The sequence below is a fragment of the Erpetoichthys calabaricus genome, chromosome 6 (genome assembly GCF_900747795.2).
Source record: "Erpetoichthys calabaricus chromosome 6, fErpCal1.3, whole genome shotgun sequence".
Lineage (NCBI taxonomy): Eukaryota > Metazoa > Chordata > Cladistia > Polypteriformes > Polypteridae > Erpetoichthys > Erpetoichthys calabaricus.
Window position 1 is genome coordinate 32,953,281 of NC_041399.2, and position 532,500 is coordinate 33,485,780.

A 532,500-nucleotide genomic window follows, 5' to 3' on the forward strand; every position below is an offset into this window, starting at 1 on the left:
ATTTGAGCTAATTCCCCATCCACTCTGACTACTCTTTGCCTTTTCTCCCTGATATACCTGAGATGTCCAGTAGGTGGCGAGCAAAACACATTTCGGGTTGGGGGCTCGGAGAGAGAGAGAGAGAGAGTATTTAGGGGAAGATGTAGTAAGGGAACAGAGTGTGGTTAGGTTAAGAGCCCTAACTTTTCCCGGCAGCTTCATTCAACCTGAGCAGAGATGGTTTAGAGCACAAAAGCACGCCTGACCTCCTTCGAGCCGGAATTGAACCAGCGACCTAAGGATAGCTAAGGTAACCACTACAGTCCTCCGCTCTACCAGCTGAGCTATCGAAGGCAAGCTGAAAACACGGCCTCTAGAACTCCAAACAAAGGGTTGTGTATCGCACTGACTGCGCCAGCCACTGCCTATCATATACAATGGCCAGAGGCCCGTGCTCAGGTAACCTCTGCGCTACTCTCTGCAGAGGGCACAATGCCTGGGCCGGTGGCGCAATGGATAACGCGTCTGACTACGGATCAGAAGATTGTAGGTTCGACTCCTACCCGGCTCGTTTGCGCATCTGTTCCTTTTGACGCTTCGTGTCCCACTGCCTCCCCATTTGTTGCCTTCAAGGATAGTTGGGGAACGACTGAGGCAGTGCCTTCTTAGCGCAGTAGGTAGCGCGTCAGTCTCATAATCTGAAGGTCCTGAGTTCGATCCTCAGAGAGGGCAAGCTTGTGCTTTTTTGGAGCTGCTCAGCCTCTGAGACTCTTGCTGGGTTCTCTCAAATGCACATTAGCGCCTCCTTTCTGATCTTGTGTCTTGAGCTAGATGTGAGGAAACGACTAAAAGTCTCACTGGAGAATGCGGGCATCGATCCCGCTACCTCTTGCATGCTAAGCAAGCGCTCTACCATTTGAGCTAATTCCCCATCCACTCTGACTACTCTTTGCCTTTTCTCCCTGATATACCTGAGATGTCCAGTAGGTGGCGAGCAAAACACATTTCGGGTTGGGGCTCGGAGAGAGAGAGAGAGAGTATTTAGGGGAAGATGTAGTAAGGGAACAGAGTGTGGTTAGGTTAAGAGCCCTAACTTTTCCCGGCAGCTTCATTCAACCTGAGCAGAGATGGTTTAGAGCACAAAAGCACGCCTGACCTCCTTCGAGCCGGAATTGAACCAGCGACCTAAGGATAGCTAAGGTAACCACTACAGTCCTCCGCTCTACCAGCTGAGCTATCGAAGGCAAGCTGAAAACACGGCCTCTAGAACTCCAAACAAAGGGTTGTGTATCGCACTGACTGCGCCAGCCACTGCCTATCATATACAATGGCCAGAGGCCCGTGCTCAGGTAACCTCTGCGCTACTCTCTGCAGAGGGCACAATGCCTGGGCCGGTGGCGCAATGGATAACGCGTCTGACTACGGATCAGAAGATTGTAGGTTCGACTCCTACCCGGCTCGTTTGCGCATCTGTTCCTTTTGACGCTTCGTGTCCCACTGCCTCCCCATTTGTTGCCTTCAAGGATAGTTGGGGAACGACTGAGGCAGTGCCTTCTTAGCGCAGTAGGTAGCGCGTCAGTCTCATAATCTGAAGGTCCTGAGTTCGATCCTCAGAGAGGGCAAGCTTGTGCTTTTTTGGAGCTGCTCAGCCTCTGAGACTCTTGCTGGGTTCTCTCAAATGCACATTAGCGCCTCCTTTCTGATCTTGTGTCTTGAGCTAGATGTGAGGAAACGACTAAAAGTCTCACTGGAGAATGCGGGCATCGATCCCGCTACCTCTTGCATGCTAAGCAAGCGCTCTACCATTTGAGCTAATTCCCCATCCACTCTGACTACTCTTTGCCTTTTCTCCCTGATATACCTGAGATGTCCAGTAGGTGGCGAGCAAAACACATTTCGGGTTGGGGGCTCGGAGAGAGAGAGAGAGTATTTAGGGGAAGATGTAGTAAGGGAACAGAGTGTGGTTAGGTTAAGAGCCCTAACTTTTCCCGGCAGCTTCATTCAACCTGAGCAGAGATGGTTTAGAGCACAAAAGCACGCCTGACCTCCTTCGAGCCGGAATTGAACCAGCGACCTAAGGATAGCTAAGGTAACCACTACAGTCCTCCGCTCTACCAGCTGAGCTATCGAAGGCAAGCTGAAAACACGGCCTCTAGAACTCCAAACAAAGGGTTGTGTATCGCACTGACTGCGCCAGCCACTGCCTATCATATACAATGGCCAGAGGCCCGTGCTCAGGTAACCTCTGCGCTACTCTCTGCAGAGGGCACAATGCCTGGGCCGGTGGCGCAATGGATAACGCGTCTGACTACGGATCAGAAGATTGTAGGTTCGACTCCTACCCGGCTCGTTTGCGCATCTGTTCCTTTTGACGCTTCGTGTCCCACTGCCTCCCCATTTGTTGCCTTCAAGGATAGTTGGGGAACGACTGAGGCAGTGCCTTCTTAGCGCAGTAGGTAGCGCGTCAGTCTCATAATCTGAAGGTCCTGAGTTCGATCCTCAGAGAGGGCAAGCTTGTGCTTTTTTTGGAGCTGCTCAGCCTCTGAGACTCTTGCTGGGTTCTCTCAAATGCACATTAGCGCCTCCTTTCTGATCTTGTGTCTTGAGCTAGATGTGAGGAAACGACTAAAAGTCTCACTGGAGAATGCGGGCATCGATCCCGCTACCTCTTGCATGCTAAGCAAGCGCTCTACCATTTGAGCTAATTCCCCATCCACTCTGACTACTCTTTGCCTTTTCTCCCTGATATACCTGAGATGTCCAGTAGGTGGCGAGCAAAACACATTTCGGGTTGGGGGCTCGGAGAGAGAGAGAGAGAGAGAGAGTATTTAGGGGAAGATGTAGTAAGGGAACAGAGTGTGGTTAGGTTAAGAGCCCTAACTTTTCCCGGCAGCTTCATTCAACCTGAGCAGAGATGGTTTAGAGCACAAAAGCACGCCTGACCTCCTTCGAGCCGGAATTGAACCAGCGACCTAAGGATAGCTAAGGTAACCACTACAGTCCTCCGCTCTACCAGCTGAGCTATCGAAGGCAAGCTGAAAACACGGCCTCTAGAACTCCAAACAAAGGGTTGTGTATCGCACTGACTGCGCCAGCCACTGCCTATCATATACAATGGCCAGAGGCCCGTGCTCAGGTAACCTCTGCGCTACTCTCTGCAGAGGGCACAATGCCTGGGCCGGTGGCGCAATGGATAACGCGTCTGACTACGGATCAGAAGATTGTAGGTTCGACTCCTACCCGGCTCGTTTGCGCATCTGTTCCTTTTGACGCTTCGTGTCCCACTGCCTCCCATTTGTTGCCTTCAAGGATAGTTGGGGAACGACTGAGGCAGTGCCTTCTTAGCGCAGTAGGTAGCGCGTCAGTCTCATAATCTGAAGGTCCTGAGTTCGATCCTCAGAGAGGGCAAGCTTGTGCTTTTTTGGAGCTGCTCAGCCTCTGAGACTCTTGCTGGGTTCTCTCAAATGCACATTAGCGCCTCCTTTCTGATCTTGTGTCTTGAGCTAGATGTGAGGAAACGACTAAAAGTCTCACTGGAGAATGCGGGCATCGATCCCGCTACCTCTTGCATGCTAAGCAAGCGCTCTACCATTTGAGCTAATTCCCCATCCACTCTGACTACTCTTTGCCTTTTCTCCCTGATATACCTGAGATGTCCAGTAGGTGGCGAGCAAAACACATTTCGGGTTGGGGGCTCGGAGAGAGAGAGAGAGAGTATTTAGGGGAAGATGTAGTAAGGGAACAGAGTGTGGTTAGGTTAAGAGCCCTAACTTTTCCCGGCAGCTTCATTCAACCTGAGCAGAGATGGTTTAGAGCACAAAAGCACTCCTGACCTCCTTCGAGCCGGAATTGAACCAGCGACCTAAGGATAGCTAAGGTAACCACTACAGTCCTCCGCTCTACCAGCTGAGCTATCGAAGGCAAGCTGAAAACACGGCCTCTAGAACTCCAAACAAAGGGTTGTGTATCGCACTGACTGCGCCAGCCACTGCCTATCATATACAATGGCCAGAGGCCCGTGCTCAGGTAACCTCTGCGCTACTCTCTGCAGAGGGCACAATGCCTGGGCCGGTGGCGCAATGGATAACGCGTCTGACTACGGATCAGAAGATTGTAGGTTCGACTCCTACCCGGCTCGTTTGCGCATCTGTTCCTTTTGACGCTTCGTGTCCCACTGCCTCCCCATTTGTTGCCTTCAAGGATAGTTGGGGAACGACTGAGGCAGTGCCTTCTTAGCGCAGTAGGTAGCGCGTCAGTCTCATAATCTGAAGGTCCTGAGTTCGATCCTCAGAGAGGGCAAGCTTGTGCTTTTTTGGAGCTGCTCAGCCTCTGAGACTCTTGCTGGGTTCTCTCAAATGCACATTAGCGCCTCCTTTCTGATCTTGTGTCTTGAGCTAGATGTGAGGAAACGACTAAAAGTCTCACTGGAGAATGCGGGCATCGATCCCGCTACCTCTTGCATGCTAAGCAAGCGCTCTACCATTTGAGCTAATTCCCCATCCACTCTGACTACTCTTTGCCTTTTCTCCCTGATATACCTGAGATGTCCAGTAGGTGGCGAGCAAAACACATTTCGGGTTGGGGGCTCGGAGAGAGAGAGAGAGAGAGAGTATTTAGGGGAAGATGTAGTAAGGGAACAGAGTGTGGTTAGGTTAAGAGCCCTAACTTTTCCCGGCAGCTTCATTCAACCTGAGCAGAGATGGTTTAGAGCACAAAAGCACGCCTGACCTCCTTCGAGCCGGAATTGAACCAGCGACCTAAGGATAGCTAAGGTAACCACTACAGTCCTCCGCTCTACCAGCTGAGCTATCGAAGGCAAGCTGAAAACACGGCCTCTAGAACTCCAAACAAAGGGTTGTGTATCGCACTGACTGCGCCAGCCACTGCCTATCATATACAATGGCCAGAGGCCCGTGCTCAGGTAACCTCTGCGCTACTCTCTGCAGAGGGCACAATGCCTGGGCCGGTGGCGCAATGGATAACGCGTCTGACTACGGATCAGAAGATTGTAGGTTCGACTCCTACCCGGCTCGTTTGCGCATCTGTTCCTTTTGACGCTTCGTGTCCCACTGCCTCCCCATTTGTTGCCTTCAAGGATAGTTGGGGAACGACTGAGGCAGTGCCTTCTTAGCGCAGTAGGTAGCGCGTCAGTCTCATAATCTGAAGGTCCTGAGTTCGATCCTCAGAGAGGGCAAGCTTGTGCTTTTTTGGAGCTGCTCAGCCTCTGAGACTCTTGCTGGGTTCTCTCAAATGCACATTAGCGCCTCCTTTCTGATCTTGTGTCTTGAGCTAGATGTGAGGAAACGACTAAAAGTCTCACTGGAGAATGCGGGCATCGATCCCGCTACCTCTTGCATGCTAAGCAAGCGCTCTACCATTTGAGCTAATTCCCCATCCACTCTGACTACTCTTTGCCTTTTCTCCCTGATATACCTGAGATGTCCAGTAGGTGGCGAGCAAAACACATTTCGGGTTGGGGGCTCGGAGAGAGAGAGAGAGAGAGTATTTAGGGGAAGATGTAGTAAGGGAACAGAGTGTGGTTAGGTTAAGAGCCCTAACTTTTCCCGGCAGCTTCATTCAACCTGAGCAGAGATGGTTTAGAGCACAAAAGCACGCCTGACCTCCTTCGAGCCGGAATTGAACCAGCGACCTAAGGATAGCTAAGGTAACCACTACAGTCCTCCGCTCTACCAGCTGAGCTATCGAAGGCAAGCTGAAAACACGGCCTCTAGAACTCCAAACAAAGGGTTGTGTATCGCACTGACTGCGCCAGCCACTGCCTATCATATACAATGGCCAGAGGCCCGTGCTCAGGTAACCTCTGCGCTACTCTCTGCAGAGGGCACAATGCCTGGGCCGGTGGCGCAATGGATAACGCGTCTGACTACGGATCAGAAGATTGTAGGTTCGACTCCTACCCGGCTCGTTTGCGCATCTGTTCCTTTTGACGCTTCGTGTCCCACTGCCTCCCCATTTGTTGCCTTCAAGGATAGTTGGGGAACGACTGAGGCAGTGCCTTCTTAGCGCAGTAGGTAGCGCGTCAGTCTCATAATCTGAAGGTCCTGAGTTCGATCCTCAGAGAGGGCAAGCTTGTGCTTTTTTGGAGCTGCTCAGCCTCTGAGACTCTTGCTGGGTTCTCTCAAATGCACATTAGCGCCTCCTTTCTGATCTTGTGTCTTGAGCTAGATGTGAGGAAACGACTAAAAGTCTCACTGGAGAATGCGGGCATCGATCCCGCTACCTCTTGCATGCTAAGCAAGCGCTCTACCATTTGAGCTAATTCCCCATCCACTCTGACTACTCTTTGCCTTTTCTCCCTGATATACCTGAGATGTCCAGTAGGTGGCGAGCAAAACACATTTCGGGTTGGGGGCTCGGGAGAGAGAGAGAGAGAGTATTTAGGGGAAGATGTAGTAAGGGAACAGAGTGTGGTTAGGTTAAGAGCCCTAACTTTTCCCGGCAGCTTCATTCAACCTGAGCAGAGATGGTTTAGAGCACAAAAGCACGCCTGACCTCCTTCGAGCCGGAATTGAACCAGCGACCTAAGGATAGCTAAGGTAACCACTACAGTCCTCCGCTCTACCAGCTGAGCTATCGAAGGCAAGCTGAAAACACGGCCTCTAGAACTCCAAACAAAGGGTTGTGTATCGCACTGACTGCGCCAGCCACTGCCTATCATATACAATGGCCAGAGGCCCGTGCTCAGGTAACCTCTGCGCTACTCTCTGCAGAGGGCACAATGCCTGGGCCGGTGGCGCAATGGATAACGCGTCTGACTACGGATCAGAAGATTGTAGGTTCGACTCCTACCCGGCTCGTTTGCGCATCTGTTCCTTTTGACGCTTCGTGTCCCACTGCCTCCCCATTTGTTGCCTTCAAGGATAGTTGGGGAACGACTGAGGCAGTGCCTTCTTAGCGCAGTAGGTAGCGCGTCAGTCTCATAATCTGAAGGTCCTGAGTTCGATCCTCAGAGAGGGCAAGCTTGTGCTTTTTTGGAGCTGCTCAGCCTCTGAGACTCTTGCTGGGTTCTCTCAAATGCACATTAGCGCCTCCTTTCTGATCTTGTGTCTTGAGCTAGATGTGAGGAAACGACTAAAAGTCTCACTGGAGAATGCGGGCATCGATCCCGCTACCTCTTGCATGCTAAGCAAGCGCTCTACCATTTGAGCTAATTCCCCATCCACTCTGACTACTCTTTGCCTTTTCTCCCTGATATACCTGAGATGTCCAGTAGGTGGCGAGCAAAACACATTTCGGGTTGGGGGCTCGGAGAGAGAGAGAGAGTATTTAGGGGAAGATGTAGTAAGGGAACAGAGTGTGGTTAGGTTAAGAGCCCTAACTTTTCCCGGCAGCTTCATTCAACCTGAGCAGAGATGGTTTAGAGCACAAAAGCACGCCTGACCTCCTTCGAGCCGGAATTGAACCAGCGACCTAAGGATAGCTAAGGTAACCACTACAGTCCTCCGCTCTACCAGCTGAGCTATCGAAGGCAAGCTGAAAACACGGCCTCTAGAACTCCAAACAAAGGGTTGTGTATCGCACTGACTGCGCCAGCCACTGCCTATCATATACAATGGCCAGAGGCCCGTGCTCAGGTAACCTCTGCGCTACTCTCTGCAGAGGGCACAATGCCTGGGCCGGTGGCGCAATGGATAACGCGTCTGACTACGGATCAGAAGATTGTAGGTTCGACTCCTACCCGGCTCGTTTGCGCATCTGTTCCTTTTGACGCTTCGTGTCCCACTGCCTCCCCATTTGTTGCCTTCAAGGATAGTTGGGGAACGACTGCGGCAGTGCCTTCTTAGCGCAGTAGGTAGCGCGTCAGTCTCATAATCTGAAGGTCCTGAGTTCGATCCTCAGAGAGGGCAAGCTTGTGCTTTTTTGGAGCTGCTCAGCCTCTGAGACTCTTGCTGGGTTCTCTCAAATGCACATTAGCGCCTCCTTTCTGATCTTGTGTCTTGAGCTAGATGTGAGGAAACGACTAAAAGTCTCACTGGAGAATGCGGGCATCGATCCCGCTACCTCTTGCATGCTAAGCAAGCGCTCTACCATTTGAGCTAATTCCCCATCCACTCTGACTACTCTTTGCCTTTTCTCCCTGATATACCTGAGATGTCCAGTAGGTGGCGAGCAAAACACATTTCGGGTTGGGGGCTCGGGAGAGAGAGAGAGAGAGAGAGAGTATTTAGGGGAAGATGTAGTAAGGGAACAGAGTGTGGTTAGGTTAAGAGCCCTAACTTTTCCCGGCAGCTTCATTCAACCTGAGCAGAGATGGTTTAGAGCACAAAAGCACGCCTGACCTCCTTCGAGCCGGAATTGAACCAGCGACCTAAGGATAGCTAAGGTAACCACTACAGTCCTCCGCTCTACCAGCTGAGCTATCGAAGGCAAGCTGAAAACACGGCCTCTAGAACTCCAAACAAAGGGTTGTGTATCGCACTGACTGCGCCAGCCACTGCCTATCATATACAATGGCCAGAGGCCCGTGCTCAGGTAACCTCTGCGCTACTCTCTGCAGAGGGCACAATGCCTGGGCCGGTGGCGCAATGGATAACGCGTCTGACTACGGATCAGAAGATTGTAGGTTCGACTCCTACCCGGCTCGTTTGCGCATCTGTTCCTTTTGACGCTTCGTGTCCCACTGCCTCCCCATTTGTTGCCTTCAAGGATAGTTGGGGAACGACTGAGGCAGTGCCTTCTTAGCGCAGTAGGTAGCGCGTCAGTCTCATAATCTGAAGGTCCTGAGTTCGATCCTCAGAGAGGGCAAGCTTGTGCTTTTTTGGAGCTGCTCAGCCTCTGAGACTCTTGCTGGGTTCTCTCAAATGCACATTAGCGCCTCCTTTCTGATCTTGTGTCTTGAGCTAGATGTGAGGAAACGACTAAAAGTCTCACTGGAGAATGCGGGCATCGATCCCGCTACCTCTTGCATGCTAAGCAAGCGCTCTACCATTTGAGCTAATTCCCCATCCACTCTGACTACTCTTTGCCTTTTCTCCCTGATATACCTGAGATGTCCAGTAGGTGGCGAGCAAAACACATTTCGGGTTGGGGGCTCGGAGAGAGAGAGAGTATTTAGGGGAAGATGTAGTAAGGGAACAGAGTGTGGTTAGGTTAAGAGCCCTAACTTTTCCCGGCAGCCTCATTCAACCTGAGCAGAGATGGTTTAGAGCACAAAAGCACGCCTGACCTCCTTCGAGCCGGAATTGAACCAGCGACCTAAGGATAGCTAAGGTAACCACTACAGTCCTCCGCTCTACCAGCTGAGCTATCGAAGGCAAGCTGAAAACACGGCCTCTAGAACTCCAAACAAAGGGTTGTGTATCGCACTGACTGCGCCAGCCACTGCCTATCATATACAATGGCCAGAGGCCCGTGCTCAGGTAACCTCTGCGCTACTCTCTGCAGAGGGCACAATGCCTGGGCCGGTGGCGCAATGGATAACGCGTCTGACTACGGATCAGAAGATTGTAGGTTCGACTCCTACCCGGCTCGTTTGCGCATCTGTTCCTTTTGACGCTTCGTGTCCCACTGCCTCCCCATTTGTTGCCTTCAAGGATAGTTGGGGAACGACTGAGGCAGTGCCTTCTTAGCGCAGTAGGTAGCGCGTCAGTCTCATAATCTGAAGGTCCTGAGTTCGATCCTCAGAGAGGGCAAGCTTGTGCTTTTTTGGAGCTGCTCAGCCTCTGAGACTCTTGCTGGGTTCTCTCAAATGCACATTAGCGCCTCCTTTCTGATCTTGTGTCTTGAGCTAGATGTGAGGAAACGACTAAAAGTCTCACTGGAGAATGCGGGCATCGATCCCGCTACCTCTTGCATGCTAAGCAAGCGCTCTACCATTTGAGCTAATTCCCCATCCACTCTGACTACTCTTTGCCTTTTCTCCCTGATATACCTGAGATGTCCAGTAGGTGGCGAGCAAAACACATTTCGGGTTGGGGGCTCGGGAGAGAGAGAGAGAGAGAGAGAGTATTTAGGGGAAGATGTAGTAAGGGAACAGAGTGTGGTTAGGTTAAGAGCCCTAACTTTTCCCGGCAGCTTCATTCAACCTGAGCAGAGATGGTTTAGAGCACAAAAGCACGCCTGACCTCCTTCGAGCCGGAATTGAACCAGCGACCTAAGGATAGCTAAGGTAACCACTACAGTCCTCCGCTCTACCAGCTGAGCTATCGAAGGCAAGCTGAAAACACGGCCTCTAGAACTCCAAACAAAGGGTTGTGTATCGCACTGACTGCGCCAGCCACTGCCTATCATATACAATGGCCAGAGGCCCGTGCTCAGGTAACCTCTGCGCTACTCTCTGCAGAGGGCACAATGCCTGGGCCGGTGGCGCAATGGATAACGCGTCTGACTACGGATCAGAAGATTGTAGGTTCGACTCCTACCCGGCTCGTTTGCGCATCTGTTCCTTTTGACGCTTCGTGTCCCACTGCCTCCCCATTTGTTGCCTTCAAGGATAGTTGGGGAACGACTGAGGCAGTGCCTTCTTAGCGCAGTAGGTAGCGCGTCAGTCTCATAATCTGAAGGTCCTGAGTTCGATCCTCAGAGAGGGCAAGCTTGTGCTTTTTTGGAGCTGCTCAGCCTCTGAGACTCTTGCTGGGTTCTCTCAAATGCACATTAGCGCCTCCTTTCTGATCTTGTGTCTTGAGCTAGATGTGAGGAAACGACTAAAAGTCTCACTGGAGAATGCGGGCATCGATCCCGCTACCTCTTGCATGCTAAGCAAGCGCTCTACCATTTGAGCTAATTCCCCATCCACTCTGACTACTCTTTGCCTTTTCTCCCTGATATACCTGAGATGTCCAGTAGGTGGCGAGCAAAACACATTTCGGGTTGGGGGCTCGGGAGAGAGAGAGAGAGAGAGAGAGTATTTAGGGGAAGATGTAGTAAGGGAACAGAGTGTGGTTAGGTTAAGAGCCCTAACTTTTCCCGGCAGCTTCATTCAACCTGAGCAGAGATGGTTTAGAGCACAAAAGCACGCCTGACCTCCTTCGAGCCGGAATTGAACCAGCGACCTAAGGATAGCTAAGGTAACCACTACAGTCCTCCGCTCTACCAGCTGAGCTATCGAAGGCAAGCTGAAAACACGGCCTCTAGAACTCCAAACAAAGGGTTGTGTATCGCACTGACTGCGCCAGCCACTGCCTATCATATACAATGGCCAGAGGCCCGTGCTCAGGTAACCTCTGCGCTACTCTCTGCAGAGGGCACAATGCCTGGGCCGGTGGCGCAATGGATAACGCGTCTGACTACGGATCAGAAGATTGTAGGTTCGACTCCTACCCGGCTCGTTTGCGCATCTGTTCCTTTTGACGCTTCGTGTCCCACTGCCTCCCCATTTGTTGCCTTCAAGGATAGTTGGGGAACGACTGAGGCAGTGCCTTCTTAGCGCAGTAGGTAGCGCGTCAGTCTCATAATCTGAAGGTCCTGAGTTCGATCCTCAGAGAGGGCAAGCTTGTGCTTTTTTGGAGCTGCTCAGCCTCTGAGACTCTTGCTGGGTTCTCTCAAATGCACATTAGCGCCTCCTTTCTGATCTTGTGTCTTGAGCTAGATGTGAGGAAACGACTAAAAGTCTCACTGGAGAATGCGGGCATCGATCCCGCTACCTCTTGCATGCTAAGCAAGCGCTCTACCATTTGAGCTAATTCCCCATCCACTCTGACTACTCTTTGCCTTTTCTCCCTGATATACCTGAGATGTCCAGTAGGTGGCGAGCAAAACACATTTCGGGTTGGGGGCTCGGAGAGAGAGAGAGTATTTAGGGGAAGATGTAGTAAGGGAACAGAGTGTGGTTAGGTTAAGAGCCCTAACTTTTCCCGGCAGCCTCATTCAACCTGAGCAGAGATGGTTTAGAGCACAAAAGCACGCCTGACCTCCTTCGAGCCGGAATTGAACCAGCGACCTAAGGATAGCTAAGGTAACCACTACAGTCCTCCGCTCTACCAGCTGAGCTATCGAAGGCAAGCTGAAAACACGGCCTCTAGAACTCCAAACAAAGGGTTGTGTATCGCACTGACTGCGCCAGCCACTGCCTATCATATACAATGGCCAGAGGCCCGTGCTCAGGTAACCTCTGCGCTACTCTCTGCAGAGGGCACAATGCCTGGGCCGGTGGCGCAATGGATAACGCGTCTGACTACGGATCAGAAGATTGTAGGTTCGACTCCTACCCGGCTCGTTTGCGCATCTGTTCCTTTTGACGCTTCGTGTCCCACTGCCTCCCCATTTGTTGCCTTCAAGGATAGTTGGGGAACGACTGAGGCAGTGCCTTCTTAGCGCAGTAGGTAGCGCGTCAGTCTCATAATCTGAAGGTCCTGAGTTCGATCCTCAGAGAGGGCAAGCTTGTGCTTTTTTGGAGCTGCTCAGCCTCTGAGACTCTTGCTGGGTTCTCTCAAATGCACATTAGCGCCTCCTTTCTGATCTTGTGTCTTGAGCTAGATGTGAGGAAACGACTAAAAGTCTCACTGGAGAATGCGGGCATCGATCCCGCTACCTCTTGCATGCTAAGCAAGCGCTCTACCATTTGAGCTAATTCCCCATCCACTCTGACTACTCTTTGCCTTTTCTCCCTGATATACCTGAGATGTCCAGTAGGTGGCGAGCAAAACACATTTCGGGTTGGGGGCTCGGAGAGAGAGAGAGAGAGAGAGAGAGTATTTAGGGGAAGATGTAGTAAGGGAACAGAGTGTGGTTAGGTTAAGAGCCCTAACTTTTCCCGGCAGCTTCATTCAACCTGAGCAGAGATGGTTTAGAGCACAAAAGCACGCCTGACCTCCTTCGAGCCGGAATTGAACCAGCGACCTAAGGATAGCTAAGGTAACCACTACAGTCCTCCGCTCTACCAGCTGAGCTATCGAAGGCAAGCTGAAAACACGGCCTCTAGAACTCCAAACAAAGGGTTGTGTATCGCACTGACTGCGCCAGCCACTGCCTATCATATACAATGGCCAGAGGCCCGTGCTCAGGTAACCTCTGCGCTACTCTCTGCAGAGGGCACAATGCCTGGGCCGGTGGCGCAATGGATAACGCGTCTGACTACGGATCAGAAGATTGTAGGTTCGACTCCTACCCGGCTCGTTTGCGCATCTGTTCCTTTTGACGCTTCGTGTCCCACTGCCTCCCCATTTGTTGCCTTCAAGGATAGTTGGGGAACGACTGAGGCAGTGCCTTCTTAGCGCAGTAGGTAGCGCGTCAGTCTCATAATCTGAAGGTCCTGAGTTCGATCCTCAGAGAGGGCAAGCTTGTGCTTTTTTGGAGCTGCTCAGCCTCTGAGACTCTTGCTGGGTTCTCTCAAATGCACATTAGCGCCTCCTTTCTGATCTTGTGTCTTGAGCTAGATGTGAGGAAACGAGTAAAAGTCTCACTGGAGAATGCGGGCATCGATCCCGCTACCTCTTGCATGCTAAGCAAGCGCTCTACCATTTGAGCTAATTCCCCATCCACTCTGACTACTCTTTGCCTTTTCTCCCTGATATACCTGAGATGTCCAGTAGGTGGCGAGCAAAACACATTTCGGGTTGGGGGCTCGGAGAGAGAGAGAGAGAGAGAGAGTATTTAGGGGAAGATGTAGTAAGGGAACAGAGTGTGGTTAGGTTAAGAGCCCTAACTTTTCCCGGCAGCTTCATTCAACCTGAGCAGAGATGGTTTAGAGCACAAAAGCACGCCTGACCTCCTTCGAGCCGGAATTGAACCAGCGACCTAAGGATAGCTAAGGTAACCACTACAGTCCTCCGCTCTACCAGCTGAGCTATCGAAGGCAAGCTGAAAACACGGCCTCTAGAACTCCAAACAAAGGGTTGTGTATCGCACTGACTGCGCCAGCCACTGCCTATCATATACAATGGCCAGAGGCCCGTGCTCAGGTAACCTCTGCGCTACTCTCTGCAGAGGGCACAATGCCTGGGCCGGTGGCGCAATGGATAACGCGTCTGACTACGGATCAGAAGATTGTAGGTTCGACTCCTACCCGGCTCGTTTGCGCATCTGTTCCTTTTGACGCTTCGTGTCCCACTGCCTCCCCATTTGTTGCCTTCAAGGATAGTTGGGGAACGACTGAGGCAGTGCCTTCTTAGCGCAGTAGGTAGCGCGTCAGTCTCATAATCTGAAGGTCCTGAGTTCGATCCTCAGAGAGGGCAAGCTTGTGCTTTTTTGGAGCTGCTCAGCCTCTGAGACTCTTGCTGGGTTCTCTCAAATGCACATTAGCGCCTCCTTTCTGATCTTGTGTCTTGAGCTAGATGTGAGGAAACGACTAAAAGTCTCACTGGAGAATGCGGGCATCGATCCCGCTACCTCTTGCATGCTAAGCAAGCGCTCTACCATTTGAGCTAATTCCCCATCCACTCTGACTACTCTTTGCCTTTTCTCCCTGATATACCTGAGATGTCCAGTAGGTGGCGAGCAAAACACATTTCGGGTTGGGGGCTCGGGAGAGAGAGAGAGAGAGAGAGAGTATTTAGGGGAAGATGTAGTAAGGGAACAGAGTGTGGTTAGGTTAAGAGCCCTAACTTTTCCCGGCAGCTTCATTCAACCTGAGCAGAGATGGTTTAGAGCACAAAAGCACGCCTGACCTCCTTCGAGCCGGAATTGAACCAGCGACCTAAGGATAGCTAAGGTAACCACTACAGTCCTCCGCTCTACCAGCTGAGCTATCGAAGGCAAGCTGAAAACACGGCCTCTAGAACTCCAAACAAAGGGTTGTGTATCGCACTGACTGCGCCAGCCACTGCCTATCATATACAATGGCCAGAGGCCCGTGCTCAGGTAACCTCTGCGCTACTCTCTGCAGAGGGCACAATGCCTGGGCCGGTGGCGCAATGGATAACGCGTCTGACTACGGATCAGAAGATTGTAGGTTCGACTCCTACCCGGCTCGTTTGCGCATCTGTTCCTTTTGACGCTTCGTGTCCCACTGCCTCCCCATTTGTTGCCTTCAAGGATAGTTGGGGAACGACTGAGGCAGTGCCTTCTTAGCGCAGTAGGTAGCGCGTCAGTCTCATAATCTGAAGGTCCTGAGTTCGATCCTCAGAGAGGGCAAGCTTGTGCTTTTTTGGAGCTGCTCAGCCTCTGAGACTCTTGCTGGGTTCTCTCAAATGCACATTAGCGCCTCCTTTCTGATCTTGTGTCTTGAGCTAGATGTGAGGAAACGACTAAAAGTCTCACTGGAGAATGCGGGCATCGATCCCGCTACCTCTTGCATGCTAAGCAAGCGCTCTACCATTTGAGCTAATTCCCCATCCACTCTGACTACTCTTTGCCTTTTCTCCCTGATATACCTGAGATGTCCAGTAGGTGGCGAGCAAAACACATTTCGGGTTGGGGGCTCGGAGAGAGAGAGAGTATTTAGGGGAAGATGTAGTAAGGGAACAGAGTGTGGTTAGGTTAAGAGCCCTAACTTTTCCCGGCAGCTTCATTCAACCTGAGCAGAGATGGTTTAGAGCACAAAAGCACGCCTGACCTCCTTCGAGCCGGAATTGAACCAGCGACCTAAGGATAGCTAAGGTAACCACTACAGTCCTCCGCTCTACCAGCTGAGCTATCGAAGGCAAGCTGAAAACACGGCCTCTAGAACTCCAAACAAAGGGTTGTGTATCGCACTGACTGCGCCAGCCACTGCCTATCATATACAATGGCCAGAGGCCCGTGCTCAGGTAACCTCTGCGCTACTCTCTGCAGAGGGCACAATGCCTGGGCCGGTGGCGCAATGGATAACGCGTCTGACTACGGATCAGAAGATTGTAGGTTCGACTCCTACCCGGCTCGTTTGCGCATCTGTTCCTTTTGACGCTTCGTGTCCCACTGCCTCCCCATTTGTTGCCTTCAAGGATAGTTGGGGAACGACTGAGGCAGTGCCTTCTTAGCGCAGTAGGTAGCGCGTCAGTCTCATAATCTGAAGGTCCTGAGTTCGATCCTCAGAGAGGGCAAGCTTGTGCTTTTTTGGAGCTGCTCAGCCTCTGAGACTCTTGCTGGGTTCTCTCAAATGCACATTAGCGCCTCCTTTCTGATCTTGTGTCTTGAGCTAGATGTGAGGAAACGACTAAAAGTCTCACTGGAGAATGCGGGCATCGATCCCGCTACCTCTTGCATGCTAAGCAAGCGCTCTACCATTTGAGCTAATTCCCCATCCACTCTGACTACTCTTTGCCTTTTCTCCCTGATATACCTGAGATGTCCAGTAGGTGGCGAGCAAAACACATTTCGGGTTGGGGGCTCGGGAGAGAGAGAGAGAGAGAGAGAGTATTTAGGGGAAGATGTAGTAAGGGAACAGAGTGTGGTTAGGTTAAGAGCCCTAACTTTTCCCGGCAGCTTCATTCAACCTGAGCAGAGATGGTTTAGAGCACAAAAGCACGCCTGACCTCCTTCGAGCCGGAATTGAACCAGCGACCTAAGGATAGCTAAGGTAACCACTACAGTCCTCCGCTCTACCAGCTGAGCTATCGAAGGCAAGCTGAAAACACGGCCTCTAGAACTCCAAACAAAGGGTTGTGTATCGCACTGACTGCGCCAGCCACTGCCTATCATATACAATGGCCAGAGGCCCGTGCTCAGGTAACCTCTGCGCTACTCTCTGCAGAGGGCACAATGCCTGGGCCGGTGGCGCAATGGATAACGCGTCTGACTACGGATCAGAAGATTGTAGGTTCGACTCCTACCCGGCTCGTTTGCGCATCTGTTCCTTTTGACGCTTCGTGTCCCACTGCCTCCCCATTTGTTGCCTTCAAGGATAGTTGGGGAACGACTGAGGCAGTGCCTTCTTAGCGCAGTAGGTAGCGCGTCAGTCTCATAATCTGAAGGTCCTGAGTTCGATCCTCAGAGAGGGCAAGCTTGTGCTTTTTTGGAGCTGCTCAGCCTCTGAGACTCTTGCTGGGTTCTCTCAAATGCACATTAGCGCCTCCTTTCTGATCTTGTGTCTTGAGCTAGATGTGAGGAAACGACTAAAAGTCTCACTGGAGAATGCGGGCATCGATCCCGCTACCTCTTGCATGCTAAGCAAGCGCTCTACCATTTGAGCTAATTCCCCATCCACTCTGACTACTCTTTGCCTTTTCTCCCTGATATACCTGAGATGTCCAGTAGGTGGCGAGCAAAACACATTTCGGGTTGGGGGCTCGGAGAGAGAGAGAGTATTTAGGGGAAGATGTAGTAAGGGAACAGAGTGTGGTTAGGTTAAGAGCCCTAACTTTTCCCGGCAGCTTCATTCAACCTGAGCAGAGATGGTTTAGAGCACAAAAGCACACCTGACCTCCTTCGAGCCGGAATTGAACCAGCGACCTAAGGATAGCTAAGGTAACCACTACAGTCCTCCGCTCTACCAGCTGAGCTATCGAAGGCAAGCTGAAAACACGGCCTCTAGAACTCCAAACAAAGGGTTGTGTATCGCACTGACTGCGCCAGCCACTGCCTATCATATACAATGGCCAGAGGCCCGTGCTCAGGTAACCTCTGCGCTACTCTCTGCAGAGGGCACAATGCCTGGGCCGGTGGCGCAATGGATAACGCGTCTGACTACGGATCAGAAGATTGTAGGTTCGACTCCTACCCGGCTCGTTTGCGCATCTGTTCCTTTTGACGCTTCGTGTCCCACTGCCTCCCCATTTGTTGCCTTCAAGGATAGTTGGGGAACGACTGAGGCAGTGCCTTCTTAGCGCAGTAGGTAGCGCGTCAGTCTCATAATCTGAAGGTCCTGAGTTCGATCCTCAGAGAGGGCAAGCTTGTGCTTTTTTGGAGCTGCTCAGCCTCTGAGACTCTTGCTGGGTTCTCTCAAATGCACATTAGCGCCTCCTTTCTGATCTTGTGTCTTGAGCTAGATGTGAGGAAACGACTAAAAGTCTCACTGGAGAATGCGGGCATCGATCCCGCTACCTCTTGCATGCTAAGCAAGCGCTCTACCATTTGAGCTAATTCCCCATCCACTCTGACTACTCTTTGCCTTTTCTCCCTGATATACCTGAGATGTCCAGTAGGTGGCGAGCAAAACACATTTCGGGTTGGGGGCTCGGAGAGAGAGAGAGAGAGTATTTAGGGGAAGATGTAGTAAGGGAACAGAGTGTGGTTAGGTTAAGAGCCCTAACTTTTCCCGGCAGCTTCATTCAACCTGAGCAGAGATGGTTTAGAGCACAAAAGCACGCCTGACCTCCTTCGAGCCGGAATTGAACCAGCGACCTAAGGATAGCTAAGGTAACCACTACAGTCCTCCGCTCTACCAGCTGAGCTATCGAAGGCAAGCTGAAAACACGGCCTCTAGAACTCCAAACAAAGGGTTGTGTATCGCACTGACTGCGCCAGCCACTGCCTATCATATACAATGGCCAGAGGCCCGTGCTCAGGTAACCTCTGCGCTACTCTCTGCAGAGGGCACAATGCCTGGGCCGGTGGCGCAATGGATAACGCGTCTGACTACGGATCAGAAGATTGTAGGTTCGACTCCTACCCGGCTCGTTTGCGCATCTGTTCCTTTTGACGCTTCGTGTCCCACTGCCTCCCCATTTGTTGCCTTCAAGGATAGTTGGGGAACGACTGAGGCAGTGCCTTCTTAGCGCAGTAGGTAGCGCGTCAGTCTCATAATCTGAAGGTCCTGAGTTCGATCCTCAGAGAGGGCAAGCTTGTGCTTTTTTGGAGCTGCTCAGCCTCTGAGACTCTTGCTGGGTTCTCTCAAATGCACATTAGCGCCTCCTTTCTGATCTTGTGTCTTGAGCTAGATGTGAGGAAACGACTAAAAGTCTCACTGGAGAATGCGGGCATCGATCCCGCTACCTCTTGCATGCTAAGCAAGCGCTCTACCATTTGAGCTAATTCCCCATCCACTCTGACTACTCTTTGCCTTTTCTCCCTGATATACCTGAGATGTCCAGTAGGTGGCGAGCAAAACACATTTCGGGTTGGGGGCTCGGAGAGAGAGAGAGTATTTAGGGGAAGATGTAGTAAGGGAACAGAGTGTGGTTAGGTTAAGAGCCCTAACTTTTCCCGGCAGCCTCATTCAACCTGAGCAGAGATGGTTTAGAGCACAAAAGCACGCCTGACCTCCTTCGAGCCGGAATTGAACCAGCGACCTAAGGATAGCTAAGGTAACCACTACAGTCCTCCGCTCTACCAGCTGAGCTATCGAAGGCAAGCTGAAAACACGGCCTCTAGAACTCCAAACAAAGGGTTGTGTATCGCACTGACTGCGCCAGCCACTGCCTATCATATACAATGGCCAGAGGCCCGTGCTCAGGTAACCTCTGCGCTACTCTCTGCAGAGGGCACAATGCCTGGGCCGGTGGCGCAATGGATAACGCGTCTGAGTACGGATCAGAAGATTGTAGGTTCGACTCCTACCCGGCTCGTTTGCGCATCTGTTCCTTTTGACGCTTCGTGTCCCACTGCCTCCCCATTTGTTGCCTTCAAGGATAGTTGGGGAACGACTGAGGCAGTGCCTTCTTAGCGCAGTAGGTAGCGCGTCAGTCTCATAATCTGAAGGTCCTGAGTTCGATCCTCAGAGAGGGCAAGCTTGTGCTTTTTTGGAGCTGCTCAGCCTCTGAGACTCTTGCTGGGTTCTCTCAAATGCACATTAGCGCCTCCTTTCTGATCTTGTGTCTTGAGCTAGATGTGAGGAAACGAGTAAAAGTCTCACTGGAGAATGCGGGCATCGATCCCGCTACCTCTTGCATGCTAAGCAAGCGCTCTACCATTTGAGCTAATTCCCCATCCACTCTGACTACTCTTTGCCTTTTCTCCCTGATATACCTGAGATGTCCAGTAGGTGGCGAGCAAAACACATTTCGGGTTGGGGGCTCGGAGAGAGAGAGAGAGAGAGAGAGAGTATTTAGGGGAAGATGTAGTAAGGGAACAGAGTGTGGTTAGGTTAAGAGCCCTAACTTTTCCCGGCAGCTTCATTCAACCTGAGCAGAGATGGTTTAGAGCACAAAAGCACGCCTGACCTCCTTCGAGCCGGAATTGAACCAGCGACCTAAGGATAGCTAAGGTAACCACTACAGTCCTCCGCTCTACCAGCTGAGCTATCGAAGGCAAGCTGAAAACACGGCCTCTAGAACTCCAAACAAAGGGTTGTGTATCGCACTGACTGCGCCAGCCACTGCCTATCATATACAATGGCCAGAGGCCCGTGCTCAGGTAACCTCTGCGCTACTCTCTGCAGAGGGCACAATGCCTGGGCCGGTGGCGCAATGGATAACGCGTCTGACTACGGATCAGAAGATTGTAGGTTCGACTCCTACCCGGCTCGTTTGCGCATCTGTTCCTTTTGACGCTTCGTGTCCCACTGCCTCCCCATTTGTTGCCTTCAAGGATAGTTGGGGAACGACTGAGGCAGTGCCTTCTTAGCGCAGTAGGTAGCGCGTCAGTCTCATAATCTGAAGGTCCTGAGTTCGATCCTCAGAGAGGGCAAGCTTGTGCTTTTTTGGAGCTGCTCAGCCTCTGAGACTCTTGCTGGGTTCTCTCAAATGCACATTAGCGCCTCCTTTCTGATCTTGTGTCTTGAGCTAGATGTGAGGAAACGACTAAAAGTCTCACTGGAGAATGCGGGCATCGATCCCGCTACCTCTTGCATGCTAAGCAAGCGCTCTACCATTTGAGCTAATTCCCCATCCACTCTGACTACTCTTTGCCTTTTCTCCCTGATATACCTGAGATGTCCAGTAGGTGGCGAGCAAAACACATTTCGGGTTGGGGGCTCGGAGAGAGAGAGAGTATTTAGGGGAAGATGTAGTAAGGGAACAGAGTGTGGTTAGGTTAAGAGCCCTAACTTTTCCCAGCAGCTTCATTCAACCTGAGCAGAGATGGTTTAGAGCACAAAAGCACGCCTGACCTCCTTCGAGCCGGAATTGAACCAGCGACCTAAGGATAGCTAAGGTAACCACTACAGTCCTCCGCTCTACCAGCTGAGCTATCGAAGGCAAGCTGAAAACACGGCCTCTAGAACTCCAAACAAAGGGTTGTGTATCGCACTGACTGCGCCAGCCACTGCCTATCATATACAATGGCCAGAGGCCCGTGCTCAGGTAACCTCTGCGCTACTCTCTGCAGAGGGCACAATGCCTGGGCCGGTGGCGCAATGGATAACGCGTCTGACTACGGATCAGAAGATTGTAGGTTCGACTCCTACCCGGCTCGTTTGCGCATCTGTTCCTTTTGACGCTTCGTGTCCCACTGCCTCCCCATTTGTTGCCTTCAAGGATAGTTGGGAAACGACTGAGGCAGTGCCTTCTTAGCGCAGTAGGTAGCGCGTCAGTCTCATAATCTGAAGGTCCTGAGTTCGATCCTCAGAGAGGGCAAGCTTGTGCTTTTTTGGAGCTGCTCAGCCTCTGAGACTCTTGCTGGGTTCTCTCAAATGCACATTAGCGCCTCCTTTCTGATCTTGTGTCTTGAGCTAGATGTGAGGAAACGACTAAAAGTCTCACTGGAGAATGCGGGCATCGATCCCGCTACCTCTTGCATGCTAAGCAAGCGCTCTACCATTTGAGCTAATTCCCCATCCACTCTGACTACTCTTTGCCTTTTCTCCCTGATATACCTGAGATGTCCAGTAGGTGGCGAGCAAAACACATTTCGGGTTGGGGGCTCGGGAGAGAGAGAGAGAGAGTATTTAGGGGAAGATGTAGTAAGGGAACAGAGTGTGGTTAGGTTAAGAGCCCTAACTTTTCCCGGCAGCTTCATTCAACCTGAGCAGAGATGGTTTAGAGCACAAAAGCACGCCTGACCTCCTTCGAGCCGGAATTGAACCAGCGACCTAAGGATAGCTAAGGTAACCACTACAGTCCTCCGCTCTACCAGCTGAGCTATCGAAGGCAAGCTGAAAACACGGCCTCTAGAACTCCAAACAAAGGGTTGTGTATCGCACTGACTGCGCCAGCCACTGCCTATCATATACAATGGCCAGAGGCCCGTGCTCAGGTAACCTCTGCGCTACTCTCTGCAGAGGGCACAATGCCTGGGCCGGTGGCGCAATGGATAACGCGTCTGACTACGGATCAGAAGATTGTAGGTTCGACTCCTACCCGGCTCGTTTGCGCATCTGTTCCTTTTGACGCTTCGTGTCCCACTGCCTCCCCATTTGTTGCCTTCAAGGATAGTTGGGGAACGACTGAGGCAGTGCCTTCTTAGCGCAGTAGGTAGCGCGTCAGTCTCATAATCTGAAGGTCCTGAGTTCGATCCTCAGAGAGGGCAAGCTTGTGCTTTTTTGGAGCTGCTCAGCCTCTGAGACTCTTGCTGGGTTCTCTCAAATGCACATTAGCGCCTCCTTTCTGATCTTGTGTCTTGAGCTAGATGTGAGGAAACGACTAAAAGTCTCACTGGAGAATGCGGGCATCGATCCCGCTACCTCTTGCATGCTAAGCAAGCGCTCTACCATTTGAGCTAATTCCCCATCCACTCTGACTACTCTTTGCCTTTTCTCCCTGATATACCTGAGATGTCCAGTAGGTGGCGAGCAAAACACATTTCGGGTTGGGGGCTCGGAGAGAGAGAGAGAGAGAGAGAGAGTATTTAGGGGAAGATGTAGTAAGGGAACAGAGTGTGGTTAGGTTAAGAGCCCTAACTTTTCCCGGCAGCTTCATTCAACCTGAGCAGAGATGGTTTAGAGCACAAAAGCACGCCTGACCTCCTTCGAGCCGGAATTGAACCAGCGACCTAAGGATAGCTAAGGTAACCACTACAGTCCTCCGCTCTACCAGCTGAGCTATCGAAGGCAAGCTGAAAACACGGCCTCTAGAACTCCAAACAAAGGGTTGTGTATCGCACTGACTGCGCCAGCCACTGCCTATCATATACAATGGCCAGAGGCCCGTGCTCAGGTAACCTCTGCGCTACTCTCTGCAGAGGGCACAATGCCTGGGCCGGTGGCGCAATGGATAACGCGTCTGACTACGGATCAGAAGATTGTAGGTTCGACTCCTACCCGGCTCGTTTGCGCATCTGTTCCTTTTGACGCTTCGTGTCCCACTGCCTCCCCATTTGTTGCCTTCAAGGATAGTTGGGGAACGACTGAGGCAGTGCCTTCTTAGCGCAGTAGGTAGCGCGTCAGTCTCATAATCTGAAGGTCCTGAGTTCGATCCTCAGAGAGGGCAAGCTTGTGCTTTTTTGGAGCTGCTCAGCCTCTGAGACTCTTGCTGGGTTCTCTCAAATGCACATTAGCGCCTCCTTTCTGATCTTGTGTCTTGAGCTAGATGTGAGGAAACGACTAAAAGTCTCACTGGAGAATGCGGGCATCGATCCCGCTACCTCTTGCATGCTAAGCAAGCGCTCTACCATTTGAGCTAATTCCCCATCCACTCTGACTACTCTTTGCCTTTTCTCCCTGATATACCTGAGATGTCCAGTAGGTGGCGAGCAAAACACATTTCGGGTTGGGGGCTCGGAGAGAGAGAGAGTATTTAGGGGAAGATGTAGTAAGGGAACAGAGTGTGGTTAGGTTAAGAGCCCTAACTTTTCCCAGCAGCTTCATTCAACCTGAGCAGAGATGGTTTAGAGCACAAAAGCACGCCTGACCTCCTTCGAGCCGGAATTGAACCAGCGACCTAAGGATAGCTAAGGTAACCACTACAGTCCTCCGCTCTACCAGCTGAGCTATCGAAGGCAAGCTGAAAACACGGCCTCTAGAACTCCAAACAAAGGGTTGTGTATCGCACTGACTGCGCCAGCCACTGCCTATCATATACAATGGCCAGAGGCCCGTGCTCAGGTAACCTCTGCGCTACTCTCTGCAGAGGGCACAATGCCTGGGCCGGTGGCGCAATGGATAACGCGTCTGACTACGGATCAGAAGATTGTAGGTTCGACTCCTACCCGGCTCGTTTGCGCATCTGTTCCTTTTGACGCTTCGTGTCCCACTGCCTCCCCATTTGTTGCCTTCAAGGATAGTTGGGAAACGACTGAGGCAGTGCCTTCTTAGCGCAGTAGGTAGCGCGTCAGTCTCATAATCTGAAGGTCCTGAGTTCGATCCTCAGAGAGGGCAAGCTTGTGCTTTTTTGGAGCTGCTCAGCCTCTGAGACTCTTGCTGGGTTCTCTCAAATGCACATTAGCGCCTCCTTTCTGATCTTGTGTCTTGAGCTAGATGTGAGGAAACGACTAAAAGTCTCACTGGAGAATGCGGGCATCGATCCCGCTACCTCTTGCATGCTAAGCAAGCGCTCTACCATTTGAGCTAATTCCCCATCCACTCTGACTACTCTTTGCCTTTTCTCCCTGATATACCTGAGATGTCCAGTAGGTGGCGAGCAAAACACATTTCGGGTTGGGGGCTCGGAGAGAGAGAGAGAGAGTATTTAGGGGAAGATGTAGTAAGGGAACAGAGTGTGGTTAGGTTAAGAGCCCTAACTTTTCCCGGCAGCTTCATTCAACCTGAGCAGAGATGGTTTAGAGCACAAAAGCACGCCTGACCTCCTTCGAGCCGGAATTGAACCAGCGACCTAAGGATAGCTAAGGTAACCACTACAGTCCTCCGCTCTACCAGCTGAGCTATCGAAGGCAAGCTGAAAACACGGCCTCTAGAACTCCAAACAAAGGGTTGTGTATCGCACTGACTGCGCCAGCCACTGCCTATCATATACAATGGCCAGAGGCCCGTGCTCAGGTAACCTCTGCGCTACTCTCTGCAGAGGGCACAATGCCTGGGCCGGTGGCGCAATGGATAACGCGTCTGACTACGGATCAGAAGATTGTAGGTTCGACTCCTACCCGGCTCGTTTGCGCATCTGTTCCTTTTGACGCTTCGTGTCCCACTGCCTCCCCATTTGTTGCCTTCAAGGATAGTTGGGGAACGACTGAGGCAGTGCCTTCTTAGCGCAGTAGGTAGCGCGTCAGTCTCATAATCTGAAGGTCCTGAGTTCGATCCTCAGAGAGGGCAAGCTTGTGCTTTTTTGGAGCTGCTCAGCCTCTGAGACTCTTGCTGGGTTCTCTCAAATGCACATTAGCGCCTCCTTTCTGATCTTGTGTCTTGAGCTAGATGTGAGGAAACGACTAAAAGTCTCACTGGAGAATGCGGGCATCGATCCCGCTACCTCTTGCATGCTAAGCAAGCGCTCTACCATTTGAGCTAATTCCCCATCCACTCTGACTACTCTTTGCCTTTTCTCCCTGATATACCTGAGATGTCCAGTAGGTGGCGAGCAAAACACATTTCGGGTTGGGGGCTCGGAGAGAGAGAGAGAGAGAGAGAGAGTATTTAGGGGAAGATGTAGTAAGGGAACAGAGTGTGGTTAGGTTAAGAGCCCTAACTTTTCCCGGCAGCTTCATTCAACCTGAGCAGAGATGGTTTAGAGCACAAAAGCACGCCTGACCTCCTTCGAGCCGGAATTGAACCAGCGACCTAAGGATAGCTAAGGTAACCACTACAGTCCTCCGCTCTACCAGCTGAGCTATCGAAGGCAAGCTGAAAACACGGCCTCTAGAACTCCAAACAAAGGGTTGTGTATCGCACTGACTGCGCCAGCCACTGCCTATCATATACAATGGCCAGAGGCCCGTGCTCAGGTAACCTCTGCGCTACTCTCTGCAGAGGGCACAAAGTTCAAATTTTTTATTAAGCTATCTGTTTGTCGTCCTCTTCTGACTTCTGTTGAAGTATGTGGTTTCCACTTTTTTGTTTGTCTTTTTTATTTTAATTATACTGTAGTTGCATTGTTTTAAACGTTTTTTTCGATTTGTTCAATATTTCTTACTGAGACAGTAAATTTTTAGTTTTTTTTTATATTGAGTATGCACTATTACTTAGTGCATTGCGGTTTTGAATATTAATGAGTTGTTCTTTTGTTTTAAATATGAGAAACATTTTCAAGTTTAGTTTCATTTTTGTTCATTTTTATTAGTACTTAATTTTACTGCAATTTGTTAATTTTCTTGTTATGGTTTTTTCAAATGATACATCCAGCTATTAATATAGAAAGAAAATGTATCTGAATATAAATATATGCCCTTTCTCCAAACACCCTACGTGTGTCTTTGTTGTCAATGTTATCGTCTTATGTTAACTTATTTCTACTGTTTCTCATTACTACTTGTTATTTTTTTATTTATTTCCTTACCCAATAATATATATATATATATATATATATATATATATATATATATATATATATATATATATATATATATATATATATATATAAATTGCTCTGTTTTATTATCATTTTCTGTCTCAATACACTTAACCACTTCTTGCTAAATGTTTCTTCACTTTACTTTCCTTTAATATTTTTCAATGCCGCTTTGTTCCGCACACTTTAGCATTGATGCTCCGACATGACTTTGGGTGTCTATGAACTTCTCAAGGTGTTTGTTTGATACACTACCGCAGAAAATCCTCGCAAGTACAAAATCCAAAGCGTGCAGGGTGTTCACAGCCATAGGCGGGGTGGAACGACGTCTCCCCTTGTTGTCCATAGCGGGTGTCCGGTATTATTACATTTCAACAATCTATAGGGTCTCTCCTCGTGTCTGGAGCGCGAGCCCCTTTGTGTATATCCTGCGGGCTTTAAGGAGGCATTGGTGTGCAGGGCCTTTTTATTAATACTTTCATAAATGGCTCCGGCTGGTAACTGCGGTTTCGCAGTTTCATCAGAGTTTAATGTCTCGTGTGTGAAGATACGTGTGGGGTCGGAGCGGAGCTTACATGGTAAACGGTAGAGATATAACTTGGAGACGCGGCCATCTGGCTATGGGTGTTGTATTTTTTTCTTTCAGGAATACAATACGACAGTGCATCTGTATGGCGGTAAAAATAAAAATTATATCACCACGGAAGAAGAAAAACGTAAGAGGTCTGTCCCACGTTTCAGTTGTATAGCATTCATTAAACGTTTCACGGAAAAGTTGCTTATCGCCTTTCTTTTTCAGCGGTAGTATAACATTTAACTTTTTTTTTATCTTGCTTGAAAGACATAATGCCGCTAAACCCAAGCAAAACAAGTACAAACGTCATGATAAAATACAACACATGTTGTGCACACCTATACTTTCTTTAAAAAAAAAAAGAAAAAAAACATTCATGTACTTAAGTGCTTAATGGTTTTTTTTAGAAATGTTATAGTCAAATAAGAAAGAATTACTTGCCAACTATGCCGCAGGTTTATGGCTTCCTATTGGCTTCAAGGACTGATGCCATCAGTTGCTTTAGATGGGAATCTACTTCCCATACATTTCATACTTAAAAATATTTTTTTTAATTTTCCCAAGTTTATAAAACGTATTCCGACTGTAGTAGTTTTTTTTATTTTTTACTGTCCTGATTTGGACATTTTTTTAAAGAGAGACAATGCAATGTCCAGTTTTATCGATAACTGGGCAGGAGAAGCTGTGACTGAAAGGTAGCTGGTTAAAAAAAATTGAAACTATTTGTGCAAGTGATATATTTTAAAATTTAAATGAAGGGGAATGTTGTGTGACATTTCAGTCACAGCCGGAAATTAAAAGACGCAGTTTCATTGGGCGATGGGGCGTGGAAATGGAAAGAGCCATTGATTCTCTTTACAAATCACGCACAATTTCAAGAAAAACAACTCAAAGTGTAGTGTCGCGCCCAAGCCATTTTTACACGCACAAAAGTGGCCCAATCTGACGAGCGTCTCCACTTTAATGGACGTTAAAATCAGCCGAATTCATCCAGACTTGAATTCTGTGTCCAGTGACATGCCGCCCCCTTTAGGCGGCCACTATAACTTGTTATTCTACGGCTCTGCTCTTGTACTTGAAGTAGATAGATAGATAGATAGATACTTTATTAATCCCGATGGGAAATTCACATTCTTCAGCAGCAGCATACTGATAGAAAAGTACACATACATATACAGTCATACACGGAGCTGCTGAAAAGGCTGCCACTCACGGCGGCGCCGGATGTAAGCGTAATCGAATTTTTATGTCCTAGTATGGTGTCGATTTTTTTTTTTTGGATCTTCAGTTTAAAATGATTAAAAATACGCTTTAATTACTTTGCTTGTTTTTTTTTTCCAAGACACTTGTATTGGTTAATCTTTCCATACACTTTGCCCATGCAAAAGCCTCTGGTATATTTTGTTAGGTTCTTATAGTGCCAAACTCTCTCTGTCTCCTTCATATCACACTTTCTTCCTAATGGTTTCAAACTCCACTGAGACCCTTCTTCTTACGGCTGAGGCTTTTCTCTGATTAGTTGTTTTCACCTTTTCTATATTCTTTTTTATTGGCCAAACACTTTACTTCGGTAACATTTTTCCACTCTTTCTCTAATGGATTACCTCTTTGAAGACTGAGGATTTATTAAAAGCTTATTCATGCAGTGGATTGTGACATTTAGATACAAATTAATTTGTTTCTGAGCCATGCATTTTGATGAATTAAAAAAAAAAGTGACTTTGATTAGGTGTCATATTTCTACTAGGTGAACTGTGAAATACCACACCATTCTCTAAGCCAGTTTAATCCTGAGCAGCACCATTCCAGCAAGGAAAGGGTAGCAAGGTAGGAACAACCCCTGGACAGGGTACCAGTTCGACACAGCGTTAAAAAAACATACAAAAACATGGGTCAATTTAGTATTGCCAATCCACCTAAAAAATGCATGTCTTTGGATTGTAGGAAGAAACCCATTGAGACACAGGGAGAACATGCAAACTCCATGCAGGGAAGACCGGCACACAAACCCTAATTTCCTTCCTGTGCGGCAGCAGAGCTACAACTGCATCACCCTGATCTGTAAAATATCAGTAAATATTATTTTCACTTGAGTAAGCTAAAAAAGTACTTACTGTAAAAGCAAAGTTTTATCAAGAAGATGTGGTCATACACCACATTAGCATCATCTATACTAAATATTTTACTTGTTAATTTTACATTTTCATGCTTATTGGTGTATTACCTGTTGCAATTTTATCCTTCAATTGCCTCAAGAAGTGCTTCTGAACTTTAACATAATACAAAATTAACTACCCATTTGCAAAAACAAATGTTTTTTTTTATTAAATAAAAGTTAATGTTACAAGTGCTTGAACTTCATAATCATAACCTACAGCAAGAAGATACAAAGTAACCAGTAATCACCAAAATACAGAATTTGTTACGAAGATATTTTGGATAACAGCAAAAGCTGGTCACTACTTATTTAGCTTTAGTGTTATTTTTTAAAACTAGGGGGCTTTGCCCCCTGCTCACTTCGCTCACCCACCCTCTTCGACGCACTATGCGCCAGTCACTTTGCGTCTCTGCTAATCACGTTGTCAAGGGGGGGTTGGTGCTGAACGCATGCTGAAGAAATGCGGTCTGATCAGCTCGTCTTGTGTGACGATAAAGTATCTCTCGTGGGACATCAGATTGTCTTCCGAGAAGATTGTGTATCGTCTCCTTCCAAGACTTCCAAGATTTTTTTTTTTATAATAGAGAGATAAGCATAAAATGATTAAGCATCTCTGAACATAAAAAAAAAAAATCAAAAGTAATTTTTAAAAATACAGAATTAGTTGCTGCAGATATCTTTTCATAACTTAATTACATAAGCTACCTAATTATCCTTTGGATTCAAAACTGGAGCATTTCCATCAATGATAAACATATTTAACATAAGTGCAAATGCAAATGTGTTTTCTTTCCACAACCAATCAAGTCAGAAGAAAAGATCAAATAACTGCAGATGGTGGTGGCAGCAGTCAGGTAAGCCACTAAAAGGGTGGCCAGCCATGACACCTGTGCAACTTCAAAAGAGTGAGTGCAATGGTATCAATGGCACATGTGAAGTCAACCTACCATATCCAAATCTTTGACTCAAGCTAACACACAAAAGGTCTTTATGGCAGTAAAGCAAATGACATTCTTTTCACTTTTTATTTTTGGGTCATTATGAGCAGCCTGATCCTATTTAAACTAAACCCCAAATTGATGTGCATGTGTCTGCATAGCAGCTTAGTTGCTCAGCTGTGCAAGAATCAAAAAGATGTACACATCCACTGATGATGTTGAGCCAAGAGCTCTGGGGCCTAGTGTATAATGCCTTGCACAAAATTCACACTAAAACATGGCATATAGGCAAAATTAGAAATCTGCATATGCACAAAAAATTCAGACACCTAAAACTGTGCATAAGCAAAGTTCTATGCATTTTCCCTTTATAAATCATAATCAAGGTGAATTTTAACGTATATGCATGAGCCTACAGCCCTCCCTGACTCCACACAGAATTTTGCCTATTTGAATATGCAAATCAATATAAATAGCCCCTTCTGATCAGTGTTTTGTTAAAAGACAACGGTAAAAGCTTGTCTATAAATGAAGAATTTCAGCGAATGTGAAATGGAAGTCTTGCTCAGTGAAATTGAGGCAAGGAAAAACATACTATATGGTGGCTCAAACAGTGGTATAAGCAATAAAAGGAAATTGATGGAGTGGCACATCATGGCAGAGGCACTTAAAAGTTCAAGTTCAGAAAGTTGCACAGTGCTCAAAATAAAAAAGAAGTGGTCAGATATCAAAGTTGACGTGAAAAGGCAAGTCACAGCCCACTGTATGAGGGTCAACACCTCTTAAGGATGTAGCAGAATTCCGAAGCTTACATTGTTTGATCAGCCAGCTGCTGCAATTATTGGCAGGTGAGGGGGACTCCAACATCACTGTGGGTGAAGACGAGTTTGAATATTTTGTTCCACTTAACATTATCTATACTCATTGCATGTTTAATAACACAAACAAGCAGGCAGCAGATGTGATATTACTGTTTATTCTGTTTCATACCTGTAATATAGACGCTATATAGCGCCTGACCCGGCACAGACTGACGCAGAGGCACATACTTAAACAAATCAGATTTTTATTTTTCTTCAGCTGTGGGGCACGCCTTCCCCGTGTCCCACAGGCCCAACACAGTCCCAAAACACTCACAAACTAACCACAACACTCTTCTCTTCTCTTCCTTTACCACCACTCCTCCTCCTCAGGCTTAGTCCTCCTCCTCCTCTTCTCGACTCTGGCTCTCCTGAGTGGTGGTGGCTGGCCTTTTTTATACCCCACCCGGAAGTATTCCAGGTGCTTAATTACCTGGGCCTAATTGCATTTCCGGGTGGGGCTGAAGATTTGACCAGCCGGGCTGCAAAGTCCATGCAGCTCCCCCTGGCGGCCATCCAAGCCCCCAACCAGGCTGTGGAGGACTCCATGTCACATGGAGCTATGCGCCAGGTTGGGGAATCATCGTCCGCCAGGGAGACTGCCACCAAGCGTCCCGTGGGAGGTATTGAGCTGCCCACGGTGGCTCCCCCGGAACAGATGCAGCAGGGGCGTCCCTGCCGGGCATGGGACCCGGCTGTCCTTTACATACCGTATTACAAAAGTTGACCCCAGACAGTGATGGTGCTGTGGTGGCGAGCACATCTTTGGGCACTGGCTGTGCACACACCCCTGCCTCAGAAACCACCAGGTGACCATCTGGCTGTGTGCTGACGGACGCTGTTCTGAAGTCACAAAATACAATAGTGGATGCTGTAAGAGATGTGGCCAATGAACTAATGAAGATAAGGGCTGTACTATTTGATATTGGCCACAAATTAAATTAATTGGTTAAAAAATAAATGCTGCATCCGATTACCTGTTTTTACATTCTGCTAATTACATTCAAACAAAGTTGTAACGCTGTCCAATTTGGCTAATCATTTGGCTCATCATATTGTATCTCTTCAGCTACAGGCAAGCCACGATTGTGTGCCACATTATACAGCACCATACACACTTGCAGAATGCAATACATTTTCTGTGGACAATAGAGAAGTACATTAATAGAGTGGTAATGCTTTCTATTAACATAAGCAAATTCACTCTCAGAAGGCACCTTTATAGCAACATGTGTGCAGTTGACCAAAAGCTCCTACAGCTAAAAACGCGAGGGTGGACAGAACTTGCAAAGGAGCAGGCAAAGCGCAATTTCTCAAAGTCTGCCTTTGTAACACCGGCACCATTTCAGCACATAGCCCCAAGAAAACAGATCTTGGAAATCGAAATTGGGTTAGAAGCCAGTCATCATCATGGGACAAGAAATCAGTATGATCTCTAAACATGTGCTCTCTTCTAATTTTCCATTTGTGAAGTCTCCTAAAGCAACCATGATAGTTGGACTAGTTTGTCCATTCCGTGTAACATTATACTGTTACAGACTGATTACAATCAAGCGCTTTAAATTTGTAAATGATATGCAATTAATTTTGATGTATCTGATAAAGCTTTCTTCATGGATGTGAATCTAAAAAAGAAAGGTAAACCACACACAAAACACACAGATGCAGGGTGCCACCTGTTTACAAAACCAAGCAGAAACGTGAATACGCATGGTCTGAGGCTGCAGTGAAAATGTGCATGGCTTTATGCCAAGTTTAGTTCTTATACATCTCGATGTGAGTGTGAAAATGGGAGTACGCAATACGTTTGTGCCTACACACCGTTTATACATGAGGCCCCTGATTTTTAGACTGCTCCCAATGTTGCCCATGACTTAGGTAGAGAACAGCTCCAAGAGGCAGCATGAACCCAGAAAAAGCCTTTAACATGCGGGTACAAGAACAGCACATTGGCACACCGTCCCAAGATGAAAAAAGATGATTCCAGAAAATGGATAATCCAGTGTAGACTCTGGCTGGGTGTTAGAAAGACTGGAAGAAGGTGTTGATTGGTACAGCCTCTCCCTTCAGAAAAGAGGGTATTTTTACATCAAGACTGACTCACACCATATCAAGTTGGAATGGAATGGAGGATATAGGAAAACCCTCTTCAGATGCCAGGGGACTAGGTATGCTTGGTGGTCAATTTTTAATGCTCTGTTTAATCCTTAAGGAGGCAGACAGTGTATCCTATGGACCTGATTATGAAGGACTTGGCAAGTTTCTGCAAACAGAAATGGAAGGGTGGACCTGGGAAAGTACAGTGACATATAAGGAGAGCTGTTCAGAACAATGAAGAGGAGAATGGAGCGAAGAGTGATGTGAGGAGATTTGAGATTCGGCAAGAAGAGTATTCTGGGACAAGTAGTCTATGTTCAATGATGTCTCCCTTGGCCAGTACTAGATGTAGTGCAAAATAAGTAATTAGCTTCGCTCAGTAACTTAACTCATTACTAAAATCAGGTAGGTTTTCTTAAGATGTTTGTTCTAATTTTCAGTCATATGCACATTGCAATTCCTTATGTAGAAAAATATTGCTTCTTGTAGTACAGAGAATGAAAATGTCTTCATGCCAGGTACTGCATGCCTGTTTCCAGAAAATCTGTAACACCAGTTGGCCCTGCATTGTTCTTTATACCCATTGGGCATGAGTGTCTGTGTGTGTGTGCGTGTGTATACATGTGCAATCTGAATTTTCCAGTTTACTGATGGGGCTTGAAGGTCCTTAATAAAATAAAAACCGCCTGTTGTTGTGTTGCACTTTTGGTTTGAAAGTTTCCCAAACTGATGACATTCAACACACACCACTGAAGAGGAAAGATATTCTAGTTTAAAAATACCAATACCAGGAATGCACTGAGCACAAGACAGTGCATTGAACCTTGCTCTTTTACCCCCCGTGAAGGGGGACCACCAAGGAGGTGCTTGTTCCAATTTTTGAACAGTATGACACTTCCATATACTTGATGTGGTACTGCATGTGGCAAACAGTTTTTTTTAATTGTCTTCTGGCTCTGTGCTAGTCACTTAAACACCTGGCAACACAGTAGCTAGCGCTACTACTGGATGTGCAGTTTGAGTCATGCAGTGCGTGTCATCTCCATGGTCTGTATGTGTTATTGCGGCTTGTCCTTTTTCACCTCATTACAGTTTAATTCTAAACTTGGTGTTTTTGTTTCAACTTAGGCAGTTTCTGTCCGACTGATTTTTCTGAACACTAGGTGGTTGCAAGGCTCTTGTTTTATTTTACGTTTGCTGTATTTAGTCAGATAATGATGATGTTTGAGGGTATCATAGTAATGTGATGCCATTCACCAGTATCCCACTGTTTCTGTGACATGAAAGGTGAATGAACTTGAATGCATCACCACAAGGATCATTAGTATTAGTGAAATAAGTTAATGTTTACATTAGAAAAATCTGCACACATGTAAGAAAGTTCCTATTATGGCCTGACACAATCCTCATGACAAAAACACCACTGAGCAGAACAGCAGAGAGTTTAGACTCAGAGATCTGGCATCTCAGAGGATCACAACATCAGGTGGCCAAGTTATGTTGTGATTTACAACATTCAAAAGGGACCTTTAACCACCAGAAATGTTCTAAGTGAGACATTTTTCCACCTTACCGGTTGCTGCAGTACTTCTTTATGACACCATTTCTTTAACCAGTATGAACCGTTGGTGGTAAGTGGAAAATCCCCCTGTCCATCTGTGTTAATATTATTCTGTAGTACACTCTTGTTTCAGTGTCTTGTCCTTATGTTTCATGTATATTGTATAACTGTTAAACAATTTTTTAATGTCTCCTTTCCTAATAAATTTTGAATATAATAAATTTATATATTTTTATTCCCTGTCTGACAAAGCTTTAATTGTTAAAAACATCCCAAACAATTTCAAAGTAACAAAATGACTTTAGATTTTGTTTTGCGATTTTACAAAATTAAAATCCACCAGACTACATGTAAACTTCAATATTCTGCAAATCTCCTTGTTCACATTAGCACCTTCTCACTTACTGGCTGATCTTCTCCATCTTCAGGTGGACATTTGCACCTTTGTCCTGTGCTACCAGTCACTTTCTCTCTTTTTTGGTGCAGATCATTGTTATGAGTAGTTCTGTCCAAGACAGACAATGTTATGGTGTGATTACCAAATGGTCTGCTGGCAGAAGGTGTTACTGTGCTGCTATACTGTGGCAAATTCACATGCCTTACGTGAACACTCTCTGGTTCGTACCCACAGTTCACTCTGACTTCCCTGTATCATTAATCTTTAAGCACTGCTTCTTGTAGGTTAGGAGGATGGTGCCGTAATAAATGGAGTTTATCACCCTGTTCAGATTACAAAAACTGGGCATGCTCCCCTGAGACTTGCACAGTTTGCTAATAACAACCAGCACTGGTCTGAAAAGCAAGAAAAATATGAAATGCAAGGACTAAGATTGCACAATTATACATTGTGGTCAGAGTTTGAATTATGAGGATTAAGCTGGGGCAATGGAAGGAACTCTCTATGAAATGGCTACCGTGTCCAAGGAACTGATTTTGGCACACTCCTGTTAGATATGCGTCTCATTCTTTCACAAATCAAACAAAAGCAAATGTATTTATTGTGTTTCATTTTTATTATAATATTTAGACTGTGGCAGGGCAGCACCGCTACTTCACTGATCAACAGAATCTAGGGCCTGGTCTTCATCCATGTGTGTTTAGGAACCAGCCTCAATAATGATTCATTTCAGTGTGCCTGCCAGTCCAATTATGGGGTGGGGGGGGATGTATTGTGAACACCATTGTCTCATTGTTTCATTTGTCATATACAGTAACCACCTAGAGAGCATCAAGACTCATGTAAAACACCTGTTTTTAGAATTCTCATCAGCTTTTATAACCATCCAGTCCCATCTTCTTGCAGAAACACTCAGAAAATATTTTCTTTTAATTTAATGGATTTGGACAGTGTGGTAGGGTGGCAGATTGACTTTTTAACAGACATGATTCACACAGTGAACGTCAATTATTGTCTGTCTGACATGCTGTCCTCGTTGACAGGGTTCCCCGTGTGTTAGATGTGTTCTTCTAACTCTTTCGGACACTCTCTAACCTAATGCATGTGGCATTAATTTTGACAATGAGCTCATCTTAAAATGTGCGGATGACTCAATGATTGTAAGCCCACTGAATGTGAATGAAACCCATTATGTTTCAGGGACAGATGTTTTTTTATCTGGTGTGAGGAGTCTTTTCTACACCTAAATTTTAGAAAAAACTAAGGAACTGATAATCTTTTTAGAAGAAACACCATTCACCCACAAGACACAATCAAAGACAAAGCAGTGGAGATTGCGGACAGTCATAAATATCTGGGGACAATCATAGACTCAGAATGGAATTTTAATGAAAATGCACAAAGCATCTGGAAAAAGAAGAAGAGCGGCACCTCTACTGTCTAAGGAAGTTGAGACTTTTTATTATGGGCCCTACCATTATGTCAAAACTTTTATAAGTCTTGTATTGTGTCTGTCTTTACTTAGGTTCTGCAGTCTTGGCAAGAAAATCTTAATGTAAGTAAACAAAAACAGAATAAATGTAGTTATAAAATAGAGGAGTAAAATAAGGTCTCAACAGTCAAATCACACAGCTCTGTATAATCAGCAAGACTTGCGTAAAGAGCCATGTGTTCTCACAGACAGGACTCACTCATCCTTTGCAAGCTCAATTCCAGTTGTTGCCATCAGGTCACAGGTTCATGGATCCAAGGAAAAAAAAGCAACTCCTTCATCTCTAACGCAATCAGTCTTTAAAAGAAGTTCAGCTTTAAACCCACAGACTTAAATCATGGGATGAACAGTTAACATCTGCATCAATTATCAGTCAACTCTTAATGTTGATTTAATTTTCATGTACAGTATAATAAGTTATAATCTAATGTTATACTACAAGTATTACTCTCGCTGCAGGGCCATCTTAACAGTACTATAACCCCCCGGGCAAAGCAGTGCACTGGGGCCGCTACCTACACAACCACTCAGCAAGTCCCAACACACCTAGATTAGCATGGAGCCCCTATGCTCCTGGGGCCCCGGGGCAACTGCCCAGCATCTCCATGCATTAAGACTGCCCTATCTCACTGGCACATTAGTTACTTGTACTAGTGATGTTTTAATGCTGTGTTTGAGGTCTCTTTGTAAAAACCTGCTGACCAACCAAATTTCCCTCTTGATAAAATGTCATGAATTAAAATAAAAAAACTTTACATGAGAATGGGGTGCTGCACAGAACTCTGGGCCCTATACACAAGTAGTCTATGGAGCACCTTCCACTCAAAAACAAACTTTTCACTCTAGGCTACGAGGGTCTCCCCAGTGTGCCCTGGGTAATTAATACGCTGTTTCCCCCACTACAGCGCCCATGCATGGGAATTGAAAAAAAAAATCCATATACAAGTTAATATGGGCTTGTATTTGTACAAGCAGTTTAAAACTTTACAAATACATTTTAAAAAATCAGTTACAATCTTGCTGCACAATTTCCTTACATACAATATGGGTAAAAACGAGGAACCAGAACTACAAACACTGTGAACAAACATAATTACATTTAATAATATTGAACAAAACATTTCAATTATTTTCTTTTTTTCCTGCTGACACACCCCAAACAACAACCGTTTTTACACAAAACTGGGCCTAAAATTGAATTAAAACGCTGAATACCAACTGCCCACCCATCACAAACTCAGCTCGGTTAAAAAAAATTAAATCCCCTGGAAAACAGCAGTCAATAGCTCTTTAAAAGACACTTCCTCACTTTGCTAGCCATACAATAATATTGTAATGGTGACCGGTCCTCTCCTAAAAGTAAAAATCACCAACTTTACCGAGTCCTGGACAAACACCACGCCTTCAATGAAAGATAAGAATTTATAAAGTCTACTTACAAAATCTCCCGAAAATGCAAGGTTCGTGCTCACGACCGCCTTTAAATGCCACTGAGGTGGCGCCTCGTCTCGAACTCCGCTGGCCCGGCTGTGTTTGCACCTGCGGTCTCACTGTCTGATTAGTAAGCCGACCGACAGGACCTCGAAGTCTGTTTACTTCAGAGCCTTGTAGACATTAGGGTACCACAGTCGGTGATAAATAAATAAACAACGTCATAACTACCGAAATGAATAAACAAAAAAATACCTCTACTGGCGAACTGGCCGCGAAATCGCATCTTCCTTATATGGTTCAGACTCAGCCCTCCAACCCCGCCCACGCGAGACCCCGCCCCGTCACTTGTTAGGCAGTGAAGGATGGAAGGCCTTTTCATCTTGTACAGTAATCCCCTTTTTTGATACTTAAATTCAAATCGCTGACATTGTGCCTGTTTCAAAAATTTGATAAGGATATGAAAGCTTCAAAAGTTCGCATCAATTTTATTACTTTGAAATCATCATTTTAAAATTTGATATCAACTTTTTAAATCGGATTTTACGTGCTACTGTAATCTTAGTTAATTGCATATACTTTTTAAAGCCACTAAGCTAAAATTTTACTGCATAAAGGTAAGAGTATGCTGTTGAGTCTTTCTTGTTTAAATGTAATTGTTTCATTTGACTTTTTTTAACCTTTCAACAGCGTATGTGATGTGACAACAGTTCATTATCCGTGTTTTAATTTCAGTATCAACATTCTGAAACTTGATATCAGGTTTATTAAAATGTGATATTAGGCTTTCAAATTTTGATATTACGGTTCATTAGGTTAAAATTTGATATTGATAAAATTGCCAAATTTCCTCCAAATAAAGATCTATCTATCTATCTATCTATCTAATTTTAAAGCAAAGTTTTTATTCGGTCAGTTTCACTTTCTCCGAAGAATTGTACTTGAGAGAACTTTTCAAATCTGATGTTGTCATTTAATATTTTGATATCAAGCACAATATTTACGGTTCGTATTGCAGTCAAGCACTTTAACCATTTATCTGGTTCTTCTTTTAAAGACGAGGGAACAAGCATTCTAGTAGTGACTTTGTAGTTCAAGTTGATAATCACACTTTTAAAATTTGATATCACGTTCCAGGATATTGATATCGGTGTTTGTTTTATTGCGATGGACTGGCGCCCTCTGTTTAATTTGATAAGAGGCCCCGGATCACATCGTTAAAAGTCTGATATCTGCCTTTTAAAGTTTTATGTGAATTATTAAGCTTTCAAATTTTTAAAGCTTAATATCACATTTTAATAAGCCTGATATCAAGTTTCAGAATTTTGATACTGAAAACACGGATAATGAACTGTTGCACATACACTGTTGAAAGGTTCATTCGCTCTGCTTTTAAGTAAGACTTGACTGCCGTTTTCAAATGTGATGATATCTAATTTGTAAAAATTGAGATCACATTTTAAAATGCTCATATAAGATTTCCAAAAGTTAGTATCAAATTCTAGGGAAAAGCCAAGCAAAATGACACCTTTTATTGGCTAACTAAAAGATTACAATATGCAAGCTTTCGAGGCAACTCAGGCCCCTTCTTCAGGCAAGATGTGAAGGGGACTGAGTTGCCTCGAAAGCTTGCATATTGTAATCTTTTTAGTTAGCCAATAAAAGGTGTCATTTTGCTTGGCTTTTCTCTACATTCATAATGGCTAACACGGTACAACACCCTAGTACTATCAAATTCTAAAAAGCTGATGATTAATTTTCTGTTATCAAGCTTTAACCCCGCATATCAATTGTTCAAAGTATAAAACATAAGATTTTAAAATTATAGTATAAAATTCGATAAGTTAGTATAAAACTTTAAAAGCCTTAATCCAAGTCGGGCTGCACGGTGACGCAGTGGTATACTGCAGCGTGCATGTTTTGTCCGTGTCTGTCCGGGTTTCCTCCCACAGTCCAAGCACATTTAAGTTACGTGGACTGGCAATGCTGAACTGCCCAGCGTGTTTCTCTTCACACTGCGATGGGCTGCAGGGCGCCCCGCGTAAGAACTGTTCCTTCCTTGCTTTCTCTGTCCTTGCTGGAAGAGGTTCCAGGTTCGCCGCAACCCCGACCACACTATTAAAGATAAAAGGTGCCAGAGTGTTTCTTCAGATCGGTGCTACACTGAAAAAAATTATTTTGGTCCCTAGTAAATACAACATAATTAATTTTGGCAGATTTCATTAATGTGTTTTTGATTGTAATTGACAATAATAGGTTGTTTCAAATAATTTTTTTCTATGTTTTCATCAAACTTATTTAACTTATTTAATATCATTTTAAAAAAAAAAAATTGACATCTCGCGCATGCGTTTAGTCACTGCCGTAAAGTAACGTGTTTTGACCGCGAAAAGCCCTGTACATCCATTTCAAACGAGTTCGGCATTTTCGGTTTGCTTTGTCCCTGGTGAGTAAATCTTTGTATTACTTTATTTATTAGACTTTGCTTTATTGAGAAGCCATATATCATGTAATACATTCGTAGTTGCACAAATGTTCTTTTTCCTTAACAAATACTGTAATTTCATTAATAAAAGTTTGATATACGGTATTGTATTTTCGCGTGTGTAACATCAAATGTTGGCGGCCCCGACTTTGGCAGAGGTATGCATTGCTAACAAACTGGCGCTGTTCTCCTCCGAAGTTCTTTAAATCATCACAGCTCATGGATGTGAAGATTATTACTAGGTCGTTTTCACTGTTAGTCACGATTAAAAATCATGCTTTTTCAAAACGTATCAGACGTAGAGGCTACAGTGAAAGTCAGTGCACGGACCCTTTTGCTGCTCTGGAAAACTCCTCTCAAGACGGTATGTTCGCTGGTTGCACGAGTGAGTCCTGCAGCCGTCGGAATGGACCGTGACGATACTTGAGCAGAGTCAGAGCTGTAACTACAGTCGCAGATATCACTTGTTAGCTCCACAGTAGTTTAGGTGAGCTCCATTAACATTGCTGATGCGGGGACTACTGGAGATGTACAGCAAATATGTGCTGTAAAATAAAACGTAACGTCAGCTTTGTATTTACAAACAAGAACCTTAAAAATCGAGCATGGAAATCTTTTGGGTATCTGTAAATGATAGGGTTAGTAAAGATATTCTGTTTGGAAAAATGTAGAAAACTATGCGTCCTTAATATGTCTAATTCCCCATGATCATCATCCAGTTCTTTATGCACCAGTCAAGGTAAATATAATGGATTAAACTTTAGTTACTTTAAATCAGAGTTCGCCCTAGCTGTAGCCTCTTCTGTGCAGTTTTAACCGTACTTTAATATTCATTATATGTAATTTCTGTCTGGAAAGCTAAGTTTAGATAAAGAAACAAATATATTTTATACGTAGTTAGAAACCTTACAGATTACTAAACAATAGCTGGTGCTTGCTACCAGTCCATCCACTTGCCCTGGCACTGAAACCTACTTTTATCTTGTAGGTCTTACTAGTCCTTAATCTTGGAGTGGAGCAGGACTCATTTCCTTCTCAAACAACAAACATCTCTGGTAAGTTATTTGGTCTAAATTCTTGACTGTGAAGGGTGTTTGTGATTTATATTTTATCTCTTTAGGTATAGGCAGAAGCTGAAGGTGAGTAGTGGCTACAATAAACATAATTTGAAAGTGGTCAATTTTTAAAAGGGAAAACTTTATGAAATACAGTACCAAAGTTTAATGGCAAAAATGTAACATTTTCGAATTAAATTATAATATACAAGATGTCCAAGGAGATGACATCTTAAGAGACCAGCAGAGGACTACCATGGGCATCTATGTTATCAAGGTGGAAGGTGGGGACATTGGAGTCTATACAGATGTTGGAATTGTTATCGACTGCGTCATCATTCTGGACAATCTGAACGCTGTAGCAAGAGCCTGTGCAATGACGTTAGGGATTATTTATGCACTAAACTCGCAGTATCCCAAAGAGCTAAAATGCTACTATGAATTTGTGCAAAAACTATACTAAAGCAAATCAATGCTAAAAGGCTGCCCCCTAAACTTTTTGGTCTGAACAACATGATACAGTATGTGCAAATCTGTAGTGTCTGTTCTTGTCCTGTAAAGTATTTCCGTAATACTCTTAAAGTGAGGATTTTGTTCTGTTGTAAAGTTGTACATTATGAGATTCTTCAAATGCGCAGTTTCATATGTCAACATTCTGGGAAAGCAACATTTTTGTAAAGCTTTGTTTGAAATCTTAGTTTCTATTGTTTCTGTCCTAAATTTGAATTTTTCAAAGTTTAACATCAGCTTAAATACATTAATAAATACTATATTTTTATTTTATACACTAAGTTCAGTTTACTCAAAAATATTTATTAGTAATTCATAGCATTAAAACACAGATTGAGTTCATTTTACTTAAAAAATACATTTTTCTGGAGACCATTTATGTAAAACATTTAAGTAAACTGAACATGCATAACTAGTTGCAGTAAGGCAAAATTTATAGTAAAATCTACTCAATATAAATGAGCTGATAGTACTAAAAACAATTGGTAAATATAATGTAATTATATAGAAGTGGATTTATATGAATAAATTTCGTGCAACAACTTACCATCCATCCATTTTCTAACCTGCTGAATAGGAACACAGGGTTACGGGGGTCTGCTGGAGCCAATCCCAGCCAACACAGGGCAGGAACCAATCCCGGGCAGGGTGCCAACCCACCGCAGGACACACACAAACACACACCAAGCACGCACTAGGGCCAATTTAGAATCGCCAATCCACCTAACCTGCATGTCTTTGGACTGTGGGAGGAAACCGGAGTGCCCGGAGAAAACCCACGCAAACACGGGGAGAACATGCAAACTCCACGCAGGGAGGACCCGGGAAGCGAACCCAGGTCCCCCAACTGCGAGGCTTCAGCGCTACCCACTGCGCCACCGTGCCGCCCAACTACTTACCGGTTCCAGAAAAAAAAAAAATAATGAATAACTATATGGTAACAGGTTCGTAACATATCAATGGCACATGATTTTAAAAGGACTCTTTCTGCATACAATAACATGGGCTAAAGCAAGCTTTCTAAATCTGTTATGTAAAGATTTAAAATGTCATTAAAGATTTAAGCTTTTCTCTGACATTTTAAGAAGTTTTTCAAAGAACCAACTTCATACGCAAAGACCCACTGAGTGCAACAAAATGGTGTTTGTGTCAAGGCAATAGTTATACAAGGAACCACGATAATAAAGAAGCATAAAGTGCAAGAACCAGGATTTGCAGAGTGGAGCATGGATGAATAATTCCGAGTCTTCCTCCGGCGGCATTTTTTGCCCCTGTATACCGCATTCTTTCTCTTAATTCTAATTCCAGTTTCCTTACAAGTTAACGGTAACCTTTATATTTGCCAAGTTGTACAGAACTGATGCTTGAAGAGCCGAACCACTGTATGAACGTGACAGGTAACTCGCAGGGAAATGAGTCGTTGGTCTGGGTCTTTTTTAGAAAGCATCTTTTTTATTTGTACGGAACCTACAAGGTTACAGTTAAGATGAACTACTTTCAGTAATATGTCATTTTACTACAGTGTTTATGTCAGAGGGGGACACTTTTACATTTTTTTGTGCACTGGGTGGTTCCATTAGGCACCCACTGTTGGGACTGGGGGGTGAGAAGTTAAAAGGCTGTCTGTACTTATTAATGGTATTTGCTGTCCTGCAAGGGAGTCACTGCTTTGAAGTTTGGCCTTAGAGAATGTTTGTATTTATCTGTCTTGGAAATATTGGTTTCTAATCAGCATATCTGTACTTATTAATGTTTGGTAACCATACATTCTGTTAACTTGTGTTTTTATTAATTGTTAAACCCAGGCAATTTAGATGTGCCATTGATTAAACTGTTTGTCCAGGACTGACAACAGCAGGGGCTGAAGTAAATATAAACTGCTGGCCAACAGAAGGCGGGGGGGGGGGGGGGGGGGGGGGGGGGGGGGGGGGGGGGGGGGGGGGGGGGGGGGGGGGGGGTCCTTTTAAAAATAAGGAAATTAATTCCTGATATGTTTAGGTTCTGTTATGTTCGTTTATCTTTTTAATGTACCTTATATTGTCTTGTACAATAGAACTTACTGTTGCTTTATTCTAAATTACTGTTGTGTCTTTCATTGTGTGTTTACTCACCGCCCAATTTAAAGAAACCTGTGTGCTATTACTGGTAAATTTCAGGAGTTCCCAGTCTCTTAATAAAACTGGGTGGCGTAGTCGGATATTTTAATGGTGTCTAAGTTAGATAACCTATAAGTGTGACCAGACACCTGTGACATAATTTTGGCAGTAGTCGGCAGGATTGGGCTTGTGAGTAACACACTTGGAAGTACTAGGCATTTTTTTAAAAATCACTTTTATTTAGTTATTGATTTTGTGGGGTAGTTTTACTGTGTTTTTATTATCATCATGATGATGCCTGTTTTTGCCGGTGCACCTTGGATTGCCAAGTTCAGTGGGGAAAAAGGTGATTTGAAATATGTTGAGTGGAAAGAACAGATGCAGGGATTACTAGAAGCAGCTGAATATGGGGAGTCTCAAAAGGTCAGTATTGTGATGGGAGCATTGACTGGGGATGCCAAACGGGAAGTCAGTGTGTTGAGTGTGGAAGAAAGAGATAGGGTTACAAAGATTTTTCTTGTTCTAGATGGATTATATGGTGACCAAGTCCCGTTAGCTACTCTGATGTCCCAATTTTACAGTTGTGCACAAAGGACTAATGAGCCTTTCAGGGCTTTTGTCCTTAGATTGAGAGAACTTCATTGCAGGTTACAACAGCGTAGCCCAGCCCAAGCCCTCTCCGATATACAGCTGCGAGATCAGCTCTTGTTGGGCCTCCATGACAGTGGACTGTGACAAGCACTACGGACATTTGTGCGCCATAATCCACATAAAACTTTTGGGGAAGTGCATCAAGAGGCCCTGCTGCTGGAAGGGGAATGTAATTATACGGGACACAGGGAAGCAACTTGCGGAGCTATTGGTGAGTTGTCCGCAACTAACTCTCATTCACAGGCAGACTGGAGACTACGATTCAAGGCCGAGATTCTGGGTGACCTGAAAACACAGATGAAGGAATGGACTCAGGAGTTGCTGAAGGAACTGAGGCCAGCAGTTCCACAGGTTGATGCTGCCCAGCCATTCGCACACTCTCAGCCAGATAGGAGGCCTCGCACTAACAGCCGTTATGCCTGGGATTCACAAGGTAGGCCCATTTGTAATCAGTGCAGACAAGCAGGTCATTTGGCACGGAACTGTCCATCCTCTAGTGGGCACCCTACTTTTGAACTTGTGAACCCTGCAGCTGTGGGCCAGATAGCAGGGTTGGACAGTGAAACCCGAAAGGCCATATCCCCTCTTATTGGTGAGTGTCCCGTGGTACAGGTCACCATTGAAGGGAAAACCTTAAATGGACTGTTAGACACTGGATTCCAGGTTACCCTGATGCAAGAGAGCTTTTTCAAGCAGCATTTTGCAGATAACATAGAAGTTGGGCAGGCCCCGTTTCTTCTAACCCTGAAAGCTGCCAATGGGTTGGATATCCCCTATACAGGGTATGCCACCATGGATTTTGAGGTGGCTACTGTGAAGTTACCAGCCAGAGGGGTTGTAATTGTGAGAGACGAGGTCCAGACAAGCCCATTGCTGATTGGAATGAACGTAATCTCTGCTTGTTGGCATGCTGTTTTTCAGGCTCCAGAGTCACCAGTTGTACTGTCTCGAGCAGCCCCCAGTACGCAGGAAGCAGGGTCTAACAGCTCTGCTGTGTGTCGACATGCCAAGGCACACCGGTAAAATGGATTCAGCAGATACAAATAACCAGCCTTCTGCCATAGTGTGAGGGTCCCTGCCAGAGGGGGCACGAGGGAAGAATGGGTGAAGGGACGTCTGCAGAATCTCCCCAATACAAGTCAAACTCCTAAGGGGTGGATGGATAAGGCAGTACAACATAATACAGCTTGGCATAAGAAAGCTCAGGCTATTACATTGCTTCCTGGAGAAAGATTATGGCTGAGGAATAGAGGTAGACAAGGAGAAGGGAAGCTGACAGGTTGGGGGAACCAAGAACCCTATGTGGTGCTGGGCCAGGTAGGGGATTCTGGGGTGGTGTATGAAGTGAGACCAGAAGGGGGAGGTAGAGAGAAAAATGTGCACCATAATGCTTTAAAGCCTTGTTGTTTGTCTCCACTAAGTGCTTCAGCTGCCCCAACGGCCGAACCATCTCCACCTGGACTTCCCATATATGGGTTTTGGACAATGGGAAACCCAGCCTCGAGAGAAAATAGGGATGTCCCAGAGAGGGGAGCTGTGGAGTTGCGCCGATCGAGGAGGGAAAATTTGGGGAGACCCCCAGCCCGTTATAGAGAATAAGAAGATTAAACTGATTGTCCGGGACTGACAATGGTTAAGTCTGGGGGGATGTCAGAGGGGGACACTTTTACATTTTTTTGTGCACTGGGTGGTTCCATTAGGCACCCACTGTTGGGAGTGGGGGGGTGAGAAGTTAAAAGGCTGTCTGTACTTATTAATGGTATTTGCTGTCCTGCAAGGGAGTCACTGCTTTGAAGTTTGGCCTTAGAGAATGTTTGTATTTACCTGGCTTGGAAATATTGGTTTCTAATCAGCATATCTGTACTTATTAATGTTTGGTAACCATGCATTCTGTTAACTTGTGTTTTTATTAATTGTTAAACCCAGGCAATTTAGATGTGCCATTGATTAAACTGTTTGTCCAGGACTGACAACAGCAGGGGCTGAAGTAAATATAAACTGCTGGCCAACAGAAGGCGGGGGGGGGGTCCACAGGAAACGCTGCCAAGACACTCGGACAGGGGCTCGCAGGGAGACAAGGGTACCTGGCTGGCATGACGTGAGGCACAAGGACGGCAACATTTACTTCCAGGGAGGAAGAGACAGCTCCACAAGGAGACGCCAGTTGTGGGTCCAGTGAAAGAGGGAAGCCGCATGAGAGGACCAAGCGAAGCTGACAGATGAGGAATGAGGCGTGCCTAGGTCCCAGCCACACAAGGAGCCCAGAGTGGAAGAAAAAGGAACAACGAAGAAACGCTGACAGGGAGTCAACAATTTGACACAACTTCTGCTGGGAACAGAGTGCATCCATGAACAATTAAGTGTTGGGGTAACACAGTGCCAAACTGGACTCTGCACCACTAAAGGTTGTATCCTACAATTCTTGTTTTTACGGACTTTTAGAGTGTAGACGGTGTATTTTCCTTTTAAAAAAAAAGGAAATGAATTCCTGATATGTTTAGGTTCTGTTATGTTTGTTTATCTTTTTAATGTACCTTATATTGTCTTGTACAATAGAACTTACTGTTGCTTTTTTCTAAATTACTGTTGTGTCTTGCATTGTGTGTTTACTCACCGCCCAATTTAAAGAAACCTGTGTGCTATTACTGGTAAATTTCAGGAGTTCCCAGTCTCTTAATAAAACTGGGTGGCGTAGTCGGATATTTTAATGGTGTCTAAGTTAGATTACCTATAAGTGTGACCAGACACCTGTGACATTTATGTGTACATAAAGAAAACATATTTGCCACTATGTTGTTAAAAGACACCAGGATTAAAATATCACCACCTTTGCCTTCGTTATTTTGAACCTATTGTAGCAACACATTCAATGAAACATTTCAGAAACAATTCCATATTATTTTGTTCTTTGAAAGATTCATTTTTGTGAGAAGTAGTTTTTGTAACGAACTTGCATATCGGTAGCCAAAGCTATCTATACGTGAAAGGCAAGCTGCACTTTTAACGATGGCAGCACATCAGTGTGACAGAATTCGAAGAACTGTTGAAGCGACTGTCCATCCTGCAAGCTTCCAAGACTGCGTTTGATATTGAAGTTAAAAAAATAATACTGATATCACCTTTGCAATTGTTCACAATAAAACTCTAAGCTGGGATGCCAGTCCATCCACCTTGGCACCTACAGCACATCTTAATGATAATTAAAGCAAAAAGCATGCACCTGAGCACAATTTGGAGTGATAGATAGACTGTAAAAAATAAATCTTGCATGTTTGAAAAATAATAAAAAAAATAGCTAACTATATGCAAAATAATCATTAATAAAAATGGGGTTTACCCTTTTTATTGATTATTTAATTCTAATTCAATTAAAAAATTAATAATGTTAACTTATTATTTTTCTTAAAATGTAAATATTTTTTATAACTTATTCAAAGTATAAAAACTATACTGTGAATTGAACACATTTAAGTTAAGTTAAATTTAATGACCGGCACTTCCTCTCACATCGATTTCTTGGTCTTTACAACAAAGCATTCAGCTGTAACGCTTATCCATAATAAAGCTATTTTACTACGAATGTATAAGTATAAAGCATATTAATTCCGTAATGAATAACTAGTATTTCATTTCGTATAGTTACAGACGTAAGCATTTGTTTTTTTCACGAAACCTTTCCCTTCATGTTGGAAACATGGCGAGCGAGGTAGCGTCTTTCTAACAACCTACCTCGTTGGTTTGCTTTAAAAAGCAAGCACATTTCTCGAATAGTTACGTATTTAGGGTGACCAAGCGTCCTCTTTTGCCCGGACATGTCCACTTTTTACGTCCTGGCGGGTTTTATAAATTCACGAAAATGTCCGGTTTTTCATAGGACCATTACGCTTGTACGTAAATTGACTGGCGTTTTGCACACAATACTAGGGTACTACTTTTTTGCACGACGTAATTACCGGGAGACTGCCTTATGGGCAAGTCTGCGTCGCTCGCGCAAACACACAGACACAGACAGGGATCAGAGCAGAGAGCGGAGCAGTATAGCAGGGAAAATGCCGAAGCGTAAGTGCAGCTTCACCGATGAACTGCAAAGAAAATTTCCCACATACCGTCCCGGTCGGGACAAGTGGGAGGCGGAGTGCACCGTGTGCAAAGCGGGTACATATGTCTCGGTATCCAATAAAGGTGCTGGGGATCTGAAAGCCCACATGGACACCGAGAAACATAAAAAAGCTGTGTGAGGTGAGACTAGTTCATCTGCAAAGTTGACAGAGTTTTTTGTCAGACCAGGAAAAACAGAGGATAAATGCAGCAGAAGGTGCAATGGCTTTTCATACAGTGAAACATCACAGCAGTTACAGGTCCATGGATTGCACCAGTACTTTGCATAAAAAGGCATTTCCTGACTCTGGCATTGCAAAAAAGTTTAGTAGTGCTCGCACCAAGACCGAAGCCATCGTCAATGGTGCTATAGCCCCCCACTCTGTTGAAATCACTCATGAAGCACTCAAAGAAATCCAGTACTGTGGTGTTTCCACAGACGGGAGTAACCACGGAGCAGTGAAAATATTCCCAGTCATAATCCAGTATTTTGACTGGAAGAAGGGTGGCGTGCAAACAAAATTGATTGAAGTTAAAGACACACCCAATGAGACAGCAGAAACCACTGCAAAATATCTCACAGAAACCCTGGCAAAAAACAATCTGTTGGAAAAATGCATTGCATTTACTGGAGACAATTGCAACACAAATTTTGGAGGAATCCGACGTGATGAAGCTGGAAAGAATGTGTTTGCAAATTTGAAGAGTTTGCTGCAAAACAAGACTCTGATTGGTGTGGGTTGCCCAGCACACATATTGAATAATTGTGCACACCATGGGGCAGGCACAATAGAAATTGACATTGAGAATATCATATTCAAATTCTACCAGTACTTTCACATTTACACTGTGCACACTGAGAGCCTGAAGGAGTATTGTGATTTTGTTGAGATTGATTACAGAAGGATGCTCTTTCACAGCAAGACAAGGTGGCTGTCATTGTTCCCAAGCATTGAGAGGATGTTACAGATGTTTCCAGCTTTAAAGGCATATTTTCTGTCTCAGCAAAAGCCACCCATAGCACTCAAGAGTTTTTTTGAAAATGATTTTGCTGAAATCTACCTTTGGCACACGCACACACTCATGTCTGTGTTCCACACCCACATTCAAGAAATGGAACAGGAGAACATGTCCATTATGGAAGTGAAGAAGAGATTAAACAATATACATACCATTCTTCTTCATCTCCCTTAAAGTTAAGGGACTACTGGCACAGAAGCGCAAAGATGGACTTGACAAAGGCTGTGACCAGTTCTGTGCAGATGTGCATGGCATGTACAGTGCATGTCTGGAGTATTTGGAGAAGTGGATGACTCCCATGGAAGAGTTCTCAACATTCATGTGGATGGATCTGAGTGAGCCACCAAACTGGAATGATGTAGAGGCATGCATCAATTACCTTGGAGAGAAGGGGGTGGCAGTTGATGATGTTAAGTGTTTTGACCAGGTCACCAATCTGAGGAAATTCACAGAAATGTGCAACCATGATGAGGAGTTCAGTGGCCTGCAGGTACACCAGAAGTGGACCAAATATTTTGAAAAGGCAAAAAGCATTGCATGTTGCTCAGAGCTACTGACAATTGCACAGTTTGTCTTAGCACTTCCCTCTCACAATGCAAATGTTGAGAGGGTTTTTTCACTAATGCAAAGCCAGTGGACCAAGGTGAGGAACCAGCTCTCCGTAGAGTCACTAAAGGGGATTCTACTAGTTCAGTACAACTTCAAAGACATGTCTTGCAAAGACTTTCATGCTTATTTGTTAAGCTATCGAAAACTGCTAGGAAAGATCAGCTCTACAGCAAAATATGGATGGGCTGACAAGGAGGATGAAGAAGAGAAGCAGGATGAAGAAGAAAACTAAAGATGAAAAGTCTAGATTCTTTTTGTTTAAGTTTTTTTGTCTTTGTGAGACTCTTCTGTTATTTATTTTATTACATTTAAGAGATATATTGTTGAAGCTGGAACAGTATAGTTCATATTTAGAACAATATTTAATTATTTATTTGAAGAGTCTAAGAGAGCTATTATTTTGTTATAAGTTTTTACAGATTTCATTTTATTACAGAGGTTAATTCTGCACCATTGAAGTATAATAAATAATGTTCATCAACCACCAAGAAGCTTGTCTGAATTCGTCTGGAGGCCGTGCCGATCGTCCTCTTTTTTGGAAATCAAAATATGGTCACCCTAACGTATGTTCATATATTTTTTTTATCGTTTAAAACTTTTATTTTACATAGAAAAAGAAAATGACACTTTGAGATAAGTTTGAGAACGCTATGGCGTTTGTCCTAAACTACGACCTGTAAACAACATTAAAAGACGTTTGCCTAACCGTCACGGTATTATTTGACCTCTTGTTTAATTAGTGTTCTACATATGTAATGTATTTATTTTAACACTGTGATTTATTTAGCGATGTTTGATTTCCTACGTCCTATTTTATTTCAGGATTTTCGCTATCGCATACTGAAAAGTAGTGGAAAAGGCGGCCATTCATTTAAGCGGATATGTTGGCGTAAATGCAGGACGTGTTTGAAGAGCGCCATCTGCCTCAGGATTTCACTCTTTCACTCTCTACGTTTGCTTCCCGTTTACCACTCATTCCTGGGACATTATTTGATTGAGATATACTTTTTGAAGAAAGTTTAAAAAAATAAAATAAAATTTTCATTGACATTTGAATGTCAATAATTCAGTAAAAATTATCCTCAGACATTTGATTTAACTTTCCTTTGAAAATATAACTCCGTCTGGCACCCTGCCCGGGATTGGTTCCTGCCTTGTGCCCTGTGTTGGCTGGGAGTGTCTCCAGCAGACCCCCGTGACCCTGTGTTCGGATTCAGCGGGTTGGAAATTGGATGGATGGATGGAATTTAACTCCGTTGTTGTGACTGTATATGTTCAAATAAATAAAGATATATGGAATTTTATCATGTATTTGTTATACTGTCATTACTATCTAGCGTTGCATTATTACTCATTTTTTTTGAGTACTGTAATTCAAATGAAAATCGGAGTAAAATAAAACCAATTTGCCACTACTTATATTTAATCAAGCTCATTTATTTTATGTAAATTTGAGTAAATTAATAAATTAAGTTTCCTATAGGAAAATCCGGCCCTGGATGTGTGCTATGAGTGCTACAGCAAAATCCCCGAATACTGAATGAATAAGTTGTCTTGCTGAAGCTAGACGTATAATGCAATCTATACACATGGAGACAACCACGAGTGAATTTTGTTTAAAACTGGGCGAGAACAATTGGACGGATCGCTGAGTGTCACATTTCTAAACCAATCCAAGGGCTCATGATGGCGGCGGTCAAAGTAGGGGCGGTAAGAGTAGCGGCGCTCATGTTAACCTGCACTGTGAGACAGCAAGATTCTGTTTACAATGAGCAGTTGAAAAGTCTCCAAAAAACTCTATTAGACATGTAAATGTGTGTCTCGTGTGGCAAGAGCACACTGCATGTTTGAAAAATAAACATCACCTAATGCAAGAGAAAATCCTTTCTGTAGCTTCGGATTATACATCGGCATTGAACCACGCAATGGACAAATGTTAAATGAAATACAATACAATACGATTTATTTTTGTATAGCCCAAAGTCACACGAGAAGTGCCGCAATGGGCTTTATCAGGCCCTGTCCCTTGACAGCCCCCCAGCCTTGACTCTCTAAGAAGACAAGGAAAAACTCCCCAAAAAAATCCTTGTAGGGAACAAATGGAGGAAACCTCGGGAAAGGCAATTCAAAGAGAGACCCCTTTCCAGGTAGGTTGGGCGTGCAGTGGGTGTAAAAAAGAAGGGGGACAATACAATACACTGAACAGAACAAATCCTCACTACAGTATAAAAATAAACATTTTACAAATATGGAGCAGAATTTAACAGTAGATGAAATCACATAGGAGTTTGCATGTTCTCCCCGTGTCTGTCTGGGTTTCCTCCGGGTGCTCCGGTTTCCTCCCACAGTCCAAAGACATGCAGGTTAGGTGCATTGGCAATCCTAAATTGTCCCTTGTGTGTGCTTGGTGTGTGTGGGTGTGTGTGTGCCCTGCGGTGGGCTGGCGCCCTGCCCGGGGTTTATTTCCTGCCTTGCGCCCTGTGTTGGCTTTGATTGGCTAAAGCAGACCCCCGTGACCCTGTAGTTAGGATATAGCGGGTTGGATGATGGATGGATATCACATAATATGATTTGGATATGAAATGTTGTCGCAGGTTCTGTGTGTTCTCCCTGTTGTTCAGTGTTACAATGACAGTGTAGGAGTCGATGTGAGTGTGAAAGAGTTGGCAGCTATACTCATGAAAATAGGAATGGCAAAATATGCATTTGAGGTAAACTGTGTGTCACACTCCGTCAATAGGACTGCGGTTAAGAGAGCTGATAAACACAAGGCAGCAACAAATTGCTGTTGGTAATCATCCGAGGCCATAGCACACTTTTTCCAAATGAGTTTTTCAAGCTGATTTCAGATCTGCTCTCAGTCTTTTCCAGTCACATCAACTTTTTGAGTTATGGGTAATAATAATTTACAGTGAACTTGCTTGTAGTTTTTACTTAAACGTAATGACCAATGAATTCAATCTTTCAATATCTTTTTGTTTCATTATGTCCTTGCTCGCACCAGTCTAATAGATTCGTGCTCCTTGTGTCACTCTTTTAGGTAATTGCTCTCCTTTGAAGGTCGCCTCACAGTTGTGGCACTAGTTGGGTCACTTGTGTGACTGACTCACACAGACTCGCCAATTTTATGGGCTGCCCTGTGGCTGACGCTGAAGCTGCACATTTACACAATGGAATGCCAGCTCCAGTTCTGGGTTGACCATGATGCAAAATAAGTTAGAGCACCAAGGGAAAGGGGACATTACAGCAATAATTCTCCCCTATCTATCAAGCTTTGGAACAAAATAACAGGCACACGATGCAACAGCCATTGACCGGTGCAAAAAGGCTCTGAGCAGGATGGAGCTCAGTCCGGTGGGTTACTCGTCACCCAAATGAGACGCCGTCCTCCAGGACCGAACTGCTCTTTCAGTATGTGGATAGGAAAGGCGCAGAGTCAATTGACCTAATTGTGTGTCTTCTTGGGGCTGTGGATGGAAAAAGAGACAAAACAGTTAACGATCTTTCCCCTTCGTGTCTCCTCTGATGCACACGTGTGACAATTAGAAACAAAAGTTTTCTTTGGTATTGTGATTGACCGACATTAAAAGTTTTATCTGAAGCTATCATCAGATAGAGCATTTGTTTCCGTTTTATGGGGTAAGAGTTTGGCTTCTGTCGAGTGTAAACACGGCTGGCTCGGTCTCTCTAACATTTAACGATCATCAGCTGATTTCTGTAATGGACCCTTGAGTTCTTCATCTGATTAGTTCATTTACTGCTTTTTTCACATAAACAAGGTAAGTTTTAATTTCTCATTTCACTTTCAGCCCTTATTGAGCCCTTCATGTCTTGTCAGTTAAGCAACAGAAGATGCCAAGGGCTGTGCTTAGGGCAGGCGCTGGGCACCCCGTACCGCTCATCGGGGATGACATCTCCAGACTTGACAGCGCTGATCAAATATTTTAAGTTGCTCCTTCACTGCATGTAATTGTAATCACTGTTATTTTTGAATATGATTGACTTTTACAAACATAATTGTATATAATAATATACAATAATTTGTATAATAAACAAAACTGTGATAATAACTCTTGAAGTGTCTTGAGCCATGCGTTTCCCAGCCTTTGTGTGACATGACAATGTGTATGTGACCCACTGCAGGGGTTCATTCTCTGTAAATTGTGCAGTCCCCCTGTCCTCCTTTTTTAATTTAGCTCGATCATCAAAGTGTGGTGGGGTTTTTTCCCCTTTTTTTGAGCAAATCAATTAAAACATTCATTTTTTTTTTAATCTGGGTTTTCCCTTGAATTCCACGACTTTATCATTGTTTCCGTTTGGAAACGCCGGTTTTGTGATTCCATCATAAAAACATAATCAAACCCTAACAAAAAGCAATTTAACAAATACACAATTAAAAATTGTGCAAAAACATACTTTGCCCACGGGGTGGTCCTTCTTTCTTCTTTCAGGTTCTTGATTCAAATAGTTCTATCTTGTCCGTGGCCATCTGCAAAACACTCATACAAGGGAGGAATGTGTCTTTCTTTATATTTCTTTATGTTTTGTTCTATACATTTAATCATGGGTTTAAATATTTTGGATATATTAAAGGCGTATGGTCTTCTATTTGTAGTTTTGTATAGTTTAAATTTCCTCAAACTTCCTGCCATCATATACCTTGTCATGTTTCTTGTCTTGCCACTCCTTTCTTGGATCATTTTTAATATATATACCAAATATACTCGCGTGTAAGTCGGGTCTTGAAACCCGAAAAATCGATTATAAAATCAAACCCCGACTTGTACGCCCGTTCAAAAATGCGACATTTAATTTTTTATATTACATTTTCTTGCCTCCTTCAATCTCGCGTCAGTTTCTCAGACCCATCAAATTTTGTTGCAGCAGCGCAGTTACCAATTTCTTTCGCTACTTGAACGACGTTTAATTTAAAACCAGCTTCATATTTTCTTCCGATCGAACGCTCCATCGTATAAGGGATGGTCTTATGATAAAGGAGTATGAGGGTGTGAGATACAAAAAACACAAAACAGTGCAAACGTCTCTACGGAATAGTTGGGGTATTACTGTGTGATCACATAGGCACAATAGATAGAGAGAGAGAGAGAGAGAGAGAGAGAGAGAGGTTAGGAGCTCACGCTGATACAGCGCATTGCCTCACCCGCATAGACAAAAAGGCAGTGTGCCCCGTGGTTACTCTCAGGTGGGCGTTAGCATATCATAATCTCTTGGACCAATAGCGTAACTTTTCCACATTCGATTTATACGACTGACATTATAAAATACCAGAAATTATACAGTAAAATCAAGTCCCGCCATATCATCGGGAGAACTTCAACGCGAATATATACGGTAGTTGTATATCTCAGCTTGAAGATGCATATCGAGTCAGGGGAATCCTTCCCTCCTTTCTTTCCAATTGTTGTTAAATTTTCCTTTTTGACCCTTTCGAATGTTGGGTTCCAAAAGAAATAAAAACATTGTCTTTCAATTTTCTTAAAAATGTCTTTTCTTGGTAGCTACATTGTACTTCCTAAATTATTTTTTTGGCATCAATCGACTTAAGAAGAAGGATTTTCCCCTCATAACTAAGCATCCTTAGTTTTCAAATCCCTGTAACTTGTTTCACACATCTGCACATCCTTTTCCAGTCTCTCTCTCTCCCTTTCTTTTGCTTCCAAGCCATTCCTAATATTTTTTATTGTTTTCCAATGGGGTTGAATTCTTGAATTACTACAGTATCTTCTGCCCATTTTGCTTGGACCCTGAACTCTGTTTTCCTTAGATTTATTTTTCTTCCGGCAGCCTCACAAAATAAATGTGTTACTGCTTGTGCTTTTTATACAGAGATGACCTCTCTAGCGATGGTAGTTATGTCATCCAGGTACAAGATGCACTTTGCCTTCCTTTCCTTCACTTCCGGGGAATTCTGTCCCTTTGATGTCCTTGTTCTTTCTGATCAAGCTTGCCAGGGCTTCAGTGCAGATGACAACCAAAATTGTGGAGACAGGGCACCCTTGTTGTACACCTTTATCAATTTTTATGTCCTTTGTTAGGTTCCCATTTATCAGTACTTTTCTCGTTATGTTTTGACAGCATTTTTGAATGACTTTTTTGATCTGTTTGGGTATTTGGATATTTTTCAGGGTTTCCCACAGAAGTCATAGTTTATGGAGCTGAATGCCTTTTCCAGGTCAATGTTTAATAGCCCTAGTGGTATGTGTTGTTCTTTTGTGTATTCCAGTATATCTGTAATCAAAATCAGATTGTCATTTATGGACCATCTGGGGACTGCACACACCTGTTCTTCTTGCATGACATCAGCCAGAACATCTCCAAAGCGGTTTGCTATGACTTTTGTTAGTAGTTTGTAATCCTGGCACAAAAGGGTTATTGGTCTCCAATTTGTGATCTCAGATTTGTTTAGGAATTGGGGTGATTACTCCTTTTTTCCGTGATTTTGGAACATCCTCTCCTCTTAATATTTCTTGAACTATTTCTAACAGATCTTCTTTTATTGAATTCCAAAAGGTGATGTAAAGTTGCACTGTAAGGCCATCAATACCTGGTGTCTCGTTTTTCCTTACAAGTCTTTGGTACTTGTTCTAGTTCGCCCATTTCAAGCTCCTTTAACATTTCTTTCCATTGTTCTCCTTGTATCCTCCCATTAATCTCTCTTAACACTTCTTCTTCTTTCTGAACATCTCTATTTTTGAAGCTGTACAGACCTCTATCTCTTGTTTTCTTCTTTCTTCTGTTTCTAGATTTCCTTTGTTATCCTTCAGCCCCTCAATGCTTTTGTCCCATTTCTCGTTCTCCTCTGAGTACTTTGCTCTACTTTGAAATTTCAGTTTCTCCTCCCTTCTTCTACATATGTCCATCATTTCGCTTTTTTATCTGTTCCACCTGTCTTCCTGTACACGCCCCTCCATTTTCCAGTCTGTACATTTCTTCTAGTCTTTCATGTGATGTTTCTGACTGCTCCTTTACTTTTTTTCTATTCCTTTCCTTTGGAAGAATCATTTAGCCTTGAATTTCATTATCTCCCACCATTCTGTTCTTGTTCTACACCCTTCTTTTAGGGTTTCTTATCTCTTGTGTTTCTTTTCAAACTCTGTTGTGATTTCTTTATCCTCTAGCAGGAGTGCATTCAGTTTCCAAATTCCTTACCCTCCATTATCTTTGCTTTCTCCCTCACAATCTGTTAAAATAATACTGTGGTTGGAGGAGCAGGTCCGTTTAATTTGGAATCTTTAATTGCGTATCTTGCGCTACTAAGAATTAATTCAATTCTTGACTTCCAGTTTCCTCCTTCCGCTCTCCCTTCCTTTTCCTTTCTGATTTCTCTATAATTACACTGCACAACAATTTTTTTGAAAAGTCTTGCTTCCTGAAAAGTTTTTGCTGATTTTGACAGGTACCTACTAGGTATGCACAAATATAGTTTTGGTTTTAATGCATCACATAGGAACTCTGAGAAATAGACCTTTATATGTTTACTGACAATAACGTATTTAGTCACGTTTATGTTTCACATTAGCTATTAAATTCAACAGAATTAAAAGTGTTTTGCTCCTGATTTTCTTATGTATTTAATGTCTGGTGGATCACGTTGAAGTGTCCAACAGTAGTCAGCAAGCATTGACGGATTCCAGTTGCCCTGGTATCGTTTCTCCATCGTAGCAATGTCCTGGTGAAACCTTTCACTGTGTTCGTCACTGACAGCACCGAGATTTGCGGGGAAGAAGTCCAAGTGTGAGTGTAGGAAATGAATCTTGAGTGACATGTTGCACTTCATTGTCTGGTATTTTGTGAGAAGTTTGTCTACCAACTGAATGTAGTTTGGGGCTCTGTAATTGCCCAGAAAATTGTCAACAACGTCTTTGAAGGCTTTCCATGCAATTTTTTCCAGCCCAACTAACAGATCTTCAAACCACTTGTCACTCATAACATGTCTGATCTGGCAGCCAACAAAAATGCCCTCTTTGATCTTGGCGTCAGTTATTCTTGATGGGAACATCTGTCTTAAATAACGAAAACCTTCGCCTTCCTTGTTCAGTGTTTTCACGAAAATTCTTCATGAGTTCCAGTTTTATGTGAAGAGGAGGCAAAAAATATCTTTGCCGGGTCGACAAGCGATTGATGTGCCACATTTTTCTGTCCTGGAACTAACTTTTTACGGAGTGGCTAGTTCTGTCGAGAATAGTGTGACCCTTTGGCACGGCTGTCCCATTCACAGATGAAACAACAATACTTTGTATAGCCGAGTGGCAGTCCTAGTAACAGAAGCAACGACTTTAAGATCTCCACAGGTATTCCAGTTATATCTGCTATACTGGACGTCCTTCAGCAACAGTTCCATATTCTCATACGTTTCTTTCATGTGTGCTGCATAGCCAACAGGTACTGAAGGATAAACGTGGCCATTGTGTAGCAGAACAACTTTCAGGCTTAACATTGATGAATCAATGAAGAGACGCCACTCTTCTGGGTTGTGATCACAACCCAAGGCCAAGAACAATCCTTCAATGTCACAACAGAAACAGAGACTGTCGACTTGTGCAAAACATTTGGTTATATCATGATGTCAGCCTCGAAACACAGAAATTTTCGTACCTGGTGACAGCAAACACCATTCCTGCAGTCCCGAACCCAGCAGCTCGGCTTTTGCTTTTGACAGACCCAAATCTCTGACCAAATCATTCAATTCGGACTGTGTTCTCAGATGTGGATCGCCTGATGAGCATGGTTCAAAATCTGGGTCAATGTCACGGTCAGTACCCTGCATTGCAGTTTCTTCATCTGGTTCATCAAAGGTCCAATCCTCTGGTGGTTTCGGAATTGGAAGACTGTCGTCATGTGGTACAGGTCTCATTGCTGAAGGCAGATTAGGATATTCAATTGACTTCTTGTTATTGGCAGAGAAAACCAGACACATTGGTCAAACAGAAGTAACAGTCCATCACATGGTCTTTCTGTTCTCGCCATATCATCGGAACAGCAAATGGCATCGTCTTTCAAGTGCCTCTGAGCCAGGCTCTCAGACTGACAGCACATGTTGCACAGCAAATGTGAGGCGCCCATTCCTTGTCTTGATCACCAATTTTGCAGCCGAAATACAGATGATAAGCTTTCTTCACAAGAGCAGTCATTCAACGTCTCTGAGGCGCAAGTGTATATTTGCCACCGATATAGCAGAATGTATCGCGGCTGTTACGACATTGACGAGACATATCGCCCAACGCCGAAACGTCTATAGCATCAAGCTTGCTTACTGTTATATTGCTACAGATACTATACTTTACTATACTGATACTATACATACACACTGACTATCTAGATTAACCAAATGAGCAGGATCGGTGTATGCAAGCCACCTTTATAGCACGCTGAAACAGCGTCAAGCTCGTTCAGACCTGCCCAGGATGTCAACTTCCACAGAACAGCTTCCAACCTCGCCTGATTCCACACCAGGACATGCCAAGGCTGCACAAACCGTTATTGATAAGTCACTTATGGGAGCGAAAATGTTTGGATACAAATATAAGAAAAAATCATGACACGTATGTGATGGGTGAATTTTTATGTGATATTCGTGATCAGCACCCAAAAATCTATAAGAAACACCCAATAGTGTTCAAGAAGCAAAAACTTTGTTGTGCAGTGTTATCTTTTACTGTATTTGGTAATCTTTCATTACATTTAATAAGAACCTAGAGGTTTTATCCAATATCATTGGGGGTGGGTGGGAGTCGGTATGGGGTTTCATTGGGGATCGGCTATGGCCCACCTATGATGCTACCCTGACCCACCAGTTGGGAAACGCTGATCTTGAAAATGTAAAAATGCTCCTACTTTCAAATAAGCTCAACTAAGTCTCTGAGCACACCGGAGTGCTACGGCTTGCATACCTTTTCTTACTTGTTCCAATATTGCATTTTGTCTAAAATGTGCATTGCATAAAATTTGCAAAAACAAAGGATATTAGGATGGGAGCAAATACTTTTTCACAGCACATGTGCAACAGCCCCACTGCACGTTTATCTCTGCCAAATGTCACACATCGGAGTTCTTCCATTTTAATGGAGTTACAACTTCAAAGAAAACGCAAAACTAAAAGTGCAAGAGAAAAAGAAATGTAAAAAACAAAATCGTAAACCAAAAGGCATGTGGACTGTGAGTGCTTGGACCCTTAAAAATGAGAGTAATGGTGGAGTGGCTAATGATTTCACAGCTGGGATATCAACACAGTTTGTGTTTCCAAAAAAATCTCCTAAAAGATCCTCAAGAACTTTGGAGGAATATCACATAGTAGAGCTCTTTGAGTTTGGTTCTGGAGGTTGTAGCGGTGCAAACAAATGATCGCAGGATCAGAGGAACGCCGGGAGGTGCCAACCGGCAACAAATTTCTTTTATTTTTCAATCAGCAAAACAGAAATGAACAAAAATTGGCACTTCACTCGTACAGGCTATAAGAAATAAAGTCTTCCGTTATAAAGCAGAAAAGACGAGCTTCAGGATACTCAAGGCAGGTCCACATCAGAATGCGACCAACACCTCTGGGGCTGCTCTGCCTTTACAGGGTTCTTTCAGCTGGGTGCCCTCAAGGGGTGTGTAGGAAGAAGGGGACAAGTCTGTGAATGGCAGTGTCCCCTCTCATCCGAGGGTGGTATTATTTACTTTGGGGGAGCCTGGGAGGTGACCCTCTGGCAAGGCGACCCTACGTGACAAGGTCCACAGTGGCTGGAGGTTTTTGTTCCAACTCAACTTCTCATTTAGAATATAAGCCTGTTCTGCTACAGTATGTGGGGTCATTAGGCTTTAAATTCTATAAATATCATCCAAATGATTTGTGGATTGGGGAATATTTGTAATGTCCATTCCATGACTTTTTCCTCTTTCTATTTCTTTCAAATAATTTGTTAAATGGATAAGTCATGATCACCATGCAGCAGCTGTAACTGGGATCAGCTCAGATGGTTAGGTGTTGGCTCATTTGTCTTTTGTATCGCATTGTTTATTAACAGCTGATCACAGACTCCAGAAGCAATTAAAAACGAGGAGTTCAGCTGTTTATGACTTAAAAAAAGCAGTAAATTATTTTGAAATAAAATAAATATGTTACTTGATATGAAGCAAAAATGATATCTAAGCTATTAAGAGTTTCAGTAGTAATTTGCTTCCAATTAAGAAATTGGGATGAATACAAACCTGCAGCCAAAGTGTGAATCAAATGAAGGCTTCTCTGGATCGAACCGCTCTTCTTGAAAAGACTTCAACTCCCATCAGGCCGTGGGGTTACTGCACCAGGGGCTGCTGGGGGAACGCCAGTTAAGGCGCGACATTTAAGGCAGCGCCAATCGGAGTGCACGTCCCAGTGCGTTTTATTCTGGGTGTGTGTTGTTGAGAGATATGCATGCAGCCGCGATCTATGCGAGTTGTAATATTTTACATTAAGTAGGAGTTTGTGTTGCACAGAATCGACACGAAAGTGTGTAAGGATAAAAAAGTAAGTTTATTTGTATTTATCTTGCATGTCCCGTTTGTTATACATTTAAGATGTCAAATTCCTTAAAGCGCAATGATTAGCATTTCTGTAATAAAAATGTTTGCCTCAGTGTTCTGATAATGACAATAATGTTTCTATCAGTTGTATTTCATCTTCCAATGTTTATGTAATGCTTTATTAGAAGCTGTTGGTATCGTTTGTTCCTTTGACATCTCCATACTGTGGACCAGTCTAGAGGTTTTTGTGAATAATACTGACATCTAGCGGATTTTTTGTGTAAATTACTAATTGTTTTTCAGTATTCTTTACTTATCTTAGACCACACACTCATATAATTAGCCCAGCAAGGTGGGGTAAAGAGAGAAGAGTAGAGGGCACAGCACCGATCTTTGGGGTACACCTGTGCATGTCTGGTGTGTCTCTGACAACTCGCCTCACCAGGAAACGCTGTAGGATCTGCCCAAGATGTAGGACTCAGACCATCTGAGAGCAGTCCCAGTGATGCCAAGGTCAGAGAGGTGGGCAGGAAAGATGTCATGGTGGGCTGTGTCAGAGGCAGAAGAGAGATCTAGAAGGATCAGGACCAATGACACGTTGGTAGCTCTATCCAGACGTAGCTGGTTGACCACCGTTAGTAGAGCTGTCTCAGTTGAGTGGTTCCTCTTGAAGCTGGACTGGTTGGTATTGAGCAATCCATTCTGTACAAGGAAGGAATGATACTGGTTAAAGTCAGTCTATGCTTTCCTAATGTGCATGATTGGGAGAAGCCAACAAAGAAGTACTTTAAACTTGTCTGTTAAATTTTGGATAACAAAAGGCTTTGGGAGACACTTGCAAAACTCTCTCGTTCTTCACTGTGTTGTTCTCTGTCTTCTTCTGTTTTTGATCAATGCACCCCTGCTTAACAACCTCTACCATGACTCTCAACTACATCTCATCTCTTGGTCCTTATTCTTAACATGTTTACATCTGACCTTCAGGTCAGCACATTAGCTCAGTGTGGTGTGTCTCTGTGAGAGGGGTGAGCGTGTCGGACCAGGCTGGCTGGTGTCTTGGTTTCTCTGTTAAACAAATCGCAGTTAAAACTCTGTAAATTGATAGGACCACCCTAATGTGTGCCCTGTTATGTCTTGTAAAAGGCCCAACATAAGGAGATTATGTAAACCAGTGCACTGAAGATGCCATAGCCATAGCTCTCCACACTGCACTGAGGTGCCTCACGGGAGCCATGTGAGGATGCTGACTATAGGATGATGACTGTGGCTCCGCTTTTAATACAATTATTCTGGACACTCCAGTCAGTAAACGATCTAAACTAGGTCTCACCCCACCTTCTGCGCCTGGATAGAGGACTTTCCCATCAACCGCCCTCAGATGGTGAAACTCAGCCCCCACTTTTCCTCAACTTGCTTACTCATCACCAGTTCTCCACAAGGCTACATGCTGAGTCCATTGCTGTTTGCTCTCTAAACCCATGACTGCAGTCCGGCCCACCCTACTAACACCATCATCAGATTTGCAGATGACTCTACGGTGGCTGGTCTCATCACAGAGGGGAGATCCTGAAATTGTCAGTTTGGAGCTCAGCAAATAACCTGACACTGAGCACCATGGAAACAAAGGAAATCATCTTTGACTTCAGGAAACAGCGCAGACCTGGACCCCCCTCTACATTAACGGCAATCGTGTGGAGAGGGTCCCAGCCTTCAAATTCTTCCATACCTTCATCTTTTCTGACCTGTTTTGGACTGCAAACACCAAAGCGGTCTTTTAAAAGGCACAGCAGCGACTTCACTTCCCGAGACTGCTTAGGAAGAATCATCTGGATCAAAAGGTGCTGGTGAACGTTTACCGACCCTCCATAGAGAGTGTGCTGACATACTGCATGACGGAGTGGTACAGAAGCTGCACTGTCGCAGACGGGAGGGGGCTTTTGAAATGTCATCAGTGCAGCTCAGAAGACTGTCGGCTGATCTCTGCCCTCCTTACAAGACTTGTATACTTCCCACTGCCTTGGCAGGGCAAAGAAAAAAAAAACATTTTGAAGGACCCCTCACATCCTGGTTTTCACCTGTTCGGCCCTCTGGTAGGCACTACAGGCCCATCAAATCAAAGAGACTCAGGGGCCACTGCTTTCCTGGAGCCATAACAAACATGGAATCTCAATATGCCCTGAGCATCTCTTTCTGTGTCTCTGTGTCTGTCCCTCTGTCTGCTTTGTCTCTCTCTACACCCACTCAGCTTTTCTCTGGATGTGCAAGAATTCTCAGTGTAGTAATCACAGTCTAGTGTAATACTTGCTCTATTTGTTCTATGTGCAATATTTGACATTACAGTGGAACCTCGGTTTGCGAGCATAAATCGTTCTGGAAACGAGCTCGTAGTCCAAAGCACTCGTATATCAAAGTGAATTTCCCCTTAACAAATAATGGAAACTCAGATGATTTGTTCCACAACCCAAAACTATTCATATAAAAATGATTAATACAAAATATAAAGTAAAAATACACAAAACAAATTAACCTGCACTTTACCTTTGAAAAGAATCATGGCTGGTGTGAGTTTCTAAACTCTTGTGGGATTCCACCCAACGGGACGACACGCGGAAGAGCGTCCCAAAGCAATCGCAGACTCCCAGCGCTGTAGCAGTTCGCTGTAAAAGCGAATCCGTAAAGATCGCGGACACGCTATAAGCGCCTGCTGTCGATGGGTGATATAAGGAACAAGGAACATTATAAATCTGCAGGGCACAGTACTACTTGGCCACGGCCCTGCCTGACTGCTGTGTCTGTGTATAGGAGAGTGGCAGATCCCGCTACAATAAATAACCGCGCTGTTCCTGTTTCAAGCTGAATAAAGCTGGTGGTGTAAGACGGGGACTTGCACGTCACAGTGCACACACACACAGACACAATGATGTAGTAAACAGTATACGCTCGTACGGATGTTGACTATATGAGTGAGGCACGCCGACTCAGACGGAGAATAGGAGGCGATTACCCACAATCCCGCAGCGAGAGAAGAACCATCAGCTCAGTTGTGATCACATGACGCTCAGCAGACAAAGCGTATACATACTACTTGTATTGCAAGACCTCGCTCGTTTATCAAGTCAAAATTTATTAAAAATTTTAGCTCGTCTTGCAAAACACTCGTAAACCAAGTTACTCGCAAACCGAGGTTCCACTGTATTAGCATTGTGTAATAACTGTATCATTGTAAATTTATTGTGCAATATTAGCATTAGCATTAATAGTTCTAGTCTGGCATTACTGCCTACCCTACCGCATTGTTACGTTTTCATTGAATTATTTTACTTGTTAAACATTACTATTAGACACATATGCCCTGCGGTGGGCTGGCGCCCTGCCTGGGGTTTGTTTCCTGCCTTGCACCCTTTGTTGGCTAGGATTGGCTCCAGCAGACCCCTGTGACCCTGTAGTTAGGATATAGCGGGTTGGATAATGGATGGATGGATTAGACACATATAAACAAAAGACCTGTGTGTGTGTGTGGAGCTCACGCTCAACTGCAGCCACAAGATGGCACATACATGCACTTTAAATTTTCTCCGCTTGCCTGCACCTCACTTCTCACTACAAAAGATCTGTGTACGGCAAACGCTGCTGCACCACTACGACGTCATGCTAATGACACAGATGAAGAGACACAACGAAACGAAGCAAACGCCGCGGCTCAACAACGTGCAAGTGAAACACCTCAGCGACAGAGGGCAAGGCTTGAAGTTCTCACTAAAAACATGGTCTATCTGGAGGTATTTTCTTGAGACAAAGATTAATAGGACTCCTATGCCAGCAATATGGCTAAAAATTGGCATCACCAGTGTCTTCTTATGAAATCCAGTGGGTCAGGAAGCACAGGTGGGTCCACGTCCTCTGCACTGGGTCATTCTTAAGTGTTAGCTGACGCCTCTCCAAGTACACTAATTTAGTAAAACTGCTAAGGAGTCTTTGGGTTGTTTTTTGTCCTGAAGACCACTGTGGAATATTCGGACCCGGACACAAACAGGCAGACACAGAATGTCCCAAAACACACGTGTTTATTTACAGGGCCACACCACAGTGCACAAAATAGCAATAATAAAGTTCCTTCCGCTTTCTCTTCTGCTGCCTCCAAATCCTCACTCACAAGCTCCGTCCTCTTCCACCCGACTCCGGCTCCCGAGTGCAGTGTGGTGGCCTTCTTTATCCTGCACCCGGGAGTGCTCTCCGATTAACATCCAGCGGAAGTGCTGCACGTGAATTCAGCTCCTTCTCTGGCAGCACCCCTGGGTGTGGCGGAGGTGCTGCATGACAAGGTGCCCCATGGTGGTGGCCACGGACCCCAACAGGTTTGGGTTTCCCGACGCAACCCAGGGTGGCTGTCCCTTCACGTCTCCAGGCTTTCTGACAGGGCACGATTCACGGCCATCCATCACAGCACACACAGCTAGCTTTTTTATATACTTTTTATTTAGTAGTTTTATGTGTAGTACTTTCATAGTTACTGTGTAAAATGATTGATTGTTTCTCGTTGCATCTGAAGGGGTAGTTGCTGTATGATTAAATTATACACGGTATAATGACGATAAAGGCTTCTAATCCTGTTTACCACATAAAGAAGGATGCAGGCCTATGGCAGGTAACGGCCACACAAGCTCCTCTCTTCACGGCTACAACCAGTTCCAAGAGCTAGAAATACGTTATATTCACTTTGTGTAATCTGAACTATTGTGAATCAAAGAAACGCATCAGTAGTCGACTTCTTTCTTCATGTTTATTTTTTTAACCTAAGAAATTATGCAAATTATGGGTAATTTTCCCAGGAGGAAAAAAAAACAAAAACAGTTTTCCTTTGTACAAAGCTTTGGTTGTGTCTAACAAATACAACTCTTTATTTTTTTGTTACCTGGGGTACACATATTATTAGTTCCTAATGTAAAGAATGCCTCGTGTTCCCAATTTTCCAGTTATGTGCAAGGCACACTTATCAGATACTGACACTTGTCTTCCAAGCAGTTCCAAAGAGCCGGAGCCGATTCTGCATAGACTTGTACCTTTGCACCATTTTCAGGTTTTCGTAATACAAAGTAGTTTAGTGCAACACTGAAAGCTGACAGAAACTCAGCATTTGCAGCATGTATTTATTTACTTGTTATCTTCTGTAAAAAAAAAGAAACTGTTTATTATGTGGTTACATTTTCGGCCTCCAGCCACTGATGAACTGCAGGAGTTTTTTAACTTGAAGTTTGCTCAGCTTAAAGTCCTCAGACAGAATTTCTTCAGTAAGCTGGACAAGCAAATTGCCGTCAATCTTTTCCGTGAAGAACAAAGACACGACATCTTCGGAGAGGCCGATAAAGCGAAGAGATTTCGACACCTCTTCGATGGACAAGCCTGACAAGTCCGAGGGAGGCTGCCAGGGTGAGCCGTCTCCACATGATCTAGGGGCTAACTGAAGGTGCAAGGGGGACGAAAAGGGGTATGAGATTGAAAAGATTTCGGGCGCGCCCTTATTACCGAGACCGTTATCCTTCAGTACATCGGACGAGTAAGACAGAGTTTCTTCTGCTCCATCAATGGCAAGGGTTGGCAAGGGTTGTCCTTCACTGAACGGTTTCTCCTCTTTCAGTTTGGGAACTCGTGGAGGCAACGTTGGGCACGACTGACTTTGTTTGGCGGTACTGTCTGATAAAGGTTTCTCGGGGAACAAATCAAGTGAGCAACTTGCAGATTTGGGACAGCCTGGGATAACACTCGCTGCTCCATCTTGTGCTGGCGGAGAAAGGCGCTCTTCCAGAGACTCGATTCCCGAAAAATCAAAAGGAGCTGGATTATTGGCTTTTGGGGTACCGGGTGTTTTTTGCCGAGGGTAGCTGTAATAACTTCGACACTGAACGGAGGAGAAATCATTAGTACCATCGCAGTCTGTTGCTCCACAAAACGTGTTGGGCCAGGATGATCTGGAAGAAAGGCTGTCAAGGGTAGGGCTTCCAAATGGTGACTTCTGCTCACTCTCCGTCATTTCAGGCTTCATCCAGTTGCATGGGTAGCAGACGGGATTCTGTTCAGCTGACTGGGGTGCGTCACCCTCTGTGACAATACTACAGAAAAAAAAAGAAAAAAAACAGTAAAGCTAAGAAAATCAGTCACAGTAATGGCTGGACTTCTGGACACTGGCACCCAAGAACACCATTTAGTGATTGAACTAGCAGTGCTGGGGTGGCGCAGTAGTAGGACTGCTGCTGCCTCACAGTAAGAAGACCAGGGTTCAGGCCCTTCCTGCATGGAGTTTGCATGTTCTCCCCGTGTCTGCGTGGGCCTCCTCTGGGTGCTGCCACTGTGCAAAGGCATGCAGGTTAAGAGAACTGGCGACACTAAATTGGCTCTGGAGGTGTGTGTGTGTGGGTGTGTTTGCCCTGTGATGGACTGGCATCCTGTCCAGAGTTTGTTCCTGCCTTGTGCCCTATGCTAGCTGGGATGAAGTCTCATTCCGCAACCCTGGTCTGGATTGAGTGGGTTAGACAATGGCATGTAAAATAGACAGATAGGACTTTACTTTTCCCCAGGAGGAAATCTGGCTTTTTACACAAGCTCTTTAAATAAACAAATAAATAAAATATAAACACACACACCAGTATGACAAAAAAGCAAGAAAACAAAAAACAAAGACAACTTTGACTTGGCTGTCACAGTAACAGTGCGGCATTCTACAGACATATTGCTGTTGGTATGAAGGACCCCCAGTAACATTTCTTGACACATTTCTGCCAAATGATTTATTGGCTCAAAGTCCTCAGTGTGTCAGAGAGAGGATGTGCAGCATTGTTCATAATGGCACTCAGTTTTGTTTTAATTCCCTCCTTTGCTACGACCTCCAGGAGGTCCCGAGTGCATCCTATAACTGAGCCTGCCCTTTAAATTAGCTTGTTAATTTGGTGGGCCTCTTTGCCAGCCCAGCACACCACAGCGTAGACAATCACAAAGAGTTATAGAAGATGGGCATGATGTCATTTCCCACATTAAAGGAATGCAGTCTATTACTTATATAGTGTTCTGAGACCAGTCCAGCCTGTCATTAATGTGGACCCCCAGGTAGGAGTGGACCACATCTACATCCATCTCTTGACTAGTGACCGGATATAGAGACTCTTTGGTGCGGCCAAAGTCAATAACCAGTTCCTTGGGCTGTGAAGTCGGGAGCAATGATTGAGTTAAAAATGTACAAACTCCGCTACAAGTCTGACTAAATGTAAATAGGAATATAATGTGCTAAAATTTCCTAAATCACATATACTGATTTTATTAAACTATTTTTTTCTTCTAGACTTTTGATAAAACTATAGCTTCTTTTTGACTGTGTAAGTTTCGTCTTAGGTTTACTGTTACTTGGTGTTTGTAAGCCACAAGGACTTTTCTACAGCCTTTAAACCCCAACTTGAAAAGGTCAGAGTACCATAAAGCAGGGGTCCCCAGCCACCGGTCCGTGACCCACTACCGGGCCGCAGCCATCTGACAGCCGGGCCGCGAGAGAACTGCCGGCAAAGGAGACTCACTCAGACTTTTCAGAACGCTTGGTGGGCGGGGCTTTGCAGCGGCACAGGGAGAGGAGAGAGACCGAGGTGAGAGACTATTACAACAAAGTATTGTTACGGTCCCGACAGTTTCCCCATATGACACGAGTCTATAGAAATCTCGTTACTACGAAGTACATTCAACAGATGCTTTCATTACAACGAGGTGACCTTGAAATGCTTGAATGAATCATCCACAGAGCAGTTAGATCCGTGGCCTCTGCTCAGTTGTACACATTTAGGCTAAACAACGATCTCCAAACAGAAACATTGTAAAAAAAATTCTTTCTTTGAACTTTCCTCGTACTGTTTTTTTTTTTGCTGTTTTTGTTTTCTGTGGTTTTCAGTGATACCTTTTGCTTATTTCTTGTCAACATCTGAAAAACATCCATTGGAGTTTAACTCATTGTCACCCTCCTATAGAAACGGCAGACACGAAAAAAACTATAACAGTGTTAATGTTTGTGATGTGCAATCTGTAGGAATGGCAAATGCAAGGCATATGTCTTTGTTATATGCAAAAAAAGAAGAAAAATCTCGGGTTGCAAACGTATGCGAACTGCTTAATAACTTAATAATAATAGAAATGTTATGTAAATTGTGTATAAAACTGCCCCCCCCCACTCCCCCCCCCCGACCGGTCCGTGGAAAAATTTGCATCTAATAAAGTGGTCCTTGCTGTCAAAAAGGTTGGGGACCACTGCCATAAAGTACCCTGATGATTCACGCTGGCAGTGATGAAAGGCCTTGTATCTTGTACGTTGTGTGCTTTTCATCAGCATAGTAAATATATTAGTCTGATTACAAACACAAGAGCTGGAGTCGGAGTTGGTGGTACCAGAAATGGAGGAGGTCAAGTCGAAGGTTTTGTGTAGCGACACCACAGTCCTGGGCAGGACTCTAAAATGACAGTTTGAAAAAGTGTGGAAAAGATGCACATACAGTAGATATTTATTTCATATTATTGCTTCTTTTTAATGGATCATTACTTGGAATGATAATCAAGATCTTTGCCAGGTGCTATGCTCCTTCTTAACCACTCAGGTCTGCCGATGCCACCTCTGAGTAGCATTACATCTCAGTCCAGATTCTTCATCTCTAGCTCCTGGCTGCTGGAACGAGCTGCCCACCTCCATTGCGACTTCTGTCTGAAGACCCTCCTGTTCGGGGAATTTCTGTCTAACTGAGCTGAGCTGTTAGGTTTGAATTGTAACTCGCTTGTGTTTTATTCTGTGCTCCTCACTTGTGGTATTCGATTCTGTAATCTGGTCCTGTAACACTTGTTCTTGTTCCCAAACAGTCCCCAGACTGATATTCACTTGATTATGTTGTTAGTCGTTTTGGCTAAAATCATCTGCTAAGCAAATGATTGTAAATGTAAATGTAGTAATTCAGCTTCAATGTAGTGCATATTACAAAAAATTATGAAATGTCTTTCTTGTGAATCTTTGTAGTACTTGGGTGTTGTACCGTGTTAGCCATTATGAATGTGGTGAGAAGTCAAGCAAAATGACACCTTTTATTGGCTAACTAAAAAGATTACAGTATGCAAGCTTTCGAGGCAACTCAGGCCTCATAATTGAGGGGAAGCCTGTACATGGATGCCATAAATCAACGGGTGGGATGACTTAAGTGGTAATGTACCCTTTAGGGAGAGGAGTGGCGGAGTAAGTAAGATCAATCCCCTCCTCTAATGGGCTTGAATGAATGATTTATTCCTAAATGAAAAAAAAAAACCAACTTATTATCAGGAGGGTCTGCCAGCGATCAGATAAATACATGTCCATGATTCTTTGCTTCTCATATGAATTATTGTCTGGCCATTCTTAGGCTTTTCAAAGTTTTTTTTTTCTCTTTTCTTTCTTTGACTAAAATGACAACTTTGCTCTGTTTGGCCTCATTGACTTTACTTTTAACGCTACTGCCATTACTTATTGACTAATGTCCATACTACTTGTTGTACTGAATTGTTGTGCAAAACAGCTTGTTTAGATTTAGATGTGCCATGTACAACATATCCATTAACTGTGTGATTGAGCACTAGCCTGGTAAAAGAAGTGCCATGGGAAAAGGGCACAAAGAAGAAAACTGTAAGAGCCAGAGGAGGACCCACAATGTGTCAAAATGAAGGTCTAGAGAGCTTCACTTCCCAAGGGCTACAGGCCTAAATACAAGGAAATGCCTCAACAATATTTTAAGGAAAGGTCACTGTTACGCTATTGATGTCTAAATGCCCCACAACCTGTTACTGTGGGGCATTTTAATTCTCAAAAGGTTTGGGGGGAAAACAGGCCAGAAGGTGGAAGGGTTTCCTGTGTTTCCCATTGAGAAGCTGAGGCCAGAGAGGAAAAGGTGGGTGGGGAAGGAGCTGTGCTTTACATACACAAAGGCTCAGGGCCATAGAGAGATCTTGGAAGACCAGAGGGAACTCTGGAGGGAAGTTGACAGTTTCTGGGGAAGTATTCCTGACCATGGACGTATTTTGTGGATTGTTCCAGACATGGCTCTTGGAGTGAGCAAAAACAAAGCCCTGGACTGGCAGCCAAAGGCTCAACATGGCAAGGAGGATGTTGCGGCTAATGACAAGAAGTGACAAAGGGTCTGAGCGAGTCAGAGATCAGGGCGGTACAGAAGTGAGTGAGACTCTCTGGTGCCCTTATAGTACTTCTGTGTTCTCCCACATTACTCGTCCCTAATCCTTACTTTATGTTTAATAAATTACTTTAGTTCTCTTTAGTAGTCTTAATAAAGGTCTTTGCTTTGGGCACTTTGATGTGGGTGAGGGTCACACATAACACAAAATTTTCCATGGTGAGTGTAAAAAAAAAATCCACAAGCAGGACACGTGACAATCTGACTGATGCATGAACGCACCGTCGGCAGTGAGAAAGAGTGAGGCTGGGACTGAGCAACGCCAACCTGCAATCTGCCCCGTTCTGCTGGCTAAACTTAGAAGGACTAAATCATCATGTATTAGTGCTAGCCAACCCCATCTTCTTGACCGTGAAGCTTTTGCTTTATCATGGAAACAATTATTAAATGACATACTCCAAAGTTTTCAAAAAACAGTTGTTCATAGTTCAGGGGAAGTTTGTACCATGAGGCAATAAAGCAACGGGCGGGTGCGATGACTGAAATGTTAATGGCACCTTAAGGGAGAGGAGTGGGTGAGTGAGTTAGATCAGTCCCCTCTATCTTAGGAATTGAATGAATGCTTTGTATACATCCTGCATGTCCAAATGTTCATAATGTGCAGTTTTACATTCTTAAAGAATTGAACTGATCCAAACTCAGAGACACTTACATGTTATGAAGTCCTGAAGAATAATACGACAGAGTAGGGCTAGGAGAACGTGTCTGCTGCTTCCTGAGCTTAACAGTTCGTGCGGGGACAGACGGACTTGTGGAAGAGGGCTTAGAGCTGCGAGGGGGCACAGGTGGAGCATTCAGCAGTCGGCATTCTTCTTTAACCTGTAAAGAAAACAGCAAACGGAATGACACCAGTCTACATACACGCAACACAATTAGCTCACTGGGGGGTTGTTTTCATGGCATACCATTTAAGGTAAAACTTAAAATGACCATATTTTGGGGGCTTACATATCCATCTGTAATATTTTAATATTACAATATTAATATTTTGGATGTCACGTTAGCACATTTAACTTACTTTGAAACATATCCAGTAGATTTCTTTCCTTTAAACAAATGTACAAACCATCTTGGGCCCTGCTGCCATTAGGTGCCTGCCTTATGTTAATCTCACTCAGAATGAACAGCTATAATCATTTGGATAAAACTGTAAATTGAAAAGTGTGATGAGAACTGATCAAGCATGATGTAGCTCAAAAGACGAATGGGTGAACTCTGGGGTGTCGAAAGAGCTATTGGGAAGAGAGATACTGAGAAAATGGGATTTGCAGCGGCCAAGGAGAGGGGGAAGGAACTTATGGGTTGATGTGGAATAGAGGATGGAAAGTGTGGGTCACAGAGATGAGAAAGTGTTTTATTACTAGGATTAATATACGAGTGGGTACCCAAAAATAACCGGAATTAAAAAAAAATTGTTTTAATAATTTTTACTTACTGAAACTTTAGTCTCCTTCAAAATACTCTCCATGTGAATGAATGCACTTGTCCCAATGGTTTTCCCACTGGTGGAAACATTTTTAGAATTGCTGAAGTGGAATGTTGTCCAATGCCTGCAGCGATTTTTCTTTGACTTCCTCCATGGTACAAAAACACTTTCCTTTGAGTTCTTTTTTCATACGCGGGAACAAGAAAAAGCTGTACGGCGCAAGATCAGGCGAGTAGGGAGGGTGGCAAAAACTCCAAGACACACAAGTCAATTCAGAAATCTCTTCAATAGTCCAATGACGATCTTCGTAAATTGCATTGCAAACTTCTTCCAAGATTTTCATCATTCCTAATTGTGGAAGGTTGGCCATATCTTGGTTGGTCTTCAACTGACATTTCCCTGCGTTTGAAATGCGAAAACCACTTGTAGACCTGTGTTTTACTCAAAGCTTCATCTTTAAAAGCAGTTTCAAGCATGACTACAGTTTCAGTAGCTGTTTTCCCTAAGAGAAAACTAAATTTAACGCAGACTCGCTATTCTTTATGATCACCCATCACAAAAATCGCAGAGCACTTTTAATAAGCACCAAGAAAAACTGACAGGGAATGCCGTACGAACAATACAGAGCAACGGCACTTGGCATACTGCCACAGAATACTGTAAGTATGCTACACCTATTGGCGAAATTTGCAACTAAGTTGAGATTGCACGCCAGGTATAGATTCCGGTTATTTTTGGGTACCCCCTCGTATAGGGTTGGGAGCATGAGCAGATATAAGACTGTAAATAAATAAAAAGGGTTTGTTATATAACTAAATAAATATGCGAAAAGTAAGATATTTTCTATAAAGGAACATCCTTGTCTGCGGTGGGCTGCCACCCTGCCTGGGATTGGTTCCTGCCTTGTGCCCTGTGTTGGCTGGGATTGGCTCCAGCAGACCCCCGTGACCCTGTGTTCAGATTCAGCGGGTTGGAATATGGATGGTTGGATGGAACATCCTTGTTCTGGGGAAAAAGTTGCATACAGTTCCCTGGGACCGCACAACTTTGACATGTGGAAAGAAAGTTCAAGAAAAGTAGTAAACTTATTCTTTTCAAATGTTGCGGGTTTTGTGTAGTTTTAGAAAGTGATTTGTAGAATTGCACAAGAAATAAATCAATAATAGGAAGAAAAGAGTCGGGGGGGGGGGAGATGTGGAAAGGAATGAAAAAAGACCCCTGGGAATAGGTTGGAAAGAAGGAGAGAGCAGAAAGAGATGAAAGAAACTCTACAAAAAAGTCCTAAAAACAAAACCCCAGGTTTTGATGGCCTCCCAACAGAATTTTACCAGACCTTCTGTTATTCTGTTAAAGACCTAATAGAAGTTATAATCAATGTAAATGAACTTCCGAACTTGAACTTTACTGTTTGGCAATATAGTTGCTAACAAAATATTTGCTGTTTTATCCATACACATAAATTAAATTAAATGGCACAATATATAATACATTACACCATCACAACTTTATATATAGTAGCAGTGGAAAATAAATTGCAGAAAACACACACATATAAAACAATATAATAATTACAGAGTCGCACTCCTGCCCAGCTGTATATCAAATATGCCCTTGATAATATAAATACAAAATAAACATAACTTAGATTGGATTGAGGAGTTTAGAAATCATGGAAAGACAGCTGAATCAGAGACTGTGTTTAACCAGAGGGTCTGCAGTAGGAATGAAACTGCTTATATGTCTAGCAGTTCTTGCTTTTAGTGACCGGCGATATTTTTTACACAGTAATAACTGGGCGAGTGTAGTTGTTATATTTCCGGCACGTTTCCTTACCCATGATGCATACAGGACTTTAGTGGAGTTCAGTTTCAGGCCTACAATCTTTTCTGCCGCCTGACTGCTGCAGTTTATGTTTTGAGTGAGCAGATGTATTGCCATACCAGACTGTACTGGAGAAAGTGAAGATGCTTTCAGTGACAGCTTGATAAAATTGTGCCAAATTTTAACCTTTTAAACTGATGGAGAAAAAACATGCAGGAATCACATCCTGATCATTTGGAAAAAAAGGGGACTATAACTTTAATCCTCCCCCAAAAAAAGGAAATCTAAATGAAGTGCAGTACTAGAGACAAATCACCTTATTGTGTGTAGATTAAAAGATTTGGGGCAGAATTATGGCTGACAGAATAAAGACAAAGTGAGAAGAAATTGTAGATAAAGTCCAGGTGTGTGTAATTTGTTCTTCTTCTTTAGTTATCTGCCATAAGGCAAGTCTTTCGATTGCAGATCCTCTATTGTCCTCTGTTTTCTGTTCTTTTCATTTCTTGGTACGCTTTTGTTTTTAGTCGACTAGATTACTGCAACATACTCCTCTCAGGACTACCCAAAAAAGACATCAATCGATTGCAACGAGTGCAGAATGTAGCCTGCCAGAATCTTAACTAGGAAAAGAAAATCCAAGCACATCTCTCCAGTTTTAATGTCACTATACTGGTTACCCATGTCATTTAGAATTGACTTTAAAATACTGCTTATGGTTTACAAAGCCTTAAATAATCTCGCTCCATCCCATATTTCTGAATGCCTGTCACCTTACACTCCAAAACGTAGCCTTAGATCTTCAAATGAGTGTCTGCTTGTAATTCCAAGAGCTAAACTTAAAAGAAGTGGTGAGGTGGCCTTCTGCTGTTATGCACCTAAAATCTGGAATAGCTTATTAATAGAAATTCGCCAGGCTAATACAGTGGAGCACTTTAAAAAAAAACGCTGAAAACACCATCACTTCAACATGGCTTTCTTATAGCTTCATTTTAGTGTAACCCTGATACTCTGTATATGAATTTAATTATTATTTTTTTTCATGGCTTCAAAATCCATACTAACCCCTACTTTCTCTGCTGTTCACTTTCTGGTTTTCTGTGGTAGCGATCTGTGCCCCCACCACCTGATCAGAGCACCGTGCAGTCCCTATGTTGATGGATTGAAGGCCAGAGGTCCACACGGCAATCATCGTCTAATTCTTCCATGTGAAGCCTGAAAACCATGAGGACTGACTGAGATCATTGATGTTAAGGTTGAATGCCTGGTAGGTGCTGGGTGGTCTTGTGGACTCGGAACCCCTGCAGATTTTATTTTTTCCTCTCCAGCCCTCTGGAGTTTTTTTTTTGTTTTTTCTGTCCTCTCTGGCCATCAGACCTTACTTTATTCTTTATTAATTACTATTGCCTAATTTTTATATTTTTTTCTTTTTTCTTTCTTCATCTTGTAAAGCACTTTGAGCTACATCATTTTGTATGAAAACGTGCTAAACAAATAAATGCTGTTGTTGATTTACCATCTTTCATCTGATTTCTTTCCCTCCAGTTTACCCTCCAGCACTAATTTCAACAAACCATCTCCTCTTAGAATATGTCCCATCCAATTTTGTTGCCTTCTTCTCACTGTTTCTGGCATTCAGGTCCTTTCTTCACCAATACTTTCCATCACTTTTTCATGAGATAATTTATCCATCCAACTGATCTTTTCCATCCTTCTCACATTTCCATTTCAGATGTTGCCAATCTATTATTATTCCCTTACCTCACTGTCCATGTCTGTGCCCCACACAAGGCAACATTCCAGGTTACTCCTTTCATTACTCTTTTCTTTAGTGTTCTATCCATTCTGTTTGCTGGCAATTTTCATTTTGCATTGAAGGCTGCTTTCCCTTTTGCTATACATATTTTTATTCCGTTTTCACTCCTTACATTCCTGTAGTTCCACTTGTAGTTCCAGGGTGGAAAATTGTAGAAAATCTGTTATTTAATTCATGGAATATGCAGTAGAAAGAAGAATACCAATACCAATGATGAAATTAGATCTGGAGAAGGCCTTTGATGTTTTAGACCACTCATACATTTTATGAATTCTAAATACAAAGGGCTTTTCTGAAAGATTTGCACAATGGATTAAAGGATGCTATTGTGAAATTACAAGTGAGACCCTGACAAATGAAAACTTCACAGAAGAAATAAAGATGGAAAAAGGCTCAAGGCAAGGCTGTCCACTGTCCAATTCCTAGAACTCTAGGAACTCTACAACAAATGACAGAAGACCCAAATAAATAACAAGGGTGATGGAAAATGAACTAAGAAAGTCAAATATATGGATTGTGTAACCTTAATATGAAGGAATGACACCTCAGAAGAGCTATAGTGTTAGACCAAGACTAGTGAGAAGTACTGGGGTCCCGTCGAATGAAATAAGAATGATGTGAACAGGAACACCAACAGAGCTTCATCGACGAACATTAAGTGAGAGTTCAGAAAGTTAAAGGTCAAAGGAAAATGTGTGCATTAGCAGGCTGAACATTTTATTTAGTAAAGAGCATACATCTGCATAAAACCACTCCCTAAAATTAAAGCTAATGTTAAAATGACTGGCAAATAGTATACACAAAGTTATTCGGAGAAATTAGAAGAATTGGAAAGGTGAACGTTTTGGGTTGAGTAGCCTGCTCTCACCAAAATGAGTCGAAAACGAAAGATCCTCGGATAATCTCAATTTATTCTTCTGGTGTACAGTTCCAGAAAACTGCCAAGAGGTGGCACTGTTGTGCTAGTTTCTGGCTAATCTGCATGTTTAAAAGACTAAAAGTAAAGGCCTAAAATCTACCAAAGGAATGTTATGTGGAAGACATTTCGGTAAAAATGACATCAAGTGAAAATGCTACATTTAAATAAAGTGCTAACATTTTTAAAATCTGACAACTGCCTCTCTGCGCCCTGCCTGGGGTCTGTTCCTGCCTGGCGCCCTGTGCTGGCTGGGAATGGCTCCAGCAGACCCCCATGACCCTGTGTTAGGATATAGCGGGTTGGACAATGACTGACTGACTGACACCTGCCTCATCATTACTTCTACTTATAAAATATTGTGTTCCTGTAGAGCGGGGTCTCCAACTTTGGTCCTGGAGGGCTACTAGAGCTGCAGGTTCTCTTTTTAATTCTTTTCTTAATTAGTGACCAGTTTTTGTTGCTAATTAACTCTTTTCCCTTAATTTTAATTGGCTTGCTATTTAAGACTCAGACACCTTCTTTTTTTCTGTAATTTGCAGGCAAACAATAATAATGAGATACAAAACAAGTCCCACTAACCCGTGTCCACCATACATAAAGATATCTCAGTAATGTTGATCTTCTCAGGCCACCAAAACATTGAGATGGTGCACTTAAGACAAAAGAGAATCAACCATTTTGGGAATGTCTGCAGTGGTAGGATGAGAATAGCAACAAACCAAAGGAATATATGACGGGTTTAATTAACAACAAAACTCAACGTCTAATTAAGAAACTAGCTGGGACTGAAACTGGTTGGAGTTTGAGGCCCTGACTTAGGTGGTCGTTTATTGGCTCACTTCATATCTCATTTCTGTTTGGGTGCTGTTTAAGGTTAAAATGAAGCAATTCAGAGGGCAGAGTCTGAAAAACCACAATTAAAATGAACAGAAAGGAAATTTATTAGCTGCAGGAGCTGGTCACTGATTAAGAAAAATGGATAGAACGAAATCCTGCAGCCATGGTAGCACCCCAAGCCTGGAGTTGCAGAAGTGTGTAGAGCATGGGTGTCACACTCAGGTCCTGGAGGGCTGCAGTGGCTGCAGGTTTTCATTCTAACCATTGTGACGGGTGGCTGGAGCCCATGCAGCATATCTTCTGGGGAAGCAAGGATGGGAAAACCCAGTATCTCCCCCTGGACGCTAGATGGTAGCCTCCCTGGGTTGCAGCGGTGCATCGGACTCCCCCAGGGCTTCATGGGGGGGTTGGAGTTTTGTGCAGCCCTGTTGGGTTCCGCAGGCGCCGCCAGGGGGTGCTGCAGCTGGGACTCCTGAGCCCGTCTGGGCAGCATATTTGCCACACCCGGAAGTGCAGCCAGATGTTGGCAATCAAGCACCTGGAGCACTTCTGGGTACCCAATCAAAGGAGCCAGCGACCACCACTCAGCGGCCAGAGTTGGGTGGAGGAGGACAAGGTTGCCTGGGAGGAATGGTGGTGCAGGAGAAGAAGTGTGTGGTGTACTTGGTGCTTTTGGGACTGTGTTATGTGTGTGTGGATTACGGGGAAGACGTGCACCACAGGTGAAGAAAATAAGTCTATTTAAAGTATTTTATACATGTGCCTCCAGTGTGAATCTGTGTCGGGTCAGGCACATATATGGCACTTTGTTACACCATCTTCTTCATTATTGACCAGTTTTTGTTGCTAATTAACTTCTTTTTCTTTAGTTTTAATTAACTTGACTCAGGCCCCTTTGTTGTTTCTTTTATCTTAATTAGCAGCCAAATAGTAATGAGACACAAAACACACCGCCACATGAGCAGCTTACCTGTGCCCATCACACAATATCTGAAAATAAGAAAAGGTGAAGGTCTCAATAAGGCTGATCTCTCAGGCCACCAAAACATTTTGACGATGTTCTCAGAAAAAAACAAAATCAACAGTTTTGGAAATGTCTGCTGTGGCAGAATGAGAGCAGCAACAAGCCATAGAATTAAATAACGAGTTTAATGAACAGCAAAAATAATCGGCTTCTCATTAAGAGATTGGTTGGAGTGAAACTGGTGGGAGTTTGAATCCCCAGTTTAGCTGCTCATCTGTTGGCTCATTTCACATCTCATTTCTGTTTGGCTGCCATTTAATGAAGAAACGAATCAATTCAGAGGACTGACTCCTTATAATCAAGGCTATTAAATTGAATGGAAAAGGAGTTCATTATCAGTGAAAACTGGTCGCTGATTAGGAAAAGGGTGAGAATGAAAACCTGCAGCTACTGTAGCCCTCCAGGCCCGGAGTTTGCCACCCCTGGTATAGAGGTTTATAGGGTCATTATGGTCATGTGTACAGATTACAGTTTTAGTACCAGTTCGTGAAGAACTATAAAACAACAAAAAAGAAAAGTGAACAGCTTACTTGGGAAGTGAGGTCATCTGCAAACAACAAAATGGATTTATTTAGTGGCTATAGCAATGATTTAAATGTAGAGCCCCCATAAAATGTTTTCAAGCTATATCTAATGGAATATTACCAATGGATTTTATAAATTTATTACATTACTTACAGCTTCAGACTTTGGAGGCACTGGCGGTGGAGGTAGTGAAATTTCGGATATCTTAGCAGCGCTGGTTTGACTTGAGATAGGCGGAGGAGCTGGCTTTAGCCGAATTGGGTCTCTGGTGCCTTCGCTTTTGTTCTTCTCAGGAACAGAACCAAAGATTGTCTGGCCAGACTGTTTCCCCATGCACTGATCCAGCCATAGTTCTTCATAAGGGAGATCAGACTTTGAGGAAAGTATCTGCCCTGGTTCCTCAGTCACCTCTGGGAAAAGGTAATCACTCCCACTGTCCCCCGAGTCACTGTAATTTAAGTGATCATGAGGAAGCACAGCCCAGTCCCCACAAAAGTTTTTGCACCCTTGAAGGTTCACCTCACTGTTCCCATGCAAATTGTTTCCATATACACAAACTGAGAGTCTGTGGAAGGATCGGGTCAGTTCATCACGTGCGTAGCTCAGAGAGCTCGGCATATGACTATGGCCTGGACAAGAGTTGTTCTTCTTTGGACTTTTGCAGTCCTCATTCCAATCCGCCCTTACATCCCGTACTGCTTTAGAATACTCATCGATATCAAATTGTTCTTGGCAAAAACTGAACCAGTGGTGGACCATAGTGTCATACCAGGCCTCATTTTTGAGCAGGCCCTCGGCAATACAAAACTTGGGCACAGTCAAATGCAAAGGAAAATGCGTGGGGAAAGTTTTGTTGCTGCGCAACACACAACAGACGACCACGGTCTTTGTCTGAATGTTGACAAATTTATAACGGTGGCCCTCTCGGATGAGATGCAGGTCATATTGATTCCGGGGGGGTGTGCTGGGCACCGTGACATTGACCGGGAGCCTAGTCTTCTCAACGATATTGCGAATGGTGTGCTCTCCTTCTTGCATCTGAAGCTCTAAGGGGCTACGGGTACTGAAGCGGCCTTTACACTGAAAGGGTAGACTGATACTCTCGTTGGTCCTGTGGTTCATACAGATGAGACATGGCATCTTGCCTCGGCCCAGCTTGCTGATGGAGTTCAGCTTCCCAATCTTCTTAAAGATGGTGTTGAGTCGAGACTTCTCCTTTGATGTTTTGGCGTACAAGATCTCTGCCTGTCCCATCAGAGTGAGTTCATCGCCTGTGCTTAGTGTGATGTTGTAAACTTCAGTGTCTTCGTTGCATTCCCCTGAGGCAACCTGCAAATAAGTGGGAAACAATTAAGTTGTTTTTAGCATTTGGATAAAGATGATAGCCCTCTCCTAATAATATGTACTGTATGAAAGCAACCAGGCAGGCAATATTTCCCATTATTAATAATACCACTTGTTCTTAACAGTGACGACAATCCAAAATATCATGGCCTGGTGTTAAAAACAGCTAAAGGCAATCAATCAGGAAAAGTTGGCATGGTATGGAAAATGCAAATAAAACAAAATGCAGTGATTCTTAAATTTACTTTGAATTTTTTTTTTCATTGCAGACAGCATTAACGAAAGATATTTCATGTTTTTTCTGGTCAACGTCATTTAATCTGTTAATATACATCCATTCCTGCACTTCAGGCCTTCAACACATTCTAAAAAATGTTGAGAGAGTAAAGCATTGACCATTCTGTAATGTCGCCATTCCAAGACGTTTTGGGCACTGAGGACACCAAGCGATGAAGCGTTTCAGGTGTTATTTTGTCCCACTCTTCCTCCAAACACGTCTTAAGGTGTGCAACGGTATGGGGTCAACATATTTTTCATTTTACAAATTCCCACACATTGTCCGCTGGGGACACGTCAGCACTGCGGACAGGCCTGTCCAGTACCTCTTGCGTGTGTGCAGAATGTGGTTTTGCATTGTCTTGTTGAAAAATCCATAAATGTCCCTGGAAAAGATGTCGTCTTGAAGGTAGCATATGTTGCTCTAAAATCCCAATGTACTTTTCTGCATTGATGCGGTCATCACAGAAGTATAAATGACCTTTGCCAAATGCACTGACACAACCCCACATCATGACAGACCCTGGCTTTTAGACTGGCTGCCGATTACTTTCTGGATGGTCCCTTTCGTCTTTGGTCCGGAGCATACGGTGTTTAGTTCTTCCAAAAAAGCTCTGGAATACTGAGTCTTCTGAGCACAATCCACGTTTCCACTGTGTGATGGTCCATCCCAGATGCCTCTTAGCCCAGACAAGTTGACTCGCTTCTGGACATGGTTAACAAAAGGCTTCATTTTTGCATTGTGAGGTTTTAATTGGCATTTGGGAGTGTAACTCTGTATTGTAGTGCTTGACAAAGGTTTGCCAAAGTCATCCCTTGTAATCCCATGTGGTTATATCGGCTATTGAGTGATGGTTCTTGATGCAGGGACGCCTGAGGGATCGGGAAGCATGGGTATTCAGCTTAGGTTTGTGCCCTTGCCCCTTTACACAATGAAATTCCTCCTTGAATCCTTTAATATTATGCACTGTAAAGGGAGAAAAATGCTAATCCCTTCCAGTCTTTCTTCGAGGAGCATTGTTTTTAAACATTTCAATTATTTTCTCACACATTTGTTGACAAACTGGAGATCCTCTGCCCATCTTTGCTCCTCAGCCTTTCGTGGATGCTGCTTTTGTACCAAATCAGGATTTCAATCACCTGTTTAAAATCACATCACATTATTTAATTATTTTATCTCATTTCTGGCCCTAATCTGCACCCGTCCCAACATTTTTTTGGAATGTGTTGAAGGCCTGAAATGCAGGAATGGATATATATTAACAAATGCAATGAAGCTGACCAGACAAAACATGAAATACCTTGGGTTCATACTGTCTGCAATAAAATAAAAATCAAAGAACATTTAAGAATCATAGCGTTTTATTTTATTTTTTTTGAATTTGCATTTTCCATGCCATCCCAACTTTTTCTGATTTGGGGTTGTAGAAGTCATTGCAAATGGTTGTCAGTGACCCGAGGCCTACAAATGAAAGCGGAAGTTTACATTAACACGTTTAAGATTGTATCTAGAAAGGCTTTAAGGAGGAGAGTTACCTGATTTCACCTGGTGCTCCACACCGTTGGTCCTATAAATAAAACGAATCACCACCAAAGCACTGGCTGTATTCTTAGAAATGCTTAAGAGACCAGGCCAGGGTAAGGAGCATCAGTAAAGGGTCACACAATCAGCTTTGTGTTCAGTTAAAATACACTCGATAACTGGAGCCGTGATGTGTATATAATCACACCACTCGCCCTCAGTTAAAATATTTAATAATTTATAAGTATTTATATTGATTTCAAGTTTTTAATAAATGAACAAGCAAGCAAACACCTTTGCTGGAATACCCTCCGCTCACAGTGGACTCAGAGTATTCAGGCCCTTTTACGTTTTTGACATTTTGTTATGTTGCAGCCTTATGCTAAAATAATTTAAATTCACTTACTCACTACATCAAACAACACTCAATACCTCAGAATGACAAAAATTAAAAACCTCAAGTATAATTTTGACACAAGTATTCACAACCTTTGAAATTTGGTGCATCCCATTCTAATGGGCATCACTGTACACCTTGTCTCAAATCCACTTGTTGTCAATCCATGATTACTACATCTGCCTATAGGAGGTCCCACAGTTGACAATGTGTATCAAAGCAAAAACCAATCCATGAGGTCAGAGGAATTGCCTGTTGAGCTTTGGGACAGGATTTTGTTGAGGCACACATCTGGGGAAGGCTACCAAAATGTTTCTGCAGCACTGAAGTTTCCCAAGAGCACAACTGCCTTCATAATTAAATTAAATAGAACCACAAGAAATACAAACCATGATTCTTCCTAGAGTTGGCTGCCAACTTTAGAGCAATTGGAGGAGAAGGGCTTTTCTAAGAGAGGTGACCAAGAACCTGCAAGGAAATGGGAGAAACTTCTAGTAGGAGAACCATAACTGCAACACTTCACTAATCTGGGCTTTATGGCAGGGTGGCCAGATGACGCATGATAGCCTGCTTGGAGTTTTCTAAAAGGCACCCAAGGTACTCTTAAACTATGAGAAACAAGATTCTCTGGTCTAATGAAACCAAGATTGAGCTGTTTGGCTTCCATTCTGTCACGTCTGGAGGCTACCTGGGATTGTTGTGCAATTCCATTCCAGTGGTGAAGCATAGTGGTGGCAGCATCATGCTGTGGGGGTTGTTTATCAGAGGCAGTAACAGGGAGACTAGTCTTGGGTGATGGAAAGATAAATGGAGCAAAATACGGAGATATCCATAAAGAAAACCTACACTAGTGTGCTCTGGCCCTCAGACTGGGCTGAAGGTTTATCTTCCAGCAGCAAAGTCAACACAATAGTGGCTTAGGGGCAACTCTGGGAATATCCTTGGGTGGCCCAGCCACTGCTTGAACTTGAACCCAACTAAAGTAAAAATCTCTGGAATGATCTGAAAATAGTTGTCCACCAATGGTCTCCATCTAACCTAGCAGGGCTTGAAGGGATCCACACAAAAGAATGGCAGAGAATCTTCATATTCAGGAGTGCAAAGCTTGTTGTGACATATGTAGGAAGAGTACAGGCTGTAAACACTGCCAGAGGGGCTTCAACAAAGTGCCTGTGTTAATATAATATTCCAGTGCTCCTCTAGTGGGCATTATTGGAAGTGCATTTTGGGACTTAAGTGCTTTGAAACTCCTCGTTCAAGACACCCCAGGTAAACGCTGCACACACCTGGCTGTCCACATGATCTAAAAGAAAACAATTCGTCAGACCAGGCCACCTTCTTCCATTACTCCACAGTCCAGTGCTGACGCTCACTTGCCCATTGTGGGCACTTTTGGCAGTGGACAGAGGTCAACATGGGCACTCTGACTGGTCTGTTTTTATGCAGCCCCATGTGCAACTAGCTGCAGTGCATTGTGTGTTCTGACACATTTCTCTTATGGCCAGCATGAACCCATTCAGCAATTTGTGCTATAGTAGCTCTTCTATGGGACTGGACCAGATGGGCTAGCCTTCGCTCCCCATGTACGTCAATGACCCTTGGGCGTCCATGACACTGTCACCAGTTGTCCTTCCTTGGACTGCCCTCACTCTTGTTAGGTACTAACCACTGGATTCAACAGACACCACACAAGACCTATCGTGTGGCCATTACAATTTGTAAGAGTTGCTTGCCCATTTTTCTTGCTTCCAAGACGTCACCTTCAAGAACTTGCTGCCTAATATATCCCACCCCTTGACAGTTGCCATTGTAATGAGATTGTTAATGTTATTGTAATGTAATGTTTGTGAATTTCCCCTTGGGATTAATAAAGTATCTATCTATCTATCTATCTATCTATCTATCTATCTATCTATCTATCTATCTATCTATCTATCTATCTATCTATCTATCTATCTATCTATCTATCTATCTATCTATCTATCTGTCTGTCTGTCTGTCTGTCTGTCTGTCTGTCTGTCTGTCTGTCTATCTATCTATCTATCTATCTATCTATCTATCTATCTACTTCATCTGTCAGTAGTTTTAATGGTGTGGCTGATCGGCAAACGTCTCTCTATAATTGCGTTCCTTGGTGCCTCTGTTCATTGGATATTCCACAGAAATCAATAAAGTCAATAATTATCTGCACTTTAGTAATACTTTTCTAGGGGTTGGCTCTACAGCTTTCGCCACGCACATCTGGAAACATTGTGTGTCTGTGGTCACAGTGGTAAAGTTTGGACCTTGATCAGTCAGTTTCTCTTGCTTCTTTCACAGATTAAACACAGATGCTCCACTCTAAGTCTGCACCAAAGAAGAAGAGCAAGCCGCTTTTTATGGACTGAAGTTGTACCGGGGGCCAAAATCCAAAATACAGTGATTCAATGTACGGACACGCTCAGTGTTATTGTTGGTAGTAGACATGGATGGTCATCCAGCTCCTTCTTCATGTGTCACATTCGTATGAATATTTTTGGACTTCTCAATATGTTCGCTAACTCTCCTCCGTGGTAAAATGCTATCTTCCATATTGTGTAGAACCCCCCGCCCCCTGCACTTAGGAGGAAGCTGAATGGACCTAATGGGGGTAATTCCATGCCAGGCCAGGCGTGTTGTTTCTGGAGACCAAATAAAGGAAATTCTACCTGATTCAGCCTTGAAGACACCACTTCTGGTTCCGCCCCAAGAAAGACACTACTTCCGGTTCCGGCCTAAATGACATCACTTCCTGCAAAGCACTTTAAAGCCGCCATCTTTGGCCTAACTTATCACTTCAGTTTTGGACTCCAATCCATGCACATCAGTGCTATTCTTCAAACCCTTTTGCAGCCTGTGAAGTTATACTGGTGGCTGCCCCAAACCTTTCTGAGTGTGTCGAGTCTGGTTCTCTTCACACCCTCTAAGTCTGGTACATCTACAACCCATGAAAAACAAGTCGCTGCTCACTGCTCTCCTTTGGTGCAAACACAGAGCAGAGCGGCCATTCTTACTCCTAGAAAACAACAAGAGAAACTGACTGATTAAAGTCGAAACTTTACCACTGTGACCACAGACACGCCAGGGAGAGCTGAACAGTCAACCAAGACAAAATGATCACAAAGTTATGGATAAGTATTGACATACCACGTATGATGTCAAGAATAGCACCCGCACCTAAGCCTGCTAATCAACGTCATTCTTCACATGCATTATTTGCATGTGACATCTCATAAAGTGAATACAAAAGCATAAATACAAATATTAAGATAGAGAGGCCCACTAAATGGTGTCCTTGGAAGGCCCTTGAGACCCTGAATTAATTATATACTGACCACAGAATAAATATTTTCTTTTCTCTGTGTCTCTCTTCATTTTTTTTTTTTTTCATTTGTTTGCTTAGCACTTCAGGGTTTCCTGACAGGAAGCCACACTAGTTTTCAAGTAATCTCAATAATCTTTATCTCTTCCTGTCAGCCAATTCAGGAAATAATCAAGAATTCGGGTTCACAACATTAGAGTTAATCGCTTGGAGCACACTGTCAAAAATTCAGGAGACAACGTGTAATCTGCGGCACTCTGCCTGTTGAGTGAAGAACATTTGCTCGTGCACCTCAGAGCCAGACAGCAACGATCTCATGAAGGGAAGAATCGCTGCAGGAAACGACCAGGCATCGTGCCACATAACAGCGGAACCAGAAGTGAATACACTGTTCACGCTGTGGTGTGACGGCTCGCTGTCTCTGTGGGTTTATGCAGAAAATGTGAGAAAAAAAATCCTTGTTTTCATTACGAAAGATATAAAAAAAAAATAAGAGTTCATTATAAATTCAGCCTGCATTTTTTTTTGTTTTACATATGTATAATTGAGACAAGTGGCTTTTTCAGCCAGGGCTCACTTACATTTAATTGCTTTTCAAACTATAACTATAATTTTCTTTCCAAAATATAACCAAATGAAAAGAATTCTTAATTCACTTTTCCCTCACAATTGACAGAATGCTAGACTATGGATGAAAAGGATCTTCTTCTTCTTGTTCCATATCTTTCTGTCCTCTGCATCTTGCTCTGTTACACCCATCACCTGCATGTCCTCTCTCACCACATCCATAAACCTTCACTTAGGCCTTCCTCTTTTCCTCTTCCCTGGCAGCTCTATCCTTAGCATCCTTCTCCCAATATACCCGGCATCTCTCCTCTGCACATGTCCAAACCAACGCAATCTCGTCTCTCTGACTTTGTCTCCAAACCGTCCAACTTGAGCTGACCCTCTAATGTACTCATTTCTAATCCTGTCCATCCTCGTCACAGCCAATGCAAATCTTAGTATCTTTAACTGTGCTACCTCCAGCTCTGTCTTATGCTTTCTGGTCAGTGCCACCGTCTCCAACCCATATAACATAGCTGGTCTCACTACCATCCTGTAGACCTTCACTTTCACTCTTGCTGATATTCGTCTGTCACAAATCACTCCTGACACTCTTCTCCACCCATTCCACCCTGCCTGCACTCTCTTTTTCATCTCTCTTCCACAATCCCCATTACTCTGTACTGTTGATCCCAAACTCATCCACCTTTGCCAACTCTACTCCCTGCATCCTCACCATTTCACTGACCTCCCTCTCATTCACACACATGTATTCTGTCTTGTTCCTACTGACCCTCATTCCTCTCCTCTCTAGAGCATATCTCCACCTCTCCAGGGTCTCCTCAACTTGCTCCCTACTCTCACTACAGATCACAATGTCATCAGCAAACATCATAGTCCACAGGGACTCCTGTCTAATCTCGTCTGTCAACCTGTCCATCACCTTTGTAAATAAGAAAGGGCTGGTTTATACCCTAGCCCTGACTCATTGTGTGGTCCTGACAAATATCCACCAGTTATAAAGAATGACTGTAACGCATCGGAGGGTCAAACTCGACCACATACATTGTGATTTAATGCCCAATATCCTGGCACTACATGACACTCATGTACTAGTCAAGCCCCTAGCACACAAAAAGCACACTGATTCTACAGTACAATCATATATTGCAGACACATCAGCTAATTCCAAAGAATTACCCAGCATAGGGGATGACGTGCGTCAACTAATGGAAGTGTTATTTAGGAAAAACAATCTTTTTTTCCAGAATTTATTGCTGTGGTGACATTACTACTGACAACTGATGGACAGTTAGCTTACAGCTGGCAGCAGCCAAGTTGACTTGATGCAAATGAATTTTTAGGTGCTGACGTTGACTTAAGTACACGTATACGTATGATGCAGTCACTCATACAGAACTCACTCTACATGAATACATATTGTCACGCATGCATGTCAGAGGGTCACTTTCAGGGCTCATCAGAGGTAAGTACTAACACTCCGGGACACTAGGGGGTGCTGTCACTGACGGTGTTGTCTCTTTTTCTTCCACAAAGAGACACTGTCAACTGACTCTTACCCTTGCAGTCTAGCGACTATAAAACCGAGATGGTCCCGACGGAGCTCGTCTCATTAAAGGACCAGCAGACCACCGGATGGAGCGTCATCCTGACGTGTGTGACCTAAGCCTTGATCTTAAAGCCAGACCCTTTCAGGTAATACTGATTTGCTTTTCTGTTATTTGCACCACTGAGTGCGAGTTTATTTTTTGAACTTATTGGTTATTAAAAGTGGTGCCCCAACATTTCTTTGGTGGACGTGTGTGTTCCCTTGGTCGAAGACAATATATTGAGGCATGATGCAAGATGTGCCATCAATAATGGACACCAAGCAATAGTAAGCTAGCACTTAGAACATACAAGGGGGGACCGAAAAATTCACAGAATCAGTCAATAGCATGTGAGTAGGGTGAAGTTATCGACTGTGGTATCATACACCTACAATCTTATTAATCAGTCTGCCAAGTGGCATTGTGGTGAGTTGACTGAGGTGCGTATTTCTGACATTTATTCTAGAACTGTGTAAGGGACTTTCGAGAAAAAAAGCATGTCAGGTTATTTTGAATAAGAAGACGACGACAATTACGTTTTTTGAAATGAATGATCTTGTTCCCCCAAGAACAGACTGGTCTGTTAATAAGTAACATTACACTGAGCTGCTGCAGCGTCTGCAAGAAAAAAAAATTAAAAGGTCCAGAGAAATGGTGCATGCAAAACTGGATTTTGAATTGTGACAAACACTGACAGCGCCCCTGCACACATTGAATTGTCAAAGAGTTTCAAACCAAAAACAATGCGCGTGTTTCTGCACATGGCTTGTATTTTACAACTCAGCAACACCAGAAGGCCTTGACAACCACGGAAAAGAACTACACTGGGTGATTGCAGAATTCCTTCCTTGGTGAAGAAGAACCCCTTGACAACATTTAGTCAAACCAGGAACGCTCTCCGGGAGGTAGGCCTGTCATCGCTGCAGTCTACAAATCAAGAGAAGACTTCACGAAAGTAAAGACAAAGTGTTCACCACCAGGTGCAAACCACTGGGAAGGACACATTAGACTTTGCCAGAAAACATTCTTTACAATTCTGTCCGATTCTGGAACAATTTACTTTGGATAAAGGAAACTAAGATCAATATGTATTTCAAAGCCAGATAGAGAAGAATATGGAGAAGAGAAGAAACTGTTCATGATCCGATGCATACCACATCATCTGTGAAACATAGTGGCGGCAGTTTTCTGACATGATCATGCATGGCTGCATATGGGAGTCAGTCACTGGTGTTTATTGATGACATGACTGCTGACAAGCAGCAGGATGAGTTCTGAAGTGTATAGGGCTGTACTGTCTGCTCAGATTTAGACAAAATGCTGCAAAATTGATAGGACAACGTTTCATAATACAGATGGACAGGACAGTGAGTCAAAACATACTGCAAAAGCAAACCAAGTGCTTTTCAACGCAAAGAAGAGGAATATTCTTCAAAGGCCAAGTCAATCAACTGACCTCAACCCAACTGGACAAGCACTTTACTTGCTGAAGACAAACCTGGTGGCAGAAAGTCCAGTGAACAAGTAGCAACTGAAGACAGCTGCAGTTGTTGACTGGAAGGGATTTTCAAGCAAATATTGAAAATGACTGTTATATTTATGATTATGTTAACTTGTTCAAATACTTTTGAGGTCCTAAAAATAGGTCAGTCTTTTCTAAACAGCTCATACGATATTTTTGTTAAACCCCTTGAATTAATGCTGAAAGTCGATACTTCAAACACATTTTGATTGCTTTGTTCCAAATCCATTGTGGTGGTGCACAAAACCCAAATTATGAACATTGTGTCACCATCCAAATACTTATGGACCTGACTGTACCAGGATAAACCGTCACATAAACAAATAGATAATAACTCTAAATTGGCCCCATATGGTATGTACATTAAAAGAGTAGTGTTGTGGATTTTATATTTTATTTTATTTTTTGCTCACACAAACAAAAATTAACTTACTTTTACAAGGACAGTTAACAAAATGGATCACTTTACAACAAATATTTTGCTCATGTGGACAGGATGGATTTAACAGTTAATAACACAGGACATCAAAGCATCCTGTTTTCCTGAATTGTACGAGTATCAATCACAGTAGCATCTGGATAAACGGAGCAGAAAACCAGGAGATGCCTCAAGCGGTATTGATTATGTCATCATCTGTGAAGAGACGGGCACCTAGCACTAAAAGTGGTTTACAGCCTGGGAAAGGAAGACATGCTGATGCTTCAAGCTGTATCCGACTACTTTACAACCTGCGAACAGAAGGAGATGCTGTGGGATTAGAAATCACCAAACCAGTTTACATCTTGGGACAGGAAGGCTTTTAAAACATCAAAAACTTTATTGTTGGGGAAAGGGACGTACTCAAACAGATTAAAGAGTTGGAGCAAATTCATCCATCATATTGTCAGCCAGCCAATCAGGTGTATGCAACAATCACATGTTGTGAAACTCCCGTGGAATTTTAAAATAAATATGATGGACTAAACAACGAGAAGAGGTCAACATCAGAAGAGGGTGACAGCAACGTCAAGTGGAAAAGACAGAGTGACATCAGGAGAGGCAACGTGTGACCCTTTTCATCCGATCGTCAGCTAAAGCATTCCACGAATATCAATTGCTAAATCAATGCCGTCCTGGGACATTCATCTATCATATCTTTAACGTTCATATACTGTATATACAGACTTTACTATCCACATTTTCTTTTATGCTTTTCTCTACTAATATTATTGTTCTTTAATAAATACCACGGCTTTTAGCTTTCAATACTTTGTCTTCATATCTAGCGTGATCTAAGTAAATAAGGTAGATTTTTTACAGCAACTGACACACTGAGGAAGTGCCATATGATCCAAGTTGCAAGGTTTATTGAGTTGAGGATGAAGAACTCTGTCCAGTAATGAATAGTGCGTTAAATGAAGACATTCCTTGGCTGATAAATGGCCTACAGCCAAGGATGTTGAGCCTTTGTAAGTTTGAATATATTCTTGCAGACCAAAAATAATATTTAGTTCTGAGATATATCCAAGACATTGTACGTTGTTCATATCTATAAGTGTGAATTTCCCCTTGTGATTAATAAAGTATCTATCTATCTATCTATCTATCTATCTATCTATCTATCTATCTATCTATCTATCTATCTATCTATCTATCTATCTATCTATCTATCTATCTATCTATCTATCTATCTATCTATCTATCTAAGTAAGTCTCTTGGAGTACTAGGGAAAGCGGACTGTGCATGTGTTATTCATACTGTACTTGTGTGGGTTAAAGTGCTACACCACATGTGTATACATCTTTCATACGGTACTTTTGTGGTTAGGGTCTGTGTGTATGTGTATATCTATGTATTTGTGTATATCTATGTATTTGTGTGTTCATCTTAAGGTGCCAACCTGTTATCAAACTTGACGAATACTCTTAATCCTGAAGAAAATAGGTAAAGGGTAAGTAGAGGGAAATATCAAGATAATACAGTGGGGCATGCATTAAACAGACAGCCGTTTTCAGATGTTTTCATGGGAAGCCAGAACATATCCCACTGGACTCGCTGTGACCCTAATATGGGTTAAAGCAGCTTAAAAGGCGACGGGTAGGATCTAGTCATTTGGGAGCAGCTGAGATAATGGACATTTGTGAGCCTGTATCATGATCACCCGGCTGACAGCACGACCCAAGTGTGCTTTAAATCCAAAGGTTGCCCACTGTATTCACTTCTCACTGTGTGATTCTCAGCAGGTCATCCAATGCCTTTGCTGTCTTTGCTTTTCGGGGTGACTAGGTGGCTTAGACAGCAATCACCTGCTATCTCCAGTCTAGAAGAATGCACCATGATCACCATTAACTCAAATGACAGAGCACTTGGTAAATGGGATTGACGACCACTTTCTTCATTGAACTTTTAAAGCGTCTTAAATAAACAAATGACTTTGATGGACGGAATGGACTCCTATTGTTTGTCAAAGTTACTCATTTTCTTATGGACTATTGGCACAGAAATATTCTTAGTTTAGATTGCCCCCTGCCCTGTCATTCACTGTACCCTGTCAAGCACCAAATAGAACCTTGAATTATGCCCTTCCACTTCCAATTATGCCCACTAAGGGGTGATTTGCCACCAGAACACCAGCAATATTAGAATGCAAATTCAGGATCTTTAGAAAATACATTTTAAAGCCCTAAACAGCACAAAAAGCATAAAGAAGTTGCCGATAACGGCAACCTAAGGTGAACAAAGTCTCAACACAAGAATTCAAAGAATGGTAAAAAATCAGAGCAAACAGCAGGGAAACCCAATAAATCACAACAAGCACAATAGCAATCCAATAACTCAACAAAACCTCTAAACTCTCTATTCAAAATGAACCTCCAGGAACTGTGGGAGACCCTCCAGATTTATTGGGCAGAGGGGAGTTCCTGGTGGTGACTGGTAGGAGTCCCTACCTCTTGGAGGACCAGCCACAAAACACCTGCAGCATAACCCAGGCATAGATAAAGATACATAAAATGTAAAGACTACTGCAAATCATAAACGAAAGAAATAGTAACACATACAAATAAATCAAAAATGTACCACAAAGACAAAAGGCAAGCATTTGAACCCCAGCCAAAGGAGGAGTCCTGGCTGAGATATGTCAGTGATATCATAGCATTCGATGCTGAACTAGCAGACTATCAAATAGTTGTGATGTACGGGTCAGTAAACCGTCGACTGGCTGAGCTGTGGACAAGACTCGATTATTTAGAGCACCTGTGCTATCGACCAGTTTACAGAACTGGTTCAGTGTTTCTGAGCACTCTGTAGCTCCACTGTTTGTGCAGCCTGACTGTTACATGTTTTGTCTGATGTTTGTACGTATATGGAATGTTTGTTTTTAATATAATACTAGGGGGCTCTCCCCCCCTGCTCACTTCACTCGCCAACCCCGGGGTTTGGTTAACCGCATATACAATTTAAAGAGATTGTTATTTTCATAGGAATTGTTACATATACATTATTTTCAGTTTTAAACTTCAGTTAAAACAATATTAGGAATTAACTTTTCTTCAAGACTGCATTGAATTTTGATTCCGTGTTTGGATTCACATCGTGACAACACTACGTATAACTGCCCGTGAGTGAATATCGTTTCTTTCTCTCTAATAAATAAACTGACTTTTTCGAATGTTTGTTCCTGTGATTTGTTAATTGTCATAGCAAAAACTATTCTAACGGGAATCTGTAAACGTTTTAATACGAATGGCATATCAAGATCTCCTTTGGTGTCTAATGTTAGTTGCGGAATATGTACTACATTACCTTTCTTGTTGCATGTTAAAATTTTACATGTCAGAATTGTTTGACCAATTTTCAATACAACTAATCTTGTCCTATCGCATAGCCGATCACTCAGACATAAATTACACAATAACATTACGATACATCCTTCTTTTAACAGTAATTCGGCCGGTGGAAGACCAGACGGTGTTAACGCTTGTAGATATTCTATGGGATATTGTAAGTTCATGTTTTTATGTTGCATACCATCACCACCAACTGTTTCAGCATAGGCTATTGATACACATTTAACCAATTTGCTGTGTACCTGATCGACAATTGTCACGTTAATTTGTTTGACTTCCATTGTTTCTCGCTGCCATATTTAGATGAATGGGTGATTCTAAACTGGGTCTTCGTAAATGTGTGTGTGTGTGTGCTCATAAGTAAGCCCTTTAATGGATTGGTGTCTGTCCACGTTAAGTGCCAGAATGCAGCTGATGACCGACGTCTTGTTTGAGTAATTGTTCGAGTAATTTTGAATACAACTAATCTTGTCCTATCGCATAGCCGATCACTCAGACATAAATTACACAATAACATTATGATACATCCTTCTTTCAACAGTAATTTGGCCGGTGGAAGACCAGACGGTGTTAACACTTGTAGATATTCTACGGGATATTGTAAGTTGATGTTTTTATGTTCTACACCATCACCACCATCTGTTTCAGGATAGTTTATTGATATGCATTTAATCAATTTGCCAAGTACCTGATTGACAATTTTCACGTTAATTCTTTTGACGTTATTGTTTCTCGCTGCCATATTTAGATGAATGGGTGATTCTAAACTGGATCTTCGTAAGTGTGTGTGTGTGTGTGTGTGTGCTCATAAGTAAGCCCTTTAATGGATTGGTGTCTGTCCACATGAAGTTCCAGAATGCTGCTGATGACCGAGGTCTTGTTTGAAAATAGTTGTAAGTAGGGCTGACTTGAAAGAATCTCATGGCAAAAGTCTCCATCTCGTGTGACTTCCTTCCAAAAAGTCTCTTCAAAAAGTCACATCTCGTCACAGGATTAGTCTCGTCTCGTCCCAAGATTTTTTATTATAATAGACAGACTATTCCACATTTATTGTATATTAATTGCTACTGGTTATTGTGTAGTAATTGGTGTCACTGTACCTTGTTTGTGCGCCACCAGGACTACCAACATTGTGCTGACAGTATATTGAATTTAACAGCATTCATTTACTTCCAAACTATATCTTGTTATAAACTGATATCACGAGTGCCATCATGTCACTAAAAATATAAGACAGCCAGAAGACATTCCGATTCAAGCTCAGCAGGCCGATTCAGCCTGACATGGCCTCTCAGAGTTAAAGGAGACAATGCATAAGCACTGAAGCAAGTGGACACGAATAGTTTGTCCTAATGAATCAACACCTTTAATGCTGCAGGGATTCTGTGATCAACTTATGTAACTAGAAAGGGACTGAAACCATTTTCTTTCACTTGTTATATAAAACTGTAACAAGAAAGAGAGCTCAGTTAAACTCAACCACCAGTGACTCAGTAACTCGCATGTTAAAGCGAATTTCACTTAAACCAGCAGCAACATACAACAACAAAAAAAATAATTTGTTCAAACTAGCACATATTATTAGTATAAATTCCAGAACCATGTGCACAATTTTATATTAATTATGCTTGTATAAATGAGTATCTGTTGTTCTTATGGAAACAATTGGATTACAGTATAATTTATTTAGAAGTGGTGAGAGCCCTTCAAGGAATGTCAGACAAACAAACACTAAATTCCCCCAAGCAACAAGAACCACAAGGGGTGAGCCGAGACTGCAAGTCTTTATTAAGGCAAGTGATCGAGGCCAAAAGAAAATGGTGGGAAAAAAACAGCTGGTACCCTCCATCAGTGTGGGGTGCCTATGGTGTCCTGGATAAAGGACTACCTGACTGGCTGACCGCAGTTTGGGAGACCCAAGGACCGTGTCTCTGATGTGGATGTGAGCAACACTGGAACACCAACAGGAACAGTCCTCTCACCCTTTCTCTTTACTCGGTACACCTCTGACTACAAATATAACACCAGGTTATGTTACTTGCAGAAATTCTCAGATGATTCTGCACTTATGGGGTGAATTGATAAGGGGGTGAGGAGTCAGGTGGACAAGTTGGTTTGTTGGTGCAAAGAGAATTGCCTGCAACTCAACGTCCGCAAAACCAAGGAACTGCTTATGGATTGTCACCTCACCAAAGAGCCTCTGTGTCCGTAGTACTCTGACCTTTTCAACTTTCGGGTTTAAAGGCTGTAGTAAAGTCCTTGTGGCTTACAAACACTGAGTAACAGTAAACCTAAGACCAAACTTACACAATTAAAAAGAAGCTATAGTTTGATCAAAAGTCTAGAAGAAAAACTACATTGATAAAATCAGTATATGTGCTTTTGGAAATTTTAGCACATTATATTACAATTTACATTTAGTCAGACTTGTAGCTGGAGTTTGTAAATTTTTTCCGACTCTAACTCAATCATTACTTCTGACATCTCCCACCGTGAGACATTTGGCGTCTGCGGGAGACACAGCATCACGGCCAGCCTCACTCAATGAGGAGTCACCCCAAGGCTCCTCTCACTGAGGCTTGCCCGCGACCACTTGCCTCCATTCCTTTCTGCATGGGCTTTCCCGATCCTGTCTCTGGCTCTCCCTTTCTTTCTCTGTTCTTCTTTCTTTTTAACCTCCATTTCTCGCTGTTCTTGATTCTTCTCTCTTTTGTTCTCTCCCCCTTCCCTCTGCTCTCCTTTAAACGGCCTGATCGAGTGCAGATGTCCGAGGTGTGAACGAGCCACCTGAATGTTCCTACTGCATTTCGCACGTGAGTGTGTGATCAGCCAAGCACCGCAATCAACTTTGGAGTGACACCATCACGCGCACGCCCGCCTGCCCGTACCTGCCCACTCTTGGGACCTCTTATCACATGATATAGTAAGGATTTTCTCTAACTGGAAAGGAGAAAAGAAAGTGCAATCCATTTGGAGATTAGTAAGCTTAAGCAATGACATGGAATCTTTTCTGCGGTGGGTTGGCACCCTGCCTGGGATTGGTTCCTGCCTTGTGCCCTGTGTTGGCTGGGATTGGCTCCAGCAGACCCCCGTGTCCCTGTAGTTAGGATTCAGCGGGTTGGAAAATGGATGGAATCTTTTACTGAACTGATTAAATGAAACTACAGTGCCCCCCAAAATCATCTTCTCCAGTATGCACCTTTATGAAATGCGATTCAGTTCATTTGAGGGAGACATACTTATGGGCGTTCTTAGGCAGAAGCTTATCACTAAAGCATTTTCAAAGACAGTGTTTTGTGATTTCGTGGTCTAAATGATTTGGCTCCTTGAGTCGCTCTGGAACTCTTGACGTTGACGACAGGCGTTCACCTGTGTATGCATGGAGAAGAACTGTACAGCAATTATTACTATAGAAGCTACCAATGATATGTAAAAGACAGCACAGTAAATAAGCAGCTGACAATTTTTAAAAGTGAGTTATGTGTTCAGGCTCATACATGGCAGATGCTGTTTAATATGCATGTGGGTCAAATCAGCATGCAATTGTCAAGTACAACAAGAAAAAGATTTCACTTTCACTGGCAATTTTTAAGAAGTACTCGCCATCAGTGTGGGGAAGGGTCCAAAAAATGATAAAAATATACAGGGCTGCACATTATGCACCACAAGACAGTTGGCAGGTTGGGGAAAAGCGATACTGGATGTGTAGAAACAAACAAAAATAAGTAATTAAAGACTGAAACGGTCTGAATTATAATGGACTGACTACCCATTTAGTCAGGTTATACAACGAATGTGGTATAGTTGATACATTCAACATGGGGATGCGGAGGCAGGAACTGGTGGAGCAGAGCAAGTCCAGGGTCCAGCGGGAAGGGCATGTGGCGTCATACCAGTGTGGTGGGACAGATAGGGCACCTTGTGTTACAGGTGCAGAAGGGACAGAGGCAAAATCACACAGACCGGAAATTTGAGGGGTGGCAATACCGCCTGACTGCTATAGGGCATTGTGGTATAGCGGTTCCATGGCTAAACATTTTAGTGGTCCATTTTAAAATAAATAAATAATTGAATGTCCGGCTCAATCTCTGTGGGTGTGCGTGCTCGTGCAGCAGAAGGAGGTTGGTGTAGTAACTGGGGCGAGATGTACTGCATGTGAGGGTGCTGTCTGTCTCAGTTTCTTCATTGGCTTTCTGTGGTGCGTGATTGAGGTGCTGTGCCCACGGAGGCATATAAGGGGGAGCCATCATGAGGAAGATGAGAAACAGAAAGAAGAAAAACAGGTTAAAGAGGGAACTGAGAAAAACTGGCAGGACTGAGCGAGAGCTGGTACAAGATGAGAGGAAGCAGGTGGGCAGAAAGGTGAGACCCAAGAAGAAGCGTATGGCTGATGCTCAGGAGGGGGCAGAGGGGTTGCTCCTATTGAGCGACCATGTAGCAGGAGCGGCCATTATGCTCAGGGTGTGTACTCGCCAGGAAGATTGGCAGTGGTGGAAGGACAGTGTGCTCTTGCCAGGAGGAGCCAAGTATCGGCAACAGTGCAAGAGGAGCAGGACTCTGCGGCTCTCCGTGGAACATCGATGGATTGGTGGCGCGGACAAGGCTGGCATCAAACATCTGCACCTGTTAGATGGACGTCTCTCCATGCTGTGAGGCCCGATCAGAGTAAGACGGAGAGATGTCAGTTTTAAAAGGAAGGCAACAGGGCTAAGAATTGTAAAGGACAGTTTCCTATCTGTGTTTTGAGCCTCACTTTTAACGGATTTATTTATTGGGATTTCTAACCTCCCCAGAGACACTCATTTTTATCAGATTATTTATGGACTTTTGTACACTGCTCTGGACACATTGTTTGAACTGATTTTAATAAAGCACCTTCCTCCTGCTGTGTTTGTGTGTTGTGTCCCCATTTTCTAGGCTCATGCCTCACGTACGTTATCGGCGGGTTCAAGAGGCTCCCTAGGGCAAACGCACCATCACAAGCACTTGGTAATGTATCTCTAACAGAACAAGCAACAAGAAAGCTACTCAGGAGACATGGCCTTCCAAAAGTCCTGAAGGCTGAGATGTTCAGGGACAACTTTGGGCACTGCTTGGAGCTCCAGTGTGCTGCCCCTGAGCTTGCTTCTGTTTACCTGCTCACCAGGAAGTGATCCCAGAATAGCATTTAAAGCCCACAGACTCACTGAACATGGAGTCTAGGGGTTGGTCAGGGTGAGAGCTCAACAAATGGGAGGAAGAAGGAGAAGGTAAAAGACAGAGAGTGAGAGAGAGTGGAACTCTGGGCTGTTTAGTGTTAATTTCAGAAGGGCAAATGGGCAAGCCACCCTATTGACATACAAGGCTTTGAGACATGTGATTTAGGCCCTCAGAGTTTATAGGGTTTCTTAGTTGCCTTCTACTGATATGCTGCTTTGTTCATTCCCCTTTTCAGCTTAATATTTTAAATAAATCATCCACTTTTGCACATGTTGGCTTATCAGTGTTATTCTGGGTACAACACTGCCCACAGTGGCAGAAGCAAAACAAACAGGAGTGCAAAAACACTACTGGAAGGTAAAGGGTGAAAAGTTTGGGGTAGCAAATGATGAAGACATTTAATTACTCAAACATATTACTATTTGTGAAGAATATTAAAGGTTTGAGTTTTAAAAAAAAAATTCTTCTTTTGACCCAGGACATCTCTTACATTAGGAATTCCCCATCTTACATAATAAATTATTAGTTTATACAGATTAGGTTAGATACTTTATTTGTCCCCAAGTGGAAAATGGAATTTTTCAGAAGCTTCAATCAATAAGTAAATGAATCAGTTCTCTGGTCAGGGTGCCAGTCCATTGCAGGGCCCACATGCACACATCCACACAGTGCCAACTCGGAATCTAAATTAATCAAACACATCTGTGCAGAAGTAGGAGGAAAAGCAGGAGTACACAGAAAAAAATATACAGGTAGACACAGAGAGAAGATGCAAATGTGACATAGTGACTGGATTTGACTCCAGGACTCTGAAGTTGAAGGGTGGCACGGAGACGCAGTGGTAGGGCTGCTGCCTTGCAGTAAGGAGACTGGTCAGTAAAACTACTGAAAATCTTTTCTTTGTACTTTTGTCAGTTAAATAAAGGTTCATGTGAATTAACATATCACAGATTTTTGTTTTTATTGCATTTTGGAAAATATCCTAACTTTTCTGGGAATGGGGTTTGTACATACACAAACACACAGATTATATACACACACACACATACAGTGCATCTGGAACGTATTCACAGCGCATCACTTTTTCCACATTTTGTTATTTTACAGCCTTATTCCAAAATGGATTAAATTCATTTTGTTCCTCAGAATTCTACACACAACACCCCATAATGACAGTGTGAAAAAAGTTTACTTGAGGTTTTTGCAAATTTATTAAAAATAAAAAAATTGAGAAAGCACATGTACATAAGTATTCACAGCCTTTGCCATGAAGCTCAAAATTGAGCTCAGGTGCATCCTGTTTCCCCTGATCATCCTTGAGATGTTTCTGCAGCTTAACTGGAGTCCACCTGTGGTAAATTCAGTTGATTGGACATGATTTGGAAAGGCACACACCTGTCCATATAAGGTCCCACAGTTGACAGTTCATGTCAGAGCACAAACCAAGCATGAAGTCAAAGGAATTGTCTGTAGACCTTCGAGACAGGATTGTCTCGAGGCACAAATCTGGGGAAGGTTACAGAAAAAATTCTGCTGCTTTGAAGGTCCCAATGAGCACAGTGGCCTTCATCATCTGTAAGTGGAAGAAGTTCAAAACCACCAGGACTCTTCCTAGAGCTGGCCGGCCATCTAAACTGAGCAATCGGGGGAGAAGGGCTTTAGTCAGGGAGGTGACCAAGAACCCGATTGTCACTCTGTCAGAGCTCCAGAGGTCCTCTGTGGAGAGAGGAGAACCTTCCAGAAGGACAACTATCTCTGCAGCAATCCACCAATCAGGCCTGTATGGTAGAGTGGCCAGACGGAAGCCACTCCTTAGTAAAAGGCACATGGCAGCCCGCCTGGAGTTTGCCAAAAGGCACCTGAAGGACTCTCAGACCATGAGAAAGAAAATTCTCTGGTCTGATGAGACAAAGATTGAACTCTTTGGTGTGAATGCCAGGCGTCACGTTTGGAGGAAACCAGGCACCGCTCATCACCAGGCCAATACCATCCCTACAGTGAAGCATGGTGGTGGCATGGGACTGGGAGACTAGTCAGGATAAAGGGAAAGATGACTGCAGCAATGTACAGAGACATCCTGGATGAAAACCTGCTCCAGAGCGCTCTTGACCTCGGGGGCGACGGTTCATCTTTCAGCAGGACAACGACCCTAAGCACACAGCCAAGATATCAAAGGAGTGGCTTCAGGACAACTCTGTGAATGTCCTTGAGTGGCCCAGCCAGAGCCCAGACTTGAATCCGATCGAACATCTCTGGAGAGATCTTAAAATGGCTGTGCACCGACGCTTCCCTTCCAACCTGATGGAGCTTGAGAGGTGCTGCAAAGAGGAATGGGCGAAACTGGCCAAGGATAGGTGTGCCAAGCTTGTGGCATCATATTCAACAAGACTTGAGGCTGCAGTTGCTGCCAAAGGTGCATCGACAAAGTATTGAGCAAAGGCTGTGAATACTTATGTACATGGGATTTCTCTTTTTTTTTATTTTTAATAAATTTGCAAAAACCTCAAGTAAACTTTTTTCACATTGTCATTATGGGGTGTTGTGTGCAGAATTCTGAGGAAAAAAATTCATTTAATCCATTTTGGAATAAGGCTGCAACATAACAAAATGTGGAAAAAGTGATGCGCTGTGAATACTTTCTGGATGCACTGTATACTCCCAGTCACAGATATTTATCTTCCTATTCGAGTTTCAGTACCATATATACTTGTGTATAAGTCTGGTCTTGAAACCCGAAAAATCGATCATAAAATAAGACCCTGACTTATACGCCCATTCAAGAATGTGACACTTCATTTCTTTTTACATCTTCTTGCCTCCTCCAATCTCGCATCAGTTTCTCAGACGCATCGAATTTTGTTGCGGCAGTGCAGTTACCAATTACTTCGCCACTTCAACGATGTTTAATTTAAAACCAGCTTCATAATTTGTTCTGATTGAACGCTCCATCGTAGTGTGGTACCAGGCTGGGTAGGGCTTGTGCCTCCTCCAGACCTCGATGGGGCGACCGCCCTGGGGGCCACTGGTACAGAGCTGGGAAGCTCGATCCTGTAGGGGCCTGTGGTCACTGCCGGGGGGCACCCCAATACCAGTAGAACCCTGGACCTCAGCACTTCCGCCACACCTGGAAGTGCTGGGGGGGAAGAAAAGAGGGGACACCCGGAGTGCTTCCAGGGATACAGCTGGCACTTCCGCCACACTGGGGCGTGTTGGTGGGAGATTGCCGGGGAAACAACTGGAGCACATCCGGGTGCTTATTTAAAGGGGCCGCCTCCCTTCAGAGGGGGACTTGAGTCGGGTGGAAGAAGGACAAGGTCTCTGGAGGAGAGAAGGAGGCGGTCTGAAGACAGAGAGAGAGAGAGAAGGCATTGTGATTGGCCTGGACTGTGGGGTATTGGGGGCTTGTGGGTACTGATTTGTAAATATGGAACGCCTCAATAAATGTGTGTGGGGTGATTACAACGTGTCTGCCTGTCGGTGTCCGCATCAAGTTCCACAGTAGATAAGGGATGCTCTTATGATAAAGGTGTATGAGGGTGTGAGATACAAAAAACACAAATCAGTGCAAACGTCACTTCAGAATAGTTCAGGTATTACTGTGTGGTGACGCTGGCACCATAGAGATAGAGAGGGAGAGAGGTGTTAGGAGCTCACGCTGGAACAGCGCATTGTCACACCCACATAGAAAAAAAAAAGGCAGTGTGCCCCGTGGTTACTCTCTCAGGTGGGTGTTAGCATATCATAATCTCTTGGACCAATAGCGTGAGTTTTCGCCATTCGACTTATATGACCGACATTATAAAATACCGGAAATTATACAGTAAAATCAAGCCCCGACTTATCTGCGGGAGTACTTATCTGCAAGTATATACGGTACTTAATATAATTTTTGCAAGAAATATAATGTGACACTTACAAGCATGGAGAGTGTTTCATGGGTGTGGAAAAAGGCAACAATCACTAACTCAGACTCCGTTCCCCTTCTTAGAATGAAGAAGGACACAGCGTAAGAGCAGTGGCATCACTTTGGCCCTGACTCCGTAAGCCCTGCCTCATCCACCTCCTCCTCCTCTGCCATATAAACTGTCACACAGTGAAGGGCATGACACTCCATAACATGAAGCATACATTTCTGCTCATGAAGAACGTATGACAGCTGGAGATTTGTGTCATAAGTCCTAAACCACATTTTTGTTCTTTTTAAACCTTTGGGACACCAGGCTTTTTGTGTTTCTTTCACAATGTGGCACAGTGGTAGCGCTGCTGCTTTGCCATAAGGAGGTTGTGGGTTTGCTTGCTGAGTTCTCCCTGCGTGAAGAGCACTTTAAATAGTAAGAAAAGTGCTATATAAATGTAAAGAATTATTATTACTATTATTGCACACATTGAGTTAAAAATCATAATTTCTTCACTTTGAATATGTAATACCTTTTTATTTCTGTTATTTTTTTATCTTCTTTTACAATTTTACACGATAGACCATGAGATCCTCATCTCCAGGCTGGAGCAGTGGGTGGGCATCACAGGTTCAGCTCTCCAATGGTTTAGGTCCTATCTTTCAGATAGAAGTTTTTGTGTCAGTATTGATGATTTTACTTCCACCTCTGTTGCCCTCCCCTGGGGGGTACCACAGAGCTCCATCCTGGGACCTCTTCTGTTCTCCTTGTACCTGCTGCCACTCGGCGCTATTTTTCGGAAACACGGTATTTACTTCCATCTTTATGCAGATGACTGTCAGGTGCATTTCCCACTGAAGCGCAAAGGTCCATGTTCTGTCCAGCCCCTGCTTGATTGCCTTACTGACATAAGGAGTTGTATGGCACTAAATTTTCTAAATTTTAATGAGAACAAAACAGAAGTCATGCTATTTAGGCCCAATAGCACCAGCGGGACCGCTTGCATTGACCTTTCCACTGTGGCTCAATTTGAGAAATCAATGATCACAAATTTAGGTGTAAAAATGGACTCCACTTTTAAACTTGATAGCCATGTGAATGCAGTGGTAAAATCTTGCTTTTTCCAGTTGAGGCGGCTGTCAAAAATCAAGCCTATGTTGTCTAAGCGCAACCTTGAAACAGTGATACATGCTTTTATAACATCTCGTCTAGATTACTGTAATGCGCTTCTTTTTGGAATTAGCCAGGCCTCCATGGCTCGCCTACAGCTGGTGCAAAACGCTGCTGCTCGATTTTTAACTGGCACAAGAAAGCATGAGCATGTTACCCCGATTTTGGCTTCCCTCCACTAGCTTCCAATTCGTTTTCGAATCCATTTTAAGATCCTTGTATTTGTTTTTAAATCTTTTAATGGGTGTGCCCCTCTTTATTTGTTGGAACTGCTGCACCCTTACGTACCATCTCGCTCCCTCAGGTCAGCAGACCAGATGCTTTTACGCATTCCCAGGGGCACGATGCAAACTCCGAGGTGAGTGAGCTTTTTCAATTGCAGCACCAAAACTCTGGAACGATTTGCCATTGCATGTTAGGCAGGCTCCTTTGCTAGCTGCCTTTAAATCCTTTTTAAAAACACATTTTTACTGTCTGGCTTTTAACCCTCTATAATATGGTGGCTATTTGTATACTTTTTATACTTTCTATTAAGAATGTCTTCAGCTCTTATGTGTTTATGTGTTGTTTTTCTTTGTACAGCACTTTGGTCAGCCTTGAGGTTGTTTTTAAAGTGCTTTATAAATAAATAAATAAATAAATTTATGTTTTAATTAGGGTTAACCCTAACCTTAATTAGACATGCTTGTCCTTAATTATGCAAATTAGTTATTTAAATGTAATTATTAAGTCATTTAACTATGATTTTCCATGATCTTCTCCTTTCACCCTGCACCTGTTCATAACAGCAAGTTTGAGAAAATTACATTATGTCACGTTCTTTGCAGCTTTTTTATAAACGATGCAAGCTGCTTCTTTGCTCTTTTGTCTGAAATCTTGCAGTTCCACATACAGTGAAGTCTGTCACAAGTTTCAGGAGGAGGTCCGCCGTTGCAAATCAAGTGCGCACACAGTATGTGTCTGCGAGTTCGAGCTGCATGATGTACTTGTATTCTTGTGGCGGCATGCATAGCGTTATCATCTGCGGCTGAACGATTTCAGCCTCAGCCTACTTGATTAACATCTGCTGTTTGACACTTACTGTAATTCACATCCTTTCAGTTGCGGAATGGCTTAGGCTAACACCAAATATAGGGCTGGGGGGGGGGGGGGGGGGGGGATCAAATAGTGAAACAAAAATGAAAAAGCCCAATTCTGTGAGGTTAGAGCAGTTATGGACTTGTCAATATCACAGCCATGAAAATACAACAACTCTTCATTTTAAAGGTGGCCCTGTGATTAGTGCCGCTGGCTCACCATTCCAGCAGCCTGAACACAAATCCTGCAACTGGTCATTGTCTGTATGGGGTCTGCACATTTGTCCCATGTCTTTGTGGCTTTTCCTGCTATCTCCTAAGATATACAGTACATGTTAGGAGCTGAGGATTCAAAATGAGACCCAAGTGTATGTGTTTTATGGCCCAGTGGTGGACTGTCACCCTTGCCATAGCTGTTTCTTGCCTTATGCCTAGTAATGTCAGGACAGACTTTGGTACCCTGCCCCACAACTTGGAATAAGTGGGTCTGAAAATGTATCTCCATATCATGGGGACAACCCATAGACTAACACGGGAACACAGATGGAAACTTCTTAAGGGAAAATTTCTGCACAAATGTTACAAAGTTTGTCTTCACACAGTGAACCACACACACGTGGAATAAGTGGCAAAGTAGGACTGCGGAGACCTTCCAAATTTGACTTAATATTACTTTGCAGTAGTAGGTTTACTGGACTGAAGGGTCTGTTCTTGTCAAAATTGTTCTAAAATTTATTTAGAGATGAATGAATGTTTCTTGGAAATTAGCACCCGTAAATAGTTTAGTATGTAGCAAAATAAAAACACTTTTATATTTAGTTTGAGTGGCACAATGGCTAGCATGGTTGCCTCATAGCGGCAGGATCCCTGGTTTGAACCTGGCCTATTTTGTAATTAGGAGTCCCAAACATAGAAAAATGGGTGTGATGCCATCTAAATGGACCATAAAGGCAGGGCCATAACCTAACCAGCCTGCCCAAGGAGACTCATCCTAAATCCAGCTCGCCTCAGAACTGCTAAATGTAGGCTTCTGGCCTAACAGAACCCAAACAAAATGAGCTGACATAAAAACAAATAAGAAATATCTCAAAAAAAGCCCCACAAAAGGAAGGATGACCATAAACTCTGAGCTTATGTACAAAAAGGGCAACCAAAGAAACTTTACAAAAGAAGAATGTATTAGGAAAAAAAGAAAAATTCAAGCAAAGTGCTCATAAGAGCAAAAATAGGCAAAAAGGAGCTGTGTAAAATGTTTAAAGAAGGTCCAAATCCTCAATCAAGAAGAGAAAACCCAAACATCCAAAGAAAACAGAAATACAACTCCTTCACAAACGGAGCGTTCTCCTGCATTAATACCCAGGGGGATGGCTCAGGAGTGGTGACATCAGGGTGGCCCCGCCTCCTGGGGTTCCACCCACAAAGCATAAGGGCATTCAAATGAATGCTACATAATTACAAATATAGACACATAGAAATATGAAAAATAAAAATTCAAAATCATCAAAAATAACAAACACATAAACATCTGTCAATACATAACAGCCTAGTGTTTGTCTTTGGGTCTGTGTGGGTGATTTTGGTAATGAGGTTCAGGTCATGTGAATCTAAAGTGGCCCAGGGTTAGTGTGTGTGTCTTCTGGTAAACAGGCACACCATCCAGGGTTGGTTCTTGCTTTGCGCCCGATGCATTTAAGTGCACCACGTCCCCTATAAGCAGTTTTGGTAAACTGAAATATCAGTGGACAATTAGAGTACACGCAGACAGAGTTAGCTGCTCGAGCTCGTGGAGTGAGATCTGAGCCTGCAAAGTGCTGGTTTCATGCTCAACTAATAAGCCACAGAACAACATAAAAAGAAGCAATAAGAATCTACAAATGATCATTAACACGTCTTCTGCTCAACAGTCTGTCATAGTGAGCTCATAAAAACGTGAAGCACAATCTAGGCAGCACAAGAGTGGAGCTGTTAGCACTGCTGTGTCCAGCTTTTGATGCCAGGCCACTGTTAGGCTTGCATGTTCTCATTAAAATCTGTTCTCAGGTTGCCATGCTCTACATGTTAAGCTAAAAGAAGAATCTACAAATTGCCTCACTGAGAGTCAGTGTGTTTAAGTGCAGGAGTGGCGTTCCATCTAAGGTTGGCTCCGGCTTGTAACCAGTTCTGATGATATGGGCACCAGCTCCTCATGACCCTGCCATGGAAAAATTAAGAGTCAGCAAATGGATGAATGGAGAAACATTATTTCCGATTCTAAATTCTTCACTGAACCGAGGGTTAAACTTGCAGACACGAGTTGGCTGTGCCTCTCCATTCACATTCACATTGTGTTTTGTCTATTCATTATCTATGTGGAAATTGTTCTGACAATAATTTACTTTATCCACAAAACAAAAGCAGGTTGTGTTTGGCAAACAAAACTATGCAAGAGGAATGCCAACAGACTGAAGGTCTCTGGAATAAGCAGTCCCAGAAACACGGTATATAAAAAACACTTTAAACCAAATTAATCAAGGCCGCGCAGCACTCAAGGCAGACTGAAAGTCAACATTCATTTAGGGCTGCTTTCTAAAAGATCTTAGGCTGCATGTTTTATCCACTGAATGGCAGTTCCACTTGAATCATTTCAAGAACAACACCGGACTAACTGAACTCGACTGCCATCACTTAACGCAGTTCCTTCTCTCAGGCCATGGCCTTTTACCTTGGAGATTGTAGCAACAATCCCTTTGGAATGTCACAAGAAGCAATGACCATTCTTACACATCTCTGACTGGCCAGACAATATCCCTACAGTGGAGAAGAAACAGCTCCCGAGAGTTGTGTGCACCACGTCTACAGTTGTTGGTTGTCACCTTCTCATTTTGGTCTCACTCTCTACTTTTTCAGACTTAAATGTAAAGCCATTAACATCTTCTTCTGACCTGTTACAATCTTCACAGCCTCTAATTGCTTTTCTTCTGTCTGGCAAATTGTTTAGGTCAATCAAGACCAGGACTACCAGATTTCATAGCTGTACATACAGTACCTGCAAACTGTGAGATGCATGAACTTAAGTGTTGTCTACAATAGTCTGATGACTATGCCTGATCTACTTGTGATAAAATAGGCAAATTGGGCCTGTTGGGAGGGGATGACATCTGTTGCTATTACAGTAATCCCTCGCTATATCGCGCTTCGCCTTTCGCGGCTTCACTCCATCGCGGATTTTATATGTAAGCATATTTAAATATATATCGCAGATTTTTTGCTGGTTCGCGGATTTCTGCGGACAATGGATCTTTTAATTTCTGGTACATGCTTCCTCCGTTGGTTTGCCCAGTTGATTTCATAAAAGGGACGCTATTGGCAGATGGCTGAGAAGCTACCCAACTTACTTTTCTCCGTCTCTCTCTTGCACTGACTTTCTCTGATCCTGACGTAGGGGTATTGAGCAGGGGGGCTGTTCGCAAACCTAGACGATACGGACGCTCGTCTAAAAATGCTGAAAGATTATCTTCACGTTGCTACCTTCTGTGCAAGCTGCTTCCTGAAACGACATGCTGCACGGAGCTTTGCATACTTAAAAGCACGAAGGGCACGTATTGATTTGTGGTTGTTTGTTTTTCTCTGTCTCTCTCTCTCTCTCTGCTCCTGACAGAGGGGGTGTGATCTGCCGCCTTCAACAGCTTTGTGCCGCGGTGCTTCGCATACTTAAAAGCCAAACAGCCCTATTGATTTGTTTGCTTTTCTCTATCTCTCTGACATCTGCTCCTGATGAGCACTCCTTTGAAGAGGAAGATATGTTTGCATTCTTTTACTTGTGAGACGGAACTGTCATCTCTGTCTTGTCATGGAGCACAATTTAAACTTTTGAAAAAGAGACAAATGTTTGTTTGCAGTGTTTGAATAACGTTCCTGTCTCTCTACAACCTCCTGTGTTTCTGCGCAAATCTGTGACCCAAGCATGACAATATAAAAATAACCATATAAACATATGGTTTCTACTTCGCGGATTTTCTTATTTCGCGGGTGGCTCTGGAACGCAACCCCCGCGATGGAGGAGGGATTACTGTATATTGCGTGTTAGTATTAATGTTTATTAGTATGAGATTCGTTAAACCAAATTCTATGCAACTGACGTCACTGTGGCTGCAGAGAATACAACTGCAATAATATGGATATGCTTATGACCCTCAGTTTACATGAAGAAGAATTCTGGATACAAATTACCCTCGAGCAGTTCCACAATGACATTGGGTTTGACTAATGACAACAATGCCAGGGAAATGGAACCAATCCTTAATTAAACTCCAACACAACTCAAGAAAATTATTTTTTGGTCCTTTGAGAGCTGTTAAAACTTTGAACTTGCTCTTCAGATACGGGTTATGGCTTCAACAAAGCCAGGATGCCAAAACATTTTAATAACATTGTCCTAGAGTGCCAGATCTTCAATTTTTTAAAATAATAGATGGGGATATTATCAATAGCCATCCCCCACAGCTTTGCCCACGTATTAGTGAAACAGGACAGTGAGGAGAGCCCAGCTCTCTACTCCTGACGTCACTCTTCCTCCTTCACTCGGCCCGTAGCCTTTGTCTCGGATTAGTGCGAATATATCACTCCTGCAAGCGAACTAAGATTCTTGGCGCAATGAGAGAAGTCGCAAAATCAACCAGAATGTTCAAGCAAATTATAGAAAAAAAAGATCTAAATCTGTTAAGTAGTTCTTTCGTTTGCTAACTAAGAGGAGTTAAGGTTACGCCCTGAGGGAGACGTGTCAGTGAGGAGAGCCCTGCCCCCCTCCCTGCAGCTCAATGAGTCTCTCTCAGATTCACACTAATAAATCGGTACTACAAGCGAACTATGATACTTACTACGATGAGAAAGTAGCAAAATCAACGGAATGTTCAAGCAAATTATGGAAAAAAACCTGATCTAAATCCGTTAAGTAGTTCTCTTGTGAAAAGCGGACGAACATACAAACGGGTCTAAAAAACTAAGAAATTTTGCGCTTGGATCACCATTTCTTAGCGAGCACCTATGGGCCAAGGATAACCTACATTCCAAATTTCAAGTCCCAAGTCCTCATGGTTCGGGAGATTTCGTGATGAGTGAGTCAGTGGTATTTGGCTTTTATATATATAGATTATATTTTGCTTAGACAAATAAGACATCTTTATAGCACACTTACAGGGTCAATTAACATGAAATCATCTTCTTTTTCTGAATTGTACCAGTAATCTATCACCTTCAAACATCTGGTACGACATTTTGCCTCAGGCCATGTTGATCATCTTATCACTTGGAAACAGAACTCTGAGAGCCAGCCAGTCGAAGGTGTGTAATATCACGTCATGTGCAAAACGATTCTTTCTGGTCATTGGATTCATTTTGTTCAGTACACCAAAATGATTGGGATCATTGAATCACTGATTTGTTCACTTCACAAACAACAACAAGTGATATTCTACTTTAAAATCTAGTATGGTATCTGTTGTGATGAGAAATTTTGCATACAAGTTGCTAAATATTTTGTATGTCCTTATTTGTAACTTAGGCAAAGCAATGTAATATTAGTGTTACATTAGTGAGAAGCATTCATCTTTACACCCCCAACCCCCCCCTCCCCTCTCCCAAACCAGGACTGAGTCTCTTTGAATTTTACAGCAGGTTTTGGGGGAAATGCCTGAAACAAGTTTGGTAAATGTTTCTCTGAAGTCTCTCAACTCCCACACAAAACCAGGCTGTCTTACTGCCCAGTTTTACCTTAACATATGGTTTTGGGGGATGGCAGGCGTTAAGATGTTCTTAGCCCCATTGGTCTGAAGTATGGCTGTTTGGAATTGGCTTGTATCAAAAGCCTTTAAGTACCATGACGCCCTATTGGCTGTAGGGGTTGGACAGAAAACCCATAAATTTGCTTGCTTTACCTCACCCTCTCTCTCTCTTACCAAACTGATGCATGAACTGGAAAGGACAACACAATGAAGAGTACAGCTCGGCAACCATATTAAGACAGGCAATGCGGCCTGTTCTGAAGAAAACTGACCACCAATGATGCCTTAACTAGAGACATTTTAAGTAACTGACAAGTCTGTGTGCCGCCTGAAACTACACATCAACATTTATCAGGTTGTATGGTTGCCAACATTCAAATGTACTTTGCATATTGTTATTATTTATGAATATTATTAATAATACATTATTTAAATTGTAACTGAACTCTTGCTTGTCTTTTACTACACCTAACTGCCTGAGGATATAGATGTAGAAGGGAAGGTGGGGAGACGTTATATGGTACAATACCTTATAAACAGTGGTAAGTCTGTGAGATTAGAGGCGTTCTGACAAAGGCTACATATTAATAATACAAAAAGGGAAAAGTAGAGCAAAATATTACTCTACTGAGACAAAACAGTATCATAACAGTGTAGCAACTTTAACCACCAAACAATATAAAAAGAAAGTAACAAGATAAGTAATTCACACATAATATTATTATTATAATAGTTTTTAATAATAATTATAATCCTCTTTATTGAATTTTGATAATAAATAAAATTTCAACAATAAACAAAAAAAAAAACAGTCATGCAAAAAGAAATTTAGAACAGTGCACACATCACAATAATACTGTGAGAATACTGAAATATGACTATATTGTAATTTACTGCTGCCGGATATAACTTTAGGATGTCATATGTTGCACACTGAACTGCCATCTCTTGCTGTAACACCAAGTCAAATTCTTATCAGTTATGATTCTGGGCAGTAAAGTCCAAATCAGTTTAACAAGGTCCCTGAAATATTGCTGATTTGAGATCTGCATGTCTCTAACATGCTGTTTCTGTTACACTACTGTTTTGTCAATGTATCTAAACTTTTGACTGCAAGGAAATATTTCTGAACATTTATGGAGAATTCACCCCTAAACAATTCCAATTGTTCTAATGTCCTTACTGATGATCAGATTTCAAAGTAATAGCTGACATTCACCCTGCTTCCTCCCTTTGTAATGTTAAACACTTTGATGGTGTCAATAGAGGTGTGGGATCCTGTGAAACACAACATAAAAGTTGCTGGAGTTGGTGGTGGGAATGGGCGGTCCAAACCGAGACCACAGGATGACAAATTGTGTATAATGTTCGCTAAACCTCTAGGGAAATATTATTATATTGTATAAGAACAAAATACATTACATTATGAAAATTCTATTTTGTTACATACTAAAAATGCAAATGCCGTAATTTTTAAAATGAGATTTCTGACAGTCAAGATTGAGAAAATGAAGCTGGTAGATGTGTAAAGGACAATGAAAATGAGCCATTGTGGCACATAAACCAGAAGGGCAAGGCAGGCATTCTGACCAAGTTTTTCATTGACTTTACATTCATATGTAAGTTAGTGAAACTAACTGTTAGAAGTTTGAAGGTACAGCAGGCACAAGTCAGCTTCCTCCAGCTTGCTGCAACTTGCTTGTTTTACACTCCCTGGTCAAAGCAAGATGGACTCACAGATAGCATTAAACACGAAAATCTATTGAACATGCGAGTCAAGCATCTTGTCTCTTTGATTTTGTAGCTGGTACCAGCTTTGTAAGGCACGTTGGACTGGGTGGGAGAAGTCAGAAATACCAGCAGGAATAGACAGGAGAGGACAGAGATACCCGTAAGAAAGGGGGTTGTGGTCAAAGATATCTGAAGGAAAGGGAAGGAGCAGTTTAAGTGTCTGTAGTGGCAACCTTAAAATAAAAAGAATCTTGATCAAAGCTCCTCATGTCACCACCTTGTTATGTTCTTCATTCTTTTTATGGTGCCACTTGAACTTTTCTTCATACGCTGAGGCACGGCCCCCTGTTCTGTCTCTCTAGTCTTTTTCTGAAGTCCTGAGCACCTTTGTGCCCTGTGAACCTCATGTCTTAATCTTCCTAGACTTGTTCTTCCTTACCTCTCTCTTCACTCCAGCAGTGGCCCCTGGCACTGGGCACACTGACAGCTGTTAAGTACGAGTCTGTAGGTATGTTGTGTTTTATTGTCAATGGTGAATGATCATTTTTAATTTATTATGTATTTTTCATTACGTTTGCAATTGTGTACTATCTCTTAAAATGTTCTGATGTTCTGTGTGCTTTGTGGGTGGAGCTCCACTGTGACATCACTGCTTCTGGATCCTCCCTCTCACTATAAAGGGCTGAGAACAGAAGACGCCCAGCAGCGGGTTATTGAGTTGTATTTGGAGTATTGTAAGTTTTGTTTTTCTTGTGGATTTACTTGTTTTTCTGACTTTCTTGGATTTCACTTTCAGATTGTGTGTTTTGGGAAATTATTCAATTATGGCAGCTCCTTTTTGCGCTTTTCAGCATGTTGGAGTATTTTCTATTATGTGAAATAAATCCTAATTTATAAAGATCCTTTGCTTACCCTTTTGTGCACAAGCCAGGAGTTTACTTTCATCCTCCTCCTTGTGGACTTTTTGCTTTATTTTGGGACTCTTCTCGTTTTTTTGTCAGCTCACCTTGTTTGGGGACCAGCAGATCAGAAGCTATCAGTTAGTAGAGCAGTTCATTATTTAATCTCGTTTTTTCACAATTATATTTTGTTTTCTGTTTCTGTTTCTGTCATCTCTGTGGACATCTCTCTCCCAGAATTCCCCGGAGTGTGTTCCTTTCTGACTTCAATTTTGCAGTGACACAAAGGTCACTCCAGGCGTTTCTGGGGTATCCATACTTGATGGATAAACTTTTGTCTTGCTGTGTTAAATCGTCATTCTTTAGTCCTTCTGACTTTTTGATTTCCTGCTATTGTTTATGACTATAAATTTTTTTCAGGCTATAATGAAAGATCTCCTTGTCTCCCGATTCTGAACTTTGGACAGTTCTTTGACTTTTGATTTTCCTGATCATTTTCATTTTCTTTTTGTTGTCTCTTGTGAGAGGGGGTTTGGCTGAAGGGGCACAGATTTTTTTTCTCTTTCCTAACATATACTAATGTTTTTTTATATTATTTTTTTTCAATTGAATACATTTGATCACAAAAAAAAGAAAATGACAATAGCTGTAATAATTTCTACTATGAAATATAAGCATTTTGTTGGTTGCATATTGCTGGCAGTGGTGAATAAGACTGTTGGATTTGTACTTACATTTTGACTTAGCATTGATACCAGCTTTCCGACCTCAGTACCAGTACCAAGATGGTTCTGATGTAAAGAACGGATAAGTCCAAACCCCACGTCTTACTCGAGCCTTCCATTGCGCCGCACTATGCACAGCATCCCACTCACCTCTTGAAGTTTAAACTATACATATAAGCAATGGAGGGCTGTGGGTCCCCCGAGAAGCCTCGAGTGCATCAAAGTAATAGGGAGGAAGGGTCTTCAGCATGGCTAAGGATGTTTTTGTCAATCTACCGAGTGTCGGGAGGCGGGGTACTGAAGATCCTCTCCTGCAGCACGAAAATTAAATCCCAGGTCTTAAAAGTATGAAGACAGGGTGTGCAAATTCCAGTGTTCATCCCTCTAATTAATATAAAGGGTTTTATAATTTAAGTTAAACATTTGCTGTGGAACACACCATACGGCTTGGCAAATAAAATCCTTGTATTTTTTGAATGTCACCTTTGTGTTTGTTGTGAATGTCAGCTTAGTTTGTCCTCTGAGTGATACCTGAGATGTCAGGGGCATGACTTGCATCTATTGAACACAAAAACCTTTAAAACCATATAACAACAGCAAATAGCAGCTGTTTTTTGTTTCCATTGAGTGCACGACAGTGGAAAATGACTGCCATGTATCTAATTTTCCTTTTGTTATTTTAATGGATTTATAATTGCCATGTTTAACAGCCTTTCAATGTCAAAAGACTGATTTTAGCTGTCTTAGCCAGCACACAATTTCTTGCTAAGCCAAGTATGCCATATATGACAGAACCTGTATATCACCGTTGTCACGTGCATGTGCATGGGAGACAGCTTAAGGGCTCTCTGGTCATAGTAATTACCTTATATGTCTCCTCTCTTCCTCAGTCTGCACAATGGAAGACTGACGGCTGTTCCACTACTCACATCACTTCCATTATCTGCCATACTGGACCCACCCCATCCTGCCTGGAACCCATATGACTGGAAGTTTGGCTATTTTGAGTTCAGTTCAATTCTGAGCTCCTGTCCAAAAGGACGTTATGTGCAACTTGTATATTTCAGTTATATGGAGTGTGGCCTGCAAGGGGTGCACCGGCTCCTCAAACCTGACATAGACAGACGCAGACATAAGTTCAGCCACACACACAGCTTTTATTATGTTGTGGGAAATGCTTCTCAATAATTTCCCACCAACAATGCAGAATAATAAGGCACAATGGAAGCACACAACACTTTGTTTTCTTGTCTTTGTCTTTCTTGTTCTCTCTGCTTCTGTCTCCACTCCTCCTCCAGCAAGCTTTGACTTCTCCCTCGCAACTCCAGATCTTGGATTAGTGGCAGCTGGCTCCTTTTATGCTGCAATCGGGGGTACACCCAGTGGCCCATTAGCGTGGTCCAGAAGCACTTCTGGGTGAAGTGGAAGCCCAATGTGTTAGGGCTCTGCAGCTCCTGCAGCACCCACTGGTGGTCCCTGCAGAACCCAACAGGGCTGTATCGAACATGGAGACCTGTGGGAATCCATGGTGCTGTAGCAGCCCAGGGAAGGAGGTAATGTCCTATGTCTGCTTTCCCCCAGTCCTTCCAGTTCATCGGCGTCCCAGCCAGGTAAGGACCCTGGCCCTCTGCCACAAGGAGTCACAAGGGTGGTGGCGTAACAATTTGATGTTGTCTCGTCTTTACACTATATGGAAATTGTTAAACGATTATGTTATAAAATTTTGTTTTTCTTATATATAACTTTATGTTATACAGTGCATCCAGAAAGTATTCACAGCGCATCACTTTTTCCACATTTTGTTATGTTACAGCCTTATTCCAAAATGGATTAAATTCATTTTTTTCCTCAGAATTCTACACACAACACCCCATAATGACAACGTGAAAAAAGTTTACTTGAGATTTTTGCAAGCTTATTAAAAATAAAAAAAATTGAGAAAGCACATGTACATAAGTATTCACAGCCTTTGCCATGAAGCTCAAAATTGAGCTCAGGTGCATCCTGTTTCCCCTGATCATCCTTGAGATGTTTCTGCAGCTTAATTGGAGTCCACCTGTGGTAAATTCAGTTGACTGGACATGATTTGGAAAGGCACACACCTGTCTATATAAGGTCCCACAGTTGACAGTTCATGTCAGAGCACAAACCAAGCATGAAGTCAAAGGAATTGTCTGTAGACCTCTGAGACAGGATTGTCTCGAGGCACAAATCTGGGGAAGGTTACAGAAAAATTTCTGCTGCTTTGAAGGTCCCAATGAGCACAGTGGCCTCCATCATCCGTAAGTGGAAGAAGTTAGAAACCACCAGGATGCTTGTGGCATCATATTCAAGAAGACTTGATGCTGTAATTGCTGCCAAAGGTGCATCAACAAAGTATTGAGCAAAGGCTGTGAATACTTATGTACATGTGATTTCTCAGTTTTTTTATTTTTAATAAATTTGCAAAAACCTCAAGTAAACTTTTTTCACGTTGTCATTATGGGGTGTTGTGTGTAGAATTCTGAGGAAAAAAATGTATTTAATTTTGGAATAAGGCTGTAACATAACAAAATGTGGAAAAAGTGATGTGCTGTGAATACTTTCTGGATGCACTGTATGTAACATAAAATTATGTTATGATGACTAAACCTTAGGACATACAATGTCTGCCATATCTTGTGTTAAACCAGATGGTTTCTTGCATATTACTGAATAGAAATTGCTAAATCATTATGTTATAAAAAGCTACACTATATTAAGACAATTATTTAGGGCAATTTAACATTGGCAATGCAAGGCATGTTAGTAACCACATTTATATTCAGCAAAGTATGCTACCAGTGGAAGTTTGGCTTGTACATATTGTCGGTCCATGGGGAACTCCTATGAAGAAGGTTGGCACCCCCCAGGGTTTTAGAAGGCAGCATGGAGAGCTATTATACTACGACTGGTCTCGTACCTGGGGCTAACCATATTATTTCTATCGTGTTCACAGCCTGGAAGTACAAGTAACTGCTACAAGGAGCCATCTCATGACAGCCCCAGGACTTCAGAATGCTTCCATTAACCTCACAAGCACAGTAGGTCTCAGGGTTTTAATGGAGCTAGTTTAGGTATTTAACTCTAAAAGATCCATCTAGCCAGCCTCTCTTTGAGCTGGGAGTTAAGAGAAGAAGGCTCAACTCCGAGGCAGAAACACAAGAGAATGAATGAAGGCATGCTGGGTAAGGTGAGATGAATGTGTTTTGGTGTTGGTAAGTGGATCAACCACCTCATGGGGTCAATAGTTGTGCTTGCAGGCCCTGAGGGGATAGGTTGTTCCTGCTTTATCCTTATCTGTTTCACTGCGTGTTCCCCCTTACATCTGACTTTGCTTTAACAGCATCCTACCATTCATTTTTCATTCAATCTTTATTCAATCTGTATGTTATTTGGGCTCAGGGATGGCTTGCATTCTTCATTACAGTCCACTGTATTATAAATGTTCTCATTCTTTTGAGTACTGCATTGAATTTCTAGATCACCCTGCCCAAAAGAGAGCTGATGAAATACAAAGAAACACTTTTTAACTTTTTTCTGCCCCATCAGCCATGTGACTCGGATTTCTTTCTGACTCTATGAATACTTTGGTAGGCTGAATTATTATACATGCATTTAAAGAAATGTTTGTAAACCAGGACTAGTAACACAAATTAATTTTAGAATTGCTCACATTGTACACTGTATTGTTGAAGAAATGTATTGTGGTGGCTGCTGATTTTAATTAATTTCATAGACTATTCCTGGCCCTGAGGTCCTTGCTTACTTTGACCTGATATAATGTAATGCTTTTTACACACTCATCATACAAGTTCAGATTTAGTATAAAAGCTTAGCAAAGTCATAGATCAAAGTTTTGAAGTGCTGGCCCACGCGAGTGTGATGAAGGACTCAGTTTTTAGGCTGCCAAGCCATAAATGGGCTAAGAAGTAGGTGACAATGAACAATTATTCCTCTGTGTTAATTGATCCACACACAAGTGAACACTTTTAATCAGTTACTACTTTGATGAAAAGGCTGCAATGTCAAAAAAAATACACTTTTGGGAAGTTTGAAGGAAATCAGAACAGGAATTACTTCTGAAACTGGCATGCAAGATGTCTAAGTCATCAAGAAATTCATTTAATGAAAATATGGTATCAGATTGCAAGGCTGATTCCACTGTAGCCAGTTTCAAAAGCTTGTATTAACAGTATGGTGGGCCAGCATAAAAGAGACAGTATGTTTGCAGTAGAACTTAAGTATGGAGTTGTATGAAGATTCTGAAATTTATCTATTCATTTTCTGAACCGGCTTATTTCGTTACTTGCATATTCGGGGCATGGGACTTTATCGACCGCCCTAAGCACAAGTCCATCACAAAACAAACTCACTTGCACTGAATTGACAGTTTATTAGGTTAACTTGCCTAAAACGGTGTTATGCCTTCTTTGGCCTTCCAATCAGCAAGAATTCACTTAGGCATGGATTCAACAAGATGCTGGATGCATTGTTCAAGAATGTCACCCCACAGTAAGGTTGAGATCTGGGGACTGTACAGGCTTCTGAAGCAAATGTAGACTCATTGACATCTCTCCATTGCACTTTATAAGGTAAGAAGGGTTTATCTAAGTGGGGATAAACTGCAGCGTTGAAGGGATGAACATTGTCTAGCAGTGATGTTATGGTCCACCTTGCAAAGCAGATGGTTTTCAATGGGTAGCCCTACTGTGTGTTGGGAAAAATATTCTCCACACCATCCCACTTCCTGCCATTGGCTTTTACTTTTGACACCAAACAGGACGACTGCATGGACTCCTGTTGTTTGCAAAAATTCTATTTCACCCATCAGCATTATTCAAAAGGAACTCAGATTTGTCCAATCAAGTAACTTTCTTCTCTTCAATGGTCTAATTTCTGATGCCTCAGTATCCACTGGAGGTGCACATTCTTGTTTTTCACTAACAACTACTTCACCCAATGTACCTGTTGGCTGTTGTAGCCCATACGAGTTAAAGTCCAGTAAGTGGTGCACTCTGAGATGATATTCTGCACACCAGTGTTGAATCTGGATGTGGTTTGCTTGCTTGTGGCCCATCTAATTGTTTGTACAATTCCAGCCATCCACTTTGAACCCCCCTCTGATGCAAAAACTGTTTTCATCTACTGGTAGCTTGTTGCTTTTTGTACCATTCTTGATGAACCCTTGAAATGGTGGCGTGTGAAGAACCCATGATAACAACTGTTTTGGAGACATTAGAACCAACATCTAGTGAAAAGTATCACCCCACATTCCAGCCCACTGAGGTCACTCGTTTTGCCCATTACAATGCTCAGATGATTACTAGCTTATGCTAGAAATGCTGGTCTGCCAGATTTATACCACAATCTGCTCTTCTGTGATGTATGACATGTTGGGATTTAGAATTTGTCTGAAGGGTGGGATGTAGAGTACCTAATAAATTTCAAACATATACAGCTATTTATAGAGTTGCCAATTAGTCTAAGCAGAGTTTCGTGAACTTTTTTCTTGACACCCAATCTTGGCCCCTTAGTGTCTTTGCTGCTGACAAGCATAGCTGGAGGAGTCACTGTGGGGATAAGTTGAGATGACGCCCACGGCGTTTCATGGTGAGACACCTCACAAACCGTACGGACACTTTCTTTTTGATCACAATGGTGAGTCATGACCTGCGTAACCAAAAAGCCAGCAACCTGTGACCCAAGAGGCATACTTTAAGAAGCTATGCTCTAAAGCAGGGGTTCTCAAACTCGGTCCTGGGGTCCCAATGTGGCTGCAGGTTTTTTTTCCAGCCAAATTCATAATCAGTGACAACAACTGATAATGCTGATCTAATTTAATTAGCTGGTGGTTTTATTGTCTTCTCTAATTCTATGTTCAGAAAAGCACAGCATATTTATAAATGTCTTATAAATGTAAAAATCTTGCTGCTATGCTTTTCTGAATGTCGAATAAAAGAAAAAAATATACCAGCTAATTAAATGAGCTCAGTGTTTTCAGGTGTTGTCACTGACTAGGAATGTGGTTGGAACAAAAACCTGCAGCCACAGTGGGCCCCCGGGACCGAGTTTGAGAAACACTGGGCTAGAGGACTCAGAAAATTAATCGAAATACAAAGAAAGTGTACGTATGCATAGTAGATAGTCACAGGGCTGGAGACTGAATCCATGTGCTCGCAAATCTGAAGGCCATGGCGTATAATAGGTGTTTAGGTTTAAAGGGTCACTACAGTCATGTGTACAGAGTACAGTGAAATTTTTAATTGCGTGTGCTCAACAGCATGAAACACAACACAACTCTCCAGCACCATGATCAGTAAGTAGACAGTGTTCAGAAGCCATTAAGAAAGCTAACAGAATGTTAGGTTATAAAGTGCCTTGATGTGTGGAGTACAAGTCCAAGGAGGTTCTGCTCAAGCTTTATAACGCACTAGTGAGGCCTTATCTGCAGTACTGTGGGCAGTTTTGGTCTCCAGACTATAAAAAGGACATAGCAGCACCAGAAAAAGTAATGTTGAATCATTACAGAGGGACCTGGACAACATGCAGGTTTGAGTAGATTTGTGGCAGATGAAAATTAATGTAAGTAAATATAAAGTATTTATAAGGAGGAAGTAAAAATTTTAGGTGCAAATGTATAGTGGGAGGTTTGAAAAAAGACAGCACACCTTATGGGACACACTTAGGAGTCATAGTGGACTTGTCACTATCAACTGCCAGACAGTGTCCTGAAGCCATTAAGAAAACTAACAGAATGTCATGTTATATAACGCCCTGAGTACGAGTCCAAGGAGGTTCTGCTCAAGCTTTATAACACACTGGTGAGGCCTCATCTGGAGTACTGTGTGCAGTTTTGGTCTCCAGGCTACAAAAAGGACATAGCAGCACTAGAAAAAGTCCAGGGAAGAACAACAGGGCTGATTCCAGGGCTATAGGGGATGAATTATGAAGAAGGATTAAAAGAGCAGAGCCTTTACAATTTAAACAAAAGAAGATTAAGAGGTGACCTGACTGATGTGTTTAAAATTATGAAGGGAATTACCATATATACTTGCAGATAAGTTCTCCCATGGATAAGTCGGGACCGTATAATTTCTGGTATTTTATAACGTTGGTCGTATAAGACCAATGCGGAAAACTCAAGCTATACCCAAACTATTCCGAAGCAACGTTTGCACTGATTTGTGTTTTTTGTATCTCCCACCCTCATACACCTTTATCCCTTATCTACAATGGAGCATTCGATCAGAAGAAAATATGAAGCTGGTCTTAAATTAAATGTCGTTGAAGTAGCGAAAGAAATTGGTAACTGCGCTGCTGCAACAAAATTCGATACATCTGAGAAACTGATGTGAAAGATTGGAGGAGGCAAGAAGATGTAAAAAAAAAATGTAAGTGTCGCATTTTTGAATGGGCATATAAGTCAGGGTCTGATTTTATGGGGTTTCAAGACCCGACTTATACGTGAGCATATACGGTAGTACAGTGAATCGAGACTGTTACTTTAAAACGAGTTCAACAAGACTAAGGGGACACAGTGGGAAACTTGTTAACGGTAAATTTTGCACAAACATTAGGAAGTTTTTCTTTACACAAAGAACCAAAGACACTTGGAATAAGCTATCAAGTAGTGTAGTAGACAGTAGGACTTTAGTGACTTTCAAAACTCGACTTGATGTTATTCTAGAAGATTTAAGTGGATAAGACTGGTGAGCTTTGTTGGGCTGAATGGCCTGTTCTCCTCCAGCCTGTTCTAATGTTCTAACTACTGTATGTTACTTTGAAACATCTGTCTTCCTTACCTAAAAACTCTATGTTTGTAATAGAAATATTTTAATATTGTGGATACAACAATCTCTACAACTGGGAGATAAAAACAGCTAGGTAGAGCAAAGCGATATTTTTCATTGTGATATACGTTTGTTAACTTCTGTACAGCGAGTTTTAATCTCAATGCCTATTCTCCCTCCATATTCAAAGTTGATTAATTCAATTCAGAGTTGAAAAGGGTCACCTGAAATGGCCACATGAAGGACAAGGCTGGTGCAACCCTGGACACTCACAGTCACTAACTCTGCCAAAACCAGACAGGCAAGTCTTTGGGAAGTGGCAAGAAAACTGGAGGAGGTGAAAGAAAAATTCCGACAGACAGGAGTAGGATGAGCAACTCTTCTCTGCTCAGGACGCTGTGGCACACTGCGGCTGGGAGTGGCATACTAAATAGACATGTATCGTTAAAGATTTTCATGTTCCAAGATTTCATTTTGAGTTGTCCAGTAGCTGTGATCTTAATTGTTTCACGTTCATATAAACATGATCATTGTGAGAAATAGAAAAAATGCGTCACAGGTCCAACACTAATTTCAGTATTTCTTTGCTCCAGCTTGGTCTTCATTTTAAGAGCAATGTAAACATGAGGGCTTCAACTACAACCCAGCTCTACCTTGCTAGTAAACCCACCTCTTCCTTTCTACCATCTTCGCTTATTGACTGCATTCCTGAAATTAAATCCTGGTTTTGTTTGAATTTTCTTAAATTAAACAGTGACAAAACTGAGGTTCTCCTCATTGGCTCAAAATCATCATTATCCAAAGCCGATAATCTTTCTCTTGTTATTGATAACTCCGTTGTTTCCCCATCACCTCAGGTCAAGAGTCTGGGTGTCATCCTCGACAGTACTCTATCTTTCCAATCTCACATTAATAACATCACCCGGTCTGCTTACTTCCACCTACGTAATATTAATCACATCCGCCCATCCCTCACTCCCCATACCACTGCCATTCTTGTTCACAATCTTGTTACTTCTCGTCTGGACTACTGCAATTCACTCCTCTTTGGTCTCTCTAATAAATCTCTCCATAAGCTTCAGCTAGTCCAGAATTCTGCAGCTCGCATCATTACTCGAACCTCATCTATTCACCATATTACTCCGGTCTTGCAGCAGCTTCATCGGCTCCCGTTTAAGTTTCGAATTGATTTTAAAATTCTGCTATTAACATTTAAGGCCATTCATAACCTTGCCCCTCCATATCTGTCCAACCTTCTTCATATTGCCATTCCCTCCTGTAACCTTAGATCCTCTTCCTCCATCCATCTGACTGTCCCTCTCGTCCGTCTAACCACCATGGGGAGCACAGCATTCAGCCGTTCTGCTCCCAAGCTCTGGAATTCATTACCTACCGAGCTTAGAAATATTAAATCATTTTCATCTTTCAAATATAAACTTAAAACGCATCTGTTTAAAATGGCTTTTTCTTTATGATTACAGTGGCTTTGTTTAGCTGTAATTTTTATATTTTCTGATGTTTTAAGCTGTTTATAATGTGTCTTTTTATTTATTTATTTATTGTTTGTTCGGTGTCCTTGAGTTCTCAGAAAGGCACCTGTATAAATAAAATGTATTAGTATTATTATTATTAACCGGCCTTAAGTTTAGGATCTTCTGTGTACTCTCAACATTTCACTGTTCACATTTGTTTTTACTGGTTGGCACTTCTGCTTCACACAGCTAACTGAGCCTGCCATTCATTTCAGGTGCTGGGCGCAATTGACGTTATTTATGTAAAGAAGAGGAAGTAGTTTAAAAAGAAATAAATAAAAATAAAGCAGAAGTAGATCTGGAATTGTACAGGACTTTGTTACTTATTACATAAAAACACAATTATACAATCAAATATAATATAAAATGTGGTTTTGAAGTGTCCATATATATGAATAATTATAATTATAATGCATTTTATGAGCACATAACCAAACAATATAGGTGACACTGTACAGTATAAGTAAACGTTTAATTTGTGTATGAGTCTTTTTTAACTATACCTTTAGGAATAGTCCTGACTTCGCAAAAATAGAATTATTGCATTTCTTTTTTTCTACAGACAGTTGTAATGCAGGAAATAGCACCAGTGATGTTACAGTAAGTGATATAAAAGGAACTGAGCTGCGTGCTGAGCCAGCTACAGCGTGAAACAGACAATGTGGACGCTTTGAATTTGCCTTCGGGAGAACGTAAAAGAGGACAAACAAGGTTTCTACCAGTTTGATTTATTATTACTGACACTAGGACCTACCTTGTGACGCTGGTCACTGACTTTATTGTAATTTTCTTTGTTATGTATGTAAAATGCCTGTTTGTAAGAAACATCCTAAACACAGTAATGATTGCACGTAAATTGTAATATGAATTCATACTGATGCAGCACATTTAGCACTGCACATGTTTGATTCCCAGTCTGGTCATTGCTTGTGTGGAGTTTACATGTTTCCCCCATGTCTATTCTCCCACACCCCAAAAACTTACATTTACTGGCTGTTCAAACCATCCTAGTTGTAGCTTTCAGTTAATTCGAAATTCTGCTGGCACAAATCATTACAAGAACTAAAATGTACAACCACATAACTCCTGTTCTTATGCTACTACACTGGCATCCAGTAAAGCTTAGGGCTGAATTCAAAATCCCTCTTCTTACATATAATGCCTTAAAAGGCCGAGGTTCTGCTTGCCTATCTGAACATCTGCCAAGCTTCTCCATCCTATTCAGTTAAGACTGTCCAACTTAACATCAAGTTAAATTCTGAAGATCGATGAAGTCCTAATCTCCACCACACTACTCTGTAGTTTTTTGTGTGACATTTGTGTCCTTACCCTTCCAAACATGTCCCTGTGTTCTGTTTAAAAATATATTTTAAAGTAACAGCTGGGATCCACTATACTAATTGTCTTGATAATTTTAATAAACTTCAATCATGTCAATGTCACCTCTTAAATCTTGGTTTGCTCAAACTTATTAGGTTCAACTCCATGAACCTCTCCTCTTGGCTCAGACCTCTTAGTCCTGGAATCGGCGTAGTTGCTCACTTCTGGACTTTCTCTAGTGATGCTATGTCTATTTTGTAATATGAAGAACACAACTGCATGTGATCTACAGTATAACCTAACATCTTAATATCCTTCCTGACATTATGACTCCTGGATCCTTCTCATAAGGGGTATTTTCAGGCTTCACACCTCCCAGTGTGTGCTTAAATCTAACATTTTTAGTTCCTACCTTCAATACTTTACATGCACAAGCGACACACAGTACCAAACTCTTAGTACAATAGATAAGCAAGGATGGCATCACCATGAAGTACACACTCTGTACATCAGTAAAGCTCCACTCCCGTCATAAAACTCCAAGGCCAAGTAAAGCTCTGAAGTTCTAATTTCTTTCAAACCAGAATGTGAATTAAGACCTCAAGATGCTGCTTTATTATTCCTCTGACTGTAGATACAGGCTGGTTTAGGCGAGTAGCTATTTTCTTGTAGCCATTACCTGACTTATGAAGGTCAACACACATCTGCCTTACTTGAACGGCATGTTCTCTTGTCTTTGCCATGTTGAAGAGTGGCTAAGAGCAATAGGACTCTGTGTCACGTCATATTTATACCCCAGGGACACAGGAAGTCATTAATTACTAATTAAAAGTTACAATTTACTCTGATCAACTTTAAAAACTAAACTAGAAATTACAAAAACACTTCAATTACATTTATTTTATAGGAATTGTTAGAGGTGCCAATAATTGTGGCACACATGATTTCATGTAAAAAAATGTATTTCTTAAGGCGGAATTTTTTTCCCAATGAATAAATGCACTTCAATTAAAGGTTGGATTTTTCTCTTTTTTGTGTTGTGAGCCTATATTTTGTGGGAAAAAAAAAAATATTAGAAGCCTAAGAACATGTCTTAACCAGGGTGCCAGTAATTGTGGAGGGTGCTGTACTAAAGATTCCAAGGATTAATGAATTAACAGTAGAAGGATGAGCTTTTAGCAACAGGGTCCCAAAGCTGTGGACTCATCTGCCTGCTTACAGAAGAAATGCCGCTCTGGTCTCAGCTTTTAAATCCAGACTGAAGACTCACTTTTGTGTAGCCTGCCCTGATTAGTATTGTAAAACGCTGCTAATTTTAAACTGATTCTCTTTAATAGCTTTTTCTGGCGATGTTACACAAGTAACAAATTTGACACAGGGGGCATCAGCATTTCACTGCTGAAATCAGAACTTTGTGAAGGGAAACTCGTGTTGGACAGGTACGATTTTTTGTGTAGTGCCTTATTTAGGATCTTATTATACAAGCCCCTGCAGAAAATAAAATGTAGTATATACAGCCACATATACTGGCATGTTACTAACCCCAAAAGCTAAATTCAAGTTGTATAAATACCATATGTGAAATGGTACATGTTGTAATTATTAGCATTTGCAATTTTGTTTCAAGTTGTCTCTCCTCTTCACAGCAGTTACATAAAAATTAAAGGCAATTCAAAAAGCAAAAAAAAAAAAAAACACCTACTCATCACTTCCTTAGCAATGAGTCAAGCGAGACAACCCTGAGATGTACTTTAACAGGGAAATCTCACTGTAAAATCAAATCTGTGCTGTTCCAGTCTGTATCAGTGGGTTGGTTAATGCGAGTTGCTGACCTAGAATTTTAAATGGGTTCTGAAGAGCAACTTCTTCCCAAATAGATTAAAAAATAATCTTACAAAATGGTTGTTGCTTTCCATAAACAGGATTTTGTTGGTTTCTCTTATGTTCAGTTTAATTTGTCATTTAACTTTTTCTGTACTACAGGCGAACCCTCAGGACATTGCTCTCCTTCTTTCATTCTTAGTCCTCTGCATGGCCTTTTTAAACTAGATATTTGTCCAGGCTTTGTATGACAATACGAACCCTATAACACCTATAAAAATGGATTCACGCTACGCTGAAGGTTTACCACTTGATATAACAAGTGTAATGTGCATGTGACAAATTCTAGAAGCTCAAATATTTTTTTTTATTTTTCATTTTTCAGCTGGAACCCCAAAGTGCTCCACAATTGTACACTGTGATGCGTCTTTCAGTACCTAAAGATGGGACTTTAGTTGGCTACTGCTCACGCTGCCACTTTCGTAATACATTACAAGTCAAAGCAGTGAAAAATGTTACAGTGTGTACAACACACACATCTTGATATGTTTTCATTTCAAAGGATGATCTACTTTGGCAGAAACCTTACTTCTTTATTTTCATGCACACCATTTCATATGTATATGTTTCTCACATGATTTCTCTATTTTTTTACATGCAGTACCACATTTCATGGTTGGCTGACTTCATAATTACTGACTAGTGGCACTCACTTCTATTCTGATTAAACACTCTGAGGGACTGATGCTGGGACACAGAATACTCAAGACAGTGAATATCATCTCCAGAGGATGCTGTATACCTTCCATTTCATGAAATCCTAATATATCTGGATAATAAAAAACTTGCCACTGCAGAGTACCATTTATAGATTTCTTGTACAGTAATCCCTCGCTACTTCGCGGTTCACTTTTCGCGGATTCACGACTTCGCGGATTTTATATGTAAGCATATCTAAATTCATAACGCGGATTTTTCGCTGCTTCGCGGGTTTCTGCAGACAATGGGTCTTTTTACTTGCTTCCTCAGTTGGTTTGCCCAGTTGATTTCATACAAGAGATGCTATTGGCGGATGGCTGAGAAGCTACCCAATCAGAGCACGCAGTTAAGTTCCTGTGTGCTGCTGATTGGCTCAGTGACAGAGTGTTGCATTAACCAGGAAGTCTCATCTCACTCATCCATCATTAACGTGCTAATGCTTCAGGGGCCGTGTCCAAGCACCAACAGAAGATGCAAATGATTGCAGAAAAGGTAAAAGTTTTGGATATGTTGAAGGAAGGGAACAGCTACACTGCTGCAGGACATCGATTCTCTTTATTTAAAAAGGAGGAAAAGCATATAAGATCTACGGCCGAACTGTGTCCTTTAACCAGGGTGCAAAACGAGTTGCAAGTGGACGTGATAAGGCAGTAGTCTGGATGGAATCTGCTTTAGGAAGCTTTGCAACAAGGTCGACGACGTTATGACCGCCTACAAGCTGCTACGTGTACTTCGCTATACAGTAAGTGTAAACTTATCTACCGATTTCATATTGCTTAGCAGTTGTCCCTGTTTTTAATACAGTAAATGGCGGGTTGTAAACAATACAGGGAGGGTTTAAAAACGTCCAAATACACGTTAAATAATTAAATAAATATAGTGTCCCTACTTCGTGGAAATTCAGTTATCGCGGTCGGCCTTGGAACCTATCTCCTGTGATAAGTGAGGGATTACTGTACCATCAAAGTTGATCACCAAGCTCCTAGGCCTGGCACCCTCTTTAAGTGTATTTTGAATTTCCAATCTGGCAGACTTCAGCATGTGCAGACTGGCAACATCACCTCCTCCACACTGATCCTCTACTTTGTAACTGGCTGGACTGCTTGTTTATCTACGACTGTGCGACTGGACTCCCGGCCTGTTGTATAATGCAGTCAAAAACATGGAAAGAGGGTGCTAGAAGTTCAAAAACAGCAGGCCAGGACCTTCACAGACCTGTCTAGATATGGTACCTAACCTAAACAGCCAGTCCTCAGCTACTATATGCAGGCTTTGGACTATACAGGCCCAAAGATTGGAAGCTGGCTTTAAAAATTCAAAATTCAATAAAAGTCCCAAATTATACCAAAATACCCTACAAGGGAGAAGGTAACCATAAACCTCTGGCTTGTTGAGACAACCCAAACAAAGTATCTTTAAAAATAAAGATATCATTGACAAAAAAAATAGCTAATAGATAAAAATAGAAAATAAAAGGCAAATCAGACCAAACAACTTCCAATGTACAATCAAGAAAGAGTTTAAAAAAAAATAAGAATGAAATACTCACAAAAAACAGAATATCTGAAATAAAACACAAAAGCCAATATTTATGACACACCAAACAACACTCAGTGACAACTTGAGGAAAGCTGTCTCATTCAGCAGAAAATAAAGGTGGAGGGGAGTACTTTGGGTGTAATGCCATGGTGGTCCAGCCTTTTATAGTTACACCCACAGAACATAACAAATAAAAAACAGAAAATACACAAAACAGGCAATAAAGCCTGGCTGAAACATACAGTAACACCTTCAGTAAATGTGCAAATACACTACTGATCACGAGCGAAAACGAGACGGACAAGAGATTTACCGCCTAATACAATGGCAGCAAACAATGGGGCTTGGAAAGAATGATGTGGAGGGGGTCAGCAGCTTGAAGTTTCCTAGCCTACATCAACACTGCTGTATTCATTTAAAAATGGAAACAATCTCTAGCCATATTATCGTTTTCACATCGGTTATCTGTATCCACAATAAAACAACCAAAAACACATTTGACGTACTCAATTGGCTACAACGAGTGTGTGTACATCGGTGGAAATACGAACAAGCATCCTACTTGAAGTGACGATTACACTGCGAGCCACAGGATTTAGTGAAAATCTCCAGCAACCAATAAACTATTTGCATGTGTGCATTTACTGTATACAGTACTAACAAAATACCCGCACTTCGCAGCGAAGAAGTAGTGTGTTAAAGAAGTTATGAAAAAGAAAAGGAAACATTTTAAAAATAACATAACATGATTGTTAATGTAATTGTCGTAGGCTCATTTTAGTATTGAGAGTGAATTTGATGATTGTAACAAAAAGGCAGGAGTCACCAGCAGGAAGACGTGAAGCTAGGCCAACAATAACAGGCTTGAAGTGGTGGAGTAAAGAAGAAGGGAGCAGTGGGCACGACGAACAGCAGAGGAAAGTAAGGAAGCGAGTGAGGAGGCACACGAGTGCGGGATGTCGTTAATGTATATAGGCAGGGAGCCAACCACATGGTAGGTGCGCAGACAGCGACTGTGCGGAGAAAGGAAGGGGGACCGGGGGCGGCCCATTGTGCGTCTCTGCCGTGAAATAAATCATCTGTTAACGGAAATAAAGAATGAAACCACCAAAAGGAGAGGTCAGTTCCGAAAGTTCCTTACGGCATAATAGTGAGAACCGTCAAAAAGAAGACGTTATTTTCAAAAGTTCGTAACGGGGCACGGTGCGAAATTAAACATCCATAACGTTTGTAAGTACAGTGGTACCTTGGTATACGTTATTAATCCATTCCAGATCCTTGGACTTGTACCAAACAGCACTTAAACCAAATGAATTTTTCCCGTAAGAAATAAAGGGAAAATGATTAATCTGTTCCCATGAAAAAAAATCCTATTGTTATCGGCATATTATACATTGATGGGGTTTTATAAAATAATCTAAACACTGCTTAATACTAAAATACATAAATACAAAAGCAATTAGATGAAATAAATGAAAATTTAACTTCACTTTACCTTGCTGAGAAGAGTCGAGTGCCTACTAGGATGGTGCTGAGAAGGGAGGAGGAGGAGGAGGAGGAGATGTTATTGTTTGGAAGGAGAGTCCCCTCCAATAAAACTTCAGGAATCTGAAATTCTGGTGTTTTTTCTCTTTCTCTCCCAAACTTTGTAACAAAATCATTGGTGGCATCTTTATCAGCACTGGCTTCCTCTCCATGCCTCACAACACTGTGAATGCCAATCCTCTTCTTAAAATTATCAAACCAGCCATGGCTGGCTTTAAACACTTCACTTTCTTGGCTCGTTCCTGCCTTGTTTTTCAAAAGATCGGCATGCATCAGTTTTGCCTTTTCGCAAATCATTGCCTCTGATACGCTATCACCAGCACACTGTTTTTCTGTTATCCACGCGAAAAAACACAAAATCACGTGAAAATTCACAGAGAGTTATAGCCTGGGTTGTTCACTGAATGCTAGCAACTGGCGTACTGATGCTTGTGGGCAGTCGTGGCTTTGTCTCGAGAGAGGTAAAGAAGGGTAGCACGCGGTGTTCTAGCACTCGAGTCGTATTCCAAACAAAGGTCGTATACCAAGTAACATTTTTTGCGTCCAAACAGAATGTATACCAAGTTGGACTTATTCCAAAGTGGACGTTTACCGAGGTACCACTGTACAGTGTAAAGGATGAGCATGGGAAATTAGGGCTTCCTCCGTATATTGGAAGTCACAGAAATAGTGATGAGTGGTTCCCCTATCTATATACAGTTTAGGGGGTACACCCGTTTCCCCCCTTGGGTGTTGCAATAGGACATGAAGCATACCTAACTTTTGTAAGTACACTGCAAGGAATGAGCATGTGAAATTTCAGCTTCCCACCTCTATGGAAAGTGGGAGAATTCGTGATGAGTCAGTGAGGGCTTTGCCTTTTATATTTATAGATTCAAACTGTAAAAAAACACAATTTAAATGCATACAGGTAAGCAGCAAAACAAGCAACTCCTTTATGTCCACTATGCTGGAATATGGTTTTCTCGCACAAAGGATGACCAATCAGGGACGTTACAATGTGCACTGATCCAATCAGTGCAGGGCCACGTAATAAGCATGAACCAATCAGAGTGCAATTAGAGTCTGCATCTTCAAAACTCTATGTTTTCACACATTCCACACCACAATGCTCGAAGTCTCGGGTTTTAGGGGTTAAAAGCTCTGGGGTAGTGGAGACAAAAGAAAAAAATGGCAATTAACGTGAGCAACGAGAACGTAGTAGTGTGGACGTACCCTTAGAGTCGCCATCAATGAAGATCTGAGGTGGGAGTAAGAATATCATCAAGATGCCTTTTCTTCTTAGATGTCTTCTTCAGATGCCTGGACTTGCCCATATTTGCTCACCGCTCCCTACAGATGTCCAGCGGAGTCTGCATTATATCCTAGTAGGGCACCAGTTTAGCTCTGGACCACACAGCAGTACAGAGGGGGGTGAAGTCAGATCAGTTATTAGAGGTACACACCTCCCTTCAGATCCCGTTGGCTTAGGAGAACAATCAGTATTATTAAAGACCTCACCCCGCCTGCACAGTCACTTTTCTCCCCCCCTTTATTTAGAACCTTTAACCCTCTCACTTCAAGATTCAGGTACAGGGACAAGTGAAACTACTCATCAGCCTTTCAAAATGACAACGGCACGAGTGCACTTGATGGGCCTTTTGTCACATTTTGAATTTAATGTTTAGTGTCATATTCATGGTCTGTCATTTATTGTGCTGCTGTCATTAGACATGCAAGTAAGACTCTCCACGTTCTGTGCACTACATGATAACATATTCAACTACAACACAATTTCATATTTAAGGAATGGGCCGCTGGGATGCTTTGATGGGCTCCACTAACCTTTAACCCTGAAGTGGTATAAGGGTGTTTAGAAAAGAATGAATGAATCATTTTATCTGTTTGTCCACAGTGAGACTCAAAGCCTGGACTGTTTGTGAGATTGAGGTTTTTCCCCTCAGTACGTTTACAGTGAATTCTGGGATCAAATGCACCCTCTTGAGACTGACCTTAACGTTGAATGTTATCTCCTCCATGACGTAAACCCGCTCTGGAAATGCTTTTGCCACCTCCTCCACGCTGTTGAAATACTGCACAGGCTCCTTTATGTCCCGGTCTTGCTCTAGAAGCTTAAATTGACCTTAAATAGAGAGTGAGAGAAAGAGAAAAAAAAGACAACAGACAAGATATTTAATGGTATGTGGGTAAGAAGGATCAAGTGCCAGACTGACAGTTCCTTCTGCAAAGCTAAAATACCAAACATCTGGCCAAGGTCTGCAAATAAAATGCTGGATGACGTAACGTAAGGAGCTTAAATGTTTCATTCCATAACACACTTACTTTAAGCAGGCTTTCCAATGCGGTGCTCCAAATTGAAGAAGCAAAGCTTCCAAAACTGACCAGAGGCTTAGAGGAAAGAAAGAAGAGAGACAGCCAAAGCTTAAACTGACATTTTCACTAAACTGAACTGAATAAAATGCTCATCAGAGGAAGCTTGGGGTAGAACATACTGTGGTGTGTGAGCTCATCCATTGGCACTTTTGGGCTGGAAGTCCCCTTCACTTCATTAATACATTGCAACCACAAGGCTACGTACCCATCCATTATCTAATCTGGTGAACTGCCTATTCTGGCACCAAAGAGTGTACGACAAGAACCAACACTGGGCAGACGCCAGGCCTTTACAGGGCATGCACCAGTACAGACTGACACTCACACCATGTGGGAGGAAAACCACATGGAAAAGTAAAGAATATGAAGACTCCACACAGATGGCAATCACTTGTGGGATACATGTCACCAGGACCTTGGAGCTGTCAGGCAGCTGCACTAATCTCTGGGCCACCATGCCATCCTGAAATAAACCAGTATGCAACTGAATGCAGTGTGCTTTTTATTGGCTTCTTTCAAACGACTACAGGTAATACAGAATGAGAGCGTACAGGCAGGAGAAGATCAAGGATGAAGATGTGCAACCAAAGAAGATGGCATGATCAGAGTGGCAGCCAAGAAGCAGGACACTACAGAGTTAGGAAAGGACGTCAAGGGAAATCTGAGAAAGAAAGAAAGAAAGAAAGAAAGAAAGAGAACATGCTAAATCAATTAAGGGCCGACTCCTTTTTAAAGGAGCAGCATGGTGGTGCAGCAGTTAGTTCCAGTTCAGCTGCTGGCCTGGCTCTTGTCCCTCAGTATTTTGCACAGCGGTTAAACACACACACTGTAGGTTTTAGCTTAATGAACGGCAGAAGTCAGATATTTAGTTTATCTTGCAGCTACCTTGTTGGCTTAATTTGTTATGTGTCTTAGATTTGTGTGCTTTTCAAAACACCCTGTGATGACACTCCATGTAAAAAGTAGACTGACAAATAAATGGGCACCCCTGCAATATTCCACATAATTACAGCTTTGTATTTCAAATCAAATAAACGTTAGATTGGCACACTGGTAAGTTTTGCTGCCTCCCAACATCCAGAGCCCCGGGTTCAGATCATGGCCAGTAAGTTGTGAGGACCCCATGCTGAGTGCTGCAGTCTCCTCCAACATCCTCTAAACTGAGTGTGTGTGTGTGTGAGTGAGTGTGCCCTGCAGTGGACTAGCTTCATACTCGAGTCGGACTCACACTTTACCTCCAGTGCTGGCACCATGTATTTTGGTGGCCCTCATAAATTCCTACATCTTTTCTTCTTTAGATGTGTGAGAAAAGCCCAGATTTCTCCATATTTGCTCCCCATTCCCTACAGATGTCCAGTGGAGTCTGTCCTCATTAGCTGCATTATATCCTGGTATGATAACTGTTCAGCTCAGGACCACCACAGGGAGCACTTAAGTTAGATCAGTTCTGAACAGCGTCTGGTGATACCATCTCTGTGTGCCATCAAATTTCAATCGTCGCTTTTCAAGCTGCCCACCTCCATCTGAACCGCTGACTCTGTCACTGTGTTGAAGAAGCGTTTGAAGACTCTCTAATTTCTAATTGCTAATGGTTCTGACATGAGGGTCCTTGTAGCTAAGACAAGAGTAACAAGGCTTGTGTTGTTCCTTCTAGTTTAAAGCTCTCCACTCGTGATGCTAAATTTTATAAATTTGTTTCGAAACAATCCCCTTACTGACGCTTACTCGATTCTGCTTGAGCTCTTTTGTCGGTCTCTTTGGATAAAAGTGTCTGCTGAAGTGATGAAAGGTAAATGAAAATGTTACGCGCTTTGCCCCCCTTTGAAATTAAATTGTACAGTAAGAAGGAGGTGACTACAGTTACTACATTCCAGATGTTCATTTGTCCTTTTTTAACAAAGCAATGCTGCTGTTGCTGTTACTGATCCAGTTACACTGATCTGCTGTACTTCGCTCTGCCATTGTTGTGTCAGTTTATTGCCCACTCTCTTCTCTTCTCTGCTTGCATTGTATTTTGTATTTCTAACTGTACTAACTGGTGTGGATTGTCTTGCTGCACTACATGTTGTACATTTCCACCGCACTCCTGAAGACGCACAATTTTGTCTCAGCCTGTACTATGCACACTCACCGGCCACTTTATTAGGTACACCCTGCTAGTACCAGCTTGGACCCCCTTTTGCCTTCAGACCTGCCGTAATTCTTAGTCACATAGATTCAACAAGGTGCTGGAGACATTCCACAGGTATTCTGGTCCATATTGACATGATAGTATCACGCAGTTGCTGCAGATTTCTCAGCTGCACATCCATGATGCAAATCTCCAGTTCCACCACATCCCAAAGGTGCTCTACTGGACTGAGACCTGCTGACTGTGGAGGCCATTTGAGTACATTGAACTCATTGTCATTTTCAAGAAACCAGTTTGAGATGATTTGAGCTTTATGACATGGCGTGTTATCCTGCTGGAAGTAGCTATCAGAAGCTGGGTACACTGCGGTCATAAAGGGATAGACATGGTCAGTAACAATACTCAGGTAGTGGGCTATGGCATTTAAACAATGCTTAATTGGTACTAAGGGGCCAAACGTGTGCCAAGAAAATACCCCCCACACCATTACACCTCTACCACCAGCCTGAACCGTTGATACAAGGCAGGATGGAGCCATGCTTTCATGTTGTTGATGACACCAAATTCTGACCCTGCCATCTGAATGTCGCAGTAGAAATGGAGACTCGTCAGGCAACGTTTTTCCAGTGTTCTGTTGTCCAATTTTAGTGAGCTTGTGTGAATTGTAGCCTTTAGTTATTGTTCAGGAGTAGCACCTGATGTGGTCTCCTGCTGCTGTAGCCCACCCGCTTCAAAGTTTGACGTGTTGTGTGTTCAGAGATGCTCTTCTGCATACCTCAGTTGTAACGCCTTGTTATTTGAGATACTGTTGCCTTTCTATCAGCTCAAACCAGTCTGGCTAATCTCCTCTGACCTCTGGCATCAACAAGGCGTTTTCGCCCAGTGAAATGCCACTCACTGGACATTTGCCCTTTTTTGAATAATTCTCTGTAAAGCCTAGAGATGGTTGCGTGTGAAAATCCCAGTAGAGCAGCGGTTTCTGAAATACTCAGACTAGCCTGTCTGGCACCTACAACCATGACATGTTCAGAGTCACTTCAATCCCCTTTCTTTCCTATTCTGATGTTCATTTTGAACTTCGGCAGCTCTAAATGCCTAAATGTGCCGAGTTGCTGCCACGTGATTGGCTGATTAGATATTTGCGTTAACCAATAGTTGAACAGGTGTACCTAATAAAGTGGCCACTGAGTGTGTTTAGATGGGATGACAATAAACTTGAACTTGAGGTCCTAAAAATTAATGAATTAATGAATGAAAATAATTTTGCAGAACACAGTGAAACCTATAGTTTAAAAAAAGGAATGTGCGATGCATTCAGATAAGGGAATGTTCCCAGCTTCATCCATTCTTCTGCCCACCTTCTAACAGGGTCAGTCACACTCCTCATCTTGTAGTGTCAGGCACAGGGTAAGTGCCAGGCCTGGAGAGGACACTGCTACATGGTAAGTCATGAACAGCTCCGCTATCTATCACTACAGGTCAATTTTGAGCAGTTGTTTAATATAAAAGGCATTTCTTGGGAAGAAATGAGAGTACCTGGAGGAAAGTCCAAGAAACACAGGGAGAGTGGGCAAAAAAAAGCGATGAAAGGAAATAAAGTTTTGGGTGCCTCACTGTAATGCTTTGCTTTTTACCACATAAAAGGTGATTTATGCAGGATGCCCCTATTAAGCCGCAAGTGTTACAATGCCAGGAAAATCAAATTAACATTAAACCCCCGAGGAGGAAGTGATCTGACCTCTGATAAAGGACCATTCAGCTTCATGGGTCGAGTATCTTTGTGCAATGAAATTCATCAGTTGGAACCCGGCGAAACATCTGTTCTAATCTGTAACTGTCAATCCATGGAGGAAAAAAGACGCATTGTGTGCCAGCAGCTTTGTGAAGCTCTAGTGGAACATCTGCATTTCCCAATTTCCTCGTCTGCGGAGCACACTTAATCCCTGTCTCGGCCTTTGAACAATGGGGCATATAAAGGTTTGTTTTGTCTTCGAGTGCGGCAGATGGGAAGATTTGGACATTTTTGATAACGTGTATTTGAAGGTGTTTCATTCAATATTATGACTGAGGCTGAACTGAGAAGAAGGAACAGGGGGGCGGTGAGGGGAAGTGAAGCCACAATACTGAATCAAGTAATCATGTTTGGAACAGCCAGTCATTTTGTGCAATTTTGTCAACTTTGTGCTCGGTATTAATATGGAAATAGGGTGCAGTGTAACTGTGAAGAGACTGACTCATCTTTTCTCAGCTATTCCCCTGCCAAGTGTTTTTTTAATCTTTTTGCATTCATATTGTGAGTGCTACAGAGCCACAGTAGTTAATTTGGATGGCTGCAAGATACACTACCGGGCAAACGTTTTACATCTTAGTTTTTCCAGTTTTGCTTCAAATTTAATCAGCTGAAACACAACAAATGACCTAAAATGGTAAACTGCCACAGGTTTGAATTTAAACTTTAGGTTTGCAAAAACTAAAAAAAGGCAATTTCAGAACATTATAAATGAGCCTTCTAATAGGTTACCACCTTCAGATGTTCTGCAGCAGTTAAAGTAAGTGGAGCCTTGCAAGTTGAAGCAAACAATTTGCTCAGGTGTCCCAACTTCTGTTGATTACTTAAAACCCCTCTGTGTGTCTTAAAACAGAGTTGGACCGGACTGTGTTACGACGCCCTCTGACGTGGCCTAGCAGGTGTCATACCAGGTTGTGATGCAGCCACCGAGGCTCCTGTGCACCTCTCATCCATGAAGACATACTGTACTGTCGAATCTGAAGACCATGATCACTCAGTACTAGTTTGAGGGTGATGGCCTTTACCTTATCCTGTTAAGTAATCAGTGAGCCTAAACCATGACAGGAAAATGTCCCCCACACAGTACACTATAACACAGCCCAATAGACCTCTTCACTGTTGGAAATGAGCATTCAGACTTGTAGACTACTTCTGGTGTTCATTACATATAAAAAACAGTGAATTTAGAGGGTGGTGAAGGAGGCACAGCTGCCTTCTCTTCAGAGCAAATACAACACTCGCTGACTGAGAAAAGCAAACTGGATTATTAAAGACTACAGACTTCCTGCATGATTATTGTTCTCACTCCTTCATTCTGACATACTGTATAACAAATATGACAAACACATCGTGTGTGCATACATATAGTGTTATCGATGTGTGCATATACTGTATATATCCTGGCCGGGATGTACACTGATTTCTTGTCCGGGGTCCATAATGGAAGGACTGAAGGAGTGGAGACACAACCTGGCTGGCACACCCTGTAATCTTCATCCCGGCTGGGATCAAATCATAAGGAGCAGTCTGGGTGAATGTGGATACCAGAAGCATTTCATACCTCCACACAATAGGTGGCTGTGTTCCTCTAAGCTGATCCCAATTCGGACACCCGCAGGGTCGCATGGGAATTGGAGTGCGGAAGTGCAGCCCTGTCCTTGGGTGCCGCCAGAGGGTGCTGCCGGAGGAGGACAGCACTGGTTTCTGCACTACCTGGAAGTGTCCCGACATGCAGCGCAGTGACACCAGAAGCTTTCCCAGGTCTCACTTGAAAAGGAGCCCAGCACCTCACATCAGGGAGTTAGAGGTGGATGGAAGCGGGCAAAACTCAACTGGAGGAGTGGAAGGAGAAGAAGATGGGGAGATGTGTGCTCCGTAAAAGGTCAGTGAAAAAAAAAAAAAATATATATATATATATATAGTAACCACAAGGAGATCCTTCAGGCATAATATCACCCAACACAGCTCTGGGTTTTAAAATACTGGATTTTTATTTTCACTGACCTTTTACGGAGCACGCAGCCACAAATATCACATTGATAATCATCTTCTTCTGGTCTGATGTGAGGTGCTGGGCTCCTTTTCAAGTGATATATATATAGTGACAGGCCGGCCTCAGCCACTACTCAGCTAGGGCGCCAATGGAATGGAAGGACCAGGGGAGAGAGCATCACTGAGGCAATACCTCCCCTGAGATGCTAGAGGGCAGCCCTCCTGGATGGCTCTGGCACAACGGATTTCTGCAATTCCTCATACTGGGAGCTGGAGTTCGATGCAGCCCTGTTGGGGAAGCTACAGAGTCATTCCATGGATTTCCACCACACCTGGGTGTGATTCCAGGTAATCCTGATGAACCACCTGGAACACTCCCAGGTGCTGAATAAAAGGAGCTGCCTCACTCCATTTGGAGGGCCTGAGTTGGAAGGAGGAGGAGGAAGAGGAAGAGGAAGAACAAGGAAAGGTAAAGGACTGTGCTATATATTTGTGCTTTAGACTGTATTGTGCTGTGGGGAGCCTGACTGTAAATAAAATGTGTGTTGTGTGGCAAACTCGTGTCTCTGCCTGTCTGTGTTGGGTTAGGGCAACTATACCTGCCCCAGTGGTTCACTATATATATATATATATATATATATATATATATATATATATATATATACATATATATATACTAGGGGCAAGCCCCCCTGGCACCGAACCCCCAGTTGTGGCCAGAATATTAGTAAAATCTGTAAATGTACAAAAGAAAAATGATTATTTATTGGAGTCAAAATCATGAAATTCTATGAATATGTAAAAGAAAAATGAATTGTTATTTAACAGAGTAAAAATCATGAAATGAGAATAAAATATTTACTCTCTTACCGATTGGAGTATTCCCGTTACACTAAGGTTCACTATGCTCGATGAGTATTTATAAGAGACTAAATACATGATCCATTCGTTCTAACTGACATTGCTATAGTTAAAAAACAAACAAAAAAAAAAGACTCACTTAAATAATAGGAAAAATCATGTGAAAACTATGGTATGCAATGGGTCATCATAACTCGACCTTCAGCTAAATACAAACAGTGGTGTTATGAACAGATCTTTTTTTAATAGTTTGTTCCTGTGAAAGAAAGTTTACTCGATCAAAAATAAAAACCACGACTTTCTTGATATTTTAGTTTACAATTTAAAAATGGAATAAGAATTTGAAAATCTAACATCATATTAAAGTTCGATAAATTCTGAAGTGAATGATACCAAACATATATATGTAGGTTTTAAAATAAGCCTGATTTAAAGCGTGACATAAAAAGTCACATAAAATTGTTCTACTTTTAGGCTTAGGATTTTATATATATATATATATATATATATATATATATATATATATATATATATATATATATATATTATAGTATTCACCTCCTGCAAAGTTTTCACATTTTATGTTTATGCAACATTGAATCACAGTGGACTTATTTTGACTTTTTTGACATTGATCAACAGAATATACACAGTATATCTAGCAGTCTTAGGTGGCCCAATGGCATCGCTGCTGTCTCACAGTAAGAAGACCATGGGTTTTGCCTGCCGGACCCTCCTCTTGTAGAAAGATTTTGCAGGTAGGGTGGTGTAGTGGTTAAGGCTTTGGACTTCAATCCCTGAGGCTGTGGGTTCAAATCCCCCAACTGACACTGTGTGACCGTGAGTGAGTCACATGACCTGCCTGTGGGTCCAACTGGAAAACCAAGAAAAAGAAATGTAACCAATTGTATCATAAATGTTGTATGTCGCCTTGGATAAAGATACCAGCCAAAAAAGTAAATCTATCTTGTGTTGTATTTGTGTGTAAACAGCATTATAACCCTAATCTCTGTGAGAGGAGTTACTGTATATGAAATAAATAAAACAGAAGCTTGCCTTCAAAAGGTAATGCAGAGACCAAACTCCCATGGACTTCCCTGCCGGTCAGTGGCATGGCTCATTAGTTTAATAAATGCCAGTGACACTTATGATAGCTTTGTGTAGAAGCTGGTGGCTCCTTCACTTTTAGTGGCGCAGTGGTAGTGCTGCTGCTTTGCAGTAAGGAGACTGTGGAAGATTGTGGGTTCGCTTCCCAGTTCCTCCCTGTGTGGATAGCGCTTTGAGTACTGAGAAAAGCGCTATATAAATGTAATGAATTATTATTATTATGAATGGGTCACACTTGAAGAGTTTCTTTCTATGCTAGTTGTAGCGTTGTGCCCTTTAGCCATAATTACATTTTATTCTCTATCGCCTATTAACTCTGTGCATTGTAATCACTTAAAGGTATTATACGATATGTGTAATGATTTTTTTTAAGTTGCCTTGGATAAATATATCCACTAAATAAAACATTGTAATACGATGTAAATACAGCCAGTTTTGCTTTTAAAGACATTAAGAGGGCACATCTCGTTTTCCTTTCATTCAAGTTCTAATGTGTGGTATAAATAACAAGGATCAAATCATTATTCATCCATCCATTTTCCAAACCTGACGTGGGGAAGCTACAGTCTATCCCAGCATGCATCAGATCACTATACATAATTTAAGCACAATATAAAGGGTATAAAAGGAGCTCAAGTGTCTGAGTGTGACCAGTGGCCTCTTGCCAAACTATTGCTAACGCCAAATCTGTATTTCGTAAGTGAACTTACATTTAATTCAACACTCTAGATCTGCTTTCCTCTTTGAAGTGAGAGGTAGTCTAACAAGCCTGCATGTATGAAACGAGCCAGCATGAGGAACAAATGCAGCATTTCATGAAAGTCAAATGCAGCGTTTCATGAAAGTGACAGTGTTAAGCGTCAGGAAGCCAGTGGGCTTGAGGGTCATCCGGTGGCGACCCTGCCTGCACAGTATAATAAAGAACAACTGATAAAGGGAGGCACTAAAAGTGAGCACATGCTACAGGGTTTTTCAAATTGTGTTTGTGTGGGAATAAAATTAGAAAAGTAAGTACAAATAATAGATTAGTAATAATCTGTATAGGGGCCATGGTGATGCTGTGTTAGCGCTCTGACCTCACAGCTCCAGAATTTTACGTTTAAACCCTGGTCCTGGCAAAGCCTGTGCTGATCCTGCTCATTTTCCCACTTGTGGTTGTTCTCCATGCCTTCCTCTGGTCAGCGTCAGGTTTAAATGGCGACTATAAACTGGGATGTGCCTGAATGTGCCCTGTAATGGCCTGACACCAGTCCCGGGTGGATTCCTATCCTTATGCTCTGTGATCCTGAACTGGATCAAGCAGAGCGGACAATCAGTTAAGGGATGAAGTTAGTCGGCCTCAGAACTTTAATCTGGACAATTCATGTGGCAAAAATGAAGCACATGTTACAAGCTGTTTAAGAAACCCGAACCCATTTTCAAATAGTATTGCATTAGTGCGATGATGTTTTCTGATTGGTACTATTTAGGTAATAAAATGATTTCATCAAAATGTCACATATATTTATCTCTTTCTTTTTTGCCCGGTGCTGCGTTGACATCGTGCACCAGAAGGCGTGAGCTTATTCAGTGTGAGAAGGAGCAGGCAGGTGGCCGGTTGCTTGTGCTATAACACGCGTGATGTGGCGGTGATCAACGCACATGTACTGTGTAAGGCGTGCACGGGGTCCACTGAGAAAAGAAGAGTGTTCATGGCTCACCTTGCAGAGGAACTTCGTCGTCACTTCTTACAAGAAAAGGTGAAGGATAAAGCAAAAGAGGATGCAACATCGACAAGCTTCTGTTTCAAAACAGCCCCTTAAGTGTAATAGTAACAACAGCACAGAGAGAGGTGTGTACATTGCAACAGGTAAACATGTCGTAAATGTAGAAAGGACGGTCCCTGGGTGTGTGGGAATTTTTAACATTTGAATCTGATGATTGCATATACTGCTGAACTGACCTCTCTGTACTGTTCTTTCCTCTGCATGTCCTGGAGTACAAAAGAAACAGCACCGTTCTTCAAAACGTGGAGACTGCATGGGCAAGATTGAAAAAAAAAACCGCGGTCACTGATTACAAGCACAAGAAGGCGTGCAAATGAATATGAATAATATGAATAATGTTGCATCCGTGCCACAATGTTTTCTGAAATGTACTATACAGGTCATAAAATGAGTTATTCCAAATATCATATATACCTATGTCTCTGTTTTTTTTGACATCATGGACCATAAGGTGCATACTAATTCAGTGTGAGCAGGAACACTCCATAAAACTGAATAAAAAAAAATCAAGTGACGGTGAGATACGAAGAAGGCAGATTCACCAGCGTTTGTATGTCAGCTTTTATCCATCCAGATCAGAGAATGTCCAGTTCCATTGTCTCAAAACACCACTCACATCTCCAGTTATTCCCAGTTTCAGATAAAAAGTAACCGTGTCATATCTGGGGCAGGGGGTGGTTGTTGTATCGTGATCGTGACTGAGATAGTAAAAGTGAAAAAAAAACGCTAACTTTTACAAGTATTGTACTATAAATTTACACCGGCTATTACAGACACAAATCAAATGTACAGTATGTTTTTATTGTATAATATTAACAATAAGAGCAGCCCAGTACTCAAAACGGTAAATTTGCGGGGGAGATGGTTTTGAACTCACAATCTCTGGATTATAAGTCGGCAGATCTAACCACAGCACCACGGAAGCTGTCATATTGCACCTTTTGTGAAAGTGTTTATTTGATATTTGGCCATCAGCCTTCACACATTATACAGTTCAAGTCTACATTTTGTTATTTATTACTAAAACATGAAAAATGCTTCTGTTTTAACAATGTGTTTACATAGATTGTTGTAGACATAACACACATCACATTATTTCCCCTTACAATTCTGGGTAGCTCTCTCCCAGATAATCAATCAAGGCAGGAACTGGGAGAACTTCTTGCCCGTTCTGAGGTCGGTGGTGGGGGGGTTGTATAGCGGGCTGCTTGGGCTTATCAACACATTTAGAAGACAAAAGACACTGAGGGAGAGGTGCGAAGGGATTTAAGGTGGGCCGGATTTACGAGTTTTTTCGTAGGCTCTAGTAATTCTAGTGTTAAATGAATCACTATAGAAAACGGATTTGTGAACAAAGACGAGAATGAGCATGTGCCGTAGTCATAGACCTGGCTGCTGGTGGGCATCTCCTTCTTGTTGTGATGAGTGAGACAGAGTGATACTACGGGACGCCCATATTTTGCTCTTCTCATGCCATGGTGGAGGAAATGAAGTAAGAGAGCATGAAGTACAAACCGTGCTCTTTCTTGTGCTACCATATGCTGCGGTGAGTGGGACAGTGTAAGAATGCTTCTGCTTCTTTTCCGTGCTACCGCAAATTACAGGGAGTGTGACAGAGTGAGACTGTGGATGTCCCTTCTTGCACCATGTAAGAAAAATATATGCCAATTTATATCTGCATTGTTTTCTGCCTTTGTTCCGTTCCGCTGACAAGTTTAGGTTCTACTGTTTAGCATTCTTCCATAATGAGCACCATCTTGACTGTTTACATTTTTAGGATTGAAGCACAGGCAGGTCAAACAGCTAGTATGTCAGAGGCAAGGACTGAACCAGAAACCTTGTGGTTTATTATCCAAAGCATTCTCCCCCAGGCCACACTGTCTACCTGTTGATTATGGTCTGAGAGAAACCCACACCCATAATGCATAAAGAGAAAATGAACTGCCTACAAACTGAAAGCAAGGCCCTCAAGCTCAGCAGGGCTAGGCGTAATCACTGGGCGGATTCTCTGCTAAGCACTGTGCCACCAGGTCAAGCAAATAATCAAGGGAGTAAAACATTACTCACACTGCCACTTGAAATTATACTTGTATTATGCACTTTGTATGTACTGCCAACTATCTTGTCAAGGGCTCCCAGAGAGGCTCACTCATAAATTCTAATCAATTTATTAATTCAGGTTGAAAAAAGAAAGTGAGAGGCTTAGGCATAGTCACACTGTCTCCATGGGCGCACCCGCAGTCCATGGCATAGTCCAGCCGAGGGTAGTATGCTACCACCTGCCTCGGTTCCCAACACTTGAAACAGCAAACTAGGAGGGTGGCTTGGTCATTCTTTCCTGCACTGGCATCCGTCTCCTTCACCATGGGGTCCACCTTCTGGGATCACACAGGTTTGGGGTACCTCTGAAAGCCGGTCTACTGCTACTGGTATCTTTGAGCCCCTCTATATTGGCCCATTATTGCCTCCTAGGTGAACTAAGTGGTTGGGGAGCACGTGTACAAGAAAGTTGCAAGAGACCATCTTGACAATGTGCTCCTTTGTATTTTTTCCAGGCCAATGCAGGTGAGCCATCTTCCTCAACAAGTCAAAGGCCTGTGTCCTTGTGGGCCTTTCCAGGTCAAACTGCCACCTGTGGCAGTCCAGTGTGAGGCTGTACTGGGCCAAAATCCCCTGCTTCCTTGTGGGAGAGTCCTCAGCAGTATGCTCCTCCATGTCATAATAGGAGCACTGCGCTCCCCTGTGAAGCCACTTCCATTGGTGGTCAGCTGTGTCCTTTCAAAAATAATGAGGTACGTCTCCTTATCATTCTGCAGGTGGAGCGGGAGTAAAATTTGTACCAGCCCTTGATCTTGACCCAAGCACAGCACTCCTGCCACCTCGCGTCTGGCCTCTGCTTTCGGTCTGCTGGGCAGCTGGCTGGAGTCCTATTCAGCCAGCTGTGGGATGATCTCTGCAATGTCCACTCATCCTCGGTTAAAATGTCATGCTGACTATGCCAATGTAACAACAGACCAACAGAGTTCACTAGGTGAGTGTAGAGCTACCAACTGGGCGAACCCCTCTAAATAAAACAAAGGAAAGAAAATAATGGTGGCACCTCAGCACAACAAAAATGTTGTTTATAATAGCCTTAGCTAATGGTTACGGGTTGCAAACACAAGTAACAGAGGAACTCTATCATGCAAAGAAGCCAAGTCATAATGAGTTTGCACTTTCTGTGGGGTTGTTCTGCCTTATAGTGCCAGGAACAGAAAGAGTGGGGCTTGTTCTGGATGTTGTTGGCAGGGCTAGGCATCCTTGCTGGGCAACTTATCCGACCTGCTGGTGAAAGAGAATAATCTGTGAGCATTAGCGCCCCCTACCGCCCCGGAGTGTTATGACCGATCACATTCAGATTTTGAGGGTGATGCCCAGACTCAAATGTGTGACAGAGTGCATGCGTCATGAAAGGTGGCTGTTCTGCACAATGCATCTCAAGAGTGCAAGATGGTGTGGCTTTTCTTTGCAAAGTGCATATCTGTGTACAAAATGACTTGTCTAACAAGGATAAATACGTTTATTGTAAGTGACAAAATTCTCCATGGTTAATTACGTATATTTTTCATAGTACCAGAGTGAGATTTCCATGGTCCCCCAACACTGAAGAACTAACGGAATCCACCAATTATTAAGTTGTACTTCTTACACCCGTCAGAACTTGAAGCCATTTCATCACAAGGGTACATTCACACATCTATCCATTATGAGTTTGTACAGTTAATACAATCCATTGTGAATTTACCTTTAATGCTAGACTTTTATTTATCAGGTCTTTATTCTCTATTCTCACTATCTTGAAATCTGTAATTATGATTTTTTATTTTTATTAGTTTTGTCCCTGAAGAAATAAACTTCATTAGTCATTACTTGTCATTTATGTGGTGACACTATCTTTGTCTTGATATGGGCGCTGCCATTATATATCCCTGTTGTCAGGATGCTATAAATAGTCATTCAGTATTCTGGATAAACTACGAGTGGTGAAGTTTCTTTGAGTTTTTCCGTTACACACTCGGCATGTTCATGTTATGCCAGTCACAAAAAACAAAAAAAAAGGTGCACCACAGACGCCCACTGCCTTCCTTCTTTCCCTTTCTTGACCATTCCAAGTTTTCCACTGGCATGATGTTTTTTGCAGCTGATCGTGAGACACACATTCACTATAGAAACAAAATAAATCCATTTTGTTTTCTCAAAAACTGAGAAAAAACTGCAGCACATAAGATAAACTTTTTAGAGCACAAAAACTAGTTTTTCCAGCCAGAGGGCTTAACCACGATAGTAGTGAGTATAGAATTGCAAAAGTCGTCCATCAGGAAAATCCTACTTAATAACCACAGCCGAAACACTACGATGAAACCGAGTTGAGACAAACAAGTGAGGGTTAAAACTAGAACTTTCCACGAGCACTGGTTCACTGGTTGTGTCTTAATCTTAGACAAGGCTGCTGATGCCTTTGCATTGTAATTTATTAGTTCATATCAGGAGAGCGGGACTGTGGTTAAACACACCATATTTGCAAAACATTCAGACCACCATTGGTGCAGTCCTGGGATTGGCAATCAAAACATGGCAAATTTATGAAGGTTTTGAAATTTCAAACGGTGCTGAGAAGAAGTGAGACAGCTGTTCAAGGTACCATCCCCTGTGATTACTGGATCTGTAATCTGACATCCTCATGGCAACAAAATCGAGCAAAAGAATCGCCAGATTTGACATGTATTTTTGACTGAAAGTCATGTACCATGCTGCTGGACTTAATTTTTCTTATTTTAAGGCCAATTATCCTTTTTTGTTTTTCCTCAAAGAGTATCACTGGAGTTCATACAGACATTAGTAGTGGTCAGGGAGAAAGCCACCTGCATCAGAAAAGTGAATTCAGCCGAGGTTTCATGCTTATCTGCTCTGGTATCAATGACATTAATGAAAATGAAATTTAAATATTGTCTTCATGTGTTTCTGTCAGCTGGAGTTGGAGAGACAGTCATAATTTCTAGTGTTCCAGGGTTCTTTGCTTTTAACAGGACAATCACTTGCAAACTGCACATTACATAGGACGGTCTACATTTGAAATAACGCTGTGAAAACTCAAGTGGACCAAATGCTTTACTAAAATACAAAAAGAGTATTTATTACAGGGATCTCTGCAGCACTGCTAACTTTGAATTATGTTACATCCTGGCATTTAGAGAAAATTAATTTTGCTAAGCAAGCATCAATAAAATTCACTCCTTTTACCTTCCGATGGATGGCACTCTGTGAACATTAGCACTGTGGCATTGATTCCTATTTTGGTTCCTATACATATAAAAAGAAGGAGAAAAAAGTGCAAAAAAAATCCTGATACTCATAATGCATTGATGATATCTTGCTAAATAAGTAATTCTGCAGTTTAACCAGTTCTAGTATGTAAATTGTCACACACACGCGTGCACATGTGAAACAGCTTGAAGGCTTAGGTGACAGTACTTCTCCACCGAGACAGGAGGTGGCACTGTGTACTAACGACCTCTCTTCTTCCCCTTCTGCAGAAAGGACGATTGACACCGTTCCACCTGACATCACTTAAGGAGTTTGTCCACCTGGACCTGTCTGTTCCTCCCAGAACATCTTAAATATGGAAGAACTACTACCTTAATTAGGCTGCTTTAGAGGGAAGTCGGGACGAGTCGATTTGGCATTATAACACGTGTTTTGTGAATTATATGGGGTTGGCCACAAGATGCCCCAAAAGTCTAGCCTTGTCCTGTTGTTACTTTTACAACATATAGACTGTCTTTCCCAGACAACATTCCGAATATATTCTGTATTTGTCTGACACCTTCATCCAAGTCATAGACACGGCACAATGATATACATACATTTCTGTAACTGGACCATAGAAAATTAAATGACTTGCAGGCAGCCACACAATGAATCAGGGTTGGGAACATATGTGTAATCTTGTTGTTTAATGTCCAATGCGAATTTCTTCCACAGTTCATCATTTTTCTCTTTCTTTCTCTAACTGCTCAACCTTCCATGACCCCAGCTTTGCTCGAACATGACTTTGGAGTCAGCAGAGTCCTTCTTAGAATCATTGGGCTAAAGCAAACGGCTCCATTAACTCTGGTTATACATTTGCCACCAAGATACTGCACCTCAAAAAGATGGGAGTGTGTGTCATAACATGAATTTCTCCCTGTTGTGTGTCCTGATTATCACTACATGTCTGTCTGATGAATCTAATTCATGAAAAGGCTTTCCGAATATTGTTAACAACTCTGATATGAATGTTTGAGATCTCCGAGTTGGGCACATAATTGTCGAAGATACAGTGATACAAATGAGAATGTTGGTGCAGTTTTATAGGGCAGTCACTGAAAGCATCCTCACTCGGTATCTGCTTATTCAAAATGTGATTGAGACTTGGTGTTTAGTCAGTGGAGACAATTGCAAGGCTGCATCCACAGTCTGTTCAATAGCTGTTTGTAGATGTTACCAAACTCAGTGAAATAGCAGCTAATTTAGAATCAGCTGACTCCTTACAGAGGGTCTTGAGTAGATTTGTGGAAGGTTAAATTTAAATATGTAGGAAGGAGAAATGTTAACTTTGAATACACAATGGAAAGATGGAAACTTGCAACTACCACTTATGAGAAGGATCTAGGAGTCATAGTGGACTCATCTCTATCAATATCCAGAAAAAGTGTACAGTAGCCAATAAAAAAGACTAACAGAACATGTAGAGTATGTCACACATGTGTGCATGAGAGGCAGCATGGGGATCTGACTAACGCTTAAATGCAGGCACAAGGGGTGATCAATTGTATTAATGCCTTTTCTCCCATTCTTACAGGAGCAGTAAGAACTAATCTCCTTCCTCATTCGGCTTCAGACCACACCCCCTGATGACCTCACATTTGCCTTTCCTCCTGATGACCCACCTCTTCCTCTCCCTCATGTATAAAAGCTCACCAACTTTCCCCTCTGTAGACAGTCCCTGTTTATGTCTCAGTCTCGACAGACGACTTGGCGAAGCATCACGCTATCCTTTTGTTTCAAGATACCTGACAATATATGGGGTGGTACCCCCCAAATCTTTTTCCTGTCTTTGTCTCTCATTACAAGTACAAGTCAAGGCAAGTTATGCTTAAGCATTATAAGGAAGTGGTGAGGCCTCATCTGGAGTTTTGGTCTCCAGGCTATAAAAAAATACCAGCTATAAAAATAAAACAGAAGAAAATACTAAGATGATTCCAAGACTGCAACGTTGTGAGGAAAGACTGAACGAATTGAACCTTTTCAGTCAAAGCCAACGTAAATCAAGAGGTGACATGATTGAAGTGTTTGAAAGGAATTAGTATAGTGGATTGAGGCTGTTAAATTAAAATGAGTCGAACAAGAACATGGGGACAAAGATGGAAACTTGTTAAGGGTAAATTTCTTAAATGTTGAAAAGCTTTCCTTTACACAGAGTACCACAGACATTTAGAATATGTGAGATACCAAGAAGTGTAGTCGAAAGGTGGTCTTTAGGGAACTTTAAAACTTGATTTGATGTCATTTTGGGAAAATTAGGTTGCAGTGAGAAGTCAAGCAAAAGGACACTTTCATTGGCTGACAGAACTGACTACAATATGCAAGCATTTGTCGAAACTGTGGGGCCTCAGTTACCTTGAACGCTTGTTTATTGTGATTGGTTCAGTTAGCCAATACAAATGTATCCTTTGCTTCTTTTTCTAATGTTCTACTGTGTATCCGGAAAGTATTCACAGCACATCACTTTTTCCATATTTTGTTGTTACAGCCTTATTCCAAATTGGATTAAATTCATTTTTTTCCTCAGAATTCTACACACAACACCCCATAATGACAACGTGAAAAACGTTTACTTGAGGTCTTTGCAAATTTATTAAAAATAAAAAAAATTGAGAAAGCACATGTACATAAGTATTCGCAGCCTTTGCCATGAAGCTCAAAATTGAGCTCAGGTGCATCCTGTTTGCCCTGATCATCCTTGAGATGTTTCTGCAGCTTAATTGGAGTCCACCTGTGGTAAATTCAGTTGATTGGACATGATTTGGAAAGGCACACACCTGTCTATATAAGGTCCCACAGTTGACAGTTCATGTCAGAGCACAAACCAAGCATGAAGTCAAAGGAATTGTCTGTAGACCGCCGAGACAGGATTGCCTCAAGGCACAAATCTGAGGAAGGTTACAGAAAAAATTCTGCTGCTTTTAAGGTCCCAATGAGCACAGTGGCCTCCATCATTCGTAAGTGGAAGAAGTTTGAAACCACCAGGACTCTTCCTAAAGCTGGCCGGCCATCTAAACTGAGCGACTGGGGGAGAAGGGCCTTAGTCAGGGAGGTGACCAAGAACCCGATGGTCACTCTGTCAGAGCTCCAGAGGTCCTCTGTGGAGAGAGAAGAACCTTCCAGAAGGACAACCATCTCTGCAGCAATCCACTAATCAGGCCTGTATGGTAGAGTGGCCAGACGGAAGCCACTCCTTAGGAAAAGGCACATGGCAACCCGCTTGAAGTTTGCCAAAAGGCACCTGAAGGACTCTCAGACCATGAGAAAGAAAATTCTCTGGTCTGATGAGACAAAGATTGAACTCTTTGGTGTGAATGCCAGGCGTCACGTTTGGAGGAAACCAGGCACCGCTCATCACCAGGCCAATACCATCCCTACAGTGAAGCATGGTGGTGGCAGCATCATGCTATGGGGATGTTTTTCAGCGGCAGGGACTGGGAGACTAGTCAGGATAAAGGGAAAGATGACTGCAGCAATCTACAGAGACATCCTGGATGAAAACCTGCTCCAGAGCGCTCCTGACATCAGACTGGGGCGACAGTTCATCTTTCAGCAGGACAACGACCCTAAGCACACAGCCAAGATATCAAAGGAGTGGCTTCAGGACAACTCTGTGAATGTCCCTGAGTTGCCCAGCCAGAGCCCAGACTTGAATCCGATTGAACATCTCTGGAGAGATCTTAAAATGGCTGTGCACCGGCACTTCCCATCCAACCTGATGGAGCTTGAGAGGTGCTGCAAAGAGGAATGGGTGAAACTGGCCAAGGATAGGTGTGCCAAGCTTGTGGCATCATATTCAACAAGACTTGAGGCTGTAATTGCTGCCAAAGGTGCATCGACAAAGTATTGAGCAAAGGCTGTGAATACTTATGTACATGTGATTTCTCAGTTTTTTTATTTTTAATAAATTTGCAAAAATCTCAAGTAAACTTTTTTCACGTTGTCATTATGGGGTGTTGTGTGTAGAATTCTGAGGAAAAAAATGAATTTAATCCATTTTGGAATAAGGCTGTAACATAACAAAATGTGGAAAAAGTGATGCGCTGTAAATACTTTCCAGATGCACTGTATATACTGTATACCTAGGGTCAGAATTGAAGCACATAATGTAAGGACAGACCACAATCAGAGCTCCGTCTTCTCCAGATCTCCAGCCACATGTATCCAACAAAGCCATCTGAACTTCTACTGACTGTACAGTATGGGTGCATGCGTGGAATTCACCACCCTGCCCTAATGTTATGTATTTTTCACATAATGTGCATCATTTGCTGCTGTTGCATATAATGTTGTGGTGGCACTTTTAACTATGCTGTCTGTTGAACATTTCTAGTTCTACTGTATGTTCATGGCAGACCGATTCTCAGACAAATTCCAAGCAACTAAAGTAATGTTCCTGGGATTCATTTATCCACAGGCATGTGTGCTTTGATTAATTCCAATATTCTCTTCACCACTTGGAATCTGGGAATAAAAGCATTTATACGCTTTATAAATAATCTATATCTGTATACATGGTGTTTTCAATTGGTGCATCATTACTGTTTTCTTGTATGAATTAGAATTAATATGTTTGTATTGCATATCTGAAGGTAGTAGAGTTAAAGATGCTAAGATTTGCATTGGGTGTGACGAGGATGGACAGGATTAGAAATGAGTACATTAGAGGGTCAGCTCAGGTTGGACGGTTGGGAGACAAAGTCAATGAGGCGAGATTGCATTGGTTTGGACATGTGCAGAGGAGAGATGCTGGGTATACTGGGAGAAGGATGCTAAGGATAGAGCTGCCAGGGAAGAGGAAGGCTGAAGCGAAGGTTTATGGATATGGTGAGAGAGGACATGCAGGTGATGGGTGTAACAGAACAAGATGTAGAGGACAGAAAGATATGGAACAACATGATCTGCTGTAGCAACCCCTAATGGGAGAAGCCGAACGAGAAGAAGATGTTTGTAATGCATATATAGTGTGCTGCTCTATAAGTATAAGAAGAAGAAATTGGACAGAGTGTGGGCATTATGGTGGTTCCAGTGTGTTGAGTTCTAATCTCACTGTCTGTTTTCATTTTTCTCCCGGTGTCTGTGTAGATATTTCTCTAGGAACCCCACCTACACCCCAAAGTTAAGTTAATTGGGGAGTCTAACCTGGCCCTTTATGGGAGCCTGTGTGTTTCATGCAGATGGGCTGATGTCTCATTTGGTGTTGGTCTGTGTCTCGTACCCAGACTTGCCAGTTAAGCACGCAGTGTGGTGTGGTGTAGCAGCAGTGAAGGTGGACTTTAAATTTCAAAGTTGCTGGTTCAGTCCTCACCTCCGACTTTGCGTGTAACACTGAACAAATCATTTCAACTCTGACATTTAAAATGTATGTGAAACAACTATAAGATATTCTGATATTGTAAGATGACTTGGATAAAAAGGTCGGTGAAATATATAAAATGATAAGTATGAATAGAAGAATTAAATATGGGTGCTGCTGCCTTATTGATCCAGTCTCTGGGAAGCGTCTGTGTGCAGTTTTCACATTTATCCTGTTCACGTATTAGTTTTCCATCAAAAGATGTGCCTGTTAAGTCAACTGGCAGCTCTAAACGGATCCAGATATGACCGAGTGTCTTATGATGGACTGGCGCCTTATCCAGGGTAGTTTCCTGCCATGGCGTCCAGTGTTGGGTTGTAACCATGAATTGCATAAACAAGACGTACACACGCACGCACACACACTCGAGGACATACAAACAGACATTTTCACATTTCGCCTCCATCAAACAGGCAGGATATTGTTTTAAACAAAAAGTGGACAGACTTGCAGCCCGCATACCAAGAAGGTTCTCAAAACACTCAACATACTTTGTGAGTGTAGGATGGGTGAGGGCACATTCTTTAAGAAAACAGTGCTTTCTCTCACTCTGTCTCATAAATGTGACAATTCCGTTGGCATTCCACGCTGATAAAGCCCTGCCTTCAGATTGGTGTGTTTTTTGCTGAACACACTGAAATCTACATAATGAACCTGCAATATGCTTAACTCAAGAAATCATTTTGAATTCCTTTTTGCAAAACAGTTGGCATGGTGTCATTTCATCAAGAGAAGGAATCATCTGAAAAAAAAAACTGTGATCTTCTTTACGGACAGAATTTGCATGCAGTCCTCTGCCAGTTTTACAGATCTTTGCTGAAAATTAGTTGGATTCACAAATGCCACACTGGGAAAAACGATCCTTTATATTATGAAAATATAGAACAGTATATTTAGTAACATGTATACTACCAGGCAGATTTTTAGAAAACCTCAGTTTCTGTAATCAGTTGCAATGTAACGAATGACTAAAATGGTAAAGAGGTAAGCAGTAAACCGCAGGAGGTTTAAATGTGAAGTTTAGGTGAGCAAAAACTGAAAAAAGGAAATTTCAGAATATTACAAATGGACCTTCTTCAGGGAACAACTCATAGGTTGAAACCCCCAGATGTTCTGCAGCAATTAAAGTAAAGGAAGCCTTACAAGTAAACAATTTGCACAGGAGTTCCAACTTCTGTTGATTTCTCAAAACCCCTCTGTCTGTCTTAAAGCAGAGTTGGAACGGATTGTGTTACTACACCCTCTGAAGTACTACGTGGACAATATTCTAGTTATAATGGCAAGAAAACAGCAATAAACAAATGAAATGAGACAGAGCATCATTACCCTTAGAAGTGTAGGCCTTTCTTTTAGACACTGCAAAAAATATCCAAGTGTCAGTGAGACCAGTGGTGTCCTACATCAGTGTTTCCCAACCTCGGTCCTGGGGGCACACTGTGGCTGCAGGTTTTTGTTCCAACCAACTTCTGTTATAATTGGACTCCTGGGCTAATTAAGTGATGTGTTATTTCCCAAGTTCTTTGTTTTGGGAACAATATAGAAATTAGAAAAATAAGTTTGGTAAAAAAAAAAAAAAATCTATATACAGTATGTTAAAATGTACCAAGCAGTTATATGGGAATAATGTATTTTTCTCTTTTTAACAATATTTTCATTTTGATTTTCATTCTATTTTTCCGGGTGTTGTAATTGTTTAATGAATCCATTATTTACTAATTAGTGGGTCTGACACTAAAGTAGTTGCAGCCTTTCATGATTCAGTGTCATTTGCTCTGCTCGTTTTTAATTGTCATTAATAAAATACAACGAAGGGGAAAAACTGCACAGAGAAAGGGCAAAATATAATGAAATCAACAAAAGACAGTTAAGCATTTAAATCTATAGCAAAAGCAGAAATGATTCTAAATGTCATAAATGTAAAAATCATGCTGCTGTGCTTTTCTGAATGTACAATAAAAGAAAAAGAATACCAGCTAATTAAATGAGATCAGTGCTATCAGGTGTTGTCTCTGATTAGGAATCTGGTTGTAACAAAAACCTGCAGTCACAGGGGGCTACAGGACCGAGGTTGGGAAACACTGAACTACACAATCCAAAGGCAATTGGAAACTGGAAGAAACTCTGATAGGAGGAGACCTGGCAGACCCAAAGTCACAACCCAATCAGAAGACAAGTATCTGAGGGTCACCAAGTTGTGTGACAGGCGCCTCACAGTACAACAGCTTCAAACACAGCTTAACAGGGCAGGTTGAAAAAAAGTGAATCTCATTTTCTACTTTGTGCTGCATGTTTGACAGGGTGAGTGGTAGGAAGAAAGCCATTCCTTAAAGGGCAAAATACGGCCTTGAAATACCAGCTGTGGACTACTGCAGACTGGAAGAAAGCAGCATTTCATCTGATTAAATCTGAGAAAAAACTGGAAAAGCTGAAATGCAATTGACATGTCTGTCAAGGGTTGCTTATCTGTCACCGAGGCAACTGCAAGTTCCCAGCCTCCCCGCGTAACGCGTCTGTCACCCGATGGGTGATGTGGGAAACAGTATCCCAGTATCCCACCATCCCTGTTCGTTTGTGTGTATTGAAGTGGTAGCTCCCATTTGAATAAATACCCTGACTGTTCTTGGGAATAAAGTTGGGCTTCTTGAAGCCTTTGGACTCACGCCTCACTATATATATATATATATATATATATATATATATATATATACATCCATCCATCCATCCATTTTCCAACCCGCTGAATCCGAACACAGGGTCACGGGGGTCTGCTGGAGCCAATCCCAGCCAACACCGGGCACAAGGCAGGAACCAATCCTGGGCAGGGTGCCAACCCACCGCAGGACACACACAAACACACCCACACACCAAGCACACACTAGGGCCAATTTAGAATCGCCAATCCACCTAACCTGCATGTCTTTGGACTGTGGGAGAAAAACGGAGCGCCCGGAGGAAACCGACGCAGACACGGGGAGAACATGCAAACTCCACGCAGGGAGGACCCGGGAAGTGAACCCAGGTCCCCAGGTCTCCCAACTGCGAAGCAGCAGCGGTATCCACAGTATATGTATATATATATATATATATTGTGGAGACCGGCCTCGACACCGATCCACGATCTTTTCAACACCACAATACATTTATTATACATATTTACACGAGTGCACACAACCTGGTGCCCCTGCACCACACACCCACAGTCCGGGCCTCTTCACTCTCTGGCCTTCCTTCACCGCCTCCACTCCTCTCCTCCGAGCTTCATCCTCTTCCAAACGACTCCAGCAGACGAATAGATGGAGGCGGCCCCTTTTAAGTCCATCTGGACGTGCTCCAGGTGCCTCCTGATGAGCTTCCTGCGGCACTTCCTGGTGTGGCGGAAGTGCCGCACGAGCATCCGGAAGCACTCCAGGTGTCCCTGGTTTTCCTTCCCCCAGCACCTCCAGGTGTGGCGGAAGTGCTGACATCCAGGGCTTCTCAGGTGTCTAGGCACCCCCTGATGGTGACCACGGGCCCCTATAGGGTTCAGCTTCCATGCTCTGTTCCCGTGGCCACCATACAAACCAGGGCGGCTGCCCTCTCGTGGTCTGGAGGAGGCTTAGTCCCTCTCCTGGTACTTCCAGACGTCCCGGCTGGGTACCGCTCCCAGCCACCCACCACAATATATATATATTTATTACACACACACATATACATAGTGTATATATGCAAAAATCCAGAGATTGTTACATGATGGGCACCATAACAGGGCAGCCAGCATTATTTAATCATTATCGTCGACCTTCACAGCTAACTATGTCTCATTTCTTTCTTCAGATTTAGCTTTTAATGCACCAAAAATGGTCATTTATTAAAAAAACATCATTTCTTTTTTTAGGGAACAGAACAGCCTGACATAAAATTCAAACAAAGTACCATTTACTGAAGGTCTTGTTCCTTTTAGTTTGACTCAGCGCTAATCAAAGATGGTACATTTGGCAGACGTTCTCCTTTGGAGAGTAAAGTTGTATTTCACATCACTTTCACATAAATTAAACTGGAGCAAGAAAGCTGGAAAAAAAGTATCAGCCAATTCAATTAAAACCACTTGATATAAGCAACTATTGATGGCAAAATAATTCAAAAAATGACAGAGCTCATCTTTATTTCCAAACCACAAATAAAATGCAACTCTCTAGAATTTCCTGATCTAGCAACAATAAAATTCTGTAAATAAACTATTCTGTTCCGTTATTCTATTAGAACATTAGAAACATCAGAAAACGTCAATGAGAGAAGGTAATCTAGCCCAAAAAAGCCTGCCAGTTTTTCTCCAAAATAACATCAAGTTGAGTTTTAAAATGTCCCCAAAGTTGTACTCTCTACCGCACATGTCGTAATTTATTCCACATGCCTACGGATCTCTTTGGGAAGAAAAACTTTCTAATGCTTGTGTCAAATTTACATATAGCAAGTCTCCATCTGTGTCCCAGTGCTCTTGTTGAAGAGCTCACTTTATAATAGCAGCCTGGCTCCACTGTTCTAATTCTCTTCAAAATTTTAAACATCTCAATCAAGTCACCTCTTAATTTTCATTATCTACAACCGAAAAGGTTCAACTCCTTTCCTCATAACTCATACCTTGCAGTACTGGAGTCAGTCTACTTGGGTTCAGCAGTACACCAGCACTGGGAAAGTACAGAAAAGCACACATTTTAAAACAGTATGGTATCAGCATTTCGGGATTTTTGTTACCAGAAGTAAAGGTCAGCTTTTCTCTCAATTCCCAACCTCCTTCAACACTCGCTAGTGAAGTTGTATTAAAATGTGTGTTTCACAGAGTTCAGGAAATGAAATTACACGCTTAGTTGCGATTGGGACTTTGTGGAGGACTAAACTCCCTTCTATCATTTTCTTTAATGTGAGTGGGATGTCAGCTCTCAAGAGGGAAGCAGTCTGTAGGCGGTGCACCAAGGAAGTTCAGCACGCCAAGAAGGTTGGAATAAGGCTGGGGGCTTTGGAGGTATTGTGTTATGTTATTTGCTTCTGAATTGTTTTGGTATCGGTATCGAGGTCCAAAAGCTGGCATCGATACTTAAGTCAAAAATTTTAGTACTGATCCAACATTACTAATTGTTCTTATTCAGACTTTGTTCTAGTGCTGCTATGTCTTTTATGTACCCAGGAGACCAAAACTGCATACAGTACTCCAGATGAGGCCTCACTAGTGTGTTATAAATATCTCTATTATAAAAGAAAATCCTGAAATGAGACGAGATGAGACTATTTCCAAGAGATTTTTACAAGTCCCGCCCTCCTCTCAACAATATTCAACCATGGACACGATCCTCTCACCTCTCATTCGTGTGAATGCTTTTGACACAGTTCCTGCTCTCTCAGCTCTTATAAATTTTTACGCTTTCCTCACTTTAAGATCCCAAATAAAGAAGACGTATTATGTCCAAATCTTATTGAAGAATTTCATCCTGAAGGGTTATCAACCGAAAAAATCAGTACACGGGCAATCCTAGCACAGAGAAACGATGAAATCAAACGAATTGACAAGAAAATTGTTGATCACTTACACGGCAAATTGGTTAAATGTGCATCAATTAGATAGATAGATAGATAGATAGATACTTGACTACGCTGAAACAGTTTGTGTTGATCGTGCAGAACATGAAAACATCAACTTACAATATCCTGAAGAATATCTACAACCGTTAACACTGTCCGGTCTTCCACCGCCCGAATTACTGTTGAAAGAAGGATGTATACAAGAAAGGCAATGTAGTATATCTTCCGTGGATAACATTAGACACCAAAGGAGATCTTGATATGCCATTTGTACTAAAACGTTTACAGTTTCCCATTAGAATAGCTGTTGCAAAGACAATTAAAAAAACACAGAGACAAACATTCAAAAAACTCGGTTTATTTATTAGAGAGAAAGAAATGAAATTCAATCACGGGCAGTTATACGCTGCGTTGTTACAATGTAAGTCCAAACACAGAATCAAAATTCAATGCGATATTACCTAAAATTTAATTCAAAAAATTGTTTTTACTGAGGTTTTATAGTAAAAGTGTAAGTTTAAAAAGTATTTGCGTGTTAATTTCCAAGCCAAACAGAACAAAATCATATAATGCAACGAATATCTCTAGCGTAACATGAAACATAATTTACTTTTAAATTATTGCGTTTTACTATTTTTTAATATGGTTAATTACTCGCGGTAATGTAAAATAGTTCTATTATGCATATGTAACAATTCCCATGAAAATAACAAGCTGTTGAAATTGTATATCCGCATCCCCATACGCGAGTGGCAGACATGAAAAGTGGCTAGTGTGTAGCGCCAGCCTGGGGGTTGGCGAGCGAAGCGAGCAGGGTTGAAGCCCCCTAGTCTTAAACAAAACATCCTTGGACCTGTACTCTACACATCATTCTATATAATCTTACTAGGGGGCTCCGCCCCCTGCTCGCTTCGCTCGCCAACCCCTGGTGTTGGGAATGACAAAGAGCGTGATGTATGAATGAGATATAGAATAGTGTGACGGTGTAGATGATGCATATAGAAAGCAAACAATAAAGTGTGTGGCACAGTGTAAAGGTTTATTTGAAAATTTCTTTGTACACGCCGTTTAAGTGTAAAAGGTAATTCCAGCTCAGAACTTGTAAGGTCAATGAAGATGGTTATTGTTGTGATCAGAGTCAAGTTTGTCAGAGCTTAGAAAGAGATGTGTCTCTCCAGGAAGTAATGCAATGACTTGGGTATTTATGTTTTCCACATTAATATTTTTTGGACATAATATAGTGCGTTTTGTTAAAAGGGGCATTTGGTCTAATGAGATTGCTGTTCCAAATCTCCCTGTAAGTAAGTTGTCGCAGATAAAGGCTTGAGGAATTGTAATAATATGTGGCTGAAGTCCATCTGTATTAGTGAGTGTACCATCTCCCAGTTGTAATAAGCAATTGTTATGATCTGGTTCTGGACATCGTATCTTTTTTACTAACTGTATCTTTTGAAAGCAATGCCAATTGTCTGCGTATTTTAAGGTGCACTGAACAATAGCTGAGTGCATGGCATCTGGAAGAATAGCTAAGCACTGTCTAAAATCTCCTCCTCATAAAAGTACCTTTCCTCCAAATCGAATATTATTATTCATAAACGTTTGTAGAAGTTTATGAATGGTGTTGAGTAAGTGACTTCATGCCATTGAACATTCATCAATAAACAACATTTTTTCAAGACGGATGTCACGTGCAGTGCCACCGTTAATGTTCATAGTGGATACCGATTTGTAGGATCTAATGTAGTTGATAAAGATTTCACTTTCAGGTACATCGTTAGTTAGAAGCTTCAGTAGATATTCAGGATATGAATGTAAAGGAGGCAGTCTAATTTGACCCTTTTGACAACAACGTGTAAATGTATAACTTGTATTGCCAGTTGTTTCTTCAGGGAAGTGAACTGAATGACAATGATTGCAAATGACATTCATTAATCTGAATGAATTTTCCTGGTGTATGTTTTCCTTGTGCCGTTTGAGAGGCGCGTTGTTGCATGTGTAGTATTTGGGACGTGTTGTTTTGGAGCTGTAATCGATTTGCCTGTGCTGTGTGAGAAGCCCGTTGTAGCCTTCGCTGCCGTTAACGTATGTCTGAGACGGGTGTTTCGTTTTGAATCCGTGCCTGTTGCGATGCAGCACTTTGATTGATAGTTTGCGTCATGTGGATCTAGGATGTAGATTTGTGCATATTAAATGAAGTATTGTAGGATCTAATGCAGTTCATAAAGTTTTTACTTTTAGGTACATCGTTAGTTAGAAGCTTTAGTTGAGCTTTGCGTTTTTGGAGTCGAGTCATTTTTTCTTTTAGAAATATGGATAAGTAATAAGGAGTATTGCACTCACTGTTAATATGGAGCCTCTTCTGCGGTTGAACGGTTAATAGTGCCTTATTGTAATGAGATCCACCAATGCTGCATAGCCGTCTATTTTGTTGTTTCTTTCGTGTTCGTGTGTTTGTTCCTGTTATCCTTTCCTTTTCGTTTTGTACCCGTGACCGTGTATTCATGACTTGTTTCTTTCTCAGCATGCGAAATATGGATAAGTAATATGGAGGATCGCAGTCACTGTTAATATGTTTCCTTTTCTGCAGTTGAACGGTTAATAGTGCTTTATTGTAAGGAGATCCACCAATGCTGACACCTATGCTGTCTAGTGTGAAGGTGTTGATGTTCACTTTAGAATATGTGGCTTTGGGTGTCACTTCTTATGGATGTGTGTGTGTGTGTGGGGGGGGGGGGGGGGTTGGGGATTGTTGTCGCGCGAGCGTCTTCTTTCTGTTTGTGTTCCTGTGTCTTGTTGAATCCCCCTCTTGGTGTGTGTCCCGTCCGGTGCCTGTAAGGGGGGGGGGGTGCCTTGCTGTTGTGCGCGATCCTCTTTTTTTTTTTTTTTTTTTTGGTCTAGTTTCGTGTGCAATGTGTTTCGTGCTTTGCTTGCGTTTGAATACTTTTTTATGTGCCTTTTCCTTTTTTCGGTGCTCTTTGCGCCTCATTTCTCCATTTTTCCTGTGCTCACTCCTTTTTTCTGTGGTCTTGTCCGCCTCTCTCGCCCTCTTTTGTCCGCCTTTCTCGGCTCCTCAGCCGACTCTCGCGGACTCTTTTTGCGCCTGCGCAGTACGTCTTTTTGCAGCTACGGCCCATTGCCGGATGTGCCTGCGTCCATCATCCGGTTTAGCATTCTCGGTTAGTAATATGGATATTCTGCTAGCCTTCTTAATGGCTTCTGAACCCTGTCTTGATATAAAAAGTAACAAGTCCACAATGACTCCTAGGTCCTTTTCTTAAGGGGTACTTTCAAGTTTCGGATCTTCTCTTGTGTATTCAAATCTGTCATTTATACTTCCTACGTGTAACACCTTATATTTACTTACACTAACCTTCACCTACCAGAAATCTGTCCAAGTCCTCTCTGTAATGGCTTGACTGATTCTAAATTATCTGCTATTCCATCTACTTTGGTGTCATCTGCAAACTTAACCAGCTTGTTGTTTATATTCCTATCCAGGTCATTTATATATCTTATAAACAGCAGCAGCACCAGCACTGACCCCTGAGGGTCCCATAGATTTTCATAAAGTATGACACCTTAACCCTTCATTTCTTGTGTTTGAGACAATTTTGCACCCATCTACACACAGCCCTCTGAATTTCCCCTTTTTTTTTTTGTTTGATGCCTACTCTCATGAAGGACCTTAGGAAAAGCGTTCTGAAAATCAAGATACAATTAATCATATGCACCTCCTTAATCATAGTCTTTTGTTGGTTCCTCATCGAATTTCAGTATATTAGTAAAACACTTTCCTGTCTGAACTCATATCGACTGCTTACTAACACACCTGTTCTTTCCTTGATAATTTCTTCCTGTTTAGCTTTCAGGCCAATAGTTACGTGGATCTGCCTGATCACCTTTTTTTATATAACAGGATAGACTTTTCTGTGTTTCAGTCCTCAAGAAATTCTCCAGTGGGCAGTGACTTTTGAAAAATTAGTGTCAACAATTTATATTGTTGCACATTTGCATCTGAGGATCTCCCCCGGGGCTCTTCAATTTATGTGATAACTCGCTGAGATGGGAGGGGGTGCCATTGCTAACTGTGTTTTCTCTTTTTTTCCCTGCAGAAACAGGAAACTGCCCACTGAGGGTGCCTGACTCTGCCCGTTCTGGTCTGACGGCTATACAACCCTGGATAGTGGCGTCTTTTGGTGATGGTACTACCTGCTAGATGGAGCTCCCACAAACATTAATAACTTTAAGCCTGATTTTTGTTTTGGCCCATAACCCTGGACAATTATGCCAACACAGGTGTTACTTTATTTTTCATTTATTTTTTGGCTCCTCAAATATTGATAAAGTGATCTATCATTCCTGCACCCGGATGAACTATACATACAGTAATCCCTCGCTATATCGTGCTTCGACTTTCGCAGCTTCACTCTATCACAGATTTTATATGTAAGCATATTTAAATAAATATCGCGGATTTTTCACTGGTTCGTGGGTTTCAGTGGACAATGGGTCTTTTAATTTCTGGTACATGCTTCCTCAGTTGGTTTGCCCAGTTGATTTCATACAAGGGACGCTATTGGCAGATGGCTGAGAAGCTACCCAATCAGAGCATGCATTATGTATTAAATAAAAATCCTCAAATATATTGTTAGCAGGGGGGCTATTCGCACCCCTAGAGGAAACGGCTGGTCCTCAAAAAACGCTGAAAGATTACCTTCACATTGCTCCCTTCCTTGCTGGGCTTACTTGTGGCTGCTTTGTTGCGCGATATGCTTCCCGCACGGTGCATCATATACTTAAAAGCCCAAACAGCACCTATTGATTTTTAATTATTTGCTTTTCTCTCTCTCTCTCTTGCTCGGACATTCTCTGCTCCTGACGGAGGGGGTGTGAGCAGGGGGGCTGTTCGCGCCCCTAGAGGATACGGACGCTCGTCTAAAAAATGCTGAAAGACTACCTTCACATTGCTCCCTTCCTTGCGGCTGCTTTGTCAAGCGGTATGCTTCCCGCATGGTGCTTCGCATACTTAAAAGCTCGAACAGCACCAATCGGTTTTTGATTGTTTGCTTTTCTCTCTCTCTCTCTCTCATTCTCTGCTCCTGATGCGCACTCCTTTGAAGAGGAAGATATGTTTGCATTCTTTTAATTGTGAGACGGAACTGTCATCTATGTCTTGTCATGGAGCACAGTTTAAACTTTTGAAAAAGAGACAAATGTTTGTTTGCAATGTTTGAATAAAGCTCCTGTCTCTCAACATCCTCCTGCGTTTTTGTGCAAATCTGTGACCCAAGCATGACAATATAAAAATAACCATATAAACATATGGTTTCTACTTCACTGATTTTCACCTATCGCGGGTGGCTCTGGACTGTAACCCCCACGATAGGCGAGGGATCACTGTATTCATAAGTACTCTTTGATTAATGCTATCCCGTCCTGGTGATTCGATTTCAGCCTATTTAATCTAAGCAGTACTTCTTTCCTGACAATTTTCAAATCACTAAGCAGCCACTTAGTAGTCCCCGTTACTGTTGTGTGGTTATCCACGGCTTCATGTTTGAAAACTTTAGAAAAATGCTAATTTAGAGAATTTCCTATTTCACACACTGTATATTTTAGATTTGCCCTCACTGTTACTGATACTCTTCTCCTCTTCTTTGACTGTTTTTTACTACTAAAACACTACACAAATTTTATTCCACCTTTTCCGTAATACTTCTCTCTAACTGCCTTTTAGCTTCCCTAATATAGCACTGATGCAAAGGTTTGTGGTACAGCATAAAAAAGTTGGCTTGGCAGACCAAGAGTGTGTTTGCATATGCAAACACACAGAGATGCCCAAAGCTATATTACATTACACAATAAATAGATGGTACCTGCTGTGGCCAAGGTGAAAGGCGCGCTTCAGGATGGGTGTCACTTTACTCTCATTGAGTCTGGAAGAATGCAAAGCTATTTCTGGCTTCTAATAATAGCTGCCAAAATTCTAAGCGCCAGTAGGCAAGTCGTTCTGCATGTCTGTGAATCAGTTTCTCATGTAAAAAAAAATTACAAAGAGGAAAATGAAAGAGAAGGTTGCTTGTGCCATTGTGGTCTCAACTTTAAACAAGAACTGCTCATAAAGCATGAGTGAGGCCTCAGAATTAAAATTTTCCAAACCAGCTCTTTAAATATAGTTTATGTTAAAAAATGGTGTTGCCATCATTAATCATTTGTCTCTAGTAACTACTTTATAATGAGAAATTGCTTATGTAGGGTGACCAGATTCTGACAGAATCACCACAGCAGAATGGAGGGTGGTATGCTGTTGGGTTGTTGTTGTCTTTTTTTTTTTGCATTTTTGCTTTGCACCCCCCCCCCCCCCCCCATAACCTATCATCAGTATCTATCTATCTATCTATCTATCTATCTATCTATCTATGGGGGAGATGCGAAAGCTTTAGATTTGTCAAATATTTCATTCTTCAGTTTTCAACATTTTAGTGTCCCCTGATACCGAAAACATTGATATCTCGATGATGTGTGTGTCTCTGTGTCACAGTTTCTTGAGGACAGTCTAGAGCTAAAAACAGCTGGACAGTAAAATACCAAACTTGAAACTTAAGCCTGTTATGAGATGACAATGTTCTGATTAGTTTCTGAGCCAAATCGTGCAAAAGTAACAGGCACTCTAGAGGAACCCTCAAATACCGTAATTCCAGCTGCATACTGATGTTCCCACTCATTCCAAAGCACATATCCTGGACTTGATTTGCTGTTCTGGAGTTATCCCGCTTGATTGTACTGCAGATGAACTCCTCATAACTGATCATTTTCTTATTTCATTCAATGTTAAACTTGCTCTTTCCAATACTAAGCTTTCCCGTCTCATGTCTTTCCATAATATTAAGAATTTTAACTTAGACTCTCTTTCCTCTAGTATTGATTCCCTTATGGATATTCATAATTTATCCACCTGCGGTGGGTTGGCACCCTGCCCGGGATTGGTTCCTGTCTTGTGCCCTGTGTTGGCTGGGATTGGCTCCAGCAGATCCCCGTGACCCTGTGTTCGGATTCAGCGGGTTGGAAAATGGATGGATAATTTATCCACTCCTGAAGAACTGGTTTCACACTATAACACTGGACTTAATGGTATTCTTAACTCTCTCGCTCCATTAAAAACTAGATCTGTTTCTTTCTCCTTTTCTGCTCCCTGGTTCACGCCTGAACTTCGGCTTTTGAAAGCCAAAGGCTGGCAACTTGAATAGTTGTATAAAAAAACTGGACTCTTTGTTCACAAAGAGATGTACAAAAACCATATACTTTATTACAAGGACTGTATTGCCCAAACTAAATCTAACTATTACACTCTCATTATTTCTTCCATTGAAGGTAACACCATGCCATTGTTTTCACACAACTGCCGGATTCTTTACCTTCTCATCTTTATTCGACTGATTTTTGCAATTCCCTTATGTCCCTTTTTAATGAAAAATCCAGAAGATAGACCAGTCTCTGGGTACGGATTCCTCCAGTACTTCATTTCAATTTCACCCACCAACTCACTCATTTTCCTCTTTTCAGCTTCCTACTTTCTCAGAAATCTCAGACCTTGTCTGTAAGTCTAAGCCATCCACCTGTCAACTGGACCCCCTCCCTACAGTTCTGGTCAAAGCCTGCCTCCCCTCTCTCATCCCTCTTATTTCTGCTACAGACCACTCTTCTCTCACAACTGGTACTGTTCCTTCATCTTTTAAAACTGCTGCAATAGCCCCAATAATGAAAAAACCTGGTGCCGATCCGACTAATTTCAGTAATTTTTGTCCTATTTCTAATCAACCTATCTTCTAATTTCTAATTTCCAAAATTCTTGAAAAAATAGTGGGCATTCAACTTCATTCTCATTTATCTCAAAATAATCTGTATGAACAGTTCTAGTCTGGGTTTCACCCCCTCCATAGTACAGAAATGGCACTTACCAGAATTACTAACGACCTCCTTATGGCTGCAGACTCTGGTTTAATTAATATTCTTACCCTTCTTGATCTGAGTGCAGCCTTTGACACTATTTGTTGCACTACTCTTAATAGATTATCTTCGATTGGCATTACCCATGCACCACTAGATTGGTTCAGATCCTACCTCTCAGGCCGCGCTCAGTTTGTTCAGCTTAAAACTTTTACATCCCAACACACTGCTGTTACTTCAGGTGTGCCCCAGGGCTCTGTCCTAGGACCCCCCCCCCCCCCCCTTTCATTATTTATCTCCTTCCCCTTGGAAATATCTTTCATAAATATAACATTAGCTTCCACTGTTATGCTGATGACACCCAGCTCTACCTCACTAGCAAACCTACTTTTTCCATTCCACCCTCCTCGCTTATTGATTGCATAGCAGAAATCAAATCCTGGTTTTCTTCAAATTTTCTTAAATTAAATAGTGACTAAATTGAGGTTCTCCTCATTGGTACAAAGTCAACATTATCCAAAACTAATCATTTTTCATTTATTGATAATTCCTCTGTCTCCCCTTCCCCACAGGTTGAGTCTGGGTGTCATCCTTGGTAGTACTTAATCCTTTCAGTCCCACATCAATAACATCTCCCCGTCTGCCTAGTTCCACCTGCGTAACATTAATCGCACTCGCCACTCCCTCACTCCCCACACCACTGCTATCCTTGTTCATAGCCTTGTCACTTCTCGTCTGGATTATTGCAATTCCCTTTTTTTTTGGTCTTTCTCGCAAATCTCTTTATAAGCTTCAACTGGTCCAGAATTCAGCTGCCCGCATCATTACCAGAACCCCCTCTATTCACCATATCACTCATGTCTTGCAGCACCTTCACTGGCTTCCAGTTAAGTTCTGCATTCAATTCAAACTTCTTCTGTTAACCTTTAAGGCTCTCCACAGCCTTGCCCCTCCATAGCTGTCTGACCTCCTCCATGTTGCCATTCCCTCCCGTACCCTTAGATCCTCTTCCTCCAACCACTTGACTGTCCCCTTCATCCGTCTTACCACTATGGGGAGCAGAGCATTCAGTTGCTCTGGAACTACCATCTGAGCTTAGAAATATTGAATCATTCTCACTTTTCAAATCTAAACTTAAAACTCATTTGTTTAAGACTGCTTTTTCTCTTTGATTACAATTGCTTCTGTCTGGTTTTAAATTTTGTATTTTAGTTTTGTTTATAATCTGTGTTTTGTCTACTATTCAGTGTCCTTGAGTGTTTAGAAATGCGCCTACAAATAAATAAAATGTATTATTATTATTATTCTGCCATTAATTATGAATTCTTTTCATCAATTGCTATCGTAATGACCTATGTTGAACAGAAAGATCAGAGTGGTAAATAATTACTGAAATGTTATCGAATAATTTGGGTAACTTGGTTCAGGAAACTCTAGGTCAAGACGAGTTTTGGAATGGATCCTTGAAGTAACAGGAAGCCATTGGAAAGACCGAAGCAGAGGAGTTGTAGGAATGAAACGAGGAATGGAGAACACCAGTGGAGCAGATCAGCATTCTGGAGGAGATGGAGAGGTCAGATAGCAGTTGCAGGAAGCCCCACCAGGACAGAGCTGCGATAGTTCAGTAGAGAGAGTTAATGGTATCACTGGGAAATAACACAATGTAAAAAAATGTTCTTTTTTGGAGGTGGTAGGCTGTTCACTGTGTCAGATGGCTGTATTATCAATCTCTGGTTGACTGAGACCCTCTGATTGCGAAACGACCCTGTTCTGTTTCACGTGTTTGCAGGAAGAATGGGACAAAATAACACCTGAAGCGCTTCATCGCTTGGTGTCTTCAGTGCCCACAACATCTTTTAAGTTTTGTAAGAAGGAATGGCAACATTACAAAGTGGTGAATGCTTTACCATCCCAACTTTCTTTGGAACGTGTTGCAGGCCTGAAATGCAGGAATGGCTGTATATTAACCAATGAAATGAAGTTGACGAGACAACACATGAAATATCGTTTGCTCATGCTGTCTGCAATGAAAGAAAAGTCAAAGTACATGTAATAATTACTGCATTTTTATATGCATTTTCCATACCGTTCCAACTTTTTTTGATTTGGGGGTGTACATTTCATATCATAAACAAGGAATTTAGCTGCAGAACTTTAGGAATGACCATCCCTAACCTGACCTCAAAACCTCGTGTATAGTGGTGGAGCGGAAAACTGAGCCTGAGATAACTTCCTGAGATAAAAGGTTTGAGTTCAGGAAGTGCACGACTTGAAGCAGGACAAACCTGTTAGTTTTAGTACAGAAACATAGGCAGTTTACTGATTTAATTTTAATTCAGTGATGACATCTTCTTGGATTTGCATGCCAATTGCAATTCGTATGCCCAAATTTGAAGTGAACTCACCGAATTCAGAAGGTATTTGTCCACTTTGCTGTTATCCTTGAAACCTAATAGTTTTATACATTGGGGATTCATAGTTGTTCTTGTTATTTCTTGATAACTGAACTTCTAATCCTGGTAAACTGAAGATCATTTATAAAAATCCTTCACTAATATAATGTCATCGTTCACCATCAGAAAGTAGTTACAGTCTAACTATGAAACCAGAAGGACTGAAATGTCAGGCCCTTATGTTGTATGGTGGAACTCATATGGCATTTGGGGGCACTGCTGAGCCAAGTTACAGCTGATAGATTTGGGGCTGCCACAGGTAATCGAAAAAAAAAATGTACCACTGTTGTAACTAAGTAATCACCAATATCCATCCATTATCCAACCTACTATATCCTAACACAGGGTCACGGGGGTTTGCTGAAGCCAATCCCAGGGTGCAAGACAGGAACAAATCCCCGAGCAGGGTGCCAGCCCACCGCTGGGCACACACACCAAGCACAATTTAGAATCGCCAATGCACCTAACCTGCATGTCTTTGGACTATGGGAGGAAACAGGAGCACCCGGAGGAAACCCACGCAGTCACAGGGAGAACATGTAAACTCCACGCAGGGAGGACTTGGGAAGCGAACCCGGGTCTCCTAACTGTGAGGCAGCAGCGCTACCACTGTGCCACCCATCACCAATATCAAGTAAGACATTTAAAAAATGAATGGGGGCTCAGCAAACGGCAAGAGAATGTATCAAAGGTTTCACATCACAGCACAATGGCAACAAAACTCTCTACAAGACAAGTCCACTAAGGTCCTGTATTGAAAAATGACTAGACAGGCCGATATGAAAGAAAAAATAAAAACCGTAGGCCACCTCACCGTGCTTTTGCAGCAGTCTGACGGCAGGTCTGATTGACACGATGCAAGACGCTTGTGCCATAGCTGGTCCTGAAGTGACTCTGTTTGGCAGTGGTGTGACCTTTTCAGCACACTCTCATCATTCATTTTATTGTCATCTTGATCACACTTTAATCTTTTCATCCTTGAAAATCGATAAGCATCTAAAATTTAACCTAAAATGTTATATTCATCATAATTCGCTCTAATACTCAGGAGGGCTGAAGGCACATGATGCTGCATGCAGTCCTACTCTGCACCTGACATCACTGGTGACCAAAATAATCCCGTTATACATTGTTCTTCCCTAATTGTATTTTGGTCCACTAAAAGCTGAAGAGAGCACTTCTAAAAATGCACATCTTCATTTGTAGACCTTAAAATACTACACATAGGCACATTTTTTTGAAGAAAGCCTTTTAAGCAGCTTGTGTGATGGAGGTTAAATAATATGCTTCTGTCTGCATCCATTCAGCACACCTTTAAATAATGGTGAGATTATTTAGGAGCAAATTTAGTAACTTAGGGTAACTTAGCTACACCACATGCACTTCAGAAGCTAAGCGTGTTTGGATGGGAGACCATCTAGGAAAAGCTTGGGCACTTTAGTGGTGGTGGAAGTGGCTGCCCGCTCATTGAAGTGCTTTGAGTAGTGAGAAGAGCACTATATAAATGTAAAGAATTATTATTATTATTACTAGAGGGCTTTGCCCCCTGCTCGCTTCGCTTGCCAACCCCCGTGCCTGCGCTACATGCTAGCCTCTTTGTGGTTGTGCCGCTCGCAAATGGGGATGCGGATGTACAATTTAAACAGATTCTTATTTTCATGGGAATTGTTACACATGCATAATAGAACTATTTTACATTACCGTGAGTAATTAACCATATTAAAAAAGAGTAAAACACAATAATTTGAAAGTAAATTATGCTTCATATTGCGTTAGAGTTATTTGTTGATAATACGATTTCGTTCTGTCTGGCTTTGAAATTAACACACAAATACTTTTTAAACTTACACTTTTACCATAAAATTTCAGTAAAAAAATGTTTTTGAATTAAATTTTTGTCAATATCGCATTGAATTTTGGACTTACATTGTGACAACGCAACGTATAACTGCCTGTGATTTAATTTCGTTTTTTTCTCTCTATTAAATAAAATGACTTACTCGAAATGTTTAGCTCTGAGATTTGTTAATTGTCTTTGCGAAAGGTATTCTAACTGGAAACTGTTAACGTCTTAATACAAATGGCATATCAAGATCTCCTTTGTTGTCTAATGTTATCTGCGGAAGATTTACTGCATTACCTTTCTTGGCTACATCCTTCTTTCTACAGTAATTCGTACGGAGGAAGACCAGACAGTGTTAACGGTTGTAGATATTCTTCGGGATAAGTTGATGTTTTCATCTTCCGTACGATCACCACTAACTGTTTCAGCATAGTCTACTGATACGCATTTAACCAATTTGCTGTGTAACCTATCGACATTTTTGCCGTTAATTTGTTTGACTTCATCGTTTCTCGCTGCTAGGATTGCTTCATGATGAAATTCTTCAATAAGATTTGGACATAATACGTCTTCTTTAATTGGGAACTTAAAGTGAGGAAAACGTTAAAATTTATAAGAGCTGAGAGAGCAGAGAATGTGTCTGTTAAAGCATTCACACAAATGAGAGGTGAGAGTAGCGTGTGCATGGTTGAAAATGGTTGAGAGGAGGGCGTGACTTAAACAAATCTCATGGCCAAAGTCTCAACTCGCGGGAATTGAAGAAAATCTTCCAAAAAGTCTCCTCTTTCAAAAAGTCTCATCACGTTGCAGGATTTTTTTTATTGTAATAGAGATTATTATTATTTTTATTATTATTACTAATAATAATATTTAAGTCAAGTCAAAATCCCCCATCAATAAGCAATTTCCTCCTATTCTGAAAAAAACAAAATCCCTTAAGTTTCATTTAGTAATTTAATGCCACTTCTGTCAATCCCAGTCCACTCTGACTACTAGCCAATTACACACAAGCTTCAAGATGAGTGGGCGGAGCAACAACATGTGGCCTGCTGCAATGTGCAGGAAGTTGGTTATTGCTAGGTGAAGCTTTCAAGAAATCCAGAGAAGAGTGACTAGGCAGATTCCAAGAGTGCAAGGGATGAGGTATGAGGAAATATTAAAAGAGCTGAGCCTTTTCAGTTTAAGTAATAGGAGATTAAGAGGAGTGTGGTAGACAGCAGAACTTTAGGGACCTTCAAAAACTTGACTTCATGTTATTATGGAAGAATTAATTGGACAGTGAATGGCCTGTTCTAATGTTCTAATACATATTACTTATACATACATACATACATTATCAAGGTCAAGGTTAACTTTTTATTTGTCATTCAAAACCATACACTGCAGTGCACAGTAGAATGAAATGGGGTCACCCAGCTTCACAACAATATGCAACAAATATAACCAAGAATAACAACATTAAATAACAGAGACTCACCAACATACGTATTGTGTAGAAGACTTACATATTGCAGTGTATTCACAGACTAGCACTGTATTTATTATCAGGCTGATCATTGTTTAAGAGTGTAATGACTTGTGGGACGAAGCTTTTATGAAATCTGCCCAGTTAGATACTGCTTACCAGGGGGCGGAGGAAGGGGCAAACAGTTCATTTTTGGGGTGAATGTGGTCTCTAATGATGCTGGTGGCCCTGTTTTGAGTTCCTGTATGGGATGAAGAGATGTCCCAATGATTTTCTCAGCAGCCTTCTCCACGCTCTGCAGGGAGATCCAGTCTGAGGCATTGCTGTCCCCATAGCAGACCAAACGAGATGTGGATGGCAGGGCAGAAACAGATGAGGGTGGGCAGAGGAGCCGAGCTCTTCTCAAGAGCTGCAGTAAGTGCAGTCGCTCCTGTCCTTCCTTGACAAGGGAGGTTGGGTCCAAGAGAGATCTTCTTGCTATCTCTACTCCACTTTTTGCTCCTGACTGACTCCACAGTGGAGCTGTTGATAGAGAGGGGTGGAAGGTGGTTGGCACTGTTCTACCTGAAGTCGACGGTGATCTTCACTGTTTTGTCGACACTCAGGGTTAAGTCAATGTTCTTACTTACACCAGTCCACGAGATGTTTGACCTCCTCTTGTAAGCCACTGATGAGGCCCTTCGCTGTCTGCAGATAGTATATCGTATTTATACCCACTGTTTGTTATGTTATACTTGAATTCTTATGATTGACTGTTCAACAACCTTATGACTTGTGGGTAGAAACTATGCCTGAAACTACTGGTGTGAGTGCCAATGATCTTATACTGTTTGCCAGAAGGGAGGAGTGACAAAAGCGGCCGTGTAAGATGGCTGAGGTCTTTAATTATACTGTTAGCCTTACTGAGGCAGCAAGTTTTCTAAATGTCCTAAACAGAAGGCTGCAGGGTCACATAGCAATGGTGAGTGCAGCCGGTGCCATGTTTAACATTTGAGTTTAAATGAAAACTCTCGGCTACCAGGAATGCCAAACCCCTTCATTAATTTGAAAAAGTGAGGCTGATCTGCATGACAAGGATTGTAACCATCTGTATCCAACCAATCCAGAAATAACAACTTGTGACCACTGGTGGTTTTAATCAGCAGGATCTTCTAATAATGGTGGGCAGCCTCCTAGAGGGAGCCCTAAATCAAGAGAGCCACAAAGCAGAGAAAGCATGAAAGCGATACTACATGAGAATACTGTAATGAGTAAATCCCTCAACTTTAAATGTGGCACTACAAGTGGCATTTGTCAGGCCCTTTTGGGAAGCACCTGTGCCATCAAGCAGCAGACAAAGCTTTGCAGTGTTTAGAACATTTATTACTCCACAAAGACGTGCATTGGAGCAAATCAAGCACATCCACACAGCATCAAAATCATATTAGAACAATTTCAAATTAAGAGACAATCACGCCATTATTTTACTTGAAAAACCCTTAAAAAAAAGAGCATAGCAGAACTAACATAACTTACCACGGTTTATAATTTTCAGCTGTTTGGCAAAACAGATTTAAAATGCCCCTTTTATTCTGTATCGAGATATTCTTGGAAGAATACCTCAAGAAGAATTATAAATGAAAGCAGTAACGTAATGCAATAATTGTCAACCTTAAGAAGTCACAGCTGTCATCCCATCAAGAGAATAATCCCTTTGAAATCATGTGCAAAACTGTCAAGTTCAGAGAGAAGAGGAGCTTTTAATTTAGAAACAGCAAGGACCAGTTTGGGCCAGTTTACCGCCAGGGGCCATGGGCTCTTCTGGCTTCCACAAGAGTGTCTCAATCTTATGTCAATTCACGATTCAGTAACGGAGTATGCCGGTCATTCTGTTGAATGCAATGTAATCCTTTAGAATACAATGGAAGTTTATTAAAAATTGAATGCTGTTGCATCAGTTTTACATACAACTGTGTGTACTGTATAGTATTATGAATGCTGTAATGCAGTAAATGGGAATAAAGTGCGTTTGATGGAGGAAAAATGTCACAGAGACGTGAGAGATATGGACTAAGGTGACAAACTTATCAAGAGGGACTTGGCAATATTTGAGCTCTTTGTTTCTTTAATAAAAAAATAATTTCTGTATATTCTGGCTGCCTTGCCTTTGGGCTGTGTAAGAGTGTTACTGTGAGATAGCGCCCCCTACTGTTCACAGCACTCAATCTGAGGTACATAATGAGTGCGTTTGCAAGCACATGCAAAACTGGGCTAAGGTGAGTGACCCAGTTAAGGCAGAGACCCCATGTGCGAGTACTCTTTGGGCAAAACACTCTGATGTCATAAAAATATAAGATTAAACGTCATTGACGACTGCCATGAATCTAAAAACAAGCATGCAGCCTGTGTCTCCTGAGCAGTGTGGCGAACTCATTCGTTACTTACAAAATGTAACTAAAAATGTTATTTATATAAAGTAGTTACTTAATCCATCCATCCATCCTCTTCCGCTTATCTGAGGTCGGGTCGCGGGGGCAGCAGCTTGAGCAGAGATGCCCAGACTTCCCTCTCCCCGGCCACTTCTTCTAGCTCTTCCGAGAGAATCCCAAGGCGTTCCCAGGCCAGTCAAGAGACATAGTCCCTCCAGTGTGTCCTGGGTCTTCCCTGGGGCCTCCTCCCGGTTAGACGTGCCCGGAACACCTCACCAGGGAGGCATCCAGGAGGCATCCTGATCAGATGCCCGAGCCACATCATCTGACTCCTCTCGATACGGAGTTACTTAATATAAAATGTAATGCATTACAAACTGTGTGACACTTTCTTCTTTTGTATGAAACACTGCACATTTCGCTGGCCAGCATTTGTTATTAAATCCCAAGCCCATATGTGAACTTCAATGAAACTGAAAGGAAACACAGACAAACGGGATCATTTTTATGTGTTTTATGAATGATGTTTAGTCCTTCATGTGCTGTGAAATAAATCACATTAAGCCCCTTTTTAAATCTCTGACCTGAGGCACCGATGGTTCACGGTATGAGTACTACCCACTGCGTCACCGGTCACACTGTTTCAACATATTTATAGCAGATAGCTGGATGAAAACTAAACTTCTGTCACCGGATTGCGAGCAGCACACTCTTTACTGATGGGCTGTGTCACTGAGCCCAGCAGTTTTCTCTTCACTCTGCACACCTACAATTATAAATATAACACCAGGTCACGTCAGTTGTAGAAATCTCAGATGATTATAAAGTTATGGGGTGCACTGATAAAAGGGATGAGACAGAGGAGAGAAGTCAGGGGAGAACTTTGGGAATTGTCTGCATCTTAACATCAGCAAAACCAAGAAACTCCTTATTGACATTTACCACACCAAAGAGCCTCTATGTCTGGTCACTAGTCAAGGAGTGGATGCAGAGGTGGTCCACTCCAACAAGTACCTGGGGGTCCACATCAATGACATGCTGGACTGGTCTCAGAACACAGAGAAAGTATAGGGCTCTTCTTCTTTAGAAGATTGCGTTCCCTTAATGTGGGAAGTGACATCCTTCACATCTTCTATAACTCTGTGTTGGCCAGTGTGACACTATGGTGTGCTGGGCTGGTAATATCATTTCAAGAGAGGCCCACCAAATCAACAAGCTAATTTAAAGGACAGGCTCACTTATGGGATGCACTCTGGACCCCTTTGGGGTGCCTTTGGCGTGCCTTTATGAACAATGCCGCACATGCTCTCTTTGACACACTAAGAGTAACACTGAAGATCTTCAGCCAATGAATTATTCAGCAGAAGTGTGGAGGTCCTTTATACCAACAACAATATGCCTGCATAATGCCTTTATTTATCTATTTAAGTTGTGAGATTTGTAAGGCCTGACAACCCCCCAACTGCGCTGTGTGCCGAAACTCTGTTCACACAGGCAGGGATTGCTTGGCGCCACCGGTGTAACTACAAGTTGCCGCTGACTTGCCGTGTGCTCACTGTCTGTCTTCTCACTTGTGCTGGAAGTCTGTCTACTGTTAATCTGAGAAGGGAGCGAAATCACAATGACGTCAGTGTCACTGCGTGCTGGCTGGGTTTATGTGACTGCTGAAGAGACAACTCCTGTTTGGATAAGTTGAAGACAACAATAAAGATGATTTTACCAGAAACCTGGAGTCACCTCCTTCACTTTTGTGCAAGTCTGTGATCCCCGCCCACATCACAATATATGTATTTATTTAAAGAACGTCTGTAAAAAGCCAAATTTCCCAAATAAAGTTTTCTCTCTCTCTATCTATCTATCTATCTATCTATCTATCTATCTATCTATCTATCTATCTATCTATCTATCTATCTATCTATCTATCTATCTATCTATCTATCTATCTATCTATCTATTATATAGTGCCTTTCCTATCTATCTATCTATCTATCTATCTATCTATCTATCTATCTATCTATCTATCTATCTATCTATCTATCTATCTATCTATCTATCTATCTATCTATCTATCTATCTATCTATCTATCTATCTATCTATCTATCTATCTATCTATCTATCGTACTCCCAACCAGTGTCAATAGTAGACATTAGCCAGGTACTCTAAAGCTTGACAGCTTGAAGGTTTTATTTGTACACAGCGGAATCATAAATTATTATTTTTTTATTTCTTAGGGCCCCAGTGGTCATATATTGGGGGAAGCAGGGTGAGAAAAAGGATGGATGAATGAATAGAACATTATGAAATAAATCTGCAAATGATACATTGAAATAAGTGTAGTGATCATCAGATCCAGTAATACAAAAACTGAGTGGAAAAAAAAAACAGTCATTAATTTTGTTACCAATTCAGAAGACCCAACTTCGGACGGGTACACTTACTCACAGTGGGCTCATTTAGCGGTGCCCCTGACAAGCGAGCAGGATTACTGGCTGCCCTCATAGCGAGTGACTGACTGAAAAGCTGCCACAGAAACACACAGACTTTCTTTTTTTTTTTTTTACTATAGGATAGTAGGAAATGTTTACAATGATCAGTTGTTTCCTTATGTTTGGGATGGAAACAATATTATATTTCTGTTTTTTAATATTTAGTTGCTTGTGTAATTGTTAAAGCTTTTGTTATTTTGTTTTGTAAGATTGCACTTCACACCACGTGTATTGGTTTCCTCAAAACTGAGAGCATCCCTCACTAAGGGTGGCATCCCTTATTTCATCCCTTACTTCTCCCTATTAAAGGTGGTAACCCCAGCTGCCAGTTAATCTTCCCTACACATTTTAAGAAGAAAAACTGGAAGACCCAGAAGAAAACTCACATGGACAAAGGAAGAACGTGCAAATTCCACACAGGCAGTGCTCGGGTCCAGGATTTGAATCTACAAATGTAGGATCTGTGAGGCAGCAGCATTAACTAAGACCCTGCACAAGAAGAAAAACACTGAAAAATTAAACATACTGAGACAATTCAGACAATTACTAAGGTGTAATTTTTGTTGTTGTTAAAGGTTGTATCATTTCATTTTGGAAGAATTGTGTTCACTAGGGAAAAATCAACACGATGAGAGCCTATCGATGTGTCCCGGCAGCAACTGCGCTTATCCTCTGCTCTGTGCCATCTGCGGATTTTGTGTTCCTGGATATTTTCTTTATTACTTTAGCCTCCATGGCTTACAAATGCAGCCCTTATCCTCTATGTAAGCACACTTGTCATTTCCAGAAGACCAAATTCAGAACAAGGAGTGACTCAGTGATCACTTCGGCTTAACCAACCAGCCATCACACTGCAGCAATATGACACTGGCTTGTCACTTTACTTCGTGTTAGATCTGCAGCAGGGTGATGTCAGGCACTGACCTTAAGCTTCAAGATGATTAAAAACAGGCAACTCCCGAAGAGGGGTTAAAAATATTTAAAAAGTAATAAAAGAGCAGACCGATGTCTACCTATCACCCGCTTACAGGTGGGCCTCAGCATAAATTTTGCAGGGAGCCTGCAAGAAAAAAAAAATGAAAGGATTGTGGGGGACGCAGCTACTCATTCAAAAATACTAATTACAGTAGACACAGGACAACAAAATAATATATTAACTGTTTATGAAAAGCCTGCACTAAGCATTAGGTACAAAAACCTTTTGAAACACACTAAACCATTACATGCTGTAAGCTTTGGTGCAGCGGTGGTCAGCACAGACGACTCACAGCACCAGACCACTGGGTAAAAATCCCGGACTGGTCGATGTATGCAGTTTTCATGCCACATGACAAAGACACGTGTGTTATGTTAAGTGGTTACCCTACACGTCAGTGCAGGCACAGGTGTGTACATGAGTGTGCCATGTGACAGACACATTCAAGTGCTGCTGGGATAAAATTTGTTATCCTCACCCTGTGTCTACGTGGCTTTCCTTCCAAGGATCTTCAGGTCAGACACATTTGCCTTATACTGTTATAATCTCCGGCTGTGTTTTGAATATTTGACATTTTTTAAAATTTTATTTATATTTAATGTTGTTCCATCCTGGATGACGTCATCTGATGTGGGTGTTGCGCCCATTGTGGAGCTATCGGGACATAAATATCAGTTTGTGATGTCACTTAAGGCATATAATATGTGAACTTTACTTAAAAAATAACAAAGAGTCACTTTTGCAGAAAAATAATAAAAGTGTTGTTTTGCTGATGTAATAAGACTTTATTTAATGTGTTGTCATGCGTGGGGGTCGGAGGACTCCCTCACCAGCTCTCTCAAGGAATGTAATAACCCGCCGGGGAGAGAGGGGGCGCTGCTGCTAACGGGGGTCAGGTAAAGTCTGGGCACTGATTTGATATTTGGAAGAGTGGGGCTTCTGGATGAATTGGTAATGTTTTCTGAAAATGGACGGCTTCACAAAAACTTGCACTTAGGGCTATTATTGATCTTGAGTTGTAAGGGCACTGGGTTGTAAATCTCAACAAAATGATATAATGGGACTGATGATGATAGCGATTATTACAGGCTTTAATGGCTGACCTTAGCAGTAGGCAAAAAGAAGGAAGAAGAAGGAATAGTACAGCAAATCTGGGGTGTGTCTGGTGCCACCGAGGAGATGGTCCCAACTGCTTCTCCACTTTGTGCCAAATATTTAATGGATATGTTATCTCTGGGCCAAGACACAACAAATGAATTTTTAATTTTATACGAGTGAATAGAAGCGCCGGTAAGGATCTGGGGCAGTGTGACAGTGCAGGATGGCTCCACACTCCCTTGTCACTTAGGGGAGCCTCTTGAACCTGAGACCACTGATAGTCATGTATACCCAGATGAGTCGGGCAAATGAGGACACTTACATTTAGCAAGGGGTTGGTGCAAAAAGTGTCGGTGCTTTCATAAAAATCAAACCAAAAGCAAAGTGTGACTAGTGCAGTAATTCAAATCAATCTTCAATAAATGATCTGATAAAACCACAGTGAATGTGGAGGTCCAAATAAATAAAACGAGGTTAAAACACAAGGACAAAATTTTCTTCAAAATTTATGAGTCTCACTTTCTAAAATCCGACATCTCCCTGTTTACCCTCTTTGGATTCTACAGAATGAGGAAACGCCAACCAGCAGGCAGAGACCACCCTTTGATCCTGCTTACCAGTCCGTCAGCATGTACAAGGTGCTCCACTGAGCTGTACTACCTCCGACTCCCGCTGCCATTCCCCGGCCTTGTGAGGGGGTCCTACTGAAGTAGTTGGACGCGCCTGCTCCCATTGTTGTTCAACAGGAGCAACCCTCAGCCTCCTCGAATGTCGGCCACACACTCATTCCCTGGGACACACTTTCCCATCTGCCTGCTTCCCCTCTGTGTCATACTGGCTCCATCATGTTCCTCTCTTCTCTCCCTTCCTTTAACCTCTGTGTCTTTCTGTTCTGTTTTCTTTTTGTTCTGTCCCCCACTGCCTAGGAGGCTACTTTTTATCCTGCCTGATTGGGAGCAGGTGTGGTGCTTTGGCCACTCCGAGGTGTGAACAAGGTACCTGACTGATCCACTCGCATTTGCACCCCAATCAACCCTGGAGTGAAGCGCACTCTCGCACACACCCACACCCACACCCACTCGAAGCCTGCACTTCCTGAGATGTGAATACTTATTTAAAAACTGCACTGTGCCACAGACATTTTAGTTATATCAGAAGCCAGGAAGGACAGCTGTGGGAGTTCGAGAGCCAGTTTGAAACACGGCAAATCACAAATGGCCTACGACAAAGCTGCATGTCTGGAAGAGATGCTCCCCCTCTAGTTCATTCTCTAATCAAAGTGAAATGTTTGAGGCTCGGCCTTTTTCTGTTCCATAATAATATAGAAAGCAATGACTTCACATTTACAAAGAAATCTGAATGGAGGAGGAAGGGGAAATATCGCACTAATGCAGTTATGGCATGGAACAATAACCTTTTTAAGAAGAGCTGATCTAGAGACCAAAATGGTAATGGAAGGGAGGACCACTGTGTGATGGATTCTTTAATACGTTAAAATACAATGAGATTAGTTAGACAATATGGGTGATTTGTAGTGATGGAATGGGAATGACTTTTTAAATTGAAGACGCACCTCTCCCCCTCAATAATTGGTCAAAACACCTGTCATCAGTATCATTTCTGGGTGTCGTATACCTTTAAAATAAAGTATATATATTATAATTATGCTTAATAATAATAATAATAACTAGCCGACGCCCGCCGTAGCATACGGCGGTGTAAGAATAGGAACAAAAAACGGTGAGAAAGGAATTCAGAAATCAAGAAGAAATAAATACCTCTTGAAAGACGCAGTGTGCATGTAGAATTTCCGGCCAAGCAGGATTACATAGGAAAGTGATAAATAAATCAGGCTTTCCGAATTTATGTACTATGGCCATGGCATCCTGATAGTTTTATTGCATGTATCTTGGACTTCCTAGAAATGTGGACGGTAATATGATCATTTTGCCTACACGAACGTTGTTATTTTCAGCGTTTGCTTGCAGTGCGTCTGATAGTTCCATGCGCAGATCTTGTAATCTGAGATAGTTGAGACGCGCGCCCTCTGTTTTAACATACGCATCTACGACGTACTGTTGGAATAGTTTGCCGCTGGAGTGCAAAATATTAAATGTATTCCTCATTGCTAATCTGTACGCGTAAAATTGGCCTTATTTCCTTGCCGGTTCTTTTATCGGGAACATGTTGTAAATCTTTGTGCCAGCCAATGTCTCCGTAAGGGAATAAAAGTGGGTAAACCATAGGATCGCAATTCATATTGAGCGTGGAAATCTGTTTACAGGAGTTGCCTATGGGATAGATGCAAATGTCCCTTTCGGCAGGCGTTTCGCCATCTTCTCTGACGAAAATCGCTGCAACATCGCTGTGACATGTCGGGGCATTGTATCATTGTAAATCCTGCCCAGGGGTTTCCTTGAAAACCATTCGTACAGATGCTGTTGGATTGGACTGAACGATTTCATGCATGTGTTTATATGATTCAGCGAAGGGGTTGATGGTTCTGAGCATGGAATCTAGCTGGAGAAGTACATTTTCGCTGCATGCAGAGTTTGCTTTATTTTGTAAGCGTACTTCAGTAGCTTGCGCTGTGTCAAAAACATACAACTGTCCATATCCTGGAGAGGTAGAAGTGTTAGCGTATAGTGGAGAGATTTGGTGATAAATTTGCCCGTGTATTTTAAAACAGTATGGTCCATGGCCAGGAGGTTGAGTTATTTGTGCAGCCATGGAAGCAAACGCTAGAGAAGAGTTATATTCTCGTATGTGTTCACGATCATTTTTAGCTTCTGATGTTTGCTGTGTAAGAAGCTGTTGTAAAGACACAGGTGGCTCCCGCAAAGGTGATAAAGCTACTTTACCGTAGTGGCAGCACCTCGAGTACTTGTTGTGCATGACATGGAAGACGACGAATAGGAATCGAGAAATGATGTATCGGCTGCGTGTGGGCGGGACCGATTTTGAAGTGGAAGCAGGACGAACCAGAAGAGAAATATATATGAGATTATTACTATTATTATTAAAATTCATTTTATTTAAAGGCGCCTTTCAAGGCACTCAAGGACTCTTTACAAAAAGTCAAAAGAAAATTTGCAGAATTAAAAAAATAATAAAATAATGTAAATACTGAAAGAAATAAACAAGAAGTAAAAAGAAAACAATACAATGAAAAATAACAATATACAATTAAATTAAAATAACGGGGCCAGAAATAAAAGACAGAGTAGATGACAAGGTAGAACGTCGTAAAGAATTCAAAAACGTTGGCACGATACACATGCACAGCAGGTTAGAGATAATGAAAGTACTAAAATTTCAAAGTCTCAGAAAAATGGTAGTAAAAATCGAATTAGCGCAAACAAACGGAAATTATTACTCGGTGAAATAACGGAACAGCGAGAAGAGATTGAATATATTGTTCGGATTTAAACTTTACAAGTTGGAGACTTGTAGATTGTCTAATTCGTGTTGCCATCAGGGAAAAGTAGTGTTTCTTCCCAATTAAGAGGTGTATCCATGAGAATTAAAAGATTTGTTGTTTGGTGAAAGTGAAATCCACATACACGAGTGGCACAGACGTGAAGTGGCTGGCGTATAGCGGAGGCCGGGGGGGTTGACAAGCGAAGTGAGCAGGGGGTGAAGCCACCTTAGTATATATATAACATCATAAAAGTACAATACTGCACAGTCAAGGGACAAATCAAGAGGAGTAGGCAAGTTTAAAAAGATAAGTTTTACGTGTGGATTTGAAGATGGGAAGTGAATCAATGCTGTGAAAATCTTGAGGAGCGAGGCGAGGTGATGCAAGGAGCAACAAAGCTACAGGTTCTAGAGCCCATGGGAGATAAACGAGCTGAGGGCGGAGCCAGGAGATTTAAATAAGAAGATCTAGGAGTACAAACAGGTGGATAAATATGTAGCACATCTGAAAGATATGAAGGTGCCAGGCTATGAAGAACTTTGAATGTAAACAATATGAAATTAACGGTACTTAGCAGGGAGCCAGTGAAGTTCACAAAGAATCGGGGTAACGTGTTATGTGGAGGTGGTTCCGGTAACAACTCAAGCATCAGAATTCTGGACCGGCTGAAGCCTATGCAGAAGCTTGTGAGGGAGGCCAGCCAATATAGAATTACAGTAATCAATACATGATCTTACCAGAGCATGTACAAGAATAGCAGTACTATTAGGTGGGAGGAATGGATGGAGACAATTTATATTGCAAAGGTGAAAGTATGCGGACCGGGTAATATTGTTAATGTGAGCTTTGAAAGATAGAGTGCTGTTGAGGATGACACCCAAACTCTTAACATGAAAAGAAGGCATCAATTGTGAAGGAAAAACTGTCAAATAGCTCAAACAGATCATTATCAGTTAGATATACTTGTACCTGTTTTTTCAAGTATTTTAGATAAAAATGGCAGGTATGAAATTGTTCAGATAATCAGGGTCAGAACCTGTTTTTTTTTTTAATGGGCGTTATATCTTAAGATCTGAGGGAACAACACCAGAAGAAAGCGTGGAATGTACAATATCTGCTATTAATGAGACAATAGAAGGCAGACAAGCTTTTACTAAATGAGTGGATCTAACTGAGAAGTAGAAGATTTAGATTTTTTAACAAGATTAGAGATTTGTAAAGGATGAAAGGGAATTTGAGCAGAACTTACCAGTGGCAAAGTTAAGAGTACTGTGTAGTGTACATGCCGATGATGTCAGTTGCTGGTGAATAGTGTTAACCTTTGAATTAATATATGATAATGTTTTGTTGTTTTTTTTTTATAATATTGTATGTTACACATAAGCGTTAGAGAGTCATCTTCTGGGCCCATCAGAGGTAATCACTACCACTCCGGGACACGAGGGGGCACTGTTGCTGATGGTATTGTTTCTTTTTCCACCCACAGCTCTGAGAAACAACCCAATGAGTACAACTGACTCAGCCCTTTCCGGTGCAGTGAATATAAAGCTGAGACAGGGTCGTCTCATTCTGGGAGGCGCAGACTGCAGGATGGAGCTCCAGCCTGACACTGTGACCGCTCTACAGAGCCTTGAACTGATAGCAAGCCTTACCAGGCAATATCGCCTTCTTTTCTTTCTGTTATCCATGCCACCGTACGCCTGTTTACTTTGTTGGACTTATTGGTTATTAAAAGGAGTGGCCCAGCTGCTTCCCCAAAACTTCCTTGGTGACACGCGTGTTTCCTTAATTGATGCGGCTTAATTACTGCATTAGTCAGTCCCTGCCAAGCTTAGCTGAGGAACGCAGGTGTAAAATGACTGGAGGCTGGCAGTTTGTAATTTTTGTTTTTTGTCATCTTATTCAGTGCCCATTTGTCTGCTTCTGAATAAAAATACAACTGAAGAGGAGCAAATTTCTTTTATTGATATAATGTGGAATTATGGCCACGTCTTGGACACAGTAGCCAACGCCTGGCTACACTAAGAAATGACAATGAATTTTGCTATGCCCCGTTCTGAAAGCTCGGTCAGCTCCCTCGCTTGTTCTTTGTTTTTAGTTTGCGTATTCATCCTCTGCCACTCAGGAAATAACTAATAAATTAATAACAAGCTCTTTTGTTTGTAGAGGGGCACCCTCGTTGGGTGAAAGCATGAGTGCCTGTGAGTGATTGTGCATGAGGGGGTCCTGTCCTTGGTCAGGGTCTGCCTTTTATCCTGTGCTACCAGACGACCCCTGTGCTGGAATAAGCAAGTTCAGAAAACAGAGATATGAACAAATGGACTTTTAAATGTTAAACTCAGAGGAAAATTGAAGTGAAGTGAACTACCCAAGGTCGCAGAATGAACCAAACATGAGGTTTGATCTAACTTGTGGCTTACAGATGTTAAGAGTCACTAGGCCACTGCCAATGTAGGGTATGTATGAAGAAGCTCCGCGGTGTCTTGAACTAAGGGTGCTGAGCCCTTTTTCTGGGAAGCCAGTATAATAGAGGGGAGGTGTCAGGCCCACCTTAAGACTGAAACTTTTTAGGTCCAAGAGGAATTCCTCCCTGGCTTGTTTTTCTGTTAACCGTACTAAAGACCAGTTTTCATATAACTACCATCCAGTTAGGTTTGTCAGGTATAAGGCCAGAACCAACCCGGGATTGGGAATTCAGTCCATCACTAGGCCTACATCCTTATACTGGGACAATTTATATAAAATGTGGTAGGAAACCCATTATCTAAATACAAAATTCACATTCATACAAGAAGAACAAGCAAACCACACATGCAGTGACAAGGCCAGGACTGAAACCCAAATCTCTGGAGTAGTCAGGCAGCAGTGGGCTTCAACAATTAAACAATGGCAGATCATTCTGTTTCAAAATAATGACAAGTCATTTGACCTGCCTGTGCTCCAACTGCATAAACCAAAAGAAATGTAAACTTATATCATAAATTAGTTGTCCCATGCAGCTCTGGCCACACAGGACAAACTTTAAAAATCAATTAAAAAAAATGTAATAATTTGTATTGAGAAGAATTTATAGTGGTAGCTTTCGTATCTGAAGGCCTTTTGATATACAATATTTTTGGTTTTGCTATCAGGGGCGAGCATGTGGTTGTGATTTCTTTGGCAAAAATGTGAAAAGTTGGCAAGGTATCTCTAGCCAAGCGGGAGGTAGGTACGCTCCAATGTCAAGCGTTGCTACTGTATCTGATCGTGTTCAGCTCTGATGGGAGAGTGTCCCCCGTGTGGGAAGAATAGCACGTGGCCGTGATATCTCTGGCAATCAACGGCTACCCTCGAAAACCCACATAGCTGTGATCTCTCTCTCTCTCAAAAACGTGAAATGCTACTCCTTAATAATCTCCAGATTATAATGTCTGCTGAACAAACAGGTCTCGCTAGCTAAGCGGAGGCAGGGTATGCTCCAACACGTGGGAAGAGGTAGAGTGACTAGCACGTGAGTGAGGAGGACACCCGCCCAGGTCTTGGGGTCCCACCTCCCCCTCCTCTTGGCCTGCAGTTTGTGTCTCGAATTGCATGAATGAATCGCTGCCGCAACCGAACTATGATACTTAGCATGATGACAGAAGTCACAAAAACCCTGAATGTTCAAGCAAATTACAGAAAAAAACCCGATCTAAATCCGTTAAGTAGTTGGATTATATATAGAGAGAGATGTTGTAAGTCTCCTGGGATAAAGGTGTCAGCCAAATAAGTAAATGTACTGTAAATCTGCTATAAGGGGAGGCAGCCATGACATAATCATATTGTTTGTTACTTTTATTACTGTACATTTGTGCTTCCTTTATCTGAGAAACACGTTAACGGAACACGAACGGGCTAAGTGACTTGCTCAGGCTAACACAGTAAGGCAGAAAAAACTGTAAAATCAGACACTCTAACTAGTACACCAATCTATTGAGGACAACAGTCTCAAGGAAAGTGTAAACTTTTAACTTGGAATGGACATAAAGGGTGTTTTGTAACTTGCCCATAATTTCCATTCCTTATTGTGTAACTGACAGACAGTGTGGCACAGTGGCTAGTGTTTTGGGCTTTAACTGTTGAGTTAGCCACTGTGTGGCCCTGAGTAAGTCGGTAAAGTCTCCAACGCTCCAGTTGTAAGAAGTGTGTGTGGCCACATGTACTGTAGTGTGACCTCATAATCCTCCTCCAGCAGAGGTGTTAGCCAAATATACCAAAATATGAATTATATAACAGTCCGGTGAGGAAGGCAGGCTCTATTGTATGCACGGAGCTGGACAGTTTGACATCTGTGGCAGAGCGACGGGCGCTGAGCAGGCTCCTGTCAATCATGGAGGATCCACTGCATCCACTAAACAGTGTCATCACCAGACAGAGGAGCAACTTCAGCGACAGACTGCTGTCACCGTCCTGCTCCACTGACAGACTGAGGAGATCGCTCCTCCCCCACAATATGCGACTCTTCAATTCCACCCGGGGGGGTAAATGTTAACATTATTCAAAGTTATTGTCTGTCTGTATACCTGCATTGTTATCACTCTTTAATTTCATATTGTTTTGTGTATCAGTATGCTGCTGCTGGAGTATGTGAATTTCCCCTTGGGATTAATAAAGTATCTATCTATCTATCTATCTATCTATCTATCTATCTATCTATCTATCTATCTATCTATCTATCTATCTATCTATCTATCTATCTATCTATCTATCTATCTATCTTGATTGATTGATTGATTGATTGACATTCTTTACCTCATCACATAAAGGAGTAATACTGATGGTTTCCTCATTGTGATTATATAACATCACTTCTATTTATTATTTATTTTATTTTTATTTATGTTCATATATTTTTATTTCTATTTATGCTATTTATGTTATTTTGTTTGTTTTTTTTTTCTTTTATTCTATTATTGTAAAGCACTTTGGCAACAGCATTCGTATGTTGTTTTAAATGTGCTATATACAGTAAATAAATTGACATTGACATTGACATATTCAATTGAGAAGTCACTGCATTCTGCACACATGACAATAATGACCCAACCCAACACAGTCTGCTTTGCCACTGTAACACAACATGCATTTTTTCTTCACGTTTCTATACCGATAAGACTAAAACTGAGTACTTGTAATTCTAATACTAAGGCATAGAGACAATAAATTGAACTGAATTAAATTAAGAGGATCTGCACATCTTTTGTTGTATGTGGAGCTGTCTAGTGATTGAGGAACTGGACAGCAAGTCAGAAGGTAGCCAATGGCTCACTGAATGCACTTCTGACCAAGTCGCTTAACCTGATTGTGTTTTAGTTGCCCATCTGTACATTTTGCAACCCGTTTACCGGGTTCAGGCTTACAAGGAGTCAATGCCCATCCCGGCAGTAAAGCAGAAACAAGTCCTAGAAATGGGTGCAGGGGGAAGACTCACACAAATACATTTAGGGCCTGCCGTGTTTTTGGGATGTGACGGGATGGCCCATGAGGACAGTAACAGGGCCTGGGATTGAAACATACTGTCCTAGAAATGGGGTCAACAATGCTAATCACTTTATCATACCACCATGCCATCTGGATCCTGTGAAAATAAAATTTTAAAACTGCAGAAAAGGGGTTTTGAAAGCCAAACATTGGCAGTCTGAATGTCTGCCAAAAAGTCTTCTGCATCATCAGGAGAGCCAATCTAGAGAATGACGTAAATGGCAACATTTAATATACTGTAGACAGTGACAGATTGATGACCCTGGCCAGGCTGAGTCGTAGGTTTGCACATTTTCCCTATGTCTGTGTGTATCCCGTTTACTTCACATCCCAAAAAACTTGTAGCTCTGAGAGACTATAAACTGGCCAAGTAGGCCTGTGCTTGAGGGAGCCCAGCAATGGATTTGTAACACATCCGGAATTGGTTCCTGGGGATAGCCTTTGGCTCCCATACTAATTGGATAAAACAGTTTACAAGAATGGACAAATCTTTCATGACATACGCCATTAGGAGAAATTTATGAAGTACACATTTAGCACGGATGATTTAGTGACTGAGCTCACCCTATATGAACTTACATAAAATAACATAAACTCCTCAGATCTGCTAAATCCAATTTAGTGTCATGGGAGCTGGTGCCTAAGGCAGGAAACACTGCTGAAGCCCCTCTATCACGGTATGTTGTATGTGAATAACACATTATGACTGTCGGCGCTGCTGGGTTTGACTCGGACTCACTACAACCTCAGAGGGTGGATGGGTAACTGAATTACTAACCCGTATGGGAGCTCGGCTTCAGCTCTGCGACTTGTCTCAGTGCAGGACCTCTCAAATCAGAGACTTCCCAGGCTACAATCCCGCTCATTTTCCGATTGTTTCCCTTTATTTAAGGTGTCATCTGCTAGCATGACTCACACCCCATGTACTGCGTGTCTGCTCAACCTACAAACTGTGCTCTGATTCTGACAACGATTTGTGCTCTCTTCCTGTGTTTGGATCTCTTTGTTTTTGCATGAATTCATCTGCTGCGTGACTCACTGTTTACTGTTCAGTTACTGCCTATGCCTGTTTAGTATACACACTAGTGCGAGCGCGCTGCAGCCCACCACAACTCTCAGTGCCACCTGGGAGTTATTTTGGTAATTGTTGCCTAAGCGGATAAAAGAATCAAACAAGTTATGTACCGCTGTGGAGTGTGGAGGCGGCCATGTGCAACGTCACTCCTCTACCAGTAACTTGTAGAGTTAAATGCAAAACAAAAATGTTCAGAAGAAATCAACTCCAATTCAGGATACAAGAAAAAAAAAGGTGAAAAGGTAGAATTGAGATTGATCTGTTTAATGTTGCTTGATTTGCACCATGGTGATATTATCAAAGCCACTTAAACTGATTCTGTGTCAGCGCAGGGGGATTCCAGAAGTCTATCCAGTGTGGCGGACGGCCGGGACACCCTGATTATGGAACAGGATTTCCAGTACAATTTCTCCCCCAGACCGACAGAGGGCAGTCCCCTTGGCCACAGGTCATAAGCATAGAAGCTCAACCCTGTTGGGGCCCATGGCCACCGCTAGGGGGTGCTTGGACGCTTTCAGGGCCCTACTTGGCCACACTGCTGGAAGAAGCTCATTGGACACCTAGAGTCCTTCCGGGTGCCCTATAAAAAAGGGCCAGTCACCAGAACTGAATGGCCAGAGTCGAGAGGAAGAGGACAAAGCCTGAAGAAGAGTGGAAGGAATGGCGGCAAAGAAGGGACTGTGATGGGCTGTGGTAATTTGTGCACTGTGATAAACTGCCTGCTGGGTGCTAGTCCTGTCTCCTGCCTGGTGTACACTCCCTGGGCTCCACACCTGGCAGGATTAGAGACCCCACCAGCCCATGACAGGGCACACTTACTAATATGTCTCTCCTCATCTATCACGCTGTTGTGATGTGATATTTTGCATATAACTTGATAAATATTTTATATGTCTTTATTTGTAACTTAGGCAAAGCAATGTAATATTAGTGTTACATTAGTGATAATAACAGCAATGGATGGCTGTTTGGAATTAGCTTGTATCAGAAGCCTTATCTATCTATCTATCTATCTATCTATCTATCTATCTATCTATCTATCTATCTATCTATCTATCTATCTATCTATCTATCTATCTATCTATCTATCTATCTATCTGTCTATCTATCTGTCTATCTATCTATCTATCTATCTATCTATCTATCTATCTATCTATCTATCTATCTATCTATCTATCTATCTATCTATCTATCTATCTATCTATCTATCTATCTTTAAGTACTATGACGTCCTATGACCATCATCATCAAGTCCTTCCGTGAGAACCCTAAATTCAAAGAGGACTATTTAATTTATGTTAGGTAGAATGCCCAGAGGGGACTGGCCGGTCTCGTGGCCTGGAACCCCTCCAGAATTTATTTTTTTCTCCATCTGTCTGGAGTTTTTTTTTGTTTTTTCTGTCCCCCCTGGTCATCGGACCTTACTCTTTTTCTATGTTAACTAATGTTGTCTTATTTTAATTTCTTATTTTTGTCTTTTATTTTTCTTTTCTTCACTACGTAAAGCACTTTGAGCTACTTCTTTGTATGAAAATGTGCTACATAAATAAATGTTGTTGTTGTTGTATTGACTCTAGGGGTCGGACAGAACATCTATAAATTTGCTCACTCCCTCACCCTCTCACTCTTACCAAACTGATGAAAGACCATCTCACACCATGAACTGAAAAGGACAACACAATGAAGAGCACAGCTCGGCAGCCATATTGAGACAGGCATGTGGCCTGTTCTGAAGAAAGCTGACCACCAATGATGCCTTCGCTAGAGACATTTTTAAGTAACTAACAAGTCTGTGTGCCGCCTGTACTACACATCACCATTTATCAGGTTGTATGGTTGCCAATATTCAAATATACTTTGCATATTGTTATTATTTATGGATATTACCAATAATACATTGTTTAAGTTGTAACTTAACTCCTGCTTGTCTTTTTCTATACCTAATTGCCTGAAGTTATAAATGTAGAAGGGAAGGTGGGGAGAAGTTATATGGAAGTTATGGCATTCTGACAAAGGCTACATATTAATAATACAAAAGGGGTAAGTAGAGCAAAATATTACTCTACCAAGACAAAACACGCGCGCACACACAGGTTTGGGACTTGGGAAGAAAACTCAACAGTCCTCACAAAAAAAAACAAAACACCTCTCAGTGTCTCTGAGTCAGGCTGGAACCCTGGGGCTGACTTGCTAGTCCGGTACAAACACTTTGACAGTTAGCATGTCCTGAGAGCGGGACCATGAAAAAGCGGTCATTTTCAAGCAGCCCTAGCGAAACGCACAATGCCCAACGTGAAAATTGTGCTAGGATATACTGTATTTGTGCATAAATCATAAATTATGGTATATTATTTAAAAGTGAGTGCAGAATTCAAATGAGTATTTTTATTTAGGTTGTTATAACCTTAATAACAATACCTTAACCTTATAACCTTCTTGTTATTATTGCTGTTTACATTTGCAGTGTATGCCTCAAGTTGTGGGGTCATTGTGTGACACTGAGCAAATAACTAAACCTGCCTGTGCTCTGCCTGCAAACAACTGGGTGTGTAGAGTGCATGGCTTTACCTCCACAAAAGTGACATTTTAGCAATAAAATAGCACTGGACAATACTTTATTATGTGGAAATGAAAGAATCATACCTTGTTAAAAAAATATGTTCTCTTTCATAAATTGTGGGGACACAAAAACCACAAATGATTATCTCTGTAGAGCAAAATGTGTTCAAAAAATTTGCTCAAAATCAATAGACCTCTAGCAACAGACTTTACAGTACCAATAACTGGACCAATAGGAGGGACTCATTTTTAAGTTTTTGTGTCCACAGACTCACATCCTGGGACACATCTCTCTGAAAGTGGTCTAATTGTGCTCACAGATACCTAAAACGCGTCAGTCTGTTGAAAGTTTCATCCTGTCACAATACTTTCTAGCTTTGTATTGGACCTGCAATAAATGTGCTGAAGATACAAATATATGAGAACCTTTGTAACGTGAAGCTGTATGGTATACAGTAAATGAAATATATAATTAAAAATACCAATGAAATGTATCATTGTGAATATGTCTTTGAACATGGCAATGAATATTTGAGGGGTGTGCTATGAATGGATTATTATTGGTTATTAATGCGATACCATCTAGCGTCCACTTTCTAACCAGTCCATGACTGCAAGGCAACAATACATAAAGCAGAAATCCACCCTGGACAAAGGCATCGGTTCACTGTAGGACACCCACACTAAACCACACAGGACCAATACAGGGAGGCCATTAAGCTACAGTACAATTCTGAATCAATCAATCAATCAATGTAATTACATCCATCCGTTTTCTATCTATCTATCTATCTATCTATCTATCTATCTATCTATCTATCTATCTATCTATCTATCTATCTATCTATCTATCTATCTATCTATCTATCTATCTATCTAATAAAATTACATCCATCCATGTTTTTAACCTGTTTTTTTGAGGTTGTGAAGTAACTCTTGGCAGTATTAGACAAACTGCAGAAATCAACACTAGATAGGACAAAAGCATGACCTACACTCAGTTACACAGAACAAGTTAGAGTCTTTGGACTGTGGAAGAAAGTCAGAACACTTGAGAAAACTGATTTGAAAATAGTGGAGAATAGTGTGCAAACTTAAACAGAAGAGAGGCAGGGCTGAAATTTGAATTTGGGCTGCTAAGAGTTGGGTGGCAGCAGTGTTGATTGCTATGCCACCCTGTTAACAGTTTCAGGAGTAGTAAAGTGTAAGGGAGTGAGATTCATCCAAAGGTGGAATGTGAAACAAAAATAGTGTGAGACAAAATTAACCAAGTTAATGTACAGATACTCAGCTAGGAAGATGAATTCATAATTGTAAGAAGGGATTGAAGTTGAGGTAACTGTGTGATGAGGAGAAACACTGAGAATAGGGCATGAAAAGTAAAGACTTGCTAGGTGAAATGGCAACTGCTGGTTTGATGACACAAAGACTGAGGCCAAATAAATAGTGAAATTAGTGGTAGATAACAAATAATGGTGGGAATTGGGGGATGTTTAGGGAGTCACATTAGAGAGCAAATTTCTCACCTGCAAAACTCATATACCGACTAAGATTATACATTTTTCTTTCTCTCTGTCGAACTTCTGTAGTGTTCTATATTCCCTTTAGGGACAAATAAAAGACATCTATCTATCTAATTACATCTATCCATGTTTTCTATCTATCTATCTATCTATCTATCTATCTATCTATCTATCTATCTATCTATCTATCTATCTATCTATCTATCTATCTATCTATCTATCTATCTATCTATCTATCTATCAACAGAGAGTCACTGTAACTAAATAAACAAACCCATATAATACCAATAACTCAGTGTTACACAGTGCCAATATAAAAAGCTAAACTGAACACAGAGATCCCATATTGAAAGCAGAGCTATGCCTTTATAGGTAGACTCTCAAGGAGGCAGAGGCATGATGTAGATGACTGGAAACTTTCGTATTACTCACTACAAGCTAGAAACCTTTTTCTTTTTCAGGCTTGAGATTTCTGACACTTCCGCTGAGTCACCACAGACTTGTTTTGAGGTCAGCCGACCGATATCTATCTGATTTACTCCTGCCTCCCCTGGGATGTGCACACAGTCAATCTGGCGCTATCTGGGGCGTCGTAGCCTGCGGCCAGCAAAATGCATACAGAGCACCTGAAACTCAGCTCTGTGGTTTACTGAACTTCATGGTACACACTCCTGGCTCTTCACCAAAAGTCAACGTTTACCTTCATAAAATGAAATAACTCAAATCAAAGCTATCAAAAGTGAGCTACTGACCTAAAAATATTCACAAATATTTATTTAGCCAACACTTTTCTACAGAGTAAATTACAAATCATAACGTATACCTCAATTGAATCTCCATATTTAGAAGCTGCATTAGCTCAAGAAAGGACTTCTTCAGAGTTGTACAACAACTTAGTGAAGGGACTTCACCAAACACAAAACCTTATGGTTTACATATGAAAGTCTTAATTACTGTGGCACACTCCCTACATCACAGGTACAAACTCAAAGACGTTCACACGGATCTAAATGGATCTAAAGTTGACACCAACTACTCAGCGTGACTACGGTTCAAATACACAACCTGCTGGTAAACTGGTGGCACAGAAGGGGAGATGATGGAGGTGTTAGATACTGTATGTTTCAATGCACAGTATTTTGTGCAGCCTCTGTATTATAGTCACTTTTCTGAGGATTCATGCAAGCAAGAATTTCCTTGTACTATGAACACAGGACAAAAACCTAAAACTTTTTTCAGGATTGGGAGTCGGACTGCAGAACACCACAAACACTGCAGATGGGGTCATCCACCTGAAGGTAATCCTGTTCAGGCCCGGCCAGTACTTGGATGGGAGACCATCTAGGAAAAGCTTGGGCTACTGCTGGAAGAGGTCAGCTGGGGGTGCTTACCCTGTGGTCTGAATGTGGATCCCAATGCCCCAGTGCAGTGACGTGGACACTGTGCTGTAAAAACGGCACCATCCTTCAGATGAGATCAGGAGCAGACTGGGTCTCAAAACCGGCCCAGGCATCCTTCAACGAGTGAGGTGACGAGGTCGACCCACTTGGCCCATTATTCATTGTAATTTTCTTAAAATTTGTGATGAGATTTTTCAGAGACTGTAGGGTGTGGATCTCCCTTCTTGCCCAATGGTCACTGCCAAATGTATGGTCTATGCAGACTATGTGTCCATATTTGTCAAATCCGACCACGATGTCAATGTGGTAGTTTCATGCCAAACAACGTTTGAAAGAATCTCTTCAGCTAAAGTCAACTGGGCTAAGAGAAATGCTTTCCTACTCGGCTCTTGGGTTGAACGTCCACCGCCAAAGCGTCCTACAAATCTGACCTGGAACAGGAAGTGTTTTTGTTACCTTGGGGTGATTTTGGGAGGTGAAGGGTGGATGAGAGTAATTGGGAAGTCATTTTAGATAAAGTCAGTGCTCGGCCGAACAAATGGAGATGGATTGTGGCCAAACTATCTTTTAGAGGGAGGGTAATTGTGGGGAACAACTTGGTTGCATCAATGCTTTGGCATAAACTTATATGTGGAGATCCTCCTCTGGGGATGTTACATAAGATCCAAAAATTGTTGGTTGATTTTTTTTAGGGATGGTTTGCATTGGCTGTGACAGAGTGTGCTGTTTCTACCAGTGGAACAAGGAGGTCAGGAACTCATTGATGTACCATCAAACGTTGCAGACTTTCGACTACTGGTAATTCAAAAGCCTTTGTTTGGTTCTTACCATCTGATTTGGAGGGATTTGGTACTTCATTTCTTTTTTCGAGTAGGGGATTATGGATTTGACAAGTAGCTTTTGGTAATGGAAATTAATGAAATGGACCTTTCAATGTTACCCAGATTTTAAAGGGGTGCTTTATTGACCTGGCATCTTGTTTTTAAAAGACATTTTGGAACATCAGGTTGGTTGCACAATGAGCCTTTAATTTTTAACTAACTGTTCTCCTGCTCTCAACTGAGGAGTAACAGTTTTACTGATTTATTGATTAGAAACGGGATTTTAAACATCAGCCACAATATAAGAAGCAACAGACATTTGTGGAGCCTTCAGTTCTGGCTTCAATTTTAGGTGCAAAGTCAGTGAGGATGATCGAGGGCTTTCTCTCTTCTGTGGCCAAAGAGCATCACAGACTTGAGGACTCCATCAGCACCACCTGCACAGATCTACAGGTCTGTCCTGCTGTCGATCTCAACTCCATCCCCAAAAACTTGATTATCACATTTGAAAAAGGAAATGTGGTGTCATTTATGTCTCTGTCCAAAAAAGAACTTTATCACTATTGTGTGAAAGTGATTCATTTACTTTCCCTGAAGACAATCTTAGATTTGCAATGGAGGGAACATTTAGGTGTAGTAGGTGGCCAGGGTGCCGGCCTGGAGGGAGCTGTGCAAGCCTCCAAGCAACAAAAGGACAGCTGAGGTGACGAGGTCGACCCACTCGCCCCATTATTCATTGTAATTTTCTTAAAATTTGTGATGAGTACGCAGCTCACTACTTGCTATGAGCCTATCGGAAGGTTGCTGGTTTGAATCTCGTAAAATGCTTTGGCTTTTGTGTGATTGGTCAGTTTGGCTTTGGTGATGTGATGAAAGAGGAGTAAAGGAGGAGTAAAGGTGCAGGCTAAGAGAGTTGCATTCAAAGATGTAAAGTATAAAACTAGACAAGAGGCGAGAAAGAAACCTCGAAGATAATCTGAGAAGCAGGCGTTATGGAACCCGCTCAAGAAAAACGAAGTGCTGCTGAAGAAAGGTTTAGACACACAAATACGGAGGAAAGGTGCTGAAAGGACATGTAAGGCAAGAGATAGCAAATACATTTAAGTTATTCTATTACCTGTTTTTAAACAGATGGCTAGAAACATATAAAACATTAATCCATTTGGTATTAACGCACGCATGAATAAAAATTAAGCTATTAATAAAGAAAGAACATGTGGAAAAAATGTCAAAACTATTCACTGACCAATCTCCGAGTCCATGCAGCATTATAAATTTACAATACATTCAGATGATTCCTGATAAGCTTCTCTTCAACACTAAGCTGCCAGTCCATGTCAAGAACTGCAGGCTCTCAGAATGCAATGCTACATAAGACAACTATTGGGTATCAGGGGTCATTGCCTGTCTTTTTTTAACCTACCTATCTAGTTTGTGGTTGCAGGCAGCTGGCATCAAGGTCAGAATTAACCCTGGATGGCTAACAGTCCAGGACAAGACACGCTTACACGTACAACTACACTCACTGATGGTCAGCTTAATGTAACACACATTTTTGGCATGGCGGAGGAACTTGGTGAACTGAGTAACTGGCTAAAAAAAACCCAAAAAAACGCAGGGACACAAGGAAATGGTTCACAATGTACAGATGCAACGCCTGGGAGATGCACTAGCCCTGACTGTGCCACCATCTTTGAATGCGGTTATTTTTAATTATGGTAATTAAGTGCATTGGTAAAACCTTGGGAAAAAAGATCTCTTAAACAAAAGGAGAAAAACAGATATTCAAAACCATTTTTAAATGGGTTGACAGACTGAAAAAAGGAGTATTTGTGGTAAAGGAATACAACAACCTTTATGGAAGTCTATCAGCTTGTGCAACATCGCTAAAATGGATAAGCTTTCATAATGGAACAATGCAGATAATGCAGCCTTCCTAACTAAAAGACAGAAAAGCGAATTAGAGATCTCAAGGATACTTTATTCAATTATACTAGTAAAAGCCCTGTAACCTTCTACCCACGGGGCACACAATAATTAATTTCATTACATTTTGCCAGTGGGCTAAATTAATAGTTTAGTAGTGTTCAAGAATCTCAACTTCCAGCACTGCAGGAGCCAAGAAAGAAATGTTTTTTAATGATGCACTAGTGCATAGTGCCTTAAGTGAGGCTGATGGAATATAATCAGAAACTGAGTTTGCATTAAAGACTCAATGTAATACGGAAATATGCAGCACAAATGTTAAGAGAAGGGAGAGATAAGAAAAGAAAAAATGACAATGCCTCCACCTCCAAACTGAGGTTAACATCCATTACCTGGGCTTAGCTATGATACCCTTTTACCCCTAACCTGACTTTTATCACTTTTCCATGCTGGAGGCCTAGCATTCTCCTGTTGTCCACTACCGTTATTTACACGGGTAAATGTCACTTTTTGGATTTGTAGTGGTACAACTGTGCAGAGGATAGCAGTGCTGCCTCATGGATCCTTTGTCCTTCGTTCCAACCTCTTAGCTGCTCATTTTCTGTACCTATGTCTGGGTGGCATATCCTCCATTTATTACAGTTTATCCTCCCACATCTCCAAAGATATACAGGGCAGGTCATCTTGCAATTTACAAATTTGACCAGTGGTCTGTCCAGGGGTGTTTGCTGACTTGTGCCCAGTGTTGCCAGGATAGGCTTCCAACCACAACCATGAGCCTAATTTGGATTAAGTGGGCCTGCAAATTTTAAGCTATTTCAATATCTAGATTCACCCTGGCGGCACAGTGGCTCAGTGGTAGCGCTGCTGCCTCGCAGTTAGGAGACCCGGGTTCGCTTCCCGGGTCCTACCTGCGTGGAGTTTGCATGTTCTCCCCGTGTCTGCGTGGGTTTCCTCCGGGCGCTCCGGTTTCCTCCCACAGTCCAAAGACATGCAGGTTAGGTGGACTGGTGATTCTAAATTGGCCCTAGTGTGTGTGTGTTTGTGTGTGTCCTGCGGTGGATTGGCACCCTGCCCAGGATTGGTTCCCTGCCTTGTGCCCTGTGTTGGCTGGGATTGGCTCCAGCAGATCCCCGTGACCCTGTGTTCGGATTCAGCGGGTTGGAAAATGGATGGATGGATGGATTCACCCTGGGTGGACGTTTGCCCCCTAGAACTGTTCCCAATAATTCTAAAGTTGCAGCCATCTTTATGGGTGGAACACATTTTCTTCTGCCATCTACCACTATCAAATCTTAATTAATATCCATTGTTAGGTAAGATGGTGTTTGTACACATGACAATAAAATTATGTGGAATAACCTAGTATGGCCATTTGGAATCTGAATTGGCTCCCGCCACATTCCACATATTGAGACATCATTAAAGGCAAAGTCCTTTAATCTCTTTATTTTGGCTAATATCAATTATCAGATGAATAGAATTTCTCTCTGTTCCGTATGTGTGTCAATAAACCTGATGGTGTACTGGGTTACCTGCTATGGCCATTTGGCCTCTAAATTAGCTCTTGCTACATTTCAAATACTTGGTCATCATTAAAGATGAAAATTGGTTTTCTGTTATTCACCAGCACTTCCATCACGTTTTTTTTATAATTTTATTGATTTTATTGAAATCACACAACATTCCATACAAATAGATCTATTTTTACAAAAATAGGATCGAAAACAAATTAACCCCCACCCCTGAGAAAGAGAGCATGGCCGGCAGAGTAAAACTTAAAGCTAGTAAAAATAAGTAGACAGATGAATTAATAAGTGAATAAAGATAAATGGAGAAGAAAAAGAAAAGGGGAGAGAATCTGCTTTTGGTCCAGAATGATGTTAGTTTGGTACAGGCCCAGAACATGTGACCCAGTGAGGCTGGAACTTGATTGCAAAGTTCGCAGGTTTGATCTTGCCCTGGAAACATTTTGGACAGTTTTAAGTGAGACAGATGTGCTCGATATATAATTTTGAGTTGAATAATTGTATGCTTTGCGCATAAGGAGCTCAAGTGAATTCCTCGCATTGCTACCTTCCACTCCTTTTCTGAGATGTTGACTGAGAGATCCTTTTCCCATTGTCCTCTTGGGTCATTCAAAGGGAGGGACTGCAAAATGGTTTTATATATTGCCAAAATATATGTGTTTTCACTTCCCAGGTGATCTTGTCCCTTCTTCCTTCATCATAGTCTGGTTAGGTAGAGTTTTATTATTGCCCAGGGAAATTTGTTTTCACCCAAAAAGTGCAAAACACAAAACATTTTTACACAGATACCGTGAAATAAGCCAAAACGCAACACGTGACAACCATTGTTACTATCAGTAGGCACACCATTAAGAAGTCTAAAAATAAGAATATTGAACACTAAAAGCAGACAATAAGGATTCAGAACTTGGTGGGATCGCTGCAAATATCAGAATACAAGGTATCCATTACTCTGAGGATAAAAGAGTTCTTACATTTCATAGTCCTGACCCTTGGGAACCTAAATCTGAAGCCTGATGGAAACAAATGAAATTTAGGAGGCAGAGGATGGCAAATGTCTGGCAGAACGAAGATGGCCTTCCTGGTAACTTGTTTGTGATACAACATAATGAGTGGACAGCAGCAAACCTAAAAGTCACTGCTATTTTTGGCAGGGATGCCTACAGAGTATAAGTTCTTAATGCTAATTTGAGTTTATTTAGAAAGGTAGCCATTTCTGTCCCTTCATACAGTGGAAACGTTTCACCTAATCATTCTCTTCATTTTGTTCAAACTGCTCAAGCAAGGGAAATGAAAATCGTCTGTTCAGCCATAAGTATTATTTTAACTAAATAAAACCTGAACGATACCTTCAGTTTCAGCCCCTTAGTCTTACTCCGATACAGCATGTCCCAAAGCCTGTAAAAGCTTTCCATTGATTACAATGAACAGCACACTAAATTGCAAACCCACAGAACCAGACCAGAATCTTCACTGGCACCGCTTAAGATAAATCATTAGAAATATTCTGATGAAAACAGGCAATTCAGCTCAACAAGCTCCTCCATCCTATTCATCTAGTTTGTACAAAATAACATCAAGTCGAGATTTGAAGGTCCCTAAAATCCTGCTTTCTGCCACACTGCTTTGTAATTTATTCCATGAGTCTTTTGTTCTTTGCTTGAAGAAAAACCTTCTAACATCTGTGCCCTTAACAAGTTTGCAACCATGTCCTCATGTTCTTGTTGCAGAATTTATTTTAAAGTAACAAGTGGGATCCACCGTGCTAATTCTTTTAATAATTTTAAACACTTTGGTCATGTCCCCTCTAAATCTCCATTTGGTTAAACTGAAAAGGTTTATCACCTTCAGGTTCTCCTAATGGCTCATACCTCTTAGTCCTGGAAACAGCTTAGTCGCTCTTCTCTGGATTTTCTCTGCTGCAACTACGCTTTTTTTTTTCAAAACTGAACATGGTACTCTAGGTGAAGCCTTACTAATGTGTTATATAACTTAAGCATAACTTCCCTTGAGTTACACTCCACATATTGTGATCCATTAGCTTTCTTGATCACTTCTATAAACTGTCTGGATGTTGATAGTGATAAGTCCACCACAACTCTTAGGCCTGGTCATAAGAGTTACTATCACGCTTCAGGCCTCATTCAAAACTAACATTTTTACCTCCTACATTTAATACTTTACATTTGTTAACATTAAATTTCATCTGTCACAGTTTAGATGATTATAGATTATCTGCTCTTCCACCAAGTTTGATATCATTTGCAAACTTAAAGAGCTTATTGATTATATAGTACTTGCCCAGACTGATTACTGTATGTATGTATATTAAAAAGAAAGAGTAGCAACCCTAGCACTGGCCCCTAAAGAGTACGACATTCAACATAAGGCCTCACCCAACACAGTCAGACCCCAAACTTTACTATCAAGACCCACAAAGCATGGTGAATGCGCTTTTAAAGCTCACCATACTTTGAATGTCCCAAAAAATAGTTTAACAAAACGCCACAAGAGAAAAGAGAACTATTAAAACATATTTATTTGTGATCATTCAAAAAATAACCAGAAAGCAAAAAGCAAAAACAAACAAATCCTTATCAGAAATCCAATAATTGTAACCCCAAGATAGAAAGAAAAATTCAAAAGCCATAAAATGACAATACACATAAAGTAATATGATTCTTTAAAAAAAACACTGCTCTTCAGACTAACAATAAATAGGTCCCTGTGACATCAAGGTGGCCCAGACCTTGGAGTTACACAGTAGAACACGTAATACACAGATAGTGAATAATAATCAAATAGAACAATGGTTACAAAAACACATACAATATAATAAGCATACTTTAAAATAAACCAAGTAAAGACAGAAAAGAAAAACAGGCAATGGCTGAGAGCACACCCTGGCTAAAGCATGACAACTTTCAACGTCTGAGGATCTCATTAAAAACTCAAAATTGAGAGCAGCATCCAAGACCTCCATCCATGGGCATCTTGACATTGCCAAGTGTGAACCTCCTTCAGTCTTCCCTCTTAGCTCCTCATTGGGGCTAGAAAAAGTTTAGCATCCCAGTCATAATACACAATTCACTCCATATTATTATTATTATCATTATTATTATTAATATTCTTCAACAACCTAGACAGGACATACATCAACAAGGACAAGATGCACACATGGCTTCAAAGTGGAAGTCTCAAGGGGGAAACCAAAAGCCTCATCACTGTCACTCCAGATCAGGCCTTGAACATCCGGTACCACCAGTAGTACTGTATATCATAGGTACATCAGTCAATAGCAAATGCCATCTGTGTGGTGAAGCTGAGGAGACCATCAGCCATATAGTGTCTGGATGCTGTGTATCAGCCCTGAAGGAATATCTTGAATGTTATAACAAGATCAGAATGTACCTGCACTGGGCATTATGTCAACAGCTGGGTGTTCTGATAACAGTCAAGTGGTACAAGCATACACCAGACACATTCGTTGACACCAGAGAATGTGTCATCACACGGGACAAGACTATTCCCATAAACTGTACCATCACCACCAATGGGAAGGGCATCGTGTTCAATGACAAGAAGAATAAGTTGTGCATCTTCATCAATGTGACAAAGATGACAATAATATCCTGAGCAAGGAGGCAGAGAAGATTATCAATATAAAGACCTAGAGATCGAAGTCAGACGCATGTGGAACATGAGGACACGAGTGGCTTCAGTAGTTGTAGGTGCACTGGGAACCATCAAGACCGGGTTCCAAGAGCAGCTGGACAAACTTACATGAATAGTCAGCGATAGTCAGTGATCCATAAGATTGCACTCCTTGGTGTGGCTGCCATTCTTCAATGGGTCTGCAGCTGAACAACCAGCTGAATTCAAAGCCTGTGAGGTCTGGGTGACCTCTGGAAAATGCACCAGTATACCGTATAATGCTGAGAGGAAAGTATTACAGTAATAATAATAATAATATTAATAATCAGGCCATTTAGCAGTGCACCCTATAGCTTTACTGCCACAAAGCAACTGAACCCCCCCCAGTGTGATTCTTGACTATATAGCATTTGCGTGGTTGACACCCAAGAAGCTTGCCATCAGTCAGACTACCCCGGTGTGAGGGTGACTAATGGTGTAAGTGAAGAAGGGATGGAGTTTGGAGGAGTTAGACGCCAACAGATAGATGAGCCGTGATTCTACCGTATGGCACAGCACATTAGCCCAGCCTACTCACTTTTGCTCTGGTTCAGCGCTGCTAATAACTCTGTAGTTTTGCCGTTTACTCTGAAATGAGTGGAAACAATTCTAATTCATTTTTAATTATGAGCTGAATTGTAGAATGACTCACAGCCCAAACAAAAGCGATAACAAAACAACAATTATCTGAACCAAAAATCAGTAAAAACAAAAAAACAGATAACTGCATGTCAGTTTTTCCAGATTAAAAAAAATCTACTGGTTCAGCCTGTATGTTTATCTTTTACATAATACATTATGCATCTGATCAATAGTAGACCCTCCAGATATGTTTTCTGATAAAAATCTGAGGTCGCGTATCAACTGAAACTTCTGTTAACAACAGCATGAGCAAGAAGAACATTCTTATGTGAAGACAATTCTTAAAACATGCAAAGAAAGAAATGGCACCACTTCAAGACAACATTGAAGAACAGAAAGCATAAACCATGTTCAAACGAATAAGCATGGAAAGAATCAGTCATTTATTATGCAATATATTGTGCTGTGGTAGACACTAGACGATACAAAAAAAAGACTTACTTGTGTGTGAGAAAAGTAAGGTTGGTTGAACTAAAATGTTTTATAAATTATTGCCTTTAATACATTTCCATCTCAAGCCAATTTCTCAGTCAGTATCAGCCTTGATTTTAAACAGTGAGGTCTCAGTCAAGCGAGTCAATCCAATTGCACTAGAATTCTGCATTGATATGATAACTTGGGATGAGGTGAAATATAAAAGAATGCACAAGAGTATATCAGTTCATTCATTCTTCTTCCTTTCCTGATTATTTAAATAAATAAAGTCAACCTGAATTTTAAAACAGGAAACACAGATGAATGGAGTGGCAGCCCACCACAGGGCTCACTCACACCAACACAAACTGAGCCACATAGAGAAGGATACAATGATGGTGAAGATGATGACTGCCCTACCTCACCCCACCATCCCACCAAGCTGGCCCAATATCAATTCATGCCATCAAAATGTGAATGCAATATTTGTCCATCTGTCCATTAACTGGTTTCATACCATTTTAGGGTCATTGGTGAGTTTGAGTCCGTTGTGCAAACATTTCGATCATGGCAGGATGGCAGGACCCATCCCTGGTTAGGGCACCATTTCATGACGGAAGCCACAAGTTTATACCTGAACAATGCAGAATTACAAATCACCCAAAAAAAACAAATCTATCTTTAAGATGTAGGAGAAAGCCCACGTGAAGATAAGGAGAGTGAAGCTGCAAGATAGCTAACAACTGTATCCGACTTCAACTCAAATTAGTAACATATCAATTTACTCTCTGAAGCCGTGGTTTGCCCACCCATCCATTCATTTACTAAATATGCTTAGTGCAGTTTTATGGCTGTCTCTCACACCTGGAGTCTATATGTCCAGGCTCATATGTAAGGCAGGAAACAACCCCGGAGCAGATGCCAGTCCACCACTGAACACACCAAACCAATTCTGACTCACCAATTAAAACCAGGAGTACCAGGATACTAACTGCAAACTGACCGAAGCATTTGGACATTTACAGTGGTGTTACCAATCTGGCACTGGAGTATTCATGGCAGTGGATTGGATTCAAATCGGGATGGGTGGCTGCCCACTGGCTCTGTAACACTCTTCTTCAATGTTGCGGGACAGCTCATCACTAACTGCTGGTTTGGCTTGCACTAAACTGTAGAACAAATGAAGGCTCCCCTAAAATGTGGCTGCTCCGGTGTGACCGACAATTGCATTAGATTGTTAGATACCTTCATTCATTGACGTTACCAACAGATAAAATAAATACCTTAGCTATCAAAAAAAAAGGTTAAAAATTTAAACAGGTGACTTTATATCAGGCATGTCAAACACACGGCGGCCCACAACAGAAATCTGTGAGGCCCACATGACAGATCCTAGTTAGCACTAAACATGTACAAAATGATTACTATCGTTTGTGATTGAAACATTCTGCATCTTCGCCGTTACTTATTGACTTTTTTTACTTCTGCCTTCTGACAAAAGCGTGTTTTCCCATGGCATTACGGTACTGGAAATGTCATCTGCTAGTATAGTTGCAGCTGCGGCGTCAGCTCCTTGATACCCTGGGCATGACAGTGCCGAACACCCCCCCCAACCCCACCCCCCCCCCTCCACCTCCCCCAACGAGCCTTGACCAAAGTTAGTGAGCCGCGATGTTGCAACTGAAGTGCTAGGCTGCAGCAGCCTGGCAGGCTACACTACTGGCTGGGCTGCTGAGACTGGCCACTGGGCAGAACTGACCATCACAAGTAGTAATACATCGCATATTTTCACGTTTTATTGCTCTAGTTTTATGTAATGTTGCGCTAGTATTGTAGCGAACAGTTAGTGGAGACTACAGCTGAAGATCTGAAGTGGACGCGAGAAGTTGGTGAGCTGTTTATTAACAAATTTTTGTGATTTTGAGTTTGTAAAATTAGTGTAGGTCATGGGGCTTTTTGCATATCGGCTTATTTTACAATATAAACTTTGAAGTAAACTTAGTAAACTTTGATTTTTGGAGGATTTGTTTTCCAACTTGAATTACTGAGCAAAGAATTCAGTGAGCGTTTTCATGATTTCAATTTACGCGAACAGGACTTTGTGCTGTTTACGTCACCATACTCTTACAACGTTGAGAATGCGCCTGAGAATATCCAAATGGAATTGATTGAACTGCAGTCAGATTCTATTCTGAAGGCAAAATACCACGAAGTTGGTGTCCAGGCTTGTATGCTTACCTGCCACCCTCGTATGTGCAGATCCGTAAGTTGGTATCAAGAGTACGGTCAATGTTCGGAAACCCTTACCTTTTGTGATCGATTGTTTTCATTAATGAAAGTTACCAAAACCCCACATCGCTCAAGACTTACTGTCAAGGACCTTTCATCCCTCATAAAAGTTGCATCTGTACAAGATTTCAAGCCCGATATTGATGAACTGGTTACTATCAAGAGATGCCAAGTGTCGGGACAAAAGAAAAACCTCAGACTGTAAGACTCCTATATAAGGACCTAGCTAAGAGGCTAAGACTCTAATTGTACGCTGTTGTACGGAGATTGTATGGAAATAAATTGCTTTTCTTTAAACTTAAACTTTAAGTGTTACATGTTTTAAAGTTTTCAGTATTGGAAAGAAAGCTACAGTAACTTTGTATAATAGCATAATAGTATAATAGTATTTGTTACAGTGCGGCCCGCTGACACACATTTGGCAGTCGAAGCGGCCCACCAATGGCAGTGAGTTTGACATGCCTGCTTTATATGATAATCTAACAAATGTCAAACAGAGCACACATCAAGAGAGTGATGGAGTTCAGAAGTACAGACAGAGTGAGTGATAAGCATAAGGCTTATGAATTCTATTGAAACCAAGAGGGTCTTTCCTTAAAATGTGCATGGCAAGACAGCAGGCTGTAATTTAATTGAACAGAAATATTTGAACAAAACCAAATGTGGCTTAACTAAATTATCCACCAGAAGCAGATAACCTAATAAAGAAATCTTTGCAACTGATCTGAACAGGAGAACACCCCTTTGACCTTTATTCGGCTGTCAGGAATCCACTTTGATCCTGCCAACTATGCTGATCGATAAAGTCAATATGTGGAGGAACTGCATCAGTAAGAGACACACAGAGAAGCTTAAACAGCAAAAGCAGGTCAGCTGGAGTTGTGTTTCATTTGTGGGGGGGATGTTTGATGATCCACGTTTAAGGTTTCCAGCTCAATGACTTGGGGGCTGCAAGAGGATCATTCTTATATATATGTAAATTTGAGAAGCCATTATTCAGTGCAGACTGAAACAGAAAAATTAAAGCACTGGGAGTGAAAAGCATATTCATTTATCCTTTTGCTCAAAGTGAAAGACACCGAGGAAGGAGGAAGCAAAGTAAACAGGGAAGAAAATGAAAGGAATGAAATGGCAAGAGCGTAAGATGAACACATCCATCAAGCAGGCAGAATTGCGGCTTCACACAGAGGAACCATTGAAACACCGAACAAGTTACGTTTGGTCTTTACACTACAAATATAGCACTAAAGATGATCAAATATAGGGCACAAAGCTGTATGGCAGGGTTATTCTTCCAGATAGGAAATGATAGAAAATATTAATGTGATCCGCTTGTGACTCATTTTCTCGTGTTGATCAGCAAACGCCACTCTTGTCTGAGTGGCATGGCAGCGCACTGGTGCAGGGAGGGCATTTCTGTGGCAGGCTCAGGGAGGTTTTTCTCTCAGGGGCAAACAGCTTGTAAAGTAAGTCACTTGCAAAAATTAATCAGGACCAAATGTGGAAAAATAAAAACATTTTGGCATTAATGACACCAGGGACAAACTGACAAGAAATTTAATTGAAAGAAATGTTATATTTTGACTTGATAATACAAATGTTATATGGGCTGAATGACACCTGTTCATCCCAGACGTATTTCAAGATTGTTTTTGAAAAGTAAAACAAATAATTTCCGTAGTCAGATTGTAAGAGGAATATGTCAGCTCTGGACAGACAAAATCAGGAGTGCAACCAAGTACAAAGGCGTTAAGTGAAGTAAAAGTGAGAAGAGGAATCAAAAGACAACACGATAAAATAGATCATATTGTTTTAAGGCTACTGTATGAATTAGGTGCCTGTGCTTTTTGATGAACTTTTATTTAATGTAGCTTGCTTTTACTGATCACAACTGAAAATAACAATTCAGTTGGCCTTGTGGTAGACAGAAAATAAAAATCCGCCTCGGTGGGTGTGTTGAACTTGCCTTTGGAAAAAGCTCTTTGATATTAATAACGAAGTTCCATGTATTCATTGATTTAATCACTTAAGCCTTGGGAAAATAGTTCATGAGGGGCCACCAAATGCATTTAGGGGATTCTTCAGAGGAAGCATCTTTAAATAAAATATAAAGAGTGAGTTAGCATACTATTGTGAATTTTCTGCTTTACACTTATCAGTGAAGGTCATGTATGCAAATTCCACAGAAAACTGTGGTTCATCTCTGTTACCTTGGGAGTAGCAGAAAGGTTAAGGAGGGCTACGTTTGAACTCGACCAGGATATCTGAAGACTAATTAAACTCCATTTGTCATTAATTCCCAGTTCAGAATTACTCAGGTGGTTGTCTTTGTGCCTTGGTGTTATCATATAACATAAGATTTTTAAAGTCACTTAATCCAATTCAAGCTTGTGGGATTTTTTTCTAATTTTTCTTCAGATTTAATCAGTTGAAATGCAATAAATGACCTAAAACGGTGAAAAAGTAAGCAGTAAACTGCAGAAGGTTTAAATGTAAAGTTTAGGATGGCAAAAACTGAAAAAGGAACTTTCAGAATATTCCAAATGGGCCTTCACTAATCACTAACAGGTTACAACCTCCAGATGTTCTGCAGCAACTAAAGTAAATGAAGCCTTGCAAGTTGAAGCAAACAATTTGCACAGGTGTCCCACCTTCCGTTGATTACTTAAAAACCCACAGAGTTGGAACAGACTGTGTTATTACACCCTCTGAAGTACTGCTTGGACAATACTGTATAACAGTGACATTGGCAAGAAAACAGTAATTACAAAATGAAATGAGACAGAGCATAATCACCCTTAGAAGTGTAGGCCTTTCATTTTGAGAAATTACAAAAAAAAATCAAAGTGTCAGTGAGTCCAGTGGAGTCCTACACAATCCAAAGGCAGTAGGAATCTGGAAGAAACTTTGAATGGAAGAGATCTGGCAGATCCAAAGTCACAACCCATTCTGAAGACAAGTTTCTGAGAGTCACCATCTTGCATGATAGGTGCCTCACAGCAGAACAGCTTCAAGCACAGCTTAAGGTTTAAAAAAGCAAATCTCAGTTTCTACTGTGAAGAGGAGACTTAGTGCTGCAGATTTGACGGGGCGAGTAGCAGGACGAAAGCCATTACTTAAAGGACAAAATAGGGCCTTGAAATACTGGCAGTGATCTTCTGCAGACTGGAAGAAAGTCTGATGGACCGATGGATCAAAATTTGAAATCTTTGCTTCATCACACAGGGTGTTAGTATGCTGTCGAGTTGGTGAAAGGATGATCTCCTCAGTGTGTGACACCAACTGTCAAACATGGAGGAGGACGTGTGATGGTCTGGGGTTCTTATGCTGAAGGCAGAACTGGTGACTTGCACAGAGTAACTGGCATTCTGAATCAAAAGTGTCACCACAGTTTGGCTGTTACAGCAGGAAAATGTGCAGGCTACTTTGATGATTTGACAATTTGTACACTTAATGATTCCTTGACTTATTTTTTTTATTTGCCATTGTTTATTTGTTCTATGCCTTCATTTCATTAAACACTAAGAAATTAAACTGTGTGCAGTTTATGTAATAAAAGAAAAATAAATAAAACTGGTAAAGGTCATTGTAAAAATAAAAAGGTGTGAGACACAAAGTTTTAGCTGTTGACCTTTGATCATATGCGTCGCTAAAAAAGAGTAGACAGGTGAAATCTATAAGTGAAGGTTGTCTTGAACATATGAAAGTTAAATGACCACAGCGGCTGTGAAAAGCACCCAGCAGCCACTTATGCCAAATTAAAAATCTGTTTGTGTATGTTACTCTTAAACCACAAGTCAATCAAAAGCATTAATGGCATACACATGAGGGTCATCTTTCAAATAAATCATAAGTCCCCATGTTGTCTGCTTTCTTTCATTAGTAAAATACGGGATGTGCACATGTACAGTATATAGCGATGTGAGCAGTGCGGCGTCATAGCCAAGTGAATCTGATTTTATCAAAGATCCCACCTGCGTCAAACCACATACAGTGAAAGGCTCATTATCACCGGACAGCCGAGGTTCAGAGCATTCCAATTATGTACAGCTGTCCATGATTGGCCATTCAAAATAAATGTCACAGCTGTGTGTAAAAGGCAAGAAATAAATTGGGTGTGCGACAGCTCATCTTGACACACGAATAAGATTCTGCGAAAGAGTATGGGAATTGTTTGGCTGACGTACAATAAGACTTGAAGTTTGTACTGCGGAAATGCTGCCTTCTTCAAAAAAAAAGAAAGGAGGTGAAGGAGGTTCTAGAAAGGTAGAGAATGCCAGAGATACAGAAAATAAGGTCCTTGAGTCAGATTTGATCATAGTTTTGTCTCTATTGAGAATGACTACAATGCTACATTTGATTTGTAAGAACTATTCATTGTAAAATTTTGAGGTGTCGCAGTTTTACAGTTCAAGCGTCATGGGTTGACTTACATACCTGAACTCTGTCCTATGACATCTGTTACCATTTAGGGGGGAGGTCAAATGAAATTCCTACCAAGAAGTTAATAAATCCCATAGCATATAAATGCAGCCTATAATCAACAAACATACACGGGACATGGTCAGGTGTGGTACAGGGGCGCTGCTTGGGTTTTGTTTCACAAATTGATTACTTCTCGTTGATTACCTTTCGATTTTATTCATAAAAAATGGATCACAAAAATGGATCACTTCACTTGCTGAAGCATCAGAGCATGACAGCTCAGACATGTTCCCTAGAAGTTTCTACAAATCATCTCTATGTTTCGCCTACACATAACTGTAGGATACGTACTCGCAGCTGAGAAGCTGTCCCATTCACAGAGTGTTGGGAGTGACTGGCTTTTGGTGGGTGAGCAGCGCATAGTTGGTGACAAGACAAAGCAAATACACGTTAAATTACGTTACAACAAACTGCCAGGGCCCTAAAAATATTTCGTTGTAATGAAAATTTTGTAGTAATGAGATTATGTATTTGTCACTATAGTGCTTTCTTTAACTTGTGTCCAGGCAATCATTTCAATAGCGTCTTTCGTGTTAATTTTAATCTCCTCCTGTCTACAAGTTATGCTGACGAGAATTTTTCTCAGCATTTCCTTGCAATAATACACTTTCAGGGTGCGAATGATGCCCAAATCCAATGGCTGAAGCACTGCTGTGCAATTGGGTGGGAGGAATTCAACGCGAACATTATCTACATGCGGAAGCAGGTTGTGGGCAGCACAGTTACCAATCAGAAGCTGAATCATCCTTTTCTTCTTCTTCATATTGCGAGGTTTCTGAACTCTTTTGGGATCCCCCCCACCCAACAGGATGACACAATGAAGTGCGTCCTGAAGCGCGATTGCTGCATCTGTGGAAGATTGCTTGTCCGTTGACAGGGTGGGCATCAGCAGGCTCACAGCACTGCAGTGAAGCGCCACAGAAGCAAATCCTAAAAGATTGTGGTTGCACTATAAGTCCCTGTCTTGCACCCTAAAACACAAGGCTGAGCCTCAATACTTTAGTAACACCAGCTTTATTTAGCTTGAAACAGGAACAGCACGTTATTTATTGTAGCCTGATCTGCCACTCTCCTATACACAGACACAGCCATCAGGCAGGGTTGTGGCCAGGTTAGTGGCCAAGTAATCCTGTTCCCTGCATTTACAGTGTTCCTTGCATCACCCATCGAGATCTTTTCTGTTTGCTTTGGTGAAGAGCCGCAGCAGAGCTGTGAGCCTGCTGTTTCCCCGGCAACATATAAACAGACACGGTGATCGCATTTCGGGACGCTCTTCGGCGTGTTGTCCAGTTGGGGGAGGTCCCAAGTGAGTTTAGAAACCTCACATTTTCTTGAATGAGTGCCGTATTAATAGGAATGTTTCTTGAACGAGCATCACTGAACCACATAAAAATGGCTTTTTCGATGTCTTCAAATGCAGCAGTTCACATACATTTACAACCTGAGATTTTTCTTTTTTTTTTTTCTCAGTTTTTCAAGAAAGTTGACAATGTCGATGGTGAAATTCCAAATTCACTGGCAACATCTTTTTTCTTTTTGCCGCAATCGAGAGCTGCAAAAATGTAAAGTTTTTTTTTCTCTAATAGATAGATAAATAGTCCTGCGGTGGGTTGGCACCCTGCCCAGGATTAGTTCCTGCCTTGTGCCCTGTGTTGGCTGGGATTGGCTCCAACAGACCCCCGTGACCCTGAGTTCGGATTCAACGGGTTGGAAAATGGATGGATGGATAGACAGACAGATAAATACTGTATTAATCCCAAGGGGAAATTCACACTGCTGGAATAGCTGCCACTCGCGGTGGCGCCTGAGTCAAATATGAAATATCTTTATTTATTATTTATTACTAATATGAATTGTTATCATTTCTATCGTGTCTGCCGTTTCTATTGCAGGGTGACAATGAGTTCAAAGGATGTTTTTCAAACGTTGACGAGAAATAAGCAAAAGGTATCACTGAAAACCTCCAAAAACAAAAACAGCAAAAAAACAGTACGAGGAAAATTCGAAGATAGAATAAAAAATTACAATGTTTCTGTTTGGGGATCATTGTGCACAACTGAGCTGCGACCACAGAACTAACTGCTCTGTGGATGATTCATTCAGGCATTTCAAGGTCTTTTGGGCACTTCGTTGTAATGAAAGTATCTGCTGAATGTATTTCTTAGTAAGGAGATTTCTATAGACTCGTGTCATATGGGGAAACTGTCGGGACTGTAAAAATACTTCGTTGTAATGAAAATTTAGTTGTAAAGATAGTCGTGTAACAGAATTTTACCTGTATTCTGAACTAAAACACTAACATCAATACCTCCTAACCAGCAAGGACCTGGGCAAACAGAGAGAGAGAGGCAAAATGGAATATCTGCATGGTTTTAGTCATGGATTTATTTATCAATTGACTTAACTTCCATGGATGACACCTGCTTTATTGGGAATATTTATTTATTAATGAAGGTTCTGCACTGTACTGTTTTGCATACAGGGATCTTGAACCCTGGATTGTAATAAAATGAGCACTTTCTTGTTCATGTGCTCTCATTTGTCCAGCTCATCCTAGACATGTTTGATAGTTCTGGTTTCAAGGACGTTGTGGCAGCTGAAGCCAACCCGGATTTTCATACCAGTCTGCTTGTCCTTGGCAATTAGGTGCCCTGCTCTTGAAAAAAAAAACAACAACAACTCATAAACCTGTTTTGGATGTTCCTGCTCTCTGGCCTGTGACGCTAAAGATTGTATTTGGTGTCTCACCTGGTGAACAGACTCTGACAAGGGTGGGGTGGGTCTTTAAGAATGGCATGAGCTTTGCTCCTGCAGCAGATTAATGTATGTCACAATTCTAGAGTGATGGAAGGTCTATTTCTGTATGCAGCTTTTCTAATTCCTGTTTGGTATTCTAGGTAGCATCACCCTACCACTCCAGTCCGAATGTTCTCAAGTGCACCATGGTACAAACTGACCACTGCTTTTTTTGTGGATGCCTCTCTTTTTTAATCACCTCAGAAAGTGCAGAAACTGTTGAGCTTTCTTCACCATTACACTGATGTTTGCTGTTCGGTCCAGTTTGTTGGTATAAAGAAAGGTAAGTCATTTAATGGAGTCAAGCTGTTGAATTTCAGGGCCATTGAAACTGGAAGTTGATGTTTTCCTGAATCCAAGATCAATTGTTTAGTCTTAAAGACATACTTGGGGTGCTTTCATTTACTGACAGCAAAACAGTTCAAATAGATAGTGGAAGAAGCCACAGAGGAAGACACCATTTACAAAAGTAACAATTTGAAAATTACGAAGTGACTGGGAAGTGACTCAGTTTCCCACGTTCACTAAATACAGCCATTACTCTGTAAATTACTGATTACTAAAGGCCTAGTTAGTAGTTATTTATTTCTAAACTATCAAAAAAGGGGTCATTACCAGAAGAAAAGATGAGGTTTATCCATAACATGCGCCCCTTGGGTGATGTCACCTAATGAATTGACCAGCTCTCTCTGCCTGCCATCTGTTCTTTTGTGAGTCACCATTTTTTTAACCTGGAAAAGTTTTACGTACATAATAAGATCATGATGAAAAATTCAAGAAAATGAAGGTCACATTGGTAAAAATGACAGAGAGGGGAGGTTAGGAGAACACACTGATGCAGCACAATGCCACACCCACCACATGACAAACCAACTCAGAATCCAAGATTAGGACCCGAGTGCAGCCATGCAAAAGGTGACACCTCAGCACCACACTAGTTCAGATGGAATGGAACCAGTGTGAGGTTTGTTATGGTGGCTGGAGTGCCAATTCTGCCACCAACCCCCAGGTTTTCCCCTGCAGGTTGGAGGACCTACATGCATGGCTGGATGCAGATTAACGTCATACCCAGAATAGGGTAAATAAGAACTTTTTTTTTTAGTTCTGTTACATTTAAATGCATTTTTGGATTTTATGCTCACAAATTTCTATGTCCAACGGTTCTTATTTACCATTGGATATAGAAATTTGTGAGCATAAAATCCAAAAATACATTTAAATGCAACAAAACTAAAAAAAAGAAAGATTATGGTGTGCAGGTGTCCATAGGGTAAAATCTCGTTGAATTTATGAAACATGTTGAAAACTGGTTGAGTGGCATAAACATGAGGGAAGCTCAGAAGATAGCACATTCGGTGAAGGGCGAACAAAAAAATTAAATCTCAATCTGATCAGTGTGCTCAGCGAAGTCCTGTTACACTTCGAGAAACCCAGAAATAAGTGACAGAGTCAAGCCACGGTGAGCTTCCACAACTCCACAAGTACAGCTGAAGTCAAATTTGATTGACAGTTATCCCACCCCTAGATACGCCCACAATGCCACTGATCAGCAGTGACCTTCTCGAGCTCCGTTCCGCTGCAACAGTATGAAAACTGTCAAGTAAACCAAGGGACATAAACAAGCAAACTAACTGGCTGCTTAGCAGATCTTCTGAATTTTTGTGTCAAATATTGAGGAAATGTGTCTTGCTAATTTTTTTTTATGAAAAATTGAACTTTACAGTAACAAGGTTTTTATTAACATTGGTTCTAAAGGAAATTGGCCAGGACCAAAAAAAAATTTGTGAAAATAATGTTTTTTTAAAAAACAGAGTTCGTTCTAAGAGAATTTGACCTGTATTTTATAAAACGTTTTGTCTAGTGGAGGATTTTGAGGGGCTCCCACAACCCCCAAACACACACACAATGGGCATTACCAGAAGTATGTTTCTAACTTTTTTTTTGGGATTTACGTGCTTTGGAACACCTAGTTCTCTCCAGCTACAACAGGAGTTATGAATTCTGAGAGAAGTCTAGCAGAGCCTATTGACGCACCTCACTTTGGTGGCCTATTCATGCTGTTTTCTTGAGTTGACAAAAAATGAGAAGTGTAGCAAATCCATCTAGTCATTATATGAATATTTTCAAACATTTCTACAATAGTTTACTTGCAATAAAAGGTGTTGATGGGCAGCCTTATAAAATATTAATTCAAATGCAATTTGTTTACATGAATTGCTTTATGTAGACTTTAAGGACAACTTTAAAACAACACGTTATTGAGTGCACTTAATACTGTACTGGCCAATAAGTCAGTCATTCTTTCTATCCAGCTTTTCTAGTCCAGAGTTATGAGGAGCTGGTGCCTATTGGTCAATGTAAAGTTATATCATTGAAAAAAATCACCATCAATAGAACACAACTATTAAGTAGAAGGGCTTCTAGCAAACTGAAAGAATTTATCAGGTGCTCACATCACTACTGTATAATGCTGTTTTAGAGCATTTACTGAATGAATGCACTGCCAGGAAGTGATGCGACTTAGGGAGAGGTCAACTGACAGACACTTTATGAAACTAAAACAGTTGACAGGTGGTCATGCAGATTGGCCTTCCTGCTTTTCATTTAATTATTCCAGATTAGATATGGTGCTCGACTACAGAGTTCAGGATTAAAGATCGGGGTCAAGTGCCAAATATAAACGAGTGTGTTTAGAAGGATTTCTCCACCTGTTCTTACTTAAAGAGGCATATTGTATTTAATTAGTATTGCTCTTTGACAGCTGATGGAGATAAGAGGATTCATTTTGGGGGGGGTCGTATGTCTGAAAGAGTAATGCAAGCAAATAATCTTCTTATGCGATGATCGTTTTTGATGAATCCGAACTCTGTAAGGTAGGACGCTGAATGCAGAGACAGAAGAGTGAGAAAGAACTACGACCGCTTGTAGGAACTTTGTTTTCTTGTTGTCCCTGTTCTTTCTGGCATTAGTTTAAGTTATAAAGTGCATTTCATAAATTGCATGTTGCATAATTTTAAAGAAATACTTGTGGTTTATAAAAGTAAAAGGGGTCATATCCATGCAAGACCCAACTTCACCTACTGACCAGCACCATGGCTGTGCAGATCAAAAAAGTCTGTGCAATCAAATGTCTTTCTTATCCTTATCTTGTCAGTTTAACTGAGGACACAATTGAAGAGACATCAGGCACAGTCCAAACCCTTTCTACCGGGAGAATTATTTCTGTCGGCTGAATGAATCCAATGTTGTTTTCAAAAATTTTTATGTTATTATCAAAAAATGTGTAGCACCAATTTGGCACATATACTCTGTCAGGCATCCATTGATTTTTGAGAGGATTGGCACAGAACAGGAAGCAGTGCTTGATGGGATGCTACACTGACACAAGGCCAATTCAGAGTAACCAACCAACCTCACTGTACGCCTTTGGTTTGTGAAAGGAAAGCAACAAAATGGTGAAGGAACAAATGAATCTTCAAACAGGTAAAAATCCACCAGGAAACTGAACCCGGGTTCAAGGTGCTGTGCACGAGGAGGTGAAATAACAGAGCAAGTCTAACTACCTGCTAGTGTCACATCATAAACAGGTCAGTTCTGGGCAACAATGAGTTCCTAAATGGTGTTTTTGAGGATTTTCTTATGGTAACTACTTGGTGTAATCAAAGCTGGGGAACATAAGTTCTAATTTACATTTAGCAAAATCTAATACTCTCAGACTCTTTAAATCAGGTCGGTGCCAAGAGGGGACAGTGTCCATCCTAGTAACATTGGGTATGTGTGGAAAGACATTTAATAAAAAGAAACAAACAATGCAGTCTTCAGAATTTCCAATGTCTGTGCATAGTGTACACTACACAGTAATTTAAAATATTTGTCTCAGCATTACATGCTTTGGAAAGAAAGGTGGCAGGTGTGACATAAAAAGGTTTATGGAAGTTGCTTACACCGTGAATGAAACACACTGCCGCTGCTGGATGATTGATACCATCTGTAATGTTTTCAAACATAGGAAACATTTCATATGCAATACAATATTACCAGACTTCAGTCTACATTTAAGTTATTCTTTATGCATTTTACAACCTACCCAGAAAAAAAATATTATTTTAAATACAATAAAACAAATTGGCAAGAATTGCCTGAAAATGTTATAGTATCTCCATAAACAAACTATAAAACAATGTAAGAATATTACACTCACTTGCAAATTAATTCTCTGTGTATTAATTAAGTACAGCACTAGGGGGTCAGGTGGGAGGTGATACGGTAGTAAGCTCTCAGTTCCTGTGTGGTTTTTGCATGTTTTCCCTGTGTTTCTGTAGATCTGCAGACATTTTCTGCATTTACCTTGTGAACAAATTAGGTACAGAACTCAATCAATCCAAACAAAATAATCCTGTAACACTCTCTGCTAAATTTAGATTATACTGTTCTATCAAGTATTGAAGAGAATGATGGAAAATCAATGAAGGATTTCCAAAGCTGTTAAAAAATTGAAAAGGCTACAGAGGAAATCTGTAATATAATAAGTTATAAACGCATTTATGGGAAATTGAAGATTACGCTATACATTTAAACAAGGAAAAGATGAATACATATATTCATACATATGAAACCTGCTGCTACAAAATAAGGAATAAATGCACTTCTTATTCAAAAAAATGTGTTTTTTGGAAAGCCTACAAATATCACTAATCCCTTGATAGTTTTAAAATGGTATGTGCTACAGTCAGTGGCCAGGGTTTGCATAGTCACATCCATCACTTTATTTATGAACTCTGCTTATTCAGATTAATGGTGGAAAAGAAACCTCAACCTACATTGACTGCGTCGGGAACAAGGCAGGATCCCACCGTGGAATCCCTAGTGTATCATAGGCCACAATATAATTAATGATCATCCTTCCATTTGCTGAATCAGCCTAATCTATTTTTTGAGGGTATCAGAGTGGATGCATGTCAGACATCAAGCCTAGGCAGGATGCCAGTCTATTGCATGGCACACACACACAGTCAACATTTATTCATATTAAGCCAATTAAGACTAAGTAATGAACCTAACAAAAATCTTAGTGATTGGCAAACATGGATATAGCAAGGGCATTCGAAATAAACTTGATCTCTGAGGTTTAAAAATCAAGGCGGAGGTAAAGAATTTAAGGGTAATCCTTGATTCTGACCTAAACTTGAAATCTCATACGAATCAGATCACTAGGTCTGCATTTTTTCACTTTAAAAATATAGCAAAAGTTAGACCTCTTATAAGTTTACAAGACGCTGGAACATTAGTTCAAGCCGTTGTTTTCAGTCGACTAGATTACTGTAATGCACTCCTGACACGACTACTTAAGAAAGATGTCAGTCGGTTACAGTTAGTGCAGAATGCAGCAGCAAGAATCTTAACTAGAAAAAGAAAATCTGAGCACACTATCAGTTTTAGCATCATTACATTGGTTACCCGTGTCATTTAAAATTGACAATAAAATACTACTAATGGTTTACAAAGCCTTAAATAATCTCACCCTGTTCGATATTGTCTGTCCCCCAGCATTCCAATGCATAACCTCAGATCTTCTAATGGAGGTCTGCTTATAATTCTAAGAGCAAACGTGAAAGCCTTTTGTTGTTATGCAACTGAAATCTGGAATACTTTACCAATAGAAATTCGGCAGACTAATGCAATGGAACATTTTAAAAAACTGCTAAAAGCCAATTGTTTTAATTTGGCTACATTTAGCTACATTTTAGTTGTATTCCTAATAGATTATATGGGCATTGAATTATATTTTTGAAGGATTTGCAATCTTTACTAATTTCTACTATTCTCTTCTTTTTTTCTGTGGTGGCGATCTGTACCACCACCACCACCTGATCAAGGCACCATGAAGCCCCCAGAAATGGTGGAATGAAGGCGGGTGCCTCAGCTGTCCACGAGAGAGAGAGACTTCATCAAATCCTATCATTTGAAGCCTGGAAACAAAGAGGACTGATTTAAGAACATTTATATTAGGTAGATTAAGTAATATAAAGAACATTTATATTAAGTAAAATGCCCAGTGGGGGCTTGGTGGTCTTTTAGCCTGGGAACCCCTGCAGATTTTGTTTTTTTCTTCAGCCTAACTGGAGTTTTTTGTGTTTTTTCTGTCCTCCCGGCCATCTAACTTTACCCTTTTTTTGTTATTTATTCTTTAATATTATTGCCTAATATTAATTGTTTATCTTTTCTTGTAACTTTCTCTTTGTCATCTTGTAAAGCACAATATGCTATGCACATAAATGTTGTTCTCACTAGGATGTAGGAAGACATCTGAGCAACAAGAGAAAAAGTAGACAAGGAAGGACTTGGCCACCTCCTGAAGTGGCGATTCGGTTTCACATTCTTTTTTTAACTGTCCTTTCTGTTTATGCTAAAGTACACTTTCAATTATTTTGATTTTTTTTGATAATATTGTTATGATTATGTTTCATATAATATCTATGTGTAATGTATTGCTGTCTTCTGTCCCTTGTACTTTGCGGGTGGCACCACAAGAGGTGGCGCCACCCTTCTGAGACCTCCCCAGTTATATATTAAGCCAGGTAGAGACCTCAGTAGCGGTTTATCGAATGAGTTTGAGTTTGTAGAAGTTCTATAAGTAGTGTACTTTTTTTATTTAGATGTTCTGGTTTTACAGTTATTTTGGTTTCTGCCGTTGGATTCTTCTCCAAATTGTGTATGTGACTTGTTTACCGTGAATTGCCTTTAAGGCAACTCCTTTTTTGATCTTTCAAGCTTTTTTGTTATATTTTTAAAACTATTTTGCTTCAGAGTGTCTCTACAAGTTAAGAGTTTTCATGTTTTTTTCTCCCTTGAGTGGTACCTTAGGGTACTTTTAGATTTAAGGTATGTTTTGAACTTTAAAGGCTGTTTTTCCCATTTTGGTCTGGTCAGGCCGAAGCCTGCAGTTAGTAGTTGGGGCTGACTGATTTGAGGTGAGGCTATTTTGGATAGGAAAGTGGTAGCCCGGGCCTGCTTTGGTGGCTTGTTTTTAAGGCCTCACACCTTTTTCACTGTGTTCATGTCTCTTGATCATGACCGGCAAGGCAGATGTGCTAATCACAGCACCACTGTGCTGCCATCATTTTTTACAAGTATGTCTAAATAACCTGATGGCAGAGAAAGCAGCAGGAAGGATATAACATTTAAATGCGTCCTGATAATAAACCTGATAATAAGGTTTTATATAACAACAGGGACACCAACAAGAATGGTTAATGAATAATGAATGTTTCCGAAATGCTAACATTTTTAGGTTCTCCTTTTCAAGTTTCTTCATTACTTTATTTACATTCAATCCATTGGGAGTTTGGAAAAGTCCCAGTTATATCTGTGCCTATTTCATACTGTACTGCAAATGCAAGCCCTGCTAATTGAACCTTTCGTTTAACCATCACCATACAATTAATTTTAAGAGTAATGTTAATCTGTTCCATCTTAAGTACAGAAGACAGGCTTCTTTAATATGCCACCCAGTGATTATGTGGCCATAAACTGTATTTATCATAACTGATAAGAATTAAACAAGCAGGAAGGTTTTAATTTAGGATATACTCTAAAAATACTTGGTCACATCTAAACGTTATAGGAAGTGGCCAAGGAAAAGGCAAAAACGCTCATTTATCTCAGATAAGCAGCTAAGCTCTTGTGGACTAAACCAAACTAAGTTAGACAATGTACGCAAAGTGCCTTAGGTGGGTAAGTTAACAGATATGGATGTTAGAGCATTTCACATTTTTATTTACTTCATCCAAGAGTTAATTGTTACATTTTAGTTCATTAAATAGTTTTGTAACATGTTTAATTTTTAATTAAACTAAATTCACTGGGGGATAAAATTGATGAGCCACAGCATGAAGTTATGGGAAACAGTAATGGAAGCTCGGTTAAGAAAGGAGGTGATGATTAGTGAGCAGCAGTATGGTTTCATGCCAGGAGAGAGCACCACAAATGTGATGTTTGCTCTGAGGGTGTTGATGGAGAAGTTTAGAGAAGGCCAGAAGGAGTTGCATTGCGTCTTTGTGGACCTGGAGAAAGCATATGACAGGGTGCCTCGAAAGGAGTTCTGGTATTGTTTGAAGAAGTCAGGAGTGGCAGAGAAGTATGTAAGAGTTGTACAGGATATTTACAAGGGAAGTGTGACAGTGCTGAGGTCTGCGGTAGGAGTGATGGATGCATTCAAGTTGGAGGTGGGATTACATCAGGGATCGGCTCTGAGCCCTTTCTTATTTGCAATGGTGATGGACAGGTTGACAGACGAGTAGACAGGAGTCCCCGAGGACTATGATGTTTGCTGATGACATTGTGATCTGTAGTGATAGTAGGGAGCAGGTTGAGGAGACCCTGGAGAGGTGGAGATATGCTCTATAGAGGAGAGGAATGAAGGTCAGTAGGAACAAGACAGAATACATGTGTGTAAATGAGAGGGAGGTCAGTGGAATGGGGAGGATGCAAGGAGTAGAGTTGGTGAAGATGGATGAGTTTAAATACTTGGGTTCAATAGTACAGAGTAATGGGGATTGTGGAAGAGAGGTGAAAAAGAAAAGTGCAGGCAGAGTGGAATGGGTGGAGAAGAGTGTCAGGAGTAATTTTGTGACAGACGGGTATCAGCGAGAGTGAAAGGGAAGGTCTATAGGACGGTAGTGAGACCAGCTATGTTATATGGGTTGGAGACGGTGGCACTGACCAGAAAGCAGGAGACAGAGCTGGAGGTAGCAGAGTTAAAGATGTTAAGATTTGCACTGGGTGTGACGAGGATGGATCAGATTAGAAATGAGTACATTAGAGGGTCAGCTCAAGTTGGACAGTTGGGAGACAAAGTCAGAGAGGTGAGATTGCGTTGGTTTGGACATGTGCAGAGGAGAGATGCTGGGTATGTTGGGAGAAGGATGCTAAGGATAGAGCTGCCAGGGAAGAGAAAAAGAGGAAGGCCCAAGAGAAGGTTTATGGATGTGGTGAGAGAGGACATGCAGGTGATGAGTGTAACAGAACAAGATGTAGAGGACAGAAAGATATGGAAGAAGATGATCCGCTGTGGCAACCCCTAATGGGAGCAGCCGAAAGAAAACGAAGAAGAAAAAACAGTTTTGTAACAGTGAGTCATATTCAGAAGTAATAGTGATAATTGAATGCAACTACGCATGTTAGTAGACTGCATTAAGTACATGCTTTTTAACAGCACTTTAAAACAGAGTTAAAAATGCAGCACAAATAGGCTTGTGGTAGCTCAATAGCTTTTAAACACAACAGACTGCAATTCAAGTGATGTGAAAATGTCATCGAATGATGTGTGTTAGTGGTGGAGGGTTTGTGACTAATTGATGATCAGTATTCTTACACAACATTTACTCCAATGGAGTAGTGTCCAATAATTAGCAATTGAAAATATGTCAATACAAAATGACAAATACTAGCATAAAATAAAAATCGGTATCAGTCTTGCCCTATGAAAGGAGAAAATGAACTGAAATAATTTCCACATCTAGTGACTAATATTAGTTAAAACTTACTGTGTAAGAACTGGGAAAGCAACTGATTTATTGTATAACAGGAATATGACTGGTACATGATGGGAAAGAAGATTGAGTGCTTGTTGCGACTGTTTGTGATCTAAGCCTGAAAGATCAGGGCTGGGCGCCAGAGATCAGGGTCTAAAGCCACTAAACCTCCCACCTCCCAACGCCACTGTCCATTTTTAAACCTGGCCTATGTTTATGTCGTATTATTACTTAGTTCCTACACCATCTCTATGCAGATTGATAACACCGGTTCTTTACAATAATAATCTGCAGATAACATTAGTTCAATTAATTCAGTTTTACATATGCTTACATAATTGCTTTCCCCTTGCACGGAAGTGACTTTTTGTACTCTATAGGTTAACTTACCTAAAGCAGCAGGAGAAGGTGTTGCGGTGTGAGCTGCACAACGTTTGACTCGCTTGCATTTGGAAATCTAAGCGGCTGTCAGACACGTAAAAGAGGAAAATCTACAAAATAAATTCAAAATTCAAGCAACCACCCTCAAGGTAAAGCTGAAACAGGAAACTATTTCTAGTTGATGTCCCCCAGAACACTTCTCTGTTTTCAGATTTGCAAATCGTCAGTGCTTTTCAGTTGGAGATTTTGAAATTTTAAATATTTGTACTGTTCTGTTTGAGATATCTTATTGGAAATGGAACCGTTTTCGACAAACTTCTTTGAAGAATAAGTGGGCCACATCTCAATAAAATTGGTTCACAGGGGACTGAGTTGTTCAATGTGGATGGACAGACAGACAGGCATGGACGTTCACAATAGGTGCTTCGCACATTATATGGGCACAAACCTAAAAAGACCAAACTCTACTTAGGGTTAATCTGAGTTTCTGGTTTGTTGAACTCATCGTGTGTGATGGTTAAACACTTCTTACTCTTAGTGTAGACACAATGCTATTGTGCTATTAAAATGTAAAGTAAGTTTTAATTTTGCTTCTGAAGGGGGCACTCTGGTTGAAAGGGGGAGCTTAACAACACTTAGGGAACAAATATCCATCATATCATCCATCCCTGTTCTAACCCTTATTCAGTCCAACATTGCAGCGGCTTATCCTGGCAGTATTTGGCGCAAGGTGGTAAACAACTCTGGACAGAGTGCCAACTCACCACTGGGCACACTCAAGTGATGGACTGGTACCTAATCCACACATTATCTCACACATACACACACAACGGCAGTATGGGGTAGCCAACTAACCTAAATTGCAAATCTCTGGGATGCGAATGGAAATCTGGAGTATTCAGAGGAAGACCACACAGACAAAGGAGAACAAGCAAACTCCACACAGGTAGTGCCCATCATATCATGAAGTTATGGAATTCTGACATGGCAGCATCTGTGATGCAGGTCACTTTTGATTTACCTCCCACTTATGTCATATAAAGGAACTTTAGCACAAGATCATCTGCAAAAACAATTAGAGGCTGAGCAGGAAAAAAAAATCACTTCATCAGCTACTCTGTTACTGCAATCGAAATCTTGGAAACATATCAGCTGCTTTCTTTCCATTTCTTTACTAAGAGGAGATCTGCCTAGCTTGCCGGATTATTCATTGCTTGCCTGTGTGGTCTAATGCCTCTTTGTGTTGTGGTTGACTGCAGAATGATGAGAGGAGATAGCGCTTGTCAGTTGTGAATAGAAGACAGGGCTTTAACTGTTCTGCTGCCAACACACCAGCTAGGTATTCAAAGGAGCTTCATGAAGCAGCTTTATTGTTAAGAAGTGCATACAGAAATGGCAATAAGAGAAGAACGTGTTTTTAATTCCTCTAAATTTCATATTTTTTCATGAAAAAAAAATCACACTGGGTATTCAACAGAAAAACACATATTGATACCCCTAGATCAGGTTTTAAGCAATTTTGGAAAAAAATGTGTGCCCAAGTGTCTGTGGTAAAACTCTGTGGACAAAGTAACTCAAGAAGAAATGGGCCGAGTCCTGTGAAATTTTGTCCAGAACTTGCACTTGTTCATCTAAAGAGCTGATTGGGTTTTGGGTAAATTCCAACTAGACTTCAAGCTTTTAAAGTTCAAAGTTTTTGAAGCTGATACCAACAGCAGCCAAGTGACTGCTCAGAAGTTCATAACATTTGGCATACACATTTAGGACTTTGAAGGAAAGACTCTGGGGATTTTTGAGTTCCATCCAAAGCTTGTGCTTTGAGCTTTTAAAGTTCAATATTTTCACAGAAGTCACAGCAGTTAAACTCAAATTATAGAGAAAAATGAATTTTTATGCCTTTATTATATTGGATGTCTGTCTAGTTGTGACAGTTTACTGTTTAAATTCAACATCTTCAGCTTATGAGTTGAGGTGTTAGCTAGCCCAATGGCCATCGTGGCTACGTGATATAAAGTGTGAATTTCTACTGCCTCTGAAATGAAGCAAACAGATAGATAGATAGATAGATAGATAGATAGATAGATAGATAGATAGATAGATAGATAGATAGATAGATAGATAGATAGATATGGCCATGGTATAATGGCAACCTCTAGCATAATAATGACCCCATGTCACAAAACAAACGTCATGTCAAACTGGTCTCATAAACATGACCGTGAGTTCAGTGTTCTTCAGTGGCCTTCCCAGTCTCCAGATCTGACTCCAGCTGAACATCTTCAGGATGCGGTAGAATAGGAAATTAACAGTTTGAAGGTGCAGCTGACAAACCTGCAGAAATAGTGTGATCAATCATGTCAGCATGGACCAGAATCTCAAAGGAATGCTTCCAACATCTTGTGGAATCCATGCCATGAAGAAATAAGGCTGGTCTGAGAGCAGGTGGAGACCCTAACCAGTATGAGTATGGTGGTCCTAATAATGGGCGGCATGGTGGCGCAGTGGGTAGCGCTGCTGCCTCGCAGTTGGGAGACCTGGGGACCCGGGTTCGTTTCCCGGGTCCTCCCTGCGTGGAGTTTGCATGTTCTCCCCGTGTCTGCGTGGGTTTCCTCCGGGTGCTCCGGTTTCCTCCCACAGTCCAAAGACATGCAGGTTAGGTGGATTGCCGATTCTAAATTGGCCCTAGTGTGTGCTTGGTGTGTGGGTGTGTTTGTGTGTGTCCTGCGGTGGGTTGGCACCCTGCCCGGGATTGGTTCCTGCCTTGTGCCCTGTATTGGCTGGGATTGGCTCCAGCGGACCCCCGTGACCTTGTGTTCGGATTCAGCGGGTTGGAAAATGGATGGATGGATGGGTCCTAATCATTTTCTCAGTGGTAAATTTACACCGGCATGTGCTGGCCATATCACATTTTTTTCAGCTAATCTATCAAATGGATATAACATAAAAATGATATAATTGTATAAAATTACAATTAACAAAAGAAAATGTATAAAACTTTTTGTTCAGAAATTAAACTGTTGTAAGGAGAAAGCATTGTAATAACATTTGTGTGAACTCTGCAATGCACTGACTTTCCACCCATGCCTACATTCTGACTTGCGCTTAATGTTGCCAGACAGACCCCTGCACTTTCTCCTGGTGGTTCTTAGTATCGTTTCATTAATAACCCCCAGTTTCATTAACTCGTCTCTTATTAACCAGCAGTAGCCAGAAGTAGCGTGTTATGTAGGTACGTCTGTACTAAACAACTGCCTTTTCGTGCTTCCTTTCAAAACTTCCCCAACTTCTAAAATCTACCAAAAGCAGCTTAGTTGTCAGTAAAGCCTAAAACGGTACAAGCTGACACCGTTGAGGGCTTACATTCAAATCCCCACTGTTCTTTAATACACTGGGCAGATTTTATGAAGCAAAAAACAACTTCAAGATAAATTCCAATATCTTGTAACTTTAGCAGGGATTTTTTTTTTGCCTACGTCGCATTACACAATGTTTCCAGATGAGTGAATGAGAAACCCAGAAGCTCTCAATCGGCGTAAACAAGGATGCCTGCATGTTTTTTTCCTATTAGACAACACTGTTCAAAACAGGGATTTCATAACAGCACAAAAAATGGTGAGGTGCAGATATTTTTTATCTTTTCACAACATTTTCCACAAGCTTTGGCAAATTACATACACGTTTATTTGCAAAAGCTAAAATTTGACTATACTGTCGACTCATTTAAGGACAGTGAGCAATCCACTTTTAACTCCCACTCAGTTCAGTATTGCACATAGCTGATGTAAGGTGAGGACAAGGCCTGGACGGGGTGCCAGCCTCAGATATATTATTACTACTATTATAATTTAGCAGCTGCCTTCATTCATGGTGACTCACTAGATCTGGATAAATTACACATTTTTCCAAAAATATTACCAGGGTGACCCCTGGGGTATTAGGCAGTTGTGCCAACGGTAATTATAACAAAATGGCCTGTCTGTCTCCAAAGCAAGCAAACTAAGAAACTTGAAACGCTAAACCATCAGCATGTGCTCAGAGAGTAGATTGTGAAGAAAAAAACAACTAAGCATAAGCATGTAATTAGGAGGAATACTTACAGCAGGCACTATTTATACTATACATACTATATATTAGTAATAATTATAAGTTGCACTTCCAAAGCCATTTAATTTTATTATAGGATCTGCCAGAGTTATGATCTGGAGTGATAATTTAGATTCCAGCTAAGTAACTTTGCAGAAGCAATTCAGATACGTGAACTTATAAGAAAACAACGAGGACAGATAGAGATGATGGTGATTTAGATTTCATAAAGAACATTGGTAATGTAATCAGTTTAAATTACAGAATATAGATGATCACAATGGAGATTGTAAAGGAAATCAAAAAAAAAGATTATGTTTCCAGACAATAAAATATTATAAAACAGATGCACATTTCAATACAGAACAAACAGACAGAAGCAAATACTGAACAGTGTGAGTGTCTTGTATTTTTTAGAGAAATGTGGGACAATATTTTTCTCTGTGATAAGAGACTGTTTTATAGTAATAAACAATTCATTTTTGGCTATTAATATCTCTTATGTAGTGTTACTAATTAATCTTTTGCATATATATTTGTGTACAAAATATAAATAACACAAAAATAGAAATAAAGGATGCAGGCAGGGCTCAAACCACGATGGTGCTGACTTGCAATCAGATGTGCTACCCCCTGCACTTTACTGCAACTCACTGTATGCAGATCTGCACTAAGATTACCCTTTCTGACTATTAAATGTGAAACACCACTGTGGTTTTCTCCATTGTTTTTTCACCATTACATTAACTTTTTCAGTAACATTTTTCTAGGCCTCAGGGACTCATCTGTTAATGAAAACCTTTTTCCTTTAGGTTGTCCATTGCAGAAACCAACTCTGGAAGAGATGGAGCATCGCAGGGCGCTTTACACACACAGCCACAACATTAAAACCCCTGGGTCACGGCTGCATTCATTTGTCATACAGTTCTGCAGGTTGTACTGTAAGAGTCAGGGTCTCATACCTGAAGGGTGCTTTCTTTTCATGTTATCTCTTTTATTTTCTAAATATTTTGTGGTAAATATTGCTCTTGATTATGTTGTATATATATATATATATATATACATATATATATATATATATATATATATATATATATATATATATGTGTGTATATATATATATATATGTGTATTATATATATATATATATATATATATATATATATATATATATATATATATTCACGGCATTCGTAGTCTGTGTCACAATCTGATTGTATGGGTGGTTACCTACCAGGTAACGCTTGTGGTTGGCAGACTACGAATGCCGTGAATGCAATTACCCCGATCTACATGCTGTCAAATAAACGAACCACACGCCGTGGCGCAACGTTAGGGGCATCGCCGCTGACGTCCGAGGTTCGATTCCCGAGAGGGACTGCAGTGGAGTGTGTACGCCTGATGAGCCCAGAATGAGGGCGAAACACGTGTCGCGTACTCTTTGCATTTATTTGACAGTAAACTATTTCAACCATATATATATATATATATATATATATATATGTGTGTGTGTGTGTGTGTATATATATTGTGATATGTGGCCGGCCTTTCATCCCGGCCAATTCCCCCAGGCCACCAGGTGGAACCCTCCCTGCAGCATGGAGGTGCCCCGAATGCCAGCAGGGAATCCTGGACAATGTAGTTTTTATCCCCTGCCCTGTTGGATACCTTGGGGCCCGCTAGAAGGCGCTGCAGGGAGGAGTAAAGACTATTTGCCTTACGCCCCGGAAGTACGTCCGAGTCACATGGACAAGGGGAACAATGTGCTTCCGGGGTGAAGAAAAAAGGATTTTTATCTGACCCGGAAGTGTTCCAGGTCACATGGACAGAGAGGGAGAAGCACTTCCGGGTCAAGGACTATAAAAGGATTGTGGGAAATCCCAGACAGAGAGCTGAGCTGGGTGGAAGGGTGGCAACGCGTCTGGGAGTGGAGGATTGTATTGATTGTTTATTTGTGATTATTGATTTATTGGAGTATAGTGGAGTGGAGGGTGCTTTGTGCACATTTATTATTATAATAAATTCATTTTGGACTTTTATCTGGTGTCTGACATCTGGTCTGAGGGTTCAAGGGGTCACGGGGTCCCCTTAAACTGTCACAATATGTATATATTGTGACGGATGGCCTGGGCCCATGCCTGGCCGGGACGCCCCTTCACTATATCTGCCAGGGGAACAAGGGTGGGAAGCTCAGTATCTCCCCCTGGACGCTAGATGGCAGCCTCCCTGGGTTGCAGCCTCCCCCAGGGCTTCATAGGGGTTGGAGTTCTGTGCAGCTCAGTGGGGTTCCGCAGGTGCTGCCAGGGGGAGTTGCAGTAGGAGCTGCTGGTCTCTTATGGGCATTGGTTTCGCCTTACCCAGAAGTGCAGGCAGATATCACCAATCAAGCACCTGGAGCACTTCCGGGTACCCAATAAAAGAGAGCCAGCAACCACTACTCATAGGCCAGAGGCGGGTGGAAGGAGGACAAAGCTGTGGAGGAGTGGTGGTGATGGAAGAAGAGAGTATTTTGTGATGTAGTTTCAGTGCTTGGGACTGTGTTGTGGCTGGAGGGATTACAGGGAAGATGTGCCCTCCAGCTGAAGAAAAATAAAAGTCTTTTTATTTTATACGTGCCTCCTGTGTCAAGTCTGTGCCGGGTCGGGCGCAATATAATGCCTTTCTTACTATACACACATATATATATATACTAGACAAAGAGCCCATTTCGACAACGTGAGATGAAACGGGCACGAGTGGAATAGTATAATATATAATAAGTATAAGCACCACAAACCTGATATAGGTGTATTGAATGAATGCGTAATTAGGCCTTGAGCTGTAGTCGAAATCGCCTTTCAGGCCTCTAGAGCTTTAATTGAAGTCACCTTTCTCTTTGAATTTTTGCGGCCGTAAATCCGCCGCCTCCCGCAATGTTGGGGTTGGATGTCGGTCGAAGTCGCCTTTCTCTTTGAATTTTCGCGGCCGTATTCGCCTTTCTCTTTGAATTTTCGCGGCCGTAAATCCGCTGCCTGCCGCGATGTCGGTCTCGTAAGGTTTTTCGGGCAGCTGTGCAGAAGGCAACTGCGCATACGGCTTCGGACGGACGTGAGTGAGTGAGTGAGGAGACTGGCGAATTATGTATTAAGATATATACTAGCTGTTTCCCGCGGCTCTGCCCATGTAGTAGTGAAAATGGACAAACTTTAAAAATCAATAAACAAAAACGTATCACTAGCTAAGCGGAGGCAAGGTACACTCCAAAAACGCATTCCCTCGGCCCACAGCCTCTGTCTTGGATTAGCGTGAATATATCGCTCATGCAAGCAAACTATAATTCTTAGTGCGATGAGAGAAGTCACAAAATAAACCGGAATGTTAAAGCAAATTATAGAAAAAAAACCTGATCTAAATCCGTTAAGTAGTTCTCTTGTTTGCTAGCTAAACAGAGGTAAGGTACACCCCGAGGCTGGTGCGTGAGTGAGGAATTTTGTTATTGTGGGCCAGGGTTTTTAAGCTGGTTACTCTCTCTTGTGTCAGTCTACTATGATTTTTTTAGCCTTTACTCCTCTATGGTCAGTGTAGGCCACATGCCTTCTTCTCGAGTTTGAGGTAAGGCTCACTTTGTTAGGCCTTAAGTCTTTTTTTGGATACAAAATCTGAATTTTGAGTTTTCAGTGATTGGGGCTAAACAAAACACAGAGCTTCAAGCTGTACCTTAAATTATTACAACGACCACCATATAAGTGTGTATTGTATGATTTAAGAAGCCATCACCCCATTGTTTCCTGATTACTTTTAAAATGCTTAGGTGTTTGATTGTGTAACTTACACTAATAATTCAGATTGAAAGTTGACATTTTCTAATAAAATCTGATAAGATTTGCTGAAAAATATTTATTAATTTATTTTCTCCTGTTTATCTCAAGCTGGGTCATGGGGGCAACTGTCTTGTTAGTGATTTTTATAATAATACTAATACTACTACTTCGCAGGTCCAGTTTCCAGGATGAATCATCTTGTCCGGTCTCTCTTTGTGGAGTTTGGATTTTCCTTCAGGTTCTCCAGCTGTCCTCCCACATTCATGAAGACATGCGGGTTACACTGACTGGTCACCGTAGTGTAGAGTGTGGGTGTGTGAATGAACAGGCCATACAACGGACCAGCATCCTTTTCAGGGCTGGGGTCTGGCTCCCTGCTATCCTGAATTGGATTAAATGGATTTGAGAATTTTATGTATCAAATTTCCTAGAGGTACAACAGCCTGAGTGTTTGCTTTTCTTCTCTGAGAACTCAGATTAAAAGAGTGGCCATGAATGCTGTGAAGCTGGCTCTTTTCCACTACCCATCACCCTGGCTTTTTATTTGTGCTCTCTGAACACCGATGTGTGCCAGAAACTAAAAGTGTTGGCTTCAGTTTGGGTTGCCCCCAAGGTGCAGGATGGGTTCTTGCCAGCGAACAGCTGCAATACGGCTGAATAGCAAAGATCCCTTGAAAGAAAGAACACAGGAAGAACTGGGATTATAATCAGGAAAAATGAGATAAAGAGAAAATAAGTAAAAAGAATGGATGGTCTGAAAAATCTCGGACCAGACTTTATCCATGGCCATCAGTACTCTCTGTTGGTACATCTTCACCCCACTTAAAACCACAAAAAATAACATCAAGTCAAGTTTTGACGGCCCCTAAAGTCCCACCACACTAATAAAGTCCCACATTCCAAGTATGAGTGTCTATGGTTCTCTGTGTGAAGAAAAACTTCCTAATGTTTGTGCAGAATTTACCCTTAACAAGTTTCCAACTGTGTCCCTGTGTTCTCGATGAACTCATTTTAAAATAACAGTTTCAATCCACTGGACTAATTTCCTTCATAATTTAAAACACTTCAATCATGTCTCCTCTTAATCTTCTTTTTGTTTAAACTAAAAAGACTCAGCTCTTTTAATCTTTCCTCCTAACTTATCCCTTGTAGCCCTGAATCAGCCTAGTTGCTCTTCTCTCGACCTTTTCTAGCGCTGCTATGTCCTTTTTGTAGCCTGGAGACCAAAACTTCATACAGGACTCTAGATGAGGCATCACCAGTGTGTTATAAAGCTCAAGCAGAACCTCCTTGGACTCGTACTCCATACATCAGGGTGCTATATAATTTAACATTCTGTTAGCTTTCTTAATGGCTTCAGGACACTGTCTGGCAGTTGATAGTGATGAGTCCACTATGACTCCTAAGTGTCTCCCATAAGATATACTCTCTTTTTTCAGACCTCCCACTGTACATACACTTGCACCTAACATTTTTGGTTCCTCCTTATAAATACTTTATATTTACTTACATTCATTTTCATCTGCCACAAATCTACTCAAACCTTCATGCTGTCCAGGTCCCTCTGTAATGATTCAACAGATTCTAGATTATCTGCCAATCCACCCACCCACACCTCTTCTCATAGTCCAAAATTGTACAACACCTCAGACTAGTCCTCCATTGTGCTACTGTCCCCACCAGACCTCGATGCCTCTGCCGAGACTCAGCCAGCTTGATAGCCTCTGTTGCCCTAGCTCTGCCCTGACCTTGAAGCCAGCCAATCCACCTAGCTTGGCGTTATTTGCAAACTTACCCAGCATGTTATTTATATCCCTATCCAAATCATTTATATATATTAAAAATAATAGCTGCTCTAGCACTGACCCCTGATGGACAGCAATCTTAACATCACCCAATTCTGATAGTTCCTTGCACCATAACCCCGTGCTTCCTGTATTTTAGCCAATTCTGCACCCATCTACACAACATACCCTCAACTCCCATTGTTTTTAGTTTGATGCCCAACCTCATGTAGGACCTTATCAAATGCTTTCTCTAATTCAAGATAAATAATACTGCATGCAACACGTATGTCATATCCTTTTGTTCCTCATGGAAGTCCAGCACGTTAGTAACACAAGACCCCACCTTGTATGAACCCATGCTGACTGTTCAGTTATACTCCTGTTCTAGACACGTGCTGCTCAATCTGTTCCTTAATAAATCCTTCCATTAATTTACTTGTGATGCATGTGAAGTTTACTGTCCTATAGCTACTTGAATATGCCTGGTCACCCGTTTTTCAGTCCTTTGGAATTTCTCCAAAGTGCAGTGGCTTCCTAAAAATATGTGTCAAGGGTTTATATATGTACTCACTAACTTCCTTAATAACTCAAGGATAAATGCTATCTGGTCCTGGTTGATTTGTTAGATTTAATGTTATTTAATCTGAGCTGTTTGTCTTCCGGGCAGCATGGTGGCGCAGTGGTAGCGCTGCTGCCTCACAGTTAGGAGACTCGGGTTCGCTTCCCGGGTCCTCCTTGCGTGGAGTTTGCATGTTCTCCCTGTGTCTGCGTGGGTTTCCTCCCAAAGACATGCAGGTTAGGTGCATTGGCCATCCGAAATTGTCCCTAACCCCTGCCCGGTGTTTGTTTCCTGCCTTGTGCCCTGTGTTGGCTCCAGCAGACCCCCGTGACCCTGTAGTTAGGATGTAGCGGGTTGGATAATGGATGGATGGATGTTTGTCTCCCTCTACAATTTCTAAATTACTCGGTACCTTCTTTGAAGTCAATCTTGGAGGTTATCCATTTCCTCACATGTGACAATCTTAGGAAAATGCAAGTTTAGGGCATTCACTATTTTACTGTCTGTATATTTTAATTCCCCTTTATGCACTTCACCTGCTCCTTGAACTGTTGTTTTACTACTAAAATCATCTTTCGCCTATCTGCAATATTCCTCTCTAAACCATACAACCGTCAGTCTGTTTTCCCTCAAATCATAATAAGGCGGAGAGATGATGATACTGCTAAGAGCTTACATTATGAGAAATAATAAAGAAATTTGGTGGTAAAAAGTTTAATGATGTTGCTCCACAGCATCAGAGTCTGGGTTTGAATCTCTGTCCTGGGCACGGCCTTTGTCATGGCAGGGGGTATGCAGCTGGGGAGTGGAAATGCATTCAGGAATGTATTTGAAGCCACATTGTTGGCTAACATGTACAGCAGCTCTTTATTCTCTTCCAGGGAGACCACCATGATGAATTAGTAAAGGCAGAATACTGACTGGAACCATGCCAACAGTGATATGTAGACAATAAAAATGCAATCAGCTTTATGTACCGTATACAGTATATATATAAACAGAGCAAAATGGTTACCAAAATGGCTACCAAACTGGAATGCTTTTAATGTGTCTATTTTTGCATAGTTACAAAATATTTCATTTTGGAATTTCTTAAACCATCTCACAGCTTGCACATTCTCCATGTGTCTGCATAAATGTTTTATTTTCTTCCTACATCCCAAAAATGTATGTTTGCACTATGATGTACAGTTCTGCCTGATCTTACACCCAATACTGGTGGAACAGGCCTCAGCTCCCAGCAGCAAGAACTGTTGAAAGAGATTAGAGCATTAGCACATAAATACACACACACACACATATTATTACGGGAAAGGATTTGGGTGTGATGCCACCACTAGTGTTTGTTGCATATATATATTCGTAGGTCTGAATCACAATCTGATTATTTGGATGTTTACCTACCAGGTAACATTTGTGGTTGGTCAGCCAGTTGGCAAACATCTGCCACGTCCTCTACGTTGAGAGAAGAAGATCATAGATATGTGATATGGTACCTGCCAAATAAAACAAAGAGTACACGACACGTGTTTTGCACTAATTGTGGCTCATCGGGTGTAAACACCTTTGCTTCCCCTTACGGGAATCTAATCAAAGCCTCTGACATTGCGCCATGGTGGCTGGTTCACTTACTTGAAAATGTGAAGATCAGAGTTTTTAAGTATTGCCTGGTAGGTAACCATCCAAATAACCAGATTACGATTCAGACATATGGATGTAATACTCCACTGCGGGGTAACATCAGAGGTTCGATACCCGTAAGAGGAAGCAATGGTTTGTACACTTGATGAGCCCCAATTAGGGCGAAACACGTATCATATACTCTTTGTATTATTTGGCAGGTACTGTATCACACATATCTATATATATAAAATCCCTATGTGCGTCTAGGTGTCCGTGTGTGGGTGTCTTCTGATGAAGTGCGCATGCGCGGGGCACGGTGCGATGCGCGATATTACTATCAGAGAAAGTTAGAGGCGTTTTATGGAAATACAAACCAGTATTACTGCGAGAGGAAATTAAAGGTACACAATACAGTGACGGATATTACAGCCACATACAAGCCAGTATTACTGTCGGAGGAGATTAAAGGCATATTACCGACGCGCACGCCTGTATTACCGCCAGAGAAAATTAAAGGTATATTGCGGACGTACAAGACGGTATCCTTCAATAAGGCCGCGCACAGGCATCCTTCAATAAGGGCGCGCACAAAAAGGCGAGCCTCAAAAGGGCGACCTCAATTGGGCGCAGCGAATAAAGGCGCGTGTAAATAAAGATCTGCACCTGTTGCTCTTCACATATTCCAGAGCCATTTGAACTAAATTATCTACGAACGCCTTTATTCGCCGCGCTCAATTGAGGTCGCCCTTCTGAAGCGCGCCTTGTTGTGCACGCCCTTATTGAATAGAGCCGTACAAGACACTATTACTGTCACAGAAAATTAAAGACACACAATACACGGCGGTAGCCCACGAAGAACGGTCAGCTCAGCAAGTAAACATCAACAAAAGAAAGGCTGAAAGAAAGAAAAATACGACCAACAAAAAGAATGAGGTCAAAGTCCCTTGCCATTTAATATAGACTGTTCCTACTAATGTTTATGCACTACTGTTCTAGCGCCCGTTATTGTAACGGGTTAAATGACTAGTATATATATATTTATGACTGGACATTTTTGAAATTAGAAAGCAATATTGGCTCCACACAGAAATTTCACACATTCACGGGGAAAACATGCAATTTGAACACACATACTGGGCACAATCCAACAGATGTGAGGCAGCAGGTCTAGTCATTGTCCACTTGATCCAAATCCCCCTTATAAATATTTTAATAATAATATTCAGAGCTCATGTTCATTAATTCTAATGGCAAAATATCACCAGTAAACACTAAAGGTATTTTGGTTTTAAGCAGAATTTGGACACTGGCATCTAAAAGGTAAGATACAAAACACTAAATAAAGAAGTAGAATCAAAAAACAATCTCTGTTTGCTAAAAATTCCTGGCAACTCTTGTTTGGTTATGAGAACAGTTAAGCCCTCTGGGTTTTCGACTACAATCCACACTCTCTTTAAAAATCTGGTTATTCTAGTTTCTGCTTCAGAAATCATGCATATCTCATGGTCCATCACTAATGACATCTAGCAACTGCTCTTTTGCACCCTCATTTTGACAGCAGGCTACTCAAAGCGGTCATCTGGAAATTAAAAGGTAGGCAGAGGGGTCTGTGCTGCGGTTCAGCTGAGCCGCTTCTAGTGTTTGCGTCTGACCCTACAGCTGACTCCTCAGCACTCTGTAATGGAAAACTGAACAATTCTGTTATGGTATTAGATGTGTGTTCATGTATTTTATTGTTTTAGTTATTTCTGAATTGAAATGCAGTCCTGCTCTATGTTCTTTGTGGGTAGAGCCTCAAGAGGCGGGACTGCCCTGACATCATCACTTCTGGAACCTCCCTCAGCGTATTTAAACTGACTTCAAAGGCCTAGAAGTGGGAATTCTTTGTTGTTTAAGGTGTTTTTGTAAGTACTGCACTCTTTGGTGTTGGATTTTCTGTTTTGTTTTAATTTTTTGCTTCATATGAAGGATTCTGATTATTGGACTGCGATTTGGACTTTTGTTTGCTGTGCAACTTATTTGTGCTTCTATTCTGCTCTTCTGAGGCTGTATTGTATTTTGTTTATTTTTGTGAATAAATCCATCCATCCATCCATCCATTTTCCAACCCGTTGAATCCGAACACAGGGTCACGGGGGTCTGCTGGAGCCAATCCCAGCCAACACAGGGCACAAGGCAGGGAACCAATCCCGGGCAGGGTGCCAACCCACCGCAGGACACACACAAACACACCCACACACCAAGCACACACTAGGGCCAATTTAGAATCACCAATCCACCTAACCTGCATGTCTTTGGACTGTGGGAGGAAACCGGAGCGCCCGGAGGAAACCCACGCAGACACGGGGAGAACATGCAAACTCCACGCAGGGTGGACCCGGGAAGCGAACCCGGGCCTCCTAACTGCGAGGCAGCAGCGCTACCACTGCGCCACCGTGCCGCCCGTGAATAAATCCTTCCTTGATAAAAAGTTAGTTGTTTGCCCTTTAAACACAAGATGGAGGTTGATGGTTATCGTTCCTGTAGGTTGATGGTTATCGTTCCTCCTGTGGGGCTTTTGTTTTACACTGGGGCTCTTATAGTTGTTTTGACAGCTTCCCATTTTTGGGCCTTTTCCAACTGAAGCCAGCAGGTGCCTAGAGGCCTGGCTGAATTAAATTAATTAATTAATTACACTTATGTAGCACTTTTCTAATCTACTCAAAGTGCTTTACATAGACAGTGAGGAAACACGTCCAAAATCAGCCATTTTTGCACCAGTATGCTCACCACACATTAGTCAAGTTTGATCAGGTAGATTTCTGGCCTGCACAACAGCTTGTTTTGGAGATCTTAACCATTTCGCCATGGAGGAAACTCCCAGTTTATGAGAGATTCTACCAGCCCACTTAATCCAGTTCTTGGTCAAGGAGACCAGGGTGTATCCCAGTAACATCAGTTGCAAGGCTGGAGGCAATTGAAGAACAAGGCATCAGTCCTTAACAGGGCACAAAGTTAGGAAAATGAATACCGTGGGTTCATCTGAGACATACAGTATGATGGGACCTGAGAAGCTGTTACTTTTTTTAACTCCTCTTCTAAATAAGAACCAAAAATATTGAAGAAAACATTGAAAATCAAGATATGCCTGCAGGGACTGAATGGCATCTTTTACATTTACTGTATAATTAATGTCCAAATGAAATACCATGTGTCGAGATAACCTTGTCTCTCTGTCCCCAGCTTCAACCAGAGGATTGCTGGGAGCGTGATTTCCTGCATCAATAGTTTATTTCCGCCTATTCTTTTTACGTTCAAGTCCTCTTTCTTGTATGTAAGCTTGTTTGTCGCCTCTAAGGCAAAGGCAAAGTAGATCAGAAAAAAGTGGAAATGAATACCTTCTCAATTTGTCAGGAGGAATTAGAATTGCGGAAGGAATAATAGCCTATCGTTTCATGCCCTCAAGAGAAACTGTGGCTTTTCATTTCCCACTGTCTTCTCTAAAGAAAATTCTATTAGATAGTGGTAAGATAGCTGTCGGAGGTATTTCAATGAAATGGGAGCTAATACATTTTAAAAAAAGGGACATCACTGAAACATTTTCACCGATTCCTCTAAAGTTCTTTCTCCCTACAAACACAAAAGAAGCGTCAATAGGAAGAACAGCAATGTGCTCTTTAAAGACAGTGAGCTCTACAGAAAGAGACCACTGTTTGGCACAGAAGCTTTCACAAGGCAAAATAGATGGTCGACTTTTTAACTGACCGATATTTAGGTGGGTTAACCTGGCCTCTGCTTTTTCTAGTAATTACAGAGAATTCGTAAGTTTACTGACAAATGCAATAAATGAATTCATTCATTACTTTGCATATTTCCATTTACGAGTCTGCATTTCAGACGTGAGTTGCAATTAAACCTCTAATGGCCGTAAGGATGAGGTCAGGCTCAAGAGGTGAAGTGGGCCGTGTTTTGGTATTTGTGACATGGATACCACTCTGGATAGACAAGGTTTTGATACCTTTACACTTCTATTGTCTCTGTTTCCTTTGTGGTTATTTGTCAACAAGCACACCATTTTAAGCCGATTAGCACAGATGAGATTTGTGTGTCTCTTACTTATTTACGTACTGTCCTCAGCCAAGAAGATTTCAAGTCACTAGAAGACCATGATGTCTCCTCAAGACCCACCTCTTCCAGACTGCCATCTTTAAAATGTCACTGCTTTACAAGCTCAAAGACTTTTATAAGGCAGCCAGGAGACCGAACAGATTTGCCTGAACCTGTGCTCACTACCTCTGGTACAGCTACTATACCAATAAACAAGCTAGCCCATGGTGTCCATACCCTTCTTAAAACCTTGTGTTTCTTTTATGTTAAAACTAGCAAAATACCCACGCTTCGCAGCGGCAAAGTACTGCCTTGAAATTGTTATTAAGAAGAAAAGTAAACATTTTTAAACTAAGGGAAAATATACCAATAATTATTTGTTAAGGATCTCTTTGTATACCACGTTGTCAGTTCGGCCCTCCAGTTGTAATATGACCAAGCTGTGTGCTGAGCTTACTCTTGAGCATGCAACATACAGTTGGCCATGTGAAAAGTAATCTTGCCTCAAATCAATGGCAACCTTTTGTAGGGTTTGTCCCTGAGACTTATTAATTGTCATTGCGAAGCAGAGCCTTACTGGAAATTGGAGGCGTTTGAATTGAATTTGGAGATAAGAGGGTATAACGGGGATGCGAGGAATAAAAACTCTCTCCCCTGAGCCACTGCCAGTAAAAACAGTTGCCTCAATTAGGTTCTTTTGCAGACACGTGACTTGAAGTCTCGTGCCGTTACAAAGTTTCGGTGGCTGTACACAAATCCACAATCGGCTTTTTTGAGCCAAACCTGTTGTTTTCTTATGAGCCGCTTTTTATTATTGAGATCGTACCTAGAAACAGAAGCTCTATTAACTTGTGGATTTGCCTGCGTGTATTTAGCGACAGCATGTCTATTAACTTGTGGATCTTTCTGAGAGTATTTGGCGGCAGCGTCACGAAGTTGTTTCCGTCTAGCTGCATCAGAAAATGTACCACAACGTCTGACACACCTCCTTTTTACTGTTGTCTCACAGCTTGGATTGCTGCTGTCATAATCGGTTTGAGTTTCATAGTTTGTTTCAATTACGTTAGTATTTGCAGGACTTGTGTTGAAGTGACATTCGGCATCTGTCAAGCGTTGTAAGCATACAACCGGTTTCATCGATAACTTCGCATCCAGCTTTTGAGAGTTGAAACGTTCATAAACATCAAAGTGTCCACTACTCAAATCGTCACCTGTGAATCTAAGATGTTAAAGAGGCATTGGCGGTTCTCCAAACGTGTAAAATAGGCAGGCAGCCAACTATGGGAGGCTGGGGGACGCAGGACAGAACCCCGCCTCACACGGCGACCGAGCTGCAGGCTATGGACATATATATGTACGTAAGTAGGATTCAGTTATGACCGTAACACGTAGAATTTCTAAATGAACCCTGCTTAACTTTTGTAAGTAAGCTGTAAGGAATGAGCCTGCCAAATTTCAGCCTTCTACCTACACGGGAAGTTGGAGAATTAGTGATGAGTGAGTCAGTGAGTGAGGGCTTTGCCTTTTATTAGTATAGATACCAATAGGAGGACTTGTGATGTCATCAAACCCCACCTTTACTTCAGAATCTTATGACCCAACTGCTACATTAATGGTGGATATCCAAGAGGACTCTGCCATTTTACACCAAAAGCAGGAGTAAGACATATGGGTGTCATTCCTGACTGTGCTATTAGCAATCAAGAACAAACTTTGATGATACCATCATTAAGCTGGGTGACCACTGCCCCCCCAAACTTTTTCGAAGTTTCATCTGTTTTTCCAATGATTCAGTATATATACAACGGTAGATCAATGTGGTAACTGCAACAAATAGGACCTGACGCAATACAACATTCTTATGGGTAGTCTGAACACGCACCATACAACACCCTGGCGTTAGTCTAGTTCAGAGGTCCTCAATCACGGTACAGTGGCTGCAGGTTTTCCTTCTAATAAGTTTCCTAATTAGAAGATGGTCCTTGCTGAAATTGAAGCTTTCTATGTAACTATTTGGCCTGTTAGTCCTTTAAATTTTAATTGCAATGTAGAGTTTCCTTCTTGGACAACATCATCAATATGTTTTGTGAACCAGAAGAGATTTAAAGTTAAATCTCCTTCCAAAAATTTCAAATAATTTTTAACACAGACACTTCATGGTGCCTACGCACAGGTTTAAAAGGAAGCACGTTAGCTGGAGAGCTGCTGGTTTACTGTTTATCTGCATTTCATTATTAATTAATGTTTGGTTAAGAAAACAGGTCAGGTCAGGTCAGGGTGGGGAGCATGCACTGGTACTGGTACAGCGTGTTGTTGTACCCACCACACGACAAAACATCTCAGGATCCCGGTTGGCAACCCCCCAGGCAGACATGCGGTCCAGTCCCACACTCTGGAAATGACTGTCTATCTTCCACAGCCAGGTGTTACATGGGCATCTCCTTGGGCCTGTTCCAGCTGCTCCCGTCCTCAACAATGAAGACCCTGTGAGCCGGATCACCCTCAGGGAATTGCGCCACATGGCTGTAGTGCCGTAACTGATGCTCCCTTACAATGCAGGTAATGTACCTCATTCGGGACTCTGTGAAGCCAGCAGTACCCAAGGATTCTCCAAAGAGTCACAGTACCAAAGGAATCCAGTCTTCATCTCAGGTCACTGGATAGCGTCCCTGTCTCATAACCATTTAGCAAAACAGGAAGCACCATGACTCTAAAGACTTTGACCTTCGTCCTTTGCATAGATATCAGGTGCACCACCCACCCCTTTCCAGTAACCTCATGACCCCACATGCTCTCCCAATCTGTCTACTGACTTCATAGGAAGAGTCACTGGAGACATGAATGTCACTGCCAAGGTAAGTAAACCTCTCAATGAGGTCAACACTCTCTCCGCAAACAGACACACTGCTGATGGCTGTGCCCAAGAGTTCATTAAAGGTCTGTTAAAAAAACAGGCAACAATTAAAACTTAAATGCAGCTGCTAACATCTAAAATAGGCAACTAAGTGTTCTGAATTGTAATAGGCAAGATAACTAAAATGAAGCCCAAAAAACAGATTGCTTTAGTTGTGAGTAAATGGGTTCTAATTAAGAAACTGGTGGAAGTGAAAACTGGAAGCCACCGCGGACCTCCAGGACTGTAATTGAGAACCTCTGATCTTAACTATAACTAAAGTTTGTTTTTGATAAATGAAAGCGCCAACAAGACATAGAGTTACATACCAAGTTTCATTATCAGCAAGGACTGAGTTCTAATTAGGAAACTGGCTGGAATAAAAACGTGTAGCCACTGCGGCCCTTCAGGACTGTGATTGAGGACCCCTGGTCTAGCTGAAGCCAAGGTCAAATGAACTGACATGTGCTTGCTGTAGCCTCACCTGCCTGTTCTTAACTGACAGGAGTGGAACACTCAGCACAGCCTTTTGTTGTCATAACCCTTTTGCTTCAAAGTCCAATGTGCTGTGCATTCAGAGATGCCCAACTGCAAACTGCTGTTGTAAAGAAGAATATTTGTAGTCTTTTTGTTAGTGTGAAGGAATCTGGCCATTCTTCTCTGGCATTAACAAGGTGTTATCATCCACAGACCTGTTGCTGACTGGGTGTTATATGTTTATCACACCATTCTCTGTCAGCTATAGAGGCTATAGAGTGTGAAAATCCCAGCAGGGTAGCTAGCTGTTTCTGGATATGGGAAACACCACATCTATCACGTTTAAGCAAATCACACATCCTGTCCAATCAAATATTTGGTCATATAAAACTAAAAACATCTAAAGTTTAGGTTAAATATGAGCTTTGTCATATTGTTCAGATCTGTGTATTGCTGCGTGACCCAGAAGTGCTTCATTTTCAGCCTGCAATGTTCTGGGTCCTGATGCAGCAAAGCAGACTATGACGACTCTACCACCAGCATGGCAGGCAATTAGGTTGATATTGTAAAATGCAGTGTCAGCTTTTCTTCAGATATAATGGAACCCATGTCAAGCAAAATACCCCAGATTTAACTCATCTGACAATGCAGAATTCATAAGTATCACCCAGGTGCATTTCAGTAAACACAAGACACGTACTCACACGTGATCCCAATGTGTGTCCAGTTTCTTTTTCATAAAGTAGTCATGAATATTGACCTTTGCCAAGGCAGCAAAGGCCTGCAGGTCCCTTAATGTAATTCTCAGGTTCTTCGTAGACTTATTGAAAGTCTATTGAAGTTACTTACATACAACAAAGGCCAAAGCATTTATTTAATTTTTCGACTACTGAATCAAATCTTAGCTGCCAAGAAGAAATACCCGAATCCCACAATTATTATCTTGGGTGACTTTAACAATTTTACCTTGGAATTTGAGCTTCCCAAATGCAAACAGCTGGTGAAATGTGCAACTAGAGAGGGAAAACTGTGGACCACTACTATGTTGCTATTTCAGATGCCTATCATGCCATTCCACAGGCCCCTCTGGGCAACTCTGCCCCTGCCATGATAGTTCCTGCCCCTTCATATAGACTGTGATGGCCAGGGCCCTTTTCCAGGAATGGCCAGGGATTGGGACTCCACCCTAGCAGAATGGCCAGGAGAGCAGACATAGAGAGAGCACTACCTCCTCCTGTGCGCTGAATGGCAGTCCCCCTGGGTTGCAGCAGCACTACAGTTTCCCACAGGGCATCATGGAAATTGGAGTTCTGTAACTCAACCCTGTTGAGTGCCATGGATGCCACCAGGGACTGGGGAGCCCTACTTCGGGGAGCTCCAGCATTACCTGGGAGAGCTCTCTGGCCAAGCCTTTGGGACACCAGAAGTACTTCCGAGGATCACATAAAAGGAACCAGGGGACTCTACTCCAGGAGCCATAGTAGGGAGGAGGTGAACGAAGCTTACTAGAGGAGGAGTGGAGGCGGAACGACAGGGGAAGAGAAGGAAGACAAAGACAAGTGCTGTATTTATTTATTAATTGTGTTTAGTGCATACTGTGCCATGCAGGTGGGAAACGAGTAAAAGCGTTTCACACAGTTAAATAAAAAAACGTGTGCTGTGCTGGACTTGTGCATAAATGGAAATCAGTTAAACAAGGCTATGGAGAGCCCATAGGACGGACTGGACTCTAATCTCTGGGAGCTATTCAGAGATGCCTCTGATGGATTAGATGAGAAAACAAACACAGTTACTACTTATGAAAGCTTTTGTCAAGAAAGCTTTATTCTACCTAAAACAATCATCAAATACAATAATGACAAACCATGGTTTTCTAATAATCTGAAAAAGTTATGAAAATCTAAAGAAGAAGTTCACCAAAGTGGTAATAAGGCTGTTTACCAAGAAGCTATGTATCAACTACTCATGGCCCTTAAGGATGGCAAAAGCAGTCATATGGTCAGGTTGGAACAGAATTTCTCCTCTAATGACTGTTTCTCTGTCTGGAGTGCTTTACAAGTGGTTATTGGTTACAAACGGAAGCTGCCCCTGACCACAGGCTAATCCTCCTCTACCCAAGAAGCTGAACAGTTATTATTATAGGACTGAAAAGCGCCCCGCCAACACACAAAACATCAGTCCAACTGTACCTCTCCTCTACACATCTCTAAGTCCATTTGTTCTCCTGGAGACAGAAATGTCATAAAGCTCCTGGTCCAGACAACATTTCCCCATGCACACTAAGATATTGTTCCAAGTGTATTTATAGAAATTTTCACTCAGTCTTTGGGTTAATACAAAATCTCTTCCTGTATCAAAGAATCGACAATCATCTTTGTGCCTAAATGCCTGCAGGCCAGTGGTGCTGACCTCTGTAATAATGAAGACAATCTGATTCTTCAGCACCACAAATCTCTCCTTGACCCACCACAGTTTGCTTATCATGCCAATAAGTTAGCTGAGGATGCAGAAAACATGGCTCACCACTACATCTTATAGCATCTTTAGACACCTCATCTACTTATGCCAGGATCTTACGTGTGGATTTCTTTTCCATTTAACACAGTCATGCCAAAGCTTCTCAGTATGAATCTAGACTATGCCACATGTCTCTCGATCTTGGGCTTTCTTTATACAAAGAATGATAGACACTTGGAATAAGCTACCAAGTAGTGTGGTAGACAGTAAGACATTGGAGACTTTCAAAACTCGACTTGATGTTTTTTTGGAAGACTAGGGGGCTTCTCCCCCTGCTCGCTTCACTCGCCCAGCCCTGTGTTTGGTTAATCGGATCTACAATTTTACATTTTTTTTTCTTTGGAATTGTTTCAATTTCATTATTTGCACTTTTACTTTAAAGCTTCATTAAAAACAATATTTTTTGGAGACACATTGTGACAATGCAACGTATAACTGCCCGTGAGTGAATATTGTTTCTGTTTCTCTAATAAATAATCCGACTTTTTCTAATGTTTGTCCCTGTGATTTATTGATTGTCATAACAACAGCTATTCTCACGGTAAACTGTAAACATTTTAAAACGAATGGCATATCACGATCTCCTTTGGTATGTAATGTTATTCGCGGAATATATACATTACCTTTCTTTTTGCCTGTTAAAATTTGCATCGCTTCTCCGTGATCATCAATATACACCTGATCGAATTGTGTATTCTTTGAAATTTAACTTGTCTTTGCTGTAACTGTTCCGGGACCACAGATTCTCATTGCGTATGGTCCATTATTGTGTAAATCCACGTTTTGTGCATTGAATGATGCGAATGCGAAAAGACTTTGTTGTCTACTCTTTGCCTTTTATTTCTGACCTCGATTTGTCCTGCTATTTTTTCAATTACACCTGGTTCTGATGATTAATCACCTTTTGTTTGCGGTAATGCGATCTTTTCTATCTTTTCTTTGATACTGTAGCGACTGACATAATAAAGTGTCACAAAATTTTTACTTGAACAATCGCCGACTTCCTAACCCCAAACACAATTTTCTAGCACCCTCTCCAACGCACCCCCCTGCCCCCCCCCGTCCGCCTTACTGCATCAATCAATGCCCCGCTAACAGTCGTCCGTGCTGTACTCTGCCCTCCCTCAATCGGACCGAACAGTCACTTAAAACCAAAAAGCCCTCAACCTGGCTGGGACGCTACAATACTTTTGAATTTTACTGCTTTCCTATTCTGTATCTTTGTGTGTATGTGTATTGCACCATCGTTTGTTTGAGCCTGTCGAATTCCACTGTTTTCATAATCTCTTATCTGCCTTTTTTTCTCTCCAACGCCTTTGGGTCTCTGTTCTTCATATAGTCCTTATACGCTTTACTGTATATGTGCTTAGAACACATGATCTGTGTGTACTACGTGCTTTTACACGGCTGAGTGTTTTTTGATGGGTGTGCTCTTATATGATATCTTTTGTAAGTAGAGTGTGTCTTGCAAGAATCTCATGTTCCACGTCCCCGCGAGACGGCCCTGGGACAATCTCTTGGCACCAAGTCTCATGTTTACGGTCCCCGGGTCTTTTAAATGTCTTCCGAGAACTTCCAAGAAGATCATCTATCGTCGCCTTGCTTTTGCTTTCCAGGATTTTTTTTTATAATTGAGAGAAATAAGTGGATAGGACTGGCGAGCTTTGTTGGGCTGAATGGCCTGTTCTCATCAAGAGTGTTCTAATGTGCTAAGGAACAGAGCTCCTGACCCTGAGCACAGGGTCACCTCAGGACTGTCTTCTGACTCCTTTTCTTTTCTCTCTCTACACCAATGACTGATCTGTGAAAACTGATGAGGTTTGCTGATGACACCTCCCTGATTGGCCTAATCACAGATAGGAACGAGATGCCATATTGGAGGAAGGTGGATTGGCTGGCCAGTTGGTGCACCCGTAAGAATTGTAAAGGACAGCTGGGTTCCATACCCGGCAGGGACGCCTCTCCTACATCTGTTCCGGGGGAGCAGCCATGGACTGTTCAGTACCTCCCCCGGGACGCTTGGTGGCAGCCTCCCTGGCAGCCAATGATTCCCCAGACCAGCGCATGGCTCCATGGGAGATGCAGTCCTCCACAGCCTGGTTGGGGGCTCGGATGGCCGCCAGGGGGAGCTGCGTGGACTTACCAGCCCGGCTGGTCAATTCCTCAGCCCCATCCGGAAATGCAATTAGGCCCAGGTGACCAAGCACCTGGACTACATCCGGGTGGGGTATAAAAAGGCCAGCCACCACCACTCGAGAGAGCCAGAGTCGGGAGGAAGAGGACTAAGCCTGAGGAGGAGTGGTGGTGCTGAGGTGGAGAGAAGTGTGAATTATTTGGATTTGAAGTGCTTTTGGGACTGTGTTGGGCCTGTGGGACACGGGGAAGGCGTGCCCCACGGCTGAAGATAAAATAAAGTACCTTTTATTGAAGTACGTGCCTCTGCGTGAGTCTGTGCCGGGTTGGGCGCTATATAGCGCCTTTTACACAATCTTAACTTAAATTCCTTTGAAACAGAGTAAATTATTGTGGATTTTAGGAGACACTTCTCCCCTCCTACACCCCAAGTTTACAGATTGAGCCACGGTGAATAGGATACGATATTTTAAAAATAGCACAGCCATCACTCATAATCTGAAATGGGATGAAAACATAATGGTTGTTATCAAAAAAGATCACCAGTATATGTTTTTCCTCCATCAACTTAAAAAGTTTAACCTGTCCCAGTTAGTACCTATATAGGTTTATAGAGCTGTTACTGAAAGAAAGCATCCTTACTTTCTCCTTGTAACCGTCTGGTGTGGCAATGTATCTGCTCACTCGAAACATAAACTGCAGCATCTGGAGAGCAGAAAGGATTGTAGACCTGAAACTGAACTCTATTGAGGTCCTGTTTACATTACAGGTCAGCAAATGTACCGGAAATATAATCAAAGACTACACTCACCCATCTCTTTCTGTTATTATCATCAAGAAAACGTAACTGGCCATTAAAGGCAAGAACTACTAAACACAGAAAGAGCTAGGAGTCACATGGAGAAATTCAGCTCAGGGTGCAGAAAGAAATGCTTGTAATGTAACATCAGTAAAGCCAAGGAACTGGTATTGACTTTCACCACACCAAACAGCCTCTATGTCCGGTCACTATTCAGGAAGTAAATGTGGAAGTGGTCCACATCAATGACAGGTTGGGCTGGTCTCATAACTCAGATTAAACAAGCTCTTTTTTAATTAGGAGACTGTGCTTCTTGAATGTAGGAAGTGACATCCTTCACATCTTCTACAACTCTGTGATGATCAGTGCAATTTACTATGCTGTGGTGTGTTGGGGGTAGTGACATCACTTCAAGAGAGGCCCACCGAGTCAACAAAATTAATTAAAAGGGCCTCAGTTATCGGATGCACTGTGGATCCAGAGAGGGCGTAGGAAAGGAGAGAATTAAAACAAAACTGAGGGCCATTATGAACACTGCTGCACATCCTCTCCATGAGACACCAGCACTGAGGACTTTCAGTCAAAGAGTCATTCAGTAGAAGTGTGTCAAGATAAGGGGGGTGGGGGGGTCATTTATACCAATGGCAATATGTCTGCATAATGCATCACTGGGACTGCCATTAGCTTTCTTTCTTTTTAATTTTCTTCCTGTTCAGTCATTCTGATGTGTGTTCAGACAATAGCCTGCCTGCCTGCCTGCCTGCCTGCTTGCTTGCTTATTTACTTACTTATTTAATCAGCTTCTCTAAAAAGCCAAAGTATCAAATGGTGACAAATAAAGTTCTAGCTTCTGTCCATCTATGTTCAAACACAGCCTCTGAATTTTCTCTGCTGTTTCATTATTTCTAAACTCCTCCATCCAATCCAAATTATTTTTATTTCGTGTTTATTTTAGTAGGGACTTATCTGATATATTATTGGGGGAGTGCAATTCTTCATTACTATTTTGTTTTACACATTTGTGTTGTGAGCTGTATCTTTCACTACTACTGTACATGCTGTGGATGGAACTCCAAGAGAAATTCCTTGTAATTAACTTGCCTGGTAATAAATAAAGTTTAAATTCAAGTTCATGTCAGGGGTTGAATCCCATGCCCAGCTGCTGTTTGATTAGAGTTTACATGTTCTCTCCATAATCCATATGCACTCACCGGCCACTGTATTAGGTATACCTGTTCAACTGCTTGTTAACATGAATATCTAATCAGCCAATCACATGGCAGAAACTCAGTGCATTTAGGAATGTAGACATTGTCAAGGCGGCCTGCTGAAGTTCAAAGCAAGCATCGGAATGGGGAAGAAACATGAAAAGAAAAAGGAAGACAAGTGACTTTGAAAGTGGCATGGTTGTTGGTGCCAGATGGGCTGGTCTGAGTATTTCAGAAGTTGCTGATCTACTGGGATTTTCACACACAACCATCTCTAGGGTTTACAGAGAATGGTCTGAAAAAGGGAAAATATCCAGTGAGTGGCAGGTGTCTGAGTGAAAATGCCTTGTTGATGCATGAGGTCAGAGGAGAATGGCCAGAATGGTTTGAGCTGATAGAAAGACAACATAATCTCAAATTACCACTCATTACAACCAAGGTATGCAGAAGAGCATCTCTGAATGCACAACACGTCGAACCTTGAAACAGATGAGCTACAGCAGCAGGAAGACCATACCAGGTGCCACTCCTGTCAGCTAGGAATAGGCAACTGAGGCTACAATTTGCATGGGGCTCACCAAATTTGGACAAAAGAAGATTGGATAAACATTGCCTGGTCTGATGAGTCTTGATTTCTGCTGTGACTTTCAGGTGGTAGGGTCAGAATTTGGTGTCAAGAACAGGAAAGCACGGATCCATTCTGCCTTGTATCAACGGTTCAGGCTGCTGCTGGTGGTGTAATGGTGTGGGGGATATTTTCCTGGTATATTTTGAGCCCCTTACTACCAGTTGAGCATCATTTAAATGTCACAGCCTACCCGAATATTGCTGCTGACCATGTCCAGATCTCAATCTAATAGCGCAAGTTTGGGATCTGGTGGAATAGGAAATTCACGTCATGGATGTGCTGCAGCCAACAAATCTGTGTGATGCTATCATGTCAATATGGATCAAAATGCCAGAGGAATGTTTCCAGCACTTTGCTGAATCTATGCCATGAAGAATTACAGCAGTTCTGAAAACAAAAGGCGGTCTAACCTAACCCTGAACTAGCAAGGCATACCTAATAAAGTGGCCAGTAAGTGTAGGTTTTCCTTCAGGTAATCCGGTTTCTTCCAACATCTCCAAAGATGTATACATTGGGCTTACAGGCTACTCTAAATCTTTCAGTGTGTGTGTGTGTGTGTGTGTGTGTGTGTGCGTGTGTGTGTGTGCGTGCGTGTGCATGTGTGTGTGTGTGCGTGTAGGCCATTTACAACCAAAATGGAACTACAGGGTTCAGAAAACAGTCTCAGGGAAGACTGATGAATTGCCTGGAATACAAATATTTTAAACCTTTGTCTGCTTTTCCTTCTACTAAACTTTCCATTGCATGATGAATAAATGTTACACTTGCCTTAATGAACTTATAATATCCCAAAAGACTAAATTTTGACTACTTAATATTGGTGAGTGTCGTTTTCAGTATGGCTTCTGTACTAAACCACTATTCCGTGAATAGTTCACGTAAAGTGACAGGCTTCTTTGTTCTTCTTTCCCACTGCTATCCCTTTGCTAGGTGTTGGCGGCCTTATTGCTCTACACCTACGTTTCTACTTTTCGATTACCTTTGGACTTTTAAATGCACCACTCCACCGACTATCATTATGTGGCTTGTACGCAACTCATCTTTAGATAATAAAGCATTGCGTAATTCTTCTGAATTATAACAGAACATTATTTTTACACTTTGACAGTGGAACAATGTAAAATGTAAATTGGCCAGATTTCCTCATTTTACTTGTTCCATTATCATAACTGACTTGCTCTCAGATTCACTTTGTTAAACTCTGTGAAAGCAGGAAATAAAAAAATATACAGTTCCTACACTAATTCCCTTTAAAAAGTGAGCTAACCGACATATTGTTCCTTCTTGTGAGGGTTTTTTTTGGATCAGATTTCACACTCTACAACATACCCATTACTGCAGGATTTATACATTAAATATCAAGTTTAGTAATGTTACGGAAACTTTAGAAGGACAACTGTTAAGAAAGGCTGATAAAATCTTGAATCTACAATTTTACTATCTATGTAACCATACAGTATAAGGAGGGCGTGGCCAAAAACATTTCTGCAAGGTTTCTTGAGCCAATAGAAAGCTCTGAATAATCTCCCTGAAGGCAGCCAGTGAGTTTAGCTTGAGGCCATAAGGACACACACACCTCAGTCCTGCCTTTGCCACATCGTGTGAGCCAGGACATAAACATCGAACTATGTGACAGATAAATGGGGGAAGTCATTTATAATAATATAAATAGTGCAAAATCTGACTGCAACTAAAATTAAATGACAAACTATGCAAGACTTTCAGGTAGCAAACCCAACATTCATCCATTTTTTGAACCCACTCATCCAGGACAGGGTCATGGGAGAACTGGAACCAATCCCAGTAAGCACTGTGTGCAAGGCAGGAACAGTCGCTGGGCAGGGTGCCAGCCCATCACAGGGTGAACACACGCACATACAAACAAATCAGGTTTCCCTGTTGTGAGGACAAAAAGTATATACGAGTGTGAATCCTTTTAATAAGGATACAGATATGGACAAATATGTTGGTACTCTTAACAGCTCACTGAAAAAGTGCTACCTGTCTCCTGAAAAGTGATGAAATGAAAAGCAGTTGTCCCCTGTATACCTGTATTTATTTGAGATTTCATCAAATAAAGCAAAGCAAGTGTGAAAAGAGATCAAGTAGTCATTGAGTCTGTGCAGGCAACAATTAAATCTCAAGACTATCAAGACAATCTGGAGCAAAACATACAGCCCAGTGTCAGAAAGCTCTGTCTCAGTCACGGGTCATGGATCCTCAGACAGGATAATGAGACAAAGCACACAGCTAAAAGCACCCAAGCAATAGCTAAGAACAAAACATCGGACTGTCCTGAAGTGGCCTTCTATGAGCTCTGATCTGAATCCTATCAAACATCTACGTAAGAACTGAAACATGAAACATCAAAGCTGACACAGCTAGAGCAGGAAGAGTGGGCCAAACTACCTGTGGACAAGTGCCGAAGTGTCATCGAGAGCTCCAGGAATCACAGTGATTGCAGTGATAGTTGTGCAACAAGAAATTAGGTTACGGGTCCCATCATTTTTGTTCATGCTGTATTCATTTCTGTTATTATTTGAAATATTCTGGTTAATCAAAACTCTAAAGCAAATTCTGATTTTTGTTTAATACGGAATGAACAACAATGAGTGCCAATGACTTTTGTCAGTTTCAAGTTATTTCAGAGACAGTTTCATGTCCATGTCCTTGAGCATGGGAAAGACGCTACATAAATAAAATATACTATTATTTGTCTGTAATTAATATATAATAATTTTAAATATTGCTTAGATTTTGTAAATAACTCATGAAACAGAATAATATTGAAAAAGAGTAAAGCAAAAGAAACATTACGCACTTGAGAAGGAGCATCTTCAGGGCTTCTACAATATCTATTGAACTTGTAATGCCACTCCAGGCCACAGGTTGGCACTGTCGTTTATGCTTTTTCATTTTTTGCCTTCAGATCTAAGGAATGTTGAGAGGAGCTCTGATTTCACTGCTGCATCTTGACTGGAAGTTCCACCTCATCCATCCCAGATGCCGAACCGCTACCAACAAATCGAGTCAGTGAGCCCGAGACTCACTCCTGAATAAGACGCATCATATCATCACATTTCAATCTTTTCCTTTGGTATTCATTTTGCTAATGAAAAGAGGATCACCTCCGGTGTCTCAGCTCTTTATGTCGTATCATTTGTTTCATTACAGTTTACAAATACTGTACAAACAATATCTAGTAATTACAACTAAGAAGGTAAAACAGAAAATGTACAAGGGATGTTCAAAATGTTTCCGCACTTTTATATTTTCATTGGAAAAGGTGAAGGTGCAAGGAGTAGTAATTCATCATGTCTTAGAGTGTCATCACAAAGGAAGGTGACAATGTAGAAAAGTGATGTAATTTGTTTTTGAATTTCTTAACAAGAAGTTAAAAAAAAAAGTGTGCAAACTTTTTGAATGTCCCTTGTACAATAAAATTAAAAATGCAGAAAATACCGGGTTTGAAAATAAAATTCTGTACAATTGAGTAGGAAAAATAATGCTGCAAACAAAAGTGAAACACTTGAAGCTACTGCAAATACGATACACAAAAGGTGGAAATGCACAAAACAGCAACTTATACACCGTAAATAATTAGAAAATTAGATCACAAATGTAATAGCAATCCTGTGCAAATTACTGAAATTCAATGAGGAAAAAAAAATGCTGCTGAAACCAAAAATGATAATGAAAGGTACAAACCGGATCTGCGTGAAGCCTCCCGTAATCTCCAATGAGCAAACAGAAATGTGGCGAAAATGAAACCACATTAATATTTGAGGGGTAAGAAAACATGACAGCATAGCATACATTTTAAGGAGTTCAAATAGTGGAAGGGAATGCTTAGAATAAAAACATAAAACATGGGAGTCACCCCTCAACAAAGAAAAAAAAATATCTCTGAAACCGTGTTTCAGTAGAAAGATCTCTACAGCAAGCGAGTAAATAATTAGCCGTGTCACTTTGTCGTTCATTATTAATGTCCTTTATTCTTTTATTACCTCAGTAAAAGGCTGGTTCACTTTGACTAGAGTCTTCTATGTGTCTCTGCCAGTTGAAAGGGTGAAACTGAGCAGGCCAACAGCACACTTTTACAGTTACATGTAGCTGCTTATGATGTGCTGCTGTGTACCCTCAGTGTCACGTCAGGCTCTACAGACCAGAGGTGAAAAAGGAAAAGTCCCATGGCATTAAAGCATCCTGTATCACTGTCCTGTTTTGTGCCTTGCCTTTCTATGGTTTGGAGACACAAGTAGCAAAAAGCAGGGGGTAACCCAGGGGTTGAAAGGTAAGGTCAGCGGTTTGATTCGGTATTCTCACTGATCAAGGTGCTGGAGAGTGGAGTTCTGTGTTGATTGGACAAATAAATGAGAATTTCACTGTACATGCGACGATAAACATGAACATGATCGTGAACTATGGTGTGTGCAGAACAGGACAATCAGCGCAACAATGTTCGCCAATCCTTTTCACCTAATTTCTCCCACAGAACACCAAGTCGAGCTTTGAATGTCCCCAACAGCCTACTCTCTGCCACACTACTTCATAACTTATTCCACGTTTCTGTGGTTTCCTGCTTTAAGAAAAATATTGTAATGTTTGTGTGAAATTTATCTTTAACAAGTGTTGTCATTGAGCTCATTTTAAAGTAGCAGCCCGGATCAACTGTACTAATTCCTTTCATAGCTTTAAAAACTTCAATCATGTCACCTCTTAATGTCTATTTCCTTGAACTGAAAAGGTTAATCTCCTTTAATCTTTTCCCATAACTCCTGTCTTGCCTTAATTGCTCTTCACTGGACTTTTTCTACTTCTGTTATGTCTCTTTTCTAGTCCAAAGACCAAAACTGCACACGGTACTCCAGGGGGAATTTTCTGTACGTCGCTTAAATCATCCGAGATCAGGTGCCTCATCTTGGATAAGTTAATGCCGGTGAAATTCATCCAGATAAGTCGGTTTTTCAAACGCAGCCGTGTAGTAGATTAGTTTAGCTGGATCTAATCATACGAGATGAATGCGCGCGCCCACGCTAAGTGAAAAGCCCATATATATTGAGTCTAGAAAACAGGATCAGCAAGTCTTTGATAGGCTGTAACAAAATGATGAAAGAACAGGTGCATTTTTTTTTTCACACAAGCGGAATAGGACATTTTATTCGAAGGACATGAAGAATTTCAAGATTTAATATGCACAAGGGGTAACACTGCAAAAGCAGCCCAAACCAGAAAAGACAGCTGGCAAAAAGTGGCAGACAAATTAAACGCTAAGTAGTGTGCATTGTACTTACTGAATGCAGCGTTTCATTTCCTATGTGTCAGATTAATTATTATTTAATATGTCATAATTCCAGATCAAACGTGAGCACAAGGAGAACATGGGAACAGGTTAAAGTGAAATACAAAAATATACTTCAAGCTGGTAAATATTGGTATATAACTATTTAAAGAATTGTTGACATAAATAATCATATATACTATAAAAAACATTAATTTTAAACCTAATAAGAAGGCAGACAAGCAAAAAACAGGTGGAGGTCCACGCGGTCCAGAACTAACCCCTGCAGAAGAGTTGGCTCTCCAGCAAAATGCCCATCGCCCTGTTTCTGAGGGCATTCCAGGGGGAAGTTCCTCCTCAGAACCAGTGGCAGGATGCAGTGGTCACTTCATTTCAGGTAGAGGATGGTAATTGCATATATTTGTCCTCAATGTGTGCCATAGGTATGTTCCATATAGTCCTCTTTTTTTTGCTGGGTCAGTTGCAGGGAATGTCATATCCCTAGAACTTTTGTCTGACCAACGAGATATCGATGAAGGTCAAATATTTGATGAAGACACTGTGTCTGATTATTCTTCAGGAGGAGAGGTACATTTTCCAAATAATGTTTGATCAAACTCCACTCTGATCAGTCCCATGTGCCCCAATCACATTTGGAAACCCTGGTAATGAGAATGTTAGGCTGATTGTGAGATTCTTTATGGAACTGTGGGTGTTTTAGCCTGTGTATTACCTACCTGATGGCATGAAACGCCTCTTTTATTGTCTGCACACGCAGGTGTCCAGGAAACACTATGAAAACCCGAAGGAAATATTTCAGAGCCAAACAGACTTTACGAATTGCCTAGCAAACTGCACTTTTAGATAGATTTTTCCGCATCGCCTACAATATATAAAAAAAAGTGCCGCTTGCAAAGAACCTCAAAGCAATGCATACTGTCTGTGTGGTTGTGAGAGTCCGACTTCACCGAGTTTGACTTCGAATATAAGGTCCTAATAAATTTTTGAGGTACAATATTCCCCCTCGGCTAAAGAGGTATCTTTTGAAAAAAATTTCCTCCGGGAGCAATAAAGGATCTTGCTGATCGCGCAAACCCCTCTCTATATGAAATTCTCTTCTTATAATTTGCATACCGATATCAATTGGTTGCTCATTCATGAACGGCGAAGTCATGACTGAATGAATTCCACGCATGGACACTGATTAAGTGTGTGAGCTAATCCTTGTTTACGTAGAACAAACCTGCTCCGAGCAGGTTTGAGGATTTGGATATGCTGCTATGACAACACATCCAAGCAAGAGTTTCGAAAAACCGACAAATCCAGGATCAGGCCAAATCGTCAACAATTACATCCGGCTAAATAAGTAATCAACGTACGGAAAATACCCCCCTGGTGAGGCCTCACCAGTGTGTTATAAATCTTAAGGATATAACCTCCACTGACTTGTACTCTACACGACTCGATGATTCATGTTTATTGTTTTCAACACCATAATATATGAGGCTCGTCTGACAATGCCCCCAACCTTTTATCTGTGTCTCTGTGCTTTGTTTACAATACAGTGGCATGCAAAAGTTTGGGCACCCCAAGATATTTGAGTTCTTAGATAATTGTTCCCAAGGTGGTTTCAGAACTTCATTAGCTCATTAGGGCTGTGGCTTGTTCAAAGTCATTGTCAGGAAACTCCAGAGGATGCAAACAGCAAAGCCGTATACCGTATATACTCACGTATAAGTCAGGTCTTGAAACCCGAAAAATCGTTCATAAAATCAGACCCTGACTTATATGCCCATTCAAAAATGCCACACTTATTTATTTATTTTTTTACATCTTCTTGCCTCCTCCAATCTCACACCAGTTTCTCAGACCCATCAAATTTTGTTACAGCAGCGCAGTTACCAATTTCTTTCGCTACTTCAATGACGTTTAATTTAAAACCAGCTTCACATTTTCTTCTGATCGAACGCTCCATCATAGATGAGGGATGCTCTTATGATAAAGGAGTATGAGGGTGTGAGATACAAAAAACACAAATCAGTGCAAACGTCACTTCGGAGTAGTTTGGGTATTACTGTGTGGTGATGCTGGCACCATAGAGAGAGAGAGAGGTTAGGAGCTCACGCTGATACAGCACATTGCCGCACCCACATAGACAAAAAAGGCAGTGTGCCCCGTGGTTACTCTCTCAGGTGGGCATTAGCATATCATAATCTCTTGGACCAATAGCGGGAGTTATCCACATTCGACTTATATGAACAACATTATAAAATACCAGAAATTATACTGTAAAATCAAGTCCCGACTTATCCACAGGGGAACTAATCTGCGAGTATATACGGTAAATTGTCTGACTCCTCAAACCTTGTCCCAACAATCAGCAGGTATGGAGTCCTGTACGCAGCTGCCTAGCATTCCAGGGATTGGCGCTGTATCCTAATGCCTTTTTCTCTTCCTATCACTCCAGACCGAATGATTGACGGTTATAACACCTCTGATGTCACTTCCGGCATCTGTCTACCTGGACCAACCTCTTCCTACCGGAAGGACACAAAACTGGAAGCTCCGTCATCTTTGGCAATTCTATTGTGAACTTGTGTCTGCAGAGACGTCTCCCAAATTATTGCCCGTCTTTATTTTTTGCAATTCCGTTATACGAAGTGACCATGCTAGCACCCCAATTCTTTAATTGTTGTCTGATTCTCTTACAATAGATAGAGAGAAAGTATAAAATTTCCAGCTTTTGAAAAAAGAGAAAAGTAATGTTTTTGTCTTGAAAATGTGAAATGGTAGGAGCAGGAGCAGCTACAGTATAGAAATTGCAGAAAAACATTAATTTTAACCCAGACATGCCTTAGACTCACATTGTATTTGCCATCAGTGCATATAGAATTCTTTTAATGGAATTTCCATTTTAAATAACAAAGTAAAAACAGGGATAATGTTATCCAAAATATACAGAAAAAACCCTTTCAACTGGATTTGAGGTTTATACAGTAGCCAGGCCTCCCCTCGTTGCTTAGTGCTTATTCAGGGGCCCCCGGCTGGAACTGGAGAAGTGCACAACTCTCTTTTGCGGTTGGTAAAATAGTTTCATCTAACTCTATCTGCCAAATAAGCTGAAAAGAAAGAAATCAGGCTACACTGTCATCTGAAAATTGAGACTCTATCAGTGCCAAGCAAGTAAAAAGCCTATTCAGCTGGGTGGCGGTGCCCCCTGGAAGTTGCTTCATTCAGATCTACACTACAAAGTCACCACTCCTCTGCTGCAGCCTGACTCACAGCCTACAGGCAAACATTTCGCTCTTCATATTTCTTTATTTTTTTTACCCAAATGAAACTAATAAACACAGATGCTCTCCAAACAAATTAGAAAAAGTGAAATGACATTGGGATATTCAGCACAAAACAGTTTGGACCCTTGAAAATCTGAATTCGTATCTATTGCCTATCTGAAGGACAGAACACACGCTTCAAATCCATTAATGAAAATTTTAACTGAAATTAAAATTGGAATAGTTTGTATGGGATACATCAAAACATCATACTCCAAAACACGAGAGCCTCACCTGCATGTCAGCAGAACATATCAAGAAAGTCCTTCAAAAGCCCCTATTCCTGCTTTAGGTCACGGACTATTAGAATTAATAACATAAGTGCAGGTTAAAAAGGAAGCTCCTGAAAATATTCGATTGTTTACAAGAACAAGAAGCAGATTTTGGGGGTCTGATATTCATGCCTGACTACACAGTGTGGCGGTGGTTAAGGCTGAATGATTCAAATCTGGGTCACACATACAGCTTCATATCAGGTGGACACGAAAACGGGTGCTCCGGTTTCCTCCCACAGTCCAAAGACAAGCAGGTTAGATACATTGGCGATCCTAAATTGTCCCTAGTGTGTGCTTGGTGTGTGTATGCCCTGCGGTGGGCTGGCACCATGCCCGGGGTTTGTTCCTGCCTTGCGCCCTGTGTTGGCTGGGATTGGCTCCAGCAGACCACCATGACCCTGTGTTAGGCTATGGCGGGTTGGACAATGACTGACTGACTCTTTAACAATTTATACAGTAATCCCTCCTCCATCGCGGGGGTTGCGTTCCAGAGCCACCCGTGAAATAAGAAAATCCGCGAAGTAGAAACCATATGTTTATATGGTTATTTTTATATTGTCATGCTTGGGTCACAGTTTTGCGCAGAAACACAGGAGGTTGTAGAGAGACAGGAACGTTATTCAAACACTGCAAACAAACATTTGTCTCTTTTTCAAAAGTTTAAACTGTGCTCCATGACAAGACAGAGATGACAGTTCTGTCTCACAATTAAAAGAATGCAAACATATCTTCCTCTTCAAAGGAGTGTGTGTCAGGAGCACAGAATGTCACATAGATAGAGAAAACAATCTCTAGCAAACAAATCAATAGGGCTGTTTGGCTTTTAAGTATGTGAAGCACCGCGGCACAAAGCTGTTGAAGGCGGCAGCACACACCCCCTCCGTCAGGAGCAGACAAAGAGAGAGAGAGAGAGAGAGAGAGAGAGAGAGAGACAGAGTTTGTTTTTCAGTCAAAAATCAATACGTGCCCTTCGAGCTTTTAAGTATGCGAAGCACCGTGCAGCATGTCGTTTCAGGAAGCAGCTGCACAAAAGATAGCAACGTGAAGATAATCTTTCAGCATTTTTAGATGAGCGTCCGTATCGTCTAGGTGTGCGAACAGCCCCCCTGCTCAATCCCCCTACGTCAGGATCAGAGAAAGTCAGCGCAAGATAGAGAGAAAAGTAAGCAATCTAGCTTCTCAGCCATCTGCCAATAGCGTCCCTTGTATGAAATCAACTGGGCAAACCAACTGAGGAAGCATGTACCAGAAATTAAAAGACCCATTGTCCGCAGAAATCCGCGAACCAGCAAAAAATGCGCGATATATATTTAAATATGCTTACATATAAAATCCGCGATGGAGTGAAGCCGCGAAAGGCGAAGCGCAATATAGCGAGGGATCACTGTACATACTTTCCCAGAATTCCTGTCTATGTTTATGTTGCATACACCCCAGAATTTTAGCTACTTCCCAAATTCAACACTCACAGAAAACTACCTTACAAATATTAATAATACAATTCAATACAATAGTCATACTGACCTTTAAGTATTTTGACACTCTTGTTATCCTTCTGCTGTGAAACATTGTGACCTGTCATTGTTTACACATGTTTTAAACAACTATTAGCATACATTGATAATTTCTGTATTATCTATATCTATTATTTATTATTTATTTATTATATTAGATATCTTACACATCAATATTGCTGCTACTTCTTTGTCTTTGTCTTGTCTTTGCGCAATGTCTTGTCTTGTTTGTGTTTTAATTTTAAATTTAAATTTTAATTCTATTTTTAATTTATTATTTGCACGTCATGTTGTTACACTGTGGACCCTGAGCTTCGCAATTTCATCTATCTGTATACTTGTACATGGCTGAGATGACAATAAAGTTCACTTTGACTTTGAATACAATTTATTTTTGTATAGCCCAAAATCACACAAGAAGTGCCGCAATGGTCTTTAACAGGCCCTGCCTCTTGACAGCCCCCCAGCCTTGACTCTCTAAGAAGACAAGAAAAAACTCCCAAAAAAAAACCCTTGTAGGGAAAAAAAATGGAAGAAACCTTGGGAAAGGCAGTTCAAAGAGAGACCCCTATCTCTCCAGGTAGGTTGGACATGCAGTGGGTGTCAAAAAGAAGGGGGTCAATACAATACAATACACAGAACAGAACAAATTATCAATACAGTATAAAAATAAAAATATACAAGTACGGAGCAGAATTTAACAGTAGATGATATCACATAATATAATTTGGATCATTATAATCTAACTAGACATTAAGCTCGTTACAATAACGGGCGCTAGAATAGTAGTGCATAAACATTAGTAGGAACAGTCTATATTAAATGGCAAAGGACCATCTATTTTCTGTTACAGTAATACTGGCTTGTATGTGGCTGTAATATGCGTCACTATATTGTGTGCCTTTAATTTTCTCTCACAGTAATACATCTCTCCAGCAAGTATTTTAATCTGTGTTGGCGTGTAGCTGATTATTGTATGTATGGCGTCTCCCCAAGCAATGGACTTTATGTGCGCGAAAATAAATCTACTTTTAAAAGTCATCCTATTGTAATATCATGAAAATTCATATATTTAGGAAAACACTGTACACTTTACCGGGCCAAGTTTATTAATAGCAAATCTGACATCCTCAGAGTGAACAACAAACACTAATCCCACCTCTTTGGGGAAGCTGGTCTCCGCGTCTCAGTACCCGATTGGATTTTTTGTGCATTATGTTTTAGGTCTTACCTCATTTACCGAAATCCGATTGGATCGGCCGCGCGATATTTTATAGGTCCCGCCCTCTCTGTCTTGTGTGACGCGTCAGACGGCCTTTGAAGCATTGCACCGTACCCCGCGCATGCGCACTTCACCAGAAGACACAACACACGGACACATGGACACACACAGGGATTTTATTAAAGAGAATGAGGTCATTTGTATACTTTTGTTATTTTGGTCACAGAACATTTTGATTAAAGAAATGTTGTTTTGAGTTCTAAAACATAGTTATATTCTTGGTCACAAGATTTAAGAGCCATTATGTGAATAATATTTCTAAACTAAAAAAAACACTAAAATAAAACACACAGTATGTGTTAAATATCATAAGTCGTATTTAGCATTCTGCAAAAGCACCGTTTTCCAACAGCATTAGTCACACAAAAGGGCAACAAAAAATCTATATAAATAAAATGAAAAAATGCTCTGAAGCACAAAATAAGCTCTGAGAAGGACAAGAAGCCAAAAGAGTTGCCTGAAATAACAAAGACAATCCAAGGTAAACTGAAAACATGGAAAGTGTTCAAAATCTAGAAAATTCACAAAAGTGCACTCACAATGAACCGCAAGGGACTGTGGGTTTTCCATGCCTTTATAGGGGTGACGGCAGTCCTTTGATGGTGATGGTCAGTTGGCACCATCCCTTTGGGGACCACCCACAAAACACACAGAACATTAAAGGAGATACATAGAAACTAAATAACCTACAATAGCACATACTGTAAACAAAGTAATAAAAAAATGAACAAAACAGACATGAAAATGGCATTTGAACCCCAGCCAGGGGGTTCACTCATCGCGAGCCAATAGATCATCACCAATTAACATAACAAGCACATCTCTGGGAAGTGGGACCAAAAAGCACTTGAGCCCAGGAGAATGTTAGAGAATTAAAAATGGCTTCTTGAGCTGAGAACTAGAAGTACAACCAACATGTTATTCTGGTCCTGTAAAGGCTTGGTATCCTGTCCCACCTTTTCAGGATAAGAACCAGCCTCCCATGACTTTAAGCTAAATAAGGGTAGAACAATGAACAGATGGATACATATTAGCATACCACAGATAGGTAATAGCAGTCTGTGTATTAAAACCAACAAATGCTAATAATGGGCGATACGCTAACGATTCATTCTTTAGAACAAGTTTTCCCAGTGAATCATTGGAATTGCTTCATGAGCTCTAACAAATGAATTCAGTACAGCTTAACGGGAATGCTAAAGCATACTGTATGTGTGATGCTCTGAGTCTCTTTTGTTTACACGTTTACAGTCCATATGCATGTACCATCCATCTAGTTCATGATTTTCATTCACTTCACTGATGATTCTTTCTAGTTAAAACTAAATTACCATCGGCAAAACAACAACTCTGTCACTGATCACTTTCTCATTCATTGTACAATACAGTAACAACACATTTATATTAGAGTGATTAAATTGTTTGTTTTGCAACATTTTAACTGGATATTTTTAAGAATATATAAGCAATATTATTAAACTAATAAATATATGCAATCTTGTATATTCAACAAATTGGTCAGGCAAAACTGAAACATATAAAAATATTTCTAACAATTATGTGCTTTCAACTTTACTTTAGCACACATTTTTTACGGCTCCTTGTATTCCCAAACATATACAGTTAGGTCCATAAATATTTGGACAGAGACAACTTTTTTCTAATTTTGGTTCTGTACATTACCACAATGAATTTGAAATGAAACAACTCAGATGCAGTTGAAGTGCAGACTTTCAGCTTTAATTCAGTGGGGTGAACAAAACGATTGCATAAAAATGTGAGGCAACTAAAGCATTTTTTAACATAATCCCTTCATTTCAGGGGCTCAAAAGTAATTGGACAATTGACTCAAAGGCTATTTCATGGGCAGGTGCGGACAAGTCCGTCATTATGCCATTATCAATTAAGCACATAAAAGGCCTGGAGTTGATTTGAGATGTGGTGCTTGCATGTGGAAGATTTTGTTGTGAACAGACAACATGCGGTCAAAGGAGCTCTCCATGCAAGTGAAAGAAGCCATCCTTAAGCTGCGAAAACAGAAAAAACCCATCCAAGAAATTGCTACACTATTACGAGTGGCAAAATCTACAGTTTGGTACATCCTGAGAAAGAAAGCAAGCACTGGTGAACTCAGCAACGCAAAAAGACCTGGACGTCCACGGAAGACAACAGTGGTGGATGATCGCAGAATCATTTCCAGGGTGAAGAGAAACCCCTTCACAACAGCCAACCAAGTGAACAACACTCTCCAGGGGGTAGGCGTATCGATATCCAAGTCTACCATAAAGAGAAGACTGCATGAAAGTAAATACAGCTCATTATCCAAAGCATACCACATCATCTGTAAAACACGGTGGAGGCAGTGTGATGGCTTTGGCGTGAAAGGCTGCCAGTGGCACTGGGACACTAGTGTTTATTGATGATGTGACACAGGACAGAAGCAGCCGAATGAATTCTGAGGTGTTCAGAGACATACTGTCTGCTCAAATCCAGCTAAATGCAGTCAAATTATATATTATAGCACATTCCTCACTGCAGAGGAATTTTTTTCCCATAGCGAGTGGGGAGCCACTTCATTCACCACTAATGTGTAGCATCCACCTAGATGATGCGACTGCAGCCATTTTTGCGCAAGTACTGAGCTATTAGATGGTGAAGGAGTGAGAGAGAGATAGCCAGTTACAGACAGGGCCTCATCAACTCCTTTTTCAGCAACAACCCATGCTTTTCCTAGATGGTATTCCATCCAAGCACTGGCCAGACCTGAACAGGCTCAGCTTCAGGTGGATGACCTCTTCTGAAGTGCATGTGGTATGGCTGCTGAGAAGAAAACCTACAGCCACTGCAGCCCAAAAGGAACCTAGTTTGACACCTCTGCCTCCCATGAACCAAACCCTATTAAATGAGACGTGATTACACCAGAAGGAAATGCTTAATTCAGACAAAAATAGGCATAAATGAACATTTCATAAATTCAGAAATTAAAGATAAAGTGAGCCCTAAGCATGTAATTGTTTGGGGACATTTCTGTTGTTCGTACTGTATGATGAACGTTACACAGGGTTGACTCATCCTTCCATTAATTCTACTTTGAACTCCACAGTTGAATTCTGAGATCAAGGAGAACTTCTCACTTCCCCCAAATTTAAAAAGAATGCGTATTCGATTAACTGGCAGCTCTAATGTGTCCCACTAGGAGTGAGAGTGAATGTGTCCATGTGTGCTCTGAGATGGATTCATCCAGGGCAGCTTCCACACTTCCCTTGATGCTCTCAAGATGGGTAACAGTGAACTATATTATGAAGTTCAGGAAATGAATGGATGGTCAATGACATGAAAAGATTCACAAATCAGAGGCACTTTGATGTTTTCACATAGATAGATAGATAGATAGATAGATAGATAGATAGATAGATAGATAGATAGATAGATAGATAGATAGATAGATAGATAGATAGATAGATAGATAGATAGATAGATAGATAGATAGATACTTTATTAATCACAAGGGGAAATTCAGTCATGCCAATGGCCATTGGGATATTGAGCAGAGCAGCACACTATAATCTTCACCACTCTGAGACATGGCTTCAGAACAAGAGTAATAACCATCCAAATATTAACATGTCACCTGTGTGTTACCATTTTAGCAAGGCAACGGCACTTCATGCACAGGATTAGCGATCATCAAACACTCTTTTCCTTTCAGCTCTTTTCTTTTCTTCCACAACAGGATGTCGTTGTGAAAGACATTACGACTGTACCCATGTATCAAGTTTCCGAGGTTATAAGCAGTGCTGTGCAGCACATTCTAGTCTCAGACTTCATGGTTAAACCTCCTGCTCCACTCCAAAAACAATACAGCAAACCAACACGGACCGCAGAGGCATATTTGGGCGGTCAAGAAAACTGAAGAGGCGGCTAGGGCGTCTGTCAATGTCTATTTATAGTGCCAAAAAGGGATGAAATACACTGCTATCCAAAAAAAAAAAAAAAAACAAAGATATTTGAGTTGAGCTGAGTGCAAAGCTGTTATTACAATATTTTATATACTGTAAATTCTACCCTTCACATTGGTCAAAGATGTGAAATGGATAAAAGGCAAGAGCCTAACTTATTTTTCATCTGTGGCACATCTCGCTGTTTCATCAAGACATTTAAGCAAATTATTGATTAAGATTCATCTAAAGAGGAGGAAAATAAAACCCACAAGATCTTTTCCAGTTTTACCAGTAACTTTAAACTCTCAAATTCTGCCACAAATGCAAAACAAACATTGACTGCAACTGGCAGCAGGAGAAGTTCCAAAGCCAAGGAAACAAAAGAGCTACAAATTTCAAAATACACAGACCCAAAAACTCTATGACACTTTCTACACCCCAGACAGAACTAACAGAAGATGTCTGAGGTTTATTCTGTGGTCAACTGGAAAGGCCCAAATGGCTAGCGACAACACCACCCTTGAACACCCTAAGCACATGGAAAGATGGCCCTCAAAATGATACTGTGAACTGAATAATGACTGCTATTGAATTTCATGTGGCAAAGGTGGGATCAATGAGGAATATTTAGAAATGGATAAAACATGTGTACAAAGACAATACAGTGGATGAAAGCAGAATTAGTTGCCAAGCTACATGAATTTAGGGTTCTGAGAAAGGCCAAGTGGAGCTCATTGGCATGCCTCACTCTGGCTGGCCAAAAGTAACAGTCACTTCGACATCCCTTCAACAGCTGATGAATTCATCCAATATTTACAACCTGAAAGCGCTTGAGAAGGGAAGTGTGAACAACATACTGACATCTTGGGATAACCAAAATAGTGTGTCTGTTGGATTTTCTGAAGCCTAATCATTAATCACAAAACTAAGCAGAAAGAGATGTGTGTATTGTAGATTCCTCAGTTCAGTGTGAAAGCTTATTCCCACAGATCATCGCTGGGAGTGGAGCACTGATCCAACAACGCTTTAAACTGGAGACAGTCAATGGAATGGAATCATCCAACTTCTCCTCTCCTTCTGCAGAAGGACAAGACAACTGCCAGTCATTTTATATGCCATCTATCAGGAGTTAAGCAATACAGTTTTCTGGGTGGGAAAATGCTGAACATGGTCAACAGACAATGACAATGACAATGTGCACCCAATCCGGATGGAGAAAAAACTGCCAAAAGCCAATAACAATCTTCAAACGAATGTGGATGTGTACAATTATTTATGTACCGTACATACAACGTCGTACATGTTATTGATATACTGTATGTGTGGGCCTATCTGCTTTAGAAGATAGATAGATAGATAGATAGATAGATAGATAGATAGATAGATAGATAGATAGATAGATAGATAGATAGATAGATAGATAGATACTTTATTAATCCCAAGGGGAAATTCACATACTCCAGCAGCAGTATACTGATAAAGACAATATTAAATTAAAGAGTGATAACAATGCAGGTATACAGACAGACAATAACTTGAATAATGTTAACGTTTACCCCTCCGGGTGGAATTGAAGAGTCGCATAGTGTGTGGGAGGAACGATCTCCTCAGTCTGTCAGTGGAGCAGGACGGTGACAGCAGTCTGTCGCTGAAGCTGCTCTTCTGTCTGGAGATGATACTGTTTAGTGGATGCAGTGGATTCTCCATGATTGACAGGAGCCTGCTCAGCGCCCGTCGCTCTGCCACAGATGTCAAACTGTCCAGCTCCGTGCCTACAATAGAGCCTGCCTTCCTCACCGGACTGTTATATAATTCATATTTTGGTATATTTGGCTAACACCTCTGCTGGAGGAGGATTATGAGGTCACACTACAGTACACGTGGCCACACACACTTCTTACAACTGGAGCATTGGAGACTTTACCGACTTACTCAGGGCCACGCAGTGGCTAACTCAACAGTTAAAGCCCAAAACACTAGCCACTGCGCCACACTGTCTGTCAGTTACACAATAAGGAATGGAAATAATGGGCAAGTTACAAAACACCCTTTACAGGTACAGGATGTAGCACGGTTACAGCAAGTGGCTGTAACTTTGGCCATTTACAACATACTGTGCTGTTTTTAAGTTTGGTGATACAGTGGTGAAGTAGCTAGCACTCCTGCCTCATAACTCCAGGCTCCAGTTGTAGCTTGGTCACTGTATTTGTGGAGTTTGTTTGAACATTCCTTCCAAGTCTGCATGTTTTTTATTTATTTATTTTTGTTTGTTTATTCTAGTTTTCTTCCCACATGCCAAAGACATGCTGGCTAAGTTTATTATTACACTCTAGTTTAGCTTTTGAGTGAGCAGGCCCTGTAATTCACTGGCATGCTACTCAGGTGTACTTCCTGTCATTCATTTGATGCGGCTAGGACAGTCGCCGGCACTCCGTGACCCTAAACTAGTTATGAAATGGATGAATGACTTGGCTAATTTCAAAAGCTTTTCATTATATTATACGAGATATTTCAGACTATGTTAGCAGATATTTAAAGGAGTCACATCATTTCTGGCAGGGAAATGGGTAATCAAAACTCTGGCAACCAATGCAGAAACATAAAAAGTAAAAAACGTCAGCAAGCAAGGGAGTTGGTTGGAAAACCTTACGCACCTTCAAAAGGATTTCAAATTATAATTATGTTTAAAATTAGTAAGCTGTATATGTACTGTAGACATGCGCAGATAGTGCATGTGGTAGAGTGGTGGAGTGTTTCAGTATCCTGGATTTGAAACTCACGCCCAGTCATTGTCCATGAGGAGTCTGCACCGGGTAGTCTTGTTTTCCTCCCACATCGTCATACTAATGCTTGTTAGGATAAATGAACAATTCAAAACAGACCTTGTGTAAGTGTGAATGAGAAGGCCCCGTATGCTGTCTAGGGCTGCTTTCAGCTTTACACCCAATGTTGACAGGATAGGCTCAGGACCCCAGTGACTTTGAACTGAATTAAGCAGGTTGGACAATATTATGTTCTTCACAATAATGCAGAATATAACGGGTAATGCTTAATATATTGTGTGGACCATGGTGTTTCCTCACAAAACAGATGAAAAGAAAATGCTAAGCAAAAAAGGCAAGTGGGATCGGGAAAATAATTAAATGAAAAAAGCAAGCATAGGATGATCAAAATTATAAAAAGTGCTAAGCAGTGTTATTCACTATGAGCGTCAGCTACTAAGAAAAGCGTGCCTAGAGATAAAAGGCAAGCAGAATTAATATTTAGGTTGCATTTCACCTTTTAAGATATCTGAAACTCATTTCCAGATATTTCAACATTATGTTTCTAGATATCTGTAATGTATTTTCAGATACAGTACACCCATTTGAACAAGTAAATACACCCCATGGAAATTGTTGACTTTTTCAAGATATTTACACAGGTAATGCAAGCAGTGCCTACAGATAAAGGTGATATACTTGAAGAAACGGCACATAAAGCTGACATGGTGTATTCATTCTCATAATCTAAATGAACAAAAATGCAGATTTGTTACAAGGAAAAGGTAAGCCTACCACTACATTTATCAGCACTTCATATCTATTAAATTACAATCAGGTGTTCCAGATTAGGTGCCAATGATTAGAATCTCCTTAGGAAGTATGCTGTTGGAGCTCGTCTTATTTAAACTGTAGAGTTCTAGTGGCTGGTGTTCTCTTTGCCATTGATGTGTATGGCATCATCGTGCCAAGATCAAAAGAGCTCTCTAAGGCTTGGGAATGCCTATGAGTCTGGCAAAGGATTTACAAAGATTGCCAAATTATCTGAAATCATTCAGTGCACTGAAAGGAAAATCATCTACAAGTGGTGTAGATTTCAAACAACTGCTAATCTGTCCAGAACTGGCCATCTCAGCATACTATGTTGAAGGGCTTACTGTTTCACACTAAACACAATGATCCACAAGAAACCCTACATTTCATCGTGAGATCTTTAGGTAACTCTTATAAACGTTGCTGTCAAAGTGCATGCATCCTCAGTCAGAAAGAGATGGCACAAATTTGACCTGCATGCAAGGTGTGCCAGGCAAAAGCCTTTGATGTCCAAAAAAACATTAGAGCAATTTGCCACTGAACATCTAGGCAAAGACTGGGCTATTCTGGAACAATGTGCTCTGGACAGGGGAATAAAACATAGAGTTTTTTGGCCATAGTAACGTTAGACAAGTTTGGCAAAACCCAAAGACACCATTTCAGGAGAAGAACTTCCTACAAACTGGGAAGCATGGTGGTGGAAATGCTATTGTGTAGGATTGCTTTGCTCTCTCAGGGTCTGGGTAGCTGGCTGTCATCAAATCAGCTATGAATTCTGCACCACCAAAGTGTACTTCAGGAGAATATGAGACCATCTGTCCAAAAGCTGAAGCAGAACCATAAAAGGACCCTTCAACATGACAATGAGCTGAAGCACAGAAGCAAATCTACCAAGGAATGTCTCGAAATGAAGAAATACAATATCTGAAATTCATTTAAGATACAGTCGACCCTTGATATACGACCGGCCTGACATGCGAACAACTTGCTTTATGACCAAAATTTTTGTTTTGAATTACGACCAACATCTTGCGGTCACGTGTATCCGCTTGTGCGATTGTAAACAAACAGCCGAGAGCGTTTGTAAGCGTCAGTCGGAGCCCAGATCCATGTGTTTGTGGACATAATTTTGGTCAGTGCAGTGCTTTATATAATTTATTTCGATAATTGCTAAGGAAGAAAGCGAAGGTAACGAAGGTAAAGAAAGCGATCACAATCGAAACGAAGAAGGAAATTGTGTAGAAATATGAGAGTGGGGTTCGTGTGACCGATCTCGCTAATATGTACAGCATGTCAAAATCCACCATCTCGACAATTTTACAAAGAAAAATTTGTATAAGGAAACTCCTTCCAAATAATAACCACCTTCCATTTCATTCTCCTCCTCATTCCTTCCTGCAAGCCAAAGATGTCAACTTAAATATTGAGTACAGTATGAAATTGTTGTTTCTGGTAGGCTAGGCACTTTTTATAACTTTTTGGTTAGTACATTAGAAAAATTATTGGTGTTTTTGGTAAATTATGCACATTATACAACCCTTTTCTATTAAAAAAAGTTAAGTAAGTGTTGCTGTGGGCGGTTCGGAACACATTAAGGGCATTTCCATTATTTCTTATGGGAAAAATAGTCTTGACTTACAACCAACTTGAGTTACAACCAGCCCTCGCAAACAAATTGAGTTTGTAAGTCAAGGGTCAACTGTATCTCAAAATCACTTCCTGTGAACGTTCCGATTCTTTTAATAAGCCTTCCTATGGATTTTTAGATATCTATTGAAATAAATTCCCAGATATCTTAAAATAGCTTCCTGTCCATTTTCAGATACAGTATCTACAATGCATTTCAAGATATCTCAAAATAACAAAGATTTATTGAGAATAATTTGAAATATTTCAAAATGCATTTGCAAATTTTTTACATGATATATATTTTAAAATGCATTGCATTCCAGATCTCTCAGAATGTCCACAGATTTACTTCTGTATCTGAGTGAGAAATCTACAAATGCACAGAAGCTTATTTTAAGATGCCTTGAATTGAATTTTAGGTATCTTGAAATGCATCTTATTATATTAACACATTGTTTTGCATATTATTTTATTTATTAAGTGTGTTTTTCACATGTGGATTCAATTTCTATGATTTACTGTATTCTCAATTTTTAACTTGATTCATCCAAGTTTATTTTATATTTTCACAATGCCATTTGCAAGCATCACATGACCATGATAGCTGCATCAATGACGTCATGGAAGTAAAGAAAATGTGACAGTCACTCTCCTTGTGATATGCACTATCCCTGCGTGTCAAAGCGCTTTAGTATTATAGTTAGTTTCTAACTCCACTAGGCCCCAGTGCTAGGTTGGTTTCTTCTGGTTTCAACTCTGTTTTGCTCCTTACTTCTGATTATGCCATGATCCTTTTTGTTTTTATTCCTGTATTTTTCTGATCTCCCAATTCCAACCCTTTGCTTTACTCGACTACAATTCACTTTTGGGCAACCTTCTGCTGGTCTTTATTTTCTGCTCCCTTACAATAAACTTTGGACACACTTTGTGTCTCAACTCATTTTGAGATATCCTAAAAGAAATGGTGCGTCCTTTTAAGATATTTTGAGATCTACTTTAGATATCTTAACTGCATTCAAGAAATCTTGATTAGATCTATTTGCAGATATCTGTAATTCAATTAGGGAGTATCCACAGTTAAGAAGTATCCAACTGGGACAAAGACCAGCAGCTCCAGCTAAGTTCTGCTCTCCAGTCTCCACTGAAATTGTATTGACAGAGATGTGCTGACGGCTGCATGGGTGCGGACTTGAGTCTCTTTTCACTTTTGCCTGACATGAATAACTCATTAAACAGGGTTTTGCCACTTGGGGCTCCAGTTCCTTACATTTTCTTTGCCTGTTTCTTTTACGCTGTACAAATAATTGCAAGGCTGCTTCATAAGAGAGTGACAAAATAAATATCATTATTGGGGAAAAATTCTGGCATCAGATGAATCAGGGGGATTTTGAGACTGAATGGAACTAAATTATAAGGTCTGACAAGACCCATATTGACCTTTATGGCCAAATCATTAAGTAAAATTCTTAAAATAGATGCTGTAAAGCATGGAGATATCCTGGAGGAAAATAAGGAGCAGTTTGCTCTCTGGGAAAATATTAACCTGCCAGTAGAACAATAACTGCAAAATATACAGCTGACGCACTAGTGGAGGGAATTTAAGGGAAAAGGAAAAATCAATGTTAGGGCATCAATCCATTTGAGAAAGTGCTACTAGAGTCGAAAAATGCTATTCAGCAATGGACTCCATCTAAAGTAAAGGAGCCAGACATATTATGCAAATAAAAATGGACGAAGAAATACTGTGGCTAGATGCGTACTGTCAGAATGGGGAGGAACTGAAGATAAATTGATAATCGGTGGTCTGAAGATGTTGCCATTGCACTTCTGCTGTTTGCTTAATATAGTAGGAGGCGTCCAAACTTGAAACTCGTCATACCTTGTCATGGCATTATATTAGACCAGTAATGACACACTGCATGATAATGTGCAGTCAATACACTTGACTTGAGCATTCCTAGTTCTCATCCTCTTTCTCTGTATGTTTTAGCATTTGTTTGCTCAGAGGTTGATGCGCTTGCTGCTTCCTGAGCAGCTCTTCTTTTCTCCACCTTAGCGACCCACTTCTTGTCTTCTTTCGTCTGCATCTTTTTGTGTTAAAACTGATTAAGTTAGTGTTTGTGTTGCAATTACTTAGTATGTTTTCCTTAATTTTTCACTTAAGCTGGCACTTAAGTCTTCAAACTGCCTCAAGAATGACTTAAGATGTGAAGAGGTATGGGAAGTGACTGCGAAGGTGGTAGGCATGAGAACGGCACCCGTACGCTGCCCTGCTGGCTGCTGCCGAGAGTTGATTCTACAATAAAATTAGATAAAAATAAAAAGAGGAATAACCTTAGAGGTCAATCATCACAGCAAAAGCTGATAGTAGAAGTCATGTAGTATATGTGTACCAAATTTCAAGTCGATAGTTCAAATGGTTTGCAAGCTACAGGTGATTTAAAATCCTGGATAGACAAACGAACAGCCACAGTAGTGTATTATATAAAGACTAGTCATTTGGCCCGTTACAATAACGGGCGCTAGAACAGTAGTGCATAAACATTAGTAGGACCAGTCTATATTAAATGGCAAGGGACTTTGACCTCATTCTTTTTGTTGGTCGTATTTTTCTTTCTTTCAGCCTTTCTTTTGTTGATGTTTACTTGCTGAGCTGACCGTTCTTCGTGGGCTGCCGCCGTGTATTGTGTGTCTAATTTTCTGTGACAGTAATACTGCCTTGTACGCGCGTAAATAAAGATCTGCACCTTTGTTGCTCTTCACATATTCCAGAGCCATTTGAACTAAATTATCTACGAACGCCTTTATTCGCCGCGCTCAATTGAGGTCGCACTTTTGAAGCTCACCTTTTTGTGCGCGCCCTTATTGAAGGATACCGTCTTGTACGTCCGCTGGCTTGTACGTCCGTAATATACCTTTAATTTTCTCTGGCGGTAATACAGGCGTACGCGTCGGTAATATGCCTTTAATCTCCTCTGACAGTAATGCTGGCTTGTATGTGGCTGTAATATCCGTCACTGTATTGTGTACCTTTAATTTCCTCTCGCAGTAATACTGGTTTGTATTTCTGTAAAACGTCTCTAACTTTCTCTGACAGTAATATCGCGAGTCGCACCGTGCCCCGCGCATGCGCACTTCACCAGAAGACACCCACACACGGACACCTGGACGCACATAGGGATTTTATATATATAGATGGTGAGCCTGTACTCACCCAAATGCTAATGTGCCTGATATTACATGCCACATTGCTGCTGTGATAAGTGGTCCGTGGCGTGCAGCAGAATTTATTTTAAATATATAACTGGTTCCCAGTAGTGTGCAGGCTCCTATCTGGCGTGGGTGTGCTCCGGGGATGATTGGGGGTGCCCGGCTGATCGCGTTCACTCACGTGCAAAAGCGAGCAGATCGGTAAGGTGCCACGTTTAACCCCGGAGTGGTACCATCTTGAACACACCCGCGCCCATTCCAAGCACACACGCTCTCGGGCCCTGATTATTTGGTTTAAATTTTCCTGACGCCACGGTTCATTCATCACAGCTGCATGTTGCATTCCTGGAAATCAGCTGCATTTCTGCTTGCTAGCAGTCAGAGTGTAATGATGGGGACCTCAGGAACACTTTGTGTTTCAGCTTATAAGCAAGAACTTTGATACTCATTAAAAGGAAATGGAAGGCCATCGTGCCTTTGTTGCCTAAAACATGTAGAGACTGGTAGGCTCTTATCCTGAACAATTCCTGGCTGGAATTTGAGGCAAAGAACCCTCTGCCAAATATTGATTCAAATGGGTGAATACTTTTAAAGGCAGTCTTTCTTCTGTTTTTTTAAGTAATTAATTTGAAAGGATCTGTGGACTATGTGTTCATGTTGGCACTACAAACACACTAAAATAATACAACAAGATGTAAAAACCATATACACTGTATGTAACCTGAAAGTAATTACTTAGTAATATAACAGATTCAAATGAGCAAAATCATATCAAGCAGACAGCTTGGAAATATGAACTTTGGCTACCAAAGTAGAAACATAACAAATAGAGAAGGGCGGCAAGCGTGGGAGTTGCTTGGAAAATCTGCCACACCTTAAAAGATTTCATGCTGTATTTTTATACTTCTTGGTTAATGAGTTCATTGTGGCAAACTGAGGGCTGTGTTGTCCCTCCATGCAGGTCACTTTTAAGCACAGAATTCTTTTCCACACAAAGGAAGTCGAGTGTGCAGCAGTGTTTGAACTGAGAACGGGTATCAAAAGAAACACAGCAAGTACATTTTTCCTGAAAAAGGCTGGTTAAGGCAGGTAGTGTGCCAATGTAGTTAAGGAGCAGGATTAAAAACCAGAAGATTGCTTGGTCAATGTCTACCATGGCCTTGCTCTGTTGTAATTTTACGGTATACTAATCCAAATCAGTATTTACTGAATGTGTATATCAAGTAATCTGGAAAATTACTAATTTGTGTTTTAGATTCAAACATGTTACCGTGCTCTAAGCCAGCACTCAGTGAAGAGCGTTATGCAACACTCAGCACGGTACTTACCGTGAAATGTCCTCAAACTGTAGAATTAAGAGCTTCTGTAAATGAAAGAAGTCTTGGACAACACCTGATCATTACTCTTACATGACTATTATCCTAAACTGGGCTGCTGCTGAAGAGGTGCTGGTGAGGCCAGCAGGGGCCGCTTACCCTGAGGCCTGTGTGTGGATCCCAATGCCCCAGTGCAGTAAGGGGGACACTGTGCTGTAAAAATGCCACCATGCTTCAGATGAGACATAAAAAAGCGAGGTCCTGACTCTCTGAGGTCATAAAAGATCCCTGGGCATCTTTCAAAGACAGTAGGGTGTTTCTTGATGTCTTGGCTGAACTGCCCACCACAGTCTGGTCATTGTGCCCCCCCCTAATCATTTCCTGCACATTATTTGGCTAACTATCTCTCTCTCTCTCACCTCATCAACATCTGGCACCTCAATGGCTGCCGTCACCTCATTCACGTGGATGCTACTCATTGGTGGTGGTGGTGGTGGTGGTTGAAGTGGTTCCCCACTGTCTATGTAAAGCATTTTGTGTAGGTTAGAAAAGAACTATGAAAATCTAATGAATTATTATAATTATTAAAGACGGATATTACAATTATTTATTTGGTAGATGCCGTTACTGGATGGAAACTTAGGAAAAACAATGTAAATACAATACATTTTGAGGTTTAAAAAATATGAAACTAAATAAACTAAATATCTTTGATGGACTGGCACACTATTGATGGCTGTTTACTGTCTTGCACCCAGAACTTCCAGGAAATGCTCACTGTAACCCTGAAATGGATTAAGGAAGTCTGTGAACAAGATGAGAATACGATGACATTTGTACAAATTTTCAATCAGTTTTGCGACCACAGAAGTGGTGCAGGTTTGAACACAAAAAGCAGAAATCGTAACCAGCAGAAGTCAGAAGTGCATTCGTAATTCAGCAGAACCTGAAATCATAGTCAAGAGGGGCTGTGATTCTAAATCAAAAACCACACCTTTAGTTCTTCCTGTAAAGAATCTTTCTTTTGTTTTATGTAAAGTTCAGACAAAATAAACAAGACGTCTGGCATGTCGTCAATTTACACCTGCATACAGGCTCCACAGTAAGAACAAAAATGACCACTGAGGCAAAACGCAACACAACAGAAAGCCATCATCAACAAGGTGCAGAATATAAACCTAAAACACAACAAAGATAAATAGCACTTCAGTGCCCCATAGCAAGACCAAAAACGACGAGAGATTAACACGGTACGCTCCTCCCAAAGTGCTGACTCTGCAGTCAAAGTAAGCTGCAAATGAAAAAGATGAAGGTCAAATTTTTGTAGGGAACCCAAGAATGTTCTTTGGGTCTTATAAACATCATACAGTTACAGCAGCACGTTAACAAACAAACAAAATATAAAACAGTAAACTTCAAAATACTACAGTAGAAGAAAAAAGAATATTCCAAAACAAATGGAAATCATGACTCTACTGCACTCTTTTACAAAGTGAAATGTTATTGCGGTAGACAAATGACTTGACAAGCCAATCAGGAAAGCTGCCTCTGTTCTGGTCGCTACACTGGACACTCTGGAAGCAACAATAAACAAAAGGAGACTGGCTAACTGGCTAAGCAGCTGGCTGTTATGAACAGTTAGGACAGTTCGACGACTGCTGCTACAATGACTTATACCCTAATTCGGCCTGTGGAGCACCTTCAGCACACACCTAATTCCAGTGCTCTCACAAGTGTGTCAGAGGTCTTTACATAAATGCTCAAAACACCTCAACCAGCTCGAGAGAATGAGATGTTCTAATCTTGAGGCTTCTCCAAATTGATGAGCTCCTTCATCGATCACAGACAATGAACTTTGTACTCTGTGCGTTATGCTCAAGCAGAGCTTTATATGTTTTTTGTCTTTATATTATTTCTGTTAATATTATTATGCTTATTTACTATTTAGTATTTTTGTATGGTGTATGTAAGTCTGAATGCATTCTTTGTATTTTATGGGTTATCTCAAGAAGTGCAACCACCCTCAGCCTTTATATTGAAGAGGAAAAGATGGTCCTAGCAGAGGTTCATTGTCTGTTGAAGCATGTGTATGTCTGTGAGTATTGAATTTTTCTGCTTCTGTCTCTGGATTTCAGATTTGGACTTGGTTGCTTTAGAAAACCTTTTAGGCAAAACATTTTTGCCCTTAGATTGCCATTTTTCCAATTTGTTCTCTTTTTTTTGTCATATCTAAAATAAATTCCTTATCTTACATATAAACGTCTAAGTGTGTCTGTCTGTCCGGCCCAGAAGTGAGAGGTGGAGTCGGGGTGAGGGCTCCACCTCCGAGGATACACAAGCGAGGCGATCATGTCGGCAAAACGAAACCTCAGAAGAAAAACAGGCAAAGTTGCTTAGCCGCTAATGCATAAGCGATGCAAGCAAGTCAGCAAAACAAATCCTCCTAGGAGAGAGATGCCCAGATTAGTTCTTTTCAATTACCTGAATTCTCTGCATTTCAATTTTTTTTTCTGATGATTTCAATAGTTTCTAGGACCCCAGGCTTTTTACAGCAATGGCCTACACAGCTAGTTTATTTAGAAAGATTCTTTGGGACTCTGTACTTGGGCCAGAGGATGAAGCCTGTCTGTGGAGCTTGGGGTCAGGCTGCCTTGTGCAAGGGCTTATCTCGAACACTTCAGTAAAGGTCCTGGCCTGGTTCCTAGGTCTTTGGGATGCCAATCCACACTTTTCACTATTTGTGCACTTATTCAAAGTCAATTCACCATTCTCATTGGTGAGGATACAGGTGGAGATTAAGGAGTAAAATGAAAGGTTCACCCAAGTACATATAGTAGCTCCTGCTTCTGCACCACTACCACCACTAGGACCAGCACACACAGTACTGCTACCTCTCCACTAATCTGTCAGACAATTTCATCTATGCTGAATCGTGATTAAAACCCCACTGCAGATTTGACTGCATCCCACCAAACCTGAACCGAAATGCTCTCTGGAGATCACAGTTCTCATACTGACTGCATTACACTTGGCTGTGAACTGATCCAGGATATGTCAGAGATCACTCGATGCTAACCTGATAAATAAATCCCTCAGAGTTCAATAAAATACTGACTTAATAACTAACTAATATATAGTGCCTTTTCATATAACTAATATATAGCACCTTTCATAACTATCATTTATACAGCATCAATTAAGTCCATTTATTTTATAGCGCCTCTCATACCGCCTATTGCCATTTGTCTCTGTCTGTACATCTCATTTAGGGTGGAGTGGTGGCTCTGAGGCTAAGGATCTGTGGTGGTATCCAGAAGGTTGCCGGTTCGAATCCCCAGCACTACCAAAGGAGATCCTACTCTGTTGGGCCCTTGAGCAAGACCCTTAACTTGTAATTGCTCCAGGGGTGCTGTACAATGGCTGACCCTGACCCCAAGGGGTATGTGAAAACTAACAAATTCCTAATACAAGAAAATGTATAAGGTGAAATAATAAAAAAAAAAATCTCTCACAGGCACACCACCAGCTATCCTATAGCACTGTATCTTGACAGCATTCCACTGTTTGTTTTATATCAAAATCAGATTTATAAAGTGTGTTAAAAGTATGCAAACACAGTATAACTAAATCAGGATATGAACATGGCAAGTAAGTACAAAAGATAGGTTAGTTACAAAAGGTCATGTCACGTCTAACAACATTAACACATTAAGCTCACATCAGGTTAAATAAAGCAGAACTTGAGAAAAAGCATATCTGCACAATCCTGATACCTACAAGTGACTCAGTTATCACTACATCTGCACTCTGTATTGCTTGTTCATGTAAATAACAAAATCCTTTTTCCAGTTTTTTTTCCCTCTCCAAATACACATTTCAAAAAGCACTCAAGAAAAATACATCTTGGCAAAAAACGACCCAACTCAGAAGTGAGAATTGCTTTGCTCTATGAGTCAGTCCACTGCCATTTCATCATTTCATTTTTTTTTTTCTTGGAGACTTACCTCCATAATGCACTGGGATTTCTATTTTTGGCCCAATGACGTAATGACCCTCTTCAAGACTATGGGCAGTGATGGTCGTCCACTGCCGACAGGAGTGAAGTAAGATATAGTCATTCTCTCTCAGCCCTTCAACTGATTCCCCTGTGAAGAGAAAAGTTTTAGCTTTAGTGTTGCAAACATGTATAGAGTATAATGCTTATTTAATGAATCCTAAATAGTAGCAAAGGTTTCTCTGTGCTGTATAATGGTATCTGTAAAATTTATATTTACTTATTGAAATAATGAAACATTACTGCTAGGAATCTGTTATGGTGTTACAGCTGTAAGTATGATAATAGTAACATATAATAGACAGAATTATATAAAATTAAATTCAGCAACAGGGAACAACAGCATGGTGCAGTAGTTCTCAACCTGTGGGGTAACAGGGTGGTAAGTAAGGGAACATCCTCCATCCTCTTCCGCTTATCCGAGATCGGGTCGCTGGGGCAGCAGCTTGAGCAGAGATGCCCAGACTTCCCTCTCCCCGGCCACTTCTTCTAGCTCTTCATGGAGAATCCCAAGGCGTTCCCAGTTCAGCCAGGAGACATAGTCCCTCCAGTGTGTCCTGGGTCTTCCCTGGGGCCTCCTCCCGGTTAGTCATGCCCGGAACACCTCACCAGGGAGGTGTCCAGGAGGCATCCTGATCAGATGCCCGAGCCACCTCATCTGACTCCTCTCGATGCAGAGGAGCAGCGGCTCTACTCTGAGCCCCTCCCGGATGACTGAGCTTCTCACCCTATCTTTAAGGGAAAACCCAGACACACTGCGGAGGAAACTCATTTCAGCCGCTTGTATTCGCAATCTCGTTCTTTCAGTCACTACCCACAGCTCATGACCACAGGTGAGGGTAGGAACATAGATCAACTTGTAAATTGAGAGCTTTGCCTTACGGCTCAGCTCCTTTTTCACCATGACAGACTGATGCAGAACCCTCATCACTGCGGACGCTGCACCGATCCGCCTGTCGATCTCACGCTCCATTCTTCCCTCACTCGTGAACAAGACCCTGAGATACTTGAACTCCTCCACTTGGGGCAGGATCTCGCTCCCAACCCTGAGAGGGCACTCCATCCTTTTCCGGCTGAGGACCATGGCCTCGGATTTGGAGGTGCTGATTCCCATCCCAGCCACTTCACACTCAGCTGCAAACCGATCCAGAGAGAGCTGAAGATCACGGCCTGATGAAGCAAACAGGACAACATCATCTGCAAAAAGCAGTGAACCAATCCTGAGCCCACCAAACCGGACCCCCTCAACGCCCTGGCTGTGCCTAGAAATTCTGGCCTTAAAAGTTATGAACAGAATCGGTGACAAAGGGCAGCCTTGGCGGAGTCCAACTCTCACTGGAAACAGGTTTGACTTACTGGCGGCAATGCGGACCAAGCTCTGACACCAGTTGTACGGGGACCGAACAGCCCTTATCAGGGGGTCCGGTACCCCACACTCTCGGAGCACCCCCCACAGGATTCCCCAAGGGACACGGTCGAATGCCTTTTCCAAGTCCACAAAACACATGTAGACTGGTTGGGCAAACTCCCATGCACCCTCCAGGACTCTGCTAAGGGTGTAGAGCTGGTCCACTGTGCCACGACCAGGACGAAAACCACACTGTTCCTCCTGAATCTGAGGTTCGACTATCTGACAGACCCTCCTCTCTAGGACCCCTGAATAGACTTTTCCAGGGAGGCTGAGGAGTGTGATCCCTCTGTAGTTGGAACACACCCTCCGATCCCCCTTCTTAAAGAGAGGGACCACCACCCCGGTCTGCCAATCCAGAGGCACTGAGTGAGGGAACAATAAAAAAAAAAGTCAGGGCGGTAAGTGCAAGCAAGGCAGAGTGACAGAGCGACCCTTTGACAATTGTAGTGCACGTGGCAATGAAAGAAGATGAAAATCTGAAGATGAAAAGAGGATGAAAATCTGACTCAAGAAGATGTAAATCTGACTACATTTTCAAGGCAAAAAAAAAAAAAAACTTTCATTAAACTTTTATTAAAATCGCTGAATTGAAGACAGGGCTCTTGTTCAATGAATGAGGGACAGAGGCAGATCTTTAATTCAAACTCACAGCATTGTGGGAATTGCATCTTTCTTGTTGACATTCAATGCAGGGGTTTCAGGAAGTAACTCTTAATAACACTTTAGCAAAACATCCACACATTTTGCATTTGTTAACCACCAAGAGTAAAATTAAAGCTCCACGTACTTAGCAACAAGAGCAGAAAGACAGTGTCACCATGTGGTCCCTAAATGTATCCCTTAACTGATGGTCAGTGACAAATCACTTTGCTAGTGAAGTCATTTATATAGCCTATGTATTTTATCAAACATGCCTTATGAAAGAACACAAAATCCAGTACAGTTGTTTTTATATTTGTGTATTATGTGTCACTCGTTCTCATGCCGCTGCAAACTGGGGTGAATGAGACAGAACGAGTATGGCAGGACTGCCACTGTGCACCACAGTGAGACATCAAGGCAGGCACGGCATCTCCCTTCTTCATCCAGCACAGAAGAACAAAAGTGCCCTGGTGTTAAACTTTACATTCTGTTCCTGTTTTATATTCCTCTGCTGGTTTATATGAGGCTGAAATTGCATAACTTTAATTTGCATAAGGCAGGGCTGCACAGTATATGCTGTTTTATGATTTTTATAAATTAAAACGCTGTTTGAGACATGCATAGCTTACTTGTTTTTACTCCAGCACTGCATGACTAAAGGACCACATGATAAGCTTTTGAACAAATTCACCAAAAGGATAGCCAGCAGAAGCACAGGAAATTCACAAAATAAAATATTATATACAGTACTGAAGGCCTGCTGATTACACAGTAGTGCTCTGTTTCCCCTCTTCAGCAAATCCTTATGCACACAGCAGAATAAAATCAGTCTGAAACATTCATATTATAAAAGGTATTCAATAGGTCGATATCATTCTACACTCAAATTTATGACCGAGGTCTGCCATGCAGAAATATAACAAGCAGCTGATGACAGATTTATACTTGTCACACTAATCAGTGCTCCTGTCCAACAAGCGCTTAATGTGCAGTTTAAGCTTAAGTGCGTTTATATACAGAGGGCTGTCAGCACAACGGCACTCTTTTTTTTAACTAAGGACCCTTTTCCATACAATTAAGAACATAATAAACATTATTATTATATAAACTGAACTTTTTCTTGTAATGTTTTTCAATGTTATTTCTTCACAAACATGATACGCATGCATTTGCCATGCAAAATTGTGTTCAAAGTTAAACACTTTCTATAAATTTAAAATAAATATCTTACCCGCGCTGACCCATTACAATGGAAGGTATGGGACACAGGGGAAAAGCTTAAAAACGTACCAGATACGTCCATTTCTCAAACCATTTAACCCTAACCTTAACCCTAATGCCCCACAAACTATGAAGTAAGGCAAAAGTGCAGATATTTTTATACATGTATAAAAAGCAATTAACTTTAGAACACAATGTTGCCTGGCAAATACATATAAAAATGATTGTGAAGAAGTAACTTTGATTTTAAAGAGTGTAGAGCTTATCCTTTAAGTCATTACATTTCACACTGTATTCAGTAAAAAGTCATTCTGTGGGCTCCTCTTATAGTTAATTTCCCATTCAGTTTATAATAAATTTCTGTATTTTTTTTTAAATTTCTTTGTACATAGTACAGTAGAAAGTATTGTAATAAGATTGAAATTTCAGCTCTGAGACTACAATGGATTTACACATTTTAAACACACTGTAGAGCCCTAAGTGATTCTTAACACTGCTGTAAAAATTTCCCACTACAGCTACTGGTTAACTTCTACTGATGCACCATAGAGTCTGTCATCGCGTACTACATTACAGCGTGGTGCTCTGGCTGCATTTCTGAGAACAGGAAGACCCTCCAGCATATCATCAAACGGCTCAGAGATTACTGGTACTCAGTTACCATCTTTGGAAGATATCTTCACTACCCGCTGCAGGAGAAAAGCAAAGAACATCTGCAGAGATCCAACCTACCCTGGCTATAGCATTTTTATTCCTCTGCCCTCTGGCAGGCGCTTCAGAGCCCTGCATGCCCGCACTACCAGGCTGAAGAACAGCTTTTACCCCAAAGCAATCAGCCTATTAAATGCACAGTGATCACTGCTCCTTCCCTGATGAAGGGTCCTTAGCTGCCCCGAATAGCTTGCATTTGCAATCTATTTAGTTAGCCAATAAAAGGGGTCATTTAACCCTACTTTCTCCTGTATCAATCTATGGCTAACATGGTACAACACTCTACTGCACCTTCCTATAATGCACAAACCACCAGTGACTGAACAGAACATAGTCACAAACTTATACATGACTCACGTGGAACTCATGACCACTGCATTGATGGTAATCTTCACTGTGACTTCATTTATTATTTCTCTGTTTATGCTTACTCTATGCATATTTGGAACTGCTAATAGTAACCATGCTTCTCATAGTTTGTTTGCTTACTCTTATATACTTTTATCTAAGGCATCTATAGGCTTGCTCCAAATGATATGTCATTGCACTGTACAGTGAATATAAAGGTATCTTGCATCTAAACTTGTTACCAAAAATTTGCACTTAAAGTTCATTTTGTAGCTGTCTAATGAACTGCTAGACAAACGGAGGTGGAAAAGGGAGCATCAGGTGGTAAACTTTCAAACAGGATAAAGCTGCTGCATTACCACTCCACGAACCCAGGTACATACCCTGGTCTAGACACAGTCTCTTTGGAATGTGCACATTCTCCTCATTTTTACTTATTGTATAATTTCTGTGTCTTCTTCCCAAAAACTGCATGATGAAACTGGCAAGTAAGAAATGGTGACAAACGAGTTTTTCTTGGCTCTACCATCTTGTGAGAAAAGGCACATTCATGAAATGAATGGATAGATGGAACAGAGTTTAATTAGCAGCAGATAGCTGGAGAAGGAAGAAGTCAAAGGTGAAGCTAAAGGCTGTCTTGTCACATGATCCCAGCCACGACTGCTCGGGATGCCTCTCTGTCACAAGGTGTACTTACACAAGGCCATTTCAGAGCGACATAACGTACACCTTGTTACATGTGGGTGCAAGCTACAATAATAAAAGGGAAGTGGCCCAGGCTCAGAGAACTCATGCAAGCTTAATACAGACAGTGAATGGTACAGAATGTTAAACACTGTGTCATTGTGGGGTCTTTTGTTGTGGTTATCATGTTTAACATTTTACTAGGACTCATTCTGATTTAATTTCACTTTTGGTCTTCTGTGTACTTTATCACTATTGCAGCCTTTGGCCAAACTGACATCTTTAGGCCTTGGAAGGCAGCCACACAGCAGATGGGAGAGGCATTGCCAACACAGACTGACACCATAGCCGGACCAGCCTCCAGATGGTACCTCTTACATGCCAGGAGGTATGAAATTTGATGTTTCCTGATTAAAGTAAGTTCGATTGCATGGTAATGGGCTGAATCAGATTCAGATTCCTTTTATTGTTGTTGCATTTAGTACAATGAAATTGCCGTAATCCTAAAGGTGCATTCACATATAATGGACATAATTATGTTGCAATACAATACAATACATTGCAATAGCATAACTAAATATTGCTCTGAGGTATATTGCACATTGAATTGAGTGAAACAATAACTTGCAAAGACTGTGAACAAGTACTTGCATTGCAAGAGAGACTGTTGTTATGTTGGTCATTGTCAGTCATTATAAGTGTTTAGTAGTATTCAGTTCTTGTATGGCACTGGGGTAGAAACTGTTATTAAATCTGTTAGTCTGCAATTGGATGAACCTAAACTGCCTGCCAGGGGGCTGCAACTCAAAGTGATGTCCAGGGTGGGAAGGGTCTTTCATGATGTTGGCTGCTCTGTTGAGGCAGTGAGAAGTGAAGAGTTCCCCCAAAGAGGGTAATGTGCAGCCAATAATTTTCTGCACAGAGTTTATGATCCTTTGAGGGGCTCTCCTGTCTGCCAATGAGCTGCTGGCATACCACGTAGAAATGCAGTATGACAGCACACTCTCAGTGGAGCAGCGGTAAAAGGACACCAGCAGCTTCTCCTTCAGGTGGTTTTTTCTGAGCCTCTGCTGTGCCTTCTTGACTGCCACTGTGGCGTTTATGGACCAGGAGAGATATTCTGCAACGTGTATACCCAGAAGCATGAAGGCAGGAACTCTTTCCACACAACCTCCATTGATGTATATTTAATTGTGGTTTGAGCCTTCAGATGTCTATTATAAGTTCTTTTGTTTTGGTAGAATTCAGGGTGAGGTTGTTCTCAGTGCACCATGCAGTCAGTCTTTGGACCTCATTCCTATAGGCTGTCTCATCTCCTCCTGAAAGTAGTCTAATCACAGTCGTGTCATCAGCAAACTTAGTGATGGTGTTGGTGGAATGACAGGGTACACAGTCATAGGTATAGAATGCATATAGAAGAGGGCTCAGCACACAGCCTTGTGGGACACTGGTGTTGAGTGTGAGGGTGGAGGAGAAGTACAGGCCTAATCTAACCATGTGAGGTTAGTCAGAAAATCTTTGATCCAGTGGCAGACATATTGTGAAAGTCCCAAGCCAGCAAGTTTTGTGACCAGTTTACCTGGGATAACTGTTTTAAAAGCCAAAACTGAAGTCTCCAAAGAGCATCCTCACATAACTCCCCAGCTGCTCAAGATGGGAGAGTGCAGTAGGCAAGGCTGTGGAGATGGCATCATCTCTGGACCCGTTTGCTCTAAAAGCATAATGGTGTGGATCCTTGGTAATTGGAAGGGTGGCTTTGATGTGTCGTAGGACCAGTTGTTCAAAGCACTTCATAATAACTGGAGTGAGTACCACCAGACGGTAATCATTGAGACTGCTCATGACAGTTCTTTTTGGCAGCAGAATGATTATGATAGACTTCAGGCAAGATGGAATGATGGATTTTGACAGGGAGAGACTGAAGATCTTTGTGATGACCCCAGAGAGTTGATCTGCACATTCTTTTAGTACCTGTCCTGTCACTCCATCAGGACCGACAGCCTTTCTTGATTTGATCACTCGAGCCAGTAAGACTTGAGTGTTTCAGTGATATCACTTCATAAATGTTTACTTAACAAGAAATTTTTACAAGTTACACTCCACCTTATTTGTTACAAGTTATTTTTTCTTACACTTTCAGAGGTAAATGTTAACAGATGGTGCACTTAAAAGAGGCATGTACTCATAAATGGTGAGTTCTTTAAAAACACTTTTTGTGAAATGTACATCCATATTCCAAACCCGCACATTCCAATTAAAAATACAATTAGGCAATGTACAATTACAATTATTTACTTAATAAAGCAGTTAATACCATTAACCATTACAATTAAGCATCACCTAAGTATAATTATCCTTAGAATTAATCATTCCAAAAAGAATTTCACCATTCATCCATTTTCTGAACCCACTCATTCCAATTAATCACTATACTCTACTACTTATCTACATATTAATAAGAATATAATTAGCATATTTAAAATTATATTTATTCATATTAAACAAATTAATTTTCCACTTTGTTATATATGTAATTAAACATCATCCATATTTAATTATTATAAAATTTGGTGTAGGCACATTTATACGCAATTTCTGTTTATAAATAACAATCTTTTTGTGAATGTCCATATGTCAACAAACCTCAAAACTGACATCGCAGCTGACTTGTGCATTAATAGAATGTCACTGCTTACAAGTAACTAAAGCAGCTTCACTCTCACTAAGTGCCCTTATTACAATATGAGTGCTGTTCAAATGCTCCGATTACATTAGTAAAAACCACACACTGCTGCAAATTGCCTTTTTATGCTGATAAAAAAATGTAATGTTTTATATATGTAACCCCACACAATATGAAAGTGAATGTAGCACCTTGCAAGTTAATGGTTTCCAGCATTGTGGGCATGATGGAGTGATGGCTTGCTAGGATATACTGTAGCCGACCTGTTGAGCAGTGTCCCTGACACATGACAACAGATAGCCGATTTAAACTGATGAATAACCAAAAAAGTTCTTTGGTGCAAATACCCAGCATTGGCCATCTTTAAAAGGAACTACAAAGGGAAATACAATAGAGTCTATACCACATTCACCACTTTTGAGGTGTAATAAGTTTGTCACATTAACACACATTATAATAATGACTCAGTGACATGAATTATTGTGTGCGTTAGTCATTATTTAGCTGGTTTGGTTGCACTTCCCTACTTGATCACGTGTGTGCCCAGGATATCTCATTATGTATATGCATATATTCCAAAATCCAAAATAAATGAAATCTGAAATACTTCCGGCCCCACACATTACAGATTAAGGATACTCAACCTGTATCAGCCATTTCTAATATCCATATAATTAACCAATAATTGTAGACTCTGCATTCAAGTATTTTTTCTTAACATAAAGAACCAGAGACATTGAACAGGTGACCGAGTAATGGAGGTGGACAGCAGGACTTGGAAGAACTTCAAGTATTGACTCAGTGTTATTTCGCTGTATTTAGGTGAATGGGACTAGCAAGTTTTTTGGGTTGAATGGTGTGTTTGTGTCTAAACTGTGCTAACGTTCTGAAGTATTATCTAATTGTACTAGGGGGCTCCGCCCCCTGCTCGCTTCGCTCGCCAACCCCTGGTGTTGGGAATGACAAAGAGCGTGATGTATGAATGAGATATAGAATAGTGTGAAGGTGTAGATGATGCAAATAGAAAGCAAACAATAAAGTGTGTGGCACAGTGTAAAGGTTTATTGGAAAATTTCTTTGTACACGCCGTTTAAGTGTAAAAGGTAATTCCAGGTCAGAACTTGTAATGTCAATGAAGATGGTTATTGTTGTGATCAGAGTCAAGTTTGTCAGAGCTTAGAAAGAGTTGTGTCTCTCCAGGAAGTAATGGAATGACTTGGGTATTTATGTTTTCCACATTAATATTTTTTGGTCATAATATAGTGCGTTTTGTTAAAAGGGGCATTTGGTCTAATGAGATTGCTGTTCCAAATCTGTCTGTAACTAAGTCGTCGCAGATAAAGGCTTGATGAATTGAAATAATATGTGGGTGAAGTCCATCTGTATTGGTGAGTGTACCATCTCCCAGTTGTAATAAGCAATTGTTATGATCTGGTTCTGGACATTGTATCTTTTTTACTAACTGTATCTTTTGAAAGCAATGCCAATTGTCTGCGTATTTTAAGGTGCACTGAACAATAGCTGAGCGCATGGCATGTGGAAGAATAGCTAAGCACTGTCTAAAATCTCCTCCTAATAAAAGTACCTTTTCTCCAAAGCGAATATTATTATTCATAAACGTTTGTAGAAGTTTATGAATGGTGTTGATTAAGTGACTGGATGCCATTGTACATTCATCAATAATTAACATTTTTGCAAGACGGATGTCACGTGCAGTGCCACCGTTAATGTTCATAGTGGATACCGATTTGTAGGATCTAATTCAGTTGATAAAGATTTCACTTTCAGGTACATCGTTAGTTAGAAGCTTCTGTAGATATTCAGGATATGAATGTAAAGGAGGCAGTCTAATTTGACCCTTTTGACAACAACGTCTAAATGTATTACTTGTATTGCCAGTTGTTTCTTCAGGGAAGTGAACTGAATGACAATGATTGCAAATGGCATTCATTAATCCGAATGAATTTTCCTGGTGTATGTTTTGCTTGTGCCGTTTGAGAGTCGCGTTGTTGCATGTGTAGTATTTGGGACGTGTTGTTTTGGAGCTGCATATTGTGAACGTGTTGAGATGACGTATGTTTAATACGGATGGTTCATTTAGAAATGGGGCTTTGTGTGTCATTTGTTATTTATGTTACTGTGGTCGTGGGTCTGAATCGTCGTTTTTGTGTACGTTTCGTTTGCTATGTCGTTGCATGTGTAGTATTTGGGACGTGTTGTTTTGGAGCTGTATTCGATTTGCCTGTGCTGTGTGAGAAGCCCGTTGTAGCCTTTCTTGCCGTTAACGTATGTCTGAGACGGGAGGTGTTTCGTTTTGAATCCGTGCCTGTTGCGATGCAGCACTTTGATTGATAGATTGCGTCATGTGGATCTAGGATGTAGATTTGTGCATATTTGCGTTGTTGATTTGTTTCAGGGTGCACTGTTCCAATGCGATGCAGTATTTGTGCACATATGCGAAAGCAGTATGGGCCATTGCCTTTTGTTGGCCTGATATTTACTCCGGTAGATGCAAAAGCAAATGAACTATTGTAGGATCTAATGCAGTTCATAAAGTTTTTACTTTTAGGTACATCGTTAGTTAGAAGCTTTAGTTGAGCTTTGCATTTTTGGAGCCGAGACATTTTTTCTTCTCGAATTATGGATAAGTAATAAGGAGTATTGCACTCACTGTTAATATGGAGCCTTTTCTGCGGTTGAACGGTTAATAGTGCCTTATTTTAATGAGATCCACCTATGCTGCATAGTGTGAATTGTGTTTGGTCCCGTTATCCGAGCGGTATCGTTTTGTACCTGTGATCGTGAATTCATGACTTGTTTGTTCTTGAGCGTGAGAAATATGGATAAGTAATAAGGAGGATCGCACTCACTGTTAATATGGAGCTTTTTCTGCGGTTGAACGGTTAATAGTGCCTCATTGTAATGAGATCTACCTATGCTGCATATTGTGAACGTGTTGAGATGACGTATGTTTAATACGGACGGTTCATTTAGAAATGGGGCTTTGTGTGTCATTTGTTATTTATGTTACTGTGGTCGTGGGTCTGAATCGTCGTTTTTGTGTACGTTTCGTTTGCTATGTCCGTAGTCTGTCCCGTTTCGTATCCAATGGGCTTTGTGTGGTGCTCGCGGCTTCTTTTTTTTTGTGTGCTTGTGGCTTGTTGAATCCTCCTCTTTGTGTGTGTCCCGTTTCGTGTGCAATGGGATTAAATCCTCCTCTTTGTGTGTGTCCCGTCCGTTGCTTGTGTGTGTGTGTGTGTGGGGGGGGGGTGGGGGGGGGTTTGCGGGCTCTTTTTTTTGTGTGCCAGGGGCTTGTTGAATCGTCCTCTTTGTGTGTGTCCCGTCCGTTGCTTGTGTGTGTGTGTGTGTGGGGGGGGGGGGTGTTTTGCTCGTGCGGCGCTGTGTGCGTCGCCTGCGTTTGACTCCTTTTTTCTGTGCTCACTCCTTTTTTCTGTGGTCTTGTCCTCCTCTCACGGCGCCTCATTTCTTGGTGCGTGCTCACTCCTTTTTTCTGTGGTCTTGTCCGCCTCTCGCGGCGCCTCATTTCTTGGTGCGCCTGCGCAGTACGTCTTTTTGCGGCTACGGCCCATGGCCGGATGTCCCTGCGTCCATCCGGTTTAGCATTCTCGGTTAGTAATATGGATGTATCCACATAATAAATGATTAACCAAGTAAGTATCCATACATTTTCTGAGCCTGATTATTCCAGTTCATGGCTGCACAAGGTGGAAGAAATAATAAACGCTGGACAGAGCACTGTCCATCACTGAGCATGCTCATTCCCATTAACACTCGGCTAATTAAGAGTCATCAGGTAAGAAAAAGCATGTGTGAGGAAATCTGGGGTATTCAGAGAAAGATCTACAGAGACATGGGGAAAATAAGCAAACTCCACACAGGAGATACCCAGGCCATGAATCATTCTCAGTCTCATGGAGCTGTGAAGCTGCCACTTGGCAATTCCAACTATTATGCCAAGACTGTTAAAAATACTTTGTAAGTTGCTTTTGGATGAAAGCGTCTGCCAAGCAAATAAATGTAAATAGAAGAGCTGTCTAATTTGTTGTACATAAACTTGGGTAACACACTATCAAAACTTTACTTAGCAGAACAAGATTAAGTGGAGGGTAAACAAAGTGTCAGGTAATGACCCGTTTTGACTCCACATTTCACTGTCATGGCTGAAGAGGACAAGTGAACATGATGAGGCCAACAAGTCCTGCACAATTTACTCTGGCAGCATCTTGATGCGGCAGGAGGGCACTTCTGCCATCCTAAACTGGTAATGATGTAGCCTGTATTGATCGTCCAGAAAAGTGCCTTTCCAGCAAAAAAGAAAAGCCTTCTGTAATTTATTTGCATAAATAATTCACTTTATTGTCTCTTTTTATTATATGCCCTCCAGCCAACAGGTTCATTTTAAGTGGACCATCTGTATGTTTTTGTGCTTTTTAACAGTTTGAAAATACAATATGTGCTGCACTTCTTGCTAACCTATATCAAAAAAAAATTCACCTTAGGAAAATAAAATGAAAAAGTAAGTTTTTGGCAAAGAGGGACTGCCCCTAATGTGTCGGTTTCCTATCACCTATGATCTTTGCAGTGAGAACTTCAAAAGAATCAATTCTCCTGTTGAAATCAGCACCTACAGATAAACAAAAGCTGGTCTGACTTGCCTGTCAGCGGCTAAGTGTGTTTTTGTCAGTAGGAAGGAGCTTGATCAAAGGCACGAAAATACGGCGAAGATGGCACGTCAGCTAAGAATCGCAACGAGGTGTTAAAAGTGGTGAGGCAGCAATGCGAGCACAAAAAGTAAAATCAACAAATAAGAATATGTACACGTGGCATAACATTCACGTGCATTCATGGACTTGGTTAGCTGGTTAGAAAGGAGGAGCATTTTATAAATTGTCTAGTCAATTCATTTAAGAGTTTGTTGTCATAATTTTGTTTATTATATTATTTTTGTAGCAGTGAGTCATTTTTAAAAATAACACTGACAAAAGAATGTGATTCCATGCATTACGAGTGTACATAAATTATACAATATTACCAGGTGAATGAAATTCATAGACTGCAGACTCAAGTAGTAGTGAACAGATTCACATGCTGTTGTTCGTTGGATGTGGAGGGTCTGTGGATATTTTAAGTTTACAGTTCTTAAACATCATTTTTTTTTTTCAAAACTCACTTTGCTCGCCAAACCCTCGCCTGTACTACGCGCTATTGTGAAGAGGGGGGCTGAACGCACCCTAAGGAGACGCGGTCACTCCTCTGAAACCCCTCTTAAATGGTGATACAATGGGAAACAAATAGTTTTTTTTTTACCTCCTCTTTGCTCAATCAGCTGCTGGCTTGCTGCTTGCTACCGTGTTGTGTGATTAACTATAGTACATATTTGACTAGCACTATGGGGAGCAAAGCAACAAAACAGAATCATGAATTTTGGACACAAAATGCGATCGTTTAGAGCAGCGGTTCTCAAACTTTCGAATTACGCGCCCCCCCCTTTTCTACGTGGAATAATTCTGCGCCCCCTGCATAATATAAGATAGATGAGAATAACCCATGATACAACTAACAAAGGTATGATACTCGTGCGGTGTCTCGGTATCCTATCATTTTTACTTCCAGAAGATTTGCATGTGTTCGGCTAACTTCGATGAAATATTTGGAATTTATTTTTTTTAAGTGCTTTTAATAACTGTTAAAATGCCTTGTTTGGTTTTTGGTAGTAATTGTAATCTCAAAAACAAAGAATAAATAATTTATTCTTATTTAATTATTTTTTATGTAAAGAAACGATTAAATATGTTTTTTAATTTTTAAAAATCTCGCAAACAAGGACACCGATGAAGTCAATCTACGTGAGACGAACATATTTTCGTCCGACAAATATTATACCGCTGTTAGTTGTATCATGAAAATAACTCAATATGCAGTAAAATATTTAACTCAATTTGGCAATATTAGCTACACTGCCAATGTGGTGCAGTCGCGCCGCATCATCACCTGATCTACTGTTACCCAAATGTTCGCGACAGATACCGATATGTCTCGAACTTTCTGGATTGAAAATACGCGACTATAAAAGCAGCAGCAGCGGCGCCGCTCGTCAGTTAGTAGTCATTAGATCTATGCCTTAGAAATGTTTTATTTTAATTTTAGTTATAATGCATTTGTTGTGATTATATGCTTGCAAATTTAAATTTGAAATAAAAATGTAAAAAATAAATTTTGATTTCTTGTTCATTTATTCAGTTTGAGAACTGCTGGTTTAGAGTAAAAGAGAGCAGAGGGTAGTATGGCAGAGTCAAGTTCAAATTTTTTGTCATGCGAGGATTGTAAAATATTAATTCTTACTTGCAGGTCTCCCACATTGCAGTAGTAGAATTATAACAGGTCTCTGTTTGAATGGGTGATACTCCCATTATGCACTGTCCCCAATAGGCTCCTGGGATACAAACTCAGGTCCACGTTCAAAATAGTGTTAAGAAGCCAATCACTTTAGCCAGCCGAGCCAATGGAGAACTCCACTGGTCCAAGTGACTAACCAGACTTCTGACAGTGAGGGTGTCTTCTTCAGCAGGCTAGTAATATTTCAGCTTTACTTCAAAATGCCAACAACAGAAAACTAACAGAACATCTAATATTAAATGCCACATCTGACAAGAGATGCAAGAAACACTATTGCAATGGTCAGCATGAGGGGCTGTTGAGTAGGCTTAGAACCCAAAACTGCCCCTAATGCATAATGAAAAGTTCCAGAATGCCAAAAAAGAACAAGTGGTACTTAACCTTAATTAAAGTATCACCACCAACCCCATGAACAGGCTTAGTGGAGGCAACTAAAGGGGACTGTTAAACAATTTTGGTTTTCATTAGTCATTTATGAACAATGCAATCAGGCCCATGCAACAATAGTTTACCTCAGACTAAAATCAGGCATGTTTTGACAAGTATAAAGATCAACGGTTACAGTTTGAAACTTGTGAAATGATAAAGTAGGTTGATTCGTTCAAGAATTATTTTGTATTAACCACATGCTGCTCATAAGTGTTCAACATATCAGTATGTCAGATGTCACTGGATGAGTTGTGCAGATGCAGTTCTGCTGTAGATGAATCAATGTATTTCTTCACATACCGCATTAATGCCTTCTATTTACAATATTGATACTTTGCTATTTTTAGCATTCCTAATCTCAGTACAGCTGGGAGGCGCAATAACTGCTCAATAACACAACACAGTGATGATTTCAATTGTGAAGTCTTTTGGAGAGATGAAAATGGCCAAGCCAAAAGTGCCTCATCATTGTGGAAAGTGGCCTTGGTTTCTCAGGATTAAAAGAACATGTTACAAATGGAACTTATTATTCTACGAAACAAGACAATTGATTACACATTTAAGACCGCAACTTTAACAATATATAATAGATCACATTGTGCGCACAGTATGCACTTTTTTAAACCAACAGTCTACATGTTATCCATTTCAGCAGAATTAAAATAAAATTCTAAATGGTAAAAAGTTCTAAAAATATGGTCATGGGAAGAGGTAAGAATCACAGCAGGATGTCTTGTTGGTCTCCCCTCATCAAACCTAGTAGTAAAGAAAGACATTTAAAAGCACTGCAGCGAGTATCACTAGAAGTAATAAGCACAGAGAAGTCAGACCTGGACCGCACACGGCCACATTGTGGGATTAATCACAAAAATGAAAAGTCTAATATATATGTCTGACTACCACCTCCAAATCTTCTCTTCTAATTTCACTTAAACTCTTGGCAACTTTTTTGGTAAAAAATGTCAGTTTGTTACGGAACGAAGACTCCAAGTAAAACGTCGAAAACTCCAGGACCTTTGAGTTGTATTTGCTTATTATTGACTTACTGTATGCAAACGCTGCCTGCGCTTGGGAAAGCAGAGTATAACCTGGTTCTGCTTCAGCCTCACTACAAACCAAGAGTGAGGGTCCTACCTACAACCACACGCTCATTCAGGAAGTGGTCCCCTGAGGCAGAGAAGGCTCTGAGAGAATGCTTTGGAACTACAGACTGGGATATCCTGCAGGGATCACATAGTGAGAACATTGAGGAGGTTGTTGACTGCACTACTGACTACATCAACTTCTGTATGGACATTGTAGTTCCAGTAAGAACAGTACGCTGCTATGCTAACAACAAGCCATGGATTACAAGTGACATCAAGGGCCTTTTGAACCAGAAGAAAAAGGGCTTTTAAAAGCGGTGATCATCATGAGCTCAAGCGCGTGCAGAAAAAACTCTGAGTCCAGCTCAGGGCAGCGAAGGAGCAGTACAGGAGAAAGCTGCAGCAGAAGTTGCAGAATAACAGCATGAAGGAAGTGTGGGATTGGATGAAGATCATCACTGGCTGCAGCTCGAAGCGGGGTGCCACCATTGAGAGAGACGTGAAGAGAGCAAACCAAATGAACAACTTCTTTAACAGGTTTGACCACCCTAACCCACTCTCACTCTCACCTCGGAGTACTGCACCCTCCACACATCCTTCTGCTGATACCAGCATAGGAGAGACATTCCCACTCACAATTACAGCAGCACAGGTGAGCAGAGAGCTGAGGAGACTTCGTGCCAGCAAAGCAGCAGGTCCAGATGGAGTATCGCCACGACTGCTGAAGGTCTGTGCATCGGAGCTGGGGGGGGGGGTCCTCTACAGCGCATCTTCAACCTGAGCCTGGAACAGGGGAGAGTCCCGAGGCTTTGGAAAACATCTTGCATCACCCCAGTCCCAAAGGTATCACGTCCTAGTGAGCTGAATGACTTCCGGCCTGTTGCTCTGACGTCACATGTGATGAAGACCATGGAGAGGCTGCTGCTTCACCACCTGAGGCCACAGGTTCAACACGCCCTCGTCGTTACAATATCGTATGAATTAATCAATTTTGTTAATATAGTTCTGCTTTGTAAATAAAGATGACTATTCGCTAAACTAATCTAGTTTTTCAGTAGCTGTTCTGTTATCCATTTTTTCTCTTATCTGTCATACCTTCGGCCCTGACGGATAATCAAGGTTTTACTCTGTGTGTGTATACAGTATAAATATATATATATATATATATATATATATATATATATATATATATATATATATATATTTGTTACCTGTAACAATGGGAAAATGTGACTAGGACGTTAGTTTTATATAATGCAGAACTACAGTTGGCGACTGTTTAATAAATGAGCATGTGAATCAGTCCTTCCATTCAGTACATATGCACTGTATATCTACTCTCTATATACAAAATCCTAAGCCTAAAAGTGCAATGGTAACGTTTTTATGTCACTTTTTTGTCACGCTTTAAATTAAGCTTATTTTAAAACCTACAAATATATGTTTGGTATCATTCTTTTCAGAATTTATTGAACTTTAATGTGATGTTGTTAGATTTTCAGATTTTTATTACATTTTTAAATTATAAACTAAAAAATATCAAGAACTCATGTCTCGTGAGACAGGACTTTGTGCCAAATGATTTAACCACGCCCGGGGCCGGAAATAAAAGACAAAAAGTAGGACAGCTGCTGTACAGGCTTTTAAATGTTTGAAGCGCCGCACGAGATGCAGATCATGCGGCATGGCAACAGCAGCAAGCCAGCAGATGATCGATTAAACAGGAGGTAAAAAAACAACTATTTGTTTACCATTGTACCACTGTTTAAAAGGGGGTTTCAGGGGAGCGACCACATCTACTTGGGGTGCATTCAGCCCTCCTCTTCACAACACAAGTGGCACAGATGTGAAGTGGCTGGCGCGTAGCCTGCCTAACCTGCCTGCCCTACCCTGCTCTGCCTGCCTGTCTGTCTGTCAATCAATCAATCACAGCTTTCGTCTTTGTCTGTGATACTCTTGTGGGCCAGAAAGCTCACCTGTGCATTGATAACTAAGTTGCACAACATAAATATGATTCCAGTGTGCACACTGTATTCAGTATTCCAAGATGGGGTGCATGGACTCTACTCTACTGGGGCCTCAGAAGAACATAAGAACATTAGAACAATCTAGATGAGAACAGGCCATTCAGCCCAACAAAGCTCGACAGTCCTATCCACTTATTTCTTCTAGAAAAACATCAAGTCGAGTTCTGAAAGTCCCTAAAGTCTTACTGTCTACCACACTACTTGGTAGCTTATTCCAAGTGTCTATCGTTCTATATGTAAAGAAAAACTTCATAATGTTTGTGCGAAGTTTACCCTTAACAAGTTTCCAACTGTGTCCCCGTGTTCTTGATGAACACATTTTAAAATAACAGTCTCAATCCACTGGACTAATTCCCTTCATAATTTTAAACACTTCAATCCTGTCACCTCTTCATCTTCTTTTACTTAAACTGTAAAGTCTCAGCTCTTTTAATCTTTCCTTATAATTCAACCCCTGTAGTCCTGGAATCAGCCTAGTCGCTCTTCTCTGGACATTTTCTAGCGCTGCTATGTCCTTTTTGTAGCCTGGAGACCAAAACTGCACACAGGACTCCAGATGAGGCCTCACCAGTGTATTATAAAGGTTGAGCTTAACCTCCATGGACTTCTACTCCACACATCATGCTGCATAACAGTCACACTAATGCTTCTAAAGTCCTAAAAGCAACAGCATACAGTATAAGAAACAATGAAAGGGTGCTCATGTCACTTTAAACAGTAGTTTAAAATGAGGCATACTTTGTAAACTGTCCGTTATACCTCTGTGCCCTACATGTACCACCGATTCAGCAGTTTCAACATGGGGTGTTTAGAGTTTACAGCTGCTCGAGAGCAAGAGATAAATATGTGCTGTTGTCTTTAAATATTTTTTTCATTTTGTCTAAAAGCTACAATAATATGTAATACTATCACAGGTTTAAGCATTTTATGTTGAGCTGAGTTTAGCTAGATAATGCTCATATGCAGTCATCTCTTGCTCCTCCCTGGACAGCAAAGACACCAGGATTCATGGTCATTCAGAATTCAAACAGGAGGTACTGAGACATTATGGCTGGTCACTTAGCATTAAGGCAACAAGTTAACATTTGCCCAGATTTCAATCTGTATTTTAATTCACTAATGGGTCATGAAAATATGCTAATTTAGCCTGGCATGTGGCGGCCTTTCACTGCATTATGGTGACTGTGAAATCTCAGCAGCCATGCAATCTCTCTCCCTCTCTCGTTCTTATCCTTTTCCTACCACAGCATGTCAACAGATAGTCAGCTTTACTAAATGAAATAGTTCTCTCTGTTGTGAGAAGAAAGCTGAGCAGCAGTGTAGTGGAAATATGCCAGTTTATCTGATATGGGTTGTTACTTTATGCAAACTGAATCAAGATGAGAGCTGTCTTGTGGCTGAAGTAATTTCACCAACGCAGACTTCTCTACATGCCCAGCTTTCAATGCTTCATCTACAAGAAGAAAATATCACAGAAAAAAATTAAAAAGAATAAAAGGAAATAGATATGAGATGGCCAATACACATGGGAAATGCCATTCACTACTGGACAAGATCATCTGCTTTACCAGGCCGCCTCTTTGACTTTCAGAATTCTAAAAACTTGAACCCAGACTCTACCACTGGCCTCAGTGCAAGTAAAATGTTAATTCAGAATATGCACTCATCGTCCTCCATTGAACAGACTATATGTTAGGTTAATGTAAAGGTAAGTATGGATGGGTGACCAGAATAATGGAAGGGCAGTTTCAGGGCTGCACACCCTATTGAGGTCCTTCAGAGCCCCTGGATGGAGCTAATGGGAGACTGCATCCCTGTTCTCCGTCTCACCTGGAAGTACTTCTGTGTACTGGCGTAGGGGAAGCCCCCACAATCCTCAGGAAGCGAGGAGGCCTCCAGATGTAAAGGGCTCCTTAAAATATATAAAAATATATATTTTATTTTTTAAAATGGAAATAAATATTTGTGCATTTTCTGGGTAAACAAAACAGTGAGAAACTGGTTTGACGCATCTTGTGATATCAGAGGCAACAGATGCTTGGGTGCTATCATATTTGAAATCTACGTAATTTAGCTCGTATGCAATATCTAAGTGGTGCTCAGAAAAGTGCTAGTAAGTACTGGCACAACAAACCGTTACCAAACTGTACCAAAGATAACATTTATGTGTAAATGATCAGTGGAAGAGGGAGCTGGCGAAATGCAAACCAGTGTCGTCAATGGAACAGATCACATAATCTGTTATGTGTATTGGGGTTGTGGCTTCTTCTCCTTGTCCTCATTGTACACCTCTACTCGCTGCAGACAATAACAAGCCTATTAACAGAAAACTTAGGTAGACATAGTAATATTGTCTATTTGAAAATAACAAGTACAAAAGTCTCAAAATCTTTCAATGATTTTATTGTAAAGAACACTGAGATGGAAAGACTGAGGCACACGGGAGCATTTATTTAATAATAGCAAGCAAAGTTTAACATCCCTGGTCACTCTTTCCTGCTGTGGTAGGCCATGGGAAATTCTTCATAAAACAACAAGCACACACTTGACACTGCTGGACTTGCACTTGTCATCCATCATGAGCACAGCCCCAAACGTTCCATTGTCCTTTCCACTGTCATGCTGTCTCTCTGTGACCCACCAGCTGCTGTCTTTTATATGGAGCTGCTATTTATTCTCTCCTCTGAAAGTAGTGATTTTTGTTTTTCTCAAGCCTTCATGTACCTTGTGGAAGGCAGTGCTCAGTGTACCTGTGTGAAAAGTCACTGTCAGCCAGGCATCCAGCCCCGGCCCTTCCTCAGGGCAATCTTCTGGCCGCTGCACTACGTTAACAACATAGCCGTGTTCCCTCTAAAGTGAAACATATTGGCTAAGCACAGCACAGTTTTATTTTTTAATAGTGACTGAAAAAACAGTTGATTTGAATGGTTTCTAACATCAGTGGGGAGGCAGGTGGGTTTCAAATAAATGCTATTTTTCAGGTGTGAACCCCACCTCCACAATTCTGCGATATGCCAGTGCTTCTGTGATACACTGACTCCAGGTCTGGCTTTAAAAGCAACTTTCCACTGGATGAGGAGTGGAGTAGGACAATACTTACCTGAAGTGGAGAAGAAGAAGGAAAAGATGAAGAAGCGCAAAATAAGTAATGCTCTGAGTTTGAAGGGCAGGATATCCCTTATAAGAAACACATTTTCTTTGCTATGGGGATGTCTGCTTTTTATCGTAAAGCCGACCTATTCAAATGGTGGTCCACAAGCCCTACAAGCAACCTCTGAGTGGCAGTAGTACAGACCATAACAATACTCTGCGTAGCCTAGCACAATTAACCCACAGTGCAGTGCGTTGTTGAGTGTCTAGAAGTGGTGGTCACAATCTATGATACTGTGATGACCTGTCGAAGGAGCCCATCTCTGGGGGAATCTCTTCCTGCTCTTTTACCATTGGCTACCCTCTCACCCTGATCCTGTCACTCAGCCCTCATACAAATCTGGCCCAACTGAATTTGTAATTGAACAGCCCTGCAATAAAGAATATAATCAAGAGTATGCTCACCAAGTAAGCGTAAAAAAATTTAATAATCTTTAAAATTCAAGTGTGATCCTTGATTCTTCCCATTAGACATTTTGATTTAGAAGAGAAACTGCCCTGTAAGGAGAATGAAATACAGCAGCGACTATTAGAATCTGCTTAGCCATGGAGTGTGAAGGTCTGTATCGAGCTGAAACAGCATGCCGCAGTGAAACGTGAGTTGTGCCATGTCAGGCTGCCCTTCACAGGAATAGTAAGGAATATTAGGGCACAATGTATGGCTTCCTCAAAGTGAATTTGAACCATCTTGAATTTCAGATTTTAACAAAGCACTGCACTTGTCTTCACTGAACATTGCACAGTATATAATATTTACTGTAACACTGAACCTCCTTATAATGATTTTAAAGATTTAATTTGTTCTTATGCAGAAGTTAAGTAACAAGGGATCGGCAATTTATGCTGGGCTGAATGGCCTGTTTCTGTCAAAACTGTTCTTATAATGAACAAACCATAACTATCTACAGTTCCATAACATTTACTCAGTCAGTGGCAGTGACAAAATGGTACTTGTTTATCATATTTATATGGCTGGCAACCTTGAATTTTTATGATTTAAGTCTCTTTCAACATAGATTTATAAAAAAGCATTGTGTGGAAATGTAGACATGCATAAACTAATCTGTTGTGTCAAATTTAACAAAGTCAAGGAGCGAATCTGCAGGAGTACAGCAACATCACCACACTGTAAGATAGAACAACAACTATAGCATCCTGCATTACAGAACTTTTACTTTAGCCCGGAAAGCTAACTTGCTTGTTTTCATTTCTGCAGTTGGACTACACTTGTTGGGCACACAATTACTACAATGCATACTACAAAATTCCACATGTACAGTATACAATATACGTATGTTATTTTCACACAGCACTTTGAAGGTAGTTCCACAGCTCCAGGGTCCTGGGCCTGATCACCGCCTGTGTGGACTCTGCACATTCTCCCTGTGTTTGTATGGATATTGTTTGGGATGCTCCTGTTTTCTTCTGCATGTGGAGCTGCATGTGCTCTTGTTTAATGGAAAATGTCAGATTGACTAAAACTAATAGAGCAGTAACTTATTATTTAGGTGCATTTACATAACACATTTAAATATATTTTAATTTACACCAACCAGCATACAGATAAATGGTATATACTAGGTAACACCAATCTGCCATTAAGTATTAGGTAAAGTCCCAAAATAGTAAGCATATTTGAACTCTCTCGTTAAAAGAAATAAAGAGTTGTAAGCTGTAATCAGAGAACAAATGATGACGTCAGGATGTCCTAGTTCAGGAGTCAGGGCTTTGGACATTTTTAATGCGGTCCATGTCATCAATATTCAAAACATACAACATATGGTCCACAATGTCCATTAGTCTTCTCACTTAGTATGTGTTTCATATTTAAATACTAGCTGTAATTGACATTTATACTTGGCATTCAAATACCTCTATAGTGGTCATCGTGTTTATGCACAGCACAAAACACCACAGCCACTAATCTGTAGTTAGCACGAAAATGAGCAGCTTATATTGACTAAGTCTGAATGAAAATATAGATTTTCCAATTAATCGTTATTTTTCATGTAAACGATTCAACATCAATTCTTAAAGCCTCAAGATTGATCTCATGAGTCTCTGTCCTGCTCAATTAATATATGTAGATTTTTGCTTATCTTCATTTTTGGCATCTGATCCATTAGATGCGACTAATGCGCCTGTTAAGGCTTTCTACGGAAAAAGCACATTGCTATCTCATCAGTACCTTCGACACTTAAATCAGATGTGTGGACTCAGTACAGCAAAGCCATATGTAAGCTTTGCAACTCAACAACAAATCTGAGAAATCATATATTCCAACATCACGCATAAATGTAATTGCCGTTAACACCCAAATGAGCAGAACCTTTGCCTTGTGCCCAAAAAATAACAATCTATAGCAGGAGGGAGTATTAGTAACTTGCAACAGTTTTACATCCAGGGCAGCAGATTCCTATGTGACATTCATGTCACTACATTAAAAACGACCAGGCACCTGTGGCGCCAGTGCAAATTAATATCAGCTGGTTTAGTCCTAATTGATGGCTTATAAAAAGGTTTCTCATTACCAAGGTGTCATGCAAGAAGCATCTCATGATGGATAAAAGCACAGAGCTCTCTCAAGACCTTCGCAGCCTTATTGTTGGAAAACATACTGATGGCATTGGTTACAAACGTATTTCTAAACTTCTGAATGTTCCAGTGAGCACTTTATTACACATAACTTAATCTATAGACTTATTTGTTTTGATTTCTTTGTATGTGTGGATTACTCGGGTAGTTACTGACATCTGATGAAAATTTCATGTCAATAGCCCCATTACAAATATATTTACTGAGACAAACGTTGATGCATTCAATTCTTATTTTACCCGTGGTATGTATATATATATATATATATATATATATATATATATATATATATATATACACTAGGGGATCCCCCGTGCCTGGTCTCTGCTGCTGGTATTGTGAAGAGGGGGGCTGAACGCACCCCAAGTAGACGTGGTCGCTCCTCAGAAACCCCCTCTTAAACGGTGATACAATGGGAAACAAATAATTTTTTTTTTACCTCCTCTTTTCTTGCTCTGCTGCTAGCTTGCTGCTGCTGCTGCCATGCCGCGCGATCTGCATCTCGTGCGGCGCTTCGAACATTTAAAAGCCTGTACAGCAGCTGTCCTACTCTTTGTGCTTTATTTCCGACCCCGGGTGTGGTTAAATCTTTTGGCACAAAGTCCCAAGTTCTTCGTAGTTTTTAATTTTAATTTAAAAATGGAATAAGTATCTGAACATCTAACAACATCACATTAAAGTTCGATAAATTCTGAAAAGAATGATACCAAACATATATTTGAAGGTATTAAAATAAGCCTGATGTAAAACATGACATAAAAACGTCACCGTTGCACTTTTAGACTTAGGATTGTATATGTATAGAGTATATATATTTATATATTTATGTATATATGTTTTTTTTTATTCTCACACAATAAATGAGTTGATATTGTCAATTAAGCACTGCTTAAATGTAAATATACCTGCATTTATAGGTTTTAATTAATTTTTAATAATTAATTGCACTACAGCTTTTTTACTTTTAAAGTATATATCTTAATACATAATTCGCCTGCCTCCTCACTCACTCACTCACTCACGTCCGTCCGAAGCCGAATGCACAGTCGCCTTCTGCGCAGCTGCCTGAAAAACCTTACGAGACCGACATCTAACCCCAACATCGCAGCAGGCGGCGGATCTACGGCCGCAAAAATTCAAAGAGAAAGGCGACTTCGATTAAAGCTCTAGAGGCCTGAAAGGCGATTTCGACTACAGCTTGAGGCCTAATTACGCATTCTGATTCAATTACGCATTCATTCAATACACCTATATCAGGTTTGTGGTGCTTATACTTATTACTATTCCATATTGTACTGGAACATTCATCATTCAATATTATACTATAGGCCTGGAAAATTCATCAACTAACAGTACAAGCCTGTACAGTAATGAGTAAAGTGGACTACAATCATTACAAAACAACTTCTTCGTTACTTATCATTTGTTCTTCATACACTGCTGACACAAATTCGTGCCCGTTTCATCTTACGTTGTTGAAACGGGCTCTTTGTCTTTTAATTAAGCTTTGTTTCAGTTAGGTACATTACAGAAAAAATGAAACTATATCTGCGGTGGGTTGGCACCCTGCCTAGGATTGGTTCCTGCCTTGTGCCCTGTGTTGGCTGGGATTGGCTCCAGCAGACTCCCGTGACCCTGTAGTTAGGATTCAGCGGGTTGGAAGATGGATGGATGGATGGATGAAACTATATGCTAGACTGTAACTATAAGAACCATTTTTTTTCTTATTTTTATGGTCACTGAACAATCAGCCCACAATATTTCATGTTTTTAAGAAAAAATGAAACGGTTAACACCTGTAGTCAACAGTTTAATTATAAAAATACCAAAGTTAACAGTTTAATACAGGATATATGGCTTCTATGTGTCTTGTTATACAGGAACTTAGTATAAAAAGTTTCCGACAGGGATAAAGGAAAAAAAAAAAATCTGTATCTGAATTGGCTGATCCAGTAACATGAAATCGTTTATCGATATTGTCCTTAAAAAAACCTGATCAGAGGATCCCTAAAGTTTGTTGCTGCTAAAGCAGAGTTCCTTATCTAGAATGGGGCTACTTTTTAAGTTGCCACCATGTTTAAAAGAAAGCATTGTAACAAGGAAGAAGGTTCAATTTAGACTTTTCAATTGATTTATGCTGTGCTCTAAACATGTATTTAAGGAAGAGTGCTATTAACAGTAAATTGAACTTGCCTGAAGTTTTATGTTTTAGACTTTCCTGAACATGACTTTGATACTTTGGTCATATTGTCTGTACATGTGAGTCTCTAACACTTGTGACCAAACCAACTAATCACAACCGAATTGAACACTTTTATTCTAGTCCTGTATTGCTGGGGCCCTACTAATTTCGAACAAAAATAATTGACTGGAGCTTCCATTGAACTGAATAAGACTTCTGTTTGTTTACCAAAATAAGATTCTAAAAGTAAAATAAGGAAATGTTTAAAATAAAATTAGTAAAATTGTAAGTTCTACAAATTTCATTTGAAGCACTGTTTTCATATTTCCAATCATTTCTGGTTTGTTACAATTTTAAATGTACTGTAAAGAACAGGGTTTGCTGTCTTTAGAGCCATGACGAGGTTCTTCTGAAAAATGCTTCAAATGAAAGTGGCTGGAAATACAAATTCTACAGCTGAGTGGCCTGTTTAACCACACTTTAACCACATATTCCATAATGTTTGTCCTGGGAAAAATTATGGCGGTAACATATTGAGCAAGAAAGTCAGTCTTCACTTTCCAGGGACCAGATTCTAAGAACTGCTGGTGGATTTTTAGACAAAGCCTGGCCATCGTTGAGACACAATTCCTTTTTCTCTGCTTTGAGTTGCTTAAGGGGTCTCCTCTCAGAGGGCCATGCTCCATACACTCCAAGGAGGGTATTCTCAATACATTGTCAAGCCAATCAAGTCCAACTGATTCAAAATGTTCCCCTTCTTGGCAAGCAGACAAAGTTCACAAAATATTTAGATAAATCACCTTTTTGCTTCCATTACTTATAAACTTATCCTTTGGTTATAGTCAATAGATAGTGATGATAATAAGGACATAGGCTGATCAGTAAACAAAGAATTCTGTCTGAAAACTCAGCCTTCACTTTATCTCTACACACCATTAAAGCATCTACAACACAATAACCTTGTTCTGTTTTTGTGAATTAGGCTCCATAACACGGAAACTCACTTACGAAGTGCAATTGTCAAACCTGGAAAGAATAAGCCATTGTTTTGCAAGAGAAAACCTTGACCTTACATCCCTCTTCTCTTGCCTATACACACTAGCTAATGAATTGCTTTGTGGTGCACTGAAACTTGACGCTTAAATAAGGTAAGAGGAACAATGTGACCCACGAAAAGAAGTGAATCACTACTCAAGACTGTAAAATCTATCCTTTCCGAACCTTGGCTGCACCTTCATTTCTAGTCCACATAAACAAGTTACATAAAAACAAATCATCACTCTCCAAACCTCATCTATGCAGACATCAATCCAATAAAACCAGTTATATGAAGACACATGTCAACATCCCCTTTTTCATCTAAGGAATTTAATCTATCTTAGGCCATCTTTGACACTTTATCTTGGAAGTTGTAAGTCGGAGCTGGAAATGACGTTACACCCAAGTTCATCGCACTCCAGTAAAACATTCAGAAAACCAATATGGACATGTCCAGGACAACCTTTGTTGTACTCAGTGTTCTGCCTAACCAAACACCGTGGCAACACGGGCACAAGCAGTTGTTGGACAGTACTGAGTATACGAGTGACTTAATGAGACACAAATAGACAGAAGTGATAATAAAAAGTATAATACTACAGCTTTCACTAAAGTTCATGGTGTATGTTGTAGTGGTCATGGGGAAGCTAAGATTCATACCGTCCTAAAGTGGTGATTTGTTTATTTTATTGTGGGGACCCCAAGAACAAACCCAACCATGACCCGGCACGCAAATACTCACACACTTTTAGTGGCACAATGAATAGATAATTAACAATGAAATATATTAATCAAATAATGAAAAATGAGCACACAATATAACCAAATCCACGTATGTAAAGGCCCTCTCCAGCTCCCCAGTGGTGATAATGAATAACAAATCTAACAGCTAGCAATAGACACAAACAACAATGTCCAAAACATTCCAGTATAGCAGGGGCAGTTGAAGGTGGAGGTATGATTGAAACACCTTGTGAACAGCTTTCTGAAAGCAATATAAAGTTTTATCCTACCAGGTTCCTAATGTGGTGTGGGATTTGAAGTGATTGGGAGCACTCCCCCAGACGAAGACGTATCCAGTCACCACGAACTCACACGGACAGGCAGGCACAGGACAGCACATACATTCAGACAGAAACTGTAATCCAATGTGATCAAATTGTAATCCAATTGTGTGAATGAGGCGTATTAACAAACAAACAGATGATCGCGATCCACCCGGCATCTTTTACATTCATTTTTAAAGGGCCCGCCTGCTCAGTCTTCTTCCCAGTAGCCCCTACGCCCCCAGAAGCTATCCAATAGTATCATACCACCATGACCACTGGAAGATGTTAAGTAGAACATTTTAAGTAGTGCTGCTACCGTGCTGCCATTTTAGATTGATGTCATAATCTGAAGTCAGGCAAATTTGGATTTGACAGACCTGCTCCAAATTTCTGAGTTGGAAATCTGACTTAAGGGGGGTGTTTCTGTTGAAGATTCTAACAAGGAACTTGGAAATTTCAACTTCTCACTCTAAATGGAAGGCAACAAGAGTGTTTCATTTAAGTTTTTAGAATATCTAGCTTTACTACAGCAATGTATTATTGTATGGATGTCTAACGTCGGTTTAAATAAACTGCAGTATACTAGAACTCTACTACTAAGGTTCTGAATTACACAAAACCCTGGGAACACATTACGCTAACTCTGAAAAAAACTAAACTGATGGAAAAATAAATCACATGCGCACTATAAAATACCTTTTCTGATTTACAAAGCATTAAATGGCCATGATAAATCCCGTTGTTCTAGTCTTCTACATTTATATGTTCCTGCCCAACAACTTTGATCCTCGAAGCTGATCTTCTGCTCACTCTTCTTAAGATTAAGAATAATACAGTGGGTAAAACAAATCTTTGAGTCTTTACTCCAGTCTTGTGGAGTTCTCATCCCCTTGAGTCTTTGTGAAGTCAAATCACCACCAGATTTTAAAAGTGAATCAAAATGTATCTGTTTGCTGAAGCCCATGTATAATTATTTTATACCTTATTGCTATATTATTTATTACTGTTATGTTCTGTATACCATCCCTGGGCTTTGAAAGGTGTGTTAAAAATAAAATGTATTAGTATTATTATTAAGATTGAGCACTAAGCTCTCACTTGCTCAGTTAGATCCAGGAGAGGCAATTCAGATTTCAGATTTGGCCGTTCAATGGCAGAAGAGGACAACTCTTGTTCCTGGTGCTGCTATTGGGTCACAGGAGATTTGATTGTTTTGTCAATACAATAAAAAAAAATGAAAAATTTTAAATACATTACAAATATGGTTGAGACCTCAGTGTCTGCAGTGGGTTGGTTCAAGACTCAAGTTCCTTATATAAAATGACATAGTATTGGCACATAACCTACACACATCCTCCCGCATACTTTTAATCATCTCTAGATTAGATAGATAGATAGATAGATAGATAGATAGATAGATAGATAGATAGATAGATAGATAGATAGATAGATAGATAGATAGATAGATAGATAGATAGATAGATACTTTATTAATCCCAAGGGGAAATTCACATATTACTTATAGATTACTTATACTACCTAATAACAATGTAAATGCCATGTAAATGTTGTTATACTGTATTGTATAATTTCGAGAAGCAACATGACACTTTTCAAAAGATCAAAGATTTTTACTTTATCTTCGAGAGATAGAACTTTATGCTCCCTCTTAGCCTTTGAAGGACTGCATTGACCACTACATTGTTATTTTAGGAGCCATTTTTCACAGAAACAAACACACAATGTGACACCAAGGTGATCACAGTGCCTTACATTTGGGCTTGCCAACTGAACGGCTTTTGTTCAAAGAAATGTGGGGCAGCACTAGCAGTTGCGTATGCGTAGGCGTATCTCTGTCAATGATAACGGTTTCATCAGAAGAAACTTTAGTATTTAATATGCAATGTACGGATTATAACTACAGGCAGTCTGTGTGTATCCAAGTACCATTTTTAGCATACACACCTTGTTGAATGTCCGCGCTCATACTTAATTTAAAGCCAGTGCTCTGGCCAGGTGTCTGTGGGCTGATGGATGGTCTCACCTTTAGTGGACTGGATGGGGAGGAATGGTTTAAGGAAGTCAGATTTCAGTTAAATTATTTGGTTATTGATTGTTTAGTCCTCTTTTCTTGAGTGTCTCATATGTGTATGCCTTTTGTGTTTTGTTTAAGAGTTGCAGTACTGCAGGAACTGTAACGTTGAATGCCTTTCCCAAAATTGGTATTCAATAGCGCTTAGAAGCTGAGGTAGTATGGGTGAGCGATAAAGAGCTTTCCTTTTTATAAAGGCGGTGATTGCCAGAGATCAGGGTCAATCAAACTACAGGGTAAGGGTGCTTCGTGTGAGTGGCAGAGCAGTGTGGTGGCTCATCAATTGGCTGCAGTACAGGAGCTGTAAATTTACACATTTGAGTCAATTCATTCAACTCTTATGGCAGAAAGATATAGCAGAATATGACTACAGATAACTTCATTTGTCTGGATTCAGCATAGTGCTTGCAGCAAATTCTTCTTTTTGGAACTTTCTGGATAATATTTTTGATCTGCGGTTGGTTAAATCCAGAACCTGTGGAATCACAATGTGAAATTTACTGATTATTAGTTTATCTGTAATCAAGGCAGGAAAGGAAAAGCTCTCAGAGGTTGTGTAATAAGTGCGTAAGTTTAATATGTCACTGTGCTCTGTGCAAATATATTTTATATGTCACATGCACAGTTGACACAGAGCCAGATTTAGCACAGGGGTTCACCATATAAGAACTGCTAGGCAAGCATTATAACACAAGACAGTTAGGGACAACTGCGAAATGGGCAGTCAGACTGATGACCATTGTATACTGTTTTTGTGTGTCAAAATCAGAATGAAATTGTGTCCTCTTTTGCCTTGTTTAGAATGGCATGATTCACCTAAGTGGGGGCCTGCACATGAAGAAAGAGTATAATGCCTGGGAACATTGCCCGGCACACCTTTGAAGCCGACGGACGGATGGAAGATAACATCATCCGATCCTGAAAATCCTTCCACTGCAACACGAAACTGTCAGACTCTTCATATCGGGCCCCCACTCCCAAACTGAGTTCTTGACATTGGCTTCCTTCGTATGTTATGCAGCGTAAGCCGTCATTAAAGAAAGCTAAGTTATTTCTCCTATGCGATTTCTTACTGCCGCATCACCAAGGGAGGGGTATCGCCTTTTTATATTGTATCTATATAGATTCGGGTTATGTAACACGCCGCAATTACAAAAGAACTCATTCCAACAAGGAAACTAACGCCCCCGCTGGATACAGTGTGATAGGCAGCCGGGTCCTCTGCCCGGCCGAGACGACCCTGCTGCATATGTTCCGGGGGAGCAGCCATGGGCTCCTCAGCAGTACCTCCCCCGGGACACTTGGTGGCAGCCTCCCTGGGTGACGATGGTGCCTCAGTTTCCCGCAGGGCTCCGTGGGAGATGGAGTTCTCCACAACCCTGTGGAGATCATGGGGTGGCTGCCAGGGGGTGCTGCATGGATCCCAGAGCCATGTTGGACACCTCTACAGCCCCGCCCGGAAGTGCAATTAGCAACAGGTGATCAAGCACCCGCAGCACTTTCTGGTGGGCTATAAAAAGGGCCAGCATCCACCACTCAGGAGCCAGAATCGGGAGAAAGAGGACGAGGTTGCCTGGGAGGAGTGGTGGTGCCAGGGTGGAGAGTTGTGGGTTGACTAAGTGCTTTTTGGGACTGTGTTGTGGCTGGGGGGTTCAAGGGGAAGACATGCCAGCTGAAGAAAAATAAAAGTTTGTCTGGATTTTACACGTGCCTCTGGAGTGAGTCTGTGTCGGGTCGGGCGCTCCTTTTACAACAGGTTGAGAAGCATTCTCCTACAAGAACACTGAAAACATTTTCGCTGAAATACGGTCATAAATGAAAACATTATAGATAGCATCCAATTATCTGAATTACTTCAGTTATTAAGTGTGTAACAATACACTGTATTTCACATCAAATGCACGACAAGCAAAATAAAAGTTCTGCTCCTGCTGGTTTTATAAGCATCTTCTTGTCTTGCACTGTAGCAGCACATACTGAATGCTGTATTTGATTCTTTTTTTCATAAGAACACAAATATATTTTCTTTTCTGGGACTGAGGCCAAATAACATCTGCAATACAAAACCTTGCCATCCTTTATTTTGCACTTTGTTATTTTCTTGTTATGTGTAGTGCTATGTGGGTATATTTCTGCAGTCTCAGGTTAGTAATTAATAATTTAGACCATCAATACCCTCCTGCATATATAAAATGAAAAAGTTAACGTAAGGTGCACAGATTTCTGTTTAGAGCTAATTTTTCTTTTTTTTAATATTTTTATTTTATTAATTTTCATTGTAATCATTCCATACAAACAGATCAATTTATAACCCAACAAATTTGAAGACAAATCAAACCCCACCCCTGAGAAGGAGAGCTTAGCTAAAGGAAAATTGCTTTAAGCTTTTTAATAAGGCAACATTAGACAAAAGAAGGGGAGAAGTAAATATCTATATAAATAAGAGATGGAGAAGGGAGTTAAATGCAATAATAGTTAATTCTCTTATTCTAAAATAATATTGATTAAATCCTGCCATGTTTTGAAAAAATTTTGTACAGATCCTCTAACTGAAAATTTGATTTTTTCCAATTTCAAATAATATAAAACATCGGTTTCCCACTGACTTATAAGAGGAGAATTAGGATTCTTCCAATTTAACAAAATAAGTCTGCGTGCCAAGAGTGTAGTGAATGCAATCACCGTTTGCTTGTCCTTCTCCAATTCCAGTCCATCTGGAAGGACACCAAACACAGCTGTTAGTGGGTTAGGAGAGATTGTGATACTAAGGCTGTCTGAGAGGCACTTAAAAATTTTTGTCCAAAATGATGTTAGTTTGGTGCAGGCCCAGAACATGTGACCCAGTGAGGCAGGAGCTTGGTTGCAGCGCTCGCAGGTTGGATCCTGGCCTGGAAACATTTTGGACAGTTTTAAGCGAGACAGATGAGCTCGGTATATAATTTTTAGTTGAATAATTCTATGTTTTGCGCAAATAGAACTCGAGTGAATTCTCTGCTTTGCTACCTTCCACTCCTTTTCTGATATATTGATTAAGAGATCTTCTTCCCAATGTCCTCTTGGACCTTTGAAAGGTAGGGACTCTAATAAGATTTTATATATTGCGGAAATAGTGTTTGTTTCCTCGGAATTGAGCAGTATTTTTTCCAGCATTGTGGAGGGTGCAAGGTGGGGGAAATCGGCAATTTCTGTTTAACAAAATTTATAATTTGAAGATAGTAAAAGAAATGTGTAGCTGGGAGGTTAAATTTTGAACGTAATTGTTCAAAAGATGTAAATATGTTGTCTATATAAAGATCTCTGAGCATTTTAATCCCAAAACTTTTCCAGGTATTAAAAACTGGATATACTTGCGAAGGTTGAAAGAGGTGGTTCTCTTGCAGAGGTGCCACTGATAAAAGATTTTCCATCTTAAAATGCTTCCTAATTTGGTTCCATATTCTGAGTGAGTAAAGCACAATTGGGTTATTAGTATATTTGCGATAACTTTCATTTATTGGAGAGCAGAGCAGGGAATATAAAGAAGTACTACAGGATTTTACTTCTATTGCGGACCAAGCCTATGTATGTTCATTTATTTGTGTCCAGGTTTTTATGGCTTGTATGTTTGCTGCCCAGTAATAAAGAGCTAATTTTTCAAATAGCCACTGGTTAATACATTTAATTTCATTTTTGGAGCACATCCATAAAGTCCTGAAATGTAACTGGTGCCTATAAGGTAATACACATACGGTTTATTTCATCACTGGTTATTATTTGATTAGAGGCAAAGACTACAACACCAAACCACTAGCCTCATTCATGCTTGAACAGTCTGCACCTATTTATTTAAGGACTGAGGCCGCCTGCTGTGCCACATCCCAGACAAAGCGCTTACAACCAGTAAGACAAAGCAGGACAGAAGCCCAGGCCTCAATTAAGAGCAGCAGCAGGGCTACTTAGAATAGCGCCTGACTGGCAGGTAAAGGTGGACCTGAGGAAACAGCTCCAATTCCCAGAGAACATTGCATAGACCACCCTAAGACTAGATATTGTACTGTTCTCAGAAGCATTGGGTTTTTCTGTATGAAACACAAGACACATCTTTTTTATCTTCTTTATTTTTGTAAGATTGGTCTGTATTACAGATGATGATTTGCCTTGCCCAAGTTGCCAAGGTAAATTCATAGAAAAGGTTTTACCTGAAATATTATACACTGATTGGCATGAGTACATGTGTGCCGATGAGACACAAGGCACAGTAAAGGTGTTGGCCTGATGAGGACTGTGGCACCACCGGATGATGTCAATGTCACATGACCCACTGAGCATTGAAGAAAGTTCAGAGAAGAGCCAACACACATATTCCAGGACTATAAGGAATCAGCTATGGGCACAAATGTAAGAACCTGAATATTTCCAGTTTAAGCAAACCGAAATTAAAAGGTGACATATTACAAGTATTTAACAGTATGAAAAAATAAGTATGACAGATTCCAGATGGCACTTTAAAGTAAGTTCATCTATAGAAACATTGTGGCACAAACTAAAGCAGTTAAAGGGTAAATTTCAAACAAACATTTGGTGTTATGATGACCTGGACTTTGTTTTTCTTATTTTTACTCATTTTTTTTCTTGCTATTTTGGGGATTTTAGTGGTCAAGAAACTTAATGGTCTGCCCTTGATTTGGGATGTATTTGAAGATGTTCATTTTGAAATATGTCTTCCCGATGCACCATTATGTTTTTTGTATCAGCTCTCCCATTGTATGTAATGCAAGGTTGTAATTGCTAAGTAAGACATCTGGGTGTGTGCAGCATGTGACTTAATGGCAGCAATGGTGTAAAGGTCAGTGTCATAACACTCTTTTACTGGCCGAGTTTGTGACCAATTCAAAACTTAAAACTCTAGCGTCACCTTACACTCCAAATCGTAACCCTAGATTTTCAAATGAGTGTCTGCTTATAATTCCAAGAGCTAAACTTAAAAGAAGTGGTAAGGCAGCCTTCTGCTGTTATGCAACTAAAATCTGGAACAGCTTACTGATAGAAATTTGCCAGGCTAATACAGTGGAGCACTTTAAAAAACTGCTAAAAACACATTATTTTAACATGGCTTCCTCATAGCTTCATTTTAGTGTAACCCTGATATTCTGTGTATGCATTGAATTATCATTTTTATCATGGCTCCACAATCCATACTAACCCCTACTTTCTCTGCTGTTCTTTTTCAGGTTTTCTGTGGTGGTGATCTGCACCACCATCACCTGATCAAAGCACCGTGGTGTCCTTACATTGATGGATTAAAGGCCAGATGTCTACATGATCGTTATTTTCTAATTCTTCCACGTGAAGCCTGAAAACCATGAGGACTGATTGTGAAGTCATTTATGTTTGGTAGAATGCACAAATGGGAATGGGTGGTCTTGTGGCCTTGGAACCCCTGCAGATTTTGGTTTTTTTTTTTCTCCAGCCCTCTGGGTTTTTTTTTTTTGTTTTGTTTTTTCCGTCCTCCTGGCCATCGGACCTTACTTTATTCTTTGTTACTTAGCATTGCCTAATCTTATTTTTATATTTTTCTTTCTTCATCTTGTAAAGCACTTTGAGCGATATTATTTATATGAAAACTTGCTATAGAAATAAATGTTGATGTTGTTTAAGATCGCTCTGGCTAGGATTAGTTTTTGCGTTCATTGACTGATTTATGGCTTGCATTTTGGGTTCTACATGAAATATTGTTTTTTTATGCTTTCATTAAGTCCCTCAATTTACAATTTTGTTTTGAATGCTGGCCACTGTTTACTCGATTCTCATCTTCCCAGTTGTAACTTTGGCTCGTTATTAGTATTACATTACGTTCTCTGATTTCATTCTACTTAAATTAAAGTTGCTGCAGTCATTACATTAAGAAATATGCTGCAGGTTTTTAGGGTCATTATTGTCCCTTGTACTGAGTATAGTGAAATTCTTATTTGCCTGTGCTATCAATTTTTTCTCTCAAAAGTGTAATAGATAGTAATACTTTGGGCAACTTCATTTCTTGAAATGACAATATCTTGTAAAAGTAAGTGGAGTAAGGATTTCTAAAGTATGTTGGTCTGTATCATCCATTATTGTCAAAACTTTGGTTATGCTCTTGTTACGAGTAATCAAGTTTAAAACATATGCCAAACAAAGTATGGATGAAGGGCCCAGCAGAAACAGTCGGAAAGTGATTTGGGAATATTTCACATAAAAGAAAACATAGTTGTCTGTTGACACTGTAATATTAAATCAGTGCATCATCACAGAACATGGCTATGTAGCAGCCTCTAAAAAGATGACATTAGGTTTTACCCCAAGCCTTGGCCGACACCACAAGATGTGCACTGGTTAACCATGGACACGTGTATAGTTGTAGCATTCTTATGAACTTATGGGTTTGTCAGCTTATCATGATGGCTGTACATATTTTCCAGCCCCAGCTATTTCCTGCTATATGTGTTTCATTCCCCTAGATTAAATGATACAACAAAATTAGACGCTTTTAAAACTCTACGGACAATGAGAACAAGAACACAGACTCTCAATTGTTCTCAAGCGTTTCACTTAACAAAAATAAAAAATCAACTTGTTCTTTTCTTTCATGCTCCAAACTGAATTGTTTTGTGTCGTATAATGCTACGAATGAAACTCTAATAGGCTCCTAAATTTCCAATAGCATGTGAACTCAGCTTAATTACTTGTAATTATTGTTTAACTTCTGTAACCCCAACTAAACCTGTCTGACCGGCTTACTCACAATGCTGATCAGACACATAGGAGAAGGTGCCTAGATATGTGGCACCTGTAACCAAAAAACTATTATCTATTTATATTTTGGTATTACAGTGCATTGTGTGATAAGAAAAGGCAGACACGATTAAGTGCGCCCATCTACTGCCAGCTCTTTATTTGCATAGCCCATTCGCTTAGGCAGTTTTGAAAGCTGATAGGCTGAGGTCAGATTTGAGATATTTGATGGAAGAATGACACCAGTCACTTTAATAGGAAAAAAATCAGTGAAAACCAACCAAGGAATTTTACATTGGTTTGAAGGCTAAAATCCACCCTTTTTTCATGGATAAAAAGTCTCTAAGTTATCCAGAAGAAATTCCCCTTTCCAACTTGCAACAGTCGGCTGTGCAACAGCCACTTTGGTAAGTTCTAAAGACAAAGGAGGGTTTTAGAACAGCACAGAATATAGTTGTACATCTACAGTATAGTAAAACACTAAGGTCTGAGTGTGTGTGGTGCGTGTGTGCGGTGTGTGTGTTTGGACAATCGAAGCAATCTTATTGGTCACTTTGGCTTTGGTGACATAATTGAAAGAAGAAGGGCGAGAGACACACGAGGAGGAGTAAAGGCATAAGAGGCACACTGAGAGTCACCTTCAAAGAGGCTGAGAAGCAGGGAATGCAGTTGACAGAGGGAGCGTTTGGCAAGATAGTTTCAGACACACGACACAATAATAATAATAATAATAATAATAATAATAATAATAATAATAATAATAAACACCTTTCATTTATATAGTGCCTTTCCCATGCTCGAGGCACTTCACAGAGTCTCAGAAAGAACAACAGGGTATATGCAACATTGGATACAAATAATATCCACATAGAACACTAAAAACAGATAAATACAGGATATACAAAGCATTAAATAGAATTAAAGACAATACACCAGAGCAAAATACTAAATTGATTACTAAAAAGAAAAGTCTGAACAAACACAGAGGAAAAGTGCTGAAAGTACATGTAGGGCAAGAGATATCATATATTTTAAAATGTATTCTGTTGCCTGTTTTTCGACAGGTAATGTGGGTTAAATATAAAATAAAAAAGTAAAATAGTGAATATATGCATTTTTTTAATCTTAGTCTTATTTTAAAAGCTTAAAAGTCTGCACCAGTTTAGGAAGAATTTCACATGATCCAAAATATATCTGAGCTCCTTCACCCCTACATGGCACCAAGAGCACTGAGGTCATATGGACATCTTCTCCTTGTAGTGCCAAGCCATCTTGGCTGAAGTCTAGAGGAGACGGAGCTTTCTCAGTTGTTGCTCCTAGGCTTTGGAATGACTTGCCTTTTCACATCAGGTCTTCATCTTCTATAGAGGTTTTTAAAAGTCGGCTTAAGATCTGCTTGTTTTCTTCCGCCTTTCACTATGTACAATGGGATTATGGCGGATGTTACAATTGGTTGTTTTATTAATCTGCTTCTGCATGATTATTTGCATTGTGTTTATTTTAATGCTTCTTTGTACAGCACGTTGGTGCAACCTCTATTGTTTTAAATGTGCTTTTATAAATAAATAATCTAATCTAATGACAATGAACTTCACTTGATGTGACTTGACAGCCTTTCTGAATAGCTTGAAATGCTGTTGAAATATTTTCCAATTTTAAGTCTTCCTAGTTTCTGTTTTCAAAAAAAAAAATAAAAAAAGCATCGTGGGTACCTTAAAATGAGATGCCCAGTCTTGTGTTCAACTCATTCAATGTGTGTAGTCCTTCCGTGTTATTGTGACTTGACCTTTTTTACCTCAAAACCGTTCAATTCTAAACCGGTGGTGTTGCTGTTTCAATGTAACCAGTTCACAGCCAATAGATTGTCTTGGGCAGCAGGCGGATATGAGGCTCTCGGCTGACTTAATGTTTAAATCTTTATTAGACATATGCCGTCAGATGATGACAATATTGGAGGGAAACACAATGATATGATGTCAGTCGAAACAGACCAGATACCAGCATCCCATTTTTGACTGATTTGTTTGCGATGTGAGCAGGGCATTAACTTATTAAAGGCAGGCAGGTGGTGCGGTGTGGTGTAGTGGTTAGGGCTTTGGACTTCAAACCCTGAGGTTGTGGGCTCAAATCCCACTTTTGAGACTGTGTGACCATGAGCAAGTGACTTTACCAGCTTGTACCGCAATTGGAAAGCTAAAAGAAATATAACCAATTGTATCATAAATGTTGTAAGCCACCTTGGATAAAGGTGTCAGTCATGTAAGTACATGTAATGTTAACTTCAAGGATGTCTGCACAGATAAAGGAATATTCTGGTATGGCTCTACACAGCACAGCATGTGACCTCGCTACTACTGTTAGTACCAAAACTATTACACTTGAACTTTACTTAAGTTGTGTTTAGTCTTCTCATTATGTCAAAATTTAGTTGGCTGCTGTGAAATCATGCTTCAAGTAAGAACAGTGCAAATATTTTCACATCTTAGCACCAACCCATTGTGTATTCCCGATAACATCACTGACATGTAAGGAACAGAACACGTAAAAAGAAACCAAAAATCAAAATAAATTAATTACAGTAGACCCCCGAGAAGTTGGGGTTCAAGGTTCACGGACTCAGTCATTTGCGGATTCGCGGACTCAGTCATTCGCAGATTTTTCCTTAGAACCTAACTATTAATTGTTAGCGGAAAGCGCAAATATCCTCTGCAATTTTTATGCCTTTTTTCGTGGCAATACTGTGCTGTAGAGAGAACAGGAAACAACCGCTGAGGGAAACGCAGTTTGGGATGGTGAAAGTCGCCAATCCAAGAGCGTTATTCATTTCTCCTTGCTGCTGATTGATTGCTGCCCTGTGACATGACTCCAGCTGAGTGTTCTCGTGTTTTCCATTTTGTTATTGTATTCATTTTGTTATTCTTAAATGCACAAGATGTTGCTGAATCGCCCTGCACCTTCTAAGGCTTATGGCACTGAGCCTAAGCGCTAGAAGAAGTTTAAAACACTCCAGGAGAAGGTTGAACTACTGGATGCTGCAGTAGCGCGCCACTATGGCATTAATGAAAGCACCGCATGCTACATAAAGAAGAACGAAGCAGCGATCTGGAGTACCGAATCTGTAAGTTTGTGTGATAGTGCCAAACAGGTAACGACTGTAAGAAATAAAAATATGGTCAGGATGGAATCTGCCTTGGCATTGTGGATCACCGACTGCAGGACGGTAACATCATCTGTGAGAAAGCACAGAAATTGTACCAGCAGTTTGCTACAGGAGACAATGTATAAATTACCCATCACAATGTTCCTGAAACCTATAAAGAAAAGCCAGCATGAAACCCCACCAGAAGAAGACCTGTCCAAAGATATGACTCCTCCTGAAGAAGAGGCACCACCCTAGGAGTTTTAAATCCTCTGTATCGTACTGCACAGCTACTTCATCAATATCATTCATCATTGGTGAGTAGCCGTACATTTTACTGTATTTTAATTAAATGAAATTATTATGTGTTTACTCTACTTATAACAAAGAAAACAACAGCGCATACCAAAGACAACACGCTTGCATGAATTACAGTACGTATAGTGGTAACGTCGGTATTTTACATTCTAGCACATAGCAGACATAGCAGTACAGTACTGTACAGTATATGGGTTTACCTTTACATTCTGTTTTTAGGTAATGTATTAATGTATTAAGCTGAGTTTTCAAAGAAATTAAAGTGCTTTGGGGGCATACTGTATTTAGGGTTTAAACTATAAAAATAGGCATTAATTAACCACATCCAAAAGTTGCGGAATTTCACAATTCGCGGGTGGTCTAGGAATGCACCTCGCGAATTTTGGGGGTGTACTGTATAGGGAGAACTAGTGAAAAAAAACCAAAGCAAATAGGCAACTTCAGAAGCTGACTGTCATTTGTGGCAAAAATTAAAAATGAACCTGAGATGCAAAAACTTCATAATAGGCAAAATGTCATTAGCAACAACAACAACTTGTTTCTTGTCTAAGCCTAAAATCACACAAGGAATGACCCAATGGGTTTAAAAAGGTCCTGTTTTTTGACAGTCCCCTTGCAGGGGAAAAATAAAATGGAAGATATCTTGGGAAAGGCAATTCGGAAAGAGACCCCTGTCCAGGTAGGTTGGGTGTCACAAAATGGGGTAAATACAATACAGAAAACAGAACACAAGTAATCCTCTTCACTGAGCTAGATGCCAATCTATTAAACAAAAAAAAAAAAACCTCGACTTAACATTAAATTCATAATATTATTGCATCTTCATTCCAGTAATAGGAAAATAGGAGGCGACTCCATGTGAGATTTAAATGGCCATCCTCTATCATTAACCTAGGAGCTTGAAGCTGATTAGTTGAGAACTGCAGTAATTTACAACACAGAGCGGTGATACTTATGGGAAAGCCAAGAGGCAAGCAGGCCAGCTGCTTCTCGGACAGCCAGTAGGGCACTGGCTGTTCTTTATTTTACTAATGGGCTATATAACCTGTCATATAACTTTGACAATAAAATATCCACAAAATAACATCTGACCATTTCTAAACTCAAATGTCCCTTCATACAGGTATCGAATGGGATCAATGTGAGCAATGATAGGAGTTTAATTTTTGCTTTAACTCCTAAAATACAAATTGATTACATAAGTTTGCCCTGTGGACAATGCCACTCAGGTCTTCGGCCCTGTTTAAGCCCATCCAAAGTATACCGAAATTAGTATTACAGTAATTATCTTTTTTTGTTCCTTTTCCTATGTGAATCTTTTATTGCTTTTTTTTTTATAAGCGTTTATAACAGTACTGGCCATAAAACACCCTAGAGTCCGGAAATTCCCTTGATAAAATTCAGATTTGAGAAGATATTTAGATTATACACATACTAAGAAATACAAATATTAGAGATGATTAAACAGAAGGTGTGCAACTAGAAAGTACATGTTAAAAAAAAGATGTGGGAGTCATGGTAGACACATTTTCCAGTGTTTAAAAAGGTTAAAGCAGTGATAAAGGATTACACGGCATGCTATGTGAAGCAGCGTTAAGGAAGGTTATGCTTTAGCTGGATAAATCACTCATCAGGCCACATCTGGAAGAATGTGCACAGTTGTGGTCTCCATAAAGGGAATAACAGTACTAGAGAAAGAAGAGGAAATGCTGAAAGACTGCAGGGAGAGGAGTATGAAGAATGACTGACTGAAAGAGTAGAATATTTATATTTGGTGCACACAGAGATTAAGAGGAAGCACACTACAAGTATTTTACATTTTGCAATAAGTACACCATATCAGGTGTAGCTATAACTGTAGGAGCCAAATTCTTTAAGTTAATGGTAATGGTAAATTTTCCTCAGTCTGCTTAGCTTGAACTTAAATACAAATTAGCTTAACATAGATAATAGGAGATTCAGTTTGACCCCCTATAAGTTACAGAACATGAAATGTTCATAATATTAACTCTGTGTGACAGTAGAACAGAGGTAGTCAACCTTTTTATACCTACCACCCACTTTTATATCTCTGTTAGTAGTAAAATTTTCTAACCGCCCACCGGTTCCACAGTAATGGTGATTTATAAAGTAGGGAAGTAACTTTACTATAAAGCAGAGTTATAGCAAGTTAAAGCATATAATAATAATTACTTACCAAGTACTTTATGTTGGATTTTCGCTGTTTGGCAGAATAAATCTTTATAAAACAACTTACTATAGTTAAATTAGTCGATTAGTATGTAATCGCAGCGCTGTTTGGTTGCTCCACTACCGCCCACCATGAAAGCTGGAACGCCCACTAGTGGGCAGTAGGGACCAGGTTGACTACCACTGCAGTAGAATAACCCATAAATTGACACTAGACAGCTAGAATGGTAGATATTAAAGGCATATAGTTTTCTGACTATCTGTTACATAGAACAATGCATAGAAACCATAACCTAGATATTTAAGCAGATTATCATAAGTTCCTCTTTTTTCCTTTTATTTTTTTTGCATGTATTATCAACTTGTTTCTCTATTTTGTGTGAAATGTTTGCTTTGAATCTCACTAAAATCCTTAACAACAAAGACACTTGGACTGTGGAGTCTTTTTTGTACGACGAGTCACACCAGTGCTGAAATACCTATCAGCTAGTTGCATTTGAACTCTTTAGTAACTTATAAAATAGGACATATATGGAACTTGATTAGGGTTCTACTGATTGTACAGACATCAAACAAGTTACTTGGTCTAGTTTTTAAAGTACATCCCCAAAATTTGCGGGGGTTACGTTCCTAGAGCACCCGTGAATTGTGAAAAACCACGACTTTTGGATGTGGTTAAAAAATGCCTTTTAAATTCCTATTTTTATAGATTAAACCCTAAATACAGTATGCCCCCAAAGCACTTTAATTTCGTTGCAAACTCAGCTTAATACATTAATACATTACCTAAAAAATTACCTTAATACATTACCTAAAAACAGAATGTAAAGTTAAACCCGTATACTGTACAGTACGATACTGCTATGTCTCCCACGGTGCTAGAATGTAAAATACCGATGTTACCACTATACATACTGAAATTCATGCAAGCGTGTTTTCTTTGGTATAAGTAGACATAACAATTTCATTTAATTAAAATACAGTAAAATGTACGGGTACTCACCAATGATGAATGATATTGATGATGATGATGAAGTAGCTGTGCAGTACGATGCAGAGGATTTAAAACTCCTCGGGTGGCGCCTCTTCTTCAGGCGCTTCAGGAGGACTTCGTATCTTTGGACGGGTCTTCTTCTGGTGGGGTTTTGTGCTGGCTTTTCTTTATAGGTTTTAGGAACATTGTGATGGGAAGTTGCTACATTGTCTCCTGTAGCGAACTGCTGGTACAATTTCCGTGCTTTCTCACGGATGATGTTACCATCCAAGAGGATGTTCTTCTTCCTGCAGTCGGTGATCCACAATGCCAAGGCAGATTTCATCCTGGCCATATTTTTATTCCTTACAGTCGTTACCTGTTTGGCACTATCACAGAAACTTGCAGATATGGTACTCCAGATCGCTGCTTCATTCTTCTTTATGTAGTGTGCGGTGCTTTCATTTATGCCGCAGTGGTGCACTACTGCAGCATAACTTTTTAGTTCCCAGAGCAAATCCAGTAGTTCAACCCCTGGAGTGTTTTAAACTTTTTCTGGTGCTTAGGCTCAGTGCCAGAAGCTTTAGAAGGTGCACGGCGTTTCGGTGTCATCTTGTGCGTTTAAGAATAACAAAATGAATACAATAACAGTGGAAAACACGAGGACACTCAGCTGGAGAAGTGTCACAGGGCAACAGTCAATCAGCATCAAGGAGAAATGAATAACGCTCTCGGATTGGCTACTTTCACCATTCCAAACTGCGTTTCCCTCAGTGGTTGCTTCCTGTTCTCTCTACAGCACAGTATTGCCACGAAAAAAGCCATAAATAATTGCGGAGGATATTTGTGCTTTCCGCTAACAATTAATAGTTAGGTTCTAAGGAAAAATCCGTGAACGACTGAGTCCGCGAATCCTGAACCGCGACTTCGCAGGGGTCTACTGTATTAAAATCGTTGGGGGTTTTCATCTCTTGGCTGCCAACAGGCTATGCTGGCATTTCTCATGAAAGATGTTCTTAAGTACAATATGCAAAAATAAAAAATGTAGATTAATGCTGGCATTCAGAAACTCACCTAGGCATTTTATAACACGGATAACAGAGATATGGGTTGCTGAAACACATTCATGTTCACTGGATCTGTGATTTTATCTTAAGGTGCCAGAGAAAAATCACTTGAATGCTAATCAAAATAATGGTCATGAGCAAAACAGTAGCCAGAAAACTTTCCTTAACAAATAATACTCTTTAAGTGGCAAGACCAAAACTCTCAGGAAATTTACGATAAGAAACTAGAGCTCAAATCATAACTCTCTAGAAAAAGAGGGGATTTCAGAGTTAAAATAAATGGATAAACCAAAGTGAAAACCAAATAGTGAAAACTAATTTTCATTCAGCAATTTGGGTACGACCACAAAATTCAGAAACACAACAGCTGGACCTACAGGCACTGGAAACCCCAAAGGAAACTGAAACAAGACATCCTCAGCCCCGATGGCATTGATCTGTGTCAGAGACAATGCAAATGGTGCATAACTAATACATAAAAACAAGACAAAGACCAACAGTCTTCACATAAACTAACATTAGGTACTGGAGCTGCAGAGGCAGAAGCAAAGCAGAGGACTCTTAAGCAGGAGACAAAGTTGTACAGACACAAGGTTGGAGTTTTAAACAGTGGGAGTTGGACAGCCAGAGAAAGACAAGCATGTTCCTGCTGCATAAATGGTTGAAAAGGAATTAACAGGAATGGCCCCTTTGCAAAACATTCAGTAGTTTGAGGACTGAACAGATGCCACTCAGCAACACAGCTTGGCTCTATGAGAAAATCACGTTAGAGATTGTCTTGCTAAACCACAAGCTTAACAGGGCAAGACATCCACTAGTCAGTGAGATGAGGGAAACATCTAAAGACTGGACAACTACTGCTCAGCAAGACGTAGTGCACAAGAATAAGACTGCTGCTACGCAGCATGTAATGGCCTGAAACAAGAGGAACAAAAACCAAAATCTGGACATCTAAATTTGCCCTGGGGATCCTGCCCAGTCCAGAGTCCAGAGGACTGGCAGAAAACATAACAAATAAAGGGTACGTTATCGTGAAAGAATTAAGGAAACAAACAAAAACCTTCTGTCAGTAATGAGGTCAACAGAATTTTTCGATTTCACTCTGTACAAAATAAAAAATTCTCTTTTACTTCCCCCCCCCCAACACACACACAACTGGTTTCCTTTATTTTTGGATGGATTAAAACAAAACACCTGTAACTGTATATAAACTAACTGTGGTGCCCATGATGTCACAAGCGAGTGCACAGGTGTAGTAACGATGACTGGGTCTTGCCCACACATAAACCCCCGCTGTGTGATAGCAGACGTCAAGCATTCTTGGGCACACAATGGCATAAACACAAAAACACAAATAACAAAGAAAAGATAAGAAGAAAAGTAAAAAATAAAACTAAAAACAACTTAAATTCACAGCAAATAGTGCAAACAAATCCTAATAGTTGGGATTATTTCCCAACTATTTACGTTTTATTTATGCATCTGTTTAACTGTGGCTCATTTAAAAGATAGGGTGAGATGTGGAGACATCTGGGAGAGGCTCGGAGTAGAGCCACTGACCCTCCGCATCGACAAGAGCCAATTGAGGTGGTTCTGATACGGATGCCTCCCTGATATCTGCCTGTGGGGGTTTTACAGGCATGACCAGCTGGGAGGAGACCCCAGGAGATAATATCTCCCAGGTGGCCTGGGAATGCCTTGGGATCCTACAGTATGAGTTGGCATGTGTGGCTGGGGAAAGGGATGTATGGGCATCACTGCTTAGATTGTTGCCCTGTGACCCAGTTTCAGATAAGTGGTGGAAAATAAATGAATGAATGAATGAATGAATGAATGTTTAAGTGTGTGTGAATTCCCATTCCCCTATATAGTGTTAAAGTCACCCCCACCACTCACAAACCATGAAGTTTATCCTATCTATCTATCTATCTATCTATCTATCTATCTATCTATCTATCTATCTATCTATCTATCTATCTATCTATCTATCTATCTATCTATCTATCTATCTATCTATCTATCTATTTTTATTTAAATATAAAAACCAACATTTTAAAGAAAAACATAAGCCATTCCAATAAGAATTAAGATAATCCAATGTTCGGTGCCTAAACCCCACTCCACCACCCCTTAACAAAAACCCAACCCAATCTTGCCACATTCAAAAATGAAAACTGCAACACAGAGGAAAAAGTAGCTGTATGGCCAGCAAAAGAGAGAGCTGCACAGCACCAACTCCATTAAGGAGAAGGAACGCTAAGGATTAGGGCTTTGGCCAGGACAATGGGGCATCCATACACAAGTTGAACCATATGAGCCCATTTATCAATTCAGGAGCCAAGTGCCCCATTGAGCCTTGTTGTCAAAAGTTCCTGAAAGGTCAAATCAAAAAATGAAGACTTCCAAACGAAAAGAGAAAAGGGATATGGGGATTTTCAGCAAGTGGCAAGGGAAACTTTTGGATAACAGCGTCTTTGGATAACAGATGAATGAAGTGAAGAAAAGTCTAGAAGCAGAAAATGTGGGGAATGGCAAAAGAATGCCAATAAAACAAGAGATATAAGAAAATCAGACACACCAGCCCAAAAGCTGAACAAAGAAGGGTAGGCCAAAAATATAGTGACAGTTAGGGTCAGAGGACAATCCCCAGGCATATCACTTACAGTACATGGGGTGGAATATAATCAGTGAACAAATTTAAATTGGGTTTGTTAGTAAACAGGATTTATTGATGCCAAGGAGACATTTTTAAAACTAAATTCCATAACAAGAAGCAGTGGAGGATACTAGTTTCTGGCAAGGGGACAGAGTAAGAAAGAAATTATACATAGGATTGGAAGCAAGGGTAGAAGAGGCTGAGAAAAAAATACCTGGTACAATGGGATTCAACTCGAACTACTGTTTATAACAATATGTTAGGCAAAATACATGTGTTTAGGACATAGTGAGCATATGACTGGACACCTGACATATGAATTACACAACACAAGTAAATTAATATTTTTATGGGCATTTAAATGTTTTATATTATATCTATTCTATATATATAATATCCTAAGCCTAAAAGTGCAATGATTTCGTGCAACGATTTTATGTCATGTTTTTTGCCATGCTTTAAATCAGGCTTATTTTAAAACCTACATATATATGTTTGGTATCATTTAGGGGTGGGCGGTATGACCAAAATTCTATATCACGGTATTTTTCTAAATTATCCCGGTTTCACGGTATTTGACGGTATTTTTTTCCCATGCATGAGTGGATGTTAAACACATTTTCCACTGCAATTACTGGCTAAGAATAACCTATTCCACTGTCAAGAGCATTGTACATTGTACAAAAAAACATTTTAATGTGCACACAAGTATTGATACAGGTTTGCATTGCCCCATAAAGTGATACTTTTCAAGGGGGTGGCACTAATGAAGAGAAGGAAATCACATCGCATGACAGATGCAGTCAAAATATAGAACCTTTTTATTTAACAAATTTTGCAAAAACTTAAATTATAATTTTGACAACATATTTTCAACCATCCAAAGAGGTATTTAGACTTAGGAAAATATCCAGAAGTGCTTGTCAAAAGTTGTATTGCACTGAACATGTCTTAGAAAAGGAACAAATAAATATTTTTTGTAAAACAACTACACTTTCTGTTAATGTTAACAATCTCAGACGCGAAGTGGCTGGCGCGTAGCGCAGGCCAGGGGGGTTGGTGAGTGAAGTGAGCAGGGGGTAATCCCCTTGTATATTATATATATATATATATATATATATATATATATATATATATATATATATATATATATTGTGATGGGCCCGGCCGGGACACCCCTGCTGCATATGTTCCGGGGGAGCAACCATGGGCAGCTCAATACCTCCCCTGGAACGCTTGGTGGCAGCCTCCCTGGTCAACGGTGATTCCCCAACCTCCCGCATGGCTCCATGGGAGATGGAGTCCTCCACAGCCTGGTTGGGAGCTGGGGAGGCCGCTAGGGGGGTGCTGCCTGGAATCAACAGCCCGGCTGGACGAGTCTTCAGCCCCACCCGGAAGTGCAATTGGGACCAGGTGGTCAAGCACCTAGAATGCTTCCGGGTGGGCTATAAAAGGGGCCAGCCACCACCACTCGGCAGCCAGAATCGGGAGAAAGAGGACGAGGTTGCCTGGGAGGAGTGGTGGTGCCAGAAGAAGGGTTGTTTTGCTTACTGTTGAGTGCTTTTGGGACTGTGTATTGCCTGTGGGGTTCACAGGGAAGATGTGCCCCACAGGTGAAGAAAAATAAAAAGCCTGTGTGTTTTACACGTGCCTCTGCATAGTCTGTGCCAGGTCGGGCACTATATAGCGCCTTATTACAATATATATATATATTTAATTTGCCTCCATTGAAGCCCATTGTAATCAGGAATTTTAAGGGTGGAGTATTCCTTCAAAAATATCTAAGCTTTAAGTTAGAAAAGGGAAGTGGAGGGGACGATAGAAAAGGAAGATTTAAGAGATTGGTTGAAGGCCTAATTGATTAAATCTACATATCACCAACAGTGTGAATACCCTTGTTAGCCCAGGGTTGTAAAGCAATGGGATATGTATCTATCGCTCAAATTTATATATCTATTGTGTATTGCCTTTAATATATATCACATTCTTTTATATCTATCTTTCAAATTTCTTTATCTATTGTATATTGCCTTTAATATCTATCTAAAGTATCTATCTGATATATAATGCCATTCTCTCAGTTTCTCCACCTTTAGATCAAGGTGCCAGAAGTGGTGATGTGTTGCATGTTTATTAGCACATGACTTTCACTGCACTTTCCACAAATGACAATACAGACCCTATAAACCTATAACTTAACTGTCCATCAAGCTACCTTGGATAAACATGGACTAAAATGGCTAAAGGTAATGGTGAATGAATACCTTTTTTGGTTTCAGATAATAGGAACCTTTGGTGTTCCTGATGAGATTTTGTAACCATCCTTATTTTCAATATTAAACTCTGCATTTAGCAACACATACTTCACAAGAAAAATAAATTCAGTTTACACATTCTGGCAAGTGCAATATATTCACACAATGGAACTTCTAGGAATTTTTTCCCTAAATCAATAAACTTAGCCTTCTTTCTGAAAATTAATCTTCTGCATGGCAAACAAAATTTTGTTTTTCATTCTTCAATGAAGCCCAGATGATGAATCGGCCCGTGTTAACACACAGTGACAGCTAAAACAGGATTTACTGTCCAGCACAGAGTGGAGAGAGGAATATATCATTTCCTTCATAATATCTGCCATCACCCCACCTCTCCTGAGTTGTGACATATACTGTGTGTTACGAGCACTCGTACAGGATTCTCCATACCTGGGCGACCAGAACAAATTGTTCCCGTCCAGCATTTGCTCAAGTAGCAACTGCTATTGCATCATACAAAAATGTAATGCATGCCTTCTCAGCCTGCAGGGCTACACTTGAAAACACTTTTCTCTCCAGCTTTCCAAATAACCATTTCAGATTTATTGGTCTTGTCCTTGAATTTCTAAAATACGAGTCCAATTTTGAGTGAAATAATACTCAAATGTTCTAGTTATTTATTATAAACAAAATCAGTTTCCTTTGGAGCTTTCTGCAAATATACATCAAGAAACTGCAAAACACTACTGACATAATGCCTGCCAATAACAAAGTAAATTCTCACTTTTAATCTATTATTACAAAGCACATATAATATATGCAAGTTTTATGTCATAGAAATCCTCAACAAAACTAATTTTAAAAATCATGCAACCATTTGGTGCAGAGAGGCTGACACTTTGGTAATTTCCACATGCACATATTGTCATTTGTGCACAAAGGCTGAATTATTCAGACAAATAACAGATTCAGAAGTGGAGGGCTGCTTTTCAAAGGGTATGGAGGTCCAATACAGGGCACACTCACCACTTCTGGACATCTAGAGTTTCTTACATTTCATTAAATAGTGACTTGTGGTGAACAGGTGCCCACTCGTCTTCAATTAGGTTTTGATATAATACAATACAACCAACATGCAGCGTACAAGGTCTGCAGGCATGCACTGTTTGAACCAGGGACATGTGCTTGGCACAGCATGGCCAACACAGCTACGTTTTAGATGCAGTTATGAATACTTTTAATCAGGCACTTGTCACCTCCTCAATGGCAAAAGCAGCAAACAGAGAACACCGTACCCGACATGAGTGCCTTCTATTTTGTCGTCTCTACCAGAGGTACTTTTCATTAGCATTTGAATCACTTAAAATGTTCTTAGAAATTAAATGTCTGTTGCGCAAGTGCTTTTCTGCTGCAACAACAGTTTTGTGAACCTTCAAGCCTTTCTGCTCAACGGTATTCTGTTTCCTACTGCTATTAACATTTTAACTCGCTCTTAAAAGTATGCCTCTTGTTGGCAATACAGGAAACTAGATGTTACACAATAAAATTAAAAGCCAGTAAATGTCAACTGAGTCAGCCTTTCTTGCTTTACTGTGCACTGCTAAGGTGGTAAGCTGCACAGAATCAAGTCAAGTAAAAGTGAAAAGCTAAAATAAGTTAAGCAACACACGGAGGTTCTTTATGCATTTTATTTTTACGGAACTTAATCTCAAGTCATCAATCTAAAGCTGCAATGGAATTCATTTCAATTCATGCATTCTGAACTGCAAATCTTTATGTTGGGTTATTATAAATCATAATATTGTACTAATTGTGAGGTACACCATGGATAACACCACTACCATGGTGGCACAGGGTAGAAGGAAGTCCCATGCAGCCACAAAAACGAAACAACAACATAAACAAAATTAGAACCTGTAGCTTTTTAAATTATAACATGATAATTCAAGTAGTTAATTAACAACTCTAACAGATGTGCCTTGCAGTGGACTAGAACTGTGGATTGTTTGCTGCTGTCACGCATGAATGTCACAGGGTCACCATCCACGTTACTCCCAGGTATGTATTACCACCACAGGCAGCTAAATGTGTCACCTTTCTTTGCTTCCACTGGACAGAGAAACCGCCCACTGAGGGTAACTGACTGCGCTCCTTCGGGTCCCAGGACCTTAAAAGCCCAGCTGCCAAAAAGGAGGTGTCACATGTTGACTGCAGAGCAGAGGAGACGGAGCTCCTGCAAATCCAGATAAATCACCCAAAAGAAGCCTTGATAGGCAGTGACCTTACTTGTTAGAGCACCAGTGGGCAATATTTTTGTTTGTACTTGCACTGTTTATTTTTCAAATTCACAAGTAAATGGGGAAAGACAAGTTGGTACCACAGCATTTATCACATCTTCTGACCCATCATTCCCTCATATGATCACACTGACCTCTGCCCAATGCTGTTCAAATGCAGCCCCAGCTCCCCATCACAACTGCACAACATACATGAGTATGAGGATGGATAAATGGATGGATATATGGATATAATGTCCACAAACACAGCTGCTGTGGTTACAACTGTCCTGAGAAATGTTGGTATGCAGGTGCTTCATTCGTTTCTCCTGATCTTAACCTCATAAGGATGCCATTGATTAAAAAAACTGAAGATGGGACTTTCTGCCTGCCAATACTTGGCAACATCTTCGTAGCTATCAGCAGGAATGAGAGAACATCCCATGACTGCACATTCATAAGCTTATTGACTCTGTGCACCAGCAGTCAAGTAGTGGTGTCATACACAAAATACTGAAGGACTATAAGTGTTACGTTACAGACAGGCTTTGTTCCCTAGCTAATATTTATCTTCTTTTTTATTGGTATTTCTGAATGATTATTTTTATATATTTTCTGTTTCTAAGTATATTTGTTTATATTGATTTACATGCATATTGTTTGCTATGTATTGCGTACACAGCCTTTTAAGTTACGTTACGTGTTTACTGTGGCTGGAACCCCTAGAGGCTGGGCCAACACTATGTAGTGGCTGATGGACCACCCACCATCTTTATATTTCACCATTGGAAAGTAAATCCCTTAGACGTTTATTGGGGTTTGTGATGTAAAGATCTACAGCGTGAGAATTGTTTTGTATTTTTTTGTGTATGACTTGATTTTATTTATTGGATGTTGCCGCTGGTTTATAACTTGTCAAATGACTTTGTAGGCAAATACTTTCACCCTTATTTTGCCTTTTCCAATTTTTGTTCTCTTCTTGTTTAAATAAATTCATCATTTACAAAGATTCTTCAATGGCCTTGTATGTTAAGCCAGAGGTTGTTATGGTTTCCTCTGTTTTGAAGGGTACTTTTATAAAACTGGAACATTGAAAACATATTTTGACCTTTAAAAGACTGAGCCCCCTTTTGGGCCTGGGTGTTTCTTGAAGCCTGTCTTTCGAGTAGGGAGTAAAAATGTTACAAGGAACGAAAACAACAATCAAAAATGAACTGAAACAATTTTTATCGTTTCCAGAGTGAAAACAGTATTTTAAAAACACATTAACCGGTTAACAGCATTATTTTTCTGTTAATTTTTAAGAAAGTAATTTATCAGGTCTGGTCAGGTCAGAAAGCATGCATTGGTACAGCATGTTACCGCACCCACCACATGACGAAACAGCTTGGGATTCTGGTTGGCAACCCCCCAGGCAGACACGCGATCCAGTCCCACCTTCCAGAATTAACCATCTATCTGCTGCAGCCAGGTGTTATGTGGGCACCCCTTGTCCTGTTTCAGGCACTCGGGTCCCCAACAGTGAGGATCCTGTGAGCCGGATCACCCTCACTCAATCGCCCCACATGGCCATAGAGCCGTAACTGAAGCTCCCTCACAATGCATGTAATGTGCCTCATTCAGGACTCAAAGTCAAACCAGCGGTACCCAAGGACTCTCCGAAGAGACATAGTACCAAAGGAGTCCAGTCTTCATTTCAGGTCACTGGATAAAAAATTTCTCCATCAGCATAAATATTTCTCCAGAATTGTATCACATGGGATGCCAACATCTAATCGATCTTCAGTGATTGGGTGGTGGTGAGAAGATCCATACAGAACAGGTTTTAGCTATGACTGTGCATCCAACAAATTACATTGCAAGGTCGGGGGATGCACTGATATAACAACTGACAGTAATCTAAAGCACCATATTCAGAGTTATACAAACTAAGAATGAGCATGCTTCCTGTCCCTGTTACTCAGGTCAGTGTTAAGCATGCCTTTATGTTCCTCAAATACGTCCTGTTACCTCTGTGCCCCTATTTAAATGAGACGATTTTGGAGGATATTCTGTTTAAGCATCTAAACAAGCAGATCAGTGTGTAAACCTTCACAAGAATCTTCACAGACATATGAAGAACGTTCAGACATCGCACAAACAGCTACCAGTTGTGGGATTTAAGCCCAAATGTTGGGCCTATAATGCAGCAGGCGTCACTGTGACCCTCCGGTAACAATCAGTAATTACTCTGTAAACGTGAAAGTTATTATAATATTACACAGTTTATAGTACTTTCACATTTGATCCCCAAATGTTTAAACATCAACACAGAAAGTTTTGCGCCTCCTATTATAAATATGAATAGAATTTGTGAAGAGGCCTGATATGACAGACTGTTACACTTCCTAGCTGGAAGCAAACTCTGAGCAGAAGGCACTGAGCCAAGTCACCAGCAAGGCCACTTGCACATGCCTGTCCTTTACCTTATCACCAGCACATTATTGAATGAGGTCTAAAGGAAGCGATCTCCACTCGGGGGGAGTTTTAATTATAGTAAAGCCTATTATCTTCTAATGTACAGAGTGAAACCAGGTTTAATGTTGTTTAACACAACAAATAGTAGAAGAATATGAACACTAAACATTTCTAAGTGGAAAGCTCAAAATGAAATTGGGTCTGCAACATACATGCTTGTTCAGCTGACCCCTTAAAACATACATAGTAAGAAAGCCAGAAGTCCACTCAAGAGTCCAGGTGATAAGGGGAGATATCACCAAATGGGAAAAGAACTTAATTTAGTGTGATGAGCAATTACGGAAACAATGCATTGCCAATGACGTAAAACATGAATAAAGCTTTGGACTCATCCACGAGCTGGAATGAAAGAACATAGCCAGGTACAGATATTTAAGCAGAAAGAGCCAAGAAATGACACGTTTTAACTTCTTTAACCTTAACTTACAGTAATTGTAACTAAACTAGTTATGGTGCCAACGACTGCTTTTTAGATACCTGTGGATTACTGATATCAATTCTCTTTTGAGTGCTTTTGAATTAATGACCTGTATGCTTTTTTAATAAAATGCACAACTTGATGCCCTGAGCAAAACTAAATGACTAATATTAACATAGCTGTACACACATACACACACACATTAACAGGAAGAAAACACAAAAGTCACAAAATAAATCTTTGCTCAGGACTAAGAGAATATGGAACAGATCTGCTGGGGATGATGATTCATAATTAGATATCTCAAAGTTGCTCACGACTTTGTGTCACTTCCAAAAAGTCTGTGTCAAAAAGATGTTACAATCTGGCTTTGGGGGCAGGAGCTGATAAAATATACAAATTTATTCCGTGGAGGACATGGCAGTTCTCTGCAGACATGCTGTGTTCACACTATGTAACTTGTTGAGCAGGCGCCTGAATTTTTTCTCATGATAGCAGATTGTGCCCTTAGCTCTTTTTCAAGAAAGGGACAAAGCAGAAAACTCAGAGCTGAATCTCCATGGTGGAAATGAGTAATCATCAAGAAAAAGATGCACAATCTTTATAATATTTTTAAAAATGTGATTATTGTCTGAGCAAGTGGTACAGGTTTATTTGTACATTGCCCCAAGTTATTTTTATGTAACTGAATCCTTGTTTTGTTTCCTATGAAAATATTGTTGCACCCAGCTGAACTTACCAAGGCATACAGTTAATGCCACCAGTTGTCGTCGAATTATATTTTAAAAATTAGTTTTATATACAGTCTTTAATCAAATAATCAGATAATGCTGTTATTACTGTTTTAATGTCAATTGTACCTCATTTTAAATTCATACTACTAATCTTCGACCAAAGTATACTTTAGTTTGATTTGTTGAGATCTATGAAGGGCACTATATTAGATAAAGACCTGCTGACCACCAATTTGACAAACGGCTAGATCTGATCTTGGTTCCTCTCAAATTTCAAAGATGTAAAGGTTAGATTATTTGGTGACTTCAAACAGACCCTACATTAGTGCACTTACCCGCATGAGAAGACTGGCACAGCAAACCTGATTCCTGCCTTGGCAGAGTGGTGGCTCTGAGGCTAGGGATCTACACAGGCAATCGGAAGGTTGCCGGTTCAAATCCCATACTGTAAATGCCAATAGGGACTCTGCTCTGTTGGGCCCTTGAGCAAAGCCTTTAACCTGCAATTGCTGAGCGCTTTGAGTAGTGAGAAAAGCGGTATATAAATTCAAAGAATTATTTTGACAGCTCATTGAAACTCAACAAACAGATACAAATGGTGGTTAAATGCAGCTTCTTCCAGCTGAGACTTAAGGTAAAAGCTTTTTTTCTTTTAGTGATCTTGAAAAGGCCATCCATGATTTTATAACATCTCGTTTGGACTACTGCAATTCTTTGTATGTAGATGTTGATCAGGGCTAGTTACAAAATCTACAACTGTCCAGAATGCTGCTGCTCACTTCTTGACCGGCTCTCACAAGCATCACCATATTTCACCAATACTGACCTTGCTCCATTGACTTCCAGTTCGTTTAGGAGTTGATTTTAAAATTGTATTACTTGTTTTTAAATGTTTGAATGGAACAACCCCATCTTGCCTCTCGGAACTTCTTCACTTGTACTGTATGTGCCAACAAGAGCACTGTAAGGTTGAGGTTGAAACAAAGGGGGGATCGGACTTTTTCAGTGGCTGCTCCTTTTCTCTGGAATGGCTTGCCTTATTATATTAGTTCTGCCCCAACATTGGCCATTTGTAAGTCATTATTAAACACTTATCTGTTGTTGCTGGCATTTGACCCTGCAAGAGGCTGACAATATGTTTTTACATGTTAGATCATGTACACTCATGATTATATATACTGTATGTATGCATGGGTGAGGGTATTTTGAGTTTATCTTTTATTTGATGGTTTGTTATGCCTGCAGTTTTGTGATATATATATATATATATTTATAATGTCACACACGCGCGACTAGGGGAGAGCCGAATGGCCCGATCGAATGTGAAACCACAAGAAACAGGGATTCAGAATGTGGCATTAATGTTCTCTTCTCCTTTACACCCACAGGAAAACAACAGAATAAAAAGCCTTATAGCAAGAAACGGCTCCAATCTCCCCCGAAGAATAAAGCCATATCCCTCCACTAAGTTCATCACACCTTCAGCTTCCTCCTGACATCATCTCCAACCATTCTCCAACCCCGGTCATTTCCGTCAGCCTATTTCCTGTTTTCATTAAGCCTCCTCTATAAAAGCTCCAAGAACCCATACTCTGTTGTCAAATGTGTATTTATTGTGCAACATTGACTGTGGCAACCTTGAACTGGAGCCTATGGCCTGTATATGGGGAGGCTCCCCAACTCTTTACCTATCTTGTGTCTCTTGATTTATTACAATATATATATATAATTTTTTTAACTGCTTCTTTTAATTCTAGAAAGTTGATTCAGTTCATCTGGACTTTTCCAGGGAGATACGTTACATCACTCGTCTAAGTGACTTCCTCAGTCTCAGTTGACTGCATGTTTCTCCAACCTTATAAACAGTACCTTTGCATAACGACCGAAACTAGCACCATTGACTAACAATGGGCCGTGTGATCAATGATTGATCAATGGCCATGAGTACCATTCACAGAGAGTTGGGGAATGGCTGCAATCACAGCAATGTAAGATGGTGAAAGATGTTACCTTAAGGGCCCCTCCTCGGTTCAGAGATGGTCGTTCCTTTTTCACGTAAATGGCCTCCTTGACTGCTCGCTCAAACCAGCGTTCCTCCCTGTCCAGGATGTGCACATCTTCATCACTGAAAGAGTGACCACTGTCCTGTAGGTGTAAACAGACGGCGGAGTCCTGGCCTGACGAGGTAGCTCTTCTGTGCTGTGCCATCCGCTTCGCCAGTGGTTGTTTGGACTGAATCAACTTTCTAGAATTTCCTTACCTGGATTATTGAGGATGCATCAAGGTGCTTCTTTTAATCTTTTTGTACAGCACTTTGGTTCACTTTTGGCAGTTGTAAATGTACTTTATAAATAAAGTTGGCTTTTGCCGGCCTTGAACCTAATGCTGCATAAACAAGCTTCACTTTCCCAAGATGCTGACAAGCAGATTCTAAAAAAATGGATGGATGAATGTATGGCCTTTAATTATTTAATAGATGTTTATCTGCTGTTGAGCAGCCTCGTAACAAGCAGTTTTAATTTAGGATTAGTTAACTTCACATTCTCCTCAAAAGTGACAAAGAAAACTTAAATAGTTTTATAGATCTAGGAAACTCATTGAAAGGTGCTACGCAGCCTTTGACGCCTGCTTCAGTTGATTTCATTACTGTGGCGCCTTGTTTGTTTATTTTGTAACACTGATAAAGCAGTATAATTAAGATGAAGGAATAAACTGAAACTGTGACAATCTCATACTTTGTTCTATTCATTTAAAAGACAGCTTCTTTATTACGAAAAAATGAATATTCTTTCTGAATTCAGCATTATATAGTTGCCATAATTTTAAAATTAGAAATAGTATAAACTCTTCTGTTAGAACACTAAATATAAGAACATGACCAAATGTGAATTTTTCAGTTATATAGGTATAGCAAAACCTTCAAGTGTACTTAAGTCAACCTAAAAAAACTATGAATTTTGACATACTGAACATAAAAGAGGACTGTTGTTAGATTTCAAATAACCAGGAGATTGTGAGCACTAGCAGAGATGTGGTCAAAGCAGCCAAGGGAATTTTGATTTTGTTGAGATCGCACCAAAATCAAAAGAAATTCTCATGAATTGTAAGTCACAAACAAAAGGAAGTCAAAACGAATAACTCAAATCTAGTGCTAGGACTTGCCTGAACTTCAAAATTAACAACACTACAGAGAGACATTGAAAGTTGTGTATCAGAAGAAGGGGAAAGCAAGCTGGGATTGTTAAATTTAAATTTTGTCATAATTGTGACATCATCCGTGTGACATTTGTAGGGAGGTGACACACTCACATGGCGACATTTTGCCACAGGTGGACTCCAATCAAGTTCAAGACACATGTCAAGGATATTTAAATCAAAGAAGATGCACCTGTCCACACTCTGGAGTGCCAGAGCAATGAAAGGTAAGGAGATATTTATCTTGTGTAAGAAGGACGCTATATAGCATCCAACCCAACACAGATTGGACACGGGAGGCACATATAAAATACAAAGACTTTTTATTTTTCTTCACTTGTGGGGCAAGTCTTCCCCGTGAACCCCACAGGCAATACAAAGTCCCCAAGCACAGTCCACAAGTACACCAAGCACTCTTCTTCTCTCTTCAACCACCACTCCTCCTCAGCAAGCTTTGTCGTTTTCCCACTCGGCTGAGTGGTGGTCGCTGGCTCCCTTTTATCAGGTACCCGGAAGTGCTCCACGTGTTTGATTGCCGACATCCGGCTGCACTTCTGGGTAAGGCGAAACCAGTGCCCAAAAGGGGCCAGCAGCTCCTCCTGCAGCACCCCCTGGCGGCGCCTGCAGAACCCCACAGAGTTGCACAGAACTCCAACCCCCATGAAGCCCTAGGGGAATCCGAGGCACTGCTGCAACCAAGGGAGGCTGCCATCTAGTGTCCAGGGGAAGATACTAGGCTTCCCACCCTTGTCCCCCTGGCAGATGTGGTGAAGGGGCATCCCCGGCCAGGCATGGGCCCCGGCCATCCGTCACACTTGACAGATTTATCTACCAGTGTGGGATTCAGGTCCACAGCAAGGAATACGCCAAGCAATGCAGACCAGTTAACTTTAAGGCACACACTGATAATAAAGCAATCAAATATCATCAAGTAATCATAATGAAATAGCAGTTTTTTAATTTTTAAAATCAAAATAACTAATACATACTTTATGAAAAGAGTAACATAGGTAAGCTTTTTTATTTCAGGTAGTAGAATAATTTTCCACTTCACAGAATTCATTTATTTGAAAAATCAGCCAACCAGAAGATATTTAATTAATATTTTGTATTCAAGCTCAGCTGGATAGAAAAATGAATATATTTAGACACAGGTACTGAGTTACAGTTGTGCACTTTAAGTACGTTTACATTGGCTTTATTCTAAATAGATCATTTCTATCTCAAATGTCAGTAATATTAAATGATATTATCAAAATAAAGTACATTTCAAAAAGTTAAATCCTCTGTTTACTGAGCCTCCTTAACATAATTCTAGTGCTGTGGGGAGCTGGGGGCTCCACTGACTACCTGAAGCACAGGGCAGGAACCCACTCTGCCTGGCTTGCCAGTGGCTCACAAGGCCCACTCACTCGCACGCTCGTTCACATGCACACTTCCACTCTTACAGGGCCAGTTTGGAGCCACTAATTCATTTAGCATGCATGTCTTTGGGATTTCAAAGGAAACCAGAGTATCCAGTTTAAACTCTGGGACGACGTGCTTGTTTTCTCCATTTAGCAAATTCTGCATTGCAGCTGTCAGTTTTGCTGATACCTTGACAGCAGCTCAATAAATGGGCAATGGAGAGAACAGCTAAAGGAGGAAGAGGGCAGGTTGATTGATGTCAAACCCATAAAAGTAAGAAACATGACTAACCAAATCCAAAGGGCAAAGCAAATATCAAAGTTAAGAAATGAAAGGATTTTGGAAAACCTAACACTAGGGCCCAATTTGACATGAAGACTATCTCTAATTCTTTGGGGAATTCTGTTGAGAACATCCACCGAGGGATACCACAGAACATGAGCGCCCCGATATTTATAGTGTCATATCCAATGATATCAAGGACGTGACTAAACTGGCCACGTGTACAGCTTGGAACATCTTGTAAACAACGAGAACAAGATATTAATAAAAATAAGCTTTTATAATTCAAGTCAGAATTAGGTTTAAACCAGGGGTCCTCAGTCACGGTCCTGGAGGGCTGCAGTGGCTGCAGGTTTTTGCTCCAACCCAGTTGCTTAATAAGAAGCCCTCATTGCTCAAGTAACACTTCTGCTTCACTTTAGTTGTCTCACTCCTTAAGATTTTGAACCCTTATTGCTTATTTTAGTCTTATACAGCCATATTCTTGGTTTTTAATTGCTCCTAATTAGCAATAAGATGCAAATGACAAAGAGAGCAGCATTTCTCCATTTAGCGTGTTACCATTGACACCTCTGTGTGTATTCATCATGCACTATTGGGTTTAATTAAATACTTGGAAGGAAAGTGAAAAGAAAAAAGTGAAGGGCTGAGAATCACTCGTCCATTTTAGCCTTCAAATCATTTGGATGACATCCTTAGAAAGGGGAAGAAAATCTAGGATATGAGAATTACCTGACATAGTAGAGTTAAAGCAAGTAACAAGCCATGAAATTAAATTATTGGCAAGAACTGCTTTCTAATTAAGCAACCCGGGTTAGAACAAAAACCTGCAGCCACTGCATCCCTCCAGGACTGGGATTGATTGGTTGCTATGTCTCAGTCATTCCAAAAGATGGTACTTCACAAACATTAATGCTGTCTTTATGAATCCCATACCAAATGGCATATAACACCATTGGTGCGCTGCAGATGTTAACGCCAAGGTCTACGTTGATTACAGGGATTTCAAGCCATCTTAGACGGGTAGCACAACAAGTAAACTAAATAAAATGACGCATACAAACCTACCCTAAAACACTACACGTGGGCTCAGATAAAGAAGGGTTCAAGGAAGGCCCAGAGTGAAGCAGCTTTCTTCATTTTTTAACCCTTTTGTAATTTATGCTTTTCAATATTTAACATATTCTTGCATTTGTGTGCTTTATTATTTTAATAAATTCATCTTTTGTGATATTTGTGTCTCCCTTGGAATTTATCCATGATTTTAATCTGCACCACAGGGGCACACTTACCCAATTCAAATCAATACATCTGAATTCTTATAGTTTAAGAGACAACAGATTGTTTCATTCATCATCAGCAAATAAATACCAGCCATTTTTTGAACTTGGACAGGGTCAGAGAAAGCTAGAGCCCACTCATCTAAATCAATAATGGATAGTTCCATTTGCAAAGCCTGAAATTTATAGCCAATCAGGACCCAACCATATAAATTAAGATAGTTAAATATATGATCCAACCTTTCATTTTGTAAATCTGCTGTTTAAATTGCAGGACCAGTAGGAATACACAATTTTTTTTCTGATAACAGAAGTGCATCATACATTAAGAAAACAAATGTGGATTTTTTTTCCTTTTCATAAAATCATTAACCATCTGCTAATAATGCCTTTGTCTACAGGGCTCCATGCCTCAGAATGCTGACTCTCGCACCTGAAAAATGAATCATTATTTTTTTAGATTTACAGTAACAGACTAAAACAGTGATCTGGGGCCTTCTCCTGCTCCTCTGTCTTTGACAGGGGGCCTCCTTGGTGTTCATCTGAATCTAGACCACCAGTGGATGAACTGCTGTCACTTACCTTAATTTCTGAACTACACAATCGGATAGAATAACCCATATCCCCTAAAATCCTTGAAAACAATTTACTTGGTTTCACTTAATCCCTGTCTGTTTTGTTCAAAGGGATTATTCCCTAATCCTTTTTGTCATCTCTGGGCCACATTTCAGTTTTTCTTTAACATGTTCTTGGACTAAGGCCTACACTACCATGTATTTATAAGTTTATTATTACACTACTCCATGATAAACTGTAATACTTGGATCCCAGCTTGATGTCCAGCAAAGGCTTCCTCCATTGTGCAATCTCTGTTGAAGTCTCAGACGGAGGAAGGTGGACTTTTGGCCTTTGAGCTCCTGGGGATTTTTTTCCTCCAGCATCCAGCCAGCTGGAGTTTTTCTTTTGCTCTAGCTGACTCTGAATTAGCCTAGTATGAGGGGGTGTGCTTCCCAGTATGAGGGGGTGTGCTTGTGAGTTTGCCATGTAATCGGATGATTTCCTGTCCTGGATTTATTCCTGCCTTGTGTCCACAGGTACCAATATATTTTTTAATCTATCAGGGCCATGTCATGTTTTCAAGTTAACTGGTGTTCCTAAACTGTTAGGTAGATTATAAGATAACTACATCGGTTCAGCTGGAATGGACACACAGTACTCTTGCGGAGCAAATTCTTAGGACCACCATACTAACAGTGCATAGGGCATTCTTTTTTCTCTCAAAACAGCCTCAATTCTTCATGGTACAGATTCCACAAGATGTTGAGATTTTGGTTCATGCTGATATGTTTCATCACACAATTTCTGCATATTTGTCAGCTGCACATTCATGATGTGAATCTCCCGCTCTACCACATCCCAAAGGTGGTCTGTTGGATTCAGATCTGGTGACTGGGAAGGCCACTGGAAAAACACTGAACTCATTGTTATGCTCATGAAATCGGTTTGACATGACTTTAGCTTTTTGACATGGTGCACTATTATGCTGAAAGTAACCATTAGAAGATGGGTAAATTGTGGCCATGAGTTGATACACAAGGTCAGCAACAAAGCTCAAAGAGACTATGGCATTCAAACAATGATTGATTGGTATTAATGGACCCAAAGTGTGCCAAGAAAACATTCCCTACACCATTACACCACAATCAGACTGGACTATTGATACAAGGCAGGTTAGGTGCATGGATTCATGCTGTTGCCACCCAATTCTGTCCAGTTTAGGTGAACCTCTGCCCACTTCAGCCTCAGCTTTCTGTTCTTGGTTGACTGGAGTGGAACTCGTTGTGGTCTTCTCCTGTTGTTGCCCATATGCCTCAAGGTTTGACATGCTGTGCATTCCAAGATGCTCTTCTGCTCACCACAGTTGTACAGAGAGGTGGTCTGAGTTACCATAGTCTTTCTGTCAGATTGTACCAGTCCGGTTTTTCTTCTTTGACCTTGCTCATCAACAAGGCATTTCTATGGCAAGCCGAATTAACATTTAGAGATATCTACAAAATTAATTTTAAGATATCTGGAAATGCATTTTAGATATCTTAAATTGAATTACAGACATCTAAAAAGCATTTTATGATATCTTAAATAGATTTCAAGATATCTTGAACTGATATGCTGTACATTTTGAAATATTTGAAATGCATTTTAAGATATCTTAAATACAATTCGAGATATCTCAAAATAGGTTCCTGTGCATTTTCAGATATCTCAAATACATTTCGAGATATCTTAAAATAACTTCCTGTGCATTTCAAGATATCTCAAATACATTTTGAGATATCTCGAAATCACTTCCTGTAAAATTTCCTATTCTTTCAATGGGACTTCCTGTCTATTTTAAGATATCTCAAAATGTATTTGAGATATCTTGAAATGTGCAGGACGTTATGTTGAGATATCTGAAAATGCATTTCAGATATCTCAAAATGAATTTGAGATATCTTTGAATGAGTGGGGAGTTATTTTAAGATATCTCAAAATATAATTAAGATATCTCAAAAAGCATTTAAAATAACTTGAAATTCACTGTTGTTTGAGATATCTAAAATACATTTTTAGATATCTAAAATTAATTTCATGATATCTTAAAATGGGTCCCTGCTCCATTTCAAATATCTAACAATGTATTTCAAGATATCTCAAATTGTATTTCAAGATATCCAAAATGCATTTTAAGATATCTTTAAAAGGACACTCAATTATTTCAAGATATCTCAATAGCATTTTCAGATATCTACAATACAATTTAAGATATCTGAAATACATTTCCAAATATCTCAAAACAGCTTCCTGTCCATTTTCAGATATCTCAAATACATTTTCAGATATCTCAACATCACTTCCTGCTCATTTCAAGATATCTCAAATATATTTTAAGATATATTATAATAAACAAGATGTCCCATTGAAATAATAGGCAGTTTTAGAGGAAATGATTTTGAGATATCTTGAAATGCATGAAAGGTCAATTTAAGATATCTGAAAATTAATTTGAGATATCTTGAAATGCAGACACAATTGTTTTGAGATATTTGAAAATGTATTTGAGATATCTCAAAATGCATTTCAGATATCTTAAAATGTGAAGGAAATTATTTTAAGATATTTCAAAACGAGTTTCAGATATCTTAAAAAGTAAATTACATTTTAAGATATCTGAAATTTATTTTGAGATATCTCTAAATGTTAATTCGGCTTACCATAGCATTTCTGTCTGCTGAACTGCTACTCGCTGGATATTTTTTTTGTTTTTCACACCATTCCGAGTAAACTCTAGAGATTGTTGCATGTAAAAATCCCAGGGAATCAGTAGCTACAGAAATACTCAAACTAGCCCATCTGGCACCAACAATCATGCCATGGGTGGAATCACCAAGATCACATTTTTCCCTATTCTGATGTTTTAATCCATATACACTCCTGACCTGTATTTACGTGATTTTGGTCCATGAGTGCCGTGAAGCACTGGAAGAACCTCAGGTTAACAACAGACCTGATGCAGGTACAGGAAAATGGATGAATTACCACACTGCTTGAACGGAGACTTATTGCGTTCAAGTGAGAGAATCCCAATCCACTCTTCTTTAGCTCAGTGGGAAGGCGATGTGCAATATACCGTAATCTCCAATTGGAAAAAAATCAAATTGTCCTGAGAAGAATCTGTTCAGATCCTTTTCATAACTTGGCAAGAACTCATTAATGTAATGCTAAGGTAACCAGGGCCTGTGCTAAACCCTTTCATCTTACTTACTGTTTTATCCAATACAAAGAACCATTTTAGTTGGGGCTCTTTAGTCATAAAGCTCTCTTGTTCTGGTGGGGGTTGAATGCTAAGTTTCATGGATTGCTTTTGAGACGTGCTATTGTACTTGCTATCTTACTTACATTTCTTTGATTAAGTCAGGTACTGTTATAATGTTTTGTTTGCAAATAAAAAGAGCTAAAATATCATGTCTCTACTCATCCCAGAGCTGCCCATTTGCCATTTTCAGATCTAAATCAAAATTACGCTGCAGAAGAATAACAACATCCCTGAAGCCCAGCATAGTCCAGGCATCCACATCTCAATTAGAAGTCCATTTATTTTTTAATTTATTCATTTCATTAAATTTGTTTTGGTGAACATCACCACTGTCTTACACTATCTCCACATATTATGTTCAAATCTTTGATGCTTGCCTACAGAACATTCAATTGGTCACCATTTATATATATATATATATGGAGACAATTGTGAGGTCTTGTGCTCCTGCTTGACCACTCAGGTCTGCTAGTGAATGGCATTTAGTGATGCTAGCTCTGTGTGGCATAACATTCTCAATCCAGACTCTCTTCACATGTGGAACAAGCTGCCCACCTCCATTTGAAATTCTGACTCCCACCATGTGTTTATTAACTGTTTTGACTCTCTTATTTGGAGAATTTCTGTAGAACTGATGCTAGCTGTTTTTGTAACATAGGAATTACAGCTCGTTTGTATTTTATTCTGAGCTCTTCACTTATGGTGGTCAATTTTGTAACCTTGTCCTACAGCACCAAACACTCCCTCAGACTGATGTTTGCTCAAATATGTTAACTTCTTTTGTAAGTTGGTTTGGATAAAACTGTCTGATAAGTGAATAAATGTAAGTGTACAATGACCTGTCTGAGCATCACAGTTTACAATGTCTCTATTAATCAACACCTTAATGCAGATAATATGACTTAGGGCCTAAGGCACTGGTCTTCGAGCCACAATATTAAAACATGTCATCATCAATATACCTTAGAGTACAAAAAACATATTTGCAGTTTTTTCCCCTGGTGTAGAAACAATGAAAAGGTAGTGACAACACATTACTTGTTACAACAAACATAGTATAGTGAACATAAATTTCTAAATAAAATGGCAATGAGTTCTAGCAATAAATATCAATAAATCGGCAACAAATATCAATATGTACCACACTGAACAATTAACAGCTAAACAGTAAAATAGCTGGCCTGTACATCAGTCAGTAAGGCCAGGTTTATACTTCACGTGACGCAACACATGCTCCAGCGCACGCTACTGCCACGCAAGTGGTGTACTGTTTATACTTTACGTAAATCTGGAAGATTCCACCAGGTGGCAGTGAGAACAGGTTTGGCTTCATTGTGTTGTGAATTGCCTGAAACACCCATTAAATTCCAAGGACACCTTGCCACAATATCTCTGAAAATAATTAATGTTTAATGATTAAGTCCATCAATCAGGGGATGCATCCATTCAAGCAAGCATCGGGGGCAAGACAGAAACAAACAATCCCCGGATGGAGCATCAGCTCATTGCAAAGTGAATACAAGCACACACGTACACTAGCGTATCTTTGGAAGGAAACCAGAGCACACCGTGGAAACCCACCAGGAAAACATGCAAACTCGAGGCAGGGAACACCAGAGATGCGAATCCCTGTGAGACAGCAGCACTACCGCTCCACCACTAGGTCGCCCCCCAAATGTGTAACTATTAACAGTATTCATTATTTAAATGAAATGAACAATTTATCTATAAAATGTTATATACATAGTTTAATGCATTTCATCATGATATCAAGTATAAATCTAAGGATTCTAAATGTGCAAAGAGCTGGAATATCATAAATGTCATGTGTTCTGTGTGTGGCGATTGCTGCTTGCCACTGTTGTCAATACAGGATGGAGCCCCAGAAGCACATAGCGATTAACAGGTTTAAGGTGACGTTTACGACGGTCTACTATAATGATAAAATAAACTACGGGATTAAAGTGGACATTTCGAGATGTAAGCCGAAATTTCCACTTTAATCACAAAATACACCTTTTCACTGTGTCCCAAATTTTTTTTTCTCTGTGGCTCAAATACAGTGCTGTACATTCTGATGCTGTTGTGAAGGCGCAATAAAAAAGATGGTATGTGAGACCTTTAAAATGTAATGTGTTATTTATTACTTTGGGGAATATGCGACACTTGAATATAAATGCACCACAAATGCATTTGTATGTTGGCATTTTGCTTCACCACATTGAACCATTCATCAAACATCGAAGCGCGCACATTGATCCTGTAGTATCATCAAAGCGGCTTTCTGTCACATGTGGATAGTAAACGGAAACTCTGACATCACGTTCTTACTTGATCACACTGCGCCCGCTGACTTTTTGCTGGTACTGCTACTTGCGCGCACACGTTGCGTTAATTTCTGAGGATGTGCTCAGAAGACACGTCAAATGAACGCTGGGAACGTGTGGCAGCCATGATGCGTGGGCGTACATGGTCTGAGTGTGAAGTATAAAATGGCTCTAACACTGAATCTTCACTCAGTAGGTAACCATACTGAGGTGCGATAGATAGATAGATAGATAGATAGATAGATAGATAGATAGATAGATAGATAGATAGATAGATAGATAGATAGATAGATAGATAGATAGATAGAGGTAACAATAGTTAAGTTTTTTGGTTTATGTTGCACATTGAAATATAGAGGTATTGTTTTAGAAATGTCATGAAGAAACATCTGAAATGGTCAAGTAAACTAGGAGAATGGTTGCTGTCATACACAAAATGTACTAAGAGATGACTAAGAGATCAGCAGATGTCCTGTAAACAACAAGACTGGAACGCTGTCGTTTGCAGAGAACTTTCATGGGTGATAGTTGAACTTAGGAGATATGAGAAGAACACGAGTGTAGGAGAATAGACTTTTATTTCAATTAGTCATTTGGGTTTAAATCAATGAACCAATCAGAGTAAATGTATGCATTAATCAGCACAGTTATCTAAATTCAGTTGTTTATAAAATTGAACTCTGTCCTTATTTTTTGACCATTCTGATCATTCTGTTAATTCTGTAACACACTACTGTGATGAATGCCCTCTCTTTGGTATTTGCTGAAGATATAATTAAAGACACAATGAACAAGTTTTCTCCCGCAGATTACTGAGTCCAAGAGTTTGTTTCATTAATTAATATGTTGATTTCTTCAACAACAGATGGATAGATAGATACTTATATGCTACAATCGTGGAAGAAATACATGCAAACAATTATACAACTAAGTCTGACCTTCCTAATGTATCTTTGGATAGTATTCAATTTAGAAAAGTGCTCAATAAAATAAACATTTTTGTTTGTACTTGAGCCACTGTGTGTCAACAATACTACTCACAATCACACAATAAAAAAACTGAAGCCTCTTAGTTCCTCAAGGAAATAACTACCTTCAGCAGCAAAATCTCTGTCATATTGGAAAGATGAAATATCACAGCTTCATGTTATGTTAAGTTAAGTTGTGGCTGCCTTATTTATTATTTATGACAGCTGTGTATCTGTGTTATGTGTTTTTTTTTGTCTGAAAAGATTGCCATCCAAGGAGTTAAATGTCTGGTAGAGCCATCCTTTTATAAAATCTACCCTTTGAAGCACAGTGATGCTGTACCTGGGCTGCTTTTCTTTTCTTATACATTGAAAATCAAATTCTAGTCACTGCTTCATGGCCTCTGCACTGACCCACATAAAGCTACTGTCACAGTGAACATCATTTAGCAGAGTTTAAACTGCTCCTACAGTGCGACACATGCCTTAGCAAGGGCCTGGTTACCCAGGCCACAGATAATGCAACTTTCAAAGCAAGTGCAATGGCTAAGACGGATTAATTAATGGCTAAGACTGTTTTCATACCTCCAAGTCATATGCAATGCTCCCAGCAACTTAAACAAGCATTTAATAGAATGAAATCCCTTATAATTAACCCAGTTTTTAATTGCTGAAAAACTGTCCATCACATCCATAAAAAGTTACAGAGTAGACTCTGGCTCCCTTGCTATGCTATTCCATTAATCAAGCTTTAATGAAGATTATGCACTTTTTTTTTTTAAGATAATGAAACCATACAAACCATAGTTTTCCAAAAAAGACAAAAAATACAAAACTAAAAATAACTGTAAGATAAAAACAATCATATAATCGGAGATAAACATAATATAATACACCATACATTACTAGCCAAAGAACCTGTCACAAACAGGTAATAGAATAATTAAAAAATATGTGTTATCTCTTGCCCTACATGTACCTTCAGCGCCTTTCCTCTTGTTTTTTTGCATGTGAACATCTCTTACTAGGCACTCCGTCTCTCGAGCTTGTTCCCATAAAGCCTACTCCTCAGACTATGTCATTATTTTCTGAGGCATCTTTCTCACCTCCCATCCGGTCGTTGAAGGGCAACTCTCTCAGCATGCTTCATATGCTTTTACTCCTCCTTGTGTGTGTCACACTCACACCTCCTCTTTTGTCGCGTCACCAAAGTCAAACTGACCAATCACACCAAAGCTAAACCGACCAATCAGATTGCTCAGAGCGACGTGACATACAGACCTTAGTGTTCTGTTACATAGCAGATGTGGAAATAAGCCTTACAATATTCAATTTGTGTGATGTATTAGTCTAGGATATATAATATAGGATTATAAAGATAACATGCAGCTTTTAAGTGAACATAATATAAATGTAGAGCTTATAGTAAAAAGCTAAATAATTTAAAAAGGCTAGGATGACTAAGTGATTTCCAGGAGGAAAGAAGTCTGAGGGCTGATGGGATGTATGCAAACAGACTGATGAGATACATTCAAATGTAAAAGTATCCTTAAGTGTCCACTTATGAAGTGACAGGTGTGACCAAACCTCAGACACAACCTTACCAACACAAGTCCCGGTTTAAAAAAAGGTTTATTACAATAAAGTACCTCATGAAAAGCCTTCAAAATTGGCATAAACACAAATATTCTTCTTCTTTCTTTCTTTTCCTCTCCTTTCACTTTTTGTCCCTCTTCCACCCGACTCCAACTCACTTCGATGAGTTCAAGCGACTTCTTATGTGTTGGAAGCGTGAGTGCTTCTGGTGCCATAGCACTGAACTGTGGAAGCACTCCTGGGTCATGTGGAAGCCCCACAAAACAAGGAGTTCTTCTACCTGTAGTGCTCCCTGGCGTCACCCAAGGACCCCAACAGGTTTGCTCCTCAGTACTACAAATCCCTGTGGGTTCCATACTATGTCCATGCCAGAAGAGCACTGCCATCTATTGTAATGGGGAAGGAACTGCTCTTGATAGATGACCTTCCATCAGTCCACCCATTAATCATCCACCATGACAGGGATAATATCAATACCATCCTAGCCGGGTTATGCTTCGATACATAGTATCCATCCATCATGACCTCCTGTCCAGGCCAGGAATCGCCCTTCATCTCAGTCGGGGTGCCAGTCCATATCTTAAGGCACTTACACAGGGTTAATAGCTCATTCAAGCTTTAAGCTTAAAATAAAAACATATATTAGTAGGAAGATACAATGATATTAGCTGAAAAGGTGTCAGTTTATTAGCTACAGAATTTCCCCTTGGGATTAATAAAGTATCTATCTACAGTATCTATCTATCTATCAATCTAATGATTAGATACGTTTTGGTTTCAGCATGATGCAACGATTGATTTGTTTCTGTCAATCTTACATGATCAGTCATTGAGGTAGTGTATAAAAGAGATGATTTGGAAGAATTTTCTTCAGCATTATTGTCAGGCTTTCCACCTGCGATAGTGTCGCTGCGTTCACAAGCATTGCAATTGGCCTAAGATAAAGAATGCAACTCTGTAACTGCTAAAGGTGAATCACTTGGTGTGAAACTTGCGGTGTAGATTTTGACTTAAATGGTACAGCTTGTAATTTCTGAGCAATTCATGCATTTATTTCTGAGAAAGTAATTCATGCATTTATTTCTGGTAGGATTGACTACTACAATTCAGTGTTCACTGGATGTTCAAACAGTTCTTTATACAGCCTCAAGTTAATCCAACATGCTGCTGCAAGAATTATCACAAGAACAAGAAAATACGAACACATAACTCCAGTTCTTAAATCCTTACACTGGCTCCCAGTTAAGTTTAGGGTAGATTTCTAAATCCTCCTTTTAACATATGAAGCCTTAATTGGCCAAGGTCTGGATTACTTGTCTGAACTTATCATGACTTACAAACCAAAGCACACATTAAGGTCTCAATATGCCAGTCTGCTTGTGATTCCAAGGATTAATAAAATAACAGTGGGAGGTCGAGCTTTTAGTTACTTGGCCCCTAAACTGTGGAATGGTCTGCCTTTCAAATCCCGGTTGAAGACTCACTGCTTCAGTTTAGCATACCCTGACTAGAGCTGCTGATTAACTGTACAGACTGCATCTCTGTTGTTGGTCATTAGCACTAAAACATAAGCAACATGATAGTTCTAATTTGTTATTTACCCTCATCTATTCTGTTTCTCTTCTTGGTACTCAAATATGGCACTTGGTGCCACTGCCCTACTGCCGTTGTTTTGCCTGCCCTAAGGAAAAGTCATCTCTGATGGAGGATCGCACGAATCGTCAGGTAGAGGGGTCCTTTCATCAGATTGGCTGGCCCAGTGCTGACTTAAGGGGATTCAGCTTGATGGCCAAGGTCTCCAGAACTCTGAACAAACCTGAATCCTATTATGTAATATTATCTTCTGCTGAATTCTGCTCTGTACTTGTAATATTTCTAATATTTCTGTTGCACTGTTGTATTGTATTGAGGATTACTTGTGTTCTGTTTTGTGTATTGGTTTGTATTTACCCTTCTTTTTTGACACCCACTGCATGCCTAATCTACCTGGAAAGGGGTCTCTCTTTGAACTGTCTTTCCCAAGGTTTCTTCCATTTTTTTCCCTACAAAGTTTTTTTTCCCGGAGTTTTTCCTTGTCTTCTTAGAGAGTCAAGGCTGGGGGGCTATCTAAAGGCAGGGCCTGTTAAAGCCCACTGCAGTACTCCTTGTCTGATTTTGGGCTATAGAAAAATAAATTGTATTGTATTGAATTATATTGTATTGTATTGTTCTCATCTATTTAACTTCTAGAATTTCATATGACCACTAGTTACTCTGAAAATAAACACATACAGGTTCAAATAAAGTATGTTATTATTTCACTGAAACCACCTCGTGTTCACTAGAAATCACTGAGGGGTTAGGGGTCTTTTTCCTATCTAATCCATGTCCTGCAGGGAAACTGGAGGGCATCCTTGTTTAGTGCTACAAGTGGTGGAAATCAGGGGTTAAGCCAAAGGAAAGGTGAATGACTGTAAGATGCAGAAGTCTGCAGCCTATGACTGTGGAGGTTCACAGTGGTGAATGTCACATATTGAGTACAGTGATCCCTCGCTATATCGCGCTTCGCCTTTCGCGGCTTCACTCTATCGCGGATTTTATATGTAAGCATATTTAAATGTATATCGCAGATTTTTTGCTGGTTCGCGGATTTCTGAGGACAATGGGTCTTTTAATTTCTGGTACATGCTTCCTCAGTGGTTTGCCCAGTTGATTTCATACAAGGGACGCTATTGGCAGATGGCTGAGAAGCTACCCAACGTACTTTTCTCTCTCTCTTGCGCTGACTTTCTCTGATCCTGACGTAGGGGGTGTGAGCAGGGGGGCTGTTCGCACACCTAGACGATACGGACGCTCGTCTAAAAATGCTGAAAGATTATCTTCACGTTGCTATCTTCTGTGCAGCTGCTTCCTGAAGCGACATGCTTGCACGGTGCTTCGCATACTTAAAAGCTCGAAGGGCACATATTGATTTTGACTGTTTGTTTTTCTCTGTCTCTGTCCTCTCTCTCTCTTTCTCTGCTCCTGACGGAGGGGGTGTGAGCTGCCGCCTTCAACAGTTTTGTACCGGCGATGCTTCGCATACTTAAAAGCCAAACAGCCCTATTGATTTGTTTGCTTTCCTCTGTCTTTCTGACAGACTCTGCTCCTGACGAGCACTCCTTTGAAGAGGAAGATATGTTTGCATTCTTTTAATTGTGAGACAGAACTGTCATCTCTGTCTTGTCATGGAGCACAGTTTAAACTTTTGAAAAAGAGACAAATGTTTGTTTACAGTGTTTGAATAACGTTCCTGTCTCTCTACAACCTCCTGTGTTTCTGCGCAAATCTGTGACCCAAGCATGACAATATAAAAATAACCATATAAACATATGGTTTCTACTTCGCGGATTTTCTTATTTCGCGGGTGGCTCTGGAACGCAACCTCCGCGATGGAGGAGGGATTACTGTATATGTAAAACAAGGTTAGTAACATATGGTACAGTTAGTGGCATTTTTTTCTCGTTCAGCAATAAAGAGGAACCTAGGAGCCTTGTGAAGCGCCTTTTATGAAAGAGGCAACCACCCCTCCAGTAGAGTGTTATCTCTAATAGTCATCTACAGCCCAAGGACCTTCTGTTTGGTACACTTGTATTCTAAATGGGTCAACAATGAGTGTTTGTGTATGTTATTTTTTCAGGATGTTAGATTACTTTGGTATCAGCTCTTGTAATGTTTATTGTACCATTCACTGTCTCCTAATTTTTCAACAACAAAAAAGACTTTATATATACCATTCAGCTACAACATTAAAGCCTGCATGAAGTCCTCAAGTCTTCAGAAGGTCCTGTCCTGCAGCAGATCCTTTTGTTGCAAGGTGGGGCCTCCATGGATGAGACTTGATTTCCTAGCACAACAGTCTGATGCTCAGTCTTATTGAGATTTGGATGAATTTGGAGGCCAAATCAACACATTGAACTCTTTGTCATGTTCCTCAAACCATTCCTGAACAATCTTTGTAGTGTGGCTGGGCATATTAGTCACTCCCATCAGAGTATACCATTGCCATGAAGGGGTGATCTGCAAAAATCTTTAAGTAGGTGCTACATACCTCATGAATACCAGGGCCCAACATTTCCCAACCTAACATTGTCCAGAGCATCAAACTGTCTGCTCAGGCTTGCCTTCTTCTCATAGTGCATCCTGCTGCCATCTCTTTCCCAGATAAATGATGTGCATGCATCCGACTGTCCATATGGATCTAAAAGAAAATGTGATTCATCAGACCAGGCCACCTTGTTCCTTTTCTGATGTTCACAGGCCCATTGTGCCACAGGTGCTTCCTGTGGTGGACAGGTCTCAGCATGATCAATCTGAATGATCTGCAGCAAGCTGCGATGCACTGTGTGTTCTGACGCCTTTTTTCATGGCAAGCATTACGTTTTTCAGCACCTTGTGCTATAGTAGTGTTTCTGTGAGATCAGAGCTTCGCTGCCCACGCGTATCATTGAGCCTTGGGCATCCATGATGCTGTCACTTGTTACCGGTTGTCTTTCCTTGGATCACTTTTAGCATGTACTACCCACTGCATACAAGGACCACCACATAAGACCTGCGGTTTTGGAGACGCTCTGACCCAGATGTCAAGCCATCATCATTTGGCCCTTGTTAAAGTCGCTCAGATCCGTACACTTGTCCATTTTTCCTGTTTCCAACGCATTATCTTTAAGAACCGACTGTTTACTTGCTGCTTAATATATCCCACCACTTGACAGGTGCCATTGTACCAAGATCATCAATTTTATTCAGTTTACCTGTCAGTGGTTCTAATGTTGTGACTAATTGGTGTATATTTTCTATATATAAATAATAAAAAAATATTTTGCTGTCTGTAAGCATAATAACATCTTTCAATTTTCTTTGAAGATTCCATCATTGACTTCTGTATTCTGTAATTTAAAACTGATTACATTACCAATGCTCCTAAAAATCAGAATGTCACTGCTTCTATCTGTCATGCCTTTTCCTTTATTAGTTCAAATGTGTGACTTGCACCTGCGTGATTATTAAATTGGGCGTTTAAAATAATCACTCCAGTTCATAAGTGTATCATTAGTATTCTGAAACGTCTCTGTTCCTATATTTTACTATTATCCATTCATGAGAAAAGCAAAGCGGCATGGTGACTGATCTGGTAACTAAGGCAGCTGTGTCATGTGCTTGGAGGCCAGACACACCATAACAGTCATTGCACTGTGAATGGGTGCATTGTCACAGTGGAGCATCTATGCATATATTGTGTGTCATACTTAGATATTATGCTGTGCCAGCAGATACTGTAAGGTGAATCTACATAGAATTAGAAGATGATAATGGTTGGCACTTAATCCAGTATTATGGAATTTCAGAATAATTTGTGACCTGACATCAACAGGCAACCAGCAAACTTTTTTTCTACTTGTCCCCTCTAAATTGTCATTTCTATATTCTCTAATTTTGTCTTTTAGAATTTAATTTTTCTTTCTCATCTGCTACTAATGTTTCATCAAGAGCAGAGATATGAATGTGATTATAAACAAGCGGTGTTACATTCAGCCAAGTGCTCCTAGGCTGGGCTGAGAAAGGGAATTGTGATTAAAGCACTCTTCATGTTGAATATTAGTATTGGTGTTTTATTTGTACAAGCTCAACAAATCAAATTCCATGCAGCTGATGTTATTGCTAGAAAGTAAATAAAATAAAATCTGTTATTAACATGAACATTTCTCTGACAGCAGAGCTCTGAATCAACCGGCACAAAAGGACGAACATGCTGTTCTAAAAGTGCGAATACGGGACTTCACCGAACGCTCGCTTCTGCAAAAATGCAGTTCACGTTAGTTGTTTCGTATTAATCATTTTCCTATTTAAACCTTCACAGCTGTGCTTTCTTTGTTTAACATTCCAGGCAGATAATTAGGCTGTGTCACATAATTTACAGTGCAAACAAACTATGACGCAATTTCAAATACTGCATTAAATCATTCACATTGATTTTGTTTTGTGTTACTCACCTGAAATTAAAATTATACGCAAGTCAGTGCTTACTGCAAAGGCATACATAAGAAAAAGAAAAAAACAATAGAGAATTCATATCTAAGACTCCCAAATGCTTGGTGTATTTTAGAGATTAAGGTGGCTAAGCAAGCTATACTTGAGTAGCTATTGGCTATCAAAACTAACACAATGGATTGACTGGCTGCCTCCAACTTATAAATCTTCAAACACTTTTGATGTACTGGATAGCCGGCGTACTGGCTTCCAATTTATGAATATACTTGAATTAATTTGTTGCATATAGATTCAGTCAGTCAGTCATTGTCCAACCCGCCATATCCTAACACAGGGTCACGATGGTCTGCTGGAGCCAAGCCCAACAAGCACAGGGCGCAAGGCAGGAACAAATTCCGGGCAGGGTGCCAGCCCACCGCAGGGCACACGCACACACCCACCCACAAACCAAGCACACATTAGGGACAATTTAGGATCGGCAATGCACCTAACCTGCATCACTTTACCTATATCTGTGGCTTAATGCCATTAGTAAATTTAACATACATTCTAAATACAATATAATAAAAAAATAAATTATATAATCATTCAATCAATACCTCTTACCTATGTTAATTTATGAATGTGTCAATATGAATCTTGAATTATGAAAATCTCCTTCATCGTCTTAAATATAAATATAATTAGCTGATGTTTTCATCAGAACCAACTTATAGATCACAAGTTCACAAAACATTTATTTCAATATTTCTCCAAGTGGCAAGCTGGCTGCATAAGAGGCTCACCCAGGCTTACCCAGTGAGGCAGTGGAGAGGACTGAATCAATAAAAGTTCAAACTAAGTCATGGGACCCCATTAACAAGCTACAGTAAGCCATCACCGAAGGGGCTCCACAGCAGACGTTCTCAAGTTCAGTCCTGATGGCCCCTGTGGCCATCTTTTAATTGGTCTCCTATCTTAATTAATCAAGCTGTCATTTCCCAGTATCTACATTTTTGTATAAAAAGAAAGAATTACAAACTGGTTATGCTCATTTTTTATTGAATGAAGCAAGAATTTGTATGTGTTAGAATGGTAAAAATTCACTCTCTTTGCTTTTTAATATATTATTATTTGTTAATGTTCTGGTTACTTAAGCTATTACCTGTTTGAATAAAATGATGGTACCCTCTGTCTGCCTTTGGAAATTTTCAGATTTTGATGTTATTTATCTATTTGGCTTGTGATATTTTTCTCTTAGTTATTTTTAATTTTGTCATTTTCTTGTCTTTTGTTCGGAAAAGAGTGTTTCTATGGTTCTACTAACTTTTTAAATGACAAAAAGGGTATGGTGTTCATTAAAGGTGATTAACAGAACAGAACAGCAAGGGAGCTAAAGGCACTGGGCAGAGTCACTGCCATCCGCTCAACAACAGTATAATAAATGTGTAAAAAATAAATTTTAAAAGCAAACATGGCTGTAATGTTTCTTAAGTTGACACAATAGATAGATAGATAGATAGATAGATAGATAGATAGATAGATAGATAGATAGATAGATAGATAGATAGATAGATAGATAGATAGATAGATAGATAGATAGATAGATAGATAAACAGCACTGAAATATACACCAGATTCCCTAAAGTGAAGAAAATTTCTGACTTGGCTAAAGATAAAATGGCTGTCACAGCCACAGCGAGATATTACAATGGCATATCACTGTTGGTACAATGGAGCCCCAATAGCAATTCCTTGACACAATTCTGCAGAATGATTTATCGACTGGAAGTCCTCGGTGTTAGTGTGTCAGAGAGAGGATGTGCAGCGTTGTTCATAGTGGCACTCAGTTTTGTTTTAATTCCCTGCTTCAGTACGACCGCTAGGGCCTTGAGAACTGAGCTTGCCTTGTAATTCAGCTTTTTGGTCTGGTGGGTGATATTACCAGCCTAGCACACCACAACACAGAAAAGCACAGGGTTTCACTACCCACATGAAAGAAAAACCAGTCTGCTCTTTATTAAGCAGACATGCACAATTGTCACTACCAAAGAAGACATTTTTCCAGTAACCTTCCCACGAAATACTGTGAACATATAAATATGTACTTATAAATACTTACTTATGTAAATAATTTAAAAATTGAAATAACTTTACACATGTGATTGCTGAGTGTTAATTAAAACAATTACTGTTAACTGGTTGGTTCTTATGAATTTCACTGACAAGAAGGCTGTTTAACACAATATGTACTTGTGAACATGCAAGGGGAACTTGTGGGCAACAGGTATCCTTTTCACCATTTCACTTTTGAAATGGCAACCTCTGCCCTCCTGCCAGCCCTAAAACCTTGTGCAGAGAGGTGACATCCATTAGTTTTACTTCAAACTTATTAACAGATGAGTTCCAGGCTTGAAACTGCACTCCCGTGCATTCAATCACACAACATTAAAAAAAAAATAACCAGGGGTCCAAATTCAGTAATAAGTGACCGCATCAATAACTTCTTTTATCATTCTCATTGACTCCTGTGCATAGCATAAATGCCAGTTCGTGTGGTCACTTTCTTCAACAGTCATGGGACCCCATTTTGAAGTTATTATCTCATCTCTCCTCATCTTCTGAATTCTCTTTTCCTGGTGAGTATCGCCGAGTGAAGTAATTATTATTCTTTATTTACTAGTCACCTTTACCTAATATAACATATAATATTCTATACGTTCAGTTCGTTTGAGTGTGTGAAATTTTGTTTGCTATCATTTTCGTGATAAAGCAAATGTTTGCTCCAAGTCTTAATGAAATCTAGCAATCTAACAAAACCACAGCTGGTTGACCAGTGATGATGTCAGCGCAACTACAAGCATTTTGAAGAAGATCGTGTCTCAAGATGCTTTGCAAAGATGCGCATCTACAAGGGGTGTGTAAACATTTGTCGCCTGGCAGAAGCTCATATTTTTATGAGATGACTGTTCTATAGCTTGACAGAAAGAATTAAGAAACAGCATTTTTTAGGGAGTAAAAAAATTAAAAGGCAGGTCAAAGGAGAATGGAGACTTCTTAGAGAGTGAAGTGAAGAAACTAATGGTGGTGAGCAGCTTGAAACAAGACAAGAGGTTTGAACTGGATGGTAGCAATTAGAGACTGGTGGAGACAGCAAAGCAGTCAAGCAGCAATGTTCGGGCTGAATTAAACAGAAGTTGATGATAGCACTTGCAGAAGTGAGATTCAATATTCAGACCTACAAAGAACAAGAGACACTTGGGGAAACTGTGAAAAAAAAAGAAGTAACACATAAAGAAATGTGTGAATGAAAAAGAAAGCAGACCACCCTAGGTGGTTAGGTGTCTACAGGTGTGAGGAATGTTAAATTTGCAAAAATCACTTGAAACAAAGGTTCATGGAGTGTGCTTTCTTGCTTGTCTTTAATGTATAAAAAAAGAAAAAAAAATCATTCATCGACTTGAAAAAGTGCAAGTCTTCCATTACACTTCTCTTGAAAAGTCAGCAGACATTTCTGTCATACGTTTCAGGGCTGGTTCCTGATTTAGGCATATTGCTGGTGGGAAAGGCCCCAACTTACGGTGAACTTGTGATATAAATAGGAGTGGAAAAAAATGGTGAAAAAACTTTGTATGTCACTTTGAAACATCATTTCTCCTTCTGAGCCTGTTCATTTCAAATTTCAGGGTTCAAGTATTTGATTTGAATAACGTAAGTCCAAATGGACTTGGCTAAAAATAATATCAATGGAAATTTCTAAGATTTGGAATTATTTTTTATGTTTTTCTCAATGATCTAGCACTTGTTTTGTTTTTTTGTTTTTTTTTGGTAGGAGATCCTGAATGCAATATTTATTTTTCATTTTTCAGCTTACTTTATTATTTGTTGAATTTTTTCTGTGTCACTTAGGCCACCATTTTGTTTTTATGCCTGTCACTACCATTTTGCACACCTGTTGTTAGGGAAGCTGCCTGTGTTTCTAGGGGTGTGTCCTCAGAGTCTGTGACCTGAGGGTAATTGACAGAATAGGTTCAAAGGTCAGCTGATAGTTTTATTCTTAACCTGAACTGCAAATTCAAAAAAATGCTTTTTCCAAAGAGCCTTTTGCTCTATTTTAATTTTGTTTTGTTTCTTTGGTTTTTACCTTTTGATACAAATTTGTGACTATGAATTCTACGTTTGACAAGTCAGTTGTGTTTTCTTTAATCTCCTGGTTTTCATGTGCTTCGGTCCTTGCACTCTCCACCTGTTCTGCACTCAGATCCTTGTAGCTGGACGACACAAGAGCCAGAAGATAAGGGGACTATACAAAAGTTATCAAGCTAAGGTCACTTTTGACAGAAACCAACAAGGCAAGTCTCCATTAACAAGGAACTGTTATGAGACAACTGTGAGTCTTTCCTTTGTTTTGAGACAAAGTCCAGATACCATTCCGTATAAGTCACCATATTTAATGCCACATTGTGTTGCTGTCAAATCATATAGTTAGCAAAGGACAATGTTGTTGTCAATGATATGGCAACACCCAGGAAAAACAACACATAAATTGGTGGTACTTACGGAAAAAGTAAAACAAAATGGTGAAGCCGTGAAGTTATTAAATAACAATTTTGATAATAACAGAGAAAAGCAAATAAAACAAACAAGAACAATATTTAATTAGATCTTGAGAAAGGTCACATGGTTGCCAGAGCATTATATATGTGGGGGCTGTGCCTGTCACCATCCGATCTGCTCTACATAACAAGGAGCACAGCATGCTTAATCCAGCAGTGCAGTCACAATGTACAATGAAGCTATTCCAGACAATAAAGAATTTTCATAATATTCTCATTATGGGCAGCTAATGTAATCCTTAAACTAAAATAATGCTAGTTTTAGTTTTAATGGAGTTCATCATGCAGACGTGTGTACGTCGTAAATTATTCACGCATACACAAAACAGATCGGACAGTGGCATAAAGTGTGGGGTGAAGTACACTCACAGTACGCATGTTTTATTTTCTGTGCATACACAACACAAATCCGTCAGGTAGCACAGATCAGGCAGTGACATCCCCATCAAGCATGGTTGCCACTGCTCTGTGATGTCATGCTGGCCTTGCAAAGCAAGGGATGCTGGGAAAAAAAATTGAAGCCAGCAAATCCACGGATAAAAACATGAGCGAATTTCACTGATCAACACTAATTAAGTGCACCATTCAGCCCAACACTGGTGTCTTTGGCATTACAATGGAAACCCAAATATTCAGAGAAAATCCATTAAGGATATGGGAAAAGATACAATCTTAGTGTTCAGAATGACATTCATCATTCAAGCATTTGGGAAAAAAAAGAAAGGAAATACTGCTCAAAATAACATGAAATTTGACCATTAAAATTTTTAGCAGCATTGAGGTGACAATGAGAACATAATTAGGTTATTTCAAAATAATAACAAACCATGTGTGTTCTAAGTAAGGCCATTTGATGCGGAAGTTATCGTTAATCCATTATTTTTACACATTTATATTGTCTACAGTTTCTGTAAATTCTATAGCGCATAGTCATCAAATTCTCATTTCACAGAAAATTCCATTTGCAAGTATAAGCAGCGCCTCACTTGTCTGGTGACACCCTTGGGATTTTACCACTGCTAGCTCAGAAATGTGCTGGAATAATGCAGGCCAATGTATGAATATTAAATTAAGTATATGGAAGCCACTACAGACATTTTAGAGTCTCCAGGTAATCTACCATGAAGGTGTCTCAGAAATTGAGAGAAAACAACAAGTCAAGTCAAGTTGGGGAGCATGCACTGGTACAGTGCGTTGCAGCACCCTCTACATGACAAAACAACTCAGGATCCCAGTTTGCAACCCCCCAGGCAGACACACAATCCAGTCCCACCCTCTGGAAATGACCCTCTATCTGCCGCAGTCAGGTGTTACGTGGGTGACCTCTTGGCCTGGTTCAGCCACTCGGGTCCCCAACAATGAGGATCTTACAAGCAGGATCACCCTCATGGAAACGCGCCACATGGCCGTAGTGCCGTAACTGACGCTCCCTCACAATGCAGGTAATGTGTCTCATGCGGGACTTAATGAGCAACCGCTCATTCGACACAAAGTCAAACCAACGGTAGCCAAGGATTTTCCGCAGAGACACTGTACCAAAGGAGTCCAGCCTTCGTCACAGGTCACTGGATAGCGTCCATGTCTCACAACCATATAGCAAGACAGGAAGCACCAGGACTCTAAAGAGTCGGACCTTCATCCTTTTGCATAGATATCGGGAGCGCCACACACCCCTTTCCAGCGACCTTATGACACCCCCCCCCCCCCATACTCTCCCAATCCGTCTACTGACTTCATAGAAAGAGTCACCAGAGACATGAATGTCACTGCCAAGGTAAGTAAACCTCTCAACAAGGTCAACACTCTCTCCTCAAACAGACACACTGCTGATGGCTATGCCCAAGAGGTCGTTAAAGGCCTGGATCTTGGTTTTTATCCAGGACACTCGCAAGCCAAGACACTCAGACTCCTTGCTCAGTCTCTCGAGCGCCCGATCAGAGCCTCCATTGACTCCGCAAAGATCACACCATCGTCAGCAAGTCAAGATCCATGAATCTTTCTTCACCAACAGATGCTCCACAGCCGCTGGACCCCAAGACCCTGCCCAACACTCAGTCCATACAAGAATTGAACAGAGTAGGAGCAGAACACACTCCTGATGAACGCCAGAATCAACTGGGAAAAACACAGAGGTTCTGCCTCCACTCTGCACAGCACTCACAGTACGAGTGTACAGGAGGCCATGATATCCAGCAACCTAGAGGGGATCCCGTGAACCCTCAGGATGTCCCACAGGGCAGCTCAATCAACTGCGTCGAACGCTTTGCGAAAATCAACAAAGGCTGCAAAGAAACTCTGCTGATATTTGCGTTTGCGCTCCATGAGAACCCTCAGTACCAGGATGCGGTCGATGGTAGACTTCTTAGGCATAAAACCAGACTGTTCCAGTCGCTGGTAGGTGAGCAAGTGATCACTGATCCTATTGAGGATAACCCTAGCATGGACCTTACCCGGCACAGAGACCGGTGTTATCCCCCTGTAGTTGCTGTAATCCAGGCGATCACCCTTCCCTTTCCAGATAGGATGACAAGTCCCGTTTTCCAGTCAGTTGGGATGATGCCAGTCTCCCAAATGGAAGCAAAGATTGCTTGCAATCCCAGAAGGACAGCCTTACCACCAGCCTGGAGAAATTCACCCCAGATATTATTATTATTATACCACAGATCCCTTCAGCCTTTCCTCTCCCCTCAGCTGGTTCACCACCTGTGCAATCTCAGTGAGATTGGGTGGTTCACAGCGAATTGGAGGATCAGCCTCAAGAACCGTGAACCGTGAGATATGCAACGTCCTAGCCGGAGAATCAGCTTTGAACAACTGCTCAAAGTAGCCAGCCCAACAGATCGCAACTGCAGTGTCATCCGTAAAGACCATTCCATCAGCTGCCCTGACTGAGACTCTTCGAGGAACAGATTTAGATGTGCGTAATGCTTCGATTCCTCTGTAAGCGGGACGTGGGTCACTAGATCACAGATGGTGTGTCACTTGTTCACAGATTCCTCTAACAAATGCCTCTTTATCTTCCCTCATAGCCCTCACAGTCGTCTCTCTCAGTTCCCGGTACAGACCAGTGTTGCCATTGAGCCGTGCACTGCGACTCCTCTCGATGATATCCAGGTGCCCTGCGAGATGAAACACCTCCTTCTGGGAACACCAGTAAACACCAACACAACCCTCAGCAACCTTCAGGGTCTTGTCACGGAAGGTCTCCCACATCACATTAGGATTGGCAGTCATACCCAAATCTGCAAGTTCCTCACAAAAACTACATGCAAACTCATTAGAAACAGCCTGATCTTGGAGTCTTGCCAAGTCCAGGCTCATTTTCTTACAAGGTGGTAACCTGCTGGACCTAAGCTGGATCCTAAGAGTAGCAACAAGTCTGTGGTCAGAATTCACAAACTGGGCACTTCTGTAGACCCTGCAGTTTTGAAAGAGCCTCCAGCGTCTGCCCACAAGGATGTGATCGATCTCCTTCACCGCACCACCAGTATTGGAGTACCAAGTCCAACAATGCGGTTCTGGGCGCTGGAACCAGGATCCAGCGATTTGCAGCCCCTGACCTTTGCAAAGTCAAAAAACAGGGAGTCAATTTCACCACAGTCACTAGACCCATGGGGACCAAGACAATCCTCATAGCGAGCCCTGTCAGTGCCAGTGGCTGCATTGACGTCACCCATGACAAGAGGAGTGTCACCCCGTGGGCACCCATCAATCACCAAGCAAAGCTGCGAATAAAATGTCTCCCTCGCCAAGACATCACTCACCATGGTCGGAGCATACACTGAGACAACAGACAAGGCACCCAGAGTGCCTTAATCTGACTGTCATAATATGCTTGTTGAAAGGAATGACATCGGACACCATCGGAAGGAGCCGATCCACCACAGCAACAGCTACTCCCTGAGTATGATCGCCATCAGAGTGACAAGACTAATAAAAGGTGTATCCACCTTCAGAGATCTGGCCGGTCTGCACACTTCAGAGAGTGCTGCCACTGAAATGTGGAGTTTACACAGCTCCTCCGACAGCAGAGGAAGATGATCATCTTTCCAGAGAGACAAGACATTCCATGCGCCCACCTGTATGGGCCACCTCAAATTGGGACCGGAGTGCTGCTGTGCAGCAGGCAATGCCTCAGCACCACACCAGTTCCAACAGACCTGACCCCATTGGCTCTCCAGCGGTTTCGACTCTTCCGGGGATGTAGCTCCCAAGGGCTTCCCCCATCCCCTCCACGATGCGAGCAGCCTTCCTATGGGCTACTGCAGCAGAGCTACTCCTGCGGAGAGCAAAAAGGAGTCCTTTCTGTAGTGTCGGAGCTGTGTGAGGTTTTTTTTTTTACGGTGGCTGGAGTACCAATCCTGCCACCAGCCCTCATGATTTCCCTGAAGGTTGAAGGACCACTTGAAGGGCCAGATGCAGTTTAACGTCATACCCAGAGAAAACAACAGCAGTGAAAAAAACCCCACATGTTCTAGGGGACAATGTCAAACACAGAGAATGAGTGCGTGAGAGCTGATCGCCTAACCCCAGAGTGCTGAAAAAAACATCAACAACTAGGGCCATCATGCGGCTCCTCCAAGTGTATGAAAAAGTGATTAAAATACTAAACTATTAAACAGATTTGTAATAGATTTTACAAAACATTCTGCCATGTACAATGCACTGCTAAAGTCGTTCATGAAAACAAGGTAAGCAAGAAATTTATTTACATTCATGAATTCACAGCTGACTAAGCTATTTACAACAAAAGCTGTCAGTCATGGACACACCTTAGCATAAATGGCACCTGCCCCACAATATTTCAGTTATCACTTTATAGTAGATGTTGAATATTGAACATTCCAAGGCTACATGGACAAGGACACAAAAACTGCACTGTCCCATGAACAATGTAAGTTAGACAATGTATGCATGGCGTAACATTCAGATGCATTCAGTGACTAAGTAAACTGATATGAAAGTTGGAGCATTTCACATTTCTTATTTACTTCATCCAAGAGTCAGTTATTAAATTTTTGTTTATTAAAAAGTTTTGTAGCAGTGACTCATAATCAAAAGTAATAGCGCTAATAGAATGCGACAACATTAAGTAGATGCTTTTTAACAGCACCTTACAATAGAGTTAAAAACGGAGCACCAACAGGCTTGTGGCGACTCGCATAGCTTTCATACACAGAAGATTCCAATTCAGGGCATGTGAAAATGTCATTGATTGATGTGTGCTAGAGGTGGAGGGTCTGGGACCAATTTTTGTTCAGTTTTTTTAGATAACATTTTTGAATGTATATTCAATAGAGTAGAGTCCCATTAATGAGCAATTGATAAGTATCTATTAAAACAAAATGACCAATACTAGTATAAAATCAGTATCAATACCCTATAAAAAAGAAAGGAATTGAGATGTTTCCCAACTATCTATTAATATTAGGTTAAAACAAAGTAATTCATTAAAAATATATAAATAAGTAAGAACTTCGAAAAGGAACTGATTTATTGTAAAACAGGAATTTTAATGGTACACGATAAGCAAGAAGATCAGGGGCTTACTGCAATTATTTGTAGATATCTGGGACTGAAAGATCAGGGCTGGCCACCACAGATTAGGGTCTTTAGCCACCAAAGCCTCCCACCTCCTGATGCCACTGTCCATTTTTAAACCCATTCTATGTTTATATAAGTCAGGGCAGCTGTGCTTTTCTTGTGTAATTTATTGGTTCAAATGCCATTTAGCTGCAGGTTGATAATATTGTTTATTCACAACAATAATCTGCTGATAATATTGTTCAGCCAATTCAGTCTTATATATTCCCTTCCATTTATCTCCAGACAAGTGACTTTTTATGTACTCTACTAATTAAGTTACATACACCAGCAGGAGAAAGTGCTGCAGTGTGAACTGTTTACACACGTGCGATCTGCATGGCATTTGACTCACTTGCATTGGGCATCCAAGCGAGTGTTGACGAATAAAGGAGTAAAAAATATACACAATACAGAAGTTCCAAGCAACTGCTCTCAAGGTAAAACTCAACCAGGTAACTAACTCCAAGTCACACAGAATATTTCTTCATTTTAAGATGAATGAGTTAGTAAATATGCCAATGCTTTTCAATACATTTTGAAATTTTAAAACTTCAAACAGTGCAATCTGTTTGAGATATCACAATGAAAATTGAACCATCTTGACAAATTTCTTTAACGAATAAGTGTGCCACGTCAATTGGTCCATGGGAGTGCGAGTTGTTTAATGCAGACAGACAGTCAGATGGACAGACAGACAGACATGGGCTTTCGCATTATATTCGAACACACCTAAAAAACCATATCCACGATGAAGCACATCTGATTAACAATAAAGATAGATAGATAGATAGATAGATAGATAGATAGATAGATAGATAGATAGATAGATAGATAGATAGATAGATAGATAGATAGATAGATAGATAGATAGATAGATACTTTATTAATCCCAAGGGGAAATTCACAAAGTCAATATTTGTAGACATAAGCAATTTTAAAAAGTGTAAGTAACAATTACTTCACTTATGCAGTGTTGACGGTAAGTTTATCTGTTGCATCAACAGTTGAACCAAAATAATTTTTCATTATAAACATTTTAACTCAACTAACCAATAGATGCAATATTTAATCAGCATACATTACCCAATGTCCTAAGATCTATGGTTACTAAATCTAACTTTAGAAATTTACTTAGGAACACAACTACTTATGGTTTTAATCAAGCAATTCAACAAAAACATTTTTGTTCAAACGACAGCCAAATGTTGCAGCTTTGTTGCTACTGTGAATAAAGTAGAGCACTGGAGGAAAGTCACTTTAATGACAGGTAATGCCACAGTAAATAAGAGCAGAAGCGTTGTCACCACAAGGAACTGTACAATTAAATTTGCAAGTCTGAAAGGATGGAAAATGACAGCTGTTGTAAAAGCACATAAAATAACATTATTGTAGTACAATTGCAAGTGGAAACTGCCTGAACTCATTTTGACAAATTTATGCTACCTTTTAAAAAGGTGAATAATTTTGATCTGTGTTGATCAATGAAAAATATTGTTCTATTTTAGACAGTGAAATATTTTATTTAATATTTCTAAATGAGTAATCTCTTTTTTTCACAGTTGGGCTAATTTTTTCAACTGCACGTTGCTTACCATACAACCTACAGACAGTTTAATTAGCATGTATAATACTGCACTATCAACTATATATTTATCTATATTGAAGGATACAAAATCAAGAATTGAAAAAAAAATTGAAAAATCGTGTAAAAGTCTGATTTAATTTGAGGGTTTAGGGAATGTCCATTTCGGGCAGCTGGAAACTGTTACGGAGGATAAGGTGGTCTTATTGGTTCAGCTCGACAGGTTGCCAATGTGAGATGAAAAGTGAAATGAATAGAAATACTGTATTACTGTTGCAACATACATTTTTGCTTAATATAGAAAGCAATTATTTAAAAATATAGTAATATAACACAATAAAGTCATTGACTCACTAGCTGTGTCCAAACTAGAATTTCAATATTGGTCTCCTGATTCTTATGTCAAAGTACCCCAAATTTATTTATCTCATATTTCTATATATAAATACCATAGACACACTTATTGAAATGTCAGCTCTCATTGATATAACAAAAGACAAACAGTGTCAGACCATTTTTACATTTAATAAGCTCTTGTAGCTCACAGTATTTAGGGAAAAAACAATAATTTTGAGAAAGAATTATTTAAAATAACAAAAATGCTTCAATGTACTTATATATGATTGCTATACATGAAAGTAATCATGAAGTTCTGTGTCTGAACGTGAAACTGGACCCTTTCGAACACTGCATATATAGTAAAAAAACTGCATATGGTGCACCATCTTCTTATATAATACACTACCGTGGCTGTCCGTTTGTCCAGGATTTTAAATCATCTGTAGCTCGCAAACCGTTTCACCTATTGACCTGAAATTTAGTACACATATACTACGTGACCTCTACTGTCCGCTTTTGGGGTGACGATTTTTATTACTCTTCATTTTTATTTTACTTTATTGTAGAATCAACTCTCGGCAGCAGGAAGCAGGGAGGCTGTGCAGTGCATGCGTATGGGCGCCTTTCTCATCCCTACCACCTTCGTCGTCAATTCCCCTACCTTTCCATATCTCAAATCATTCTTGAGGCAGATAGCTAGAGAGCATTATCGCTACCACCTTCGCCGTCACTTCCTCCACCTCTTCATATCTTAAATCATTCTTGAGGCAGATTAAACACTTAAGTGCCAGCCTAGGTGATAAATTAAGAAAAAAGAACTACCGTATATACTCGAGTATAAGCCAACCCGAATATAAGCCGAGGTACCTAATTTTACCTACAAAAACTGGAAAAACTTATTGACTCGAGTATAAGCCTAGGGTGGGAAATGCAGCAGCTACTGGTAAGTTTCAATTATCAAAATAAATATCAATAAAATTACCATAAATTAATTTAAATCTTTAAAAACAAGCCCAGTGCATTCTTTAAATGCCTTCTCTGCCTTATGCAGCCAGCCCTCTCTCTTGCTCGCTGTCTCTCTTGCTTGGCGCGCGCACATGTGTGTGTATGTGTGTGTGTGTGTGTGTGTGTGTGTCTTTCTCTTGTGGTGCGGGTGTGTGTGTGTGTCTATCTGTCTCTCTCTCTCGCCTGCAGCGGGATCTGACTCGAATATAAGCAGAGGGTGACGTTTTTCAGCACATTTTGGGTGCTGAAAAACTCGGCTTATATTCGAGTATATATGGTAAGTAATTGCAACACAAAAACTGACTTAATCAGTTTTAACGCGAAAAGATGCCGACAGAAGAAGAGAAGCAGACTGTTAGAGTGAAGAAAACAAGAGTGGTCAGGAATCAGCAAGCGCATCAACCTCTGAGTAAACAAATGATAAACGTTCAGAGAAAGTATGAAAACTATAAGTCAAGTGTATTCGTGCAGTGCACCGTTACTTGTTTAGATATAGTATATAAATACACATGCACATACAAACGTATGTATATATATCCTGACCATAATATGCTATATATAAATATATGTGCGGGCAGAACGGTTGCAGTTAGGAGACCTGGGTTCGCTTCCCGGGTCCTCCCTGCGAGGAGTTTGCATGTTCTCCCCATGTCTGCGTGGATTTCCTCCGGGTGCTCCGGTTTCCTCCCACGGTCCAAAGACATGCTGATTAGGTGCATTGGCGATAATTAATTGTCCCAGGTGTGTGTACCCTGCGGTGGGCTGGCACCCTGCCCGAGATTTGTTCCTGCCTTGCGCCCTGTGCTGGCTATAATTGGCTCCAGCAGACCCCCGTGACCCTGTGTTAGGATGTAGCGGGTTGGATAATGACTGACTGACTAAATATATGCATACACAATTTAATGTTTTCAATAACTTTATTATTGCTGAATAATACCAAATTCTGCATATATCTATACCAGAGATGGAACATGCAAGTTTTAGATTATTAAGTCATTTGTTTTATACCATTCTATTAACAGCTAACTAAGTAAAGTACTTAGAAAGAAACAGAACTCACAAAATGGCAAGTCCTATGTGAAAACATAATAGCATTGTGGGAAAATGAACATAAAAAAATCCAAAAAGAAACACCAGGAGTTGCTTTCTTGCATCAAAATAAATTGCAAATAATTAAATCACAACAAAAAAAATGACCAATCAAGACAGGCACACATACAACATATGCTTTTAAAAAAAATTCTTTGGAACACTTTGGGGGTGGGATTGGGTACAGCATGACTTATATTAAAATAGCAACTGAATTGAACAGTTAGATGCAATAAGCCTCATGTTGCAAACTTCAGGTAATTGTAAGAAGAAGTAATAATGTAAAAAATTAAACTGAAAACCTCTCAGTTTTCTAAAAGGTAAATACACCACAAGACTAGTATAGACACTTTTTCCAAAAACAGGAAAAAAAAGTCACCGAGAAGAAACTGAAAAGGATGTCTCCACATGAACATAACAAATAAGCAGCATTTGAAGCTACCAAATAGCTGATTGGTCATTTTAAATGTAAAGGTCAGACTTATCCTGAAAGGCCATATTAGCTTCAGGCTTTCTAAATCGTAAGAGTAAACCTCATGATTGGGCCTTGAAAATACTCCATCCTTAATTGTAACATATTACCCTGTTTCTTGAGTGGCCTTATTGATACAGAGAAAAGCAAATATTGTGAAACATACAAAACTTGTGTAAACTGTTCAAATTATGTAGTCAAGCTGACGAATTGCCTCATTCCACTGGTTGCTCACTTACAGATTTAGTTTTGCATACATTTCTTGGTAATGATGGTTAAGTCTTTAGTCTGTAATATTTTCTATCCATTTACTTCCATCCATTATCTGACCTTACTTACTCTCGAACAGGTTCCTGTGTGGCCAATGCTGATCCCCAAAGCAGAGGATACAATGTAAGAATCAACTTTGAAGCAGATGTTGCTCCATCAGAGGACACATTCACTCGTACGGAGGCCATTTTTGACTAAATGGCAGGATGGCACAGTGCCCAGATCTGCTAACTCACAGCTCCAAAGTCCTGGGTTACCATTTCAATTGTGACCTTCCAGCTGTTGCCATCATTCCCAATGTCTGCATACAACTTGCACAGTCTTCTGTGTCCATGTGAGCTTTCTCCCAAAGACATACACTTTGAATTGATGAGTTAATGTTAAAAAATAAAGGAGGCACAACTGATTGGCTGCTTGATTTAACAGGAATTTCTCAAACCCGTTAACCCACTTCTCATGGGCCAGAATGTATCCTGGCAGCACTGGCCACAAGAAGCAACCACTGCAGGGTCCACTGATATAGTCCAGCTTACAGTAACCAATTAACTTAAAGCAAACATCTTTGAGATGTGGAAGGGAAGCCCCTAAACACACGGAATGTTCAAACTCCACACAAAAAGTAGGAGGATTTGAACTCAGGACGCTGGATTTGTGTAACATCAGTCCCAACCACTACGCCACGGTCTCAACCACGATAACTGGAATAAAAAAGAAAAAATCATATAAAAATAGTAATTTTGTACTCCGTCTATTAGAGCTTCTTTTAAATGAAGCCTGTTAAGCTCTGTGGTTATGGTGGTCACAAAGAAATCTGCTCTGTGAGTTACATTAAACCTGCAAGGGCTTCAAATGCTTAAACAGTAAAAGCAGGTGGCAGCTCATACTTTTTAGGTCGATCACAGAGACGCAATGCTTCCTGTGCAGAGGGTACCTCCTGGAATGAAATGAACGTGTGGTTAGACATGCGTGTTCAAATAGTCACAGTCGGGTGGGGTGTGGTGTGGTGTGGTACGCATGTAGTCTAACACACCATAACTCAAGAGCACTTTTGGTTTTGTTATGCCAGAAAGCAAATGTTTTGAGAAAAGGGGGTCTGCAATGTGTCCACCTTGAGAATACTACACTGATTAGTCAATATTCATTGTTACGGATTTTAGCACAAATCAACAATTATAATTATGTTATATTATGCATTTATCAAGCCAAAGATGAGCGACTGGTCTGCTGCCTCACAGCTTCACACTTCCTGGGCTGAAATGGCACTCTGGGAGCTACTTGAATGGAGTTTCATGTACTTGTTGTGTCTGTGTATGTCTGTCTTCAGGTATGGCTAAATTCACCAGGTATGAGTGACTGGGTGCATAAATGGTATTTTGTCCAGAGACTTTGGATTAGTGGGTTGTATTAGTTGCTTACTCCAGGTTGGTAGGTCTATGTGTTGGGAAGGTGGTGGGATGGGTAAGGGGTCCCTCTTAAGAGAGGTGATAAATATATAATTACATATTAGCAGCACAAAATAATCTAATACAATGAGGAAAATCGTTTTACAACAAAAAAGAATTACATACAAAATATTATTTGAATTACATTTATGCTATCATAACCCCTTCAATCTATCTATCGTTCGTAAATACAGACTTTTGAAACTTCAAGCCCCCCTAACTGTGATTCAATTAATCTAACGTTAGTAAATGTAGACACACTAGGCTTCAATCTTCTTGCTCTTCAATCTAATGTTTGTAAATTAAGCCACTCGAAAAGTTCTGTGAGGAATTTCTCAAACTAAAAACGATCCAGAAGTCTAAAAGGTGGAAAACCTCAGCTCTAAAGACGAGTCACAACAGAGAGCTGCAGTTGTAGCAGAGGACAGACGCGGACTGGTGTGCTCTGCAATACATACGGTGTATCCACACAAACACACACACTAGCGGCGTTACTCAGCTTCGCTCAGGAAATTGTGTAAGACAATGGACATCAGTTATAGTGCTGTTGGGAGTATCAGAAGTAATATTTGACTAACTAAGTGCTTTTCTTATACAATATTTTTTTTAGTTTGTTTGTTTTAGTTTATTTAACCATGGGCTAATTGGCAGACAGTGTGGTGTAGTGGTTAAGGCTTTGGAGGCAGGACTTCAAATCCTGAAGTTGTGGGTACATAGCACGTGGCTGACACTGTGTGACCAAAACCGAGTCACTTTACCTGCCTGTGCTCCAACTGGAAAACAAAAAAAAAATCTCAAATGTTGTAAGTAGGGATGAGCCAATTGATCAGCAGATTTTCACAAAAAAAAAAGACCAATCACAAAAACCGATATTTTCAGTCCCTGCCTTTCTAAGCTTTATGGTAATTTAGTTGTGCTCCTTTAAACCAATTATTCCGGTAGCTGAGCCGGTGCGCGTCCTTTTTTTTCTTTTGCAGCAAACTTCCTGCAATATAAACAAACAGCAGCAAGTGGAGGCTTGTTTGATCAGTGAACAAGAGGTGATTGGTATATTAGCTTTTACGTTAAAGGAAGTGGAGTAATAAACTGAATAAAAGTAATCAGAGAAGTCGTCCTACGCAACTAGACAAACAGCAAGGAAAGCAACTTTAAGGAATTGAGATGTTTATTTTGTCCTTTAAATTAAAACGGACACTGCTTGATTCTGGACAACGAGCTTGTATAAAAAGGCAGCAGCTTACAATTTTAATTGTAAAACGAGAAGATAAAGACAGCTTGGATACTAATTCCCTTCATAACTGTAAACACTACATTGATGTCCCCTCTTAAACTCTATTTGCTTAAGTTGGAAAGGGTTACCTCTTTCGCACTCTTTTCCTAGTCCCGGTATCAGTCTAAGAACATTAGAACACTCTAGACGAGAACAGACCATTCAGCCCAACAAAGCTCGCCACTCCTATCCACTTATTTCTTCTAAAAAAACATCAAGTCGAGTTCTGAAAGTCCCTAAAGTCTTACTGTCTACCACACTACTTGGTAGCTTATTCCAAGTGTCTATCGTTCTTTGTGTAAAGAAAAACTTCCTAATGTTTGTGCGAAATTTACCCTTAACAAGTTTCCATCTGTGTCCCTGTGTTCTTGATGAACACTTTTTAAAATAACAGTCTCGATCCACTGTACTAATTCCCTTCATAATTTTAAACACTTCAATCATGTCACCTCTTAATCTTCTTTTGCTTAAACTGTAAAGGCTCAGCTCTTTTAATCTTTCCTCATAATTCAACCCCTGTAGCCCTGGAATCAGCCTAGTCACTCTTCTCTGAACCTTTTCTAGCGCTGCTATGTCCTTTTTGTAGCCTGGAGACCAAAATTGCACACAGGACTCCAGATGAGGCCTCACCAGTGTGTTATAAACGTTGAGCAGAACCTCCTTGGACTTGTACTCCACAAATCGTGCTGTATAACCTAATATTCTGTTAGCCTTCTTAATGGCCTCTGAACACTGTCTGGAAGTCGATAGCTTAGAGTCCACTACGACTCCTAAATCCTTCTCGTAAGGTGGACTCTTGATTTTCCGACCGCCCATTGTGTATTCAATCCTAACATTTTTACTTCCTATGTGTAATACTTTACATTTACTGACATTAAATTTCATCTGCCACAAATCTGCCCAAGCCTGTATGCTGTCCAAGTTCTTCTGTAATAATATAACGGATTCCAAATTATCTGCTAATCCACCTATCTTGGTATCATCTGCAAACGTAACAAGCTTGTTACCAATGTTCCCTCTAAGGAGTAGCATATAGTGAGCAAAAAACATTGTTTATGAGCGACATTTTGTTTAAGCCAAAAATTTATGAGCACCAACTCCGACGGTCGGAGTGAGCGATCGTGCGATAAGTTTGAGTGACGCCGTCGGAATGAGCGATCGTGCGGGAAGTATGAGCGACACTCTAAATTCGTGCGAGCGATCGCTCACACGCTCAGCTTAGAGGGAACATTGCTTGTTACTTATATTCCTATCTAAATCATTTCTATATATTAAAAATAGAAAAAAAAAAATAGCCCTAGCACTGACCCCTGTGGAACACCACTCTTAACATCGGCCAATTGTGATGAGGTTCCTCGCACCATCATCCTCTACTTCCTGTGTCTGAGCCAATTTTACACCCATCTAAAAACATCACCCTGAACCCCCACTTCTGTTAGTTTGATGCCCAACCTCTCATGTGGCACCTTATCAAATGCTTTCTGAAAGTCAAGATAAATAATATCATATGCTCCACTTTGATCATATCCTTTTGTTGCCTCCTCCTGTTATGTCTTTTTTTGTATTATGGAGACCAAAACTGAGCACAGTACTCCAGGTGAGGTCTCACTATTGTGTTGTATAATTTAAGTATAATCTCTCTTGACTTGTTTGCCACACATAGTAATATATAACCTAACATCCTATTAGAGATCTTGATTATTTCAGTTCACAGAACAGTATGGATTTGTTTAAACTCAAAGTAAAACAAACCAGTTCCACAAATAAAATAAATGGATCCTAACATGATTTGTCCATTAACACTACTGTTAAGTTACAGCCAGTTGGGATCTGAACCCAAACTGCTGGATCCATGAAATGGCAGCGCTGACCACTAGTCCCTCATCATCTCTCTGCTCATAACGTCAAGTCTTCCTAACAGAACATCCTGTCCACAAGACAACATTCATTCACTAACTTACTTTTAAATATTTTGGAATCAATCGTATAGAAACTGGTGATGCAGTAAGTTTGAAAATGTTATGTTTCATCATTTGTCCTGAAACAGAAGATGTGCAAGCACTGCAGTAAAAGGAATGTGAATGCATTCAAAAACAATTTGCTTTTGATTAGAAGACTAACAAGGAGGAAAAGCAGTGGACATCTTGGACTGAATAGAGCTTCTACCTTCTTTAACTGGTACAGTTTTTAATCTATTTGGGGTGGCTTAGTGGGCTACTAATACTGAAGGATCGCTAGAAACATCTCTCCAAAAGAATCCTTTTTTTGAATTTATTGCAACACATTGGTTAATGCTGCTGCCTCACACTTTCAAAAACCTGGAGTCAGATCTCAGCCCTGCGTGTAGCTTGCATACTATCCCCGTGTCTAAGTGGTGGTATTTTCTCCCAACATTCCACAGACATGGGTGTTAGGCTAATTGGCAACCCTAAATTGGGTCAGTGTGTGTAAGTGTGCGCACGATGGGCCAGAAGCCCTACCAGCATTGACCCAATGTTGCATGGAGAGGTTTCAGCCCACAGTTACTCAACTATAGACCAGGTGGCCTCAGAACATTGGCAGAGGTCAAAGGACAGACAATAAGAGAATAACCAGAGCTGTTCACACTCGATTAAACAGCTTTAGCAGACAGAGGAGTATTCTTGGCTCGACGTCTTTCAGATTTCATGCTTGACTGTTACATCAATACTGAAAGCTGTAGAAGTTAAATTATAGCACACATGTCCGTTTTGTTAAAAGTGTGGCCGGCATTTGACTTTCTTAAATGTTAAGCATCTCTTTAAGATAAAAAATGTTAGCGATCAAAACAAATGTCTTGCAAGATGCCTCCTGTATTGAAGCGACGGGGCATATGACGATTGTGAATCACAATGGTAAGTAAATTATCTAGATGTGAAGACAACTCACAATCAAAGGAAATCTATAGCAATACAGACTCCTGCAATTTATAATTTTGCAGCCCAAAGTTCACCAAAATATTTTACCATTTTAAGTATAAATAACGGATGACATGGTGGCATTTTGGTTAGCACTGCTGTCTCACAACTCCAGAGTCAGGGGTTCAGATTCTGCTTCAGGTACTGCCTGTGTGAAGGTTGCACATTCTCCCCATGTCTTTGTGTGTTTGCCCTCCACAACCTAAAGACTTGTGTGACACATTAATTAGTAACCCTGAACTGACCTGGTGTAAATAAGTATTAGTGTGTGCCAGTGTGTGCTCAGCCATGGACTGGCCCCATATGCAGACTTGGACTAACTGGATTAGACAACAGATTCTTAAACATAATGGTTCTAAAATGGCTCTTTACTGGCTTGTGTGGTTCCTCATAGAGCATTGTTTGACAAACAACCATTACATTGTGGAAAGAACTCTTCTCATATGAAATTACGGGATTTAAAATGTTCCTTCTATGTAGACAAAACAGAAATCTTTAATGTTCAGTGGGCTACCTAGCAGTTTACAACAGATCAAGAGATCCTGAACTGAGCCTGTCTTATTGTGTGCAGTAAGAGTCCTTTAAAAACCAGGTCCCCATTGTTATTTTACAAATCTGTTATCATCTATTCATGGTTATCTATGGAGTCTGTTATGGATCTAAATATGTAACGGTTCTTTCTGGAACATTCCTGTAGATGGTACTTTTGGAAACCAATAATAGTTCCCTTATGTCTTCATCCTAAACAACCAAATTGGCATCTTCATTTTGTAAGAGAGTGTGACAATGAATGGCTGATTCACTCATTCATTCATAGGCTCAAAGTTGCCACATTTACAGAGTGCAGTGAAATCCGTTCTTTCATGTTTCTAGTTTCTAAAAGAGCACTGCAGGGATATGAGGTCCAAACCAACAGAATTAACTACAAGCGAGGAACGAACTCAACTCTAATACAGGATGAAACGATCTTCACAGCTGGCATGATTGCAAGTTGCTTTCTAAGTCAACAACTACCTTACCACAGTGACGGCAAAGAAGAGAACAAAATCGGGAGTGCGCTCGCCTCGACTTTCTCGTATACAAGAATATGAGATGGAGGAAAAGGTCATCAGAATCACTTCCAGTTGTGCAATATTTCTGAAATCTTTGTTTCTCATCATAACTAATTGATAATATCAATACACAATCATTTACAGTATCTCTATTTATAATCAAACTTTATATTAAAATGATATTTTCGCACTTAAGGAAATCGAAAACGGTGGTGGAATTTTTTCATGATTACATAAGAATTACCTCGATTACATGCAAATTAAAAAGACTTACAGTAACCTAAAAACATAGAAAAAGTGTTAGTATCATATAATATTTGTTGCAATAAATTGCTATAGGTAAAACGGCATTTAGTTACATTTAATTATGATAATGATGGCAGAAATTTAAAAAAATATCATAAAATTAAATGTATTACCAGGAACGCGACGGGGATGTAGCAGCTTATTATTCCCATTACATCTTTATATTTACATGGCATGTTCAATGTTTACATGTTATTGTTAAACTGATGATAACAAAGTTCAAATAAAATTAATAATAGTTATTAAACGAATATGCGTTATATTGAATACAGTTTTTAATATCGTGTACACATTCATATTTCCATGATACAAAAAATTCAGATGGTTGTTTAAATAAAATACAACTTCCGGTTGAGCAATTTTTCTCAAATTTCATATCTGTTTGCTTTTTATCATTATAAATATCTATACAAAATTTGAATCATCTATCTGTAATTCTAACCGTAGTTTACGTGAAATTTTGTGAAAGAATTCAGTGAAAGTACCACTTACGGTTTCCGAAAGTGGCCAAAAAGTTGATTGGGTTCCTTATTTTTGATATAAAGCAGGTATACAAAATCTCGTTGACCGAGGTCAAAGTGTTTTCATGTTATCGTGTTTACACACAGACAGACATAATTTCAAAAATGGTATTTTAAGACTCAGGAAGGTCTAAAACGTCAAGATTCATCAAAATCTCGAGGTCGAATTTTTTCACGATTTCTATACTTTCTCAACACATGGCATTTTCGGACTTGGGAAGGTCTAAAACCTCAAGATTTTTCAAAATCTCGAGGTCAAATTTCTTCACGATTCCTATACTTTCTCTATACTAAGAATACAAGAAAGCAAAAGTTAATGTTGAATGAGCATAGGAAGGTCTTGACACTGAGACATTGTACAAGTAACAGTGGGATCAGAGGAGGTCCTGATTTCAACAGCTGGTCCTGCAAATGGTTTGGGTCATGACATGCCTAATAAAAGCAGCATTTACTGGCTATACTGTCCCACCTGCGTGCATAGGGACCACCCATGCAACACTACTGAGGTAAGCATATGGGCACCAATTCAATGGGGAAGTGTGGTCACTAGCAGCCTCTATTCTTTCACCTGCAGACCAAACAACTGCTGATGTCACTTCCTGTTTGACTCTTACAGCCCCATAGGTTATTTAAAGAATGGTGATGTTCATTTCTGGAATCAACTCAGAATACCACCCAAACCCAAAATGAATCACGTATGTAGTCAGCATGGCGCCACACAAGTACTGGAAAGACAAGCAAAGACCAGATAAAGACCTCCTCATGTCTGTTTGGGAAAACTCTTGCTTGCCCCCCACATCCCAAAGACATGCATTTTAGGTTAATTGGCAACTCTGATTTGTCCCAAACACAAATGATTTACAATGCTATTATTACAGGTATACCATACCTAGAAAACTGATGGATGTATATGAAGTGCCACTGAAAAAAATAACTTTACAACCAGCAGCAGTGAAGACCTGTTTCCTGAGTTTTGTATATGAAGGGTTTAAAGGGGAAAGACGTTTCAATATGCAGCAACTCGGGTGGCAAGTTGGAGTGGGATGAGGCTAGAGACTTACACAGAGAGCAGCAGAGTGCAAGCAAGGTGTAGGGTGAGAGGAAGAGCCTTTGCCACAGAGCGACTGAGGGGCAGGCTGGTTTAGGGATGATCTGAGAGAGCAATCATGGAAAGTAATGGAGCGGCAGGCTGGTGCGAGTGGGGATGAGAAGCTTTAGTAGGCAGCAATGGAGTAGCAGGCTGTCATGAGTGGAATGGGATGCTTTACCAGCAGCGAGTAAGTGCTATGTTGGTGTGGGAGTGGGATGACAGTTTTCAGCAGAAAGAAAGAAGCCTTTAGAGAAGAGGCGAGTGACCAAGCAGCAGCTTGTCAGTTCATGTCTACCATCTTCCCTGGAAATGTATTTTTCAGGGAGGTAACAATATTTAAGTTAAACATCCTCTGCCAAAAAAGTTGGAGGAGAGCTGACAGTCTGACACCCATCCACTCATCGGCTCACTTTGTTCTATCTTGTTTCTATGAAGAAAATATTCTTAGCTTTATTAACAAACCAATGCAAAAAAAAAATGACTGCAAGGCAGGAATTAGCCCCCATTTCACCTTTTCTACAAGGTAAAACAAATATAAGTGATGACTGACCGGCTAAGTGATTTGGATGAAAAAAGAACACCGTATTCACAATAGTCATCATTTTCTAACCCACTTGGTCTTGACCAGGGTCATGAGGTGTGCCTTCAGCCTGGCTCCATTCCTGTTCACATTATACACAGCAGACTTTAAACATTAGTCAGACTTTTGCCACATTCAGAAGTACTCTGATGTTACAGTTATTATGGCGTGCGTAAGGACTGGGCAAGAAGGGGAATATGGAGATCTGACTGGAGCTTTCAGTAACTGGAGCAATAAGAACCGCCCGGTTCTGAACACAATGAAAACCAAGGAGATGATTGTGGATTTCCACAGGTCCACAGGTCAACATCCAAATGGAGACACTGAGGTGGTGCAGACTTATAAATATCCAGGCATCCACCTTGATGACAGACTGGACTGGTCAGTGAACACAGCTGTCCTCTACAGGAAGGTGCAGAGCAGGTTGTTTCTCCTCAGAACACTCAGATCGTTTGATGTATGTAGTGAAATGCTGTCTGTGTTCTATCAGACAGTTGTTGCTAGTGTTCTTTTCTGTACTGCAGTGTGTTGGGGAGGCAGTATGGCAGAGAAGAGCACAAAGCAGCAGGACAAGTTAGTCAAGAAGGCTGGCACAATGCTGGGAAGGACTGTGGACTCGCTGGGAATTGTGGTGGAAAGGTGCATGGGGAGGATGGTACAGGCCATCTCTGACAATAAGCTGTCACCCTCTCCACAACATATTGAAGGGTCAGAGAAGTAAACGTAGCAGTCATCTTCTCTAACTGCGCTGTAGAATAGAAGATCTGTGAGATTTTATAATGCTGTCGTCCACATGAGTGATTCATCACCTTGTCCCCACTGTACCTTCCAACACTATAACAATTGACTTTTTGTTACTGATGTTTTATTCTCCTTGCCCTTTGTAATAAATTGTAACAATTCTTTACTGATGTGTTTGTGCTACTGAACACTTGAATTTCGCTGAGGGAATGAATAAAGAATTTATCTAACATAGCTAGCACAGCGTGCAAGACAGGAACAAACCTCGGACAAAGTGAAAGTCCACTGCGGGGCAAACACACACTACGGACAATTTTGGACAGCCAAATTCACCTAGCAGGCATGTCTTTGGGCTGTGGTGAGGAAACCTACACAGACAAGGTGTGCGCATGCAAACTCCAAGCTGAGATTACCGAGTAAAGGCGAACCCAGGCAGCAGCAGCACTATCACTGCGCCACCATGCTGCCCCATATTCATAACACAGTTTGACAAAACAATTCCTAATGGTTGTCAGTAACGTGTTTTAACTCCAGGAAAAAAAAAGGAAGAAAATCACTTCAGTGCAAAACTACTATCTCAAATACAAATGCGGAGGATGTAATAAAGGGAGGGGAAGGAATGGCCAGACCTTCCATTCAGCAGGATAACCGACCACTTTAGTTAAAACCTAAATCGATCACTGCTAATCTGGCTCGATTCCCGAGTCACCGCGTCCCAGGGTCCCAAAGCAGCGGCTGTACTTCATAGATCGCGTGCTCACGTCCAAAAAAATGCCTGGAATTGGTTCGAAATTAAAAATCGCCTGTCCATGTCATTTACAACGAATTGGAGACGTCAGCACTGTCACCCTCCTCCAAAGTGTGGCTTATTCAATACGTTTTGCATGAAATTACTATTTAAAAAGATGTGCGTCTTTTATTAATAGTTGTCATATTTGTATTGGCTCTACTGCGGGCTGCGATCCACGCACCAGACAGGCGTGACGTCCTCTAGAACAGAACAAGCTCACTTGCGGGTCAAAGTTCTTTGATGGGACTTGAGAGACAGAACTCAGCGGATTTTATAAACATTGGATACTATTTATGTATTTCTTACAGGCTACCGATTACACAGTGCCGCCCTCTGTATTTTTGGTAAAATCCTATAAATATTAAAACCTGTTCAGCCGGTTCAGAGTTACAATTAGTGCGGAACAAAAAAAACAGTAAATGTCACGACTTGGTCGAGCTCATCTTTCAAAAAGCAAATACAAGTCCTTGTGAACTTCGGGCTCGGTTCGGCAAAGCGTTCCCTACTCGTCATATATTCCCGTTGCTGTTCTGTAGCGGCGTGCGGCCATTAAGTTCAAGTTTTCGTACTGATCTGACGGAGATGCGCTTTGCCCTTGTCAGTCCATTCGAATCTGACCGACTCGGTCGTCTAGACGGCCACCGCTTCCGGACGGGTACACGGCAAGGTGACGCTAGAAGCCGGAGGGCGCATTGTCCCCCAGCGGTGATTGCTGTGTGCCAACACGTGGGTAACAATAACATTCTTGGTGTCACTATAGCGCCATAATATGAAAAGGTCTTATTTGGAGATCGCGCTTTAAGCCACTTTAGAAAAATAACAGTTTGACTGCTACAGTAAAGCTGCGCCTGGTGCCAACCGTTCGGAAATAAATAAGGCTTGAGGAGAACGAGCCTATTTGAGTGTGTCACACACATTGGCACATGACGGCTTTTATTGAATTCTGCCCCGTCCCAAACTAGAAATCGAACCCCTTCGCATGCACACACACACTATGTCGGCGTTTGTGCTCCCACAATAACGAGGGAAATCAGCCAGGATTGTTTCCCCGTATACATGCACTTCCGAGCCACAACTTCTGCTACGGAGCTGCCTCATTCGGCCTGACGCCCTTTCCCAGTCCCCTCGGCGGTGATCAGCGTGCGCTGCTTACCGCTGTCCAGCCTGACGATCTGCGGCAGCCGGTAGGAGCTGACCAGCCGGTCTAGTGGCAGAGACGTCGTGCTCCATTTCACATCTTTCAGATTGTTATAGAGCAGTAATCCAGCGTCCATGGTCGCTCGCTGACATCAACCTTGCTGCAAGCTCAGCTTCATCGGCAGGAAGTCACATTCTCAGCACTGAGCTGATCGCGGCTTCTCTCCGGCGACACGGTTTTCCCAGGACTTTACAGAGAGTTGTCGTCCAGGTTGGGCTCAGAGTGCTGCTGAGAGCAAACGCCATGGAACGGCATTAGAAGTGTGTAAGAGGCAGGACGCCTGCGCAGCAAACGAGAGACGCCGCCTCCCCTCCTTCGTTGCAGGGAGACCAAACACGCTTGTGCCCGGAGAAGGATCGCTGACTAGCAGTCTGCTTTTTCGGCCGCCGCGCTCCACCCTCTCCCACTCCCACTCTCGCTCTCGCTCGCTCCCAGTGCCCCAAGGCCGCTGGCTGCCGCAGTCAATAAAAGAGAGAAGAAAAGACATCCGATCTATTTCAGCTGCACCCTCAACCTTGCAGGGAACTTAAAACTCCACTTTACAGAGTAAAAAAAAAAAAAAATGCCAGGAGCGAAACGTTTTTCCAAAAGGTGTCAGTTACACGGCGCTGCTTCCTGGGATTTACACTTCATGCAAAATGTGTCGCGAAGTTCAAATATCGAATTTGCGCACTGCCGTGACAAAGAGCAGCACCCCGCGTATGTAATTTGAGCGCAGTGACATTTATTTCGTAAATTGTCATTTCCATAACTGAAATACGACGATATCTGAAAATTGCTCTATTGAAAAAGTTGTAATGACGTTTAGATGGCAAGCTGGAAACGGGTATTACACTTAACGGGATGCGTTTCGCGTGTGCTGGAGGTCTGAAAACTTCTATCTTTCGGCCACATTCCTGCTTTTGATTAAACATTATTGAACACGTGGAATCTCATTTTCAGAGTTTCGCCTGGCATTTCATTCAATGTTGGGTATGGCACGAGTGGCACGACCTAATTCTGTGTAGTGTTTGAAATTTCTTCCCTTCTCAGTGTTGAGTTTTCTTCACACATTGTTTTTTTATCCCAGAATCTAAAGATTGGGTTAACTGGAGACTCAAAATTATTCCAGTATGAGTGTATGTGGTGTAAATAAATTAATCCTGTGTTGAACTAGTACCCTGCTTTGCAACCATTGCTGTAAGACTAGGCTCCTGGATTCATGACCCCGAAGAGGTGAGTATCACCAGTATATACAGTACAGAAAATATGCTCTTGGTTATTTAGTATGACTTTTATATATTATTGGGAGCTGAATTCAAAAAATAAAACCATTTTCTTCATTATGTATTGTTTTTTTCACAAAACATTTTTTGCAGTGAATTATTTTTTTATGGCTTTCAATAAATATCTAATTAATTAATTATAATTAATAAATATTATTTTATTGATTATTTATTTGAATTTAATATTTTCAAATATTAATATCTATGTTTGAAGCATATATTTTTTGACCATAATATGGTTCATACATTATGTGAGGATATGGAAGCTTTGTGTGTCTTACTGGATCAGCAGTCAGGGCATACAAAACTCCCGTGTTTTCTCTGTGAGTGGGACCATAGAGCCAGGAGCTGACGTTGAGTTCAGAAGGAATGACCAGCTAGAACAGGGATGGGCAATGTCAGTCTTTGTTCCAACCCAGTTTTTTAAATGAGAAGCCAATTATTGCTGATGAAACACTTATTGCTTAAGTGACATTGTGATCCTTCATTTTAGTGGTCTCGCTTATTAAGGTTCCCCACCTTTAATTGCTTATTTCAATCCTAAACAGCTGCATTCACTGTATTTAATAGCTCCTTGTTAGTAATAAGATGTAAATGACAAAGCAGCCAGCAATTCTCCATCTAGCTTGTTTCCATTTACATCTGTGTGTGTTCATCATGCACTTTTTGATTTAATAAAACACTTAATAGAAAAAGCAACAGACTGAAAATTATCCATTTTAGGCTTCAAATCATTTGAATGACATCCTTTTAAGGGAAAAAAAAATCTACAATATAAGAACCTTACATTGCAGACTAACAAACCATAAAATTAAATAAGGTCTGACATTGGCAAGGATTGGTTTCTAATTAAGCAATTGGCTTGGAATGAAAACCTGTAGCCACTGCGGCTCTCCAGGACCGACATTGCCCACCCCTGAGCTAGAAAAAAGTCTAAGCTTGGTGCCAGAAACATCATCAGGTCTCACTTGGTGGTGCTACCACCGCTTCATATTCAGCTTCGTTCAATGGAGCAGTTTGTCAAAGGCTTATCAAAAGAAGGAGCCTGATTTATGTACAAGTGCCAAACATTTCCAGATTTGTCTGAGGTTAAGTTGAAAGAGGGCATTTTTACTGGACTTGACTGTTGCAGAATTTGAATAACCAGGAACGAGGGGGCTTGGGTATCATTCATTCAAAGAAGTAATTTATAAGCTTGTAAGTAACAATTAAGATCCGAACTATAAAGTAATGGTCAAAATTTTATGAGTTAAGTTTAAGGAATTGTTTTACAACATGTATCTCAAGGTTCAACTTTTGGATTCACATTTGGAATATTTCCCTGAAAGTCTTGGGAGCGGTGAGGGAAGAGCAGAGTACAAGAGTCCATCAGGATATCAAGGACATAGAAAGAAGGTATCAGGAACTCTGGGATGTCAGTATGATGGCAGGCGTCTGCTGGATGATTAATAGGGATAACCATAGAAAAAGTGTACAAATGACTGGCCACCAAACAAAGCTTTGGATCAAAAATCTAAGAAGTGACAAAAACTTGAGAAGTTATATGTAAGTCAATGAATGCATTCCATATATACTTAAAAATATTAGATTGACTAAATATTTTCATGTTAAATTAATTTAGAACAATACTGCATATGAATAAATTGTGTAGTTTGTTAAGTTTTACTTAATGTTTTGTAGAAAGCATGTACTAGAAAGAGTACAATATGCAAGCTTTTGAGGCAAATCTTTCTAGTTAACCAATAAAAGGTGTCGTTGTGCTTAACTTCTCACTACATCCATAATGGCTAACATTGCACAACACCCTAGTACTACTTAATTTTTAAAAATGTTTACTTAAATGTGACATACTCATATACATTCTTTTGTGTTCATGAATGCAAAATAATTCTTCACTATTAAAATACTTTTTTTATGAGTTTAATTTTGCAGATCTGTGTAGTGGATGGTAATGGGGTACGTACTGTCATTCAATTGGTTCTCAGATTCTGTTTTAGAAGCCAGGAGAATGCATCATTACATTAGATGGCTTATCTCAATTTCAGACATTACGGATCCTGAGGATTTTACTTTATGTAGAGGCTTATTTTTAAATTCAGTTTTCAGTAGCTACTCGCTTGCTTTGTTTTAGTTCACTTGCTTGTTAAGACTTTAAAACTGCCCATTTTTATACAGTACGCTGTGGTTTTGTGATCGCAAAGAGCAAGCAACAATAGCAGAGCAGTTTAGTTCATTTCATTTCATTAGGATCAGTGTGAGTTCACCATAAACTAGCTGTTTGAAAAAAAATATCTAGAAAAACCTAAGAGGGATACTAATTCACCTCAAATCATAAGATATATATAAAACCGCTTTATATAGTATGCATCTATTATCAAACCTGTGTAGTCCAGTTCAGAATTGTGGTCAAGAGCCTTTGCACTGGGCACAAGGCAAGAACCAACCCAGAATGGAGTGGCAGACCATTGCAGGACACACTCTCACTCAGACGGTGCCTACAAAGTTGGCAATTAACTAGGAAAGTAAAATACAAACTGGCGTGAACTTCTAATTAAATTAAAGTAGTAACAAGCCATCTAATTAAATCTAACCATCAATATAATGAAGTTCTCAAAATATGAATACATGAAGAATAAGACTGTGCCAAAAGCACTGTGCACGTTGTAGGAAACAGCCCTATGTGGGATGCTAGTCGATCCCAGGGAACACTCATGCAGTCAGTCATACCAAGCAAAGTTGGCATTGTCAGTGTACCTAAAATTCATATCATGTAGAACTAAGAAGATACCAGCTTACCATCTGAATAAATGGCATTTTCCATTAGCTGTGGCCCTACCAGAAATCAGTTAGACTCGTGTGATCTAAAATGCCTTGTTACAGTATGCAAGTGCTTCTGTGATTGAAAGGCCCCGTGATGGTCTGGCATTCTGTCCAGACTGGATTACTTTCTTGAATTCATTCTAACTGGGTGGTCTCATGCCCGTTTCTGAATCTGAATTTGTATAAGCAGGTATGAAATGAGGTGGTGCAGTGTTTAGTACTTATTCCTGACAGCTCCAGGAGACTGAATATCACCCTCATCTCAGTCATTTCACATAAGACCACAGGGTCATTAATGTCACATGTACAAAATACAGTGAAATTCTTAATTGCTTGTGCTAATCAACATGCAACACACTATGGTTAGTGAGGAGAAATATCCCACCTCAGGACTTATCTCTTCCTTACCTTAAATAACTACCTTACCTCAAAATGTCTACAACTGTGCAGTTTCTCCCCTCTGCCAACACTGCCAAATGGCAAAATCAGAGCAAACAAAGCATGGCACATTAGTCAGTTAGATTTCGAAATAATCCATAAAGATCGTGCATCAACCCCGGCCGTCTGTCCAGCCCTTCTAACAATAACAACCTCAACCCCCCCACCAGCACCACCCCAGGCAGCAAGGTTGTCAGCAGGTATATCAGCCAGGTGCAAGATAAATACCTGCAGACCCCCTCGTTCCAAGTGAAGCCCAACCCCTCTGACAAAGTCAGGGCAGAGGGCACCCAAAGGTGCAAATGACCAACATCTAGGGGCTGAGTGCACACAATAAAGACGGAGTGTTAATTACCCAAAAAAACGTGGAATGTAATTGTCATATTTATAAATAAATACAGCGCCTATAAAAGTATTCACCCCTTGAAAGTTTTCACATTTTATTATTACATAATATTTAATCACAGTGGATTTAATTTGGCTTCTTTGACATTGATCAACAGAAAAAGACTCATTAATGTTAAAGTGAAGACAGGTCTCTGCAAAGTGGTCTACATTAATAGCAAATGTAAAATACAAGATAATTAATGTATTAAGTATACTATGGTAAACTGGTGCAATAAAAACTCTCTCACTCTGAATGTAAAAAAGACCAAAGAAATGATATTTAATTTTAAGAGACAGAAATCTGTCTGTTCACCCATTGTAGTTCTGGGGCAGGAGGTAGAAATAGTGACTGAATATAAATACTTAGGGACTTATCTAGATAACAATCTTAACTGGAATACTAATACAAAAAAAAATATTCTCTAAATGCAACCAGCGCTTATTTCTCCTCCATAAACTCAAACTATTTAAAGTAGACAAGGACCTCATGTTGTCCTTCTATCGCAGTCTGATCCAGTCTGTGATCACTTTCAGTTCCATTGCCTGGTTTAATAGTCTGACAAACCAAAACTCTAAAAAGCTCCATCAGAGCTGTATTGGACAAGTGATGAGCAGTGCCTGGTTGTCTCCACACATACCTCAGTGCAAGACACATGACAGCCCGCATGGAGTTTGCTAAAAGACACCTGAAGGACTCTGAGATGGTGAGAAATAAGATTCTCTGGTCTGATGAGACCAAGACAGAACTTTTTGGCCTTAATTCTAAGCAGTATGTGTGGAGACAACCAGGCACTGCTCATCACTTGTCCAATACAGTCCCCACAGTGAAGCATGGCGGTGGCAGCATCATGCTGTGGGGGTGTTTTTCAGCTACAGGGACTGGACGGCTGGTTGCAATCGAGTGAAAGATGAATGCGGCCAAGTACAGGGATATCCTGGACAAAAACCTTCTCCAGAGTGCTAAGGACCTCAGACTGGGCCGAAGGTTTACCTTCCAACAAGACAATGACCCTAAGCACACAGCTAAAATAACGAAGGAGTGGCTTCACAACAACTCTGTGAGTGTTCTTGAATGGCCCAGCCAGAGCTCTGACTTAAACCCAATTGAGCATCTCTGGAGAGACCTAAAAATGGCTGTCCATCAACGTTTACCATCCAACCTGACAGAACTGGAGAAGGATCTGCAAGGAGGAATGGCAGAGGATCCCCAAATCCAGGTGTGAAAAACTTGTTGCATCTTTCCCAAGAAGACTCATGGCTGTATTAGCTCAAAAGGGTGCTTCTACTAAATACTGAGCAAAGGGTCTGAATACTTAGGACCATGTGATATTTCAGTTTTTCTTTTTTAATAAATCTGCAACAATTTCAAAAATTCTTTTTTTTTGTCTGTCAATATGGGGTGCTGTGTGTACATTAATGAGGGAAAAAATTAATTTAAATGATTTTAGCAAATGGCTGCAATATGACAAAGAGTGAAAAATTGAAGGGGGTCTGAATACTTTCCGTACCCACTGTACAGTTGGGATAAACTGGGTGGAATTAAATTTGCCATAGAGACATAAAATGACACTGAAGACCTTCTAAGTAGTCACACATTCTGTATCAAAAAGAACAAAAGGTATTTTATTGCCAACGTTTTTTTAAAAGAAGCATACAAATCAGTAGTATTTACTTGAAATTATGGGTGTTGTGTTTGTCAGTTTATACAAAGTACAGTTTACAGAATATGTCAACAATACTAGAAGGCAAATATAACTTCACTTTTGAACATAGCGAACATTTTTGCCGTATGTCTGCAAATCAGAAGGCAGTTACGGTGGTCAAATATCTGTGCAACCAACATCCTTCACAGCTACTTCATTTTCTTGAAAATGATTTCCTTCATACGTTTAACATATATTATTTAAATTTGTTAATAGGTTAATGAATAAACACTCAGTTTAAGGACAAAACATTTATATGCCATTGTGCAAAGTTACCCTATAAAGATTTCATACATATAATGTATGTTAATATTAGTAATGCTCTTTGATACTGAAAACACAAAAGGAAATTTTTATGCTCCATGAACTAAAACAAGTTAAAAAAGCAGCCTCATACCTCACATTCTACAATATATACATTTTTTTATTTATTTTGAATACATTAGAAGTAACATATAATGAATTAAAATACTGAGAACCCCTTCTGTTCAGGACCACTTTTCTGTGCACTGTTTCAGCGCAGCTACCAGTAGATACAGTATGTCGTCTTTACAGTTTTACCAAAGCATGAGAGAAACGTCTCTATAAAAATACAGGGCACCTATGGAAAGGATTTACTTTAGGAGTTTATTTCATGTAATGCTTTTACATAGTTAAGAGTTTGTGTCATTTGGCCTCATTAGCTCAAGAAGACAGGAGGACCTGGGGCTAAACCAGGAGAAACAAAAGAAAATAAATAAAAATCTTTTCTGGTTTGAGTGCTCCTTTGATTGAGAGGGTGTGAATATTTGTTGTGAATCTTTCTCTTTCAATAATTGATGGGCCAACCTCTTTGTACTATTATGCTCATCATCAAAAAGCACCTAAAATTAAACTAAGTTTTATATTTGTATGTACTTTAGTGCTTTTCAATTCAGTCCTGAACATGAATACAGGGAAAGTTTATGTCAAAAACTGTATCCTGTAAACCAGTGGAGGTGGGGGCACACAACAAAAACCATAGCCTTCTATTCCAACATCAAACTATGGCCAAGACAGAGTAGACCTGGTGTAACTGAATCAAATCTGGCGCATGTACCGTCATGTACATCAGTCACTGAATAACAACGGAGGAATGAGGAGGCCTCAAGCATTACAAGTCTGATACTTATAGCAACACAAAAACGTGTGCGCCATTAGTAGAAGCCTTTAAGAATCTGGGGTGCCACATCCTCACAGAGAGTGGTGATGCTGCCTCTCAGCCCCAGGACTAATTCGGGGCTTGGACTCTTTCTGGGTATATCTGTTATCATTTCTTTGTGTTTGTGTGGATTTCCCCCCCTACACACACACAAGCTGAAGGCATGTTAAAACTGTGCATGTATGGCTTACTTTTCTGGATGGTTCCTGCTCCCATAACCCCTACCCAAATAGATCACAGGTGCAAGCTCAGCTATGTATTTAGTTATAAGACAGACTACATACGCACAGTTTGTTTGATGGATGTGGTGTATCTACTTTTATATCATCATTACAGAAACGTTCCCATTATTTTTGCCGAGGTTGTTTCATAAAAAAAACATCCCACATTAAGAAAACATGCATAAGAAAGCAACAACATATACACGTTAAGTTAAAACCCTACTGTTTTTTCCTAAACGTACAATTTGAAAAACAAAAACCAAGACGTAAAGTAACTGTACAAAGAGCAAGCAGCAGGTACTTTATTGTCCCAAATGTGATGACTTATCTGTTACAACATTTCTTCCTGTCACTTTTTTTAAGGTTAACCACATCAGTCCTCGGTGTGTAGGAAGAACTCTGTAACACAGAATGATAAAAATTAAAGAAGCAAGACATCCACTCTTATCATTAATTGAGTGTCAAAGTGAACAGTCAAATACATTCATAAATCCGTTTTTAAAAAGTGCCACATTTCTTTACACTTTTAAATTCTAAGTGGAAGCTATGGTTTCCCAACATGGGTCTGTTTCTGAACCCTGTCCAGTTAACTCTCAGTAATCATTCATTCAGGTTTGTGGATCCCATTCTCTAGAACTTTCTTTTAAGGTCTATTCATTTGGCTGTGTGTATTTTGACTATCAAATCCAGACTGAAGGCCTTCTGGAACTCTCTCATCTTTGTAACTGCAGGTCCTGGTGTACCTCCACTACCTCGCTGTATGACATTAACTTGGTCGGCTTGCTTTCAAAGCTCTATTTAAAAACCTTCACTCTACCGTTTCCCACTAACACTGTGCAGTGTTATACTGTAGCTGTGGCTGATTCTTTATAGCACCTTTAGTTAGAAAAAGAACTAAATGAGACAAACTATTATTTTAATTGTTGCATCTTTATCCAGAAGTTCCACTGACCCTGCCATACTACTACCACCTCAGCACACCATATTCACTTTGTCAAATAGTCTTTAAAGTGCTACTTCATATACTTTGAGTTACCACATTCTCCTCCTTCGTACCTTCCTTTGGAGTTTTATACTGCATATGTGCATCTGTATTTTTTTTTTTGTTCTTTATTTCGCCTTATACAATTTCTTGTATTAGGGATTTGTTGGTTTTCGCATACCCCTTGGGGTCAGAGCGCAGGGTCAGCCATTGTACAGCACCCCTGGAGCAATTTCAGGTTAAGGGTCTTGCTCAAGGGCCCAGCACAGTAGGATCTCTTTTGGCAATGACGGGGATTCAAACCGGCAACCTTCTGGATACCAGCACAAATCCTTATTTTCATCTACCAATTCCCCAGTCCCAGCTGTACCTTCACCACTTCAGCATGATATTGTAGTGCCACTGGGGCAGACCTGATAGAGACACACTCTTAAAGGAGATCATGGACTATCGGAGGGGATGGACATGCCCAGAGAAGCCAGCTAGGCAAGTGGCCCTATGAACACCGTGACAGGGTGTGAAGATCCAGCATTGTGAGTAAGCACTTTATTTAGCATATCCTTGCTGCAGAGACCTATTGGAATGTGAGCGTTGACACCAGTAAGTCTCAGACGTGGACTCCGGCCTTGAAGTAGCTCACAAACCAGTGGATAGTGTGGCAGATGGGCTGTCTGAGACCCCAGCAAGAGGAATGAGTTGTGGCTGGTCTGTGTGGACGTGCAGCCCGAAGGGGACAAGGCAGCTGGAAGTGTGTGTGACACCTCAGAAGACCTGGGCAGCATGGTGGAGGCATCACTGAAAAAGCCAGAGGTCCTTTTTAGGCCACACCAGTGGTCCGTCTGGCTTATGGTGGCTGAATCCATTCCTTTGTCTCTCATACTGACCTGGTCGTTCTGAATGTAAAGTTGGCCACATAGTCTTTAACGCTCTTCACAAAATCTTGCAATTTACCCCATGCTTTTACTTTGTACCTTCTTTTTTAGTTTTATTTTATTTGATCACCACAGCTTCTTTTCTTAATTTGGCTATCACTATTGCCATTGGCTCTGTTTTGTATTTTGTTTGTTTTTTTTTTTCCTTTATCATAGCTGCCCTAGATTTGTCAAGTTTGATTTCATATTTGCAGTTTAAAGTCAGGTACACTTTTCTGTTAGTGATGCTGTAAGAGCCATTTCCTAGTTACATAAGATTCATAAATATTTTACTAGATGACAATGCATAATCTATGGGAGGTTCCTATAACCCCCATAAGTGGAGTAGAATTGGTATATTCTAGCCGTTTCTAACAGCTCTGACTAAACATCATTCTCAGTTAGTGACCAGCCTTGCCATGTGTAAGGTGTAGAGGGCACACGGTTTTAAACCGGGCCTACGGGCCTTTTGAGTGTTTGAAGTAACTTGTATGAAGACAGCACTTATGCTGCGTGCTGCGCCGTACGTTTATAGTGTACAGAGGAAGAAGTTAAGAATCTTTAAGTATAGAAGAAGAAGTAAAGGAACTTTTAAGTACAGAAATAACTAAAGTTTCTCAAGAAAAGCTAAGTTTAGAGAAGATACATTTTTCCCTTTTTTTGCCTTTTATTCTGCGTGTGTAACAACTTTTTTCTTTATTCTTGTGCGAATTGTTTGCTTTTAATTTTCACTACATTTTTTTAAAACAAACTTTTGGACTGCTTGAACTTGCCTTATACTTCGGCGGCTACAGATGCATTTCCCATATTTGGTGTGTATTTTATTCTTTTTTTTTTACACTGTTCACTTACTGCATTTGACACTCTATTGTACTCAGCAGCTTTACAAAGCCCTGTGTTTGTACAGGCTGTTAATGGTACTGTATAGAATAACAACTGATGGAGTGACTTCATGAAAAAGTGGCTTAATTAACTTCATAAAAGAACATAAAAAAGCAATTTTGCATTTATAAAATTAAGTGGCATTCAGATTGTCAAAAATTACAATGCTATTTTTTTTTTTTACCTTATTCATGATGCCTTCCACTAATGCTGAAAAGGCCTTTTCAATGTTGATATTATTTTTTGCACTTGTTTCAAAGAAATGTACTCCACACTCCCAAGCCAACTAAAAAAAAAAAAATAAATAAATAAATCTCATTATTGATTTGCTCACCCGGACTTTAGCACTCTATGCCCATGTCATGAACTCTAAAGCCATTACACAATTACCAGCTTTATGTTGACTTTCACCATTGGTGAGCTCCATGAACTTCGGTGGTAGAAGGTGAAGAACTCTCGGTCATTACACTTTTAAAAGGTTTCAAGCCGAAAGCTACTATATGCGCTCAATACTCTAAAGTGTCATAACTTCAGTTATCACCTGCTGGCATTCACGTGGTTTATTTATCTCAGTTAATCATATCCCTGGTCACCAGGCAATTGGAACATCACATACCGTATGGGGTTGCAGTTTATTGGGGATTGTCTTCTAAATCATGGACTAAAACTGGCCAGATTACAAAGCTGCTTGAGCCAACAACAATTTGGCTACAACTGCTGTTCAGTAGGCAGGTGGTGTGGTGTGGTGTAGACTTTGGACTTCAAACTCTGTGGTCGTAGGTTCAACTCCTGCTACTGACACCATATAGACTATGAACAAGTCATTTCACCTACCTGAGCTCCATGTCAAGTCAAGTTGGGGAGCATGCACTGGTACAGTGCATTGCCACACCCACCACACGACAAAACAACTCAGGGTCCCAGTTGGCAACCTCCCAGGCAGACACAGGGTCCAGTTCCACCATCTGTCTGCCACAGCCATTTGCTACATGGGTGACCGCTTGCCCTGGTCCAGCCACTCAGTCCCTCGGGGAATTGCGCCACATGGCCGTAGTGCTGTAACTGACGCTCTCTCACAATGCAGGTAATGTGCCTCATTCAGGACTCCGTGAGCAACCCTCTCATTCGACACAAAGTCAAACCAACAGTACCCAAGGATTTTCCAGATAGTCGCAGTACCAAAGGTGTCCAGTCTTTGTCTCAGGACACTGGATGGCATCCATGTCTCGCAAACATATAGCAAGACAGGAAGCACCAGGACTCTAAAGACTTGGACCTTCGTCCTTTTGCATAGATAGTGGGAGCGCCACACACTCCAAAAAGAAATGGAACCAACTGCATTCCAGATGTTGTAAGTTGCTTTGAATAAAAGCATCCGCCAAATAAGTAAATATTCAAGTAAGATGGGTTGCCAAACCCTGGAGGGCTGCAGTGGCTGTAGGTTTTTGTTCCAGCAATTTCTTTAATGAGTAACCAAATACCCCTGCTAATGGAAAAAACCTTTTATGTCAACTTTAATTAACTTGCTTTTTAAGATTTAAACCTCAATTTTTTTCATTTTAAATCTTCCCTTAACCAGCAGCCAAACATTAATGAGCTGCAAAGTGACCCAACAAATGTCCCGGCTAACTCAATTCCTGGAGGGCCATCATTTCCACTCTAACTATTGTCACACACGTGCGCATGGGAGGCAGCTAAAGGGCTTGAGTAAGGGCAGTTCCGAGTCATACTAGGATGTGGCAGAGTGCACCGACTCTTTTTCTCCCTTGCCTGCAGACCATTCACGGGAGATTCCACCTGGTCCTCTTGACATCACTTCCGGGACCGAGCCAATGGAAGGAGACCTTGCCGGCTCCGGCCCCTGTGATGTCACGTCCGGGCTCACACCAATGGCAGAAGACCTACATGAGCCTGACCCCTTTGACTTCACTTCCTGTCTTCCCCTTTAAAAGCCTCCACCTTTTCCCTATTCCCTCAGTTCTGTTTGGACTGTTTTGTGCACATCAGTGCTGTATCATTTGAAAGCAACTTTGTAGCCAGGAAACCAAATTATACGGGTGGCAGCCCCAAACCTTTATATGACTCTGTCTCGAGTTTGTGACACTATAAACTGTTTAGTCTCACCAAAGCCGAGACAACCATGAGTGAATTTTACTTAAAATTTAGACAGCTCACCGAGAATCACATTTCTAAACCAATCTAACGGCTTGTGAAAGTGGCACTCAAAGTAGAGTTGGTGTTGTGTGTGCGGAGAGCACATTGCACTTTGTAAAAATTAACATTAACATGCAAGGGGAAAATCTTTCTGTAGCATCAGATGATACATTGGCATTCAAAGACATCAATGGAAGAATGGAAAACGTGAATGTTATGTCTGTCGCAGGTGCTGTGGACTCCGTTGTTCAGCGTTACACGATAGTAAAGGAGTCGATAGAAGACTGAAAGAAATGGCAGCTATGTCTGTGAAAATATGAAGAGCAAAAATATACATTTGAAGTAAATGACGTGTCGCATGCTGTCAAAAGGACGGCCGTTAAGAGAGCTGGTAACCAAGAGCCACAGGAGATGCAGATTTCAGTACTCAAAACATCCAAATACATCCATCCATCCATTTTCCAACCCAATACAATACAATTTATTTTTGTATAGTCCAAAATCACACAAGAGGTGCTGCAATGGACTTTAACAGCCCCTGCCTTATGACAGCCCCCCAGCCTTGACTCTCTACGAAGACAAGGAAAAAAACAAAAAAAAAAACTTTGTAGGGAAAAAAGACGGAAGAAACCTTAGGAAAGGCAGATCAAAGAGAGACCCCTGTCCAGGTAGGTTGGGCGTGCAAAAAAGAGGGGTAAATACCAACCAATACACAGAACAGAACACAAGTAATCCTCAATACAAATAGAAATATTACAAGTACAGAGCAGAATTCAACAGTAGATGATATTACATAATACGAATCAACAAATCTGCCTAATGACACCAGTTAAGCAAGGACAAGGCTGCTGTTAAGATGACTGCTGAATTAGAAATGCAAACATGCCACGCCAGAACACAGCCACGGCAATCTAACATGTAGTATGTGCAGAGACCACAATGCTTACCTGAACGCCATTTGTTGTTGTTATGCCATAGAGTGATGCAATTGTCAAAGTGACAGAAAGACATCATAGCAAGCAGAAGTACTTCTCAAACGGGGAGCCAATTAGCTGCGGTGGTCTGTGCTTGTGTGTGCCTCTTCTGTTGCATCGCTCATTATAATGTACAAATGAATGATTACGCTTCAGCTAGCTTGTGCTACTGAACTCCTGAATGGGTAACAGCCAATTGAGCTTTTTATTTTCTCTCGGCATCAAGTGTTCTAGTTAGATTCTTTTTGAGCTCTCTCTGAATCCCTGGCAGTTTAAATTTCATGGACTGGAGGAACTGGGGGGGGGGGGGGGGGGCTGTTGTTTTACGAAGAAGCCCTGAGAGTGTGGCCTTTACAGTGCAGGACTTCGCCGCTATTTACTGATTTATTTAATCTGCAATAAGATGCTGCAGATGTTCTATCAGACGGTTGTTGCGAGCGCCCTCTTCTATGCAGTGATATGCTGGGGAAGCAGCATAAAGATGAGGGAAGCCACACGCCTGGACAAACTGGTGAGGAAGGCAGGCTCTATTGTAGGCACGGAGCTGGACAGTTTGACATCCGTGGCAGAGCGATGAGCGCTCAGCAGGCTCCTGTCAATCATGGAGAATCCACCGCATCCACTGAACAGGATCATCACCAGACAGAGGAGCAGCTTCAGCGAGACTGCTGTCACCGTCCTGCTCCACTGACAGACTGAGGAGATCGTTCCTCCCCTACACTATGCAACTCTTCAATTCCACCTTGGGGAGTAAACGTTAACATTACACAAAGTTATTGTCTGTTATACCTGCATTATTATCACTCTTTAATAATAAGTTAATAAAGAATCTATCTACTGCAAACTTTTTAACAGGTCGTTCTCAGATGTGTATTCTCATTTGACAATTACATCTGGCCCCACAAGACTAATATTTTTTTTAATCAGAAGTTAATTGAAATATGTTCTTTAATTCTACGGCTTATTATTCTCTCACTTATCTACACAAGGCATTTCCAAAACTGTTGAGTAAACAAATATTATATGATGAACATAGGTGCAAATGGGATCATCCTGGCTGTGCATCTGTTTTTTATTTTTAATCAGTCTATTCAGAAGCTCATCACCCCAAAAACTGATGCTATTCACCCAGCACAGAACTTGCCACAGTGTACTGTACTGGTAGAAGATCCCCAAAAGGTTGTCATACTCATATTAGGAGACACGTGCCTCCTCAAAAAGATGGGCCTGCTCTGGGCCTTTTAGGACACCAAGTTGGTGTTTCCACCCAATCTAATCAACTGTTCAAACAAACCCTCAAGAATTTAAGTATTTACTTACATACAGAAGACATACAAATGAACACATACTGTACTGTCAGACCTTATTATACCAGTCTGCACCAAAATCCTCCCACGCAAATTGCTGTATCCAAAAGTATATTTTCTGACTGACCGCAGTCATACACAGAATTATGATTTTTAGCTACAGCGTTGTCCCTAATGCTGTCAGGACAAGCTTTAGAAATCTTACATGTGGACTCAATCAATGGTGGTTGGCCACAATGTTACCTTTTCTCCTCTCTCTTTAGAGACCACTCGCGTCTCTTCCAGGTCACACTTGTTCCCCAAAATGACTCTATCGACATTTTCCCCAGCATTCTGAGAGAGAGAGAGAGAAAAAAAGTAGTTAAGCCAACACATAACAGAATGTCAGAAACCATTTTGATTTAAAATGTGATCGTGGTGTCCACTTTGATTTATCCTTGACTTAGTGTACATTAACTAAAAAGATTGTTTTTCTGACAGGACCACCCTGTTGCCACTTTTTTTATTTGTAAATTTTGGTTTTGTGTATGACGAGGAGATTAGATCACACATCACACCTCCTTGTGGTCTGACACACACCATCCACATTCTCCATCGGCTGGGCTGACTAGCCTCACCAGAGAATGGTATTCCTTCTCAACAAGTAGCAGCACACAAAATATGGGCAATCGTAATAGTCTGGTTAACCAAAACAATCAATAATTCATTTAATATAGTGGCCCTGTGGTCTCACAACAACAACAACATTCATTTCTATAGCACATTTTCATACAAATAATGTAACTCAAAGTGCTTTACAAGACAAATTTCGCCTAATAATATACTTGGATCCCACAACCTGTCACTGACCATGTAGACTTTATTCTCCTCTTGTCTATGTCTGGTGTGCTCATCTCCAAAGACATGCACATCAGACAAACTGGAGATTATAAATGGGCTCTGTGTGTGCGAGTGGACCCTTTGATGGACTTGTGTCCTGTCCAGGCCAGGGTCACATCCGGTCTTTTATCCAAAGCTGCTAGCATAGGCTTGAGCCTCTTGCAGCCCGGAGTTAACTTAAGTGGGTTAAACAATATTATAACATCCACCTATCTGCTATGACATAAATAAATAAATAGCTATGATGGACTGGCAACCTCATTCAGGGTTCTTTCCTGCCTTGTGTTTAATGTTGTCAGAATAGGCTTGGGCTCCACGCAAATCTGAAATGCATCAGATGGGCTACATCAAGTTATAAAAAATAAGAAAGAATGTGCATCAGGTGGGCTACATCAAATTATAAAAAGTAAGAAAGTATGTAACCATAAAATGTTTCAAATAAGAAATAACTTACGTCAGGATAATCCTGTAAATATTGCACAAATATATGGCATTGATGCTATATGCTGTCAACACCATATTTAAAGTACTTACAGAAGGCAGCCAGCCAGTGTGTGGCTTTGGATTTTTGTGATTCCTCAAGTGTTAGATTTCAAACCCAAACTAAGTCCCAGCTCATGCTTTTTCAATCATCCATTAATTTTCTTAGCCAGCTTTACTATTCTGGAACCTACCTCAGCAACCTCAGGCAGAAGGCAGGAACCAACCCTGGATAGAATGCCAGTCAATCAAGGACACACAACATGTAGGCACACCGACTAACTTTTCATGCACCCTCTTGGGAGGACAACAGAGTATTTGCATTTCACAGAGGTGGTGCCCAAGTCAGAAATCAAACACTCATCTAAAGAACTAACCACTGAATGACTCTTCTGCCCACTTCAGTGCATCTGGAACACGATTTTGGCTGAAGGTAACATTTATATACTTTATTATAAATACCTTTTAGATAATTCTATGTAGATAAACAGGGTTGGCATTTTTGTTGGTGGAGGGCTTGTTCTCGAATTGTTTTAATATTCTAAATAGTCTTTATCCTGTTCTATTTCTCAACATGGAAGTAACGTTGGGAATTAATATCCATCCATCCTTCCATTCATCATATGGCAAAGAAATGGTTTCCGACAATGTGGCTGAAAACCTGAGAGCTTTTACTGAACTCTTTTCACTGGAAGAAGGGAAACATAAAAAAGAAAACAGAGAACATCGCGCTATAAGATCTCTGGTGAGAACATCACCATCTCACCGCATTCACGTCCTTCATCCATCCCGTGACGTTGTCGAAGCTGAGGGCGTTGGTGATATCATAGATGATCAGAAGGCCGTGCGCTCCTCGGAAGTAGCGAGTCGAGATGGAGTGAAACCTCTCCTGGCCCCGCCGTGTCCCTGCCAAAGGAGAAAAGCACAACGCGCGTCTCAAAAGCGCCGAAGAGACGGGATAGGGTGCGGCTGCCCCCCAGTGGAAATTAGGCGCATAACAGCCGTCGGTGAAGAATACTGCACCACTCTGACCAGAAAAACCGCTAAAAGCACAGCATGGTTTTAAAAGATTCAAATGAAAAAAGGAGAACTTTTAAGTAGATTAGGCGGAGAGAATAACCAATGCACTACTAAGACGTTTCAAACTACACTTGGTACCGTGTGTGTTCAGTTGCGCCATTAATCCCTTGGTTTATGCACACTAATTTTGTTAAGGGCACTCTCCTATAAACTAAAATAGTAGTATGCACTTTTGAGGACACAGACACAGCTGTACTCAAAAACCAGCAAGATAAGTTTAGGAGGTGGAATGCAGAAGTTGTCAGGCTAGCGCTGTATGGACCCCATGTCTCCCAAACACTGCGTAATTTGCACATCTGCCCAGTGGTGTAGCTTTTGAAAAGGGGGGTCATCTGTCCTCGGGTGCAGCATCCAGGGGGCGCCGAATTGATGTTCCCCATTGCATTTTGGCAAATAGGAGGGGGTGCGAAATCTTCAGTTGTCCCTGGGCTCTGAAAACCCTAGCTACGCCTCTGCATCTGCCCCTTGAAGGTCTGCTCCTGGCTTTCACTCCCTTTGACCGCACACACTGACTGAAATGGCACAAATTCTCAACAGATTTCTAAATGTAAGGATGCATTTTTTATACAGAGTAGTTTAACAAAAAACAAATTTTAGTTCTCAGGTTTGACTGCATGTCTTCTACGTGAAGTCTGATGTTCTCCCCATGCCAGTGTAAATTTCTCAAGACTTTTCTATTGGTCTCATTATATATATTCAGGTATGATTTGGTATTTAAAATTTCCGTGGTGTGCAGGTGTGTTTGGGTTTCCGTTTTTAGTGGCATCTGAGGAAGAGTAGAACAACATTTACTTCTATAGAGCACTTCCATAGACGGGATATAGCTCAAAGAAAATTGGTTAGGAATAGTGTGAAAAGATCAGGCAATCCTTTCGTGGTTTCAAATTGACCAACACGGTATTACACTAAAATATAAACCTGCTAACCTACAGGCATCAGCAGCATGTCAATACAAATAAATGTCTGTTCTTATTAAACCGCCCAACAAGAAAAGCAAAATGGGATTAAGCAACCAGTGGTGTGGGATTTGTCGACCTCTAGTGGATAATCAGTGATCTCTCATGTTGGCTAGAAAATGTCAGTAAATTAACTGAACTCAAAAACTGTACCTTATTATTTGTGGCAGTCAAGTGGCAATCGGTAAAATTGAATTTAAAAAATTCTCACAGTGGTCTGTGTGTGTTAAATGGATGAATAACGTTCTGAATAATGTTTATACAGTAGGCAGATGAGAGATGTGAAAGGCACTATATCATTGACTAGCCAGAGTACCTGTTGGTGACAGGTAACAGAACAATTTAAAAACATTTGCTATCGCTTACCCTACTTGTTTGTACCTTCAGCGCCTTTCCCTTTGTATTTGTGCGTGTCTCAACGTCTCTCCACTGGTGCCCCCTCTGTTGAGTGTGTTCCTGCTGCTCAGACACTTGTCATTATTTACGAGACAGACGCCTTCCACGCCTCCTGTGTGCTTTTGTTCTTCTGGTCTTTGAAGGTGACTATCAGCGTGCGCCTTTTCTTCTCCTCCTCGTGTGTCTCATGCCTGCACTTCCTTTTTTGTTGCATCACCAAAGCCAAACTGACCAATCAGATTGCTCGGAGGGACTGGACACACAGACCTTAATGTTTTATTATACAGGGTGGGCAAAAGGAGGTTTACAGTTGTTTGTATGGAAAAAAGACATGCAGGGTATGATTATTACAATAACTTTATTAACTGAAAAGAATGGCACAGTGCTAAGATAAGTACAATCTCATAAGTTCTGAAATTGCCAGCCTTCATTATTTACACAGTCTTGTAGTCTACTTGCTACACTCAAGCCCACTTTAATAACAACAATAAGTAGAAGACAACAAATAATATAATAAATAAATAAGACTAAACTCTTGTTTTGTGTACTTTTGCTGACCCCTGTATAATAAAACACTAAAGTCTGTGTGTCCAGTCCCCTGTATAACAGATAGATAAGCAAGCTTTCAGACAATTCCGAGTTATACACAAGTACAGTATATCGTAATGTGGACGTGCTCATTCATTCATCCATTTTCCTAACTGGTTGATTTACATGCAAAAGGAGAATCCAGCCCTGAGCTGGCGCAGCCACAGTGGACGCCCCTACCAGTTTTTTAATTTAATCCATGCTGTCCATGCTGTTAAGCTTCTCATTACCTTAAATGGCTTGCCCCAGCTCTCAGTGTTCAATTTCAAAAATGAATAACTTGGTGATAATAACTATACTGGTTCTTCAATTATATGTTACTGGGTTGTGTGGTTCCTTCTAGAGCCATTGCTTAAAAAAGAAACACTTTATTCATGGACGTTTCCTTTGCACTGTATATGAAATTGGTGCTCTGTGGTTTTTCGGTTTCCTAAGGTTGTTTGGGAGTGTGCACTGATCGCACGTCTCCACACCCACCACATGATGTACCACCTGGATTGGGTACAATGAAAGCGGGTGACACCTCAGCACTAAACAGGAACAGTGCAAGTTTTTTTTTTTTTTTTTTATAGTGGCTGGAATGCCAATTCTGCCACCAAGCCCCAAGTCTTCCCTGTAAACTGGAGGACCTGCTTGCGGGGCTGGATTCAGATTCACGTCATACCCAGGACAAAGCTACTGCAGGTCCTAAGATGTGGACAAAACAAAAATCTTTAATGTACAGTAGGAAGGATACTAACAGAGCAAGAAAACCTGAACTTAACCTGTGTTATTGTGCAGCAGGAGTCCATTTAAACTCCGGAACCCAGTGATATTTCACAAGTCTGTTATTGTATCTGTTCATTTATGGAACCGGTTACAGATCTAAAAAGAAGGTTACTTGTGGAACCTGCATATGAATTGTTCTTTTGGGACTCAAAAATGGGTCCCCAATGGCATCATTCTAAAGAATCAACAGCATATAACATAACATATTCAGAACCGCCATTCAAGGTCAGTGGAGGGCCACAGCCTATCCAGACAGCACTGGGCGCATGGGAAGAAATGGCCCTCAGCAGGGTGCCAAGCAATACAGGGTGGGTTTGCTAGTTAATGGTAAGGATTTGAAGAAGCAGCCATCTGTTAGAATTACATTTCTTGGCCAAGTCTGCTCACATACAAGGAGTTTGAGTTTTTTTGACAACTCTCCAAGTACAGTAACATGACAGATGTACACACCTGACATAAACACAAGGCAAAGAATGTTAACGCAAAATACCAGCATTATGGAAATTAAATACTGAACTATACATTAGCTATATGGGGGTGGGGGGGTCAGACTGCTGAATTAACCGTTTGTGAGCTTCATGGCCTGTGGAAAGAAACACCTGCTTGTTTCGGATTAGTTTAGTCCAGGGGTAGGCAACGTCGGTCCTGGAGTGCCACAGTATGTGCAGGTTTTTGTTCCAACCCAGTTCCTTAACGAGAACTCAATTATTGCTGATGAAGCACATATTGCTTAAGTGACATTTTAATGCTTCATTTTAGTGGTCTTGCTTGTTAAGGTTCTCCAACCTTAATTGCTTATTTCAATCTTAAACTGCTGCATGCAGTGTTTTAATTGCTCCTTATTAGCAATGAGATGTAAAACAGGGGTAGGCAATGTCGGTCCTGGTGAGCCGCAGTGGCTACAGGTTTTCATTCCAACCCAATTGCTTAATTAGAAAGCAATCATTGCCAATCTCAGACCTTATTTAATTTTATGGCTTGTTAGTCTGTGCAATGTAAGGCTTTTATATCGTAGATTTTTTTTCCTTTCCAAGGATATCATCCAAATGATTTGAAGCCTAAAACAGATCATTTTCAGTCTGTCACATTTTTCTATTAAGTGTTTTATTAAATCAAACCGTGCATGATGAACACACACAGATGTAATTGGAAAAAAGCTAGCTGGAGAACTGCTGGCTGCTTTGTCTTTTACATCTTATTGCTAATAAGGAGCAATTAAAACACTGAATGCAGCAGTTTAAGATTGAAATAAGCAATTAAGGTTGGAGAAACTTAACAAGCGAGACCACTAAAATGAAGCATTAAAATGTCACTTAAGCAATATGTGCTTCATCAGCAATAATTGAGTTCTCGTTAAGGAACTGGGTTGGAACAAAAACCTGCACATACTGTGGCACTCCAGGACCGACGTTGCCTACCCCTGGTTTAGTCCATGGCACCCGGGAGATGGGAAAAGTCCAAAGAGATTGTGGCCTGGATGTGAAAAGTCCAAAGAGATTGTGGCCTGGATGTGAGGGTCCGCTGACAATTTTCTGGACTCTGCAATACAGGTAGTGTAATGGATTAGCTTAGAACAGACTCGACGGTTTCTGTGTAGAGCTGAATAAACAGCTCCTGGGGTACACAGATCTCCCTCAGGAAGCACATCTGCTGCTGAGCCCTTTTTCTAATGAAATTTATGTTGATCTTCCTTGTTAAGTCCTGGGTGAAAGTCTCCACAACTGAAACACCAAAAGTTGAGGTGATATTGAAGAAGAAAGACATAGCAGCACTTGAAGCTATGCACAGAAGAGCGGCAAAGGGCATCATAGGACATGTCCTACTGTGACAGACTCCGAAAATTATGGAGGAGACTGCGCGGGGTCCCATTTTGGTCTTCAGAATCCCCAAAGGTGTTAATAAAGCAGATCCGGCAGACTTTTTTTTATCTCAAGTGTGAATCACATACTTGAGGTTACCAGTGGAAGTGCAGTAAGGACTGAGGCCATAAAGCACTTCTCTTTGTGGAGTTAAGAACAAACTACCGAGACATGGAGTTGAAGAAGACACACCATGCATGACAACCTTTAAGAAGAATCTGGAGGAGAAATTGGGACAGCTTCACTATCAGCTAAACAAACACGCTTGGTGGACTGAATGGTCTCCTGTCATTTGTTAAATCTCTTATATGTTCCTAAACTCCACGGTCATCTCCACAGTTTTCAGCAGGTGTAGCCCCAGATTGCTCTGACCACATCAAACCGCCAGCCACTCAACCGCCCTTCTGTATGCGGAGTCGTCAACATTTCTGATGAGTCGTCTGCATATTTGTGGAGCTTGACAGAGGGGTCCTTGGGGTGCAGTCATTAGTATAATCACGTCCATGAGACAACCATGAAGCTTTTGTTTTCTGAATGAAGTTTTTTTTGTATTAAATTTGTTAATCAAACTCAGTAGGGCTGCGGATAGCACAATGTACCTTCCCCACTTTTTGATTTGTACCTGTGGTGCCCTGTATGTGGAGTCTGCATGTTCCTTTGACTTTCACGATGGTTTTATTTAAAGTCCAAACACATGCTATCTGCAGGACTGAGTGGCGACACTATGAAGGTAAAAATGTGTCTGAATGCCTACTGACAGGTTCACATCCATCCAGGGCTGATTCAGACAACAATGACTTTACTGGAAGTAACAGCTTCAATAACATGGAAGGAGGGTAAACATCTGAAATCTGTTGCATACAGTGTGCTTAATGCTGGTTAATACTGTGATAATCTTTTAACAACTAGTCACTCCTTGCTTATTCAGATTCGTTTGGGGCTCCACTACTGAAAACTGAATTTTAAACCGAACCGTATTTTTCACTCGCAATATTATGGAGCCAAAGAGTCGGACGCCAAACCCAAATAGTCACCAATGTTTCAGTCAGCCTGACAGCAGGTGTTGGCATCGGGCAAGGAAACCGCAGGCACGGGAAAAACTAGTACATCTAGCAAAGCCGGTAGATGAAGTGACGTACAAGCTCTAAAGGCGATTTAAACCATATAGTACATAACGATAAGGCGGAAAATGTGAAAGACTTACCAGATCTGGAGTTTAACGAATCTGCCATTGAGGTGTAAGGTCTTAACCTTAAAGTCAATACCTGCGGTGGAAAAAAATAAAGAATCAATGTCACCGGAAATAAAGATCGTATGGCCCATGCGCACATTACAGACTGGGAATATCCAAACTTTTATTGCACTTGCGCCTATACTCAAACACTGAAGACAGTCACAGTTACTTTCTTTTTAAATGGAATAATGCGGATGAAGATGAGGAGTTGTGTAGGACTCTACTCTCGCGCACGCGCAGTGCTTACAAGAGACGAGCACGAGCAGGTGACGGAGCAACTTCGGCTTACCGTATACTTACCGATAGTGGACATGTACGAATGATCAAAGGTGTTATCAATGTATCTTTGCAGTATGCACGTCTTCCCCACCAAGGAGTCTCCGACCAAAATTATTTTCAACACTAAACAGTCCGAGCCGTCATCCATCCCCTGAAAGTATCATACCTATTCCTAAATAACGTTTCTCCAACCATTTGACTTTCCAGTGCGTCGATTAATAAATAGAACGTTGATAAATCTAACAATTTCTGTTGCTTCGAAAATAGCCTTGGGTCATCGTTGACTGTACCGTGACCTCGGTGCTGTCCCAGTGTCTTAATAATACAAAAAGAAAAAAAAAAGTCCACCTCCAAAGCCGTCGTTTCCTATTTCATCCTCATCTAATTATAGCCTCATGCACTCTGGATGACACGGGCGCTTTGCCACTCATGTCTGGCGACTTTCAGCCTACAAACCGACTTTTACAAAATATTTATAAAACGTTAATTCTGACGCAAGGCGCCAGGGACACGTGCATTTTTTTTTCTTCTTCTCTCTTCAGATGCAAAAGACGGTAACGAGACACCCTTCCTGCTTCTCCTCTGTCGCGCTGCAATTTCATCCGCTTCCTGAGGTGCTCTCGTGAATAGAGGGCTGGGCATAGCTCCGCCCCGCCCGCTCCACCTGAGGAGACCTGTCTACCGGCCGAGTGACGTCACAACAAGGTAACCCCTTCGCTTCTGGACTCTTTAACTTTTGATGCTTTACACTTGGGTTTATTTTGTGCACAGGATTATTATTCTTAACTTTTTTCATTTTCCTTCTTTCACCCTTATGTATTAACTATGCAGTTTTTGAGCTACTGTATGTACTTAAAGTTCACCAACTTCTTTATGCTATATAATTGAATATTCTCAAGATTAACCTGGGGACCTGGGTTCGCTTCCCGGGTCCTCCCTGCATGGAGTTTGCATGTTCTCCCCGTGTCTGCGTGGGTTTCCTCCGGGCGCTCCGGTTTCCTCCCACAGTCCAAAGACATGCAGGTTAGGTGGATTGGCAATTCTAAATTGGCCCTAGTGTGTGCTTGGTGTGTGGGTGTGTTTGTGTGTGTCCTGCGGTGGGTCGGCACCCTGCCCGGGATTGGTTCCTGCCTTGTGCCCTGTGTTGGCTGGGATTGGCTCCAGCAGACCCCCGTGACCCTGTGTTCGGATTCAGCGGGTTGGATAATGGATGGATGGATTCTCAAGCCTACTTAATTTCCGGTCAGGGTCAAGGTAGACAGGAGAGTATGACAGCAGCACTTGTTCAACTCAGGAAACTGTCCTGAACAGGGTGCAAGTCCATTGGACCGTCCTACACAGTCACTCTGGGCCCAAATTGGAACCACCAATGAAAATGTCCAGCACAACTTTGAACTTTTTCGTTCATATGAAACACATCCTAGTGTTTGCCTTGAATCCATGAAAAAGGATTTGTGAGCAGCAGTGCTATTCACTCTGATGCTCTTATGCTGTATTTATTTTGCTAAAGTTATTAAAAACACTTTTGGCTCCCAGTCCAAGACTGGCTTCCATTCATATGCATGCTAAAGCCGTGTTTACAAAATCAATTTAGATAGATAGATAGATAGATAGATAGATAGATAGATAGATAGATAGATAGATAGATAGATAGATAGATATCATATTTTTGCTGCCCTTGGTGAGTTTGTAAATGGCACCCCACCACCCCTATTACTTTGAGTGGACTCATCATTCCTGTAGACCTGTGCATTAACAGTGGAGACAGGACAGACTGGGGACAGTGAAGTATGGAGGACCTCCAATTCACAATTTGACAGTGTGGAGGGGGGTGGTTGATTCCTTATAACAATGTCTGTTTACAAGACTGTCTCAGAAAAATACACTCTTAATGGATGCCATTTAAAAAAAAAACAAGTAAGAATTGGGCTGTATTATCAACTGTCAATTATTTATTGATTGCTTTTAATGTTTGTCTAAAGACGAAAATGTAACTCTTTTGAATTTGTGCATGTTATTTCTTAAACTATAAGTTTTGTGCTGTATAGGTTTTTATTTAAATCTTAAGAAGATTGTGAGCCTTACGAATATGTTGACATTCTAATTGTAATCTTAACAAGGCCGAACCGTAACATATTCATGTCGTTTAAGTTAATAAAATAAATTGAAAGTCTCAATATAATCACAAACTTCAATGAATCTAAAGTGTAGTGATTACCTTTAAATTGGGAGCTTTGTCCACAATTTCTCCTTACTGTATCCCTGTATATGTAAATAATGCGATATAAATAATCAATCACTACATGACTTTGCAGAGTTTTTTTTAGTGAGAGTTGGACTATGGAGAACTGCTTTAACATGCCAAGGATGAAACTCAGAGATGGTGATGAACAAAAGAAAAGTTTTAACAAAGTTTTAATATAAGCCCATTTGTGAGATGATTTGAGGTAAATCAACCTTAGCTGTCTTCATTTTGATCGTTTAATTGTATTATTCCATGTCTTTGTTTTCTATCTGTGCTGCAGTATGAATATAATTACTATTATCATTATCATTGTTGGTGTTATTTGTGTTATTGTTGGAATGTTTAGGTTGTCAGACGTTAAGACCAAACAGGGCCAGTATGTGAAAATACAATGTTGTAATATAAAGCAATTTAACTGGACAGTTGTTTTGAGGCTGCGTGTTTGTATGTCTTTATTGTATATGAAAATACCCCAAGGTTTCTTTTCTCCTGAGATGATGCTGACTGGAGTTTTTGTTTTACTCTATTCAAATGGCAGCTGTCTATGGTTAAGCAATTATATTAATGGACAGATATTATTAGGTTCCACTTATATTAATATGTTTGTAACTGCTTTTTTCTTCCTTTGTGTTTAAACAAATCTGTGTCGTTATGCGTACATATTATGTAATTAGTAATTTGGACATTTTATAATGGCATTTAGTTGCAAATTTGTTACGATGGTCTGTGTTTGAACTCAGTGTGGAGCGCTATACAAAAATAATCTGAATTAAATTGAATTGAATATTTGCCACATATTCATCTAGGGTTGTGAGGGACCCTATCCGTCCAGTATCGATCTTACACACACTGCACTAATGTACAGGGCCGGCCCAACAGTGTCTGGAATCCTAGGCCAGATAGTACAGTTATGGGACGCACTCTGGACCCCCTGGAGTTATAGCAAAGGACAGAGTTAAAACAAAACTCAGTGCCCATATGAACAATGCTGCACATCCTCTCTCTGACACACCAACACTGAGGACTTTCAGCCCACAAATTATTCTGCAGAAATGTGTCAAGAAATGCAATGGGGGCTCCTTTATACCAACAGCCTCTCTGGGACTGGGACAGCCAAGTCAGGAGTTTTCTTTCTTTTTAATTTTCTTGCTTTATAGCCATTTTGGTGTGTGTTCAGACCTAAGTGTCTCTCATTTTCTAAACTGTGTAGTCCTGAACAGGGTCATGGTGTCTATCTATCTATCTATCTATCTATCTATCTATCTATCTATCTATCTATCTATCTATCTATCTATCTATCTATCTATCTATCTATCTATCTATCTATCTATCTATCTATCTATCTATCTATCTATCTATCTATCTATCTATTTAATTTAATAAGGGAGACATCCAGGCCACTGACAGAGCCATGAGGATTGTTTGATGAAGAAGGAGTGTCCACATGTTTTTCCCAGAATAGCTGGTCCACATAGAAATGTTGCAAGTCGCCTCACCTGGTTTTTTGATAGATAGATAGATAGATAGATAGATAGATAGATAGATAGATAGATAGATAGATAGATAGATAGATAGATACTTTATTAATCCCAATGGGAAATTCACATACTCCAGCAGCAGCATACTGATACAAAAAACAATAATATTAAATTAAAGATTGATAATAATGCAGGTAAAAACAGACAATAACTTTGTATAATGTTAATGTTTACCTCCCTGGGTGGAATTGAAGAATCACATAGTGTGGGGAGGAACGATCTTCTCAGTCTGTCAGTGGAGCAGGACAGCGACAGCAGTCTGTCGCTGAAGCTGCTCTTCTGTCTGGAGATGATACTGTTTAGTGGATGCAGTGGATTCTCCATGATTGACAGGAGCCTGCTCAGCGCCCGTCGCTCTGCCACAGATGTCAAACTGTCCAGCTCCATGCCAACAATAGAGCCTGCCTTCCTCACCAGTTTGTCCAGGCGTGAGGCATCTTTCTTCTTAATGCTGCCTCCCTAGCACACCACCGCGTAGAAGAGGGCGCTCGCCACAACCGTCTGATAGAACATCTGCAGCATCTTATTGCAGATGTTGAAGGACGCCAGCCTTCTATGGAAGTATAGCTGGCTCTGTCCTTTCTTACACAGAGCATCAGTATTGGCAGTCCAGTCTAATTTATCATCCAGTTGCACTCCCAGGTATTTATAGGTCTGCACCATCTGCACACAGTCACCTCTGATGATCACGGGGTCTATGAGGGGCCTGGTCCTCCTAAAATCCACCACTAGCTCCTTGGTTTTGCTGGTTTTCAGGTGTAGGTGGTTTGAGTCGCACCATTTAACAAAGTCATTGATTAGGTCCCTATACTCCTCCTCCTGCCCACTCCTGCTGCAGCCCACGATAGCAGTGTCGTCAGCGAACTTTTGCACGTGGCAAAATAATAAGTAGATTATTTTGGATGGATTTTTAAGCTTTCTGAGAGCATCTGCATTGCTCAGCGATGTATTCTATTCAATTTTTTAAACATGAAAACTTAGACAGAAAAACCCTTTTTTTAATTCAGTATTTTCCATCTATCACAGGGTTAGGCAACGTCGGTCCTGGTGAGCCGCAGTGGCTACAGGTTTTCATTCCAACCCAATTGCTTAATTAGAAACCAATCATTGCCAATCTCAGACCTTATTTAATTTTATGGCTTGTTAGTCTGTGCAATGTAAGGCTCTTATATCGTAGATTTTTTTCCTTTCCAAGGATATCATCCAAATGATTTGAAGCCTAAAACAGATCATTTTCAGTCTGTCACATTTTTCTATTAAGTGTTTTATTAAATCAAACCGTGCATGATGAACACACACAGATGTAATTGGAAAAAAGCTAGCTGGAGAACTGCTGGCTGCTTTGTCTTTTACATCTTATTGCTAATAAGGAGCAATTAAAACACTGAATGCAGCAGTTTAAGATTGAAATAAGCAATTAAGGTTGGAGAACCTTAACAAGCGAGACCACTAAAATGAAGCATCAAAATGTCACTTAAGCAATATGTGCTTCATCAGCAATAATTGAGTTCTCGTTAAGGAACTGGGTTGGAACAAAAACCTGCACATACTGTGGCTCTCCAGGACCGACGTTGCCTACCCCTGGTCTATCACATACCAGTTATTGTAGCACTGTTCCCTACAGTCTTGTTTTAGTTACACGGTAAAATCACTTATTATTTACCAGGTAGGTCTGTAACCCGGCCACAAGGGATGCACAAACCAATGTGTTTCTTCGTGCCGGTCCCAAACCCAGATAAATGGGGAAGGTTAAGTCAGAAATGGGATCCGGTGTAAAATTTTGCCAAATCAATATGCAGACAAGATGATCCACTGTGGCGACCCCTAATGGGAGCAGCTGAAAGAAGAAGAAGAAGAAGAAGATTCACCAGTTAGGTCTGTAAAGTGTCAAGTACATTTTTTCCTTTTACTGATGTGGCAAGAATATTTTTGTGCTTTACGGTGTGCAAATTCTTTAACTAACTCTTTGAGATGAAATTCTTGAGCTAACTGGCGTTTATTTAAAGGAGTTGCCAATCCATTTTAACAATCTTTATAGGACTATAGACCTCATCCATCCATCCATCCATTTTCCAACCCGCTGAATCCAAACACAGGGTCACGGGGGTCTGCTGGAGCCAATCCCAGCCAACACAGGGCACAAGGCAGGAACCAATCATGTATTTTGTTAATTCTGTTGTCTATGCTTATACACTTCAATGATTCAGTGGGGTATTCAGCTGGGCCCAATTACCAAAATAATCACAGGAACAAAACAAAACAATCTTTGCTCAACTTATTTTATTCAGATGGTCATTGCGTGGCCAGCGTTGCGTTTTATTGAGCATTGAGCTGCACTGCTGCAGTGGAGTATCAAGAGTTCTCATTGTTTCTCTCTTCTAGTATACCAGTGTTTGAAGGTAGATATGAGAAATGACAGAAATGCTCTTGCCCGTCCAATTTCCAGCCATTTCAGCCTGCACTCGGCTGCGTTCCTTCCCTCTAATCTGCCATTCCCTCTCTATGTTACAGCTGAGCTCAGAAGTCAACAGGGTCAACGGGTAGAATTGTGTGTTGAATGGACCATAAATAACTTTCATTTTGTTGTGAACAGGTGGTAATGTAACTGAAAAAAGATCTTGAACAGGATGGAGACTTTTTAAAGTTTATTTTTAAATGATGGAGGAACTGGGCCCATCTTTACACCTTTACCATATTAACTGTTATGACTTACAAAGCAGCTGTGGCTTTGCAAGCTCCAAACGATGGAAGTTTTTGAAGGGAGAGAGAAGATTATTAATCTGATAAGGGCGCTGAGTAGTAAAAGTTAATTTTATTCTAGATGTAAGCACACAGTATTTTTAATCATTATTTTTTTAAATAAAAGATGCTCCTGTCTTGATTTTGTCACCTCCTAAAATTTTCAATGCCCTAGATGGTTGCCTAGCTGGCGCTTACCGTGGGTCGACAGTACCAAAATACAATTACCAGTCAACACAAGCTGCATGTGTGATGTGACTGGACAGCCAGAGTCCCTGGAGAAAATGGCAGACACACATGGGGAGAATGCGTAAAAACACATACTACATAGTGACCCAGCTGGCTGTTGTTCCTAGGGCTTTTGAGTTGTGATGTTGCCATAGTGTATTACTTCAGTTCTGTTACCTGATTATCCAGTTCAGGGTTGCTGGTGAGTACCCAGTGGCCTTGATCATAACAATCCAACTGTCATGGATACATTTGTTGGTACCCTTACAGCTCATTTTAAAAGTGCTGCCTGCCTCCTTAAAAGTAATGAAATGAGAAGCAATTTTCCCCTGTACACCTGCATGTCTTTGAGCTGTCATCAAGTCAAGCAAAGCAAGTATGAAAGAGATCAAGTATTGCTTATTCTACAAAGGTATTCTAAAATGGCCTGGACATGTTTGTTGGTATCCCTAGAAAAGAGTATAAATAATTGCATTAGAGTGGATTAGCTGTTTTCTTTAATTATTATCTCACACATCTCCAGTTGTGTGATCTGTCATTCAGTCTATTTAAATGGACAAAAGTCGTCACTCTGCTGTTTGATATCATTGTGTGTTCTGCACTGAACATGGACTAGAGGAAGCAAAGGAGAAGGTTGTCTGAGGAGATCAAAAAGAAAATTATGTACAATCATGTTAAAGGCAAAGGCTATAGGGTCATCGCCAAGCAGATTAATGTTCCTGTGACAACAGCTGCAAATATTAAAAAGTTTAAGGTCCATGGATGGTAGCCAACCTCCCTGGACATCCCTGCAAGAGGAAAATCGACCTCAGAATGGGTAGGATAGTGAGAATGGTGGACAAAAAGCCAAGGACAACTTCCAAAGAGATACACGCTGAGCTCCACGGTCAAAGTCCATCAGTGTCTGATCACACCATCCGTTGCTTGTTGAATGACAGTGGACTCCCCTCCTGTTGAAAGAACAACATAAAAAAGCCAGACTGGAATTTGCTAAAATGCATACTGAGAAGCCACAACACTTCTGTGAGAATGTCCATTGGACAGATGAGACAAAACTGGAACTTTTTGGCAAGTCACGTCACCTGTATGTCCACAGTTGAAAACAATGAATCCTTTGAAGAAAACAACACCATACCTATTGCGACACATGGAGGAGGCCTGGTTATGTTTTGGGGCTGCTTTGCTGCATCAGACATGGGGTGCCTTGAGTCTGTGCAGGCAACAATGAAATCTCAAGACTATCAAAAGACGTTCTGCAGTGAAAGGTACTGCCCAGTGTCAAAAAGCTCTGTCTCAGTCACGGGTCATGGATTCTCCAACAGGATAATGAGACCAAACACACAATTAAAAGCATCCAAGAATGGCTGAGAACAAAACATTGGTCTGTTCTGAAGTGGCCTTCTGTGAGGTCTAATCTGAATCCTATCAAACATCTATGGAAGAACTAAAACATGAAACATCAAAGCTGACACAGCTAGAGCAGGAAGAGTGGGCCAAACTACCTGTGGACAAGAACTGAAGTCTCATTGTGAGCTCCAGGAATCGCTTATGTGCAGTGATGGCCTCTAAAGGTTGTACAAGAAAATATTAAGTTAGAGGTCCAATCATTTTCACCCATGCTATTTTCATTTGTGTTATTATTTGAAATATTATGTTGAATTAAAACTCTAAATCAAAGTCTGATTTTTGTTAAATATGGATGTAGAGAAAAGCCAAGCAAAATGACACCTTTTATCGGCTAACTAAAAAGATTACAATATGCAAGCTTTCGAGGCAACTCAGGCCCCTTCTTCGGGCGAGATGTAATGATTACATTATGTCTGAAGAAGGGGCCTGAGTTGCCTCGAAAGCTTGCATATTGTAATCCTTTTAGTTAGCCAATAAAAGGTGTCATTTTGCTTGGCTTTTCTCTACATACATAATGGCTAACACGGTACAACACCCTAGTACTACTGTTAAATATGGAATAAGTAATTGATGGGTGCCAATGACTTTTTGTCAGTTTCTAGCTACTTCAGAGACAATTGTGGCTTCTTCTTTTCTCGTGGAGGGGTACCAACAAATTTGCCCGTGTCAGTACCAGGGTGCCAGCCCATTGTAGGGCACACACACAGCCATCTTCTTGCACACAGGACCCATTCAGAGTTGCTAATTAACAGAACACACATATTGACAACGTGAGAGGAAATTTCACTTATTAAAAGTTGCCTCATGGGTCCTTCACACTTCTCTTGACATTTTAGGCACCTACGTAAAGATGACTGCCGTAAGTAATACACTGAAGAAAGAGTGAGCTTCTTACATAAAGTTTTATTTAAATTTTCTTTCTCACCAAGCAAGCGTCATTTACACATTCTAATACTGTACAAAATTTACATTCATTGGTTAGCGTTCTTCTGGTAGATTTTAAACATCTCATGCCTAGTTTTGTGTTGAAAGATAAAAAGATTTACAATACATTTTAAGTCAGGTTACTAAAAAGCACAGGACAATTAAGTACCTTTACAAGGTAAGCAACTGACGTTTCACACTTTCTGTCAGTGATGGGCTATAGTAGGGAGTTTATACGGAGGGGCTGAGTAAAAAAGAACATTTACAGATAAAAAATAATAATTACAACCTCTTAAGTACTTTTCCACTCTTCCAGTGACCCATAATATGTCAAGCTATACGGTGCCCATAATCCATTAAATGCAGCATCTGAATATTTCAAAGTTCAGTGCTGGTTTATAGGCATCCTAAAGGCACACGACAAGTGCTGGATACCACAGGGGAACGGAACGCTTCGAGTTATGGGTTCTATATTGACTTTAGGCTATAAATACCACACACCAAAATGTTCCACAAGCATATCTTCTATATGAACGCATTCTATTGTAATAGTGATATATACACAGAAAAATGAACAAAAATACATTGGACAGAATTACAATAAGCACACTAACCAAAACACATAGGCAGCAAATATCTGACTAGGCTTTTGTTGCTTAGAATGTACGCCACAGCATAACATGAACGGGTGATGTTTTATGAAAAAGGAGGATGGATGAATAAGAGAAATGAGGGAATGTTTTTCAAGCACACCCAGAGGTAGAGGTGTTCTGAAGTCCAACTGCGTATGTGCTAGGGTTGTTGTTACAAGTGGCCCTGTTCATTAATGGAGGTGTACTGCCAGAGGAAATGAAGGGGAGGAAACTCAGGAGAGGTAACCAGACCTGCATCATTCTACCAAAAAAAAAAAATAGCATGAAACTAGTTTAAAACATGTGGTCTGCATGGTGGCACGATGGGTAGCACTGTCGCCTCGTTGCTCAGAAGGCATGGGCTCAGTTCCCAGTTGGTTTTCATTGTTCATGTCCTTGTGGATATAAAGTAAGGGATCACTGTGTGTTAATGTTGGACTTTCATTCCGTTCCGTGTTGCACCCGTTACTATCAAGAGAGACTCCAGCTTCCTGAAAACGTGTATTATAAAAAAAATAACTGGATGAATAGACAATCGGCATTGAAAAAGAACCTCTGTTGTGAAAGGCATTACAGTAATTAGGGACAGCAGCTTTCGAGATTTCTGGGCGATTTAATACAAATGTTTCAATTCGCAAAGGACCCTGCCAGGCTGTTTTAACCTTTTTGTTTCATTTCATAAAAGAGAGTGAAATGAAGCGGTGGTACTTGACCGAAGACGGTCTCGATATAACCTGAGTTTTTTCATACAGAAAGTTAATAATGTTAAATGATCTTCTGAGACACATTGTGTGCCTGGATAAATTGAACACCATTAAAAAGAAGTTACTCATCTTGTTAGGGAGAGGTGATGCCAAAGACATAAGTTGTCAGATGTTTCTTTCATTTGTAGCATATGCTAAAATGGTTTCTTTCTTTTTTTTTTAATAGTCTCTTGAATGGAATTAATAAATAGGAAATAATACAAGAAAATCAATAGGACCTGGCTGATTAGACATTGAATTACAAGTTCACCTCACGCCAAAGCACTTCGACTCACTCGGAAAATCTGAGTGTACGGCCCCTGCTGGGCGTACCGTTGTTCTCCAAATGCTGGGTGATTATATCCTGTCATGTTAATGGCACTTAATCTGAGCGGTCACTTTGTTAGGAGCGTCCATTATTTTCACATAATTGACTACACATTCACAGGCTGCACCGCACATTCAGACAATGCGGTTCTGTTTTCCTCAGGATTCTGTTTTTGTTCCAGGACTGTCATTTCCCTTCATCTAACCAGCTTTAACGTTAGCTTCTGACAGCAGAAAGTAGCGTCTACACAAAAAGGCACTCAAAGTCAAACCACAATGCTTTCTTCATCATTTATGGAGAGCCAGGAAAGAAGAAATCGGCCATTTAAACTTTTATGGTACGCAGATGTTTTAGATGGTCATTAAAGAACATGAAACATGCATGTTTGTTCATACAATTCCTGCTTTAAGATGTCTGAAGCTGAGTGGTTGAATGTGATGACTGTCCTGGAACACCAGCTATATTTTTTCTGATTAATTCTTTATGCAAAAAGCTGCAAATCTTGAAGGAACAAAGTGCATATTGTCGCGCATGCACGTCACTTGGATCTTCTGAGGTTTGTGTTACCACCCCAGGTCGAGAGGGGGCGCTGGTGCTGACCATGTCCTCTCCAGTTCACTCCTCAGTACCGAGAAGGAGCCCAGTGAGTGCGTTTGACTCCGCCCTTTCCAGTCCCCCACATATAAATGCCGATGCTGCTGGATGTGTACAGAGCACACTACACTGCAGGACGAAGCTCCTACCTGGTGACTGACCTACAAAGCCTTTACAAAGCCTCACGGCTCCTTTTTGATTTTGAGAGCATTTTTTTTCAGTTTTGTGCTGCAGAGCACCTACTTTTATTTGGTTTGTGTATTCTGAATAAATGGGAACAACCGGGTTGGTGCACCAAAATTTCTTAATTGGAATTGCTGTTCTGCACGTGACCACTCGTTTTTACATATAATAATGTAACATCCCTATGCCCAGTGCCAATCCTCCAATCATAAACCATTATCTATCTGTCTTTTGTTTTTAATTATTTATAGTCATTCCCTGGCCTCTAAAAATATTTGGGGGGTTTTAGAGGTTAAGGAATATAATTGTTTATATATATCTTCACCGTATTAAAAGCAAATTACTTTTTTCGGCAGCACCATTGTTGTGGAAACTACAGCAAATGTCTAGTGTTATTTTCGGTAATTGTTAGCTTGAATACTGGTTACAAACTTTATTCTGTCTCATTGGACCACAATCTTCAGTTTACATTTTGTTACTTCTTATTTGGCTGACACCTTTATCAAGGGTGGGCGGCATGGTGGCACTGCTGCCTAGCAGTTAGGAGACCTGGGTTCGCTTCCTGGGTCCTCCCTGCGTGGAGTTTGCATGGTCTCCCTGTGTCTGCGTGGGTTTCCTCGCACAGTCCAAAGATATGCAGGTTAGGTGCATTGGCCATCCTAAATTGTCCCTAGTGTGTGTGCTTGGTGTGTGTGTGCCCTGCGTTGTCTGGCACCCTGCCCGTGATTTGTTCCTGCCTTGTGCTGCCTGGGATTGGTTCCAGCAGACCCCCGTGACCCTGTGTTAGGATATAGCAGGTTGGACACTGACTGGCTGACTTTATCAAGGGTGAAATACACCATTTGAGATACAATTAATGACATTATTTTTTTTGTTTTTCCAAAGGGAGCTCAGGCAGGTGAAGTGACTTGCTTGTGGCCATGCAGTGGTGTCAGCAGTGGGATTTGGACCCACAAGATCATATAGCCATACGCAGTCATACAGAGCCAGCTTGGAGTGGCTATTTAACTGGCACATCTACGGGATTTAGGGGGAAAAGATGAAGCACTTGGAACAACCCACAAAGGTACAGGGGAGTCATGCAAACTCCAGATAGGAAGTGAGCAGGCTGGGATTCACAAAAAGAATTCTCACAACTTTAAATAAAAGATGAATGCCATATACTGTAACAGGGCATGAAAATGAATTGCATGGAAATCTAAAAAGAGGAACGTTTGAAATGAACCATGCATTTAACTGATTAAAAGGTAAAATGGGTGGCACTTCCCTACTTCCCTTGGCCTTATTACCATCTGAAGACCTCCAGATGTCAACAAGAATGCTGCCTTCCTTTAACGTATATAAGAAGTCTGAGTGTGTGTGTGTGTGTGTTTGTGTGAGTGTGCCATGGAATGGGCTGGCGTCCTGTCCAGGATTTATTGCTGCCTTGTGTTCGGAGCAGAATCCCCATGATCCTCAGCTGGGTTAAAGAATTAGTGAATGGATGGCATTATGAATGAAAATGTCACTTATGATGAATAACTCAACCTTTTCATTAAAGCTTGCAACAGACAATTTATTTTTTTATCGTAAGTGCTAAAATATCCATAATCATCAGGCTCTGTGAACTGCTGTTGATAAGCCAAAAGGGTAGTTAAAGAAAAAACGAAGGTGTGCCTCCCTTGGACTCTTCCACTGATTCACCTCAGCTCATAAGATTCCAGACATATTTTATACACAATCAAAGCATGATTTGATTTCGTCAGTTATACTGCTGGATTGATGAAATGAAGGCTTGTTTTTCTAGTACTGTGTGGTTTTGCGAGTGTAATGGTCCTGTGGCCCATCACTCCATGACCACTATGTGACCACACGGTGCACAGTCCATTCCTCCTTTCTTCTCCCAACTTGCTTTATTTGTTAAATGGCACACACGCTGGTAAAATGACTGTAGCACAGGCCGGGCCAGCTAAAGGCTCAGCCACGTCTCCTTCCAGTTCCGTCCACGTTGCTTTTTCCGGACTGTAGCAGATGGTAGATGACTTATAGGCCCCCTGCAAAGGAAAAGAAAGAATAATAAATGGCCTGTGAAACTGAGTGAATGCTCCTGTGTTCCTCCATAAGCTCCATCATCTGATCGCTGGGCTCTGCCTAACACTACAAAGGCGTATTTAAGCATTCTCTCCAAGCGATTAATGTGAAGGTTGTGCAACTTACAGCACAAAGTGGCTTAGGCTGCTGAGTAATTCTACCTCAATAATAGGTTTTGTGTTTTAAATAATAAAGCAGCCTTATGCTTCACTCCCCGGCCCGCATTTCAAGATGGGCAAAATTGAAATATTCCTAACTTACTCCTACAGATGGAATTCAACAAATATGCCCACGCGGTCTAATTAAAAACCTCTCGGGTTTCAAACCATCTGTGTTTATTGTACGCACTCCCCACACACAAGATTACAACCAAAGACGGAATAACAAGGAGCAAATCCATCGATAATGCGGACCCACAGGGCCGCAGACTCGGGGGGGGGGGGGTCAGTGGCTATTGACTTCCATTTATTTTTCAGGGCAACTCTTTACAAAGTTTCTTTAAAGATTTTAAAAGAAGCTTTTTACATTTGAGCAAGTAGGAGTTTATCGCTCCAATTTCTGTCGGTTGGCTGATACATCAGCGGTAGCTGCCAAATGGAGTACGAACTGCTGATCATCCGGTGATCCATTATCAGACCTCCTTGATCCAGTTGAAGGTTGGGGGGGGGGGGGGGGTGGAGCCTAACCCAGCAACTCCGGGTTCAAGACTTGATCCAACCCTGGATGAGGTGCCAGTCCAAGATGCAGTGCATTCGCACACACACACAGACATGATGAAAGTTGGAATTAACTCAGCACGCATGACACGGGCATGTAGAAGAAAAGCTCCTGTGAATATGTGGAGGACATGAAAACTGCACACAGGATGTCAAAAATAAAATACTCTGGACCCATGAGGCAGCAATGCTAACTTCTGTGGCCCACAATTCCCTCTTTTACTAGAGAAAGGGGTGTTGGGTGAGGGTACCCAATTTCGATCCGGGAGGGCCACAGTGGTTACAGGTTTTCATTCTAACTATTTTGTTAATTAGTGAGCAGTTTTTGCCGCTAATTAACTTCACTTAATTTATTTGCTATTTAAGGCTCAGACCCTTTAAATCAGGGCTGAGCAACGCTGGTCCTGGAGGGCCGCAGTGGCTTTGGGTTTTCAAACCAATTGCTTCATGAGAAGTCATTCATTGCTGATGAAGCACTTATTGGTCAAGTGACATGTTTCTGCTTCATTTTGTGTTGTCTCACTTGTTAAGATTTTGAACCCTTAATTAATTAATCCTCATTTTAGTCTTAAACCGCAGCATTCAGTGATTTTAAAGGCTCCTAATTAGCAATAAGATGCAAATGACAAAGGAGCCAGCAGTTCTCCATCGAACTTGTTTCCATTTACAACTGTGTGGATTCATCCTGAACTATTTTGTTTAATAAACTTCTCAGAAGAAAACTGAAGAGCAGGTAAGGAACTGAAAATTAATCATCCGCATATGGATGATATCATTAAGAACGGAAAAAAAAAAAACCTCTATGATTTAAGAATGACCTGACATTGCAGAGTTAAAAGAGTAACAAGTCATGATCATTAAATAGGACCTGTTATTGGCGACTATTGTTTTCTGATTAAGTTACTGGGTTAGAACAAAAAGCTGCTGCCCCCCCAGGACCGAGGCTGATCACCCTTAGGCTATAAGGCGAATGCCCTCTTGCATCTCTATTGACAAAATAGTGTGGTTTTTTGGATATAAAAATTAGTTACAGTTAAACGGTTTGCACCCTGAAAAATTAAAAAGAAAGTTGTCAATAAGATGTTTTAGCTGTTTAAGCTTTACAAGCCTTCATCATACTTCACTACACACATTACATACATGTAACATTCTCAAACCTGGTTATTCCAGTCCTGGACCCAAAGACCAAATCTCATCCTGGCACCACTGAGCAGAAGGCAGGAAACAGGCCTGGGGAGGACCACAAGGATTCGAAAGTATTCAGACCCTTTCAGTTTTTTCACACTTTGCTATGTTGCAGCCTTCTGCTGAAAGTCATTTAAATTTGTTTTGTACCCACATCAAGCAAATCTCAATATCCCAGAATAACAAAGTGAAAACAAGGTTTTAGAATTTGTCAGTCAGTCATTTTCCAACCTGCTACATCCTAACACAGGGTCACGGGGCTCTGCTGGAGCCAATCCCAGCCAACACAGGGGGGGTGCAAGGCAGGAACAAACCCCAGGCAGGGTGCCAGCCCACCGCAGTTTTAGAATTTGTTCAAAATCTATTTGCAGATTTTCAGCTACACCATGCTCTTTGAATGTCTAGACGATTGATTTAACTGGACTTTCGGTGACATGGCTGTCTTCTTGTCGCCATCCACTGAGTTCTGCTTTTCACTCCCCTTTTCATGGAGTTGTTCAGAGTATTCGTTTGTCTACCACTGTGTAGGGTAGACCACCTTACTGACTCGCCACAAGTGGGGCCATCCAGATACAGGAGCATTTAGACTACAATTAACTGAAACCTCAGGTAGGTGATCTCTGTTTAGCTAATTCTGTAACTTCTAAAACCAATTGGCTGCCCTGTGATGATTAGGTGTGTCAAAGTAAAGTGGTAAGATCAAAAATTTTGTATTTTATATTTATAATTAATTTAGACCACTTTGCAAAGACCTGTTTTAACTTTCACATTAAAGAGCATTTCTCTGGTCATCAGTCAAAAGCCAAATTAATGTGAAAATCTCCAAGGAGGTGAATACTGTCATTATTAACTTTGTAAAGTGTTTAGAACAGCGAGGAAAGCGCTGTATAAGCTTAAAGAATTATCTATCTTAAGAGACGGCCGGCAGCTCAACCTAGCTGGGACACCCACAGAATGGAAGGATGGGGGAAGGCAGCCTCTTTGACACACTACTTCCCCCAAGACATTAGATGGCAGCTTCCCTGCAGTACAGCGGTGCCCCGTATTCCCACAGGGCACCATGGGACATGTAGTTTAATACCGCAGCTCTGCTGGGTACCGTGGGTGCTGCCAGGGGATGCTGTAAGATAACCTGGGGAGTCATGTCTTCCCCATAGCCTGAAGGTACTACCACGTCACAGGGACAAAAGCCCATAAGTACTTCCAGGGTGAAGAAAACTGAAGTTTTCCATCGACCTTCCGTCTGCTTTATAAAAGACTGCAAAACATCCAGCAGGGAGCCAGAGTCGGGAGAAGAGAAAAGAGAGAATTGTTATTGGTATTGTGCCTGGTGTATTACTTGCCTGTTAATTGTGGCTGTGGTGCTTGTAGGGCACGATTATAAGAAGAAAATAATTAAAAAGATCTTCTTATTGCTTTTACCCTGCGTCCTGAGTATCTGTCTGTTAGGTTTAAAGGGGCAACAGTGCCACCTGGTGTCCACACTATCTATCTATTATATAGTGCCTTTCCTATCTATCTATCTATCTATCTATCTATCTATCTATCTATCTATCTATCTATGCATTTTCCAACCCGCTGAATCCAAACACAGGGTCACGGGGGTCTGCTGGAGCCAATCCCAGCCAACACAGGGCATAAGGCAGGAACCAATCCCAGGCAGGGTGCCAACCCACCGCAGATCTATCTATCTATCTATCTATCTATCTATCTATCTATCTATCTATCTATCTATCTATCTATCTATCTATCATATAGTTATATAGTGCCTTTCCTATCTATCTATCTATCTATCTATCTATCTATCTATCTATCTATCTATCTATCTATCTATCTATCTATCTATCTATCTATCTATCTATCTATCTATCTATCTATCTATCTATCTATCTATCCATTTTCCAACCCGCTGAATCCAAACACAGGGTCACGGGGGTCTGCTGGAGCCAATCCCAGCCAACACAGGGCATAAGGCAAGAACCAATCCCAGGCAGGGTGCCAACCCACCGCAGATCTATCTATCTATCTATCTATCTATCTATCTATCTATCTATCTATCTATCTATCTATCTATCTATCTATCTATCTATCTATCTATCTATCTATCTATCTATTATATAGTTATATAGTGCCTTTCCTATCTATCTATCTATCTATCTATCTATCTATCTATCTATCTATCTATCTATCTATCTATCTATCTATCTATCTATCTATCTATCTATCTATCTATCTATCTATCTATTATATAGTTATATAGTGCCTTTCCTATCTTCCTATCTATCTATCTATCTATCTATCTATCTATCTATCTATCTATCTATCTATCTATCTATCTATCTATCTATCTATCTATCTATCTATCTATCTACACAGTATAAATAATATCAGCAGTACTGCACGAGTTGAATCCCGTTTTTAGTTCCCAGTGTTTTCCTGAAGAGTGCGTATATTCATTCATCTTTTTTTTTAACCTAAACTTATCTAAACCCAGATAAATCCATGCATATTAACCCTGACATAGTGACACCTTTCACATTTTACAGTCATTCTGGTCTGAGGCTCCTAACATTGTTGAAATTACTTGCTTACTTAACTTCAGTTGGCAACTCCAGTCTTCCTCCCAAGTATTATGATGGCTTAGTTTAAGCCGGCCCAGTGTGGGTGTTTGCTTTGTGATGCACTGGCATGCCATCCAAGGTTGGTTCCTGCCTTGTGCCAGATTCTGCTAGAATTGGCTCCAGCCCACTTTTATCCTGTATTGGAATTGACGCACTTATAATTGAGTGAATGAGAATGTGCCTGAGTTTGCTGTGATGAACTGGAGTCCTGTGCAGTGTTTGCTCCTGCCTTGCATTCTGTGCTGCCAGTAAAAGACCTGATTTTGTAGACTGATATATTAGATGAGTAGAGTCAGAGCAGAAAAACAAATGCTAGTTCACAAGAACACGTCTGCTTACCTCCAGCTTTCTACTTCTGTATTTTTTTCTCTACTACTGTATGTTATTTCACTTCTTTTAAAAGTGGGTAATCCAGGCTTAATGTCATGTTCCTGGCAAGTGCACAGAATGGCATAACTGGTATGATCATATTTTCCATACAGGTCAGTGTACGCTTTTAAATGGTCTTTTTTGTCTTGAATAAAATACAGCCTTTCATGTCAGACTCAAGTATTTAAGGTCTACTGCTTCAATTTCCATGCAAAGACCAATTTTGCTTTAGCTTCCTTATGGTGGGATGAAGTGAAATTGTTCATATAAAATGTACATAACACATACTGGATTTTTCTATTCCAGAGATTTTGTCTTTTAGCCACTGCTGCCCAGCCTGGCTCCTGTTTGCAATTCTCAGTATAAAAAAATGCAGTGCCACATGTAACCTGAAGAGGGCACCATAGCTTTGCAATGAGATACAAAGGGGATTTTCTACCTTAATGTGAGACGATAAAGGATAAGCTTGCAATGAGCTCTGTGGCCTCTTGGGAAGACAGTTGTCTATACTAAGGTGGTAAGTGAAAATGGAAACTTATAGAAGCAATTTGACAGTTCTGAGAAAGAAAAATGCAGGGTTTAGCAAGGGACCAAAAGCCACTGGTTTTACACCTACAGTAGATTCAGCAGGCCGTTTGTATATTAAACAAAATTAAAAAAAGAGGAGGCTGGAAAAGAGGAGTGCTTCTAAGTGAGTATAAGCAAGATTAAATAATACCTGTTCTTCTTTGGAAATAGGGAGCCCTACACGAAGTAATGGAAGTGTAACTAGAGAAGAGTAAAATCAAGCTACCTGTAAACAAGATTATGTGGCTGGTGTGGGAGTAACAGAAACCTTGTTTTTTGTGATTCTGGGGCATCAGTGGCTCAAATGTTACAAGCAGAAAAGCGCAGGGCAGAATCCAACCATGGGTGAAGCTACAGTCTGCTTGAGGGGCAAACTCACATACCTGTGGTCAGTTTAGAGTTTCCAAAGAGCCTATTAGATGTGTTTTTAGAATGTGAGAGGAAAACCAGAATAACCAGAGAAAACCCGTACAGAATTTACAAAATCTACACAGGCAGTTGATTTGAATCCAGGACACCACAATGGTGAGGCAGCAGTGCTATCCACTACCATGCCATATTAAATTAGAAACTTGTTTAGAATGATATACCAATCTTCTAAGCTTGCTTACTCCATAGCACGTTTACAGGGTGTCTGAGCCTACCCTGGCAGCATCAGGTGTAAGACAGGTGCCACACTTGTGTGGTATGCCACCAGACAACCTAACCCGCCTGTTTGTTTGATCATTAGAAGAACATTAGAACAATTGTGACAAAGAGACAAATGTCAACAAGCTCATCCACCCTGTTCACCTAGATTGTCCAGAATAACATCAAGTCGAGTTTTTGAAGGTCCTTAAGACTTTTAAGTGTCTACCACACTACTTGGTAATTCTTTCCATCTGTCTGTGGCTCTTTGTGTGGGGAAGTTTTTGTGTGAAATCTGCCCTTAATAAGTTTCCAACTGTGTCCCCGTGTCCTCTTGTTGAAGAATTTATTTTAAAGTAACAGCTGGCATCTACTGTATTAATTCCCTTCATAATTTTAAAGACTATAGTCATATCACCTCTCAGTCTCTGTTTCTTTAATTGAAAAGGTTCAACTCCTTCAATCTCTCCTGTGGGAAGCAGCCCGGATACAGACAGGCGGACACCATAGGTACAAAACCCAACACACGTTTATTCATATTTACAAGTGACACACAGCACACAACCCACTTTCTCCCCCCAAAGTCCAGGCCTCTTACTATCAATGCCTTTCCTCAGGTCCGCCTCCACTCCTCTTCTCCCGACTCCAGCCATCGAATGAAGGGAGGCGGCCCCTTTTATCTCCACCCAGACGTGCTCCAGGTGCCTCCCAATGAGCGCCTGCCAGCACTTTCTGTTGTGGCAGAAGTGCCGGCTGTGCACCCGGAAGCACTCCGGGTTTCCCTGGTCTTCTTCCCCCCCAGCACTTCTGGGTATGGCGGAAGTGCTGAGGGCCAGGGCTCCTCAGGCATTTGGGCGCCCCCTGGTGGTGACCACGGGCCGTTATAGGGTTGAGCTTCTAAGCTCTGTTCCCATGGTCCCCAAAGCCACCAGGGCAGTCACCCCCTTGTGGTCTGGAGGAGTTGTAATCCCTCCTCCGGTCCTTCTGGGCATCCCGGCTGGGACTTGCCACACTCCTCATAGCTCACACCTCACAGTCCCAGAGTCGCTCTCCTCCAGACTCTCTCTAATGCTGCTACATCGTTTTTTGTAATATGGAGATCAAAACTGTACACAGTACTCTGGATGAGTTATTTGGTGCTATATATCGTGTCACATGCAAGTGAATCAGGAGCATCTCCATGGCACTTTTGAGGTGACCACACAGATGCCAGCATGTGGGGGACTGCAGTCATGAACAGCTTCTCTTCTTTCACCCACAGTCGAGAGGATGAAGCCCACTGAGGTCACTTCTCGACTGACCCTGGTGGTCCTGCCTATTCGGCCTGTTTAATGAACATCGTTCATTTTGAACCGGAGAGTAAAGAGAACAGAGTCTCACAACAGATACAGTAAGTAAACCCCATAGCCTGAGAAGAGGGGCACACAAGGAGGCTCAGCATCAACAATAGTTTCACTGGTACTCTTCCTTCTTTTTCCCAGTTTTTGTTTTAAATCGGTTATCGGTTGATCCCCTACACTTTATTAACCCCACTTTTCCTTTCTTTTATAATAGCTTAAGCATAACCTCCTTGGACTTGTACTCTATATATCCTTCTAAATAACCTAACATTCTGTTAGCCTTTTGTAATCCCTTCTGTAGACTGCCTTGATGTTGACAGTGATGAGTCTACTGTGACTCCTAGGCAGGGCCGTCTTAATGTATGGGCACAATGGGCACTGGTTGGTGGCCCTAGGACCATAGGGGCCCATGAAGTTTCTGTTGCTTATATCTGTCTCTGTTTTGCTAGGCCAGGGGGCCTATGATGCTGGTTAGACGGCCCTGCTCATACATCCTTCTCATAAGGGGTACTTTCAAGTTTCAGCCCCCTTATTTTGTATTCAGATCTAACATTTCTACTTATTACATGCAATACTTTGCTTTTACTTACATTAAATTTCATCTGCCCAACCTTGTGTGCTGTTCAAGTCCCAGTTTAGCTGGTTCGCACATTATCAGTTTAGCTCTGACATATTACCGGCCCGTCCAGCTTGTTTGGTACTGGATGATATTAGAGTATCCTGAGAAAATATATGGGGTGCAGAGAGAATGTAGATACAGTGATCCCTTGCTATATCGCGCTTCGCCTTTCGCGGCTTCACTCCATCGCGGATTTTATATGTAAGCATATTTAAATATATATCGCGGATTTTTTGCTGGTTCGCGGATTTCTGCGGACAATGGGTCTTTTAATTTCTGGTACATGCTTCCTCAGTTGGTTTGCCCAGTTGATTTCATACAAGGGATGCTATTGGCAGATGGCTGAGAAGCTGCCCAACTTACTTTCTCTCTCTCTCTCGCGCTGACTTTCTCTGATCCTGACGTAGGGGGATTGAGCAGGGGGGCTGTTCGCACACCTAGACGATACGGATGCTCGTCAAAAAATGCTGAAAGATTATCTTCACGTTGCTATCTTTTGTGCAGCTGCTTCGTGAAGCGACATGCTGCACGGTGCTTCGCATACTTAAAAGCTCGAAGGGCACGTATTGATTTTTGCATGTTTGTTTTTCTCTGTCTCTCTCTATCTCTCTCTCTCTCTCTCTTTCTCTCTTTCTCTGCTCCTGACAGAGGGGGTGTGAGCTGCCGCCTTCAACAGCTTTGTGCCATGGTGCTTCGCATACTTAAAAGCCAAACAGCCCTATTGATTTGTTTGCTTTTCTCTATCTATGTGACATTATCTGCTCCTGACGCGCACTCCTTTGAAGAGGAAGATATGTTTGCATTCTTTTAATTGTGAGACTGAACTGTCATCTCTGTCTTGTCATGGAGCACAGTTTAAACTTTTGAAAAAGAGACAAATGTTTGTTTGCAGTGTTTGAATAACGTTCCTGTCTCTCTACAACCTCCTGTGTTTCTGCGCAAATCAGTGACCCAAGCATGACAATATAAAAATAACCATATAAACATATGGTTTCTACTTTGCGGATTTTCTTATTTCGCGGGTGGCTCTGGAACGCAACCCCCGCGATGGAGGAGGGATTACTGTATTCTATATTGAGTTCACCTGACCATTACTCAAACGCTGGTCTAACAGCAGTGGTTTAACAGCATTCCAAATGAATGTGTCTCTGTGCCACCTCCAGTGTTGCATTATGTACTTTTAAACAATGAGAGTGGGATTTCATTTTAGGAAATATTGACTGGGAGACCCTTAATGGAAGGATGGCATGGGAAACTGAAATAATACTTAGACCACATGACAGCTGTACCTATCACTCGCTATTTTCTCATTTCTTGCACCATTTGGTGGTCCGCTACACCATAATTCCTCCTAAAACATGCTCGACTGGACACATTGCTTTACGTTTGTTCGTTTTACTCTCAATGTTCCTTGCTGTCGTGCTGAAGACTTGGTTACTAAAGAAAGTGTCACGTGATGCTACATAAGACCGCAAGAGTTTTCCAGCCAATCCAGGTACTTAGCCAGTGATTAGCTTGTTCTCTGCTCTTATTCCACTTTCTTTCCTTTTAATCTCTACTTTTTCTGATGATTTTCCCTTTTCTGTAAACTGGCTTATTTCCTTTGCATAAATAAAGCCTTTCTGGATGTGGATGTTATATTCACTTAGGAATGAACAGCTCTGTGATGTAATTTTCCTTACTGGTATGAGTTTAGACAGAAAAGGCATTGTGTGCAATAGAAATAAAATCCTGCAGTACTTCTTTATATTCCCTGCTTTGTGCCCCAATAAATGCAAGTTATTGCAGAAATACTAATAACTGAATTGTGCTTCACTCACTCAGAATATGGAACCAATGCAGAAAGCATTTTAAGACGGAGAATCTTTTATCGGTGGCATCTCTGCATTAGAACCACCTTTTTCAACCCTCGCAAACATATGCAGTTTTTAATATCTGGAAAACATTTGGGATTAAATTACTTAGAGATCTTTATGTAGACAACATCTTTGCATCCTATGAACAATTACATTCCAAATTTAACTTTCCAGCAACACATTTCTTTCACTATCTTCAAATTAGAAACTTTGTTAAACAGAACCTGACCGATTTTCCTCATCTCACACCTTCCTCTACGCTGGAAAAAATATTGCTCAGTTTCGAGGACTCGGCAAGCATTTCTGCAATATATAAAATTATTTTACAGTCCCTCCCTTTGAAAGATCCAAGAAGACAATGGGAAAAGGATCTCTCACTCAACATCTGAGAAAAGGATTGGAAGGTAGCAATGCAGAGAATTCACTTGAGCTCCATACAATTATTCAACTCAAAATTATATATCGAGCACATCTGTCTTAACTTAAAATTGTCCAAAATGTTTCCAGGGCAAGATCCAACCTGCGAACGCTGCAATTTCAAGTTCCAGCCTCACTGGGCCACATGTTCTGGGCCTGCGCCAAATTAACATCATTCTGGACCAAAATCTTTAAGTGCCTTTCAGACAGCCTTCATGTCACAATCCCTCCTAACCCATTAACAGCTGTGTTTGGTGTTCTTCCAGATGGGTTTAAAGTGGAGAACTGTGACTGCCTTTACTACACTATTGGCGCGCAGACTTATTTTGCTAAACTGGAAGAATCCTAACTCTACTCTTTTAAGTCAGTGGGTAACTGATGTTTTATATTATTTGAAATTGGAAAAAATCAAATTCTCACTTAGAGGATCTGTGCAGAATTTTTCAAAACCTGGCAGGATCTAATCAATAATATTTTACAATAAGCTCTTAAAGCACTGAGGAAGCAGATTCTCTTCCCATTTTTTTTTCATCTCCATTTATCTTTATTCGCCTATTAAACTCATCAATTTACCGTACTTATTTTTACTAGCTTTAAGTTTTACCCCGTTGGCTATGCTCTCTTTCTCAGGGGTGGGGGTTGATTTGTTTTCAATCCTATTTTTCGTAAAAATTGATCTATTTGTATGGAATGATTACAATAAAAATCAATACAATTTAAAAAAAAAAGAAAAAAGAAAAGGCATTGTTAACTGTTTTTTCAAAAAATACATCTGTGAATGACTAGGATTTAATATTTATATAAAATCACAAGGCCTAGGGAAAGTTAATGCGTTAATTTTGCGATTAATGTGGCCTGTTTATCGTGTTAAAAAATATTGTCGCATTCAGGGCCAGCAACGAGGCGATCGTCTTAGGCAGTGCTCTGGTCAGGGCGGCATTTTCATGTCATTTATTTTTTTTAACATTACGAAACAGTAACACAAAAAAGTTAAGTGTGTACCTAAAGAATTATGTACACATCCAGTACCATATTTATATACTACCTTTAAAAATGTAATGAAATAAAATTTTCATTTAAAGGTTTAACATTTCGTGTTACACAGTTCACAATGATACACCACATGTCAATACGTAGCACTGGTGTTCATTTTCTTGATTTATACTTACTGGCATAGGAAAGGGGTTGGGGAGGGGGGTTTATGGCAGTCCTGGTGCAAAGCTGGAGAAAAGTTGTGAAGGTAAAAATTATGCTCTGTTTTTTTTAATTTCATTTCATGTTACTGTAATGTCATATCACATACGTTCTACACAAGTTATCTTTGAGTGGCACTAAAACCAAAATAAGCCTCTATATTACCTGTGTATTTAACTTGCCAGTCTGCCAGGTAACTTACAGTGCTGACTGCCCTAATATAATGACAAAATTCTACGAAACAGAAGTGTCATGAATATCCCTACCCAAGATTCCAGTTTGCAGTATCTTCACTAATTTATGCAAAGAAGGCAACATAACCACCCAAGTAAGGCACAGTGTCAGTTTTTAAGTGAGATAGCAACTTTAGCAGATCTTTTTTTAGTGGGCCAGGAGCAAAGCTGTATGTAGAGCAGTGTTTTCTAACCTTTTTTCTGTGGTGGTCCACTTTTGTAACCCAAAAATCCCAAGGCGCACCACGATTCTACCACCCACAAAAGCATTAAATCTATACACATGCTAAATTGTCCAAAGGGGTGAGACAGGGGGTGGCAAAAAACAGCACTGTGAAAGTCACTGGCGAACACACACCCAGGCAGATGGACCCCCAACACGTGCTCAAAGTGCTGTGTCTGCAAAATGGCCATTCCAGAGCTGTTTTTATGTCGGCTTCTCCAGGTTGTCCCACCCGAGCAGCGTGTTTCTCTCAGCTCAGGACCCGGGGGTACTACACTATTATTTTCACAGCAGACCAGTTGAAAAACACTTGTGTAGAGTATAATTATCAAGGTGTTGACGGTGATGAACGATTGAGGATGGTATTTGCGGAGTTTTAACACAAGTTTTAAAGTATGCCCATTTAAGAGATGCTTATTCTTTCAATTAGCAGTGCATTCAAAGTCAACAGTCGTTTCGATTGTTTAATTTTTACTTTGACTTGTTTGTGTTTCATATGCTATGCTAATTTGAGAATTAAATCATTGGCCTCGCTTTCTTACTGCCTTCTTTTTAACTTGCCTTTTAGGAAGGCATTCACATTCAGGTTGTATTTGCTCAAGTAGGATGTTGTTAAAAGTTTAGGTTTAAGGTCATTGTTTAAGTTTAAACTTTGCCATTCATTATTTAAGATTTCTTTGTGTTGATTCTACATTAATTTTGTGATTCAGTGTGTATTTACTTCATGATTTATGTATCCATCCATCTAGTTTCCAAACCGCTGAATCCGAACACAGGGTCACGGGGGTCTGCCGGAGCCAATCCCAGCCAACACAGGGCACAAGGCAGGAACCAATCCCGGGCAGGGTGCCAACCCACTGCAGTGATTTATGTATTCATTTTATAATTACACGTTTTAATATTAAATGGGATTAATCGCGATTAATTACATACATTTATGTGCTTAAACTAGTTAATTTTTTAAATCGATTCCAAGCCCTAAAAATTACCCGAGTCTAATCTGAAGTCATATCTACTGAATATGTCCTAATATTCTGCGCATATAGCTATGCATTTAGCATTCTTCTTCTGATTTTTTCCATTAAGTTTTAATTTTGCACTCCCATTGGCTTTGGTCAATTCTTTACAATTCATCTATCAATCCATTTACTGAACTTATTTATTACAACTCAAGGCAGCTGCAGTCTATTCAGCAGCATCTGACAAAGGCCGGAATCAGCCCAGGAACAGGTCCATCACATGGCACGCTTACTCACACATCCACATCAATCTATCCAACATGTCCTTGGGAAATGAGAAGCATCTGCAGGATGGGAGAAAACCCCATGCAGATGCAGTAGGAACGTTCAGACTCCACATCTCCAGCATCCACGCTATGTACGATGGCAGCACTACCACCCATGCCACCATGCCACCTTTACAAATACTGTGGTAATTAAAATAGCATTTGAAATAGTTGATTGACATGGACAGGCCCTCAGGATGGGCTCTGGCTCTTTACACTCTCAATCTGGATCAAGTAAGTTTGAAAGTTTTACATTATATTAAATATGATGTAATTTTAGTATGATATTAACCATATTGTAAAGGTATAAGTAATTCAATGTTTATGAACTCATTTGCACAACCCATTTATTGTAATGTAGGGCTGAAGGATATTCTAGCAGCATTGTGTGCATGGCAAGAAGTAAAGCTTCAAATGCTGCCAATGTAGGACCCAGCAGAAATGATGAGACATCCTCACACTCAGATGTCAGATTAGTCACTTGTGATGACAAAGTTCTACTTTGCTTCAGCTTCCTAACACAGTTGCTTTCCATAATCCGTGTGGAGTACAGATCAGAGTTTGCATCCCAGGGGCCCATGAGGATGCATTCTAAAATAGGAAGTGTCTGAGGAAAGGGAATAATTGGTTGCACTGATGCCATGAACCAAATTCACTAAGGAGTGGCAGCACGAGAAGGACCTTGCCATTTAGAGTGAGGTCAACTGGAATGAGGCCACTGCAATAAAGAATCATCCTTGCAGTCAGAAGCCTGAATAGACCCTGGAGAGGTGGAGATATACTCTAGAGAGGATAGGAATGAAGGTCAGTAGGAACAAGACAGAATACACGTGTATAAATGAGAGGGAGGTCAGTGGAATGGTGAGGATGCAGGGAGTAGAGTTGGTGAAGGTGGATGAGTTTAAATACTTGGATCAACAGTACAGAGTAATGGGGATTGTGAAAGAGAAATGAAGAAGAGAGTGCAGGCAGGGTGGAATGGGTGGAGAAGAGTGTCAGGAGTGATTTGTGACAGACGGGTATCAGCAAGAGTGAAAGTGAAGGTCTACAGGACGGTAGTGAAACCAGCTATGTTATATAGGTTGGAGACGGTGGCACTGACCAGAAAGCAGGAGCAGAATTAAAGATGTTAAGATTTGCACTGGGTGTGATGAGGATGGACAGGATTAGAAATGAGGACATTAGAGGGTCGGCTCAAGTTGGACGGTTGGGAGACAAAGTCAGAGAGGCGAGATTGCGGTTTGGACCTGTGCAGAGTAGAGATGCTGGGTATAATGAGAGAAGAGTGCTAAGGATAGAGCTGCCAGGGAAGTGGAAAAGAGGAAGGCCTAAGACAAGGTTTATGGATGTGGTGAGAGAGGACATGCAGGTGATGAGTGTAACAAAGCAAGATGTAGAGGACAGAAAGATATGGAACAAGATGATCCACTGTCACAACCCCTAATGGGAGCAGACGAAAGAAGAAGAAGAAGAAGAAGTCAACAGACTTCTCCTTTGGCCTTGCCTGACTCAGACACTTGTTCTCTACACTCCACAGACCTGAATCTGTGTCCCGAGAACCCAGTTGGGATGTTTTGTCAAGCAAGCATTGCTCAAGTGAAAAGAATCAAGTGGTTACACTCACCAATCTCAACCAGAAATTTCAAATGAAGTCAATGTCCCTCATTATTTCCCCCATGATTCTTTACACATAGTAAAATACCCAGACATTAAAATTCATAATCAATAATCAAATATTGTTTGTCACTATACAAATGTTAAGTTCTTAGAGATGAGCAACATGTTTAATCCATACAGAAAGCGAACACTTCCTATTTACATAAGAAACAACTATCCATTCATCCAATTCATGAATGCACTTTTTCAGCAGTGACAATTCAATCCCACCAAATTTGTATTCTACAGTACATGTTATGGGAACTGGACCAGTATCACATTTAAGAAAAAAAAGTTAAATACCATACTCCAGCTGTAACCTCCGACAAGAAAAATGCTGTCATCAAGCACCGCACAGCCTGGGCCACTGCGTCCCTCCAGAATAGGAGTCTGAAGAATATTCCAGTGGTCACCTTTTGGATCATAGCACTCCACCAGCATGACATCAAGGTGTGAAAAGCCTGTGTGACAAAGACACAACACTGTCACCAAGATAGTTCTGGACCATGCCAGACTGTGCTTAACAAAACTGTTTTATTTATTGTTTTTAATTTACCCACAACCCAACAAAGAAGTGCCTTTTTGAATTGTCTAAATTTTCTGAAATTGTTGGCCATCTGGATGGTAGAAATTCGCTGACTTCAAGTGGACTGTAAAGTCCTGAGTGGTGAAAGCCATTAACATGAAAGAATAAGGGAATCTAATTTGAGGACACTGAGGAATGACAACACGTTGGACCTTCAGAACATATGTACTTAAAACTTTGTGAATTTAAGAATTCAGTGAGAACTGCAGTGGACTTTTATAGCACCTCAGTACCTATGAAAATAATATACTGAATAACAGCCAGCGTGGGTTTATGAGAGGAAGATCTCGCTAAATCAATCTTCTACATTTTTTTAACAATCAACTGCAATATCTGCCAAAAACAAAAAATACATTAGAACAATCTAGACAAGAACAGGCCATTCAGCCCAACAAAGCTCACCAGTCCTAACCACTTATTTCTTCCAAAAAACATCAAGTCGAGTTTTGAAAGTCCCTGAAGTCTTACTGTCTACCACACTACTTGGTAGTTTATTCCAAGTGTCTATCGTTCTTTGTGTAAAGAACTCCATAAATGTTTGTGTGAAATTTACCCTTAATAAGTTTCCAACTGAGTCCCTGTGTTCTTGATGAACTCATTTAAAAGTCACAGTCTCGATCCACTGGACTAATTCCCTTCATAATTTTAAACACTTCAATCATGTCACCTCTTAATCTTCTTTTACTTAAATTGTATAGGCTGAGCTCTTTTAATCTTTCCTCATAATTCAACCCCTGTAGCCCTGGAATCAGCCTAGTCGCTCTTCTCTGGACATTTTCTAGTGCTGCTATGTCCTTTTTGTAGCCTGGAGACCAAAACTGCACACAGTACCCCAGATGATGCCTCACCAGTGTGTTATAAACGTTGAGCAGAACCTCCTTGGACTTGTACTCCACACATCGTGCTACATAACCTAACATTCTGTTAGCCTTCCTAATGGCTTCTGAACACTGTCAGGAAGTCAATAGCTTAGAGTCCACTATGACTCCTAAATCCTTCTCATAAGGTGTACTCTCGATTTTCCAACCGCCCATTGTGTACAACATCATTTATGTAGACTTTCAAAAAAGGGGTTTGATATGGTCACACATATGAAACTAGAAATTAGAAGCTGCAGGAGTCAGAGGTAACCCACAACCCCTCAAGTTCGTCAACTGGAAGGTGACAAAGAATACAGATAAGTGGAGAAAGCTCCACATGGAGTGAGGTCATCAGTAGAGTCTCTCTTCGGACTGTTACTTTATTAATTTATATTAATGACATAGATTTTGGTATAGCTAGCAAACTTATGAAGTTTGCAGACAATATTTAAATTGGAGAAATGGCAGGCACTGAGGATGCAGCAAAAAGGTTTCAAAAAGATTTGGACAATATTGAGAACTGGGACAACACTTAGAAAATGCAGTATAATCTGGAAAAGTGCTACACGTAGGAGAAGGTCATAGTTATAAGTTATAAAGTCAAATATATAAGTTATAAAGTTATAAATGCCAGATGGGAGACACTGACCTACAAGAAGCAAACTCTAAAAAACATTTAGGGGGTTAAGCTGACACAGAGTTTTCATCATCTAAGCAACGTGCAGAAATGATTAAAAGGACAAAACAAAATTTAGGTTATTTTGTTAAAAGTGTTGAATAAAAATCAGGACACGTTATGCTCAGACTATATCATGCACTAGTGAGACCACATCTGGAGTACTGTGTGCAGTTCTGGTCACCACACTACAAGAAAGACAGAGCAGCACTTGAAGCTGTGCAGAGGAGACCAACCAAGTGCATCCCAGGACTTAAGGACATGGCTTACTCTGACAACTTAAGAGCATTAAACCTGCTTAGTCTCTAGCAGAGAAGAAAATCCAGGTCTTCAAACTTCTCAAAGGAACTGATAAAGTAGAATCAGCAGAATATGTTCAGTTTAACGGTAAATCACCTAACCTGAAACCAATGGAAATTAAGCAGAAGTGCAAGGCTAGAGGTTGGCTTTTGCAGAGGTCCTGTCCACCAATATAATGATAAACCTAATTATGAATTGTGAATGAACACGTAGGCACCACATCTTGGGGGATTAACAACAGAGGACCCCCCAGATGTAAACGGTATGGAGCTGTTGATACTGTTCATGTGTCTTACACTCCCTGTGGGTGTTAAAGTGTCTCTCAGTAAATAAGTACAAAGTAGCGTGTCTTATAACAGCACTGGTTTTGCATAAAAGTGATGAGGAGGTCCTTTTTAACTTCTTGAACCTGTCTGCTGTCTGTCTGTGATTGTAGTTCTTCTTCTTTGTCGTCTTGCCTTCTATTTCTAAAAGCTTGGGAATAAGGGCAGATTACGGGTATGCAAACAAGAACTTAACTGAACCTGTCAGGTGTCCGTGTTGTTTTTTTCATCCTCAAGTCATCTGAACACATGTGCCCACGTCACTGGCTCATGTGATCTTTCACTTTGTTACAATGTTGGCTGTATACACCACCACAATGGATTTGAAACGAAATAAGAATTTGTAGAAGAAGCCCGGACACAGACAGACACTGAGATAGACAGAAGTCCCAAAACACACACTATTTATTTTTATAGTTCTTGCACAACACACACAGTGCACAAATCCCAATAAACTCAGTCCTTGTCTCCTTTCTTTTCCTTTCCTTTCTTCTGCCGCCTCAACTCCTCTCTTCCAAGCTCTGTCCTCTGCCACCCGACTCTGGTTTCCCAAGTGGAGTGAGGTGGCCTCCTTTATACTGAAGTGCTCCAGGTGCTTTCCGATCAACTTCCGGCAGCACTTCCGGGTGTGGCGGAAGTGCTGCATGCTGAGGCTCCGGAGCTGTCCAGGTGCCATGGGCCCCAGCAGGGTTGAGCTTCTAAGCTTCAAGCCCATGGCACTAAGGGGAGAGGATGCCTTCTTGTGTCCCGGGGAGGTACTGCTGATGACATGTCCTCTCTCCCGGTCCTCTCCTCAGAAGGGTGTCCCGACCAGGCAAGGACCCCAGCCGTCTGTCACAAATTACACAATTGAAGTGTAGGCTTTCAGCATTAATTCAAACGCTTTAACAGAAATATTATATGAGCCATTTAGGAATGACAAACATTTTTAGACAGACAGACAGACAGACAGACAGACAGACAGACAGACAGACAGACAGACAGATAGATAGATAGATAGATAGATAGATAGATAGATAGATAGATAGATAGATAGATAGATAGATAGATACTTTATTAATCCCAAGGGGAAATTCACACACTTCAGCAGCAGCATACTGATAAGGAAAAATTAAAGAGTGATAAATTTTATCTCTGATCCCCTTATTTTCACGGGCTCTAAAATATTTGGACAGACTAACATAATCATAAATATATCACTTGGTTGAAAATCCTTTACAGTCAATGGCTGCCTGAAGTCTGAACCCACGGCCATCCGTAAATACTGGGTTTCCACTCCATGTTGTTTGAGATTAATTAGCAATTAAAACTTGGGTGAGTGGGCCACAGTTTTCCCACCCAGGGTCAATTCTTGTCTTATTCTTTACTTCTGCCTGTAATTGAAGAATAGGTTAATTTGTTTAAGGCATGTCCACAACAAAAAAATAAATAAATCAGAGAACACAAATATGTTATTTTTTATGTTTTTTTCCTTTCAGCTATGCTGCGGGGTAGGAAATGAAATGCCTCCCACAACTGATGAAAACAAACAGCCAGTGACTGGGCTCTAAAGGGCAGCTGGCCTCAATACATATAAATTACCGATTTGTGTTACAGCTCTGTTTGACAGATGACCACTCCAAAGTGGTGTGTCATCTTTTATGCGCCAAGGGGACACCAGTGTGACATGCAGGTTCCCAACATAGGTTGCTTTTACTTTTCTTTTATTAAAAAAATAGCATAATTGCTAGCTTTAGCTATTTTTTGGAGTTGGTTATGTGCAAACTGTTTGAGAGAGAGAATCCAACTCCAACCTACGGGATTTATATAGACACTTACTATCAATATCTGACCAAAAGAAAAAAATCACACAGAAAAGAAAACGCTTTTCAGAGCCGACCCTTTGGTGTGCCATTGCTGTTCGAAACGCCGCCTGCTGATCCGCTTCACAGATCACCTGCTCTAACATTTTGCTTGGAAATGCTTCATCAGACAGAGCGGCACTCATGTGAAATACTGCAGCGAGCTGAGCCCGAGTGAAACACTGCAGCAGGCCAACCATGGAGGCAATCTGTTCATGCTTACCTCTACAAAAAAGAGAATGCAGATGGGTCCTGTCTGGCCTGCCTTTCACAAGTAGGTCTACCATTAAAATGGATGAAATAATCTGAAAACCAGCCCACACACCATCAGCCCTCCATGCAAATCGTATACACGGCTATTGTATTTCTTCAAGACAAGGCAACCGTCAGGAAAATCAAAGATTGTCCAGTTAAACTGCAGTCTGTCTTTTCTAATAAGATCAAGCAGATGGGAAACGCATTTGCTTGTAGTTGTATAAAGTGGAGAGAGTTGTAGTAGTTGGGGGGTACAAAATAACGTCAGCAATAAGAGTAGTGCCTAGCTTGCAATGAAATTTTTAAAAGCGGTTGAATATTATGATGTTAGATAGTTTGCCAACAAGGAGACAGTCCAGCATCTGGTGTTTACCAACTGATCCGATTGTCCCTTTTGTGATATCTGTGTCAACAGCATGGCTTGACAGTTTGTATTTATATAACTAGCATTTCATGCCAGGAGTCCCAATTCTAACTTCCACTTCAAAAAGAAGATCTTACTCAGCTGCCAGTTCCATTATGGAAAGGTGTTTCTACGTTGAATGCCTCATGCTGATCCCTTTTTTAACATACGGTATCCACAATTACATTTTCATAATTCAAAATATCTGTTTAGGTTATGTGAATAGTTCAAATTTTCATCTGATTTCTATGATCCCTGCACTTACACTCTGACCAGTGAAAAATGAGGGACTTTTACTACTGACTTCACAGAGGCATGCGGCACAATGTTGGAACAATAAAACAAAACCCCTCACCAGACTCCCAGATTTCTTCCCTTTGCCTCGCCTGTCTTGTGACTGCAAAAACAGATCTAGACTGGTGTGGTCCTTGTCCCCTTTAAGGGAATTCAGTTAGTCCCGTCCAGCGGCACGGTAGCCTGAGAGAGAAAGGGCATCATCTTTATGAGGGTTGAGACATCGTCAGCTAGGGGGTCAGTTAACCTGACTTAGAGAGAGAAGAGTATTCCAAAATAGGTCTTTAGTGTTTACTGTAGGGAAGTGCTGGGGAGAGAGTGGCTCAGTGTCTGCTGCTTTAGTGGAGGGGAACAGACTCCAGTTAGTCAGTTCAGGCTCCCGAGTCTTCTGTAGGTTGAGGAGCTGCATCAGACTCTTGTTTTTAAATAGTGTTTAGGCAGAATTGTTTTTTCCTGGACTTGGAAAATGGCCTTTGGGGATAAATCCCTATTTTTGGGGATTTTGTTTTTCTTCACTTTATTTTTTTTTAGAATGATTGTCTGCTTGAAGAAGTTCTCAAATTATTTTCCTTCTTCTAATTTATTGTTTTGAGTGTGTGTGTGCACTGTATATATTCCAGCACCAGAATTTTATTTTCTAGAGTCTGTTGTAATAAACATCTGTTTTATTTTTATCCATCCTCTCTGCCGTAATCTTTTGTTTTTACTCAACTCCCTGTCCTGGTGAGTCCTGAACTACTAGCAGGGTACCTACCCCTGTTGGCAACTGCGACAAGTGCTACACATTAGTGGTGGTTGAAGTGGCTCCCCCACTCACTATGGGAAGTACTTTGAGTAGTGAAAACAGCACTATATAAATGTAAGGAACTGTTATCCTCTTTAATAAAATCCCTGTGTGCATCCAGGTGTTTGTGTGTGTATGTCTTCTGGTGAAGTGCGCATGCGCGGGGCACGGTGCGAAGCGTGATATTACTGTCAGAGAAAGTTACAGGCGTTTTACGGAAATACAAACCAGTATTACTGCGAGAGGAAATTAAAGGTACACAATACAGTGACGCATATTACAGCCACATACAAGCCAGTATTACGGTCAGAGGAGATTAAAGGCATATTACCGACGCGCACGCCTGTATTACTGCCAGAGAAAATTAAAGGTATATTACGGACGTACAAGCCAGCGGACGTACAAGACAGTATTACTGTCACAGAAAATTAAAGACGCACAATACACGGCGGCAGCCCACGAAGAACAGTCAGCTCAGCAAGTAAACATCAACAAAAGAGGCTGAAAGAAAGAAAAATACGACCAACAAAAAGAATGAGGTCAAAGTCCCTTGCCATTTAATATAGACTGTTCCTACTAATGTTTATGCACTACTGTTCTAGCGCCCGTTATTGTAATGGGCTAAATGACTAGTTATTATTATATTTAATTTTTCTGCCTCTCACAGCCTTTCAGCTGGCAGCAGCAGATGGCACCAGAATACTGTCCTGAGTGCTCTTCATGCTTAACGCTGTACATGCAAACAATAGAGCCATCCCTGAGAGACACTCTGGCTTAACCATATTTACACAGAATTCCAAGCCTGAGAGATGCTCCGGGTTAATGCCAAGGATTTTAAGGATTCAACAAGACTGACTTTTAATTTACTTTACTGAGGGAAATTTTTAGACCAATAATACTAAGCAGACATCATTACAGTATATAATTGCACAGACATTATTGACAATAACTGATCTGTCTTGAGAAAAAGAAAAAGGCAAACAGAATGATGAGACTAGACCAGGAGATGGGTGAGAAAAAAATCTAAGTTGAAGTTGAAGCAGTGGCCGTGTCCAAAATCAAACGTACTGAAAGTACCCTATACGCAAACACAAAAATCAAAAACAAGGTGACATGCAAGCATTTCTAATCCTTTGAAATCGTTCCACACACTAACTACCACCATGAACATTTTTTTGTTATCTTAAATCTAATGTTGGACAACCAGGAAGTGTGTGACATCAACCTTTATAGCTTTATATTTAAGACATCATATGCTACAATTTAAGCTTGTCCCATGCTAAAAACCAGGACAGCAACGTACACCAACCCCATAAAAAACTGGGTCTCCCATAGAAAACAAGATGGCAGCGCACCAAAACATGAAATATTTTTAGGTCCCTTAAAACAACCTTAAATTCTCAAAGCATTTAAAGAAAGTTTTGTGAAGAAAACCTACTTCAGAGTGCATGGGCCTCAAAATGGGGTGACAGTTCACCTTTCAGTAAGACAATGACATGAAGCCCGGACAACACTGGAGTCTTTAACTCTCCTTAAGTGGCCCAGCCAACGCCCAGAGCTACGTAAACCCCATAAAACATCAATAGTGAGACTTGAAGATGGAAGCTTACTTAATGCTTCCCATACAGTCTAATGGAGCTTGAGAGGATCTACCAGGAAGAATGAGATAAACGGCCCAATACCAGATGTACAAAGCTTGTAGAGACTTCCCAAACAAGACTCAAAAGTGTAACTGTTGCTAATGGGGCTTCTACAAGGTACTGAATTAAGGGTCTGAATACTTATAAGAATGAGACATTTTAGCTTTTCATTTTAATAAATTTGTTAAACGTTTATCAAAATATGTCTTTACAGTACTTTGTTGTTCTGGGTTAAGTGTAGATTGATGGACAGAAATTGCAAATTTATCTATTTATAATTAAATCACAATAAAGTGTGTACAAAATGAAGCAGTCTGAATCCTCTGTGTATTGTTTATATGGTCTGAACTCAATGTATATTGTTGTATTTTTTTGTCTGTTGTTGTAGACCCTCTGTGACCCAGGGGACAAAAACTCAACGGCCACTTCTCTCAGTCTGACAATAGGCATCATTTGTAGAAGTTGCATTTTGGTACCTTCCAGGCAGATATTCATCCATTTTCTTTCTTCTGTTCCCTTATGTGTTTTAAATTGGACTTTTCAGATCATCATCACCATCCCTAATGAACAACCGTTTTTTCACGAGATGACCAAAAAGAGTTAGTTACAGCTGGACTGTAGAGAGTTCCCTTTTTGCCCAATCTAATGGACCGTCTTGTCCTTCATGCACATCATGGTTTTCTATGGACCTTAGTCTTCTCCAGCTCAACTGATTTTCCTTCGCTTGAGTTTTCATGATCATTTACAGCTGGTGGTTGGTGGGATAGTTGGGAATTTTGTCTTGATCATACGAGAGAAGCAGGACTCTTTGCTGAAGTTGATCACACAGAGAAGCAGAATGCTTCAGCACAACACCAGTGACAGTGAGGGTTCAATGGCAGATGTTTTATTGGACATTGAGAATAAGATTTCAATTCTAGAAGTCATCAGCTGACAGTAAAACACATTAGCAGGGAATAACAACAGACAGTGAGACATCTTTGTGAATGATGAACTGTGTTGATTATGTCAGCCTGTTGCCCAGCCCTATGCCCACCCAGAATCTATCTTACCACTATGAAAGCCTGGCTGCAACCATTTTCATCAGCGCTGCCTCACTGTTACATTCATACATCCAACATGTACTGTGATGCTTATGTCTAACCACCTCATGAACATCAACAATTCAGACTCCAACTCATCCATCTTCACTCTTGAGCCATTCTGGGAGTTCTGTAGTGACAATTCAAGTCTCCTGGGACCACCGTAATCCACCTCTGTTTGGGTATCACCTGCTTATGGCAAGCCCAGTGCTTAGCCCTGGCGTAGTAATCAGGAATGGAAGAGTCATGCAAACCCAGCCATTCACACAGTGGGCTGAACTCCCACATCAGTTTTTATGCAAAATGGTTAATTGTCCTCGATGGCACAACTGACCCGGAATAAAAGACATGGTAGCTTGGTAGACTGGCAAATCTAAATTGGCCCTGTGTGGATAGGAGACTATGGAGAGCTAATTGAGTGCACCCCATAATATGCTGGTTACTGATGCGGACCGGATGGTCTGCAGCCCTCACGACTGTGTATTAGAATGAGATAACTTGTAAAATGAATAAACAAAAGAAACAAAGTGTCTGAAAGAAGCAAAAATCCTACACAAATCAAATTGTTAAAGAAGGTGCTTACCTTTCAAGTGGTTTCCGCCAATAGCATATAGACGATCGTTCATTCCTGCCAAAACGTGAATCGCTCGTTTTGTGTTCATATCCTGCTTCCTGGCCCATACATCCATTGCTGGGTCATAGCAGTACAGCCAGGAGACATATTCACCATTGTGGACACCACCTGTGAGCAAAGCATGAATGCATTTATTACATGATGAAGGCACCTGCCTAGATCGACTCAATTACCTCACACCAGCCATGAGGAGGAAATGGACATAAATGTGTCACTAGTCAGATAATTTGTGTTTAGCATGTCTGTTATACAAAACTGTACGTACGCAAATGTAACACCAGATTATGGAGAGTTAAATGACAAGGTCATAAACTCTTCACTCAATGATTAGAAGGATTTCCTTCTAAAATGTACCGAATGAGATCGTGTGAAAAGCAGCAACTGTTCTTCATTCTTTGCCTACACTGATGCCCTCTTAACTACCAGTTAACTGCCAACATTTTCCTATGGCATCCCAGCCACAAGCACACTAATGAATGCAATGGGAGCAGCTGAGCAACTCTAGTATACAGCAGTATCCCAGCAGTCATTCTATTTATCGCTTTCTAGACTGACTGTCCTCTTGCAGCCCTGGGCAATACCTGTGGTAGTTTTGTGTGGTTCTGAATGCTTTATCAAGTGGTACTGTGGTTAAGATCTCTACCAGTATTGTGCAAGTTTACACCTCATAAGAACTCGCTCTAAGTTCAGTTCACACAAATTAAAATGAACCAATTCACGTTCATAGTTCACTATTTCAATTTTGAACTAGTTCATGTTCAGTTCATTTTGTATTTTTTAAGGAGTGAGAATAAATAACACGAGTTTACTTTTTTCAATTTTGCATGGCTTATATTAGGCTATTACAGTGTTCTTAAATAAAATACAGTAATTAAGAAGACATTTTTATTTAAATACACTTCATTGAATTATAGCCAGCAACAAACACGTATAACCATATATGCTAATATCCTTCCAGTCAAAAAAGTAATTAAATAGATGCAAGTATACATATAAATTACCGCTGTGACACAAATGGTGACTGTGGGACCAGCAAGTAGGTGAACTAATGTATTACGCTGCCGGTCAAAATTCATGTCACATATTGCACGTCCAACAGGGAAAAATATAAAGCAGCCTTGTGAAGTATAACGTTTTCCTAAAAGCGAAAGCGGAGCTGAACCACGTGCTCGTGTCAGCGGGGGTGCAGCTTAAACACAAGCAGACAGACACAGACGGTGCCTATTTGATTTTACGTTATTTCTTCCGAATACAAATAAATGGCAAAAAATGTATTAGATAGATAGATAGATAGATAGATAGATAGATAGATAGATAGATAGATAGATAGATAGATAGATAGATAGATAGATAGATAGATAGATAGATAGATAGATAGATAGATAGATAGATACTTTATTAATCCCAAGGGGAAATTCACATACTCCAGCAGCAGCATACTGATAAAGAACAATATTAAATTAAAGAGTGATAACAATGCAGGTATACAGACAGACAATAACTTTGAATAATGTTAACGTTTACCCCCCCCCGGGTGGAACTGAAGAGTCGCACAGTGTGGGGGAGGAACGATCTCCTCAGTCTGTCAGTGGAGCAGGACAGTGACAGCAGTCTGTCGCTGAAGCTGCTCCTCTGCCTGGAGATGACAGTGTTCAGTGGATGCAGTGGATTCTCCATGATTGACAGGAGCCTGCTCAGCACCCGTCGCTACTGCCATGGATGTCAAACTGTCCAGCTCCATGCCTACCATAGAGCCTGCCTTCCTCACCAGTTTGTCCAGGCGTGAGGCGTCCTTCTTCTTTATGCTGCCTCCCCAGCACACCACCGCGTAGAAGAGGGCGCTCGCCACAACCGTCTGATAGAACATCTGCAGCATCTTATTGCAGATGTTGAAGGACGCCAGCCTTCTATGGAAGTATAGTTGGCTCTGTCCGTTCTTACACAGTTCATCAGTATTGGCAGTCCAGTCCAATTTATCATTCAGCTGCACTCCCAGGTATTTATAGTTCTGTACCCTCTGCACTCAGTCACCTCTGATGATCACAGGGTCCATGAGGGGTCTGGGCCTCCTAAAATCCACCACCAGCTCTTTGGTTTTGCTGGTGTTCAGTTGTATAGGTTTGAGTCGCACCATTTAACAAAGTCCTTGATTAGGTTCCTATACTCCTCCTCCTGCTATTATTATACTAATATATATTATATATATTATATTATTATATTCCTATTATCCGAATACCGAATTCAGAGTCGGCTCTACCCCTACATTACAGGGTAAGGCAAAATGTTTAATGTGGACCTAATCCAGATCCAGAATGTCACAGAAAACTGAACTAGCTCACATTCAAGTTCTTCACTTGAAAATACGTTACATTAATAATAATAATAATAATTCATTACATTTATATAGCGCTTTTAAGTTCACCGTTCTTAGAAAAATGAGCTTGTTCAATGAACGCTCTCTTTTGAACTAGTTCATACACAACACTGATCTCTACTTTACACCTTCAGAGTAATCGGTTTAAATCTAGTGTACATTTGTCCAAGTCTAGTTTAGCTTTCTCTGCATACTCCATTTTCCTCAAAGATGTGCAGATTATGTTGACCATTTAACCTAAACAGGCCTGCCTTATGTTATGTTTGAGGGACTGTCTGTTATCAGAATTACTACCTTTTTTCTTCTTTTCTGTTTCTGGAATTGTAATGTGTTTTACTAAAGACAATATGGAAAAATGTCCAGTCTACCAGAATCTTAGTGTTTAACAGACAAGGGTCCAACTGAGGAGATTCATGATAAACTAAAGATTTCCATACATAGTAAATGGAAACATTGTAAAGGACAATAGGGCAATACAATAAATAAACCAACTAGACCAATAAAGACAGCATTTACAAAGTGTGGTCAAAAAATATTAAAAGCGTAAGACGCTACTTCTAGATATTTTCAGTACACTATCTGGAAAAGGTACAGTATTTTTAGAAGTGACCAGAAACAAAGATTTATACAAGCTAAAACTACATCAGAATCAGGCTAATAAGTAAAACAAAAACACAAAACAAAACCATAATAGTCAAAAATATGTGTAGAGACCGAAACCAGAAATTGTTATAATTGGTATGTTTAAAATCTTTTCTGCCTTTTACAAATTGTTTTTGGACTTGTAAATAAACTGGGATGTTTGACCTGATGAAATTTGATTTTGAAACTTATTTTGTGTGATTTTTATTCCTGAAAGATTTTTTGACCATCTTCCCTTGATGTGTTATTGTATTCTTGCAAGTGGTCACTCACGTCTTGAGCAGTTAAAGCATGACTGCAATGTTTTGGATCAAATTAACATCTGGTGTATAAATATCTATATTTCCCTTAACAGTTTTTTGACTCAGCTTCTAAATTTTATTTAGCAATTTCTGGTTCATTTAAGAGATATTTCTTTTCTCTCTCTGGTATTGACATATGTTTGACTCTGCTCGATCTCCTGATCCCTTTAATTAAAATTTTTTTCTGACTACTGCTGAGTCAGAACAGAAACACTAAGTCAAGTTTTCAGGTATCAAAGCACAAGGCAAGAAAAGTCTTGGAATCCATCAACTGGGATAAGGAACTGACCTTTCTGAGCGACTTTTAACCCTGTGCAGTAATTGGTCAGAGGTCGTGACCTCTGGAGTGGCCCTAGTGATAGAAACAAAATGATGAACACTTCAAGTAGGCTTAGGCCTAAAAATGCAGAAGGGCCTAAGAGGAACTGTTAAAACTCCTGACCCAAGAAACAGCATTATTAATTCTTTATTATTTTAAATAAAGAAAAGTTTCAAAAAGAACCCTCGATCTTAAATAAAGGCCTAAAGCACCAATAAATGCAAATAAACATATAATTTGAAAATCATGAAGTAATAAAGTTCAACACCAAAGTTTGCTTCAAAACAACAGGCAACCCAAAAGGCTAACAAAACCAAATCTAAAATGCAAAAATCAAATGTAGGAAAATGTAGAACCACAAACACAAACAACAACGCTAGTGTTATGCACTGATGTGTGTTGATGTGTTTTATTGTTATTTTTGAATGATTATTTTTCATATTTGTACGTATTCTCTGTAATGTTTCTAAGTACAGTATGTACCACTCACTTACTGTAAATGTCCTGATATTCCTAGTGCGTTGTGAGTGGAGCCGCAGGAGGTGGGGCCACCCTGACGTCACCCTTCCTGAACCCACCACAGCAGGACATTATTTGTGTAGCTGTGGAGTTGTGAGTGTTGCTGTTTTCTTTGGATTTTCAGTTTATTTTTACTTTATTTTGATTCTGTTCCTGGATTGTGGATTAGGACTTGTGTGCTGCAGGATTGCCTTCCAGACAGCTCATCATTTGCCTATTTTTGCTTGTTTGGACTGTTCTTTGTTTTTTTCTTTTGTTAACAAACCATTAATTAATAAAGATTCTTTTGTTTTTTGTCCACAAGCCTCGTGTAAGGCTTTTGTTATATTTTGGGACATTTCCAATTATTTTGCCAGCTGGTCTTATTTGGGGTCTGCAGTTTTGAGGATAGCTGAATTTGTGATGTGTCTCCTTGGGCAGGCTTATTTAGGTTATGGTGTCTTTTGGAGGCCTCACTCTAATTTTGCTGTGTGTGGGATTCCTAATTATTAAAGTTGAGAGGCCAACTAAACTTACAAAACTGCCGGAGAATTGAAAGCAGACCAGAACAATGTGAGCAGACATTGCTAATGCATGAGGTCTGGCTTGAATCAACTCAGGGCTTTATAGAGGCCAACTCCATAGACAGCCTCAAGAGCTGCTGTGTCAGGAGGCCACGTCCCTTTGGGTTCAGTATACGAATAACAAGAAAGATATCTAATTGAATGGACATAATTACGAGACAAAACTGCAAAAACACTTAAAGAAAAAACTGTTAAATGTAAAAACAAAGAAGGTAACCAACACATTTTCATTTAAAATATGACAAAATAAGCAAACAAGAATTAAAGAAACTAACACCAGGAATGAAGCTGTGACAAAAACCATAACAGATACTAGCAATGGACATTGATGCTGTGTTCAATATGGCACTGCACATCAGGAATACTGCATTAAATGGTTGTTTGCAAAGAAACACACTAAATGACATGGCAATGCATTGACGTCATAAAAATAACAAATCAAAATATTAACAACTCAAATAAAACAGAATTTATAGTTTCATTTGAGAGGCACACTCTGCTTTACACCAAGAAGACCGAGGTTGGCATCCCGAGTGTTCCCTGTGTCCACTTAGGTTTGCTTTGATTTTCTCCCGAAGTCTAAAGACAAGCAAGTTAGCTGAATTGGCCCGTGTGTTGATCCTGTGATGGACTGGAGTCCTGTCTTGGGCTTATTCCTGTCTTGTCAAGTTCTGAATGATCTGAATAAGTAACTTAAGGAAATGAAAGGAGTTATCCTTGCTTGCCTTGTGATGGTGTACTCTATGAATGGCACAATATGAAATAAAAATCGATTGTTTGATATCTGTCATGAAAGTCTCCAAAGCAAGAAACTGTAACAACCCGACAAAGAAAGAAAGCTTTGGGACTTGTAGTCAGCTGGCTTACAAAATGAATCCTGGTAGCATTTGCTATGTCAGAGCACTACTGGATATACAGTAATATATCAGACGGCCGAGCTGTAAATAGAAATGGACCAATCAGAGTTACAGGTCCAGTGCGAAGAGTGCTCAGGGTGCAAAGAGGGCAGCTGGAAGTTGTAGGCCCCAGAAGTGGGCATAAAAAGGGAGTCTGGAACCACGCAAGTGTGTGTGGACGCATGACCAGGAGGCTGTTGAAGTACTTAGAGTACAGCATGAGTGAAAGTGATCCGCATGACAGGGTCGCAACACTGGGATGATTTCGGCGTACAGAACATCTGTAGTGTAATGAATACAGTGTGTTTTAGGGGCTGTGACACCGGGACAGTTCCTGTTCGTACAGTGTCGGTGTGTTCCGGGGTGACCACACCTGACAATAAATAACCCATTTCCCTTAGCCAGTAACAGTAGGGAGTAGATAAATAGTTCCTGTGTCCCAAGAGATTTGTTTCATTATCTGTGTTTGTTCTATTTTAACTGTACTCGAATAAACAGCTTTGGATATGACCCGGACACAGACACCGTAGGTACAAAACCCAACACACGTTTATTCATATTATTTACAGTGAAACAGCACACAACCCAATACTTCCCAAAGTCCAGGCCTCTCACTAATGCCTCTTTTCAGGTCCACCTCCACTCCTCTCCTCCCAAGCTCTGTCTTTCTTCCTCCCGACTCCAGCCATCGAATGGAGGGAGGCGGCCCCTTTCATATCCACCCGGATGTGCTCCAGGTGCCTCCCAATGAGTGCCACTCCCTGGTATGGCGGAAGTGCCGGCTGTGCACCCGGAAGCACTCCGAGTGTCCCTGGTCTTCTTCCTCCCAGCACTTCCGGGTGTGGCGGAAGTGCTGAGGGCCAGGGCTCCTCAAGCATTTGGGCGCCCCCTGGCGGTGACCACGAGCACCTATAGCAATCTTTCTCAATGTGGGCGATAACGCCCCCTTGTGGGCGCTGGAGGCCTACAGGGGGGCGTTAAAGGGCCCAGAGAAAATTGGGGGGTGTTGAAGCAGTTTAGGGGGGCGATGGCTGATTTGTGTTTTTTTTCTAATATTTTAAAATTTAAACTAAAATCAAAACCTACCTACTATACTACATCGATTATTTCGTTCTTATTCCTGTCCTGTTTGATTGTATAAATATAAATAATTTATCATGGCTTTCGTAGGTAGCCCATGAGCAGTCAAGTTTTAACAAGTTTTTATTAAACAGCGCGGCCGGATCATCGATACTTGTTCTAACTGATTCCGGTCATTTTTATCGAAAATATAAAATATACCGGTATATTAAATAAAAAATATCAAATTAAAAAATGTCGAAATTTTCGTATAAATAAAAAATTAATCTTAACCCTAGCCTTAACCCCCTAAACCAATTTTTTATTTATACTAAAATTTCGACATTTTTTAATTCGATATTTTTTATTTTCTATATTTTTTATTTTCAATAAAAATGACGGTTACTGTTCTAACTTGCTCAGTACGAATTCCGTCGAATGAGGTAAATGAGTTTGTGCATGTTTGTCTTATTCCTGTCGGTGCGTGCTGTATTTTAATCCTATATGAGAGCGCGTAATACTTCTTTTATTTTCATTAGCGTTTTTGCACGCAATCGTTAGAAAGTTTTTTAAGCTTGATACTTTACTCATGTATTTGTAAAGACAAAACCATGTCGGAAGCAAAAAAGGAGAGACGGCAATACAGTGCGGAATACATTAAATACGGATTTGTTGAAAATCCCACAAATCCATCTTCGCCTATGTGCCTTCTTTGTCAAAAAACATTTTCGAATGAAGCGATGAAGCCTTCTAGGCTACAAGATCATTTGAATAAAATGCATCCAGATAAGAAAGAAAAAAATGTGGCCTATTTTCAAGACCTAGAAAAGAAGTACATAGCTCAACCAACTGTATCAAAACTTTTTTCAGCGGCTTCAAAGCAAGACGATGACGGACTTCGAGCCTCATACAATATCTCTTTGTTAATTGCTCAAACAGGCAAACCACACACTATTGGAGAAGAGTTAATTTTACCGGCAATAAAAGAAGTAATAACTACTGTGCTCCAAAAACCAGCGGCAGATATTATTCGAAAAATTCCTTTGAGCAATAGTTCTGTGCAAAGACGAATTGATGAAATGGCTGAAAATATTGAAGACTCATTGTGCAATCATCTGAAGACTAGTCAATTCTCAATTCAGTTGGATGAGTCCACTTTACCAACTAATGAAGCACTATTGTTGTCATACGTGAGGTTTATTAAAGATGAGAAAATATGTCAAGAACTATTATTTGCTAGAAATTTAGAGACAGATACAACCAGAGAAACCATATTTAATACACTGGAAAAGTTTTGTGATGAGAAAGAAATTCCCTTGAAGAATATTATATCAGCTGCTACGAATGGAGCCCCGGCTATGACAGGGCGTCACAAAGGCTTCATAGTGTACTTAAAAAATAAAATTCCAGATGTGCTCGCTGTTCATTTGGTTGCGAGAAATTTGAGTGAACGGCTGTTTCAATCACTGCAACATGTCATCAAAGCGGTCAATAAAATCCGAAAGAGCTCTTTAAATGGCAGATTATTTAATCAGCTTTGTGTTGTTAATGATGAAGATTTCAACCAATTGCTGTTTTACACAGAAGTGCGTTGGCTATCAAGAGGTAGTTGTCTGACTCGATTTTATAATCTGTTTGACTCTGTGATAGAGTTTTTGGAAAACAAAGACACAGAATTGCGCAACAACCTCATCACATCAAAGAATGATATTGCGTACTTGACAGACCTGTATAAATTGTTTAATGATATCAATCTCCAACTTCAAGGTGACGACTTGAACTTGATTAAAACAAAAAATATCATTGCTGCTTTCGTAGCCAAACTGCTCTTACACAAGAAAAACATCAGCAGGCGTGAGTTTCACAATTTCCCTAATTTATCAGCAGTACCCTTCATCAACGACGACTTGCTTGTTTACTGCCAACATTTGGAGAACCTCCACAGTGATTTCAAAGAACAGTTCCAGGACATTTTAAAATTGGAAATACCGGACTGGGTGTTGGATACTTTTTCAAATGTCAACACAGCAGGATCATCCCAGCTTGAGGAAGAACTTATAGAACTGACAACGAATGGGGAAATATAAATCAAATTCAAAAATGGCTACCAAGAATTTTGGCTACAAAAGCCAGTCCCACAATTGTACCCTGGATTGTGGTCAATTGTTCAACGATTTTTGGTAACATTCCCATTGTCATATTTGTGTGAACGTGGATTTAGTGCTGTGGCAACGCTGCTAACTAAAAAGAGGAATCGTTTGCATGTTACCGAACGCGGTGACTTACGGCTGTTTTTGAGTAAATTCGAACCTGATATTAACAAACTTGTTAAAAATCATCAGATTCATCCTTCACATTAGATAAGTTTTAAAATTTTAATTGAAATGTTTGTTTTAATTTGAATAAAAGTCTTTTTTAAATATTATAAAGTTGCGTTTTTATTGCTCCCGTTAGTTAGAAAGTCTCATTTAAAATGTAAGTTTGAACTCAGAAACAGGATAAGACACATATGGCACGCTATAATTAAAGTAGTGATTGTGTTTGTGATTTTTAAGATGTGGTAAAGTTAAAAATTTTGGGGGGCGCTAGAAAATAATTGATTCTCAAAGTGGGCGGTAGACAAAATAAGTTTGAGAACCTCTGCCCTATAGGGTTGAGCTTCCAAGCTCCTTTCCCGTGGTTCCCAAAGCCACCAGGGCGGTCGCCCCCTTGTGGTTTGGAGGAGGCGTAATCCCTCCTCTGGTCCTTCCGGGTGTCCCGGCTGGGTACCACCCCCAGCCGCTCGCCACACAGCCTAAGCGCTATAAGCGCTACACTTGATTGCAAAGGCTTGCTTTCATTAGACTCTCTAGTTGGTCGACTACAATAGAAATGAAACACAGTACATAAATAGTAATAGGATATTACTAGCCAGAGTTGAAATAATAATTAAAACTAACAATTTCACCTTAAAGCAGTCAGAATTGTGAGAATGAATCAACGTACTTATAAACAAAATGCAGCTGCTGACCTCACGCACTGCACAACACACAATGGACAGAGCGGAAGCTTTGGTGACATACAAGGGACGTTCAGAAAGTTTCTGCACTTTTTTTAAACTCTATTTATTAAGAATTTCAAAAACAAATGACATCACTTTTCCACATAGTCACCTTCGTTTGCGATACAATTTTCCCAGCGTCGTACCAAATTTTTAATGCCCAATTACTATACTCCTCCCGCTTTCACTGTTTCCAACAAAAATATAAAAGTGCGGAAAATTTTTGAACATCCCTCATATTAGCAACAAATGAAGGCCCTGATGTTTAGCAATATATAAAACAGGGAACATTGAAGGGCATAAATAAAACTTTTAAAGGAGCTGAAGCTTTGACAACATACTCAGTAAAATCCTGACACCCATCTAACACTGGCTCCTGATTTGTGCCCCCAATAATGCCATAATATGCCCTGGCTCTCTGCCAGCATGAATGACAATAAGTGTACTCAATTATTTAATGAATGAGTAAACCAAATAATGAATGAAGGAACTGTATGAAGGCTGGCATGGTGGTGCAGCGGGTAGCGCTGCTGCCTCACAGTAACAGACTCGGGTTCGCTTCTCTGGTCCTCCCTGCGTGGAGTTTGCATGTTCTCCCCGTGTCTGCGTGGGTTTCCTCCCACAGTCCAAAGACATGCAGGTTAGGTGCATTGGTGATTCTAAATTGTCCCTAGTGTGTGCTTGGTGTGTGGGTGAGCGTGCCATGTGGTGGGCTGGCACTCTGCCCGGGATTTGTCTCCTGCCTTGCGCCCTGTGTTGGCTGGGATTGGCTCCAGCAGATCCCTGTGTTAGGATATAGCGGGTTGGATAATGGACGAATGGAATGTATAAAAGAATGGAAAGGTTTTTCTGTAGCAATGGATAAGACCCCTGGCAAGTCAAATAACATAACAATACTGTAAAGTTCAACATTTTACTGTAGACCCAGAATATTGTAGCAGAATGCATTCAAAAATTCACATTATAGCAGGAACACTAAATTTAGTTATATTATCAAACTCTCAAGAACTCAATTCTGAAAATGCCAACATTTAGAAAGGAGACAAAATGGAGGAATTTTGCGGTTAAACCAGCCAAAAGTTGTCGAAATACAGTACGGCCAATCATTAAACAGATGATAAACCAGCCTGTATTACTTTTATGGTTAAGCTCATCAGTACAGTACATTTTAACATAAGCTTGCTGTTCCATTCAAAAAACGTCTCACGGAAAAACGATGCCATTATTTATGTCTGGCTGAAAACAACAGACATCCATAATGCAGCCACAAAAAAATAAAATAACAAGTCATGCCTCAGGAAAAGAGGCAGTTCTCACCTAATAACTTTGGTCCGAGCATCCCTGTGGAGCTCTGTTCGGTCTGCTGGTGCTAAAATTAATTTCAATTAAATATACATTCTTCACTGAATGGGGATTTCATATTTCAGACATTTCACTTGATGGCAGCAATTATGGACTGTAACGGTGCCACCCCTCGGAGCTGCTCAGGATACTGAACAAAATGGCTCCAGACCATAAAATACACAATACAAAAGGCTTTCATGAAATGCCAATGGAGGGACAGCAAAGAAGGAGAAGCGTAACAACACAACAAAATCCTTCTCATGCAACGGGAATTCAGAGTGGTGTTGTCCTACATAAGGCATGAGAAATAAAAATTACAACCGTGATGTACAGTGAGATAGCAAAGGGTGAAGAAGAAAGGGTTTACTAGCTTGAAATGTCAGCTTTTTGCTTTCAAAAAACAACAATTAGAAGTAAATCCGATGGACATGTATGGTGCAGATAGTGAGTGTCCATCTTCATCCATGTTCCTACCCCAGAGAGCATAGGAGACATTTTTTTCCAGGCACAGCAGTGGGTTGATTGTCTGTTATCTTTGGATGAACGTCAAAGTATAAATAGGGTGTGCCTGTCCACGTATAACCTTATGCCAGGCTTTGTTGCCCAATCCACCGATGGAAAACACACACATTTTACAAGCAGATGCAGGCAAACTCAGTGCCGATAACCCTAGCATACCATTATTACTTCAAATAATATTAGCATTCATTTATATTTCTTGAGCTACACAAAATAGTACAGTAAACTATACAACATACACATGCTGTATACATATCTATCTACCTATCTATCGTATAGTGCCTTATCTATCTATCTATCTATCTATCTATCTATCTATCTATCTATCTATCTATCTATCTATCTATCTATCTATCTATCTATCTATCTATCTATCTATCTATCTATCTATCTATCTATCTGTTGTACAGTGCCTTATAATAATAAATCTTTACATTTATAAAGTGCTTTTCTTTATATATATAAAAATGCTCAAAAAATTAAAGGAACACTTTGAAAATACATCAGATCTTAATGGGTCAAAAATCCTGCTGGAAATCTCTACTGATATGGACTGGGTAATGTGTTAGGAATGAAAGGATGCCACATTGTTTGATAGAAATGAAAATTATTAACCTACAGAGGGCTGAATTCAAAGACACCCTGAAAATCAAAGTGAAAAAATGATGCAGCAGGCAGGCTAGTCCATTTTGACGAAATTTCATTGCAGCAACTCCAAATCGTACTCAGTAGTTTGTATGGCCCCCACATGCCTGTATGCATGCCTGACAATGTCAGTGGGGGCATGCTCCTAATGAAACTACGGATGGTGTCCTGGGGGATCTCCTCCCTGATCTGGACCAGGACATCACTGTGCTCCTGGACAGTCTGAGGTGCAACCTGGCGGCATCGGATGGACCGAAACATAATGTCCCAGAGGTGTTCTATTGGATTTAGGTCAGGTGAGCGTGGGGGGCCAGTCAATGGTATCAATTCCTTCATTCTCCAGGAACTGCCTGCATACTCTTGCCACATGAGGCTGGGCATTGTCGTACACCAGAAGGAACCCAGGACCCACTGCACCAACATAGGGTCTGACAATGGGTCCAAGGATTACATGCCAATACCTAATGGCAGTCAAGGTGCTGTTGTCTAGCCTGTAGAGGTCTGTGCATCCCTCCATGGATATGCCCCCCCAGACCACCAAATTGATCCTGCTGAACGATGTTACAGGCAGCATAACGTTCTCCACGGCTTCTCTAGACCCTTTCACGTCTGTCACATGTGCTCAGAGTGAACCTGCTCTCATCTGTGAAAAGCACAGGGCGCCAACGGTCGATCTGCCAATTCTGGTATTCTATGGCAAATGCCAATCGAGCTCCATGGTGCCGGGCAGTGAGCACAGCGCCCACTAGAGGACATCAGGCTCTCAGGCCACCCTCATGAAGTCAGTCTGTTTCTGATTGTTTAGTCAGAGACATTCACACCAGTGGGCTGCTGTAGGTCATTTTGTAGGGCTCTGGCAGTGTTCATCCTATTCCTCCTTGCCCAAAGCAGCAGATACAGGTCCTGCTGATGGGTTAAGGACCTTCTACGAGTCCTGTCCAGCTCTCCTAGAGTAACTGCTTATCTTCTGGAATCTTCTCCATGCCCTTGACACTGTGCTGGGAGACACAGCAAACCTTCTGGCAATGGCACGTATTGATGTGCCATCCTGGAGAAGTTGGACTACCTCTGTAGGGTCCATGTATCGCCTCATATGCTACCATTAGTGACACTGACCATAGCCAAATGTAAAACTAGTGAAAAAACAGTAAGAAAAGATGAGGAAGGAAAAATGTCAGTGACCTCCACCTCTAGTGCGCCTGTTGTTCATTTCATTAACACCAAAGCAGCTGAAACTGATTAACAACCCCCTCTGCTACTTAACTGACCAGATCAATAGCCCACAAGTTTCATTGACTCGATGCTATACTCTCATTAAAAAGTGTTCCTTTATTTTTTTCAGCAATATATATATATATATATATATATATATATATATATATATATATATATATATATATATATATATATATATATATATATATCTATTGTGAGGGATGGCCGGCCAAATATTCCGGTCCACACCTCCAGGCCGCCAGATGGAGCCCTCCCAGCAGCATGCAAGTTCCCCGAATTCCAGCAGGGCCTTATGGACATGGTAGTTTTTATAAACAACCCTGCTGGATACCATGGGGACCACCAGGAGCCGCTGTAAGGAAGCTTACAGAGTGCTACGTGCCCTATAACCTGGAAGTGCGTCCTGGTCAAATGACCGGAAGGAACGACGTGCTTCCGGGTTAAAGAAAAGGACTTTTAATCTGACCTGGAAGTGATGAGGACTCATGGATTGCAGGGCTGGAAACACTTCCTGGTCAGAAACTATAAAGGACTCTGGGAAACCCCAGACGAGCTGAGCTGAGCTGGGAGGAAGGGTGGCTAAGTGTCTGGGAGAGGAGGATTGGTGATAGTTTATTGGTCATTGTATTGTATGAGTAGTGTGGAGTGGAGGGTGCTTAGTGCATGTTATTATTATAAAATAAATAATAATTGTACTTTTACCTGGTGTTTGGCGTGGTACCTGAGGGTTGAAGAGGTCGATAGGGGCCTCTACTGCTACAATATATATATATATATATATATATATATATATATATATATATATATATATATATATATATATATATAGTTAGAAATGCACCTTCCTCATAATATATATTAATATATTGATTTATGTTAAGTAATATAAAGTAATATCTATCTATCTATCTATCTATCTATCTATCTATCTATCTATCTATCTATCTATCTATCTATCTATCTATCTAGGCAGTATATAATAATAATAATAATAATAACAATAATAATAACAATAATAATAATAATAATAATAATAATAATAATAATAATAATAAAATAATAACTCAAAGATGACAATAAACTCAAAGGGCCACTTCAACCACCACTAATGTGCAGCACTCACCTCGGTGATGCAATGGCAGCCATTTTTGTGTCGGTACGCTCACCACACATTTGCTGTTAGGTGGCGACAGTTAGCCAGTCAGAGACAGGGGATGATTAGGGGGCCAGAATGACCAGGCTATGGAGGACAACTTAGCCTGGACATCAAGATACACCCTACTCTGTACAAAGAATATACAAACCCCACACAATACAAACCCCCCAAAAAACAATAATTAAACCCAATGAGCTGAGGTCCTTAAAGCTGTGAGACAAGCAATGGGTTGCCCATTGAGAATTTTTACTTTAAGCTGCATTCAATATGAGATTTACGCCAATAACAACAAAACATCATGTTGGATGCCTTTCAATAAAATTAGTCTTTAAAAACTAATCCTTGTTGTTCTTTTATACTTTATTTAATTTTTCGTTGTCAGTATTCTGGTTCTATTAATCACAATAGTGTAATAATAATTATAAAAATAATTATCAATGTACCATACCATAGAAATGTATTTTATTAAAAGCTTTACTTATGGTCGGTTAGGTGGCACAATCATTAAGGACCATACCTCAAAGCTCCTGAGTGCCACATTCATATCCTAGCCTGGTTACTGTGTGGAGTTTGCATGTCCTCCCTGTGTCTTTCTTCTACTTTCCAAGCACAAGCTGTTTACAGAAGTAAATATGGAACTGAACTGAGGACCACTAGCAGGCCACTGTGCTGCCTGCTTGCATGTGAGATAACATTTTACATGATATTCATAAACTATCAGAGGGGGGCAGATTGGTTAATAACACTGCCCTGTCTCACAGCCCCAGAAACTAGCTGGCAATCCTAACCTGGCAGGCATAGGCCATGAGTGTGGCTACAATGAACTGGTACCATGTTTTAGAGCTCCTGCCCAACTTACTCCCAGTGCTGCCAGGACAGGTTCACGACTCATAACTGGATGGAAAAACATACTGTGAGCTGCTCCCTGTTTCTGAAGTAAGGAGTCGCCATAGCACCTTATGAAGCTGCGGGCACAGTAACACTCACCTGAAATGTAGATTTTGCCATTATGAACGGCGCCGGCATGAGCAGCCAAAGGTTGTGGCAGTGGAGACACATAGTGCCACTCGTTAGTTTCCAAGTTATAACACTCCACGCTGGACAGATATCCACTTTCATTTCTTCCACCGATCACATAGAGCTGTTTGTCAAGTTTGCAGGCATAGAAACTGGCTCTCCTGAAAAAGACACAAGATATGTAATTAAGATGGCCTGCTTTGATTTTCAAAAACAGCATTTTCTTGCCCTGTGTCGTGTAAGCAATTGATGTAAGAGAAGAACAGGATGTCAATCCACTTTGAGAACCGGCAGTAGGCCATTTAAGAAACACAGATTAAACGAACAGCAGGGTTTAAGAGTTAGGATGGTAAGAAGAATCCAAATAAGAAAGCTATGGAAGGGCAGAGAGAACCTGCAAGTTCTACATAAGTAAATATGGAACTGAACTGAGGACCACTGGCAGGCCACCGTGCTGCCTGCTTGCATGTGTGATAACATTTTACATGACATACATACAAGCTATCAGAGGAGGGCAAAGTGGGCCAATGCTTAATAACACTGCCTTACCTCACAGCCCCAGGAAACTGAATTCAAATTCTGACTTGGCTGCGCTCAGTGAGGTGTTTTTATGTTCTTTCTGAGTCTGTGTAGATTTCCTCCACACACTTGAGTTTACATCCCCTCTCCAAAGATGCACATGTTTGGTGAAACAGTGAATATAGATTGGACTTCTATGGATATTCGTATGAGTTCAGCACGGATTGATGGACTTGCATTCCAACCCCTGCTTGTTCCAGCATTGTGCTTAGTGCTCTGACTCCCTGGAACTCCACGAGGAAAGTTCAAATGATCCAAAATGGAAAACCATACAGCCACAGGCTGAATGCACAAAATCAGGTTGAGGTCAAAATCTAAGCAAAGCCATTGCTGCTGTGAGACTCCAGCACACTATAAAATGTTAATTTGATGTGTCCTAATTCTGAGAATGATGATGTCTTCTGGGCTTTGCTTTATTTGAGCTCCAGGCTGCCAAGTAAAATTCCTCTTTTGGATTGTTACTCCTTCTCTCATTTCTCAAATGGCAGCTGTCCTCCTAACATTTTTCTGTTGTGTAATTTGCTTCTAATCAGAGCAGTTGATGATGGCCACTTTGTGGGACTTGTCGTGAACAGCCATTTGTGAACTATAAGAGCAAAAATAATTCCAGAACAATAGTGACTCGCTAATATTATTTTTGTTTTTTCCTAGAGGCAGAGAGCAGAACGTGCAAAACAGAAACTGTCACCTTGTGACACATCAAGGTTGATCGACTGGGCTAACTTTTGCAAAAAGGGTGAACTAGAAATCATAGCCAAGAGTGCTTTGACAGTAACTCGAAATTTCTAATGAAATTTAAGTTTGTAAAAGTTGACAGTGTGTACTTGCCTCCCTTATACCTTATATTAGAAGTCACTCGGAAACGTAATCCACTGACACATGAGTAGCGACATGCTGGAACAGGAAAACATCCCTGGATACCAAGCGTGACATTAAAAGAGAATGTCATCATTGACATGGTGGTTAGAACGAGCAAAAACAATAAATGAAGTTGACTTTCAAAGAAACAAAGTGGGAAGACTGAAATTCCTATTCAAATTCCCATTCGACTATCGCTGGCCCGTCCAAATCAGAACAGAAGGATTTGCGGAGCAACCTCTGCAGCTCATGTTCCTTTTTGTGTAAAGACATGCAGCTCACCTAATGGCAAAAGACAAAGAAAGACGGATCCCTCCATTAAAGCAGTCGCAGTAGATTCTTCCCTGGGAGTTGCAGTAGAGAGAGCAAATAATGTTGAATTGCCAGTATTTCTGCAATTGTATCTTTCTTTTTGTAGCCATATGGGATCATGTTAAAGGAATATAAATAACAAGCTGGTTAAGTTTGCAGATGATACCAAGCTAGGTGAACTGGCAGATAATCTAGAATCCGCTGAATCATTACAGACGGACTTGGACAGCATTCAGGCTTGGTCAGATTTGTGGCAGATGAGATTTACTGTCAGTAAATGTAAAGTATTACACATAGGAAGTAAAAATGTTTGGCTTGCATACACAATGGGTGGTCAGAAAATCGAGAGTACACCTTATGAGATGGATTTAGGAGTCGTAGTGGACTCTAAGCTATCGACTTCTCGACAGTGTTCAGAAGCCATTAAGAAGGCTAACAGAATGTCAGGTTATATAGCGCCTTGATGTGTGGAGTATAAGTCACAGGAGGTTCTGCTCAAGCTTTATTACACACTGGTGAGGCCTCATCTGGAGTACTGTATGCAGCTTTGGTCTCCTGGCTACAAAAAGGACATAGCAGCACTAGAAAAGGTCCAGAGAAGAGCGACTAGGCTGATTCCAGGGCTACAGGGGTTGAATTATGAGGAAAGATTAAAAGAGCTGAGCCTTTACAGTTTAAGTAAAAGAAGATTAAGAGGTGACATGAGTGAAGTGTTTAAAATTATGAAGGGAATTAGTAAAGTGGATCGAGACTGAGACTTTAAAATGTGTTCACCAAGAACACGGGGACACAGCTAGTAATTTGTTAAGGATAAATTTCAGACAAACATTAGGAAGTTTTTCTTTATACAAAGAACGATAAACACTTGGAATAAGCTACCAAGTAGTGTGGTAGACAGTAAGACTTTAGGGACTTTCAAAACTCGACGTGATGTTGTTTTAAAAGGATTAAGTGAATAAGACTGGCAAGCTTTGTTGGGCTGAATGGCCTGTTCTCGTCTAGACTGTTCCAATATTTAAACATTAGGGGGCGCCACTGAGCCCTGAATGCTAGACACAACCCACACAGTCACAGTTTTAAGGTTAAAATTATTTTATTCTTCCGTAAAAATACCTTAACAGGTCTCATTTTCACACATGTAAATCATACAAATATTGTCTCTTCTGTCTCCTTCCAATCCTCCTCTGTCAGCAATGTCCTCTTCCTCCCAACTCTCAGGGGCAGGTGAGGTGTCTTCTTTTATCTCGGACCTGGGGGTACTTCCAGAATTGAGAACTGCCTGTCAGAAGCACTTCCAGGCTAGATGGAGGTCCTTCAAAGTAGAAATAGTATTCCCCTGCAGCTTCCCCTGGCAGTACCCAAGTGCCCCAACAAAGCCACCCATCAGGACTACAGCTCCCAACATGCCCTGTGGGAGGACACATGGGAGCTCCACCAGAGGGATGCCAGACTCTGAGAAGCAGTCTCCGTTTGTCCTTCTATTACAGAGGAAGGTGCTAGTAACAAACCCAGTCGTGATGCCTGTCCATCTCAATCCATCTATGATGGCTTCCTAGCCCGGCAAAGAATCCATTTGGGATGCCTCTCCATTCGTTATGATGTTCACGATATATAAATTCAACAGTTTGATGATTATGCACTAAACAGGTCAGGTTCTCTAAATTAAAAGTACACTTTAAGATTGATGCTGTCAGGATTGATACAAACTTTCACACTGTGAAAACAAAGATGGACAGAGCACTTTGCCATTTTCTTGTTTTAATGTAGTGACTTTTAACTGTGTCACTCTTCAATGTAGAAATGTTAAAAGGACCACATGTACAAAAACTGTTATTTTTGGTTAGATTAGCTAGTTTCACTTTGTTGCTGGTTGGTGCAGGATTGCCATGGTGGCCGTACCATTTATCATGGCCAGTCTTCTTTCCTTGAGACAAAGGCTTTGACTGCTCAGTTAAGCTTTGGCCGACACAGGCTAGTGACTTTATTGTTGAGCTGTTTCTTCAAAATGTTATTATCCATTCTGCCAGCAGAGTGCACTGTTGAAGCCTCTAGACAGCTTTTACGATGTTAGCAGGTCCTTTACCTTTCCAGATGACATAAGAGACAATAGAAAAGTTGAACCAAAATGGTATAAGTAAATACAGTGTCTATAATAAATGTTTACCCCCCCCCCACCATTTGAAAGGTTTCACATTTTATTATCATACATGTTAGAATCACAGTGGTTTTAATTTGCCTTGTTTGACATTGATCAACACAAGAAGACTCTCTAGTGTCAAAGTAAAAGCATATCTCTGCAAAGTGGTCTAAATTAATTACAAATGTAAAAAATAAAATAATTGAAATTGGTTTTAGAGGTCATATAATTAAGTCAAAGCAGCTCACCTGTCCTCAGGTCAGTATTTAGTCGAGGCACCTCTGGCAGCCATGACAGTGTCGAGTCAGTGTGCACACATCTGGACGCTGCCATTTCTCTCCACTCTTCTTTGCCAAACTGCTCAGGTTCTGTCAGTCTGCGTGGGTGTTGCGAGTGAACAGCCTTGTTCAAGTCCAGTTACAAACTCGAGAGACTGAGATCTGGACGCAGAGTCATCCATCCCAAGATATTAATATTGTTGTTTTGAAGCCATTCCTGTGTAGCTTTGGCTTTACCCTCGAGATTTTTGTCTTGCTGGATTAACAGATCTTTTCCCAGGTTGCAGGTTTATTGCAGACTCCGTCAAATTCTCCTCCAGGATTTCACCGTATTTTGCTGCATTCATGTTGCTGTCGACCCTCATACACCTTTCAGGATGTGCAGCAGAGGAACATCCAAACAGTTTGATGCTGCCACCACCATGCTTGATAATGTGCAGTGTTGTCTGTTGATCAAAAAGCTCAATTTTGGTCTCATCTTCTTCCAGCTGAGTTCAGAATCTCTCATGTGCTTTCTGGCAAACTCCAACTGAGATGTCACGTGTGTGGTTTTCTTTAAACAGTGGCTTTGCCTTTGCCACTCTTCCATTAAGCTGTGACTGATGAAGTACCTGGGCAACAGTTGTCTGTACGGTCTCTAAAATCTCAGTCACTGTAGCTTGTAACTCCTTCACAATCCCAGAGGTCTCTTGGTGTTCTTCCTCACTTGCTATCTTCTTGGACGTTCACTCAGTTTTTCTAGACAGGTTCATGGGTGCACCATACTTTTCAATTTCTTTATAACTGCATATTCAGTGACTTGGATGTTTTCTTGTCTTCATCCCATGACTTTTGTTTTTCAACCACCTTTACACAGAGTTGCTTGGAGTGTTCTTTTGTCTTTATTGTGTAGGTTAGACCACCGTACTGCCTCACCACAAGTTGGACCCCCGAGATAAGGTGCATTTATACTGCAATCAACTGAAACCCCAGAGGAGTGAACTCCATTGTGCCAATCCTGTGTCTTCTCAAGCCAATTGCCTGCATCAATGACGATTTAGGTGTGTCATACGAATACTTAAGCAATCAATTATTTTGTGTTATATATTTGTAATTAACTTTGAATACCTTGCTGAGATATGTTTTCACTTTGACATTGATTTTTTTTTCTACAAAAAGGCCAACTTAATTCCATAGTGATTCAATGTTGTATAACAATAAAATGTGAAAACTTTCAAGGGGGATGAAATGTCTTTTATGTGCACTGTAAGTCAAAAAATAATTTTAGAGCAACATTTATATGTAACATGCACTGTAATGCTGAAGATCTGGGCAAGAGATACTAAATCATTATTAGAAAATTAGAACACTCTAGACGAGAACAGGCCATTCAGCCCAGCCCAAGCTCACCAGTCCTAATCACTTCAAGTCGAGTTTTGAAAGTCCCTAAAGTCCTACTGTCTACCATGCTCCTTGGTAGCTTATTCCAAGTGTCTGTGGTTCTCTGTGTGAAGAAAAACTTTGTAATGTTTGTGAGAAATTTACCCTTAACTGTGTCCACGTGTTCTTGATGAACTCATTTTAAAATAACAGTCTTGATCCACTGGATGAATTCCCTTCATAATTAGCTTAGGATTCAAATAAAGTCACTTACCTTTCTTGCATGGGAGGCAGTTGTATCCAGCTGTTAAACCTGGGGTCGTAGCGGCTGACAAAATTAGTGCTGTGCTTACCTTAAAGAGAAGGACAGAATAATTGATCTTAATATGAAACATTTTAATTTAGCAAATGAAGGGTTTGGAATAACTGCAAAATGTATTCACAATCTACAAAAATTCTAACTAACTAAAAGTTTGGCAAATAAATAAATAATAAATAAATAAACATCTCTCCATTATCAAAGCTTCTTAGTCCATTACATGGTAATAAGTACTGGTCTACATCATGATAGCATTGGGTGCAAGGCAAGTCCAGATGGGACATCAGTCCAACACAAAGCACGCTCCTGCATATACGCACCCTCACTCATATGGGGTCAGTTTAGAGTTGCCGAGATACCTAACAACACGACTTTGGGATGAACATCAAAGCAGACAGGGAAACACATAGACAGTGACCAAGCTGGGATTCAACCCTATTCCTCTACAGTTGTGAGCAGCAACCAATGTCCCACCACAACGTCTCTATTTAAAAATGCAAAATAATCAATATGTAGAAATGTAAATATATATACTCACACATATGTGTATATATGTATATATATATATATATATATATATATATATATATATATATCCATCCATCCATCCATTGTCCAACCCGCTGAATCCGAACACAGGGTCACGGGGGTCTGCTGGAGCCAATCCCAGCCAACACAGGGCACAAGGCAGGAACCAATCCCGGGCAGGGTGCCAACCCACCGCAGGATATATATATATATATATATATTCACGGCATTCGAAGTCTGTGTCACAATCTGTTAGTGTGGGTGGTTACCTACCAGGTAACGCTTTGTGGTTGGCCAGCAATCTGCTAACATCCGCCACGGTGCCCTCAGTTTGTGAAGAGCAGATCATAGAATGGTTGCAATAGTTTACTGTCAAATAAATGCAAAGAGTACACGACACGTGTTTCGCCCTCATTCTGGGCTCATCAGGTGTACACACTCCACTGCACTCCCTCTCGGGAATCGAACCTCGGACGTCAGCGTCAGAGGCGATGCCCCTAACGTTGCGCCACGGCGTGTGGTTCGTTTATATCTTACACTGTATATATTTCTCTTCCGGATCGTCCTGTTTCCTCTTCAAAAGCGGTCCCGCCCACACGCAGCCGACACAGCATTTCTCGATTGCTATTCGTCCTCTTCGAAACCCTTCTCCACGCTGTCTGTGGCCTCCCATACACCCACACGCTGCTTTTCTCGATTTGTATTCCTCCTTTGGACTACCGCGTTCCCCGCTCCTCTCTCATGACCCCATTGGTGTCATGTCACCGCCCTATATCTAGCCTGACCGCATGACCTTTCACTTCAGCCATGTGTAAAGGTCAGCACACATGGGCTGGTGTCCCAACTAGGATTGGCCCCTCCCTCTTTACTATTTGGAAGGGCAACATAACAGAGAGCTGTATGCTCCCCCAACCCACTACATGTCAGTATCTCTGGGCTTTGCTATCCATTCAGATACCCACAGGGATTGCTGGGGACCATAGTCCAGTGGGGCAGCCCTGCTGGGGTCTATGGGTATCACCAGGGGGGTGCTGTAGGGAGTTATGCTCCCTAAATTACGGGACTTCTGATTGACCTGGAAGTGTTTCCATCTGGATATGCCCTTGCACCGTAAGTACTCGCAGGTCCAACGTAAAAGAAGCTGCTCAACGTCATCCAGGCAATGTTGGAGTCAGGTGTGCAGGTTGGACAAAACTTGAATGGGAGGTGTGGAGGAGAAGAAAGAGAGAAAAAGTGAGAAGAATTGCTGAACTATGTTTATGCCAATAGTTAAGCCATTTCTAAAGGTATTTATAAGAATAAACCTTTTTATTATACTGCGACTGGTGTTTGGGGTGCTGCAATGCCCCCTTGTGGTCACTATATATATATATATATAAAACATATAGTACTAGGGTGTTGTACCGTGTTAGCCATTTGGCTTTTCTCTATAAAACATATATAAATTCATAAATATATATATATATATATATATATATATATATATATATATATATATATATATATATATATAAAACATATATAAATACATAAACATATATATATATGCATTTATATATGTTTTTTATATATATATACATGTTTATGTATTTATATATGTTTTTTATATAAACATATATTTTATATATATATATATATATATATATATATATATATATATATATATATATATATATACAGTACATATATACATCAATCAAGTCAATAGCACGACAGTAGGGTGTAGTTATCAATTATGTCACTAGGTATTGCATGCCTACAATTGTGACAGTCTTGTTTATCAGTCTGCCAAGTGTGATTGTGCTGAGTTGATTTTTTTTTCTTTTTTTATTGATTTTATTGAAATCACACAACATTCCATACAAGTACATCAATTTTAGAAGAATAGGATTGAAAAAAAATCAACCCCCACCCCTGAGAAAGAGAGCATGGCCAGCAGAATAAAACTTAAACCTAGTAAAAATAAGCAAATAGATAGAGTAATAAGTAAATAATATGTGCTTTTCTAACATTAATTCTATAATCATGAAGATTTTAATCTAGCAGCTGAAAAAAATCTGTCAGGTCATATTGAACATCTAGACAATGTGGTTGTTGCATCCCCACCCGTAGTCACCAAATCTCGCTCACTGAGAATGAAGTTATGATATTCAGTACCAATGTAGTAATACCCAGAAATCAAAGGGATAATTTGCACTTCTGCCTCACATTTATCCCGTCATTTCCTTTAAATTCCTTTAATTTTGAATCTTTTCTCCATTACTGATGAAGAGCACTGACTATGGCACAACCATTTTTTGGTTTTAAGCTTATTTAAAGTTAACTTAACATTTGTCTTTCAAGCACACTGAAAATACTAAAATACTAGAATGTGACAGAAAAATGCTTGTATAAAAACAAAAAACTCTGGATGCTTCTGGGATAATGACTTACCATTCGGGTTCCACTGATCTTCTCCTCCCAGCACAAATAAGAAGTTTTCCACCTCAATAACGCAGTGGTGTGCACTGTTGTAAGGCATAACTGTAAAATATAAAGGAAAGATTTAGAAATGCTTTACATTTTCACACAAAAGAAGATGACTAGGGAGGATTTCTCCAAAACAGAACTTTCAAGAAGTCAAGCCAAGAACAGAACGCTGAGGCAGTTGAAGACTGAAAATACGTAGCCTGGTCAACTTCTGCTGAGGCACATAAATGGAAGGGTCAAACTTTGGCACCAACAGCATAAACCAATGCATCTAACCTGCCTTGTTTTGACAGTCCAGGCTGGTGATGATGCTGTAATGGTGTGGGGAACGTTTTCCTGGCATACTTTGGGCCTGTTAATACCAGTCAATAATCGCTTGAATGCCAAGGCCCATTTGAGTACTTTTTGCTCACCATGTGAATGCCTTCATGGCCACAATTGCCCCCATCTCCTAATGGCTACTTCTAGCATGATAATGCACTATGTCACAAATTAAAAGCCACCTCAAACTGTTCTCATGATCATGACAATGAATTTAGTGTTCTTCAGTGACTTTCCTAGTCACCAGATATGAATCCAATAGAACATCTTTGGGATGTTAGTAGAGCGGAAGATTTGCAGCATGACTGTGCAGCTGACAAGTCTTCAGAAACCTGGTGACGCAATCATGCCAACATGGACCAGAATTTCAAAGGAACGTTTCCAACATCTCGTGTAATTCACAGCATGATGAATGGAGGCTGTTTTGAGAGCATAAGGAGGCCCACCCCAATATTAGTGTAGTATTTCTAATAATTTGTTCAGTGAGTGTACAGATTAGGAGGTCATAGCAGTTGGTGGTACCTTCCCCTGACAGGATTGGAGGTCATAGTGGTTGGTGGTACCTTCCCCTGGAAGGATTGGAGGTCATAGCGGCTGGTGGTACCTTCTCCTGACAGGATTTAAGGTCATTATGGTTGGGGGTACCTTCCCCTGACAGGATTGGAGTTCATAGCAGTTGGTGGTACCTTTCCCTGACAGGATTGGAGGTCATAGCCGTTGGTGGTACCTTCCCCTGACAGGACTGGAGGTCACAGCCGTTGGTGGTACCTTCCCCTGACAGAATTTAAGGTCATTATGGTTGGTGGTACATTCCCCTGACAGGATTGGAGGTCATAGCAGTTGGTGGTACCTTCACCTGACAGGATTGGAGGTCATAGCGGTTGGTGGTACCTTCCCCTGACAGGATTTAAGGTCATTATGGTTGGTGGAACCTTCTCCTGACAGGATTTGAAGTATTAACGGTTGGTGGTACCTTCCCCTGACAGTTTAGGAGGTCATAGCGGTTGGTGGTACCTTCTCCTGGCAGGACTGGAGGTCATAGTGGTTGGTGGTACCTGCTCCTGACAGGACTGGAGGTCATAGCGGTTGGTGGTACCGTCCCCTGACAGGATTGGAGGCCATAGTGGTTGGTGTTACCTTCCCCTGACAGGATTGCAATATAATGGATGGGCAGTGGTGGTTTCCCCAGTATACTAGGCATCAGCATACCTCTGCAGTTACTCAGGTTTGCATTCCTGCAGCTCCATGAATAGAGTGTGAAGCCCTGTCAAAGACCCCTGTTGGGGGAGGCTCTTGGGGAGGGGCATTTGTGCCCTCATTCATATGACTGAGAAGTACTTCTGTACCTGAGGTTCTCCCAGGTCCAGCCTTAAAAGAGGCCTCTCCTTCTCAGTTGGTTGAGCTTGGATTTGAGAGTGTAGGAAGGACTAAGGCTTGTCTGGCTTAGAGGAGGAGAAAAAAAGGGGTCTCAGCCCTGTTAGTTTGTACTGTGGTACAATTTATAAAAGAAAAGGTTATTTTGTTGCTTCTGAGGAGTCATCTCATCAGTTCTGTCAAAGAGTTCGGTGTGAAAAAATCCCTGTAACATAACAATATAAATATATATAATGTGCATATATACAGCATATACTTGCTTCTTTTAATCTCTTTGTCTTTGCAGTATACAGTATATATTACAAAATACTGTAGATATCAGGGAACCACATTGTGTCAGTTATCAATGTAAACTCATTAATTCCTTTGGTTTTTGGTTAATTGAAATCAGGCTTAACTGAAGACTTTATCAAAGGTCTTTCCTTCTTAATCATCCTTTGCATTTACTTTACCTCACACATTGAGTTTTTATTTACTGAGGTTAAGGTAACTGGAAGTGGATGACGTTATTATTTAGAAATGGATGAAAGGTTAAGAAAATCTACATTTACTCTCCAGGAAACCAGAAGGTGTTAAAAGAACAAGTCATTGACGATGCAGATCAGCTTTTTGGAAAAGAATGATGTCTGGGGCTGTCTGAACAAAACTGTCAGGAGATAAATGATCAGGTGGATGCAAAAAAAAAAGAGAGAGAAAAAGAGAAGCCCAGAGATTGTTGGATCTGTAAAAATGAAATGCAGCAGCTCCTTTCAGAGTTGCACAGGGAGCAGGAGCAATGGAGCAGAAACTCGGGAGGATGAAGCGCTGCTGGGTGCCAGTCCCTGTAAAGCAGTAAAGGGCATCGGTGGGGCTGAGTGTTCTGCTGCTACAAGAAAAACGCCACTGCAGATGCAGTTTAGGTAAATGATCATGCACACCATAGACGTCTAACAAAGATTTTGTCAAAGCAAACAGCTTTTTGTTTCTCTTGACCTTTTTACAGAGCTAAAACCAATATTTACAAGCTAGTTAGTCCCTATTAACAACTTTGAAATGTATTATGCAATATTATTCACTAATTTTCGTGTTAAAAATAATAACAAAAACCCGGTAAGATGCAGTGGACAGAATGAATATGACATTGACTGTTTCTTTTAGCACATGCTATAAGGGGTCGACACACTGCGTAGTGGTTACTGCTACTTTAGATCATCAGGAGACTGGGCCTGAATCCTTGCTGAGTCACCCCGCCTGTGTGGAATTGGCACATTCTCCCTTTGTTGACATTGGTTTTCCTCAAAATCCTCAGCTTTCCTCACAAAGACGTGACAAAACTGGCCCAATGTGAGTGAAAATCTAATGCTGCTGCGATAAGCTCCGGCTGCCAGTTACCTTCAACATGACTAAGTATGCTGGGAAGCAGAAACATTGATGAACATGATACAAGACCAAATATCGCAGATTCCTATAGGCTCTAAAATATGATTAAAATTATTGTCAGGGATTTGATGAAAGCAAACAGATTTAGGAAATAAGACAACGTATTCTCACAGGCCTGATATCTCTCAGCACTGGCACCCAACATGCAGCGATATTTCAGTTCTGATATTAATTGTAGTTTTAGTTTTTATATTATTTTATAAAATTAATTTTCTTTGTTATTTTGTTCTAGTTTTCAGTTTGTTCTGGCCTTTTTACATAATATTAGTACAATTTTAGTTTTTTTTTTCTGTTGCAAGACCACAAATGCCGGCCTACACATATTTCAATGCAAGTTGTGTTTCAGTCAACAAAATACACTCACAGTTCATAATGCCGTTAAACACAGCTTGACTATCGATGATCAAACAGATGAAGTGGCTTAATGAGTGTAATCAGCAAGATCAAATATTTCAACCCAAGAAGCCAGTCTGTGCAAGCACGTTGCTGTTAAGCTTTAAAGAAGTACGCATTTCGAGAGATTTGTTCATGTTGCAACAACGTCCATTGCACAGATAACCACACAGTGAAAATATTCGCTTGATGAGCGCCTGTAATGCAGGTGCCCAGACAAGGTCCTCGGCCAGTGGCGCCAGCAGACTGTATGTTGACGATTTCTGTTGCCAGTACTGAAGTGCAGTCATGGTGCCAGGGAAGTGCTGGACTTCAACTAAGTACTGATCCAGCTGGTCCTGCACTGACACTTCGAGACCCTTTTTCTTCTTCTCGCATTCTACATTTGCTTTCATTATCATCTGCAATGTTATTCAAGTATTTTACTTTCTTGCTTTCTACCCGCAAACATCTGTGCAAAACTCATCATCGTCAGCCACAAGCATTTACTGCTTCAATCTGACGAACCAAATGTACTCAACAAACAAACAACGGTCCTTTACAGAAGTATCGCCACATGACTATAACAAGCCCAAGTTACAAGATCACCGCATAGTGTACAGCGCAAACAACCGCTCTGCATGACTGAACCGAAATTGAACAAAAATGCTATTGCTGTTTTTTTCATTTTGGCTCAATTTTCGTTCTTGTTTTAGTTCATTCACATATCACTAATTTTAATTTTTATTTAGCTTTAGTTTCTCTGTTTGCCTTAATTTGAGTTGTCATGCTTGTAAAACGAAAAACAATATTTTTAGTTCTAGTTCTCGTTTTCGTTATGAAAATATCAGTGCCAACATGGACTGATAAATGCATGTGATTGGATTTCTTTTTCTATAACAAACACAATGAGGATTGCATAGTTAAGTATGCACAATAATAAAATACTAAAACATGCACAGGCGCTGTCTGAGTCTACTGAAACTCGAGTCAAGCACCACTTGTTACACAACTGCAGGCTAGCCCACTTACCCCTTTCAGTTCCCAGACACTCACGGCCTATAACTTCACCTACCATATTCTCGATTACTCTCGTTTTTTGGGTATATGCCTTCTTTCCTGCCATAACACAGTGCTGACCTTCCTTTGAAATGCGAGCTCACTTAGCTCTGATGTTAGATGTGGCCATTTCAAACTTTGGGACACCTTAGCCATTAGGTAAACAAACGGGCTTGATGGGGTGAATGGTCTCTTCGCATTTGTCCAATTTCTTATGTTCTAACTCTGTATATGTTTACATCTGCTTTTTTTCCCAAATCTCTTCCACATCAGTGGTTGCCCTATAAGTCCCAGTGTAACACATGCACATCAGAGGATTGCCTTACGGGCTCACCTAATGTATGTGGTACCACCTCAGGGAAAGAGAGGGTGCTATCGCCAACAGCTTTGTCTCCTTTTTCTCTCACAGCCTTGAGAAACTGCCCCTTGAGGGCTACAGAGTGTGAAAGAAGCCCGGATCACAGACAGACACCAGGACACACAGACCTAGAAGTCCCAAAAGCACACACATTTATTATTTCCTTTTAGCACACAGCACAATGTACAATTTACCAGTCCACTGACTCAGTCCTTTTCCCTTTCTTCTCCTTTTCTTCTGTCGCCTCCACTGCTCTCCCGCAAGCTCTGTCCTCTTCCTCCCGACTCCGGCACCCCGAGCGGAGTGAGGCGGCCTCCTTTATACTGCACCCTGTAGTGCTCCAGGTGCTCCCCGATCATCTTCTGGCAGCACTTCCAGGTGTGGCAGAACTGCTGCATGCCAAGGCTCCAGAGCTGTCCAGGCACCCCCTGTCGGTGGCCATGGGACCTAGCAGGGTTGAGCTTCTAAGCTCCAAGCCCGTGGCCCCAATGCAATCCAGGGGTGTGCCCTCTCGTGTTCCGGGGGAGGTACAGCTGTTGACATGTCTTCTCCCCTGGTCCTCTCCTCAAAAGGGTGACCCCCAAGAGCCAAAGAGGCCCTGTCCCATTTGGTCTGGCTGGACACTCCTAAGAGATTGGAGTCTCAGTTCAGACCTAACAAGCCTTGAGGAAGGTCACATGGACGCCTCGAAGCTTTTCACACAACAGCAACTTGCAGATTCTTATTGTGCCATCACACGCTCCTTTCTGTTAAGGATTTATTTTTCTTTTCAGTGGCAATGTATTAAACAGAGTTTTTCTTGGTTGGCACTCCAGTTATTTTTGCTCTCACCCAAAGTCATCTCTCGGCTAGAGTCATCCTCTGAGTCAGTGGAGGAGTTTCTCCATTCACTCTTTGTAATATCGTTTGTATGTCTTCGTTCTAAAGCCTTATTTGGACAGAATAAGTTAAGTTTTAAACCAGGAGGGGCGGTAAAGTATTAATTACTGGAGAACTTCTATAATTTTAGTCCGGTCCAAATCGCTCATGTCAGTTACTTTTTACAAACTCAGTGTTCATGTCTCAGTAAAGTTTATGGGAAGCCTTGTACCTTCTATAAGAAACAATCCAGTTTAAACTAGCCCTGTGAAATGTCAGTAAAACCGTCATTTGGGCAATTTGGATGGAACTAAAATTATAGCGGTCCTCCAGTAGTAATTACTTTACCCAGTGCCTGAAGTGGAAAAAAGGGCTGCACCAGTATTTCTCATTGTGCATATTGAATAATGGGGAGATGAGGTATCCCCTCAGAGGACCAAAGGCGTGCCGATATGCACAATTTGTATTGAAATCCCCAAGGAATGGGGTCCCGCTTGGAGGTGTGAACCAAAATATTGTTATAAATTATCTATCCATCCATCCATTATCCAACCTGTTATATCCTAACTACAGGGTCACGGGGGTCTGCTGGAGCCAATCCCAGCCAGCACAGGGTGCAAGGCAGGAAACAAACCCTGGGCAGGGTGCCAGCCCACCGCAGTTGCTATAAATTAAGGCTAATTTTTTCGGAACTGACGGTACACACCAGCACACATACATTAACTATCAGTACTCGTAGAGCAAGAATGGAGAAATATGGGTCCAGAGTACCCTACGTGCCCCAGCACACGTCAAGCAATGACTTTACGCCACTTCCTGATATAAAACTAACCCCGTCTAAATAAGGCTTAAAAATTACAGCATCCTCCAGTAATAATCACTTTACCCCACCTCCTGGTGCGAAACGATCCCTGTTTGAATAGAATTGACTTTATTTTCTCATTACTTCACAAGTATGTTGCATGTACCTGAGCAATACTTTAGTAATCAACAGTAGAGTCTCTAAAACTGTTTAGCACGATACGGATTATACTGACTCGAAACAGAGAGACTGCACTGTAGTGAGATGAGTCAGGAAATGAGACGCAATCAAAATTTCAAAGCCAAACATCTCACTGCTTTTTTCGTCTAACCCCCAAAAAGAAAACCCAGAAATTGTGATCAAAAATAATTTCCCTATAACAGCCAAAAATCAGAATCACACACAACACCGTTTAGAGTCTTATCTACAAACTCGGATGCTCACAGAAGTAAATGAGCTTATTTTTATATGGTTGCACGAGTGATGTCCCGTGTGACGTATCTCGACTGACTATGCATAGTAATGCCATGATTATCAAGGCCAAGTGAAAAACCATCATGACATTGTGGAGCAATGCAAATATGCAATATTGCAGCTATGTTATACAGATTTATTGCAGAGAATTTACTGTGATATTGGAAATTTCTGTACTTCAAAACCCCAAATGGAAAAGACAACATTCTGAAACAATATAAATGAAGGCTGAGAAATACTTTAAACAAAAAAGAAAATCATAGCAAAGAATTTATAAAGCTCATTAATGGATGTTATAAATAATGAATTCATTCCTCTCTAATCACGAACAACACTGAGCAACACTGTATCATGCAGAGCTATTTGAGTGCCTGAAAATCTGAAATGAAAGTGTGATTTTACAACTAGAGCACAACATCCATCACTAGAGTAAATAGAAGTGGGAACTTGGGACGCTCTTACCAGCAAGCTCCAAAATTACTGGGAGTTCAAATTTCATCATAAGGATTAATGTAAAGTAACTTCTTCTTCTACTTTAAAACCCTCTCACCACAGCCAAAATAAGCCAAGAACTCAAAAAAGGTATGTCCACTGGACCATGCCAAATGCCTTTTCAGCACCTAACAAGAGATGTGCAGTATCGCATACTCACCTTTTCAAGTGTAAAACGTTTAGTGTGCCCCTAACATTATGAAAACCCTCTCAGCCTCGAACAAATCCATTTTCATCCCTTTCTATCTGGACTAAAAGAAACTTACAATCCTCTTGACAAAGCTTTTCAAAGATGTGAGATGTGAAAGAGTTTGTGCAGAATAATCCACGCTCTGTTCTAACATTTTCAGGTGCAGGGTTGGCAAATTTTTATTTTATAAGTATCGGCTGGTAGACTATCAAGGCTAATTTTCCATCTCTCTGCAGTCATCTATTGCAATTCTTTACATAAGCTGTTTTAATTGACATGAATTGTAAAGAATATTGAGAATATCTTTAACAATAATAATAATGCATTTTATTCATATAGCACCGTTTCCATGCTCAAAGCGCACTAGGATACCCTGTACAAATCAGATAACTGTAATCTGCTGTAATCAGTTCCAGGTTCCCCTTCTGAACCTGGAACTGAAATAACACAATCAATTTGACTAAAACTGCTTTAACACACCAGGGCCGACTTTTTCAAGGATTCTCGGCTTAGTCCCAATATGACTGTTTAACTGTCAACAGACTACTGACCAGCTTTCCTCATGGCTGAGACTTCAATGTAGTGGACCTTAAATAAGTACATCTCCTTATTCATTTTATTAAGTTTATTATAAAAACATTAGTCTCTCAGATCTTATGATTTTTAAATCAGGGACTTTCATTTTTTCTTTTGACATCTTTTATATGAAGTCAACAGAACTAATAAATGTACAGCCAATAAAAATATCATTGTAACCAATACAGCCAGAAGTCTTCTCCCTTTCAATAAACAAAAAGGGCAGACTTCTGAATTTCTAAAAGATATTACATCATTTATAACATGGGCATTTAAGAATTCTCTTACACTTGTGGTCCAAAAGACTATTTAATCGCACAATTTGCTGCACTCTAAATGACACTGAACTTTTGAGTGTTACTAATAAAAGGAGAAAGCCATGCTTTTAAGACTAAAATAAAAGACTAACAGATAGATAGATAGATAGATAGATAGATAGATAGATAGATAGATAGATAGATAGATAGATAGATAGATAGATAGATAGATAGATTGTAATTCTTTATATTTATATAGCGCTTTTCTCACTACCCAAAGTGTTTGCATAGTGAGTGGAGAGTGACATCAACCTCCACTCATGTGTAGCATCCACCTGAATGATGTGACGGTAGCCATTCTTGCTCCAGAACTTTCACCACACATGAGCTGTTAGGTGGGGAATGGGTGAGAGATTTTAACAGGGATGTCTGTCACGGACCCTAATACTTTATCTGTGTTTGTCATTCTGTTTTACACTACATAAACAACATGTACATGTGACAATAAACTTGAAGTTAAGTTTAAAAACATATAAGTTATAGAGAAAGTGTTGAAGCAGAAAATAAACTGTAAAGGCACTGACAATTTACATCAGCCAGGGATAAGTCACCCAAGTAGGAGCTAACATTACGTCACTAGTGGCAGGGGCACCTATATAAATGGCATGCCTACAAAGTCACATTGCTTTTCCAACTAGTGTGGCAAAAGGCGAGCAGTGCTTTTAAGGATAGTGAGCCGACTCAAAGACCCTTGCAAGAGCAGAAAATCCATCCATCGCGGTGCTTGGTGCTGACTCTACAATATATATGTATGAGGAAGAAAAGTGTGATGGTTACCATAATTTACTTTATTCCCATGCTCTCACATTTTCGTATTTTTTACAGTACTAGATTTAGCCATTTGAAATACAACTAATCTTCTAAACAGTGAAAGTTATCTATCTATCTATCTATCTATCTATCTATCTATCTATCTATCTATCTATCTATCTATCTATCTATCTATCTATCTATCTATCTATCTATCTATCTATCTATCGATCTCAGAGTTTTTAACAGTTTCACACTTCATTTTTGTTTCTTATGGCTCTGGTGTCTGCACAGGTGTGCTGTGGCTTCCTCTCATGGTCCAAACACATGCAGGTTAGGTAGCTTGTCATCGCTGAACTGGCCCTAGTATGTGTGTGTGTTCATCCTGTAATGGACTGGTGCCCTGTCCTGGGACTGATCTTGCCTTGTGTCCTGTGCTTGCTGGAATAGGCTTCAGCAATGTACAACCCAGGTCAGGACTTGGCTTAGAAAATGTTATGGTGAATAATGTAGTCCTCAAAACATGTTGTAAAGTTGTTATTATTCAACAAATAAAAAAACAATTAATGTAAGAGTATCAATGTCTAATTTGAGTATTTTCCAGTCATTTGCATAATCATGATTATAAAAAAGCTTCACTTCCTTCAGACATCTCATACTGGAACTGATTTTGATACATACTGAGAAATTTATTCAAGCAAGATACAGAGGTCAAGAAGCTAAAAAGGCTGGAAGTGTTTTAATCAGGACTTCTGCACAGGTGGTAAATTGGAAACTGACAAAATGTAAAACTCGGAAAAGTTATTTATAAGTTATTTAGAAAGAATAGAAAAGACACGTGACATTTAAAGTATACGCATGAAAGGCAGTTCAACAAACAACATGTCTAGGTTGGCACCATGGCACACTGGTTATTGCAAGTGCCTTTTGGCTCCACTGACCTTCTCCCGCTTCTGCACACATCAGTGTGGATTTTCTGTGTCCACCCCCTGTGTTTCCTCCCTTAATACCAGACATGCAAGTATTGCAGTCGGGTTAAGAGACAAACACAAACATAACTGAGGTGGTTTGTATTTGGTGTTGAATGCTGCTGAGATGAAATCCGTTATTTTGTTATTTTGCCACTGAATTATTTTCACAATATCAGGTATTTCAATACTATGAAAAAAATAAAATAAAACATTAAATACAAACAAAGCCTATCAGTAGGCTTAGTTGTCCATCTCTAGGCACTTTTGTCAAGCTACCAGTAAACTATAACAATTGTCTAGCAGAGATACTGCCAGCTCAGGTTTCTATTGCTTTGTCAAAAAACGTTCTTTGCAAAGCCTTAGGGCCGGAATATACTTGACATCAGAACGCTTCTGTGCACACATCATGGCTGCTCATCATTCCCAGTGCTTTTTTGATGTATCCTCTGAGCACGTTGTCAGAAATTAATGTGACAAATATGTGAGTTGCAGTACCTGCAAAAATTTTGGTGGTGTTTTTATACAAGTTTTGGTACATGACGTCAGCATTGTTGTTTACTATCAACATGGCTGAACGCTTCAAGGAAGAGCTGATAGAACAGTTTAGAAATTATCATGATCTTTACAATGTGACAACCCCGCTGCATAGCGACAAACATGCCTGTCAAAATTCTTTGAAAGTGGATGTAGAAACATGGAAGTAGAAATGGAAGCAAATTCAAGACAGATCACAATACATTTTAAAAGTCTCACATAACATCTTCTGTGTTGCTATTGCTGTCTTTTTATGCACCTTCACAACAGCATCAGAATGCAAAGAATTCTTATCTTCAACATCTTTCTTCCCACAACTCACAACTCAATGAAACCTGACGTTGTTTTCTCACCATGATGATTTCTTGCAGTGCCACCTGGTGGAATCCTCCAGATTTACATAAACTGCAATCACAAGTACACTTCTTGCATAGCTGCTACGTTCACCTCCGTATGTTAAATTATCACTAGAACTAGAATCTATCATGCTATCACTGTCTACTTCTGGAGAATGTCACTAATGTCACACAATAAACCATTTTCTTCTTTACATAAATTAACCCCTTTCATCCATCCATCCATCCATTTTCCAACCCGCTGAATCCGAACACAGGGTCACGGGGGTCTGCTGGAGCCAATCCCAGCCAACACAGGGCACAAGGCAGGAAATAATCCTGGGCAGGGTGCCAACCCACCGCAGGAGATTAACCCCTTTCATTTTCTGTCTATTTACTCTTTGAAGATGAGGTACGAGCTAAGTCATATCTCATTGAGCCTGTCAAAATGTGACGTTAGAGAAAAGTCATATTTCAGTATACAGTCACTGAAGACACAGCTAGCTTGCTAGCCCAATTTGCTGCTACATCTCAGTTACCTATTATAGTGCTGCCATCTAGTGGATTGCCATAGATTTTTTTTTTTGGTGGCAAGAGTTTGCAAAAAATATTGCTAAATACAGAAAGTTGATAGTTGTGTTGTCCCAAAAAAGGTATGAAGCTGCTGATGCTTTGAAACAACTAGATTTATTACAAGATGAATATTTTGACAATAATGACAGAATGAGAGTGATCAGTGACAATCAATTTGATGATGTGGAACCTGTAGGCTCTTCAACAGATGTGAATCACTGACCCAAAGGTGCTTCTTAATTATGAAGCATCTGACTTCCCCTGTCTGTCAGGACAGCACTACATGGGTGTTCAACAACCCACTGAGCACAAACAGTCACCAACTATCAAATGCATTGTGTGTGAAAAGTGTGGACAACGCAAAGAATCTCATTAGATTTGGTGCACACATACTTCTAAGCCTGTACTCCGTGAGGTGCCATGCTTCAAGTTCTCTCATGCAAATGCAGACTTTTAGTCATGTTGCTGGTGAAAATAAAGTAATTAATAGTTGCTTTACATGTTTGACATAGTCAAAAGTACAAAGCAAAGAATCAAAACCAGAAAGAATTTTAAATGGCATATCTCAAGTAAAATGTTTGTGTTATCCGCAATCTTGGATGAGAAAAGAACATTAATTGTCAAACTTTTAACACATCATTTTGCAACATCAAGGTGAAGACCTCTGAGACTAAGCTCTACAGCAGCTTGTCCTAAAGACGGGTCTACAAAACAGTCACAGCCCCAACTCAAAACAACATGGCATCCAAAATGGTACAGAATAAAATTTCAAAATTCTAAATACTTGATTCTAGAAAAATCTAAAGACATAACTGGCGTAAAAACCCTACTTGGCTATGAAAAAATCCATCAGAAATAAGTTGGCAAGCAAAAACTTACTTCAGAATGGTGTCATAACAATGTCTCCCTGATGGCATAAATGATGTTCCAACAGCCACCTTCTGTCAAAAAATGATCATTGGAGACAAGAAAACGGAGCCAATATGGGAGTAAACGTGGGAATGATGGTTATTATATTACAGTTGGTGTTCTTTCCCTGGCTGGAGTTCAGTGTCTCATTTTATGTCCTTCTTGTTCTATGTTGGGACATTTATTTACATTAATGTTACTTTTGTTAATTATCTGTTCTATTTTCTTTGCCTGTGTTATGTCCCATGTGTTCTGTGGGTGGTTTCTGTCATTCTCAGCCAGGAACCGCCCTCCACCCTATAAATCCAGAGGGTTTCCCACAGTTCCTGATGGTTCATTTTGAATGCACCGGGATGTGGTGAGTTCCTTTGTGTTGAGTTCTACTGTGCTTATTTGATTCACTGGATTTTTTTGACTTCATGCTCTGTTTTGATTTTGCTTTTGGCTTACTGCATTTGGTTGCACTGGATTGCTTTATTGTTTTGGACAAATCCTTTTGTGTTTGTGCTCCACGGAGCTTCATTGTTATTGAACAGTATTTTTATGATGTTAAACTTTTATTTTATAAAGATTCTATAAGGATCTCTTTGCATCTGGCTGGGTTTTTTTATAGGATTTCCCCTTCTAGCAAGCGTTTTTGGAAGTACAATTTAGGACTTACTGTATGTGCTTTAGGACTCAAAGTTACGACACTGGTGTGTGTTCAGCTAGTAGTGGACAAAAGTAAGGTGGTTAACAGATGAACTAGTATAGTAACAAGGATATTTATTTGAAAAACAAAACAAACATTTATTCTTATATTTTGGTTCATTTCAGTGCACCAGCAGTTTAGGTTAGCCCATGCATAAATCTGATTGTGTCTCTCGGTTGTACTCATCCTAATGTCAGACAAGTTATAGTATGAGGGATGTGAAAAGCTGTGACTGTAAAAAAGGAAAACATTTCAAACCTCTCTTTATCAAATAGAGAGAAATACTGAAGCTCTCTCAAAGTTTTTGATCACTAAGGCAACAAACAAAATGCCATATAACCCCCTTTATCCCCTATAAAGCAACGCATGCATGATAAGTGCAGCACACTGAAAGGGCTGAGGAACAACTGGAAAGGTTTATAAAATTCTTTCACTACTACACTAGAATTAAAAAAAACCACAGTTTTGGAAAGAAGAAATTTTTAAAAATCCCTGAAAATCACTAGGAAATAACAAATGAGTTAAACGAATATTGTACCAAAGATTTAACAAAAGACGAAAGAAACTGAATTTCTGAGGCACAATAATAAATAAGTTTTGCAGTTGGAGATTTTTAAATAGTTTCACCTCAGTGTTCTCCTCCGAATGAAAGCACACACTTGAGACTAGCCACTTGTCACATGTTAAAGGTCCCTGGAACATTTAATGGTGGTGCAAATGACTAGGAAAGTCAAGAGATAGCTGAGCAATGAGACAGAGAGAGAACTAAAGTGAGAAAAGAGAGCTGTTAAATCTGATTAGCTTAGGCATAAGGCTAAAATCAGCTCTGGGTGGAATCCAGTTTGTTATTGGACATACTCTCTCATAATGGGCCAATTTAGTTGTCCAGTAGTTTATTGTGAATGATGTGGAGAAAATGCACATAGGAAGAACACGCAGGCCCCTTAAGAGCGGTTACCTGAGTGACATTTGTCTGTGGACTGTGGCGCTGTGGGGCAGCAGCTTTAATCACTGCACCACCTTCTGTTTCTCAACGTGCACATTCCAATTCAGAAATCTACTCCAGCTGAAATGAGGGTAAGGCAAAGAGTAATTCTGGACAGAACAACAGTACGTCACAGGGCACATTAACTAAAACTAGGTCAATTTAAACTGTACATTCCACTTGACTTTACTATACTGCATCCCCCCCCCCCCCCCCCAAAAAAAAAAACAACCAAATGTGACTTAAACTATACTGTAGAGCACTCAAGTCACAGTAATACAGGAAGCAGGACATCAGCCTAAGGCACCATGTTACTGGGTTTCACTGTGCTGAACAATCATATCTTCAGTATAAAAGGGAGAAGAATTTCATTTCATTTTAGAACAATTCAATTGCTGTTCACTTTATTGACTCACAAAGTCCCTGATGGTGTGAGCGAAATCTTTTCCTTGACAAACAAGCTGCAGCCCCTTGAAATGTTAGATGGATATCTAGTTATGAACAGATACTTGTGTAGTCAGCAAAGGCTCGCTTGAACAGGTTGATAATTTATATCATATCTGTTCTGGTGAGTCTCAAGTACCTTCTCAGAATAGCTGCCCTCTACCTGCCTTTATGTTGTAGAGTTATTTATCAGACTTATCACCATTTAAATATTCACCTGAGTAGTACATGTCTCAGTATTCCACCATGCAGTCATGTATGCATTATCTGTCTACAGGATTCTCCACATGTTGATGACAAATTATAAGCAAAAAATAAAAAAAGTGTCTGTGTGTATAAATAGGTTACATATATAGTCAAACACGCAAACCAGGAAAGTGTCTTACTGGGACGGATTTAAAGGGGCACGGGGGAAGGTAGATAGTGTGACATGGTCTCTAACACGATTTCTGCTTCTTTTCTTAGACTGGTGGAGGAATCCACACAATCCACCCTGACGTCATGATTAGACCACCATCAAGTTCCACCCATTTCACTCTGCTGGTATGTTTCAGGCAGGTGATGTTCCCTGGCCTTTTTATGGTTATTTCTGCTGTTTTTGAGTTATTATTTTTCAGATACGTCTACGGGTATTAGTGTTTCCTCTGCAGACGTCCTCTCCATGTGTGTCTCAGTTGTGTACAAGTATCTAGTTATGCTCAAAGATGAAGTTTTCCTAATAAGTACATTTCCTAAAGATACAGCATGATGATTCAAGATTTGTTCATATTTTCCAACAGTTCTGGCCAGAAGGCAGAACCAGAGCATCACAGAGCTTCCACTACACTTCACATTGCTGTCTTGTGTTTGACTCCAAGGTAGCATGACCTTCCTTTTGATTCCAAGAAAATATAAATTCATGAGACGTCAACCCTGTAATGATGTACAAATTATGTACAGTAGGTATGAGTGGTGAAGAATAATGAATAGAGCTGTTTTCTGAAAGATTGGGGCAGGACTTCTATTATAGAATCAGTGAAATTTAACATGATTACACAAGTTAGATAGGACAAAAAATTAGAATACTCTAGGAAGGAACAAATACTTCACGCTCATGACAAATATAGACTAAAGCACTGGACCAATAGAGAATTTTAACCAGAAGAGGCCATTAAGCCCAACAGACCTCATCAGTCCTATTTATCTCATTTTTCCTACTCTCGACTACACTACTTGGTAATTTATTCTATGTGTTCATAGTTCTCTGAGTGAAGAAAAACTTCCCAATTTTGGTGTAAAATCTGATCATAAGCAGTTTGTATCTGGGCTCCAGTGTTTTTGTCGAAGAACTCAATTTAAGGTAACATGTGCAATCCATCCATCCATCCATCCATTCATCAGTTTACTAACCTACTTATCCAGGGCAGGGTCATGAGGCACAATCTCTGGACAGGGCACCAGTCCATTGCAGGGTGAGCACACACTCACACACACACCTTGGCTCATTTAGCATCGCAAATTAATAATTAACTGCAGAATTACGGTATTTAAGGGTTCCTCTAAAGTGCCTCTTTCACTTGCACAATTTGGCTCAAAAACTAATCAGCACATCATCAACTCATAACAGGATTAAGTTTCGAGTTTCGTATTTTTCCATCTGGCCGTTTTAGCTCTAGACCGTCCTCAAGAAACTGTGACTCACAGAGAGACACACACCCACCATAGAGATATCTGTATTTTCGGTATCAGGGGACCCTAAAATGTCAAAATCTGTTGAAGGTTGGAGATCGAAATTTTTGACAAATCTAAAGCTTTCACTCCTCCCCCATAGACAATAAGTTATGGTGGGGGAGAGTGCAAAGCAAAAATGGAGAAGGTCACAAAGTAGCACTAGTTTTCTAACCTAGAATTAGTTAGGGGATTCCATATTGTGTCGACACAGGGTTACAATACAGTCATATGAAAAAGTTTGGGAATCCCTCTCAGCCTGCATAATAATTTACTTTCAACAATAAAGATAACAGTGTTATGTCTTTCATTTCCTAGGAACATCTGAGTACTGGGGTGTTTTCCGAACAAAGATTTTTAGTGAAGCAGTATTTAGTTGTATGAAATTAAATCAAATGTGAAAAACTGGCTGTGCAAAAATGTGGGTCCCCTTGTAATTTTGCTGATTTGAATGTATGTCACCGCTCAATGCTGATTACTTGCAACACCAAATTGGTTGGATTAGCTCGTTAAGCCTTGCACTTCATAGACAGGTGTGTCCAATCATGAGATATAAAGGTATTTAAGGTGGTCAATTGCAAGTTGTGCTTCCCTTTGACTCTCCTCTAAAGAGTGACAGCATGGGATCCTCAAAGCAACTCTCAAAAGATCTGAAAACAAAGATTGTTCAGTATCATGGTTTAGGGGAAGGCCACAAAAAGCTATCTCAGAGGTTTAAACTGTCAGTTTCAACTTTAAGGAATGTCATCAGGAAATGGAAGGCCACAGGCACAGTTGCTGTTAAACCCAGCAGGTCTGGCAGGAGTGGCATATGCGCAGGATTGCGAGAATGGTTACAGACAACCTACAGATCACTTCCAAAGACCTGCAACAATATCTTACTGCAGATGGTGTATCTGTACATCGTTCTACAATTCAGCGCAATTTGCACAAAGAACATCTGTATGCAGAGGTGGGTAGTAACGAGTTACATTTACTCTGTTACATTTACTTGAGTAACTTTTTAAAAAAATTGTACTTCTAAGAGTAGTTTTACTGCACCATACTTTTTACTTTTACTTGAGTACATTTGTGAAGAATAAACGCTACTCTTACTCCGCTACATTGGGCAACACTTGAATCATTACTTTTTTTCCATTATATATGCTGTATTCCAAACATACGCAGCGGAAGGCGGCCGCCGCGTGTTCTTTAGCTAAAACTAAAGTGTTTCTCATTCATTCTCTATGGTAGTAGTAAACCACTACCGATGCGATCTATTTCTACCACTTCCGTTTCAGGGGGCACTGTTCTGCGTTTTTTGCCGCTCTGCCTGCCTGCCTGCCTGCAGCGTCTGCCTTCATAGACGTGCTGGGGCATTTTTCTTTTTTTTTTTTGTAAGTAAATCGTTAAGTTTAAAATGTCGATCGTGATTATTTCTGTTGATTAATTAATGCTTTCACTGATTATAGCTAATACTGTTATCAAGTGGTCGCTATTTTTGCCTGTTGTATACAATCTATCTAGCATCTTTCACATCTGTCTCCACTCTCACTGCCTGCTTGCCTGCATTATATGATTTAATGTATTTCTTTTTGACATAATTTTTCTAGTTGTAAAATACATATACATTATATATAAAACGAAATTACTATATCGCTAATACTGTTATGCATTTATCTAGTGCCTTCTCTGTCTGCCTATTATATAAGTGCCTTCCCCATCTATCCGTTTATCTAGTGCCTTTCACATGTGAATGTCCTCTCACTGTCTGCTTGCCTTTCTGCAGCACCTGTCATATAGTGCCTTTCACATCTATCTATCTATCTAGCTATCTAGCTAGCTATCCATCCATCCCTCTAGCTGTTTTTTTTCTCCTGACAGTTTTATATCTTCTATTATACAGTGCCTTCCCAGTTTATCTATCTAGTAACTTCTCTGTCTGTGCATTATTCAGTGATCTGTCTTACAGTGTATGTCTTACAGAACTTAAAAATAAGAACAGTTATAAGGACACTTGTTCATGTTAATTGCAGTCTCAATTTTTAATTTTTTTAAAAAGCGCATCCTACATCTATTATATGGTGACTGTGTCAACTATCTGCGACTGGCCAGTCAAGGTAAAGTGAGACATGTTGTACGGGCACAAGCTGCCTTGTTCTAATGTTATTTTCTATCAGCTGTGCTATTTGGAGGGCAGTATTATAGTGTCAGTGTACAGTCAGTATATATTGTCACTGTAAGTAGTTTGCACTGTTCAAACATACATGTTGCCTACTGTAGGCATTGGCTTCAAAAGCTTTGTTGTGAAAAACTGAGATTTGGAACTTTGTGTTATTTTTGCATCTTTATTTTGTAAAGATGTTATTTATTTTTACTCATGTGCAGAATTTGCACATTATTTTTGTCTGTCTTATTACAACATTTCTAAACAATAAATAATTTATTATGATCAAACAGTTACTCAGTACTTGAGTAGTCTTTTCACCAAATACTTTTTTACTCTTACTTGAGTAATTTTTTGGATGACTACTTTTTATTTCTACTTGAGTAATATTATTTTGAAGTAACATTACTCTTACTTGACTACAATTTTTGGCTACTCTACCCACCTCTGTCTGTATGGCAGGGTGATGAGAAAGAAGCCCTTTCTGCACTCACGCCACAAACAGTCGCTTGTTGTATGCAAATGCTCATTTAGAGAAGCCAGATTCATTTTGGAACAAAGTGCTTTGGACTGATGAGACAAAAATTGAGTTATTTGGTCATAACAAAAAGTTCTTTGCATGGCAGAAGAAGAACACCGCATTCCAAGAAAACCACCTGCTACCTACTGTCAAATTTGGTGGAGGCTCCATCATGCTGTGGGGCTGTGTGACTAGTTCAGGGACTGGGGCTCTTGTTAAAGTCGAGGGTCGGATACAATACAATACAATTTATTTTTGTATAGCCCAAAATCACACAAGAAGTACCGCAATGGGTTTTAACAGGCCCTACCTCTTGACAGCCCCCCAGCCTTGACTCTCTAAGAAGACAAGGAAAAACTCCCAAAAAAATCCTTGTAGGGAAAAAATGGAAGAAACCTCAGGAAAGGCAGATCAAAAAGAGACCCCCTTCCAGGTAGGTTGGGCATGCAGTGGGTGTCAAAAAGAAGGGGGTCAATATAATACCTCATACACAGAATAGAACAAATCCTCAATACAGTAAAAAAATAAAAATTTTACAAATATGGAGCAGAATTTAACAGTAGATGATATCACATAAAATGATTTGGTAGGATGAATTCAACCCAATATCAACAAATTCTTCAGGATAATGTTCAAGCATCAGTCACAAAGTTGAAGTTACGCAGGGGTTGGATATTCCAACAAGACAATGACCCAAAACACAGTTCGAAATCTACAAAGGCATTCATGCAGAGGGAGAAATACAATGTTCTGGAATGGCTGTCACAGTTCCCTAACTTGAATATCATTGAAAATCTATGGGATGATTTGAAGCAGGCTGTCCATGCTCAGCAGTCATCAAATTTGACTGAACTGGAAAGATTTTATATGGAAGAATGGGCAAAAATACCTCCATCCAGAATCCAGACACTCATCAAATTTATGCATCTGTCTAATTTTGTTATGATGCATATTGCATATTTTCTGTTAATCCAATAAATTTAATGTCACTGCTGAAATACTACTGTTTCCATAAGGCATGTCATATATTAAAAGGAAGCTGCTGCTTTGAAAGCTCAGCCAATGATTAACAAAAATCCAAAGAATTAAGAGGGGTTCCCAAACTTTTTGATATGACTGTATGTGTGGTTTCAGAAAATGAATCTCATTAAACAAGCTGATCAAGGAGAGCACTGTAGCACACCCCTGAAAGTAACAAATTAGTAAAACCAATTCTAGGACATTCGTTTTGTAGGTGCATGTATATCAAAATAATTTACACAAATGAATTATATGAAAGCTGGTTGGCTAAGTGCACTTTGTTTAAATCGGTGCTATGAGATAAGAGATCTCTCAGACCCCTGTCAATCTCCCCACTTCTGTTTTTTAACTGTTCTGCTCAGATGGCATCATCTCCTTTCATTATTTAAGGATAAAGCTGTATTATCCCTTACCGAGACAAGCCGTAATGGAAGCCTTCAGCATGTCAGTCAGTGAGTCAGAGGGAAAGGGTAGGGAGAGGCTAATCAAGAAGAAATGAGATTAAAGGCTGTCTAATTTTACAGCAACTGTGATCCATCAGCGACTAGGAATGTGACAGTGGAAATGAATGATGGAGACAGACAGGTGGGGTTGTACATTTCACTGATTTATCCTCAAACTCACTGGGCCTTATTTTATTGAGTGAACATGACCGCGTTCATCATGACTGTCATCTAAAACCACTTCTCTCCATTTAAAAAGGGTCACTTTAGCAGGCGAAGACAGAAGAACACTGTTTCGCAGCACAATTCAGGCAGAGACGCATGTGTAGCTGCCGCTTTGTGGGATTTTCTGCCTGCTGCACTGACTCTGCAGGAGACTTAAGAGAAGCACCCACACTTGGAACACGTCTGACTCCTCCAGTTGGTTCATGCCAGAAGACTGAAGAGACTGGGCAGGCAAGGGAACACAGAAATCCATCTATCCATCCATTTTGTAATTCACTTATTGAGTTTAGGTTTGTGGGGAGGTGGTGCCTAAACCAGCAGCACAAGGTGCATGGCAGGAAGCAGCCCGGGATGGGGTGCAAGTGAAAAGGCAAATTCAACACTTTTTTTAATGAAACATAAAAAAGATACAGGCCTGTAGGAGGGCAGCAGTGAAGGTGGAAGATTATTGGGTTTGAAAGCATGATGACATACCCCGTTATATTCATTCATTTGCAAAACCCCTTAATCCAGTAGAGTGTTCGTGAAGCAGTGCTTGACCCAACAATACAGTATGCCAAGAGCAGGAATCGGCTCTTAATGCGGTGCCAATCCACTGGAGGGCAGAGTCAGCCTGCAGTAACAGCTGAACATCCATGTAGACACAGAGAGAAAATGCATTACACTATAGAGCTGTGAGGCAGAAAGGCCAAAAACTGTGCCATCTTTATGGAAACTTATTACTTATAATGTCTGGGGTAGGGACCGCAATTTGTATGTCAAGCCAACTGGCACGTCAGCAGAGTGCACATCAACTTTACTTTAGTAGACGTGTCTCCTTTTATGGCTCCAATCACTTCTCTAAATGTGTGACACATTCAGTTTACTTCTTTAATTTGTATAGTAATCAGATTATAAACTTTGCCTCATTTCTTATTAACTTTACACATCACATTGTGGTGGGACCAGTAAGCTATCTGCACCTTGTGAAATACAAACCTCAAAGAACGCAGACTCTCCTGAAACAGGAGCCTCATCATGTACTACTCTGGTGTACTTAATAAAGTATCCACTAAATATATACATAAAGAGATGCATAGCCATAGAATATCCCACTAACTGTGAAATATAAGTAAGCAAATTTAATGCAATTTTTTAAGAAATGAAACTACAAAATTTCAGTACTTCCATCATAGCTACAAGGCCAGCAAAGCGAGTAGGGACTGACAAAGACACTCGACTCATCTGCACTACGCCTCTATCGAGGGCTCCTAGCATAACACTGGACAACATATTTTTTCAAAAAGTTAGCCTTCTGATTATGACAAACAACTTCATGCTGAACACCAATATATTTTAAGATTGGCTTATCACGTTGGAATTTACAGAAATGTGAAGTGAACTTTTATTGAGGTTAACGTGCTTAATGGCTTAGTGATGCTGACACATTGCATTAGTTCAACTGAGCTAAAAATATTTTGCTGCTGACTTTCATTCATCTCATGCTTTTGTTTCAGTGTCCAACAATAGTCAGCCAGCATTGATGGAGTTCCACTTGCCCTGATACTGCTTTTCCAGCATTGCACTGTCCTGGTGAAACCTTTCACCACATTCATCACTGACTACACCAAGACTTGCACGTGTGAACGTAGAAATGCTGTGTTGCACTTCATGGCTTTTTTATGCTGGAAGCAAGATGTCAAATGGCTGGACGTAGTTTAGTGTTCTACAGGTGCCAAGAAAATTCTCAACAAAAAGCTTTCCATGCAATGAGCCCTCTAGCACAGTGCTTCCCAAACTCGGTCCTGGGGGCCCACTGTGGCTGCAGGTTTTTGTTCAAGTGAGACTCCTAATCAATGACAACACCTGATAACGCTGATCTTATTTTATTAACTGGTATTTTTTTTCTCTTATTCTACATTTAGAAAAGCACAGCAGCATGATTTTTACATTTAGATAGATAGATAGATAGATAGATAGATAGATAGATAGATAGATAGATAGATAGATAGATAGATAGATAGATAGATAGATAGATAGATAGATAGATAGATAGACACTTTATTAATCCCAAGGGGAAATTCACATACTCCAGCAGCAGCATACTGATAAAGACAATATTAAATTAAAGATTGATAACAATGCTGGTAAAAACAGACAATAACTTTATATAATGTTAACGTTTACCCCCCCCGGGTGGAACTGAAGAGTCGCATAGTGTGGGGGAGGAACGATCTCCTCAGTCTGTCAGTGGAGCAGGACAGTGACAGCAGTCTGTCGCTGAAGCTGCTCCTCTGTCTGGAGATGACACAGTTTAGTGGATGCAGTGGATTCTCCATAATTGATAGGAGCCTGCTGAGCACCCGTCGCTCTGCCACAGATGTCAAACTGTCCAGATGTCAAACTGTCCATGCCAACAATAGAGCCTGCCTTCCTCACCAGTTTGTCCAGGTGTGAGGCATCTTTCTTCTTAATGCTGCCTCCCCAGCACACCAACGCGTAGAAGAGGGCGCTCGCCACAACCGTCTGATAGAACATCTGCAGCATCTTATTGCAGATGTTGAAGGACGCCAGCCTTCTATGGAAGTATAACCGGCTCTGTCCTTTCTTACACAGAGCATTAGTATTGGCAGTCCAGTCTAATTTATCATCCAGCTGCACTCCCAGGTATTTATAGGTCTGAACACAGTCACCTTTGATGATCACTGGGTCTATGAGGGGTCTGGGCCTCCTAAAATCCACCACCAGCTCCTTGGTTTTGCTGGTGTTCAGGTGTAGGTGGTTTGAGTCGCACCATTTAACAAAGTCCTTGATTAGGTCCCTATACTCCTCCTCCTGCCCACTCCTGATGCAGCCCACAATAGCAGTGTTGTCAGCGAACTTTTGCACGTTTAGAAATATTTCTGTTTTTGCTATAGATTTAAATGCTTAACTCTCTTTTGTTGATTTCATTCTATTTTGCCCTTTCTCTGTGCAGTTTTCCCCCTTTGTTGTATCTCATTAATGACAATTAAAAACGAGCGGAGCGGACACCCCAGCAAATGACACTGAATCATGAAAGGCTGCAACTACTTTAGTGTTAGACCCACTAGTTCAGGCATGTCAAACACAGACACAACAGAAATCTGTGTGGCCCGCATGACAGATCCTAGTTAGCACTAAACTTGTACAAAATGATTACTATCATTTGTGATTGAATCATTCTGCATCTTCTGCGTTACTTATTGACTTTTCTTACTTCCGCCTTCTGACAAAAGCGCATTTTCCCATGGCATTATGGTACCGGAAACGTCATCTGCTAGTATAGTTGCAGCTGCGGCGTCAGCTCCTTGATACCCTAGGCATGACAGTGCCCCCACCTCACGAGCCTTGACCAAAGTTAATGAGCCAAATTTTTGTGATTTTGACTTTGTAAAATTAGTGTAGGTCAGGGTGTTTTTTGCATATCGGCTTATTTTACAATATAAACTTTGAAGTAAACTCAGTAAAGTAAAATTTTGAGCTGCTCAATGCCAAACATGCATAAATTGATAGGTCTATATCTTTGTCATTTAATTTAAATCGAAATATTTGCATTGCAGTGTGAAGGGTACAATTTGATTTTGGGAGGATTTTTTTTTTCAACTTGAATTACTGAGCAATGAATTCAGTGAGCGTTTTCGTAATTTCAGTTCACGCGAACAGGACTTTGTGCTGTTTACGTCACCATACTCTTACAACGTTGAGAATGCGCCTGAGAATATCCAAATGGAACTGATTGAACTGCAGTCAGATTCTATTCTGAAGGCAAAATATAACGAAGTTGGTGTGCCAGGCTTGTATACTTACCTGCCACCCTCGTATGTGCAGATCCGTAAGTTGGCATCAAGAGTACGGTCTATGTTCGGAAGCACTTACCTTTGTGAGCAATTGTTTTTGTTAATGAAAGCTACCAAAACCCCACATCGCTCAAGGCTTACTGTCGAGCACCTTTCATCCCACATAAAAGTTGCAGCTGCACAAGATTTCAAGCCTGATATTGACAAACTGGTTACTAACAAGAGATTCCAAGTGTCGGGACAAAATAAAAGATCTCACACTGTAAGACTCCTATATAAGGACCTAGCTAAGAGGCTAAGACTCTAATTGTACGCTGTTGTACAGAGATTGTATGGAAATACATTGCTTTTCTTTAAACTTTAAGTGTTACATTTTTTAAAGTTTTCAGTAATGGAAAGAAAGCTACAGTAACTTTGCATAATAGTGTGTTAAAGTACAGCCCGCTGACGCACGTATGGCAGTCGAAGCGGCCCACCAATGGTAGTGAGTTTGACATGCCTGCACTAGTTACTAAATCAGGAATTCATTAACAATTAGAAGACTTGGAAAAGTGGAATGAAAATCAAGATGAAAATATTGTTAAAAAGAAAAAAAAATACATTATTCCCATATAACTGCTTGGTACATTTTAATAATTTTTTTTTACCAAACTTTTTTTCTAATTTCTATATTGCTCCCAAAACACAGAACCTGGGCAATAACACATCACTTAATAAGCCCAGGAGTCCAATTAAACCCAGAAGCTGGCTGTAAGAAAAACCTGCAGCCACAGGGGGTCCCCAGGACCGAGTTTGGGAAGCACTGGCCTAGCAGATCTTCAAGCCGCTTGTCACTGTTGACGTGTCTGATTTGTGGACCAACAAGCACGCCTTCCTTAATCTTGGCATCAGCTGGTCGTGGAAACATCTGTCTCAGCTTTCGAGATCCATCATCTTCATTGTTCATCGCTTTCATGAAACTTTTCCTCAGTCCAAGTTTAACATGAAGAGTGGGCAAACATATTTTTGTTGTGGTTTATGTGCCACACTTTCCTACCAAAGCTTCTGTTCTTTTTAATGTATTGTGACTCTTTAGTCCCATTGTAAATGAAACAGCAGTACCTGGTACTGTATATCTAAACTGCATTCGTAGTCGCAGTGCCGCCACTTTTAGATCACCAGTTCTAGTTCTGTGTACAGTATGTATGTTTATAATATTAGAGGAAATCACAAAAATGGCAATTCTAATAAGGCGATACATAATAGGAAAATGTCAAGGTGATTTTTTATATTAGCATCACAAAAGTGTTCAGGAAGCAAAATCTTTGATGTCCAGTGATACTACTCAGTCCAAGAAAAACAGGGTATACATTGATATTCACCGGACCATTCTCTGTTTCTATCGGTTTTAAAGGAAATTAAGAAAAAAATATTAATTAGGAAGGCCTGAGAGAAGATTTATGGATGTGGTGAGAGGGGACATGCAGGTGATGGGTGTGACAGAGCAAGATGCAGAGGACAGAAAGATATGGAAGAAGATGTGGCAACCCCTAATGGGAGCAGCCGAAGGAAGAAGAAAAACTATTAATCATGTAGGACAGAGAGGACAGTCAAGAATAAACAGAACAAGTTCAACAACCGAGGATACCTGAGTAACACTTTACCACAGGAATGTGGTAGCTTGGTAAAATGCATTTATTTGTCATTTTTTTGTCTATATAATAAAAGCAAAGTTTTTGTTAAGATCTTGTCACACAGCAGTCAGTACCTGAGTAATGAATGCACATTACAGTACCTGGCCCCCTTTCTAACATGCTGTTATTGATGCTTTGTAAGTCTTATTAACACTGAACAGTATCAGACTCATAGATGCACCAAGGCGGCTGCCATTCTGAAGTGTCACCTAAACCTGTAGCCTCAGATTTGTGTCTTTTTGCAGGACACATCATATTCATTACATTTCTTTCCTTACTCTGTTAACCATCAACTATGGCCACTAGGTGGCAGTAAGCCCTATGCACCAGGACAACTGTAGCAACACCAAGAAAGCAGAGCTATAAATGTATTGATAAATGTCTTAATCAAAATGTGTCATACTTGTAGGTTTTGCCTCATTTACAAGTTATGAGTGAATTTTAATAATGTACTCTTCACATTTTGTTGCAAAAATACCTCTTGATCTAGCAGATGAAGTACTAAAGCACACATATCCTGCCCTGGCATGGTATGGAAATACTGTATTTTAGTGCTGTGAGGAAAATGCTGAAATCCATCTCAGAACAGAAGTTTAAATCCAGCAGGTGATCTCTATTTTTCCCATCTACTTACTTTATTATAAGGAATCCCTAATGATAGTCACACATTGCCAATTCGTTTGTTTGCTGTTCATGTAGCACGTTTCTTTGTGCACTTAACTACAGAAACTCCAGGGAGTAAATATGTTTATTTTATTTTTTAATAACTTAGTAACTCATAAGGTCATCAATGTGGAAAGAAGCAAAAAAAAAAAAAAAAAAATGAATAAATAAACTATTGGATCACTTCCACTATTAAGCACAATTAATTAGGTTTAAATAGAACAAATTTAAAAAGTGGCACTTTAGGGAATATATTATAGATTTTACTTTTATAACTAATTGTGGTTGCAAAAACATATTTGAGTTGCATGATTTACTTGTTCTGGTGACCCGTGGTCTTCAGTGACCCTTTGTAATTTTTTCCTTTAGAAATGTGTTAAGGAAAATAAAGCCTATTTACTCATTTATTTGAAAATTCTTCATATTAACTGTGTATAATGATACAGTAAGAGAGGGTTGCACAGATGTTGTTCATTCTTGTCCTGTCACCTGTGAATGCACTCAAAAAGCAGTCAGCCTTCATCCATAATTGTGCCTGCTACTCACTGAGTGCCTATAAATAATTAGCCAAACCCCTCTGCACATTTCCGAATGGACAGGGCAAACCCAATGGCGTGCTGGTATTACCACCGCCCCGTATTTGACTCAGTCCCAGCTTGGAAGCCCCTTGTGCACAGTTTCCACGTCCTCCCCATATCTGTGTCAGTTTTCAAATATATCTCACAGTCCAACATTGTCGTGTTTTATGGCGAATGGTGACTGGGAATTGTGTCCCTGAGTCCTGTCCCCACCACATGACTCTCTTCTTTCACTCTGTTAGGTTGTATGCTACTCCGCCATGACGCTCTGTAGGATATGACAATGGACATAGGGAAGCACAATCAGGGACGATTTACTCCGTGGTAAAATATTTCTGTGAAGATCTGGATTTAGAGCTACAGAAATCATTTTTTTTTACTAATTGACAGGCTATGCCAGATTGAATGACCAACCTCTAGTCAAAAATTGAATTTGTTCTAAATGAATTTCTATTTACTATGCCTAAAAAAATTATTCACCCTTCGGAAGTTATTATTATACAACTTTCAATCACCGTGGATTTAATTTGCCTTTTTTGACATTGATGAACAGAGTAAGACCCTTTAATGACAAAGTAAAAACAGATCTGTGCAAAGCGGTCCACATCAGAGGTTCCCAAACTCAGTCCTGGGGACCCACTGTGGCTGCAGGTTTTTGTTACAAATCAGTGAGCCGTTTTAACGCTAAATGATCTAATTTCATTTTCAGGTCTTTTTCATTTCTCTTATTCTGCATTCAGAAAAAACACAGCACTGGCAGTGTGTTTTTTACATTTATAAGACATTAAGACATAGTTGTATTTTTGCTGCATCTTCAAATACTTAACTGTCTTTTGTTGTTATCCTATCAGTTCATTATTTTTGTTGTGTAGTTTCCTCCCTTAATTGTATCCTAATAATGACAACAATAAGCAGAGCAGACACTCGGGCAAAGAACACCGAATGTTATGTCAGCCTCAGACCCATCAGTGTGCTCCTTAGCAAAAAATGAGTTACAAACGCAGAAGGAAAATCCTGATTATAGATAGATAGATAGATACTTTATTAATCCCAAGGGGAAATTCACATACTCCAGCAACAGCATATTGATAAAAAACAATATTAAATTAAAGGGTGATAATAATGCAGGTATATGTGAGCACAGTTCAGGTCTTTTCATGTTGGGTTTGCAATGTGAGGCACATCATCACGTGGGTGAAAAAGATCTCAAATCAGGAATCTGCAGGTTACTTCCTTTTTAAGTTCAAGTTATTTATTTATTTATTTATTTTTGGGTTTGGAGTGTGCAGGAGTCAGCATTGCTGCTTCACAAATCCAGCACACTCAGTTCAAAGCTCAGCCTGGTCGCTGCCTGCGTGCAGTTTGCATGTTCTCCAAGGATCTCTAAATCTTCTCTCTGAGTATGCTGGTTGTCATACAGTACCATAGATAAGTATCTCAGGCAAGGCGTCAACTGGAAATTGATGGGTTCCTGCCTTTTGCTCAATGCTGCTTTGTCTCCACTTGAACCTACAATTGGATTATGGGGAATCAATCTTTGAATGGATTCTTGTTTCTTAAATTTCCATTCATGCACAACAAATGTGAGTTGGTTGGGTGTTTTGCACAAATTTTCAAGTGAGAAAAAATTTCAATCATCACCCAGTAAGGAATTTGTTGACCACACAGGATTAGCTCTCAGTACATTTTATCTCTAAGCAAAATTAAATATATAAATACGACTAAATAAACAGAAAGCTAGGTAGGTAGGAAGGTAGGTAGGTAGGTAGCAAGCAGGATAGATAGATAGATAGATAGATAGATAGATAGATAGATAGATAGATAGATAGATAGATAGATAGATAGATAGATAGATAGATAGATAGATAGATAGATAGATAGATAGATAGATAGATAGATAGATAGATAGGCACACTGTCAATAAGGTCAAGCATTGGAATTGTGCAGGTATTAAAAAATAAACATGCCAAAGATGCTGGCCATAGGTTGGCAGTTTTGATGGATTCAAAAACCAAGTATTTACTTGAAAGAATGACAGTGAGTGATTCTGAGAGTCAGCACAGCAATAAATTTGTCTTTGTCGTAGGAGATTGAAGAAGATCCTAAAAATGACTCTTACCTTAATAAAATATTGATTTTTCAGCAACATCAATGCTGCCTTTCGGAACAAAGCCTTATTGTTAACCATTGTGGGTAAAGAGCAGGGGCCTCATATATAAAGCTTATGTGTGCACAGAAAGTGTCCGTACAGAACTTCTCACCAAAATGTCAGGATTTCTAAGTGAAAACTTATATATATTTACAGTATCTCTGACCCATGCATAAGCAATATTTCAGAGAAACTGGAAAATGACCACCCCCTTGATCAAACACAGAAATGCCGCAAATCAGCTGAACAACAACTTGCATGTATAATAATTCATATAACCAACTCGTTAATATAATATGTGTTGACATAACAAACACAATACACCTCAAAAGTGATGAATATGATGTACAGACTGTAATTTAAGAGGGCAACTTCTCCATATTTGCAAATGAAGAACTTTTTTGATTTTTTTCAGTTTTTATTGACTACCTTTTGTCATTTTTAAGGGAACTGGCTGACAGGTCAGGAATATCTCAGCTATGTTTCACTTCATCATGCCATTGTGATGGAAGTTATTAGCTGGCTGAGGAGGCACTACATCCAGTTTTGTATGGTGTGTGTGTGTACATAAATAAAGCACAACATGATTTTGCCAACTTAAAAAGGCAATTTGCAGCAGTGTCTATTTCTCCTAACATAATCAGAGCACTTTACTGCACTCATATTACAATAAGGTCACCTAGCGAGAATGAAGCTTCTTTTGTTAACTGTAAGCAATGACATTCTGTGATGCCAATTGAGAATGATAAACATCATGGTTCGGTGTGACTGTATCGACATGTTTCATTTATTTTGAGTAAAAGTAGCTTTGGCAGACATGATGTGTGCATGATGGCTGACTTGTTGGTAAGATTACTGGCTAAACCCTCAGTTTTTCATATGGCGTGTACTATTCATTATATCATCAATCATCTCATTACATGTGCCAGGTGATAGTGACTACCTGCTCAGACACTGGCACCTTATGCCTTTCCCGGAGCCTCCAGAATGCAGAGGAGAAGCTCTGTATTGACGCTTGTGATCTTATGTGCTCAGTTGCAGAGCGCGGCCAGAAGCACTTGAGGTCAGGTGGTGAGGTCCTTACGTGTCAGGCAGGTGGCTACTGTACCCGCCAGTGAATGTCTGCAGCATCGAGATTTGCATTTGTATGGGGCTGATTAGCATCGAGGAGCATTCAGAAACACACATTTACAAGATGATTGTAATTTATAACAGTAAATTGTATAGAAATTTTATAAACCTGATTTTTTTTTAGCATATGCATTTTCTTGTTTTATAAATGATTTACCTAATGATCAAAAAACTCATCACTGAAGCAAGTAACACAACTATCTATAAAGTCCAGTAACAGGCTAACATCTCAATGGTAAAGTTTATATTCACCAATTTAAAAGACAGACCAACTGGCTGGCAAACACTCATTAGAGGTTAACCACAAAGCAATGGCCAAGAGATGAACAAATGAAGCAGGTTTGATTTATTTTTTTATTATCATTACATTTTTTCATCTTTCTCAGACCCATTTAAGATTCTGAAGCATTATATGGCTCAGTTTTAATAATACAGTAGTTTCAATTTAACAATGTCTTTATAGTAGTTAAATTATTTTTGTATCATCTCCTAATGTCATTTTGTTTAGTATGGGTATGCCATTTTGTGAAGAGGTTGCTTTTCTGTTTTTAATGACTCATGCCAGGAGGTCATGACCTGTGATGTCATCCACACAAGCAGGTTAAAGGTCAGTGTGGTGAACTTCCAGCTATCTGTAGTTGCAGATAACTTCCTTAAGATTTTGACTCTGGCACCTTTACTTGTAAGAGTGTAACCCACTACCCTGCTGGATGGTGTTATGATTTAATCTCACAAGTGGCCAAAAGTGGTGTGACACCATCAAAAACACCCAGAGAAGCAGGCCTGAAATCCACCAGCCTACTCAGAAAATTAAATTAGATTAGATTAGATTAGATAAACATTAATAATCCTAAGGGGAAATTTAGATGCATACAGTAGTGCAAACATACAAAAAACAAAGATACAGACTCGCACAACAAATTATATGAACAATCAATCAATCAATCACTGTCTTTCTCTTTATATATATATATCTGTATATATAAAATCCAACGTCTGTCTGTATATCTAATCGCTTTTCATGACAGAACTACTTAACGGATTCAGATCGGGTTTATTTCTACAATTTGCTTGAACATTCCGGTTGATTTTGCGATTTCTCTCATTGCGCTAAGTATCATAGTTTGCTTCTGGTACGGATTTATTTGCATGAATCAAAGAGAGATGCCCTTCTCACTCACACCCCAACCTCTGGGTGTATCTTACATCTGCTTAGCTAGCGAACGAGAAAACTACTTAACAGATTTATATTAGTTTTTTTTCTAGAATTTGCTTGAACATTTCAGTTGATTTTCTCTCATCGCGCTAAGAATCATAGTTCACTTGCAGAAGCGATTTATTCATGTTAATCCAAGACAGAGGCTGCGGGCCAAGGGGAGGGGGAAGCGTGACGTCAGGTGTGGGGAGTCGGTCTACCTCTGCGTTTTGGAGTGTAACTTGCCTCTGCTTAGCTAGTGATACCCTTTCGTTTATTGATTTTTAAATTTTGTCCTGTTTCACTACTTCGTGTGCGGAGCCGTGAGGAACAGCTAGTACAGTCATATGAAAAAGTTTGGGTACCCCTCTCTGCCTGCATAATAATTTACTCTACTTTCAACAAAAAAGATAACAGTGGTATGTCTTTCATTTCCTAGGAACATCTGAGTACTGGGGTGTTTTACGAACAAAGATTTTTAGTGAAGCAGTATTTAGTTGTATGAAATTAAATCAAATGTGAAAAACTGGCTGTGCAAAAATTTGGGTCCCCTTGTAATTTTGCTGATTTGAATGCATGTCACTGCTCAATGCTGATTACTTGCAACACCAAATTGGTTGGATTAACTCGTTAAGCCTTGAATTTCATAGACAGGTGTGTCCAATCATGAGAAAAGGTATTTAAGGTGGTCAATCGCAAGTTGTGCTTCCCTTTGACTCTTCTCTGACGAGTGACAGCATGGGATCCTCAAAGCAACTCTCAAAAGGTCTGAAAACAAAGATTGTTCAGTCTCATGGTTTAGTGGAAGGCTACAAAAAGCCATCTCATAGGTTTAAACTGTCAGTTTCAACTGTAAGGAATGGAATCAGGAAATGGAAGGCCACAGGCACAGTTGCTGTTAAACCCAGCAGGTCTGGCAGGCCAAGAAAAATACAGAAGCGGCATATGCGCAGGATTGTGAGAATGGTTACAGACAACCACAGATCACCTCCAAAGACCTGCAAGAACATTTTGCTGCAGATGGTGTATCTGTACATCGTTCTACAATTCAGCACAATTTGCACAAAGAACATCTGTATGGCAGGGTGATGAGAAAGAAGCCCTTTCTGCACTCACGCCACAAACAGAGTCACTTGTTGTATGCAAATGCTCATTTAGCAAGCTGGATTAATTTTGGAACAAAGCGCTTTGGACTGATGAGACAAAAATTTAGTTATTTGGTCATAACAAAAAGCGCTTTGCATAGCGGAAGAAGAACACCGCATTCCAAGAAAAACACCTGCTACCTACTATTGAATTTGGTGGAGGTTCCATCATGCTGTGGGGCTGTGTGGCTAGTTCAGGGACTGGGGCCCTTGTTAAAATTGAGGGTCAGATGAATTCAACCCAATGACAACAAATTCTTCAGGATAATGTTCAAGCATCAGTCGCAAAGTTGAAGTTACGCGGTGGTTGGATATTCCAACAAGACAAATGACCCAAAACACAGTCTGAAATCTACAAAGGCATTCATGCATAGGAAGAAGTACAATGTTCTGGAATGGCTGTCACAGTCCCCTGACTTGAATATCATCGAAAATCTATGGGATGATTTGAAGCAGGCTGTCCATGCTCGGCAGCCATCAAAATTAACTGAACTGGAAAAATTTTGTATTGAAGAATGGTCAACAATACCTCCATCCAGAATCCAGACACTCATCAAAGGCTATAGGAGGTGTCTAGAGGCTGCTATATTTGCAAAAGGAGGCTCAACTAAGTATTGATGTAATATCTCTGTTGGGGTGCCCAAATTTATGCACCTGTCTAATTTTGTTTTGATGCATATTGCATATTTTCTGTTAATCCAATTAACTTAATGTCACTGCTGAAATACTACTGTCACCATAAGGCATGCCATATATTAAAAGGAAGTTACTACTTTGAAAGCTCGGCCAATGATTAAGAAAAATCCAAAGAATTAAGAGGGGTTCCCAAACTTTTTCATATGATTGTGTATATATATATATATATATATATATATATATATATATATATATATATATATATATATATATATATATATATATATATATATATATATTGTGATGGATGGCCGGCTACATATTCCGGCCCTCACCCCCAGGCCGCCAGGAGGAGCTCTCCCGACAGCATGATCGTGCCCCGAGTTCCAGCAGGGCCTCATGGACTATGTAGTGTTTATACACAGCCCTGCTGGATACCTTGGGGGCCACCGGGAGTCGCTGTAGGGGGGCTCGTGGGCTCTTATGTGCCCTATAACCCGGGAGTACGTCACGGTCATGTGACAGGAAGGAACGACGTGCTCCCGGGTTGAAGAAAAGGACTGTTTACCCTGACCCGGAAGGAATAAGGAACTGTGGACTGATTGGACAGGAACACCTCCGGGTCAGAGTGTATAAAAGGACTGTGGGAAAGCCCAGACACTGAGCTGAGCTGGGAGGTAGGAGGGCGAAGTGTCTGGGCGAGGAGGATTGGTTTATTGAAGAGAGTTTATTGTGATTTATGAGTGTGGAGTGGAGGGTGCTTTGGGCACATGATTACAGTACAAATAAAGAATCTTGTACTTGTATACGGTGTTTGGAGTGGTACCTGAGGGTGTTAGAGGTGGCTCCACGCCTCTATCTGCTACAATATAATTAATTTATATTGTGCCAAAATGACAAAATGAACTTAGAGAATATATACATTTAGTTTGGGGAGTTGGAAGCAAGCATTGAATTGCCTGAGAGCAGCAGGCAAAAAGACACCCACAGGCTTTTCTTAGCACTCCATGGTGAAATGAGCCAGTGGCTAAAAGTGCTCCAAGAGAGGGTATTTTTCATGATGGCATCCAATTTTGCCACCATCCTCTTTTCCACAACAGCCTCCAGTGTGTCCAGGATTAGCCCTGTGATGGAGAAGACTTTTCTAGGAACTTTGTCAAGGCATTGTGGATCTTTTGAGTTTAAGTTGTTTTCCCAGGGTACCACAGCACAAAACAGTATACTGGCCTCTACAGACTGAAAGAATGTTTCCAGTAGCTTCCTGTATACATCAAAACGTTGAGCACAAAAGGCAGCCTCACTTCCACCTGTGTGGCTGGCTTCGGCCTACATCTCTCCAACATGTGTTTCACTCTCAAAGTTCGCAAAATATATTCCGTGAAGTCCAAAAACATTCTCAAAATGCCTCACAAAGGAGGGGATCACTGTTAACCCCTGACCTGTTCAGAGTGAGAGTACAAAATATTTTTGTTAAAAGCAGGATTTATTGACAGAAAATAGGAATATACAACAAAAAGAACAAAATAGCAAAACAAAGATTAAAAGGACCTGCCTAAAAGGGCAATCCAAGGCAAACAAGATTAAAATTGAAATCATCAAGAATATTCCAAGAAATGGCAGCGAGTAGTTAAGAACCAGAGCAAAAATATCACAATATTTGCAAGAACCTCCGAAATCTACCAGAGTGCATTTGAAATGAAACACCCTGGACTGCAATTTAAAGCCTGGTCTCTTAATGGTTACAGATGGGTAACGTAACATTCTGCTGTCCTTCGTAATGACTTCTGTACATTGTCTGGATGTTGATAGCGATGAGTTCATTAAGACTTCTTTCAAGTTTCAGACCTCTAATTGTATGCAGAAACCTAACATTTCTACTTCCTATGTGTAGAACATTACATTTACTCGCATTATCTGCCACATATCTACCCAAGCCTGCATGCTGTCCAAGTCATTCTTTAATGATTCAGTCTGTTATTTATATTCCTATCCAGATCATTTATGTATATTAAAAAAAAGTAACAGTCTCAGTACTGACCCTTAGGCACACCATTTTTAACATTGTCCCCTATTTCTAATTGGGTTCCTCACACTATAACCCTTTGCTTCCCATGTTTTAGCCAACTTTGAACCCACCTACGCCTTAAACTTCCACTTCTTTTAGTTTGATACCCCACTACTCATATGAGATCCTACCAAGTGCTTTCTAAAAATGAAGGAAATTCCAGGATTCCATGTGGAGCTTGTACACTCTCCTTGTGTCTGTGTGATTTTTTTTTCCTACCACATCCCAAAGGTTAGTATAATTGATGACTCTAAATTAACTCCATGAGTGAGTGCTGGTATGCCCTGTGATGAACAGCTACCACATCAGGAGATGGTCCCTGCATTGCATCAAATGCAACCAGGACTGCTAATGGCTCCCCATAACCCTGAACTTGATAAACAGGTTAGAAGATGGATGGATGAATGGAACACTTATTCAGACCAGGCTGATTGAGGGGCAAGTAATGTTGCACACAGACTTCAGAGTAAAACCAATGATCCAGAGAAAAACCCACACCAAGTACGGGGAGAACACCATATGCACTTCAGAGCAGATCATCCACTTGAAGCTAAGCATGTTCAGGCTGGGCCAGTACTTGGATGGGAGACCATCGGGAAAAAAACTAGGTTTGCTGCTGGAAAATTGGTGTTGGTGACACCAGCGGGGGCACTTACCCTGTTATCCGAATATGGATCCCAATGCCCCAGTGCAGTGATGGGGACACTGTACTGTAAAAATGGCCCCATCCTTCAGATTAGATGTAAAACCGAGTTCCTGACTTTCTATAGTCATAAAAGAACCCTGGGCATCCTACATGAAGAGTAGGGTGTATCCCAATGCCCAGGTTAAATTGCCCTCCATGGCCTGGTCATTCTGGTCCCTTGATCACCCCCTGTCTCTAATTAATCTGTTTCACAACCTAACAGCTAATGTGTGGTGAGCATACTGGCGCAGAAATGGCTGCCATCTCACCGTTCAGGTGAATGCCACACATTAGTGGTGTTTGAAGTAGCTCCCCACTCACTGAAGTACTTTGAGTAGTGAGAAAAGCATTAAATAAATGTAAAGAATTATAATTATTATTAATAATATATCAGCTTTACACACATGGTGATCAGATCAGAGAGCTGTGAGGGACCAGCACCAACCACTGTGCCACCTGTAAGTTTCTATCTTGTTCTAACCAAGGTGTTCTCTTAAACATTACATGTTGCGAGAAAACACAAATATAAATATCTCACCTGCATCTAATCATATTTTTAGGAGTGCCATGGTTTAAAACACAGGCATCCTATAATCACACAGAGATATGCTCTGTCTGTCAGTCCGTCAAAGATAAATCTCATTTAATTCCAATTCCTGATATAGAATGTTCCCTAGCCACGAGATGTCCGTAACATTATAGGAGTTTTGATGGAGAGGGATTAAGAAAAAAAGACACAAACTCAATACGGAAGATGAAGAGAAATGCAGCTAATGGTCATAAAAGGTCTCTGTATATAAGAAGAAATCTTCGAACATAAATTTTAATGCGAAACCAGCAATATAGTTTATCAAAAGGCTAATAGACCTCACCATACAATAACTTATAGGTAAGAAGGTAAAAAAACGGATGTGAGCAGGGCACATTTCATTAGATACAACGGGCAGCTTGGCATCTCCCCTAAAAGGGGCTTTCCATTAACATTAGTGGAGAGATTAATGCTGCTTATGAAAGCTACACATTTAAACAAATAAATAGAAATAATTACTATGCAAATTGTTTTTTTGAAGCATGCTATCATTCTGAGCCTTGGAAACGTGACGTACACCTGTCACCTACTACACAGAAAGTCAGCCTGTTTAAAAACTGCTTCACAATGTCCGCCTTAAAGTCTTTTCCAGAAGCACATACACATCTCATCCTTCGGTGTTACATCTATACTAAAGCATTAAGCTAAAATTAATCTTGTCAAGAGATTTCAGCAAAAACAAGTGAACCCATGCATAAAGCTTCACAACAGTGTGAAGTCACGCTCTGATTAAAAACCTATATTAAAAGTGATGGCAATACATCATTGCCTTAAGACTGTTAAGGACTTTTTTTTAATATTGCTCCTATAATAAATAAATATCTTTAATATAACCATATATTTTTATGGCCTTATTTTTCAGCAATATTTCATAAAGCTTCAAGATGAGCATTCCAGAGTTTTCAAATCGTGAACTTACTTGTGAGTATCTTCCAAGTCTTTTTTTCATCGTCGTAGTACTGGACTAAATTGCTAGGGAGTCGGTCCGGTCCAGGAGGCAGGCCACCAACCAACAAGAGCATTCTTTTATTGGAGCGGATTCTGTACTCCAGACAAGAAGAAAGACACAATGTCAGAGAAAGAATATTGAAAAAAAAAACAAACATTCACAGACTATGAAATGTCACCTTGCTCTATTGTTAAGGAGACTACAGTTAAGTCGGCACAAGAAGGGGTGGAAGGTTTTCTGCGAGGCACTGCACAGATGTACCTCTCTAAAAACTGATTATCTACCGCACCATAAAACTGTGAAACCCACTTAAGCCATTTCATGGTTGGGGGCATGAGGACCTAACCCACCAGCCCTGAGTGCAAGGAAGGACAAAGCCTTGGACATGGTATCAGCTCATTACAGTGCAAATGAATGACTAATTAATTAATAATCCAAGGACAGGACACATAGCACCATCACAAACTATTCCACACCTTCTTTTTACACATTTTGCTCTTTTTCAGCCTTGTGCTAAAATCCTTTTTTCACCACATCCCAACACCCAGTACCCCATAATGACAAAATGAAAACAAGATGCGAGACTTATTTTTACTAATTGATTAAAAATAAAAAACTGAAACATCCCATTAACACACGTATTCCGACCCTTAGCTATGACACCTTATCCATATTATTTAAGATTAATAGCGGTCTGATGGGCTAACTAGCTTTCCTTGAGGTTTCCCAGGAATGCTATTCAAAGAAGAAAGCTTCATGATAGTTACAAGGAGTCGTGGTCAAGCTGTTTGCATTGACTTGTGTTGCATTTTTTCAAAACAAGACAACAACCTCGTAATTCTCGATCAATAGTCTGGATGCTTATTGGCAAAGATTGCAAAGTTGATGCCTGGAAGCATTCTTCTTCTTCTTCTTATAATGATCGACCAATTTCCTTTCACTTCATATAATACTTGTAATTAAATCATGACCTCATCAGTCCATTCTTTGAACCTCCATCCATCCATTTTCCAGCCCGCTGAATCCGAACACAGGGTCACGGGGGTCTGCCGGAGCCAATCCCAGCCAACACAGGGCACAAGGCAGGAACCAATCCCGGGCATGGTGCCAGCCCACCTGAACCTGCTTAATCCAATTCTAGGGTGCTGCCAGCTGGGGTCTGTCAGACACCAAACATGGATAGGGCATCTGCCCATCACGGGGCACACACACACACATATTACTCTAATTTATTTATTACCAATTGTTTCCCAGCCTTTTTTTCCTGAAGTGGCACACTTTCTGTAACCAAAAACTTCCCAAGGCACACCACTGTTTTACTAACCACAAACACATTATATCTCATCCATGTCCAAAGGGACAGGACTACCAGAGAAGCCAGTGAAAAAGGAGCTCCGAGATCAGCATTTGCACACATGGCACTCAGTGGGCACTTTTCTGGCACCTCCCAGTTGCTGCATCCCTTTGCCCACCTGTCTCTGCCCCAGAGGGAACTCGTATGCTCACTATCCACCAGCCCTGTGAGACTTGCTGGTGACTACACATCCATGCAGATGGATACTAGCGGCCAGGAAGTGCAGATCTGAAGTGCGATTGGGGAGTTGCTTTTATGACCAGCTTCTCCAGGTAGTCCTGTCCTCCTTAGACAAGTCTCGACCACCCGAGGACGTTGTTCCTCTCAGGTTCAGACCCAAGTGCGCTACACTATTATTTCCACGGCACACCTGGTTAGCTCTCACGGCGCACCACTGAAAAGCACTGCCCAAATCTAACACACGTCTTTTGAATGCAGGAGGAAACCCAAAGTATGTGAAGAAATATGCAGATACGGTAACAACTTGCAGATGTTACTTAGGCAGTGGCCTGGTATGGATTTGAAACCAGGACTCCAGTGCTAACCACAGCATCAACATGACTATCTACACAATAATAACATAAGTGAACATAACATTACAATCTAAAAAATCACTTCATCCAACCAAAGCCTTTCGATGCAGCACTGGAAACAAGGCAGGGAACAGGCTGCCAGTCCATGGTAGTGCAAAACAATTATAAAATAAAAGTAATAACTTTAATAACCATAATAACCTAATAAATTTGGACCCAGAATTCAGGGTTTGATTCATGTCTGGTCAAGGTGTCCTGCTGGGGGAACACAGTAAATGCCTCTATAGAGGCTCTACAGATCTCCATTAGTTCTCCTTAGAGGTCTCACCTGCTATGCTTCCTTTGCCTTCTCCTCCTACCCTCACCCAGCTGGAGGGGGCAGATCTTTGTGCTTTAATGAATCTTATTTTGATTCGCCTCACCATTTGCAGGGGTGACACAGTGGTAACAATCACTTTCTCAAAGTGCCAAATTTGATTATTGGTAAGGGTTAGTATTCTTTGGCTTTATAGTAGAGATGTTATTGTAAAAAGGACACAATTTCTCATAAGAAGGTGATAAATTTGACAGAAGAATTCAATGTTTAATTTTAAAATTTTTGTCATCTGGGTTTGAGACTCACTCTGTGTTTTCATTGATTCCTGGCTTTCCCCTACACCTCAAGAACGTGCAGCTGAGGGACAGTAAACCAGTAATTCTAAAACGGCTGTGTATGTGTCTGCATGTGACCTCTAAAGGACCTGTGTCCCTTCCAGAATTTACTCCTTCAGTGTGCATATAGTGGGCAAGATAAGACTGTTACCCACAACTCTCTGTTAGAACAGAATAAATGATTTTATAAAATGGATGAATAGATATACAGAATGAAAGGTCTGAAAGCCATGATTGCTCTAGTGTTAAGAAGAAGTCCTGTATTTAAGGTGTTGTAGTTTGTAGAATAGTTTGGAAAACTCATTAGATGTTTATTTTTCAATTACAAATGATATAAGGTGTAATAGGTTTCTTTAGAATTATCCCCTTCTAGATAATACCACTGTATCATGCAGTATTTAGCTGTGGCAACGGTCTAAAGAAGGCATCAATTAGGCTACATAAAGCTGTGACAAAGGCTAATGTCCATCCCCTAGATAATCAGATGGCCAAGCATCCGACTCTCTTTACTTTTCCATTTTTTTCAACTCTAGTTTAGCTTACACGGAAGGTCTCTACACAGTTCTGCATCATCACAATTACCAGATGGGAAATGCAGATGCAATACCAAAATGTCAGCATTAATTTACTTTTGAAGTGAGCACTAACATGTTTGAAAACAAAAATAAATCTACCTTGTGCGTAGATCAGACAGGTTTACTTGCAAGAAGTGCAGCTTTTTGGTTAATTGATGTCTCAGATTTTTTATTTATTTTCTGTTTTCTATAAGTTTGGGAAGAAGTTTACTTTTCTTTGGCCCGGCAAAAACACATTTTACCTACATATGAATTTGAGTGGGTAGCACGGTGGCGCAGTGGGTAGGGCTGCTGCCTCGCAGTTGGGAGACCTGGGTTCGCTTCCCAGGTCCGCCCTGCGTGGAGTTTGCATGTTCTCCCCGTGTCTGCGTGGGTTTCCTCCGGGCGCTCCAGTTTCCTCCCACAGTCCAAAGACATGCAGGTTAGGTGGATTGGTGATTCTAAATTGGCCCTAGTGTGTGCTTGGTGTTTGTGTGTGTCCTGCAGTGGGTTGGCACCCTGCCCGGGATTGGTTCCTGCCCAGTGTTGGCTGGGATTGGCTCCAGCAGACCCCTGCGACCCTGTGTTTGGATTCAGCGGGTTGGAAAATGGATGGATGAATTTGAGTACAGTATAGCACAGTTAGCTGAATTAGATAGATAGATAGATAGATACTATACAAATTATGCTCCCAACATGACGCAGAAGATAATATGGTCTGTGACGCAGTGGCTGACTCCCTCAGTATCAGCCTATAGGCTCTGCCTCCCAGGTTGCCATCTACTGTATTAATAGGCTTGCAGATCTGCCCTAAGGTGTCAATAGTTCACACTTAAAGGCATCTTTAACATTTGAATAGATTACATCCAGCTTGTTATTTTCTCAAGTGGACCATAACAGAAACAGATGGACATTTATCATTGTTCCTTCCAAAGTAACATGTTTGAAATCACCTCATATTATAACTTCAGGGTCAGAGTGAGTCACCATTAAAAGTATTGGTGACAGAGTGAATTATTGCCATTACTGTGTCCCATATTTGCAATGGGAGGATTATAACCATTGTAAGAGGAGAACGCACATCCCAGCCTGATCAGAAGATATTTTATTACCCGGCCGGGATGCCAGTACGATGAAACAGACAAAGTGGCTGGTGGGAGAGGAAAATACTTTTGTATGCTGCCAGTATCTCATATATATTTCTCTTCTGGTTCGTCCTGCTTCCACTTCAAAACCGGTCCCGCCCACACGCAGCCGACACAGCATTTCTCGATTTCTATTCGTCCTCTTCCATGTCATGCACTTTACTGGCCTGCTGAGCATAATACATCCAACAAGTACTCGAGGTGCTGCCACAACGGTAAAGTAGCTTTACCACCTTTGCGGGAGACACCTGTGTCTTTACAACAGCTTCTTAAACAGCAAACATCAGAAGCTAAAAATTATCGTGAACACATTCGAGAATACAGCTCTTCTCTAGCGTTTGCTTCCATGGGTGCACAGATAACTCAACCTCAATGAACCATACTGTTTTAAAATACACGGGCAAATTTATCACCAAATCTCTCCACTATACACTAACACTTCTAACTCTCCAGGATATGGACAGTTGTATGTTTCTGACACAGTGCAAGCTACTGAAATACACTTACAAAATAAAGCAAACTCTGTATGCAGCAAAAATGTACTTCTCCAGCTAGATTCCATGCACAGGACCATCAACCCCTTCACTAAATTATACAAACACATGCATGAAATCGCTCAGTCCAATCCAACAGCATCTGTACGAATGATTTTCAAGGAAAACCCTAGGCAGGATTTACAATGATACAATGCCCCGACATGTCACACCGATGTTGCAGCGATTTTTGTCAGAGATGGCAAACCGCCTGCCGAAAGGGACATTTGCATCTATCCCATAGGCAACTCCTGTAAACAGATTTCCATGCTCAATATGAATTGCGATCCTATGGTTTACCCACTTTTATTCCCTTACGGAGACATTGGCTGGCACAAAGATATACAACATGTTCCCGATAAAAGAAGCGCCAAGCGAAAATGGCTTACTCAATGCCAATTTTACGTGTACACATTAGCAATGAGTAATATATTTAGTATTTTGCACTCCAGCGGCAAACTATTCCAACAGTACGTCGTAGATGCGTATGTTAAAACAGAGGGCACGCGTCTCATTTGTCTCAGATTTCATCAACAAGATCTGCGCATGGAACTATCAGACGCACTGCAAGCAAACACTGAAAATAACGTACGTGTAGGCAAAATGATCATATTACCGTCCACATTTCTAGGAAGTCCAAGATACATGCAACAAAACTATCAGGATGCCATGGCCATAGTACGTAAATTCGGAAAGCCTGATTTATTTATCACTTTCACATGTAATTCTGCTTGGCCAGAAATTCTACATACACACTGCGTCTTTCAAGAAGTATTTATTTCTTCTTGATTTCTGAATTCCTTTCTCACCGTTTTCCGTTCCTATTCTTACACCACTGTATGCTACAGCGGGCGTTGGCTAGTGATTTAATAAATGGACTAGCGGAAGACAAGAGTTGGGAGCTGTTCCATCCCCTATACTCTGGCGGCAGTGGTCACCTTACGGCAACCCAGTCAGGACAACCGCATGGGTGCTTGGGAGATGGAGTCCGGAAATGCAGCATTAAGGGGGTCCCTATGTGTAGATAGAGGGCAATGTCAGGGGAGGACCTCCCTACTTTATTCATGGCCCAGAAGTGCTTCCAGGAAGGCACAGCATGACACTGGAAGCATCTCCAGGTCCGGCTTAAAAAGGAGCCCGCTGCCACACATGGACAAGTCAGAGTCAGGAGGCAGCAGGCAACACTCAGCGGAATACAGAAGGAGGAAGCATTGTGTGATGTGTGATTATTTACTGTATACTTACGGCTTATTTCTGAGAGTTTTGTGATGAAGTGCCTTGTGAGGGAATAAAAAACCCTTTATTTTATTCTTCAAGTATGTGGTATATTACTGTGTTCTGGGTTCGGGGCTCACTGGCACCCCCTTTTGGTAAGGACGGTGTAACTTATTTCACTGGGCAAATGACATGGACAAATTCCAATAGACAGAATTTAAGTGTCTGAATTAAAAACTGTAGTTTTAACTGTGATATGCTCCTTTGTACACAATTCCTCATTAACACAGATGTTGTTCTTGCATACCACACTGGGTCTCTGTCCTCTTGAATAAGTTGAAATTTGCCCCGCATTAAAACAGGTGTCAGGCTTATCAGGTTTACACCAGCTCTCCGTACAACACAAAATGGCACTGGACCTGTATGCACTATGACCTGCTATAAGAGCAACCAATTCATTCATCTTATTTGAAAATGACTAAACGTTGGCCATTACAACAGTTCTGAATCATTTTTAAATTCAATATACTTTGTTAATCCCCAAGGGGAAATCGTTTAATCGCATCACCTTTGGGAGGGTCAGAGCGCAGTGTTCACCTTCCTTTTATTCTCTCGCCAGCAAGTTACCATCTCCGTCTTTGCAAAAACAGCTCTTGCAGTAAAGTGAAACTGAGCTACTTAGACGCTTGTAATTGCAGCTCAAGTCGCTGATTACGAGCGTATTTAATACACCCCGCTTTTGTAAAACATTCCCTGATGACATTTCCCAGATGGTCCAGTTCCTTAGTTACAAATTATATATCCTTAATTGAAAAATGAACAGTAAGATTTCTTCCCAGAGAGAGAGAGAGCTCCTTTTCCAAGTGTCCATGAAAGCATATGTGGCTTCTCTCAAAGTGTCTGTTTTTGCGAATAAGCTGAGCTCTTCATAAAAGTGTCAAAAAAGCAGCTGAATGCTCCATATTTTGCAACAAGGAGTGACTGAACTAAACTGAGAGGACTCTTTTTCAAAAGTCTCTCCCAACTTGCACCCCAATAAGTGCACACACCAGGCTTTCATTCCACTCAGGATGGGCCCTCTGACCGGCCTGTGGTTATGCAGCTGCATACACACCAGCCTGCAACACACCATATGTGCTCACGCCATTCTCTCATGGCCAGAATGAAGTTGTCAAGCAGTTTGTGCTACGGTAACTCTACTGTCGGATCATAGCTCACATGCATCAATACACCCTGTCACCAGTTCACCGGTTGTCCTTCCTTGGACCACTTTTGGTAGGTACTAAATACTGCATACCAGTAACACTCCACAAGACCTGTGGTTTTGGGGACCTAGTTGTCTAGTCATAACAATTTGGCTCTTGTCAGAGTTACTCAGATCCTTATACTTGCCCATTTTTCCTGCTTCTAACACATCATCTTCAAGAACTGTTTACTTGCTGCCTACTATATCCCATCACTTGACAGGTGCCATTGTCATAAGATAATCAGCGTTATTCTCTTCACCTGTCAGTGTTTTTAGTGTTGTGGCTGGTCATTGCAAACAACCCATTCTACTTCATTGAAGATTGCATGGCTATGTGCTTGCGTTTATATACCAGTCAGCAATGTGTGGGGCTGCATCACCCAATCTCAGTTTGGAGGGGTGTCCAGATACGTTTGGTCACATAGTGTAGAGTATAAGCATGATGTTAATTTATACATTGTAATCAGCATTGTAAATTTCAATTAATTTATCTATGAGAACAAAATGGCCTTTAAAAGCTGAAATATGCATTGCTGATAGTGGTCTAGGTACTGAATTGTTCACGCTCAGGAGCCTGTCCCTCGACTTTGAGGCTATTTCTGATTTAAATGAGACGAGCTTAACTTGTTTTCCTGTACCTATGCAACGTGCTCATTCAGAAAGCTGTAGTTTGCTGCCTCGGATCACAGTAACTCTAAATCTTCTAATTTTAAGTGACTTTAAAGGATCCCAGTGCTTAAAGCCTAGTCACCTTTAAGCTTATTCCTTACATTTAGTCAGTGAGACTGCAGAGTTGGTGAACTATAAATCTTTCCATTTTTGTTAAAGGTTTTTATGGGCTCAATAAAATCTTGTATTGATTTACAGAGTTATTATGGCGGAGTTAAGAATCATAAATATTTTGGCAAAATGAATTCCTTGGGTAAAGCCAGCTCCTGGGATACCTAAATGACAGTTGGATCCAATTTATTTGATCCTTGCTGAAAGGGTCACTCTACTCTGTAAGTTACGTCTTGCTGTTTCTTCATAAAGGATTACTAATGGAGCAAATTCAGTCTTTTCCGTTTATCTTTTTGCTACGCCTGGTGAATCATATTTAGCTTGTCAAAGGAAACGATAGAGTCCACTAGAAAATCCCACGCAGAGGGCACAAGACACTGAAAGCTTAACAGGTTGACCACAATCCTCCATCAGACATCATGATATGTTCCTCATATCTCATTTAAGGGTTATAGGCAGGTGAATCCAGCATGTTTGAGATGATTACTTTATGTTACATTTAGTATCAGCAGAATTTGTAATTGTTCTTTTTTATCATCTTCTTTTCACCAATATACACCATATGTTACACATTTTGTTTTAGAATTTTTAAAGTGTTTAATCACCATTTGTTGCTTATACTTGAATGTCCGCTGAATGCCAACACTAGAGAAGTGATGATGAATGTTACAGTAAATAAGGATCTTGACAGCTAATTAAGTCCTCCTTTGTTTAACTGCACATCACACTAAACATCAGCCATTACAGTTGTTTGCACTACTGGGGGGTCCTTGGTAAGAAGTAAGTGTTGATTTTTGTCTTGCCTTTTCTTAAGTAAAATGTGGTGTTCTGGAAATAATTAACACCCTTTGAAATTAGTTTTACTTTCTCCTTATTAGAGATTAGAAATTTTTATCATTCCTTCCTATACTCACCAGTGTTCAAGATGTGAGTTAGTGACATCATCTGGTCCCATTTTTGAAGTTGCTATTGTAGAATGCTCGTGCAAATGCATTGGCAGAGACCATCATCTTATTTGCTATCTTATTTGCCTTTCACATGCGTTAACGTAATATTCCATAATAAAGTCAAACTCAACGATGGGGAAGGAGGTGAGATGAATAACAAAGTTAATCAGATAAGCATGTCGTAAATGTCATGTAATTTACCTGCTACAATTTCAAGCAGCTGGAGAAGTGAGCTGATTTTTCAGAGGTTTCCCACAAGCCACTGCTGCTGCTCCTACAGACAGCATCACTCTTAATAAAAATAGGGCCAGAGCCGTTCTTCAGAGCGATACCATAGGGAAGCCATCTTTTGGTTCCCAAAAGACCCATCCACATGAAGGTTCAAGAACCACCTTTATTTATTTAGATATATAACAGACTCCATACGCTAAATAATCATGAATAGATGGTAACAGGTCTGTGAAATGCCGATGGCCTGTGATTTTAAAAGGACACTTGCTACATACAACCACACAGGCTAAGTTCAGGTTTTCTTGATCTGTTAGTGTCCTGCTAGGTAGCCTGCCATACATTAAAAATTTCAGGGTTTTCTTTCCACATATTAGGAAGTTTTTCAAAGCTAAAGAACCAAATTCATAGGCACAGAACCCTTCCCAAAATGGAACAGTTCTTTATCAAGCGATAGTTCTCCAAGGAATCCCCCCAACCTAGTCAAAAAACCATTACGTGCCATTAAAGAACCAGTATTTTTAAATATGTCAGGTAGAAGTCTCAGGCTTGTGCTCAGCGCTGTAGGTGTTTCAGTTCTCTGCAAGGGGCAGCTGTCAGGTGAATTAAACAGGAAAGTATACAAGTTGAAGTAACATCTCTTAAGGTAAATTTGCCAGAATAACGTAACCTGATATTTGAAGTCACACAGATTGTTTCTGTTTTAAGATCTACAAATTCGCCAATGCTTTTCAACGGGAGTTTTTGAAATTTCAAAAACGTATACAGCACGCTTTATTCCTGACACCACAAAACAAAATCAACTTTCCTAACAAATATCCTTGAGAATAAGTGTACCAAATTTCAACAAAATTAGGCCATTATGAGCCAAGCTTATACATACGGACACACCGACATACAGACAAACATACACGGCGACAACAGTAGGAGCTTTATGCATCATAAAAGAGTGTCGAAATACGGACACATTCCAAAAAGTGCCAGGCATTGCTTTCTTAGAAAAGATTAAATCTCTCACATTCATCAGGATTTAGTGTCACCAGAGAAGAAGCTGAAATGGCAGTGTCAGCTAACACCTGGTACAGTAGCTGTAACACAAGGGGAGGGATAACGTTAAAGTAATCTCAAGTGGGAGTGACACAACCAACCAGAAGTAAAAGGCTGACATTGGCGAATCTGATGATGATGAAGGAGTACAGTCTCCAGCTAACAATCGGTAGCAAAAACCAAGGTGCAGTTATTTCGATCCAGCATTATGGAAGCCACTTGCAGAGCAAGTTAATTAAGCAGCTATTCATTTTAGAAAAAGTCCACTTGGACTTGGCATATCTTTCAGTTTCTTGTAATACATCATTCTGCATTTGTACAGATAGCTAAGAGACATTGTGCTTTGCCTTATTCTGTTGATTTTGTATGTTTTGGGCTGTAAGAATTACATAGCGATATAATTAAAGTTCTTTTTCAATTTAACAGCCCTATTTCTTGGTGTGCATTTTGTGCTGATTTTATTACCCTTCTTTAGTATAATTACAAGGGATATGGCTGGATCTTATTTTGTTTTATGTGTAATTTTGGTGAAAAACAAATGGATAAAGCTACTTGCAGAAAAAAAATTTAAAAGTAAAAGACAACAATTTGAAAACTTGTGCTGTGGTTTTACAATTTTCTAAATGTTGTGAATGTTCGAAAGCAAGCAAGACTGTGCTTCACAATCATTAACAATTACGACGGGTCACGCAGATATTAATTGCAGTCCACTTCTACAGGCCTCCATCTGGAACGTAATGCCAATTGTTTCAAGTTTCAGGACATTTGTTTGCCTTTAATCCTGGCTTATTAAATTGCATTTGGTGTATAGTTTGTCGTACGAGTATTTGATTCGTCACCTTGTGTGTTTGTGTTTCACGTGGGGGTTCCAAATATGACTTGGCAGCACCAATGGTGCTGATGCTGAGGACCACTGTAGAGTCTTAATCCAGCCCTAGAGTGAGTGACTATGCATTTTAAAATTTCTACACTTTAAAATTATAAACATAACAACTGCAGGAACTCAGCATAGGCCAGTATGGTGACTATATGTTTTGAACATTTTTACAGTTTATAATAACGTACAAGTATTTCTAGAAATTAAGTTATTACTGTTGAGTGACTATGAGTTTTGACTGTTCATAAGATAAAATGAAAAATAATTCTAGGATATCAACCAAGGACTGTCTACTGAATGTAAATTTAGAAATACCAATAAAACATAATAATTTTAGGAAACCGTGAAGTTCTATGCATCCATAGGCAGACCAGATTTTCATAGTCCCAAAATGGGAGACAATTTATTAACAATTTATGTGTTGTTACATTTATATTACAACAAACAGCTGTGAGGGGTTCACCTTTGCAGTTCTGTGAGCATTGTTACACATACATACTGTATATATACAGTATAAAACATTCTGTCACACATATACGCTTGGGAAACAGCTTAAGGGCTTGAGTGGTTGTAATTCTCCACCAAGACACGAGGGGGCGCTGCACGTTAACAATCTTTCTTCTCCTCCTTCTGCAGAAAGGACAACTGACACTGTCCCATCCCATCTACAATTTCACTTCCGGGGTCCATCCGTTTGGGCCCACTTGTTCCACACAGAATTCTTAATTAATCGCGGAAACGCCATCTTCTTCATGTGTGTTCTATTTCTACAATGATCTGTGTAAACACATCGTTAAAACAGAAATGTCTTTCGTATTTTAGTAATAAATGACTAAATGTAGGCATAAACTATGTAATACGTGAAGCCTGAAGTCCAAAGATCAAATAAACACTTTCACAAAAGGTTCAAAGACAATGCAACAACTTCCGTGGCACAGTGGTAAAAATTGCTGACTGCTACAGTACCGGCTGTTACAGACGCAAATCAAATGTATGTTTTTATTGTAAAATAAGAACAGCACACATTCTTACCACTGCACCACGGAAGTTGTTGAGTTTATGTCTACATTTTGTCACTTATTACTAAAATATGAAAAACTTTTCTGATTTAGCTATGTGTTTACACAGATTATTGTGGAAACAGAACACACATGAAAAGCATGTGTTCCAAATAACGATCTATTTCCATTCTAAAACTCCAGCACTTCACTCCCAGATAATCAAGGCTGGAACTGGGAGAACTTTGTTCCTGTTCCAAAAGACGCTGATGAATTACGGTAGCCCAGATTAATGAGTTTTTTCATAGGCTTTGGTAATTCTAGTGTTAAATAAAATATAAGAATTTAAGAAAGTTAATCAAATTCAATACTGTCTAGTGATTATGAACTTTGATCTTTCAATAATTTAATATAAATATCATAATTTCAGTAAATTAACAAAGGACAGTCTAATGACTTGCAATAAATAAATATTAAGCATAATGTAACTCGCCTGCTGAGTGATTGGCTCTGAAATGGACTGGCGTCCTGTCTAGGGTTGTATCCCATGTTGCACCTCATGTCACCAGGATAGACTCTGCCCCACACAGCCCAGAACTGGATTAAGCGGGTTTAAACATATACTTTATATATGTAACTTGATTCAAGGTCATTGGGGGGGGAGGCGGTGGGCAGAGACCATTGCATTCAACACATTTTTCTGTATTTGAAAATTTCGCCCTGCCATGTGCAATTCTTTCCCATTACAATTGTTCATAAGCTGTTAATACTGAGAAATGACTCCTTAAGAAGATTAAATAATAAAGCTTGTGTTCTTTGAGGTTTTCTTTTAATCAAGCCACTACTTGGCAGGGTTGCTCCAGTGCAATTTGTTGGTCCTGCGGTGACATTGGTCCTTTCTTGTAAAAAGGCTGCTAAACCACCCGCAAATTGCAGTGTGAGTAATTTCTGAAATAACCCTCGAGCGAGATTCTGTACCCCACTGTGCTCATAGGCTACAACTCTGCTCCACTGCACAACCATTAATATGCAGGGATTCGCCAATACTGCAAAATGGTCTGAAGGATGGGCTTCAAAAGATGTAAGGCGATCATGTCCCAGTATAGCAATGGGCATGTATGACAGTGACAATTGCATCAGGTTTATTGCCCTCATTTAGCTATTTTTGCTAGAAACATAAACCGTCTGCCACATACAGTAACATATGAACCTTGCCATTTACAGAAGATTTCCTTCTTGTAAGTTTTATTCCAGTTGTGATATTTGAAAGCAAATGATAAAAATCATAGAACTTGTAATGTCACATTTATCACAAAAGATCTAGAATAGAACATTAAAAAACATTAAAACAGTAACAGCTATGAATTAGTCCAATATACTACTTGCATAGTTACATAGTCATCAAACAGCTCACATCTTCAAAAAGAAAGAGACGCAGAAAATAGAATGAAATAGTAGGACAGTCATATTCTAAAGACGAGTAGCTGAGGAATAAACAGTGCGTCCAAACACTAATGTCACCCATGAGAGCCTCCTCTTCCTTTGTCAGATTTGACTGTGGCAGCTGACCAGTATTCTAGTCTAAGCAAATCTGCCTTATTCACTTTCTGTAATTACATGAAATTGTAAAAAATCTGAGCCTCTTTAATTGCTACAACTGTATAGGACTATGCCTGAAACAAGCAAACCTTTGTTAATTTGAAAGTTAAAAGGATCATGCTCTGCTGGGCCCTTGAGTAAGGCCCTTAACCTCAAAGATGTTCCAAAAAGGCGCTATACGATGGCTGGCCCTGCACTCAGACCTCCAAAGCTCACGCAAAAAGACAATTTCCCCTTGAGAATTAATCAAGTGTACCAAAAATTTGAGTTTTGCCTAATATAGTCTGTAAGATAGTGGACGCTTGGTGGCGCTATTGCCCCATGAAACCCAACAGACAGATGCAGACACTGGTTTAAAAGCACCCAGAAGTATTTTAATATTCTTCAATAAAGTGCCCAAAAGCACCTCCACCACCATAAACATCCATCCATCCATCCATTTTCTAACCCGCTGAAATCCGAACACAGGGTCACGGGGGTCTGCTGGAGCCAATCCCAGCCAACACAGGGCACAAGGCAGGAAACAATCCTGGGCAGGGTGCCAACCCACCGCAGCCACCATAAACAATAAATCAATAATTAATAAATCACAAATAACCAATCCTCCAATCCTCCACTTCTCCACTCCCAGCAGCTCTGTCACACTCCCTCCCAACTCCGGCACAGCTTGCTGGGTTTCAACCAGTCCTTTAAATAGTCCTTGACTCAGAAGTGCTCCTGTTCCTCTGTTCATGTGATTCCATAGCACTTCCAGGTCAGATGAAGACTTGTGTTTTTCTTCAGCCCGGAAGTACTTCTGTTTCTTCGTCCTCGTGACTGAGGAGTACTTCCGGGCTACCGGGAAAATAGAAATCCCCGCGTCTCCCTGCAGCATCCCATGATGGCACCCACGGCACCCAGCAGGGCTATGAAACCAAACTCCATCCTCCATGGTGCCCTGCGGGAATCCGGGGCACCTCCATGCTGCAGGGAGGACGCCATCTAGCATCTTGGATGTGTCGGATAAGTTGCCGTCCATCACAAGTCATTTGGTATTTGAGTTAGAAATTGGCATTTCATATTATACAATAAGTTCTTCATACATTAAATCACATTGTCTTGGAATACAGTGACCATTAAAGTTTTAAAATCTCAATAGGAGAATCCACAGTGACTTGCTGGATACCTTAGAGCTGCAGCTGACTAGGTTCACATCCCAGTCTCCATTGCGTTCTCTCTGAAATCTTCATGATCTCCTCATGTCTACAGTCCATGAGGTTTCCCTCTGGCAGGTCTGGTTTTATTCCCACATCCTGCAGCTAAGCTGATTGTTGACTCTACATTGAGTGTTTGTGAATGAGCTAACCCTAAGATGGACTTGTGCCCCGTCTATGGATGGATCCTAGCTGGCACTCAGCAAGTTCAGGAAATGCCTAAACAGCATAAACACACAACTGCTATTCAAGTAGGAAATACTAATGGATGTAAGGCTAGAAAATCACCAACTACTGTAGTATGCAAACTTTTACTGACACAAGGCCTCATTTACTGTTAAAGGTAAAAAGTAGATAAACAGTAAAAAGGAGAACATCCAAGCAGTAGAGCAGGCCATCATTATATTGAAGAAAAAACTAATTATCTAATCAGATTAAATACAGCTCATTTTGGACAATCAATGTGCTTTAAGTCAAAAATGTATGTATTGTCTGCCATCCATAAGCTGGTCAGCCAGAAGATCAATGGCCCAGTTTCCACTTACTCTGAGGAACTTCGCCCCTTTAAGGGTTATCAATACAAAAAGCCCCACAGTCACAGGAAGGAGGCATTCATTGATGGACCATGACTAGAGCTGCATGGATTGGTCCTCCTACCATTAGTTTGACCAGCCATTAATATAATATAATATATCCTAGCAGCACTGGGTATTAAGCTGGAGTCATCCCTACCATTCCATTAAAGGGCACTGGCACACTCACTCCTATTGAACTAAGTTATTGTCACCAATGACCCTAATGTGCAAAGCTTTGGGATGTGGGTGGCAAACAGAGTACTCAGGGAAAACCCTCATGAACACAGGGAGGCCAGAAAACAGAGTTCACAACAGGAATCAATGCCATGAGACAGTAGTGCTAAATACTGAAGTAACTGTGGCATAACAGATGGTTATATCATGACACTACTTTATTTCTCCACATAATCCATATTATGTTGGTTACTTCAAGACTTGGTTGACTGAGTTTTGTTACAGACCTGGAGTGTGTCCAGAGTAGGTTCCTGTCGTGCATTCTCTGCACATTTCCTTTGTATCCTTGTGTCTCTGAACCTCACTTGATTGGCACTCCCTCTGTCAAGTGCGCTCCTGTAAAACCTACCTCTCAGACTCTTGTCCTTTTGACCTTTCTGCTTGCCTCCTGTCAGCTTCTTCCCATCGTTGAAGGCAACTCTCAGTCTGCCTCCTACGCCTTTTCTCCTCTTTGTGTACCTCACACTTGCACTTCTTCTTCGATCACGTCATCAAAGTCAAACTGACCAACCACACCTAAGCCAAACTGACTAATCACATTGCTCAGAGGATATCGGACACACACATAGACCCTATATATATTTTTTTTGACTGTTTGTAAAGTCACACACAATGTTTGTCTCCATCGCCATTTAAAATACTATTGCATTAGTCCTGTTTCAATCCTCATTCACTGCCTATTTTATGCCATTTAAGCAGTATATAAAAATTTACACCACAGAAAGACGCTATCTGGAAGTGTAACTCTCTCCATTGTATTGACATGTTTTTTCAAACTCTGCTCATCTATTTCCAGACTGGCTCTAACCAGTTCAAGGGTACAGCAGGGGCAGGTATCAACTCTGGACGGAGCACCAGTTCCTTTATTGCAATCTGTCACTGCTAATGTTTGGCAAAACACTTTCCAGTCTCAAATCTGCACAAGCGCTTATGGCACCTGACTGTGGCACCCCAAGGATGCTTACCTTGCATTAGAACAGAATGACTCCATCTACAAGGATTTTCTTTTTCCAATGAAATTTTGCAGCCTTGCAGCTTTCCACAGGGCACATTTCTTTATTATTCATTTGTCAATTGCACAGTGAGAAACTAAATTACTTTTGGTCTACCCTGGAGTAGTTGACCAAATCTGCTAGTGCTCTGGCCATCATAAGCGTCCTTGGAACTGCATGAAATACCCTTAAGTCGTCCCTTTCCTTTGGACCTCTACTGCAAATATCACCATATTGTAGCTCTCAGAGAAGTGTCATTAGCATTGTTGAATTTAGTTTTCACTCAGTTTTTTCTATTTTTTGAGAAGTTTCAAACATACAGTCCACCAATTTATCTATTCCATCCATCCTTCCATTACCCAACCCGCTATATCCTAACTACAGGGTCACGGGGGTCTGCTGGAGCCAATCCTAGCCAACACAGGGCGCAAGGCAGGAAACAAACCCCGGGCAGGGCGGCAGCCCACCGCAGGGTGCACACATACGCACACCCACACACCAAGCACACACTAGGGACAATTTAGAATTGCCAATGCACCTAACCTGCATGTCTTTGGACTGTGGGATGAAACCGGAGTACCCGGAGAAAACCCACGCAGACACAGGGAGAACATGCAAACTCCACACACGTGTCACCCTTCATCCATTCCTTAATTATTATCTAGTTTAGGTTTAGGTCAAAGGTAGCCAGAGTTTGGAGCTTAGACAAGGTGCCAATCCACACATTATACATACATAATGCCGTGTTCCTATCTGACACTGAATTAGATTAATCAGATTTGAAAATATTAGGTTATATTTTTATATAGAAAATATTAAAATGTGTTCCCTATTGGAGTGGCTCCTCTAGAAGTACAAAAAATGTAAAAAGCAGACAAATAAAAATGTTTATCTGAGACCTCCTTCACTTTTGTAAACCTCTCTGATTGCCCATTTTCCTCTCCCATAATATTTCTGTCTCTCTTCCTATCCTAGAAATGAGCTTTTGCACCATAATCTTCTAATATTTACTGATTCAGTTAGCCTCCGTCTTGATGGATACTGGATGTTATTTCTGGATTATGCTATGCATTGTACAAACCAAATTTGAGCCCCCTATATTGGCTCTTAAAATCTCTGCACCCTTGAGCGCTAATTAGCAGGTTTGCTGATCTCTACGTCTGGCAATCAAAGTACCACTTTGGAGCCATTTGCTGCCACCTGCTGGTGTGGAGGTAGGTACTGGGCTTCTGTTTTATTTTCAGGGCAACATCTCTGTGGAAAAAATCGACTGCCCTTTAATTGCTTTTGTATTTGCACAACCGTAAGCCAAGGTGGCCTCTCACTATCAATTTCATTCTCTCTTTCCTGAGTTCTTTGGAGGCTTTTACTAAGGTTCCCTCGCTCGTATTTGCCAGTCAAACATCCCTTTGTGATATACATACAAAGACGGCTCTTGGGTTATAAACATGTTTCATTGCTATGGGAGTTACTAGCCTAATTTTGTGTATAAGTTGAAACTTGCACTGAAAAATATGTTGTCAATTAGCCAAAATGCATGACGTTTTATTACTTATTTTAAAGAAAACTATTTCAGATTTATCAATAAAATAAAAGTGAAGCAATAATGCAGTATTTTAAATCATAAAACACTAATAATTTAAACTAAACTACTTAACTGTTCTAGTTTTTAATTAATGATATATTATGTCATGGAGTTGGAAAAAAACATAATGGCACAAAAGTCCACCACTACCTGACATTGTGAGATGCTGCTCTCTCTACTGAGGAATCACTCAGAGTGACGATTCCGCCTCCCAGTGGCTCAGCTCAGCTCCCTCAGACGTCACGACTAGGACATGAGTTTAGGATTCTTGGAATTAGAAGAATTGGATTCTAATGGCTCAGCTAAAGAGTCAGTTGATGGTCTATTTGCTTCTCCATGAAGGAGCTTATTGTGGAGCTGCACGCACTACTAATTACACATGCACACAAAAGCACAAAACGGTTAAAATGGTGACAAAGCACATAATGTATTGTGCCTCAGCGTTAGTGATGGCTGCTAGGCATTTATCTGTGTCAAAACTAGCGTGCATCATTCATAAGTAAAACGTGTATAGTGCTAGATGAATGCTAATTGACTTTCACTGGAAAGAAACATTTGGGGTTGTGCTCATTTCTGTCTGTGTGTTGTGCCAGGGTTAAAAAGTGGAAAGTCCAGAAGGCTGAAAGAAATGTGGACAGACCAAAGCATAGTGTTCAAAAAGTTGTAAAAACAAACAAAAAGTAAACTAAATATAAATCGAAAAACCAAAAGAGCACAAAGTCGAAACCATTAACCAGAAAATACATGAAAAGGCACAACCACAGAAAAACACAATAATAACACATTGTATTTATATAGCACCTTTCCCATGCTCATGGTGCTTTATGGTGTTGATAAAAATAAAACATGTTCAAATTAAATAAAATAACAAAACCAACACTAAATATGAAATATTTATTATTCTAACTTATGAAGTAGCTCCCTTCGATTAGAAGACAATAAGAAATGTATTGAATAAAAAAAAATACTTGTTAAGATTTATTGGATCATAACACTATAGAACTGGATTAAGTTAAGAACCCAAGATCTGCCAAGACATTTATTTTTATAGTGGAGATCCCAAAGATGGAGTAGTGAAAGCAGCTAAAGGAGGACTAGTGAAGACTTGTTAGTCCTTCTGGCCACAAGGGGACAGCAGAAAGCTACTCCCAGGTTCCAGCCAAATATCGGTGTGCCTGTCTCTTTAAGCAGATGATGGGATAGATCCCAAAGTATCAGGAATGTCCCAGAACTGCTGGTCAGTCAACTGACCATGACCCTGAATGTAGCCAAGGGTTACACATTAAAAGAAGCCCCCTTTCTCAGCCAGTGGAGCTTTGAGTAAGGACTAAAGTGATGGCAATGAGCTCGAAGAAGTGGAGAAAAAGGACTGAAACCTTCACGTAACATCAAAGAGACAGGAGAGAGAAGGAAAAAATAGGCCCGGGGCAAACAGGTGCGTATTATTGATACAGGCACCGAGACGGTGAGTGTTTTGTTGTTCTGTCTTTATGTAATGTGTGCCCTGTTCCTTCCTGGAATCCATCTTTCTGTAAACAAAACCCCTTTTGACTGGACTGTATGGTGTCTGTGGGTCACTTTAAATGAGGGGTTGATTCGAAAGCTCTCGACCGCCCAGTGGTTACAATGTACATCCAGCACATACAGTATATGGGACCTCAAATGCATAAACAGTAAACAAAATCCTAATGCTACACCGAGACTCACTATACTGGTTTACGTCCCTGTCTGTCTAGAGGGGTGGCTGCCCCATTATAACCACAAACATTGTTGCAAGCACCAAACGTCTTTCCCATTCACCTTCCAAACTCATTCTCCTTCTCTCTTTATCTTCCATGTCAATACTACCTTTCTGACAGTGGAGTCTATGCCCCAGTTTCCACTGGCATGGAATGGCCTTTATATCCTGCATAGAGATTACTTCTGGCAATTTCCAACCTCCTGTGGCTCAATACATACTGTATATAACAAATTAATATTTAGCTAAGTTTGATTTATTTATAATGTTTTTGTAGTTCTTTATGGTTATTTTAGGTTATGTTTATTTTTTAAATATTGGATAATCCAAATTTAACATTTATTTTTGGTTTCAGAGAATCTTCCTAACATTAAGAGTAAATCACTACTTACCGCAACACCATTATTGTTTTCATGTGCATGAAGCCTTTGTGCACACCTTTTGTGTCTCATTGTCAAGGTGTTACTATTGAGGACAGCAGGGAGTGTGTGGTACGTGACGTCTGTATATTGATGACATAAAAGTGAGTGCTGTGCACTTACTGGTTTTCCAAAATTGCGGAAATAAAACAGATCTACTTGTCAGCATGTTTAACTTTTCAGATGTGTCTCACAGTTTAGGAACTAACTTCAGTTTAGGAATTGCTTTGAAGAAGTGAAGAGCTATAAAGCTAGCATAACAAAAAAGATTAACAATATAATGTACATCCACAGAGCAAAAAACATTAATTTAACAATCTGACCAGAGACTCTCAGAACAGTAGGATTTTCAATTGCTTCTTAAATACATTGAGGAAGTCAGCAGTTTGGATAGAACTACGTAAGAATTGAATCTGGATTGAGATTTGATACCATGCACAGGATGCAGCACCAGATGCTGTTCACTAGCAGATCTGAGTCTCCATATACTCAGATGCTGACCCACGGACAACTCTGTAGGCTAGCATCAAGGATCTGAACTTAATGTGTGCTGCTATGGGGAGCCAATGTTGCGACCTGAAGACAGGAGTAATACACATCCGTCTTGGCTGGTTGAATACAATGTGGGCTGCTACATTTGGGATCATCTGCAGTGGCTTGATAGCACATGCAGGTCCTCCTGCTAGTAGTGAATTGCAGTGATCCAGACCTGACAAGACCAAAGCCTGGACCAGACGTTGTGCTGCATACTCAGTCGGATAATCACTAATTTTGTGGATGTTCTACACTGTAAATCTGCATGAACGAGAGACAAGAGGGAAAGACAGATGCTCATCAATGATTTCTGTTTTTGGGTTTGGTAAAAAACAGCACTGATCTTTGGGTACTGAAATTTAGCTTAGTTTCTTTCAACATTTTGGTGCCTCTGAGTCAGGCATAGTCCTACAAAACCCCTGGGACAGTCTGCCCAGAGCTCCCTCTGGTGGCCCCAGGTATCCCTTCTGGACTGCTGGCCTATTTTTAAACAAAAGAGCCAGATAAACCTGCAAGGTGTCTCGATAGCAGCCTCATGCTGCTGGCAGTTGCAGGGCTGGGGTATTTTCACACTTTTTTGTACATTCGCTACTCCCCTACCGCTATATTTACATCCCATGAATAATTCAATGGACGCTTTTTCCTGTATCTCCATCTAGTATCCCTGCCTGTGGCCTCCTATCCGGGATGTGTTCCAGCACTTGTATTCCTTTCTCATGGATAGCAACACTGTCATGTAGCCCTGTGAGCTTCTCAGATTTTTCCACTGTGTAAACCATACAAAAATAAACGTGCGATCCGATTGGCTTGTTCAACAGAGCTCCTGAGTCGTGACGCTTTGTGTGACTGCAGCTAAACCTTTCTTGTTTCCTTTATAATGGAGAAGAAAGCCTAGGAAGTCTAAATACATCTCTTCCATTTCAGACCCCACCCTTTCCGCTTCTCCAACAATAAAACTTCCTTCATAGCATAATAATCATTGACTTCAGACCCAGCCTTCATCGGAGACACAACTATGAATGGAAAGCACCTTATTTTGACAACCTGAAGAGCTATAATGACTTTTCTTTTCAATTTAATTTTAATTTCTCAACCTGGACATTAAGGGGGGGCATCCCCTGGAACCTCAAATATTTCTACACATTTTGAAATATATACATATATAAGTACAAATACAAACATATATACAGCATCTATATATATCTATATTGAAGGAACCCATCACTTTGAACAACAATGGACCCATCAACAAGAGAAGAAGAGAATGGCAGGACATCACCATCAAAACCAACTCAACGCACAAGGGAGGCAATTCCCTTTCCCGAATTTGCCTGCTCTCGCACTAGCGTACACACAGGAGGGGGAGTGACAGAGATGGACAAATGAATGGACGGTGTCATTGCCAGATCAGTGGACAACCATGATTGATTTACTTTACTTATACATATATACATGTATGTGTAGAGTATATTTATACACTTATACTGTCCATGCATACACATAAAACGTGCCAAATAACGGACAGGTTCCTGTTTTGAGCCACTACTTCCAGGATAGTCTCCATCATCCCACAATCTTTAGTGTGATTAATCAGGTTACATAAATATTTGTATGACTAATATTGGCATCCATTTAAATTACCACTAGATGAATACACCACACCCAACATACAATAAAGCTCATTCTTGCTATCAAATACAGATGATCTTATAACACAAAGTGAGTCTGCAGCATGTCAGACTGCTCCTCCAATTTCATGTCTTCTCATAACTGAAGGCTACCATTCAAGAAATGTGACTAAAAAGTCTACTGTCATGTCCATTTGTATGGCCTAGACTTTCCTTTAACAGCTATGTAGCAGATACCTGGAGTGCACATCACCAAATTATATAGTTGTATCTCCTCAATGCATAACGTCCTAATGTGCTGGCTTCTTGCAAGGTAAAAAAAAAAAATGCTCCAGACTGAGAGAAGAGCATCTCCACAGGCTTTGCTACAGTTAGGTTGGAGTTTCTGCCTACTCAGTGTTACGTGCTACTTGAAGAGCCACTCGCTGATACACACAATTCAACGAGCCGCTTCTCTTTGACTCATTCAGATAGTCTGCCAGATGTCTGCTCAGTAATAACACGATCTGACCTGCTCCAGTTCTCCACATTCTGGCTTATGTTCGAAAGGGGAAACACAACATTTCCCAAGATATCTACTCATGTATTGCAAACATGGAATTACTTGTCTGTGCCTCTGCATTTTGCAGCACTTCACAAGGTATGCCCTTATTGCTCCTGAAAAATGGGACGATCAGCTTCATGTGAGTATAAAGGCTGACATTCCTCATTGGAAACACAATTTTTTTTTTCATTTTAGGCTTTTTCAGTTAACAGTTCTGTTAAATATCTTAAGCACTAAACAGACAATTCTTCACATAGTGGCCCAATGCCTTACTTATAAAAAAAAGACAAGCAAACATTTTTGATTAAACCCAAATACTGTATTGTGTGCCTGACTTTCAGGTCAGACTCCAAGGACTAACACTTGGTGCCTTTGATCAGTGGCTGATCCACAAACACTGCTTGGGTTTTGTGTTTCAGGTCTACAGGGTAGCAGACACCTCTGCCACGGGCACACTGACTTTCACACTGGCCTGGTACTTCTGGGAGCCTGAGGCACAGGAGCTCAAGGGCTTTCCTCTGACACATGCCAGCCACCATGTCAAAAAGACAGAGTGGCCAGTGACATAGTGTTTAACACCAGGTCAGGCTCCAGGCCTGTATACATGTTTGCCCAGTTTGGTTTCTGCAGTTTTATTAATCATAATGAACCTTATAAAGAAACTACAGTCCTAATACATCTAATTTCACTAATATTTCAGTTTTTTCAGTCTTAGAATTCATTACACACATACTGTATAGCATATGGTTCTACCAGTTTATTGTTCTGCTTTTTAAGTAAAGAATGAATGTGACTAGTAAAGTAATAAACACAAACAAAACTCAGTCCTACCTGCTGGCCACACTCTGTCTGCAATGCTGCCTAAAGGGCATCAGGTGATAGTTCATGGCATCCAGAAGCAGCTTCTGGCACACGGGATCCGTTCTCATAAATTCCACTGACTGAACTCTCTCCACAAGTTCTGGGGCTGGGATCAGGGCAAAACGGAGTCTCTTCATCAAGTCCGGGGCGTACTGCATGCGGGTTTCTCGGTCATGCTCCAGCCACAGGACCGACATTTGAAAGAGTGCTAGCTCAGACTCCACTGGAGGAGGCAGCGAATCCAACATGGCGCACATCTCCTCAAAGTTCAGCAGCAGTACATCTTCCACCAGATATTTGTTAGCAAGTTTTTTGGTCTCGTCCAGCCCATGCAAAGCAGCAATCTTACAGATTTGCTTGTAGTTCTGCACTGAGATCTGATCATTGAGAAACTGGACGCAAAGCTTAGTGATCTGGAGTATGTTCAGGATCTTGCTGACGGACAGAACTTCTTCCACGGTATCCAAGGACAGAGTCACGTTGGCAGTGTACAGGTACTCCAAGACCAACCGGAGACCAATGGAAGAACAACCCTGCAAAACCAAGTTGTTGATGGACTGTGGGCTGTTTATAAGCTTCTCATCTGGAGAGGATGATGGGGTGCTGCCATTGCCCTGTTCCTTGTTTCCAATGCCATCCTTACTGACTGGATGATTAGAGAAGAGAGACCTGAAGTACTGTGAGCAAGATGCCAGCACTGCTTTGTGGCAGTGAAACTGCTGCCCCTGAGCAGTGAGAGTCACATCACAGAAAAGCTGCTTTCTCCAGAGCAGGTTGAGGCCGTGCAGCAGGGTGTCACTGTGAGTGGGGTCAAATGTGGACGTCCTGTCGGCAGACCTGGACATGGCTCGAAACTCCAC

At 40.9% G+C, this 532,500-nt stretch overlaps 3 protein-coding genes and 113 non-coding genes across 116 annotated transcripts in view; 56 read left to right on the plus strand and 60 right to left on the minus strand.

Moving 5' to 3' along the window:
* Positions 1-246: 246 nt before the first annotated feature.
* Positions 247-333, minus strand: trnay-gua (transfer RNA tyrosine (anticodon GUA)). The gene is given in 2 exon segments: positions 247-282; positions 297-333. It is a non-coding gene; the product is annotated as a tRNA-Tyr (tRNA).
* Positions 334-477: 144 nt separating this feature from the next.
* On the plus strand, positions 478-550 carry trnar-acg (transfer RNA arginine (anticodon ACG)). The gene has a single exon. It is a non-coding gene; the product is annotated as a tRNA-Arg (tRNA).
* Positions 551-638: 88 nt separating this feature from the next.
* On the plus strand, positions 639-711 carry trnam-cau (transfer RNA methionine (anticodon CAU)). Its single transcript has one exon. It is a non-coding gene; the product is annotated as a tRNA-Met (tRNA).
* A 126-nt stretch (positions 712-837) lies between these two features.
* trnaa-agc (transfer RNA alanine (anticodon AGC)) lies at positions 838-910 on the minus strand. The gene has a single exon. It is a non-coding gene; the product is annotated as a tRNA-Ala (tRNA).
* Positions 911-1,136: 226 nt separating this feature from the next.
* Positions 1,137-1,223, minus strand: trnay-gua (transfer RNA tyrosine (anticodon GUA)). Its single transcript is given in 2 exon segments — positions 1,137-1,172; positions 1,187-1,223. It is a non-coding gene; the product is annotated as a tRNA-Tyr (tRNA).
* Positions 1,224-1,367: 144 nt separating this feature from the next.
* On the plus strand, positions 1,368-1,440 carry trnar-acg (transfer RNA arginine (anticodon ACG)). The gene has a single exon. It is a non-coding gene; the product is annotated as a tRNA-Arg (tRNA).
* An 88-nt stretch (positions 1,441-1,528) lies between these two features.
* trnam-cau (transfer RNA methionine (anticodon CAU)) lies at positions 1,529-1,601 on the plus strand. The gene has a single exon. It is a non-coding gene; the product is annotated as a tRNA-Met (tRNA).
* Positions 1,602-1,727: 126 nt separating this feature from the next.
* Positions 1,728-1,800, minus strand: trnaa-agc (transfer RNA alanine (anticodon AGC)). Its single transcript has one exon. It is a non-coding gene; the product is annotated as a tRNA-Ala (tRNA).
* Positions 1,801-2,025: 225 nt separating this feature from the next.
* Positions 2,026-2,112, minus strand: trnay-gua (transfer RNA tyrosine (anticodon GUA)). The gene is given in 2 exon segments: positions 2,026-2,061; positions 2,076-2,112. It is a non-coding gene; the product is annotated as a tRNA-Tyr (tRNA).
* A 144-nt stretch (positions 2,113-2,256) lies between these two features.
* trnar-acg (transfer RNA arginine (anticodon ACG)) lies at positions 2,257-2,329 on the plus strand. Its single transcript has one exon. It is a non-coding gene; the product is annotated as a tRNA-Arg (tRNA).
* Positions 2,330-2,417: 88 nt separating this feature from the next.
* trnam-cau (transfer RNA methionine (anticodon CAU)) lies at positions 2,418-2,490 on the plus strand. The gene has a single exon. It is a non-coding gene; the product is annotated as a tRNA-Met (tRNA).
* Positions 2,491-2,617: 127 nt separating this feature from the next.
* Positions 2,618-2,690, minus strand: trnaa-agc (transfer RNA alanine (anticodon AGC)). Its single transcript has one exon. It is a non-coding gene; the product is annotated as a tRNA-Ala (tRNA).
* A 233-nt stretch (positions 2,691-2,923) lies between these two features.
* Positions 2,924-3,010, minus strand: trnay-gua (transfer RNA tyrosine (anticodon GUA)). Its single transcript is given in 2 exon segments — positions 2,924-2,959; positions 2,974-3,010. It is a non-coding gene; the product is annotated as a tRNA-Tyr (tRNA).
* Positions 3,011-3,154: 144 nt separating this feature from the next.
* On the plus strand, positions 3,155-3,227 carry trnar-acg (transfer RNA arginine (anticodon ACG)). The gene has a single exon. It is a non-coding gene; the product is annotated as a tRNA-Arg (tRNA).
* Positions 3,228-3,314: 87 nt separating this feature from the next.
* On the plus strand, positions 3,315-3,387 carry trnam-cau (transfer RNA methionine (anticodon CAU)). The gene has a single exon. It is a non-coding gene; the product is annotated as a tRNA-Met (tRNA).
* Positions 3,388-3,513: 126 nt separating this feature from the next.
* On the minus strand, positions 3,514-3,586 carry trnaa-agc (transfer RNA alanine (anticodon AGC)). The gene has a single exon. It is a non-coding gene; the product is annotated as a tRNA-Ala (tRNA).
* A 227-nt stretch (positions 3,587-3,813) lies between these two features.
* Positions 3,814-3,900, minus strand: trnay-gua (transfer RNA tyrosine (anticodon GUA)). The gene is given in 2 exon segments: positions 3,814-3,849; positions 3,864-3,900. It is a non-coding gene; the product is annotated as a tRNA-Tyr (tRNA).
* Positions 3,901-4,044: 144 nt separating this feature from the next.
* On the plus strand, positions 4,045-4,117 carry trnar-acg (transfer RNA arginine (anticodon ACG)). Its single transcript has one exon. It is a non-coding gene; the product is annotated as a tRNA-Arg (tRNA).
* An 88-nt stretch (positions 4,118-4,205) lies between these two features.
* trnam-cau (transfer RNA methionine (anticodon CAU)) lies at positions 4,206-4,278 on the plus strand. The gene has a single exon. It is a non-coding gene; the product is annotated as a tRNA-Met (tRNA).
* A 126-nt stretch (positions 4,279-4,404) lies between these two features.
* Positions 4,405-4,477, minus strand: trnaa-agc (transfer RNA alanine (anticodon AGC)). The gene has a single exon. It is a non-coding gene; the product is annotated as a tRNA-Ala (tRNA).
* A 231-nt stretch (positions 4,478-4,708) lies between these two features.
* On the minus strand, positions 4,709-4,795 carry trnay-gua (transfer RNA tyrosine (anticodon GUA)). Its single transcript is given in 2 exon segments — positions 4,709-4,744; positions 4,759-4,795. It is a non-coding gene; the product is annotated as a tRNA-Tyr (tRNA).
* A 144-nt stretch (positions 4,796-4,939) lies between these two features.
* On the plus strand, positions 4,940-5,012 carry trnar-acg (transfer RNA arginine (anticodon ACG)). Its single transcript has one exon. It is a non-coding gene; the product is annotated as a tRNA-Arg (tRNA).
* An 88-nt stretch (positions 5,013-5,100) lies between these two features.
* Positions 5,101-5,173, plus strand: trnam-cau (transfer RNA methionine (anticodon CAU)). The gene has a single exon. It is a non-coding gene; the product is annotated as a tRNA-Met (tRNA).
* A 126-nt stretch (positions 5,174-5,299) lies between these two features.
* On the minus strand, positions 5,300-5,372 carry trnaa-agc (transfer RNA alanine (anticodon AGC)). The gene has a single exon. It is a non-coding gene; the product is annotated as a tRNA-Ala (tRNA).
* Positions 5,373-5,601: 229 nt separating this feature from the next.
* On the minus strand, positions 5,602-5,688 carry trnay-gua (transfer RNA tyrosine (anticodon GUA)). The gene is given in 2 exon segments: positions 5,602-5,637; positions 5,652-5,688. It is a non-coding gene; the product is annotated as a tRNA-Tyr (tRNA).
* Positions 5,689-5,832: 144 nt separating this feature from the next.
* trnar-acg (transfer RNA arginine (anticodon ACG)) lies at positions 5,833-5,905 on the plus strand. Its single transcript has one exon. It is a non-coding gene; the product is annotated as a tRNA-Arg (tRNA).
* An 88-nt stretch (positions 5,906-5,993) lies between these two features.
* Positions 5,994-6,066, plus strand: trnam-cau (transfer RNA methionine (anticodon CAU)). The gene has a single exon. It is a non-coding gene; the product is annotated as a tRNA-Met (tRNA).
* Positions 6,067-6,192: 126 nt separating this feature from the next.
* trnaa-agc (transfer RNA alanine (anticodon AGC)) lies at positions 6,193-6,265 on the minus strand. Its single transcript has one exon. It is a non-coding gene; the product is annotated as a tRNA-Ala (tRNA).
* Positions 6,266-6,493: 228 nt separating this feature from the next.
* On the minus strand, positions 6,494-6,580 carry trnay-gua (transfer RNA tyrosine (anticodon GUA)). Its single transcript is given in 2 exon segments — positions 6,494-6,529; positions 6,544-6,580. It is a non-coding gene; the product is annotated as a tRNA-Tyr (tRNA).
* Positions 6,581-6,724: 144 nt separating this feature from the next.
* trnar-acg (transfer RNA arginine (anticodon ACG)) lies at positions 6,725-6,797 on the plus strand. Its single transcript has one exon. It is a non-coding gene; the product is annotated as a tRNA-Arg (tRNA).
* An 88-nt stretch (positions 6,798-6,885) lies between these two features.
* trnam-cau (transfer RNA methionine (anticodon CAU)) lies at positions 6,886-6,958 on the plus strand. Its single transcript has one exon. It is a non-coding gene; the product is annotated as a tRNA-Met (tRNA).
* A 126-nt stretch (positions 6,959-7,084) lies between these two features.
* Positions 7,085-7,157, minus strand: trnaa-agc (transfer RNA alanine (anticodon AGC)). Its single transcript has one exon. It is a non-coding gene; the product is annotated as a tRNA-Ala (tRNA).
* Positions 7,158-7,382: 225 nt separating this feature from the next.
* On the minus strand, positions 7,383-7,469 carry trnay-gua (transfer RNA tyrosine (anticodon GUA)). The gene is given in 2 exon segments: positions 7,383-7,418; positions 7,433-7,469. It is a non-coding gene; the product is annotated as a tRNA-Tyr (tRNA).
* A 144-nt stretch (positions 7,470-7,613) lies between these two features.
* Positions 7,614-7,686, plus strand: trnar-acg (transfer RNA arginine (anticodon ACG)). The gene has a single exon. It is a non-coding gene; the product is annotated as a tRNA-Arg (tRNA).
* An 88-nt stretch (positions 7,687-7,774) lies between these two features.
* On the plus strand, positions 7,775-7,847 carry trnam-cau (transfer RNA methionine (anticodon CAU)). Its single transcript has one exon. It is a non-coding gene; the product is annotated as a tRNA-Met (tRNA).
* A 126-nt stretch (positions 7,848-7,973) lies between these two features.
* Positions 7,974-8,046, minus strand: trnaa-agc (transfer RNA alanine (anticodon AGC)). Its single transcript has one exon. It is a non-coding gene; the product is annotated as a tRNA-Ala (tRNA).
* A 234-nt stretch (positions 8,047-8,280) lies between these two features.
* Positions 8,281-8,367, minus strand: trnay-gua (transfer RNA tyrosine (anticodon GUA)). Its single transcript is given in 2 exon segments — positions 8,281-8,316; positions 8,331-8,367. It is a non-coding gene; the product is annotated as a tRNA-Tyr (tRNA).
* Positions 8,368-8,511: 144 nt separating this feature from the next.
* Positions 8,512-8,584, plus strand: trnar-acg (transfer RNA arginine (anticodon ACG)). Its single transcript has one exon. It is a non-coding gene; the product is annotated as a tRNA-Arg (tRNA).
* Positions 8,585-8,672: 88 nt separating this feature from the next.
* Positions 8,673-8,745, plus strand: trnam-cau (transfer RNA methionine (anticodon CAU)). Its single transcript has one exon. It is a non-coding gene; the product is annotated as a tRNA-Met (tRNA).
* Positions 8,746-8,871: 126 nt separating this feature from the next.
* On the minus strand, positions 8,872-8,944 carry trnaa-agc (transfer RNA alanine (anticodon AGC)). Its single transcript has one exon. It is a non-coding gene; the product is annotated as a tRNA-Ala (tRNA).
* A 223-nt stretch (positions 8,945-9,167) lies between these two features.
* Positions 9,168-9,254, minus strand: trnay-gua (transfer RNA tyrosine (anticodon GUA)). Its single transcript is given in 2 exon segments — positions 9,168-9,203; positions 9,218-9,254. It is a non-coding gene; the product is annotated as a tRNA-Tyr (tRNA).
* Positions 9,255-9,398: 144 nt separating this feature from the next.
* On the plus strand, positions 9,399-9,471 carry trnar-acg (transfer RNA arginine (anticodon ACG)). Its single transcript has one exon. It is a non-coding gene; the product is annotated as a tRNA-Arg (tRNA).
* Positions 9,472-9,559: 88 nt separating this feature from the next.
* trnam-cau (transfer RNA methionine (anticodon CAU)) lies at positions 9,560-9,632 on the plus strand. The gene has a single exon. It is a non-coding gene; the product is annotated as a tRNA-Met (tRNA).
* Positions 9,633-9,758: 126 nt separating this feature from the next.
* trnaa-agc (transfer RNA alanine (anticodon AGC)) lies at positions 9,759-9,831 on the minus strand. Its single transcript has one exon. It is a non-coding gene; the product is annotated as a tRNA-Ala (tRNA).
* A 234-nt stretch (positions 9,832-10,065) lies between these two features.
* Positions 10,066-10,152, minus strand: trnay-gua (transfer RNA tyrosine (anticodon GUA)). Its single transcript is given in 2 exon segments — positions 10,066-10,101; positions 10,116-10,152. It is a non-coding gene; the product is annotated as a tRNA-Tyr (tRNA).
* Positions 10,153-10,296: 144 nt separating this feature from the next.
* On the plus strand, positions 10,297-10,369 carry trnar-acg (transfer RNA arginine (anticodon ACG)). The gene has a single exon. It is a non-coding gene; the product is annotated as a tRNA-Arg (tRNA).
* An 88-nt stretch (positions 10,370-10,457) lies between these two features.
* On the plus strand, positions 10,458-10,530 carry trnam-cau (transfer RNA methionine (anticodon CAU)). The gene has a single exon. It is a non-coding gene; the product is annotated as a tRNA-Met (tRNA).
* Positions 10,531-10,656: 126 nt separating this feature from the next.
* trnaa-agc (transfer RNA alanine (anticodon AGC)) lies at positions 10,657-10,729 on the minus strand. Its single transcript has one exon. It is a non-coding gene; the product is annotated as a tRNA-Ala (tRNA).
* Positions 10,730-10,963: 234 nt separating this feature from the next.
* trnay-gua (transfer RNA tyrosine (anticodon GUA)) lies at positions 10,964-11,050 on the minus strand. The gene is given in 2 exon segments: positions 10,964-10,999; positions 11,014-11,050. It is a non-coding gene; the product is annotated as a tRNA-Tyr (tRNA).
* Positions 11,051-11,194: 144 nt separating this feature from the next.
* Positions 11,195-11,267, plus strand: trnar-acg (transfer RNA arginine (anticodon ACG)). Its single transcript has one exon. It is a non-coding gene; the product is annotated as a tRNA-Arg (tRNA).
* Positions 11,268-11,355: 88 nt separating this feature from the next.
* Positions 11,356-11,428, plus strand: trnam-cau (transfer RNA methionine (anticodon CAU)). Its single transcript has one exon. It is a non-coding gene; the product is annotated as a tRNA-Met (tRNA).
* A 126-nt stretch (positions 11,429-11,554) lies between these two features.
* On the minus strand, positions 11,555-11,627 carry trnaa-agc (transfer RNA alanine (anticodon AGC)). Its single transcript has one exon. It is a non-coding gene; the product is annotated as a tRNA-Ala (tRNA).
* Positions 11,628-11,850: 223 nt separating this feature from the next.
* trnay-gua (transfer RNA tyrosine (anticodon GUA)) lies at positions 11,851-11,937 on the minus strand. Its single transcript is given in 2 exon segments — positions 11,851-11,886; positions 11,901-11,937. It is a non-coding gene; the product is annotated as a tRNA-Tyr (tRNA).
* Positions 11,938-12,081: 144 nt separating this feature from the next.
* Positions 12,082-12,154, plus strand: trnar-acg (transfer RNA arginine (anticodon ACG)). Its single transcript has one exon. It is a non-coding gene; the product is annotated as a tRNA-Arg (tRNA).
* Positions 12,155-12,242: 88 nt separating this feature from the next.
* Positions 12,243-12,315, plus strand: trnam-cau (transfer RNA methionine (anticodon CAU)). Its single transcript has one exon. It is a non-coding gene; the product is annotated as a tRNA-Met (tRNA).
* A 126-nt stretch (positions 12,316-12,441) lies between these two features.
* trnaa-agc (transfer RNA alanine (anticodon AGC)) lies at positions 12,442-12,514 on the minus strand. The gene has a single exon. It is a non-coding gene; the product is annotated as a tRNA-Ala (tRNA).
* Positions 12,515-12,749: 235 nt separating this feature from the next.
* trnay-gua (transfer RNA tyrosine (anticodon GUA)) lies at positions 12,750-12,836 on the minus strand. Its single transcript is given in 2 exon segments — positions 12,750-12,785; positions 12,800-12,836. It is a non-coding gene; the product is annotated as a tRNA-Tyr (tRNA).
* A 144-nt stretch (positions 12,837-12,980) lies between these two features.
* On the plus strand, positions 12,981-13,053 carry trnar-acg (transfer RNA arginine (anticodon ACG)). Its single transcript has one exon. It is a non-coding gene; the product is annotated as a tRNA-Arg (tRNA).
* An 88-nt stretch (positions 13,054-13,141) lies between these two features.
* trnam-cau (transfer RNA methionine (anticodon CAU)) lies at positions 13,142-13,214 on the plus strand. Its single transcript has one exon. It is a non-coding gene; the product is annotated as a tRNA-Met (tRNA).
* Positions 13,215-13,340: 126 nt separating this feature from the next.
* trnaa-agc (transfer RNA alanine (anticodon AGC)) lies at positions 13,341-13,413 on the minus strand. The gene has a single exon. It is a non-coding gene; the product is annotated as a tRNA-Ala (tRNA).
* Positions 13,414-13,646: 233 nt separating this feature from the next.
* Positions 13,647-13,733, minus strand: trnay-gua (transfer RNA tyrosine (anticodon GUA)). The gene is given in 2 exon segments: positions 13,647-13,682; positions 13,697-13,733. It is a non-coding gene; the product is annotated as a tRNA-Tyr (tRNA).
* A 144-nt stretch (positions 13,734-13,877) lies between these two features.
* Positions 13,878-13,950, plus strand: trnar-acg (transfer RNA arginine (anticodon ACG)). Its single transcript has one exon. It is a non-coding gene; the product is annotated as a tRNA-Arg (tRNA).
* An 88-nt stretch (positions 13,951-14,038) lies between these two features.
* Positions 14,039-14,111, plus strand: trnam-cau (transfer RNA methionine (anticodon CAU)). The gene has a single exon. It is a non-coding gene; the product is annotated as a tRNA-Met (tRNA).
* A 126-nt stretch (positions 14,112-14,237) lies between these two features.
* Positions 14,238-14,310, minus strand: trnaa-agc (transfer RNA alanine (anticodon AGC)). Its single transcript has one exon. It is a non-coding gene; the product is annotated as a tRNA-Ala (tRNA).
* Positions 14,311-14,544: 234 nt separating this feature from the next.
* Positions 14,545-14,631, minus strand: trnay-gua (transfer RNA tyrosine (anticodon GUA)). The gene is given in 2 exon segments: positions 14,545-14,580; positions 14,595-14,631. It is a non-coding gene; the product is annotated as a tRNA-Tyr (tRNA).
* A 144-nt stretch (positions 14,632-14,775) lies between these two features.
* trnar-acg (transfer RNA arginine (anticodon ACG)) lies at positions 14,776-14,848 on the plus strand. Its single transcript has one exon. It is a non-coding gene; the product is annotated as a tRNA-Arg (tRNA).
* An 88-nt stretch (positions 14,849-14,936) lies between these two features.
* On the plus strand, positions 14,937-15,009 carry trnam-cau (transfer RNA methionine (anticodon CAU)). The gene has a single exon. It is a non-coding gene; the product is annotated as a tRNA-Met (tRNA).
* A 126-nt stretch (positions 15,010-15,135) lies between these two features.
* trnaa-agc (transfer RNA alanine (anticodon AGC)) lies at positions 15,136-15,208 on the minus strand. Its single transcript has one exon. It is a non-coding gene; the product is annotated as a tRNA-Ala (tRNA).
* A 223-nt stretch (positions 15,209-15,431) lies between these two features.
* trnay-gua (transfer RNA tyrosine (anticodon GUA)) lies at positions 15,432-15,518 on the minus strand. Its single transcript is given in 2 exon segments — positions 15,432-15,467; positions 15,482-15,518. It is a non-coding gene; the product is annotated as a tRNA-Tyr (tRNA).
* A 144-nt stretch (positions 15,519-15,662) lies between these two features.
* trnar-acg (transfer RNA arginine (anticodon ACG)) lies at positions 15,663-15,735 on the plus strand. The gene has a single exon. It is a non-coding gene; the product is annotated as a tRNA-Arg (tRNA).
* Positions 15,736-15,823: 88 nt separating this feature from the next.
* trnam-cau (transfer RNA methionine (anticodon CAU)) lies at positions 15,824-15,896 on the plus strand. Its single transcript has one exon. It is a non-coding gene; the product is annotated as a tRNA-Met (tRNA).
* A 126-nt stretch (positions 15,897-16,022) lies between these two features.
* trnaa-agc (transfer RNA alanine (anticodon AGC)) lies at positions 16,023-16,095 on the minus strand. Its single transcript has one exon. It is a non-coding gene; the product is annotated as a tRNA-Ala (tRNA).
* A 234-nt stretch (positions 16,096-16,329) lies between these two features.
* trnay-gua (transfer RNA tyrosine (anticodon GUA)) lies at positions 16,330-16,416 on the minus strand. The gene is given in 2 exon segments: positions 16,330-16,365; positions 16,380-16,416. It is a non-coding gene; the product is annotated as a tRNA-Tyr (tRNA).
* A 144-nt stretch (positions 16,417-16,560) lies between these two features.
* On the plus strand, positions 16,561-16,633 carry trnar-acg (transfer RNA arginine (anticodon ACG)). The gene has a single exon. It is a non-coding gene; the product is annotated as a tRNA-Arg (tRNA).
* Positions 16,634-16,721: 88 nt separating this feature from the next.
* trnam-cau (transfer RNA methionine (anticodon CAU)) lies at positions 16,722-16,794 on the plus strand. Its single transcript has one exon. It is a non-coding gene; the product is annotated as a tRNA-Met (tRNA).
* A 126-nt stretch (positions 16,795-16,920) lies between these two features.
* Positions 16,921-16,993, minus strand: trnaa-agc (transfer RNA alanine (anticodon AGC)). Its single transcript has one exon. It is a non-coding gene; the product is annotated as a tRNA-Ala (tRNA).
* Positions 16,994-17,216: 223 nt separating this feature from the next.
* trnay-gua (transfer RNA tyrosine (anticodon GUA)) lies at positions 17,217-17,303 on the minus strand. The gene is given in 2 exon segments: positions 17,217-17,252; positions 17,267-17,303. It is a non-coding gene; the product is annotated as a tRNA-Tyr (tRNA).
* A 144-nt stretch (positions 17,304-17,447) lies between these two features.
* trnar-acg (transfer RNA arginine (anticodon ACG)) lies at positions 17,448-17,520 on the plus strand. The gene has a single exon. It is a non-coding gene; the product is annotated as a tRNA-Arg (tRNA).
* An 88-nt stretch (positions 17,521-17,608) lies between these two features.
* Positions 17,609-17,681, plus strand: trnam-cau (transfer RNA methionine (anticodon CAU)). The gene has a single exon. It is a non-coding gene; the product is annotated as a tRNA-Met (tRNA).
* A 126-nt stretch (positions 17,682-17,807) lies between these two features.
* Positions 17,808-17,880, minus strand: trnaa-agc (transfer RNA alanine (anticodon AGC)). Its single transcript has one exon. It is a non-coding gene; the product is annotated as a tRNA-Ala (tRNA).
* Positions 17,881-18,107: 227 nt separating this feature from the next.
* trnay-gua (transfer RNA tyrosine (anticodon GUA)) lies at positions 18,108-18,194 on the minus strand. The gene is given in 2 exon segments: positions 18,108-18,143; positions 18,158-18,194. It is a non-coding gene; the product is annotated as a tRNA-Tyr (tRNA).
* Positions 18,195-18,338: 144 nt separating this feature from the next.
* On the plus strand, positions 18,339-18,411 carry trnar-acg (transfer RNA arginine (anticodon ACG)). Its single transcript has one exon. It is a non-coding gene; the product is annotated as a tRNA-Arg (tRNA).
* Positions 18,412-18,499: 88 nt separating this feature from the next.
* trnam-cau (transfer RNA methionine (anticodon CAU)) lies at positions 18,500-18,572 on the plus strand. Its single transcript has one exon. It is a non-coding gene; the product is annotated as a tRNA-Met (tRNA).
* A 126-nt stretch (positions 18,573-18,698) lies between these two features.
* trnaa-agc (transfer RNA alanine (anticodon AGC)) lies at positions 18,699-18,771 on the minus strand. The gene has a single exon. It is a non-coding gene; the product is annotated as a tRNA-Ala (tRNA).
* A 223-nt stretch (positions 18,772-18,994) lies between these two features.
* trnay-gua (transfer RNA tyrosine (anticodon GUA)) lies at positions 18,995-19,081 on the minus strand. The gene is given in 2 exon segments: positions 18,995-19,030; positions 19,045-19,081. It is a non-coding gene; the product is annotated as a tRNA-Tyr (tRNA).
* A 144-nt stretch (positions 19,082-19,225) lies between these two features.
* On the plus strand, positions 19,226-19,298 carry trnar-acg (transfer RNA arginine (anticodon ACG)). Its single transcript has one exon. It is a non-coding gene; the product is annotated as a tRNA-Arg (tRNA).
* Positions 19,299-19,386: 88 nt separating this feature from the next.
* Positions 19,387-19,459, plus strand: trnam-cau (transfer RNA methionine (anticodon CAU)). The gene has a single exon. It is a non-coding gene; the product is annotated as a tRNA-Met (tRNA).
* Positions 19,460-19,585: 126 nt separating this feature from the next.
* On the minus strand, positions 19,586-19,658 carry trnaa-agc (transfer RNA alanine (anticodon AGC)). Its single transcript has one exon. It is a non-coding gene; the product is annotated as a tRNA-Ala (tRNA).
* A 235-nt stretch (positions 19,659-19,893) lies between these two features.
* trnay-gua (transfer RNA tyrosine (anticodon GUA)) lies at positions 19,894-19,980 on the minus strand. The gene is given in 2 exon segments: positions 19,894-19,929; positions 19,944-19,980. It is a non-coding gene; the product is annotated as a tRNA-Tyr (tRNA).
* A 144-nt stretch (positions 19,981-20,124) lies between these two features.
* Positions 20,125-20,197, plus strand: trnar-acg (transfer RNA arginine (anticodon ACG)). The gene has a single exon. It is a non-coding gene; the product is annotated as a tRNA-Arg (tRNA).
* An 88-nt stretch (positions 20,198-20,285) lies between these two features.
* trnam-cau (transfer RNA methionine (anticodon CAU)) lies at positions 20,286-20,358 on the plus strand. The gene has a single exon. It is a non-coding gene; the product is annotated as a tRNA-Met (tRNA).
* Positions 20,359-20,484: 126 nt separating this feature from the next.
* On the minus strand, positions 20,485-20,557 carry trnaa-agc (transfer RNA alanine (anticodon AGC)). The gene has a single exon. It is a non-coding gene; the product is annotated as a tRNA-Ala (tRNA).
* Positions 20,558-20,780: 223 nt separating this feature from the next.
* trnay-gua (transfer RNA tyrosine (anticodon GUA)) lies at positions 20,781-20,867 on the minus strand. The gene is given in 2 exon segments: positions 20,781-20,816; positions 20,831-20,867. It is a non-coding gene; the product is annotated as a tRNA-Tyr (tRNA).
* Positions 20,868-21,011: 144 nt separating this feature from the next.
* On the plus strand, positions 21,012-21,084 carry trnar-acg (transfer RNA arginine (anticodon ACG)). Its single transcript has one exon. It is a non-coding gene; the product is annotated as a tRNA-Arg (tRNA).
* Positions 21,085-21,172: 88 nt separating this feature from the next.
* trnam-cau (transfer RNA methionine (anticodon CAU)) lies at positions 21,173-21,245 on the plus strand. Its single transcript has one exon. It is a non-coding gene; the product is annotated as a tRNA-Met (tRNA).
* A 126-nt stretch (positions 21,246-21,371) lies between these two features.
* Positions 21,372-21,444, minus strand: trnaa-agc (transfer RNA alanine (anticodon AGC)). Its single transcript has one exon. It is a non-coding gene; the product is annotated as a tRNA-Ala (tRNA).
* Positions 21,445-21,672: 228 nt separating this feature from the next.
* Positions 21,673-21,759, minus strand: trnay-gua (transfer RNA tyrosine (anticodon GUA)). Its single transcript is given in 2 exon segments — positions 21,673-21,708; positions 21,723-21,759. It is a non-coding gene; the product is annotated as a tRNA-Tyr (tRNA).
* A 144-nt stretch (positions 21,760-21,903) lies between these two features.
* Positions 21,904-21,976, plus strand: trnar-acg (transfer RNA arginine (anticodon ACG)). Its single transcript has one exon. It is a non-coding gene; the product is annotated as a tRNA-Arg (tRNA).
* Positions 21,977-22,064: 88 nt separating this feature from the next.
* Positions 22,065-22,137, plus strand: trnam-cau (transfer RNA methionine (anticodon CAU)). The gene has a single exon. It is a non-coding gene; the product is annotated as a tRNA-Met (tRNA).
* Positions 22,138-22,263: 126 nt separating this feature from the next.
* Positions 22,264-22,336, minus strand: trnaa-agc (transfer RNA alanine (anticodon AGC)). Its single transcript has one exon. It is a non-coding gene; the product is annotated as a tRNA-Ala (tRNA).
* Positions 22,337-22,571: 235 nt separating this feature from the next.
* On the minus strand, positions 22,572-22,658 carry trnay-gua (transfer RNA tyrosine (anticodon GUA)). Its single transcript is given in 2 exon segments — positions 22,572-22,607; positions 22,622-22,658. It is a non-coding gene; the product is annotated as a tRNA-Tyr (tRNA).
* Positions 22,659-22,802: 144 nt separating this feature from the next.
* Positions 22,803-22,875, plus strand: trnar-acg (transfer RNA arginine (anticodon ACG)). The gene has a single exon. It is a non-coding gene; the product is annotated as a tRNA-Arg (tRNA).
* An 88-nt stretch (positions 22,876-22,963) lies between these two features.
* trnam-cau (transfer RNA methionine (anticodon CAU)) lies at positions 22,964-23,036 on the plus strand. The gene has a single exon. It is a non-coding gene; the product is annotated as a tRNA-Met (tRNA).
* A 126-nt stretch (positions 23,037-23,162) lies between these two features.
* On the minus strand, positions 23,163-23,235 carry trnaa-agc (transfer RNA alanine (anticodon AGC)). Its single transcript has one exon. It is a non-coding gene; the product is annotated as a tRNA-Ala (tRNA).
* A 223-nt stretch (positions 23,236-23,458) lies between these two features.
* Positions 23,459-23,545, minus strand: trnay-gua (transfer RNA tyrosine (anticodon GUA)). Its single transcript is given in 2 exon segments — positions 23,459-23,494; positions 23,509-23,545. It is a non-coding gene; the product is annotated as a tRNA-Tyr (tRNA).
* Positions 23,546-23,689: 144 nt separating this feature from the next.
* trnar-acg (transfer RNA arginine (anticodon ACG)) lies at positions 23,690-23,762 on the plus strand. Its single transcript has one exon. It is a non-coding gene; the product is annotated as a tRNA-Arg (tRNA).
* Positions 23,763-23,850: 88 nt separating this feature from the next.
* trnam-cau (transfer RNA methionine (anticodon CAU)) lies at positions 23,851-23,923 on the plus strand. The gene has a single exon. It is a non-coding gene; the product is annotated as a tRNA-Met (tRNA).
* Positions 23,924-24,049: 126 nt separating this feature from the next.
* trnaa-agc (transfer RNA alanine (anticodon AGC)) lies at positions 24,050-24,122 on the minus strand. Its single transcript has one exon. It is a non-coding gene; the product is annotated as a tRNA-Ala (tRNA).
* A 227-nt stretch (positions 24,123-24,349) lies between these two features.
* trnay-gua (transfer RNA tyrosine (anticodon GUA)) lies at positions 24,350-24,436 on the minus strand. Its single transcript is given in 2 exon segments — positions 24,350-24,385; positions 24,400-24,436. It is a non-coding gene; the product is annotated as a tRNA-Tyr (tRNA).
* Positions 24,437-24,580: 144 nt separating this feature from the next.
* trnar-acg (transfer RNA arginine (anticodon ACG)) lies at positions 24,581-24,653 on the plus strand. Its single transcript has one exon. It is a non-coding gene; the product is annotated as a tRNA-Arg (tRNA).
* An 88-nt stretch (positions 24,654-24,741) lies between these two features.
* On the plus strand, positions 24,742-24,814 carry trnam-cau (transfer RNA methionine (anticodon CAU)). Its single transcript has one exon. It is a non-coding gene; the product is annotated as a tRNA-Met (tRNA).
* A 126-nt stretch (positions 24,815-24,940) lies between these two features.
* On the minus strand, positions 24,941-25,013 carry trnaa-agc (transfer RNA alanine (anticodon AGC)). Its single transcript has one exon. It is a non-coding gene; the product is annotated as a tRNA-Ala (tRNA).
* Positions 25,014-25,248: 235 nt separating this feature from the next.
* On the minus strand, positions 25,249-25,335 carry trnay-gua (transfer RNA tyrosine (anticodon GUA)). Its single transcript is given in 2 exon segments — positions 25,249-25,284; positions 25,299-25,335. It is a non-coding gene; the product is annotated as a tRNA-Tyr (tRNA).
* Positions 25,336-66,306: 40,971 nt separating this feature from the next.
* On the minus strand, positions 66,307-383,637 carry garem (GRB2 associated, regulator of MAPK1). Its single transcript, XM_028803470.2, has 6 exons — positions 383,036-383,637; positions 280,193-280,333; positions 133,294-133,424; positions 80,288-81,463; positions 72,422-72,588; positions 66,307-67,647 (listed from the first exon to the last, which is right to left on the minus strand). The coding sequence occupies exons 1-6, from the start codon at positions 383,154-383,156 to the stop codon at positions 66,738-66,740; spliced, it is 2,646 nt and encodes an 881-aa protein (XP_028659303.1). The 5' UTR covers positions 383,157-383,637; the 3' UTR covers positions 66,307-66,737.
* Positions 383,638-389,588: 5,951 nt separating this feature from the next.
* LOC114653265 (ras-related protein Rab-10-like) lies at positions 389,589-407,458 on the minus strand. Its single transcript, XM_028803471.2, is given in 7 exon segments — positions 389,589-391,493; positions 394,054-394,155; positions 398,548-398,637; positions 400,430-400,558; positions 400,560-400,569; positions 406,515-406,575; positions 406,845-407,458. Coding segments are annotated over 7 exon segments (594 nt in total). The 5' UTR covers positions 406,972-407,458; the 3' UTR covers positions 389,589-391,418.
* Positions 407,459-419,149: 11,691 nt separating this feature from the next.
* klhl14 (kelch-like family member 14) overlaps positions 419,150-532,500 on the minus strand; it is a 116,497-nt gene continuing 3,146 nt past the window's right edge. Inside the window, exons 2-9 of the mRNA XM_028804445.2 lie at positions 531,611-532,500; positions 507,601-507,722; positions 469,475-469,564; positions 466,469-466,547; positions 460,642-460,832; positions 444,990-445,148; positions 435,666-435,823; positions 419,150-420,417 (exon numbers count right to left, since the gene is read on the minus strand). Coding sequence (XP_028660278.1) covers positions 420,277-420,417; positions 435,666-435,823; positions 444,990-445,148; positions 460,642-460,832; positions 466,469-466,547; positions 469,475-469,564; positions 507,601-507,722; positions 531,611-532,485 — 1,815 coding nt within the window. The 5' untranslated portion in view covers positions 532,486-532,500 and the 3' untranslated portion in view covers positions 419,150-420,276. The remainder of the gene's footprint in view (positions 420,418-435,665; positions 435,824-444,989; positions 445,149-460,641; positions 460,833-466,468; positions 466,548-469,474; positions 469,565-507,600; positions 507,723-531,610) is intronic.

Coding starts and splice junctions, on each gene's coding strand:
- garem (XM_028803470.2), bottom strand. CDS start 383,156: ATGGACGCTGGATTACTGCTCTATAACAATCTGAAAGATGTGAAATGG. Junction 81,464..133,293: donor AGATAACATTCAACGTTAAG/GTCAGTCTCAAG, acceptor ACTTATTTGCAG/GTTGCCTCAGGGGAATGCAA. Junction 72,589..80,287: donor TGCCTCCAAAGTCTGAAGCT/GTAAGTAATGTA, acceptor TTTTCTTTACAG/GTTAAAGAAGAATGCCGACT.